Consider the following 480661-nt stretch of genomic DNA (forward strand, 5'->3'; position numbering starts at 1 on the left):
GAGGGAGTGTCTTGTACCTCAACTAGGCCAGTTTGGCAATAGAATACTCTGCCCCCCACCCCCACCCCCAGACAGAACCTTGGTAAGCTGCCTAAGCAGATCTGGAATTCACTCTGCTGTAGCTCATGTGGCCTTGAACTTGCAGTCTTCCTGGGATTTCAGGTGTGTATCAGCAGGCCAAGTGGTAAGAATGTTTCCATGGAACACCAGACCCAGCCTCCTTCAGAAGCAAGGGTTTAATTCCTAGTTTAATACATCCCTGCTAAACAAAAATGACCTGGGAAAGGATTTTAAAACTTCTCCTTTATTTAAAAAAAAAAAAAAAGCATTTTTTTTCTGAGTTTTAAGAACTTCTCTAATACACAAAAAATTTGCTGCCACTTAACACTTCTTTCTTGAAGCCTTCACTCCTGCTCCTGGCAGTCTGGCTGCAAGACCCCGAGGAGGAAACTCTTCAACCATGTGCTCAGGAGCTGGAGGTGAGCGCTCAAAGGAAGGAAGGTAGGTTACTGGTCAAAAGGAGAAGCTCATTTGCACAAAAATAAAAACTGTGGAGGATGAGACCAGCACATACATGTATGGATTGATCTACAATCCGTATAAAAAAAATAGACCCAAACTGTCATTTATCATTTGTAATATTATACAAAATAATATATATTTTAAAACAACACACACCCACCTACACCACTCTCACACACAGACATGCACACAGACAGACACACACAAGGTGCTAGCGGCCCCTCGGCGCTCCTCTTTGTGGGGTCATGTGTGTCAGTAGGCAAAGATGACATGGTAGGTGACCTGGTGGCCATTGTCCCAGGCATAGAGGAGGCGGTCCTTGGGGTTGTAGTCTATCTGGGTGGTGTAGGAATACTCATTCTCGAAAAGAAGCCTGGGGACAATCTGTGTGTTGGTGTGGGTGTCAAAGGCATAGGAGATATTGGCGTTGCGCTGGTTATAGCTGTCCACAGCATAGAGCACCCCGCAGATGACAAAGCAGTTGCCATAGAAATTCCTCCGGAGCCCAGTGCGCCATGTGGTCTCCTTCTGTGTGCTCAGGTCCACAGCATTGAGCTTGCTCAGGACAATAACCTCCTGGCTGAAGCCCTCGTCATCCAGAGCTGGGTAGATGAGCCACAGGCCATTCTCATCCACAGCAAAGTCCACATCTGAGTGGCCCTGCCACCGCCAGGGTGTGGCCTCCTCATAGGCCACGTCATGGAGCATGGCCCAGGCAGCTACATAGCGCTGTTTCAGATCATACTTGATGATGTTTCGGGTGAAGGCCCGGTTGTAGTAGAAGGCGCCATTGTACACCACGTGACCGGTGCCAATCCAGCTGTACGGAAGCTTGTAGGAGTTGCTCCAGCGACCTGTGTTGACCAGAAGGTGAGAAACATCAGGGCAAGTGGTGCCTGGGATGGAACTAGCTTTGGACTAGGGTCTGCACACCTGGGCTTGTGTCTTGGAACTACCACTTACTAGTGCTGAACTGAGGGTCACTTACTACTTTCACCCACCCAGCATCCCCGGCTGTCACACTGCAGCAGCAATCCCACCTGCCTTGCTGAGCGTTCCAAGGGTTCCCCACTCATCTACCTGACTGAGATTTGTAAACTGCTGAGGGTCAAGGTGAAGAGAGGATATTTTCTAGCCTGGCTCAGACAGAGCCAAGAGGGCACCGAGGGGGAGAGCTAGTCAAAGATGTGACTACCCTTCCAGGAAATGCCCCTTTGCAGTCCATAGAGGATGTCCTGCTTCTCATGTATCCTCACTATGCCATGATCAGAAGAGGGGCAATGAGGCTGGGAGGGTACCTCCACATCAGAGCTGAGCCACAAACCTTGTTTGAAGTTCTCCAGATTTCGGAACTCTACCAGTGTGTTGCCGTAGTAATAGTTGGTTACATAAATCCGGTCGTCCTTGGCTAAGGGGTCCTTCATCCAGGCCCCTTCATTCCGTCCATATGTGTTCTGGGTGGTGGGCCCCGTGATTGTGGAGAGGGTGTCCTTGCACCTTCCTAATGGAGAAGAGATGCATACATAGAAGGATTGAAACAGTCTAATAATACCCTAGTCCTTAAGTTCTGTTGGCCCTTTTGGATGAACTCTTGGCAGTCCTGTGGAACCAGGCATCCCAGTATCATCTGACGATGCTCCCACTATATAGTCTGCATTCTACTCCCACAAAGCTACCCACAGCCATCACTGTGGGCCACTGTGATGCTACCCTGCCTCTGTCTCTTTGATCCTATTCTATAACAGGCAAAGACACATAGTCATTTTTGAGTACCATTCCATCTCCCAGAAAGCCATCTGCCCTGTTCTGTTGAGCCCTGCTAACACAGTATCACAAACATACCTTGATTACAGGATATGCCTGTGTGAGTGTGCGTGTTTTAGTTAGTGGGGACTGAATGCATGGCTTCATGCATGCTAGGCAAGCACTCTATCACTGGGCTAGTCACCAGGCCAGTAAGTGCCTTCTCCACCATGCCCGTATCTCTCTCCTCTCTCCACCCCAACAAGAGCATAGGCACCAAAGGAGTAAGGGCTGTGGCTCTTCCTGTGTTCTCAGAATTCAGAACACAAAGTATCTGGCACACCACAGGCACCAGCAGATGGTCTGATACTCGGGCGTAGGGACTGGGAACAGAGAGAAATATGAGCAGAAAGAACTCAGACAGGCATAGCCAGGAGCACAGACCGGCATCTCACCATCCTGGGCGGGCTCCAACTACATGGTGGGCATTCATGTCCCTAGGGGGCTGTATCAAGTCCATGATCTATGTCCCCACCAAGGAAAGGCTGTCTGGAATTCTGCAGGGTTGCTGGAGGGACAGGGTACCCAGCAGCTTTATTTGTGGGACCCTCCTTTAAAGTTCCAAGTTCCAGTCTTCCTCAGTGGAGTAGGAATCCAGCAGTACTCCTCCAAGTGGCTCTTTGCAATTGCTCACTCCCCAGGAATGGCCTTCACAGGCCACTAGAACTATGTAGGACTCTAAATTGAAAACATGAAATGCTGGATATGTGACATTATGGAACATGGGCTTGAATGATACTGAACCCATGTAACTACCAGGGTATTCACTCTTCCACCCCTGTATTAGCGGGTTCCGGTGAAAGAGGAAACAGATTCATGAGGGCCCCCTAACCATGGGCATCAACAGACACCGTCCTACCTGTCATCTAGACCAGTGGTCCTAGTGAACAATAGTGATGAGAATGATTGGTTCTTGACACTTGGACAAAAATAAGATAGGCCTATAGTTTGGATTCAGGGTTCTCTACATTCCAGGTGACCCCCTGTCCAATGTATTCTAGGCTGTTGCATGAAATCTGTGTTCCAGTGATCTGAGGCAGGAGGAATGCAAGGCCCATAGCTAGCAGGGCAGGAAAGGACAGTGGTGCCTTGGCCCTAGCTTTGGGGCAGAGATCGGGTAGAACTGGGTTGAGCAGCGTTTTCCAGGCAGGCCTTACAGTTAGGTGCAGATGGCTGGCTTTAGGCAGCTCAGAGTGGGGTTTATGGGTTCAACTCTGACAGAGTCGGGAGAGATGCTGTCTCCATTTGACAAACAACAGAAACCACCCACCAGCCTCATTCGCTCTGGTCTGAGCTCATTTGTTCAAGACAATAAAACAGAAGTCTCCAGCCGAGCCTGGCAGCAGTCGGATGGAAAATATCTCATTTCCTGGCGCTGAGCGGGACCGTGACTGCCAGTGGAGAAGCCACACTCCCCCTCACTGAGGTGAGCCCTCTCGTGCCATCCCCAGGCAGCCTACTTTCTCGTACCTCTGTCCTGCCAATTCCCTGCCAGCCATGCCCTGGAGCCCCACAAATGCCACGTGAGAGAAAATGTTTCTGTCACAGTTGCCCTGGCCAGGCCCGTTTCTCACTACACTTTAAGTCACCAATTGCTCTAGAAGCCAAGATGAATTGTTTATTTTGGGGGGATAACCAAACATTTACAGGGTCCCATCTCAGCCCTGAGGTGTTCAGTGGCAGGGACTTAGTGCAGAACTGTCAATAGGCCTGGGCTTGGAGCCAATGGCCTGGCCTCCATTTTGGCCCTGCCACTAACTCCAGTGTCTGTGTTGGCCCCATAATGGCATAAAGCCTTAACTTCTTCACAGTACACAGTAAAAGCACCTGGAGATTCCACCCTGACAAGAGAAGGCAGGCTGAGTGATTTCCCTGTGGCTGTGTTAACTGTCACCTTGACAGAGTATGGAATCACTTGGGAGACAAGCCTCTGGGCATGCTGAAGGGGGGTGGTCTCGATTGTGTTGGAGTGGGATGCCCTGCCCCCAGCGGGTAGTGCAGCACCAGGCAGACATTACTCTCTGCTTCCTGATTGTGGATGTGTCATGGCCAGCTGCTTTGGGATCTTGCTGCCTTGATTTCTCCTCCCTAAAAGGTACCTTGGACTCTAAGCTGGAATAAACCCCTTACCATTAAGTTGCCTTTGTTAATTTATCACAGCAACAGAAAACATAAACCAAGACAGGCCCTAGGAGACATCCAGGCTCTAACCCTTCGGACTCATAAAAGTGACACAATGGCAAAAAAGTCTTTTCCATGGCAAAAAAGACCTTGTATAACTGAGTCAAGAATCTTGAGATTATCAGGGATTATCTAAGTGGGTTCTAGATTTCACCACAACTGTTCACATACCAGTGAGGCAGGGAAATGGGCTACAGAAGAGGAGTAGGCAGTGTGATGATGAAAGCAAAGACTGGACTGGCGTGGCCACAGGCCACGGAATGCTGGCAGCGACTGGACTCTGGAAAAACAAGGCCTGGGTTCTCCCCTGGAGTCTCTGGAAGGAACATGACTTCTGACACCAAGGATTTAGTCCTATAAAACTAATTTGAGACTTCTAGCCTACAGAGCTGCTTAGAGAATAAGTGTCTATTGTTTTTAGCCAGTAGGCTTATTGCAGTTTGGCAGAGTGGGAATGGATATAGATGAGGTCAGTTTCTGGAGCAAGGGAGGTGTCCCTGCTTCTACAGGAAGAGAGGAGTCCCAGTCTGCAGTGGTGCAGTGGTGATACCTGGGTCTCCAGGACAAATTTCCCTAGGTCACTGAGGTGCAGAAAACCCTACAGAATGGATGAGTCCATACAGGAAGGTGGGACTGACGTGTGTGGCTTCAGAACATTTGAAAACAGGATCCAGAGGAGTTAGAAGACCACAAGACCTGGACATATCACCATGTTCAGAGTCTAGGACGTTCTTGTGATGGCTAATATGGCCAGTTTGAAGGAATCCGTATAATCATGGGAAGGGACAAGACTTGGGCAAGCCTGTGAGGGATTATGGGATGAGCATCATTCCATGGGCTGGGGTCCTGAGCCAAATAAAAAGGGGGAAGCAAGCTAAACACCAGTATCTATCACCTTCTGCTTCCCGACTGTAGATACAAAGTGATCAGCTGTCCCAAGATGCGGCCATCATTGCTCCTCCCCACCTCCTCGTGATGGGCAGCACCCTCAAATGTGAGCCAAAATAAGTCCTTCTTTCCTTAAGTTTGCTTCTTGTCAGGTATTTGGTGACAGCAATGAAGCAAGTCACTAATATAGTTTCAAGGCTCCCACCCATGGGCACAGACCATCAGCCTTGGCAAGAAGGAAGACATAGCAGGTGGTTCATGGACCCTCGGGGAGGAGAGCTCTTTCTGTGCCGCTCTTGGTCTCCGGGGAGCAGGGCTATCATGGAGGACGGTGGCAGACGCTAACATTCACTGACCACTTCTTTGTGTTCTAAACCTCTTGCTCATCTATCTCATCGACAGTCCTTCAAGGCAGACAGCCCTTACTACAAAGCATATCAGGGTCTGCAGGGAAGGACCTTCCGCCTTCAGTATATGCACTTGCTTGCATGTCATATCTTAGATGATCCCAGCAGCAAACTATGTCCCCTGCCCCACTCATACTTCTGTGAGGTACTCCCTGTGGGGTGTTCCACAGGGAGTATGTACTGTGCCTACATACTTTGGGCCTCTCACGACTTACTGCCTTACACGCTTGCTTGCCTTTACCTCTCAGGGATGTTGTCGTCCTCCTATTCTAGCCAAGCCTCCCTTTGGGTCAGACACTGAGGCCATCTGTAGCGCCCCCGCCCATCTCAGGAGGTGCCACAGACCACTGTGCCACAGTTCCCACCCCATCCCCATATGTGACTTCGCAGACCTCATTCCCCTCCCAGACGCTCCATTTGCTACCAGCCCAGTCTGGTTCTCCAGCATGGCGCATCCAGTGGCCTACTTGCCGTTTGTCCCTGGGTGTCCATCTGCCTCCTCACACCTGGTTATTAACAAGGGCACTCACTCGTCCCCATTCACATCCTACTCCACTGTACTTCCTGACATGATACCCATTAACCAAGCCAGAAGCTGGGGCAAGCCTGACCTCCCCTCCCACGCTTCTTCCAGTGGTCTGAGCTGCATCCATCATCTCTCCTCTCCCTGGCCTGGCTCACGCAAGTGACACCAGTTCTCTTGCTGCTTGCCTCTGTCTCCTTGCTGCCTGCCCACTCAGGACCACAAGGGCTGCTTTCCCACGACACACATCCACTTAAGGCTTTAGTAACTTGCCGTCTCTAACTCAGATGAAGCCCCAAGTCCTCTAGCATTGCCATTCTTATTACTTCTTTCTTTCTTTCTTTCTTTCTTTCTTTCTTTCTTTCTTTCTTTCTTTCTCTTTCTTTTTTTCTTTTCTTTTCTTTTCTTTTTTTTGAGACAGGGTTTCTCTGTGTAGCCCTGGCTATCCTGGAACTCAATCTGTAGATCAGGCTGGCCTTGAACTCACATGGATCCACCTGCCTCTGCCTCCCAAGTGCTGGGATTGAAGTTGTGTGCCACCAACACCTGCAGCCATTCTTATTTCTTACCATCTCTCTCTATTCAGAAGTGTTGACTCAACTGTTTCTAGGAGGCAAGTGGACACTAAGATGAGCCTGCCAGGCTGCGTATGTGACAATCTCTGTGACAATCTGCCACAGAGATTGGGGAACGGAGCAACAGCTGACTCATTCAAACGTTAAGAACACACATACAAAAACACATCACAGAGTGAACTCAGCCCTAAGGTTGCCAGCCTGAGGTCTCCTACCCATTTCTATCTGTCTGTACCAGGTAGCCTCATGGGGAGATACCCAGAGATGGCCTGATGAACCTTTGGCTTGTATAGTAACATAGGGCCCTTGCTCAGAGGGTTTGTTCCATGTTAATGTTCTGAAGCTGCTATTTTTGAAATCCTTAAGGTGTGGTGATTTGAGTGAAAAATACCCCCCAGAGGCACATGTATTGTTAAGGGGAGTTATGGAACCTTTAGGAGGTTCAGAGTTTCTGGAAGAAGAATGCCACTCACTGGCAGCATGCTTTGAGAATTGCTTCACTTTCTGTTAGGTCTCTCTGTTTCCTGTGTATGGAAAGAAAATGTGACCAGGAAGCTCCTGCTCCTGCTGCCTACTGCCGTGTCTGCCTGGTCATTATGGATTCTAGCCCTCTGGAACCGTAAGCCAAAACACACTCTTTCGTCTTTACGTTGCTTTTGATCACAGTGTCCACATTGCTTTTGATCACAGTGTCTTATCACAGCAACAGAAAGATAACTAATATGGATGCGCAACAATTTATCCCAGACCAGTGTGTGCCGGAAGCCTCCCCTGACAAGCCTGGCTCTAGACAGAGTTACCCTGTCACCCTGGCTGCTGTCCTCCTCCCTTGGTCACCCCCATTGAGAGAGTGATCATGCCTCGCTCTGTCTGGATCCCCATGGACTGGCACTGAGGGGTGTAGCCTAAAGTGCAAGAGGACTTATCCTCCTGACTTTTGCCCACAGCCTGTGGGTAGGCAGTTGTCTGTCCTGTAGGAAGAGTCTTGGGGCCACAGAGGCTGTGGGAAGATCACGTCTGCATCCTTCTCCCTGACCCAAGGCAGGCAGGCCTGGCCCCTCATACCACTGCCAGAGTGGTTGGCCAAGCCATGGGTTTTCTCAGGCTGTGTTCTCTGTGGGGGAGACATTCTTTACAGACCATGATAGATTCGAATATGAGACACATGCATACTGGTGGTGTCATAAGCTTACTGTTCTTTGTGTCCTTCTCTCCTCCACCACTGCCCCTAACTGGCCCCTTCTAAAAATCCCATCAGGACTTGGCACTGATAACGCCTAGGAATCTGCAGAGCTGTGGCCATTTAACGCAAGCACTCTAGTTCTCCACGGCAACTAGGGCTGCTGATCAGAGGCATTGGGTTCCTGGGTCCTCAGTCTCTCTTGAGCCCAAGCTGCCACTTGACATTACCAGGATCTCTCCTCTCCCTGTCTCAGAGCTATACTATAGGGTCCAGTAAAAAGCAATCCCGTTTACTTGTGTAAGAAAATTTCCTGAGGATTTAAAGCTTCCTCGAGGACAGTGCTTGCTATCTTAGGCCATCACAAAACCCGGTCTAGAAACCTGGGATAAGATATTCCTTTTAGAGGATGGGAATGTAGCTCATAAGCATGAAGCCCTGGGGTCTATCCTGGGAATTACATAAACCCTGGGTGTAGTGATGCACTCATATAATTCCAAAACTCCAGAGTGTCAGGAGGACCAATCCGATGCACTGCCTTTAAAACCACATGGTAAGGTCAGTCTTGGTGGTGCACGCCCTTATTCCCAGAACTTGGGAGGCAGAGGCTGGAAGACCTTCATGAGTTCAAGTCCAGCCTGGGTGACATAGTGAATTTCAGGACAGCCAGGGCTATGTAGAGAAACCCTGTCTCAAAAACAAAACAAATCTAAACAAAAGGCACATGGCAGCCCATGCTTATAATCTTAGCAATTGGGAAGCTGAGAAGGGCAGAAAGATTGTGAATTGGAGGAAAAAATCGTTTGTGCTTTGTTTTGGTTTGTTTTCAGGGAAAGAAAAGAGAAAAAAAAACAAACCACATCTTAAACTGTGCAAAAAAACAAACAAACAAAACTGCCATCACCACCACCCACCACCACCTCCACCCCCAAACAAACCCAAACAAACAGCAAGCAGTGGCCTGTACCTGTTTCGGGCAAATGACTTGTATTTATTTAGCTGATGACTGGGAGATGTCAGCACATCAGTACATCGTGTTCTTGCTTAGCCAGGCACAGAAAGTCTGGCATCTGCAGAGTTACCCATGCTAACAGCAGCCAGTGAGAGACACTTGACAGCAAGGGATGGCTAGAAATGATTACCCAAAGAGCAGAAGGAATTTAAGAGCCTGAGGATGGAGAGGACTGCCACAAAACAGTGCCATCCAGATAGGACAGGGCCCGGGGCCACTGTGACCACACAGCCTCTATGGGTGCAGCCCAACATGGAGAGAGGAGGTACCCCGCCTTTTCCTGAAGAGCTGTTGACTGTTGATCCTTGCGGGAGGGGGACTATTCAAGAAGAAGGGCTTGAGAGAGGAAGGAGGGGATAACGGGGGGGGGGGGAATAAAGGAGGGTGAATATAACCACAATTCATGTATGTGAAACTATCAAAAAATAAAGGGAAAAATAATTTCTTCCCTGGATCACTCCATTGTTCTATCTTTGGCATTGGAACAAAACAATGCATCTGTCACTGTCCAAGTTTTTTTTTTCTGGATAGATAGAAGAGATAGGAACCCCAGTGCCTTTGGAACAATAACCCCTGCCAAGGTCTTCAAGACTCAGTCCAGGCAAACAGAATATTGAGCAGCAGGAGAACGTGTCCCCAGTATCCACCTCCTGTCATCAGGCAAATGGAGGTCAGAACACAGGGATTCTCAGCACACCAGCTGGACTAAGAGGGCCAAAAGTTGAGAAGTCCAGATAAGTACCTGTTGGCAGTTACACTGGTTTAAAGGTCCCTTGGTGGAAAAACCTGGGAAGGCAGGTAGGAGAGACTTGGGGGTGGGACCCAGGCTGGAGACAGTGGGGGACTCCACTTTTGCCTAGCTTGTCTATGAGAGCAGAGGCCCCCAGGCTCAAACCCAGTAGCCTTAGGACCAAAGGTATGTGGACCTCATCTGCAGGCTACCTTCATTGTGAGTTTCTCAGCTGCTGGCACAGAGCAGTGGGGACAGAGAGTGAAACAGCTAAAGGAACTTCCTCTCTCACCCAAGGCTGGGTAGAGGGTAGAGTTTGGGGCTAAGGGAGCTGGACAGGTGCTGGGTCTTAGGGCTGTGGTTTCAGGGTGGCCCTCATATCCATACATTGGGGAACAAGCCTTTGGCTCTTGCAACCTATGGAAGAAAAAGAAGAGAGGTGGAAGGGCAGAGGGGGAGAAAGGAGAGGAAGGGGTGAGGGGGGAGGAGGGAAAGGATGAGAAGAGTAAGGAGGGGAGGGATGGAAAGAAGAGGATGGGAAAGGGGAGGAGAGAAAGGAAAGGTTGAAGAGGTGGTTGGGAGAAAAAACACTTTGGCTCAAGTATGAGGATTGGGGTTCAGGTCCCCAGAACCCACTTACAGTCAGGTTAGTGTGGGGGGTGCCTGTAGTCCTAGCATTCGGGGTGGGGGCAGAGACAGTGGATTCCAGGAGCAAGCTGGCTAGCTAGGCAAGCCTGCCTCAGCAAGCTCTAGGTTCAAGAAGAGACCCCACCTCAATAAATAGAGTGGAGTGCTATCAAGGAAGATACCTGGTGTCAACTTAAGCCTGACACATATGTGTGTACACACACCCATATGCACATGAAAGCACACACACACACACACACACACACACACACACTTACTTTCTCTTTCTCCAGCACTGCGTCTGCCACCCAAGAGCTGCCTTCTTGCTGAGTTTCCTCTAGGTGAACCTGCCTGAGATTCTGCCCTGAGATCCTAACCTGGGGAATCTTACTGTCTGTGACAGTTTGAGTAAGAATGGCCCTCATAGGCTATTATGTTTGAATACTTCATCCCCAGTTGGTAGAACTGTTTGGGAAGGATTAGGAGGTGTGGCCTTGTTGGAGGAGGTGTGTCACTAGAACAGGCCTTGAGATTTCAAAACCTCTTTGGCATTTCCAATGTTCCTTCTTTCTCTGCCTCCTGTTTGAACATGGAGATGTGAGGTTTCATTTGTTCTTGCCACCATGCACGTCACCATCACGGACTCTAACCCTTTGAAACCATAAGCCCAATTAAATGCTTTCTTTTACAAGTTGCCATGGTCATGGTGTTTTGCCACAGCAAAAGAAAAGTAACTAAGACACTACCTGTCCCCTGCTCCTACCCTGTCATTTTTCTGAGACTCCCCCCCACCTCCAATTAGCATGCCTTACTATAGCAACTTCCTGCAGAAAAACCACAGAACACAGTGGAAGAAAAGACACTCAGCAAATTCTAACTTCAGTTGAGACTCAAAGAAAGGTAGGGCTTTGCCAAGGTCCCTCTGCTGCCAGTGGCAGGGACAGGAAAGAAGGTACAGTACCCAGATGTGTGTCCTTCAGTGGGTGCTCCCTGTGCCACCGGGAACTAGCACTGTATGTTGGAGAGGGACTGGGGACAAGGTAACTACAGGGATGGAGGCTGAGGGGAAGGCAGTGATGGCAATGAGACGGACCTCGCCCTCTGCCAAAACAAATGGATTTCCCAAATATTTGATAGACCTGCCACTTAACAGCTTTTAGTCACTCTTAATGAATGCTGACTTAATAAACTGTTAGTTTAGGATTTTTTTTATATATCCCAAGTTGGCTTCAAACTGGAGCTCCTCCTCTCTTGGCCTGCTGAGTCCTGGAATTTCAAATTCATACCACCACACCCAGGTAGTCAGCTACTCCTGTAACTACTTCTATTTGCCATACCAACCCCTGTTCCCCTTTCCTTATTTGTAGAGTCTTCTGTGGCCTTGGAGCTGAGACTGAAGGCCTGTTTTTGCCATGCTTCTAGAATGTACCTTGCACCATGGACCAGCCAGTCAGAAGTCCTTCTTTTTCTGTTTTCATACAACATTCTTTTTCATCCTTTAAAACTCAACTCAAATGACAACTTCCTTTAAAAATTCTCGCCAGCCTTCCCAGCAGCCAGCACAGCACCCTGCTTCTAGTTCTGTCAGAGTATTTGTCAATGATACCCTAGCATCCCTGTGCCCCAGTGCTGGGCTCATTAAATTCTACACTATGGTCTATGGTATTACTTATTCCCTGGTGTCTTAGCTAAGGTTTCTATCACTGGGATAAAATATCATGACCAAAAGCAACTCAAGGAGAAAAGGGTTTATTTGGTTCATCATTAGGGAAGTCAAGGCAGGAACTCAAGGCAGGAATGTGGGGGCAGGAGCTGATGCAGAGGCCATGAAGCAGTGCTGCTTACTGGTTTACTGATGATGGCTTGCTCAGCCTGCTTTTTTACATAACCCAGGACCACCTGCCCAGAGGTGGCATCACGCACAGTGAGTTGGGCCCTCGTACATCAATCATTAATCAAGAAAATGCCTGAGAAACTTACCTATAAGCCAATATTATGGAGGTATTTTTCTCAATTGGGATTCTGTCTTCTCAAATGACTCTAGCTTATGTCAAGTTGACATAAGCTAACCAAAATACCTGGCCCTACCTTGCTATGACTCTGCCATCCCCAGTGGGGATCCTCTGCTGGTTCATGGCCTGGTAACCTCACTGTAGTAAACTTTATTTGGGTGCTGATGGACACTTCAGTCTCCATCACAAACTCACTGGATGAATTGATGTTTGGAAAACTCATCCATGGCAGTGAGATCTTCATTTTATGCATTTGTATGTATTTGAGGGAAGAGATTGCTATTCTTGTCGTTGACACACTTAGACCCATAAACACTTCAGAAATATCTGAACAGCAGCCCTTGGATGAAGATGGGCACAATTGCAATCCAATACAAAATTGTTTTGTTTTGTTTCTTTGTAACTCTACAGTATAGTTCTCCAATGTTAATTCTATAGATGACAATGTTATGTTGCATTAAAAGGTTGGCCAGGCTGCTGCATGTGAAAACTGCTGGTCAGAAGCATACCCCACTGGCTTTTCTCCTGTTGCTTTGCCAGAGCTGAGAGTGAGACCCAGAGCTCTGTTCATGCAGGCCCAGTGCTCCACCTCAGCTCAAGGCCTAGTTTCCCAGTCCCCATGCTCTACCCAACTGACCAGAGGAGCTCCAGTCCAGGGGGAAAAAACTCACCTATGACATTCCGGATGTCATCTTCTTCTTCGGGGCTCAGGATGGGGCCAGCAGAGGTTGCTTCCTGCCCTGCAGTCCCCTCTTCCTCTGGCATGTCTGTTCCAGCTGTGTCAGGCAACACTGGGACCAAGTGTGGAGCTTCCACAAATATGTCCTCAGGAACAATTGCTGGAGCAACGGAGGCTGGAGGTGGCTGGATGGCCGTGTGGGCCACCGTGGTGGGTGGGACTTGAGTAGAAGGCATTGCCCCTGTAGGTTCTGGAAACTCTGTGGTACTTTGCGTGGTTGCCAAGAGCTGTCCAGTTGAGGCCTGAGAGTCGGGGCCAACAATGCTGGCTGTTGAGGTAGAGGCCTGGGCTGAGGACAAGGATATAGCCTGGACACTTGCATCAGTTGTTACAGCAGCACCATGGCGAGTGGTAGCTGGCCTCCGGGTAGCACTTGTCAATAGGTCTTCGTGTCTCAGGAGCTGATCTTCAATCAACAAGTCCACTCCATTGTCACCACTGAAAAGTTCATCATCTGTGGATCAAACACAAGGCTTAGTTGTGGCAATGGGGCGAGGAACAATCTGGCCAAGAATGGGTGGCAGCTGGCAGTGAATGAGGTTCCTTGCTGCAACATGGCAGTGAGCTTGGAGATGGAGTGCAACCAGGATTTTACCTTACCACTTTTATTTTCTTTTTGGAGGGTGAACCCAGGCCTTGTGCATGTTATACATACCCTCTAACTGCAGTCCATCCCAAGCCCTTCTAGCTGGGGACTCAGAAGATGGACAGGAACATGGGTAGAAGAACAGTTCTTTCCTTGGGAATCTTTGAACAAATTGCTGCTATCCTTATCGCAGCCATCATGGTGGGGGAGGGGGCGGTCATGGACTATGAGCCTGGGCAACTCACACCTGCAATGCTAGCACTTGGGAAAGTATGTTAGGAGGATTGTGAGTTCAAGGATAGCCTGGGTTACATAGCAAGTTGGAGGCCACAATATCTAAAAATAATTTTAAAGGAAGAAAGAAAGAAAAGAAAAAGAATAAAACCTTGCAGGAATGAATAGAGTGACCAGATGAGATGGGTAGGCCACAATCCTGGAGAAGGTAACAGTCAGCCAAGCAACATGGAGGTGGGCAACAGGAGGATTCCAGGCAGAAAAGACAGTAATGAGAAACCCTGGGGCCTGAACAAGCCTGCAGAGGCTGAGGAGCTTTGGGGTAACCAGTGTGGACATAGGAGAGGGATGAGCGGGAGGTAAGGTCAGAGGAAACCAGGAGTTTGGGTCATTGGCAGCTTGGTGTCTCTGTAGAGAATTCAGGTTTTATTCTGAGTGAAACGGATGAAGCGGAAAGATCCTGAGCAGAAAAAAACCTGGGAAGTAAAGATCCATTAGAGCAGACAAGTGTTCTAGGTGCAAAAGAAAGAGCCAGAAAGTTAGGTTTCAAATGTTCATCAAGAACACCAGGAGGTAAGTGAAAGTGCAAGTGGCAGGCAGGGAGAAAACACCCTGCCTGGTGGGATAGAGAGAGTGGGATATAGAGAGAGCTCCCACAGTCAGTACCGGAAGACACTGCCAAAGCGGATGAGATGACTCCGCAGCTGCGTGTTGAGAATAAGCATCAGATGACAGAACAAGCTGGAGTGGGAAGACCACTTGGAAGGCTGTTTCCTGACACCAGTGGAGGGAAAGAGCTGCCTCAGGGAGGGGGTGGTGTGGCTTCTTGGGAGCTTAGGGCCAGGAGAAAAGATGACAGGAGACACAGAGGGACACAGAAACGGGCTCATCTATTTGTGAAAAGGCAGGAAGGTTAAATGTCTATAGGGAAAGGTACTGGAGACTCTGCAAGCTCGAGGACCCTGGAGAGGAGCAGATGGCAGAGCCTACCAAGTGTCTCCAAGGAAGTCATTCTGCCCAGGTCTTGGTTTATCCAACTCCAAACAGGATGGATAAGAGGATGCAGAAGTCTCCCCAGCACATCTGTCCTTTGCCCTGGTCTTCTAAAACCCAGAGAGCCTAAGTGACCCACCCAAGGCTTCTCAGCAAACATTTAGATGACTACAATGCTGCACTATGGTGGGGTGTGGAACCCCATCTGTACAAGAGCCAAATGGCCATTTCCTCCTTGCCCTGCCTCTGGGTCTGTCCCACCGGCCCGGACTCACGCTGTTCTTCAATGTCATTTTCCTCCTCAGAGATCTTGGCTTTATAGTAGGTAATTCCCCTGATGACAGTGGGCTTGGAGGCCACCCGACCTCTCAGGTACACCCGTCTCTGCAAGGGCTGCTGTGGCTTCATCGCTGCAGGTGGGACCAGTGGCTGTGTCCTCAGGAGTTCAATGGAGTTGATCTGCTGTGACACAGTTTCCTCCTGCAGAAACCGCTCTTCATACTGTTCCTCCGAGGGGACAAAATGGAAGGCCCAGTCACTCTCTGGTCAGAGAGATGGGGCAGGATGGACAATGCTGGGACAGAGGCCACATCAAATACAGCAGCTCTTCCTAAGAGTGCTTGGTGAGTGTTTAAATATGTCAGCCAGGGGATCCCTGCTTTAGACCTTAAGAATCAGGCCTGCCTGGCAGTGGTGGAGTACAGAGGACAGTCTCGTGTATAGAGCAAGTTCCAAGACAGCCAGGGCTACTGAGAAACCCTGTCTTGAAAAATCAAACAAAGAATTGGGCCTACTTTTATCATGCCCATTTACAGATTAAGAAACTAAGGCACAGGCCTGGTGTGGTAATGCACACCTTTAATTCTAGCACCTTGGAGGCAGAGGTAGGTGGATCTCTGTGAGTCTGAAGCCAGCCTAGAAGCCTTCTCGAATGTTAAAGGTAGCATTTTTGAGTCATAGACTCAATTCCCAAGGGATGTGAGATTGAACTTCCATGACAAGGCTTCCCTCAGATGCTTTCCATGGGCACCCACTTAGGGAAGCTGCTGCTTCTATAGACTGAGAATCTGAAAGAGTAGAAGCCATCTCATGCTCTCACTCCCCCAGACAGATGTTCCTTAATATTTATTAAAGTTCTGAATCATAACAAACCCCAAGGAACCACCTACATTTATGACTGGCATTTGATTTTATTGAGTCACATGAAGCCTTAAGGTAGGCAGCCTGGAGTCTGGGTGACTCCAAGAACACTGAGAATGTCACCTTAATAGCGCTTGCTCTTCAGAGAGCTATTGCCACACACTGGCCTCCTGGGTCCCCTGTGTGACAGGATCGCTATAGCCTCCCTGTGCAGAACAATCACTCACTTGGCAAGCAAAGAACTATGGGTTCGAGATTTGTGCTGGCTGGACTCAAAGTCAGGGCTGCCTTGCAGGTGACTCCAGCTCTTGGGAACAGTCACCCCTGAGTGTGGGAACATGTGGACAGCCCTGCTCTCACAAGGACTTCAGTGGCTAAGTAAAGAGGCAGCCTCCTATGGTCACCTATGCCATCAGTTACCACTTTGATCAGAGGAGAGGAGTACAGTTCCTTAAGCCCTGAACTTTCAGGTCTTGGGGAGATCTACTTGGGAGGAAGGCCCTAATAGAAACAAGACCCAGGCCAGGGCCATGTCCTGAATGGCAGGGCTTCATCCACTCCATCTTAGTTATTGAGGTCCAGCCATCATGACGACACCCCCTCACTGTGCACAGAGGAGGCAAACCAGGCTTTTGTTCTGACCTTTAAAATCCAGCCTGGAGAAAACTTGGCACGCCCCCTTCCTACTACATTTCCTGTCTATGCCTGTTTTCCATGACGAGAGTTTTATCAGACAGTGTAACAGATACGGCAGTCCCTAAATATGTGTGTCTCTCTGGCGCGTAGTGGTGACGGGAAGCTGGAAGGATGTGTACACATCCTTGCCAGTCTCCCTTCACTGGGGTCAAAGAACCATCCAGGACAGCACAAAGCGTGCTAGCATGCCAACTGTGCCCGGGGCACCTTCCATCCTCCATGCCAGCTCCCTGGGCCTCCCGCAAGACTCTGCTCTTGTGAGGTAACTTCTAACAGAGGTATAAGGATGCCTGCTTGTTGTTCATGCCACTTTAGTGAGTGCCTGTTATGGTCAATCCACTATATATTAATCGTCACAAACATGGAGTAAGGTAATGTACCAACATTTCTTGGAGGAGGAAACAGACATTTAGTAACAAAGTTGAAAAAAAATCACTCAGTGAAGTGGTCCAGAAGGATACAAATGAAGTCACACAGTCATCAGGTAAGCCCTGCTGTTACTTCCCAGGCCTGTGTTCTTCCTTACATTAAGCCACAGTGGTTGTAACCTCAAGACTACTTGTTTGCCATCTAAAAAGTGGCCCACATCCCCATGTCCTCAGGGCTGTGGTCTGGCAACTGCCCAGCAGATGTGGAAGACGTTTCATTTCCCAGTGGAAAGAGCTGCCTGTGAGGCTGACCAGAGGCCCCTGCCACAGCCCCCACCTCAAATGCCCAGGGGTATCTAATTGCTGGCCATGGTTTCCCTCTATGTTACGGAAGCCTGTTGTCATTTCTTTGTGGCAAACCCCAGGAACTGACTTTAGTTCCAGGCTCTCAGGAAAGGGCAGGGACTGCAGTTCTTCATCCCAGCCAAGGATATGGAGCAAGACGGTGGACAGTCTTTGCCAGACAACATATAATTTCCTTGGATTCTCTGGCGACGAGTTGAACTGGGTGGCAGCTGCCCCCACCATGCTTTGATTGCCTCTCTCTGTTCATCCAGGAGTCTGCCAAATGACTTCACCTCCTGGCACCCAGTGTTCCCACTCCCACTCTGCCACTCAACCTAGCCTCCGAGCCCCTCTGCCAACCTTCCAGACCAGGGCCATGTTGGAAGACCACCATACAAATAATCACTTGTCATTCCAAGAACTGTCTGACATCATCTGCAAAAACCAAAAATAAACAGCCAAACCATCTCCCCTGCTGCAGCATGGTGCTTACCAAAGACACAGGGCTGCATACGCAGGGGGTCAATGAGCCTACCCGTGGGCCTCCTACATGTCCCTCTGCACTACCAGCCTGGCTAGGTGGGTTGTGCTAACTTCAGCACCAGGCACCGTGGGGCTCGGGGATGGTTGGGGACTTTGCTGAGCAAGGAGAAAAAGAGTTTGATGTGTTTGATTTGGTTTGCAGTTTGCCCTCAGGAAATCTGAGCTGGGTTTCTGAACATACCACAGAATGTGTCATCAAGACGACAGACAAAATTCTCCAACTTAGCTGGCTGACTGGGAAGCTGGAAGCAGAATGCAAGGAGTCCTGGCTGTGGGGATGGGGCTGAGATGAGGGGCACAGGGCCCGAGTGTGGGGAGCAGGTGCCTTCAAGTCTCTTTCTGGTCCCCAAACCTTCTGGCTTTGAGGTTATGATCTTGGATTCCCTCAGGGGCGACCCACTAGGCAGACTAAACACATGTTTAGAGGCCAACATGTAAGGGACACTCAAAAATGAGAAAAAAAATATTTTTGAAGAAATATAATGTTTCAAAACCATCAAAAGCCAGATAATTAGTACCCTTCCTCATTTTATAGTATAGAATTGCTTTTGATTTATAGATTGGGGAAGTCCACACACCATACTTTTTCAGTGCCTGTAGCCTCAAAGTCCTCATCTCCTATCTTGCCTTCAGAACACATGTGCCCCAAAGTGCCCAAACTCACCAGGTATGCCTGCTTGGCCCCACTACAATGAGTTTCTTTACCTAAGAGCCCTGACCCTGTGACCTGGGAATGTAGTTTGCTATGAAGAATGCTTATCTTGCACAAGTCCTGAGTTCAATCCCTAGCACTTCATAGAGCAGACATGGTGGTACACACCCGTAACCTAAGCATCTGGGAGGTGGAGGCAGGAGAATTAGGAATTCAAGGCCATCTTTGCTTACACAGCAAGTTTGAGGCTAGCCCAGGAGACATGACAACAAACAAACAACCAAACGAAAAGTTTTGAGCTCACATATACAACCTCCCTTCCTTTTTATTCTAATTCACAATGACCCAGGCAACAGGGTCCCACAAAACAATGTGGCCTGCTATAGTTCAGATTTTAAGTCTCCCCAAAAGGCTCATGCATTAAAGGCTTGGTCTCTAGCCCATGGTGTTGTGAGGTGGCACAGGCTTTAAGACATGGGGCCTAGTGGGAGAAGTTATGTCATCAGTGCCCTAACCCTTTCCACTTCTGTTTTGCTTCTTCAAACCCTAGGGTGACTGGCAGTGGAAGGGACAGAGTTTAAAACACTCTGCCATTACTTTCCAACTGATCCAGGGTCTATGTCCATCTGTAAGATGGAGGACTGACCCGTGTCTGGCCTGCTTTCCAGGACTTCAGTGATGCTAGAGTGTAGTGACCTAACAAGTCCCTTATAAGCAGGAGGAGGGCATCATTTATTGTCTCCAAGCTGAGACATTCCCGAGAGGAGAAACTGTGGTAGCAGTAATGATGCCAGGACAGGTGCAAACCTGGATGGTGCAAACCCAGGTAAGAGAGCATACATGTCCTGCAAGGGATGCTCACAAAAGCAGGATGGGACTTTGTGAGAATGATGCCAAGGCTCAGAAGACCCCGATTTGAGGACCAACTTCCACCCTTACTCACTGAACTTCCCTGGCTGTCAGCGTTGAGTGAAGCTGGGCCAGGCCCTGCTCGTCACACCTATGGAACTGATCAGAGAGGCCCTGGCTGTGGAAAGGCTAACCCCGGAAGAGCTCATCCCGAAGCTGATCTCACACTTCCTGGCTGAGGAGGTGCCCTGGGGATGAGGGGCTGTACCTCGGGGTGGGCGTAGGCTGCTGCTGCGTCCCTCTGCAGGGCGGAGCGGATGTCAGGCATGCTGTCTAGGATGGTATCAGAGCAGTTCTCTTTGCCTCGCTTACTCATCTCAGTTCGAATTTCTTGTACATCTTCTTTGATTTGCTCGTTTTCCTTGGTGAGGTTTTTAGAAACTTCCTGAGAAGAAAGAGTTTTGAATTAAAATGGTTTAAAGGCAGACAACCGGCAGCTGGCAACCATGAGATGTGCCAGACGTGGGGACGGCTTGGAGCATGGAGACGGCAGACGTGGAGATAGTTCAAAGCACAGAGATCCATGGGATGGCTCAGAGTGTGGCTCCCTGTGACAGGCACCCATGAGTGTTTCCAGCTCTGAGACACCCCACTGCTAGAAATACCCAGACTGCCTTAGCTTCCGTACTAATAGCACTGCCATGGCCAGGGCACTGGGCTGGCTCTTTTTTGGTTATATACAGTGTTCTTACCATGAGATGAAGAATGGTGCCAATGATTTCATTCGCTTGCACAAGTGAATCAGTCATTCGATGAATGAAGGAAGTGTATTGAGGTGATTTTAGAAGAGTTGGTCAGAAAAAGAGTGCACTAACTGCTTTCCTATGAGCACAAACCATTCATCACCACACTTTTGGGTCACTCACATAGAAAGTGGATAGGCTGACTTCAATTTTCCCTACCCGTGCATGAGAACAGCTGCCTGAAATGACCCCAAGTTGGCAGTTGCCAGGCTGTAACCCTGGTTCACACCAGAAAGGGCCAAAGCCGCATCTCGGTCAGCTGGCACCGCCGTCTTCTGAGTGTCTGAGTCAGGCTCCCAATGCCCCTGGAGTTCTTGTCTCAGGGAGGGAGCTGCTGTCACCGGAGAGAGACACTGCTGAAGGGTCTTCACATGATGGACATGGCAGTCAGAACAGTCAAGCAGGAGGAGGGTGGAGTGGAGAGGCTACCGGCAGAAGGTGGGTGCAATTGGAACCTGAATCATAGAGCTTAGCGATCCCCTCTGCCCAGTAGTTAATTTTAGTGAAAGTGACTTCATGGAGATCCAACACTGTCCAACTATGGTCCTATACTTAGGCTTCCATGGGTCTCTAAATGTTCTATGTGGGCTTTTGCAGAGGACCCAAGTTCAGTTCCAGACACCCACATCAGGAAGCTCACAAGCCCCTGTAACTAAAACTCCACAGAGACCTGACACCTGCAGCCTCTGTAGATACCTGCACTCATTAGCACATAACCACACACAGACACACACAATAAAAGGAAACCCTTTAAAATGTCTTATGTGTGGAGCTAGCAACATAGCTCAGCAAGAAAGGGGCTTGCCACCAAGGGTGATGACTTGAGTTCAACGCCTAGACATGGTGGAAGAAGAGAACCAACTACTGCGAGTTGTCCTCCAACCTTCACACACATGCTGTGACATATGCACATGTGTGGGAGTGTGTGCCCCTGTGCATGCCCCCACCATACACAAATAAATAAACAAAAGGTTCTTTACAGGTAGGGTTGGGGATGCAACGCAGTAGTAAAACCTTGTCTATCTTTCATAAGGCCTCAGGTTCCATCCTCAGCTCTGAAAATAAACAAAATAAAATAGTCTATGTAACCAGGGCTGGTAGCTCAGGCCTATAGACCCAGTTACACAGAAGGCTGAAACAAAGACTGCAAGCTCAGGCCAGCCTGGGATCCAGAGCAAACTCAAGGCAAGCCTGGGATCCAGAGTGGGCTCAAGACCATCCTTGGCAACTTACTGTCAAAATAAAAGACATAAAAAGAGCTGAGGATGTACCCCGTAGTAGAATACTTGCCAAGCATGAGTGCGGTCCTTGGTTCAATTCCCAGTACCACATGCACACAAAATCAATTAAAATTAGATGTGTTCACTTTTGGGACCTGGTTTTTAAGTTGATGAGGCTGGTAGAGGAAGCAACCAAGCAAAAGAGAAGATGTATTTGCTCTCCACATTTTACCAGACAGAAGTGCAAAAGCTTAGAGGTTTCCTGATGGGGGAATGTCCTTCTGTATACATGTTTTTCCTATTGGTTGGTGGGTAAAACACTGATTGTCTAGTAGCCAGGCAGGAAGTATTGCCGGGGCTACCAGACAAGGAGAATGGGGGGAGGGGGGAGGGCAGAGAGAGCCCTCCAAAGAGAAGCCATGTAGCTGCCGAAGGAGTAACTTGCAGGGTTACAGGGAAGCCACAGCCTCGAGGCAATACATAGATTAATAGAAATGGGTTAATAATTAAGAGAGAGCTAGCCAGTAAGAAGCCTGAGCCACTGGCCAAACATTTTATAACTATATAAGCCTCTGTGTGTTCATTTGGGGCTAAACGGCTGCGGGACCAGGTGGGACAGAAACTCCGACATCAGTTTCCAAAAGCACAGCCCTGCAGCCCAGTACTGCTTCTACTAATGTCCTAGAAGGGAGTCTGGGTGGCTCACAGCCAAGGTGATGTTCATATATCCAAGAAGATGGTGACACCCAGACACTGTGGCTCCAGGGCTCCTGTGAGGGTGGCCCAGGGGAGCCCAGGAGACTCTTGTTAAACTTTCCAGACTCCACAATGGTCAGCTCAGCACTCAAAGGTATTTATTTCATCTTGAGATCTTGAAGAGCTCATTGTGTTCTCTGCAGCTTAGCCCAAGCCAGATTCTCTAAATTGCACAGAATTAGTTGAGAGCTACAGTCCATGAGAAAGGGGTCTTGTTTGGAGAACTCCCCAAGAATGAGGGGGTGTGGCCTTTCCTGACAGGGTTTCAGGGGTGCGATGGTTAAAGTCAGAGATGATGGAAGAGGGTTCCAGCTTTTACCTCACTGCTGCTATTCCTAGCTCTGTGATCTCAGGCAAATTATTTAAACTCCCTCCACGTCCATTTCCTGTTAGTGAAATGCTGACAGTACTAGCACCTCCCCTGTGCATGGTTATGGGGACTGAATGGATTGATAGATCTGACTGCATAGGGAATATACTAGGCAGTTATTGTTCATAGCATTGTCATTGGAACGGACCCCAACACTCAGGCCTAATCTTTCATATTACAGAGAAAGGGCCGAGGCCCACAGTAAGTGTGTAATTTACTAAATGTCAATTTTTTAAAAAGATTTTATTATGTACACGACATTCTGCTTCCACGTATATCTGCACACCAGAAGAGGGCACCTGGTCTCATAACGGATGGTTGTGAGCCACCATGTGGTTGCTGGGAATTGAACTCAGGACCCCTGGAAGAGCAGTCAGTGCTCTTAACCTCTGAGCCATCTCTCCAGCCCCTAAATGTCAATTTTTAAAAACTGGTAGAGGGTTAGTAAGGTGGCTCTGAGGGGAAAGGTTTTTTTCTTCAAAAGCCTAGAGACCTAAATTCAATTCCCAGAACCCACATAGAGTTGGAAGGAGAGAACCAACTCCACAAAGCTGTCCTCTGCCTGCGTGCAATGGCATAATACACATATCACTCTCACACACACAGTAAACAATAAAATCTTAAGTTGGCAGAGCTGACTCACCAGCCAGTACCCTGGACTTTGCTACTGGACCACTGAGGGTGCCCAGCCAGTCCAGCCAGCCCTCAGCACTTAGAGATGCCAGAGCATCTTTGTAGTTCACTTTCAGATGCACGAAAGATCATGTATCTGCAGAGCAACTCGGGATGCTGGACTTGCACAGATTCTTACGACTCAAAAGTGTGAGCAAGAGGCCAGGAACTTGTCAGAAATGCCAATTCCCAGGCCTTTTCAGATCTGCTGGATCAGAACCTGCATTTCCCCCAAATCTCCAGGTGTGCTGAGTCCACACAGGAGATAGCTAGTAACCAGAAGCAGGAAAGAAGCTGTTTGTGACAGTCAAGGTCTTCCTGGGAGAGAACAGAAAGGTTCCTAGTCTCTGGCATCCCTTTGAACCAGCACAGAGCAGCGGTTGTTTCCATGGTTTCTTATTCTGAGACAGAGAAAAAAGCCCGGCAGTACCATGGCCAGCTGTGCAACTTCTCTGTTAGCTCATGGATGCTGAGGAGCAAGATAACGAGGACGGTCACCTCTCATAAGGAAGTAAGCAACAGAGAAATGAGAAAACGCCAACCAGAGAAGAGAATTGTGGGAAGCTAAATCAACGTGACCCTACCAAGGCCAGTACTGACCCCTCACCAAGGGCAGAAGCAGCACTCCAAGGGGGATGAGTTGTGTTTAGACCCACTACCCAACAAGGGCCCCAGGACTCCACCCAAAGTGCTGATATCTTGGAGTGCTCAGGATGGTGGGGCACTCGGGCTTTCGTGCCTCTGTTGTGTAAAAGGCTGCCCTCTGATTCTTGAGCACTCCAAGCATGAGCTTCATTGCAACACACTGGGAGGTCACAGCAGCCCACAGGTGCAACTCTGCCTCCTGCCCACTGGGCCCCAGGGGTTCCTGCCCATTGATTGATTTATAGTCTCCAATTCCCTTTCTGATTTCAGCAAGGCTGTTAGTTTGGATTTCCACAGAGGAGGGTTTGGGGCAGGCCAGCTCTGAAAACCCAGAGGGGCTATATAGTTTATTACCCTCATGGGAACAGCAAAGCATGTTGGCCGCCTGAATAAACACTAGGCTGGAGGTGGCATCACCCCATCAGCCTGTTGGGCTTAGCCAGCTGATATCCCCAGGGTGGCAGCAACAGCAGCTGCTCCTTTGTGGCTACCTCCACTCAGCCACCTCCCATGAAAGGTTGCTGGGCCTCCCTGAGGCTCTGGCTTTTTCATATCAAGGGCCTTTTGTGGGGGCACTTCTTGGAGGTGTGGGGAATGGCATTCAACCACTCAGGGTCTTAGGATCCTACCCTGTCAAATGGGTGAACTCCATGACCTCATTCCTCGAGCTCTTGCCCTCTGGGACAGCTGCAACCATGACATTTACGATGCTTACAACGTGGCTCATGGAGAATGCACTGAAGACAACGAGAAGGGTGTCTACCCAGCTTAAGCCAGCATACTACATGGTCCTTGCCAGGGATCCCGGCGCCATGAAGTAGAGGGTGGGGAGGAAAAGTGAAAGAGCAGGCATCCCAGAGGACTGGAACAGAAGGCTGAACACAATTAAAGATCTGGAAGTTTGGCTATGAGTCCTTAAACTAGGCAGAGCTAGGGAGTGTTCACTGAAGAAGTGCCACGTGCTAGAGAGACATGCAGTTGGGCACAGCAGGCTGTCAGCTGAGAGCAAGCCCATGTGGTCAGATGGGGAAAGGGTTCAGTGCTAACTGTAGCTGGAGGTACAGAAACCAGAGTGAAGGGAGCACATGTGCTGGGCAGATGTAGAAACAACACATAGGTGGAACTGGGGTCAGCACTGGACATTCAACAGCACACTGCTCAGCATACACTTTGGCATGATGTGGAAGCCAGTACACTCAAATGTGCACGCTGGTAGGGTGGGCATTGGAAAGGGTACCCTCTGGGTGCAGACTCTGCCCTGAACTTTCATAGCTATTGGACAAGGGTGGACATGGTAGGTAGAATCGAAAGGTACGATGCCTTACTTATGACAAAACTACTAGGGTGAGGGAGAAAGGTGGCAGAGCTCTGGAAGCTCCCTGTGGCCTTGCTTTTCTAACCAGAACCAAGAGAGTGTGCCTGGAGAAAGGCTCTGGAGGTCACAGCCTGGTTTTAAAACCATGCCACAGATGAAACCTTTCCAGGCCCCTTGAGAAAGAATGAAGGCATCTACCACACCCAGGCTTGTTACAGAGAACAGAGAAGGGGTTGTATGTGACAGAATTCCTGGGGGGCAAACAGGGCTGGACAGATAGGTGACACTGCAGTAGAATGGCCCTTGTCATAGTAGCAGACAAACCGGTGTGGAAGGAAAGAAGACTGTGGTTGGTATGGCTGAGGCAGGGAGGAGAAAAAGAGTCCTGAGATACATTAGACAGACTGCATGTAGGCCAAACCTTGATCCCAACTCATGCAGCAGGCTACCTGGAAGGCATGACGTGGCGTGCACCAGGCTCGGGTGCTGACAGCAAGCTCGAAGTGGTCTTGCAGCAGTATAGTGTACATGCGTTGGGAGGAAGGAATCAATAGTGGGAGAGATAGTGGTTCCTGTTGGTTTGTCCTGGCTGTCCCCTCCCCCTCTGAGCCCTAGGGGACACAACTCGGATCAGATGGCTAGGGACAACCACACCAGCTGACAGCTGTCCCCCAGCTCCTAGTAAGAGATCTAGAGTCGGAAGAGCAGCTGTGACCAGCCGGTGCTCCTGATGGCCGTGGCCCAGCCCCTCTGCCTACAGCTGGTGGAGCAGGTGGACCTGGGGGCGGGAGCCACTGGCTGCTGCTCTAAATCCCTCCCCAACTAAACAGCTGTTGAGCATCTTGTATGTGTCAGGTGCTACTGAGCCAGGCCTAGCAAACAAAGAGCACTACTACCCAGCTGCCCTCAAGAGATCCCTAGCCAGCTGCCCTCTGGAGGTCCCAGGCTTGGAAGGGGACTCAGATAAATTCTGGGTTCCTGGGGATGAGTTTCTATGTTAGATGAACCCTCAGACACTTACCCACCCTACCCTCCCCCCAAAGCCAAGCCGCATGCTCCCTCATATCCTGGCAGTGATGAGCTGTTCCTAAGCCAGTGGTTGAAAGGCTGATTCCTATACCTTTAGCGAAGAAGTAAAGCTCGAATTCCACAGTGGCAAATGAGATTTGAAGCATAGATAACCCCAGGAGAGGTGAAATGGCTTGAACTCCTATTAAGATGTAAATTGAATTAAGCAAAGCTGAAATGTATATTGGAAACATTATCCCCCAACCCTCTGCCTGTTCAGTGTGTACTGCAGGAGATAGGCTGAACCTTGTGCTTGAGGAAGCCACAAGGGTGAAGTGACTACAGAGCCCTTCTGAAGAGGCCACTTTGATCAGGAGAGAGAACACTTGGGGTGTTCTGATGGCCTGGGAGGTAGGATGGGAGGGAAGCTTGGAAAGCAACAGTTTCTCTAACTCACTGCCAGCATTCTGCAGGTGAAAATGACATTTCCTATCAGTTAGTGCAAATATGTATCTCCTGAGAAAAGAATGCTCCTCTGGTCTTGCCTTCTGAGCCAAAAACACAGAAAGCAACAGCTCCTCAGATTTCGGGGAGAGCCACATCAGTGCCCAGGCCAGTGTATTCTAGGGAGAGCGCTAGTTCTGAGCCTGCAAAAATCCATCAGAGACTTTTAATCTTCCTCAGAGGCACCTATCTGGAGAAAAGGCTTCAGCTGACACATGATGTCCCTCTAGTGCTCACTCGTACACAGGGACAAAGGAAAAACCACACAGCGGAGGGGACCAGCTCAGCAACAGAAATCATGCTTCGGAAGCTTACAGGCACGCATGTATTTGGTTTTGTTTCCTTGCTGTTACTTGAGATGGATTGTGTCTCAAGTCAACCAGGCTGGCCTTACACTCTTGATCTTTCTGCTTCCAGCTCCTAGGGGCTGACATTACAGGTGAATGCCACAAGCTTACATCATATTATTTGACAAGCATGGGATATACAATCACAAGCATATAAATACATATAAATGCACACAATCACAGATAGGCACATCCAAATCTTACACACTGCATTGATAGGTGTCCTGCAGCCAGGGGTGGGGGCTCCACAAAGATTTGCATATTTTATGGAAATTTTATCCCTAGAACCTCCACAGTAGAGTGGCTCCTTTCACTCATCTCCCCTCCACCATTTTCTCTAACTGTGACTAAGCCAGTTCCAGGCAGCAACACACTGTACTGGGTGTCACAGCTGGAGGCTCTAATCCTGCCGCCTTTAGAATCCATTGTCAGTCTTAGACAACCTGGAAAGCCTCTGTGTCCATGATACACCTAGACTTAAGGATGAAAACCTTTGCCTACGTTGAACCAGTGCTACCTAGGTCTGCGTGCAATTAACAGGGTTTGTTGTTGCCTATGGAAGCTATAGGTTCCCCACCTAAACTCCCACTCCTCAACTCTCCAAGCACCTATGCTCTATGTCTACCCTCCTTTCAGCTCCAACTCCCCCATCATATTCTCTGAATTATCTTCCCCTCCCCCCATTGGCAAGAGGAGGTCATCTTGAGTCTGCCATGTTGAAGGTCATTGGCTGTTTCTTCTTCCCAGACTAGTTCTAAAAGCAGGGTTCATATGTTTCAGGCCTCCCCAAGGTGAATAGGGAAGGTGTTTGGGGGCTCAGAGTTTGGGAACTCAATAAAGTAGTTTCACTACTGTATACCCCCTCCCCAGGTTAGAAAGCCTGGTATTATCAAGTGCTGATAAAGGTTCATATCTGCTTAGGGGGAGTATAAACTTGGACTCATTTGAGAAGACGGTTTGGCAATATCCCCTTAAAGTCTAAGGCAGTTCTCAACCTGTGGCTCGTAACCCCTTTGGGGGGTCACATATCAGATACCCTGCATATCAAATATTTGCATCACTATTTATAACAGTAGCAAAATTACAGTTATGAAGTAGCAAAAAATATTTTTTAGGAAGGTTGAGAATCACTGGTCTAAGATAATTAATAAGGCGCTCCATTCTTTGTCCTACACCATAGAAAATGTAAGAAGCATGTGCCAGGATACATGGGCAGGGCTGTTCCCACACAGAGGATCTCTGGATGATGAATCTGGAAATAATTTATATGCCTATTATCAACAAATGGACAGATAAATTGTACTATATCCATATGGTAGAATAGTACACAGGAATAAAGATGGGTGAATCAGAAGACATAAAACAACAGAGTTAAAATTGTGAAGTTGATTGATAGAAGCTCTATCTATCTATCTATCTATCTATCTATCCATCTATCTATATTCTCAAACACACACATGTGCTCTGTAGGATTCTATATAATTGAAGTTCAAAAACAGACTCATCCTTAGAGAACAAACCTGTACAGCAAAGCGAGGAACAGGCTGGAGAGATGGATCTGTGGTTAAGAGCACTAGTCGCTCTTGCAGAAGACAGTTTCAGTTCCGAGCACCCACATGGTGGCACACAACTATCTGTAATTCTAGTTCAAGAGGATCTGATGGCCCCTTCTGACTTCCATGGGTACCAGGGACATATGTGGTAAGCACTCAAACACATAAAAATGAAAGAAAAAAAGAAAGAAAGAAAGAAAACAAGGAAGATGATTAAGCATCCCTGGGGGTGAGCTTGGGAGGCCTGGGTGTGCCAACATCGCTGTGTCTTCTGCTGGACGGTGGTTTCTCAGGGATTTGTCTTACAATGAGTTATCAAGCTATGTGTTTCCTATGCATTTTCCTAAGCATGTATCTTTTCCATCATTTAAAATAAAAGCCTAACTAAACTCCACCCACAGGCAGAGCTGCCAGGGAGGATTTACTGAGCATGAAGAGGCTCTGAACCGGGGTCCATTTCTCTTTTCTTTCTTCCTCTTTCATCTGCAAATGAGGTTTCCATGCCTACATTCTCCTCTATGCCTGAGACAGACGTGCACATGTGTGCCCACTTGCTCTGCCAAGCAACAGGCCTACTCTGAGAGAACAGCCCCACTCTGAGAGAACAGCCCCTCCATTCTGACCTCCTTTGGTCTTGTCTGACCTCCAAAGAACTCCCCTTGGGATTCAAGAATCTGCAAAGAGTGGAAGCAGAATTTTACTTCAATTCCTCCTACAGAGCCAGGCTGGAGAGAGGGAGTGTTTTTTCCATTTACCCAACATTCTGCCTTTTCAATTACTGCATACCCCAGACAGACAGCCTGCACAGTCTTGACTCCACCTCAGTCTAAGATACAATGCTTCATTTCGTGGGTCAAAAGGCTCCTGTCAGCACAGTGACCTGTCGCCTAGGGTTGTCTGGCTTAGGACCGGCATACATATGGGACACAGCCAGAATTCTGCTAGAAACTCCCTTGGAAAAACTATGGTTTTTAAACTCTGGTTAGGAAAAGCTGATGCCTACATGGCAGACAACAAGGACTGGAAGGAACTTCTGAGATTGATTCGAAAGAGCCCTGGACCAGAACCAGAAGGCTTGAACCAGAACCCAGCCCTAACTCTTGATGTCAGGCAAGCCATGGAATTTCCTGAGGTCTCACATCCTGCCCAGCTCACAGAAACAAATCACTAAATGAAATGTATATGGAATGTTTTAAAATAAAACTGTAAAATGCTGTGTAAATACAAGAATCATTATTATAAAAGTCCAACGCTGGCTACCAAATGTGAGTTTTGAAAAGAGATGTCCTTGTCACTATGACAATTGAGATAAAGCCTCAGTGACTAAGTGCCATCCTGCTGGGGCACCGGATTCCTCCCACTTCTATCCTCAGCCGGAGGCAGGTTTGCTGCTGTGGGGGCTGAGGGTGGGCTGGTCTTGTCTTTGTACTCCATTCCACTGGCCTCCTCTGAGGATGGGTATCTGACCTTGGCCTCTAGTATCCTCTCACAGAACTATCTTCCCCTGTGCTTGCAAGAAAGAATGGAAACTATGTGGCTGTCAAGGACAAATAAAGTATAAAAGATGACTGTTAACCATTTTCTTAAAGGGATATCCCACATTTGAACAGTTCTGGGGGACCGGGAACAGAGGCACCTTCTGGCTCTGGTGTGACCCTTCAGAACCAACCCGTGTGGAGAAGGTCTTGTCTTTGTACGGATTCTGTTTAGAATGAGATGACACTGAGCATTCTGTCCCATCATTCTAGCCATCAACATCAGGCCTACTCTCCAGGAAGTCCCTTTGGTGACAGTGGGAAGAGTAGAGAGGGCTGATGCTGTTCGTGTGGCTGCCTCACTCTATCTGCAGACTCAAGCTGCAGAGACTGAATCCTTCTTGCCACACTTGGCAACCAAAGGGACTTTAGAGCCACTAATGTCCCCAGAACAATGTTCATATTCTGAAAACTCTTCACAGTGTGGAAGGGTCTAAATCTGAGGGCGGCAGGAGTGGGGACACTTTCTTAGATAGTGTTTTGAGACAAGCTTTGCTCTGTAGTTCAAGCTGGCTTTGAAGCCATGATCCTTCTGCCTCTGCTTCCTAACAGATGGGATTAAAGACATGGGCTGCCACGACTGGCTTTTGAGGACAGTTGAAAGTCTCTCTCTCTCTCTCTCTCTCTCTCTCTCTCTCTCTCTCTCTCTCTCTCCTCTCTCTCTGTCTCTCTCTGTATGTCTCTGTCTCTGTCTCTGTCTCTGTCTCTCTCTCTCCTCTCTGTGTGTGTGTGTGTGTGTGTGTGTGTGTGTGTGTGTGTGTGTGTGTGTGTCACAGCACTTGTGTGGAGGTCAGAGCCCTCTTAGGGAAGTCTGTACACTTCTTCCCCTATGTGGATCATGGATAAAGATGCAGGCAGCAAGCACTTCTACCAACTGATTCATCTCACAGTCTCATCTCTGGGGACTGAAGGGAAGGTGCTGAGCTGGCTAGTCATGGATGCAGTGATTCATCTTCCTTGCCCAGCATTCCCAGCACGACATTGTGGCAATGTTTACCCTCATCTCTCTTTGGTCATAACACAGATGCTGGGTTTTAATTTAATGATTTTTGAAGTAGTTCCATTGTGATTAGTGTACCTTTTGTCCCCTGGACAATCACACAAAGTGGGCAGGACATCATGAGTGGGGTGGGGGCATGGCTGCTTGGTGGCTGCAGACAGAGTAACTCACTCTGCTGACTCTGCTTTTTCTGCATAAACTAGAAATCCTCCCTTTCTTACATCTACTGATCACTCAGCAGGGAACCTTGGATTCTCCACAATAGGACGCCCCAAAGCCTATGTATTCCATGAGGAATAGTGACATGTTTGTGGTTATTGCATTATTAAATCCAGAGCTTAGAGCAGCAGTTCTCAACCTATGGGGTCACGAAACCCTTTCACAGGGGTCACCTATCAGATATTTGCATTACAATTCATAACAGCAGCAAAACTACAGTTAAGAAGTAGCAATGGCATGATTTTATAATTGGGGGGTCACCACAACATGAGGAATTGTATTAAAGGATGGCAGCATTAGGAAGGTTGGGAACCACTGCTCTAGAGTAACAGCCCGAAACTAATGTAATAGATTTGTGCTTGAAGCAGTAACTCTTTGGGCACAAGAGCTAGACGCCAGTCAACCGAACCTGCCCATAATCTTCTTCCAGCAGGACGGAATGAGGAGAACTAAAGGGTTATATCCTTGGGGATGGATTTAAAAAACAAACAAATAAACAAGCGATAGTAAGACTGGAATCTTCCTTACCTCTTCCAGTTTGTCCACTCGCCCCACCAGTTTAGTGGTGACTGAATGTAGCTTTAGGAGATCCAGGCCATAGAAAGCGCCTTCCAGCATGTCTATAATTGTGGAAAGCTAAGAAATAAGTACAGAGGTTTAGTCAGTTCAGGTTCAGGGCTGGGGCCAACAGAACCCCAGAAAAGCAGTTCCCTTTTAGGTCTCTGTGTTGGGGGCTCCGTAGGGAAGCTACTAGCCAGGATTTGAAAGGTGCCCTCCGAAGCACATTTGTGTAGGGAAGGACACAGATAAGCCCCAGCTGTGATATGTATTCTGCCTGTAAGAAATACTATTAGATGACCTTACACAAACGTAAACCTGAGGTCTAAGCTCCTTTCCTAGCAGGTAACCCATACATACTCAGCACAGTGGCTGCAAAAGTCAAGCCCCTGGAGGGCATGCTTCTGAAACCCTAACTTCATCCTGGACTAAAGGCCCTGGAAGTCACCCACTGTCTTCTCAGTACAAAAAACTAAACTGATCCTGGATTATAAACAACACAGTGGCCCATGTTTGAGGTGGCATCCTGCCCCAGGGCATACAGCCTTCTTGTCTTTTCCAAATACCTCCTCTGATAACATAGGTTCCAACAGTATCCAGGGCCTGCAGAGCTCAGACAAAAGTGCAGGTGAGACCTGGAAAAGAACCTTCCTTCCCACCAAGGACCTGTGTGTGGGAGAGTGCTGACTACACTTTTGTAATCTCTGCTCCTCACACATCTTCTTGCTTTGCTTCCAAGTGAAGAACTCCATACTAAAGTGCTCAACGTTTAGAAGATCTCTTCCCATCCCAGGGGATCCTACACCTGGGTAGTATGGACTTGGATGACTTTTCTGGTGTGGTTCCAGAAATCCTCCAGAGTCCAACCCTAGAACTGAATAATACTGTGGTGCTGACTTCAGAAAGTAGCTCTGGGTAGAGCCACCACCCTGAGTCACATCAGCAAGTGGGTGTTAGATACCGGACATAGAAGGAGCACACCAGATCTCCTCTCATTTGCTCATTTGCACAGGCTTCATGGGCATCATGCCAGCTACTCACTAGGTGCTCCCAGATCCCCCTCCACATTATATTCAAGGAGGCTGAGCTAACAGAAGGGAAGGAGGACCATGCAGCAGTGACTGGAACACAAGGCAGTCTGACCACCCCACAGTGCAAGGGAAAGAACAAGAAGATGGCCCCTGAAGCTCTTGGCCAACCATGGGGCTGCTCACACAGGCCTAAATTGCCCCACACTACAAAACACAAGTCCTGGAGCGGGAAAGACCTGACCAGAGCAGTTGCTCTAACAGTGGTGCCAGGACCAAAGGGCTCACTCCCCTTTGTGCCTTTTACATCCTTTGTGGACATGGTAGGCTGACAGTAAATTGTAAGAGTGATTTTCCTGGAGAACACTGAGTTCTTCTGGCCAGATGGGCCTGGCAGCTCCTCCTAGGACTGGCCTCGCTGGCTCCATAGGAGGGGTGGGCATAGGGTTGCTTCCCTGTCCCCCATCTCTTTCTGGCTTCAGAGCTGAAAAATATCCCGCTTATTAGATCAGCCTCAAATCCACACTGAGGATTCCAGTGGCCGGTCCTGGCCTTCTTTGAAGGCCTTCTATGCTCAGCTATGACTCCATAGGCTCTTGGATCCCCAACATACACTCTCACCCAAGGCACTTTCCCTTGCCAGATCCTACCTTCAAATCCCGGCTGTCAGCCTCCCGAAGCTTCTGGAGCCTGAAGTCTCCCTCACAAGGGTTGACAGCAGATGGGGGAGCAACACAAGCGCATTTACAGGAGGAGCCTGAGGTGATGGTTTCCACCGTGTAGACATCTTCCTTCCTGGAAGCCCCCGAGTTGATCCTCTGGCAGGCATCTCGGCCCAATGGTCTCACCACACACTTGCACTGGCAGTCAGAGCCCTCAGACACAGCCTTAACTTTGTCGTAGTCTCCCAGCAACTGGACACACACAGAAAGACTGAGTTGGAGGTATGCAAAAACACACTCCTGGAGGAGGCCAGCATTTCGCTTTGTCAAATGCCCTGCTCTAGCCAAAGACTTTAGCCCTGAGCCATGGAGTGAACAAGTCATAGCTCATAATTTGCTGACACAGACACTTGCCTGACACACTGGCCTTGGAAAGCTGTATATTTCTCAGGAGGGCCTTAGCTTTTTATCATTTAAAGAAAACAAAACCAAAAGCAATCCTCATTGTTCTTTCAATAGCCCTTTGCTCAAATCCAGGTTTACATTAGAAATGGAGACGGAGTTGGAGGAGGGATCGGAAGGCTGGTCTTTGACGGTGAGGACTACAGGCGTCTCATTCTTTTGTTCAGTCATCACTTACAGAGTACCTCCTCAGGTCTGTGCAAAGTATGCTGAGAGGTAGTGATGGACTAGATAGAGAATCTGTTCCCAAATAGCCCACTGTAGATAAGCCATATGGACTAGCGAGTGCTAAGTGCCCCTGCAAAGCAGGGATAAACTTGTACTGGGAGCTGAGGCTCTACCCAGGAACCAGGGAAGACTCCTTGGAGGAAGGGGTATTTTCTTTTCATTTCTTTCTTTCTTTCTTTCTTTCTTTCTTTTTTTTTTTTTTTTTTTTTTGGTTTTTCGAGACAGGGTTTCTCTGTGTAGCTTTGGAGCCTATCCTGGCACTCACTCTGTAGACCAGGCTGGCCTCAGACTCAAAGAGATCTGCCCGCCTCTGCCTCCCGAGTGCTGGGATTAAAGGCATGCATCACCAACGCCCATAGAGGAAGGGGTATTTGATGCGAACTTTCAAAGACTGATTAGATTGACAGAAAGAGATCTGGTAGAGACAGAAAACAAAACAAAACAAAACGAAAAAAACAGATCCAGAAATCTGTAAGGCTTATGTAGCCTAAGAGTTCTTTTGGATACTGACCCAAAACTTCAGCCCCAAACCAGAAGAATAAAACTAGCTGTGTTTGCTGCATCTACAACGTTATACATTTCCTTCTGGGTACATGCCCCTCCCAGGCTTTCTGCTGTCCCTACCCTGGGAGAAAAACTCACATAAGCCCCATCAACTCATCTCCAATAGGCCTTATATCCCCAAAGCCAAGGCTCCTATCCTAAGCAGGCAGAGGGGTTCCTTCGTTTGACTAATGATGGCAACAGGCAGGCATGGAGCCTGGAAATGTTCCTTGGGATGCTGTCTGTGGGAAGAAGGCATGTAATGTTTTCCTTGCAACGGTTGGGTTTCTTCTAAAGCTAATGTTTGCTTTAGGATTGTTGTCAAATACAGACTGGACCAAGTGGAGGAAGGAGGTGGATGTAGTTCAGGGTGACTTAAGCAGCTAGTCTCCCCATGCTGATAGTAAATCATTCCTGTCTTCTTTTGGAAACTGCCTAGATTCCTATGCAACCCTGCTCAGAGAACCCTGGATGGGTTCCTTCCCTTCAGGGGGCTCCGGTTTCAGGCAAGCATTTGTTTATAGTTTTCCAGAGCCCCAGCGGGAGGGATTTTTAAGTCTTTTCAATTTAAGGGTCAGTGTGAGGTTATGGGTGGGCATAGGGCATATGTTAGCATAATTATTAAAAGAAGAAACAAGCATTCGATCAATCCCAAAGAAGGGCTGACAGCGCTCTCTCTACAGAGAGAAAAGACCCAGATTGAGGGCCTAGTGGAGGTACAGGCAACACTCTCAGCATCCTTTCTCTGGCATTACTCATGCTGAGGACCACGGTGACGCCCACCGCACACCAGTGTGCCAGCTGTGGAGGTCACGAATACCACATTAGTGAGAGAAGTGTCCCTTACAGTCCCGAGAGCTAGGCTGGAGACTGCCAGAAGCCAGGCTCACCCTTTCACTTTTAGCTTCTGCTCCTCATCTCTAGGAGGGCTATCGGACTGAGTTAAATTCATAAACAGACATGCTGCAACGCTCATCCCTATCGTGGGGCACTTGGCTCCCACTAAGAAACAGCCAGAACTGTGTGGATCTATGCTTCCACCCTGCTCCCAGTGAACTAGGTCTTAACAGAAATCTCTCTGTCCTGGGGTCCCTCATATGCATCACACATGTGGCAATTCTGTCTTCACCCCGTGCTTCTGCCTGAGTGTCTCATCTGAGGCCATAAACCATCTCCCATGGCTTATGCCATCTGCCTCCTATCCAGCATGCTCTTCTGTTTACACATTCCAATTCTGACAAGCAGTCTCACAGGCAAGAGGTGCTTTTCACAACCTGTAGACCAACACACACACACACACCTTTCCTTTCCAGAATGTATGGAGTCCTCCTTTCCCTTCCTGTCTCCTCACTCGGAAAGCTGAAACACTCCACAGTTGTGAGGGGAGGACCCGTGCCCTGACTTTTAAGATGTTTTAACAAAACAAAACAAAAAGCCAGTGTGGTGGAATCTCCACACTTGAGAAGTTGAGGTAGTAGGACCAGAAATAAGTTCAAGGATAGCCTCAGCTACACAGTGAGCTGGAAGCCAGCCTGGTCTACAAGAAAGCCTGTCCAAAACCGAACGATATATTGTGATAAACGAAAAGCAAATGCCCTTCTCGCTAAAAATAAAGAGAAAAACAGCTGCTCACAAACTCTTCATCCAGGACCAGCCTCAGGTCCTTGCCATCCCCCAAGACAAGAAGGCTGGAGGGCATGAGATTCCTCATCCTACCTGAGATAAAACGTTCTCCTGGTTGTCCGCCTCGTTTTGCAGAGTGTCATCCTCCTCCGTGGGTGCCACTGTTTGCACATCAGGGGGCTCGCTTGTCCCTGTGGGAGGAATACTGGTCCCCCAGACCCGTGCCACCACCAGAGCAAAGCAGAGAACTAATTTCAGAGGACTGGCCATGAGTGGTGCGACAACAGGAACCTTAGTTCCTACAGAGACCACCTTGGGTAGGGAGGTCTCAGCAAAGACAGGCTGGAAGGCGTCTTCACTGGAGTCCGGAAGAGTGGCGGCTCGGAGAGCTGTCTAAAGCTGGGTGCGGCTGAGTGGAGCGGGACTGAGCTCCCCAGAGACCCTGAGCATCTCCTTCCTGACCCCAGCAGCCTAGAGCTGTGCAGAGATGTCTCAAGAAAGAAGTGACCGAGGGGGCGGAGGCGGGCGCCGGCTCGCGGAGGGCGTCACCGCAGGGTGGGCTCAGGTAGAAGGCTGGCCCCGGGAAGCTCGAAGCACACGAGGACGCGGTGCAGGACGGACAGTGGCCACTGCGCGGGAGGCAAGGGAGGGCTGCTGGCCCAGGGCGCCGCAGGGCTGGCGCGGAGGGAGGGCGGAGCCTCTATTGTGCCGGGCAGAAAGATGCAGCCAGTGACGGCGCGGAGGAGGAGGACCGGGAAGCGCACAGATTTGGGCTCCGCGCCTGGGGACCCCGCCTCTTCGCCGATCAACCGCTGCCTAGTGGGCGCTGGCCGGTGAGGGAAGGGTGCGGCTGGCCCTGCTGCGGACTGTAGATGCTGACCCTAGCTAGCGGGACTTCGTGCGCCTTTTCTCCAGTTTTCTTCACACCCAAGTCCCCGCGGAGCCCTGACTTGTCCCTGGACTACAACCTGGACAGAGAAGAAACTCCGGCCGGACTGGACTCCATCGGGAGTAAGAGCAGCTTTGAACTTAAGACCAATGGTAATCCACGTGCCTGCCGCAACTTTAGAACCTAACACCTTCACTCAGAGGATGCCTCTTGATCTCTGCCAGAGTGTGGCACAGTTCGATAAATGCTACAGGTCTCTGGTGCTTTGCTTGCCCTGGTGACTTCCCAGAACTAAACGACTGCCACAGGGCACATCTCTTACAGTCTCCATGATTTGGGACGAATCGCCAGGCCTCCCTCTCTCTGACCAGATAATCTTTAAAGTGTATATTTGCAACGGCGTGATAGTATGCCATTGTGGTCTTTAGTTAGTGTCCCCTGTATATACTACTATGAAGATTAACAATGTGTCACTTTTAGGAAAAGCATTGTGTCTTCCAGGACAACTGTCTCCCTGAAGATGATCAGTGGAACCAGGTGAATTCAAGGATTCTACCTCCTGGAGAAATCCAAATATCTTGTTCCTAATGCTAAACAACAGTGCTGGGATGATTTATGTACTAAATCAAGCAGACACCAGCTTAGATAGGATGGTAGTTAACAGAAGTGTAATATTACCACTTATTAATAGTTGTTATTATTATTATTATTATTATTATTATTATTATTATTATTATTATTATTTCAGTCCTAGAGATCTGACTCAAGGTTTCTTGGATCCTAGACAAGCTTTCTGACACTGAGCCACACCCTTGACCCTAATAATAACAAGTATTAGTATTTTCTTAAAAAGAAAAAAAGATTATGGAGAAAAATCTAAGCCTCTAGATTCCTACTTTTGCAGGAATGCTACATACATGCCTTTCTATGAACACTGCCAAATCTCGTCTGAAACTACATGGGGCTTAATGCTACAAATGGTGTTTTCAAGTCCAGTTAAAATAAATGCTGAGGGCTAGGTAAGTCCAAGGTGATAGTCAGCTGGGTGTTTCCTGGGTAGATTGGGGAGGTGCAAGAAGCAATGGGGACCCTAAGGCAGAGTACAACCATGTCCTGCATAGCTTAAAGAAGAAGCAGGTCATGCTACTGAGAAGGGCAGTAATGATTTCGTGGAAGATTAAGACTGAGGAGGATGACCCTCACAGTGAGGACGTTTCAACAGGTAGTAGATAGAGCAAATGCATGCTGGATGCATTTCTGGGCAGAAGGCAGCCTTAATCTTCACATTCCTTTTTCAGATGATGATAACCAGTCAGGAAAGCCTTCCCTAGCCCAGGCTGTTTCCTCTGTGATGTGCTCCCACAGAACTGGTTGTTGGGGATTTATATCCTTCCTGCCTGTCTTTCCCACTGTAACTCCGAAGGGACTGTGGCTGACTTTGCTCAGTGTTGCATCCTCAGATTTCGGCCAGTGCCTGTCTTAGTTACTTTTCTATTGTCATGACAAAACACAACGATGAAGGCAACTTTAAAAAGAAAGCATTTAACTGGGGCTCATGGTTTGGGAGGGTAGTAGAATTCATGACCATCACGGAGGGGAGCATGGTAACAGGCAGACAGGCATGGTGCTGGAGCAGTAGCTAAGAGCTTACATCCTGGTTTGCAGGTCAACAAAGAAAATAAACCTGCCAGGAATTTCTGGAAGATGAATTCAATTGCTGATGTGAGACCAACTGGAAATCGGAGCTTTCTGATGCTCCCCCCCCCCCCCTTTCCTCTTTGAATGTGGCCATGGTGCTTGAAGCTGTAACAGCTGTTCTTGAGACCATGACTGTCTTGCGTTTCTCATCTGGAGTATAGCTCCTTTCTGAGCCTCACTTTTAAAGTCTTTTAGATGTTCAGCCCTTATGGTCCCATAGAATGTGACTAGGAGGGCTCGGCGGAGGATAGAATCGGCAAGGGCTTTTCTTTCACGTAATGGTACAGAGTACACACCTTCTGAACCACCTCATTCTCTGCGTAGTTCCCTGCTCTCTGTGCTTGTCCTCCATTTTAGAATCTTTCTCAGACCACGTGGCTTTCCAGGTCCTCCATCACTCTAGTCTCCCCCACCCTCACCCCACCCCAGTTTGAAGTAAGGCTAGAGCACAGAGAAACCAATTTTCTTTTTCTTAACTCTGCTCTCGTACTGAAACATTTAATTTTGTGTTCTTTGGGTTTTGGTTTTTGAGACGGGGTCTCACTCTGTAGGCCATGCTGGCCCAGAACTCACTATGTAGACCCATTCTGGCCTCGAACTCATGGCTGTTCTTTTGCATTAACCTCTGCAGTACTGGGACTGCTCTTTCATTAACGCAGCACACAGCTGCCTCAGCTTTTTTTTTTTTTTTTTTTTTTTTTTTTTTTTTTTTTTTTTGGCAGTCACATTTCACAAGCTATTCACACTGATTTTTTTTAAATGTAGTTTTCGTTTCTCATATGTGAATTTTATGTTGGTTTCCTCTATTCTCTGCATTCCAGTGATTTTTTGTTTAACCCAAATATGGCCTTTTACATTTTTAACCACTGAAAAATATGGTGGGTTTGGCCCATTATTTTTATCCTGTTGAAAGCATGATTCTTTAAAACCTTTGTTCTACCTTTGGGTGAGTTCCAAATTCAATAACCACAATTTCTGTCTTCATTCAAATCATTAAAAAAAAAAGTTCATTCTGATAGGGTTAGTGTAATTAGCCTTATACCCACCATAAGAAAAGTCTGTCTTCAGTGTTCCCTGCCTCCCTGCCTCCCTTCCTGCCTCCCTGCTTCCTTCCCTGCCTCCCTCCCTGTTTCCCTCTCTATCTCCCTCCCTGTCTCCCTTCCTGCCTCCCTGTTTCCCTCTCTATCTCCCTCCCTGCCTCCCTTCCTGCCTCCCATTATTGATTCCCAGGCTTCTCTTTGGCTAAGCTTCCACAGTACCACTAGGCTACCAACCCTTTTCCTTATTGGGGTTTGAGCAGCCAGTCAGAGATGCTGATGCCCAGGCCACATGGCTTTAGTACATTTACAAGCATTTCCCAGGAGTCCTTATGATGTATCTTTCAGAAACCTCTGTCCTGCAGCATCTTTCTCCCTGCTAATCTTGTACCCTGATCTGAAGATGCTGAGTTGGGCTTGGTTTGGCTTTCAAACAGCAGAGTTACCTACTGTAGCCTCCCCAAATCCCTTACTAAGAGCCTGCTGATTCCGTGTCCTTCGACCCTCAGCATGTTGGTATAAAGTAAATACAGTCTTCCGTGCCTAATGGATGAAGTCACTGAGGCGCCAAGACAAGAGTCTGCATGATGGCAGCTCTGCACTGAGAGCTAAGTCTGTGCCAGGTAACAAGCGATGTTCAACCCCCAAGTTGGTGGCATCGTTTCCCCTTACGAATGTGGATATGGAGTTGGAGTGGGACATACTGTGAAAAGGTTCAGAAGGGTCTCAGAAGTCCCAAGGGTGCCACTTCCGCTCTCAGAGACCCGGGGGCCTTCCCATTTTTGCCTGCCAGCACATGGCTGGATGCTGGGGAGTGCCTTGCTACCCCAATCATCACCCTTCCCCAGTCAAGTTTGCTTTTGCCAGGAGCATCTGTTTTCCAGTTTACCCAGAAGCCCCCTGGCTTTCCTCTGAAATGTCAGTCTGCTGCCAACCAAGGCTTCATTTGCCAGGTGGGTTGGTGGCTAGGAATGACCTGCCACCTCCGTGTGTAATTTAGAAAAAGCACCTGCCCCATAGCAGGAAAAATCAAAGAGTGTAGCCAAGTCCCTTGAGCAATATCATTCTGCCATCTCCCTTCCCTGGCTGGCCAAGAGTCAGAGCCAGGCCAGGGAATAGCAATAAATGCTGGGGAGGTAGGGAGGAAACCTCATCTGAAAATGAGGCCTTTCTTCCCTGTTCTGTCTGCTTTGCTGCTTTCTCATCTTATTTCATCCTTGGTCTTCAATGTTCTCTCTTCTTCAATTCAGCTTAACTCAGTTCCTGAACACATATGAGGATCCAGGCACTCTGACTCACTGGCACAGCACGCTAGGAGACAGCCTGTACACAGCATGGCCTCCGACTTCAGCAGCTCATGTTCATAGATTATGATTATAGGGGCAGGGAACATGGCTCAGTAGGTAAAGAACTTCCTGTACATATAAGAGAACCAGTGTTGGATCCTATCACTCACCCAAAAAGCTGCCATAGTGGTGTGTGCTGATAATTCTAGCACTGGGCGACAGAAACAAAAGGGTTCTGAGGGCTCTGGTCAGCCAATCTAGCCAATTAGTGAGCTCCAGGTCCAGTGAAGGGTCCTGTCTCAGAATATAAAGTAGAGATAAAGTACATAATAGAGGAAGACAGCCAATATCAGTGCCTGGTCTCTGTATATGCACTCACCGGTAGACACAAATTATTCCTGTGGGATCCTAGGAATGGGTACAAAAGAGATTTTTTTTTTCCACTGCAGATTTTTCTTTTTTATTTTATTTTTTTCAGATTTTTTATTTGAATTAGAAACAAGATGGTTTTACATGACAATCCCAGTTCCCTTCTCTCTTTTTTGTCAAGTAAAAATACGTGTTTCTTCTCTGGATTTCTTCAGTTTTTAAAGACATTTACCCTGGAAATTTCTCTTTTTACTAAACCAAGATTTATACAGTAAAGTGTAGATTTTAAGTCAATCAAGGTAAAATCAGCATGTGCTTATCAAGCACAAATTATGTCTTCAATAAAGACATGCTGTTTCAGTTCTGGATACTGAGCTGAAATATGTTGCCTGCATTTCTATTTTCTCACATTTTCTATGCACTCCACAAAAAGGCATTATTCCTCGCTGTCCTCTGAGACTTGGTTAGCCTGTCCAGATGTATATTATCTTTGACAGACAGCCTCTCCTCCTGCCTTGGTGAATTTGCTCACAGCCTGACATCTCCCACCCTTCTGGGCAGCTCTGATTTCAGGGAGACTCTAGAGCCAGGTTCTGCTTTGTTGGTGGTCTTGGGGAACTCATCTCAGAGATACAACTCCGATACCTTCACACTGGGTCTGGGGGGTCTGGGGAGTCTGGGGGGGTCTGGGGTAAAGCTGTGAAAGCCAGTGTGCTGTTCAGGTGGCTCTGTAACCTGACTTCCTCACCAGCACCAGGACAGCAGGCATGAGGCACTGGTTTGTTGTGGATTATTAGTTTAAGATGTGCCACATTTGTTTATACTGTGGAACATTTGTTTAATGATGCAAAGATGTGCTGCATTCTTTATATTGTATTGGTTTAACTCTGTGAAGCTGTGTTACTTTGCCTGCCTAAAACACCTGATTGGTCTAATAAAGAGCTGAACAACAGCCAATAGCTAGGCAAGAGAGGGATAGGTGGGGCTGCCAGGCAGAGAGAATAAGTAGAAGGAGAAAACAAGAAAAGGGAAGAGAGAGAAAAGGAAAGGAGAGGAGGACGCCGGGGGCCAGCCACTCAGCCAGCTACAGAGTAAGAAGGAAAGAAAGATACATAGAATAGATAAAGGTAAAAAACCCAGGGGCAAAAGGTAGATGAGAGATAATTTAAATTAAGAAAAGCTGGCTAGAAACAAGCCAAGATAAGGCCAGGCATTCAAAAATAAGAATAAGTCTCCAGGTATTTATTTGGGAGTTGGGTGGTGGGTCTCCAAAGAGCAAAGAGTAAAAAACAAAACAAAAACCAAAAAACAACTATACTGGTTCCTTTGTTTGGAGCAGAGAGGAAGTCAGTTTTCTATCTGGGCGGGGGGGGGGGGGGGGGGGGAGAACTAAGTAGAGGTTGGACATGCTGGATCACACCTATATTCCTAGCAATCAGAAGGTAAAGACAGGAGCATCAGGAGTTCAAGGCCAGAGTTGGCTACCTAACAAATTTAAGGCCAGCCTGAGCTACATGACACTATGTCTTAGAAAACAAAAAAGAAAATAAGAAAAACAGGAAGAGAAAAGGAAGTGAACCAGCCAAATGGTGCCTTATTTTCTTTACCCATTGCTGTGACGAAAGAGTCCAATGAGAAGCAATTTAAGAGAGAGAGTGAACTTGGCTCACAGTTCCAGATTATTGTCTGTTGTGGCAAAGAAGTCACAGTGGCAGGATGGAGCTGCTCACATTACATCTATATTCAGGAAACAGAGATCAGAGAATGAGCGTTCAACTTACCTTCTCCTTCTGTGGTCCAGGGTCTCCAGGCCAGGGATTGGTCCTGCCTGCTATAGAGATGGGTCTCCCCACACTGATAATGTCATCAAGATTATCACAGGCATGCTTAGGGCTGTTTTCTAGAAAGCTAACAATTAACACCAACTATCACAGGCAATCAACACTTAGTTGACCTTTCTGGAACATGCTCTATGGACTGTGCTGTCTAGCTTGAACTCCTATGTTTGTCTCTAGTGGCTTGTGTTTGTATGTGGGTCTCAATTTCCATCTTAATTGGATCATACTCCGCATGTGTCCAAAGGCTGAGACACACAGGAAGGGTAGCCTGGGCTACATAGTGAAAGCCTAACTCAAAAACCAGCAACAAAACTAAGATAATACTCTCCTCTGCTTCCTCTTTGTCACGATCGCCCATGTACCTTTATGCTTTCAAAAGAAACCCCACCTCCTCAATTTCCTCCCCCTCCCTCTCTTTTTCCTTCTCCACCAATTTTCTCTCTCTTCTTTCTGTTGTTTTGAGATAAGGTCTTAATTTATGCCCTAGAATTTACTAAGTAGACTAAGCTGGCCTGGAATTCGAAGTTTCTCCTGCTTCAGTTTCTTCAGTGCTTGGATTATAGGAGTGAGCCACCCCTTACCCCAAGCCTAACCAATAATTCTGCAAAGCTACAGCAATGCCTGGCCTTTGCTGACAAGGCAGCCGGACACCAATGCCCAGGTAGCTACAGTCTAAGAGGTGATGGGTGGGAGTCCTGTCTACAACATAGTGGCAGGGCGGAGCAAAGAAGGGACTGATCGAAAGTAGCACCAGCACCCCCACCTAATGCTGGGTCCTGAGTGAGAAGTCAGCTTACTCCAGATAGAAAGAAAGCCAACTGTGTGCTCTGAGAGCCAAAGTTGCCATCCAGGGAGACACCTGAACTAAAAACCACAAGACTGAGATTGGAAAGACCTCTGAGCTTCCACATCAGCTCCAGCTGGAATCTCTCCTCCTTCCCCTAAAACACGGCTTTCTTATAAAACAACTCAATTCATCTTGCGATCCCCACCCCCATTCCTTACCTTCCTTCATCTCTTTGATTTCCCTCAGCACACCTACTTTTCTCTCTTCCTCACTCACTTCTGTCGAGGAAATAAAAACAATTGGAGTCTGGTTATCTGAGAGTGGTGAGTGAGGCTCCCGAGCAACCGTGCTGTTCAAATGCCGGTTCCTTCGCCAGAGCATCTCTGGGTTTACCACATTGTCTTCATGGACCTAGCATCCTATGCCTAGAAACACAGTGCCCCTGCATACCTGCAGGGGATCCTACAAGGTCACACACTTAGGGTCTGAGAGAGTGCCCTCTGTCTTGGCCTGCAGTTGCATCTGAGGGGTGGCCGGTACTCAGCAGAACTGTGATCCAAAAAAACTGTTGAAACTGAGAGGAACTACCATGTGAGGTGACAGCGTCTCCACAGAGTAAGACTGAAAAGAATCCTTGCACCTCAGAGGGAAATCTCTACATCTAACTCTGGATCCTGCTCCGGCATGCTGCTGGTGTACAGCTAACAGACACACCTCTGGGCACGTCTCTGAGGCATTGTCTGGATTGGAAGGAAGAAGCCTCTTAACAGTGGGAGCACCATTCATGGGCCAGGGTCCTGGTCTGAATAAAGAGAAGAAAGCAAGCTGAGCTCTCATTAGTCACTCACCAGATCCTGGCTTTGGGCCTCAAGCCCCTGCTGCCACCACTTCCCCACAGTGATGGAATGTCACCTTCAACTAGGAGCCAAAATAAGACTGCTCTCCTTAAGGGGGTAAAGGCTTTGTCCCAGCCTGTGGCACTCTTGGGGAGAGGCACAGCCTTTAAGAAATGGGCCTACTGAGAGGCCTTCAGGTCAGTGCGGTGAACCTGCAAGAGGAGAGTAGAGCCCCCAGACCCTTCCTCTTTTCCTTCCCTTCTAGCCATGATGTAACCAACTTTTCTCCACTCTGACCTTGATGCACCACCCCCACAACAGAACCAGCTCTAAAAGCATGGGTCCCCTCAACATGGACCAGAGCCTTTAAAGCCATGAATTCTAAGAAGACTGCAAATGGGTAAGACTGCAAATAATCGAGGCTCACACAGTCTCAGTGATTCCAAGTCTATCTTGTCTCTTGTTAAAATCCGCTGAAACCCCCAAATGCACATGAACCTACTACCCAGCTTTAGCACACACTTTAACCATGAGGTGGCCCCCTACTGGGCTGCAGTACAATGAAAGCTCCAGTTGGAGGAGCCTGCCTGTAGCTAGTATTTTATCGAGAGAGAGAGAGAGAGAGAGAGAGAGAGAGAGAGAGAGAGAGAGAGAGAGAGAGAAACTGCTTGCACTATCTTGAAATTGTTGACATATTCTCATTAATGAGCACTTGTCAACTGAAGTTTTGTCATTATCCTCATTTTTTAAAAGAAAAAAATGAAGCTTACAGCAATGAATGAATTTCTCCCATAGTAAGCAGTGCCATTTCATAACTTTTCCCCCCTACTTATGCTGTTTCTTTTCCATGTTCTTGCAGCCTGATTTTGTGGTTAACTAATTTATTCTGTTGGTACGTTTTGATTCCTTGCTGGTTCATTTTGGTGTTTCTATTACACATTTTTGTTCTGTAGCTGCCAGGAGGCTTACAGAAAATACCTTTTGATTCCAACAAGCGCTCTTGATAGGAGAGGAATATGATATGATCTTTAAGAAAAACAAGAGAGAGAAGAACAAGAGAGGAAATACATTAATAAAATACCACACTGGCATTCCACCCCACCCCTCATTTTGACGTCCCATTTTACATCTCTCTGTGTGGCCCATGTGTAAGTCTAGCTTTAACTCCAGTTCATGCCCGATTCTGAATTGCTTGGCTTTTAAAAGCCTGGCCTTAGCACCTCACCTACATACTTTCTCTTTTTCTACAATTCCAGACTTAAAAGTACTCTAGCCACTACATGCAAAACAGCAGGACTACACAAAAATAGCCAACTGCAGTCTGTGGGTACTGCGATTTCTCTCAGCCCAGGAGACCTGGCATCTGGTTCCAGCATTGCCCCTTCATTTGTGTATACTTGGGAAGCCACTGGCCTCTCTTGGAAGTCCCAGGCCTTGGCTTTGTATACTTGCTGAGAAATTGGCTTGACCAAATGATTTCCAAATGACTCCTTTTAAACCTAAGTTGCTTTATTTATTTATTTTGGTTTTTCAAATAAAGTTTCTCTATGTAGCCTTGACTGTCCTGGAACTTACTTTGTAGATCAGGATGGCCTCGAACTCACAGAGATTCACCAGCCTCTGCCTCCCAAGTGCTGGGATTAAAGGTGTGCACCACCAACTGCACTGCAAGATGCTGGATTCCTGGGCAAATCAAGCCAAGCAGCTTGATTTATTGGCCTTATTGTATGCTCTCAAACATGATGGCCTTAAATGCAGTTTTCCACAGAAAGCTGATGCTTTGTATCCCTATTCCTGTAACGTCATCAATCCCTACTGAAAATGTTGAATACCCAAGGTATGAAAGGTGTAGACACTCTGTGTTTTCATGGTATACTCCTCAACACCTCTGCATCCTATGTTTCCTTATATTCTAATCTGAGATTGCATAGCTACTGTGTGCCAGGTAGGTGGGGGCAGGGCACATCGGGGCTACCCCACGGCTGGCTACAATGAGAGAATTCGCTGGTTACCTTTGGTAGGCATCTCCTATCTCAGGTGATCCTGCTTGTTGAACTGTAGCTTGGGATAAGCTAAGTACTGACAGTTGCACGCATGATGGTGTTATTTCTTGAATGTTTTATGACCTCTCAGCATCTCTCTGAGCCCTGCTGGAAGACAGATGTGTTTTCCTCCACGTCATAGGCAAGAAAACAAAAACTCATGAAGTATGAGTAAATAGACCACAGTTCAGAGTCCACCTTAGAACCCAGGGCTTATCTGTTCACCCATCAACCCCCACTCACTCACACCTGTGAAGCGAGGCTTGTTCCTGGGCTCCCCAGCACATGGCCTCCATGCTTCTGGGAGTACATGAAAATATTTCAGATGCTAGATAGTCTCTTTTAGTTTTATAGCTTTCTGGTTTTGTTTTGTTTTCTTCATTTTGAAATGTGTTAGAAAAACACACTGGGGCTAGAGAGATGACTCTGTAGTTAAGAGCACATACTGCTCTTACAGAGGACCTGAGTTTGGGTCCCAGCACCCATGTCAGAGAGCCCACACCTCCAGTAAAGCCACATCTCCAACAGGGCCACACCCCTAATCCTTCCTAAACAGTCCAGCAGCTGGGAAACAACCATTCAAATATATGAGCCAATGGGGGCCATTCTCATTCGAACTACTCTAGTTTACCTAGCCCCATTCTTTCCCTTATAAGATCAATATTGGTAACTACATTAGTGCAAATTTGCAAACCTTGGCTTAAGGGATTAGCCTCCCCAAGGGCTTGAAGGGCTGGTTCTTCTTCAATTGTAGAACTTAGTGGCATACAGCTTGGATTCCTAGGGAGCCATGCAGTGTCCAGGATGCCTTTTAATCTCTAGTGTAAGTAGAATCTCTATGCCAGTTCTGCAGGAGAAAGCATGGCAGGATGGAGCCCAGCCAGCAGATGGCACTCGAATCACTTTGGAAGATCCTTTGGCAGCTCTGTGACTGCTTGGCAGTTTTCAGACTTGGGATATAGTGACACCTGGTGACTGGTGTCATTTACCAAACCCATCAAATTGCTGTCTAAGTTCATCTTCTCTAGCCCCAAGCCAGCTTCTCCCCTTCCCTCTCACTCCTCTGTGTAGAGGCAGCTGCAAGGCAGGAAACTTCAGACATATCATAAAATTTGTCTCATGTCCAGGTCTACCAATGTGGTTGAGCTTGCTGTTTCTTGCTACTGCCTTTTGGGGGCTTGTAAGCTCATCTTTCATTGTATAATTTTCTAAAGCATTGTTGCGGTTTAAATGTCCATACCAAACTCTGGCTGAAATTGAATCTCCCCTGTGAGAACTTAAGAGGTGGGGCCACCTCCTAAAGGTTTCACAACCTCCCAAAACAGAGCTACTGGCTGGGACCAAATATTCAGACATGTGAGTCTATGGGGCATCTAAACCATAGACATGTGAGTCCATGGGGCATCTAAACTATAGTACTTCCATTTTACCTTTCAAGGCTTGACGGTTGCACACATTCTACAAGCCCCCTAAGATGTAGCATTGCCTTTGGGTCTCTGTTTTCCCAGACAGAGACATTTCTGGTGGCTTCAAATCCATCTTTCCCACTATAATGGCCCTCACCCCATAGGTTAGGAAACCAATGTGCAGATTCTGCCAGAGACTATGTATGTCTAGTCTAACCACATACTGACACCTAGACAACCCCCCCCAAGGTAGTTGCCAGGACCCACTGGACCAACTGTGAGTCAGGTCTAAGATAAAACTCCCTTTGTCACATGATCTCCACAACCCTCTTAACACTGGCTGGAGAGATACAGTGACATTATGAGTTTTCTAGAATCAATGGCCCTTCAGGACAGTGTCCAGGTCTAAGTAGATGTTTTCCTCCAATGCACAGCCACCTTTGTAAAATACCATGAGTCCCTCTGGGAAAAGATGGGGAGAGTGAACTGGATACATCCTTGGGGGGGTAACAGAGGTCTTCCTTAAGGGGGTGTGCCCCCTTTATTCAAAGGAATCTGGATCTGTACATTGAACCAAGTCTGAGAATTTGTTCAAGGGCCATGCCACCACTTTTGTGGTCATTTAAACCTTTGATCGATTAACCCAAAGGATTTCTTCTAAGTCAAGTAAAAATGGAGTAGCTTTTGTACCTGTTTCACCTCTAGGAACTCCATGATTGCTGTCTTAGTTAGGATTTCTATTGCTGTGAAGAGACGCCATAACCACAGCAACTCTTCTAAAGGGAAACATTTCATTGGGGCTGGCTTACCGTTCAGAGGCTTAGTCCATTGTCATCTTAGTGGGAAGCAAGGCAGCATGCAGGCAGACATGGTAAGGAGAAGGAGCTGAAACTTCTGCATCTTGATCTGCAGGCAGCAGGAAGTGAACTGTGACACTGGGCATTGCTTGAGCGTATGAGACCTCAAAGCCCGCCTCCACAGTGACACACTTCCTCCAGCAAGACCACACTTATTCCAACAAAGCCATACCTCCTATTAGTGTCACTTCCTATACGCTTATACTGGCCAACTACATTCAAACTACCACAGCTGATTTTGTTAATTCCACTTGTCTCAACTGTATGTTCCTTCTACTGTTACCATGCACTTGGAATACACATTTCTATATATGCTTCCCTGATTTCTATTTTGTCAGCCTTTTCCTTCATTTGATTAGTTGATTCTTATATGTAGATTCCTAGAGTTTGGCATGGTGGGGCATGCCTGCGATCCCAAAACACCAGAGGCTAAGGCAAGAGGATGACAAATTTTAGGCTACCCTGGGACACATAGTGAGTTTGTTTGTATTGATTTGTTTTATTGTTGCTAGTGGGGTTTTTTGTTGTTGTTATTTTTTGAGACAATGTATCTGTGTAGTCTAGACTGGCCTCAAAATCATGAAGTTCCAACTTCATTCACCTGGGTGCTGGTATTGTGTGTGTGCCTTACCACTTTCAGCTGCTACACAGCAAATTTGAGGTCAGTGTGTGCTATATAATAAGACCTCAAAAATGGCCTCAATTTAACAGTAGACACCTCACAAGGCTGGGGGTTCAACTTTAATTGTAATTCAGCCAATCACATGAGAAGGATTTGTGCTTTGACATAAATCTCCCCCCTAGCTCATCTAGAATTCTTGTATGAATGCATTGTCTGAACCAAGAACTCAGATGCCCAGAAATGTTGTTTTATCACTTAGTTCTCTAATAAGATTTGGTAATTTGGGGTCCTTAGTTTTCTAAATGTTTGAAAGTCTATTATACAAAGTCACTAGGTTTCTTGCCTTTCTTAGTCTCTGTGTCTCTATCTCCATCTCTGTGTCTCTGTGTTTCTCTCTGTCTCTGTCTGTCTCTGTCTGTCTGTCTGTCTGTCTGTCTCTCTCTCTCTCGTGTGTGTGTGTGTGTGTGTGTGTGTGTGTGTGTGTCTGCCTGTCTGTCTGTCTGTCTGTCTGTCTGTCTGTATGCATGCAAACACATGAGCCTATGCTTGCACACACAGGCCAGAGGAACTGCTCTCTTTCTCTGTGTCTTTCTGCCTTATTCCCTTGAGATAGGGTCTTTCATTAAACCTGGAGCTAGAATGGTAGCCAGGAAACTCAGTGATCTCTTGTCTCTGTCACTCACAGAGCTGGAATTACAAGCACATTGGGCTATGTCCAGTTTTTTACATGGGTGCTGGGGATTTGAACTCATGTCCTCATGCTTGTTCAGTAAACTCTTAGTCACTGAGCCTCAGAGTGACAGAATCTTACTACATAGCCCAGGCTGCCCTTAAATTTTCCATCCTCCTGTCTCAGTTTCTCAATCCCTGAGACTATAGGTATGTAGCACTAGGCTTGACTTCCTTGCCTGTTACAAATGGTGGCTTAGGAATGTTTGCTGTAGCACTAATGTGTCTTCTAAAGTTTAGGCATAGAAACTAAATCCCAAACACAAAAATGTTGAGTAATGAGACTTTTTTTTTTGGTTTTTTGAGACAGGGTTTCTCTGTGTAGCTTTGGAGCCCATCCTGGCACTTGCTCTGGAGACCAGGCTGGCCTCAAACTCACAGAGATCCGCCTGCCTCTGCCTCCCGAGTGCTGGGATTAAAGGCATGCACCAGCAACACCCGGAGAGTAATGAGACTTTTAAAAGGCAATTAGATCCTTAGGGCTCTGTGCCCATGATTGAATAAGACCTGTTATTTTGTGAGTGGGTTTATTTGTTACAAAAACACCTCTCCACCCTGTCATGTGACGACAAAGCCAAAAGCTCCTCACCAGGTGTGGCTCCTTGAACTTGAACTTGCTGTCTTCCAAAACCATAAGGCAAATAAACTTCATTTTTAAAAGAGTATTATTATTGTTGTTGTTGTTACTTGACACAGGGTCTTGTTAGGTAGCCCAGGCTGGCTCTGAACTTGACCCCCACCTCAGTCTCCCAGTGCCGAGACTGCAGACATGGACCACCACGGCCAACTTGTTCTATTATTTCTAAATGATCCAACCTGTGACATTCTGTATAAGAATAAAAAATTGACCAAGACAGTATTCTACACAAAAATTTTGTGTTTTTCTATAAGCAACCCAGGCCATGGGGTATCAGCACTTGTCTTACAATTCAGAGTGGTGTCCTTAGCATTTTAAAGTCAAGTGAGATTAGAAAGTAAGTTCCCAAAACCACAAAACCAACTCAAGAAATGCATCCTAATAGTTCTAGTCTCCAGAACTCTCCTGGTACCAAATCTGTACTAGTTGGGATTCTCCTGAGAAGCAAAATCAATAGGCTAGATGGATGAGAGGGGTTTGTCAGGGAATAAACACATGTCATGGAGGCTGAGCTGTCCCAGGATATGCCATCTGCAATGTGAAGAACCTATAAAATCCATACCACGGCTCAGTCCAAGTCCAAAGACTTGGAGCCACAGGAGCCAACAATGACTTTCAATTTGAAGTCAAAGGTCTGAGAGCCTGGGGCTCTGATATCAGAGAGAAAGAATGTGGATGCCCCAGCTCTAGAAGCGATCAGAATTCCTCCCTTCCTCTGTTTACTCTATCCAGGCTGAGGACTGGTCTTACTTCTTCAGTTTGTTGTTCCAAATGCCAGTGTCTTCTGGAAATGTCATCACAGAATATCACAAATAATGCTGCATGCTCTTCATGGCTATGAGGGTAATCAATCCTCCTGACTAGCAAAATATAAAATGAATTTTAGCCTAGCTGTTCAATATGTAAGAAATAAACTGACAGGCACCTGCCTCCAAGCCTGGCGACCTGAGTGCCAGGGAACCACATGATAAAGGAGAGGGCCGATTCCTGCAAGTTGTCCTCTAAGCTACAGACACACACACACTCACACACACACACTCACACAAACACTCACAAATACACACTCACACATGCACACTCACATGTGCATACCTACTCTCTCTCTCTCTCTCTCTCTCTCTCTCTCTCTCTCTCACACACACACACACACACACACACACACACACACACACACACACGAATGTGACTTTAATCCCAGTACTCGGGAGGCAGAGGCCTGCGGATCTCTGTGAGATCAAGACCAGCAGGGTCTACGAGAGCTAGTTCCAGGACAGTTTCCAAAGCCACATAGAGAAACCCTGTCTCAAAAAACAAATAACAAACAAACAAACAAACAAACCAAAATGTTCTCATTGAGGATCAAGAATGGCATGAGACACTGAGAAGAACATTGGCTAAGCTGAGACACGGAGACTGGGGGAATCCTAATGTGTTAGAATAGACTTCAGCTCTTAGGAATACTTGGCTAAAGATTCCTGCTCACCCCCCATTTCCTTCACTAAAAGTCATGAGGACTAGGAAGGTAACTCAGCGGTAGAGCGTTTGCCTGAGATATGCCAGGCCTTGGGGACTTCTCCCCCACCGCCGCACTTAAAATAAATATGTAAATCTAGTGTTAGCCTTTGTTATTTTATATATAAACTATATAACATATTTTAATGAAATCTATAATATATACAAAATAGCAAATCACTTCTTATTTTCATATGTTGGTATGAGTTGTTACTTTCAATTAATCCTTACACCCCTGCTATAACCTCTCTAGATGTTATGACTAATCCTAGGTTCAGTGGATCCTTCTCCATCTATGAGTCAAGGCTTTGTTTTCAGAGAGCATTAGTCAGGGATGATGTGACTCTTTGGAGCTGGGTTTTGTGTAGGGTGATAAGTATAAATCTATTTGCATTCTCCTACTTGCAGACATTCAGTTGGCCCAGTACCATTTACTGAAGGTTTTTTCCTTTTCTCCAGTGTGCATTTTTAGCTTCTTTGTAAAACCTTGGATGCCCATAGGTGTTTGGATTTATGTCTGAGTCTTCAATGCGGTTCCGTTGATCAACACATCTGTTTTTATGCCAATACTATGCTGTTTCATGATAGTATCTCTGTAACATAACTTTAAATCTGGATCATCATCCAGCAGTTCTTTGGTTATTTAGGACTGTTTTAGTTATCCTGGGTTTTTTGTTTGTTTTGTTTCGTGTGTGTGTGTGTGTGTGTGTGTGTGTGTGTGTGCGTGTGTGTGTTTCTATGTGAAGTTGAAGTTTTTAGTTTTCAATTTCTGTGAAGAATTGTGATTTTTGATGGAGAGTATACTGAATCTGTACATCGATTTTGGTAAGATGGCCATTTTCACAATATTAATCCTACTGATCCATAACCATGGGTGATCTTTCCATCTTCTACTGTCTTCTTCAATTTCTTCCTTAGGGGTCTTAAAGTTTTATTATACGTACAAGTCTTTCACTTGCTTGGTTAGAGCCATCCCAAGTTTTTTTTTTTTTTTGAGACTATTATGAAAGATGCTCCTTCCTGATTTCTCTGTCAGTATGTTTGTAATTTGTATATAGGAAGCTACTGACTTTTGTAAGTTAATTTTGAAATGGTCAATGTCTGTCTACATGCAGACCTGAGTAGAACCTAAAGATTAAGATAGGAAGGGAACAGACACAATATGAAGACAGAGATGTTAAGCATTTTATCCCATTTTATTCATTCATCTTCAAGCTGTCATGAAGAGCCAGTGTTTTTAGCAAAGGCAGCCTTTATGTTTTGCTAAATATTGTAGCAATTGTTCCAACCATGCATCAGAGGTGTTAACAGCAAGAAGCTGGTGGGAAGCTGGCAATGGATTGATCGTCTGAGTGACCTCCAAAATTAGTGATTTATAAGTCAACTAAGAGCAAATTCAGCTGAGCATGGTGGCTCACACCTGTGACCCCAACACTGGGGAGGCAGAGGATTGGATTGACACAAGTTCCTTGCCAGCTAGGGCTATGTAATGAGAACTGTGTCAAACAAGACAAAACAAAACAAAAGATGCCTGAATGAATGCTGTGGGTTTGTTCTGACAGATCATCTGTCATCTGAGCTGATTGTGGGGCTTACCAAGGACATTTTACGGGATGCCGTTTTTTTTTTTTTTCCTTGGTAATGAGTCCCCTTGCCTGTCTGTCACTTGTATAGTCATGGTGTCTGCACGGTGGAAGAGGCATTCCTGATCTGTAAATGTTATGGCCTTATGGCCTCATCTGTGTTTTAAGACAATGCTGGTGAAATCATGCTTATAATGAGTTTTGCAGTTTTCCCTTTGTGGTGGTCCCTAGCCATCTTGTTTCCAGGTTGTTGAACACATTGATATGCTGGGGTTCACACTCCTGGAGAGGGTATGAAAGCATGACACCCCACATGCCTTGCCCTGCGTGTTGCTCCCATAAGGCATTTCTTTCCTCATGATGTCAGCAAAGCACTTCTGTGAGTTTCTCAGGTCCCTTTAGCAAGTCATAAATGGAAGGTAGGTGGCTAGGGAACCCTCAGTTAGGTAGCTGAGAGATGAACTGTGAATATCTGATGATAAAGACAGGAGCATAAAGCAAGTGCAATATCGTGGGACTAAAGGCCACGAACTATAGAGTCTGATGCAAACCCTGAGTTGTTAGGGTTAAATTACGGGCCACTGGTTGATGTCAGAATTGGTTGATGGTGAGAGAGAATAAATCCCACCAGTATCTCTAAGGGGAACTGTCTTAACATTCACCATAAAAAAGTTAAATAAAAAAAGCCTCAAGGAGATTGAGCTGATATACAGAGAATTTAGCTACCCCTTTAAAAGAGAAGTAAACTATTGCTGTACACACCTTTAATGCCAGCACTTGAGAGCCAGGGGCAAGCAAGTTTGAGGCCAGCCTGATCTACATAGTGAATTTCAGGCTAGCCAGGGCTGTAAGACCCTGTCTCTAAACAAAACAAAAGTTTACACTATTGCTAAAAGAAGTTATTGACATGCTCTCTCAGCATAGTATCCTGAATGTCCAGCACCTAACAAAAATATTGCTACACACACACACACACACACACACACACACACACACAAAAAAAAAAAAAAAAAAAAAAAAAAAAAAACCCTAGGAAAATATTGGTTCATCATCAAAAGGCCAGATATGGTGGCCAAATCCCACACTTGAAGTACAAGTTTGAGGCCAGCCTGAGCTACAGAATAAGACCTTGTCTCCAAAGCAAGCAAACAAAGCAAAATAAAACAAAACCAGCCAATAGAAATAGACCCGAGCAATTGAAAAAGAGTAGATAGTGTAATACTTAATAAAAGAAACCTTAAGAATTTCAATGTAGATGCTGAGACACGGCTGAACTGGCAAAGTCCTTGCCTATGGAGCTCAAGGCTCCAGGTTCAATGCCCCAGTACTGAGGTGGGGAGTGTGTAGGGGGAGCTGGTGTACCACAAAGGCCATTGTTTGGTCTAAGCATCTATGTGTGGCTCCAATGGTGAGGGTAAAAGTGAAGATGGAAGAGCTCATGTCACATGGAGTTGTGTATCTGACCAGCCCAAGAAGTCGGGGGTAGGGTGATAACAGCCCAATTTCCCAAACAGGGCAGTTGCAGTTGGTCTGATAAGGAAGTGTTTCTGAAGTAACGCTGGCCTAACCAGGCAGTTATTTTCAGTTATTTTTAAATCCTCACCACCACCCCCTCTCTCTCTCTCTCTCTCTGTGTGTGTGTGTGTGTGTGTGTGTGTGTGTGTGTGTGTATTTTCAGTCTTTCTGCTGAAAAACTGTCTGCTTTCTCTCTGTCTGCTTCTCTCTCCCTCTCTCTGTTCCCATTAGTATACTTATTCTACTTTAGGGAAAGTTACCTGGCTCCAGAGTTAAAATTTTTTTTTTGAAAATTCTTTAAATATATGTAATTTTGTTCTTTGACAAGTGGAAAATGTGAAGATAAGAAAAAAATCCAGAATCACTAGAGTTTAAAATACATTTAAAAATTGAAAAAGAATAAGGAGGAGGAGGAGGAGAAGGAGGAGGAGGAGGAGGAGAAGCCAGGTATGGCGCGATGCACACCTTTAATCCTAGCACTCAGTAGGCAGATCTATTTGAGTTCCAGGCCAGCCTATTCTACAGAGTGAGTTCAAGGACAGCCAAAGATACACAGAGGAACCCTGTCTCAAAAAACAAAAAACCAAACTAACAAACAAAAAAGGGGAAAAAAACAAAACAAAACAAAACCCCACTAGATAGCATACTAGGTACTATAGGAAAATGACGGATAAACTTGAAAATGCAGCAATAAAGATGATCTAAAGTGAATGTCAGAGGAAGAAAAACTCAGGGTTGGGAGAGGACAACAAAACAATCAGAAAATATCCCCCGAGCACAGTGAGCTGCAGGATAATAGATAGCACTGAGCCAACCCAGCACACCTGTAGCTGGAGCCACATGCAGAGAAAGGAAGATATCTCAACTACAGTAGCTGAAGATTCTCCATGTGAATGAAAGCCCCAAAACTAATGATCTAAGGTGCTGAATGGACTCACAATAGAAAAATCACATTCATATGTATACCAAACAAAAGAATGTGATCATTACACCAATGAAGACCAACAGGAAAGAGGAAATCTTGTAAACAACAAGCAAACAAACAAAAAGACACAATCTGTGCAGTGATACAACCTTTTGTTTTTCTTTTTTGAGATAGTCCCTTATGTATCCCAGGTTGTCCTTAAAGACCCTATGTAGCTGAAGGTCACCTCGAACTTCTGATCAGAGGCATGTATCACCATACCTGGTTTAAGGTAATGCTGGGGACCAACCCAGGCCTCTGTGAATGTTAGGCATGTACTACTCACTGAACTACATCCCCAGCCTCTCATCCAGGTTGACTCCAACTCCTTAGACTAAACAATGCAAGCCAGGCATGCTTTAAAGTATAAAATTCCTATCCCGATCTTTATATATATATAATATATTAATATATATATATATATATATATATATATATATATATTAAGATGAGTTTAAGGTTTGCATTATGATAGTACTGATGTCCTCTTAATCAGAGGCCTGGGCAGCTGCTCATGGTACCTTACACTTGTAATCCCAACATTCAGGAGGCTGAGGCAGCAGGGTCACTGTGCACTTGATACTAGCCTGAGCTACCTATCGAGAACCTGCCCCCAACAAAATTAAAATCCCAAGAATCGAACTAAGAGAAAAGTTTGCTGGTATTTAAGTCTCATCAGATTTTGCTGTTGTTTTGTTTTGTTTTTCAAAACAAGGTTTCTCTATGTGTCAGCTCTGGCTCTCCTGGAACTCACTTTGTAGATCAGGCTGGCCTCGAACTCACAGAGATCTACACGCCTCTGCTTCCCTAGATGCTGGGATTAAAGGTGTGTACCACCACCACCCAGCAGAATTTTTAATTGTAATATTTTCACTTTGAATGTATTCTAAAGGTCATGTGTAATACCTTACCTTCTGTCATGTGGAAGACTGCTGTGATTTTAGGGTGCATTCATGACTGTGAGATTCCTGGTGATACTATATGTGATAGTGCTTGATTATGTGTTTTATTTATTTGTAGTTTATCTGCTTATTTGTTTATGTGTCTATTTATTCAAGACAGAGTCTTGCTATATAACCCTGGCTGGCCTCAGCCTTATAGCCATCCACCTGCCTCAACCTGGCCTCGGATTACAGGTACTTATTGCCACCCCTGGTGTAGTACTTGATTCTTTGTGTTGGCAATGAAGTCTGGCATGTCCTAACATCAAAATAGCGTTGACCCACAGCTGTGGTGATCACGTTGAATTCTTTGAATGGTTTAAGGGCTAAGGTTTCTTCCTCAATGACAACTTGGACTGTAAACTCAATTATATTTTCTTTAGTGAGAATACACCATTTTTAATGAACTTCCTAAAAATAGTATTGACGTAAACATGCAGATTATTTAGAGTAACTGGATTCTCCCCCCATTTTCCTCTATCTGAACAACCAGGATTTACTCCTGTGGGACTATATGTACTGTAGCAAACTCAGGATCAAGTTGTCTAAGGCAGTGTTTGATTATATGTTGGCATTCCAGATGACGCCAAATATGTTTTTTTTTATTGTGTAGTTTACTTTTAAAACTGAAATGGAAGCTTGGGAATGTTAAGGAGTGTTCAAGGTCAGATTGGTACAGACTAGTAGGACTGTGACTGGAAGGGATGCATTTGGGCTCATGATGCATCGGTGCTCCAATGTTCTGGGTACCAGCTCGCCTCTCTGCTCATCTTCCATGGTTATTGGGCAAAGGTTTATATTCTACAAGTGGCAGTTGACCAGTTAACTGTGTGTTAGAAGACATAACTTAAGAGAGGTGGGTCAGCAGTTAAGAGCACTGGCTACTCTTCCAGAGGACCTGGGTTTGACTCCCAGCACCTGCATGGTGGCTTACAACTGTCTGTTAACTCTAGTTCCAGGGGATGGGATGCCCTCTTCACATGCAAGTGCCAGACAGACATACAGCCAGAAAAAAAAAATCCATATGCATAAAAACAAAAAATCATAGAAATATTATTTTGTTTTTAATCATGGCATTTTCATGAATTTGTCATTATATTTTGTGTGTATTAATTCACCTTCTTCCCCCTGCCCTCTCTGCTTTCTCCTGCCTCTCTCACTGCTCTCCCTGCTAAGGAGTCTCTGCTTCTACTTTAAGCTCCTGTCACAAGTATTCTATAATGTTCTTCCTTTTTTCTCTGTCCCTTAAATTCCCTTCCTAGCCTCTCATTGTCCCCACCCTATTTTTTTTCTTTTTCCATTTTTTTTTTTTGTGTGTGTGTGTGGTAAATCTATGTTTATAAGCATACTTGTATGTGTATGGGCACATGTGTGTGTGTATGTGTGGTGTGCAAGTGTAGTTTTATAGACATGCTTGTGTGTGTGAGGGTACATATGTATGTGTGGTGTGAAAGTGTATGTTTATAGGCATGCTTGTGGGGGGCACATGTGTGTGTGTGTGGTATGCATGGGTATGTTTATAGGCGTGTGTGTATATGTGCAGGCACGTGTATGTGTGGTGTGCAAGTGTGTTTTATAGGCATGCTTGTGTGTGTGTGTGTGCAGGCACGTGTGTGTGTGTGTGTGTGTGTGTGTGTGTGTGTGTGTGTGTGTGGTGTGCAAGTGTGTGTTTATAGGCATGCTTGTGGGGGGGGCACATGTGTTCGGGAGTACACGTGGATGCTCATACATGTAGAGACACAAGGCTGAGGCAAGGTCTTTCAATCAAACCCAGAGCTCACCTGTGTGCCTGTTCTCCCTAGGCAGCGTGCTCTGGGGATCCCTTTTTGCCTTCTGGGCCTGGAATTACAGGAAAGCCACATGCTTGCCCGGCATTTATGGCTCTAGGGATCCAAACTCTAGTCCCCATACTTTCGCTATAATTGCTGTAATCACTTATCTCCTTAGCTCCCTTTTCTATTTTTAAGACACACACATACCCCTGGAGTCCATGTACGAGAGAAAATGTGAGACAAAAAACCTAATTAATTATATATTCAGAAAAGCTAATTAATTATATATTCAAACTTTGGTTTCTCAGATTTTTGCTCAAGTTAGGAAAAAGTTGATAGTGCCATAAAAATCCTCACTAGGACACATGAGACATGATATGTTCAAGCAAGAATATCAGTGATTCCAATTTCAGTCACAGGAACTTCTGTTATATAAAATCATTGATGGTAAAAATGGCATAAATCAGTTGTACCGCTTTGCCACATGAGCGCTCGTATACTTTGAGTAGCACATTGCAGTCTTTCTTCTGTAAGTGCTGTGTTATTTGCAAGGTGTACGAGGAGTCTTGATTCTCATCTAGAATCTACTGCAGCGATAAGGAAATTTGCTCTCTAATATAAAACAGAGAAGTCTTTTCTACCAAAGCACTCTGCGGATATTCACCAGATCTGCTTAAATCATCAATCCCGTGTAAAGCAGGCCAGTAAATTCTTGAGGGTTTTTGGGTTGTTTTTTTTTTTCCTCTGATAGTGACCAAAAGCCAAAAAATTTCCAATGGACTGGTGCTGGGGATGTAGCCCAGCTGACAGAATGTTTGCCTAGAATGCATGACGCTCTTGAGTCCCTCTCCACCACCACATAAAACAGGGATCCCAGCACTCAGGACGTCAGAGGCTGGTGCATCAGAAGTATAAGGTCATCCCCCAGTACCAAATGAGTTGGAGGCCAGACAGGCACCATGAAACACTATTCTAAAAATGAGTAAGAAAATAAAAACAAGGTACATCATTTGCAAGCTATCACCTCTAGAGAGGTTACAGAAAACTGCATTCCACACTGGTGAACTTCTCAAGTTGCCTACTGGGTCTCATATTTTAAGGGAAGATCTAGACACCAGCAGCTTCAAATTCAGTTCTTTTGGGGTCCAGGGAAGGCACAAGAGGGGGGTCGGGTTTTCTTTTCTTCTCAAGCTGATTCCTCATAAGCATTCTTTCTCTAGTACCAGAAGTGTCATCTATTCTAGTTGATCAGGAATCCCAGCCCAGGGAGGTGAACCACGGTGTGCCACGGTCCCTTGCTGTGTAAATCTATAAAGAAACAGAACCTTCACCAGAAAAATGTCAGTCTGTCTTCCGGACTGCCCCCAGAGGCTTTCTTTGTCCTTCCCATCTTTCCAGGAAGCCTTGAAGGGCAATTTGGTCTACCTCTTGTCCCAGTACTTGTAACTTCAGTGCCAGCTCCAACTTGGTGGCTATCAGTAGATGAGGCAGCTTATAACCCTGCTCAGTCCTGGGCTGTCTTCCATATTGTCTGTCTGTCTGCCTGCCTGCCTACTTACCCACCCACATACCTGCTTAACATATCTATCTACCATGAGACAGGGGCTTATGCATCCCAGGCTGGTATCTTGAACTCATTATTAGTTAAGTATGATCTTCATTTCTGATTCTCCTGCTCCTAACTCCCCAGTGCTGGGACTTCAGGCCTGAGCCACCACACAATTTATGTGGTACTAGCAATAGTGCCTAGGGCTTCCTAAACTAGGCCTTCAGTTAAGCTATATCCTCAGACTCAAAGTATAGTACTTATATGACAAAAAGTGTTTGACTTCACTTCTCTCATAACAAAACTTCAGTGTCTACTTAATATAAAATAGTTTTGGCATTTGCGATTTTAACAAGAAGTTATGATCCTTCCAAACAGCTGTCCAGCCAGAGAGCCCCGTTTGAGTGGCCAGCTCCTGTAAGAGGTATCAGGTGATTAGTCCTCACCTGAGAAGTCTGAGCTGGCCTGAGGGGACTAAGTTCTCTCCTCCCTTGAAAGTAATTACCTGACTGATCACAGAGAGTCCTGTAGAGATGCCAGACGGGTTCCTGACACATCATTTTGTTTCTCTAAAAATTTTTAATAAACTTTATTATTTAAAAACAGCAAATGAAAAATACCACACACTGATAATAACCAGACCCAAAGCCTGTACATATCAGTGAACTTTTAAACCAGTGGTTCTCAACATTGTGGGGTGTGCCCGCTTGGGGTGGCAATGAGTCGAAGGACCTTTTCACAGGGGTCGCCTAAGACTATTGGAAAACATAGATATTTACATTGCAACTCATAACAGTAGCAAAAGTTCAATTTTGAGGTAGCAATGGAAATAATTCTATAATTGGGAGTTAGGAAGGTTGAGAACCACTGTTCTATACAGATCGTGTATGAGGTTTTCACTTCTCAGTTCTGCCCCTTGAGGGCGCCAGAGACCACTCAGCTTTCCAGAGAGTAGCGTTTGAGGAGACCAGGCAGCAGCGAGCTGGGCACCCGGGAGTCAATGCGCTGTCAGCACCCAGAGCCAGAGCAAGGCTCTGAAGAAGTCTTCATAGCTGGGGGATAACCTCAAGGTCCACGGACAGTGACAGAACCCAAGAAGCATGAGTTCTAGCTTCCGTTTAGTGTGGTTCTGGGTCCCATCCCAGCAGTCTGGGCTTAAGCTTCTTCCTATGCAAGAACGTGGTGGAAATACTCCCCAATTTCCTAAGCAGAGGAAAGCCAAGCTTGGTGGTACCCGCCTGGAATTCCAGCTACTCAGGGGGCGGAGGCAGGAAGGTTTGCAGGCCTAAGCCCAACTCCGCCAAACTGGTGAGACCCGATCTCAAAAAAAAAAGTACAGAAGAGGTCTAGAGATACCTCTCAGTGTTACAGTGATTATTTAGGGGGAAAGAAAAAGAAAAAGGTCCTGGGATCAAGCCCCCAGTACCAATATGTTTTTTAAACATAATAATAGCAAGGAATGCCTGCAAATGATAAAACAGCATGGCTTCTTATTTCCTGAAGCCTTTGAAAGGGAACCTGCCTGGGCACTATCTCACCATCACTAGAAATCAGTATGGCAGGATGTCTGGTGGTGAGTGGAACAGTGACAATAGAGGGAAACTAGATAGGAGATGGATTAAGGCTGGAAATCCCAGTAGTTCTCAATAGAACACAGTACAAACAGAGGCTGCCCAGGGCTTCACCTCACCCACACACAGCAACCTTGATACATGGGCATTTGTCTCAGATGAGCTTTCTCTTCACACCCGAGTCGCACACAATGCTCTGCTTCATAGTGACTCCCTGGCGTGAGAAGAGACAGCACATGTATGTAGCATTGCCCCTGAGTGAGTGCATGAGTTAACCAAGTGAAAGCAAGCAAGCACTGAAAATCTGGCCCTGGCTGCGGTGGGAAAGGACCTTAGGAGGGGAACTCCTATGTGCAAAGACAATGTACAGGCAAGCAGGGGGCCTGGGTCATTGTCCCATGCTGAGCTGTGCATAGGTAGGGGCTTGGAATCCAGGGCATTGCAAAGGTCTCAAGAGAGCATGCCTGGAAGAGACAGCGTGCTCTAGTGTGCCGTGAACAGACAGGGAGAAGAGGTAAGAGTCTGCATTTTGTTGTCATTGTGCTGGGGACAACATAAAACTTGGGCTTCTTGCCTTGCAGGGATGTCAGGTGGCACACGGGCCAGTAAAGCTAGATTGATGTGAGGGGAAGTTTCTCAGAGAGCCGTGGAGTCAATGGGGCCTCTGGGAGCCGTTCTCTAAGGCATTGCCAGCCTGGCTTATTCACCACTCTCCCAGGGGAGCTATAGGGAGGCAACTTATGTTTCCTTTGGTCTTGCCTTCACAGCTGTTCCTCTTTCCAGGAAGCTCCACCCATGAAGGCAAGGGCGAACAGGTTTACAGAGGTGATGAGACCTATGGACTGAAGAGAAGGAATGCCCTGGAGAGGCTGCTCTGGGCATGCAGGGCTGGCCTTTGACCTTGACACCTGCTGTGGAATATTACTTTAACTATGTAAACATCTGTTATGTCTGTTTATGTTGTGGAATATTACTTTAGCTACGTAAAGGAGTGTTACATTTGTTTATGTTGCGGAATACTACTTTAGCTACGTAAAGGAGTGTTGCATTTGTTTAATTATGTAAAGATTTACACTCTTTTACCTTGTCTGGCTAAGGCACCTGATTGGTCTAATAAAAAGCTGAATGGCCAATAGCTAGGCAGTAGAGGCCAGTGGGCAGAGAGAATAGTAGGAGGAGGGATCTAGGCTCAAGGAGAGAATGAGGAAAAAAGAGAGGGAGATAGATGCCCAGGGACAGCCAGGCGTACACTGAGTAGGACATACAGAGTGAAGGAAAGGTAAAAAGCCCCGAGGCAAAATATAGATAGAGAAACAGTTGTAATTTAAGTTGTAAGAGCTAGTAGGACCAGTCTAGACTATGTGAGCACTCATAATTAATAGCAAGTCTCTGTGTCATGGTTTGGGGGGCTGGCAGTCCGAGAAAGCCTGTTGCATCTACCTACATGCAGAGTCACCCCCCAAACTTGAACCCACAGTTACAGCGACCTGATCCTGGAAACCTCACAATCTGCCTCTGTCTCAGTTTCATTGTCTACACAGGGGGAACCATGATCTCCTCTACCTCAGAAGGTTCTCATGAGAGCCGGAGGAGGTGACAGATATAAAGGGGCTTTGTAAGCTGTAAGGAGTGGTTGAATAAGACACCGTGAAAGACAGAGCAGTGGGTAAGGCTCAGAGTACAAGAGTTATTATTCCCCCCACTCGATGTTTTAGAGACCCCTGAGGTTGTAGCCAAAGCACTGGGTTTGTAACTGGGTTCAAGAGCAGGTTCAAGAGAACTCTGTGTGAGGCTTGAATCCTTGCTTTGGTCTCCTTCCGGCTCGTATTGGTACTCTGGCTGTCAGAAATCACTTTTGTCATAGGCTGGAGAAGGGGTGCTGAAGGAAACCTACACATACCCTCTGTAGTTGTGTACTTTGTGCAGAAGAACCTTTTGCCTTGAACTCTGCAAGTTACATGACAACCAACCAACAGTGGTGACCTGAAAACCAGTAGGTATGAACAACTAACTTCCTTGAGTACCACACAATCCTACCTACATACTGTGGTTGAAGAGCCAGGCAATACAGACACTCAAAAGCAAGTCTAGTCATAGGGATTAGGAGGAGATATTCTGGAGGCTGTATTACTAAATTGCTAATCCTGATTTTTGGTGTGTGTGTGTGTGTGTGTGTGTGTGTGTGTGTGTGTGTGTGTGTGTGTGTATGTGTGTGTGCTGAGAAAGGGTCTTTTGAGTCCCAGGATGGTCTTGGACTTGTTATGTAGCTGAAGATGACCTTACTCATGATTCCCCTGTTTTTATCTCCCAAGACCTGGATTACAGTCGCATGTCACTATGCCAGGTTTTAGGCTTTACACATGCTAGGTAAGTTCTCTGCCAACTGAGCCACATCCACAGCCCTAAAATACACGTCTGAAGGGTTGGGTGTGTCCTTCTTGCACACATGAGGTGAGCGTTCTGCCAGGGGGTGCCGTCTCCGGGTCCTCTTATCTAAGAGCAGCACTAATGCAGCGATGACTTGCCTTTGACAACCAATATCAGGGAGGAGCCTCACAACATGGTAGAAAGTATGCCTCGGACTTAAAATTAGCACATGATGTCATTGTTTCAAAGCATCTATTTTGATAAAAAATATACTGTTAACAAAATTTATCTTAGCCTTTTTCTTCTATGGGAGATCAATTCATGTTTGTCAGGAGGGAAAAGGGAAAAAAGGAAATGTACTTTTGCTAGAGTTCTCTCAACACAGCACAAAATTGCCAAGTGTCCGACCTCCAGTTGTGTATTGGGGGCAGGGCCATTGAATGCGAGGCCATGGTTCCAGCAAGCAGATAAAGAGGTAGAAGACCTAGTCCTCCCCATCTCAGGCCCCAGACTCAGCCCACTCTCCAGCCCTGAGCTCTGCAAGCTCAGTTGTCAATGAGTTCCTGGCCCAGGTTCTGCCTCTTCACCACGACAGGGTTCCCAGAAACATGGGCTCCCCAAAGACCACAGAGAGCCACTTGAAGGGATGCCTGTGCCATGCTGTGATACAGCCAGAGGCCACAGACTGCATGGCCAGGCTCCTACACAAGCCGGCTGCTTGCTTGTCATTATCAAGTACCTGGATTGCTTTAATACCTAGCATAATTCTCCAACGTTGATACAGGTGTCAAATTTTTTATATTTTTTTGGTGTTTTGAGACAGGGTGTGGTAGTTTGAATGCAACTGGCCCCCTTAAGCTCATAGGGAGTGGCACTATTAGGAGGTGTGGCCTGGTTGGAGTAGGTGTGGCCTTGCTGGAGGAAGTGTGTCATGTGGAGTGGGCTTTGAGGTCTTATATATACTTAAGCTAGGCCTAGTGCAGTTTACTTCCTGTGGCCTGCCAATCAAGACAGAACTCTTAGCCCTTTCTCCAGCACCATGTCTGCCTGCACACTGCCATGTCCCACCATGATGATAATGGACTAAACCTCTGAACTGCAAGCCACTTAATTGAATGTTTTCCTTTATAAAAATTGTCATGGTCATGGTGTCTCTTCACAGCAACAGAAACTCTCACTAAGACAGGGCCTTACGCTGTAGGAGGAGCTGGTTTGGAACTTGCTAAAGTTGCTATGTAGAGCAGGCTGGTCGTGAACTTGCAATGATCCTCTTGTCTCTGCCTCTGAAGTGTTGGGATGTTAGGCCTGGACCACCACTCACAGCTAAGAATTCTCTTCCTTTTCTTTTTTCTTTTCTGTTATTTTTGATATGTATGATTGCTTTTGCCTGCATGTATTTCTGTGCACCACATTCCTGCCTGGTGCTCGTAGAGGCCAGAAGAGGATAACAAATACCCTGGAACTAGAGTTGCAGATGGCTGTGAGCCACCATGTGGGTGCTGGGAACTGAACTTGGGTCTCTCAGAAGAGAAACTGGTGCTTTTTGGAGCCACATATGCAGCTCCAGGAGTTCTATTCTTTTTAGGGTTAATATTCCTTATTTCATAGTATAATACAACATAATACATTTATCCTCTCATAGAAATTTGAATTGTTTTTACTTTTTGGTTATTATGAATTGAATTGAAAACACATTTTAAAACTTAAATACATATAATATAGTGGGGACAGGGCATGTGTGGAGGTCAGAGGACAACTTGTGAGAGTCTTTCTACCATGTGGGGTCCAGAAACCAAACTCAGGTTTTCAGGTTCGGTGACAAGTACCATTACCTGCTGAGCCAGTCCTACCTTAAAACTATTTGCTTAGTTTTTTTTTTTTTTTTTTTTTTTTCTGTTTTTCGAGACAGGGTTTCTCTGTGTAGCCCTGGAGGTGCTGGAACTCACTGGGTAGACCAGGTTGGCCTCAAACTCAGAGATCTGCCTCTTAAGTGCTGGGATCAAAGGTGTGAGCCACCACTACCCAGCTGCCTTAAAACATTTTTAAAAATGGAAACTTCTAAACATGAAAACATAGACAACAAAAAAGGAATAAATAACAAACAAATGGAAAAACCACCCACTCAACAACCCCTAAACTCAAGTGAACAAATGAGACCCTTCATACAACTGTAACTCATCATCTGGATCCTTCAGGGATTCCACCTGCTGTGCCCCACCCTATACCACCATAAACCAGATAACAGCCGAACAAAAGCTGTCCTGTGGACTTGGAAGTGATGGCGGTGAGTGGAGCCTGAAGTCTTGTGTCTTCATTGTAAACCAGTTTAAGCAATCTCTGGTCTCCAGAGTTGTGAACCTAAATGAAATAATGGTCTTTCTGCTCTTTGCCTCAGTGGAAGTGCTGGGAGCCTCCAAACATGGGGCACACCAGTGCATGACTTTTCCTTCCCTTTCTTGTGAGGCAGTCACTTTTTTCCTCCACAGATATTAATAACCCTGAACAGGCAGAGTATGCTCCCCAGAACCTTTTCAAAAAGGGGTTCATGCTATGGAATCCAGAACTGGTACTTTTGTCTTAAGTGTAGTGAGTACAGAGCATAGGTGCTATAATTAGTTTTTGCTGCTGGAATTGTGTGTGTGTCCATTGTGTGTCTATACCATATGTGTGTAGTGTGTCTAGTGTGTGTGTCTATAGCATGTATGTATACAGTGTGTCTACACTGTGTGTGTCTATACGTGTGGATGGAAGTTTCTGTTCCACCTGGTCCCACAGCCCTTTTGTCCCAAATAAACACACAGAGGCTTATATTAATTATAAGCTGTTTAGCCTATAGCTCAAGCTTATTACTAACAAACTCTTAAAACTTAAATTAATCCATAATTCTTATCTATACTGTGTACATGTGCCTCTACATGTACAAACAGAGAAACAACCCCATGAACAAGTTAGACTCTCTCTGTCCAGAACATCACATTGTCGTTTTTCTTTTCCTGTAAACAATTATGATCTCAAAACGAGCAACTGCTTTTTCCCTGTCTCTTTCCCTCATTGGTTAAAATAGGAGGGGAGGTCCTCTGTGGAGCTTCTTCCTTTTCTGGTCAGGGATACAGAGTCACAGGACAGAGGTCTGAGCTCAGGTGAAGCCTGGTTCACATCTTCCTAAACTTCTATGACCAGGGTCCTAGCGTTGACTTGGGAAAGGCCCAAGAGCTCACTGGCTGACTGAGCAGAACTCAGCTGTTAGACCAAAGTCAAAATGCATCTGCAGAGGCTTCTGGGATGCTCTGGCCTCAAGCACAGACTGACAGCAACAGTCTGATTGGCTCTTCTCTCTGCCCAGACGATCCTCTCCGATGTTGCTTATGGAAGGACTATAACTCTGCAGGACTTGACTCAAGTGCTGCTTCCCCCAGAGCACTTTCCCTGGATCCCCATTCTCCCTACCCTCGCCCTGTACCCTTCCTACTCTCATTACATATGGCATCACTTTGATGCTCTTTTTTTTTTCCATTTTATGTCTGTACCATGTGGATACCTGGATACCAATCCTCTCTGGTTATTTAGACAGAGCTTTGCTAGATAGCCCTGGCTGACCTTGAACTTACAACAGTCCTCCTGCCTCAGATTCCTAGGTGTTGGGATTCTAGACATGCACTACTACTCTGGGCATGATATCAGTCTTAACTCCCCATTTAGGTCAAGATGAATTACATGAGAAGAGAAATTATTTCACGTATTTCTTTCTGTTGTTCAGAACACAATCAGGAGCTAACAAATATCTCTTAGCCACGTGGCCAGATGTCTTACATAACAATGGCAGCTGGTAGGTGCTCACTAAATGCATTCAGAATGAGGCAACATCAACCTTCAGGCACCTGGAAAATACAAGGAAAAAAAATTACCCTATCCCCTTGGAATTCAGCTCCAAACCAGCTTCACGTAACCCTTCAAGCAATAAAATCTGTAAAAACTTCCATGGAAATAACAATAAAAGTGCCTTGGATAGCTTCTGCCTGGGCCACAAATGGAGTCTCAGGTGGATCTAATATGCCCCAAGTGTGATATCTATGTCTGTTTGTTTGCTGTTTCAATTGGTCTCCAGAAGAACTTGAATGTCCCAAAATAGTACATGTTTGTTGACTTCAGATTGTCTCAACTAGAAGATAGGATCAACCAGAAATTTTCTTCTCATCTGCAGAGTGAGTATTGATTTTACATTGATTGATTGATTGATTGTGGTTGTGTGCACCATGCTACTATGTGGAGGTCAGAGAACAGCTTGCAAGAGATGGTTTTCCTCTTCTCCCATGAGTGTCCCCGGGGGCAGACTCTGGTCATCAGGCTTGTTGGCAAGTGCTTCTATCTGCTGAGCCATCTTGCCAGCCTGATTTTTTATATTTTATTTTTGGAACAGGGTCTCATGTAGCCCATGGTGACCTCAGATTCACTAGATACCTGAAGATGACCTTTAGCGTCTGGTCCTCCTGCTCTCATGTGCTGGGATCACAGGGGTCGTGTGTGGCTAGGGACCAAACCAAGGGTTTTCTGCATGATATGCAAACACTCTATGAACTGAGCTACATTCCTAGCCTGAGAACAAGGGGCAACTTTGCGGAGTTGGTTCTCCCCTTCCACCATGTGTGTCTTGAGGACTGAATCCAGGTTGTCAGGCTTGGCAACCAGTGCCTTTAACTACTGAACCATCCTGCAGGCCTATCCCTCTCTGTCTCTGGAAGATCATCCTGAACAGAAAATTTGTATCCATTAAACTGTACCTTATTTAAGGGGAATAATAAGAGTATCCTCTTTGCTACTGGCTTGTTTCACTTAGCTTAAGACCTCAAAGCTCATCCACCTTGAAGTAGCTGCGGAGATGTCCCTTCTTTTTCAAGGCTGTAACTCTGTTACATGTAGACACCATTTGTTGTTGCTGCTGCTGTTTATCCATTCATCTTTCAATAGACACAGGTCTGTAAATACTTACCTGTTCAGAAAGGAGTGTGCTATGGTCGCCTTACTTGTGTGCTTCTTGGCAAGTCCTATACCCATGGCAACTTTTACTTACTGAGATATTTGATTCATTAGCTGATTCCATTCCACCATGGTAGGGACTTTTCCTGGGTGGCTGTGTGCAACAGATGCACAGCATAGAATGTGATAGGAGTTCGTTTGTCGTCTCAGGAAAAGCGATGGGAGCCACTCTGTGTGGACTGCAGTAACCCAATGTGTTCATGTGGACAACCAGATTTTTGTTTGGAGGTCCTACCCCCATCCCACCCTGACTCCTTCACTATGCCAGCCATTAGGCTTGGGATGCTTTTCCAAAAAGGTATGAACACGAGGAACATTTGTTCTGAATTAAACTTGGCTGCAGTTAAAGTGTTATCACGTACATGAAGCTCAAATTACAGAGGTTGCCTTCAGCCAGTGAATAGCATGGGGAGGTTGCTCAGAGAGGTGGAAAATTCTGAGGCCCCTCCAGCGTGATTGCAAGAAAAATGCTCAGAGTGGTGTGGAGAGGGGCCAGCTGGTGATGTCAAGGGATTTATAAAAGAGATTACAGGACCTTTTAAGGGAATGAGGCAGCTGCTAATGATGGAAACCTGCTAAGCTGAATCCGAACGCCTGCCTCGTTGGCTGAGGTGCCTGTAACTGTGGAAAAACATATCATGCCATCACCTTTGTGTGAAATTCAACAGACGGCAGCTGAGTGTGGAGGGCAGAACCTGTTTCTGAGTAACCACTTGGGGATCTCAGAACACACGGAGTCAAAAGTGTAGCCCTGGCCCTGCAAGTGGGAACACCCCTGGCTGTTCCACACATCTGCTGCAAGTGGGAACGCACCTGGCTGTACCACACATTGGTCCCTTCCTTTCTTGTTCGCTTTTAAGTTTTACTATTATTTACCTTGCTGGGGATGGAATCCAGGGATTTGCTTATGCTACTCAAGTTGTCTACCACCCAGCTGGACCATTAGTGCTTTTGTTTTTCTTTTTAGCATTCTCATGTGTGTGTTTGAGGTGGTCTGGAGGAAGCCTGTTAGTTTGTTTAGTTAGTTTTTTGTGGCACCCAGAATCAAATTCAGGGTCTTGTGTATGCTAAGCAAGTACTGTGCCACCCAACTCCTTTACTTATCCATCTCCTTAAAACTTTATTACTAGTGTGTGTGTGTGTGTGTGTGTGTGTGTGTGTGTGTGTGTACATGATAGGAGGAGGGGGCGGGTGGGGGGACGTCAAAAGACAACTTCTCGGAGTTGGTTCTCTCCTACCTTAGCATAGATTCCGGGGATCAAGCTCTGGTCATCAGGCTTGGATAGCAAGTCCTTTTACCTGCTGGGCTTTCTCACTGGCCCTACTTATCTGTTAAAACAGCAGCAACAACAAAATCAGCTTTCAACTGTCTAAAAGCTTTACACACCCAGAGAGAGGCCTTCAGATAAAATATCATGTGTTATATTAATATCGCAGTCCCAATTGTCTCCATGATCTTTTTACAACCCTTGTATCATCTTAAGAATGTGCGTTTTAAAAAGAGGAACCAAGATCCATTACAATGCCATATAGGATAGATTTAGGAAAACAGACAAGCCCCAATATTCTAAATGTAGCAGCTGGTTCTTCTTGTGTTTTAAATAGATAGCTAATGAAAATAGTCCCAGATTTAGGAACAGAGCTTTTAAAGTTTAGAGGGCTAAAGGTGGAGGAGGCCGTAATACCGATGTTTAGTAGAGGAAATAAACAAGAAATTTGTGTGTGTGCCCGAGTGCATGCGTGTGTGTGTGTGTGTGTGTGTGTGTGTGTGTGTGTGTGTGTGTGTGTGTGTGTATCAGCACACTGGGTCACAGCTCAGTTCAGACACTTCTCATAAAGTACAGTCATCAAACCAAATACTGCAGCCTTCCCCCTTGCTGTCTCCAGCAGCTACCAGCTTTATCACCAGTTGCTCCCAGGAGAAACTCCTTCCTGTGAGTTTATCTTTCCACCATCCCTTAAGGACATTTTGCAGATTAAATGTCTCCAAAGACCCTGTCTCCACGTCTGCTCGGCTGCTGTGTTATCAAACTCCTTTCCCCATTTCAAACTCAACTCAAGCCAGACCTGGTCTTTGAACTTTGCTTGATCATGGGGCCCCAATGATTTCTCTCCTCTTCATATGTAGAGATGTTTGCCTTTCACTTTTAAGCTTGGATGTGCTATCTTCTGTACTTCAAAGTCTCCTTCATCAAGGGGGCAACACGATCTCACATTCGCCGCTGGAAAAATCTTACAGCAGGGCCACTTGGTGAAAGTGATGTTACTGTTATTGATTACAAACTAGTGAATCAATAAATATTTCTGGCCTGAAATACTGAGTAGGGCCAAGAAACACGATTACAAAGTTTAATGGAAACATTAAACTTGTGAGTTAGAAAAGCATGTGATGATCATACTATGTAAGAGAGATTTGGACAAATCTACACACAAAAAAAGGGAATTCTAAACATGCTAAGAACCTATCTTCATTCTTCAACTCAAAATTCTTAAGACTTTGTCCCTTTTCTCACCGCTTCGAATTCCTTACTCCTGTTAGGCAGCTGGCCGCAGACTCTGGGACTGAAGGAGTCCTCTTTCTGGAGCCTCTTGTACTGCTGAGACCACAGATGTGCACCATGGGGCCCAGGGGCCATAACCTTTGCTACACAGCACTCATGTCACGCCTTTCTGGCCCAGGGATGTGTGTGGGAAGGCACTCCAGGAGGAAGACGCTCCAGCCAGGCATACTCCCCATGCTTCCACTCAGCTTGCCTTTCTTCTTCTTAATTGGCTGTTGGGAAAAGCTTAGTGTCTCAAAGGCATTCTCATCAGGAAGTGGATTTGACAGGATATTTCATTTATAAAAACAATATGCATATACTTTTTAAAAAAGAGACTTACTTCAAAACTACTGGTGGTGTTGCAGGTAGGATATATAGGTCTCCGACACAATATGTGATACCATTTAGGATAAATTTTCTTTTTCTTTCTTTCTGTTTTTTCCTTCCTTCCTTCCTTCCTTCCTTCCTTCCTTCCTCCCTCCCTCCCTCCCTCCCTCCCTCCCTCCCTCTTTCTTTCTTTCTTTCTTTCTTTCTTTCTTTCTTTCTTTCTTTCTTTCTTTTTCTTTTTGAAACAGTGTCTCAGCCAAGTAGCCCCAGCTGACCTTGCACTTGTACTAACCTCACTGACTCAGTCTCTCTGGTCCTGAGGTCACAGGTATGAGTACCTGGCCATTTGTTTTATGCTCTTTTGAGACGGGGCCTTGCTATGCAGCCCAGGGTGGCTTTGCATTCTCAGTAATCGTCCTGATAGGCATGTGTTCCACCACACCCAAGAGGGTAATCTTACTGGGAAAGCATCTCACATAGCAAAGACCATCATAGACCAAACTTGGATTAGAAAGGGTTAGTAAGACAGGGTCTCGCTATGTAGTCCTGGCTGGCCTGGGACTCACTATGTAGACCAGGTTAGCTTTGAACTCATAGAGATCTGCTTGCTTCTGTCTCCCAAGTGCTGAGATTAAAGGTGTGTGCCACCACACATGGCTGAGTATGCTATTTTTTCTTCCCTAAAGGGAAATGACTTAGTATCTTTTTAATATTTATTTTTATACTTATTTATATAATTTTATAATAGCATCATGTAGTATGTATATATGGTGTATTTGGAGGTCAGAAAAGGGTGTCAGATCCCCTGGAACTGGAGTCACAGGCAGTTGTGAGCCACCATGGGTCCCCTGCAAGAGCAATAAGTACTCCTAACCATTGAACCATCTCTCCAGCTCCAACAACTTAATACCTTTATCGCTATCCTTTAAGATGAGTTAATGATTTTACTAGCTCAGATTCCCACAAACACTGTCAGGTAAAAATGGCACTATGGAGGTGTGTACAGTCATACATACCTGTAATGTCACTCAGGATGCCGAGGCAGGGGAGATGCTAGAGTCCAGGGGTTCAAGGTAAACTAGCACAATATAGTAAGATCTATTTTAATAGGAAACGGTGCTATGAAAAGCAATTTGAGCTTTTTGAGGCAAAGTATTACCCAGTGGTGGAAAATAAAGTGTTTTTCAAAGTTTGATAATTTATTTATATAATGATTGGTTTTTTTGGGGGGAGGGGTTCTATCAGTGTGTGTATCAGTTACATCTCTGCTGCTATAATTGAACATCATGACTGTAAGCAACTCATGGGAAGAAAGAGTTTATTTGGGGGTATGGTTCCAGAGGGGCAAAAGCACATTATAGAGGAGGCATGACAGCAAGCTGCAGGAGCAAGTCATTGAGAGAACATATCTTCAACCACTAACATGAAGCAGAGAGAGAGAGAGAGAGAGAGAGAGAGAGAGAGAGAGAGAGAGAGAGAGAGCGCTGCAAGTGACACAAGGCTGTCGAACTCTCAAAGTCCACCCCAGTGACTACTTGTTCCAGCAAAGGCTCCACCTTCTAAAGATTCCTTTACCTCCCTGAACAGCAACACCAACAGGGGACACAGCTCTCAAACATGTGAGCTTTTGGGGGAACACTTCTCATTCAAAGTACCACATAGGGTCATAGGGTCTCATTCTCTAGTCCAGGATGGACTAGAATTCATGGCAACCCTCCAGCCTTAACATTCCAAGTGCTGGGATTACAGCCTTGGCCCCACCACACCTAGCTGCTGATTAGAATATTTTAAGCTTTCCGCTTTGCTTGGTAAATTCTAAAATTAAGTATTCTTGGGTTTTAATAAAAAAGCTAGAATTTGCAGAGGTGTCTCCTAGACGTTTTCTCTGGGCTTGATTTACCCACGGTCATCATAAGACAGAGCAGCTATGGTGACCTACAGGGGCTGTGGCAGCCACCATGGGAACAGAATAGAACCAAACAGCAGAGAAACGAGGATGTTAACATTTCCTCTTGGAGAAGGGGAGGGAGAGCCACAGACCTCCCTAGGACCCTCTTTTGATGTTATAACGACCACTGTCTACTGCTCCAGTACATGGAACCTAGAAACGCTCAAGTGTCTAAGGGGTAGGAAACTGACTGAGGTGGGTTCCAACAAACCGAGTCTGAGGAAACTTTCTTTTCATCTGTGAGTTGCTCCCTGCTCCCTATTTTTTGGTGAATAGACATTATCTTTTACATCTCTAGGGGAGTCATGAGATACAATGAAGACCCACTGGTGTGACTGATGTATGTTTTGACATAGGATCTTTTGTTCTGTGGCTGAGTTCATGTCATTTTTTTTCCCATGGCACAACATGACATTCAGCAGAGGGTGGGGGTGGGGTGGGGGTGGGGTGGGGGGTGGAGGGTGACTCCAGTTCACATTCTTTAGCCTTCATCATTCCTATTTAGCTTAGAGTAAGCTATTATCTGATTTCAAGATGGAGTCTGAGTGGTCCCACAATGGCAGCCTCACACTGGAGAGGATGAGCATTGGTAGTTGTTCAGTCTCCAAGACTTGATCCCAATCGGATGCTGAAGGTCTGGAGAGTTGCCAGTCTTCAACTGGTGTTGGAATTCTGACAAAGCTGGTTCTAATGTCAATGAAAGAAGGCTTTGGCAACAGGATAGATGAACTTGGCCTGCAAGAGTGAGGGTAAGAAGGCAAAAAGCTTCATTCTTCTGTGTCCTTTTATCGGGGCTGCTGTCAGAAGGTGCAGCCCAGTTTTAAGGCAGGTCTCTTGCTTCAAATCATCTGGTCCAGAAGATCCCTCATTGAATGGTGTGTAGAAGCTTGAGGTTTGGTTGAGTCCATATGCAGTCAAGTTGACAACCAAGATTAGCCATCATAGAGCATATGGACAGTATTTAGCAAGAAAACACACTTTTCGTTTTTGTTGGCTAATGTTCATGCAAGGACTCCCAGGACTTACTGCTCTTCCATCCATACAAAGGAGTTCCTTCTCTTGTCCTCAGTTTCCTCACTGCCAAATGGAGACATGAACTGTTCATAGCTCATGTGGTCAAGCAAGCCAGCAAGTCAGAGCAAGGCTTATTTAGTTACCTTTGTAGTGCTGGGGATTGAACCTAAACCATAACCCTACAAAATAGACATTTATGAACAAATTTGTTTTATGAATTCTGAATATGTTGTAAACTAATAAAAATAGGTTTGCTGTTGATTCTAAACTCATTTATTACTGTGTGATAATAAGATTGCTGAAGATTACTGAGTTGCTATGAAGGGGTTCTACCACTGAACTATAATCCTAGCTCTTACAATTGATGTTTGAGGAACTCATGGAGACTAATCTCCCTCTGCTTCTTGAGTACTGGGTTTAAAGTGTGCACCACTATACCCAGCCTGATTTTGATTTTTTAATTTTTCTATTTTATGTGTGTGGTGGGTACTTTGCCTATATGTATGTCTGAGAATCACTTTCATGCCTGATGCCTACCAAGGCCAGAAAAGGGTACCAGATCCCCAGAACTGGAGTCACAAGTGGTTGTGAGCCACCATGTGGGTATGAGGAAAGGAACCCAGGCCCTCTGGAGGAGCAGCAAGTGCTCTTAACTATTAAGCCATCATTACAAACCCCTATTTTTATTTATTTTTGAGTCAGAGTCTTGCAACATAGCCCAGGCTAGCCTGGACCTCTTGACCCCTGCCTCAGCTCCCTATCCCTCTGTATACTAGAATGACTGGAATATGCTACCACACAGACTCTAGAATTGATTTTTAAAACAAAGTTAGGGGGCTGGAGGGATGGTTTAAAAGTTCAAAGCAACGGCCATTCTTCCAGAGGACCCAGGTTTGGTTCCCAGAACCCACATGGCGGCTCACAAGCGACTGCAACTCCAGCTCCAAGACAGCGTGGTACACATACATATCTTCAGGAAAGACATTTATATACATAAAATAAAAGTGAATAAATCTTAAAAAAATAACTAAACAAACTTAACATAGCAAGTATTTTATGAATAAGAATTTCTATTTAAATGAAATGTAATTCAGCTTAAGTTTTATTATGCTATGATTAAGGAACAGAAACATTGACTGGGGACCTAGCTTAGGGGTACAGCACTTGCCTCGTGTGTCCAGGGCCTTGGATTCAGTTCCCTCACTGAATCCAAGAGAGGATTAAAATACATTCTTTTCTCTTGCAAATGCATAGATAATACTAAGACAAGGGAATTCCATGTGGTCACCCATATATGCAACCCAGCATTTGGTGAGGCTTGAGGCAGGAGAATCATGAGTTCCAGGCCAGTCTGGGTTACATAGTAAGTACTTACTTCAACAACTAAAACAAGATGGGCCTGGTGGCACAGGTCTGAAATTGCAGCAATTCAGGAGACTGAAGCAGGGGTATCGAATGCTCATCTTACTTGGGCTACTGAGTGAGAGCCCATCTCAAAATAAAAACAAAAACTAAAACAAAACCAAAAAACATAGAACAAGAAAAATCAAGCTTTTATTTGCTTTTTTTCATAAATGGGCTTGGAAACTCTGAGGTAGTATTCTGTAGTATTGAAAGGTGTTAAAAATAGATTGATATCACTTTAAAAATATTAAAAAGGGGAATTACTATTTATGTCCATTGTCTTCTGAAAGAAGGCTGTTTGCAAGGCTGTCTGGTGCTGACATGATAGAGGGCAGAGGCCACATCAGAACAGGTTCTCCTTTTTGGAACATTCCATCTCAGTGAAACAGAATGAATTTAGGCTAGCAACAATATACACCAAAACAAGCCATAAACCTCGAATTTCACATGTGTCGTACTTATAAATGCAGGGCCTTTTGAAACAGGTTTGAGCCAGATGGGGTTCTGGCTCCTCTCCTTTGTATGTGTGACCTTGGCAAGTTGTGGAAACCTTTGTGTACTTCAGCTTTTTCATGCAATCTGCTACCTTAGGGCCGATGTATACATCATATGAGACAGTGCGAAGAGATGCAAAAAACAGCGTGTGGTACACCAGCCTCATAAATAATTATCGGGTGTCTTCTATGTAGTTCTCTCTGTGTTGGGCCCTGACAGACCTTTGATGCCTCTTGCCTTTTGTTGTATCATGTGTGTTACAGTCATAGTTATAACATTCTGGCAAGTTCATCAGTTCAGTGAGATTCAAGTTAATCTAGAAAAAAAAAGGCCTCTTAGGATCAGGTTACATCATTAATTTGGGAGAGAATATGAGATGTAAATGGTTATTTAACATCTTGCCTTTAAGTTGTTGAGTTCCTGTGCCAGGTTTTACAAAGTGCATTTCTGATGCACATTAAAACCACTGTGACATTCAAAGAGTCAAACATGGCTGATTAGAGCTTTAGGGCTTGTATTTATAAAAAGGTTACTGGTGCATTTCCTTGGTGCAAATTATTTTTGGCTCTTACTAATATTTACGAATATAATAAAGTCTGTGTAGCATAATGGATGTGATTAATTTGTCCTAGGCTCTAGCTTGCTTTTGTATTTAGGGAGATAGCCCAGAGAGATGGTATCTCCTCACAGGAATTTGTGCAGACAGGGAACAGCAGTGTACAGCAAAGGGCAGCTGTACTTTTCACCCTAGAAGACAAGATAAGAAATATCATCAGGGTAATAATGTATTTGCTTGCATAAATTTACCACGGAGACGACACAGAGAGGTTTCTTTGGGGGGTATTTCATGGAGATGTCAAAAGTAGCCTATGCAACAAGCAACAATCGAAGAATGGTTTGGGCGGATGTGTCCACAGAAAATTAATGGCACGATTACTCTGGGCCTGGTGATGTTGGTCTGTAATCCCAGCCTCTGGGGAGGATGAGGTAGGAGGATTGCAGGTTCAAGACAAGCTTGGGTAATTTAGTGAGACTGTTCTAAAACAAAAAGTAAAGAGTGGACTCAATGGTAGATTTAATCCCTAGTACTGGGAGAATAAAACCCGAACCTAAACTAAGACAAGACCAAATAAAAGAGATGGATTTGTTATTTTCTTGTTGCTGTGATCTGACAAAGCACTACTTAAGGAAGGGGGTTTACTTTGTTTCAGTATTCTGGCATAGTCTGTCAAGGTCGAAGGCATGGAGACAGGGGTGTGAGGCAGCCGGAGTGTGAGGCAGCTGGCCACGCTGCATCCGCAGTCAGGAAGCAGAGAGAGATGGATGCTGGTGCTCGGCTCCCTTCCTCCTTTTTACTCAATTATGGACCCCAGCCCATGGAATGGTGCCACCCACCTCTAGGGTGTGTCTTCCCATCTCAGTTACCCAGCCTGCAGTCTCCCTCACAGACATGATCAGGAGAGTCTAGATCTTGTTAAGTTGACCATGTTAGTAATCACAACAGGTTTGTACAACAAAAATTCAGGGATCTTAGCTTTGACACTAGCTGGGCTGCTTACTATTGGGGAGTCTGGTGCTATGGAGAGGTGAATTACAGCTGCTATGTATCTGTATGTTCTGTGGCACACTTCTCCTGGGGAGACACAACAAACAAATTCACCCCAGATAGGAAACTCACTACAGACCAAAGTGTGGATACCACCAAAGTCCAAGTTGGTTGAACCAATAACTATTACTGGGGTTTCTTACAGGAAAACGGGTGAGGTTACTTACAGGAGCAGAAATGACTCAAAGACAGCTGCCTCACCACGTGACAGCATGGGTGACAGCTCACAAAGCTAGGAACCTGAAGCACACAGCACAGCCTGCAGGCAGAACAGGTTGGAGGTGTCCTTCCCAAACGACTCTGATCTAAACCTCTTCCAGGCAGCTGGTCTGCTCTCAGAGTCGTCTTTGTAGTTCACCCTCACTGTATCTGAGACTCTCTCTCAGCTTTTACTGCTTACTCTGGCGCTGTGGGGTGGGGAGTAGTGGATCTGGTCGGTTTCAGGGACTTCCTGAAGCCACTTTGACTTGTTGACTTCCCCGCTTAAGGAGCCTCCCTGTAGGATGGAATATTTCAATTTCAGAGGAAACTGTTACACAACCCTATCTATGACGTTTTGATACGCTGTGACTATTTGGTCTCTAAATCCTCCGGTGGCTGCTTCATTATTCATTATTCATTATTAAGAAACCTCAAAGAATTTTGGCACACCCCCCTCCCCCTTTAAATTAACTCTCAGTTACAGAAGTTTAATTAAGGGCATAAGAAAACTGAATCTCTTGTTCCCAATGCTCCCTTTTCAGCCTACTTCAGTTCTACAAGGCTTGGCGACTCTTAAATATTTAAATTCTTCCCAAAGACACCCTGCTGTGCCTCCAAACAGCAAGCCACACACCCAAAGGGACAAAAAGCACTGCAGACAGTCCTTCCTCCCAGTCCCCCATTTGAGTTTCGCCTTGGTTCTCAAGGGATCTCGGAATTAATGCAGCCCAGACCGAGGGTATCTGGAACAGATCTTGGGCCTTCTTGGGAAAACAAAACAAAACAAAACAAACACACAAACAAAACCAATAAACATCGCTCCTCTCCCGCTCTCCAAACAAAACAAAACAAAACAAACAAACAAACACAAGACGATGCTGTTTCGCTGCTCCCAGCTGAGCAGACTGAGCCTGGGTGGCCACGGTCGCCACGGTCCTCCAGTGAGGCCGGGACGAAGTTCCCAGGTGCCGGCTCGGTGCTGCGGGGACTTTCACCTGCTGGGCGCGCGCGGGGCGCGGGGCGGACCCGGCGGCGGCGGGCGGGCGGGGCTCTGGCGCGCGGGAGGAGTCGGCTCGGGCCCGCCCCGCAGGAGGAGCCGCGGGCTGGCAGCCGATCCGGCGTCTCCGTGACAGGCACCCTGCTCCGCCGCCGCCGCCGCCGCCGCCGCCGCCTTTCTTCCTCGTCCCGGGCTGTGTGCACCGAGCTCGGGACCGGGCTGCGGGTCTAGCCCCGCTACGGGCCGTGCGCCCTTCGCTTGGCGTCCCGGTCTGGGGCTGCGCGCCACCCGCTCCCGCCTCCCGGCCGCCTGGCCGCCTCCCGGTAGCCAGAGCTCGGCCACCGAGCTGCTCACACCAGCCGCATCCGCGCCGCCCTTGCCGCTCGGCCCTCCGCTCCGCTCCAGGTTCCCCCCTCCCCACCGCCTGGCACCCAGGCTGCCCACCACGCGACCCGGGTCCTCGCCGCCGCCTTGCCCGGCCCCACTGTTCCCTCCCCAGGGTCTCGCCAGCTCTTTCTTGCCGCCGCCACCGCCGCTCCTGGAGCCGCGGGTCACCATGCCCAGCAAAACCAAGTACAACCTTGTGGACGACGGGCACGACCTGCGGATCCCTTTACACAACGAGGACGCCTTCCAGCATGGCATCTCTTTTGAGGCCAAGGTGAGGGGGCCCCCGGGAGGGCAGTACCCCAAGGGGGCAGGTCTGGGTGGATGGGATGCCAGCTGTCCTGAACGCAGAGCAGGTGGGTTAGGCCTTTCTCAGCTTCTGCCCAAAACAGCTTAAAAGAGCACCTGAAAAGTTTGAGGTGTACTGACTCACCCCCCTTTCCCACCTGCAGACACCCCATCCTTGCCCGCCAAGGCTGGATTGAGTTACTTCCCGGAGAAGCCCGAGCAGCGCAGCCACGACTCCTGGTTCTTTTGAAAGCTTTTAAGGAAGCGCTGGCTTATTTACCTGCTGGGCTTCCACGAGAGGTGCTTTCGGGAGGTCTTTTAAAAGGAGAATGCCCGTTTCCTGACCAGTTAAAAACAACAATAATAGTAAAAAAAAAAAAAAAATCCGAGTAGCTGGGTCTAGTTGCTAAAGTCATTTCCCAAATGTTTGCACGACTGTTTTGCATGTGCCAGCCATTGGCGTAGTGGTCAGGTGAAACCCGTTTTCCAGTTTTGTGGTGTGCTGTTAAATCTCAGCAGTTACTGATGAAGAATTTAGTCGAGACGACTGGAATTTGCAGGGCCAAGGCCAAAGCCACCCTTGGGGGAGGGGTGAAGTGGAAACCTTGCGCGCTGGACCAGTGGTTGTGTGTTAAGAATGGCAACCTTATCATGGTGGAGCACCTCGCTGAGTGAGGAGTTCTGGCTTCTGGGACTGCAGTGGACTTTCCTACTGCTGGTCCCGGGAAGGTGCTTTTCAGTGGAAAGGGTTCTGCTTTCTATTGATGCCCCTGTCCTGCTCCCCCACCTATAACCTAAAGAAAGACGCGGGGACACTCAGCATGCACAGTGTGCTTGTCACCGAGTGAAATTTAAGTCGACGCTGATATAGATTGGGTTTGGGTGGTTTTGAGAACAGAACTTTTGACTGGGAGGCAAACTTGCTCCACTCTGTCTTCTTCGGTGACCGAAGAGGTTAGTATATTGTGCAAGAACTGCCATCAGGTGTCCGTTTCCTTCAATTTGCAGAAACACCTTTGGAGTGTCAGTTAGGTGCCCAGACGTCACTTGAATATAGAATCACATCCCTCTTCTCATGTAGATGTGTGGATTGGTGAATCATATCCCTAAAACAACTTTTCTCAGCCATATTTGCTAGAACTAGAGGTGTCAGCCCTTCACCCTGCAGTTCTCAAACCCTACCTTGGAATGCAGAGTGTGACAGGGACCAGAGGGGAGCTGTCAGCCAAGATCTTATCTCACTTCTCTATCTCAGAATAGATCCGCTTGGCCCAAGATATTCCATGTTTGGGCTCATGTGTGTCTGGGCCTGTGGATTTGGTAAGCCGTTTCTTAAACGTGTGACTTTTCATTATGGTTATGATTTAATTTCCTGGCATACACATACACTGAGAAATTGGCCTTTGTCTTGTTTGGTTCACCAGTGCTATATTTAAAAAAAATACTTTTACTATTTTTAATTATGTGTCTCTGTATGGTTCTGTACATATGAATGAAAGTCTTCCCCAGAGTCCAGAGGCATTGGTTCTCCCTGGAGCCAGAATTACAGACACTTCTGAGCTGCTTGATGTAGGTTCTGGGAACTGAACTCTGGTCCTCTGCAAGAGCAGTGTGGTGGGGCTCTCCAGCCCCATGGGTGCTGTTTTTTTTTTTTTTTTTTTTTTGTCTTTAAAAAACTAGGGTAAAAAGACTAACCAGACTTAAAGGTTTTTATTATTGTTACTATTATTTTCTCACAGTCCTCTCTATTTGGTCACAGGTAGGTGTCAAAATCTAATGTGTGAACATACAAAAATTTCAAGAAAAGTCCAATTCTTAGTATAATCTCCTGCAGTTGGAATGCTGAGGCAGGGGGATTGCCATGAGTTAGCCACTTGCCTGAGTCACATAGTCCTATCAGAGAAAACCAACCAACCGATCAGCCAACCAACCAAATAAGCAAAATAGTCCAGTTCTTCTAGCTTGATATATTTAGGGGACACGTGTACCTTCAGTGAGCATCTGGGTGACTTAATGAAGTGATTGCAACCAGACCTTAAGAAATATTGGGCTTGAGGCTTGCTTTCAACTTTCTGAATCCCACTCTGTTTTTTTTTTCCCCTAGTACTAAACATGTAGTTTCTTTTCTGAGCAAATGTCTGGGGGCTGCATAGTGTAGTTTCTATAGTAACTCTGGATTCACAGATAGTGGTGGTCAATGAGAGGAGGAGCCATGGCTGGTTTAAGTTGTGTTCCCAGTGCAGACAGCACAGGCAGCCAGGGGTTCAGCATTGAGAATGGTGAAGTAAAGGAGAAAGGACAAGGGCAGGTGGAGCTTCCCTAGGCAAAGACTGACTTTATGGGCTGGGTCCTGCCTCCTGCTCTTTGTAGTTGATGCTGGACTGTGGCATATTCAAATACCGTGCCAGCCAAGCCTGTGCAGAGGTGGAAGCAGAAGACCTTCTCTCTGTTCCCTGTGCACCCCAGTAAGTGCCGTCTGGAGCTAGCTTCCACCTCTCTATTGAGCAGCATCTGCCCCTAGAAATGGGCTATCATGGGGATTTCAGGATTAAAGCCACAGGGCACTTGGTCCTTGTTTTGGAAAAGCACAGACTGTAAAATGCAAATGCATTGTTGCCTTGTTAGGTACCTTGGAAAATGAGCCTGAGACTTCCTCTTCCAAGGGTTGGCAGTTTTTCAGAATCAACACGGGATGGAGTGATTCTCTGGATGTATGCCTCTCATTTTTCCGAGTTCCACAGAGACACAAACATGTAGGGTGAGGTGGGACAGTGTGTCCCTGGCTGAACCTCTGGGTACTTAAGAAACACACATACCTGCGGGTATCTCAGTTGGTAGAGTGCTTGCCTAGCATGCACGAAGCCCTGGGTTACATCCTCAGCACCACTGCTCCAGGTGTGGTGATGCATGCCTGTAATCCCAGCACCCGGGAAGTAGAGGGAAGAGGATATGGATCCCCAAGACCCTGTCTTTCTGCATGCACCCCCACCCCAAACAAAAACAATCGATGAAGCCCAATTTATGTGTTTTCACCTGTAAGGCCTCTTTTGCATCTTGCCACTTTTCTACCATAGGTCTATTTGTATCAGCTAGGCTCAGGAGGGGCTGTTGCCTGCTTGGGGTCTCATGGCTGAGTAGATGAAGCTAGCATTTAAGAGTTGTGCTTTGACTTCAGACTCTTAGATCCTCTTAACACATATATATTTATGTCTTCATTGCATGCTGGGGATTCTTGCTTTGCATGGGACTTTCACAAAGACTGTAGGTAGAAACAGGTACATTAGTGTTGTCTGTTTTTTAGGTGGAAAACTTGGAGATCAAAACTCACAGAGCTCTGTAAGTGTCAAAAAAATGAAAACTGTTTTGTACCAGTCAGATTTTGGTCACTGTGATGGAATCCCTGACTCATACAACTTTGGCTTAGTTGGTTCACCAGTGCTATATTTAAAAATTGTAGCTCATGGATTCAGAGGTTTCAGTCCATGGTTCTAGTTGTTAGTTGAGGTGTCAGAGGAGAACACTAGCCTTCCAGCATCATTCACACACCTGGCATGCAGCCAGCAGGAGGGCAGCACTCAGATGTGCACTTGCCTGTAGAAGCCAGTGCCCCACTCGGTGGAGTGCTCCTTGTCGCCCATCATGATGGTGGGAGCATGTGGCAGTATGACATAAAGGAAGCAGAAAGAGATGGCGGTGAGGAGACTAGGGAGGGGGTCTAGGTCCAACTTTCAAAGGCATTATCCTCATTACTTTCTTCCTCTAGCTAGGGCCTACTTCCTGAAATTTCTACCCCCTCTTAACATAACGTCACTGGCTGGGGCTGAAGATTTCAATACACAAGCTTATGGGAAGGAAACATTTCGATCCCAAACCATAATGTGTTCAATGAATACTTTTATGCCCTATATTGTTTTAACCACTGCCTCCTTTGATCTGCATCCTCCAGGGCATTTGACCCCTGGTCTTTGACCACCTTACCTACTCCTGAAATAGTTGTTCCCTCTGTATTTCTAGCAAACACAGTCTGGACTATGGTTCTGATCATCGGAACTGAAAAGCACCCTAGGTGGCTAGAGTAGACTCATGTTATAGATAAGGAAACTGAGGTCCAGAGGGGAAGTCTTGACCAAGGTACAGAACCACAAAGTAACAGAACTACCAGTAATCTCTGGATACACTTACCTTTACTGTCTAACAAACCACCTTAAGACAGGCTGGAAGCAACAGCCGTGTATTTTGCTCATGATCCATGGCCTGGGAACTCCAGCAGGGCTTGGCTGGACTGTTCTTCTGGTGCATATGGTGTACATTCTGTTGGATTCACTTTTTGTGTTTTGGTGACCAGGCTAGAAAATCCTAGAAGGCTTCATTTACATGGCTAGGTTTTTAGTAGTCCTCTGTGTGGCTGTTGAATCTAATGGTTGGCTTATATTTCTTCATAGCACAGTGGGTCTTTTATTTGATAGTTGGCTTTCTAGAGGACATGTTGTAAGAAGGAGGACATTGTTAAGGATTGGCCTTCTGAGTTTTACAGGTCACTTCTGCTATGTTCTGTTGATCATAACTGATCAACTGTAGGGGAATAGAAATAGATTCTACTTCTAGATATGTATTTGTGAGAACATATGCATGTTTGTATACATGCATATGGAGGCCAGGGGCAGCCTACCTACAGTGTTCTTCGGGGTTCATTTTTTTTTTTTTAATTATTTTTGATTGCGTGTGTGTGTGTGTGTGTGTGTGTGTGTGTGTGTGTGTGTGTGTGTGTGTGTACCATATACATGCAGTACCAATAGAGGCCAGAAGAGGGCATTGAATCCTCTGGAGTTATAGACAATCACCATGTAGGTGCTGGGAACTGAATCTGAGTTTGCTCCAAGAGGACCTCTGTCCCTAACAGTTGAGCCTCCACCTTGTATTTTTGAGACAGAGTCTCTTACTGGGACCTGGAGCTTGCCCAGTGTGCCAGGCTGACTTACTGGCACGCCTCAGCAATCCTCCTGTCTTTGCCTTTGCAGCACTGGATTTCAAGCATGTATTACCATCCCTGGGTCCCAGGGATCAAACTCAGGTCTTTATGCTTATGTGGCAAGTACTTTATCGAATGAGCTATCTCCCCAGTTTCCTAAACCCCATTTCTTAATGAGAGAGTGTCAAAGTCAAGTTGCAAAATTGCCCGTGGGGTGAGATATTACTGATGAGTAGAGTGTCGCCATTCTTATAAAAGTAGATAGGCTAAAGTGTCCTGGGATTTGACGGTTAAATCTATTTCTACCTTAGCTGTAAATTTCATGATTTTATGGCATTTGGTCATTGTGCATTTGCCCAAAATACCTTAGTCCTTTTTAGTGGTCAAAATCGTGCATCCACGTGTAATGCTAGCCAACCACCTATGTATAGGGCCCTAATTAGCTCAACTTACTGTTTATCATTGGTTACTCATAATGGTGCTTCAAAGAACTAGAACATTAAGTGCTGTTGCTGGCTATAATTACCTACACCCTCTTCGCACTTGTCTCCTGGATGCTGCCCGTAGCTTCTTGGGGACCTTTTAGCTATCCTTACCGTTGATGCCCAAGAAGCCTGCTTCATTTTTTCCTGCTCTACACTGAAATTTGACTCCTGATACATTTCTTCTTCTTCTTCTTCTTCTTCTTCTTCTTCTTCTTCTTCTTCTTCTTCTTCTTCTTCTTCTTCTTCTCTTCCTCCTCCTCCTCCTCCCCATCCCTCTCCCCTTCCCCCTTCTCCTCTTCCTTCTTTCTCCTCCTTTTCCTTCTCCTCTTCTTCATTTTTTGGAAGATCTTCCTCTTTCTGCCACCTTTTCTTTATTTCTTCTTTTTTTTGGGGGGGGGGAGGGCGTGGTACATGCTTTTGTGTGCACGTGGAGACCAGGGGTTGATGCCTTGTGTATGGTATGCGCATGGTGAGTACAGGTGCTTGTAGAAGCCAGAGAAAAAGGAAACTCCTGGAGCTGGAGTTATAGGCAGTTATGAGGTGCCTGGTGTGGGTGCTGGGAACTGAACTTGGGTCCTCTAAAAGAGCGAGAGGTGCTCTTAACTGTGGAGCCATCTCTCTAGCCTCCATTTTGTTGTTTGAGGCAGGATCTCCTGCTGAATTTGGAGATTTAGAGAGAGTGGCTGGGCAGTGAGCTCCAGGCATCTGCCAGTGTGTGTCCTCTAGGGCTAGGGTTAGATGTGAGCTGCTATTCCTGGCTTTTTAACATGGACCTTGGTGATCCAGATTTCGGTCCTCAGTGCCTGTATAGCCAGCACGTTCCTGACTGAGCCATCTTCCCAACCCCCTTCCTTTTTTCTAGTAGCTTTACTGAGATATGATTCATGCACAATATAATCCAACACCCGTTAAAAACGTATGATTCAGTGATTTTTAGTGCATTCACAAACGTGTCCTTTGCCATAGTCCAGTTTTGAGCATTTCCATCATCTCCAAGGGACCCCGTGCTCCCATCCTAAGGGGTCACTATCCCATGTTCTGTTTCTAGATTTTCCTATTCTGGACATCTCATGAATTTAGACATATAATACATATGGTCTTTTGGTTCCGACCTTGTCTTAGTTTCTTTTACTGTTGCTGTGATAAAATATTTTGACAAAAGCAACTTAAGGGAGAAAGGGCCTATCCTGGCTCACGGTTCAGGTGACGATCCCTCATGGTGGGGAAGTCACAGTGGCAGGAACTTGATGGGGACTGGTCACACTGCACCCAAAGGCGGGGAACAGAAAGCAATGAGTATGCCCTGATCCACTCACTTTTTCTTATAAGTTCAGGACCCACGCCTAGGGCCAGAGCTGCTTGTTCTGGCTCCACTTTAGCCTCCACAAGGTCTTTGCAATTGCATCCCTCTGCCCTCCGGGTCCACCACAGTGATGAATGCAATGTATATAAATTGTGTATAGCCCGGCGTTGGTGGCGCACGCCTTTAATCCCAACACTCGGGAGGCAGAGGCAGGCAGATCTCTGTGAGTTCGAGGCCAGCCGGGTCTTCAAAGAGAGTTTCAGGATAGTCTCCCAAAACCTACAGAGAAACCCTGTCTCAAAAAACAAAAACAAACAAACAAAAACCAACAAAGAAAATTGTGTATAAAATGTGAATGAGTGAATAAATGTAACTTCTTACCTGGTTCCTCACCACCCCTCAGTGGGAGATGCTGTGTTGGTGCCAGCTCTTCCTGACTGCTTCTCTTGCTTTAGTCCTGCAGTTCTCGGTCCCTAGTAACTTGAGGCATTCATCTTCCATGGTGTCTCTCTTATCTCACCTCGGGTTTACACTGAACAGCTTCCCAGTAGGCCTTTGTGTTCCCAAATGAAATGAAATGAAACCCCAATGATTGCTGTGCAGTGGAGTTAGAGTTTGAATTAGAACATGTGTTAAATTTCAGGAATAGGTAATTATCATTTACCAATTGTCCTTTATGTATGTTTTCATTAATAAATGGATATCCCCATGCACACACAATTCACTGTTTTATGTCATATAAATTTGGTTGGCAAGTGTGCCTAGCTTAGATTCAGGAGCCCATGCTGTGTTTGGCTTCAAACCCTACCTCTGTCCCTTACTTGTTATATGTACGGCCTTGTATGAATTCCTTGACATCTCTCATCTGGAAGAGAGGTTCAACGTATCACCCAGAGGGTGGGTGGGTGGGGTGACAGGAACTGTTTGTGTAAATGCCTAGCATAGTGCTCGGCACAGAGTGGGTTGCTGTTTTTGTTAAATTAAATTCTGCAACTTGTGATTTGTTTTGTTTGTTTGGTCCGTGCATGGTTTAATCCACAGACTAGACTTTTGTCTTTCCTAATGATTGTCTTTCCTAACTCTGAGGTTTGATAACGCATTCACTTCACTATACAGGCCTGCTTTAAAAAAAAAAAAATTAGCTGCAGAATTATTCTGATTCCTCAAATTGCAAATCAGACAGCGAGACTGCTGTGTGGGCTTAAAATAGCTGTCAGCTTTCTCCGAAGGGGGCGGGGGAAGGGTTAACTAGGTTCTGGTGCAAGCCCCAGTCACATTTGTTCTAGCTTTTTAATCCCTGTTATGATTAAAAATCACAGCATCTTAAGTATGGCATGTTGTCTGTCTTCACTTGTCTTTAAGTTTCTTGGGTAAATATTTCTTTAAGCGGAGCTAATCTAAGCAGAGGAATCTTGCAGCATGGGATTAATTAATACCTTGCGATGCTTACATTTCCCTTTTCAGTTGTTATGCTCAGCACCATGTTTACTTTTAAACATCAGAGCAGCTGGCTTTAAAGTTGTTGAAAAGGGCGCTTCTAGCAAGTTCTGTGCCCACAGAAAGCCAAATCCCCACATACCCTTGCATGTAACAGGTTGGTTTTCTGTGGCAGGATTTGAGTGTCCTTTGAGAACTGAGGGTGGTGGCCATGCACCACTTAGTCTTACTTTTAAAAGGAATTAATTTTGTGTGTGTGCTTGAGTACCTATGTGCACATTCTATATTAGTGCATCAGATAATAACTTTTGGGAGTTGCTTCTTGCCTTCTACCCTGTGAAGGCAAGGTTGGTCTTGTTCCTGCCACTTGGTAACATACTGGTTAGCACAGTCATTGCTAATTGTCATAGCTGATTGTCATTGTCTTCATCTCCCATCTCTTGTAGGATTGCTGGGATTATAGGTGTGTGCCACCATGTCTGGCATTTTTACTTTTGTATTTTTGTCAGTTCTGAGAATCAAATTAATGTCTGCAGGCTTGAACTTGCAATCACTTTTTACCTGCTAAGCCCCTACCCTCAGTTATTCCTGAAGGTACACCCCCATGAAGGCAGGGAGAACTTGTTTTTTTTTTTTTTTTTTTTTTTTTTTTTTTTTTGGTTTTTCGAGACAGGGTTTCTCTGTGTAGCTTTGGAGCCTATACTGGCACTCGCTGTGGAGACCAGGCTGGCCTTGAACTCAAAGAGATCCACCTGCCTTTGCCTCCTGAGTGCTGGGATTAAAGGCGTGTGCCACCAATGGCGGGCGAAGGAGAACTTGTTTAAATGAGTACCTTGAGAGATGGAGACAGAGAATCTGTTGGGTGTAAGGAAGTGGCCAAGAAGAGGACATTTTCCACCATTGCACCCCGAATTGAGAACATATTGAATTATGTTGGCATGCACGTGTGTGTGTGTGTGGGGGGGGTAAAGAAAGGAGATGAAGGGTGAACACATTACAGAGACAGTGTCCATGCTGAAATGCTTCCACTGGCAGGCAGTGCCTTGTGGGTACACAGTTGTACCTTTTTGCCTATGTAATTGTAAACTCTTGTGCTTTGGTCTCTTTATGGAAGAAATGTGACTCACGTGGAAACATTTTCTTTATTTTTTGCAAAGAGGAAGATTAATGTCTCTTATGGGCTAAGTGACAGATAACATATTAGCTCACCCTCCTGTTTCCCATAAACACACATAACCTGTCCTGGAACTACATTTTCCAACTGGCTCTTGCACATGTGTGGATTTTCTCTTCTTAACTTGGCAGTCCAGGTTAAACACATACTGGGCACCAATAGCTAGTGTTTGGTGGAAACTTCACCTTCTTCTTCAAGGTCAATGGACTGGAGCACTCTCCTTGGGCCCGGAGTTTTGCAGTTTCTACAAATGAAGGGAATTTTGCCTTTGATCAGTGGACCACCTGTTCTCAATTGCTGGCCTATATTGGAAAAATCTGAAATTACAAAGTGAAGACTAAAGCCTCCAGGCCCAGGCTTGCTGAAATAGCATGGATGATTGTGGAAAGTTCTCCAGGTTGTTCGGATCCAGTGTTTGAGCTACGGCATTAGAGCACCATTTCTCAGATGTTGTGCTAATTGGACTGTCTGGGCGAGTTAAATAAAACAAGAGGAAAAACTACTTGTGGCTGGTGCTATAGTTTAGGCTTTGGGTCCTCAGAAGGTCCCTGTGTTAAAGGAGTGGGCCTTGATCCATGGCACCTTGGAGAGGTGGTGAGACCTTGGAGGTGAGGTCTAGTAGAAGAACCATTACCAGAGGTTCCTTAACAATGATCCAGAAACCCTGGCTTTTACCCCCTTCCTCTCTCTGCTTCCTGGATGGATGAGGTGACAAGACCTCCTGGGCGACATGTTCTCAGCATGCTGTACTGTGTCAGCACAGCCCTGAGCAATAATAGTTCCGGACGGTTGACCTTGGACTGAAGCTGTGACCAGAATGAAGAGCTCTGGATGCCTGTCCTGCAAACAGCAGCAGGCAGAGGCAGGACACATCTTAAATTGTGCTTTATTCAGGGGCTGGCAGTCTGTGAAGGTGGCAGGTTAACACCCTTGGAGACACTGCCTTCACTTCCTGCCTCCAGCTGGCTGGTTCTACAGGGAGCAGGACCAAGGCAGTCAGTCAGTCCAGAGCTCCTCTCACTCTTCTGATCAGGTGGTCAACCATGTTTTGAAGACTTGTGATGTCTTTGCCTCCTGATCATCCTTGGTATCTTGTTTTCATTTTCTGCACACATGGGCTCAGGTGCTGTTGGGCTGTGGAGCTAATGGGTGCCTGTGGGTATCGACCCTGTACTTCTCAGGTGCCCCCTGATGTGGAGAGTCAGAACAAAGAAGTTATTGGCAGTGTGTATTTGCTAAACTAATAACAGCACTGCGTGCAGATTTCCTTTCTACAATGTGGGATGCAAATGTGTCTCCAGTCATCTCATCTCCTATCAAAACCTCTGAAACTGAGAGCCAAAAAAAAAAAAAAAAAGCATCTTTTTAAACAGTTGATTACCTCAGGTATTTTGTAATAGTGACAGAAAGCTGACTTACCCACTTGAGTTATTCTAGTGATTTTAATTCATAGTATGGGGCTAGCTTGGGGCACTGTGGCTTTTGTCTTTTGTTTCTTTGCTGAGACTTTGTATTTCTAGTTGTTCCAAGCATGTTCATAATGAGTGAGGCATTTGGAATAGAGCTGTCTCCTTGAGATTGGCATCTGTTCTGTCTTTTCACATTTGTGTTGAGATTGTTCTGGTTCTTGGAATGAGAAGGACAACATCATAGAAATGGTTCTTTCCACTTTTACATGGGATCTGAGGGTTGACCTCAGTCTTCAGGCTTGTATGGGAAGCATTTTGCCTGCTGAACCATCTCACTGGCATGGCACCCTAGGGCTTTCACTACAGCAGTTGTTTTTGCTTTTGTACCTTATCCCACCTTGAATGGTGCATTTCCACAGTACAGAGCTCTGATATATTAGAGACATGATGCAGAATAGGCAGAAGTGTGAATGGAGTTGGTACCATTGAAAGTGCATGGCTTCTCTTCTCAACAGGTTTCCTTGGGTACCCTTGTCAGGAGTGGGATCCCCAGCATGTTATACCTTTACATGCCTGGTACCTGTGGAGTCCAGAAGAGAACATTGGTTCCCCAGTTGTGAGCGACCATGTAGGTGCTAGGAACAGAATGTGGGACCTTTAGAAAAGCAGTCAATTTTCTTTCCTTCCCTCCTTCCCTCCCTCCCTCCCTCCCTCCCACTCTCTCTCTCTCTCTCTCTCTCTCTCTCTCTCTCTCTCTCTCTCTCCTTCCTTCCTTCCTTCCTTCCTTCCTTCCTGTTTTGAGAAAGGGTTTCTCTGTGTAGCCCTGGTTGTCTGGTTGTCCTGAAACTCACTCTGTAGACCAGGCTGGCCTCAAACTCAGAGATCTGCTTGCCTCTGCCTTCTGAGTACTGGGGTTAAAGATGTGGGTATCACCTGCCTGGGCAGCACAGTAGAGCTGACCCTATTGACAGGAGTTTGGATGAACCACTCCAAGAATGTGAGCATGGGAGATCTGGCCCCACCCCTCATCTGTCATATGGTGGGCAGGAGAGAGATGCCCCACCCCTCCTTGCTGCTAGTAGCAGGTGGGAGAGCTGGCCTTGAGGTCATAAGAGTGGGAGAGCTGGCCCTGCCCTTCACCAGCTACAGCACTTGGGAGAGTGGCCCTTACCCCTCAACTGGGTAACACAGTAGAGGAAGCCCAGACAGTGAGGAGGTGAAAGCAGGAGAACGGGCTTTGCCCCTTGCTCATTGCCACAAGGGATAAGCTAGCCAGGGCAATGCAGGAGAGCTCACTCTGGGAGTGAAAATGGGAGAGCTGTTGGGCTGATCACCCCAGAATCAGGGTTATGTTTGGCCCACCCCAAGATCCACCCCATCTGTGATCTTCGGGAGCACGTCAAGGGGCCAGTCTTGTTAGACCCAAATCTGCAGGATCTCCACTACAAAGAGCACTAACAGGATATCCAAGAAGAGTCCCAGTCAGGGTCCAGCATTGACAGTGTAGCAGAAACCAGAGGCCTCAAACCAGACCAATGACTCTTTGCAATGAACATTTGCACATAATCATGTATGGATAAAAGGGTTTACCATGTAACTCACATGTCAAACTACAGCTTCCATGACGATATTTTTTCCTTCTTTTTTTTTGTCTTAAATTTTATTTTAATGGGGGGGCTGCAAGGGCAGAGGGTGGATACGAGGGGATGGGAAATGAATGGGATCGAGGTGCATGATGTGAAAGACACAAAGAATAAGTTAAAAAAAAAAAAGTAAAAAAAAAGATGTCACCACACCCATCTGAGTTAGTATTCTAACCACTGAGCCATCTTTACAGCTACCCAGCATGCTCTTTTGCAGTGTACTAATTCTGTCTCCTGTGCCCAGCCCAGTTATCATCTAAGATGGATTGGTTTTAGTTTCAGGGGAGGATGTGATGTTTGACTCCCTCTCCTAGGTCAGTAAGGATTTTTACCGTGTGGCTCTCACTTTTCTTCTAAAGGCGAGCTAGTTTGTGATCTGAAGCCAGCTCTGTTGTTGGAAGCCTACGACGATGAATATCCCAACTTCATGCTGGTGAGGCTTAGCCCATCAAATACGTGTCTCTCCCTTTCTTCCATCTACACGTGTACCCCCTGCTTGACTTACAATTGTAGCATTTCCCTTGTGGTCTTAGATTTCCTTGTGTACTTGTGTAGCACAGGCCGGTAGACATGCTTCTTCTTTTCTGCTTCCCATAGCACTGGCATGTAGCAGCTGCAGCGCCACGTAGAGCTGGTTGAGGCTCAGTGAGGCTCTTGCTTTTTTAGAGTGAAGCCAATGCCCTTAAAGCTCTAGAGGTGCCAGGCATCTTGTGACAGGGTGCCTCATCCTGATTCTTTATTTCCCTTCTCCAGCAGTAGCTGGAAATTGCTTTTCATTAAAAATATGCCTGAAGCACACACTTGAGGCTACTGACTCACCTCTTCTAAGGGAGGAGCCTTGGTGTCTTGGCTGTGGCAGCTAGGAGGGCTGTAGTGTTCCCAAGTCTCCATTGCAGTTTACATTTCCCTTCCTTGGTAAGAACTCTTAGCAGGAAACAGGATCTGAGGCATAGCGTGGAGGCAGGGAAGCGTTCTGGACACCTGCGGAGTCCATCAGCAGCCTTGAATGAGTCCCTTCCACCTCTTTGTACCCCAGTCCCCTCACCTGTAAATAATGGAATTGAGTCAGCACCTGAATTTTAGAGTGAGACTCTGATGCGCCTCCCAACCCCATATCTCCAGGGCTCTCTGAGTCTTCCTTTGCTCTCTGCAGGTCATGCACGCTGGACCTGGTGAAATGGCATCCCGGTAACTTCAAGCCCACATATGGGTTGACAGATTAATTAGAGCCCAGCCAGGCTGCACAGTGCTCCATGGGTTCCTGGGTGTGTAAGGAGCCCTTGGTGATCAAGGTGTAGAGAAGGGAGATGTGATACATTCCTTGCAATTGCTCTTGGTCAACACGTGGCTCAGGTGGAAGTCCATGCAGGCAGAATGGATTCTCTTACGTTCTCAAATGTTTATACCTTTGGCTGCTTCATGGCCGGGTGGGTCTTAGCCTTAAGTTTTGCCCTGTTAGAGCCAATAGGGGAATTTTGAAAAGTGGCAGAACTTTATAGGGTCAAGTTCTACAGAAAGGAAAAGTGGGGGGAAAAAGTTGGAGTTAGGATCTTGAATTTTGACAAGTTCAAGCAAAAGGACGCTTCTGCATACTTTCCACCTCCAGGGGCTGCTCCAGAGGCCAAGGCCCTGGTCTTCAATGGTGGCATTTGTAGCCCATAGTTCAAAAGTCTTGCCCTTAACCTTGTTGCTCCAGAAATGGAGTTTTGTATGACAGTGTTTGCAATCTAACTGAACCTTATGACCATCTAGGGAACTTAAAAATATGGGTGCCCTTGCACTTCAGGCTTCTTCTTCTTCTTCTTCTTCTTCTTCTTCTTCTTCTTCTTCTTCTTCTTCTTCTTCTTCTTCTTCTTCTTCATTCACTCTTGGCTTCTTACTTCCTGCTTAACTTGGGGGGTGCCACCCACAGTATACATTTTAATAAGTTCCAGGGTGATTGCACATGCATCCAGATAGCTGCTGGTGGGCACACATGCAGAATAGGGATAGTGACAGGCAGACCTGGGTTAGGGTTATTCAGGTTCTCAAACCTGATTTATTAGTCCTGAGTGCCCTTTCTATGGATTTACAGTAGGATTCATAATTGAATGAGATACTGGATATACTCAGTGGATATGAAAGCAGCCCTTATCTCCTTCCAGGTATGCGGGTGATGGTTAGGGGGAATGAGATGTCTTTGGGGACTGTAGTAGGCCAGGGAGGCTTGCTGTGTACATTGTACAGGTGCTATCCTAGTTGGAACCAGAGTCTTCAAAGTTTCCAGGTCAAAGCTCTCTCCTGGAGGCTTGATTAGACACTGCCAATGATTGACTTTTAAAAATGTGATTGATTGATGGCTGGCTGGCCTGGGATTTGTGATCCTCCTGCCTTAGCCTCTGGAGTGCCACCCCTCCCTTTTCTTAGTCTGTGCCTGTTGTGTTTAGGGCTGAGTGATGCTCCCTTCCTCTTGGGTAAGTCCTGACTGACTGTTTTAGTGCTTGGGATCCAGTCTAGACCCTTTCTCTGGTCTTTATTTGCATTTGTAAATGCATAGACTAAGAACTGATTTATCTGCTGGGCAGGGGATTCTTCCTCTCTCCCTCTCTGTCACCTGTTCTCTCTCATTTCTCTCCTTCCTTTTACTTTCCCATTGACTTTGTCTATGCTTTTGTGTCAAACCCAGAACCACCCATTTCTCTAGGGAGACCCGGCTTCTTGTATAACAGTGGTGTAGAAACACCATCTTGGGCACCAGGACTGCTGATTTTTACTGGATAGCCATTGTTTGGGGAGTCAGTTTTCAGAGACAGAGCTGGAAGTTATATAGAAAAAGGGTAGAAATGCCTGCACTAAGAAAGGCAGTAGTGAGCAGACACTGATGCTTCTGGATAGAATTTGAGTCTAGAAATTAGATATTCTTCTATACTTGTCCTTTTTCCCCAGCAAGAATTCCAGTTTTTGTGCACATAAGAAGTAACAATTGAATATCCCATAAGTACTCATTTGTTTTATTCTGTAACACATAATTGGCACTCTCAGACTGATGACACTAATATCAGCATCAGTTATGATTACTGAAAACAGTTTGAACATTTTTTTTTTTTTTGCATTTGCCTTCTATAGTCTACCATTTAAAAAGTGATTTTATGCTGAGCCTTGTGGTGCAGGCCTTTAATGACCAGCAAATCTGAAGGTTGAAGTAGGAGGATTGCAAGTTCAATGCCAGCCTGGGCAATTTAGTGAGACTTGGGTTCAAGAAGAGAAAAGAAAGGACCTGGCATGCGGTCATGTGATGCAATGGTAGAGTGCTCACTGGCCCTAGGTTCAGTCTCGAGTACCATTACAAACGGAAGAAGAAAACAACCGTTGATGAAGAAGATGACCCAGTGGTTAAGAGTGGACACTGTCCTTGTGGAGGACCTGGGTTTAGATCCCAGCATCCTCATCGGGTCGCTCACAACTGTCTGTAACTCAAGCTCTGGGGGATCTGACACTCTTGATTCTGTGGACGTCCACACTAATATGCACACCACCCGCCCCCATACACATAATTAAAATGTAACAAAAATAAATACTTAAAAAGATCACTTTTGAGGTCTGCTGTAGTTTAGACGAGGAATGGCCTGGAAAACCCACTGTTCAAATGGTTAGGCTGGGAAATGGTTCAGTTGGTAAAGCACTTGCCACACGAGCATGAAGGCCTGGGTTTGAGCCATGTAAAAGCAAGATGCTGGGGAGGCAGAGACTCCTTGGAGCTTGCTGGCCTGGTGATTTGGCTAAAATAGTGAGCTCCAGGTTTAGAGAGAGAGCCTGTTTGAAAAAATAAAGTGGAAGGTGACTGAGGAAGACAACCAACAATGTGAATCTCTGCTCTCCACTTGCAGAGTGGCCTTAGTGGGAGGTTGTGAAGCCTTTAAGAAATAGGACCTCACCTGGAGTGGTGTTGCACGACCCTTGGGAGGTGAAGGCAGGAGGATCAAAAGTTCAAGGTCACCTTAGATTACATAATGAGTTTCAAGCCATCTTGGGCTACTTGATAGTAGAGAGATGTTTAGACAATTAAGAGTACACACTGTTCTAGCAGAGGCCCCAGAGTTCAGTTCCCAGCACCCACGTTGGGTGGCTCACAACTGTCTGTAACTCCAGCTCCAGAGAGCTTCCTCTTCTGATCTCCAAGGGCACTGCACATGTTTGACACACATTCATACAGACACATAAATAAATGGAATAAATCTAAAAATAAGTAAATAAATAAGTGGGGCCTAATGGGAGGTCATTGGAAAAGTGCCCTTGGAGGGGCCTACGGGACTCTGAGTTCCTCTCTGTCTTATTTTCTTATTCTGAAAGTGACATGAACTCATCTTTACTCTCTTTTGGCTTTTCCTGTGATATTCACCTTTGTTCCAGGCCCCAAAGCAGCAAGGCCAAATTACTATGAAGGAGAAACATCTGAGACTGAGCTGGGTACTGTTTATAAAGAGAAAAGGTTAGTCTCAGACTTGTGTTGTAGCAGCGGAATGTTAAGTCCTGCCATCATGAAGGCCTGGGTAGTGGCCCTTTAAAAAGCCCTCCACTCTTTTACCCCTGGAACCCGTGACTGTCACTGTGCCCAGCAGACTTTGTATCCACGATTGTGTTGAGGCTCTTGAGAAAGGGAGACTGTCCCCTGATTATCTGAGTGGGCTTAAATAAATCATAGTTGTCCTCACAAGGAAGGCAGAAGGAGTTTATACACAGAAGGAAGAAGCGTAACCATGGAGACCGAGATTGGGGTGATTCTGTTACCAGTCAAGCTGCAGGAGGAGAAGCAAGAAATGGACCCTCCCCAGAACATCTTCAGGGAGCACAGCCTGCTGATACCTTGTGGTCAGTCAGGTAAAATTGGTTTTGGATTTCTGACCTCTGGGATGGAGAAAGAATAAATTTTTAATGCTTTAAACCACCGAGTTTATGATCAATTGTGGTGGTATATCATTTGCCCAGCATTCCCCAGGACATATAAAAAAATCTCCTTTTTAACCTTCATTTAATTCTTCAGTAACTACATACTTAATACTACTAAAACTTGGGTCCATGTGTATCACTTTGCTCATGTAAAGTTCTTCTCTGGTATCCATAAGAAGGGCTCATGGGGATAATAATCTTTTTATCTTTCTGCGTATTATTAGGCTTTTGTCTGTGAAAGGTCAAAGCTACTGGATACAAAACTTCAGTTTACATTTTCTTCAATGTTTCTCCCTCTTCTGGTGTTAAAGCTTGTTGTAAGTTGACCTAATTTTTCCTGATAAATCATGCGCTTTGAAAAAAAAATGAGGTGCCTATTTTGTTTTTTAAACACATACAGCCCAGGGTGGCCTCAACTTGTTATGTAATCAAGGTTGGCTTTGAACTCCTGATTTTCTCAAGTGCAGGTATGTCCCATCACACTCGGTACTAGAGATTACCTTGCTATAGTTGTCTAGCTGGTACTCCCGGAGTTCAGTGTGTTTCCCTTTCCTATGCTGGAGATCAGATTTAGGTCCTGGCACAGATTAGGTAAGGCTGTGCTGCTGAACTCCGTATCCAGCCACAATCCACTCTTCTCAGAAGTTTCAAATCCTTTTATTTTACTTTTTTCCTTTGGGAAGCTTTCTCAAATCATGGTTTGTGGAATTTTGCCTTTTGCTTTAGTTTCATTCTTTAGGGACTTCTCTTGTCTGTATGTTGCTTCTTTGCTTATCTTAACATGTACCATTTTAGAACCTCTTCATCTCTTCCTGTATCTCTCAGTAACAATTTTCCTCTAAGTCTCAGATGTTTGTTAGGTTTGATTTTTTTTCTTAGATTTCTTCTATATTAATCTTCATCACTCTGCCCCTATCCTACCTACATTCTCCACTGCTGGGAATCAAACCCTAGGGGTTCATGCCTTAGGTCTTAGTTTTTATTTATAAACTAACTTTTCAACTTCCATTTATTTTTTGAAATCTGTCATTTCACTTGTGAATTTTCCTGATTCTAATTTATGTTTTTTTTCTTCTGAGCCTTGCATAGTTTAAAATATTTATAGGCTATTTTGAACTATGCTATATTTCATGTGCGTTTTAAAATGTCTTCTTGGCATGCTTTCATTGTCACATAGCTCTAGAGATGTAATTTTGTCCCTTAGTCTTGCTTTTCCTTATAGAAATGCTTATAGATTTATTGCTTTTCTGCTACTATTTTATGTAACTAGTTTTCATGAAGTTTAGAAAGGTGTCTTAAGTGCTGGGGAAATGACTCAGTGGTTAAGTTGTTGCTCTGGCAGAGGAACCTGGTTTGGTTCCCACCACCCACCTGCTGTCTCACAATTGCCTTTAACCCCAGGTTCATGTTTTCTGACGCCCTCTTCTGGCCTTCACGGACACTGCACAGCCACACTGCCGGCACCAGTCATACGAGTTGAAAGGAGTCTTGGCTTGGTGATTTTTCTAACTTAACAAAGTTCCTCTGTTTTCATGGAGATTCAAAATCTGGTAGGCTGGGGCTATAGCTCAATTCCTGACCATGTATGAGGCCATAGGCTCAGCACCTAGAGCTTGGGAAACAAAACAAAATAGTGACCCTGCTCCTGTTCATCTCCTCCTTTCATCTGTATCTACTTACTCCTTTACCATTGTCACCTGGTTTGCTCAGTTCTGATTCTGTTCCAGGCGTTTATCCTCAGAGTGGTGTTCTGTCCTAGGGAGGATTCTGAAGGCACCAAGGATTGGGCACTCCAGCCCTCCAGGCATCCCGTGGCTCACTTGCATTTCTCTATGCAGATAGAACACTCCAGTTCCCTCCAATGGTTCTTCTGGGGTTCCCCTCATCCAAGTTTGCATGTGCCTCATCACTTTACTTTTTTATTCTAGCTTTTTGTAGTGCTGGGAATGGGCCCAGAGCCACACTAGGCAAGTGCTCTACCCCTGCACACCAGGCATCCTGGCCTTTGCTTTGTCTCACACAGACATCAACATCCCACTGACTTCTGGTGATCTGCATGTGATTTGGGGCGTGTGGTAACACCTTGTCATGAAATTTTGTTGAATATTGTCTGAGCTTTTAGTTTTGCTTGGTTGCTCTGTTAACATCATTGTAGGGATGCAGAAGACCCCAAAAGTACAATGGCATTTCATTAAAAAAAAAAAATCACCATACTGTGGCAAATCATTGAGATTTTAAAGTCCTTTTTCCTTTCTTGAAGCAGGAAAAGATGTAAATATTTACACAAGACAGTTTGCAAATCCATTTTTATCTGCATATAGTTCCATTTTCCATTTGGTCCATGTATTGATGAGGAGCTCCTGGAAGGAAGATCACAGGTGTTCCCTTCCATGGCTCACAGAGGGCACTTTACACAGCCCAGAACCCACGGAGTTCAGCAGTCCTGCTGAGTTCTGGCTGTTTGCTCTGATTGATACAGTATGTGGGCCTTGTGGTGGGGGTTGACTTCACTGGGGCAAAGGGACATGGTTGACGGAAGATATGAGAAGAATCAGAACCCCAGAGAGATAGAATAGAATTGGTAGGGCAGGGGGAACCCAGAGCCTCATTCTAAGATCTTGGTTCTGAGTCAACTCCATTATTTATAGATGAGGGAACTTGGGTAGAGAAAGGCAAAAGGGTCTGTTCAAGACTGCTGATGCGCCAGGCAGTGGGATGGGCTCTTCAGCTAGTCTAGCTTCTTTCACCCATGGCGAGACTCTCAGACCTCAGGCTTCCTGTTGAGTAGTTGCTAAGTAGACCATTGTAGAGAGAAGAGGGCTTGTGCAGAGTAAATTGGAGGGTATTCAGTCCTTTGTTTTAAAAAGTTCAGTGTTTCAAATAGTGGGTTTACTTAAAATAGAGGCATACATAATTTGGTGTTTCTGTGGAGCAATTATGGAGTAGAATGGTGAATTTCTGAAGCAGTCTTGTAACTTGTTCTTGGGAGAAACAAGGGCAGGACTGACAGCTCTGGCTGAGGGAGTCCCAGAGGACTCTTCACTAGGTGGCAAACATGGGATTGGTGACATCTCCAAGAAAGGGATTCCTATCAATTAATGGTTTATGACAGCTGACTTAATGAGTTGACCTTATGACTGTCAACACCTGTTCTATCCCAGTGGTCTTGTTGCCTTGGTCAAGAGGATAGTAAAGAAAGATGACAAAGAAGACGATAATTCGTATTTGCTTATCAATGCCTAATTCATGTTTTGTGTTCCATATATATGTAGTGAATGAATTTGTTTGGAAAAAAAGGAAAAGATGAACAATGTCACTGACCATGCATTGTTGAGTATTAAATTGTATGCTATGAAGTCTGAGAAGAAAGTATGTGTGTGTGTGTGTGTGTGTGTGTGTGTGTGTGTGTGTGTGGTGTTTCTGCATAAGATGGTGAGGAGGATTTGGGAATTAGTCCCTCTTCTACACTCTCCAGTGCATCCTTTATTGAGCTCCATTACCATAGTAGAGACACTAAATGAGAGGGAAGACCATAAGAGAAGAGTATTTACTGATAGAGAAAATGACTCCACTGAGGGGCATGTGTTCTGTTCTCTTTTCTCTCGTTTCCCTCCCCCTGTTCTAGTATCTTTTCTTTTGCAAGTTTTCAGACACTTGGATGTTAGGTGATCACTCCGCAGGCAATCGGGCTATGGTTTTCTTTATTTAGATACACCAGCCAAGCGCAGGCCAAAGCGAGGAGGAGGGAGCCGGGACCAGGGCCAGCAGAAGGGGAAGAGAAGAGAGGGTCCACACGTCTGCAGTCCCCTTAAAAAGCCTATCCTACGTCACCTTAGACTTCCCCTCACCCCGCCCTCACGGGCGTGTTCCGGCACACCTGTCCGGGTTACCTGGGGCAGGGCTACTGTATCTCCCTACACTTGGACTGTGTTTGATCTCCAGTTCCTATGGTGGTTTTGAATGGGAATGTCCCCATAGACTTACATGTTTGAATACTTGGTCCCCACTTGGTAGAAGTGTTTGGAAAGGATAAGGAGGTGTGGTCTTGTTGGAGGGCGTGTGTCACTGGGGGCAGGCTTTGAGGTTTCCAAAGATTTGTACCAGTCTCAGTGTCTCTCTTACTCTGCCCCCCACTTGTGGATCAAGATGTGAGTTCTTAGCTGGTTGTGCTGTCATACCTTTGTTCCACCATCATGGACTCTAACCCTCTGAAATCATTAGCCCAAACTAAATACTGTTTTCTATAAGCTGCTTTGGTCATGGTGGTTTTTTTTTTCTAATTTAAATTAGAAACATGCTTCTTTTACATGTCAATCTCAGTTCCCTCTCTCTCCCCTCCTCCCTTGCCCTCCACTGACCCCCTATCCCACCCCCTTTCTGCTCCCCAGGGAGGGTGAGGTCTTCCATGGGGGAAATCTTTAAAGTCTGTCATATCATTTGGAGCAGGGCCTAGGCCCTCCCCTGTGTGTCTAGGCTGAGAGGGTATCCCTCTATGTGGAGAGGACTCCCAAAGTTCATTCGTGTACTAGGAGGGGTAAATACTGATCCACTACCAGTGGCCCCATAGATTGTCCAGGCATTTAAACTGACTTCCTCTTTCAGGGGGTCTGCAACAGTCCTATGCTGGTTTCCCAGCTATCAGTCTGGGGTCCATGAGCTCCCCCTTGTTCAGGTCAACTGTTTCTGTGGGTTTCTTCAGCCTGGTCTTGACCCCTTTGCTCATCACTCCTCCCTCTCTGCAACTGGATTCCAGAGTTCAGCTCAGTGTTTTGCTGTGGGTGTCTTCTATCAGCTACTGGATAAAGGCACTAAGATGGCATATAAGGTAGTCATCAATCTCATTATCAGAGATGGGCATTTAAGATAGCCTCTCAACCACTGCTTAGATTGTTAGTTGGGGTCAAACTTGTAGATCTCTGGACATTTCCCTAGTGCCAGAATTCTCTTTAAACCTATAATGGCTCCCTCTATTGTGGTATCTCTTTTCTTGCTCTCCTCTATTCTTCCCCTGACTAGATCTTCCTGCTCCCTCATGTCCTCCTCTCCCCTCCCCTTCTCCCCTTCTCTTTCTTCTAACTCCATCTCCCCTCCCCCATGCACCCTATTAGCTCAGGAGATCTTGTCCCTTTCCCCTTCTCTGGGGGACCATGTGTGTCTCTCTTAGGGTCCTTGTTTCCTAGCTTCTCTGGCGGTGTGGATTGTAGGCTTCTACTTCTTTGCTCTAGATCTAAAATCCATCTATGAGTGAGTATATACCATCTTTGTCTTTTTTTCGACTGGGTTACCTCACTCAGGATGGTTTCTTCTAGTTACATCCATTTGCCTACGAATTTCAAGATTCCATTGTTTTTTTCCGCTGAGTAGTACTCCATTGTGTAAATGTACCACATTTTCTCCATCCATTGTTCAGTTGAGGGGCATCTAGGTTGCTTCCAGTTTCTGGCTATTACAAATAGTGCTGCAATGAACATGGTTGAACAGATGTCCTTGTTGTAGGTCATTGTGTTTTTATCACAGCAATAGAAAAGGAACTAAGACAGCTCCTTTATTTGAAACAATGGTCATTTTTCACCTGTGGCTAGAACTAAGTTTTAACTGTTAAATATTGTAGTGTCCCTTAGCTAATAGAACCTGGACTCCAGACCTTCTGATAGAGTGCATGCTGTTGTGCAGAGATGGCCTTGGTAAAATTAACCCTTAGCTCTGAGTAGAGAATAAGTGGGGGTGGGGTGGGGGGAGGGGTGGTGGTGGTGGTGGTGGTGGTGGTGGTGGTGTTCAATTGGAAGAGAATTTCATTGATTCAACCAGTGCTTTCTGAGTACAGTGGTAAATCAGGTCCCATGCTGGGTGCTGTGATGTAACCTTGAATAAGATCAGGTTATCTTCAAGGACCATGGGATACAGATATGGAGTCAGGCAGAGATGGGATGTCCTGTGGTCCATTCTGACTTCTCCACTTAGTAGGTGGGAAAAGAATGCTTTTTCTTCTGCTTAACCAAGTTTGATATCTCCTTTGGGCTATACACAGAGTAGTGGAGGAGGTACCATGAACATTCTTGAAAAAAATTAAGAAGCAGCAAAAAGGAATCAATAAATCAGTGTTGACAGGTCATAGTATAGTTTTCTGTCCTTTGAGACTTGTGTTTCTAAAGATGGTGACTAAGAAGATGGATTCCTTCAGCAGTTGTTAAGAACTTTGGGTGTGTAAAGTGCTCATCTGTGACCTTCCTGGATTCCCTTGTGGCCTGTTATATCAGAGTTCATATCATATGAGATACTCCACTGATGGCAGATAAACAAATGGACTATGAGCGAGGGAGACTTACATTGACTTGACTCACCCTGGAAGTAACCATGCCTATCTGGTAGAGTGGTCTTCATGGCGCCATAAATGGGTTGGTTCTCTGATCCTTCTGCCCCATGCTCTCAAGTCCATCTACTCTCTAGTCTTCCATCAAGATAACAGATGGAGATTGGTAGAGAGCATGGCATGCTTGTTCTACAGATTCAGGTCTCATTTAGATGTTGGTGGCATGTGCCTAGTCTGACTTGGCAAATGCTTGCTTAATTTATTCTTCCCCTGGAGTCCACAAAACCCATAAAACAGAATTAGAGAGCCACCCTGTAATCATGCTTGATAAGGCTAACCATAAACACAGTCTCACTAATAGATGGAGGGTTTAGTACACATCTGTTGAGTGTCTGAGCTGCGTCTACAGGCATCTGGCCTTGACCTGGCTGGGAGGTGGACACACGGTATATTCTTGGATGTTTAGAGGCCATTTCCTTTCTTTTGCTTTGCACTGTTTGAAGCTCCAGCTTCATATAGTGAATATGTGTTTGTCAGTTTATACAAGATCACACAGTTGCCTTAGGTTTGAGCAGAGAGATGCATATTGGTCTGTTGTCTTGTTGATGGTCCCTTCCAAACTGAGGCTCAGATGTCAAAGGTGGGGGCCAAGTATTTCATCCATTCTAATTCTAAATCTAGTACCAGGCAGCCATGTGGCACTCTTATACCCTGTAGGTATGTTATTCAGTTGCTGCATCAGCTTATATAAGTCCATTCCATTCATGTTCCCTGTGGAATTTCTATAGGTGTCTTGTGTCATGAACATGAGTATGATGTAACTTTCTGTTTTCCATATTCCAGTGCAAGCACTTGCTAATATTCCTAGAGTTGGGGCATATAACTTCTTCAAGCAGACACTTTTTTGATGGAAAATACAAGGTGCTATGGACTGAATGCTTGCGTACTACAAATTCTGTATACTGAAGCACTGATCTCTAGTTTGATGACATGACATTAAAGTAGGACTTTTGACATGTAATCAGGTCCTACAAGTGGAGCTGTAGGATACAGTGAGCATGTGTGTGTCTACAGGTAGGAAGAGCCTTTGCCAAAGACTGAGTCTATGGGCATCTTTGTCTGGACTTTCTGGCCTTCAGAACTGTGAGGAACAAATGTCTGTCAGAACACAAAGTCCACAGTTAGAACATCTGAAGCTGTGTGTGGGGTGTCCTGATACAATCTGGCATTGGAAGAGAAAGTTGGGAGATGGGGCAAGAATGTAATAATGGATGGTTAATTTAGACCATTAAATTGTCTTTTGTCCTATCCTTATTAAGTCCTATGGAGACCATTTTAGACTGTTAAAATATCTATAAATGGGGTTTCTCATATCCTGTGTGTGGGGTCACTTTGGAAGATGGAGGATTTTAGCACCTGGAGACCTGTGTTCAGGATCCAGGCAAGTCACCTTTTCATTTTTAGTTTCTTCTCCTTCCTGCCTCCGTCCTTCCCTCCCTCTCTCCCTCCCTCCCTCTCTCCCTCCCTCCCTCCCTCCCTCCCTCCCTCCCCCTCCTTCCTTCCTTCCTTCCTTTCTTCCTTCCTTCAGTTTCTTTTGAGACACAGGGAATTGAATCCAGTACCTCATGCATGGTAGGAAGATACATACTCTATTGCTGAGCCTGAGCTTCGGCTTCTTCATTGATAGAACAGAGTAATAAAAAGTGCCTCATAAAATTTTTATGAGGGTTAAATAATCTGTTAACTAAAACACTCCCTCCTCCTTCTCTTCCTAGCCCCCTCCTCTTTTTAAAGGATAACAGGTAGTGCCTGCTGGCCTCAAACTTGCTATATAGCTAAGGACAACCTTTAACTCCTGACACTTCTGCCTCCATCTTCCAAGTACGGGAATTACAGATGTGGACTACCACACCTAGTTTAAAAGGCGCTCTTAATGGCTAATTGTTTTATGAGATTTATTGGAATAACCTTGGAGTCCAGTGTGGATGGTTTCTCTTCATTGTGGCTAATGTTGCTTTCTTTCTTTCTTTCTTTCTTTCTTTCTTTCTTTCTTTCTTTCTTTCTTTCTTTCTTTCTTATTGCCTTGTCTTCCTTTTCATCCTCTTTATTCTTTGCTAGTGAATGTCAGTTAATACCCTTAATTGCTAGTAAGTTTTAGGGTTATCTTTCACTCATTCTTTCATTCATTTCAGTTTTCTTTTGTGGGTATTTAATGAGAAAGTGATTTAAAATCTTCATTAGTCAGCAGTGTTAATCTAGGGCTTCTAAGAGGAGACCACGTATTAGAGAAGTAATTTATTTTTTTGTAGAGAGCCGACTCTTTTTGAGATAAGGTCTTATTTTGTAACCCAAGGTAGCCTCAACTTCCTGCTTTTGCCCTCTGAATGGTAGGGTTCTGAATGGTAGTGTGCGTCACTGTGTCTAGTAAGGAGATATAATTGTCAATGGAGACATTAATGAGCCTTCCCTCTTTAGCATCTTGCTTCTGCCCATGTAAATTCAAGGATGGCAGAATTCTCATTTTCCATGACAAGGCATTTTTTGTACAGATGGCTTTCACAGTTAGAAACACAATCAGGACTCTTAGCATGAACTTAACTTTTTCATATTAGGGAGTATTTTAGGCATATGTTATAGATAAAACTATGGTTATGCAGACCTTTAATCTCAGCACATGGGAAGCTGAGGCAAGTGAATTTCTACAAGTTTGAAGCCAGTATGGTGTAAATAGTGAATTATAGGTTAGACAGGGAGGGCTACATAATATCTCAACAAATAAACAAAGAAGAAATCACACACCCAGCAGAGAACACACATGATTTATTTAAGTTCCTGAGTATTCAGTGTGTTCTCATTCTCTATTTTAAGTTGTTGTTTATTCTTCTCTTATGTTTATCATTTTGAAAAACATGTATGTGAATTTGGTGTGATGGCATGTTCTTTTAATTCCAGCAATCTGAGATATGTGAATTTGATGGTAGCCTATGCTATATGGTGAGACCCTGACTCAAGAAGCTTGCTTGCCTTCTTTACTTTTTTAATACCATACAGACTCTTTCACATTTTTTTCTTACAGTGTTTTTTTGTTACTTGTGTGTGTGTGTGTGTATATAGTGTATATATATATATATGTTTGTGTGTGGGTGTGAGCATATGTGTACACAGGTGTTTGTGCCTGTGTGTGTGACTGTCTGTGTGTGTGTGTGTGTGTGTGTATATATGTGCGCGCGTGCGTGCGCGCGCTCTCGCGCATGCTCAGGCCAGAGGTCAACATTGGCCTTCTTCCTCTATTGTTCATTTTTCTCTATTTTAGGTTCTCTTACCCAACCCAGACCTCCATGATTATCCTAGTCTAGCTGTCCATGAGCTCTGGGGCTCTGCCTGTCTCTACCTTAGTCCTAGCAGTGGTGTTAGAGATACATACCACCACACCTAGTTTTTGTATCAGTGCTGGGATTGGAACTCAGGTCCTTGTGCTTGCACAGCAGGTGCTGTGTCAACTGTCTTCCCCAGTCCCCAACAGTGTGTTTTTGAGGACTAGCTTTGTAGCTTTCATTCATTTGTTTTTATGGCTAGAAGGCTTTCTGTTGTATGGGCATGCCATAATTTATGCATTTTCCTATGACAGGTTTAGGTTATTTTCAGGTTTTCAATGTATAGAATGCCACAGTAAACATTCCTATTTAAATCTCTGCATCTTTTTTTTTTTTTTTTTTTTTTTTTTGCACCATTGTAAGTTGTTAGGCAGAGAATTGGGGGCGGAATGGACACATCCTCCACTTGTGTGATTATTGTGAATCCAAATTGATGGGACGTGTGTCTCTGCCGCTTTGTGACAGACCCATGCTGTCACTTGGTTTTGTTAATCCTGCTTTTTTTTTTTTTTGCTAATATGGTTGGTATGAAATATCTAAAAACAATTTCCTGATTGTCAGTTACTGGAAGGATTTGTTTTTATGTTTATTAATCACTAGTTTTATTTTTCTTTTAACTAAATTGTTCCTACGCTGTGTCTGCCTCTGTCTCTCAATTGAGCCTTCTGTTTTTTTTTGAACTGTATCATTTCTCAATTGCAGGTTTTTTTTTTTTGTTTTGTTTTTGTTTTTTTTTTTAAGGCAGGGACTCAGTATGTAGTCCTGGCTGGTCCAGATTTTGCAATGTAGATCAGGCTGTTCTCAAACTCATAGGAGCCCACCTGCTTCTTTTGAATGCTTGGCATTAAAAGTGGGTGCCACTAGATTTCTTGCTTGTATTTTTATAAGCTTTTAGTTGGATTATTTTTTTAGGTGCCTTATAGTTTTGGTTGCTGCAATCTTTGAAGAATATAGATTTTTTTTTCTCGTTGTTGGGGCCGCTCTTTACTGCTATTTTGTGACTTCACCGTGAAGCCTCCTGGAATGCTTCTCATTTTTCATGTTTGACATGCATGCTTGCTTGCTTGGACTGTTGATCTACAGACCCTTGAAGTTAAAACTAGAAAAATTAGCATCAGCCTGGTGGCTTAGTGGGTAAAGGCACTTGCTCCCAAGTCTGACTACCCAAGTTCCATTCCTAGGATCCACACGGAAGGAGAGAAAAAACTCCCACAAATTGTCTGATCTCCACAGGTGTTCCTTGGCATAGTGTGTGTACAGATAAACACACAGTGAGAATAAAGATATGAAAAGCTAGAAACATCAGTTATTACTAACATGAATGGATCATAACCATATGAAAAGATGCTCAACTTGACTCAGAGTGATTCAGATTATACAAGATGGCATTTCTCAGAAGTAGTGGGGGGCTGGAGTACTTACCAAGCATGCTTTAAAGCCTTGAGTTCAGCCCCTAGCACTGTGTGTGTGTGTTGGGAGAGGGAGGGGCTATATCTGTAATGGAGTAGTCTCTAGGATATGTTAGGTGAAAGCACAAGATACAATTTTTCTTAGAAAGAAGAGACTTTGTGTCTTTGTTTACTTCTTGTTTGTTTTTGATAGGTGGAAGAGAGAATCATATAATATAATTAGAATAATAACGAAAGGCTGCCCTTAGGAGAAAAGAGCTAACAGCCTGGATGGAGGGAATGATGCAGTCTTTCCTTAATGCACCTTGTCTTGCTGATGTAGTCTTGGAAAAATGTAAAATTATATATAATTGTAAAACAAAAAGCGGTCTCCAAGAAAGCCAAATAAATGTAACTGTTTAGAGGTGTTTGGCATGACCCCCTGGAGCAGAAGAGCTTAGCTGCCTGGCTTCACATTCATTGCAATGGTCTGCATCCCCAAGAGGCTTGTCAGGATGCTTCTGAAGACATTTCAGGCTGTTTACAGTTGTCATTGTTTGTGGCAGTGTTGATGGTGTTATTCTGAGATTCCTACATGTATTGTGGGGTAAACAGCTACTTATGTTGGCAGGAGGAAGGAAATGCTGACACAGGACAATGGGGTGACGGAAATCCCGCAGTCCCGAGTTTGATGGCTCATGGTTGGAACTCATGAAGCATTTTATAAAATGCTCCAGTTCTGACTACTGGCAAGGCTCCAGATGGCTGACCCAGTGGCAGGAAGCCTTCCTTTGTGATTGACAAGGATCGTTTCCCAAGAAAAGCAGCCAGGGCTCTTTGGAGAAGTGGTGGCTTTCCGGTCTGGGGCAAGCCTGGATATGCCTGGAGCTTCTTGTCACACTAGCAAGCAGGGAATCCATCAAGGATTTCCAAGGTCATGTTGAAGAAGGCTTTAAAACCAACTGGAGAGGTTTCTATTGGCCAAATGGGGACATCATTAAAAATTAGCATGGCAATGAATTGAATGATAGCCCAGAGAAAAAGAAGTCTGTGTTTTTGATGCTTGAACATTATCTCATTACTTCAACTACTGGCAAATAAAGGGAAAGAATGAACACCTGTAAGTGTCCTGGGAGGAAGGGAGGGCACCTAGAGGAGAAGGGGAAGCACAGGGTCACCATGGTTCTCTAGTATCTTGTAAATCTACAGATTTAGGAAATGGTTCTGGGACACTGAGAATTCAGAGGAAAGCTAACCAGACTTTGTGTGTCTCTGGATTAAAAAAATATATATATTAGTTTATTTGTGTGTGTGTGTGTGTGTGTAGAGGTCAGAGGGCAACTTGTGGGAGTGCGTTCTCTTCTTGCATCAAATGAATCCCTGGAATCAACTCAGGTCTCAGGTCATCAGGCTTGGCAGCAAGTACCTTTAGCCACCGAGTCATTTTCCCAGTCCTATGTCTCTGGATTTATCTTGACCTCTAAAATGCCTTAATCTAACCAGATCTCCAGACTTAAGTTTAAAAATTTTTTTAATTGTTTATTTTGAGACAATCTTGTACTTGCTGTGTAACCCAGGCTGCTTAGACTCCTGAGACTTCGACTTGTATTTAGTCCAAGTGATGGGTTGCAGGTGTGTGCTACCACACTATTTAAAAGATCTACAAGGAACAGAGGACTTACTCAGTACTATGAAGGGAATGCAGTTAGCAAAATTCAGGTTATAGAAAACCCATAGAAAAATGATCTGGGTTTTCTAATAACTGCCTACAGTAATTTATGGAGAAGAAAAATTCAAGATGAACCCAAGAATTAAAAATAGATGAACCAATCAGTTGTAGTTTGGGCTTCATTTGAATATTATTATGAAATATGTAACAATGTTTTTGAGGTGGTGAGGGGAAACTTGGGTACTGATTGATGGTAAAAATCAAGGAAGTGGTAGTGAGATTTCTGTCTGTCTGTCTGTCTGTCTGTCTGTCTGTCTGTCTCTATATCTACCTACCTACCTACCTACCTACCTACCTGGTTTTTCAAGTAAGGGTTTCTCTGTGTGTAGACATGGATGTTCTGGAACTTAATCTGTAGACCAGACTGGCCTTGAAATCTGCCTGCCTCTACCTCCCGAGTGCTGGGTTTAAAGGTGTGAGCATGCTTAAGGTTATCCGTGGTGAAACACAGAATGAAAATAGAATGCTTGGCATAGATCCAGCTCAAACATCGAATGTCTGAAAAGTTCTATGTAAAAGGTATGGACCTTCATTTTTGTGTTGTCCACATACATTAGAGACAAGTTTGGGGGTGGGGGGACAGAGCATACACAGGTGGCTTGAATTTGTTCCCGTTTGGGTTTTTTATTTTTTTATATATTTGAATTACAAACATGATTGAATTACATGACGATCTCAGTTCCCTTCTCCCTCCCTCCCTCCTCTACCACCCCCCAACTAAAATCCTACCTGTCATATGTCCTTTCTTCTAATCTACACCTGACTCAACCTTTCTGCTTCCTCATGACCTCTGCATCCTTCCTTTTCTTCCCTTCTCACTCTCGTAGCTTCCTCCCCCCTCTTCCCATGTTCTCAATTTGCTCAGGGGATGGTGACCCTTTCCCCTTCTCCAGGGGACAAAGTTTGTCTCTTAGGGTCTTCCTTGTTTACTAGTTTCTCTGGCAGTGTGGATTTTGTAGGCTGGTAATCCCTTACTCTATGTTTAAAATCTACATATGAGTGAGTACATACCATGTTTGTCTTTTTGTGATTGGGTTACCTTGCTCAGAATGGTTTCTTAGAGTTCCATCCATTTTCCTGCAAATTTCAAGATTCCATTGTTTTTTTCTGCTGAGTAGTACTCCATTGTGTAAATGTACCACGTTTTCTCCATCCATTCTTTAGTTGAGGGGCATCTAGGCTGCTTCCAGTTTCTGGCTATTACAAATAGTGCTACTGCGAACATCACTAAACAGATGTCTTTGTTGTATGAATGTGCTTCTTTTGGGTATATGCCTAAGAGTGGAATTGCTGGATCTTGTGGTAGATTCATTCCCATTTTCTTGAGTCGCCATACTGATTTCCAAAGTGGCTGTACAAGTTGGCACTCCCACCAGCAGTGGAGGAGTGTTCCTCTTTCTCCACTCCTCTCCAGCATAAACTGTCATTGGTGTTTTTGATTTTAGCCATTCTGACAGGAGTAAGATGGTATCTCAGAGTTGTTTTGATTTGCATTTCCCTGATGGCTAAGGATGTTGAACACTTTCTTATGTGTCTTTCAGCCATTTTAGATTCCTCTATTGAGAATTGTCTATTTAGTTCTGTACCCCATTTTTTAATTGGATGGTTTGGTGTTTTGGAGACTAGCTTCTTGAGTTTTTATACATTTTGGAGATCAGCCCTCGGTCAGATGTGGGGTTGGTGACAGTCTGTGGGCTGTCGTTTTGTCTTGCTGACTGTGTCCTTTGCCTTATAGAAGCTTCTCAGTTTCAGGAGGTCCCATTTATTAATTGTTGATCTCACTGTCTGTGCTACTGGTGTTAAGTTCAGGAAGCGGTCTCCTGTACCGATTAATTCAAGGGTATTTCCCACTTTATCTTCTAATAGGTTCAGTGTGGCTGGTTTATGTTGAGGTCTTTGATCCATTTTGACTTAAGTTTTGTGCAGGGCGAAAGGCTTGGGTCTATCTGTAGTCTTCTACATGTTTGCATCCAGTTATGCCAGCACCATTTGTTGAAGATGTTCTCTTTGTTCCATCGTATATATTTGGATTGTTTGTCAAAAAATCAGGTGTTTTTAGGTGTGTGGGTTAATGAAGATACCAGAAAATGGAAAGATCTCCCATGCTCTTGGATAGGCAGGATCAACATAGTAAAAATGGCAATCTTGCCAAAAGCAATCTACAGATACAGTGCAATCCCCATCAAAATACCAACACAATTCTTCACTGACCTTGAAAGAACAATTCTCAACTTTATATGGAGAAACAAAAGACCCAGGATAGCCAAAACAACCCTGTACAATAGAGGAACTTCTGGAGGCATCACCATCCCTGACTTCAAGCTCTATTACAGAACTATAGTCCTGAAAACAGCCTGGTATTGGCACAAAAATAGACAGGTAGACCAATGGAATAGAGTTGAAAAACCTGATATTAACCCACACACACTGCCTTGCACCCTACTGCTCTGCATTTATCAAGGAGGCTAAATTCTGTATGTTGTCCCATGTAGGGAGGTGCCTGTATTTTTTTGTTGCGCCTCTAGCATGCTGTTTAGAGGTTTACGTTAAGTCATCTATGGACCACCATCTATCTGGGCACAAATACGTTAGACCCTCTCTCCCTTTTTTGTACAGATGATTGAACTCAGGGTCTCCCACATCCCAAGACTGAGTTGTACCTCAAACCCATTCTGTGGTTTTATTTTAAGGCGAGTTCTCTCTAAGTTGTCAAGGCTATCCTTGAATTCACTGTATGTCCATGAGTGGGCCTTGAAATTGTGGTCCTTCTAGCTTAGCCTCTTGAGTAGCTGGAATTATAGGCTTGTCCTGCCAGGTGTGGCAGCCAGAGAGCTTTAAACAGGTCCAAGGAAGTGAGCTGATCCTGTGGGACCCAAAGAATATTAAGCTACAGACGAGGGAAGTTTTCATATTGATAATACCCTTACGTTCAGTGCTCCGGAGTTAGGAAACTTTTCCCACAAATGTACCATCTCATACATTCCTCCTCCACACACCCCCGTACAGTGACAGGGTAGCTGATTAGTCAGACCCCAGACTCCAGTCATCATCTTCTGACAACAGACTCCTTGCTGTCTTGATCTGTCACACGGCCTCCTTCCTTTAGCAGAAGTTGCAATATCCTAAGTAATGCCAATGGCTGATCATGTATGTGGCACAGGCCACTGCACTGATTGCCCTGGCCAAATCCTTGTAACTGTAGTGGGAACTGACAAATGCTACTCTGTTATCAACTCAGATCATAACTGTGCCCCAGGGATATTGGAAACTTGAGTCCTTAACCATAGCACTAATATTTCAGATAATAAGGCTTAATTCTCTTTAAAATTCTGCAGCATTCGTATTAAATTTACGTTAAGTAGCTGGATGTGGCACACGTATCTGTAATTCCAGCACTCAGGAAGATTAAGATGAAGATTATATTGGGGGTGGGGTGAAGGGAAGGTGGGGGGGGAGTGGATGAGGGGAGGGAGGGAGAACTGGGATTGACATGTAAAATTAAACATAAAATAAAATTTAAAAACAAAATTGAGATTAGCCTAGGCTATATAGCAGTCTCAAAACAAAACAAAAACACCACATTGTGATTTTGGGTTAGATGAGATATTTGCCCAACTCATAACACGAATGAACATCAGAGCCAGGATTTGAACCCAGAGTATCTGATGCCAAGATTTAAGCTACAGCCATGAACTTATTACAGATATTAATTCAAAAAACATCTATTGAGCATTTTTCTCCTGCATGCCAGGCACCAGGGATACAGTTGTGAACAAGTCAGACAGTCTTTTGTCCTAAACCAAGTTCAGAAGCTGATAGGAAATGATGAATTTTTAGGCATGGATAAGTGGTTGAACAGAAATCAAACTGGGCCATACAACATGGAAGTATTCAAGGTATGTGACTAGGGCTCTCCTTCTGGCTGGCTGGGGCTCCTTTAAACTAGACAGGACTTGAATATTCTAGAAAGAGAGATCAAGTGGGAAGAGGCCCCATAGTGGGAGCTGTGTGGTGTTTGGGGGGAGAGTACAGGGGAGGAAGTGAAGCCATTGGGGTCAGGGTTGTCTGTTTAGTGCTGAGGCTGATCTGCAGGGGTCTCTGTGATCAGCCATGGCTGTGGTGAGGAGTGCCTCTCTTGGCAATGGAGGAGAGCCCATTGACCTATGATGGGACTCATATCTGAGAAGCACACTTCATCCTACAAGAATGTCTTTTAAAATATGTATATTTTTTTGTTTTAGGACTTTTGGGTCTCTAGTCTGAAAATCAACATGATGGTATGAACAATTGTGGTGATATCTTATTTATGATTTATTAAAGCTTGCCTGAAGGTACAAAAAACAAAGTCAGCCACACTAGTTAGCTATAGAAGCCAGGTGGTGATGGGACACACCTTTAATCCCACCACTTGGGATGTAGAGGTAGACAAATCTCTGTTAGTTCAAGGCCACACTGAGCTACATGAAATATATCCAGTCCAAAAGAAAAACAGCTCACACAAAGATGATCTCAGCACTTGGGATGACACACCTTTAATCCCAGGACTCATGAGAGGTATCTAAGACAGGAAGAGGGTCTCAGAGCTGGCATTCATTCTCCAGCCACACTGGAGGAGAACATGGCAGTCTGAGTGAATCTGAGGAACAGTGAAGTAAGGAGCAGTTTGAGGAAATGTTTTTGGTCAGAGCTGAGGTAGAGGTAAGAGCTAGTGGCTGGCTGCTTTGCTTCTCTGAACTTCAACTTGAAGCTTGAACCCCAATATCAGTCTCTGGGTCTTTTATTTTTTTGTGTTACAAACAGTGGAGATCGGCTTTACTTGCAAGTGTGGAAACTGTTTTAAGGTCTTATGATGTGACGTGAAAGCAATGTCAACAGAGTGACGTGATTGCCAGAAAGTTGTTGTCGTCAGAGGCTTTCCTGTTGTGTGAGGTGCAGAGAGGCTGATGCCTGCCAAGTAGGAGGATGATGTTCCTGAACGAAAATGGACACAGCTTTTGGATGCTGCTGCATTCCCTCATGGTTGTTGAGAAGTTGCCCTCTTCCTCATCAGGATGAGTCAAGCCTGACTGAACTTGGAGGAGAACTTGGGTCAGTTGACCTCTAAAGTCTTCCATCCCGCAGGAGTCATGGGTGGTAGTGACGACTCACGGAAGATCCCTATCATGACCCTTTTGGTCTGGCAATTCGTGGTGGTATCTCCTCGTGCCCTGACTCTTCTCGATATCCTGAATGTGGGCAGTGCTGTCCCACAGACTGGGATCCTAGACAGAGTAAAAAGGGCGGGGTGGGGGGGGAATAAGCTGAGCAGCAGCATTCAACTCTCCCTGCTTTATAACTAGAGACACAAAGTGACCATGATGGATGTACCCTCAAACACAAGCCAAAATAAATCCTTAAGTTTATTTTTGTCAGGTGTTTTGTCTCATCAATGGGCAAAAGTAGCTAACACAGAGGGCTACTGGTCTACCTCTGACCCATTTATAACACTAAACCATGCAGTCTGTGGTATAAGAACACTTGTACTTACAGAACTACTTAGGGCAAGTCACTTGACTTAAATAGCAAAAGTAACAGGTGAAACCTAGATTTCTTTCTCATACACAACAGCTTTAGCACGCTACTGACAAAACTACTCAATAGTCTTTAGGATGTCTATCTTTTCAATGTGTGTCTGTGTCAGGATGTGTTATATCTCAAGATCGAAGGAAAGAAAACCTTTCTGAAAGTCCATACATATCACTGATGTCAAAAGCTCAAGCAAAGACCATCTTGAGATAGGGACTCCCCCTCTGGGAGCCACTGTTCTGAACTCCCCAACATGTTTAGACGTTCATCAGCTGGAGAGGAAGAGGACTAAAGAAGAGGCCTGGACTATGCAATCAAACCCAGTGACACATTCTCAGGCACCTTCCACCAGAAGCTCCTGAGATAGTAACTCAAGCCTTCCCTTCTGAGGTGTTTGCTGGCACCCAGGCATGGCACAATGCCTCTGTTGGCCACACCAAGAACAAATTCTGAAGTAGGGCACATCTTCAGAGACTACCATTGGTTCCCAACCACCAGCGAGGCAGCTTAAGGAGGCAGCTCTAAAGAGGTGCATCCTTGGAGGCTTTTCATTAGCGGACCTCTCCCTGTGGATTTTGATTCTCCTTCACTGTTTGCCTTCTGTTGTCCCCTCCAACCAACTACAGACTGCAGTGCCTCTGGGTTGTTTTCTGATCCCCAAGTTCCACAGGTTTCTTGAGGGACTGTGATTTCTCTAGAGCTGGGATTTAATCCTGGGTCAGTCCACTGCCCTGCACCCTACTTCTTTGCATTCATCAAGTAGGCTAAATTCTGTATGTTAAACCTTCTTGGAAGCATCCCACAGATAAGCACAGAGGTGTGTCTACCAGGTGATTCTAAATCTATTCAAGGTGACAGCGAAGATGAGCTCTTATTCCACCTTCTGCCTACATGGTTTGTCTTTAATAAAACTATGGAGTGAGTTGCTACACTCTAATGAAACGATGCAGGATTCCTGAGGGAGGGGTGAAGCATCCCGAAGGTTCTACAATGTTGTCCTTGGAACCTGGTGCTTTGATAGCTGTTCTGTGCTCCATTCTTGTGTGGGTATGCCATGCCCAAAGTGTGTCAAGAAGAGGATGGTGGCACAGAGGTCACCTAAAGAAGCAAGTTGACAGGATTCTGGCAACCAGAGACAAGGATGAGAGCGCATCCCCTTTCCTTTTGAAGGCCTTGGGGGAGGTGACATTTGGGACTGGCAACAGGCCTGTGGTGGGTGATCTTGGTTCCTGTAGTGAGCACAGTTGCTTCTGAAGGAGAGGGACTGGCAGATGGCCAAGCATGACTCAGTTGGCAGGACATCCACATATCAAGTGCAGAAATGAGTCTGGGTGTTCAGTGGAGTCCGGTTGGTAATGTAAGGTATAGTGTGGGGCTTAGGCTGTCTGGGAGGGTCTCCTACCTATGCATCCTTTGCCCCCTAGAAGGCAGGGCACCCACAATAGAATACCTGTCCCTAGTTGCAAGTGATGGGGATGGTAAATGTGGCGTTGTTTACTAGTCCATAGTCCTAGTTTAAGGTGGCGTGGTGTTTACACATACACAGTTTGAACAGGAAGGACTGTGGTGGCTTTCATTATGGATGCAGGTGGTGGAAGAGGCAGTACCTTCAGCAGGACGAGATCATCTGCTTAGCTGGCATATCAGTCAGGGTCCAGCTAGAGAAACGGATCTAGGAGACTAGGCAATGTCTATGGATTGACCTATAGAAGGGAGCTGGCTTATTTGATTGTGGGAGTTGTTAGACAAGTCACAGGACAGTGTATCCTCTGGGAACCATAGGCACGCTGCTTTCCATCGGTGAAGGTCCTTCAGGGGGTTCCTCTTCTGCTCTACAGATCTCTTGACTGAATCAGTCCCATTCAGACCACCCAGGGGACTCTATATCCTTTGACTAGGGCTCCTAATAACATACATAAATATCTGTACTCACAGCAACACCTAGACTATTTACAATTTGGCTGATTGTCAGGGGACTTTAGACTCACCAGCTTGACATAAAGACATCTTTATACTCTGTATTAATCTTGGGAGTTGGATGCATTTGAGTAGTCACTCAGTCCCTCCTTCAATAGCTCTCCTGCTAAGACCTGATCTCACCTGGCCCCACCCACCCAGGACATTTGTTTGTTTGTTTTAGTTTTGTTTTGTTTTTCAACTTTAATTCATCCTATTTATTTGTAGTTTTGTTTTTAAAGTTTGTTTTAATTGCCTTGTGTATCTAAGACTTTTTCCCTAGAATGGGTGGAAGGTCTTGCCAAGGAGATATATTAGCTAATTTTCTTATTTCTGTGATCCAGCATCTGACAAGAAACACATTAGGAAAGGAAGAATTTGTTTTGGTCACAGTTTGAGGAGATATAGTTCCTCATGGCGGGGGAGGCATGGCTACAGGTCGTTCCACTGCGGTGGGAGAGTGTGGCTGCAACTCCACATCTCATATCTCAGTGGGTTAGGAAGCAGAGACAAGACATAAAAGGGGACCTGGCTATAAGCCTCAGGGCTCTCCCCAATATGGACTCACTTCTTCCAGCTTTACCCCATTGAAAGATACCACAACTCTCAAACAGCCCTCCAGCAGGGTCCAGCTACTCAAATGCACGAACCTGTGGGGACATTTCGTATCTAGACCATAACAGATGCGTTGGCATCTTCTGCACATTGTCCCCTGCTAATCTGTGTCTATGCTGTAGTGTTCTGAGCCGATTCACAGAAACCACAAGCTCATACTTATGACTTAACCCAGCTTCCAGAATGGTACAATTCATGGTCTATCTCTTTATAGAAGAAACAACAATATATTTCATTTGTTAGCATTTACTTTTTCATTCAACAGTGCCTCCTATGAGCTTGACATCGTTCTGAGTTACCTCTGGAGATGTAACAGTAAAGAAGACAGAAGCAACTCTTGTTAGTTCTGAGAATTACAAGCTAGTCTCAGTGTTAGAGGTATGGGTAGGAAGGGAGGAATGAGTCAAATTATAATAATATAAATGAAGCAAGTAATTTCAGGTAGAGTCAAGTGCATTGAAGAAATCAAAGCAGTTCCGTGGGACTCTAAATTTGCCAGGTATTTTCTGAGTGTAAATGTTTTGCTGGCTGCATGATGTGGGGAAAATGGCTTCAGCCCTCAGAACCTTAGTTGCAATATTAATAAAAAAAGGACATGAATGGATGAGAGGTTTGGATTTTGGGCTAGCCATTGTGAAAACCATTGCATGTATTTATGAAAGGGGTCCTAGGAAGATGAATTGTCTGGAAATATCATTTGAGGTAGTTAGAGCTTCCCTTGGAGTGTAGCTTTTAGACCAGCATGAAATGTCATTGAGGACTTGTCAGAAACACTGACCCATTGAGTCAAATGTGTGTTTTCTGAGATCCCCCAAGTGAGCCTGATACTGTAATTGAGAAGCACTTCTGTAAGAGGCTGCAGGCAGTGTGGAAGCCGATAGAGTAACTTAGGCCTAAAACATTGCACTTGGGTGGGAAGTGGGGGTGAGCCGTGCTGGGAGTAAGAAGAGTGTGAGTTGTTGTTTTATACTCTTTGTGGGACCTGCCACTCACTTCCCAAATGATCACAGGGAGACTTATTCTTTCTTATGAATGCCAGGTCTTAGCTTGATTTATTTCTAGCCAGCTTTTCTTAACTTAAATGATCTTATCTGCTTTTTGCCTCTGGGCTTTTGGCTTCCTCTATTTCTGGGTATCTTTGCGTTCCTTCTCATTCCGTGGCTGGCTGGCTGGCTGGCCCCAGCATCCTCCTCTCCTTTTCTTGCTCCTGACTTTCTACTCTTCTTCTCTTCCTATTTATTCTCTCTGCCTGACAGCCCCGCCCACCCCTCTCCTGCCTAGCTATTGGACATTCAGCTCTTTATTAGACTAATCAGGTGTTTTAGACATGAAAAGTAACACAGCGTCACAGAGTTAAACAGATGCAATATAAAAGAATGCAACACAATTTTGCATCATTAAACAAATGTTCCACAGCATAAACTAATGTAACACATCTTCAACTAATATTCCACAACAGTGAGTTCTAAAGGTAGGGTTTTTGGTTTGTTTGTTTGTTTGTTTGTTTTCCCAGAGTGAGGCCAATCTGGGGCTGGAGGGATGGCTCAGCTATTAAGAGCACTTGCAAAGGACCCAGGTTTGGTTCCCAGCACCCATATGGTAGCTCACAACCATCTATAACTCCAGTTCCGGATCTGACATCCTCTTTTGCCCTCTGATGGCATCAGTCATATATGTGGTGCTCTGACATACATGCAAATAAAACACTCATACACATGAAATTAAAAAAAAAAAAACTCTTAACAACTAAACAATATCAAAATCAACTTGTTACCAAGATTTTGGGTTCATCAAATCACAATGGCAAGTATGCAGTTTTTAACTTCTGAGACTTGTCCTAGTGTCTGCACAGGGTGCTTCTCTCAGAGTCATCTCCATGCACCAGACGGGAAAAGCAGAAGACTGATTGAAAGGAACAATAAATTGGAATTGGTCTTAACCAGATGCCTTTCCACCTGTTGTGGCTAGGTAACTCACCCCATGTCTGGAAACATTTCCTCTAAGGTCTGGGGTCAGGCTTTCTGGAGGCTGAGCCCGTGACCTCGGAAGCTTGGGTTCTACTCTTGCACCTGTGTTGCCTTTTGCAGAACCTGGGAATTGGCAGGCCATGGTCTGACCATCTTCCTTTGCAAATGCTACTCTGGGGACTGGTCCTCTTGTGTGTGTCTTACATTGTCTGCTTCCTGATGCCCTGTAATGGCCTATCTGCTCATCACCTCTGTCGAGTGCATCCCAAACAGGAAGCTTCCAGCACATTTCTGGGACAGCTAATCACATGTATGGGGTGGAGATTCTTGCATGCCTCGTTTCACAGAGGGTGACCTATCCTCCTTCAGGTTCTTCTCTTGTTCTTCTGAGACCTGATATACTCAAGATGTTTACTTCATCCAATACTGCTTTTCTGCTTAGCATTGCTCTGGCCCACTGTATTTGCTCCTAATCAGAAGGATTTTACATGAGCTGGTAGCTTAGTGTGCTAGAGTCATAGTGCATGACATTGGATCGATCAGTCCTGGTTAGGGATGTCTGTGGATGTGAGAGCTCCCCCTCCTGAAACAGTTTTGTGTCCCATAGCCAATGCAGAAGATGGGTGGGTTGTGTCTTAGAGGTTCTATGGGCGGGGGTGGGGGAGGAGGGCGCTTCACTTGGTTGCCTTTCTCCCCAGAATCTCTTTTAGGTATAGTCTTCTCAGAGAACTTTCAGTTCATTTCTCTTTGATGTCCCTATATAGATCTGTGCTCTTCTAGGGGGCAGGGGAGCATATATTTCATCCGTTTTGGAAAAGAGGCAGCCTTTGTTCCGTTGTCTGAATCTGAGTTAAACCCATTTCGTCTAAGTTACTTGAGCTCTCAAGATGCTTCTTGCACATAGCTGTATCTCTCAAGGCGCCAGGGAATAAGAAGGGAGCTGGAAGTGCCCCCATGGATAGCATTAAGACACTTTCTTGGGCTTAATCTAATAATCAGAAAATGCTGCCTTCAGTTTCCTGGGGACAGGAGCTCATTTCATGCACCCTGATCTGTTCTCTGTGCCTGTCTCTCCAGATAGCGTGGGCTTCCTTCCATCCGTCCTGTTGACAGCAGATTAATGCTGGCCAGTTGCGACTAGATTTGTGTGTGGATTTACGTGATGCTGCTTAATGGATTACAGCCTGTGCCTGACACTTTAGTGCTCTTCTTCCCTCCCTCTCCCCCTCCGTCCTCCCCCCTTCTCGTCAGAGAATTTACCATCATTTCTTGTTTCTTTCTCTAGACAGGAAGCATGAACTATTATTTTGTTGAGCAGAAAGCAGAGGGACATAAGAAACCAGGGGTCAAATAATATGCCCCAGGATCCCCTCGGCTCCCCCTCAGCCTGGATGGCTGGCTTCCTTCCTCTTCACATTTTAGACATACTGCTGAGCTCAGTGGTGAAGGAATGTGTCATTGTGTGCCCCAGAATAAAAAGGGCTGGTGCCCTGCCAGGCTGCAGCTAGGATGCCCTTTAGTGCTTCCTGAGAAGGGCCCGGCTGTGCTTCCAGCTCTTCCAGAAAGTCTCTGAGCAGAAAAGTGCATGTGTGTGTGTACGAGAGAGAGAGAGAGAGAGAGAGAGAGAGAGAGAGAGAGAGAGAGAGAGAGAGAGAGAGAGAGAGAGAGAGAGAGAGAGAGAGAGAGCGCATCAGGACACAGGGTTCTTCTACTATCTCCTGGGAGCCTCAAAGACCCTTTGTGGCTGCTGGCCATCTGATGCACAGGCCCACACACCTGTCCTTTGTTTCTACGTTCTTCCTATGTGTCAGTCAAGACAGTGTCCTGTAGCTTCTCCTGTGCATATTATTGCATTGTCTTCCTTCACAATGGAATGGGAAGATGCAGACAAAAGACTATAAGGTGTCTCCTCCATCCCGAATGCTTACAAAGTGTGTTGTCTCGCCAATAGCACAGTCCACTTTGACTAAAAACAAAAACACTCTGTCATGCTTTTTCTGTATGATTCACCTGTGTTTGTGAGAGCTTTTACATATCCACTGTTCTCTGAACCAATCTAATAATCATTCATGTTTTAAAATCTACTTGCATGTGGGCCCCGTAGGTGGCTGAAGCCGTGCAGAGACTGTGGTAGAGATGGAGGTTGCACATGTCCTCTGGGAGGGTTCTGAGTCCCTCTGAGTCTTGGCAGCTTTGGCCTTTGTTTTAGTCAAGGTTACTATTGCTATGATGAAACGCCATGATCAAAAGCAAAGTGGGTAGGAACAGGTTTACTTTGTAATCTGTCACTGAAGGAAGTTGGGGCAGGAACTCAAGCAGGGTAGGAACCTTGGGGCAGGAGCTGATGCAGAGGCCATGGAAGGGTGCTGCTTCCGGCTTGCTCACCATGGCTTGTTCAGCCTGCTTCTTCCTTCCTTCCTTCCTTCCTTCCTTTCTTCCTTCCTTCCTTCCTTCCTTCCTTCCTTCCTTCCTTCCTTCCTTCCTTCCTCTTTTCCTTTTTGGCTTTTGGAGACAGGGTTTCTCTGTGTAATAGCTCTGGCTATCCTGGAACTTACTCTCTAGACCAGACTGGCCTAGAAATCTGCCTCTGCCTCCCTAGTGCTTAAATGAAAGGCATGCACCACCACTGCCCAGCTGGAGGCATTTTCTTAATTGAGGTTCCTTCCTCTTAGATGTCTATAGCTTATATCAAGTTGAGATAAAACTAGCTAGCATTGCCTTTCTTCTCAGAAAATTACCCCTAAACACAGTTTCATTTCAGGGAGCCCATGGCCCCCATAGGAAAATTCACTGGGGTTTCTAGAACCCTGGGATGAGGGTCACCTATCTTGATGATACTGGAAGAGTTATAATTTCCCATCAGTTGTGGCATTTAGGGGTGTGTGTAGATACCAATTTTAAAAAAATCACGTTTTTATTTATGGTGTAGTGTGTGTGTGTGTGTGTATGTAGATCAAAGGACAACTTGAGAGAGTTGGTTCTCTCCTTCTATTGTGTGGGTTCTGGGGATCAAATTCAGGTCTTCAGGTATAGCACCAAGAGCCCTTACCTGCTGATCCATCTCACCTGGCCCAGGTATTTTCCTTTTTAAAGAAAGATCTGGAAACTAAAGTACCCTATTGCCATAACAAACAAAGAGGGACTTCTGGCAGGAATCATTCTAGTAGTTTGTGGGACAGCACAGCCGGTCTGGAGAGTCTGTGGACACATTCCAAAAAGGGCTTTACTCTCCGGGTTTACAGGCACAAGCCAACGTGAAACCTGATTAACCGGGAAGGATTTACTAGAGATAACTATGCCAGCATGGAGCCTGGGTGCCTGTGCTTCCCTGAGGACTGCACAGGGATGTCTCTGCTTCCAGCCTCTGTTTAAAATGAAATCCCTACTGGCTTCTCTACATCCTACAGAAGCCCCAAACAAAACACAGCAAAAACAACAAATGGTAAAATGTAAGCAAAGAACTTGTGTTGTCGATGCTCTTTTTGCTGCTGTTGTTGTTTGTTTTTAAATTTTGTTTAAAAGTTGCTAACACGAAGAGGTCTCAGTCTAAAAGAAGTAGTAGAGATCTACTGGGGGAGTGCTTTTTTCTCTAGGTAAAGGGTTGTAATTGTCTCTGCAATTTCCTACGCAGCTATAGAATTTGCTCTTGAATTCCAGTGTGCTTGGCTTCCAGGGTTGAGACCTCAGTCTTGTTTCTCAAGGTGCCAAAGAGCAACAACAGGGATTCTTAATGAATAAGGAGACTCACAGGGACACTTGGAATTGCCTGGAATTGTCCTTTGGGGACTTGAAGTGTGAGGCGTATTAGGGATCATTGGCTCAGCGTGACGGAAACGGATGGTGAGGAGGAGGCAGCATGGGTGGTAACTGTCTGTACACAGCCCAAGTGAAAAAATATGATCTGATGTGAGTGGTGGGATGTCTTCATGCTGTTGGTGGCAGTGAAATTTCCTTTAACCTCTTAAGAAAGCTGTTGAGTTTTTAAGTATCTGCGTATGGATTGGCTGTGTGTGTTGGCACACGCACATAGGTATGCCAAAGAAGGTGCTTCCTTCAGTCATACTTCCGGCAAATCATGCTGTCATCTGAGAACCTACCCTAAAGAAAGCCTAACTATGGCCAATTGCTTTGTACATTGTATATTTACGTTCATGTGGTTTTATCAGTGTGGAAATCCAGCTTGAATGTTCACGACTGAGGGTTTTTTCTGCAAGTGAAGTTATTTGGCTGATAGAAATCTCTGCATCTAGCTGATTGGCCAGGTAGGAAACAAGGACAACACTGGCAGTCTGCCCCAGGGGACTAGGCAGAAGATCGTTCTAGATTGTCGCCTTCGCTTTTAAACATGTCCTCTATATTCACTGTGTACAATTCTCCCCACTCCTGACTGCATTCCTCAGCAGTCTGCTGCTACCCAGAGTGTGGATGCCTGTTCCTTTCCCAGGAGTTTGTTTCTCAGGGATATGGATATTGTGCTGGCTAGTTCTATGTCATCTTGACACAGGCTAGATAGAGTTCTTTTAGAAGAAGGAACCTCAATTGAGAAAATGCTCCCACCAAATTGGTCTGTGGGCAAGGCAGTTGGGTATTTTCTTGATTGATGAGAGAGGGCCCAGCCTAACTGTGGGCAGTGCCACCACTGGGCTGGTGGTTCTGGGTGCTATAAGAAAGCAGGTTGAGCAAGCCATGAGGAACAAGCCAGTAAGTAGCAGCCCATGGCCTCTGCATCAGCTCCTGACACCAGGTCCCTGCCCTGACTGCCCTCAATGATGAATGGTGACCTGGAAGAGTAAGATGAAACTCTTTCCTCTCAGATGCTTTGGACATGGAGCTTATTCACAGCAACAGAAACCCTAACTAAGATTCTGAAGAGACCCACAGCAGGCTGGAGACATGGCAATACCTATTAGTTCTGTTTCTAATTGCTTTAACAGGGGCTAGCGAGATGGCTTAGTGGGTAAAGGTGCTTGCTGCCAAGCCCGAGGACCAGAGTTTGGTTCTGAGGACCCCACATGGTAGGAGAAGAGAACTCTCTGCAAGCTGTCCTCTGACCTCTACCCATGTGTAATGGCACATATAACCCCTCTACCAAATAAAGAAATGATTTTAAAAAATCAAATAATATCTGACAAAAGAGCCTTAAGGAAGGAAGGCAAAGTTTATTCTGGCTCACAGTATCTTGGCAGGGAAGTCACAGGTGGCTGTGAGATGCCTAATGTGAGTGCTAAGAACTGAACTTAGGCCCTTGGCAGTACCTGCTCTTAACCATTGGCCATCTCTCCAGACCTCACCCATCTAAATTATATTTCTCTAAGTTGCAATTCAGTTTTAATAGTATTTTTTTAGTATTTTAATAGTATTTTAATAGTATAATTCCAATAGTATTTGCTACATCAATTTTTCCCACTTATTAGAAATACTGACTTTATTTTACACTACATTTCCATATGAACCTTGGGTTTTTATTCTATTATGTTACATTGTCCTTGGGGACATACTCATTCAGTTGAATTGAAAATGCTATTTCTAGTCCCCCATTGTTTAACTCTGATCACAGAGTCTTCAGTCCTCATACACATTTACAAAAATGTCATCATACCATAATGAAATATTCAACATTATATTAAACATTGATAATTTTCTTCATCATAATTCAACAACTCTCAGTGAAAACTCCTCGTACAAGTGTCTGTACTCCAAACCCGTTCCTTTGTGATCTTACTTTAATATGAGTTAACTTTCCTGCCTTTTTATTATCATCTGTGTTCCTTCCCTCCTGTCCTGTGAGTGCAGATATTTAAATGTCTGCTGTTTGCAAGGTAATTTGTCAGCAAATGACAGTGCAGGGATTGTATAAGTAGGGGAGGGTTTTGCTCTGCTGTTGACTCCTGTCTCTTCGCATTGCTTGAAGAAATGCTCTGAGTCTCCAGGGAGCTGCTGCAAGCCAGAGCACAGCCTGGGACTTCTCCCCTGCGGGGTCAGTTTGGTGGTTGTTAAATCAGTCCAGGGTCGGCCTTTGATTCTTTCTCTCAGTCTCTGGAGAGTCTCACTTTCCTTTGATAACCCCTGGCTTGATTCCCCTCCCCCCCTTTTCTCTGCACACAGAGATTCACGAGGACTTAAATGAGTTATGTTTTTGTAAGCTGAATTTACCATTTTTTTTTGTGAATTCTAAAATTTAGATTTATTTCTTGTAGGTGTCTGAGTGTTTTGTGCATACATGTGTATCAGTATCACTTGTGTGCCTGATGCCTGCAGAGGTCAGGAAATGGCATTGGAGTTCCTGTAACTGGAGTTACAGGAGGTTGTTAGTTTTTAGCTGCTATGTGGGCACTGGGAAGTGAATTCCAGTTCTCTTCAAGAACAAGTGCTTTTAACCATGGAGCTGCCTCTCCAGCTCCTTTATTTATTCATTTTCATTATTTATCTATTTAAACAGGGTCTCAACATATCCCAGGCTAGCCTCAAACTTGCTGTGTAGCTAAGGATGATCCTCCTGTTTACATCTCTTCAAGTGGTAGAATTACAGGCGTGTGCCATCGCAGCTGGTTTTATACAGTTCTGGGGCTTCATCCTTGCTCGGCAAGCACTCTGCCAACTAAGCCACACCCCCAGCCATCCGAGTGCTTTTTGGGACAGTATCTTACTCCAAGCTAGCTTGGAGCAGACTATGCAGCCCAGTCCCTCTGAACGTCCTCATGCCAAACACTTTGCACTCCCGCCTTAGCTTTCTCTCCTGTGTTGTCTTCACTTCTTGTGTTCATACGCTCTCTGTGATGTCACTAAAGGCCCCGTCTGACAATTCTAGCCCTCTATGTCTGCCCTTCTTGGAATTACATGTCTACTCACTTGGCCTATGGTCACACATGCCTTATGTCTTCATCTTGCTCTTTTCTCTAAATGACTCTTCCTTCAATAAGTAAAGCTAGCCTCTATGCCATCCAGCTTGACCTTTTAACAGCCTTCCCCCTTCATAGCCTATTACCCCACAGTCGAAGCTTCATATGCTGTGCAGGTCAGTCTTGTCACATCCAAGAGCTCATAGCAGGCTTTCCCACATTTATGTCTGCCATGTTTTCCCAACCCAGGTCTCCTCTGATTGCCTCAGATTAAATGCTGCATTTCTGATGTTGTTTCTGGCCTCAGTCTCCTTACAAAGTTATGCCATCCCTTCTGAGGCCCCAGCTTGCTGATGCTAGTCTTTGAGGGGCCTCTAGTTCCTTGAGGTTGGAAATTCTCTTTTACTGAGCTTCTCTCTCTCTTGGCATACGTGCTGTTGGTTCCATAGCCACCTTGTGTGCTGAAAAAATGAATGAATCCAAATGTTCCCAGGTACAGGCTCTTCCCTCTGAAAACCAAAGCAGTATTTAGAGAGCTTGGGATTCTGTGGAACACAGATACTGAGCTGGTAGTATCTGTGCTTTGATTTATCATATTAATTCTTTCTGTCTAAATTGGATGCCACTTAAGGCCAGGATCCTTTTAACTCCCACAGTAATGAATGCGGTTAGTAAGTTGCTTGAGACTAACATGCACTTACTGGCTTAGATGTAGAGTATATGGCTTTCTGTTGAGAACTGCTATGCTAGACTTGGTATTCTGGTTTCTTCCCCCTTAGCCACCTGCACCACCAAGTCTACTTTCTTTTTGAAATAATTTATTTATTCTTATTTTATGAATATTGCCATTTTGCCCATATGTATGTCTCTGTGAGGGTGTCAGATCTTGGAGTTACAGACAGTTGTTAGCTGCCATGTGGGTACTGGGAATTGAACCAAGGTCCCCTGGAAGGACAGTTAGTGCTCTTAACCACTGAACCATCTCTCCAACCCCCAAGTCCACCTTCTTATGTCAGATTTATTACAGAATAGAAATGTCTACCATCCATTGAGTTCTGACAGTGGTTCTAATTAAAACAGGCCTGTAGGGATCCATTGTACAGATTAGGATGCAAAGGCACCAAGAAGTTAAGAGGTTGGACCAAAGTCTCAAGGCTCATAAGTGACAGCAGTGTGATTTGAATAAAACCTAGGGACTGTAGGTAGTCCTCAGAGCAAGTATAGGAGTGGGTTTTGTTTGCCTCCTGTGCATTGCATCTGGAAGAGTCTTGTGACATCTCCACAGGTGTTGAGTCTTCAGCTCCCTGCTCCATATCTCGGGAAGTAACTACATGACCATTCTGGAACTCTCTGAATGCCTTGCTCCTGCCACTTCCCAAGAACACACAAGGATATTAGAATGTCTCTGCCATGGTTTTCATTAGGGCAAGTCATTGGCCAAGGCAGGGGAGAGTCTTTCTAGAAGCTTCCTTTACACTGAGCAGAATGAGAACCCTGAGAGGCTACCACATTCCGTGGGGTCAGCCTCCCTAGGCAGGTGCTGCATTGGTTACATTAGAGTAAAAACCTTGCCCAGTGTGTGCCATGGGCATTTAGTGGGTGAACAGGCTGCTGATCTCAGAGTCACATGAGGGCTGAACAAAGATGATACCAATCCTTAGGCTTCTGTCTAGACCTAACAGATTAAGATTTTCTAAGTCAGGACAAGTAGACCAGAATTTTTGTTCCCCTCCATCTTTTTGTAGATAGGAAAAAAAAGTAAGATTTAGGGATGTGGATAAAAACATATGAGAAGCAAAAACACTTTTCTATTTTCTTACAGTTTTTACTACTGGAGGGGTTTCCTCTTCAGACTTCCAGGGTGGAGGTCAATGAATACAGTGGGACACATGAGCATTCAGGACTTGTATATATTTTATGTTTGAACATTTGAGCGGCTGCTTGTGTTCTGTCCCTGCAGTCAAGCATGGGGACCCATAGTATCTCTTTAGTCGTAGGGCCTCACAGTGCAATTGGAAGTAGACCTATAAGCACATAATCTCCTTAGATGGTAACTGACAGGGCCCAATAAGGTATGAAGTGAGCTCAGTAGGGATAGCAGGGTCTTCACTATGTTAGGTAGGGGAGGTTAGAACTGTGACTTCCCACTGAGAGCTGCTTTGGTTGTAAATAGCCTGATCCCAGTGTCCTTGAAGGGATACTTCCCTGTGCTATTGGAAAGTATTCAAAGGTGATTTGATTGATCTGTCCAATCTCTGCAGCATGTTGTGTGATAAAACTTTTCCTGGAGAGATGCAACACATACGACTACTCACCCCAGATAGGGAGCCCACGACAGACCAAAGCAGGAATACCACCAAAGTTCAATTTGGTGAACCAATGAGTTTTATTGGGGTTACATACAGGAATATGGGGGAGGTATTAGTTATAGGAGCAGAAATGACTCAAAGACAGCTGCATCACCAAAGCCCATGCCAGCATGGGTGACAGCTCACAAAGCTGGGAGCCTGGAGCCCCCTGCACAGCCTACAGGCAGCTCAGCAGGTTGGAGGGTGTCCTTTCCAGGTTGGTCTAAACCTCTTCCAGGCAGCTGGTCTGATCTCAGAGTCTTCTTTGCAGCCTTACACAGCAAGCAACAGCCCCTTCATGGGCCTCTTGGACCATTCTGTGGTTTCTAGAGTTGTCTGGTGGCATCTTTGGGATGTGACTAAGATAAACAGAAGAGGAAAACCAATTTCCTCCTTTGTACTTCCTTGGATACTTTGGGGAAGAGTTTGCGTTTCTGCACTCCGTAAGCTTCTAACCTGTGAACTAGGAGCAGAAATGTAGAGCATAGCTTCCCAGGCCACATCTCCACATTGAGTCCTGATGCCCTGTGACATCATGGGTGGCCTCCAAACCCCTTCAGTGTCCCTTGGTTCCTAGGGCTCTGGGGGCTATTATGACCCAAGACCCATTTTTAGAACTGGCACTACATTCTTGTTGGGACTCCCTACCTTCCTCAAATCCTTAGTTCCCCAATTGCTCTGGCCAGTCTCTTTGAGCTATGTGGTTTCTGTCATTTCTTTGTGATACCTTTTGATTGTCCTTGAAACTTTTGTGTCAGCGAGGTTTAGTGTGATAGTCACTGATGTAACATAATATTACCCGTTGGCTTAGATGCCTGGCCCACAGCTTAAGGTTCTTTTGAGCTCAGTCTGTAGCAACCATGGACCTATATTTCTTTCTCAGTGTGTCTTATTTTGTTATCTATTCTTGGTCAGAACCAAGTCTGGTAGATTTCATGTCCTTTTTGGGTTACTATTGTGCCTGAATCCAAAGACCCATTTATAGTTTTCTCTAGAAGTATATAAATAAGATCATGCTATAGCACTGTCTCCTTGTTCTAAACCAGTGGTTCTCAAACTTCCTAGTGCTGTGACCCTTTAATACCTCATGATGTGGTGACCCCCAACTATTTTTGGAGATAGATGTTTGCCAAAGGGGTTGAGAACTGCTGTTCTAAAGTATGGTTTTAAATTTTTATTACATTGCTTTATAGTGTCTGTGTGCACATCTGCCTGCCTGACGTGGTATACATGTGACGATCGGAGGACAGACTACAGGAGTTCAATTCCGTCCTCCTACCATGTGGGCTATGGAGATTAAATTCAGACCACCAGGCTTTATGGAAAGTGCTTTTACCCACTGAGGCATCTTGCTGGCCTAAAGTGTGCTGTTTTGTATCAGCTAGATTTTGGGGGTGAGAGGTGGGGAATCTCTCTTCTCTGGCATTAGTAAAAATTGTTGATGCTTATTATTCTTCTATCTTTTACGTGATGGGTTAATCTGTTCAATTTTAGCTTGTGGGTGACTCACACATTATAAGCATTCTGCTGTGGCATTGGGCGGTCTTTAGTAATTTATGGACTGTTTTGTAAAATGCTACCAAAGAAATATATTGGAGCTGGTATTTATTGCCTTAATCTTGTTGTCTACATTGGGAAGTTGCTAACTAAATGTTTTCTACAGCTTTTCCTTAATTGCAGTGTGGTTAATTCCTGTCAACTGCAGGAAGCCAAGGTATTTATAGATTATTATTTTTGTGGTTGGTAGAAGTAATCAGCTTTCACTGGATGCCAAGCACATGCTTGGCATGAGGGGAAGGACCATAGAACCAGGTTGAGTTCTTTCCCTGTGAACTTGGACATAAGATGAGCTGAGTGGGGAAGAAGGAAAGAGAGACTACATTTTCACAAAACCATGTTTTTTCTAACAAGGAGAGATAATGATTCAGTTCAAAAGGGCAGAGGAATTCAACTACAGAGTTTGAGACCCAGGTGACATAGTCATCAAGCCAATATTTGTGGTAAATGACACAGATCTGAGCTGTGAGTCATAGCAAATGCAGGTATGGCTGGTAACTTATCCCAAAGCCAAACTGTAGAGGTGTAAATGGGGAAGGAGAAGAGAGTTGAGGGAACAGCGGGCGTGGTCTTTGCTGTAAGGGTAAAGAATCCTGGAATGCTGGGTTCTTCTCTCTACCTAGTGGCTACATTGTTGGACTCTCTGACTTTATAGACACCCCCTCATCCTGTTCCTGGTTCTCTTGTCCTGGTTTAGATCCTCCTTATCTCTCATTGGTGTCACTCTCATTTTGCCCTCTCTGAATCATCATCCATGAATCAGCCAGATACATCCAATCCAAGTGTACTGCTCAGGACTGGAGAGATGGCTCAGTGGGTAAAGGTGACTTGCCAGCCTGGGTTGAGTTGGTAAGACCTAACTCCCACAAAGTTTATGGCACAAAACCCCAAATGCTGTCTATGATTTTGGTAAGGATATTAGACCCCCCTGCCTTGTTCTTCCCATTTGTTCTGCATCATTTCACTGGTGGGTCAAAGGCTGGTAGCATCCAAACATATCAGTGAATCATGCTGGCCTAGCTTTTGTTTCTGTGCATGCTCTGCACCTGCTTAGAATGGGCCCCTTCCTCTGTTTCTACCCAGTAACCACTACTCATCTTTCAAGTTTAAAAACCAGCTCTCTGAGCACTTCTGACTGGTGCCCAAATGAATTAGGAGCGTGCCCTTCTGAATTTGTGCTGAACTTTGTAGATATCACCTTATCACAGCTGTGACCCTTACATGCTGTCACTGTCAAATCTCATGTCTGTCTTTTGTGTACTATTAGGACTTAAAAGACTAGTGTCTTTTCCCCTTGCTTTGTGGCAATCATTGCTGGCTCCAAGAAGGACTGGGTCATGTCAAGCTGCCAGATTCTTAAGGACACAGTGTGTATTGAAAATCTGCAAAGATTTTCAACTTTAGTGTACTGCAAGGAGAAAAAAATCAGTGCTTGGAATCATGAGAGGATGTTTCTCTCTCATTCTGGAAGATTTCCAGTACTAGAGGACAAGAACAGTTGGTACAAATGTCCTGGATTTATGGATGTCATCTTGATATGGGGACACCTGCTCTGGGTACAAAACTGGCATTTTCTTTGGGTGCTGGGAAGCAGAAGCTTTCGAGTCTCCTAAGGGTAAAGCAGGGTCTGTGCAGAGAGATGGCTGCCCCAGGTTTACTTTTTGTGCAATTACTGTGGCCATCTGGGGCTCTGCCTCAGAGCATGAGAATGTCTTGGACACTTTGGACTTTTGGAGACTCAGTGACAGTATTTGATTCCAAGACCAGTGGCAAACAGGCAGACCTACTTTTGAGAACACTCCAGGTGTCAGAGTAAATGAACTTAGTGGACCATGTTTTTTTTTTTTTTAATGTGTTCAAATTTCCTAAATTTGTGTAGGAAATGTTATAAATAGAGCCCCTCATTTGGAGACAGGGTTTTCCTGTGTGCTTCTGGCTTGTCTCAAACCGAAGATCCTTCTGCCTCAGCCTCATGAGTGCTAGAATTAGAAATATGAACCAACATGGCAACATGCATTATATGAACCTGGTCTCCTGATCTTCCCATCCCCTTCCTCATGCCTCACCGTGCCTGGGTAGAAATGAAATGCAAGACATTTCCTCATAGAGCTTAAACCTCATTGATTACTACATTGCATAGAAACGCAGAAAGTCAGCTGCAGGGTTTAGAAATGAGAATGTAAAGTTGAAGCTTGAGATTCAGTGGTCTGATTCCTGGGCTTGTTCACTCATTTTCCCACTGTTTTCCAGTGTGTGTGTGTGTGTGTGTGTGTGTGTGTGTGTGTGTGTGTGTGTGTGTGTGTATGCCCTCTCAACTTGCAGTGTATAAATTTCCTCTCTATCTTTTACTATCTCCAGTTATGGAGAAGTCCCTATAGCCCTTCTGGGGTGAAGACTGCCCTTCTAACCATTCCCTGCTATGCTGAGAGATGTGGATTATCAGGCCAGCCTGAGTTGGGCGTTGTGCTTTTGCGATTGGTACATGCCCCTAACAAAGAAAATTAGAAGGCAAAGCTCGATTCATAGTTTCCCACAACCGTCTGCAGCAAGGCCAGTTCCCTACATTTCCCATCCATCCATCCATCTCTTCTTGGTCAGTGTCATGCTCCTAGCCACACTGATGAGCACATTTGGATTCTGGGCCACTCTTGCCACCCCCAGAGCTGTTTCTTTGTCCTCTGCACTTCTATAATGCTATTGATTTGCCATTCTCTTGCAGTTTATTGGGTTGGCTTTTGCCTCTGGAAGCCCTTCTACCAACTGGTCTGAGTTAACACTTATCACCATGGTTTCTGGAGTGCTGTGTGGATCGGTACAATATGTTTTTTGCTACTTTGTTCTTTGCTTTAAAGCTGAGGTGTTCTAGGAACTCCAAGAACCCTAGAAGTAAGCCATAGAGCTCTATTTTCTCCCCCCAGTCTTCACTTTTCATCCATTCATTTCTAAGCCCACGTTCCCCACCATCCCTTTGCTTGCTCTGCATTCTGTTGTCCAGCTGATGAAAAACTTCTGCCTCCTTCTGCTGTGGTCACTTAAGTCTCTCTCTTAAGTCTTCACTTGTGTACAGTTTTACATGCAGTTGGGTGTTGCTGTCTTGTCTTGTCATGTGTGTCGAAGGTTATGGTTGCTTATATATGTCTCTACTTGCATATTAATTTGTGAATCCACAGACAAAATGCCCTCCTTAACTGAAAGCAGGAAGCAGCAGTTGTGCTTGGCTTGGAGTATGCATGTAAGCACATGTGATCTGTGAGAGAGACTAAGTATGTAAGGGGGATGCTGGAATGGTCTCTGAAGCCACTATCCATTCCTTATAGTCAATGGTAAGAGTAAACCCAGGGAACAGAGTGCATTGGGCAGCTCCTTTGTTTTCCTCTTAGCTATGCAATATGTTGATTTTATAAGTAACTGCAGTTGATATAACAAGTATATACTCTGGGTTAATAGCCAGTTGCCTCAAAACTCATCAGTTGAGAGCCAGCAAGATGGCTTTATAGGTAAAGCATCTGCCACCAGTCCTGAGTCTCATTCCTGGGATCCACATGATGGAAGGAGAGAACCTGACTCCTATCAGTTGTCCTCTGACCCCTCTACACTTGTGTTGTGGCTGTGTGTACCTCCCTATAAATAAATAAATAACCATAATGAAAATAAGAAACCTTATCAATTAAAAGTTACTCTAATCCATTTATTCTCATAGTTTCTATGGGTTGGGTTTACAGGAGGAAAGTAATTTTATGGTTCTTGCTTGAGGTCTTGGGAAATTATATTTAGTCTGTCCCTCTATTGTGCCATGGGTCAGGGTGGTGATGGGATATGTGGTTTTCCTTTGGTTATATTTTGTAAATGTGGGTGTAGTGACCCAAGAGGATAAGGCTTTGTAGAGATGGGGTGGGTAAAGTTCTTGGAATTTGTATAAAAATATAAGCATTAATATTAATAGGGTTATTAATTATGGTGCTAGATCCTTCCTTTTGTTCATTTGTTACCCATACCAGATCCAGCCTTGGAGAGGGGTGAAGAAGCTGGTATGGCTGAATGCCAGTTTTCAGAGAGTATCCCTGTAGTCCTGGCTGGGTCGGGCAATGTAGTTCATTGTCTGTTGTTATAAGAAAATATCCAAGACTGGATCATTGATAAAGGAATGTGGTTTATTTAGCTTCATCTTCTGGGTGCTGAGAAGTCCAAGGGCACCTGTGAGGGCTTTCCTGAAGAGTTCCATCCAACAAGGTAGTCGGCAACACACGATGAGATGGAGCAAGCAAATCAGAAGAGTTTCGAAAACAAAGCCATTCCCACAATAACCCATTCATTAATCTGTAAATAGGTAAATCTATTCACAGAGGCCCCAGCCTCCTCACCTTGTCTCTTCCCAGAGGCCCCACCTCCACCAACATGGAACTCAGAAGGTTAAGTTTCTGACACATAAATCCCAGGGAACAAATATTCAAAGCACAGCTACTTCGGATCACCCTAAAGGGTTTCTCCTTCTTTCCTACAATCTCCTTTTATTCCCATTTCCATGTGGGACACAAGGAAGGTATGTGCTTAGCTTGTATGGCTGTTAGTAGCACCCATGACACCCCTGGTAGGTTAGAGGTGTTTCACTCCTTTGCTACCAGAAGCACTCAGGGTGGAGAGGAAAAGGGTTCCTTATCCCACTATTATATAGGACTGGGGATCAGTGGCATGTGGGGCTTTCAAGGCTAAAACCAAGACATAGCCTGGAAAACTAGATGGCTTTTTCTATCTACTTGTGCCTAACGTTGCTTCCTGTTGCAGCGTTGCGTCTGACCAGCCTTGCCCCTGCTTCTTGCCCCTGGAACTTCCCAGCTCAGGAGAGGCAAGCATGTAGCTGAGACTTCCTGTAGCCCAGAGCCCTGCTTGGAGATGTTGCAGCATTTCCTCTGACCCAGTAGCTGCCTGTGCCTGTCCTGAGTTGTGGCCTCATCTCTTCCTTGTTAGTATTGCTCTCTGAACCTTTGGTGGCTCCAGGGATGGGGTGGTTGAACACCACAAGTTCTAACCACTGAGGCACCATGTTTTTGTGTGGTGCTGGGCCAGATGCCAACCTAAGCTTTATGGTTTGCTTCCTGTTATCTCTGAGGGTGAGTTTTTCCCTACCCCTTTCACCTATCCCAGTGACAAGCCTTGTCTGTGAGTGATTGACAGGTGGTCTAGCTGGCAGCTGGTTGTTTGGTCTGTGTAAGGAGCCGTGGATGTTTGCTCCCTTCTGAGGTTTTGCTTGTGTGAGGTATGCAGAATGACTGTTGAAGGAGCTGTTGTAAGTAGCATGAGTCTTCTGCACCTCTCCATAAAAATTCTTTTTAAAATAGAAGTTTCTCCTTAAAACTATCTTCCCATAATGCAAGTGTGAAACCCTTGCTATTGATTCTTGGTGTCTTGGAGTGTGAGGCAAGCAGTGTGCATTGAGGCCATCTTTAAGCTAGGCCTGGCACAGTGGTTCCAAAAACATTTCTGTATGTTCCAAAGATATTCTTGCCTGTAACCTTTTCTGTCTGGGATGGCATCCTCCTCCTCCGCTCAGTTCTCACTGAACTCATGCAAGGTCCTCCTGTCATCACCAACTCTCTCTCTCTCTCTCTCTCTCTCTCTCTCTCTCTCTCTCTCTCTCTCTGTGTTTGTGTTTGTGTGTGTGTGTTTGTGTGTATTTGCGTTTTCTTCAACAAATATAATGTGCCCTGTGACTTTCTCACAGAGAAGCAGAGTTCCACTAAGGCACCGGCTTTTCCAGCATGTCCTTTAATTCCCGTGCTTGTTTTCTTTTTGTTTTGGAAAATAACTGAGAAAGACAGAGGAGGAAAAACATATTTTTGGCTCAGAGTTTCACTTCATAGTCACTTGGGTCTGTTGCTGGTTTCTGGGCCTGTGGTGTGTCTGTGTGTCATGATGGCACAGGATGGCTGTTCACTTCCTGGCAGCCAGGAAGCAGAGAGGGACAGGCGACAAGAGATGCACTTCAAAGGCTTGCCCCCAGTGACCCATTTCTTCCATCTTGGCAGGACCTCATAAGTCTCTGCCACCTCCCAGTCATTCCATAAAATTAATTCATCAATGAAGCCAGAGCCTTCATGGTCCAGTGACTTCCCAAAAGTCCATCATCTGCCAACTGAGTCTCCAACCCTGCAGATTTCAGGGGGCATTTCAGAGGTAAACACTGCTGGGAACAGTAGGGGGCACAACCTAACTTGTGGGCTCTAGCATCCTGAGGAATTAATTTCCAAGACCTCTAATTAGGTGAGGCTGGGATTTTGATTAATGCTACAGAAAAATTTCAGGATAAGTCAGAGAGAGCAAATTTGTTATTCATTAGGTAAAGAAAAGTACACAGTTTAATAAAAAAAGAACTTACACTATGCTTTTGAGTGTGGGCGTCAAGACATATCCTCACTCTTAAGAAAGGATAATAGTACATGACACTGTAGGGTGGGTACCAGCTTCTTAAAAGGAGAGAATTGTAGTAACATGTCATACTTGGGGCTTTTTAAAGTATGTGTGTGTGTGATTGGAGATTAGAGGCTGACCTCAGAAGACTTTCTTTTTCTTTTTCTTCTTCTTTTTTTTCCCCCCCCTGAGACAGAGTTTCTCTGTGGCTTTGGAGGATCCTGGAACTAGCTTTTGTAGACCAGGCAGGCCTCGAACTCACAGAGATCCACGTGCCTCTGCCTCCCGAGTGCTGGGATTAAAGGTGTGCGCCACCACCACCCAGCTCTCAGATGACTTTCTTAATTGTTGTTCTCTTAAATTTTGAGACAGGGCCATTCATTCTGGACACTAAACTTGCTTGCTGAATTGGTTAGTCTAGATTGCCAGTTTGCCCTGGGGAATCATCTGTCTCCACATAACAAGTGCTGGGATGACCTGTAAACTGCAATACCTACAGGGCATTTACATGGGTACTGAACCATCTCCCTAGCCCTTATCTTGGATTGTGACAGCTTTTGAAGTTACAATGTCGAAAGGATTGAAAAGATTAAGTAGAACTCTTTTGGGTACTTGCTGTCTTAGTTAGGGTTGCTTTTGCTGTGATAAAACACTATGACCCAGAGGGTTTGTTTGGCTTATGCTTACACATCATGGTCCATTACCGAAGGAAGTCAGAACAAGAACTCAAAATGGCAGGAACTTGGAGTCAGGGGCTGATGGAGAGGCAAAGGAGGGGTGCTGCTTACTGGCTTTCTCTCCATGGCTTTGGGCATATCTGTCTTCTTTGATACCTTGATTTTATTGTTGTTTTGTTTTTAAGATTTATTTATTCTGTATACAGTGTTCTGCCTACATGCCAGAAGAGGGCACCAGATCTCATAACGGATGGTTGTGAGCCATCATGTGGTTGCTGGGAATTGAACTCAGGACCTCTGGAAGAACAGCCAGTACTCTTAACCTCTGAGCCATCTCTCCAGCCCCAGTCTGCTTTCTTATAGAACTCAGGACTACCAGCCTCGGGGTGGTCCCACCCACAGTGAGTTGAGCCTTCCACATTAGCTACTAATTAAGAAAACGCCTATAGGTCTTCCCACAGCCTGATCTTATGGAGGCATTTTCTGAATGGTGGCTTCCTCCTGTCTGATGACTCTAGCTTGTATCAAGTTGACATAAAACTAGCCAGGACATTTACTTTTATCAAATGAATTTTCTGTGTTACATGAGATTACAACAACAGCAAAAAGTTTATAAAGTGCTTTGTACCAATTTCAGACAAGAAAGGTTTACAGATAAGTTTGCTGATTAAAGATGAAAAGGTGAAAAAGTCAAAGGAAGCCTTACTACACATAATCACAAAGAAGTGGAGATAAGTTTTGACTGTAAATATGGCTCATAATCTTGTTTATGATATTTACTCAGAAAAGTAGAGATTGAAAGATGAGAAAGGAATGTTGATGAGGTAAAAATTAAAGGTCATGCACGTATTAGCCTTTAAGCATGGTTGAGTTTTCCTACTCAAAATATCTTTCAAAAGAAACTAGTGGTGTGGTGATACTGTAGCCAATTAAGGGTTTTTTTAGTCAGCTACGTCAAAATTATTATTATAATTAAAAAAATTGTGACAGGGTCTAGCTGTTAGACCCTCAGAAAGCTGAGGCTTTCAGAATCTTAGTCCAGGACGGCGGCCACCCCAAACACAGAATGGAGGCGAAAGCTTGATGCAAACTGCATGAGGCTTTATTGTAGTTTTACGAGCTAACCCCATGTTAGCTCGGGTCTTTCACCCACCCGCCATGGCAGACGGCTAGAAAAAGACGGCTCCTTGGGTCTCCCAAAAGATCTTATAGGGCAGCGTAAGGGGAGTGTCTAGGGGTACGCACAGGCTCATGATTGGTGTGCCTCCAGGCTTGGAGGGCTTGCCCTGTGTTGATTGGTCAACTGGTTGTTATGGCCCATAGGCCCTCCCAGGGTGGTTGCTATGCTCTCTACGTCATTGTCGTGCGCTTGTCCGTAAAGCACACCCAGGGTCGTAAAGCATAGCGCCACCAGCTAACTTCCGATTGGCTCCTTGTCACAAGACAGGCATCTGACCTCTAAGTGACTAAGGTTCCTTGTCACGAGACAGGCATCTGACCTCTACGTGACCAAGGCAGGTTTATGGCAAGCACGTGTTTGGCTGTTATGGCTGCCAAAAGGGAAGCCGGTTCCTTCAAGCTAGTGTAGCCTGGCTGGCCTGGAACTCTCTGTGTAGACCAGACTTACCTCAAACTCACAGAGACCCACTGCCTCTGCCTCCTGCATGCTGGGTCTTAACTCTGGGCCAGATCCTTAGGGTGAAAATTCTACTTTCCCTTCCAGTGTTCCCTAAAATCTCCCCATCTTTCTATCCAGCCTCAAAACCATAGCATTACATGTTATGGTAAAGCTCGAGGGGGAACCTTGGAGGATGCCATGGTGGGTGAGGTTGACTGGGGAGGGGGACAAACTTGCCAGGCAGACAGAGCTTAAGTGAGAAGTTTTATAAGAAAGGGAGGTTGGGGTGGGGGTAGGGTGGAGAAAGGAGGTAAAGAGACAGAAGAGAAGAGGGAGACAGAAAAAGCTCCTATCTGCCCCAGGGGAACAGCATGTCTGAGAGCCGGAACGAGAGCACAAGTGGGCGTGGTCTTTCTTTTAAAGGGGTCCTTTGCACCTTCCTGCAGACTAATAACCACGGAACCCTGGGCTGACCAGGGCACTGCCTGAGTGCATTCTGCCAGGTGACAGGGGCAGGCCAGCATAATGCCTGAATCCTTACATTCCATTTTACAGATGAGAAACTGAGGTAGCAGCTGTCTCAACCTTACAGAGCAGCTGAAAGTAGCTGAGCTAGAAATGGAAGTGTATAAACTGAGACATAACTGCTCCATGGTTTGGGGAAGAGGCAGGTTTTTATCGCAGATATGAGAGAACAGCCAGAGGCATCTGGAAGAGAAGTAGACTGAACATGACGAGCAGACTGGACCTGGCCTTGGGAGAAGCAGGAGCAGAGTAGAGCAGAGGGGGTGGGGCAAGGAAAGAGGGAGAGCATGGGAGAACAAAGGGGGGGGAGGGAGACAGGGAGACAGAGAGGTGAACATAGAGGGAGAGCTTGGGCGAGCAAAGAAAAGGGGAGGAGGGAGAAGAGAGAGTGTATTGAAAATTGTAAGGTTATATGGAAATGAGTAGCTGGGGAGAGGGAAGCCCATGAGCTACAGGGGGTTAGGGTAGGGGAGGAGGTGAGAAGGGCTAGGATGCTGAGATTGACTGTGAAATAGGTACTTGTGATTCTGAGGAAGCCTGGAGGCCAGCTTGCTCATAGGTATGCTAATAGGTGTCACAGACAGCCATTTGACCCTTCTGCTTTTAGGAATTTTGGCAACTGGAGTTTCCTTTGGACCTGACTGAAGCACTCGCCCTCTCTTGCGATTCTGTCTAGTGTGGTACTGTAAAGCATGGGCTTTGAGGCAGGGTCCCTGGATCACAGTCTCATAGACTGTAGCTGGGCTACCTTGACTGAAACACACGCTCTGTAGACATCAGCATTAGGCCTTTTTGGAGTAAAGCAAGAGACCTGGGCTAGCACATACCTTCCTGGGCGTCTTCCCTTCCTGCCAGGGACATCTGTCTCCACAGTTCCCTGTGCCCCTCATCTTTGCTGGCTTCTATTTTCCCTTTGATTGGACTTCATTATCGTTTTCTTAACTGCTTTCCTTCCCATCTTTTGGAGGGAGGAATAGCCCTCTGTTCTCCTTTCTGTAGGTTACTTGGATTGCCCCATTGGAAAAGTCCTTACAAAAGTATGTGCTATTTTGTGAAGATGACTATGTTAATGGGGATGATTAAGTCCTCTGCTATGAGGACTCCTGGGTGGGTCACTGTAGGAAATTGGGTAATAGAGTCTACAGTGTGGGAGGTGTGGGCCTGCCTGGAGGCAGGTAAAAGAATGCGATAATATCTTAAAGCCTTTTGCTTAAAAACAGGAAAAGCGACTGCTACCTTTCATTTGGAGGCTGGGCCAGGCTTTGGACCAGATGCTTGTACAGTAGTGCACAGTGACACCTTAGCTTCCAAAGAAGTCTGTATGGGGGAGACATTTAATTGAAGAATTGAGAAGATGCTAACCCAGACAGGGAGCCAAGAGAAGCTGTGAAGGGCAAGCGCTGTCACGCACTCTTCACTGTTAGACTCCAGGGTGGCTCTCTGAGCAAGATGATGCTCTTCTGTTCTTACAGAAGCTACTAAGGCTCAAACCAGTCCAGATCCAATTCCAGAGCCCAGGCCTTTCCGGCCATCCCCTAGGAGGCTTTAATCTCACCCCCTGTAGTTCTCTGTGCAAGAGTCATTTAGTCAGAGCAGATGAAGATTCTGGGCTATGATTTCTGTCTCTACATACACTCTCTGCTGACACAATACTAACTACTGGAACCCTGACGACCAATGAATAGCCTCTGAGGATACTTGGTTTCTGTGAAGTACAAGTCAGCCAACTGGGTGTGGTGGTTGCTGTCTACCTCAGTAGACTGAGGTAGAAGGGAGAGTTAGAACCAAACTGAGGAGCTCCAAGTTAGCCTAGGCAATGAGTGAGACCCTGTTTCCAAAACAAAACAAAACAAAACAAAAAGAATGGGAAAATATAACAGGGACAGGCTGAATCTGGAGTACATTGACTCTTGCACACTCAGGGTTTGGGTGGCACTGGGTAGAGTCAGGACTGGTTTTCTATCTAGGGTACCTTCTTGGGCCCTGTGTTGGTTAGTTTTAACTGTCAACTTGATTTAATCTATCATCACCCGAGGAAAGAGTCTTCATGAGGGGTTGTCTAGGTCAGACTGGCCTGTGGGTATCATCTTGATTGAGAGCTAATGTGGGAAGCCTCTTGTGGGCAGTTCCTTTTCATGGGTGGGCTCTGGACGTAGTAGCTGTGTACCACTGTTAGCTTATTCTCTCCTGTTCTCCCATTGCTCTTGACTGTGGATATGATGTCACTAAAGTGCTTGAGTCCCTGCCTTGGCTTCCTCAAGTGGTGAACTGCAACTTGGAGTTCTAAACCGAATCAGTCCATTCTCTCCTGTCAGAACACGCTCCATGAATGGAATTGTGTGAGGAGACTTCTGAGTGCTTGTGAGAAAACTTGTAAGAAATAAGCCGTGAGTCCTGTGACCTCAGTTTTTTGTTTTTTTGTTTTTTTCCAGAACACGGAATTGTTCTTGGGATGTGCTTTTGTGCCCCTCCCAGGTATATTGGATAGGAGTGACTTTAGCTGTTGTTATTCATAGATCTCTATGGAAAAACATGCGTTTGCCACTTGAGACTTGCCCTTGTGATAGTAGTATACACTATTCAGGCAATTCTTAACCCTCAGAGTATAAATTGTCTGATGCTTTGAATAAAGTTGGCTATTGCATGAGACTTTATTTAGGTCCTGCTCTCCAGGGTTCATGCCGACAGCATAAGCTTCTTTTGGTCAGAATTTTTATCATAGCCACAAAGACGAAACTGGGACACACATGGCCTCTTTAGTTCCACTGTCTGCTTTCTTTCTCCACCCATTTGAATTGTTTCCCCTCAGTTTTCCTGCTTTTAAGCATTGTTGCCCTCCTATGCCTCAGCCTGCCACAAGTGATGGCGGTGGTCATGTTTGGTGGGGCAGGTGACCTTTGAGAAGAGTGAAGCCTTGTCCACAGTGTGTTCTCCATATGAGAAGGCTGCACTGCATAGAAGAGAAACTATGGGCACCATGGTGAAGAGACAGCGTTACAAGGTTGAGAGAGAAGATTGTATCCACAGAGACCTTGTTTAGATTGCATGTGAAGAATTTTGTAGGTAAGGGTTCACAATGTAGCCCAGGTTGGTCTATTTGGAACTATGTAGCTCAAGCTAGCCTGAGACTTGTAGTAAGTAGTCTTCCTTCTTTACCTTAATTCGATTATTCATTTATTTTTATTTTTGAGGCAAGGTCTTATAGCCCATGACAGCTTTGAACTTGTGACTCTCCTGCCTCCACTTCTCAAGTGGAATATGTGTGTGTGCCACAATGCCTGGCAACATATTTGTTTAAGGGCCCTTCTAACCCTGAGATTATACTTGCCTTTTTGAATTCTTACCACAGTGTGAACCACCCCCACTTCAGTCACTGCCTTTGAATATTTAAGATTTATAAGTTGGAAGACGTGTAATATGTTTTTAATTCTCTCTCGGTGTATCTTTAGAAACATACTCTTGCCCCTGAAGATTGGTGCTGGTGAGAAGTAGACCTGGTAATGAAAGCACTTTGGGGTCATCTAAGGCAGTCCCAGAAAAGGCACAGTGGCTGGAGAGTTTGTTCTGGGAATTTCAGTGTGGTGTAGAAAGAGTCTCATTTGTGAGCTTCTGTCCCATTTACTGCCTCAGGGAGTAGGCATATGAGTTGGAATCACTATACTTTTACAGTGTAAGGAAAAAAAAACAACTCATAATCTTTGGGAGAGGAAAATACATCTTCTGGAAGAGCTAAAATTCAGTGCAGTTATAGCTCAGTTTCCCATGAATTATTTATCCAGTGAACTCAAGCATGCTGATGGCAGCCAGCAACACAGAAAGTTAGCAGCCAAGATGGATGGAGGCTCATAGTCTTTACTTGAAAAGGCGCTCTTCAAGAGCTCATGCAAAGCCCAGTGTGGTTGTAGCTGTATTTACTAGTTCATAGAAAACCCAATATGGAAGATCTTTAATGTGTGTGCGGACACACAGGCATTTATATGTCATGGCCTGGCTTGCCTCAGCTTTAATCCACGACAGCCATGAGGTTCTACTTGAGTGGGGGTGTGTGGGCTTGGAAGCTTCTAGTAATCCAATGGCAATAAAGACCAAACACAGGCATCTTGTCATCTTCAGAGAGCTCTCAGTTCCATGTTGTGGAACTAGAGCCATTCCTTTATTAACCATCTTTTCTGGTGTCCCTTAACCACCATGCTAGTACCAGGAGGCAACCATTTCTCTCTTTGTCCCCTGTCTTCCTCTGGCCCTTGCCCTGCCAGCGCCAGCTTCGTTCCTCTCCTTCTGTCCTCAACCATTACTCACATATTTCTCTCCCTCCACCCAGGTGAGGGCCTATTTAGATGCTTAGGCCCATACAGATGCAAATAAGAGGCATATTACCCTCAGGCCAGGTAAACAGTAACATCCTAGTGTTAATTAACAATACAATGGTGACTGGGAGTTTCCTGGCATCATCACTGTTTATGTCAGCCAGGGCCTGAACCCAGAATATTCCATAACAGGGATATTCGATCCCCTACATTTATATGGATATGTGTGTGCGGACTCACATAGGAGGTTTATTGGGAGAGGAGAAAGAAGGGGCAGAGAAAGAGGCAGGGGGGTAGAGACCAGTTCCTGGGGACAAGAGTAGTGGAAGAGAAAGAGAAAGTGGGGGGGGGGAGGAAAGAAAGATAGGAGGTGGGCAGGGCCCTTTTAAAAGGGAATGTAGTGAATGTGTACTAGGGCAGAACAGTACAGATGCCGGAACACCAACAACTACACTCACCCTTTCCAGTGTATGCGGTTCCATGGTTTTATTGGTCTCACATAATTCCACAGCCATCACTCCTGTATAGTCTTATGTTACGATAAATCTTTCCGCCATCTGCTTGAGTTCTGCTCGCTGCAGTAGGGCCCCAAATAATACACAGAGACTTATATTAGGTACAAATGCTGCTTAGCCAATGACTAGGATTTCTCATCTGCTAGCTCAGTCTTAATTATCATGAATCTATATATTTTTTAAGACTTATCTTATTGGATGCCTTCCGCTGGCGACCTCATTCCTGGGATCACATGATGGCTCAGAGCAGAGAGCAGGAAGAAGAGCGAAGGGGAAAGGAACCACTTCCTGCTTGTCCTTGCTTAAATATGAGTCTCCCTGCTATGCCACTTCCTGCCTGGATCACCATTTCTTTATTACATTTCCCAGAATCCTCCTTGACTCCTAGTCCCGTCTGACTTGCTGCCTCTTGGCCAAACAGTACTTTATTCAACAATCAATAAGATGAACACACACAGTACATTCCCCATCAGTCTTATCTGGGGGGTCCCTGCAAATGCTATGGCCAGCAGGGAGATGAACCACGAGTGTCAAGAAAGAAAATCTGGCTCAGTACGACGTAGTTAGCTGGACTGGTTCAGACGTCTAGAGTCTGGCACCAGGCAGTTTATTTTACACATATTTAAATACAATAAAATTTTAGAAAAAAAAAAGTTACCTGGTAACAATGATCTCAATCCCTGTTCACAATAAAGCTTAAGGAGTGACTACATTGAAGCTCTTTTACAAAGTACATGTGACCTCTACCATGAAGATGGGTCCTATAGCTTAAGGGCCTAAGAACTGGTGTGGTCTCTGAACAGAGACAGCATAGAGGTTACCAGGCCATTAGGTACATGTGACATCTTCCCTACGGATGGGCTCTATCGACTGAGAAGCAGTGCTCAAGATAAAGGTCTAGGGAGGAAGAGTCTGGAATAAATATAATAGTCTGGGGGATTCAGGTGTGGCCTGGCTCTACAGATAGTACAGATCACCAGGCTATTAATCACATCTGCTCCTAGTCTTCTGGGTGGAAAACGGGCACACACTCCTTCTGTTGAAGAGGCAAGTCTGTGTGCTCAACTCCTGGTTTCTCTAGCCTTCACTGTGGGCATGAAGATGTGTCCTGCCATGCCATCCATTTTTTATTTCATAGATGTTTGGATTGTCTCTGTGGGTTGGCTGTTTTGAATAAGGGCAACAAGATCATTTGTTTACAGGGTTTTGTGTGGGTATCTGTCTTCTTTTCTCCTGAATGTTTACTATGAGTTGAATTGCTGGTTCATGTGTTAACACTAACATCTGGCATTATCCAGCCCTCACCTGCCAATCAGTTTCCCAAAGTGACTGGACTATTTTTATAGCTGTAGATGAGAATTCTAGATCCACAGCCTTGTAAATTCTGTTTTTTTCCTTTTAAAAAGTTGAAGTTTATTAAGAAGAGGTTTTAATATAGATTCAAGTACAGACATTAGGAGAGGGGGAAAGAGGGATGTTATTGAAGCACAGGAGGACAATAGTATATGTCCTAGAGACGTTTGCAGAGAAGAGAGGAAGGAAGGGAGAGGGTGGGAGAGAGAGGGGGGAGGGAGGGAGAGGGAAAGAGAGAGAGGACTGACTTAGATGAAGCATCTATCTATCTATCTATCTATCTATCTATCTATCTATCTATCTATCTATTTTGGTTTTTCAAGACAGGGTTTCTCTGTGTAGCTTTGGAGCCTATCCTAGCATTCGCTCTGGAGACCAGGCTGGCCTTGAACTCACAGAGATCCAAGTGCCTCTGCCTCCCCAGTGCTGGGATTAAAGGTGTGCGCCACCAATGCCCGGCGAAGCATTTATCTAAACTGTTCAATTATTATTATATGATGCTGTTATTCTACTGGGTCTGTGAAGTGTATCACAGTGCTGCCTTGAGACAGGTCTCACTATGTAGCTTACACTGGTCTTTTACTCACTGTGGATCACAGCTGCCTTTCAGCTTGTGGTCCTATCCGGCTTCATGAGTAGCTGGCAAGTACATGGAGCCTGGCTTCTCTCTGATCTTGATTTGTGTTTCCTAAATGACTGATTGCATGACCTCACTTATTGTTTTTGTATCTCATTGGAGAAGTGTTTGCTCACATCCTTTTTTTCTTACATTCTTATTCTTTTCTTCATTTTTTTGTAGTTCCATATATATATGTGTGTGTGTATTTGTTGCTTTGTAAAGATTGTATTTTGGATCAGTGTCCCCCTGTGATGGTTTGAAAGAAAATGACCCCCAAAGGGAGTGGCACTATTAGGAGGTGTGGCCTTGTTCAAGTATTTATGGCCTTGTTGGAGGATGTGTATCACTGTGGGGGCAGACTTTGAGGTCTCTTTTGCTCAAGTTTCACTCATTATGACACTCAGTTCACTTCCTGTTGCCTGAAAGATGTAGAACTCTTAGCTCCCTCTACAGCACATGCCTGCCTGCATGCCTCCATGTTCTGCCGTGGATCCTGAGGCTGGAGAGATGGCTCCGTTGAGAGTTGGCACAGCATCTGAGTTGAGTTCCCAGCACCTATGTTGGACTCACAGCCATTTATAACTCCAGCTCCAGGGGATCTGGCTTCAAGAATAAGTAAACATATCTCTCTCACACATACACTAAAAGTACAGGCAAATAAAAACTTAAAACTTCTGTCCCAGTCTATTGTTTTTCCTACTTTATTTTAAAACATTTGTGTGTGGGTTGGGCGTTGGTGGCACACACCTTTAATCCCAGCACTCGGGAGGCAGAGGCAGGCGGATCTCTGTGAGTTCCAGAGATAGGCTCCAAAGCTACACAGAGAAACCTTGTCTCAAAAAACCAAAACCAAAAAAAATATTGTGTGTGTGTGTGTGTATATAAAAGCATGTCACAGCACATGTGTGGAAGTCAGCATGAAAGTGTGGATTCTTTAATTTTACCATTTGCTCCCTGGTGATACAACTCAGATAATCAGATTTGGCAACAGCTATGTAAACCTGCTGAGCTATCTCACCAGCCCATACCTTCCTGATGTCTTGATGGACTCTGTTGAAGCAGTGTTTATCATTTCAGCTAAGTCTTTTTTCCTTTGTTCATTGTTGTATCTAGGCAGCCATTCACTCAGATTCCATGTTCTTCAATGAATTTTATATCAAATGCATGATAAATTTTGAGTTAGTTTTTATATATGGTTTGAAGGAGAGGTCCAACTTCATTCTCTCCCATGTCGCTATTCAGTGCACCATTGTAGAGGATCAGTCTTTCACAAATGACTTGTTTTGGCTCTCCTGTCAAAAGTCAATTGATGATCTGGGTGTGGTGGCACAAGCCTGTAATTGCAGGATCTGGAACACAGGAGTGTTCAAGTTAGGGTTACTGTGCTGTGATAAAACACTATGACCAAAACCACCTTGGGGAGGAAATAAATGTAGCTTACACTTCCCATTATTGTTCATCCTTGAAGAAAGTCAGGACAGGAACTCAAACAGGGAAGAAACCTGGAGGCAGGAGCTGATGCAGAGCCCATGGAGGGGTGATGCTTACTGGCTTGCTCTTCATGCAGCCTGCTTTCTTATAGAACCCATGAGTACCATTCCAGGGGTGGCCCCACCCACAATGGGCTGGGCCCTCCCTCATCAGTCACTAAGAAAATGCATTATGGGCATAGAGACATTTTCTCAATTGAGGCTCCATCCTCTCCAATGACTGGCTTGTATCAGGTTGACATAAAACTGTCAGCATAAGGAGGATCAAGAATTTAAAGCCAGCCTGGGCTTCATGGTGAGAAGGTAAACACATACCTAGCTGACTTGTTTCTAGACTGTTTTATTATATCAATGTGCATATATGGTTGCATGTAAATGTCACACTGTGTTGTTGATTGCCAGTAAAATTAGGTTTTGAATCCCCTTGGCGTGGTCCCTTTTCAAGATTTTTTTTTTCTTTGTTCTAGTTTCCTTGCATTTCCACATGAGTTTTGGGATTGACTTCTTAATGTTGCAGGAGAGACAAGTGAGGTTTCAATGAGACTACACTGACTCAGTAGACCCATTTGGGAAGTATCTCATCTTAGTGGTTTAAATCTAACTCACAAGAGTGGATGTCTTCCTCTTGATTTATGTCTTCAATTATACTTCCAATTAAACTTAATAATTTTCAGTGTATAAATCTTGATAGAGTTAGTCCTGAATATTTTGTCCTTTTTGATAATGTAGCTGATGGGATTATATATTTAATTTCCTTTTGAATCTACTCATTGTTTAACACTTTTGGTGCATTCTTAGAGTTTTCTGTATATGAAATTATCAGCTGTGAATGCAGATTATTTGTTTTTTATTTTCCTGTCTGGGTGTTTTAAATTTCTTTTCTTTCTTTCTTTACCTGAGTCATCTCTCCAGTCCTGTACTGAATGGAAGTAATGAGTGTGGGCATCCTTGTCTTGTTCTGTAATTACTCTGTAGCCCAGGCTGGTGTCAACCCATGATCCTTCTGCCTGTGCCTCTGAGTGCCCAGGATACAGGTGTGCATCATCTTATCTGACTCTTTTCCTTCTCTACTTTTCTTCTTATTGGAAAGATGGTCAATCTTTCACGTTCGATATGCCATAGAGTTTTCATAAATGGCCTTTTATTAAGCTTGAGGTTTTTCCTTTCTATTTCTAGTATAATCCATTTTTAAAAAAAATCACGACTGGATATTGGATTTTATCAAATTTGTTTTCTTTGTGTTTTGAGAGTAGCACATGATCTTTTGTCATTTATTCCATGAAGATGGTATCTTACATTTATTGATTTTCTTGTGTCAAAGGAACCTTTCCTTCTTGGCATAAACACTTTTTGGTAATTGCAAATAATCCCATTTATATGTTGCTGGATTAGTATAGGTGGTACTTTCTTGATGATTTGGGACAGTTATTGCTAAAGGTAGAAGGGAAGGAAGTACCAGAAAAATCCCGAAAGTCAACTTCAGAGACTCAACAAGGTATAGCAGCAGTGCAGGGCCATTTCTCACAGGGTCATTACGGCATTTTTAGCTTACACGTGGATGGGCATAATTAGTGGTTTCTCTGATCCCGAGGAAATGCATTGAATTCCTAACTTAGAGCAGTGCATGATAGACTTTAGGGAGAGTTCTAATCAAGAGAGCTTAAACTAAAGAAAGCGTTGATGTTTCTGTGGCTTTACCTGCTGGTTGTCTGGGGATATTGAGCACATGTAGGGGTTCATTTAGCATCAAGGTTGATGACTGATCAGTGAAGTAATGTTGCCTGCACATCCCCAACCTTAGGAAAGCTTTTCCTGTCATAGCTCAGAAAGGAGGTAAGGTGCTTGCCTCCAGCTGAGCCTATCCTGTGAAGGATATCACACTTAGCCATTCTCTGAGGAGGAGGAGGGCTGGTGAGTCAGGGCATTTGTCAGCTGACTGTGTGGTCTGGTCATTGGTGATGCTATCTGCTTGTATCCTTTACCCCATTTCCTGTCAATGCTCTGTCATTCTGTGAAGTCTAATGTCTCTGCTTCGCCTTCAGCTCACTTCTCTGGCACTTTGGATCACTTTGCTCAGTGCTCTCATTAGTCTTTGCTGATTCAAAGAGGGCTCTTGTAAAGCCACAAATTAATGTATCCTCACGGTCTCATTTATGCACAGAGCAAGAACATAGTAATGTGAAAACATTGTCTCCAAGCCAGACCATATATCGGCATACAGAAGGGAGTTGGACATACAATTCCACCCCTAGCCATGGAGCCATTGGCAATGGTTAGCTGCTAAGAAGAAAGCAGTCAGTTCTCTAAGAGTATAGCTCCTGGTAAGCTGACTGTGTTCCAGTGGAAGACTACATATCCAAAAATAATTTTGGGCAACATGAATTGGTCTTGAAGGGAAAACCAGAAACAACTCTCTACTCATGCAAAAACCAAACAAACAACCACACCAAAAAACCCCCAAACTCTAAAATGACACAAAGTTGGGTGGATAGGGAAGGGGAGCGTAGATTTGTAAAGAGTTATGGGGGTGAATATGATCAAAACATTTAGGGAACTCACCTCTCAACTAATTTGAAAAATCAAAATCTCCTTACTATTGTGTATTGTATAAATGATGCAACTTTGATTGTGTTAGTTAATTCTTATTTATTAATTCTCTGTCTCTGTGTCACACACACGCACAGACACACAGACACACAGACACACACACACATACACACACACAGAGGGAGAGAGAGAGAGAGAGAGAGAGAGAGAGAGAGAGAGAGAGAGAGAGAGAGAGAGTCTTGTATAAACCAAGTAAACACTGTACCACTGACTTCCATCTCCAGCAGGTATTGTCTAATTCATTCCTAGGAAAGGTCTGGCATGTAGATAGTACACACACTGTATGCGGTCCATGGATAAAACAGAAGCCTGGAAACTTGAAAACTTAGACTTCAGTTGATGGGAATGTTGGTACTTCCCAAAGCTAAATATCTTGATTCTTATTTGAATAAGAAGAGGTTATTTTTAGTGCTGTCTTGGGGTCTCCTCATTGCTTTACCTCTTTTGGTTCCAAGTTCCTCTGCAATAGTGGGATCCTCTCTATTCCCTACAGTGACATGGCTCCATAGTCATAGCTCAACATTTTCATTCTATTCCGAATGTATTTTAATGCAGCCAAATAAGGATCCTTTGTCCTTTTCCCATATACTTCAGCGCTTGGCAGTTTTTCACTGGTTTGACCTCACTAGTATTTGGATGTCTGGATATACATGTCCTTATCCAGCTTAGTCGTCTCTCATGCAGCGAATCAGGCCTTAATGGGACACTGAGCTGTGTTCTTCCTGATTGTTTTTATTCCCTGTTGGAGTATTTGATAGAGGAAGGGACCCACACTGCTTTCTGATTCTGCCACTCAAAAGCTATGTTTCTATTCTTTCTCTGAGTCTGAAAAGGAAGGGTTGGATCAAATGCTGTTTCAGGCTGCTACTTAAGTTCTGCCATTGACCTGGCTTCCTGTCACTTTCGTAGTGTTCCTGGTTCATGTCTGCATTCCTGGTCGACTGGTTGTCTCGAAGATAATTTGGTTTTTGTGCAACTTTTGTCATTGTTTTTCCTCCCTGTGCTTTGAACTTTCTTCTCTTTCCTGCTGACCAAGTAAGAATCCTGGGTGGCAGGCAGGCAGCTCTTTGGGCAGGTGGAAGGTGCTGCCTTTCCAGGGTGCTGCCCTGGCCTTTGCCCCACCCCTGCATCTGTGAGGAGATCCAGGAATGTCAATTACAGCACTGAGTCCTCCATTCAGCAGCTGAAAATCCAGAGCAGTTTCTGTCTTACAGCCTTTACCTGTTGAGTCCTCATAAAGAGTAACCAGGCCAGCATATCTAAGCTTCTAGTAATGGTGACGAAGAGACAGTCCCTTGATAGCTCTGTCCCTTTTGGAGAATTGCATAGCATTAGCCTAAAGACAGGTCACCACAGTTAATTTACACCCAGCCTCCAAATGCTATGGAATAAGGAGTCTACTGTGATCTCTGGCACACTCCTTGGTCCCACTGTGCTGTTGTGATCAATAGTGACAGTCACATCAGACAGATTTCAAATACTTGTTTTTTTGGGTGCTTAGAAGAGAGAGGAAACAAGACAAGTGTTTAGTTTTCTTTTACTAGAAATAAAGGTGTGGTTTACAGCAGCATTTAAAGCTTTTCCTGTGTGTGTGTGTGTGTGTGTGTGTGTGTGTGTGTGTGTGTGTGTGTACACACCCATGTCCAAGGGAGAGCTGGGGAGGGTTGGGTACTGGGGTTTTGTCCTGACTGTAGCTGAAAGGACTGTGCTGTATGTCCTATCTCTCCCAGGTCCCCTGTATCTCAGCACCAGAGGACCAACACTGAGGCCTCAGAAGTGGGGCTGGGACACTGAGTGCTGCACGTTTTTTCTCTTTCCTCCCCTCCCCCAGAGCAGTTACTAGAAGGTCATTCTCTGAGTGTGCTCTGGAATCTGGGCTGCTCTGGCCACTGCAGTTAATGCTGCTTTGTTCCATGCTAAATGAGGCGAGAACAGTGGCCCAGGTCACATTGGTAGTTCAGCTCAGCAGGACACTCAGCTGTGCACAGAGCAGATCTGAAGGCCGGGAAGGGCTTTCCCTTTGGCGCAGAGCCACTGGCCTGCGGGAGTGTGTCCTGGGCCTGAGTGCTTGACTCCTATGGGCTCTGCTTCTCCTTCACTGGTCCAGTGGAGCTTTTCTTATTGTTATTGGATTTTATTTTATTTTATTTTTTGTCTATGGTGTAGGGGTCCGGGCAAGAGTCTCACTGTAGCTTGGGCTGGCCTAATTCACTCTATAGCAAAGCCTGGCCTTGGAGTCACAATAATACTCCTCCTGTCTCAGCCTCCTAAGTGTTGGGATTAGCAAGTGTGTATGTCACCACGCCCAGCCCAGGGGATAGATGAGTTCCTTTTCCAGACCCTGTTCTAAGAGCTGGAGTATAGAGTAAGAGCAAGGTCCCGATAGGGACTCACACTATATTGGGGAAGTCAGTAACCATGTGAACCAGATAGAACTCTTCTTGTAGGCCATGTTAACTCTGGGGAAGTATATGAACAGGGAACAGAAAGAGTGGCTTTAGCTGAGGTCACAGCATTGAGTATTCATTCGCTATGGCTGGGTGACCCTACTGAGCTAAACACTTGTGAGTTTTCAACACTTTCCCTCATTAATAACCTTGGTGTAAATCCTATAACTCCCTGAACTTCTGCTCAGGACAAGAGTATCAGGACAAGAGATAGATCCTGAAACTCACCAAGATGGGGACTTTTTGGCTTCGGAGTTCTAGCCACATGCAGGCTGTCACATGGCTTTATGCTTCTATGTGTTGGAGAGAGAATGGGTGTGGCTAGGAGACCAGAGGCTTGAGAGGAGATGGGCAGTGTACATGATAGAACACAGACCTGGTTGGGTGCTTGGGGAAAGAATTGTGAAGAATATAGTGGGATGGGTCCTGCACTTGAAGCTGGAGGCTCGGAAGAGATTGGTACCTTCTACCTACTGTCACTGGTTGACTCCGTTAGAGCCAGGTTCTCTGTAAAGGGAGGAGGCTATTGTGGGATCTTGTGGCAGAGGCATGAGTTGAGATTCTAGAAGGAGCTGTTTCAGAGAGAAGAGAGCTGGGATTACATCAGTACCAGGAACCTTTATGTTCCTGCCCTGTAGTTGTATCCTGCTGCTGGGGTGGTCCTGTTTGTGCTGGTCAATCACTGGGGTTTTCAACAGATCCATGCTGGAAGATCCTGCTGCCCTTCTGAATGCTTTCTTGTTCTTCAAAAGAGTTGACTTGGTTGCTCTTTAATCCTAACGGTGTCTCCCCTGAGGTCAGCTATCCAACCAAATCACTGCCCTTTTTGGATGGTGAAGTCAGACCAGGACTCGTGTGTCCCCAATCTTACTTCCTCTCCAGAGTTGGAGACCTGCCAGTCTCAGCCTGGCTTTGACTTATCCAGAACAATCAAATTAGTACTATTTTAATGAATAGTTTTAAAAATCAGCTTTAGGTTCACATACTGGAAAATACATGGGCAGAAATGTGGGCTGGAGCCAGTTCCCATACACGCTCTTATTAACAACCATATTAACATACAGTTGACCAGTGTCACTAACCTGTCACTAACCGCCTTAGCTCGTGTTACACTTTACTCTATGCTGTACATTCTGTACAGTTATTTATTTTTACTTGTTGAGTGGGAGTTTGTTGTTTATGGGAGGCTTGGTCTGGTACCTGCTGGTCCAATCTTACCAGAAGTTGAATCATACACAGAGTTCATCTTTGTGCTCTGGATTTCTGCCTTGTCCCTGGAGACATGTGATATGTACTCTGTAAACATAGGGATCCCCTGGGGAGGGTGATGGTGAACATCACAAGGATCTTCGGGCAAGATCTGTCTTTCTGTTGTTTGTATTATCAGTCGCATGCTAGGAGACACAGTTTACAGGACTTAAATCTTTGGAAAATAAGGTCGAAGCAAGACAATGGAAGTACTTCACAAGTCATGTATTACCTAGCCTGAAGTTATCCTGAAATTTACAGAAAAGTATTTGAAGTTCTTTGGCGATCTTACACACAGTTAATTCCTGCTTGTGTGAAACATGAAGCCACAAATAAAACACCTGTCTGTCCCTCATATCATGATCATTGCATCTTCCTTAAATTGTTCCCTTTTCTCTTTCAATGTCTTTGAGATGGAATCTTATTCTGTAGACCAGGCTGGCCTCACACTCTTGGTAATCATCCCATCTCGGCTCTGTAGACCAGGCTGGCCTCACACTCATGGTAATCCTCCTACCTCAGCTCTGTAGACCAGGCTGGCCTCACACTCATGGTAATCCTCCTACCTCAGTTTCCTGAGTGCTGAGATGACAAGTATGAGTAACCACTCTTGACTTTTTTTTTTCTCTTTCTTTGGGAGTTTATAGAATTTTTCTTTCGTTTTAGATATTAATGAGAGTGTTGTAAGCTGTGATATTTTTAAACTCCTTTATTCGAGTCCTCCCTGTGCTCTGTGGTAGCTGTTCTGAATAGAGAGTCCTGTGTGATGTTTCACAGCAGGGATTCCTGGAAGGAGGACACAGAGATGCTGTAGATGTACATACAAAAGGCCGGGGGACAAAAAAATCCGCCAGCAGCAAGGTTTAATATACCACTGTCCTTTGGTAAGCTGGGAATTGCATGCGGTACTTAGGAGTATCTGGCTTCGGTCCAGCTCAAGCATCTAGATGACAGTCAGGTATATTATGAAGCCACAATAGGATGGAAGGCAATGGCTGATACCGAGGAGCAGAACACTGAAGTCAATGTTGGAATCCCAGGTAAAAGTCAGGGCTTGGGCCTTTCCTTTTATCTCTCCCCCCAGCAGAGATTCTCCCATGAGCATCTGGGGCAATTACACATTCATTCTCATGAGACTGCAGTCAGTCAAAGGAGTTTTGAACATCTTTATGCCTTGACCTGTAGTACAAGTAAGTCATGGGCACGGTCAGCCCGTGAATACATGTATTTACTCCCGTGTGGATGCCTCAAAAGAGAGTTGTAGGGGTTTATGGAGTCTTCAAGGTAGGAGTTAATTCTCATAAAAGGTGAGGGATGGAGAGGTAGGGATCCAGTTGAATTAGGCAGAGAGAGGTAGGGGTGTTTTGTGTATAGGGAGAAGCACTCGTAGGGAAGTGAGGTACATGTGAGGAACCCTGAGTAACTGGAGACTCTGCAGGGTTAAGGAGAAGCTGGACCGACCGCGTAGATCATAAGGGCATGTTGACACTGTTGTTTGTCATCTTCAGAGCAGATACAAGCAATCATGGAAGGCTCCGAAAGATTTTTTTAATTAATTTTATGTGTAAGAGTATCTTGCCTATATGACACTGTCCCATGCGCTTGCCCAGTGCTCACAGAAGCCGGAAGAGGGCACCAGATCACCTGGAACTAGAGTTATAGATGGTTATGCGTCATCGTGTGGGTGATGGAAATCAAGCCCAGGTCCCCGGAAAAAGTGGCTATTGCTCTTAACTGCTGAGCCGTCTCTCCATCCCCAAAGTGACAAGAACGGAGAAGTCTCGGTTACTCATAAACTGTAACAATTAGGGGAGAAGCCCTTCAAGGATGAAGCCTGAGTTCCAGGCTTGAATGATTGGGGGTTCACACCACGGTGAGGAGAGTGAGGGGAAGAGGGGAGGGATGTAATGCAGGAAATTGAAGGAAAGAAAGCAGGTTGCCATTTTGGACATGATTTTAATTTCCAGGTATTGAACAAGCCCTTTTCATTGTCCTAGGATCCTTTGGAACCCAGGAGCCTGCAGAGGATACAGATAAACGGGAGGACACTTCTGCATGATGTCCCCTCCCTCCCTCTCAGCCTTAGGGGTGTCTGGCTGGCCTTGCCTGATCCCAGCAGGAAGTGAGAGCAGCTGCCTTTGTTAGCTCAGTCTGGGAACCACCTTTCTTGTCTAGAGTGGGAGGCTCCTAGCCTATTTCAGTCTGTTATAAAAATGAAGTGAACTTGACCGCCAAAAATGAGCAATCAGTAAGGTGACCTGACCCTCTAGCAAGTGGACTGATGTAGACTGTCTCAAGACTTGCTCAGGATAGAAGCGCTAGCTTGGGGGTGGTAGTGGTTAGGTCAGGTACAGAGCTGCTCATTAGGCTGTGGCAGAAAGGACGGTGGTTTCAATGGCCACGCCCTCTGCTTTTGCCCAAGGAGCTGGCTTTCTGACCGCTCTGCTTCCCTGGCATCATGGCTCTCGTTTTGATTTACATTGTTAATGTGAGTATCTAACTTTCGTCTGGGAGATGTCCACTTGAGTCTGATTTAGTGTTACATCCTTCTAATCTCTTCAGTTGACCCTAAGGCGCAGCTTGATGCAGCTGGGCTATAGCTCCTGTAGACGCATTTTCAGGAAGGCAGATTTGTGATTTTTCTTTACAAGGAAGGCAGTGAGGGAAGAAGGGAGAGTGGGCGTGTGGTGTGAGTGTGATAAGCTAGTGGGTGTGCAGTGTGAATGGGTGTGTGTTAGAGGTATGTCAGCACACACACGCATACACATGCGTATAGCAAGTGTGTGTGTGTGTGTGTGTGTGTGTGTATGATGTGTGCATATAGCAGCTTGTGTGGGGACTGGTGGAATGAGGCAAGCCCTTGTAGTGTTAAGATGGGTATGAATAGGGACCCTCACATATGAAGAATCTTGTCCCTTTGTTAGCAGACCTCATCAGAAGCTGGGAACTACCTCTCCTCGCCTGCCCTCCACCTGCATTTCCTCAGTGTCCAGTATTATCAATCCAGCAGCAACCCTCCCCAGGAAGGAGAGGTGGGCTGGGGTAGAGCAGCTGGCGGATGGGTTCCCTTTGGGCGCTTGAGTTTGGGCTCTATGGTGAGCAGCTTCCCTTCTGGGCTGGTGGTGACTCAAGGATATATACTTCCCCTTGGCCCTCAGGCTCCTCAGCAATGGGTGGCCTTGCTCAGTCTTGAGGCCTTGGCCTTCACATGATTGTAGGAAGAATTGAGCCCCCAGAAGGTTTATGTTTCTGACTGCAATGGGTTCAGGGCAGATCAGCATGGAACTCGTCGGAGAGGGATCATGGAAACTCCCCCTGGCCTGGAGGGCCTTTGTAATTGGGCAATCATGAATGGTGTCATGCCATCTCTGGCTGCACAGGTCATTGACATACTGCTGACCTTGCAGCTCCAGCAGAGCTCACTGGGGAGAATTGCTAATCACAGAGAAGCTGTGACTGCACCTTCAATCTAGAGGTTCTGTTGCCTCAGCAAGGTGCAAGGTCCTTTGCCAATAAACCCATGTACTTTGGTGGGCTCCCCCAGCCGCCTGACTACAGCGTGCCCATGGCTTACCAGCCAACCCATCTGCTGCTGGGAACTTCATTCTTCAGTGTGTCAACACAAGCTGTTGGTCAATACTAGGGGAAATCCGCTTGTTCCCAGTGTCATTTGTGAAACTCTTTTGACTGGAACGAGTCCTTAGCTCCAAGTTTTGGGAAAAACTTTCTTTTCTTGTAACCACAGGAATTATCTCTCAAACATGGCTGTTTCTATTTCTATTAATGCAATCTTTGCTTAGGTACATGTTAGGCTATCCAAGGCTAACTCCTTGGCCAATTCTTGAACATGTAGATGAGGTGATTCAGGGAAGTGCTGTGGTCTGGAGTGAAGGACCTGTCAGGAAGGGGGCACTGTGTTTGATATGATCCACCTCTGTGCATGGGCATAGGTACTTACGCTATGTTTAAAGTCGTGATTAATCGATCAATCAACTCTTTTTCCTGTGGAACTAATTGTCTGAGTTTATGCTAATTGGGCAGCAAAAAAAAAAAGCGACTGGTATTAACCTGTTGAGAGTGGGGAATTAATTCTTGTGTTTTGCTTAATTTTGCATTATTTGATTAGTTTTTAGCAAGGAAATACACGTTAGACATTCACCTGAATGCAGTCTAGCTTGGTGGATAACTTCAAAGTATCATCAGGGGCAGGTGTGGGGGATACGTGTGCGTAATCCCGGCACTCAGGAGGCTGAGACAGGAGAACAGGTGGTTTTGAGGTCATCCTGAGTTAGATGGTGAGTCTTTCTCCAAAACTAAAGACAAATAAAAGTACAATTGGGCATGGTTGCACACGTCTTTAATCCGATCTCTCAGAGGCAGAGACAGGCAGGTCTCTGTGAGTTCGAGGCTTGGTTGGTCTACAGAGTGAGCTCCAGAACAGGCTCCAAAGCTACACAGAGAAACCATGTCTTGGGGGAAAAAAGTACAATTGGATAAAAAAAATTTACATAAAAATTATTAGTCCATTTCTCCAGTTAGGAACTTAACAAAGTGTCAGATAACTCAGAAAATTCCAATAATTAAAAAAGTAGCCAGATGTAGGGGTTCATGCTGCAATCACAGCCTTTGGGAGGCTGAAGCAGGAGAGTTCAATACCAGCCTCGGTTACATAATGAGCTCCAGGCTTTAAGAGTGAGGTCCTGTAAAAATACAAACAAAAACAATACAAAGCAAAAGAAATACTCCAAACAACAACAAACAACTCCAAAAGTATGTATTTTTCTTAGGGTATTTATTTTTGGCAAGAACTTTTATGTAAGAGGTGTGTGTGTGTGTGTGTGTGTGTGTGTGTGTGTGTGTGTGTGTATGTGTGTGTGTGTTTTAATTTATTTAATCTTACTGATGAAGACATTGCAAGGAGAAAAAGGAAAAAGCCACTTACTGTGCCATATAGACGGTGGCAAGAATCTGTAGAAGGACCTTTTTTTATTCAGATGCCTGTGTAGCTCACGCAGGGCTTTGTTCCATAATGAGCAAGATGGAAATGGACGAAATAATTTCTGGTTAAGTTGCTTATTTATTAAAAGCTAGAAACTATTTCAAAGCCAGATGATACCCCCTTGGGCCTTTAATTTCCTCATCTGTAAAATGGGGAGATAAACCGTGTGGCCTCAGAGTCTGTGTACTCCTAACCTTCTGTGATTAGGGATGTTGCCCTTAATCTCTCCTCTTAATTTTTCTTTGCTTCTTCTCCACAGTATGTGGGAAGCCTGGATGTGCCGAGACCCAACAGCAGGGTGGAGATCGTGGCTGCCATGCGCAGAATCCGGGTGAGTGGTCACACAGGTGGGGCTGTGTGTGAATCTGGAATTCATGCTTCCTTGCTGCTGGCCCTTTCAGTCAGAGCTGAGAGCCAGAATGGATGACTGCACCCTCCCATGCCCCAGAGTCCATATTCCTACATCCCTGGAGACTGTTGTGAATTGTGCAATAAGGACCAAAGGTTGAAATGGAAGTGATGGCCGAGCAGTGTCATCCTCCCTGTCCTGCAGCTCTCCAACTGACATGCTTGTGGGGTGGCTGGCTAGGCAGTAAAGGAGAATGGTGAAAGGTAGAGCAAAACTTTAGAAAGCATCTAGTAATTGATCAGCAGAACATTTTAAAAAAGGTAATTTATTGTGGTACAGAATAAAAGGTTTAATTGAAATTTTAAGGCTGGATATGAAATTTCAACAAAACTTCCTAGGTCAGCTGCTCGAGGCTTCAGGATGTGTGAGCCTTTTGGATGTCATTCCCCTTCTCCCCCCCAACACACCCCACCCCACCCCACCCCACACCACCATACTTTCCTGTGTGTCTCCTGGAAGAGTTTGCTATACGTGGAAACCCACTGCCTTCTGACTCTGGTCCACAGGGCAAGACACCAGAACAAGAGAACTGTGTGCTTTGGAGGTGGGTTTGGGATTGCTCAGGCGCATTGAGGCTGTGTTGTGGTGGAAGCTGGTGTTAGGGTGACTGGCTTGGCCATATCTGGGTGCAGCCTGGTTTGGGTCATTGTTCTTTGGAGTGATCTGTTCACGAACTACAAGGGAAACAATAATAGGTGCTGGGGCTTCGTTTTGCTTTTGTTAGTTTTCCTTTGAGCTGGCTCTTTATCCTATCATCAGAGAGCTCATTTCAATAACTTCAGTGCTGGGGAGAGTGTAAACATGCTTGCCCATGGATTTCTGCATGGCTCAGTGATGCTTCCAGTTGTTCAGCCTTTCCGTCTTTACCAAGTTGAATTGATTGAGACTGCTATTGCATAAAACAGTACTGACTTCATGGACTGGGTAATTAGAAAACTTGGAAGTACTTTGATGAGAGTAACTCCACTGAATGGTCACAGCATTAGAGGAGCATGTCATGTCACCTTCTCGATTAATCTGAAGCTCAAAGAAACATGGAGGCCCAGAAATGGACATGTGACCTGAATGCGTTCTATCACTTGCTGCTTGGTCTCTTGGAAAAGCTGTAAGTCTCACTCTGCCTTTGACTGCATGTCTGGGCCTCAGTACTTCCAGGCTTCTTTACCCACCCTCCCCTACATGGGTGGAAGCAGAGGCCCTGTGTTGTGCTTGTTGGTGTGATAGAAAGATTGGGCCTGGAGCAGCTCACACTCTGGGGTGTCCACCAAAGTCCTCTTTTATTTATGTTGGACTGATGGGTAGGGAGTGGCCATTGTTGATATTGCCATCATTGTGAAAGTGGTGTCTCCTCCAATAGTAACAGCTACTTCTGTGTCGGGTGCCTTTTTAGATATTTGGATATTGAATATATTTCATCATGTATGGCTACTTCAGATGTTCTTAGTACATTTCGTGGATGTACTAAGAACATGGAACCTTGGGCAGGTTAAGTCCTTCAGTGGATGAGGACATGGAACCTTGGGCAGGTTAAGTCCTTTAGGTCAGGCTGCTGTTCACAGGCAGCTTGAGTGTAGGTGGACTTTTCTTTCCACCTGCCAGTTCCCAAATAACCCACACAGAGACTTAATATTAATTATAAACCGATATGACATATTCACACTGTGGAAAAGAATATTCCACACTTGGGGGTTCATACTCAATTCTGCTCTGTGGCCCCTAGTTCCCTGCTGAAGGCTCTTTGGAATGCTGGTTATGAGTCTTGACCCTAGTTTCCAGAGCCTTCCAGAAAGGGAACCCATGGCAGAAGCACAACCTAGAAAGGACAGAGGCATAGGAAAACGTTACCTGGAAGCAGGGCCAGGCCAGACATGGTGTGGTGCTAGCCGGTCATGGAATCTGCAGGCATCTGGGGCTGGAATGTGGAATGTGAATCCTCTCCTCTCATTACCTGCCATCTCTGGCAGCCGCATGCCTCTTCCTACAGCCCCCTCTGTGGGAGCCGCTTCCAGTGCTTAATGAGGAGCTCATTACATTAGAAGGAGAAATTAATTGGTCAGAAAGTTGTTTGGGCTGGCTGTCCAGTGGCTTGTGTGGACTGGCTGCCATCAGCAGCAAGCACTGTGATTGTGTCTTCTCCGCCAAGCCCCACAATTCACTGCTAGGTCCAGGCTGCTATTTTCTTCTTTCTCTTTGCCTTTCAAAAGCTGTTTGGGCTGTAATTACAGCTGTCAAGAACTAGGGCATGGGATTTCTGTGTAAAGGACTAAAACTGACACTGTCCTTTCATGTTGCGTGGTGCTGGGCTAATGCCGTATAGGACACTGCAGGCTTTGGTTGCTGGGTACTCTGCTGGGCTTAGAAGCACCAGGCCTCCGGGCTGGGCCAAAGAGCAGTCGGTAGTCTTGAGAACCACTATTGTTAAGAACCTCAGAGCCGCAGGTGAGATGCCAGGGCCTTGCCAGGTCCTTTCTTTTCCTTTCCTTTGTTTCGTCTTTTTGAGATGGTCTCCCCATAGAGCACAGTCTGACCTTTAATGTGAGATCTTCTTGCCTCTGTCTCCTGAGTGCTGGGGTACAGATGTGGGTCACCACGCCTACCATTGCGAAACTCTGGAGATCTTATCTCCTGGTCCTCTCTGGAGAGCTGTGTTGTGAAGTGGCAGTGAGGACTCTTAAGTCTCCCAAAGGATGCATTCAGGGAGTGACTGGGTATGTCTGGCAGTGTCCCCATTCTTCTTAGGAGCTGAGGTCTAGTAGGTGGATGCAAACTTGCTCATCTCCAGCCCCATGCCCCAGGGTGGACTTAGTTAAATACATACATACTTCATCATTGACTGCCATGCTTCCTTTGCCCTCTATTCATTTTTCATTTGGGTTTTCACCTTCTGCATATTCTTTTTGGATTTATGGCATCTGTCAGAGACATTTTTATTCCCCCCCTTTTAATAGGCTTCTAAGAAATGGATGGTGAAAGTGCATAGCACTAAATTTTGTTTTTTAAAGGTGGATACCTCAGTAGTTAAGTATATCTAGACTGTTGCATCTAGGATCTCCAGCCTTCTTCTGGTAAAACTGAAACTATACCCATTAAATATAATCCCTTCCCCCTCCATCCCTACGTAGCAATCTTCCTACCTTCTGTTACTGCAATTTTGACTACTTTAAAGACGTCCTAAGAAAGGAACCATGCATGCAGTATTTGTCCCTTTAGGTTGGCATATCTTCATGGTCCATCCATATTATATAGGGTCAGGATTTCCTTCCTTCCTGAGGCCTCCTCGTATTCCTTTGTGTGGTTAGACCACATTTTTCTTATGTGTTCATGTACTAATGGGCATTTGCTTCTATCTCTTAGCTATTGTGAATAGTACTGTGTGAACATGGGTGTGTAAATGCCTCTTTGAGAACCTACTTTTTTGTCTATATACGCAGAAAAGGGATTTCTGAATATGATAGATGAAATATTTGAGCTGGCATCTCTTTATGGTATCTAGGCTGGTCTTGAACTTGTGGGTTTAAGTGATCCTCTTGCCCTAGACTCTTGAGCAGCTGGACCCATAAGCATGCCACTGTGCCTGGCAGTATCTCTATTTTTTGAGCAACTTCCAACACACTTTTCATAATGGTTTCATTTTGCCTTCCCACCAATGATGCAGAGCAATCCGTGTTCTATGCATTAGCAGTAAAGGGAAAAGAAACTAAGAATGTGTGTGTGCAATAGGAAGACTGGGGAGACAGGAAAGCCTTGGTGGCGGTACAGAGAAATGAGCCAGTGATGATAAGTGTTGTTACCAAATGGCTTCTGAGATGAGGCTGTCACAGCTCTGAGAGGTCTGATCCTGGAGGAAGGGACCACATCCCATCGCAACCGTCTTTTGAATCTCCAGGGTCTGACACGATGCCCAACTACCCTGTTCTCAGATGTCAACACCAGTCCCTGCCACTTCACGTCAGTCTCCTTGGGAAGGGTACTCAGTATAGTCAAGAGGGCTTTCAACAAAGAGTAATGAGAGTTGGCCTTGAGTTTTCCCCTTGACTTAATGTGTGACCTTGGCAAGGCAGCTGACTGCTGTTAATTTCCATTTCCTGGTTTATAAAAGACAGCATGCTACTTCTCATCCTGTCCCTCTGGTGCTATTGTCAGATCTGGGGTGGTGCGTGAAAAAATGCTTTTTAAACCATAAAGGGCTATTTATATTCATCGCTATGATTTTTATACCTTTCCTTTGGGTTTCAGAGCGTTTCATACATGCAGATAAATACCCTGAGACTTTGAGCTGCCTCATCTAGCTGCTTTTGATGGCTAGCCTCTTTAGTGCAAGCATTCCTTCTTTGGGGAAGCCATCTTGAGTGGCTTGTTTTGTCCTCTCAACGCGCCTGCCACAACATACCCAGTCACTGGTAGCATAAGAATGACTGTATTCCTAGGGTCCAGCACATGACCCTGACTTCCCATTGGCTTCATTGTCTATGGTGTGGGCACATTCTGGTCCACACTGCAAATGGTTTCTGAAATGATGTGCTATGAAATCAATGTTTCCTTCTTAATGTGCCTTGATTTCTCTAGTGCGGCTGCACAGGAGAGGGGTATGTGGTCAGTGGCTTGATTACAGGAATTTGCCATGTCCTCTTCCTCTCTCTGCAGCTGCCACTTTTACTAGTTAGTTCCCCAGAACTTTTCTCAAGGAAAACAAAAGGATGGAAAAACACCCTGGGTGCTTTCTTAAAGCCTTCTTAAAGGCTTGCATTGGATGTATTCTTGGTAGCTCATCAGAGGCTGGTAGCTTTGTGGAAGATTGTGACTGTAGCTATGGGTCCTGTCTGTATGATCCCTTTTGCCATGGCAGTGTGCTTCTAATGTGGCCTTGTTACACCCCTGGAAAACTCAGGCCTCCGGGGTCTCAACCCAGGACCTCGGTCACCCCAATCACCAGGCGGAGTCGAAAGCTTGCTGCAAACTGCATGAGGCTTTATTGTTGTTTAACGAGCTAACCCCATGTTAGCTCGGGTCTTTCACCCACCCACCATGGTGGATGGCTAGCAAAGACAGCTTGAAGGGGCTGCATAGAGATCTTGTAGGGCAGCATAAGGGGAATGTCTAGGGGTGCACACAGGCTCAGGATTGGTGTGCCTCCAGGCTTGGAGGACTTGCCCTGTGTTGATTGGCCAACTGGTTGTTATGGCCCATAGGCCCTCCCAGGGTGGTTGCTATGCTCTGTTCGTCATTGCTGTGCACTTGTCCATAAAGCACACCCAGAGTCATAAAGCATAGCGCCACCAGCTAACTTCTGATTGGTTCCTTGCCACAAGGCAGGCACCTAACCTCTAGTGACCAAGGCAAGGTCAGAAAAGCACATGTTACTGTCATGGCTGCCGAAAGGGGCAGGCATCTGACCTTAGTGACTAAGACAAGGTCAGGCAAGTACGTGTTCGGCTGTTATGGCTGCCGAAATGGGGAGCTGGTCCCTTCAGCCTCAGTCAGCACTGGGCTCCTTTGTCATTAAGTGCTACAAGTACCACCACTGCTGTATTAGCTTGGTCCTGTCACTTCACAGGACACAGTAACCAGCCACTCTATACAGAAATGGCTTAAAATGACTCTCCAGCTTCTCATCTTGTAGTCCTGGGGGTCAGAAGCCTCAAATGGAGAACTGCCAAGGCATTGGTAGGGCTACTTTTCTGCTGCAGGCCCTAGAGAACAGTCTGTTGCTTGCTGCTCCAGCATCCTGGGAAGTGGATGCAACCCAGGGCCCGTTGAGCACATTCAACTGAAGATCTCCATGAAGGGGACCCAACAGGCAATTATAAATTTACACCACAATGACACTTTTATTGTTGTTGTTAATCAAATTGCATGGTTTTCAAATGTGAGCTTTTCAGATGACAACATGGTGTCATGTGTCAAAAAGTTGGATATGCCCAAAAGCTGCCCATGGTTTAACAAGTGCCTCCTGTCTGTCTTCACAGCCAGCTGTCCTGCCACTGTAACCTCTGCTTCCCATCCCTGCATCACCTCACATTCTGGAGCCTCACTGATAGGGAGGGACCTTTGTGATCAGCTGCCTGCTCTGTTTTCTCCCAAGAATCTCAGATTTGCTCCCTGCCAGGTCATCAACTCATGACACCTGCCAAGTGATTCTGTCTAATAATGTAGCCCCTTTATAGGGTGGGGGGCATTATTCTGCCTATCACAATGGGTTAGAGCATTGGGCTCCTCCCAGGATTGGGAAGGCCCCACCCCCACATGGAAGTTTTCTAATACGAGATGAAGCAGAATGGAATTCAGATCCCATTTCTTCTGCTTGTGATCATGGGACTTTGGGCAGTCTCAACCCGTCTTTCTTTGTTTAATCATCAATAAGATTTACATGATGTCTTTTCAGTAGATAGATTTAACCAGAACCATGTGAATGCATGCACACTACAAAGAGATGTACCTGACACGTGGACTTGTGTGTCCTAAATGAAAGCACTAGACAGAAGCTACAACTCAGTGGCAGAAGACTTGCCTAATATGCACAAAGATAGGAGCCCTGCACCACAAATCAAAGTAACAGCAGAATGCTTTGTCGTTTGCATATCTGCAATTCCAATGCTCAAAAGGCACAGGCAGGGGAATCGCTAAGTTTGACGCTGACCTGGTCTACATGCTGAGTTGTATCCTGGGCTACGTAGTGATACTGTGTCACAACAAGCAAACAAAACAACAAAATAGCAAAGCAAACCTCCTAAAATATCACCCCCTTCCCCAAACCCCAGGACCCCAAAAGGTTCCTTTCTAATTACATTGAGAGCAATGATGATAGGGTTAGGAGACCTTGCCAGTAGGCTGCCAGGTGCACGGATGCACCTGATAAACATTAGCTTTTGTTAAAGACGTGAATTTATTTTCTTTGAGGTCAGTTATTTTCTTTAATCATTTTATAGACTAATATTTCTCAAAATAGGTTCTCTTGAAATTCAGGGTTGTATTCTTAGGAGTCTGAGAGTTCTCATAACACTTTTTTTTTTTTTTTTGGTTTTTTGAGACAGGGTTTCTCTGTGGCTTTGGAGGCTGTTCTGGAACTAGCTCTTGTAGACCAGGCTGGTCTCGAACTCACAGAGATCCGCCTGCTTCTGCCTCCCGAGTGCTGGGATTAAAGGCGTGCGCCACCAAGACCTGGCTCGTAACACTTTTTAAAAAATTGTGTTTTCATTTGATCCTAATGTCAACAAAGTGAAAGAAGCTTGTTTGAAGGGGCCTTTCATCCTTGAACAGCATTTGCTTCTAGCCTTCACTACTGAGTTTGTCTGCTTGCGTCTTCTAGTATAGGCACTGACCAGTTCTTTTGTCATTGTTTATGCTCTAAAGAACAGCGGAACTCTTCATATGTATGCCATGAATTTCCTAATGTAAATAGATCTGTGGCTTCTTTGCATGGGTAGGACCTAGGAATTAAGACTTTGTAGAGTTGAGATAGCCTGGTACACAGGCTGTATGCAGGTCTGGCAGCAGTCTACACCTGCTATGGCCATTTGGGTTGCTTGCAAAGTGTTTATTTTTGTTACTTTTAGTATCTTTTCTGAGTTGTTGGTACCTGTGTGGTCTTGGGGGTGGACATTCTGTGTTAACACTGCTGGGTCTGCTTATGCTGGACCCCAGAGATCTGGGATAAAGGTAGCCACTGTGGATTCCTGCTGAGAGCAGTGATGTGATTTCAATGCAAAGTTTTCTCTGACTTATTTGAATTCATTGATTACATAATGTAACTTGTGTTTAAGTTATAAATCTATGTAAGGCCTGTATGCATAAGTAGTTTATTTCTAGATGTATGTTTTACATAATTAAATGATATTATAATTTGCCAATACTTTTTTGGGTAATGCCTTTATTGAGATATATTTCATATACTATATAATTTATACATCACATACTATACAATTTTAGCAGTGGAATCTAGTATATATTCACATACAGCATTGTACAACTGTTATTATAGAACTTTTTCCTCCCCCAAAGAAAACTCTGAATCTCTATTGAATTTTAAAAATTTTTTACCATTGGGGGTCAAATTCAGGACCCCCACATTCTAGATGAGTGCTCTACCACAGGACCATGTAGTTTTTTTTTTTAAGAGAATACTTTATTAGTTTTTGTAATCAAATCCATGTAGATAAGACCTTACATATTTAATACAGTGCATTACCCCTGTACAAATGGAAAAAAATTAAGTTCAATATTTCTAGACCAATAAGGACCATGTAGTTTTAGCCAACTCTGTACCTTTAATCTCTCATCTCCCAATCTCCCCAATCAGCCCTGAGGATCCACCAATCCATTTCCTACCTGAATGGGTTTGCCTGGTTTGGACATTCACTATTGATAGTCTCATAGAATATTGAGTGTTTGCACAGTACACCTGTGGCTTTTCATGCATCACCCCTTTCATTTCTTTTTATTACTGGCTAATTTTTGATATACTAGACACGAGCCAGTCAAACACTGGCTGTTTGTCTTCTTGCTTTCCCTTGAAAGGAGATTTGGCTTTGTTTAAACTAAAGAAAACACTTGATACAGAGTCAGCAGGATGTCTACAGCTGTCTTCGTTTCTACCAAAGGACACAAATCCAAATCCCTAGGGACGCTGAGGCAGGCATTCTCACCAACAGAAACCCTGGGGCATAGAGAGCCGACCTTGACTTCTTTTTCCTTTACTCATCAGGAGAAGGATATTGACGTCCCCTTCTGAGCCAACATTATTTTAGGTTCTGGAGTCTAAGAAACGAAGTCCCTACCTGTAGACTGAAGCTTCTGTCTTGCCAGCCCTGTAGCGGTTCAGTCCCAAATAAACACACGGAGGCTTATGTTAATTATAAACTGTTTGGCCTATTGCTTAGGCTTATTACTGTCTAGCTTTTACAACTTAAATTAACCCATAATTCTTATCTGTGTTTAGCCACATGGCTAGGTACCTTTTCTCAGTAAGGTATTCTCATCTTGCTTCCTCTGAGTCTGTCTGGCAGCTGAATTTCTGCCTTTCCTCTTCCTAGAATTCTCCTAGTATGGTTGCCCCACCTATACTCCTGCCTGGCTACTGGCCAGTCACTGTTTTATTAAACCAATACAAGTGACACATCTTTGTAGTGTACAAGAGCATTATTCCACATCACCTACCTGGCTGAAGCTTACATTCTGGTGGCTGGGAGAGGAGAGGGGAGGGGAGGGATGGGGGAGGGAGGAGAGGAGAGGAGAGGAGAGAGGAGAAGGAGGCACTAGGAATATAGAGTCACATGTAAATTCTCTACAGAATGCTAATTAGGACAGGAGGCTGGGTAGTGCCAGGAGGTAAGACTGAGTGCCTTTTTTGTATAGATTGCTGGGGAAGGTGTCTTGGTTATGCGAGTGAGTAGAGAGGGAGTGAGCCATAGGGTTCTTTGCAGGAAGAGCCTTTCACACAGAGGGAACAGTAAGTACAAAACCCCGGGAGCAGTGGACAGGCTGTTCAGGTTGAAGGAGCAGCCTTCAGGAAAGTGTGAATGTGACCAGAAATCTGAGGTGGAATGGTAGGTTATCTGTAGGAAGTTTTTCTGCAAGTCAAATCTCAAGAGAATCTGATTTACCTAGAGCCTACTGAGCACCTGGATTATACATGAGCAACACATTTATCTTGTCCTTAAATCTGAGCCAGAATGAAAAGCCACTTAATTAAATTTTGCTCCTCAGGTGAGGGATTCAGGAATTCTTTTTCCCTGTTTGTTTGTTTGTTTTTATTTTTTCAAGACAGGGTCTCACTATGTAGCTCTGGCCATCCTGGAACTCACTTTGTAGACCTGGCTGGCCTTGAACTCACAGAGATCTGCCCACCTCTGCCTCCTGGATGCAGGGATTAAAGGTGTGAGCCACTATGCCCAGCTCAAGAATTAAAAAAAAAAAAAAAAAAAAAAAAAACGGGACAGAGATGGTTTATTAGAGCCCAGAGTTGCCAACACAAAGCATACAGTTGCTTTTAAATATGAGGCTGGCTCTATCATAGCCATCCAAATCTAAGAGTAAGCAGCGATGTCTTAAGACTTTCCACAGCAATGCCTGAGTGCATTCTGCTCAGTCCACTTTCTTGGGCCAAGCTGATTCACTGGGGGTAGGGGTGGAGTTCTTGATACACAGTCTCACTTTGGTTCTGACCTTGTAGGCTCATGATCCTCTAGCTTCAGCTGGCTGAGGGGTTGACATTATTGGTGAACACCACCAAGCCTGGCTTTTGAGTATCCTTTTGGCAAAGTTCGTCTGCTGTAGGAAGAGGGAGTGAGTGATGAATGCTAGTTTGTTGCTGCTATACTAAGCAACCTTTGAGGACTCTTTCTTTGCTCATCTTTCTGGCATTGGCAGCAGGTGACATGGGACATTCTTACTTTGGTGACATCTTTGGCTTCAAATACACATTCATATGTAAATGGATTTTAACTATTTGTAAGTATACAACTCAGTGGGTTTAAATACACCACAATACTTGATGTCCTTCACCACTGTCTATACCCCAAACCTCTCATTATTGCTATCATAAACTGTGCTCATTAATCAATAACTCCATCCCAGCCCCGGAACTCTGTCCTGTGTCTTGTCTCTTGAATCAATCTGTTCTAGAGACCTCGAACAAGTGAAATCTTATGCCACATTTGTCTCCTGTTTCTGCTTATGTCACTGAACAGGATGTTTTCAGGGTCCATCTATATCATGGCATGTGTTATCAATTCACTCCTGTGTATAGCTGAAAAGTATTTTCTCTTGTGACTTCTGTGAGCCGGGTCCTGAGAGGCCAGGCTGTCTTTGGTGACTTTTGTACCTAGCATATGACACAGGTTTTGATATGCAGTCAGGATACTCCTGGGATCATACATACCATATAGGATAAAGATGCAGTGCCCCCTAATGGTACCACAGTGAAGACTTAGCTTCCGAGAAACACACTTCTTTGACCTGAGTGGAGAGCTCATTTGTGGTTTCCATGGTCTTCACAGTGGCTCCAGCAGGTTTTTATATCTACTATGATTTTGATCTTAGCTTCCAATAACCCTGCAAGGAGTGGGTATTACTGCGTTGTTTTGTTTTACAGAGAAGGGCTGTAGGAGTGATGTTACTGCTCTGTGATCCTATCCTTGTGCAGCCTAAGCAGACCAGAGTCTAGATTGCACTGTGCTGTGTGGCTATGTCTGGCCACAGGCACAGAACACTGTGAAAGTGTTGATCACCACCACTCTGTGTGAGTGTGACTGTAACTGTCACCCACTTTATAGATGAGTAATGAGGCAGAGAATGGTTAAACAGCTTGCTGTAGCTCAGAGCCCGTGAGTGGAGATTCACTACAGAAATTGAGCAAGGTGCTGCTCTGACTGGGAACCAAGACTAGAGCCTGGTCTAGGGGTCCTACAAGAGCAGACTGACTGTCCTCATTTCCAAATGTCTGGGCAGGCAGTGTCATCTGTGTCCCTGATTGTGTCTGTCTTCCATCTGGGAGCACTGCCAGGCAGTGCATAGCACTAGATGTAAATAAGGCCATTTTACTTGATTTCTGTAAACTTCTTTTTAGAGCTTGAGATTCATATATCCTGTGTGGCACCACCTCCATCCTTTGTGTTCCAAAGCCACCTTGAATTCAGTATGTCAAAAGCTAGGTTTACCATTCCTGCAGAAGTTCTTCTCTTTGAACTCTCTCCCTTGAATTTTTACGTATGCCAGTTCATGCCAGTGAAAGTCATCTTGCTCACCCAGAACGTAAGCTTCCAACCTCAGGGTCACCTTCAACTCCTTTCACTAGTCTTCACACGAGCCACCATGCCAAATTGTCTCCTGAACAAATATGTCTCAAATATGTTGAGCTCTCTTTCCCTCTGTGAGTAGGGGGGAGCCCTGTTGAGTGTGTGCTTTGTGGAGGCGCTCTGTGTCTGTGTGCCTCATGGCTAGCTTCTTTTTCACCTATGCTTTCTGCTGCTGTCCAGCTTGTCCCTCGGAGGGTAGTCCTATTGGCGTTGTCCTGTTTAACAGCTACTCGTGATGCTTCACCATCTCCTGATTGGACTCTGGGCTCTGAGCAAGGAGCATAGGCTTCTTCTGGTAACTCAGGCCCCAGGAAAGATGGGGAATATGTGTCTTCATATAACCTCTACCTCTTCCTTTCTGCCTGGGAGGTACTCCCTCCTCTGGGTGGCTGAAGCCTGTCTCCTTAGGGTCCAGTTCAGCTTCCACTTTTCTCCACAAGTCAAGTTCTGGTGTCCTTTTTTTTTTTTTTTTTTCTTACAAGTTTCTCTTGACCCTTCTAAGTAGCTTTCCTGTCTTTTATGTCAACCACCACACTCTATAGAGACTTGTGACTTTCCCCAGCTATCTCAGACATTGAAATAGTTGCTGTGAATGGTTGGTAGGAGTTCAGTGAGAGACCTCACAGAGGGCTTTGTAAGTAATCAGGGGTGCGTTCTGACAGGTGAAGGCTGGACACAGACTGCAACGGGAGTCTGCAGCACAAGCTATTCATCCAGGGCCCTGACTAGGAGGACGTTCCCAGTCTGGTGGTGTTTCCCCTGCTTGTCTCTGTTGCCCTATCAGGTCTAGATTGAAAGCCTGAAGAGCAGAGACCTGCTGACCCAGTATGCCTTGTACAGCACCCAGCCCTTTGGTATTTAATTAGTGCCAACAATACTGAGTAGCTGCTGTGTCCCCATGCTCTCTGGGCTGCATGAGAGCTGCTTCCCTGGAGAGGCCTTTTAACCTCTCAGTGGTTGGTGGTGGGATTGACAAATGGCTTCTCCACATCCCTCTCAACTTGGTTGTCTGCTGTGGCAGTTACCTTGTTAATGTGATGTTGGTGCCCTGTTAGCAGTGTGCCCTGGCCCTCCTTACCTGATCACTCTCCTGATGAGAAGACCTGGCACCGGCTTCGTTCTCCTTCATCTTGTCCCCCCAGGGCTGATTGAATAGGTGAGCCCACACCTGCCTTTGTCCTCCTGAAAACAGTCATTGAGGGAGCTTGGCCTCTGGTCGTGCCCCTTAGCTGCCTTTCTGAGCCCCAGGCCTGGATCACAGGGAGAGCTGGCAGTGGGCCAGAGAGTCAGTGGTTTGGGTCCTGGCTTATCAAGAAACATGTCCTGAGTAGGTGACTGCAGGGTGGCTGTGGGCCAAGGAAGGTCTGGTGTGCCTCGTTTTCCTTTTCTTTACAAAGGCAGGCTGGCCCACCTCAGGACTCCTCAGGCTGCCGTCCTTCCCTGCCTGCCACCCGTGTCATATATCCCCACTGCCTCAGCCTCTCCCAGAAAGGGGGATTTTCCAGTAACTCGGATACAGACATCTGGCATGTGTCCTTGTCAATTGTCACCTTGTCCTCTTCTGTGTTGTTCTGTCACTTGTGGAATCAAGTGGGTCTTTATTCATTCTGTCCCAGGAGTAACTGTGAGGAAAGGCAGTTGACTAGTGCTGTGTATATACAAGTTGTGATTCACACACACACACACACACACACACACACACACACACACACACACACACACACACACACACCAGAATTTTAGAGATATGAGCCTGAAAGCCATTTCACAGAAAAGTCAGGAAACAATAGGAGTATGAGGTGGATTTCTTGTAAAGAAGTTATCTATCTATCTATCTATCTATCTATCTATCTATCTATCTGAGTCAGAATCTCACTTTGTAGAGTAGGCTGGCCCAGCACTCTTAGCAACCCTCTTGCCTCATTCTCTTGTGTAGTAGAATTACAGGCATGAGCTGTGCATGACTCTTGGCGTGGTTTTCTTTCAGGTGCCCTCCCTGAGCCAGTGTCTAGTTAAAACACACCAATACCACACATCTGTCTGATGGCAGGTGTTGTAATAGAGGTGCTGCTCTGTGTGTTTTTCCTGCAGTAAATTCACTGAACTTACAGAGTTGCTTTGGAAGAGATGGTTCAGCAACTTGCTCAAGATTGCTCTGTTGGTAATTGCCCAGGATCTAAGGTCTAGAACTTGGATTCCTGACCACTGTGCTGCCCCTCTAAGGCAGATAGAAATAGCTGCTACATCACCCCATTGGAAGCCTCTGCTACTTGGACAGTGCATGTGTTTTGCCAAGTGTGACTGTGACCTCTCCCTAGGCCTGGCCGTGCATAGAGTCAACACTAGTTTACATTTAGTCTATCCTGTTGAAACTAGTCCCAGCCCTCCACACTTCTCTGGGCTGCTTGTTGAGCAGGACTGCTCAGGTATGAACTTGCACAGCAACCCGTTCTTCTTGGGCTATAGCCAAGCTTTGTGACATCAGCTGGTACAGCTGTGGAGACAGCCAATAAACAGAGCCAGATTAGAAATCCATGTGCTGGACCTTTTGCTGGGGGTCAGGGGCTGGCAGGGACCTGGATGCTGAGCGCACACACATTCTCTACTCTCTCCCTTCTCTTTCCTTCCTCCATTGAAAAACCAAAATGAAGGGCTGGGGAGATGGCTTAGTGGGTAAGTGATTGCTGTGCAAGCATGAGGACCTGAGTTTGGATCTCTGTCATCCATGTGGTTGACATTCATCTGTCACTGCAGTGCTGGGGAGGGGACAGAGCAATGTACAGGTGGGTCATTAGAGCTTTCTGGCCAGCCGGTCTATGTACAAGATGCATATTCAGTGAAAAGACCCTGTCTCAAAAATAAGGTGGGGGGCTGGGGGTATCGATCACTTTGTAGAGTTCTTACATCCCAGGCATGAGGCTCCAGGTTTGAATACGGCATAAACTAGGCATTATGTCACACACCAGTAATCCTAGCACTTGGGAAGTAAAAGCAGGAGGGTCAACCGTTCAGAGTTAATCCTTGGATACATGAGTTCAAGGCCAGACTGGGTTACAGGAGGCCCCGTCTGAAACAAAATAAAGCAAAATAAAAACACTAAACCAGCACAAAACATATACGGTGGAGGATGACAGAAGCAGATGACCACTTCTGGCCTCTGTTTATATGCACACTGTGAGAATGGATCCTCAAATACCCATACACAGACATGTACACATGTTCCTTCCTTAAAACAAAGCAAAACGAACTAGGCATGGTGGTTTATGCCTGTTATTCCAGCACTCAGGAGGCAGAGGCAGGATGATCATGGCTTTAAGATGAGCCTGTGCTACACTGTAAAAGCCTGTCTCCAAAAGAAAGAAAAGAAAACCTAAGCTGAGGACCTGGTGGAGATGATATCCTGAGGAGTCTCTGAACCTCCAAAACTCCACTTGTTTCTGTGGTGAACTAAGTTGCTACATGCTGCTGAGCTGGAAGTTTTAGGGGCTGAGGCAGCAAAGGACTAAAAAGAAGTCACAGTCAGGCTTGGTTCAGGCCTTCTCTGGACTGGGTTAGCCCTGGCTAGTGTGAGGATTATAGCAAAGATTTTTCGCGTGCTTTGGGAACTTGGCTCTCATTGGACTTGGAGGTGAAAATAAAACACTGACTCCCTTGGCTGGTATTTCTAAGTGTGTTGGGATTCTCACTGCCTAGAGAAAAACCAGAGGTGGCTTCCCCACTTGGGCCCCCATGTCTGGGCTTTAGGACAGCATCAGCTTTCCCTTGCCAAGTGACCTTCCTTGGTCCGACTGTCCCCTCAGCACCTGCCCTCCTCGGTTGGATCCCAGTCTCCCTCGGTTTTCTCATTTACAGCAATCCTTTCTTCAAACTTGATTAGATGCCTCTGTTGGCTTCCACATCTGGTCTTCATTTAGCAGGGATGACACTTAATTTAAATAAGAGTTTGGCTGCTTCTAAACTAAACAACTGAATCCTGCTGAGAGGCTGATGGGGACTCAGTAGCTGGATTGTTTATTGAAAAGGATCATATTGATTGATGATTTTCACTTAAGAAATCTTTCCCAGATTCTCTGCATTTAATTGAATGGCTGGGCACCCCAATAGCCCCTTAAAGAGTCTACTTCCCATTCCCAGAGAGAGGACCCCTTCACACTGTACAAGACAAACCTCTGTGCCTGGGGCATGTATCTCCATGTCCCCAAAGAGAGCAGTCATGCAGTGGAAAGCTGGGAGCTCATCTTATCCCCAGAGCACGCCACTTTGGATCACCAACTAAAGCCTTGCATCTGTCGTGCCTTGCCTCAAAATCCTTCAGGAGTTCCCTATTTCTTGTGAGTGAACTATGGAGAACTCAGGGTCTTTGCAATAAGGAGTCCCCCTGATCTGGTGCTACTGTGCCTGTCCAAAGTCATTTTTCATTTTGGTCATATGGGTACCCAGATCTCTGGCCAGAATAAATTTCCTACTAACCTGCCAGGGTGACCTGTTTGCTTTGACCTTCTTTGACCTTTGTGGTTTTACTTTTCTCTGGAATTCTCTCTCTCTTTGTTGTTTGCTGGTCTGTTTTCTTCAAAGCCCATCATCTCACACGGAAAACCTTACTCTCAAGTCTCTGGATTTCTCAGCTACAGCTACCTGATAGATCTTTTGTCTTAGGGTTCCTATTGTTGTGAAGAGACTCCATAAACCTTGTAAAGGAAAAACATTTAATTAGGTTGGCTTAAATTTTCAGAGGCTTAGTCTATTATCATCATGGTATGACATGGTGATGACCAGACTGACACGGTGATGTGACGAAGGCGGCAACCTTGATCTGGAGGTGACAAGTCTCACTGGGTGTGGATTGAGCATATATGAAACCTTAAAACCTGCTTCCAGAGTGCCACACTTCTTTCAACAAGACCACTCCTCCTAATAGTGCCACTCCTTTGGGGTCCACGTTCATTCAAACCACCACAGGTACCCTCTCCTTACTTCTCTGCAGATATTTCAATCTGTTTTGTAGTATAATCTTAATTTTTAGATAGGGTCTTATTTAGCCTAGACCGGCCCTTTGAACTTTGTAGGCCAGGATGACCTTGGCTTTCTGATTCCCTAGCTCTGATTGCTGGGATTGCAGGTACATGTCACTGTGCCTAGTTTATGTGGCACTAAAGATTGTACCCATGCCTTCATGCATCCTAGGCAAGCTCTCTATCAATAGAGCGACATCCCCAGCCCTGATTGTCATTATTCTTATATAGAGCTATCTGACAGTGGTAATACTGTGTTCATGTGTGTCCCCTGGTGGCACAGGGCTCAGGAAGCGGTAATTAAGAATGTGTTCTGTTCTCAGGACTGTACGGTGCTTACCTTGGTGAGTCTTTACAAAAGCTCCTTCGGGAGGCACTCTGATTAGTGCTGTTTGACTGATAAAGTAACTAGAACAAAGAGTGAGTAGCTTGCTGAAAGCCAACAGGGTGTGTGCGTGCGTGCGTGCGTGCGTGTGTGTGGTAAAGCGGCAGAGCTGGGGGTTCCTCCAGAACTACGTGGTCTTTGACTTTATTCTCTCAGTCTCTGTGCTTTGTAATGTCCTTCGTCACAGGTACTTGCTCTGCGCATGCTCATAAAGAAAAGTTGTACCTGAAGACAAGTCATAAAGATGAGCAGGAATAGAAGCAAGAAAAGGGGAGAGAGAGCAGATGGGAAATGAGAGTGATCAGGTAGGAGCATCATGGAACACAAGAGGCAGGCTGCTAAGAGGGTAGAGGCAATTCTGTGGGAAAACTGGGGATTTAGCCAAGGCTTTAGAGTGAGGTAGGATATGTCTGAGGTATTGGGATGATCAACCTACTGGTGCTGGCGGGGACATAGGAAGTGTCAGGTACTTTCCCTGGCTCTGGCACACTTAGCTATGGTCACTCCAGATATTCCGAATGTGATGGTTGAATGGGGAGATGCAGAGACCAAATTCAGCAAAGAGGAGGTTGAGAGTTGTGGCTTGCTGGGGATCTCTCCATAGGGCAGCAGTGCTGGCTATTACTCATTTTACTGCTCTGAGTAAGCTCTGTGATTCTTCTCTTCTGCGTCTACAGATTTCTGGGACACTGGTCTGTCCACTATCACCATAGTTGTGTTATGTAATGGGAACCACAGAGTGTGTAGCTTTTATAGAGCCACTTGCTTCTTTTATTTAGCAATATGTAGTTGAGATTTATCTCTCTCTTGTGGTATGGTAGCTTGTCGTTTTGGTTACCATGTAATATTCCCAATGTATATAGGGGAGGAGGGGAGAGGGAGGGAACTGGGACTGACATGTAAAACAGTATTGTTTCTAATTCAAATAAAAAAATATTCCTGATGTACCACAGTTTATACAGACACACACTAGAAGGCATTTTGATTGCTTCTAGAGTTTGGTGATTATTAATGCAGTTGATAAAAACACTCATAGTAAGGTTTTTTATATAGATACAAGGCTTCAAGTCAATTGGGATGAACTCCTAGAGAAACTTTGCTCATTTGAATACCCTTTTAACACTTGCTTTCCCTTAATTCTATCAGGGCAGTACCAGCACACTGTAGAAACTGGCGATTTTGCCATTGACCTGCCTCTATATTGATCTATTGACCTATTTTTCTTCTACATCTCTAAGTGGAAAAGTGTCATCATGTCAGAGAACTTTAAACCATTATTTAAAAGTTAATTTATTGTATGTGTGTGTGTGGGCACTCGTGTCCCACATTGCATGTGTGGAGATCAGAGAGTAACTTGTAGGAGATAGTTCTTTGAGTCTACCATGTGGGTCCTTGGGATCACACTCAGGCTGTCAGTCTTGGCAGCAAGCACCTTTAGCAACAGCCATTTTGCTGGCCTAGAAACTCTCATTTTGAAATCCAGGAAGTGATGTGGAGGAGAAGGGATATTCTGTGGACTACTCTGTGACTGAACAGTTCAGTCCTGCAAGCTGTATTCTCTTTGCTTTGGTGTGGTCTTAAGGGCCAGTAACCCTGGGGAGATTGTGCCAATAGTGACTCACCTTGTGTGACTCCAGAGAGGAACTGGCCCACACATGACCCTTTCAGGTCTCTGGGGCAGGCTGTGATGGCAGGCCTTCCAGGTAGGTTGGAAAGGATTCTGCCATTTGAGCAGTTGGCATGAAGGCACTGACCACGGGGCCGAGTCACTGCAGTTCATCCTGCATCCTGGCTTGCTCACATTTCCATTTCCCGGCAGGTTGCTGCCCTGTAGTTTGAGATGTTGACATCCGGAGTTTGCCTACTCTTTTGTTTATTTATTTTTGCGTGTTCATGAAGCTTTTTATTTATATACATTTTAATTACATAAAGATGGATTTTTTCTACTTAAGATTAATAAACGAGCTTTTAAGAACAATTTTAGAAACATTACACTGGAAGCACAGAGGAAGCCCTCGTACCCTCCCACATTCAATCTCCATAGCTACTGCCATCCCATACTCAAGTGACACAGTGGTTACAGTCGATGACCCTACAGTGACACATTGTTATCACCCAAAGTCCATATGTCATGTCAGGTTCACACTTGCTGCTGTACTTGCTTTGGACAAATAGATGATGGCGAATGTTCAGGGTCAGAGGTCTGGGCAGAGGACTTTCACTGCACTAAAACCTCTCCAGTCTCTGACTGCTTTTCCGTCACTCCCCTTCCTGCCCCCTGGCAACTACTGATCTTTTCACTGCCTCCATCATCTTTGACATTTCCAGAAAGTCGTGTCTCTGGAATCATACAGAATGTAGTCTTTCAAACTGGCTTATCTGAGAGTGAGGCATACTTACGTTCCTCCACGTCTCTTCAAAGCCTTCTAACTCACTCTTGAGCTGTGATTACTACTTCATTGTCTGATGTACCACAGTTTGCTTATGCATGCACTTGCTGAAGCACATGTTGGCTGCTTCCAGGGTTTGGCAATTATGGATAAAGCTACTGCAAACATCTGCATGCCGGTTATTGTGTGGGCATACACTTTAATTTCATTTGGATTAATAGTAAGGCTTATGGTCTTAGGGGAGGAATGTGTATAGTTTTAAACTATTCATATTTTAGAGGTGATGAAACCAAGACACAAAGAAAGTAACTTGACCTGAGTCATGGTGTGTTAGTCTTTGTTGTTGTTGTTGCCAACAACATAGTTCTATACACTCAACAAATGATAAAGAAAGGAGGTTTTGGAGGTCAAAGTTGGAGGGGCCACATATGGTTCTCTGTGGCAGAGTCCTGAGGTGCTACAGGGAATCACATGGTAATAAATGGTGTGTGTGTGTGTGTGTGTGTGTGTGTGTGTGTGTGTGTGTAGATGCAGTCATGGGGACACCACCGTGGAGACCTTACCAATCCCCACGACCTCGTATAGGCTCCACCTTAGCCCCAACTCTCAATACCACAGTCAGATGGAGTTTCATCTCTTAATTCTGCACAGTGGGAATTCAGTTTCATGAAGCTTTGGGTGGGACCCAAAATCTATCTTAGCCATAGATTGGGGATCCAGCTGGTCTCCAAACATAGGTTGTGTGGTTCCCATAGTCTGTGTCTCACTTTCTATGTGGGCTGGAAACATGATAAATTCAGTAGCCATTGCTATTGTTTATTCCTTAGTACCATCGAAAGTCTAAGAAGGAGAGAAATTACTAGGTGTTTCCCCTTCAGATGTTCCTGGTCTGGTGAAAAGACCCTGGAAGCCAGTCACTATCATGTAGGGCAGAGGGGGTGAGGAGTTAGGTAGTCACACTGGGAGTTCAGTGGGAGTATGGGAGAAGAATCACATACAGCCTCCTGAGGAGATCAAGGCAGACCTCACAGAGGCTGTGCTTCTCCAGCTAAGGAGAGGTGACAAAGAGGAAAGTCCAGCCAGAGGGCACATCCTGGGCCCACAGAAGAGGCTACAGGGAGACTGGGCAAGGATGCACTTGACATTTGACTTTTTAGACAATAAGGTCACAGAGGTACCTACTTGTCTGCTGCAGTTTGAGTTTATCCTGCTGACAGTAGGGGCTACCTGAGATATTTCTGTCAGAGAAGAAACATGGTGAGACATGTAGACTCTTGGACAGCATTGAAAAAAGATGAGGAAAGAGACTGTGAGGGCTCAAACTCAAGTCCCGGAGTAGGATGGAGATGGTGAGGTGAGAGTTGAGGACCAGGCCATGAAGGTCTTCTGTGTTTGGATTTCTGAATTATCATGGATTGGAAAGCAGCAGTGGCCCCAATAACAGCCCAGTCAACTTCTGAGACAATCACCTGTAGAAGTGGCCAGTGACCTCTGGCGTATCGAGTTCTCGGTTGTGTGATGTAAAGCTCCATTTTAGTAGACTGGAGTGAGAGCTGCTCCTGCAGGCAGTGTAGACTGTAAGGAGTCTTTTCTGACCCACCAACCAGCTCCCAAGTAATGATGAGGAGACTTATTAATTATGAAAGCTTGGCCTATAGCTTAGGCTTGTTCGTGACTAGCTCTTATAACTTAAATTAACCCATGTATATTAATCTACATTCTCTCATGTGGCTTGACCTCTCTTCATCTTGCACTTCCTGTTTCCACTCTGAGTCTCCTGATGCCTCCCGTGAGCCTAAATTTGCCTCTTCTTTACCTGGAAATCTGCCCCCTATACCTCCTGCCTAGCTATTGGCTGTTCAGCTTTTTATTACACCAATCACAGAAAATACATCTTCACACAGTGTACACATATCCCACAACATTAGACCTAAGGAGTCATGCAGTGAGAGGGATGTGTGGGAGGAAATTCAGGAGCCTCCAGGACCTGAGAGTGGCCTCTGTAGACCTACAGTAAGAAGTAGGCCACTTTCCCTATATTGCTTTGTGCTGCTGTGAAAAAAAATACCAGAATCAACTAATGGGGGAAAATGTTCATTTTGACTCATAGTTGGGTGGTTCTAGGTCCATTATAGCATAGAAAGCATGGTGGGGCTTGTGGTGGTGGGAGCATATTGTGGAAGATTAGGAAGCAGAGAGCAGAAACAGAACCAAGGCCTGGGCTATAACTCTGTGCCAAGTCCCCTTCTTCGATCAGTTAGGCCCCACCGTCTTAATGCTCCATAGCCTCTCAAAATCTCCCCAGTCACTGGGAACAAGTGTTGAAAAATATGAGCCAGTAGGGGCTTCAAACCAGAATGGTCTTGTAGCTGCAGGGAGCTAAGTTCTGCCGACAGCCATGTGAGCTTAGAAGATGCCAGGATCATCAGTGGAGCACAGCCTTGAGTTTAGAAGATGCCAGGCTCATCAATGGCACAGCCTTGTGGACATTTTGATAGAAGCCTTGTGAGAGCCTTGGTAAAGGACTGAGGAAAGCAGTATCAGGAGAGAACCTGACAGGTAATAAATGTGTGTTGTTTTGTAGCCATTGGTTATTGAACAGTAGGGAACTAAAGGGGTCATTGTTCTGTAATTCCACCCCTCCCCCAGCACCAGCATCTATCCTTGTGCATTCTTCTGTCAACTGCTTTCTTGTGTTAACCAAGGCTGAGCTTTCATATCTGGCCATACAATGCAAAGTCCATCAAAATACATTTCAAAGTAAAATTGCAAGTCTTGTGGAAAGCATAGGCTTACAGGTAGTCAATAAAAGGATTGCTGGGCACCGCTCAAACCTGTTCACAGATAAATGAGAACTGGGCAGGGTAAGACCCACACATAATTGGTGAGAAAAACATTCAGCACACTGACAAGAAGCCAGCTTCAAAAGAGGAAGATTTGAATATTTTTGAATATTAAGACACACCTTTGGGAAAGTGGGAGCCCTTACATGATTTTTGTGAGGCTTATCCCCTGTGTAGGAGTGTTGTCATAGTCAGAGGTGAAATAAAGGATGTCATGCTATGTTGTGTCAGAAAAATTACAATAAATCAATAGCTAATTAACTCAGCCCAGTCTACAAATTTAGGCAAAATTCAATATAATCTCTATGTCCCATAATTTAAATAATGATTCCCATTTAAAATAACTCATTTGCATAACTCTCATGTAAAAAGATTAAGCCTCCCTGTCAGCTCTTCTAGTTATTACATTATTTATGTGAGGCGGTTTCTGTGTTTAGGGGCATCTCTGGTGCCTCCTGCTTCTGGTTATCAGTTTTCAAGGACCTCTGAGTAGGTAATCAGAGTGGACCTGAACGTTTTCCAGTATGGATGCTTCACCAAGCCTGGAATCAGAGAATGGACTGTGGGGGGTGGGGTTCAGAGTTCAGAGTGCCCAGCTTATTTTGTCCTTGGCCTCTCTGAGCAACAAAACCTCAGATGATGCACAAATTCCGTTAGATGTGCTCCCCATGCCAGGCAGGAAGGATGGTGGACGTTCCAGGATGGGCTGGATGAGATGAACCAGGTGTGTGTGTCTGTGCAGCTTCTTTTCTGGCCTTGGCCTGAGAAGGCCAGCTCTTCCAAAAGACTCTGCAAAGTTCCTGTATAGAATTGAGAACCCTCCTGCTTTGTCTTTGTGTTTGTGTTGTTTCCAGTGCTTCCGCAGCCATTGCTGTTTTGATCCACAGAGCAAGGTGGTTAGGGCACTGTCTGCATTCTTCATCTGCCAAAGGAGAAAGCTAAGGTCTAGGAATAGGAGGGCCAAGGTCACATGGCTCCTTACCATGACTGGGGGTGGAGGGGAGAGAGAGAGGAGAGAGAGAGAGAGAGAGCGCACAATATAATTGCCATTATTATGGCAGCTACCATTTATAGTGTCTACTCCCTGACAGGCACTGTGCAGGGGGCTGTCACACGCATATTTAGAGTTGGTCACAATGCTGTCAAGTCGGTGTTTTTACCTTGTTATAGGTAAAAAAGCAAAAGTAGACTCAGGTGTGTCACTGATTGTCAAGCAACATTTAAGCCCTGCTTTACCTGACTCCAACACCTTATTCTTTCTCCTGCCTCACGTGCTGTTCCAGTAGTCATTTCTGTTCCATCAATAGTGTCCAGCCCAGTTGGGAAAGTCCCCAAGGATGCCTATACAGAGCCAGCAGTCTTGATTTACTCCAGAGACTGACTGACAGAGCGCTGGATTGAATTAAGAAACCTTGTTCATTGTGCTGCAATGGGGACCAGGTTCTAGCTATTGAATAATCGTGATAGTAATTGTTCAGTGTGGTAGTACATGCCTGTAATCACGGTACTCCGGAAGCTACAGCAGGAGGATCCAGAGTCAGGCCTTCCTGGGCTACGTGGTGAAACCCCATTTTAATACAAAGCAGAAGAAACAAAAGTTAGTATCTATATTGTTTTATATGGCTGCTGGAGCACATGACCACAAACTGCAGCTCAATAAGCTTATTGCAAGGTTATGTATGTCAGAGGTCTAACAGGCTCACTGGACTAAAGTAAAGGTGTCAGCAAGGCTGTATTTCTTTCCCTGACTCCTTTTTTTTTTTTTTTTTGCCTGGTTGCCAGCAGCCCTAGCTTATGGCCCCTTCCCAAATCTTCAGATCCCGGGCTGACGATTCCTTCTACAGATATGTTTCCCCTGCTCCTTTCCTGCCTCTTTTCCATGTCTAAGACTTCTTGTTGTTTACATTGGATCATTGGATGATCCAGACAGAGTTGCTTGTCACCAGGTGCTTAACTGAGTCATAACCTATGAAGTTCCCTTCACAGTGTTAGGCGACATGTTTGCTGCCCTGGGAATCAGCATGTGGACATCATAGGGAGGGAGAGGGTGTGGCTGCAGACATTCCCATCCCTGTTTGGTGGCATCAGTTGGCAGCTAATGCTTACTCTGTGCTAATCTAATTCTACTCTACTTCCCACAACTCATTGCTACATCGGAGTACTTTATAGCCGTTGGTCAATACTCTAGTGCCTAAAAGGACTCTAGAGTCTTGATTAGGGTCCTCTGGACAGCCAGTTGGGTAAAGGGCAGGGAAGTAAGGAGGTGGCCGAGTCAGAGCTGTGTCCTTAAACTTGGGCTGTCATGTTAGCTTCACCCTGTGAAGTGAGACAGATTGCATTGGCTTGTACTTCTGATTTTCTGTGGGTGTGAGCATTCCCACCCACCTCCAGAGCTGCTAGAATCTCTAGATTATAATGCACGTTCTAAAGGAGCATTTTCACACATGTGCACACAGTATAAAAGCAAATATAATATGGAGGGCCATGGGCTCAGCGATGGAGGAGATAAAACCACATGCACACACACTCTAAGAAGAATGTACATGTGCATCTCCTCCTGGAACCAGGTTCCAATTCTGACCCCTTGGCTGACACCTCCAGCCCATATTTGAGGACACGCTGAGCTTGCAGTTCCTTCGGGCTTCCCCAGTGCCAGGTCCTAGGGAGGGAGTAAATCTGATAAGCTTAGCCTGGGAGCCAGGGCAGATCTTCTTCCTTTTTTCCCTAGTTGCTTTTCTTAACTTTGTGTTGACATAGTTTTTGTGAATGTTAAGATAACACTGGTAATTATGGCACCAAGACGGGTCTATATCCAGCAGCATTTGTTTAAGCTCTGGGGAAGCATGCAGCAAAGCCACAGTGCGGTTAGTGCTGTGTTCTAATGCCTGTTGCTGGGCAGAAATCTGAATACTGGTGCACTTGCTTCTGAGATGTTGTGACAGTCTCCCACGCACGGGTGTTTAAAGCCTATGAGATGTTCCACGGTGCATTTAATTATCTTTAAACAGCAATTTCTATTTACTTGATGCAAATCTGAATCACATTTCTTATAAAAAAGTTTATTTTATTTTTTTTAAATGATGGGAATGGGAAAGAAGAAAAGCAGGTCTCCATTGACCTAACATAGTCACTGTGCATTTTACATTTTTGTTTTTGTTTTTGTTTTTGCTGTGAACTGCATGTTTGTGGTCTCATTCCCTCAAATTCATGTGTTGAAACCTCAATCCCCAGTGAGATGGTATCAGGAGGTAATACTCAGGTCAAGGTAGTGTCACCAGAGCAGGGCTTTATGAGGGGCGTGGTAGCCTTAGAAGAATTGGAAAAGATCAGAGCTAACTCTTGGCTATATGAAGATACAGTTTGAAGGTGGCTATCTGGAGACTGGGAAACAGGCCCTCAACAGACGTTGGACCTGCCAGCATCTGGATGTTGGCTTTTCTAGCCTTCAGAATTTCAGAAGTTTGTTGTTTAAACCAGGAGTTTATGGCATTTCTGTTATAGCAAGAGACAGATATTTTCAGCTTACAATTTTTGCAGACAAAGCTGGGTGTGGTGGTACATGGCTGTAATCCCAGCACCCCAGCACTGTGAGGGCTAGGAGTTCAAAGGCAACTAAGGTACATAGTGAAGTCAGAGGCCAGCTTATACTACATAAGACTGTCTCAAATACCAAATTAAAATAAAATAGATTTTGCAAACATGGAGTATTTTTAATAAAAAATGAGATGTTTCCATGCATCTTTTATTATCTTCATTCACTTAACATTTCATAAAGTAATTTTATGTCTTTAAATAATTATTTCTAGCATAATTTTCTTTTACTTTTTGCAACATTTAAAATGGCTGCATATACTTTATAACATGTTTTAAAATATTATTATGTATGTACATTTCTACATGTGTATGTGCATGCACACATGCCTGCTGTGTGTGTGTATATGTGTGTGTGTATGTGTGCATGTGTACGTGTGTGTATATGTATGTGTATGTGTGTGTATGTGTGTGTATGTGTGTGCGTGCGTGCGTGTGTGTGTGTGTGTGTGTGTGTGTGTGTGTGTGTGTATGTGTGTGTGTACAGGTCAAAAACCAACTTTTCAGAGTTGGTTCTTTTCAAATTTATATGTGTTCTGGGGATTGAACTCAAATAATCAGACTTTTACTCCCACCCCTCTGCCTGCTGAGGCCTCTCACCAGCCCTTTTCATTTTACCAAGCTGATATAGTAAAATTTACTTAACCAAGCCCCTTTGTTTGACATTTAGCTTGTTTCTAGTTTATCCTAGACCATATTCATTCTGGTTTATCACTGACCACATTCACAATTATTCCTTTAGAATACATTTCTGAATGGACTTGAATTCAAGGGCTTGTAGAATTGTAGGTCTTTTGACACATGCGTTACCATTGCCTCGTATTGGGTTCCCTCGTGTCACTGCTTCCCATCCCACCATGCAGGGGTGTGAAGTGCCACCTGATTCTGGCTGAGAAGGGTGGTGATTTGTGGAAATAGAGAACACTGATTGGAGGAAGTAGAATCTGAGTCACAGTGGTCCTGTGGTTACGGTCACATCCAGAGCTGTGACCCTTTCAGTCATGGCCACTTACTCCCTTGCTGTTCTGTTTGAGAATTACCTTGTGTTTGAGATGCCAGGTGATGCTCTGGACTTTGCCTGATTCAGTGATACTTTGCCAACCATGTAAGATCAGAAATAAGGTGCTTTGGGGAGTCCTGAGGGCTGCATAGATATAGCAGGAAAACATCTCTTGTCCTTATCCCTGACTTGCCATCCTTCTCTCTCTGAGGAGGCCTTTTCCTCACAAAGAGAAATTGGCACTGGTCAAAGTCACAACCAATTTAATCTCCCATTGACTTCCCATCAGCTGGGTATAGAAAGGGGCTGGTCTCTTAAAAATTAGTGTCAGTTTTCACTCACATTTAGGACATCCATAGAAACAGCCTCTGGTCAAGAGGCATACTGCAGTTGTCACATAGAAGGTACTATTTTGCATAAGCAAATAACCCTTTTGTAATCATTTTGTAAATTATCTGTGGCCTGCTGGGAGACTGCTCAGTGGGCTCCTCCACAAACTCTGCCTAATGAGATAATTCTTCCTCGGAGTTCTGTGGCTATAGACAGGCTCACCTGCTGTCTCTTTATAGGCCATTTTTATAATGTTTGATTAATCCTCTGTTGCTAATGTCCCATATAAGACCCAGATCACTGGCTTTACTGATTTTTTTTTTCTTAAGAGTACAAGGCCAGCAATCATGTTTATGGGCTCTGATGCCCAAGCCATACAGTGTAAGAGCATTCTGGCAGGCTGTTCAATCTTTGGGAAAAGTGAACAGAGGAAGTTTGAACATAGGCTGCCTGTGTGGTGGTGTTATATGCCAGCTTGGAAGTACAGAAGTACTGCTGAGCAGTCCCAGTATGATAAACGTTTCCCTTTCCCTTTTCTTTTGAGTTTTTTGTTTGTTTTGTTTTTGTTTTTGTTTTGAGATGAGTTCTTACTCTGGAGCACAGGCTATCCTAGAAGTTACTATGTAGCCCAGGCTAGCCTTAGCTTCCCAAATGCTGAGATTATGAGTTTAAGCCACCACGCCTTGGCTGCAGTTTTCATTTTATTAGTTGGTTGATGTTAAAATTAGCATTTTCTGACTATATAGAGAGTTTGCATTTGCATCATAGTGTATATGAATCTAGATGCTTACATCCTGCCCTTTGGCCTTATGCTAGAAGGTTTAAGGATGGTCTTCTGTGGTCAGGCATAGAACTAAGTAGTAGGCTAAACACTTGGCATACCCGAGAGTCTGATGTTGATCCCTAGCACTGCTGAAAAACAAAAATTTAAAACAAACCTAACACCTAGAGGATGATCTTTTCATGCTGAACATTTCGGCTATTAATAACTACCCAGTAATTATCACTTGGAACCAGCATTATGTAAAACCAAAATAACATGCTTATCTAAGCTGGCTTCACTGGAAACAGGAAGGCATTTAAAGTTCTTATTTACTGATTGGTTATTTTAGAAGAAACGACATCATTTTTGTTAGCGATTTGCTAATTCTTTTCCTTTTCCTGAGACAGGATTTTGCATAGCCCAGGCTAGCCTCAGACACTATGTAGCCAAAATGTCCTTGAACTTCCAGTCCTTTTGCTTCTGCCTCCCATATACCGGGGTTAAAGGTATGTGCTGCTAGGCCTGGCTTCGGTCCTACTAAGTCGTTACAAAAATATTTATTTATTTGAATGTATGCACGCGAGTGCACACACATGTGCCACAGCAAGCAGGCAGGACAGGGGATAGCTTGTGGGAGTCGCTCTCTCCTTCTGCCACGTGGGTTCCAGGGACTGAACTTAGGTTGCTAGGTTTGGCTTGGTGGAATTTATTCGTAATTTCAGATCCGGGGAGGTGGAAACAGGTGCCCTGGAGCTCCTTTGCTAGTTAGTTTGGCCTAATAGGCAAACCCCCAAATCCCACTAAAAGACCCTGCCTCAAATAACAAAACAAAAAAACCCAAGGTGGATAGCACTTAAGGAATGACATCTCAACAGCACCACCTAAGGTTGACTTCTAATTTCCACACATGTACACACACACACACACACACACACACACACACACACACACACACACGCAATGAACATGCATATACTACTACTACTACTACTACTACTACTACTACTACTACTACTACTACTAATAATAATAATAATAATAATAATGAGCAAAGATGAAAACTGCTCTGAGGCTCTTTATATGCAACCTCTCTCTGCTTCATCAGGCTAGTTCTCCTTGTCTCCAGGGTACTAGGTCTTCCCAGACCTTCTCTGAGTACTATTTGTTGGGGAGGAAGTGTCTGTCTTGCTTGAAAGCATCTCAGCATTGTGGGGATTTGTGAAGGGAACCGCTTAGCTTGTTTCGTTTCTGTATCTTCTCTATCATGGTAGAGCTGAGATGAAAGACACCAGCTAGGAGGCAGAGTGGGAGAGTCCTATATCCTCTCAGGACTGTTAGTTTGTACTCTTTGATTTACTGAGTTGCTTGAGGAATCTGTGTTTGGCCTGGCAGAGAAGATAAGGAATTCCAGAAATTCTTGCTGGCTTTTTCCAGATAGCTGGCTACATTCCCCTGCTTTACTTGCCCCCTTAAAGAGGCCTGGGGGCAGATTGATCCCGAAATTGACCTCTCTGTGTTTGGCATTTGAGCTTGATCCTTCTGATCAAGATTTATTGACCAATTAATTTTAATAATGGTGATAATAATAATTATTGTCATTGCAATCACACCATTCATTTAGCCTTGGCATCCTATTCATTTAGAATGAGATAATGTCAGCTATCGTGTCTGTGTAGATTCTGGCTTTTGATTTTTGCTCAGCTAATAGATTTTGTGTTACTGCTTCTCATAGTCAGGGAGGAAGTGATTGTCCTCTTGAAGGAAATGTTAGGTGTATTCAAACAATGGCTGTGTCTTTGAACTGAGAATGTAGCTCAGTGATAGAGTGTGTACTTTCCATGTGCAAGGTACACGCACACACACTCACTCAAACACACTCTCACATACACACAAAGTGGTTTTAAGTGTGATATAAGGTTAGCATTGTCAAGCTCACCTGAGAGTTTGCTAGGTATATAGGAGTCCCCAGCCATCCCCTGGATCCTGGAGCTGGGACTTAACAAGATGTGTTAACAGGTCCTTCAAGGTGTTCTGATGTTTGCTACCATCTAACTCATTACCTTGGTTTTCTTTCCAGATTTTTGTTTGTTCTTGTTTTTGAGACCGGATCTCCCTATGTATTTCAGGCTAGCCCCAACCTTGTGATCCTTCTAAATACACAGGGGTTTGGGGATCTGTGTAATGCCAATATGAAAGGTGTTACTCTTTTAAAAGCTATTTAGCGCATATGTGAAGGTCAGAAGACAACTTGTGCGAGTCCATTCTTTCTCAAGGATCTTTGTCATGGATGTCAAGGACTGAACTTAGATTGTCAGACTTGGGGGTAAGACCTTTACATCCTGAGCCAGCTCACCCAGCTCTGGTAGTTGGCTACTCTTAAGATGATTCTGTTGGATGGGGAAAGGCCTCTGGGAAATTCTCCAAGGGTTTTGTGTGGCTTTCCTGTTGCTGTTAGCTGCATGAAAAGGTGACATTTTTTGAGCAGAGCATAAAAAAGACCTAGTGAAGTGGGTTGGGGAAGGGATGGAATGAGAAGCCAAAGGGTAGCTGGGGACCATAGGACAAGCATTGTGGCGAAGTATGTGTTAGAGCAAGTAGGGGAAGAAAGAACCTTGAAGGCTAGTTTCATCTCCATAGCAAGGATATACCCTGCCACTGTCTCTCTGGGCCCCAGATGCCTTTTGATGGTCTGTGCCTCTGGGAATGGCTACTCACTTAGGGGCTTTGGCTGTCCTGTGCTTCCACCAGCCAATCCTTCTTCTGGTTTGAATATATAAAAATATAGCCGACAAAGTACCAGTGTTTGCTAGCCAGGGCACCGTTATCTTTCTTTTAGGTGGTTTTGCATCTGCTGTGTTTGCTTTCTAAGCTTGAGGCTCAGCAGGAGTCCTGATGTACTTGTACTAGCAAGCCAAGTCTTTATACTGTCTACACAAGAGCCCTTGAAGTTAGCTGTTCCGGTTTCTCTACCTTCTAACCTACCACTTAGGAATATCAAGGAAGTGTCAGGTGTGAGTTATCAGCTAGTCACAGCTGATAACAACACTATGTTGAGAGTTCACCATGACCTTTTGAGACTACTCAGGGTTTTATTAGGATTGTTCTAACCATGGGAGTGTTTTAATCATAACCGAAAAGATGACCCTAGGACAACAAGGAAATTAAGGAACAACACTGAAGTGGCCAAGGACAGAGCTACAGCCAGGATCCTATGGCTTGTTCTGTCATAACAGCAGTGCTAGATCCCCTATTTTATATTTATCTCCTTATAAAGAGGCAGCTGAGACTGGCCTTGAACCCTTGGTGCTCCTGTCTCCACTTCTAGGTGCTGAAACATCTGGCTTAGATGTCCCACTTTAGGTTGCTTTTAACAGAAGGTTTCTTTTGTGCCTGGGCTTCAGGAGGATTTGAGGACTTCCAGGCTGAAGAAGAGGCCGACAGAGGTGATGGGCAATAAGATTCTGTGCTGTGGTGCATGGGCGCACACTCCCTAGCACTCAGCTGTTGGCCATGGGGCTGCTGAAATGGCTCTAAAGAGATGGGAGAGGAATGGATGAAGGCTGGAAAGGAGCTGGATAAGCAATCGAGTCAGCGTGGTGGGAGGAGAGAGTGTTGGAGAGTCTGTGCTGTGGATAATATTAATTTGTTTCCTTTTTTATCATTTCATAAATGTTTGTCTGTCTTGCTGACTAGCAGCCAATACTGCGAATTCCCACAGCTTTCATCTGTATCTGTTTGGGTTGTCTGTTCCTTTCCCAGATAACTCCCCAAGGAACCTCACCTGCTTTTAGAAGGGGAAATGGGGAGAAGGGGTGCACCCTAGAAATGAAACCCTTGCTCCACAGCCTGGGTACATCCTTCCCTCACCCTCTGAAGCCTGTTAGAGCTCCTTCTGTGGTTCTGTTCTCTGGGCCCAGACGGATATTTGTCTGCCTGCCTTTCTTCCTTCCTCCCTCCTTCCCTCCTTCCTTCCCTCCTTCCCTCCTTCCCTCCTTCCCTCCTTCCCAATTAAGACATAGCTTTTCTATCTGAGCTTCTGGCAAGGGTTTGCCTGGAGAGCCAAGGCAAAGCTGGCAGCTCACTGGAGTGTGGCATAGCTGCTGAGGCTGCCTGTCTGTCTCACAAGCTCTGCAGAGATCCAGGGCTGACACTTTAGCTAGTGTCACACAACAGGGTGCTCGCCGAGTTCCCTGCTGGCAGCCTTGAATAAGAATCCCAGGCACACTGTTCTGTTTCACGTCTCCCATCCACGGCATCCTTTCTTCCTTTGGGGTGTTTGTCTGCGTGATATGTGACCTGTGTGCATGCAGGACATCCAGTGTCCTGCTCTATCACTCTCAGCCCTGTTCCCTTGTTACCACTGAACCTGGAGCTAGGCTAGCAGCCAGCAAGTCTCAATGATCTTCCTGTCTCCATCCCATGGTACTTGGGATGCACCTGCTGCCATGCCTGGCTTTTTACTCTAGTACTGCTCATTTGAATTGGGGTTCTCAGGCATGTGCAGCAAGCTCTCCTACCTACTTGAGCCATCTTCCCAGCATCCCTGTCACAACTTATCACTCTGTAGCCTAAATCGGTATGCAACCCACTGTGTAGCTCTGGCCTTGAGCTTGCAGCCATCCTCCTGCCTCAGCCTCTCAAGTTCTGGTTTTATAAGTGTTGTCCGCCATGGCTCTGTTTCTTCTTCCCTACTGGTTTTGTGGCTGTGGAAGAGCGTCCTCACAACCTTCAGGGATTTGTGCTGTGTTCCAAAGGGGTGCTTGGGAATGGAAATGCTCCTCTTTTTTCTTAAGTGATCTCATAGATCATCAAAAGAATCACATAAAAAACTGCTCCCAGGGCTTGGCAAGGTTGCCCATGTTCCCTTTACCTCTGGTCTGGGATTGTGGGGCTGAGACGGTGTCTTGCCAACAGCCCTTGGCTGTCTTCTGGGACAAGGATGGAAAGAGAAGGGGAGGTAGGCGGGGGACTGGGACTCTTTGAGGAAGGAGAGCTGTGTTTTTATCCTTGAGGTATTTGAAACTGGGTTGGCATACTGTGTCCTGAAAAAGAGAGAGAGAGAGAAAAAGCAAGCCTTCAGCAGCTGTTGGCTGTTGAGCATGTTTCGGAGGATTGCTCAGGTGCACGGTGTCAGGCTAGTCCATTGCTCTCAGCAGCCTGTTTGGGCTGGGATTTCTGTGCTCCATGCAACTGGTGGAGGAAATGCCAGACATGGTGTTGTTTCCCCGAGTACAGAGGCTGTTCCTGAGCTCAGCAGTTCTGTGGGTTTTATTTTATTTTATTTTGGTAAGCGTTGCTTCCTGTCTAGTGCATTGGTGTAGGGTGTTTAACTAGGTATTGCCTGAGGTAATACCTAAGGTGTTTGGTGTGGTGCCTGCTGGATGCTGTAGTAGGTGCCTGTAAACCCAAGACTAGGAAGTAAGAGATAGGAGGACCCTTGAAGCAACTTGGCCGAACAGTCTACAACTAGAGAATGATAAGTTCAGTGAGAGACTCTGTCTTGAAAATAAAGTGGACAGCACTGAGAAAGACATCTTCACACAAGTGTCAGGATTACAGGCTTGTCCTAACATGCCCATGCCCAGTTCTCTTTCCCTGAGGGTGTGAGAGTGGTACAGAGTTTACTCTCCCATGAGCTCAGTGGCTTGTTGTTTCTATTACTGTCCTTCAGTTACCACCCCCCTCCATTCTCTCGGACCCTTGAAAGTTGGGTGACTCCATGTTAACCATCACATTCCACCATCTATAGCACCTGACTATGCCATTGTCAAACAAATTGACTATCAGACTAAGGGGGTAAAGGCGATGACAATGTCTTCGATGCAACAGTCTTTGGCATTGTATGAACGTGGCGCTTTGAAGACAGGTGTCAGTGCCCGAGCGTTGTGTTTGGTTCGGTTTGATTACAGTTCCTCTCTGCTGTCACATCCAGACATCAGTTCTTAGCTGAGTTCGGAGGAGGCCTCTCTTCCAAGAATTCTCTCGTACTTGGGAGAGGAGCCTGGCTCAAGGGACCACAGGACTGAAATATGGAAGGGACCCTCGTCCTCCTTGGCAACAGAGTCTTTCCTTTCTTCCCGATGGCTTTTCCCACTGTTTGAACAGTTCACACCTGTCTAAAGGTTGGAAGGAAAGTGTGGGAGAATGGAAAACTTTCATCTGGCTCTGGGGGGAAGGGGGACATGCCTGGTACTCACAAAGGAGATAGGAATGACTAGTGGTACAATGAAGGTGACCCCTGCTTACAGCTTACACCTGAAGACCCATGACGCCTTCCTTCTTTATTAGGGTTGTTGGTACTAGTTGTTTCTCAACTGAACTAGAACTTATTAATTGGTTCAGTTGTCTATGGAGGGAATTTCAGGTATGATCTTCTTGGTGGGTGTGGTGGCTCATGCACTTGGGAAGTGAGACTGATGTTACTTTAAAGCCAGTCTAGGCTACAGAGTGAGACCCTGTTTTCAAATAAATAAATAAATAAATAAATAAATAAATAAATAAATAAATAAGGGAACTATGGTATGCAACACATAGTAACTGCTTTGTTGGTGTTTGGGACTATACCTGCCCTCAGGAATGTGTGGCCTGGTTTGGGCTGAACTGCAGTGGCAGTGTGTGTGTGTGTGTGTGTGTGTGTGTGTGTGTGTGTGTGTGTGTGTGTGTGTTAGGGGGAAGGGGGCATGTCAGGGGATATTGTGAGACTGAGGGGATATCTCCTGGAAGGAGAGGAGGCCAGCACTTAAGGGGCGAGACAGCAGGAAACAGGGACAGGATAGATGCTATTCTAACCTCCTGTGACTATGTCAGCTGTAGAAGGCCAATTGTAATAGAGATGGAAAAATTTAGCATCATATTCTATTATAAAATAAACATTTAAATAATCACAAACTTTATAGACTAACAGTGGTTTGGGGAAACAGACGACCCTGACCTTTAGCAGATGGCAAAGGGAACAAATCTAGGGCACAGTATTGGGGGCCCCACCATGTTTTGACCTTTTCTTTGTAGTACCTACTCCAGCTCCTGGTTCAGGCAGTAACTTTTCATGTTCTGACTGTGATCAAAAAACTTTCCAGAGTGGTTAGGATAGAGTTTCTGGGCTGTTCTCCTTCTCTTCTATTCTATTTGAGGAAGAACCTGAAGAGCCACTAGTATGTAGGTATTTACTGACAAGTAAGTAGATATAAAAGTGTCAGGGGCAGAGTCCACATGTTTAAGTAATAATTAACTGCAGGTGGCACTGCCTTGGGTGTTTTATAAAGGCTCAAGAAACGGTCCTCCCTCAGTGAGAGTTTTTAGGGCAAGGCAAAGGCTGTGCCAGAAAAACTTGAATGATGATGTTCAGATCAAATATGATGAAACAATGGGAAGACCCCCTGGTTTTGTGTAGCCGTGTTTAACCATATCCTTTGATGTTTTCCTGTGTAGTGGGGGACATACACGTAGGAGTGACCTACCCATTGAGGAGAGTGGAACTGGGGTTCTTGACAGTGGCCACACAGGCCACGGTTACCTACCATAGATGATCCAAGTCTATGCAATGAACAAGTGAATTGAGTCTACTCTTATCTAAGAAATAAGATTAGACCCAAGTGAAGTGCTTCTCACTTGAAAAAACTATTGAGAAAGAGTCTGGGACACAGATGAGTTGTAAAGCTACTCAAGGCTCCTCTTATGCAGCTGTTTTAAGGCCCAGGAGTGAAGAAATGCTTGTTTTTGCTTACTTAGGATCAGGCCTATGTAGTCAGACTTTCTTTGGACTGCCAGTTCCTGAATAATGATACAGAGACTTCTTATTAAGTATGAAAGCTTGGCCTTAGCTCAGACTTGTTTCCACCTAGCTCTTCAAATTTAAATTAACCCATTTACATTAATTCTGCCACATGGCTCTCTACCTCTGCTCAGTACCATACATCCAAATTCCTCCACATCTGGCTGGTAAATCCTGAGTGCCTTGGATTCTTCCCAGAGTTCCTATCTCTGCCCTGAAGTCCTGCCTATCCTCTCCTGCTTAGCTATTGGCTGTTCAGCTCTTTATTTTAACCACTCGGAAGGTGCCTTAGGCAAATGAGGTAAGACAGAGACACATCTTCACACAGTGTGATCAAATATCTCGAAACAGGCACATAGGTTGGGGTTGCTGAAATCCTGTGTAGAGTTCTCTTCACACACTACCAGGCTCCGCCAGCAGTGTCTGAGTGGGCAAGCAGAGATGCTGGAACTCTGGTGTGCCCCAGAGCCAGGACTAAAGCACTTGTCTTCCTGGCTCTTGCCCTGCCCCAACTGCACTTGCCTGTCAGCGTCTGCAGGTTAGCTTGTGTTCCCAGGTGGCTACTCTTCAGGGCTGTGCCTGCACTGGCATCGTGAAGAAGGACAGTCTCCACCAGGCTGCCTTTAGTGTTCAGTTCTTCTGCTGCTCCTGCTGCTGCAGTGTGGCTAGGGGAGGTGGCTTGAGCCTGGTGGCTGGGCTCCGTGGTCACCTCCTCCAGGTTGACCTAGGAGGCATTTTGAGAAGCTATGAGAGAAGGATGAGCCAAGGGTGTGGGAGACAGGGAATGAGGGGAGCCAGGGTGAGAATGGCATTTTAATTACACTGTGAGCTGTCAGGCCTATAATCTTTCCTGATGGTCCTTCTTATTTTCCAGTCACAGGAGGCATCTGCAGATGAATCAGAGGCTGGGTGCTAAGGCTTAAACTGTCTGATCCTGGTGAAGCTGCCCTCACTGTACCCTTTGTGATCCTGTCCTGGGCAAAAGGAGTGGGTATTGTAACTAAGGGAGTTAATTCAGGCATTTCTAGGCAGCTTTCAAGAAACTCAACCCAAAGTCAAACCCCCAACAGACATCTGAAAGTGATGCAGGCTTCTGGGTTATTTTTGCTTCCCTGACTTCTGGGAAGATGGGTTCCAGGGGCCTGGGACACTGTTTCTCCTTGTAGACATGGGGAATGCACATGCCAGATTGTATTCCCCCTACTCAGGTTGAATTTTTTTTCATTGATTCGTTTATTAACCTGATGCTCACTGAGTCCCTTCCCTATGTCACCCTTGGGCCCTGAGAGGGCTGTGGCAGACTTGACTTACCCCTTCCCTGCTTTCCGGCCTCACATGGGACCTGAAGGATGCTGTCTGGCCAGTGCCACTCTGCTTAGATGCAGCCTCTGAGGCCAGAAAGGAAGTTGTCTTCCTAAAGAGGCATGATTTGGGGCAATGTTTTCTCAGGGAGAGGTAAGCAGTTGGAAGGTAGAATTCGCCTCATGCCCCACAGAGAATAGCCACACAGCTAATGACTCATCAGGTATCTCTTCCAGCATCATTCAGAGAAGCTTCTAGCTTCCTGCCTTGAGCCTCTACAACTTGGAAATTTCCTCTAGTTCACCAATAGCAGTTTCAGCTGACATTTGACCACCCAAGTTTCTTCTGTTTCTAGAATTGTGTGGATCTCAAAGCAGGACACAAGGTGCCTTTTCTCTTTCAACAGAAACCTGCAAACTGTCATTAAAGAAAGGATGGGAGAAGGGTCAGTACTGATGCTAGACCCTGCTAAGCTGAGCTGCTCTGCACCAGTTATTGCCCACACTGGTTTAATTTACTCCTTTAAACCTTTGTAAGGCTCTGTAGATGGTGTCATCCCCACTTTGCTGAGAAATAGGAACTGTTAGCTATCAGAGCTGTCTGAAGCTTCTGTCCTAGGTTTTCCACCTTGATTGGCAGCCTAACAAGTGGACAGGGAGGGAGACCACAAGCTTGAGCATCCCTGGGGTTTCTCTAAGAACTTCTCAGGGGAGTGGAGCTCCTGGAGATTCTGCAGTTGATCCTGGATGTGCCTGTTATGTGTGTATGTGGTGCGTGCGTGCGTGTGTGTGTGTGTGTGTGTGTGTGTGTGTGTGTGTGTGTGTGTGTGTGTGTGTACATGTCTGTGTGTGTGTGTGTGTGTGTACATGTCTGTGTGTGTGTGTGTGTGTGTGTGTGTACCTGTCTGTGTGTGTGTGCATGTATGCCTCTGTGTGTGTGTGTGCATGCATGCCTGTGTGTGTGTGTGTGTGTGTGTATGTGGTGAGTGTGTGTGTGTGTGTGCATGTATGCCTCTGTGTGTGTGTGTGTGCATGCATGCCTGTGTGTGCGTGTGTGTGTGTGTGTATGTGGTGAGTGTGTGTGTGTGTGTGTACCTGTCTGTGTGTGTGTGTGTGTGCATGTATGCCTCTGTGTGTGTGTGTGTGTGCATGCATGCCTCTGTGTGTGTGTGTGTGTGCATGCATGCCTGTGTGTGTGTGTGTGTGTGTGTATGTGTGTATGTGGTGAGTGTGTGTGTGTGTACATGTCTCTCTCTCTCTCTCTGTGTGTGTGTGTGTGTGTGTGTGTGTGTATGCCTCTGTGTGTGTTCATCTTTGTAAATTCTCTAGTAAACCCACCCTGATGTGATTGAGAGACAATGCTTGTCTTAAGAGCCAATCCCCAGGGATTCCTGATTCCTGGGGATATAATTGAACAAACTCAGTTTAACATTTAATATTTTGTGGTTAAAACACATTATTCTGGATTTGAGGACAACTGCAGAGGACTTGACCTAATTATTTAATTTATCACTTGAAATCAGGTACTTTTAATTCTGCATGCAAATGCAGGGTGAGTGAAATGCAAGTAAAAGCATTGGTCCTAATGTCCAGAAAGCAGTTGATACCCAAGGCAGCAGGTACTGGTGGAAACAGAGTGTATGCCCAGAAATGGACACTGCTTGTTATTGGAGTGGCTTCCAATGTGAGATCCTGGGAACTCAACTCACTTGTGCACTGGGAGAAAAAATGATGCACCTGCTGCCACCCCCATTCCAGAGCTACTTTAGCAAGCTGAAGTGTGCATGGGAGGGGGGAAGTAATTCTAGTGTCAAGTTAAGGCCATTGGTACATCCATGTCTGAAATGTACCAACGATGCTTACAGTGCTTTAACTTGAATGCTTTAGGGAGGGAGGAGTCTTTTTAATATAAAGAGAATTGCCTCTTTCATTTTGAGGGATAGGTTGTTTGATTTTTTTCTTCATAATCAAAGTATTATATGCTCATGGCAAATATTTTGATGAGTAAAAATAATAATGAAAAAGCAGAACACCTGTAATATCCTATATAGAAGCAGTCACCACTTCCATTTGATATACTGTTTTCTGTATTTTGTGTGTTTTTCTTTTCTTTACAAAGTTAAAATCAGAACATAAGCACTTTGAATCCTTTTATGCATGATCATTGGCAAAATATTTAACATTAAATTTACTAATTATGGAAAACTTACATTTTAATGGTTTCATTAAAAACTTAATTAGTACTTTATCCTAAAGCTGTGGAGTGATTTTATCTAATCATTTCTTCCAATGTGGGCCATTAAGTTTATGTTTAAGTTTGTCCTTTTATAGTAAACATTATCATGCATAAATTTTTGCATGCATTTCAGATTATTTCATTGAGTTAGGTTCCTAGAATATAATGCCCAGAAATGTCAATAACAAATATAATTTGTTGACAGGTCAAAGTATAGGAATGATTAAAAATTCTTGATATACATTGCTATGTAATTTCACAAAAATACCCACTTTTAATTTTGTGTCAATTAGATGCTTCCCTCCAGAGGCTGGAGAGATGGCTCAGATGTTAAGAGCATGGGATACTCTTCCAGAGGACCTGGGTTTGATTTCTAGCACCCAGGGGATCTGATGCTCTCTTCTGGCCCCTGCAGGTACCAGGTACACACATGGTATACATGACATACATGCAGGCAAAACACTCATATATGTAAAATAAAAATAAACAGATCTTTAAAAACACTTTTTCCCCAAATAATCAGAAGATTTCACTTTATCTGGTTTGAATACAAAGAGCATTATACACCTCTAATCCCTATACTTTGTAATCACAATATTTAGGAAGCTGGGACAAGAAGGTCATAGGTTTCATGCTAACCTGGACTACAGAGTGAAACTGTATCTCAAATATTAAATAAAACCAAATCCCAACAAAAGTTCAGGAATATATTGTCTTTATTAGCAAATGTAATGCTAGTTTAAGCGTCTCACGTAGTAGGATAAAGGGGCTCAAACAGTGTTTACAGAATTCTGCTCTGCCTTTCTGTATACAGAAAGGGCTTGTTGAGTATGAAGTGTTTGTGGTGGCCTTGTGCAGGGTAGCTGTAGCTGATCTGAGTCAGCAGGCAGTCTGGGTCATGTAGTCTGAATCTGTCAGAGGAAATGCTCATTCCTTTGCTTCTAATAGGTCGGCTTTATTGATATGAACAAAGTTTTATGACATAAAGGAGGTGCATCACTGGCCCCTATAGTGTTGTTTATTGGGCTGTTCATCTCCTGCTTGTTTGCTTATCTCTTCATTCTCTAGCTGTGAGGAGGGACTTGAGGGAGCCCTGGACCAGGAATTAGAGACATGTATTCTAGTCCTGGTTTCCTACACCGTTCCATGTCTTAACTGCATTGGCCAAAGCATAGAGAGGAACAGTTTTCTTCCTGGGGTATGTCCTGCAAAATGTCCCTCCCTCCCTCCCTCCCTCCCTCCCCTCCCTCTCCTCCCTCCCTCCCTCCCTCGCTTCTGTCTCTCCCTTCCTATCTTCTTTCTACTCTCCCTTCCTTTTTTCTTCCTTTTAAGACAGAGTCTCATGGACCCTACACTGGCCTTGGACTTTCTGAGTAATCAAAGATGAAGATAATCTTGAACTACTGATCCCTCCCTTTCTAACCGCCTGCTGGAAATTACCAGTGTATGCCACCATGAGCAGAGAAGTGTCTCCTTTGAGTAGGTTTTAAAAGGTGAAATGACAGCATGTGACAAAAACAATAGTAGAGAAAGAGTGTCAGGACTGTCTATGGCAGGTCATTGCAGGCGCAGGTGTGTGTGTGTGTGTGTGTGTGTGTGTGTGTGTGTGTGTGTGTGTGTTGTTGTTTAATTGACTGTGACATTTCCCACAAGTTCACTCACTATAAGTTTAGCTACTGTATTTGTGTGTGTGTTTTCTGAATATTTCCCCATTATTTAGAAAGGGCTGATGTCACTTCTGCCAGTCTTAGGAGATCAAGTGACAAACAGCTACGTGTATGACTTGAGGTTTTCCTTAAGTGTTGATCATCCAGTTTGTGGTAGTTTGAATGTAACTGGACTGCATAAGCTCATAGGGAGTGTCACTGTTAGGAGGTGTGGCCTTGTTGGAGGAAGTATGGAGGCAGGCTTTGAGGTCTCATATGCTCAAGCTATGCCCAGTATCTCAGACCACTTCCTGTTGTCTGCAAGATGTAGCACTCTGAGCTACCTCTCCAGTACCATGTACGCCTGCACACCACCATATCCCACCATGATGATAATGGACTGAACCTCCAAACTGTAAGCCACTCAATTAAATGTTTTCCTTTATAAGAGTTGCTGCGGTCATGGTATCTCTTCACAGCCATAGAAACTCTAAGACACAGTTCTATCTTGCTTCTAAAGGGAATTTTCCCACCAGTAAGGGAGGGCCCCAGAAGAGTGGGTCTTTTTTCTTGGTCATGAAGCACAAGAGGACTTTTAGTAGCACTAAGAGTTAGCATGTGAAGATAGTGAGGCCCAGGAAATACATGCCACAGCCCAGGCTGGGTATATACCTGTGATCCCAACACTCAGAAAACTGAGGCATGGTGTGTTTGAAGCTGGTCTGGGCTACACAGTGGGACCTGGTCTCAAAAGACAAAAACAAAAGCATGCCACAAAAACAGAATTTTCTTTGTACTCCTTGTCACCACAAGCCCTTGGAGTCTGAGTTAGAGCCATGTGTCTCCCTCCCTCTCCCTTTTAAAAATTTCCCTTTAAAAATTTTAAATTGGCCTAGAGAGATGGTTCAGTAATTAAGAGCACTGGTTGCTCTTTCAGAGATCCTGGGTTTGATTCCCAGCACCCATGTCATAGTCTGTAGCCATCTCTATCTTCAGTTTCAGAGGCTCCAACACCCTCTTCTGGCCTCTGGAACAACACATATGCAAAAGGTACACAAACATACATGCAGACAGTAAACACCTACAAAGTAAATAAATAAATAAAAGGACAGCATTTTTAATTTTTATTTGCGGCATGCATGCACACGAACGTGTGTGTGTGTGTGTGTGTGTGTGTACACCACCATGTATGTGCCACAGCACCCGTGTGGAGGTCAGAAGACAAGTTATGAGTTGCTTCTCTCCTTCCACCACTATATGGATCTTCAGGATCAAACTCAGGTTCTGAGTTTGGGTCCTATTATATTTTTTATTATTATTTTTATTGAGACAGGGTCTAGTGTAGTCCATCCTAGCCTCAGACTTGCTATGTATCTAAGGTTGACCTTAAACTCTTGGTCCTTCTGTTTCCAGTTCCCAAGTGGTAGGATTATGGTTGGCTTAGACATCTTCAGCTTCCTCCCCAGATTACCCAAGCATTCTTTTTAAAATATCTTGTCTGTACCTCCCGCCCTGCTCCACCTCTGTAATAGCCAACCATTGTTCCTAGGGCTGCAGACTTCCTCTTGCATCCTCAAAGGGCACATGGAGTGACCTGGCCTGTTTTTCCCCTTCCTTCTCCACTGTTCTCTCTTGACATTATGAGCTCACCTGCCTCAGACTTCCTGTATGACACCCACTTTCCCTCAGTCCCCACAACCCTGAAGCTTTAGGTCACCACTCAGTTTTCTGTTTGCAGATGGTGTCTTCTACTTATCTGTGCATAGCCAGTCACTGTTGCTGCTATGTCTGCATGTGGTGACCTGACCGGCCTGGAACCCAGGTCCAGCAACTGGCCGGTAGATGTCAGGGTGGTGTAGCTGCTCCGTGCACAGTTCACAGGAGGAGGAGGGATGGAGACAGTCAGTGTTCTTGTGACCCTTGGGTGTCACCCTTTGCCTTTCTGCCTTGGGCTCAGTCTGTTAGAACCTCTTGGCCTATTGTGCGTGAAGTCCTAGCAGCTGCTCTTCTGTCTGAGAGTGGCTTTCTCAAGTGGGAGGGGTGGGCATGTTGAGCACAGGCTTTCTGATTTCCTGGAAACAGTTATGAATGTGAATTGCTGATTGGTGATGCTGCAATTATCTTCCGACTGTATGTGTATGTGTACGTGTGGCCATGGATCGTGTATGGTACATGAATGGATTGTGATTTGTTTATGGTGGGGATGGGTAAGAAAAAGCAACTCACATTTATCCCAGTTTTTTTTCTTTAAAGAAGGATCCAGTTTTGGTGGGGTTTTGTTGTTGTTGTTTACAAAACCAAACATTTATTTTATTTAATTTTAAATCTATTTTTTCAGACAAGGGGTTACACTGTAGCCATTGTAGCCCAGGCTGGCCTGGAACTAACTCACTATATATAGCCTAGCTTGGCCTTGAATTTGTAGCACTTTTCCTGCTTCAGCCTCCAGTGTAAGGATCACATGCCTCACTGCCTCCCTTCAACTGGAAACTAAATAACAGAAGACATTGGAACTGCCTGGAGATGCCTGATTTACCACAGACCCACGGCTAAAAGTCACATTGCTAATATACTGGTCCTGGTGACAAAGCCTTGTAACGAATTAGGATATGAAAAGAAGATTATTGAGTCTCAGACAGGATGTTGGTTTCTGCTGGTTATTCATCCATTAGTTGAGCAAACATTTATTGATTTCTGTGCGTCAGGCATGCCTGAACCTGAATACACATCGCCTCATTTTCCCAGGTGCTAGATGAATTCGTGCTCTATTTTGGGAGTGTTTAAAAATTGGCATTGACTTGGTTATAGATGCTTGTGTGTTTTGGTTAATAGGAATGGGGCTTACTTGTGTCACCAGCTCACAGGACAGAGTATTGAAAACAAGTGTGGCCCTCTTTGCCTGGCACCACACTGCTGTCCTTTTTATTGGTCCACTATGCCTATCAAGTGAATGGGGACCAGAGAAAGCATGGTTAAGCTAAAGGGGCTTCCTTTCTTCTAAGCTCCGCTCTAGGCCTGCTGCAGTCACCCTCCCATTTGCATTTTCATGCAGAATAATATGTGGCTTTTTCAGGAAATCTTCCACCTCATCCCTGTTGCATCTTCATTAAGGGGGGCCAAGAGGTAGGTTGACAGGTGACAGACACACAGGTCAGTATTCAAATTGTAGGTGCCGTGTGCTAGGTCAGCCCTGTTACAATTGCTAGCGTGTGTGAGCAGATTTGTAAAGAAGACTTTGCTCTGTGGGCTGCCTGGGGCCTTGCCGGTCTTTCATCGCTCTTTGCTGGTGTCAGGAGTAATAAAGGTTTTTATTTGGCTGTGTTGTATCTATTGGTAGAGTCACTGCTCCTGTTCGTACAGTGAAGGCCCCTCTGGGAAGGACCTGGGAACCATCTGTTCCCACTTAGAAAGGCCAAGCAGGGCCAGAAAACCTAGAGAATATTATACCATAAATGAGAAAATTGGACAGAACGGGGGACAGGAAAATGATTTGTATGTCAGAGAGGGTGAAAGAGTGAGAGAGAGGGAAGGGAGGGGAGGGGGACAGAGATAGGAGAGAGAGAGAGAGAGAGAGAGAGAGAGAGAGAGAGAGAGAGAGAGAGAGAGAGACAGAAACATAGACAGAGACATATCTAGAGGAGGATTTGGCCATTGGCTGGATGGATAAAGAAATGTTTAGTTCAGGAGAACTGGAGAGGGACATGGCCTGGGTATCTCAAACCTGCTTCCATCAGGCAACTTTCATACCACTCAGCTACAGCCTGGGCCTCAGTCTTCCATTAAAAGCATTCGGGGGTGGTGTGGGATGAGGTGGGCAGTGTTTCCTATTTTGTAGATTTGACTTCTGGAAGTCTGTTCAATTTGCCAGATGATGGGCAGACACCTCTCATTTAGTTAAGGACTTGGCAGGCTAGCTCTTTATAGGAGGCCCTGTGCTTTCCCATCTTGTTCATGAATTTTTATTCAAGACAAATCCACACCTGTCTGCGACTGCTTTTGCATCACAAGGGTAGAGGTGGGTGGTTGTGATATCTCAAGTCTGTTCTGCAAAGCCAAGTTGCTCTCTGCTTTGCCTACCGTAGAAATTGACTAAGCCTTGTTACAATAGGAGGAGGGGGGCAGTCAGTTGTATCATGGAGATCTTCGTTGACATCCAAGTACACGTTATTTGTTATCAGTAGCAAATAAACCAGGAAAGGAAACTGGGGTGAAAACTACATATGGAGGCCATGCAGAGTTCGTGACATCACTACCAGGGTAAGGCCACTGTGGTCAGAAGATTTTGCTGTGTGCTCTTGAGCAACACACCTCCCCTATTTGAGCCTCAGTTTCTTCCATAACTCCAGCTCTGGGGGATCCAATGTCTTCTTTTGTCCTTTACCAGGCATATCCATGGCACACACACACACACATGAACTCTGACAGGCTCATTCATGTACATATAAAATTTAAAAATCCTTTTAAAAAGATTGCAGTTTTTATTTTTTTATTATGTGTATGTATGGGTATGGTTATATGCATATGAGTGCCCCTGCCCTCAGCAGAGTGTGTCGTCTCTGGAAGCTGGAATTATAGGTTGTCATGAGTCACCTGATGTTGGTGCTGATAACTGAATTCAGGTCCTTGCAAGAGCAGGATGTGCTCTTAATTGCTGCGCCATCTCTTCAGGTCCAAGCCTTAATTTCTTTAGCTGTAAAATGAAGATAAGATGATGGGTTTTATAGCACAATTGCTTGGATCTAGTGAAGTTAGCCTATGAAGGCCTCCTGTAAATGGCAGGAGAGCTGTATAAATAGAAGGAACTAACCAGCACCCATTTGTGCTGTTGCAGCTGCTGCCAATACATGCCTTATAAAACTACCCTATTATTTAGAGACTGAGAAGTATTTGGATGGTGGTTATGTACCGCTTTGGGAAAAGAGTTGCCAGTGGGATTTTTATCACATAATTAGAGAGTATGTTAAATGTGCGAATGAAAGAAAGTTGCACACACTCCACTGCCTGGCTTTAACACAGGCCAGGATTTGACAGGCCAGGGTTTGGACTTCATCCCCAAGGATGCCCTAGGATGCTGTCATTGCTCTGGTTTCTTTTGCTGTACCAGTTCTGGCCAGCAGAAACCCTGGGAAGTTCTGGGTATTGTGTTGCTATAATGGTCTTTGAGATGCTTTTACATCAACTTACTAGACACATCTGCAGTGGACAGCTGGGTACTAGATGCTGCACGTGGGGACATACAGAAGAGCAGAACAGTAGGAACTGGCAAGACTTCAAGTTCATCTGTTTAGGCTGGTTCTCTGTTGATTGGTTGGTTCATTCATTCATTCATTCATTCATTCATTCATTCATATTCTAGGAGCTCTACAGTGTTGTGGTCAAGGAATGAATGAGATACTATAGAAAAACTGTTAAGCAACAGTCTGGCATGGAGCAAATGGTAGTCTTTATTTTATGCTACTTCCTATTCATTAAGTTCCTCTCTTGTTGCAGGCATGGGGGCAGAGGTGGGAGGAAACTGTGTACTAATTCTGGCCAGCCTTGGCTTCTGCCAGTGGCTGTGTTGTGGGAGGACCACAGTATGTTCCATGGATTCTTCTAGTAAGGTCAGGGATGCTGTGAATATCACGTAGCTCAGACTGTTCACTTCCTAGACTTCCTATTCAAGTGTTAGCTATACTCCAAAATCAGGGACCCTTCTTCCTGATTAATGCTGGCTGTAAGTTGTCAGACATTTCTCAAATCCTAAAGTGCAATTTAACTTTGGATCATATCTCATCTTAGTTGGGGGCAGGGAGATTGGGCTCCACATATCCCAGGCTGGCCTTGAACTCATTTGTTATGTACCCAAGGGTGAGGATGCCCTTGTAATCTTAACGATCCCACTTCCTGAATGCTGGCATCCTGAGCAAACACTCTACCAACTGAGCCACACATCTTGTATTTTTAAAATGGCTTCCTGCAACCTTGAGAGAGGACCTGTTTATCTTTCATAAGCACACAGACGCATCCTGAGTTAACAATGAAATGGATCCTTTCTGATTGAGCTTAGCCATCATTCCTTAGACATTCTTTTTAGGCTTTCTCACCCTCATCCTACATTTTGGACCAAATAATTCTTTCATGTGAAGAATCTTGTAGGATGTTTGGTAGTATCCCTGACCCCCAACCTCTGCCTTCTGACTGCTAATAGTACTCTCTGGTTGTGACCATCAGCAAATGTCTCCCAGCATTTCCAGGTGTTCCCTTAAAAGGCATAATCACTCCTGGCTGAGAAGCATCAATTCACTATATTTTGGACACTAAATGTGCTGCCTTCTCAGCTCTGTTATAAATACCCGGGGAGGATTTCCTCCTCCATGCCCCTCAACCACAGAGTTGATGTCTAATGAATGTGTGACGACAGGATATGCTCAACCCCCATTCCTGCTTGAACTACCTTCACCTAAGGCAGGCAGTACGGACTATTTGAAGCCATCTTTATTATCTGTACTTAGAACACATTTCCTTAGAACTCTGGTTCTTAACCTGTGGGTCACAACCCCTTTGGGGTTAAATGACTCTTTCACAGGGGTCACATAACAGATATTCTGCATATCAGATACTTTCATTGAGATTCATAACAGTAGCAAAATCACAGTTCTGAAGTAGCAACAAAATAATTTTATGGTTGGGGGTCACCACAATGTCAAGAACTGTATTAAAGGGTTGCAGCATTAGGGAGGTTGAGAACCACTGACTTAGAATATTCTGGTTGTCATTTTGCTTTGCATATAGACTGAGTCCCTTGCATTCAGGATGTCAGCTCTGCAAAGAAATGAACAGTCTCACTCACATCCCTTGTTTAGATCTCCTTTGAAAAGGGTAAGTATAGAGGCCAAGCTTCTGGGAAAGTCTGTCAGGACTTGGGCTAAGCCGATTTTTCTCTCTGAGGCTGATCTCACCTATGAAAGAAGAGGGATAAATGCAGTGAAGTTCAGTGAGGTGAAAATTCATTCTAAAGACGATTTCCTTTATATTCCCGGAAGAGAACATGATGGCAGAGTTGGACTAGGGTCCCCCTAACACTGTGAGGTCAGTCTTTTGCTAGTGATCTTCCAGTCCTAGATGGACTGTCAAATAGCAAGGAGCCTGAGGTGCTTCTGTTCCCTGAGAGCAGAACCAGGTGAAAAGAAGCCAGCTTCTGGATAGATATAAAGAGAATTTTCTAGCCATCAGAATTGTTGTACTCTTCCCATCACTCGGGATGCTGTAGTAACTAACTGTTGGGACTCTTCCCATCACTCGGGATGCTGTAGTAACTAACTGTTGGGACTCTTCCCATCACTCAGGGTGCTGTAGTAACTGTTGGGCACTTCCCATCATTTGAGATGCTGTAGTGACTGTTGGGGTATTTCCCGTCACTCTGGATTCTATAGTAACTGTTGGGGCACTCCCACCACTAGGGATACTGTAGTAGAGGCTCATGAAGACTTGTGAATAACGGAACAATGAGACTAGCTGACTTTAAACCCTTTCTGGTCTTTGAGATTTTTAGATATTATATGTTAATATATACATTTGGTTTGTGTCTTAATTCTAAGGAGATGGAGGGATGGGATCTTCCTGCTGGAGGAATCATTTGTAGGGATAACTGTTAGTGTTCAGGTTCTGAGGGAAAGCAAACATGACTGTAGGCATGGCGATCATTGCCTTAATACTCTAGGGATGTGCACTATTATGGAGCCTAAGAGTCACGGGGACTCTGCTTTACCTGTAAGAGTGTTTTTTGTTTGTTTTGTTTTGTTTTTTAAAAAAGACTATTAGTGTGGGGAGTAACCTGAAGTAAAGGGGCTCAAGGGAACATTGAGTAAACTCTGGCCTGATAACTTCATTTGCACAGTGACTGTCCCTCTCCTCAACCCAGAGCTCCATCTGCCTCATTCACTGTCAGCTGACCTGCCTCACTGAGCAGCAAGCAAACTTGTTTTCCCTGCTATCTCCTGCCTGTCTCCTTGTAGCTCTAAATCAGCTGTCATTGAAATGGCTAGGACTGGGAATAAAAATTAATCTACTTTCTGGGAACATTCTTTCTTGTGGGCCCAGGATTGTCTCAGCTCTGAGCTGTTAGAAGGCCCGCCCTTTTCTGTGATGTCCTTGGTTTTCATGTACATGTTTCTGTAGGACTCCATAGATTACTTGCTCCACTCTGTAGTTGACTAGACATGTTTTTGCTACTTGTAATTACCTCTAGGGAACCGCCATCTGACAGGCCACAGCAGTGGTGTGTGGTGCCCATGTGCTCAAAATAATGCCTCTCTAATGTGGAAGAGGAGGTCAGTTTCATTCAAATCTTGGGAGAAGGTGACATGTCCAGATGGTTGTGGGACACCATATCTCATCTAGCTACCCACTTCCTTTATTTCATCTCTGTTGTCGTAGACAACCACTGAGGCACAGCATCTGAACGGACTCTCACCAGCCCACTTGGCTAGATCCCAGCCTGTCACAATGCCAGTTTTCACTGCCGTCCTCAGACCTAGAAAGTCTGAAAGAGCTTTTTCAGTTTTCCCCTGGCTGTCTCCTATTTTATCCCCATTGTGTTTTGCTGTTTCTCTGCGTCATCTTCACTAAGCACATATTCTTATATGGAAGTGTTGAACCCGAGGTAGGCCTGTCTAGCTTTGGAAATGAGGGTGAGTGGCATTGGAGACTTGAAAGAGCTAGTGGCCACTTAATTCCTGTGTCTTAGCTTGGGCTGCCATAGACTAGCGTCTTGAATAGTAGATATTTCTTTTCTCCTGGTTGGGAGGCTAGTAAGATCAAGGCATTGGGTAGAGTTGATATCTAGCAAAGATCATCTCTTCGGGGTATATATGACTGCTTTCTTGCTATGTCCTCATTTGGTCTTTCCTAGGCATATACACATGGAAAGATGTGGGTGGGGGAGAAATAGATATCTCATCTTGATGTTTAATCATTGTCTCCTAAGAACTTATGATGACATTGAGGGCGAATGCTTCAATATGCTGAACTACACAAGGGAGAGTCATAATTTAGTCCATATAATTTGTTGGGTTTTTCTCACCTTCCAAAGCACTAATCAACTTTCTGGGGCTTAAAATAAACAAACATACATACATAGTGAGTTTCTTCCTGTCAGCACCTCGGTTCTCTTTTCACTGGCATTTTTCTAACTATTTGGTGAGCTACTTTCCTTCCTCCCCAGGTGATTCTGTTGTCAAAAAATAGCTGATCATTTCCTGGTTAAAGAAAACTGATAAGGGTGTAGGTTTTCTATGTGCCTGCCATTAAGGGAGCAGCTAAATTAAGAATGTCCAGTCTTGAATCATCCTTGACCCCCTGGGTGTTTTGTTTGTTTGTTTTTAAGTCAGTTCTTATAGCTTCCCTCCCCTTAAAATGATTGCTTTTCAGGGGCTAGATAGATGGCTCAGAGGTTAAGAGCAATGGTTGCTGTTCCAGAGGTCCTGAGTTCAATTCCCATCCACCACAGGGTGACTCACAACCACTTATAATGAGATCTGGTGCCCTCTGCTGGTGTACAGGCATGTATGCAGGCAGAACACCTCATCTCTGGTTGATGGTATAACCATAAACTTGTAGGAAACTTGTGGAAGGAGATGTCTTGCATGGGCTGTCAACTCACCTTCCTGGCACTACTTTATGTTTGCAGGGTCAGTGAGAGGTGAGTCAGCTCACCTGTTGCCCTTTGCAAACTGTATCATGACAAAAAGAAGGGTTCATTTGATTCTCAGTTCCAGTTACACAGCCCATCACAGTGGGAAGTCACAGAGACATGAACTTAAAGCAGCTGGTTCCTTGGAGTCCACAGTCAGAAGAGAGAAACGAGTAGTTTGCATGCTGATGCTTAGCTGGCGCTCTCATAGCCCCTGCCTAGGAAATGGTCCTTCTCTCCTCCATCAATGCAATCAATACAGCGGCCCACAGACAGGCTCAGAGGCCCACCTCCCAGGTGGTGATAGATTGTTGTCAGGTAACACTCACTATTCCTAGCCACATTAAGGACTGGGAACTATATGACTGCTAGGTGTCTGAGCAGGTCTCTTAAAGGTTGTGCCTGTGACACTTGATGGGCAGTTAACTTTACTTTTAATTCAGGTGACAGTACACATTTTGCATCTGTCCCAGTAGGATGTGGTGGTGAGCAAAGTCAGCTTGCCCCATCTGCAAAGAACACAGTCCATTAAGACCTGCTCCATAAGAGGGAAAGCATGCCTGGTGCTGGAAACCTAGCCAAGGACTCAGTGCTAGTGACATGGTGGTTATTGGAGGAGACTTTACAACCACTAATTTACTAAACCAATCCCTAATAACAATCTATAAACATTTGTCCTTATACCCAGATAGGTGTAGTCTTCACCCTCATCAAGGGAATTTCTCTTTACAACAGAGACCACTACAGAAAACAATAACTAATGAAAATGCAGACTTGTGGAGCCTGGTGTTAGTATTCAGGGGTTCTTGGGGTTCTGACAGGATTTACCCTCAGGTGCATCCACTAAGAGCACCACCTTGCACATTCACTATATTCCCTTTTAAAAGGGCCCCGCCCACCTCCCATCCTCCTCTCTTTCTCTCCCTCTCTCTGTTCCCCACTCTCTCTCCCTCTTTCTCCCTCTTTCTCTCTCCCCCTCTTTCCTCTTTCCTCCCTCCTGCTGCTCCAGTCTCTGGAGGCCGGTCTCCCCAGTTCCCTTTACCCATTTTATGATCACTTTCCCTAATAAAAACAAAACAAAACAACAAAAAAAGAAAACCCTCTGCTTGAACCCTGTTTCATGGCACCTTTCTTAAAGTACAACACCTAGTCCCAGTGGATACACCTACAAAACACTCCAGCACCTAAGGCTCAGGAAAATTGAGGAGGGGGTCAAGGGAAGATTATAGAAGCCAGAGGATCAGGGAGTTTGCTGTGAGACTGTGTCTCCTAGGAATGTCAGAAGCTATACCCATGAAGCCTCACCAGTACGTCTGCACAAATGTGAGCTGAACCAAGATGACAATAGGCATATCGATGAAGACGGTGGGGTGGGAGAGCCCACAAGTCCTCAACCCTACACAAAGAACTAAGGTGACTGAGGAAAGCTGGGATTGGGAGAGGTGGCTTCCCCAGGGAAGAGCACACCAATTGGTTATCCAGTGCCAAATGGTCAGTTATAGGCAGTGCCTGCCTAATAACATACATACATGTAACATTATACACACTGAGTAGGTTATATTCAGGAGAGAGAGAGAGAGAGAGAGAGAGAGAGAGAGAGAGAGAGAGAGAGAGAGAACTCATGCAATTTAATGAAAAAAGAGCCATGAATTTGAAGGAGATTGGTGGGGGTATATGGGAGGGCTCAGAGGGAGAAATGTTATAATTTTATTATAATCCCCTATATTAAAAAATAGGGGGGAAAGGATATATAGCCCACTTCTGTGCATCCATATCCTCCTTACCCAAATCCTCATCGACACAAAGATTGGGACCCTCTGAGCAGCTGAGGTTTGGGATGGGTGGGGTGTAGTCTCTGAGTCCCCTTCTTCCCCCCAACCTTGTAACAGACGTGCATTCGGAGATGGTAGCAAAACAGAGGACTATGAGGTGAACACCAGATGGTAACTGTGAAAGCGTGAAGTTTTGTTAGAGAGCAGCTTAGGAGACCTAAGTGTGGGTAGGGATCTGGGAAAGGAGCAGTGGGGTGAGGGTGTGGATGGTTTATGGTGTGGCTGTGAAGGTTGTCCCCTGTCTCCTTTCTGCTCCCGCTCAGGTTTTATTCTTCCCCCCAGTCCCTCCCTGGACTTTGACTGTCGCTGTGTAACTAGTGAACACTTAATCATGCATATACATGGTGTATAGTTCATGGACAATGCCGGCCGGTTATGGGAGCCTGGAGACTGTCCTTTGAGAGCTTGCTTATGGCTACTCTGAGCTTAAGCCACACACTACAGATGCTCGATTAGTGTAACTGTTTCTGACTATCCCAAGTAATATGGCGCAATGCAGGGCATTTTCTCTAGGCAAAGTGGGTGGTTGGCATCCCTGGGCATCTTGTCAGGGTTGGCTGCTCACCCTAGTTTCCAGGAATCTATATGCAGTTAGGGAGCCTGGGCTAGCCTGAAACCCTAGCCTATTTCCTTATAAAGGAAATGAAATTGTGTTCATGACCCCTTGATGAGTTCCATATGTATTTAAATAGATTGGCAACAGTAATCCACAGCACCAGCCATAACAGCCATCTTCATTTCCTGTGTAGATCTTTTCCTTCTCTATTAATTAGCTCCTTTGTTTTGCCCTCTTGGTTCAGCGATGGATATACCGGGTGCTGCCCGCTCATGGAATTTTTGCATCATAGGAGTCTCCCATTGACCCTGTGCTGGCATGTGTGTTGACAAATTACACAGCTGGAGTTGCCAGAAGCAGGAGGCAGAGACCTTCCACCTTCACCTGGACTCTGTGCTTTAGTGAAAGAGGATGTGCCAGCCCCCGATTTGACATCTGGTTGTCCAGTCTGCCATCCGATCCAGAGAATTGGATGGATTTTAGGTTCTCCACTGGGTGAGTTATGAGCTTTCTTGACTTTGGTCAGGATGCTGGAGACGGTCCCAGCTTGGGCAGGTGCTGTGCCAACCTTCCTGGCATGTACCCCTGCCAGCGGATTTTACTATTGACCCCTAGCGCTCCCTTGGAAATACCAAGTGTGGATCTCTAGAGAAGGCGCGGCCCCTCGTGTCGTCCTCAAAGGCTGCCTTTGTCCAGAGGAATGCCCGTCTCAATGGGGCCTGATGAATAGCCAGCTCATTTCTCCTGTAAATTGAAATGAAAGAGCCTCGCCCGCTAGAAGTAACTTTACTTGTCTTCTCTCATATTCTTTATTCAAGCCTACTTAATGAATATTTATTTAAGCCCATAGATCTAGTGCTGTGCCAGGCACCATAACAGGGGAGGAAGAAGTAGAAGTTTGTAGTCCCTGCCCTCTGGGATCTAAGACTTCTTGGTGGAGATGTAGTATATGCACAGGAAACCACCAAAGGATGTATAAAATTGAATTCAATTCAATGCCAAGGGAACATGTTATCCTTCTTTTCTCTTTTGGGGGGTGCGATATGGGCTTAGTTTCCTTTTCCCATAGCTTTCAGAGCAAGTCTTTTTGTTCGGTCCTTCTAATGTACTTGTTGGTTAAGCATTCTTTCATTCACGCCAATGTAACATGTATTCTTCGCCAGACTCTGTGCTAGGTGCTGGAGAGGTGAACGTGTCTCAAGGCCCTCTCCAGGCCCACAGTTTAGTTGGAGGCAAAAGCAGAGAGGTAAGGGTACAGCAGAGCAGTCGTTGCTGTACCAGAGGCAGGAGTAAAGTACCCTGTAAACAAGAGGATGGAAGAGCTTCTTTGCTTCTAGGTTTTGATTTGACTTGATAATTTGTCTTCTGTTCAAAACAGTTACCTTATCAAATGGCAGAAAAACCTCCATTTTCTGCCAACCTGCTGGTGTTGTTCATTTTGTGAAATCCTCTTGTACATTAGTCCATTGCACATTCCTTTAGCTCTCATCTTATATCTAGTATTTACTGCCTCCTGTTGTGCTTATGAATCGCCTTACAGAGCTACCATTTTGCTTAATATTTTTAACTGAATTACCTATTTTCTTCTATAAGGAATGGCTGACAGCCCATGGGATTTCTGTCCCTATGTTTAGATTTGCATACTTTTCTTGTATGTAGCTTGCCTTGAGTTACTAATACACTATTGTTATTAATTCTTAACATTATTTTAGATTGTCACTCTCCTCTCCAACCCTGCCCCCATCTCTTGGACATATCAGTGATGAAACACCAAGAACAGAAAAACTTTAATAATAGAAAATATTATTCTGGTTTTACCCCTGTCCACCATGATATTTAGGTTTTCCTTAAGAGTTTTCCCAAGAATTCTTGAGTATCCCTGGCAGACACCTACCTCATGTGTTCTCAATACCAAGAGATATCTAGGATGCCTTCAGCTATGATGCCTGCATGAACTCTTGAGCTACAGAGTCAACAAGTCCCGAGATGTGCCTCCCTGGGGCCCTGGGGCTTGCTGTCTCTGACACTTGCCAGAGTTGGGCCTAGTACCCTGCTGTGGTCCTGATACTGCACTGTTTGAAACTGCCTTGTTGGGATATTAGTGACCCTGTTGTGCCCTCTCTTGAAACCCTTAGCATTGGGTGGATTCATTGCTTGAGTCCAGGGCCATTGTTGTCTATGGTTCTCAGGCATACTTCTCTTTGGTCTTTCCCCAAGCAAATGTGAGAGCCTGGATGCCAACCAGTGTCAGTGTTAGAATGAGAGTCTGAGTGGCAGATGATGTGTTCTGCTTGGAACTGCCCTGTGTCTGGCTCAATCTTGACCACCCAACTCTTTTTTCCTCAGAAGAATAGATTCTTTCAACAGGTCCTCCTGTCCATCATCTAGATGGTTCCTGACAAAATGGCCTTTTGGACCCTTTACTTGCTCTCAGATTAGCCTGATTCTTCTGGTGAATGCTAAGCTCAAACGATTGCAGTCATGAGATGCCGTAACCTTCTTCAAGACCATTTGGAAAACAGGAGAGGGGGAATGACAACTTGCTGTCTTAATTTTGTTTGCATTTCCATCAGCCTTCTTACACAAGTATTCATTCTATAACTATGCTATGCTGCTTTTTGGCCATCCCCTGGTGCAGTGTGTGTGTGTGTGTGTGTGTGTGTGTGTGTGTGTGTGTGTGTGTGTGTGTGTGTCCAGTTTCTGATGTATTTGCCAGTGTGTGGTATGGCAAGTAGAAGCAGGGCAGAGCCCCATGTGCACCTCTGTCTCCCATTATCACTCTTGGACCCAGTGACAGTTGTTTACTTTCCTTTGCCTCTGCTCATTCCCCAAATGCCTTTCCAGGTTGCTTGGCCATTAGTGGGTCACTCTCCTGAGCCACCAGTCTCCCATTCCTACTCTTTGTTTTAACCTCTGCTGGGTATTTCCTATAACTGTTGTATACTGGGCCTACAAGCCAAGGGAAAATCCTAAAATAGCATGACAGAAGGAAGCCCAGGATAGGGCTGGGGCTTGCCTCAGGGTGTATGCAAGCTCAACTCTGTCCAGCTAAAAGCTGTAGGGGAGTTGGTGCTGCTGGTGGGGGAAGCATTGATAAAATTGATTTCTTAATTCTCTCTCTCTCTCTCTCTCTCTCTCTCTCTCTCTCTCTCTCTCTCTTTCAGACAGGGACTTATGTTCCCTAGGCTAGTTTTGAACTCATGATCATCAGCCTCCTTCATAGCTAGGGATTATAGGTGTGTGTTGTCAAGTTTGGCTAAAGTTGTTTTTATCTGTACTCAATGATCACTGAACTCTTTCCATCTAGAATGGGTCTGATATTTAATGGCTGAATCTTGGCAACTTGCATTTTAATTGTAGTCTTTTCTCTGCCCCTCAGCCCTGTTAGATACTATAGGTGAGTTGTTTAACCTCTGGGCTTTAGCTTGTTCATTTGTCAAATGTCAATATAAACCCATACATTTTGTTTGCAGATAGCATGCAAAGTCTGTTGCCATTCTGGGAATGCCATGGAATATAAGAGAAAAATAATTATATTAAAAGTAAGTGTCAGTGTTAGAATGAGAGTATTAGTGGAGCCCAGCAGCCTTAGTTCATGGCTCAGTCACTACTGGCTCACATTGAGTGTGTTCCCTGATTGCTCTTGCCTGGAATTCCTCTCCTTTCAAATGGGCAAGGTGGAGTAACACTGCTTAGCACATCTATAAGTATTATTGCTGTTATCATCTCTAAAGGCCCTTTGTCAACAACCTTTGTCAGCTGTTTGTGGAAAAGTCCCAAGTGACTCACCCAGAAAAAGGAAGGGAGTTGGTGTCTAGCTGTGTGATGGCACAACTTGATAATGTCCGTGTTTTATCTCCTTTAGCTGAAAAAGCTGAAACTCTAAGGTATACTTAGCAAGACTCAAACTTCCCTGGCTCCAAATTGGTGTTGTTTTATTGTATTGTGCCACTTTCCATTTGGGTCCCCAAACCTGTGCTGTCAGCTTCTGGCTCAGTCACTGGTATGATCTCATGAGCACGGGTACCCTGATTACCATCTGTGCCAGTGAGGCAACATGAGCCCATGGTACTGACTCAGTGATGCTAGCATGAAGGGCAGAGCCCATACTTTCACCTCATGGTTATAACTGATCCCCTGAACACCTTTCTCTGCATCCTTGCCCCCTTTCCATCTGGTTGGTTTATATAATGAGCCTTTGGCCACGCTGCTGCCCAGTTGGCTAAATGCTGTCAGCTTCCTTCTACCCTGCAGGTAGGATGGTAGGAGTAATGATAATAGGTTGTGCTATGTTTCATGTTCCTGGGGACTTCCTATGCACTTGTTTGTTTCTTATATAGCCAGACATGAGAAGAGCGGTGTTATCCTTGTGAGAGAGTGTGTTTCTACTTCTCTCATCACCGTGTCACGGTAATTGACAAAATCAACCCAAGGGAGAAAAGGGTTATTTTGGTTCACATCTTAACAAGAGTTATCTAGTCTGTCAGGGTGGAGAAGCGTGGTGACAGAAGCACGATCCAGCTGGTCACATTGGGTTGCTACTTAGGAAATGGAACATACCTGTGAAATCGCAGTGACCCATTTCTAGCAACAAGACGGTGCCTCTGAACAGTCTTACAACCTTCCAAAACAGCATCACTCTGTTTTCAATCAGACGACCCAATGGGGGCCGGGGAGGGAGAGCATCTCTATTTAAACCACAGCCCAGGTGAAGAAACTGAACCTCCATGAGATGGACTAACTTCAAGCTGTCAAAACTGGTGAGTGGCTGAGCGGGGTTTAATTGTGGTCTGCTCCACACTGTGAAGTCCCAGTACCTCTGAGTCCATCAGAACAGTTCATCTTTGGGCGGACTTAAAAGTTGAGCTACAGAGTGCGTCCCAGGACAGCCAAATGCTACATAAAGAAACCCTGTCTCACCCTCCACCCCCACCCCCACGCACGCAAAAGTTGAGCTAGAAAAGATTATATTTGAGACAGTATTAGGACTTCACAGATTAAAAAAGCACCGCAGTAAAGGAAATGATAGATAACTTAAGATCTTGCTCTGGGGTGATACAAAGTCACTTGAACTCACTTAAGCCTCAGTTTCTCCATTACATTATAGGTCTCAAGATCATGCCACTATGATGGCAGTGATTTGACTAAACCCCTTTGGTTATGTCTTCAGGCAAATTCAGTAAGGATTTTGAATGGTGATAAGTCACTCTGCCTCCTACCATCCTACTGGGCCAGGCCCTGCAGTTATCACTCGAAGATCTTGTGGCAGTATCCTCAGGACTGATTATAGGCTTCTTGGTCTTGGAGAGATGTAACAAATTTACTGCGTGCCAGCTGTAGAGCTGGTCTAAGGTCATTCTCTCTTGCTGACTAGCCTGTTGCTCTTCCGGGAATACAGCCTTTAAGGGAGTAGAAGAGGTTGTCAGGACTATCTAGAGAGCGCTATCTCCTCCAGTCCCATCCCCTGGCATCTGGGGCTGCTGCCAGACTTGTCCTCTCCCAGAAGACAGGTGTGGCTCCGGGTGATATGTCTTCCACCTTGCTTCTCTTGCTATTTTGGAATGTCTCTTTTCCACCCGTGCCTGGCTTGATATCATCAGAGTATTTGTTGATGTCTGGGATTAGAACAGCCTTTCTGTTACAGGTTTTGAGCTGTCTCAGGACATTGTCCACCATGGCCAGGAGAAAGCCTCAGGTGCAGCGGGCAGCCGTGAGAAATCATCAGGTGACAGTGTGGGTACAAGGGTGACAGCTGGATCCTAAGTCTGTTATTTATCAGCCACCTCTCCCTGAGTAAGCTCCTTAACTTTCAGCCTTCTTGTAAAGTGGAAATGAGAATTCCTCACCTACCTCACTGGTTCCTTGTTTTTAATGACATGAAGAACATCAAAGTGCTGCACAGTGACTGGTACTCCTGGCTACTCTATAGGTGCTTGGCAAAATTTGCTTCCATGAATATAAAGGACTCAGACTTAGATCTCTGATGACGTTTTAGGCCTTGGATTGTCTCTTGGTCTTTTATCTCTTTCATCCTAGAGTTGTTTTCTGTTTAGAAAATTAAAACCACTCATCCTTTATTTGTTGCTTTACCCAGGAGCCATGGATCCAGGGTACTTGTTTTTCATTCATCCTTTAGTCTCTTTCTCTCCATTCTATCTATCTATCTATCTATCTATCTATCTACCTACCTACCTACCTACCTACCTATCTATCTATCTATGCTTAAGAGAAAGAGAGAGACACAGACAGACAGATACACACAGAGAGAGAGACAGAATGTGTGTGTGTGCGCATGCGCTCGCTATGGCCTGTATGTGGAGGGAGGTAAGCTCACACAGCTTGCAGGTAGTGGTTCTTCTTATATCATATAGGTAGCTCCAGAGGATGACCTCAGGCGGTCATCCTTGTCAGCAATCACCCTTACCCTCTTAGGCATCAGCCATCTCTCAGGCCCCCTTTTCCTTTAAAGGGGTACTACTGTGGCCATTATCAGGAAATTGATGGGGTGCATTCATTATTCATTCACACAACTGCCGGGCAGTATTAATTTGCAGAGGACTGTGTTCCCTTGTGGGAAGCAGGGAGTGCTGAGAGAGCAACCCTGCACACCCTCAGGCAGCCAGCCAGGATGCAGGCCCCCTAGGACTCATAGTGAGTTCAGCTTTAGTCTGTGATCCTCCTGACTTGGACCAATAGTTCTGTTGCTGGAGGGAAAGATTGATGGCTTGGAAAAATGTTGCTTGTAACTTCACTTTCAGGAAGCAGCTTTAATCTGCCTGTGCCCCTGGGGAAGAGTAAATATTGACGCATGAAGTAAAGAGCTTGTTTTCATCCTGTGGATGTGAGTGAAGGGTGCTGTGGGGCTCTTCCTTCAGCAGAGTGAGTCTCTTCCTTCCATTCTATAGGCTGGAATCAGAGGCAGTTGCTAGGTGCCATGCACAGATGAAGGGCCTGCTCTATGATCAGCATTGTAATATGGGAGAGAGGTGACCAGGAAGTCTAGATATCCAGAGTGGGTGTGGAGCCCATGGTTCTCTGTGGTCCATCAGATGGGCCCTTTCCAGATCTTATGGTGTTGCTCTGGCTGTGATTTTTCAGTTAGCTGTAAATGTCCACACTTGGCTTCCTTCTAGCAAGCTTACTCCTTTCCTGAGGGCCCCATCCTAAGAATGACATGCTACTTTCACATGTATATTGGTTTTCTTTAACGTATGCTTTTAGAATGTTTGGGCTACTGGGAGGATATGCTGGTTTGAATATGTGTATCAGATAATAGGTCTTATTATCCAGAATAGCTTAAACTAGTGATCAGGGCTCTATTGTGAACAAAACCCCTTTAAACACTATTCTTACATTTTAGAGGTGGTGGTTAAGTTAATTGCATGGTATTAACCTATTCAGGAATTTATAATGAAAACTTGCTGGTTTGTGATCTCTCTCTCTCTCTCTCTCTCTTTCTCTCTCTCTTTCTCTCTCTCTCTTCTCTCTCTCTCTCTGTGTGTGTGTGTGGTGTGTCTCTCTCTGTTCTCTCTCTCTCTCTCTCTCTCTCTCTCTCTCTCTCTCTCTCTCTCTCTCTCTCTGTGTGTGTGTGTGTGTGTGTCCCCTTAAAAGTCTGGCTTCATAGCTCATTGTTTTCTTGACCTGGTGACAAATTGCTAATCCTCTCCAAGCCTTGCTTTCTTAAATGTTTAAATGGAGAACACTAAATAACTTAACATCATTAGCAATTATTAAGTTTCAAACTCATGTTGATATTTTAACATAGTGTTTGGAACATGACAATTTAATGAATGGCAGCTACTGATTTTTTTAAGCATGATAGGATCATACTATATACATATTTATAACTTTGTTTTTCTTTACTTAGTTATAAATCATAGATACCCTCCTGTGTTGATACATACAGACACTCCAACCTTTTCTAGGAGTTCATAGTGTTCTGATATATAAATAAAGTTATAACATATCTAACCATTCTCGCACTAAATATTTGTATTAAAACTCCTCCTTGCCATTGTAAAACACATTACACTGAATGTTCTTGTCTGTCATCATACTCTATACTCTTATAGCCTTATCCTGAGATTTGGAATAGTGCAATTAGAGACTATGCCAATGTGTGTGTGTGGATGCATATGTGTTAGAAAGAGGACAACCTCAGGTGGTGTTCCTTAGGAGTAATAACATTATTTTGGGGGCCTCTCACTGGCATGGAGCTTGCCTATTAGGCTAGACTGCCTTGCTTGTGGCCCGTGGGGATCCATCACCTGTCTCTACCTTCCTAGCCTAGCATTACAGATACATGTCACTATGGGGATCGAATTCAGGTCCCCGTGCTTGAACAACAAGGGCATTACTCACTGAGCTGGCTCCCCAGCCTGGTTATGCCAATTTTATTAGGTATTATCAACTTACTTTTTCAAAGTTGCATGGACTTTTTGAGCTTCTCCTGTAACATTTGACTGTTGAAATGTTGCCAATGCTTCCCTTAGGTATTACATGGCAGTATATAACATCCCTGGTGGACAATATACACATCAAAGATCTTTTAATATTTTAGTTAGAATATTATGGTAGGTAGAATCTTGAAAATTGATCCAAAAGCCAGCACGGTGGTGCAGACTATACCCCTAACACCTGAGAAATAGAGGTAAGAGGATCTGGGTTAAGACTTGGTTTCACAGTGAGTTGAAAGCAAGCTTGGGATAGCTAAGAGCATGTCTCAAAAACTAAAACAAGCAACAGAAAAAAAGAAAGAAAAAAGATTCTTAAGGTGTCTCCTGTATGGTTGTATTTTCCTCCATACAAGTGTGACTTTAAACAAACAGACCAAAACCCACCTTATTTAGAATAGAGAGAAACTACTAAGAGTGATTGAGCTTTTGACTTTGAAGATCTGTCTCTATGTCATACCTCCCTTTCCCCAACATTTTTAGGGGCTCTTGTATTGAAAAGAAACCAGAGGAACTCAGTTGAGGATAGAAAAACCTTGAAAACCTCCTCACCTTTCCATGTAGCCATGGTGTAGACTTTACACTGAGCAGTGAGTGCTGGAATGGGGCTTGAGTCTGTAGTAATTAAGGAAAAGCATCCAGGAGGGCATGGGGGTTTGGTCCAGGAAGGTCTGGGGAATGGGATGTCAGGGATAAGGGACAGGGAAAACTTCAAGAAGTTGAAGGTTAAACCCTGAGCCTGGTTAAACAGTGATTTGGTGACTTGGGAGGAGAGATTCCCAATTTTATTTGTCATTGCTTGTTGATTTCTGTCATCTGTTGTTAAATTCAATAGTATTTATTACTAAATTTAACAGTATCAATTTTATAGATGAAATATAGAAAATTAGTAAAACACCAAACCAAGTGTCATGTGGTTCTACACACCTGCCATGCTGCTCCTGGTGTAGATGGTTAGAAGACGACAGCTGAGGATGCTTAGGATGACAAATCATCAATATTTCAGTACTACATGACAGTACAGAATGTGTGAGATCTGTTTTGAATTCAAAGAGCTCCCTTCACTTATGCCTGAGTGCCCCAGGAGTAATGTGTTTTCTGCCAGACTTGCTCACTAGGGGCCATGTCTAGTTCACTTTTAGGAAGTGTATGTAAATAATGACTTTAATTTGTGGTAGATGGCAGTTTTCATTCGCAGGTTTAAAGACTGTAGAGTCATTAACTTGTAATTAACTTTGCCATCCTCACACTTTGTTCAAGAGCACAAGAGTGTTTTGAGGAAAGAAAAAAAAGAAGAACTTCTTCCATTCACAAGACACAGCTGGTGACACCCAGGGTGTTTATAGGTAGGAATCTTAAAGACAAGGGAAAGATACCTTCCTCCATCCTTCCCTCCTTCCTCCCTCTCTGCCTTTCTTCCCTCCCTCCCTCCCTCCCTCCATCTATTTGTCTCCCCTTACATCTCTCCCTCCCCCTTTCTCTCCCTCTTGTCTCTCTCCTTTCCTTCTTCTCCTGTCTTATGGACCCCTTTATCTCAGTCTACCGAATAGCCCAAGCCATGTTTCTGCATAGAAGAATCGATTTTAGTAGCTTCTCGCTGCTTCTGGCAGCCACACTTTCTTCCTTACTTTGGTGATAAGCATTCATGACTTCATTACTTTGTTAAGAACAAGAAAGTTTTTGGTAGAGGGGATCAAGAGCCGTTAGTGAAAACTTAGGGTATTGTTCAGTTGCAATAGTCATTGAGCTTGATGAGAATCTATCTTAAAGCTGGAACCACAGAAGTTGGGGGGAAAACAGCATATAGAAAAATAAGCACCTTTTCAAGCTGGCAGCTGCAATGTGGAGATGGATTACCCTTTTGATAGAAACCTTGGTTTTGACCAATGAAAAGTGAAATGAAATTTCTGAACAGGGGGATAGGAAATTCTATGGACCCACTATGGTCTATGGGTTATGAGGCCTGATTTAATCTAGAGTGACTTTGGTAGAGAGCAAGAGGAACATTGCAGGGAAATTAGGAAGTTGGTTGCCTTGTTGCCAGGGTGACAGATTAGCCTTTCTGCTGCCATTTTTGCTAAGGCTGATGTTTCTGAAGTCCAGCGTGTCTCCTTTATCACAGAGTGATTCTAGTGATACAAGCAGGGCCCTGGAGAGGTTGTTTGAGTCAGGGTCTCACTTTGTAGCCCAGGCTGGCATCAAACTTGTGATCACCCTGCCTCAGCATGGTGATATTGGAATTGCAGGCATGTTCCACCATGCCCAGCTCTGAGGAGCCTTAAATGGGGAAGATGTGACACACATATGTGCACACGTGTGCGCACGCACACACACACACACACACACACACACACACACACACACACACACACACACAGAGCATCTCAATAAATACAAGGTAGTTTTCCTCTTGGAAATGATTGTCTTCCCAATGATGTACTCGAGTCTCAGCAATCTGGCCACCCCACTTTGTTCCACCTGCTCACTAGTTTAGGGCCAGTCCTGAGCCTGCCATGGTATAAATGTCTGCAAACATATCAGTCTTCTTTCTCCAGGGACCTCCCTGTGAGATAACCCCTTCATTTCTTTTTCATGAGCCTTGGTTGCCCAAAGGCCCAGAGTACTGTCATCAATACAAACCATGGGCACTCATGGGAGAGTACATCCATCTCTACCTCTCTTCCCCTCTCCTCAGGGCTCCTGCTCCCTGCCCTGGCTTCCTCTACTACAGCAGGTACACCAGCCCTCTGCACTCCCAAGGGCTGCATTTACTCTCCACAACCTCTGTTTCCTGCCTGTGAACTAGACATAACAGTGCCCACAGTGCCTCTTCCTTAAAATAGTTTGTGTAGCTGCTGCCCTGGGAGTGGTTTTTGTCCACCGCATGTAAAAGAAGGTAGTGTTCCTTTTTCCAGAGGCCATCAAAGTGCCACCAGGGGTTTCATAAGCAGCCAGCGTTATCCCTGTTCTGTTTCCTCTGTCCTAGATCTGGAGAATCCAAGTTACAGATGTGAGTTTGCAAACCTCTAAGGCTTTATTCACTTAAAAGGATGGGGGTTTAGGAGCCAGGTCTTGAAGAGGCTTGCAAAGCGCCCCCATGTCCTCCTCCTCCTTTGCCATCCTGGGGTTGTTGCTAACGGTACTTTCCAGGATAAGACAGGCCCAAGAGACCCTTCTGCTCCAGTCATCAATTGTTAATAGCTCTGAATGTAAATCATTTTGTAAAATGACTTAAACTGATTAAGTGTATTTTCTGTTTAGAAATAAGGAATGGTATAGAAGAATTTGAGGAATTAAAGCCAGATAAAAAATATTTTTGCTTATATTAGACATTCAATTAAGAGCTGTTTCCTGGTCCCTGTTCTAGTGATAGGCCCTGGGGATCTAAATACTAAGCCCAGCATTCCTTCAGGAAGTGTGACAAGTGGTCAGAAGTGTGAAGGTGTATGCAGTAAAGCAGGCAACAGGAGACTGACAGTTGCCTGATTGAGATGGCACATACCAGGAAGGCCCAGCAAAGCTATAACTAACTTTTAAACTTTTTCAAACTATAGGTTGTTCATCCCTAATCCATAGTGCTCTGAAATGCTCCCAAATCTGAAACACAATACCAAGAAAAGTTTCAGGTTTCAGAGCACTTTAGATTTAAGATGTGTGGATTTGGGGTATTTAACTGGTGACATCTACACAAACCCCAAATCCAAAACACTTGCTAATCTGAAACACTTCTGGTCCTAAATGAGCATTGGATCCATTTGTCATGTATTTACTTTCCCCTTGGGCTGGTTCAGTCACTTTCCTGGCTCTGGGCTGCATTTCTTTCTAAGCTCAGCAGCTAGTTAGGGAACAAGTGATAAATACCCCATTAGTACTCTCTGTCTTTCTAAGCTAGTGTTGCCCCGGGGAACTCTTAACTTCTCCCCTCTTTGATGACAGACTGTGTGTGCAGCTTCTCCCTCCAGTGTACCTTACATGCCCCCCACCCCCCCTTTTTTTAAATTCCCAAAGAGCAATTTGTCTGACAAGAGGGGCAGGAGAGACTATCTAGACCTTCATGTTGCCTAAAAGGCTGTTCCCTTTTTAGTTGCAGGCTCAAGAAGAAAAGCATCCTGGATGATAATAATTAATATATGTTTCAGATATTTAGGAAAAACATATATATATATATGTAAATAAATACATAACACACATTACGCTACAATGTATCACTCATAATTCAACATTCAGAATTATCACTTAACATCACGCAGTGGATGCATTTAATATCATAGAGAAAACTTTTAATCTCTCTGCTGATGTCTATTGTCTAATGTATTTATATCTTTCTTGGGAATAAGGGCAACCTGGAAATAAATGTGCCCTCAGCGTGATTAAGTAGACTTCTGGTCAAGCTAAAGATGGAGGTTGTCAAAGAATGAATAGAGAAAATGTGGTACATTTACACAATGGAGCACTACTCAGCAGAAAAAAACAATGGAATCTTGAAATTTGCAGGAAAATGAGTGGAACTCGAAGAAACCATTCTGAGCGAGGTAACCCAACCACAAAAAGACAAACATGATTTGTACTCACTCATATGTGGATTTTCGACATAGAGTAAAGGATTACCATCCTACAATCCACACTGCCAAAGAAACTAGTAAACAAGGAAGACTCTAAAAGAGACAAACTTTGCCCCCTGGAGAAGGGGAAAGGGTCACCATCCCCTGAGCAAATTGAGAACATGGGAAGAGGGGGGAGGAAGCTATGAGAGTGAGAAGGGAAGAAAAGGAAGGATGCAGAGGTCATGAGGGAGCAGAAAGGTTGAATCAGGTGTAGACTAGAAGAAAGAATGTATGATAGGTAGGGTTTTAGTTGGGGGGTGGTAGAGGAGGAAGGGAGGGAGAAGGGAACTGGGATTGTCATGTAATTCAATCTTGTTTGTAATTCAAATATATAAAAAATAAAAAACTAAAAAAAAAAGATGGAGGTTGTTTCTGGCTCCCACCTGCCTGCCTAAAGCAAACACAAGTCTTCCCTGAGGGAAATGGCATCACTCAGGACCTCACAGTGATGCTACTGGTTGTCAAACACAGTGCTTACTAGATACCAAACACTAGCGGGTGTTTGAGAGGACAAAGCAAACAACTGAGAACTGAGGAAAAGGTAACAAAAGAGACAGAACTTTGGGTGAACCCCATCAATTGCAACTCTCCCACATGGATTTTAAACATGGTTGTGATCAAGAAGTTCAAGGACAGGACTGGACTTCAGGCAAGGAAATGGAATCTCCCAAAAGAAATAGCATGGAAATTCTAACACAAAAAAAATGTCCCAGGAACGGCAACATTTTAATCCTTTTTTTTACCAAAGGTGGGAGTGAGGGTCTGGGCTGGGATTCTGGCTGATGAAACAGTGCTACTTGTTTGTTCAAGATTGCCACATGAGCTGGCCTGTGATTCAGCAAGGAAGCAGAAGCGAGCATGGGATCAGGAGCCAGGCTCAGGCTGTGTGCGCATCTTATACTGCATCTGGGATTGCTGGGTGAGATTCCAGGGAAGCCTTGGTTAGTAAGTCATCAGTGAGGTGCCTGGAGTGGAGGGCGGGGACCCTGGAGATTCCATTTAAATCTTAAATGGAGCATTTATTTGAAATGCAACACTATTTTAAAGATTACAATTTAAATGTTACATTTAGAAAATGTTTTCTACATAAATTTTTCTGTAGTTAATTAGGGAACCAAGAGTAGGAGTATATTTCCTGCTTTAGAAAGCATTACTTTCATAAATGTATAGTACTGTACTTACCTTCCCCATTACTCTTGGTTTTTTGAGACAGGATTTCTCTGTGGCTTTGGAGGCTGTCCTGGAACTAGCTCTTGTAGACCAGGCTGGTCTCCAACTCACAGAGATCCGACTGCCTCTGCCTCCCAAGTGCTGGGATTAAAGGCGTGCGCCACCAACCCCATTACTCTTTCTAGTTAGTTGCCTCTACTACCCTCTGCTGGTCCTGCCCTCCCTGCAAGTAGTGCCCTTTCTGTTTTCATGTCTTATATACGAGGGGAAACACATACATTTCTTTTGCCTCATTACTTTCTCCTGTTCCCCCCTCCACAGACTGCGTCTTTCCTCTAAAAATCAAATATTAAATTCTAGATTCTGCATTTGGGAGAAAACACTGTCTGAGTCTTGCTTCACTTCATACAATGATCTCCAGTTCCACCCATTTTCTGGGAAGTGACATCATTTCAACTCTTCTTTGTGGTCAAACAAAACTTGCGCTGTATTTGTATATAGTTGGTGGACATCAGGCCGGCTCTCTCTGTTGGCAGTGTGGATGGTGTCATGGATATTTCTGTCCAGTTGTGGATAGAGCGTCTCTGCCATGCACTCACTTAGAATTAATCCCTCTAGTACACACCCAGGCGGGCCATAACAGGGTCCTATGGTAGTTCTGGTTTTAGATTTTTGAGGAGTCTCCTTTCTGATTCCCACAATGGCCGCACTAGTTTACACTTCCATGACCACTCCCCCTGGGTCCTCACCATCATTGTTCTGACCTGGGGTATGATGGAAGATTCTGTGTAGTTGTAATTGTGTTGACTTTTTTGTTTTTGTACTTTGAGACAGGATCTTACTATGCAGACCAGAATGGCGTCGAACTCATGGAAACCCCCTGCCTCTATTCCCCAAGGACTAAGAGTAAAGGGGTACATCACCACACCATCTCCACTATGCATTTATTATCTTCTTTTGAGAACTATCTATTTGGTTCACTTGCCTACTTGCTGGTTGGGTTATTTCCTCTTTTGGATTTATCCTTTGGAGTTATATGTTCCAGATATCAACCTATCATCTGATTTCTGGTTGCCTACTATTCTCTCCCATTCTGTGCAGTGGTCCTTTGCTGTGCAGAAGCTTTTTAGTCTCATGAAATTCCATTTGTCCATTCCTACTCTTATTTCCTCTTTAGAACACCCTTGGCTTTGCCCTGTGGGCTTGAAGCATTTCCCTTATGTTTTCTTTAGCTGTTTCAAAGTTTCAGGTCTTTGATCCACTTTTTAATTGATGTTTTTACCGAGTGGGAGATGTGGCTGAAGTTTCCCTCTAATTTTCTCACCACCGTTTGTTGAAAAGGCTTTTCTCCAATGTATGTTTTTGGCACCTATGTCAACATTAGATGATGGCTGTCGTGTGGGCTGGCGCTGGGAGCTTGATTCTGCTCCATTCGTGTGCCTGTTTGTGGGGCCAGTACTATTTATTTTGTTACCTTGTCTTCTGTAGTGTAATTGAAGAGCAGAAATTGTGGTGCCTTCAGCATTGTTCTTTCTGCTTCTGATTGCTTTGATTATTTGGAGTCCTTGTGTTTCCATGTGAGTTTCAGGATTACTTTTCTGTTTCTGTAAAGAAAGGCATTGAAATTTTGATGGGAATCTATAGATGGCTTTCAGTAATATCACCATTTCATAATGCTAGATTTTCCCTCTCAGCATTGGAGGCCTTCCCGTATTCTAGAGGCTTCTTCTAGGTTTTCAGTGATTTCAGGTTATCACTCCAGAGGGCCTTCCACCTCTTTTTAAAATGCGAAGTGACCTTTTTTTCCCCTTGATTTCTTTGTAAGAAAGCTATTGTTGGTGTACATTTAAGCTATTGATTTGTTTATGCTTAATTTGGGCTCTGCTACTTTACTAAAAATATATGTCATGTCTGTGAGTTTTCTGGTAAAGTCTTCAAAAATCTTTTAACCTAGGATTATACTGTGTGAGAAGAGCAATAATTTGACTTTTTTCTATTTTCATCACTTTTCTCTTTTACTCTTTGCCTTATTGCTCTTGCTGAGACTTCAGACACTATATTGAATAAGAAAGGAGAGCATGGACAACCCTCTCTCATTCCTGACTTTGGAGAAATGCTTTCAGACTTCCCTCTGTTTAGTCAAATGTTGGGTACAGGTTTGTCATGTTGTACCTTTGTTGTGTTAAGTTGTGGCCCTCCACTCCAAGTTTCTTTAGGTCTTTTACTGTGAAGGGGTGGTGAGCTGGCTGCATGATTTCTGTCCATGAGTTTAGTTCTTATGTTCAGTATTACATACCTGAGTTGTTGTTGTTGTTTTAATATTGAACTATCCTTGCATCACGGGATGAAATCTGTGACCACAGTGAATGGTGTTTTTCATGTGTTGAATTGTTTGTATTTTATGGGGAATTTTCACACCTATGTTAATTAGGGAAACTCATCTATAGTGTGTCTTGTGTTGTTAATCAGGTTTCAGTGTCAGATTTGTTTTACTTTTGATTGTTTACCGTTCTGTATTTTATTTTCTTTTGAATATGATTTGTAGTATTGTTTGTTTGCTAGGTTGTTGTTGTGTGTTGTCATGGGTTTCTGTTTTACCTGCTTTATTTCCATTTCTGCAGGTCAAATTTCCTCCCTTCCTCATCTACCACCATCCCTCACATAGAGAGAGCAGCAATCACTCTCCCCCCCTCCCCCATCCTAAGAGTGAAAGTAAATGCCCATGGAAGGAATGACAGGAACCATCATTCTCATTTTACTCATTAACTTGACTCCATAAAGAATTTCTGAGTGTAGACTAATCTTAGGATTGGAGGTGTGCTGTGGAAAACACAGTTGCTGTGGGGACATTAAAATTAGGGAGGAGGAGGTGAGAGTCATTGAGAGAAAGAAAAGCCACATTGCAAGCACATTTCTTGCTCCCTAAGCAACTTGTTTTCCCTCATTACTAGCTGTATCTGGTGGAGTTCAGACTATAACATAGTGTTCTTTTTTTCTTAATGGGGTCTTGTTATATAGCTCAGGAAGCTCGGTACTCATTATGTAGCCCAGGCTAACCTGGATCTTGTAATACTCCTGCCTCAGCATCCTGAATGTTGGGTTACACATGCTCACATGTATGCTTTGAAGGAAATTTTACTAAAATAATTATTAACAAGTAAATGATAATGAACCCCCAAGAAGGGTTAGAGTCTAGAAGTATTCCCAAAAGGCTCATATAGGTTACTAGTCTGTGGCACTTTGGTGATATGCTAGAACTTTTAGAAGTTGAGTCAGGGTAGAATGAAGTTCACAGTGGCATGTCCTTGAAGAGTATGTTGTGACCTGGCCCCGTCTTCTTCTATATCTTTATATCTAGCCACTGCCACAAACAGATCTCCTCCACTGTGTGGTACCACTATGATTTACTGTGCCACCAGAAGCACAGAGTAACGAACTAAGAGACTGTGAACTTACACTTCTAAAGCCATGAGCCAAAGACCCCTTTTTTTCTTAATATGCTGACTATTTCAGGTCTTTTGTCACAGTGCTGGAAAGCTGTCACAGAAAATTAACCGTCTCTAATCTGTAGTGCTGAAGAAGCGTATCTGAGGAAGAATGAAAGAGGAAGATGGCCCAAAACTGAGATGCCAGGTTCCTTGAAGACCAGAAGGCACTGGGTATCATAGAACATGGCTGGGAAGCAGGAAGCTGTCCCTTAGGGTGCCAACAGACTTAGATGGAGTAGATCTCCCCTGTGCCTCCTGTGCCATAGAAGGTAGAACAGAAGCGCTAGGTCCAAGAAGAGAGGCTGTTCTCCCCTCTGTCTTTCTAGCACCCTCTGTTGACAAGACCTGAGGTGCTGCCAGCCACCAATGCAGTGATGTCTAGAGCAGCTCATCCATTGGAGATACCATGCAAGCATTTGTGTAATTCTGTCTTAACCAGTTTTAAGTGTGTAGTCCCATAGCTCATATGCAACCGTCTCTAGACTGTGCTCATAGATTTAAAGCTATCACCGTTAATTGGCATCCACCAGTCCCTAGCAAGGATCATCCATCCTTTCTCTGAATTTGAATTTTCTAAGAGCCTCAAACAAGAGAGTCATACAGTGATATCTTTTTGTTCCTTAGCATGTTGTCCCTAGTTCATCCTGTGTGGCATGTGCCCAAGTTTCCTCTTTTAAAGGCTGAGTGTCTTCCTTGTAAATGTGTAACGCATTTCATGTATATGTTTGTCAGTTGCTTCCACATTTTCCTGTTGTGAGCAGTGCTACATTGAGTATGGGTGTACAAATGTGTCTTTAAGACCTTCGTTCCAGCTCTTCTGTACATGTACTCTGGAGTGGAGTTGCTGAATCAGATAATAACCCTGGCACTAATCTTAAGAAGCTGCCATGCTCTTTTCTATAGCAGAGACACCATTCTTCCAACCCATCAGCAGTGCACAAGGCTCCCAGTTTTTCCACAAGCTCAGTGATATTTGTTAATTTTATTTAATTCTTATAGCAGCCATCCTATAGATTCAGGTAACATACTATTGTAGTTTTGATTTTCATTTCCCTGTTGATTAAGAACATTGAAAATGTGTGTGTGTGTGTGTGTGTGTGTGTGTGTGTGTGTGTGTGTGTGTGTGTGTTTTCAAGACCTGCACTCTGCTATCCTCTCTGCACAGAAGTTTTAAATTCTCATGTGTCCTATTTGTTTTTACTTTGTTGCTTTAATCCCAAGAATATATTTAACCCAACGTATTTTAAAATAAAATAATATTAATTATTTGCATTGGTAACTAAGTCCTGAGAATCTGGTGTGCATTTTTGTACTTACAGCACATCTTACTTGCTTTATACTTGCTTTTCAACCACCCAGTAATGTATATGTCTAGGGCAGCTTACAGGGGCTAGCCCCAGAATTAGAAAGCAAGGCAAGCATGGATGTGAGGTAGAGAGGAAATGGATTGGAAACCCCCACAGGATTAGCAATAATATGGCTATGCGATAGAATAGATTGCATATTTTAAAGTGATGTTCTAAAAAGTTGCAAAAATTTTGATTAAAGGCTTATGTTAGGTTGTAGACATAGGTTCGCTGATGAGGACCTGAGTTTGAGTCCTAGAATCGAGAGAGAGAGAGAGAGAGAGAGAGAGAGAGAGAGAGAGAGAGAGAGAGGAGGAAAAAAAGAAAACCTGGGTGTGGTGAAGTACCCTTGTAATTAGCACTGGGGAGGCAGAGATGGGTGGATCCCTGAGCTCGCTGATGAGCAACCCTAGCCAAGATCAGATCAATGAGAGGTACCATCTCGAAACAAAAGCAAACAAAAATAGATGGTGCCTAAGGAACGACACCTGAAGCTGTGCTCTGTCGTCTACAGGAATGCTCACACACATGTATGACACACATATGCACAAAGGCTTAAATTAAATCATAGAATAGATAGCAGAATGTCAGTATTTTAACAACATAAAACTCCAAACAGACATTTCAGTGTTGTAAAAAGATAGAGTGGGAACACATGAGCACATCAACATGGGTGTCCTTTGCTGGACTTATCTATTTTGAAATTACTCTAATGAGACCACAGTTAAATTCACATAACTCCCTGCTCCTGGCTCAGAGCTGGTATTTGTGGCTCCAGTCAGATGAGCTGCTTTGGGGGTCCAGGCCCTTGGACCTCCATTGTTTTGAGAGAAAAGCTTTGTGAGGGAAGGTTTGCTGTTCTGAGCTTCAAGTCATGAGTAGGACCCTTGAAGTAGGAGGAAGCCTCATCTCTGGCTTTGTGGGTAAAAGATGGTGGCCTATTCAGCGCCTGCTGAAAGTTGCTTGGTGATGGCTAGACTCGGAATGCTTGGCTTTGTTCACTTCCTTTCTTCCTTGGGGATCAGGGGATTAAAAGGCTGTTATTAGAACTGATTTATTTCACCTCTTTTTTATAGAGCATTTTATCCTCTCTTTCATAAAAAGTAAAGATGCCTTTGTGTTTTCCTCGGGCAAGCTGAAGATGGGAGTGCTGTGATCTTTGGTGGGGTGTGCGTTGGTGGGAAGATCTGTGCACAGCTGCAAGAGAGCTTGCTCATTTGGTGGCATTTTCTCTTGTGCTTTGATTTTGTACCTCATCTTCCTGCTTGTTTGTCCCAGAAAGGCTGAAACAACGTGAAGCCAATACTGACTCTGGGTACACTTTGTAAAAAGCCTTCTGTCGTAGACGCTGTTCTAAGTGTCTGTCATGAATTAAATCCTATGGCATCATAACCCATCATATACAGTGGCTTTTCCCTATTACGTATGTGGTGAACTAACACACAGGGGTTTGCTCATGTGTTAAAGATCACACAGCCTGTAGGAGGGTGACATGTGATTGCAATGTTCAATCTGTCTCCAGAGTCTGTGCCCTTAAGAACTCATCTGTTTGTCATGTTTAATCACCTCCATCGAGGGAGGCTTCCTGTCTGCTGTTGGAAAGTTATGACGATGCCCAACAGGTGGTTTCTACCTTCAGTGTCTGTGAAGTCTATTGGAAGCTCTGTGTGTAGATGGCCAGAACTCAAGGCAGTGTGTGACAGAGCCACACAGTACCTGGGAAGCTCACTTCACTCATACATGAGGAGGCATGGGAAGCAGACCTTGAAAAATGAGTATTTCTCAGTTGATGAAGATAGGGAAAAGCTATAAGCCGATGGAGCAACATCCAGAACCGGGAGATGCCGGGTGCAGAGTCCCCATGTGAGCTGCCCTTGGGAACAAGATGGAGTTAGAGGAGAATGAGTGGGAAGCTATGATAGGAGGCAGACATTAAGTATCTGTGTGGAGATGGTAGGAAGTGTCAGTTTGTTTTTGGCAAAGTCTCATTGTGTAGCCCAGGCTGGCCTCAAACTTGTAATCCTCTTGCCTCAGACAATCAAGTCCTCAGATTACAGGCATTTGGCTCCATATCGGGCTCAAATCTAACATTTTTTTTTTTGGATCTGAGAAAAGCCCCGAGAAAGCTGTGTTCCAAGAGGTCTTTTTAATAGAACCATTGTCCCGTGAAGTTAGCAAGGTCATTCTTGGTATCTCCTCTAAGTGGCCCAGGGCCTCCATTTTCTAGATCCCTTCCCAATGAGGCCTGTCTGTTCCTCTCTCTGAATTTTGTATGATTGTATGTCCCTGTCATTTCTAACTCTGTCTTCTCTATTGGCACTGCCATGCTCTCCAGGTTTCTGGTCTAGTCCCAAAGATCCCCTCCCATAGTGGGAAGGAAGGATGCTACCCCCACACAGGTCCAATCTAGAGACATCAGAGCGGGTTTTAGAGCTCCACACCAGGACCACCTGTCTACAGCCATAGCCCTGGCTTCTGTGCTTAACCACAGTACATGTTGGATTTGTAGTCATGTTACTTCTGGGGTCCCACAAGCTGCATTTGCCAGTAGCAAATGAGGCAGAACTCTATTCTGATTCCAGCCCATCTTTGCCTTGCTTGTGTGCAGTCCTCATGGGTCCCAGGGTGTCTTTTATAACATTGTCAACCTGTTCATTTAGATGCAGATGGCACTTTTTACTGAATCTAAGGTTTCCTTCTGGGAGCCTTTACTATGTGGAAGAAGAGATATGATATAGAGAGAAGGGCCTATTATTATTAAACTTCAGCTTTATTTATTTATTTGTTTGTTTGTGACAACTATTATGTTTAGTTCCTGGTGACCTGCTTTTGAGACTTTCCCCTTTTGAACAGTTGACTCTGTGACCCTGAATTTGAACTTAGTCACTTCCCCACAGCAGCCTCTCTTGTCAGGATTTCGTCATACCATGTGACAATTAACATAACTTGCTGGGACAGTGCTTAAGGCTTGCTTTCTCAGATTCTCCCTGGGCTCTGGGTTCAGAGACTTGCAGCGCATGCTTTCACTGTCCTTTTCTATCGTAGTCTCTATGGCTTCTGTACCATCATAGTCCCCCACTGTTGCACATACCTGTAGATGGGCCACTCGGAGTTTTGCCAAGGCTGAACTGTCAAAGGCTCTCTGGTTTTCATTTCATGCCCTTTGGAGTGTGGGCAACAGTGCAGAAACATGCCCCATAGAGAGATCAAAGCATTGATGGCAGACAGATTCGGTCATTGCTTTGCTTAATTAAAATCAGGCTTATGTGCCTGCCAGTGTGATTAGAGGCAAGGGGTAGTTATCCACATACACAAAGGTAATGGCGAGTAATTCCTGGCATTCTGTCCTTTGGTCCACAGGCGGCTGGTATACAGGGAGCCCTTGCCTGCCTCACCCACTCATGGTGTGAGCAAATTCATGTGCACACCCCTGCAGACACTTAGAAATCTATGTGTATGCTCAGATATGTTGTCATACCCCTCCTGTTTGTTGAGTGAGTCAGAGAAATATAGAACTTGAGAGCAGGAAGGGACTTTAGGGGTCTTCTACATCCCCTGAGAAACTAAGGCCACAGGTGCCCTGTGAGAGTTAGGGAGGAGCAGGACCAATTTTCATGTCATTTCTGTTCCTGTGCAGAGTCAGGTTTTGAATGCTAATCACAGGTTGATTATTTAGATGCTCAAACATCCACTCCACAGGTGTTGATTAATCAGTCACTGTCAAAGTCTTTGCTTCGGTTACTGATTTCCCCTCTACTGGATTCCTTTGTGCCTTAAAATTCAGCATTAGACCAATCCAATTCCATACTCCCTGTGTGTAACCCCCAGGTTTCTACTGCCAACCAATTGTTCTGAATACCTGCTATGTTCCAGGCACCACACGGACATTTTCCTTGGTTGTCAGTTTAGAAGCTTATAATATTGGCCCCTTATAAGTGATTGAGTCAATATTAGGTGTGTTATGGAAATCTTATCATTTAATACCAAGGGATTATCCCTCACAACTTCCTACTCATGTTTTTAACTTCTGGAGAAAAGTTTCCTATAACTCCGTCCTCTTTTTTTTTTTTTTTAAGATTTATTATTTATTTATTGTGTATACAGTGTTCTGTCTGCATGTGTCCCTGAAGGCCAGAAGAAGGCACCAGATCTCATTACAGATGGTTGTGAGCCACCATGTGGTTGCTGGGAATTGAACTCAGGACCTCTGGAAGACCAGCTAGTGTTCTTAACCACTGAGCCATCTCTCCAACCCTGCAACTCATGTTTTTAAAGTCAAAAGACACAGCTTGAAAACGTGCCCAAGGATATCCAGGGAGTTATAGTGGAAGGCTTTCCATTCCTGTGTGCCCAGTACAATGGCAAATACCTGTATGTTCCCTCATTAATCTCTGGTGGAGGGACAGGGCTAGTTACGCTTTGATTGTCTCTCATCTGTTCACTCTGTTTTCCAATCTTGCTTCTCATCTTAGATTTACCCCTTTCTTTTTAGAAATTATATATATATATATATATATATATATATATATATATTTTGTGTGTGTGTGTGTGTGTGTAGTGTTTTGGGGGGGTCATACATGCCATGGAGTACATGGGGGTCAGAGGACACCTTCCATCTTTACCTGGGTCCCAGGGATGGAACTTAGCTCACCTGGCTGTTGAGCCATTTTTCCAGTCCCCTCCCCAACACCCTTTTCAAAAAGTGGGGTCTTTTTCTTTCTCTTTGTCTCAAGCTGGCCTTGAACTTCGATCTTCATGACTCAGCTTTTCAAGTGCTGGGATTACAGGCTGCCATGTTTGCTTCTTTGCTTTCTAGGAAAAAAACAAAACAAAACAAACAAACAAACAAACAAAAAACAGAAAAAAAAAAACACCTCTCCAGCCCTTGGGAGAGGATGTTGTTCCTCTATTCTGCTTGTTGTCTCCATTGTCTAGTAGTGCAATCTATGAAAATTGAAACCCGTAACTGACAAGCCGTTGAGTTCTTCAGAGAACTCTCATGTCAATTGTGCCCAGCCATGGTGTCTCCCTGGCTTGTTCTCACCTTTTCTGGTCAGAAGAACTTCATCCCGGTGAATTGCTACTTTCTCAAGAGTCAAGGTGTTTTTATCTTGGTGGTAGCTTCTCATCAGTTCTGGACAATTCCAGCCCTCACAGAAGTTTGTCTTGGAGTCTGGTGAGGGTGGTGTTTTAAACCTCTTCACCCCCCACTCACTACTGAGGCCAGCTCATCTTTGACTTAGAGGACTCTCAAGTCTTTCCTTGTGGAGGGAACTCCTGAGTCAAGCTTTTTCAAGGGCTTCGGGCTGAACGCCAACATCCCTTAGGTTAGATTGATGTTGGTATTTTAATTGGGTAAATTCTCATTAGAGTTTAAGTCTGGAGATTGTGCTGGGAGCATGTGATGTCTTGTAACTTTGCCTTCCAATAGCATCACTCTTGTTAAACCATTTGGCTGTAAAATTGGAGTTTGGAAAAGTAGTGCAGTTGCTGGGGTTAGAGGTTAGAAGATTTAGGTTTGGTCTCCAGTCCTCTGCCAGTCACCTAGTTAACTCACTCTTAGGCTTTCAGTCAGTCACATTCTGTCACTGTTTTCCTATGTTGCATTGAGGCTGATACACTAAGGACTGTTGGGTCCCATTTTTAGCTCAGACATGGGTTTGTTGAGGGTGCTGGTAATATTAGTATTAGTTGGTTTTGCCGTTATTGTAATGAAATACCTGAGACAGGCTAACTTTATAAAGCAAGATTTGTTTAGCTCTTAGCTCTGGAGGCTCAAAGGTACTTGCATTGTTTCAGTTCTGGTGGAGTCTCTGCTGCACCTCATCATGGCGTATAGCAGTGCCAAGAGCCTGTACAGTAAGTAGCAAGCAACCACACTGCCAATCAGAAAGCCAGAGCAACTAGATGGAGACTGCTCCAGGCTTTCTGACAACCCTTTTGCAAGAACTACCAAAGGGGTCGCTCTATAGCCCTTACAAGAGCCCCAGTGACTCAATGACCTTCCATTTGGGGTCACCTTTTAAAGGTTCCCTCACATGCTACTCATGCCACCCTGGGTTCTGAGCCTCTAACATTTGTGCCTTGCAGGTTCCACCATGCTGTTCCTTCTAGATTTTAAAACTCCTGTGATTGGGGACACAGACCATCCATTTCAATACTTCATCGCCAAAAGGGAGTCTTTGCAAAGAGATTGTTGCCTGAATATTTTGAAAACGTTAAGTGCACTCAACAAATAAAGACTCTTCTGTTGCTGTTACTTGTGCTCTTTATTAGAAATAGGAGTCCTTTTTAGAGGACACAAGAGAGATGTGAGTCCTTTGCAGTCTCCTTGTCTGTCTGTGGGGGGATCAAATGAGAGGATCGTGGTACACAGGTGCGGTGTGTACCCAGGCACATAGATGGGCTTGGGGGAGAACCATGGGTATAGTGGGCTAGGCCTGAAAGAAGATCACATCTCCCTATGCAAGTGATTGTTTTCAATGAAGATGTTTTTCTTGACTGTTGTTTTTAACAAAGGTGTCACCTATAGCATACTGCAGTACTCAGTCTAATAGCTCTGTTTAGCTGCATTTTGTTCAGAGCAGCAGTTCTCAACCTTCCTAATGCTGCAACCCTTTAATAGAGTCCCTCATGCTGTGATAACGCCCAAGCATAACAGTATTTTTATTGTTTTTTTATAACTGTAATTTTTGCCACTGTTATGAATCATTATGCAAATATCTGTATTTTCTGATGGTCTTAGGTGACCCTTGTGAAAGGGTCATTCTATACCCTTCCCCCAAGGTTGAGTACCACTGGTTTAGAGTGCGGGCTGGAGAGAGCACAGAGAGAAGAAGGGGGAAGGATAGCTGAGGGAGATAGGGAAGGTTGTCTACTCTTTTGTGGAGGTACCCCATGCCAGGATGTGTGATAAGAGGAAGAACGTAGGCTAGATTTCACTCCTGACTGACTCACACTTTTCTTGAGTGCTTTTGGGCAGGCTATAAGCTATGCTAGCACATTCATCAGTCCTGGTGGGGGTGGGGAGGTGGGGATGGAGGTAGGGGTGGCCTGGGGGACTTAGGGAGGCAGAGAGGACATTCTTCTAAAGTGACCTCTATCTGACTTTGTTGTCTCCTTGTGTGAACCCATGTAACATTTAATTGCTGTATGCTGGTGCTCATAATGTTCCCTTTCAGGCTCAGTGCATACCAAGAGCCAATCGTGAGTTGGTAAACCTGTTTGTATCTGTTAGACTTGCTATTGGAATTGAATCGTTATTATGTATGAATGGCACGTGAGTAAGCAGAGGTACTTACCTTCACTGATCACTCTCCATGTACTAGACACTCTTCTAGAAGCTTCATGTGTACTCTCCTGGATTTGCTGCATTGACAAAACCCAGTTGAGTGTTGGGAACACAATTAATAAAAGTGAGTTGCTGCAAAAGAAGTTGCAAATTAGTTCATGAATTAGGAATGAAGAAAATAACCATAAACGCGGAGGGAAACTAAGAGCCATGGAGTGGCTCCGCACTCAGATTACTTATTAGCAAATGCCTTTTAGCTCTTAATTCACGTAGAAGAATGCAAGACTCAGGGGCAGAGCCAACATGCTATTTGTGCAGGGAATATTGTGAGAAGTTATTCTGTGGACCTCCACCTACAGGGAAGATGTGCAATCTAGATCAGCATTTCAATGCATAAATGTAGGTTTTCATGCTTTCTAATAATGTTTAAGGTGTGCACATATTATTTTCAATGGTTCCTTGCTTTAACATCTGTTTGGATTAATGTGCCAGCTTTTATTGGTCATGCTTGTGTTGATAAAAAAGCATTTCACTCTAAGAAAAATCACTAAAGTCAAATCTGGCGTGAGTGGCCCCTTGGTGTGGGCTGGTGCCTCTAGGATGGTCTGTGGAGGCTCATCAGGGCAAAGTGTTTATGAGGTAACCACCTGATTGACAGATCACACTATCTTAGTACAAGACTCCTTTTTTCCCCAGTTACTGGGTTGGATTAGATTTTAACATGTCAAACATTAGAATTCAATGGACTTTACCAGCCTGTGGTTTGAAGCCCTATTTTGAGTATAATGAAACAATTTACATGTAATAACTCTACCTTTTAGACACTGTTCACCAAAGGACTTTGTTTTTCCAATGGTCTGATCCTCTGAAGATGGTGAGGATGAACATGTATGTGTGTGTACATACACCAACATGGGTTATACTCAACACCAAGTCTTCACCAAGGGCTGTGTTGAGTCTTAAGGACCCAAGAAAGTTTACAATGTGTTCATTGACTCCAGGTGACCTAGGAATGTACCTGGTGTCACACACCTCTAGCTGAGAGAAAGGGTGTAGTGGAGACCATTGTGAAGGGTAAGAGCAGCAGGAGAGGATCCTAGTAGAAAATGCAGGCCAGAAGAGGGGGCAACATCTGGAATGACTTGCTTTCATATTGTATTCATCTCCTTCTGCCTGGGTTTCTTCTCAAAGTAAGTCCAGGAATTAAGAAGGCCTCCATATTGCTAGTTAACACTCTAGGACATTTATGTAGAGCCAAGACTACATCATTTAGTTACAGAAAGCACATATTCTGATGTCTTTCAGCCAGTGTTGAATCTTGCTACCATGTCCACTTGCCTGCCTCACCCCAGACACAATAACTGAGCCCATGCCTTTAACAGTACAGGTTAGTCTTCTGATGGCTTTATTGTCACTCCTTAATAAGCTACGTCTACTTCCCACTTCCCAAACACAGGACCACACTGCCTCAGTGTTGATCAGGTCTCCTTCCTGAATCAATGTGTGGTCAGTAGGTATGTACATATATGTTAAGACACAGTGACTGGTTGAGAGGCCTGGGATTCCTATTTTTCAGCCCTGTGAGCAGAGCCTAGGAGCACTTGGGAGGTAGAGAGAGGCAGGGGTATCAGGAGTACAAAGTCACCCTTGGCTATATAGTGAATCTGAGACCAGCCTAGATCACATGAGATCCTGTCTCAAAACAAAACAAAAAACAACAATAAAATCTATTTGCTGTGTATCTAGTATGTATGAAACACTGCTAGACTTCAGTGGATAATAATGAACAGATTTCCTAACCTCAAGTGGTTGAGAACTTTAAAATTGTTGAAAGCAGCCCAATGTGAAGATTTTTAAATGTGTAAGTTTTTTGATACCCATCACATTGAAGGTGAAATTTCTGACTGCTCCCCTTAAATCTGGGCTGACCCTTAGTGACTTGCTTACAGTCAACAAAATTCAAGTTTGTGGTTTCTGAGGCTAGCTCTCATGGCCAGGTTGCCACTGCTCTCTCTGAGAGCTACTAGCTGCTAAGAAATTGATTGGCCAGATCCAGACATGCTGGGGAGGCCATGTGCCAGCATGCTGGTAGCAGCTCCAGCTGGGCTTTCTGTTGACAGCCAGCATCACCCGCTAGCTTGTGAGTGAGCTATCCTGGACACCCAGCTGAGTGGAGCCTTCAAATGGTGCAGCCCTAGCCAGTGGCATACTGTGGCTGTGTGATTACCCCAAGTGTGAACTGCCCAGCCAAGCCTCTCCACTTTTCCAGCCCACAAGTGTGAGCAAAATAAAATGAAGCTTAGATTCTAGATGCCATAAGTTATATAGAAATTATAGTTTGAAAGCTGGGGTCTCAAAAGATGTGAAAAGAATGGCCATGGATAGAGCTCAGTGGTAGACCACTTGCTTAGCCTAGCATGAGGCCTTAGGGGCTATCCTCAATAACACACACACACACACACACACACACACACACACACACCACACCACACTCATACACACACACACACACCACACTCACACACATACACCCCCCACTCACACACACACACACACACACTCACACACACACCACCCCACTCACACACACCACACACACACACATCACACACACACACACAACACACACACACACCACACACACACACCCACACTCATACATACCACACACACATCAACACACACACACACACACACACACACACACACCACACTCACACACATACCACACTCACACACACACACACACACACACACACACACACACACACACCACACACACACCACACACCACATACACAAACACACACACACACACACACACACACACACACCACACTCACATTCATACAATCTCAGCCCCACAATTTGAGGGGAGCAGCAGCAACTTATGGGACTCAATAGAGAAATGACTCAAATTTTGAGAGAATTGCTTGGGTCTTCACTGGAGCTCTGAGGTCTGAGCATACTTCCCCACCTGTTTTAATTGGTCTTTGGAAAGGCGGAGACAGGAAAAAGCAGAAAGGGAAAAGTGAAAGGAGAATTCTCTAAAGGAGAGGAATTGATTTCTCGTGCTGTTCTAGGCTGGACAGTCTGACCCTCCTGGGCACCTATCCACACATGCATTGGGCAAAACAGAACTCTGATTAAACAGGAAGTTTCTGTCTCTCTCATGGATCCCACTATGCTCAGTCTGGAAAGCGGTAATGAATCTTGCTCTTGATTTTGACCTGACATCTTAGTGTGGGTTAAACTTTTTCAAAAGTCTGCAGTACTTTTGCTTCAAGAGGGTCCCACGCAGGGGACTGTGGCAAGCCAAGGGCTAGGTGGGTAAGAAGGGTAAACGGTCCTTTGTTGGGGGAGAAAAGCCACTTCCTCTGAGAAGGAAGTGGGAGTGAGGGGGCAGTGGGAATGGGCTCGCACAGAAAGAGCACTTCTGCCCAAAGACTACCGCAGCCACTTCCGGAGCCTGCTGACTTTGCCTTTGACTTCCTGGAAAATGCAGATGGAGCCTTCTTTTCCTCCTCTGCAGGAGAGAAGCAGGAAAGAGAGAAGGCGCTGCTGCATGGTGGATCCTCACTTTGTAGGGAAGAGGCAGGGAAACAGTGTTAATCTCCTTTCAGACCAGTCTGCCCTGAGGAACAAAATCCCTTCATCCTCACCAGGGCTGCCCTTCTCCCCCACTTGCTTCATCAACTCAGACAGAAGTCATGAGGCCTTTTGTAGGAATAGCCATCCCAGGGCAGCTGGGACAATCCCTTCCAAGAGGCAGACATTCCTGGTGACTATTTTTTTTAATGAGTATTTCTAATTTTCAGTTATTTTTGAAATGAAAGAACCTTATTCGTGGAGTGTCTAAGATGTTAGCTGGCTGTTCCTCCTTGCAGGGACCCACAAGAATCATTCCCCACCTCATTAAACCTATGTAAAAGCTGTTATAAGTGTTATTGAAGGACCACCTTCCTCTCAAAGGGGGTATGAGTGGCAGAAATTTGATTAGGATCCAAGGCTCCCATCGACTGATCTGTAGTGAAGCCTGCCCTTTGACTGAGGACTGTCACAGGGTCTCCCCATGGGGACAGCTTCTTTCTCTGAGAACTCTGCCTGGCTTTTTGAACACCACATCCTTGGCATGCTTTCACTTTCAAGTCGGAAACCAGCTCTGTGAGGCCTGGAAGGGTTTGAACCTGCTCAGCTGTGACAGTCACCTTTGCTCCTGAATTCATGTTTGTGTATGTAGAATAAAGGGTGGAGAAAAGCCTGATTGGTGGGATTTTAAGACTGCCAGATGGGTGCTTGGGGCCTTCTACTTTGCTGACCTTCTCAGAGCGGTTCTGTTGAGCATTTCGTAGAGCTCCTAAGCATGCAATGGAAGGACACCCTCATGACTGCTCTGAGAGCTTTGTGTAGTTTGGATTAGAGTCATAGGATAGTGTGTCTTTACTATTGGAGGAGAAGTTACAGAAAACTTGTTAGCTCCCTGTGGTCTATAGAGGAAGCACTGGGTGCTGTTGGTTGCAGGGGGACAGGGAACACTTGAAGACTATATATGCCTGTTGCTTTACTTATTTTAGCACCAAGATTGTGGTTCTGCTTCTATGGAGTGGCAGATAAAGGTGGGACGAGAGAGGAGAGATCAGTAGGATGCTTAAGTTTTCATCTGAGGCGGGCGATTACTTACACATTTGTCTTATGGACTAGACTCTAAAATACATATGATACTTAAAACTCCCTAAGAACATGATTTTCAAAGTGGACAAAGGATTGGGGAGATGGCTCAGTCAATAAAGGGCCTGTTGTACCAGCAGGAATACTTGAACTTGAACTCCAGCACCCTGGTGAAAAACTGGATGTGGTGGCTTATGTTTGTAATCCTAGTGCTGGGGAGATGAAGACAGAAGGATCCCTGGGGCTCACTGGCTAGCCAGCTTAGCCTACTTGGTGAACACCAGGTCCCAGGGATAGATGGTGTCTCAAAGAAACAAAGTGAACAGTACCTGAAGGTCAACACTCAAGGTTGACCTCTGGCCTCCATGTAGTTACACACACATGTGTGTATTTTTTCTCATATACATGAACCCCTCACAAAACGTGCACACCTGCATATACACACATGCACAAAGAAAATATTTTTTTTAAGGCAGACAAATGTTTTGAAAAGATACCTCACCAGAGAAGTGACAGAGATGACCAATCAACACTTGCCACAGTGCTCAGTGTCATGAGTCATAAGGAAAATGAAAATCAATGGGGTACTACTCGTAACTGTAAGATGGCTAATGGTTAAAATCCTGACTGTATCAGGTATAGATGAGAATATTGAGGGGGGGCTTTCATATCCTGATGGTGGAGATACACAGTAGAATGACTACTTGGACAAACACTTTAACCGTCTCTTAAATGTTAAACATTCACTTACCATAAGATCCAGCCACTACCTGAGATAAATGAAAGTGTATGTCCATGTGGAGATTCAAACATGGAGGTTCATGGCAGCTTTAACAATAAAGGTCAAGGTAGGAAGCAGCCCAGGTGCTGCCTTTGTGACGCTACCTTGACATCCCACCAATGAGTCAGATTTTGGTAGAGAAATGGGTCAGACTGGGAACATCTGTTTGAGCCAAAATACCAGCTTGATCTGGAGGTGTGTCAGAATGTCATTAAAATAAATATTTTCTTTGGCAGTAGAATTGACAGTCCTTTTCTCAGAGTCTCCCTGTTAGTCTATTTACTAGTGATGGACAATACCGGGTCAAGGTTTGTGTTTTTCCTTAAAAAAAAAAAAAGAAAGTTTTGAGAGAACACATGTAATTCCAACCACTGGCTCATTTTACTTATGATGGTATTACAATAAACATTAGGGAAGTAAATGTGCCATAGGTCATTATTGATCTCTCCCGAAGGCACCAGGCCAGATGGTCATGTGGCTAGCATTCTTTCTAAAGACACAAACAGTGTGCAGGAGAGGGTAGGTGTGACTGTCTCCCACCTGTGATATAACTAGGTGTTTTGTGCTGTCTGTAGATCAGAGTCCTTGTATAATGCACCCTTTGGTTCCTAGTGTATAGTGATACAGGAAATCAGACATGATGTGGTCTTGTCTCCAAAAACCTTTACAGTCCAGCAAGAGAATGACTGCACAGGACAGTACAGAATGATGAAGGCCATAGTGAAGATGGTGACTGGATGCCACTAGGAGAGGACAGTGGCTGAATCCTTAATAGAGAATGGATGGGATTTGGTCAGGAAATGCTTTAGCATTTTTTTTTTCTGGATGTCTTAGTATGGTTTTTGTCTAAAACTACTAGGAAAGGTATCGCTCTCCCTGCATCAGCCTTTGTGCTACAATTAAAGAGAGCTGAGATCAGTATACAGTTGTATGTTGGGTATAATGTACTATGGTCTAAGTATAATAATTCTGCAGTGAGAGTCAATGAAGATACCAGGAAACTGGAATGCTCTCTGTCTTACTTCAGGTTTCTGTTGCTGTGAGGAGACACCATGACCATGGCAACCAGGAAAATTGAGGTGGAGTTTGCAATTTCAGAGGTTTAATCAATTATCATCATGGCAGAGAGCATGGTGGCTGGGAGTATGGAGGCATGCAGGCATGCATGGTGCTGGAGAAGTCTATATCTTGATCCAAAGGCAACAGGAAGTGAACTGAGTCAATGGGAATGGCTTGAGCATATATGAGACCTCAAAGCCCCCCCCCACACACACATAGTGACACACTTCCTCCAACAAGGCCATACCTACTCCAACAGAGCCACATCTCCTAATAGTGCCACTCTCTTTGGGGGGCATTTTCTTTCAAACAACCATGCTCACATACTCACTGATAGAAATGCAAAACAGAACAGCTGCTTGGCAATCTCTTACTATGTTAAGCATATATCTCTTATATAATGCTATCTTTCCTCCTAGGTACTTATGAAGAAAAATTAAAGCATATATTTATGCCAAGGCCCGTACTTGAGTGTTCATGGCAGTTTTAGTTGACCTGGACTTTCATGCTACTTGCCTCTGTAACTAGGCAAATCACTTACTGGATCTCTTTTGAAACTCTTGTGAGAAGTCTGGTCTATGTGTCAGTTCCATCCTATCTCTCCCTTTCTGTGCTGTGTCAGGGGATGTCTGGACCAGAAGGAGCATGGTTAGTTTGTCCTTACTAGAGAGGGAGATTTTCCTTCATGAAACACAGAAATGATGTCCATCTTAAGGTTAGGCAAAATTGCGGGATTAGAGCTTAGTCTCTAAAGGTCCTCTTGTGGGAAGTCTACGTAAGCTCAATCAGAGTATGAATATCAGCTCTCTGGGAGCAAGGACATTAAATTAGCTCTTTCTGCTACTGTCCCTCAGCAGTTTCCTTTAATTGTGTGGGTGGTGTTCCTGCTGACTATCTGGTGGTTATCAGAAAGGACATGCACATGAGAGCTACAACTCCTGGTGTTTTGAATTGTCCTAGTTCCTGCCTTCCTCGCATATAGAATTAGTCAGCGTCACCAATCCCATGTTTGGAAAGGCACTGGCTCTCCCTGCCTCTGTCTTCTATCATCCCTCTAGCCTGTACCCCTGAGACAGACTCTTCTGGTCTGCAAGGACCCCAACAATGCCCAGCAGTGTTACTTGAAATAAAAACATAAATAAGGAACCAGAGGAACTAAACTGTGTGTTTTCTTTTCCTTGCCCTATCCAGGGGCACCTGAATGCTCCTTTTGTCTGGCTCCTGGAATACCCAGGGTTGAGTAACCACTCCTGGAACAAACCATGGGTAAGGCAGGTCCCTCCAGGCAGCTTTGTGAGTGCAGGTGCTGTAAGATGGATTTCAAGGTTGAGGTTGTCTTTATGAAAGATGAGAAAATTCTGAAAGAAAGTTTGCTTTGGTGTGTGTGGAGAGAGCATGTGTGTTGATTGTGTGGGTGTGAGTGCCCCTGTATGATCATACAAAAGCCAGAGCGGAGTGCTGGGTATGTTCCTCTATTGCTATCCACCTCCATGGCTTGAGACAAGGTCTTTCACTGAGCCAGAAACTTGCTATTTTGGCTAGGCTGTCTGACCATCAAGCTCTTGGAATCCACCTGTCTCTGACCCTTAAAGTTGGGATTATGAGCATGTGTAGCCATCGTCTTATGTTGGAGCTGGGGAGTCAAACTTGGGTCTTCTTGCTTACACAGCAAGGACTTTTACCATCAAGCTGTCTCCCCAGCCCTGAAAATTCCTTTGATTTCTGCTACTACCTCATAATATTATCTCTAAAGTTCTGGCAGTAGCAGAAATCAAAGGGACTTCTAAAAAGTGCTCCTCTTTTATTAGAAACAAGTTTCCAACAAGGAAAGGATTAGGCAGACAGCTGACCTCAGTTTCCTATAACCCTGAAGCTTTCATGGGTTGTGGTACAGCCATGTTTACGAGTCTCACACCCTAGTTCTTTGGCTAGAGGGACTTGTTGACAGAGCCAACAGATGGACAGAGGTCATTCTCACATGCCACTTTATTCACCGCGTCTCCACCAACACAAATAACAACAAACTGTCAACACTCATGTCTCTAATTCATTTGCTTTGGAAATTAGACATTTTGTTATTGTCGCCATTGAAGTCTTCAGGGACCTATCTCAATATGCTTCTTCATCTTGACTTAATCCAACTCTTCTTTTTTCCTTCTCCATCAAAACACAGTGCCCTCCTTTTCCCTTACTGTCAGGGGGTGATGGACAATAAATGGCAGCAATAGTTTCTATGGTAACAACATCTGACTCATCTCCTTGGAAACCTGCATAAAGGCCTTCCATCTTCAGACCAGCTCAGTGCATCTTGGAAGGGCTTTGTTTCCTTGAATGGAACAGCATGGGGGAGCAAGCTCTCCCGGGCTTTGGCCACTACAGTTTCCTTTGGCTCCTGATGTGCACAGCATTTTAGATATAGAGTCGGATTTAACCAGAGATGGGGGATGGAGGGACCCAGAGTGCTTTTCTTGAACTGGCTCATGGTTGGAATGCACTTTCCCTGGTCCAGCACCAGATTCCCTACTGACTTCGCCAATAGACATCTCCCTCTTTTGGATGTTCATGGGACTCAACCCAGCCTCCCACAGTGACCATCTATGGATCAGAATAAAAAATATTCTATCTGAACACAGATGAGCTGGGAGCTTTGGCGTGGTCATGAGAGAATCCTAAAATAGGGCACTGTGGGGCAGCTTGTCAGAGTCCCTTTGCTTATAGAGTCCTTCAAATGGAACAGTTTGTTACTTGAACGGAAGCAGAATGGCTTCCAGCAGTTACGGGGATTACTTTTCACCATCTACACCAAATAGGAACCATCAGCATTTCCACTGTGCTTTATGTTCTACAGATCATTTTCACATGCATGAGTTCATCCGCTCAACTGTTCAACACATTTTAATTTGAAGCCAGAGTCCTCCCTTGGAGTTTGGGGTTCAGTTGTGAGAGCAGAAATGGGCCTGCTCTCTGTGCTACTGGAGGGTAGGGGTAAGGAAAGTGAATGATAGTCAGATGATTGCAGGTGAGCGTGACCATTTAACCTGCATTTCCTCTCCAGAAGAGTGTTCTATGTGTAATAGGGCATTTCGCCTCATGGGGATACCTTCCTTGAAGTAAAGGATGAGTAATAGTCAACAAGGCCTTTTGTACACGAAGCAAAGACTTAGAACTGGAAGATTTCCTCACTGTTGACAACCACTGGATGTGACCCCAGGACTCTTTCAGTCAAAGCCCTGTTAACCTCATGTTGGTTCTCACAGCATGGATGTCCTAGAGACAGTCTGAAAAATAGTCATATCCTGTATCAAAGAAACAGTGGTTACCATCTTGGAGAGACCATGTCAGCTCCTATGGAGGCTGCAAAATAGTTAAAGAGAAAAAAATCAGAATTGCTAGACTTTGGATCTGGGCAACTGAGAGAGTTTGGTCTTCCCACCTGTCCAGTGAACAATGAGCATTGCCTTCTTAATGCTCTGGGGTGTGTGTGTGTGTGTGTGTGTGTGTGTGTGTGTGTGTGTGTATGTGAGACAGAGAGAGAGAGAGACAGACAGAGACAGAGACAGAGACAGAGACAGACAGACAGAGACAGACAGACAGAGACACAGACAGACAGACAGACAGACATCGGTATCATTGTCTCTAAAATTTGGTCCTTGTAAGTGTCTGTAGATTGAATCCCTATTAAATGTGCTCTCAGTAATTGGATGCTAGTTTGTTTCTATAACAGCTGGCCAGAGGACTGGAATTTCTCACAAGTAGCTTGGGATAAAATGCTAGTTGTATATGTAAGTGGGGAGATGTGAATATTACCACACCCTATTCTCATTGGAGGTTGATGGGTGTGAATTGGGCTGCAAGAAGGCAATTAGAGAGGAGCAGGGGTGAGAGAGTGTCAAGGGAAACGATAGGGCTGTTAGAGGACGATAGACAGCTTGGAGAACTTGGGCTCTAAAAGGAGGAGCTGCCAAGTGGACTGTGCTGCCAACCTGCTGGGCATGATGGGAAATATGAGACCTCATGAGCACATGGAAGTGTTTCATATTCCTTGAGGATCGGACTAGTGAGTGCATATAAGGAGTCTCTGTTACAAACAATTGTACTTTATAATATGCTGTAGTTTATTGAACATTGACAGTTTCGCTATAAGAATAGGTCACTATATGCCGGGCGGTGGTGGCACATGCCTTTAATCCCAGCGTTTAGGAGGCGGAGGCAGGCAGATCTCTGTGAGTTCAAGACCAGCCTGGTCTACAAGAGCTAGTTCCAGGACAGCCTCCAAAGCCACAGAGAAACCCTGTCTCGAAAAACCAAAAAAAAAAAAAAAAAGAAGAGGTCCCTATAAACTGCAAAGTGCATGTCATTTTACCACTATACTTTGTGGTGTATGTGGATTTTTGCAGATAAAAAGGCTGAGGCTTAGTGGCTATAACCAACTTCCCAGAGCTCACACAAATAGTAGATCACTGATCTAGGCTTTTGCTGGTCATTTTCAGTGTGAGCATTTTGTAAGACTGTCAAATGCTGTTCCTCAAAGTGCCCTTTAAAAAGCTGTTGAAGCCCAAGGAATACTGCAGACCATGCTCATCTGTTAACACATTTGCATTTCCCTTGGGGCTGTAGGATCAGGATGGTTAATTGGTGTTTGTTTAAAGTCCAAGGCCTCAGAGATGGCCTTGGGGAACATCTTATTTTGAGATGGGTTCCCAATCTGCTAGTTAGCTTTAACTGTCAATTTGACACAGCCTGGAGCCATCTGAGAGGAAAACCTTAACTGAGGAGATGCCTAGAACAAATTGGTCTGTGGGCATGTCTGTGGGGGATTGTCTGGGTTGTAGAGGGCCCTGCCCACTGTGGGCAGCACCATAGCTAGGCAGGTGGTTTTGAGCACTGTAAGAAAGCTAGCTGAACCAGCCAGCAAGCAGTACCCTCCTTATCCTCCATGGTTCCTGATGCACTTCTTTGGGTATGTGATGGGGAATGTCCTTTTGTGTATATGTTTGTCTTATTGGTTGATAAATAAAGTACTGTTGGCCAATAGGAAAGCAAGATGGGTGGGACTAGGAGTTGAGGAGGATTCTGGGAAATGTAGTAAAGAAGTCTTGTGATCCAGGCAGGAAATGACATAGCAGGCAGACTCAGAATATAAGCAGGGACAAAGAGGAAGTGTCTCTCTTCCTCTTCCTCCTGCTCTCTGCTCTGGAGCCACTGTGTGATCCCAGGAAGACAGGACACATTCTGCCAGCATCCACAATAAGATAAGTCTTATGATTATGGTTGATAATTAAGACTGAGCTAGCAGATAAGAAATCCTAGTCACTGGCCAACAGCATTGTACCTAATATAAGTCTCTGGTGTGTTATTTGGGGCCCTAACATGGTGGGCGGAATTCAGGTGGCTTGGTGGAAAGACTTATTTTACAGGTATGGAGTGAGTTCTTTGGTCAGAGATAATGCTGTGTGGACTAGCAATCAGTTCAGGTTCCTGCGTTGACTTCTCTCAGTAGTGAATGGTGACCTGGAGTTGTAAGATAAAACAAAACTTTTCTCTCCCAAGTTACTTTTTGGTTAGAGTATTTTATTATACCAATAGAAATCAAACTAGGACACAGGTTTATATAGTAAAGTGATCACCCTCTGATTTTGTTTGTTTCTTCATTTGAGACAGGGTCTTTCTATATAGTCCAGGCCAGCCTAGAACTTGTAATCCTTTGGCCTGAGCCTCCATAGTACTGAGGTCACAGGTGTGTCCCACCCACCACACCAGTTCTGGGACCTTTCTGTTTCTTCTCCCTTCCTCTCCTCTTCCCTTCCTTTTCCTCCCCCCTCCCTTCCCTTTCTTGTGGGTGTATCTATATGGAGGCCAGAAGTCAGTCTCCAGAGTTGTTCCTCAGGGGCCATCTGCCTTGGTTTTCTTAAAGGTATGATTGCTCACTGGAACCTGAGGCTTGCTGGTTCAGCGAGGCTGGTGGAACAATCAGTTCCAGGAATCCTCCTGTCTCTGCCCCCACCCCCAGTGTGGGGATTACAGATGCATACCACCATACCCGATGTTTTACACGGGTGTTTGGTGTTGAACACGGGTCCTCATGTTTTTGTGGCCAAGCACTTTACCCACTGAACTAGCTCCCCAACCCCTCTGAGAACTTTCTTTGATGACAATGGCTCATTCAAAGGAAGCCAGGGACTGCAAATGTCTCCACTCTCCTGCTCCACGTGGGTCTGACCAAACAGGCAGCTTCCCAGGCCACTTTCTTTTCTCTAGTGGCTTTTTCCTACTGTTTTATGCCAAGAGACATGTAGGGTTGAGGTGGAGGGGGGGGAACATGGTTCAGATGTGGGCTATTTGCTGATGGACAGTTTTCCCATAGAACAGGTAAGGAGTTGCTCCACGTTCAATAGCCACATTCTCTGATTTCCTCTCTCCCAAATTTCTATTGCTGTGTATAAGGTACTGGGGGCAGGAGTCCCAGCCAAGGTCAGCACTGTATTCAGTGGCCTGGAACAAGCAAGGTCAAGTGACTTCTTTGGAGAATGATTTCTGTAGCATTGTAAACTCACTGCACACATGAGATATGCTGCAGTGGGGTGGGTAGGAGAACCAAACAGCTATGCCTATGATTATTTTCTCTGTGAGCAAGCAGACTCAGATGTTATAGATGGAGTAAGATAAGAAGGGATTGAGTAAATGGGAGGAGCAGTGATAAGACAGACAAAGCATCATCTACCCAGTCTAGTCCATGAAGACACGCTGGCACATGGCAGTTCATCTAAGTGAGAATTCTGTTATTCTGCCATCTGGTATACCTACTAAGATTTACTGCAGCTGTTTTCTGTTCCTTTTGGCTTCTGAGTTGAATTTAATCTTCTAATGGATTGATCTCCCCCACCAAGGTCTTTGTAAGTCCTAGCTGCTCACAAGTCCTTGAGATTTCCACTTGTTGGCCAAAACTACACTGGTTGTAAACCTTATTTAATGTACTGTTTTCTCTATAAATAAACTGTCCTTGAGGCCCCCCCCCCAGCATGACTCACCTTTCATGGACACATCAGCTCTTCTTCCTGCCCATTCACTTGTCTTCTTCCTGTTTTAGACACACACTGTTACTCCCCTTCTTGTAAATATGCCTACAAATGTGCATATGCACACACAAATGTATGGCTTGATGGAGTAGCAGGGACTCCTGCCCCTTCAGAATGGAGGGCTGGGACCAGAGAGATGGTTTGGTTCCCAGCACCCCTGTAGCTAACAACTCTCTGTAATTCCAGTTCCAGGAGATTGATCCAATGCCTCTTCTGACCTATGTGTGACCCTGCACATACATGGTGCCCATATATACACTCAAACATGCACATAAATAAAATGAAAGTATATTTTTAATAAATGGAATGATTAATGATACCAACATCATTTTTGTGAATTCTTAGAGTCCCTTATACATTCAGTTTGAAAATTGAAATGCCAAGGACTTAGACTTTCTTCCTATATCTTCTTTTTTAAAAACATTTTCTTTTACATGTAGTGTGTGTGTGTGTGTGTGTGTGTGTGTGTGTGTGTGTGTGTGTGATGCAATACACATGTAGAAATTATGAGACAACTTATAGGAGCCAATTCCCTCCTACAATGTATATCCCAGATAACAACTCAGATCATCAGAGTTGATAGCAAGTACCTATACCCACTGAGCCATCTCACTGGCCCCTGGACCTGTCACCTTGAATGAGACATCCAGAGTTGCTTATGGATGTGTCTTTGCTTAATTAATCATTTCTTTTAAATGAACCAAAATCCTTCAGTCACTTAACACTTCTGAAAGCTTCTATCACATTTGGGGCATTCTCTACCTTATGCCCCTTCATTTTGGAGCCAGACTCTCCAGGTAGCCCAGTCTGGTCTTGAAATTGTGGTCTTCCTAGCTCTGTCTCCAGGTGCTAAAGGTCCTTTCTTCTTCCTACAAATTCCTGGATGAAATTAGCTTTTGTTCAGCCTTTTCCTAAGAATAAATCAGAGGATAAAGCTGTTACAGGTAAAAGAGCTAATGGAAGTAAAAGAAAAGTATAGAAAGATGGATGATCCTGAAGATCATTAAAAATTTAAACTAATACACAGCTAGTCACTCTTAAATTTATGATAAGTGAATCATGAGTGGGTTTTTTTTGAGAATTGATTGATTATCAATTAAGTAATTTATTAATTAATTAGAGACTGGGTCTCTCTGTGTGGCCCAGACTAGCCTGGAACTCACTGTGTAGCCCAGGCTGGCCTTGAATTTGAATCCTCCTGCCTCAGCCTCTCAAATGCAAAGAAGATTTCAGGTATTTGCCCTTCCACACCTGGCTGGAAGGGTGTCTTAGAGAGTGAGCTTGCCTAGGGCCAGGGTTTTGGCATGTTGGGAGTACAGTGGAGGACAGTGGGCTTCTCTGATGCTGTCTGTATGTCATTTTTCTGAGTGCTGCTAGCAGTAGCTCAGGAGGGGTCAGAAGACAGTACCACCTGCAGGGTGGTGGCCATCGGCAGCACAGGTATCATTTGATGCTGGGCTGGCCATCCTAGTGCTGTGGGTCACCATGAGTTCTGCCTGAGGTTGCTGGACTTAGCTTAATCTTCACCTTCCCAGGTTTTCTTCATTGCCATAGCCATTTCTCTCTTTAATCCAAGTTTCTAAGACTGTATTTCCTGTCTTTTAATCAAGCGTGTCAGATTTATTACCCCGTTTTGTTTTCTCCAATTGTCTATGAACTCTTCCATGGCTAAATTTTGAGCAAGCAACTGCCCTGTGATTTCCTCTGGAATATTGCTATTAGCATTTCTGTACTATTGTGTGGATATCTAGAGCTTTCTGTGCATATTGTCACTTCCCGGTTTTCTTCAGCCTTCAAATTCATCTTTTGTTTCTGGCAAACAGATAGTCAGCCTATGTCATCACACAGTATTTATAACAATGGAAAGTCTCTGAGCTTTGTGAGAACAGGAACCATGGCTTCATAATTTTATGTATTTTTGTTTTATAGGCAGCCTCCTTACCCCTGGGTCCCACACTACAAATGTGAATGGGACATATGGCTCCAACCACCCTTCACATTTATCGTCTTTGACTTCTATGGAATCCACCACTACTTCTCTCTGTTCTCTTCTTGTATCGTTTTCCATTTACAATGGTGACACAGTGCTATCTTGTAGTCCTGTGTATCTTAATCTCGCTAGCCCAGCTTCAAGCTACAGGAGTTTGTGTATTCTCACGGTCAAGCCCTTGACATGTACATACATCATGGTACCATTTTTATCTGACCTGTTGTGGAATTGGATGATGTTGTGAACATCATGTTCATTCCATGTTGTCATTGTTTCCCCACTACATACATATTTTTAGGGGAGATAAGAGTACCCACAAAACAGTCTAACACAGAGATAAGTAAATGGGTCTGTTGTGTGACAGAACTTTCCCTGGGGAGATGCAACACATATGACTACTCAACCCAGATAGGGTTACCATGATAGACCAAAGTACAGGTACCACCAAAGTCCAATTTGGTGAACAATGAGTTTCACTGGGGTTACATATAGGAATATGGGGGAGGGGTTAGTTATAGGAGAAGAAATGACTCAAAGATAGCTGCATCGCCAAAGCCCAGCCAAGCATGGGTGATGGCTCACAATGCTGGAAACCTGGAACACACTGCACAGCCTGCAGACAGCTCAACAGGCTGGAGGTTGTCCTTTCCAGGTGCCCCAGTTGGTCTAAACTTCCTCCAGGTAGCTCAGCTGGTTTCTGCTGCTTCCAGACAACTGGTCTGGTCTCAGAGTCTTCTTTGTAGCTTTTCTCCTCTTGGAGTCTTCTTAGTAGCTCAACTTCACGTCCTCTAACAAGTACTCTCAGCTTTTATTGCTTACTCTGTCAGGGAGGGGCCTAGTGAATCTGGTCAGTTTCAGGGACTTCCTGAAGCTATTCTGAGTTGGTTACCTTGATGCTTAAGGATTTCCCAGCAGGGTGGAATTTTTTAATCTTGGAAGAAACTGTTACACCACAGAATGAGGATTTACCATTAAATACTGGTTGTAAGTGTGTAGGCGTAATCTTGGGATTAACAGAGGGTGTCATGAAGGCTCATGGAATGTGGGATGGTATCTTTCTGTTTCCGTTAAGAACTGTGGTGGTTAGCTTTATGCATACACTTGACAGTTCTGCAAAATACAGAACCCTTCCCCTGTAAACTTTGTGGTGAAGGTTAGCCCTCACCATTGCTGATACCATCAAGGAAAGGGCATCTCTGATAGGTTGGTAGGTGTCTAGTCATGATTTTATCATCTGGACTGGCATTTTCCCCCATGGCCACACCCCAACTACACTCTTGTCTTTTCTGAGTTAAATTGCTTTTGGGTGACTGGTTTGAGCAATATTTCCATGCTGTTGAGAGACTATCCCACGTTTAGAAAGGCATTCCTAAGATGCTTCTGGAGCTGTAAATCAGACTGTTAATTATAAACACTTGAAAGGATGAGCTGGTTTCCTTCTCCAAGCTCAGCAGTCTATTTCTAACAACATGGACAGACTTTCTTATGTTTAAATAGATAATCTTAGGATGTGACTGGTGTCTGACTCCCTTTTCCATGGATTTGTCAGTCATTGTGAATATTTTAGAAAATGTTTTGTTCCAAGTTTACATAATACTTTAACTTTGACAACCTGTGTATGAAACTTTATAAACATAGTTCTGATGTTCAGTATTTGTGATTGTGATTCTGTTTTTACCTGTTATTATAGAATTTAACTGTATATAAGATTAGTTCTTAGTTTAACAGCTAAAAATTCACTAAAACATACCTCCAATTATATTCAATTTGCAGCATATATACAAAGTCAAATGGGACATTAAAACACTTAATGTTTTTAAAAAGTATTGAAGCATCCATGGGCATTGGGAAATTAAGAGTGTTATTTTAAGAAGAGTAAATTTTTAATATAAATCTGACTTACTCGAGGTACAATATATTTTTTTACAGAAATTCAGCAGTTACAATTTCTAGTTTTTTTGTAATGCTTTAAAATCTACAGTTTTTCTCCCAAGAAACTAAGATACTCTCAAAAGAGCATTTTAGCAATAGCTTACTTATTCCAGTTCAATTGTTCTGGTTTTGTCTTCTCTGAGAATCCCTTCTAGTTTCTTCTCCTTTGAAAATGTGGTGATGTTGTTTCTATGGAAACAACGATGTCATGGCTATGAATGGGGCTTAAGTGACCACCAAGAGTGCCATATATCAAGCCAGTGATAGAGCCCAGCTTTACCTATGAAGTTGCAAATGGCGGTCTTCTGTCAGAAACTTGAGATATGTACAACTAGGAGATTTGTAGAGTTGATTCTGGGCAGTTCACGTGGAATGTGTATTTGTGAAGCCGCGTGTGTGTGTGTGTGTGTGTGTGTGTGTGTGTGTGTGTGTGTGTGGGTGTGTGTGTGTGTGTGTGTGTGATTGAGAAATGCATTCTACATCCCAGTAGATCATCTGGATTCCCAGATCTGCAGGATAGGAACCTGAAACCTGTGAAGTCATGTCCCTAGCATCTATGGGAGGAATGAGAGACAAATTTATGTTTGTTTGTCATGGTATTAAGAAACACCTGGTATATGACATCAGCATCAATACAGATGAGAGCTTTGTAAAGACAGGACATCTGTAAGTATTAATGCATACAAGTAGATATCTCTAATCTTGCCTGAATTTGTATTTATGTATATATAAATGAAATTTGATGAATGACACATAAATGGAGACCATTTGAACAAAGGCAGAGCCATATTGAATGGCACCCATTGCTTCTTTCTAAGGAGTGTGGTACTGTTCATGGGAACTGTAGCCATGCTGCCCCTGCTTTTGACACTTCTCTTTTATTTAGGATGAGGGTTCCTCCTGTTCTTAGCATATAGATCTGGTAGCTCATTCTTTGGATTATAATTGGGGCCAATGAAATTTATATTTTTCTGAAAATGGGTAAAAATTGATTTTGAACCAAATCTATTGATTACCCCTTGTTGATCAGTTTGCTTTATTGCTATTCTAGTTAAAAAAATAAACAAACAAACGGAGGTGTGGTTGCAAAGCAATGACACTGAAATCAATTGTTTATACATTAGTTTTAAAATACCTTCTTAAGTGGAAATTTCCTTCAAGTTTTAATCAGTAGTTATGTCATTAGAATTTATTGCATTTCTAAAGTGACTACTTTGAAAGTTAGCATGTATTTGGTTTCCATCAAGAATAAATCCCATATAAACAGGATAAATATCATATTTGATTAGCATCAGATCATGTGGCTTTCCATGTAACGACAATTTCCAGCCAATAAAATGTAGCCCTTTAGGCATCAGTTCTAGCTTTCAAAATTAATACTCGTTTAATTGAAATATTTTGTTATCAGTCATGTTCTCCTTAAACCAAATATGCCCGGATATTTATTGCCATGTACACATGGCAACAAGGACTTTGAAGGTGGGATTAAGAAACTTGTGATGGGGTTAGTGTTGACTATCCAGGTGGGTCCAAGTGAATCAGAAAGGTCTTTACAGTGATGAAGTCAGAGAGACATACGGTACTGACATGACAGATGTAAATCTAGAAACTGTGCTGCCGGCTTTTGTGATGAAGGAAGGAGCTGGAAGCCACAAAATACAGGCATCTCCTCGGAGCTGAAAGAGTTGAGAAGATGAGTTAATTCTCCCCAAGATTCCCAAGAAGGGATATCTCCCTATATAATGACTATTTTATGCTCTGGCCTTCAGAATTGAAAGAGAATACACTTTTATTGTTTTGAGCCAGTAACTTTGTGGTGGTATTTTACAGTGGCAGTGAGACTATAATAAATTGCCCTTCTTCTGACTTTCTACAGTAGAACATACAATTCAATTTGTTAGAAATATGCCACCTGTTCAACAAAAAAACTTGTTATCAATTATGTGGCAGGTGCCCTGAATAGAAAAAGTAACATTATGTCCTCAGATATTGCTTTATGATAGAAATAGTTCCAGTTGTAAGACTGGGCTGGGGAAAGACAGCAAACTGACCATTGCAACCCAGGGTTTTGGGAGTTGAAACTGAATTCTGGAAACTAGAAGCAATTCACAGTCTTGTGGGTGGAGTCATGTTGATATGTATCTGACAGGTAGAGAGAGAGAGAGAGAGAGAGAGAGAGAGAGAGAGAGAGAGAGGAAGAGAGAGAGAGAGAGAGAGAGAGAGAGAGAGAGAGAGAGAGAGAAAGGTGGGTAGTCTCAGTGTCCATGGGTTCAAGAGAGACTTGCTTGTCTGATATAGTTCTAAATGGGAAAGGGCATATCAGTAAAACAAGAGTATGAATTACTCTCCTTTGGGGACTGTGACACCTGTGTTGGCTCCTAAGGTCTTCCTTCCTTTTTGTCCTTCAAATTGAAATGTCATTTGTGGGGAAGAGAAGCAAGAAAAAATATAAACCATAGGAGGATTAAACCTATTTCCATTTTACTCAGAAGGAGTGGCCCTGAAATCAGCTCCATTCCCAGATACTGGGGGTCCTCATAGCTCTCCTCTTTAATCATTTGATAATGGATTGTGTCACAGACCAATGTCTCTTTTAAGGGGCTTTTTTTTTCTTTTTTTAAGGAGAAGAACTTTATCATGGCAATCGTCCAATAACACTCTGATGGGAGAGTTTCTCCTAATTTATAGAATGAAAGAATGAGGAACACAGAATCATATTTAGATTAACTTACATTTTTATGGGGGGGGGAAATAGGCCATCTGATTCTCCAGGCATGGACAGTCCTTTTAATTACAAATTATGTACAATGGTTTAGAATGCTTTTGTGTTCCTACTTAACAGTTATATCTTATCCAAAATAATTTACTGGGTACCAGTTACTACAAAGCATTGGAAATGCCCCAAGACCCGAAGGTACCAGGAATCTTAAATACAACATAAAAAATTTGTATGTGATCATTTAAACCACTTATTGAGATATTTAAATAAACCCACCACCACTAAGCTTCTTGTTTGCTTTTTCTATGTGTTCACATTTCATTTCTTGCATTTTCTACCTTAAATGGACTTCTAGACAACTTTTGCTGTAGTGAATCTTAATAAAGTATTTGGCACTGCTCCACTCTTCTCCAGACCTGCAGAGTGTTTGTCAGTTGTCCTTTTTGGCTTCTCAGGATTAGATTTTAGTGTGGATTTTGATTGCCTCTTTTTTTTTTTTTTTTTTTTTTTTTTTTGTTAACTTTCCCCGTCCATCACCCCATCCTGATTTTACCTCCTTTGGCCATCCCTCCCATGAGTTTGAACTGTAATAATATTTTGGGCTGCCTTGTGATGTGTTGTGCTGCTGAAACAGAATGCCACAGACTAGGGAGTTGATAAAGAAATTCATTTCTCACAGTTCTGGAGTCAGAGACATCCAAGATCAAGGTTCTGGCATCTGATGAAGGGCTTCCTGCTGTTTCTTACCATAGCAGAGGCACAAGAGAACAAGAGAGCCCCTTTAGAATGGCATTAACCCACCCAATACTTGTGCAACCTACACAAATCCTGTTAGGCTCCACCTCCACAGCTCTACTGGGGATTAAGTTTCTGACGCATTAAGTTTTAAAAAACACATTCAAATCATAGGAGGGGTAACCAACCATGCACATCTACAAAATTTCATTTCCCTGTTGTTTCATAGAGGATCATGTCAGCCTTTTGGTATCTATACATTATTTGTATCATTTTGTTCTACTTTAAAAATCACTCTACCCAATCTCAGATAATTTGCAACTTTCCACAGACATCCACAAATTGTATTTCTGGCTTAGCTCTCTTTTCTGACTCCAAACTCTAATTATATAAGCCACTTCCTGTGCAACATCTCTTAGATTTCTCAAAGGCATCTCAAAATTGTGCCAAAATCAAACTTTTTGAGATAGTGTCTCACTGTGTAGCTCTGACTGGCCTTGAACTTGAGATCTTCCTTCATCAGTCTCTGAAGTGTCGGCTTTACGAAACAAGCACCACCAAGCTTGATCCAAAATGAAGCCCTTTGTCTTCTTGGTAAGTCTAGCCCTATTCCCCTTACACTGGCCCAATGCCTGGTGTCACTCATAGCAGTTGCTCACAACCCAAGACTTCCCTTTTTGTTCCACCATCTTGTTCCTGTCATATCTAATCCAGCATAAGTACTGTTGGTCCTTACTTCTGGACCAGTTCTTAAATTCAGCTGTTTCTGCCATTCTCCGCCCACCTAGGCATTTTGCTTCACTGGACTTCAGCAGTAGCATCTGACTTGTCTCTCTGTATCACTACCAGCCCTGGCCCCTTAATGACTGTGGTGAGAAGAGACTGCTTGTGTTGGAATCTTGGCATCTCTAAGACTGGTATAGGTAATCATGCCAGCATTTCCCTAGAAAGCCTCACCAGTTGTTAGGGAACGTTGAGTAACCTGGTGGGTGGGCTGTGTGTATTTATCATCTCTGTCTCTGAAACACCACTGAAATAACTAGTGGGACAAAAAAAAAATGGGAGGAGAATTGGTCAATTAAGAGATTTTCATGCCTGTTTGAAGAACAGAGTGCAGGGGCAAATCACACTGATGCCCTCATGGAACAGAGGCGGTTTCTTCAGGCCACGGGCTGCAGGAAAAGTGGGGGATGCTAGGAGGTCTGGTGAGGCTCAAGGTATGGGGGTACCATACCGATGATGTAGACAGCAGGGCTGAGGTACCCAAGGGAAGAGTGAGTGTTCAGCAAATCCTCACCCTCTCTTGTGTTTCTAGAATAATGACAGGGAAGGTCCCCCTGCCCCATACCTGGAGTAACTGAAAGGTCCCTGAGGCAGGACCTCCAGATCTTTATCTATGGAGGTGTCTACAAATGAAAGCCTAGTTTGTCTTCTGGTTACTTTACAGTAAAGTTTGGTATCGGTGAAATCTTCCAAGCATGAGTATCTCCATATTGTTTCCACTTTTACTGTTCTTCTTTGTAAATTTGGACCAGTAGTCAAACTCCATGAAGTAACTTATTCAAGGATGTGCAGACACACACACTGTGTGTATATATATATAATCTATATGTATATACAGATAATAACTATCTGCATATATACATAATATCTGTATATGTATATATATACATTATATATGTACATATATATATATATATGCATACACACACACACACACAGGAAAGAAAGCAGATAGCAGATGTCACAAAAGAAACCATGGAGGCACTAACAACAAAATTAGTATTAAGAAGACTCTGCATCCTGAAACAAGAAAAGGACCCTGAAAAATGAATCCAAGAATGATTTAAAAAAAAAAAAATGGATGGAAACTATAAGAGCCAAACTAAAAATGAAGTCAGTAGAATGGCTAGTTCTCTCTAAAGAAAACAATCAGCCAAAAAGTAGAATAGAAATTCCAACCAGGAGCCACTTTGGGTCCATCTGAGAAGCCCAGTGTCTGGCTAATTGAATACCAAAGCAGAACAAGGGAAAGGGTGTGTGTGTAGGGGCTGGAGTCGGGGCTGTAATGGGGGAGTACCAGGGAAATGTTTCCTGTTTTCAGATTTCTACTTCCAAATGGAAAGGACCCAGCATGCACCCCAGGTGCTTTGGGACACAAGGCATGTGCAGATGGGTTTCTTTTCCACGCTGGTGTGTTAGAGCATTTCTTGTTGGCTGTCCCCCTTTCTGGCTTAGAAGAGGCTTCAGTGTATCCAGAGAAACAGGGTGGTTAGGGGTGCCCTGTCAGTTAAGTTCATTGAATCAGAGAAGTGTGAGCCACCTTGTAGCCAGTTTCTCAAGGCCAATGCCCCTTACAGGTCCTTGAATGCACTGTTCATTATCAGATGTAAGATTCCCTACATTTAAATTGGATTTTCCTTTATTCTCTGTGGTGACTGGAGAGGCAGTTCAGAGATAAGGAGATGTGAAATGAGGGGCCTTTAGAGAAGTGATTTTCAACATTTTAAGAAATGGACAAACACAATGAGGTTTTTTTTTTTTTTTCCAGGTGCTTATTTTTAAGCTCTGGTCTAAATGTAATTAGTTGCAACTGAGTATCTTTCTAATTATATATTTTTAAAAAGCTGTGGAAAAAGTAGTCAAAATTGAGCTCCTGTTAGCCTGGAGGAAAAGTGTTTTCTTTTTGGCATAATTATCCACATCAATAAGTTGTTAAATGGCATATTATTATGGGACTTCATCATAGAAGATCTCTGATTTGGGCTCAGAGTGTTCTGATTGCTACAAAACAAGTTGCCCATTAGAGGTAATTTTCAGAGAGCTGTCACTATGACTCTTTTTCCTATTTCAATTTTCTTTTGAAAAAGTAGGAAAGAGAAACATTTACCTGTGAGCCACACAGTAGTAGCCTCGTTACCAAAAAGTCATTAGGGAAAGAGAAATAGGCTACACAGGCTGAATCTGTGGTCTGTAAATGGAAAAACATCACATTGTCCATGGAGTTTGGAGCCATTAAGTAACCACCATTGATTAAACACATAGATCCATCAGTGCTAAGATTTCATCTATGTTCTTTAGAGTAGCCAGATTTATTAAATAAACAGAAGGGAATACCAGGTTGCTTTTGGAAGACCATCACTCTTCACATTAAATGACAGCTAGCCAAAGGGCTACCCACAGACCTTCCTGCCTGGGGTCTTCCTTTCTTAAGGTATGGGTAATGCTAGCAAGCCTGGGCTTATAGTTCTTGTATGTCTTTACTGCACCACTGGCAACAGTTGGACTCTGTAATGCTTCCTTGCTCCATCCTTTGCTTCTTCACATTCTTAACACAGCAGCCCAGCCAGCCGTCTATATTGTCAGAGGAAGCCCTTGTACTTGATTGAAAATTCTACGAATCGGCAGTAAAGAGGATAAGAGGCTGACCTTACATAATGCCTAACTTCAAAGAACTTACATGTCTGCTTTTAAAGAGCTGCTATTCTGGTTGCAAGGAAGAGAAAGAATCACGTTAAGAGCAGGACATGCATACATATATAATTGTATATATTATTTATATAAAAATTACGTAAGAATACAATTTATTGTATATAATTATTGCAAAGCTAGCCCACCCCTGAGTACTAATTGTGACTGTCTTTCAGGCTGTGATAGTCAGAGGAAGTCTTACTTGAAACAGAGTTGTAGGATATTTTAGATGGACTAGGGACTAAGTAGGAATTTGAGGGTAGTAATTGCTAAGTCCAAGTATAGACATGGAAAAGCTAAATACCCTGAGGACAGACAGAATACAATAGTGCATTTGAACCATTGCATCAAATCTGTGGTTCTTATTTTTAAAGTGAAAGGCTTTATTCAATAAAATATTACTTGTGATGACTCCATATAAATGCTAGGGCTGCAGCTTTGGTAGAGGAGTAGCATTCAAGCTAGGTATCTATGCCAGGGTCTCAGCCCCAATGGGGTCCTCTTATCACACGCAGGGCACAGCATAGAAGCCACACATTGTGAGGAACAGCTTGGTGAGAAAGAGAAAACTGCTTTGAGTCTGGTGGTGGTGTTCAATGTCAGTTTTGATCCCCTTGTTTAGGCATTGGGGTGTCATGAAACATTTTCAGTCAGGTCCTAAGATGTAGTGTTTCAGGCAGATGAAGATGGGGGAGGTACCCCTCCTTCTGATACTCAGCATGATCCCTGGGATATTCCCAGGCGTGCAGTAAAGTAGGAATGGCTACTTCTTCACACTGAAAAACAGTTATGCATGGCTGGAATAACTTATGGCGAGAAACTAAGGGCCACGTTGGTGAGGAGTAGATGATATTAAATAGGATAATAGTTATGATAGTGCCTCGATATTTATAAAAGATCACTGGGTTCCACGATTAAATCGTGTGAGAGTTATGATGGTATTGTGGTCAAGGGAGGGAGAATAGGTGACCTTTGAGTGGGAGAGACCAATCCGGACCGGTTTGTGCCAGTTCCCAGGGCATGACCTCAGCTCTGCATCGGTTATCATGAGCAGCCATCTTTCTTCCCTCTCATGCTGATAACTTTTTATGATTTCCTCCACCAATTCTGTCTTAATCAGCTTGGGCTTGATAAAAGAGCATGATAAGCAGAGTTACCCAAATAGCAGGCATTTATTTCTCATAGCCTGGGGGCAAGAAGTCTTTTGGGAGGCAGTACAGTTGATTCTGGTGAGGGCGCCCTTGCAGGTGGTTACCTTCTTGCCGAGTTTACTCACTTAGCTTTCCCTCAGCTTAGTCTCCCTCCTCCTCCTCCTCCTCCTCCTCCTCCTCCTCCTCCTCTTCCTCCTCCCCCCCCTTTTCCCTTTTCCCTGACACCAAAGCTGTTGTCCTTAACTTTCAGCCCTCCTGCCTCTGCCTCCCAAGTGACAGAGCAGGACCACAAATGTGTGCCATTGCCCCCAGCTTCTCAGTCAGGCTCTTAAGAGGACACCAGTCCCATCTTTAGGAGACCCCTCTCCCCACACCTGGTCTTCCAAATTTCCCACCTCCTTGAAACTAGGACACAAACAGGAACTTGAAGGAACATAAAACTCTGTGCCCTGATGGACTGCTTTCCCCTTCTAATGTGCAGAGAACAGGGAGGCAGTTGGTTCTGCATTGTGCATTCCGGAATGCTGGCTGAAGTGTGGGACACTCTCCAGCTCATAGATTCCCTTGTCTTCTGAGCTCCTCAGAATGAAGCACAGATATATGATGTCTAGGTAGGAGAAACATATGCAGAGACAGCTAATGGGAGAAATAGTATGAGGAAGGACTGAACACACCAGATTGTCCCCTTCCTCTCTAACCTATGATTGCCTGATATGCTCATCAGCTACAACCCTGAGGACCTTCCTTTCGCTGTCTGCCAAGACACATATTTATTATTTAGTGTGCCCTTGTGTCTGAGCTGTGTCTCTGTAAGCCCTTGTTTGATGTACACTCTGTGAGGAGGCAGAGATGTTCAGAAACCACCTAGGCAGTCTGTCCAGTGCTGCTATGAACAGAACTGAGGTGGGTGAGGCACCTGCCCGGAAAAACAAGACTAAACAATAACTTGCATACATGGAGATAGGAGACTTCTTTATACAGAGCCTTGGGGCCTATAGAGACATGTCTAGATCTGATTGCAACTCCTTTAGATAATGGTATATCTCCATGATGGCTCACTGGCTTCCCTCAGGGAATGTAGCAATCATAGCTTGGTAGCAGAGTGTTTGATGGCCCTCCATATGCTATGTCCCCTCCTCAGTGATCTTGTCATTACCTGGACTGGCTGCATATGTGCTGGAGAGGATCCAGTGTCAGAAGACACCCCCGCCCCATCTTCTTCAGTCACTGTAGTGTTCTCCTGAGGGAGACTCTGCAGGCCCTGACCTTGACCTCAGAGGCAGCAAGTGCAGAGCGTCACTCTAGTTTCTGCTGTGCTAGGATTGGCAGTCTAGGACCTTCCTGAAGAGTAATCCTAAACCCTATCCTAATGTGGCCCCGCATAGTTTATTAAATTAACAGAGTAAAATTGATAATTTGGGGGGCTATAGTTTTGGAAGTTTTAATCTTTGAGTTGTGTAACCACCCCCACTGTCACACTACAGAATATCCCATCATCCTTTAAATGTCCCTGGTGCTATCACTTGGTAGTGTAAGACCCCCAGAAGCTCAGGCCTCCAGGATCTCAGCCCAGGACCTCAGTCACCCCAATCACCAGGCGGATTCGAAAGCTTGATGCAAACAGCATGAGGCTTTATTGTTGTTTAGCAAGCTAACCCCATGTTAGCTCGGGTCTTTCACCCACCCACCATGGCGGATAGCTAGGAAAGACCTCTCGAAGTGTCTGCATAGAGATCTTGTAGGGCAGCGTAAGGGGAGTGTCTAAGGGTATGCACAGGCTCAGGATTGGTGTGGCTCCAGGCTTGGAGGGCTTGCCCTGTGTTGATTGGTCAACTGGTTGTTATGGCCCAGTTTATTTTTGTGTGTCAGAGTATTTTGCTTACAAGCATTCATGTGCAGCATGTGTGTACTTGAAGCCCATGGAAGTCAGAAGAAGGCATTGGATCCCTGGGAACTAGAGTATGGGTGGCTGTAAGTCACCATGTGGGTGCTGGGAGCCAAACTCTGGTCCTCTCTACAAGAGCAGCAAGTTATCTCTCCAGCCCCATGCTTGCCTGTTCTTTCACCATGGTCTTGTCCTTTGGAGAATGCCAGATAGCCAAAACCATATAGCATGTGATCTGTTGAGAGACTGACTTCTACCAAGCAGCATAATGTCTTTGAGGTATAGTTATTCTTAATACTTATATCAATAGTTCTGTCCTTTCATTAAAATTTTTACATGTTAACTAATTCACTTGTGATTTTCTTTAAACTGTATCATTCATGAACTACATAGTTTCCAGTTCATTCCATGATACACATTTAAAAATTGAGACACAGTCTTATCATATTTCCAGGTCTGACCTCAAACTTGTGATTCCCCTGCCTCAAGTTCCTGAATGCTGGAATGGTGGGCAAAAAGAATGACTCACGGGTCGAACATGACTTTACGGACCATTTTTATAAATAAAGTTTTATTGGTACATGGCCACATATATTTACCTGTAATTGCTTGTTGTTATTTACATGTTTCTATGCCAGAGTTACATAGCCACAAGAGAAAAAAAAAGTGGCCCTCAAAGCAGAAAATAATATCTTCATTAGAAAAAAAACCCGATTCTTATAGTTGTGGCTGGTCCTGGCATGAGTTGGAATAGACGCTTTGCTGTGGTTAAACTCAGTCGTGGAGCTAAGGAGATAGTTTACTTGTGAAGTGTCTGCTGCGTCAGAATGAGGATATTAGTTTGGATCCCAACACCCACAGGAATAGCTGGGGGCAGCAGAGCCAGCAAATAGGTGGATCCTCAGAGCTCATTGGCCAGCCAGCCTAGTAGACTCAGTGAGACGCAGGTTCAATAAAAGATCTATTTTAAAGAAAATAAGATGGGAGGGATGAAGGAAGATACCTGATGTCAGCCTCTGGCCTCCACATACATGGGCGCACACATGGACACACACTTGTATACGTCTGTGCACACACCCACAGTGACAGGTGTGCTAACCTACTCTACACCCTCATAGAAAACACAGGATACTGCTGTTTTTGCTACCTAAACATTCAGGCATCTTTTACCCAGGACCATGGGTTGTCATAGGAATGTGGAAGATGTCAAATCTGATCTAAGCTTGGAGCAGCCTGGCTGAGAGGCTGAAGGGAAAGATGGGATGGAGGCTATCTATGGTGCATTGTATCAGCTGTGAGGATGGGGAGAGGCAAGGACTATGGAGTGACTGGATGACATCTTACTTCTTGGTTTCTATGGTCTGTTGTAATTTTTATCCCTAATGATCCTCAGACTTAGCTGCATATTAAGATCACCTTGGAAGTTAAATATCCACCTCAGCACCCGAGCTGTGTTGTCCAAATCCATTCAATTAGAATGTTTGGGAGTGATTCTGGATGCCAGCATTTTATGTTTCTGCTGGGACCAGGCTTGTATCAGTCCCACGCTACAGAGGCTATCTATTCCTGACTGATGTCTCTGGGGCTGAGATCAAAGCCAGCCAAATGGCCTGGGTCCATCCCTGAGTGGGAGGTGGATTGGGAGGGGTGGTGTGCTGGACTGGGAAACTTTCACCTACCCAACACCGATCAAGACCAGACACAGGCATCTTGTCATTTCAGGAGGGCTCTCAGTCCATGCTGGAAACGGGAGTCTCTGGTTTATTCAAGCATCCTCCTAAATAGCTTTCCAACAGTGGGGATGACCACAGAAGACATCTACTATCATGTATAAAGCTGACATCAAGTGATTTTTTTAACCCTAGAAGCACACCTAAACAGTCCCTAGGCACATAAACAACACCCTCAGGCAGGTCCGGGCACACCCAGGGCCTAGGTCTGTTATTATACAAGCTAGGAGACATTCTGCACTGAGGCCAAGCCATCCAGTGGTAATTTAGCCGGCATCTAAAAGACAATGGGAGATTCAGGCTCCTGGAAATGGAGCAGAGGTTTGGACTCCAATACTTTATAATCAATTATTTTTGGGCCCTGACATGTTTCTCAGGTATTTCCAGTGCTCAGCCTACCTTGAGAACTCTTGTCCCTTTGACCCCCAAGGAAGTATTGCCACCTACTGACAGCAGGTGGATTTTAGGCTTTGGAAGAAGCCTCCACTTTGAGTACTTGTGACGTGGGTTCTCTGTCTCCATCATGTATGTATCAGAGCTGCTTGAGTTTTCTCGTGTGTGTTAAAGAGTTTGATCTGTGGCTGTCTCAGAGAAATAGCTTGTGTTGTATTTTCATATCACTTGGAATATTGACTTATTCTAATGCCTGGAATCACAGAATTCGAGCAGCCAACAGCTCCAGAGCCTTGCTACTTCTACTCGAAGCTGGTTCTTACAGTGTCATTGTCTTTAAGACCTTATTAGATATTGAGGGATCCCCCTCAAAACTGCAGAGCTTATAATTTAGAAGGACTCCTAGAGAGTCATGAGGACCTTAACAGTTGTGAAAGCACAACTTTAAAGAATTGAGGAAGTGGATGCTTGGTGGTGGGGGTGGGTTTAAATTGCATTGGAAGAAACAGGTTTTTTAGAAATTCCATTGATCTGGTAGAGACTGAATGATTGACAGCTCTATTGACTTCTAACATCCCTCCCGTTCTGATTTCACTTGTTTGTTTGTTTGTTTGTTTATTATATTTATTTCGAGACAGGGTTTCTTTTTGTAGCCCTGGCTGTCCTGGAACTCACTTTGTAGACCAGGCTGGCTTTAAACTCACAAAGATCTGCCTGCCTCTGCCTCCTGACTGCTGGAATTAAAGTAGAGGTGTGCCAGGTCAGTTCTGATTTTATTATTGTCCTCCTGTAACTTCTTCAGCGTCTTCTTAGACTCTTTCCTTGATGCTATCTTCTCTCTGCCTTCTTCACGGAGGCCTCCATTCTTCCTCCTGTGGTTTCTGCACCTGCCTCATGCCTGCAACACTCTAGGTCCTAAGAGATAAACGCAACCTACTCTCTAACCTCTTTCTTACCTTCAGTTGTAGAGGAGAGTCGGTGTTTCAAGGACTTGAGAAGGGCTTTAAAAGGGTCTCAGTGAATGACTGCCTGGCCTCCGGAAATTCCCCCTGACTCTTGTTTCCTGATTCTCTGGTGCAAGTTGCATAGGCCGTCCTTTGTGGTCTCGTGTGCCATCTTGTCCAGACATGGACTTTAAAGACCATCTCCTCATCCCGCTTCTCAGTCTATATTGAGATCTTATCCAGAAGTCACAAAGTCCTATAACCCAACGTTCGATACATGTTCCTGCTCTTTCCTGGATTTCTTATTTCCAGTGTCTTTCCTTCTGAATTCTCAGTGCTGGTGCCAAGATCATGTTCAACATCTGCCTCTCTATTTTTCACTCTTAAAAAAAAACAACCCTGAAGCATGAGACTACCTCCTACTTATAGCACAAATTCCCATTTCACGTCTCCTCAGTATCTACACCTTCTTCTTTTCCATCTTTGTGCCTTGCTTTTGAGGTCCACCCGGCGTCACTAAACTTCATTTCTTTGTTTCCATCCATTTTACCTTCATTTCCTTAAATGTGCCCACTCTACCTTCCACAAGGGTTCTGAAGTCTGTATTCTTCAGGAAGTTTCTCAGATACAATCAAACCAATGCAGTCACTGTGTAAATGGGAAAATGATACCCGGAGAGTTAGGAGGGCTTGTCAAGGTTGCACAAAACAATACAAAGGCTTGTTATGAAGTTCACATTAGGGTTCAGTGTGGCTTTGTCAAAGAACTTCATGAAAGTTTTCCCATCTAAATTCATAAGGCAAGTGTGGGGTGTGTGCAGTGGACGCTTAGAAGAGCTGGAGGCCATCAAATGTGCCTTTCATAGGGAGAAGGAAGTCAAACCTTAGAGACAGAAGGATCATCCATCATTTGTCTCATAACCACTTTTTCCTTAAGGAAGAAAACCTTAAACTGTGACTCTAACTCCTGGGAAAGTTTTTTTCTTTCTGCTGTGTGAGTGTGTAGCTCTGAGTCATCCGTATGAGAAGTGCTGTGTCTTCCCCACTTCTGGATGACAAGTTTGATGTCTCGCCTTCCTCCGGTGTGAAACAGCGGATGAACTAGTTGAAGGAGAGTCCGAGGAGAATGGAAGAACTGGCTGGAGTTGAGTTAATTGTCTTACAGTTTTAGATTGTCCTCCATCTCTGCCTCTGACTTTATTTAAAGGAAGGGGCTCTAATGTAGTAGGATTTCCCTACTGCAGAGCCGTGCAACCATGGGAAAAGAAACTGAACATCCATCCTGAACACTCACACACTTTTTTTTTTCTCTTGTTAGTCCCTAAAAAAGGAGTACAGCAACTGTTTTGTAGCGTTTACACCAAATAATGGATTGTAAGTCACCCAAAGATGATTTAAAGTATACAAGAGGATTACAAAGGTCATGTGTGTATGTTACACTGTTTTATATAAGGGATTTCAGCCTTGTGGTTTTAAGATATCTGCAGTGGATCATGGGGCCCACCTTACAGAGTGAGGGATGCCTGTCCCCGTTTCTAATGGGCTGTGGGAGTTGCTAGAAGGAAAGGCAACGTGGAAGCAATGGGTTCTTTTTAGCACTGGTACTTATCTTGCTTCATAAATCAGTTCATCAGACCCTCAATCATTTGGGATGGTTGTTCGGCTCCCCATCACCTGTCAACATGCTCCCAGCCAGGGAGGGAAAAAAAAAATCAGTGGCTGTCTTCCAGGGCATGTCTTGTGTCTTCTCTTCAGGGAGCAGCTGCCACTCTGCAGCTCCCCTGAGTACACAGCCCAAAATTGCCTATGCTTCAGGCTACCACTGCCTTTCCTCTGAGGGCCTGCTTAATTTGCCTCTTCCATCATCCTGGTCTCTTGATGCTGTGAAAATGCCCAAAAAACATCTGTGTTTGGACGAACTTCTCCCCCACCTGCTCCATCTTTCAGACAGCAATGAACTTGTCTACTTCCTGCCTGGAAGCCATCTATGCTCAGAAGGTCCTTTGACCATGTTTTTCTGACCTTGTTGGTATTCTGTACTTCCCCAGGTTGTTGGCGTATGTTCCTGAGTGTTGACGAGGGTAGGAAGCAGCAAAAGAAATGAGAGCAGGCCGTGTTGTTAGGGTGGGAAGAACTAGCAGGGAGGATGTTTCTGCTTCCCACCCAGGACCCTGGAAATGTCCCTGGTCCTATATCTTCCAATGAATTTCTCTTCCTCTTCTGGCTTCCTGTTTTATGATGGAGTTGCGTATACATCAAAGAACTCATTAAACACACACCGAATGAATGGGAATGTTAATGAATAATTTCATTTCCTGAAGCAATGATATGGGGCCAGTGAAAAGTACAAATGTCAGGCAACATAAAAAGCACAGAGCTAAGAGTCAAGAGTTCCAGGTCTGGATTTTCTGCAGAGGGAACTGGAGGGAAGTCTTCCACCAGCCATGGACACCAGCTTCTTCATCTGTGTGATTAAAAACCTTGGTCAACATTTGTGAATCCAAATGTTTCAAACATGGGTTTCCTCTAAAAACGCTTTTTGATGAAGTCAAACATACAGACATACAAAGGGTATGAGACTGGCGGGGGTGGGGGTGGAGGAGGTGGGTGCATGTATGTGCAAGACCTGACAGCTGCCATCCAGCAGGATTCTCTTCCAGCATCGTAGTTATGGCTTTAGCAGCCTTCACTTTAAAAAGTGGATGATGGTGAATCACAATGGTCCTTTCTTAAGAATCTGTGTTTTAACTGTTACAATAATAGAAAATTGAAAAGTAGAGCTGGAGAGATGGCTTAGCGGTTAAGAGCACTGGCTGCTTGCTCTTCCAGAGGTCCTCTGAGTTCAATTCACAGCAACCACATGGTGGCTCACAACCATCTGTAATGAGATCTCTCGCCCTCTTCTGGCGTTTGGGCATACATGTAGGCAGAACACTGTATACAAAATAAATAAATAAATCTTTTTAAAAAATAGTGTGCATGTGATTCAGACACATTGCTTTATTCTAAGGTGACATTTTACTGTTTGGGGGCATGCTTAGGTATGTGAGTTTCTTATCACTAGGATAAAAGCCTCTGACAGGGACACCTTAAAGAAAGACTCATTTGGGCCCAGGGTATTAGAGACCTCAGTCCATGGGCATCTGGGTCCCTTACTATGGTACTGAGGCCAAGCCGACCATCATGGCAGGAAGTACACTGCTCACCTTGTAGTGGTGAGAGTAAGAGGTCTGCTTATGGACCTAGTCACACAAGCACACTGGATGTCACAGGCAAAGGGAGGACCAACTGAAGACAGCCGTGGGCAGGTCTGGAGTGTTCATCTGAGAAAGATCATCTGAAAGTCACCTGAACCTGTCATGGCTGAAATGAAGTCTCTAGGAGCCATTACAGGGCATCTGGGGGGGCCTATGATATTTCAATGAATCTTATAGCTGGAATAAAATACACAAGTCCCCTTGGGACAGCAATGGCTGTTTAGATCTCTTGCCTGATACCAGTGGGCTAGATTAGAATTCCCCTATATAGCCAACAGATTTTATATTTCTCATATTCATTTATGTTTTTCTTTACTTTTTACCCCCTCTGCTGGGGATTGAACCCAAGGGCTTGAGCATAGTGTTCTACCACATATCTATACCTCCAGCCTTTGGTTATTGTCTTGTTTTTGAGATTAAGTCTGTGCAGGCTGGACTCCAACTTGGAGCAGTCCTCCTTCCTCTGCTTCCCAAATGCCGGGACCATAGCTGTATGCCACCACACCCAGCTTCTTGATCCTTGTGTTTGTGAGAACAAGTCTTACTACAACACTCAAACCTGCTTAAACATGCTGTGTCACCCAAGATGACCTTAAACTTGTGACCCTCCTCCCTCAGCCCACCAAGTGCTAGGATTATAGTTATGTGCCACACTGTCCCCCTGGCAATCAGAAAGTTTTGTAATCAGCCCAGATCATGGGATCTGTGAAAATGGTGGGGCTGAAGTTATGGTTGGCACAGGCCCAGGGGCCTTAAGAAATGGTAAAAGTCTCTTTTACGGTCTTGGACTTGGGAACTGAGAAGGTAACAGCAAAGTTTCAGATCTGGTCACCATCTCTTCCTGTCTGAGGCAGTTACCTGGTTCTGCTGTCAACTGGCCGGACATGGAGGAACAGTGCAGCAATGCTCAATCAGTCTGCACCCAACCGTTTTCATCACTTGAAGCTCTAACATGAGTTTAACTTTATTTATATTCATCCAGTATATAACCCCATCAAATATACTTACAGGGGAAAACGTGTCCTTTAACACAGTTGGGTCTTCCTGTCTAACCACCATTCACATTCGAAACAAGAAGAAAAGCAACCTTGGCCTCTGCCAGATCCCTGGATGAGCATCTTTGAGATTAGGTCTGGCATCTTTCCTTCTGTTTGTTGTTATTGGGGGTTTTGTTTATTTGCAATATGTAGTTTAGAACTTGACTCCAGATCTCCTTGGTTTACAGAGCTGAACAGTACTGCAATTCCATATGCCATGAGAACAATAAGTATCTTTTGTTTTATTTTTTGAGACACAGTTTCTCTTCGTTGTCCTGGCTGTCCTAGAACTAGTTCTGTAGACCAGGCTGGCCTCGAACTCAGAGATCTGCCTGCCTCTGCCTCCCCAGTGCTGGGATTAAAGATGTGCACTACCACACCCAGCCAATAATTATCCTTTTGAAGGAAACCTCTCTGCTAACACCCTTTTAAGGATTTTGCAGATTATAAAATTATTATTTATACCCAGTTCTTAGAATAATGAAAAGCTGTAACTTTTCATTGGGTCATTAAAAATTCTACTACATCAAAACCACTCAATCTTTCAAATGTAGAACGGAGGCCTTGTAGTGATTGAGCCCAAAGTTCAAGCCCAGGGAATCATTTTCTTTATCTGCCTGTGGCTGGAGTATTGGAGCTGATAAAGGAAAAAAAAATCAATTCTTCTCTCCAGCTTCCCCAGGAATCCTCACAGAGTCCACAGATAAGATCTGGCATCTGCTTGGTCCCAGTGGTGGTTATGAGATTTCTTATAACTGAGCCCAACAGGCTACCAAGCTGTACAACAGTGTCGGGACTGGCTCTAGGGCCTTTGTCTCCCAAGTTCTCATTTCATATGTACAGGAGCTGGAACCAAGAGAAGCTAGACAACTAGCTCGTCTGCAAGCCCATTGCCCTCCTCATTGGGTTTGATGGAGCCATATTGTTGTGGAAAATTATTTTAAGATGTGTTACATTTCTTTATGCTGTGGAACATTTGTTTTAATGATACAAAGATGTGTTGCATTCTTTTATGTTGCGTTTGTTTAACTCTGTGAAGCTGTGTTACTGTGCCTGTCTACAACACCTGGTCTTTCTAATGAAGAACTGAACGACCAATAGAAAGACTAGGTGGGGCTGGCAGGAAGATCAAATAAATAGGAGAGGCAGAGATCAGGGAATGGGGAAAGACAGAAAGGAGAGGAGAACATCAGGGGCCAGCCATCCAGCTACACAGCAAGCAACAGAGTCAGAAAGGAAGGTGTACAGAAATAGAGAAAGATAAAAGCCCAGAGGCAAAAAGGTAGATGGGATAACAAGAAAAACTGGCTAGAAATAAGCCAAGCTAAGGCTAGGCAATTATAAGAAAGAATAAGCCTCTATGTGCATTTATTTGGGAGCTGGGCGGTGCCCCCCAAAGAGTAAAGAGAAATAAAACAGCCAACAACACCATATGAAGTTCAAGGTTATTAAACTTGGTGTATTCCCCTATGGCAGCCTTGAACTTGTGATCCTGCTTGGCCAGTCATGGCAGCTCTGAAGTTTTTCATTGGCAGAAGAGCATCATGGACATAGATAGGCATGCGGCGATGCACTGTGGAACAGGCAGTTTAAGATGACAATGTTCTGTTTGTTTCATTGGTTGGTTGCTTGCTTTTTCAGACAGTGTCATACTGTGTATCCCTTGCTGGGCTGGAACTCCCTCCATAACCTAGGCTAATTTCAAACTCACACAAATCCCCCTACCACAACCTCCAGATGTTGAAATTACAGCCCAGCTAGTTTGACTCTTAATAAATTCCTCATTGCATGGTTTGGCATCCGTGTTGTCTGTTACCTTCCAGAGAGCCTATTTTACCCTTGTATATACAATGTCCTCTTTTCTCAAGTTCTGTGAATAACCATTGTTAGCTGTATCTGCTCACTTATTTGACCTTTGTTTAACACCCTCCTGGGCTTAGTGCTGTGTTCTTGCATACAAATATATGCAAGCCATGTTTCTCGATCTCAAGGAAGGTATGACCTTTGGTGGAAATAAGTAAGCAAACAGCCCACATTGGGTGGTGCACAGAGGCTTGCTTTAGCTGTAATAACTGAGTTGATGGAACTCTGGGGGATGTGATACAGGGCACCATCCTGAGCAGATAGTTCCGGAATAAGGAGGACTTGGCTAGCAGATGGTGCGGGCAGGGCATTCTAGGCATGGTAATTAATTAACATTGTAATCGCATGGATGTGTGGAAGTGGCTGGCACGTTTACCTTGCATGCTAGAAGCAGAAGACTTCTGTGAGTGCAGTTAAGGTGGACTCACTGGCAGCAGACTTCTGTGTGCTACGTGAGGCGTTCAGTTTTGTGTCCTTGAGAGCTTGTCGGGAGGCTCTAGCAGGGCAGCGCAGCTGCGTGTATACCTTTGGCGGAAGACCAGTCCTTCTCTACTGGGGAAGGTCTTCATGCTCTTCAACAGAGAGCACAGCCACAGGAGGAGGGACATACATTGAGTCGTGAAGGGAGGAAGGGGCACCGCCTAGTCAGCCAGATTAGCCAAACCAACCTTGGTGATCCATGGGGTGACCGATGTAGAAGCTATATCACGCTCACATCTACCTTGTGTCTTTGGATTGTGGTAAAGGATGTGTAACAAAAACAAATCATTGTCTAGCCATTTTTAAATTTAAAATTGTGTAAGTGCTGATGGTCATGGCCATTGCCACCATCCAGTTCCAGATCTTTTTAATGTATTTCAGAAAGCTGAAGCAGGAAGATTTTGAACTTGAGGGGGGCTTGGAATATAACAAGACTTTCTTTAAAAAAAAAATCCAAATTAACAAAAATCCCTGAAATTGAACCCATAAAATACTAGCTCCCCATCATCCCTACATCAGTCCCTGGAATCAGTCCCACTATCATGTTTCTAAGAATTTAACAATCCTGGGTACCTCCTAAAAGTGTAATCACAAAACACTTGTGCATTTGTGACTGGCTTACTTCACTTAGCACAACTGCCTTGGTTTTAAGACTGGCTAGTATTCACTGTGTATATGGATGACATTTGGGGTTTCCATCCATTCATGAACACAGGTTGCTTCCATCTTTTGACTATCATGAATGATGGTGTTATGAACATGATGCACTTAGATTTTTTATATCACTGTGTATGTTATTAAACTCTCAGTAAGTGTAAATGGCCTTCATGAAAACCCTTTACGTTACAGCCGTCTCTACCGAGGTGCTTACAGTTTGTGATAGAGTTGTGTGTATGTTTGTGTAGGAAGGAGAAGGACCAAAAGGAGAGGAACTAAGTGAAAAAATACAATCTGTAAAAACAAACAAACAAAAAATCAGTATTGCCATCCAGGAGTTCTTCAGGGTGGCAGCACATTGCTGTCAAAGTTGACTGCTGAATGTGTGTGGAGTATAATAGCCCTGACCCTGTTCCTGGCTCTGAAGCCATTCTGTGACCTCTCTTTCTTTCCAGTGTTGGGTTGTTTTCTCAGTGGCTGTCAATCTCAGCTGGTTCAGTTGCCCTGCTGCTGAGGACCTCTTGCTCCTTGTACTACCTACCTGTCTTTCCTTAGCTAGCTACCTGGACTGAGACCAAGACACGTGGGTTTAGGAGGCAGGTCTGGGAATCAGTAGATGCTCAGGACCCAGGCTGCTGGTCTGGAAGCAGCTCTGGCTTCTAGTCAGCGTTCTTGTTCATGGCACTTCTTGAGAGCTTCCTCCTGACTCCTTTGACTTCCCCTGGCCAGCCTCCCCGTCCTGGGCCTCACCAACTGACACAGCACACTAAGTTCTAGGGCCTTTGTTCCAGTACAAGGTTCCAAGGCTGTTTATGAACCTCAGATACTTTCCCTTGAACGTTCCAAAGGGTTGCTGTGCCAGGACTTTGTAATGTTTTGTTCCCTCAAATGTTGGGTCCTCAGGGTTTAATGTGACCAGCAATGTGAATGTATCAGAACCGTGTGGCCACAGTGGGTGGAGGGTCAGGCCTGTTGGCATATACTCTGGTGCTGGCCTGAGCCACATTGGTGGCACCAGCAATTTTATTTGTTCTTCAGCCCCTGGCAACTCCTGAACAGATTGGATTCCTGTCCCAAGAAACGCAGATGCTTCCTCCCAAGCCAGCCTGCCCAGCAGCACTCTACCTCAGAGCAGCATTGTCTGGGGAAAAGGCAGGCTGGTTTCTGAGGGCCCTTCCCTCTTACCCTGGTTACTCCATTAGCCTCCTCTCCTCTCCAAATCCATTCGTTCTCCCCATAATGAGCATAAAGCATGGTTGTCTAAGTGAAGTGTAATTGCCCTGTAAAGAAATGGCCTCATGACAAATATTTAAGCATTTTGCTTTCATGGCCCGAGTTCCCAGAAGAGGTGCAGCTTCATTCTAATTCTGCAGGTGGAAAGTGGTTGGGACATCAAGAGGCAGGTGGGGTAATGCAGTGTGTGATGAAGCTCAGAGCCTCTGCAGGCAGCATGCAGGTAGTGCTGGCAGCTGTGATGAGACCTAGAGGCCCGCTTCCTGCCTCTCTCGTCCCTTTTCATTTTGAGGCTCTCCAGAGTATTTTGCCATCTGTTCAAAGAAGCACCTGTGTTGACAATGTCATTGAGTTCTGGGAGAAAATAGGGTCTCATCTTTTGGGTAGTCATTGTGCCCACAGACCTGCAAGAGCCTTCGTGTTCGAGTGTGTGCAAGGTGATAGAGGCAGAGAGTGCTTTCCAATTAGAAAGTTTAGTTCCATTGTGTGGTTTTGTTTTTGTTGTTGTTGTCATCTTGCACTCACGTGTGTGTGTGTGTGTGTGTGTGTGTGTGTGTGTGTGTGTATGTGTGTGTGTGTGTGTGTGTGTATGCCACAGAGCATGTGGGAAGATCAGGGTATACTACTTGAAGTAGTCTGTTAGGTGGGTTCTGGGAATTGAACTCATGTCACCAGGCTTGGTGGCTACCCACTGAGTCATCTCAGTGGCTCCAAATTGTTGGTTTTTTGTTTTTTGTTTTTTTTTTACTTTTTTTCTTTTGTTGTTCTGTTCTGTTTTGTCTGTTTTTGAAATCGAGTCTCATTATGTATCCTTGGCTGGCCTGGAACTCTTTGTGTAGACCAGGATGACTTAGAACTCATAGAGATTGGCCTGCCCCTGCCTCCTGAGTGCTGGGATTAGGGGCGTACACCACCATACCCAGCACATTTTATACAAACTGTAAAAATACAGGTAAGATTCAGAAACACAGCAAGGAGCTAGCTGGGAACCTCTTTCTAGGCTTAGGTGATGAATCATGATGCTTGATCCCAGAGAGTGAATCCAGCAGTGGACCAAATAAGAAAGAGCTGTAGTCAAATACAAGCTTCTTCTCAAAATAGGAGGCACCTGTGTTTGGCTTAGCAGGCAACTATCCAAAATTTGGGTTGTGGATGGGGAGATGATCGATTGGTGAAATGCTTGACCTTGAAAGCATAAGGACCAGAGTTTGAGCCTCAAATCCCATGTGAAAGAATCAGGCATGGTGGCATGTGCATGCAGTCCCGGCACTTGGGAGATGGAGTCAGGCAAATCCTGGGGTTCACTGACCAGCCAGTCTAGCATAACCAGCAAGTTCCAGGCTAACTGGGAGGCCTTGTCTCAAAAACAAGGCGGCTATCTCCTAAGGAGTGATATCTGAGGTTGACTGCTGGTCTTCACACACATACAGATGGGCACCCACACATTTACATACACACCCAAATATAATAAAATTGAGGGCAGAGGAGATGGCATAGTACCTAGCAGAAGTGGGTACTGATATTTCTGCTTTAATTTTTTTTTTTTTGCTATAAAAGGGTAAAAAGGAAATATGTAAGAAAATGTGACAGTGATGTCCTTCAAGAAACCAAAGACAGAAAAGCAGATGAGACTGACCTGTGTGGGGCATGTTTTGCCCTTTGCTGGGTTTTTCTAGACTCTTGTTGTGCCCGAAACTTCTGCCAGAGTTTATTGGCTTGCCTCCTTAGCATGTGTGCGGCTGCAGGGGCAGCCTGAACTTTCAAGACTTGTTCAGAAGAAGGTGTGTTTATTCAAGTTCATGTAAGCAGAGGTAAATGTAGGTGTGGTCAGGAAGTAGGGCTGGGGCACGTCTCCTGGTCAACATAAGATTAAAGTCAGCTGTATTGCGGATTGCCATGGCTGGTTTCTCACCCAAGGTCATTTTAGGTCATCTGGACTGCAGCTGAACAGAATGCTGCAGTCCAGGGACGACTGATTTGGAGTCATTCCCCAGGTGCCTGCTAAGCAGATCCGGTTCTATCCACCACCAGATTGAACCGGTGTGTGCTGCGGAGCTACAGGGCTCTGTGTTACGAAGCTGAGCTCCTGTCCCAAGCCAGACCTCCACCTCCACCTTTCCATCCACAGCACCCCTCCTCTTTCCTTTTGTTCTTCATTAGTTTTGGATTCTGGCTGAAGCAGGCTTTTGCTGTCTCCCTTGTGTTACCTGGATTTGCCCTTCTTCCAGGCCCCCATGATAAGTAGTTTGACAGGGTAGAGTGATTGGGGCGGGAGGTGTATGGCCATGGGACTGAGAGATATATGGTGTTGACACCTAGAGATTATTCAACTGCCATCCACAGCATGTGCTGATGATAGAAAGAATGATATATGATCTCCTCCGATAGTCAGGCTATGTAACAAGAGTTCTAATTGGTCTTAATAAAAGTCCTGAGTCAGGTATCAGGGTAAGAGCTGAAAGATCGGAGAGATGAAGGAGCAAGCCACAGCCACACCTTACCTAGCTGACTTCCCAGCTGCATAGGGAGCAAGTTCCTGTATCCTCTCTCCTATTATATTTCTCTCTCCCTCCAGGCATCTCACTTCCTGCCTCCACCTTCCTAGTGCTGGGATTAAAGGCATGTGCCACCATTGCCTGGCCTCTACGGTTAGCTAGTGGCAAGCTCCACCCTCTGATCTTCAGACATGGTTTATTTGTACAAACAAGGTATCACCACAGCTGTGTCCTTGTCTCTAAGAATTGAGTAGCCAAGAGGTTGTCAGCATTGGAAGCAAAACAACAGAATGATTACCAAAATCTTGGTGGAAGAGACTAACAGTGGGCAACAGGGAACTATTTGCTTGATTGGTTACTTATTATTTGTGTGTTTTCTTGTATGTGGAGGTCAGAGGACATCTTCATGGAGTTGGTTTTCTCCTTCCACCTTTATGTGGGTTCCAGGGATGGAACTCAGGTCATCAGGTTTGCTTGGCAAGTGCCTCTTCATGTCAAGCCCAGTCTAGCGTCAGCTTGCTGTCTAGCCCAGAATGATCCTTGGCTTCTGCTCCCCCTGCCACCACTCCTCCTGCAGGGCAGGCAAGCACTCTTCCAACTGAGCTATATCCCCGGCTTGGACTCTCTTGAGATTGTTACAGGTTGTGGCCAGGGAAGTCAGGCTCTGGATTCTGGTAAAGTTTTCAGTGTGGGACGGAATGAGGAGCTGGGTGCCTTTAGCCAGGACTGGATGGTGGCATAGATGAAGTCTTGGCTCTGTGTCTGAAGCAACTGATTATTTTAGTCTGTATCATACATGTTTGATTGAGAGCTTTCCGGGTATTAATGAGGTGATACTAAAATGGAGACCAAATGCAAGTGCTTTTGTGTGTTCTTGTTTTTTGTTTGTTTGTTTTTGTTTTTTTGTAATTTTGAGGCAAGCTGTCATTCTATGCCCCAGGTGAGCCTGGAGCTCGCTATGCAAACCACACTGCCCTTAAACTCCTGCCAACCCTCCCTCACCAGCCTCTCCAGTGCTAGAATTACAGGCATAGCTCATCAAGCCTCTTGAAAGTGGTTTTGCTAAATGGGAGGAGTACTCAGAATGAAGTTCATTGAGGAAAATGATGAATTGGAACGCCCGAAATAAACATCTGCACAGGCCTGAAAAATGGCAGTGATTGGGGAAATGTAATGAAAAGACTTGGGGTGTAGGCTGAGCGGGTGGGTGTTCTGCAGCAATGCAGACTGGTGGTTGAACAACCTGTCCAGGACTTGGAATGTGAGCTGAAAACATGGATGTGTGAGGCAACACAAGCTGTATGGGTACCATTGGTCTAGCTCCTCCCCCACCCCCACTGTCTTCCAGCCTGGCAATCTTTAGACTGATTAAACTGCGGGAAGGCTTGGAGACTGACCCACTGGTAAAGGACTTTGGAGGTGGAACTCCTGAGACTTTTTTTTAAAAAATAATTAATTTTCCAGGTGTTGGTGGCGCACTCCTTTAATCCCAGCACTCGGGAGGCAGAGGCAGGCGGATCTCTGTGAGTTCGAGGCCAGCCTGGTCTCCAGAGTGAGTGCTCTCCAAAGCTACACAGAGAAACCCTGTCTCGAAAAACCAAAAAAGTAAATAAATAAATAATAAAATAATAAAATAATTTATTTAACTTTATTTTATATGCATTGGTGTGAAGGTATCAGAACCCCCTAGAACTGGAGCTACAGATAGTCGTGAGCTGCCATGTGGGTGCTCTTAACTGCTGAGCCATCTCTCCAGCCCCTGGAGGTAGAACTCATGGAGAATAGCTTAGAATTCACTTTTTTTGTATGTAAAAAGCCTTGGTTCCAGCCCTTAATCTTCACTGGGGGTGGAGTGGTGTGTCAGCAGCACTTGGTTAGACACTTGGAGCACTTGTCTGACAGTGAGTCATTGAATGGCAGGATGAATTATTGAGAGAAGGTTTTGGTATATAGAGGAGACTTTCAAAGCAGGCTGTATTTGCATCTCATTGGAATGGCTTAGGTCTGTCTTAGGATGTTTAGGTGTCAATATGGTTCTAGGTGGTGGCCAAGGGGAACTGATGGCTACTCAGGTCCCTGTTCTAACCTGGAGGTTCTCCCAGAGCTTTCCCTGGAGTTGTCCACATGCTCATACATCCCAGGGATGCTTGTCATGGACTGCACAACTCCTCAGCCCTTGCTGCCAGGCTGGCGGCTGGCTGTGGCACTGCAGGATGGCTGGTCTAATCGGAATCCACTCCTCTGTTCTCTTCACAGTATGAGTTTAAAGCCAAGAACATCAAGAAGAAGAAAGTGAGCATCATGGTCTCTGTAGATGGTGTGAAAGTGATCCTGAAGAAGAAGAAAAAGGTAAGTGACCCTGAACCGGGAACTGGCAAGCCAGGCGTGGGATACCATTTCCTTCCAGAACATTATCCAGTGGCCTCTGCTTTGGCTAGCAGTAATATTGCTAAGCCACAGTTGGAACAGAGTGAGGCAGAGGCCTGGGGCCTAGTGGGACTATTGCTAAAGAGTGAGTCTCAGTCACTCACAGCTTGTGGGTCATTTCCAAGCATCCTCATGTTCCAAGTCTCTTCTCCATTTGAATACCTTTATCTTTTAGGGGTGTGTGTGTGTGTGTGTGTGTGTGAGAGAGAGAGAGAGAGAGAGAGAGAGAGAGAGAGAGAGAGAGAGAGGGAGAGAGAGAGGGAGAGAGAGAGTAGACAGACAGGGTCTCATTACGATGACACCTAGACTGAACTTGAATTTGTGTCCCTCCTGTTTTGGCCTCCCGAGCACTGAGATGACAGGCCTGTTCTCACACCTGGCTTATGTGAGTCTCCTAAGGGGAAATACTTCCACATTAAGCGATACACATGCAGCATCCCTCGACTGAAATCCACAGTGCTTCAGAATTTGAAATTGTTGGGGTGTCATGTCAATACTGCAAAAGTTTCTGATGTTAGGCTGTCCGAATTCAGATTTTCAGACTGGTCAAGTCTATACAAATATTCTCCAATGAGCATCCCCTCCACCAGGCCTCTGAAGTGTGAAACTCACTAGAGTTAAATGTTTTGGATGGAGATCGTCAACCTGCAGTTAGTAACAAGCTTCAGAGTGGGCACACCTGAGAGGAGACAGCCACACTTGAGAGGCTCCACACTCAGCCCCACCCAAGTGCCCTGCAGCCCCCATTTATGGGACTTGTGGCCTTCTTTCACAGCTGTTGCTACTGGGTAGTGCCTTTTCCCTGCCCCCACATGTCTACACACTGTACACAGCCGTGAGGGAGTCCTAGAGCATGGACAGTCTTGAGTAAGAGAGTTGATGAAGCAAGTGGATGCCTATTCGGTCTCTGGGATTGAAATTAGAAGTGAGGTGATGCTAACTTGAGTAAGACATATATTCCAGAGTTGGAGGAACCAGTAGAACCCACGTCCCCGGTTCAGGGAGACTGGTTTCTGTCATGTGTGTTAGATTGCTTTCCCCAGGCCTTTACATGAGGGGAGTTGGTCGCTCAGCACCCTCCACTGATGAAATCATTTGTGAACATTTTCCAGGTGACAGGAGGCTTTCACACCCACTGTTACACAGCCCTTCATCAGTCACTGTGGCCATTTCATTGGCTGGTGATTTCTTCACAGACTTACCCAACCCTTGCCCGGGGGCTGAGTTATTAGTCTTTGAAGCTACCAAACCAGGGAGCATTGTAGAGAAGCAGGACGTTTGTAGGAAAGCAAGATGGGGAAGGGTGCTCTGAAATCTGCCTTCTGGCTGTGCTGGGGCATGGGATCGTGAACACACTGCAGGTGCAGGTGCAGCTGCCTGCACAAGAGCTACACAAAGCAGCAGCAGGGTGCCGCAGTAGGAGGAAGGCTAGTTAGGGAGGAGGAGGAGGAGGTCACCAGCAGGGCGACCAGTGAGAGGAGGAGAAGGGGGGTCAGCTGGAATGACAAGGAAGCAAGACAGGGTAACGGGTGCAAATATGTCAACATGTGTTCAAAATTGTCAAAAATTTAAAAGGGAGAAAAAAACGCATAATAAACCTATTCTCTGACCTTAAAAATCATCCAGACTTAGAGTTTTGAAATTATGACCCTAGGGATGCTGAATCACATTGACCAACTTAAGGCAGAAAATGTATAAACTGGACTAATAATTTCTTTTTTATTTATTTTTTATTTTATTAGTTCAAATTAGGAACAAGCTTGCTTCACATGTCAATCCCTTCTCCCTCTCCCTCCCCTTCCCCCCCCAACATCCCACCTGCCCCTAGCCATCCCCCCTCCACTCCCCAGGCAGGGTAAGGCCCTCAAAAGGGGCTCCCCAAATGGACTAATAATTTCTTAATCCACTCTGAAACAGAATTGTCTCCTGGACCAGAGACTAGCCTGACAAGCACATATTTCCTACCAATTGGAGGCAAATTAGTACAGGGTTGCTGGGTGGACACAGAGGTGGGCCAGCTCTGCCTGTTTACATTAGGAATGCTGAGTCCACTGGTGCTCATAATGACCTCCTTGGGAGATACAATTCCTCAAGTCTACATGACAGTCCTGGCCAAAGCTTCTCTGAATGACTATCTGACTTCTGTCATCTATGGCTAACACTCCCCAAATCTCCACACCACCTCGCTGTGCCTATTACTTCTAATTAGGCCCCCGAGAACTATTATGTCCCCTTTAGATAATTTAGTATACCTCTGCTATCATCCACTATGGAGTCACTTCAGATCTTGTCCTCAAAGGATAGTCTTATTTTCCATCTCACTCAGGGCTCCCCCTTGTATCAGGTACCCTGTGTGGTGCCATCTCCATCATGTCTTGGAAGACAGGCTTGATCACACACTGACAAGGGCAGCAGAATGCTGGGGTGTTACCTGGGAGAGAAGCCACCCCCTCTTTCCCTAAGTACATGAAAGCTAAGTGAGGGCAGCGTGTCCCTGAGGGAGTCCTGGGGACTTGTGACTCACTCTGAAACTGCATGCTTGGTAATCTCTAGCATTTGCCCTCCTGGCCTGGGGAAGGAGGCAGTGTAGCAGGTCAGTCCTAACTCTGATTCTTCCCGTGCCAGCTTGGGAAAGAGGAGGCTCCTATCTTATTTTCTCCGCCCACGCCTGGTGTCCATTTCAGGGCCTGAGCTGTGATGTAGATAATGCCTTTAATCACGATGCGCATATTCTACCGCCTCTGGCAAATGAATGTGCATTAGCTGCAATCAGCCTTTTTGTCATCTACTTCCCACGTGACAGTCCTGGTAGCTGAGAGTGCTGCCACCAAGCTCAGGCATGCACACACTCTCTCTCTCATGTATAGGGTTGAGAAGTGTGTGACGTGCCACGATGTAAATGTTTAGTTTTCTACAAGAAATGGAACAGTCAGCAAGTGCCAGGAGTTAAGGCCACCATGGTTAAGGGCTGGCCCTCTTGCCAGCTATCCATAGGCAAAGCAGCAGCACAGCTTATGTTCAGCCTGGCATTCCTGCCTAATACTCAGCAATTAGCTTGTAAGATGTTGACTGGTCCTCTCTACTGTAGGGAGTATGTTTGTTCCCACTGGGTCAGTGTGACATGTTGAAAGGAGCCCTTGGCAGAGACAAGAAGACCTGGGTTCTAGTCTTGGCTCCACCCTTTCCTGGCATAGGTTCTGAGCAATTCATTTTGAGCTTTTAACTATGAAGTGAAGAGATGGCTTGGCGGGGATCGTTGTAAATTTTTCAGTTCATATCTCAACACAAGCCATGGAGCCATAGTTTTTAATGCTTATATACAGATCGGGGTCACCTGTATGCACTTAAGCCCCTGACAACCTACTTGTCTGCAGAGAAGTAGACCTCAGAAACTAATGGGTTGGTGGTACTGTTTCAGTCTTTTGGGACACTCTGAGGTCACACACCTCCCAGAACAGCCATCAGGCCTCCTCTTTGTCTTCAAACTACCCACAACTGATCAGTGATGGAGTTCTTCCCACCAGAAGAGACATGTTTTAAAGGGGCTCCTGTCGCCTAGTGAGCTTATCAGGGCAGGATTATCTTGGTGAGCTCAACATTTTCCTGGATAGCCTGCCATTTTTAGACTGTGTTCATTAACTGTGGCTGTGGGCTAGCTGGATGAACGGATGTTATTTGTGTGGTAGTGTCATTAAATCCAGAAGAAATCTGCAGTGAAGTATTAACTGTTGCTTCTCCTCTTCTGTCACTATGAAGGTTTAAGAGGCTGAGCAGGGAGTTGGGGAGATTACTGAGCTCAGTTCCCAGAACCAGTGTAAAGACACTGAGCATGGGGGTTTGAGGCATGGCTCAGTGCACAGAGAACTTGCTATGGAAGTGTAAGGACTCAAGTTCAAGATCTTCAGCACCAGGTAAAATCCAGACAGGCATGTGGGCTGTCTGTAATCCAATACTGAGGACATGGAACCAGGGATCCTGGCTAGCTAGACAAGCTGGAATCAGTGAGCAGTAGTTTCAGTGAAAGACTCTGCCTCAATAAATAGAGGATAACAGCAGGCATCAACTTTGGGCTTTTACATGTACACATATGCAAATGCATACTTATTCCCACATACACATGCCCACCACATATAAAGCTGAGCATGCTACAGTCCAGCAATGGGGAAGTGGAGACAGGTGCATCTCTGGGACTTACCAGCAGCCAGTAGAGCCTCCTTGTTGAGTTCCAGACCAGGGAGAGACCCTGTCTCAAAGACTAAGTTGGATGGCTCCTGAGGAATTACACACCTGGGACTGACTTGTGCAAGCATGTCACACACAGACACACAGACACACAGACACACACACACACACACACACACACACACACACACACACACCAATCAAAAAAAGGATCAGTGTTTAGTTCAGGTGGCTCAAATTGTCATGCATATTCCACTAGTGTGGGCAATAGCCAGATAGGTTATGGTCATCCCATTGCCTATAAAAACCATTTTTTGGGGTTGCTAACAAGCATCTAGGAATGCACTCTTCCTGAACTGGTGCCAGCAGATAATGAATCTTAAGTTGAATTAGTTTCAGAAGCTCAGTTGCTAAGATAATTAGCTTTGCTTTGATGTGTTCCAATCAGAACATCATTTTCAATGTTCAAGGAGACCCAAGTAGTTATCTTTTCTGTGTATCTAATCATGCTTATTTATTATAATCCCAGAACCACACTGTGGCAGCATTTGCTGGGGAGTAGAATCCTAAGATTAACCTTGAACTTCGCCCAAGGAATTTTTCTATTAAATAGCTCAGCTTCATGTTTTCAGATTTTTTCTGTAAACCACTTGCTTTGTTGGAATCCCCCAAGGTAACAGATTACAATGGCTTCAACATTCTAATGAACAAATACTTACCGTGGATCCACCATGTTCTTGGAGCTATAGGCTACACAAATAGAGGGATTAGTGGTGTGCCTCTGTGTGTGTGTGTGTGTGTGTGTGTGTGTGTGTGTGTTTGTATGTAGACATGTTCCTTCCCACTAAAGACTCACATACAGGTGAGACAGAGGAGAGGGAGAGTGGAGGGAGGGATGGAGGGAGGCATAGTTGTATGTATATGTCTTATAGGTATGTGCATATGCTCATGGAGGGCAGAGGTCAATGTTGGGTGTCTCCCATCATTCTCCACTTTATTTTTGAGGCATGGTTTCTCACCGATCCTAGAACTCACAGGTTCTGCTAGGCTGATCCCCTGCCTCTGCCCTCCCAGTACTAATGTTATAGGCATGTGCTTTCAGTATCTTTTGTATGGGTGCTGGGCATCTAAGTTCATGTCCTTAATGCTTATGTAGGACGGTCCTGACTGAGCCATCTCTACAGTTCTAGTATTCAGGCATCTGTACTGGCCTGCTCTTGGGGTTCCACAGCTACGCCCTCAGCTGCAGCTACTAAGAGCACCACCTGTGCACATTCACTATGTTCCCTTTTAAAAGGGCCCTGTCCACCTCCCCTCCTCTCTTGCTTCTATACCTATCTTTCTGTCTGTCTCTCTCTCCCCCTCTCTCTCTGCCTCTCCTTTTCTGTCACTCCTGTCCCCAGAGGCCAGTCTCCCCTCCCCTCTTTTCCCCAATAAAAAATCCCTCCACCCAAGCTCTGTCGAATGGTGTCTTTCTCTTGTGCACCACTTTTTAAAATTATAACACAGAGCCTTAACATAGCTATTTCATTTTTTTAAAAAAAATATTACATTTGTGTGTATATGTGTGTGTTATCTGTCTGTCCATCATCTGTCTGTTGTCTGTCTTCTGTCATCTGTCTAGGAATCCAAATTCAGTCCCTTATGTTTCCACAGCATATTGACTTTAGCCATTTCTCAGCCCAAAATTACCTGTTTCTTAAAATCATTGTGTGTGTGTGTGTGTGTGTGTGTGTGTGTGTGTGTGTGTGTGTGTGTGTGTGTGTGTGTGTGTGTGTGAGTCAGGCTGGGTGGCAAATGTCTTTACCACTGAACTATCTTGCCAGCCCCAAATCAACCATTTCTAATGGCACTGTGCTTTCATATTAGAAATTTTCAATTAGAAAATTGCACTGGGCAGTTTATCAGGCTACTGACAGTGGGACCAGGATCTATCCCTATTGCATGAATTAGCCTTTTGGAGCCCATTTCCTATGGAGAAGTACTTTGCTCAGTTTAGACACTGGAGGAGGGCCTTTGTCCTGCATTAACCACAGTGGTGATGGCACACACCTTTAATCCTAGCACTCAGAGAGGGAGAGGCAGGTGGATCTCTGTGAGCTCGAAGCCAGCCTGGTCTACAGAATGAATTCCAGGACAGCCAAAGATACACAGAGAAACTCTGTCTCGAAAAACAAAGAAAGTTTCATTAAAGATGTTTTGTGTTTTGGGGTGCTGGAGGGTGAACCCAGGGACTCGTCCATGTTAAGCATGTACTGTACCACTGAGCTATCCTCTCATCTCTGCATTAATTTGTCTCTTTCTCTACCTGTGTGTGAGCCTCTCATGGGAACAGAACATGTCTTCTATAACACATTATTTCGTCTGCTTTGGAAGGTAGAAAGAGAGAGAGCAAAGTGATAGCAGTAATTACACACTAAGATGGTAATGGGACCAGCTGCTATTAATAGCACACACCGACACTGAGCACCTACGCTTCTCTAGAGTGTTTGATGCACCCATGCTTCCCGTATCCGCACATATGGCATGGTGTGAAGACCACTCTGATGCTCCTGCCCACCCCATCCCATATTGGTTATTGTTCCAGACCTGAGGATTGAACTCGGGACCTTATACATACCAGGCAAGCCTTCTGCCACTAAGCTACATCCCCAACAAAACCTAGTCTTTAACTTCTATTACAAGGCCATCACCTTACAAGGAAATTATCTTACCGTCCAAGGGATAGCGTTACTATGGAAACAAAGAGTTCCTTCTGCTCCAACTGAGTAAGAAAAGGAGGCACTCAGAATTACGGAACCAGAGTTCAGAAGGACTTCAGAAATGTTTTATTACCACCTCCCCCCCCCCCCAAGTTGATTAGCTGTGACAACAGAGGATGAGAATGAGGTCACCAGATTGTTAGTGACAGGGCGAGATTGTGAATCCACAGCCCGGAACCTATTACATAAACCATGGGATTATATGGGACTTTATTTCCTACTAGTTTTAAAATAATCCCATTACTAATCACACATACTGTGTGGGGTTCATTAGCTCTTCAGTGCTGAAATGTACTATCCTGTAGTCGTTGATTACCCTGTGTGTGGGAGACAGCTTTATTTTCTGGTTAGTAACTGTTCACCTAAAAGCATGGAGAATATGTCAAGCAGAGTTTATATAGCCCATAGTTTATACAGCCTTGCTAGGCCTTTTGTTTTTATTCTAAAATAAGCTGCCATTGCTGTCTGGTGAGTGAATAACACCAAACTTCAGACTAGAATGTGCTCGCCTATGATCTCCAATAGGGGTAGCCAATAAATTTCAATGTCCATTCTACTTCTGGTTTCTTAGGAGAGGGCTTTGATGATGCCGTATACATTTCTAACATTCAAAAGGAGTGAGGGCCGCTGTGCTAATTATTCTTCACTCTGTTTTCACCCCTCCACTTTTCTAACCAGTCCTGCCTCTGAACCACGTCTCACAAAATACTTCCTGGTGCAAGCTTTTGGAATGACAAATAGGTCCATGACTTTCCATGAAGGATTTGGCATGAATTCAGTCCGTAAGGGAATGAAGGCTCTGCATCTCAGATGCACTTACCCCATCTTGGTCTCAGAGGAGCACACACAGGCCCTTCACCCCACCCTGCCCCCTCTGTTGGAAGCAGAGACCTCCCTGGCAGTGGAGAGGAAAAGATTCTCATTTCATCACCTTAACAAAGAGAATAGCAGAAGAGAAGGTGGACTATTTACAACAGGATGAAAGGGCCTTGGTGGGAAGTCATGTGCCCCGCCACCCCCAGAGCCTCAGTGTTCTTTAAAGCAGGAGGCTGATTTTAATATGTAAATGGAAACATTATGCAGAAATTCCCTACTTAAGGAGATCAATGGGGGTTGGAGATGAAGGGTAGCGCAGACAGTAGAGTGATTGCCTAGCATGCATGGAGCACCACACAAACCAGCTGTACTCCTGCAGGCCTATAATCTTATTATTTTGGAGTCAGAGGAAGGAGGATTAAAGTTTGAGGTTATTCTTAGCTCTGTATAAGTTTAAGGTTAGCCCTGGCTCCAAGAGATGTTGTCTCAAAAGAAAACAACAAAAACCATTGGGGAAGGGGGTGAAGATTGAAGAGATGGCTCAGCAGTTAAGAGCACTGGCTCTTGCAGAGGGCCCAGGTTCCATCCCCAGCACCTACATGGTGGCTCACAACCATCTGTAATTCCAGTTCCAGGCGATATGATGCCCTCTTCTGGCTTCCATAGTCACTAGGCATACACACATACCTGTAGGCAAAACAACTCATACATACAAAATAAATGAATTGAAAAAAAACTTTTTGATAATGAAGAAAAGGCACATTGGGTTTTCCTCCCATAACAGCTAGGAGACATCTGAGAAAAACAGAGTTAAAGATGAGTTCCCTCCCTTTGTCCTTCCTGACCTACACTGTTACTCTAACAAGATGCTAGCACTAGGCAAAAGCCCAGAAGGTAAAACAGGGTGTCACCTGGACAAGACTGATGACTGCCACACTGTGGGACTGCTTAGTTAGAGCCACTGGGACTTCCAGGCAGCCTTAGGACTGGCAGGCCGTCCCTCAGAAACTTCCTAGTGTTTCTGGGAAGACTCCTTTCCCTCCTCAGTACTAGGTTGAGAGCATCCCAGCCATGCACGATCCCTGCTTGATTGTACTGATGAGCTGCAGGATGCAGCAGCCAGGCACTAAGTCAGTGACCCTCTCTCTAGATCTTATTACACTATGCTCTTGTGCCCACACCTTCCAATATATCAAGCAGAGCCTTCCTTGGAGTCAAACTACTTTTCAAACTGCTGTGGAAGTCAGGTAATGGTGCACTCGCCTTTGATCCTACCACTAAGAAGGCAGGTAGATCACTATGAGTTTAAGGGCCAGCCAGAGCTACATAGTGAGTTCCAGGCCAGCCCTGCCTCCATTAGTAAGGCCCAGAGTCAAAGTAATTAAATAAATAAAGTAAGCATAAAAATACTCTTTAATAAGGAATTTATAAAGTAAAGTGGGGTGAGATGGTCAGGCTAATAAACTTGGGCTCAGAGCATCCATAAAAGACTCAGCAGTGCTGTGGAGGCAAACAGGGAACAAGGAATCAGAGGCAGTTGTCCTCCACCTAGGACCCCAGGATGGGGTGTGGCTGGAAGCTAAGTATTTGTGTGCTCCATCAGTTACCTGCTCCACACTCATTGCTTGCCTCCATTCCATTATATTTGCAGAGCTGGTGAGAGGTGAGTGTTATCTTGCTGGGGACTTTGCTAATCAGCCTTGCCCACCACTCCCTTCTCTTGTTAATGCTTGCACTCCCTGAGGGGCCATGTGAGACATGTCTGGGGTGGAAGGAGGCTGAAGATAGTATCCCTGCTGCTCCTCCCTTGCTGTGAAGGCCTCCCTGTCCCCAGAGGGCATCCAGAGGGTTACTGCTGGAGGGTTAGAGGCCTGTGCCCCTCTTCTACCCTTCCACTCCAATCTAGACTGGAGATGTCTTCATTTCCTGACTGTCTCAGAGACTACAGCTGAGCCAGGATGGAGAGTAGCAAAACTAAAAATGTCCTCACAGCTACCAAGAATTTGAGGCCTATTTTCAAGCATTTATGTAAGGAGGAAGGGAGGGGAGGAAGAAAGGAAGGAGGGGGAGGCTGGCTTTGGGTACAGCTTGGTGTTATGTGGGCTTGCTAAAGATGGTTGGACCAGTTTGGCTATAGTAACTGTTCAGTGATATACCTCCTAGCCAAAGCTTGAAACTACCCTTAATTTATAATCTTGTAAAGCTCAGTTATTAGTCTACTTTCCTGTTTTTATTCTTGTGACTATTAGTATTTTGCTATTTTTTCCATGAAATAAAAGTATTTCCATCTGAAAAATTGAGAAGGGGAGTGGCTTGTTTGTATTATTATCTTTAAAACACTTGCAAAATAAGAGAAGATGAGAAGTCATTTCGACGAAGAAGAATCTAACAGTTCTTCAGTTAAGCTGGGGTCTACATAGCTCAGTGTTAAGGTGCTGCCAAAGTCTCTGGGTTCCATCCCTATGCTGAAAAAAAAATCAAAACAAACAAACAAAAACCTTGATCATTTCCTGCTCTCTTCATAGACTTATTGGATTCACCAAGGCTTTACTGCAAGGTTTTTAATGAAGAGGAGAGGATTTAAATGGGATTTTTCAGAAAAGGACAATAATTTTGGGGGGGAGTATATTGTTGAGGGTTTTCCTTCCTTCTAGGGATATGCTCTGTGGAAGCAGGGATAGCTCCTAAAATTAATTTCTGACTTCAATAGACTCTGCCAGTGGTGGTTGACTCCCGTGAAATTCATACAAGATGCCTGGAGCCTGGCCTTGCCATCTTCCTGTCCAGGAATGCCAAAAAAGGGAAATAGTTGCTTGGCATTGTTTTGCCTCTCTATTCCTTCCTTTTTAAAGAAGAAGTTAGTTGCATTCTTTAGAGTTGCAAAGATGAGTCCTCCCAGGGTTAACTTTGACATTGAAGGAGCATTGCTGGGCAGGAAAGAAACCTAATCTAATACCCAATTCAGTCTCAGCATCACAGCCATTTTGAGTAGAAATATATGCAGTGGGTCACAGAAACCATCTGCCATTACTGGGGCTCAGACCCGGAATACCAGGAACTAAATGATTGTGGATTGAGGCTTCTTTATGCCTCATCTATCCCAGACTCAAAGTTGAAGAAGCTGGCAACCTAGATATGCCATGGGAGCACATGTAAGCCTGCTCTCCAGCCAAAGGAGAAGGAAGAGGTCAGCTTGGCAAGGTAGAACACTGTTGAGCATAACTACTCTCCCAGGCAAATGCTTAGCAAATAGAACTGTTCTCTAACCACCCACCACTGAGGCTGACCTGGCTAAGTAGAATCCTGACTTCCCCGACTGCTGGGTTAGAATCAGGTACCCTACCCGTCAGCCTTCCATCCTGGCCAGCTGGTAGTGAGTGTCTCCTCCCCACTCCTCACCTTATTCCCTGTGTGATGTTAGTGGAAGCCTGTGGAGAGACCTGGACTCCCACCACTGCCCAGCAGTAATGAGGCTGCCTGCATGCAACAAAGGGTGGAGGACACTTGGAAAGCAGGCGCAAGGCATTCTTGCCAACGTCAGCCAGGTAGGGAGCTGGGTCTGCAGAGGCCAGTGGGAAAGCCAACACCAGCAAGGTGGTGTCTTTTTCTTTCCCCTATTAGGGCATTGTTGTGGGATGATATTAAAGTTTAAATGAATCTCAAATCTTCAAATAGTTTAAAGGTCCCAGGTTTCAAGTGAAAGTGATTTGCCAGAGAAGAAATAAGAAAAAAAAATCTCACTTTAGAAAGAAATAAGCTTTATTATAAAAACCTTGCCAATAAAAAAAAAATCATACAATGAAATTAATCAGACCAGAAGGCTATAATTCTCAGTGGACACTACAGGTAGAATAGCTCTTCTAATGATGGGATTGTGAGAGTAAAATCTCTCTCTGAGAGGAGGACAAAAAGGTAGCAAGTGTCTCCCCCAGGATGCCAGACCTGGCAAAGTTACCTGACAAAGACTTGAAGGAGGTCATCATAAAATGATTTTAGAGCAGTCACACATATTCTTGTTTGTATTTTTGTCTTTTTAGATCACGCCTTAGTATGTACCCAGGCTGGTCTGTAACTGCCGGGGCCAATGATGCTCCTGCCTAAACTTCTTTAAGTATCACCAAGTCTGGCTCCTGTCTTTGAACAAATGAAAAAGCAGAGAGTAGAAAAAGAAATGAGTATGAGCCAAGTAGAAATCTTAGAACAACAACAAAAAAAAAATTGACAATTGAAATGAGCTTACCAGTAGGGCTCAGAAGCAAGTGGTCAGTGCTTTATGAATATTGCTGACTGAGTTGAAAGTGCAGGCAGACTAGATTGTGACTACGGATGTGGCTTAATTTAATGTTCATGTTATAAAAAAATTCACCACACCCAAATCAAATCACACTCTAAATATATTATGTTGCTATTTAAATAGTGCCTATAGTAAACATTTGTATGTTGGAAATAGGTGTCCAACTATTTGGACTTTAGATCTTGAAAATATTTCTGTTCACGTCAGCTGGGAAATGGCTCCAGTGAATGCCAGTGGAAGGCTGTAAGGCAGCTAATGAATGTGCTGAGCCCTATGGGTTTGGGGTAATGGCCTCACCAAAATACAGAAAGGAGTGAGTTTTTCTACCATGCCGATCAGACCACAGGTGAGGCAGAGTCAGGGTGCTCCAAAGAATCAGGGTTTGAGGGACAGGTGTCATATGTACCAAAAGTGTCAGCTATGGTTGCAGAAGGTTTGGGGAATGTGTCCAGTAAGGGCTGTTTTTAAACCCTGGGACTATTTAGTAAAGAAGTTCTGAAGGGGTTCTTGGAGAATTCATTTGTCTCCCTGTTCTGTGCTATTCCAAATGGGCCATTCAGGACATCGGAGGGTAGTGAATAGCCATTATGAAAAAGACTCTCTAAACAATAGTTACAATTTAGTTATAATTGAAATTTTGTCATCCCTAAAATTGTTTAAATTGATTAATATTGAGTAGTTGTAAACCAGTCTAAATCTACCTCCAGTGTTGGGTTGATATTACGTCGTCAAGGATTAAGAGCATGTATGTCAACAAGTGGAACTGCTTGTACAAGATCACCACAGCTGAGCAGCTACTGGTAGGTGATGGCTTCCCGGAATGGGAGCGTCAGCTTCACGCTCCCATGGCGGTTCTATACCTGTACACATAGAGGCTGCACCGAATGGACTCAGTGCTTATAAATAAAAGAGCACGTGATGTTGGGAGGGAAAAGTGGTAGATAAGGAAGTGAGAAGGAGCAAGCGGGTAGACTTGATCAAAACACATTACATGCATTATGAAATTTTCAAATATTTAAAGGAAAAAAAGTAAGCGTGTGTGTGTGTGTGTGTGTGTGTGTGTGTGTGTGTGTGTGTGTGTGTGTGTGTGTTTCTCTGGGTAAAGCTGCTTGCTTCCCCTGATGTAACTCTCTAGGCCTGAACATGGTCTTCTGTAATCTCTTGGAGCACTTCCAAAGCTCCATGTTTTGAGAGTGGCCAGCCATCCTGTGCCTTCTACTTAAAACTCCACCTCGCTAAAAGGCCTCATTCATTAATGTTTCCCTGCTCTCTTGAGTCTTTTTTTTTTTTTTTTCACAGATGAATGCAATGTCCCCTAGTTTCCCTTGACAACACTATGTATCTGTCACAAAGACCAGGAAGGTGGTACAGGATTCTCTCCATCTCGGCACTGGGGAAGTCAGCCCAGGGGAGGTGGCTGGTTGCTGACCTCAGGCTCTTTCCCTTCTCACACACAGACAACGCTCACCTCTTCAGGGTCTTTCTCATCCCCGTTCTTATCCTCATCTGTAACTGCTTCTGCAGTCTCCTCCATGGTCACAGTAAACTGATCACAGCCAGAATGAATATTCTTTTATGAGTAACTGCCATTGTCCTAGTCAACTTACCTGACATATTGGTTCAGTCCCCATCCCCTCCCAGAGGAGCCTGGGGCTGCATTTCACTTGAGCTGGACAGCATCCTTCTCATATTTTGAAGGTTTACCTTTGCCCCCTTCTCGATTTTATTCCTCTTTTCCACTCTTCTGGATTGATTGATATATAACCACCCCTCCACCGCCCTTACTTTCTCTAAGGAAATTTAGAGTCTGCCTGTGCTCCCACGAGGCCATCTTGGCTCCTTCCCATCCTCTGTGCCTAGAGAGACACTTTCCCAAAGTGCTTGGAGGAAACTGATCAGACCAGACACATGACATTTTCCACTTGTCCTTTTGAAGCAATCAACTCTGAGCCTCTTAGAGGGAAAAGGCCAGGAGCTAAATGCATGGATTTGCATATGCATTAGTAGCACAATGTGTGTCCTGGTTCTGTCCTGAGGACAAGCCTAACTTATTCATTTACAGCTTCTTCTATTGCAGAAAAAGGAGTGGACGTGGGATGAGAGCAAGATGCTGGTGATGCAGGACCCTATCTACAGGTAAGAGCCCAGCCCATCACTCAGGAGGATGCTGAGCCCCAGGGACCCTTGCCGTCTCCTGGAGCCATCTCATGCTGGTGGGTGCGGGCCAATTTAAATAAGGTACTAATGCTTTTCCCCTCTGAGACCTGATACTTCTGTAGATGTAAATATCTTTAAGATGAAAAGTTTTTTCTGGTGATGAATTGCCCTGAGGGAGGTTTGAAGGCTTTCTCCTTGCTATTTAATTCAAATGGTTACATTGTAATTGGAGACCTTTTCAATCCGTGCAGATTTTTGTGCCACTTGGAGTTCTGTAATTGCATAGATATTGATCATGGGAAGAGAGATAACTGAGTTATCTCATCCCCCACATTTCCCATTACCCAGTTATTGTCTCTTCCTCTTTTCTTCCTCCTCAGAATTTGAACATAGAGAAGAGGTTTGATCATGTGAAGAAGCAAAAATGTCCCAAGGGAACCTCCAGTACAATGTGTGGCCCGAATAATTAGGATCCTCCAAGATATATCTGGGTATATCTTACCGCTTGAGGTGATAGCATGAGGATGGGGGGATGGGTATTTGGAAGTAATTATGTCATGGAAGTAGATGTTTGGGATCAGTGCTCTGATGAGAGAAGTCCCAGAGAGCTATTAGCTTCCTCACCACACAAGGACAGGGCTCTTGGGTACCATCTCTGGACCAGAAAATAGATCTTCATCAGATAACGAGCCTGCCAGTCCCCTGATCTTGGACTACCCTACTTCTGAACTGTGAGAAGGAAAATGTTAATGTTACAAGCCATCCTGTCTTCTGGGGTGTCGTTGTAACAAAGTGAACTGCCACACACTCAGAAGTTGCTTTCACAATTAGATTGGTACGACTCCCATATGTTTCTCAAGGGAAGAGAAAATCAGAGGCAATAACACACACAGGCTGTCCCTGGAACCATGGTATGACCTTGACTTGTTGGCATCATTCTGCTGTCCCGGATTCTGCAGATCCATCTCACCCCTTCTTGCTGTTTTCTCCACTGGGAAAGGAGTCATCTTTCGGAGAGTTTGGATGCCTAGAGTTAGAATTTTTACCTTTGCCAGCTCTCAAATTATAGTCATGCATTTTTTTGACGAAGTGGATAAGGGTTCTTGAAATAGTTGTTTTAGTGTGTTATTGCAACTTATTTGTTTGCTTGTTAACTAATTGATTAATTCATCACCCTGCTCTTAGACTGTAAGGCTCTTTAAAGGGAGGAACTAGTCCTGGTTCACCTTTGTATATGTTGTGTCAAGCTTATGCCTGGCCCATATGAGGCACTTAGTAAATGTGCATAGGTGGTTAGATAAATGCATTAAATTACTATATGAAAATTAGCATAAGTTATGGTAATTCACAAGAGGGGACAATTAATTTATACTTGATTGATGAGAAAAGGGTTTAAAAAATATATTGCATTGGGCTTAGAGACCAAAAATAGACAAACCACTGTTACAGTGTGCATTTTGTAAAAGGAAAAAGAAATATGTGAATGTATGGTGCCTCTGTGTCTGTATGTGCATGCCACGTGAGTGTGGGTGCCTGTAGAGGCCAGAAGAGGGCACCAGATCACCTGAAGCTAGAGTAACACTGTCTGATACAGATGCTGCAAACTTGGGTCCTTCCTTGGTCCTCTGGAAGTATTTTCAACCTGAGTCATCTTTTCACCTCCCAGGGAGAGGGTTTTTTGTTTGTCTGTTTTTGTTTTTTTTTTTGCACCATATACATAAAACAGAGTGACATTTTGCAGATGGTGTTTATGATTTTTTTTTTTTGAGACAGTGTTTCTTTGTAGGAATGTCCTAAAACTCACTATATAAATCAGGCTGTCCTTGAACTCAGAGGTCCACCTGCCTTGGCCTCCCAAGTACTTAGATTAAAGGCATGCACAAATATGCCTGGCATATTCATGAATTTTTATTTTGTCTATTCTTGGTTAGAAGGACTTTCCCATTTCATATACTCCAAACAAGCTTTTTACTTTTAAACAGTTTTATTGAGGTAGAATGACATTTTTTTTAAAAATGAGAATATCTTTGAAACAAATAACTTGACAAACTTTGATACATGTGTACATTTGTGAAACCATCACCCTAGCCAAGATAGTAGACAGTGTTGTCACTCCCCAAAGTAATGTGCCCTTCTCTAGTCCTTCCTCATCCCACTCCATCACCCACTAATCCCCACACTCCACTATTGAATTTTGAGAGAACTCTGGGTAGAAGTCCTTTTCGTGTTTATAATAGGTAGATCTCTGAGTTTGAGGCCAGCCTGTTCTACAGAGTGGGTTCCAGGATAGCCAGGGCTACACAGAGAAACCCTGTCTCAAAAGTATGTTTGTTTGTTTGTTTTACTTTATTTATTTGACAGGGACTCATTATGTAGGTCAGGTTGACCTCCAACTTGCTAATCCTCCTGCTTAGACTGCCAAGCACTGGGGTTATAGGCAGGCACTACTATGTCTTACTAAAGTTTCAAATTTTGATGAAAGTCAAATTCATCATAAAATCTTTCCCTGACTCAAAGATGTTCTGTTTTTATCTGGAGGTGTGATAGTTTTAGATTTTATGATCATGTGGATGATTCAGTTTGGTTCTGTGTGAGGTAGACTAAAGTCTACCTCCTCTCCTACTCCAACTACTTTCCTCTGTCCACTGCTGTTAATATTACCATCCATGGATAGCCAGTTGTCCTTACCTCATTGGTTGAAGGTTATCCTTTCTTTCCTGAATTGGCTTTGCATCTTTGTTAAAAGTCAGTTATCTCTGTCTTTATGGTCAGTTTCTATTTTATTATATTGATTCTTGAAATTGCATAGTAATGACCCTCCAACTTTCTTCTATTTCAGAGATTCTTTTAACTTATGTAGTTTATCTTTTCCCATCTATTCACTTTTAAAAAGAAAAATATACTTCGAAGAGGGGAACATCAATACATTTTTAATTATTATTTCTTTGCTTTAGAACACATGTACACATTCTCTCTCTCAGATATACACACAGACACACAGAGAGAAAAGAGAGAGATTTTTTTAATGTTAGAATTTTATAGGCTATTCTAGATGTTTTTACTTCCACAATGTGGAATTTAATGGTTCTTAAAAATTGCATCATGTTATCATTTATTTATGTAACTATGTCAGGTCTTAGCTTATGGTGATTTTTGAGTAAGTGGAGATCATTTACTCAGGGCTACCTGGAGAGGGAGGAAGGAGTACATGGAAAACTACTGGGCACTGGGGTAAACAGTGGTATTTCATTCTGAGGCCACTTAAGACACAGAAAGCATAGTAATTTAAACAGAGTTTTCTAATAATTATTAAGCTATAAAGCTGCTTGCATAAGCAATAGGTAATTAATGGAAATCCCAATGTCAAAGACTACTTCCCTAAGAATGTTGACTAGGGATGTCCCTAGGGTTCCCAAAACAATACTAGCATTTTCTACTGTTATTGGTTAACCAGAACTGGTTGATGAGACCCTGTTACTTGGTCAGAGGGCATAGAGAAATAAAGTTGGGACATGGCTGGAGGCTTCCTCTCTGATATGTAGCACCCATAGTGCCAGAAGGTGTTATGCAGGATGCTGGAGGAGAATCAGCAGCAGTCTTAATTAGCTGTGGACCTGCTATACAACATTGACAACCAAATAAAATGAGTTCACTGATCCGATAGTGGCAAGTCTCTTTGGAGAGTGGCCTACTTAGCTTTGTCTACTTGGCACAGCCCAGAGTCATCTGAGAAGGGAATCTCAGTTGAGGGATTGCCCAAATCAGATTGGTTTGTCAACGTGTCTGTGGAGAATTGTCTTGATTGGTAGTTGATACAGGAGAACCCACCCACTGTGGGCAGCATCATCCCTGGTAAGGTGATCCTGGATTGTGTAAGAAAGCTAGCAAGTATGAGCTAGCAAGCAGCATTCTTTCATGGGTTCTGCCCTTGATGTCCCTCAGTGGTGGACTGTGACCTGGAAGTTTAAGCCCAATAGACTTTTTCCTCCCCTAAGCTTTTGGTCGTGGTATTTATCACAGCAACAAAATAAAAATAGAACAAGGAGTAACCAACCATTTTCTGATACCTATTTGACAGGAGGGAACTTAGATGGGGAGCTGTAAACATGGTTGAAGCCCATGGTTAGGGAGGTGATAGGCGTTAGTGGGGAAGCTGCTGCTGCTTCTTTGCTAAATGAATATGGTGTCCCTGTCCAGTTGGCTTCTAGTTAATGTCATAGAATCGTCAGCTTTGGTCAGAGAGGCTTCTTTATCAGTTGTGACTTCAGAGAACCACAGCTGATCAAAGCACAGATAATAAGCCACTGTTGAAGCCTAGACATGACGGGGGCATCTCTATCCTCCCGCAGAGGCTCGGGGAGCATCGTAGAAGAAGTGGTAAATAGAATGTTAGAGCCAGAGAAAGAGGAGTCGTGGGGTGGAGCTCTGGCTTCTGGACATGGCCTGACAGTTGCATCCTTGAACTTACGGCATCTCTGGTTACCCACACAGAATCTCTAAAAGACTAGCGGCCTATCAACACCCTGTCGTAGAAGAAAAGGCCTGTGGGGCCTGCCTTAGTTGCTTTGCTATTATAAAACTCCCTGATGAAAGCAACTTAAGGGTGAATGGGTTTATTTGGGGTCACAGTTTAAGGGTGCAGCCCATCATGGCAGAGAGGTGACATCAGTAGGACCTTGGGGCAGCTCATCTCAGCACATGCACGGTCAAAGCCAGGGAGTGCTGAACGCTTTGGCCAACTCAACTTCTTTTTATGCCTTACCTAGTTTCTCATCAGGGAATGGTGTCATTCACAGTAGTCAAATCTGCCCACCTCAAATAACCAACGCAAAATAATCCTCCACTGGCATGCTCAGGGGTTCATCTCTCAGATCCTCCTAGATCTAACCAAATTGACAATTGAAACCTGGGCAGGGGAGGCACGTACCTTTAATCCCAACACTCAAGAGGCAGAAGCAGGCAGATCTCTGTGAGTTTGAGGACAGCCTAGTCTATAGGGTGAGTTCCAGGACAGCCAGGGATACCCAGAGGAAGCCTGTTTCTTTTTTTTAAAAAAGTGACATTTGAAATTAACCATCACAGTGCCCAACCCGCCCTGAAGATTAGTATGTAGATAATGGTTGGTCAGAAAGAGAGACCTGTTCTTCAGTGTGTTGTGGCCACTAGTAAGGTGTACATAATCCTGTAAACAAACTCTCATTCTTGTGCCTGTAACAATCCTAAAGAACGTCTTTGGTTCACAAAAGTAATCAAATAAATAAATGACATATAAGTAGAAGAATGGGGTTAGTTAAGAAAAAGTAGATTAGGGGGAGGAGGGGAGAAACAAAAAAACAGTGAGAATATGTGTGAACATAATCAGAATACATCGTTCTGTGTATTTAAATGTCATAATTAATAAAACTCACTATTATGTATAATTAATATATGTTAATTAGTCGAAATCCTGGGAACAGAATTGAAATTGCCAAAATAATACAATTTCCACTGTTTTTGGTTACTCACCAGAACTGGTTGATAATACCCTATTACTGAAGACACTGGCTTGTTCCTCATGGCTTGCTCAGCCTGCCTTAAGCACTGAGAGCCACCAGCCCAAGAGTGGCACTGCCCACAGTAAACTAGGTCCTCCCACAGCAGACCTCAGTCAAGAAAATACACCACAGGTTCGTCAACAGGCCAATTTTGTGGGGGTATTTTCTCAAGTGCAGTTCCCTCTTCCAAAATGACTATAGCTTGTGTTGAATTGACATAAAGTTAGCCAGCATGGCATGTTTCCTCACATTCAGGAAAGACATCAAATTGCAAGTAGAGAAAGTTTATTCTTAAATTGTGAGTTTATAGTAATAAACCTCTAGAATTCAAAGGACACGGATTTTTAAGCATGCCTTGGGAAAAAATATATTGCCTGCTATGCTGCCTAGTTTTAACTGTCAACTCGTCAAACCTAGACTCACAGGAGAAGAAAGTCTTAACTGAGGATTTGTCTAGAACAGGTTGCCTTGTGGGTGTGTCAGTGGGGAATGGTTTTGATTGTTAATTCATGTGTGAAGTACCAGCCCACTGTGGGCAGCACCATTCATTCCCTAGGCATGGGGTCTTGCTGATCTGTGTAAGAGTAGAAAAAGATAGATGGATAGCAAACCTCAGTTGCTCTTGGTCAGGGTATTTTATTGAAGGGACAGAAAGGAAACTAGAACACCTGCAAAGAAACATACTTTCCAGTAGAATAGAAGCCAGAAAATGTGAATTGTTAAGAATATGCTAAGTTAAGTGCCTGTCAAGTACTGAAGCTTAGAAAGAACTCCTTAAAACATTTTAAATTGTGAAAATCAAGCAGACAAAAAAAAAATCCTAGGTAACCTTTGTGGAGGCTTTTAGGAATAAGTGAAAATAGCAACCATCCTGAAACAAGGATGTGTTTGGATTGAAGAGTTCAGACAGACGAAGGGAAGAAGTGAGGGCATCTGGTGGGTGGTGGAAGGGGCTCTTTCAGCGAGGGGTGTGGACAGAGCCTTCAGTCACTTGGCAGAGGAAGAAAGAATCGTGATTTGATGAACTGTAACTTAATGATGAGGTGAAGCAGAAATCTATTTTAAGAAGAATAGATAGAAATGTCCTCACAGAGGGAAGAGGACCGGTTCCTAGGGGACAAAGATTGGCAGTCTGTAGAGTATATACAACGTTGGAGTGTTACTATTTTTAGGCATGTAATTACACACAACTCAGACCTCAGATATCTAGGTAGGATTGTGTAATTTTAAGAGATGGTAGATGCACTAATTGTCAGTTACTCTGTTGTTTTATGAAGACAAAGAAGACATTCTCAGTAACCTTAAAACTCTCCAGAATCCACACTGTCTCTCTAGAATCCAGGGATGATTTTACTCCAGAGAATTCTGTCTCTATTAGGCAGCTCTTGGTCACAATAGCAAAACCTTCCACCCAGGTTATTTATAAAGTAAGATGAGGTTTTATTTCAGCTCCCAGCTCAGGTGTTTTTGTTGGTTTGAACCTCTAATGAAGGTTGCTTATGACTGGAGTCCATGGTCACATCTTGAGCCAGGGAGCAGAAAGAGAATATGGGTGTAGATTCCATAGTCTCCTTTTGGGGGACATCTCCAATGACCTAAGGGGCCTTCTATAAGACCCCATTTCCCTAAGATTCCATCACCCAACAGAAGCATCACACTGAGGACTGTGCCTTTACAAATAACTGTTGAGGACGCAGCCAAACTATAGCCCCTAACTCAAACCCTGGCATTCAGCCCCATTCCCCGCACTGCACTCTGTAAGGAACCCTGGCTTATGATGTCTCCTAAATGATGGTGTGGCTATCTGCAGCTTCCTGGACCGTTTCTAAACAACGAGCACCTTTTCCTCCTCTGGCTCTTACCTCCCTTTATCTCGGTTCTTAGGGGGCCTCTGCTAACCTGGAAAGACTGTTCTCAGGAGTGTGAAGGCCGCCCAGCCTACGGACCTCTCCCTGACTCTCCTATGTCATTTCTGGGCAGCTCATTTGACAGATGTAATTGTTCTATCACTCTAACCATGAGTAATGCTTGATGAAGAGTTGATGTTTTTATTTCTCCCAGCTTTGAGACCTTTCCATGACAGTGGCTCATACATATGCATGAGTAAGAATAACTCACCCAATTTTCTGCATGGAGAACATTATGAAAAGAACTGAGAAGCAGGGGGAGGAGAGCATTCATTTTGTCTGGCTTCAGTTACCTCCCACGGCTGCCCTGTGATCCCTTGTTCACTCTGGTAGAAACCCCCCTCACTAATGCCCAGCCCTTTCACCTTCTTTTACTTATCAGCTCTGCATCCTCATTGCCTGTGGGAGACCTCTCCCTCTATAAGATTTCCCTTGTCCCTTAAAGCGCCCTCATACCACTGCCAGCCGTGTCTACTCTGGACCCACCTTTAGTCGTGGTCATCTTCAGCTCCTGTTTCTTCTCTTTTTCTCAATCTAGATAAGCTCTCTGCCTCTCTCCACATATATTCAGCCGTCCCCTGCCCTGAAATAACCACCCTTTGGTCCTGGTAATCTCATGCAAGTGAAGTGTTTATCTAACTATTCTTTATCAAGAAAAAATTGAGAACCAGATATCGGGGTAAAAACTTGAATGATCATAGAAGCTGCAGAGAAGCCACAAGCGGCCTCATATCTCTTGCATTCCTCTCTACAAAAGGGTGGAGATCCTCTCTAAGTCCTGCCTTACTACTTCCTGCCTCTCTATATGTCCTCAGTCCTCCAAAACTTCTATGGTTAATTTTGGTCCACTAGTGGCTAGCTCCGCCCTCTGATTCAAAACAAACTTTATTGTCAGAATACCATCAGAATATCACACAACATGCAAGCGTATGTCCTCTGTCACTCTCCTTCCTTCCCAAAGTTATGGTCCTGTCTTCATTGGAGCCCACTGTCTAACAGTTAGTTCTTCATGGTCTGGCTTTGGTATCCTCCATAGAAACAGCTCCTTGTATGTTACTATGTATGTTCCCCATATGTCCAAATATATAGACATTTCTCCCAGGTTCTCCTGTGTCATTTCAGCTGTGCCTGAGACACACAAGCTTCTCGTGCCTTTCTTTTACTTCTGTTTATTTTGTCTTTCCCTCTTTTGTTCTCATTCCTACATAGTTATGGGCAAGTTCCGCATTTAGTCTTTATTCCTCTTCATAAGGTGTGGTGATATGTTATTTATGATTTCATAAAGCTTGCCTGAAGGTTCAGGATGCAAAGCCAGCCACAAGTTATAGAGGTCAGGCTTTGGTGGTACACACCTTTAATCCCAGGACTCGGGTGACAGGCAGATGGATCTCTCCCGAGTTCAAGGTCACCCTGGCCTATACAAGATTAAAGAGTAACAGAGCCCATGCATTTGATCCCAGCACTTGGGATCACATGCCTTTAATCCCAGCAGAGAGGTGGAAACAGGATATGGCTGGGAGGAAAAAGGAATATAAGGAGGAGGAGGCAGGGATTCACAGTTTTTGTCTCTGAGGATTTGTGGAGACAGGATTGCCCTTTCAGCTTGGTAGAGGTAAGATTAGTCATTTGGCTGCTTTGCTTCTGATACTTCAGGCAATCTTTACTAAATCATAAATAATATATCACCACAGTAGGGTAGAAAATGTCCCCAGTATTCCATTGGTGCTTGGTGAGTCTCTGTAAACACCTAGAATGGACACCAAGTTTCCAGCAAGGATTGATGACTTATAAGTCATTTGTTGCAGCCTCATGCTCTATTAGACAGGTGTCTGACCTTTCCTTTCCTCTGTCTTCCTTCCTTTGCTTTCATTGATTCCTTTCCAGTCAGTATATGCTCCTCTGTAGAAAGCAATGGGGGTGGAAATTCTAAAGGACTTAGGCCTTATCCTACAGTCTTTCACTCTGGCCTCTACACCCTATGACAGGCTTCAGACAGATACTTAGGGAAGTATGATTCAATGTCAGGTTTTTTATATTCACTTATTGTATTTGTGTACATGGTATTCATATATGTGGGTGGAACACACATCCAAGTCAGGAGACAACTTTGTGGAGTTGGCTCACTCCACTTTCATCTGGGATCAAACTCAGGTCACCAGGCTTACACAGCAAGTGCCTTTACCTTGGTTTCTGTCAACTTGACACAAACTTAGACATATCTGGGGAGAGGGAAACACAGCTGAGAAATTGTCCTCATCAGATTGGCCTCTAGACAAGTCTGTGGGGCATTTACTTGACTAATGGTTAATGTGTCAAGGCCAAGCTCCTTGGGCAGTACCACCTTGGGGCAGGTGGTTCTGGGTTGTATAAGAAAGCAAGCCAAGCAATCCACTGGGGAAACCGGTTAGCAGCATTCCGCCATGGCCTCTGTGTTATTCCTTCCTCAAGCTCTTGCTCTGCCCCCCTCCATGATGGACCCTAGTGTAGCCTGTGAGCTGAAATAAACCCTTTTTCTCTCAAGTTACTTTTGGCACAGAAATAGAAATCAAACTAAGGCACCTGCTGAACCATCTGGCCACCCCTTAAACAAAGTGGTTTTTTTTAATGACCAAATAATGTATATTTGTTATATAAAGTAAAATAATAGTTTCCTAATGGGGAAACTATCAATATTCCCGGTGTCATCAATAAGCTATGGTGTATCCATCTTACTGCCCTGTTTAGGGTTTTATATTTGCAAATATATGGATTCTCTTTTTTTTTTCAAAGCTCAGTATTATTCTACATTGTAATTTTCCCATGATGGCTTTGGTTGTGAAAGTGCCAAAGTGAGAATAGCATTGCAGGCAATTTAACCTGGCTTGAAGTGCAATGCACTATATGTGGGTGGACCTCATGTCAACAAGATGGACACAGAAAAGATTGCCTCTTAATCTGAATATAATAGGAAATATGTATGTCTGGCCAAAACAGGGGAAAGCAGCAGAAATATACCAACATTGAGCTGTTCTAGGCACAGACCAGATCAGTGATGTCTGAGTACAGAGAATTGGAACATCAATACTTTTATAGCTGTCCTTTCTGACTCTTGTGGCATCCCACTTGGTTGGAAATTCAGTCCTGATCAAAAGATAGAACTTTGTGTCATGTTCTTAGCATAAGCACTGTGGAGGCAGAGACCACACCTGTTTTGTCTACTGTCATGTCTCTGTAGCTGGGAAGATCCTTAGTATGTAATGGATATTCAGTGTCACTGCATGAAAAAGAGGGGTGTAGCCTAGATCTGTTCCTTTGCTGTGCTAAAAAATTCATCTTAGGGCTGAGGTCCTGGCTCAGAAGTAGAGTGCTTGGATAGTATGTTCAAGAGCCTATGTTATTCAGTGGGTAAGGGTACTTACCGTTCTTGTAGAGAACCTGAGTTCATTTCCCAGGACCCACATGGTGGCTCAACCATCCATAAGTCCAGTTCCAGGAAATCCAATGCCCTCTTCTGACCTCTTGCAGGCATCAGGCATGCATGTGGTGCACATACAGACAGACATACAGGCAAAATCATTATGTAGGCAAAACACACAAGAAATAAATTTTTAAAAAAATTTACAAAGATCCTACGTTGGGTCCCCAGCAGCATTGGAATAAGCGAATTAATAAATATAGTCTCTAAAATGCTCATTTCAGAAAGGCCATTAAGTTTCCTTATCCTCTTGATGACTGTCTTAGTCAGTATTCTATTGCTGTGAAGAGATGCCATGACCAAGGCAACTTATGGAAGGAAGCATTTAATTGGAGGCTTGCTTAGTTTCAGAGGATTAGTTCATGACTATCGTGGCTGGGAACATGGCTCAGGCTTGATGCTGGAGCAGTAGCTAAGAGTATATCCTGATCTGCAGGAAGCCGAGAGAGAGAGAGAGAGAGAGAGAGAGAGAGAGAGAGAGAGAGAGAGAGAGAGAGAGAGAGAGAGAGAGAGAGAGAGAGAGAGAGGAGAGAGAGAGAGAGAGAGAGAGAGAGAGAGAGAGAGAGAGAGAGAGAGACTGGGATTGGTGTGGGATTTTGAAACCTCAAAGCCCAACCCCAGTGACACACTTCCTCCAACAAGGTCACACCTCCTAATCCTTTCTAAATTTTCACCAGCTGGGGACTAAACATTCAAATATATGAACCTGTGAGGGCCATTCTCATTCAAACCTCCACAGTGACCTTGTCCTTTATTCTTTTTGGTTGCCTAAAGAGCAGCCCAAGAGTGACACAAAAGCCCATTGAAGAGTTAGTAGGCAGGCAGAAGATGACTGAAGCAGAATCAGCAGCCTCTCTGGGCCTGGCCTTATAGGGCACCTTTTATACTAATGATGAAAAATCCAATTAGGCCACCTTTAGAAAACATCACATAATTAAACATTGTCTTCCAGGGAGAGGATTACTCTATGGGGGAAGAAGCAGGTAACTGGGGAGCCAGGCTGGGCCCAGCTCTGCTATGAAATGATTTTCATTACTCAATGATTCATTTTCTCCTTCTTAAATATGCACAGGGAATTGATTTAGAGCTTTATGAGACACTGAAGAATTTCAGATGGGAAAGTGTGTGCAAAGTAAAACCTTTCCCTCCCTGCTGCCAGGCAGGCATGGGCCTAGGCATCCATTGGGTGGTCTTGACACTCCCTAGGATAGAAGTATCTTTGAAAATCTGATTAAAGCTGGGGGGAGGGTACTCTTGTACACTCCCAGCCATTCTCTCACCTCAGCCTTCCAAGGGCTAGGATTACAGGTGTGAACAACTACACCCAGATCAGAACTTTCAATTTTAGGGAAACATGTGGACCTACTGTCCTGCAGACCCATTAACTCCAAAAAATATCCTTTCGTGACATTAAGTGTTCAGTGCCATCTTCAAAATTTTACTTTTAAAGCCAAGAAGATTTGCCATGAGCTCTCGTACTTCTCAAGCTAAGTAAGAGATGGTAAGCAAAAACAAAAATCAAAGCTATCTAGCTTTCTTAACAATTTAATGTTTAAATGATGATTGGCTCCTTCACCAATCCAGGAGCCATTTATATCTTGTTAGAGGAGTTTCGCTATTCAGAACAAACCAATCTTGTGTTGATGAGTTTCAAATAGCTTTAAAGGAGTGGATTTGCATAAGGGGTAGCTTTCATGGTATTCTTAGTGTCCTTGAAAGCCTCTGGATTATGAGGAAGTTGGCATAAAGTCTGGGTCTCACACCAATATAAAAAGCAGATAATGTCTTGGTGACGTAGTGGTAAGACTAACCGCCTTCCAGAGGCAAGAAATAATAACTCATGGGAAGGGCTACTGTGTGACAACCTGAAAATGAAATGAAAACTTTTAAAAAGCAAATGAAGATTGCCCTTGACTTGGTGATACAGACCCTAGCTGACAGATTTTTAATATTAACAGACAACTTCTAGGGTGCCAATAGGCAGTGTCACTGCTCAGCCCACAGTGGTCACTTAAGACACCTTGCATTGAAAACCAGTCCAGACACTATTGCAGTGCCCTGTTTTCTGGCCTGGCTAGTAAGTTTTCTCTGGGCTCTGTCTTGTGTCTTAGCACTGTTGGGCGCGTGACTGGACTGTGACCCTGGATTTTCTTTCTGGAAGTCCCTTAAACTTGAAGAGTTCTAGAATTCAAGGATGAGGGGATGGGATGGAGGGTGGGAAGATGGAGTGAGATGGGGCATGATGAAGGATGAGGGGATGGGACTGAATGAAACAGGATAATTTCATGGGATGAAGGATCAGTAAGCAGGGATGAGGTGGACAATGAAATGGGATGAGTAGCATTGGTCTCTCTGCGAGGCCTACATCCTTTATTGAGAGACTTTGAGATGCAGGCTCCTAAAGAATCACAGATTTTCCCAGTTGCGGTAGCATTCAAGATCAAACTATGATTAATTTAAGTATTCTCTGTGTTTGGCTTAACATTTCTGTCTGATTCTTATTCATCTTTCAAGGTTTCTTCTAAATAACACACCCAGTGAGAATTCCTGATAGTATCCCTACCTTCACAGTGGAGATCTGGTATCTTTCCATTGCTGTTTTTTTGGTTTGGTTTGGTTTTTTTGAGGCAGCTTCTTGATATGTAGTCTTGATTGCCTGGTACTTGCAATGTAGCTCAGGTTGACCTCAAAGTCGGCAGCAATCCTCCTGCCTCAGCATCCCAAGTGCCCTTTAAGCTAATCTCTTTGGTAATAGTTATATATCTGTCCAATACATTTTAGTAAGGACTACATTTGAGGGCCAACAAGATAGTTCAGTGAGTAAGAACACTTGCTGTGTAAACCTAAAGACCTGAGTTCAATCCCCAGAACCCATGTAAAAATGGCAGGAGAGAACTAATAAAAGTTGCCATCTGACCTCCACACAGGCAAAGTGACATGCACATACCCACACCTCTCCTCTCTCTCTCTCTCTCTCTCTCTCTCTCTCTCTCTCTCTCTCTCTCTACATCCCTCCCCTCTTGCACCCCTCCCCACAGCCCCGATGATAAATAAAATAAAATTGTAGAGAAATGGGACTGCAACTTAACAATCGCCAGGGCTACTTGACCTCCCTCTTACACTTAATAGTGTCCAATGCATATTTGTTCAATATAATTGATTTCCTCTTGAATCTTTACAAAATTCCCCCAAAGTACGGGTGATCCCTCTTCAAACCTTGGTCTAAGACTGAATAAATAGATGAACTGACCAATCAGCCTATAAAACCATTCACTGAACACTGAACATCTCCCTGTATGCAAGTATTTGGAGAATAAAACACACACTAATGTTGGACTAAGAAAAATGTGTGTCCTCACAGAAAACAAACAGCTGACTTCAAAGAGCATTGAAGTTGGGAACAGGGAGAACTAAGAGTCCAATGATCGTGTTCCCTGTTGTTCAGAGAGCCCAGCACCTCCTACTGCTGAGGGATTCACAGCCACACCGCCTGCCTTTGAAAATGTCCGCCCTCCTTCCTGCAGCTGGTGGGGGATGCCTGGCTAAGACCTCTGGCTGCTCATTTATCACTTTGCCTGATTGTGTATTACCCTGGCCTCTGACTTCACCTCCTGTTCTATTTGTTACAATTTCCCTGATAACTCAAATCATAAAAACCTGTAAGTGGGCTGGCTCATCTTGTTCTTATTAATGGCCCTAATAAAATATTTTCTTTTGGAGGAGTTAAGTGGGCAGACCCCCAGATTTACAGCTCCCAGTAGTTATGATGTGTGTATAGGATCATTGTCTACTTTTAGCACATAATTACTCTCTGAAGATGAGAGAAGCTGTGGGTACATTTCCTCCTATACCTGGGGCTCCTGTCCACATAGCAGGACAGTGCGCTCTGGTCAGTCTGCTGTCATACCCAAATCTTGCCAGTGTGTCAATGTGTGCATGTGTAAGAATTTTGGTAGGAAATAGAGCTAAGCCTAAATCTCCCCAATTCCCTTTGTTCACTGAAGGAAAGACAAAGCCCTAGGGAATGAATTAAGCCTGTCAGACACCTCAGTTGATGAAGAAGAATTTGACAAGCTAAATGTAAAAGAGAAATTCTAAGTGCTCACAAGCCGAGTCCGGAGAGAGCCTTGCCTGGCGCCTGGCCTGCTGGTATATCCAGCCCCCATGTTTACACAAGTCCAGTCCCTCAGGAGTTCAGTGGCAGGATAAACCAATGTGTGTTCCCTCTCTCAGAAGACAGCAGCAAAATATTTCTGATTCTCCGTGCTTTCCTTCAGACCCAGGTCACATTTCTGCTAGCTGTCCCCACCCTCAGCAGAGCCAACTAAGTAATGGACAGGTGAAATGCAGGCCTGGGCAATTACGGCTTTGATCAGGGCACCGTCCTTAAACCCACACTGACCCCCTGCTTCCACCATCCCCACAACCATATCCACATCAAACAGCTGCAGCTCCCTGTCAGGGAAAAGCTTGACTGCTTCAAAAGGCTGCCCAAGAGGGAGGGAGAGGGAGTCAAGGCAAGGGTGGGGCCAGCGCCCACCCTAGTGACAGGTTGTCCTCTTGAATTTGAGGTGAATCTTCCATTTGGACCCTGTCTTCTGCTGCCTCTAAATCTTGAGCCATCATATGCTGTGTAATTCCCCTGGGTCCTGAGACTGTTGGACTGGTGTTTCTTATTGTGCCTCTGAATCTCTGTCTCGGTCTGTCTGTCTCTGTCTCTTCTCTGCTCCCCCTCCCCCTCCCCCTCCTTCTCTGCCTTTCTCCCTCTCTCTCTCTCTCATCTCTGTTTCTCTGTGTCTGTCTGTCTGTCTGTCTGTCTGTCTGTCTGTTTGTGTGTATTTCCCTCTGTGTGTGTCTCTATCTCCTCCCTCTCTGTTTGTGTCTATGTGTGTATGTCTGTCTCTCTGTGCCTCCCTCTCTTGTGTCTCTGTTTGTCTGTCTGTCTGTCTGTCTGTCTGTCTGTCTCTCTCTCTCTCTCTCTCTGTGTGTGTGTGTCTGTGTGTCTGTGTGTGTCTGTGTCTGTGTCTGTGTCTGTGTGTCTTTGTGTTCCCCCAGTATCTTTCATGTGCATTTTTGGAATTAAACTCAGGTTCAAGCACTTTACTCACTGAGCTATTGTCCAAACTCACTCCTCCTTCCCTCCTTCCCTCCTTCCCTCCCTCCCTCCTTCCTTCTTTCCTTCCTTCCTTCCTTCCTTCCTTCCTTCCTTCCTTCCTTCCTCCCTCCCCTCCTGCTTTCCTGTATCCCTTCTCCCTTCCTTTCTTCCTGTTAACACACTCTTAGAAAAGAAACGATGTCTCTCAGACCTCAGCCCGTCATGCCCTATTGTTGCTGAGCTCTTTAACTAATTGCACTTGCTGCCTATCTTTTCTTTTCTTTTTCTCTTTTTTTATATTTGAATTACAAACAAGATTGAATTACATGATGATCCCAGTTCCCTTGTCTCTCTCTTCCTCCTCTACCACCCCCCCACACACACAACTAAAATCCTACCTGTCATATGCTGCCTATCCTTTCAAAGCTCCCTATAGCTTTTGGCTCCTTCTAACTGGACCTCCCAAGTTACTACTCCACCAAGATGGATCTTGCCAAGGTCACCAGTGATGTCTCACTAAGTCCCTTTCTATTGGTACCCCATGTGATGTCTGATGTGGTCCTCCAGTCCTCCTGAACCCTTCCTGAATCTGTCACTCCTTCGATGGCCTTCTCTGGTTCCTTCTCCTCTCTACTTGCCTTTCCCTACTCAGTCATGCTTTTCTGGCTCCTCTCCTGCCCTCTACATAAATAAAGACTATTAACAGGATTCTCACAGTAATCTGTTATGGTCTGAACAGGAAAGGTTCCCTGCAGGCACACATGCTTGAACACTTGGTCCCAGCTGGTGGTTCTGTTTTGCAAGGTTATAGAGCCTTTAGGAAGTGGAGCTTAGCTAGAGGAGGTGCGTTGCTAAGCGCAGGCTTTCGAAGGTGTAGCCCAACCCTACTTCTGGTCTAACTTTCTCTGCTTCCTATGCTGTGAGGCACCCTGACATCAAGTCCCTGACAACTTTGCCTCTTAAATTTGACATGTCCGTCACCAAACACACTCTATCCCTGACTTCCCAGCCTCCTTTTCCCACTTTGTCCCTTTCTACCAAGTGTCCTATGTCAGAGTTATCTTCATTGTCACAACTCTGAGTCCATTTCCTGTCATCCGCTAAGTCACTTATGTCAGACTCTTCTTTCCTGCTCATGTCAAAAATGCCCCAAGTCTATTTCCTTATACCTGTGATTGCAGCCTCTGCCTTGGGACTTTGGCATCTTTTGCTTTGTCTTAACCTGCCCAGTCTAGCCATGCAGACTGTGTTCTGCATATTACCAGGACACCTGACTGGACAAACTCAGATTGTCATGACAGCCCCAGAACCTATAGATGGGGGCCGGGGAGGATCTGAAAGTTAAAATCCTCACCGTGCCTCACGGTTGGGAGAAGGGGATCAGTGTAGCCTTTTCACCTGGCAAGGCCCAACTCCAGACTCTCCCGTGGCCTCACACATTCCTTGTTGCAACAGCCTCTTGTTACCATGCCTTTCATCACTACTCCAATCCAGTTATCCTGCTGACTTCAGCTACCATATTACTCTGCTCAGAACCCCACCAGTGCCCGCAGCTCTGAGGTATGCCTCTGGCCTCACCACTATCGGTCCTGACAACGGTCTGGTCCCAGATCCTGCTGGTCCTTGGCATACCCTCTGCTCCCTGCCCACCAATGGACTGTATCTCACTTCTCTGTATCTTTCCACATTCAGTGTCTACTTTGAGGACTGCTCCCTTCTGCTTCTGTGATTGACAGCTTTCCATTGTTCCCATCAGACCTCCTCTCCAGCTCTTCCTGCTTGGTCCCCACCAAAGACTGCTTTTGTGGATTTGTTACAGAGTTCCTGCAGTGAAACTCATGGTTCTTTCTCTGGATTCTGAAAGTGCTCATTGCCTTGTCTCCCTGGGTGCTGTCTCCTTAGGGTGCTGAGGGTACCCAGGGACCTACTCTGTCCTCAGCCATGCCCCATCCCCTGCCCTGTCCTTTACCAATAGTGCCCTGTTAATTCTCCTCAGAGTGCTCAAGGGATGCAGGTGTTTTCAGGACCGGCACTGAGACACCAACACCCCCAGTCTCCACCACACATTCTTTTTTTAATATTTCATTTATTTATTTATTATGTATACAACATTCTGCTTTCATGTATATCTGTACACCAGAAGAGGGCACCAGATCTCACAACGGGTGGTTGTGAGCCACCATGTGGTTGCTGGGAATTGAACTCAGGACCTCTGGAAGAGCAGTCAGTGCTCTTAACCTCTGAGCCCTCTCTCCAGCCCCATCCACCACACATTCTTATTCTCTGAATAACCCCATGAACCTCTTCTCCCATTTTGCAGTTGAAAAGACCAAGTCCCAGGATCTTCGGTAGCTTTGATTAAGTGGCAGAGCTGCTGCTGTGGCATGCAGAGTGGCTCTATGCTGTCCATTCTGCTATTTCTCTGCAACATGGAGATGGCAGTGTGCGTGTGGGAAGCCAAGGGTGAAAGTTGTATACCTTTGTGTATGGCTTTTACTGGGAACATCCTTCACTGATGCCTGTCCCCGTGGGATACTTGACGGACTGCATTCACTGCCTTGTAAACAAAGGAAGCTATCCTCGAAGAAAGGAGAGGAGGCTGCAGTTTTGTAGGCAACATATACCAATCAGGGTAATGCTACTAGTTTTCTCTCTGCTTTCTGGTTCTAGCCGGAAACTCTATCTCTGAACAAAAGTCTTCAGGAAGTGAGAGGACCCTGAGAAGTATAGAAAATTCAGGGATCACCCTGGGCAAATATGAGCAAGCTTGATATATAGACTGCATTGGTTTGTTTGGTTTTTGTCTCTGCAACAAAATACTTGAGAAAAATAACCATGACCAAGCTTTCAATTCAAGGTCAACTGGCTCCATTGCTTTTAGGCCTGTGGCAAAGCAGCAATCTCATGGCAGAAGAGCACGGTGGAAATCTTCTCAGTTTGTGGCAGCCAGGAAGCAAAGGAAGGGATGACAGGGAGAGGAGGAGGAAAACAAGGAAGGGATTAGGGTCATGGTAGCCTTCCTAGGCACATGTTCCCAGTAACCTGGTTCTTCCAGCTAGGTTCAGCCTCTTAGTTTCTGTCATCTCCCCACAATGTCATCGAATTGCAAATCGATGAGTGGATTGCCCCTTCAAACTCTTCCTGATCAGGTCACCTCTGAGTCCTGTTTTGCCAGATCTCTAACACCTGAGCTTTTGGGAGATACTTCATATCCAAACTCTACCGCTGCCTTACAGAAAAGAGAATTGGCAGGTTGTATAAGTAGATTTGGGTCTTGACAGCCAACAGCAGGTGAAGTTATTTTAAAGACATTCTGAGTGTTGGAAAGAAGCGAAAGAAAGCCTTGAAGTATATGAAAAGGATTTTTGTATGGTGTTTTTTAAAGAATGCTGGCTTTTTTTTTTTTTCTTTTTCTTGTTTTGCCTGCCTGTCAAGTACAGAACAAGAAGAAATTAACTCATCACGCACTTGGCATTTAGGAAGGGCTGTGTGATGCTTTGTGGTTGACTCAAGCAAAGCAGGGAAGACTTTAGTGGGACATAAGAAATAACTTGTTAACAGCTGTGAAATTAAAACATAAATTAGCAGTTGAGATAGGCCACCAGGGCGCCTTAACTAGACTTTCGAAAGTACATTTGTCTGGCTCTCAGTAGATTTTAAAACTCAGTTGTGTTTATTTCTTTCTCTAAGAACACAGTAGATATTTTGTGACAGTAATGGTGACATTTATACCTTTGTCCCTGGAGGGGGCCTTATAAAACAGTTCCTGCGTTTGTATTTCTATGCCTGCCATTAAGGAAATGAGCCGGACTGTCAGTTTCTCCCAGCCCTGGGATCCCAGACTTCCTTCTGCAGCATACTGTGGCAGGTGACATATATCCCACTCATGGTGACAAGCAGATACTAGACAATGTGTCACAATACCTGCATATCATGTGAAAGTTGCATGAGGGACTTTTGGGCACATTGCTCAGGTTTATCTTACACACACACACACACACACACACACACACACCATGTCAAATAGCAGCCTTGAGAAAGTGAAATCTGAGCATGAGGGATGAAAAAGATGGAAGTTAAAGTAACTGCTACTAAAAGGAAAGCAGCCAACATGAAAATGAGCCCTGTAAGTCCAGAAGAAGGAAAAAGATAAGCAGGTCTAGCCAGTAATACGAGAGGAAATGATCAACCCAAAGGTTAGGTTAATATCTGAAGAGTAGACTAAAAACACATAAGTGATGCAGGAAAGAGAGTGAGAGACAACCTGGGACAGGTGTGTGAGACTGTGCTGATGCTGAGACACTGTGGGAATGGAGGACACACCAGTGTTCAGGCAGGGGTAGGGGTGAGGACTGCATTCCCTCCTGCAGATTCTGTGTGCTCAGTTGGCAAAGCAGAGAGGACATCTTCCTCCCTCAGACCCAGCACCTGTTCTAAATTCTTCCCAGGGTCCCCTGGGGATAACACATTCATCTGGGGGATGGGTCACCAAACTTGTCTAATGTGGACATTATGGCCACTCTAAACAGTGCTTTTATTATTATTACTTCAAAGATTAAGAATGAAGACTGAGAGAAGGAACAGGGTTTACTCTAAGGCCCTTGGCAGGTCCAGACCACTGGCCTCAGGTTCTGTAGTAAAGGCAGGGTTGGGATGGCTGGGTGAGACCTAGCAGGGATTGACTAGGAAGGGGGCAGAGGCTTCTCTGGATACTTGAGAATTCCCAGGATCTGCAGTTGGGAAGCTGGAGACCCAGGAAAGGTAATGTCTAGTTCCAACCTGAATCTGAAGGCCTGAGAATCAGGAAAGCTGACAGTATAACTTTCACTCCAAAATCAGGTGAGTTTGCAACTCCAAAAGTTGATGTTTCAGTCCAAGTTCAGACACCAGAAAATACCAGTGTTGTAGCAGTGTTCAGGCAGGAGGAAGTCTCTCTTGATCATCCTGAGTTCAACATGGGCCTTCACTTGAGGCCTACACACACTATGGAGGACAATGTGATTTGATCAAGTCCACTGTTTAAAATGTTATCATTCATAAACATCCCTCACAGATATACCCAGAATAGTGCTGAACCCATGACCCAAACAAACTGACACGTAAATCTAGGTATCAAGGGGGCCATGCCTCTATAGAGCTCAGAGAGAAGAGTGACATGGTAAGAAGTGGCGCCATGCCTCGAGAGATGAAAACTTGAAGATGAAGGTACAGCATAGTCGACTAAACACTCCAGAGTATAAGGAAAATCATGTAGCTTGTAGATTTTCATGGAGTGTTCATTGGGAAGTACATATGGTGTAAGAGGGCTTAAAAAACAAGTGCAAGACACAAGCCTTCAGTGAGAGCTAAGAGCCTGGATGCTGAACTCATGGGAAAGGCAGAAGATGAGGGAAAGAAGGTAAGGGAAGAAAATGTTAGTGTGTAGGGACAAACTCTCAAGTCTCCTCACCACCCAGTCATCTCTCTTCTGCTTTTCCCCACCCTGCTGTCAAGTGGAACTTATCTTCAAGTTAGAAACACTAGAATATATGTGATTTCAAAAGGACAAACATGATATGTACTCACTCATGTGGATTTTAAACATAGAGTAAGGGATTACCAGCCTACAATCCACACTGCCAGAGAAATTAGTAAACAAGAAGGACCCTAAAAGAGACAAACTTTGTCCCCTGGAGAAGGGGAAAGGGTCACGATCCCTTGAGCAAATTGAGAGCATGGGAAGAGGGTGGAGGGAGCTAGGAGAATGAGAAGGGAAGAAGAGGAGGGATGCAGCAGAGGTCATGAGGGAGCAGAAAGGTTGAGACAGGTGTAGATTAGAAGAAAGGATATGCCATAGGGTTTTAGTTGGGGGGGTAGTAGGGGAGGAGGGGAGGGAAAAGGGAACTGGGATTGTCAAGTAATTCAATTGTGTTTGTAACTCAAATGAAAAACAAAGAACTACAAACTAAAAAAAAAAGAATATATGTGATTTAGAACAACAGAAAATGGTGTGTGGTGTGTGTGTGTGTGTGTGTGTGTGTGTGTGTGCGCGCGCGCGCGCACAAGCAAGCAAGGAAATAAAGCATCTCCTTTTAGTGTGCCCAGACCTCCTTAGTCCCTCACCCTCAGATCCTCAAAAGCATGATTCTAAAATACCATCTGGTTGTCTTTGTAACATTTTGAAGTGCATATATTAGATTGTAACAAGACATCCTGCCTTTTAAAGCAGGGACACCTGGGTCCAGGAATTATAGAAGAGTGGATTTGTCATTACCTGTAGATATCACTGTAGATGACAGTTGAGCAAATGGTCTGTGAGAAGTTGAAAAAAGAAACAGTGACCGTTGCGAGCCAGTTTTAGGAGCCAGGTACCCAGATATGCCCAGGAAATCTGCCTCAGAGACAATGTGCAAGAAAGCTTTGAAGCTATGACTGCAAAGACAGCCCCAATGAGACACTGTAACTAAAGCCAGTGGTGACACACTGTAACTAGAACCAGCGGTGACACACTGTAACTAGAACCAGCGGTGACACACTGTAACTAGAGCCAACAGTGACACACTGTAACTAGAGCCAGCAGTGACACTGTAACTAGAACCAGCAGTGACACACTGTAACTAGAGCCAGCGGTGACACACTGTAACTAGAGCCAGCAGTGACACACTGTAACTAGAGCCAGCGGTGACACACTGTAACTAGAGCCAGCGGTGACACACTGTAACTAGAGCCAGCAGTGACAAGCTATAACTAGAGCCAGCGGTGACACACTATAACTAGAACCAGCGGTGACACACTGTAACTAGAACCAGCAGTGACACACTAAGGAGAACCAGCGGTGACACACTGTAACTAGAGCCAGCGGTGACACACTGTAACTAGAACCAGCGGTGACACGCTATAACTAGAGCCATCGGTGACACACTATAACTAGAACCAGCGGTGACACACTGTAACTAGACAGCAGTGACACACTAAGTAGAACCAGCGGTGACACACTAAGTAGAACCAGCGGTGACACACTGTAACTAGAGCCAGCGGTGACACACTGTAACTAGAGCCAGTGGTGACACACTGTAACTAAAGAAACACCAGAGATGCTCTGTTGAAAATTCAGCTCTCAGTCATGGAAAATATTCATCAAAAGATATTGTCTGTGTTGCTAGATTGCCTTATGGAAGTGCACTTGGCTCTGTGAACTGCATTTCAAGGGAAATTGTTACATGTCTATAAAAGGTTAAAAAGGAAAGTGACACTTCAGTTTATGAGCAAGCAGCTCATTGTGTGGTAGGCATACAATATAAATATGTTAACACTTAAGATAATGCCAGATAGAAGTCATTACTGTGCTGTTTTAGATGCAGGAACAAAATGTTATAAAGTATCTTGCTTAAGCCCAACAGCTAAGAAGTAGCAGACCTATGACTTGAGCCTGCATCTGTCTGTCTACCTATCTATCTTTCTTTCCTCTTTTGTTTTTTCAAGACAGGATTTCTCTGTTTAGCTTTGGAGCCTGTCCTGAAACTTGCTCTGTAGACCAGGCTGGCCTCGAACTCATGGAGATCTGTCTGCCTCTGCCTCCCGAGTGCTGGGATTGATGGAGTGTGCCACCACTGCCCGGCTGAGCCTGGATTTTTCTTGTCCCAAAACTCTTATTCTTTCCTAAGTACCAAGCTGCCAGAGCAAAAAGAGATCTGGGAATGGGTTAGTTAAACTACTGAAGGAAGAGGAAATGTTTCTCTTTAAGAAGGAATTAGCAAATATAAACGTGGTAGTTGGATACAAATATTGAAGACATTGCCAATTGGAGAGGTTTAGTTAAAGTGTCAGAGTAGATAACAAAGGTAGAAAATGTGGACCTAGTCTGAGAAGCTGCCATTTGTCAACCACTCACTCTAAGTCAGTCCCCTGCACCCCTTTCTTTCAGCACTGTTGAGTGAGGGTCAGCAGTATGACCACCCCCATTTCACAGGAGCCGGAGCAGGGGGGAGATGTGGATAAGCACAGAACCCTTACAGCTAGCCAACTGCAAAGCCTCTGCTGAAATCTAGGTCTGCCCTACCCTAGGGCTGCCTTCGTACCCATTTTCCTTCACTGAATTCCTGTGGGTAGATTTCCAATCAATGTAAGGGAACATTTCCAAATAATTAGGACCTTCCCAAAGGAAATAGATGCTCTCTCAGGATGTGAATTGCCTATCACTGACAAATCCTGACTGGCAGAGATGTTGGGTTCCAAGCTTGATGTATCCATGGATGTTGGGTTTTGTTGTTGTTTTGTTTTAATATGAAATTCTGTTTTTATTCCGTGACCACCACCCTCAATAGAAGCACAATTTTACCTGCAAATTATTAGTCCAGGAAGAGGGGGAGGAATATTGGTGGGTGTCTTATGGGTCTTTATCGCTTTTGTCCACCTGAATCCCAACATGATGATAGACACCAAGTGTAGTTTATGCAAAATACTGTGAAGATCTCAGGTTCAGAACCACCCTAGTCTTAAGAATAAAGATGAAGAAAGATGGAGAAGGAAAGAGAAGGTAAATCCCTGAAATACATTCCTCCTCCCTCCCCAGTTTTGACCACTGCTCCCAACCACAGTTCTTAAGCAAACCAAGCAATGGAGAATGAAGGTTCTTAGTGTGCATTTCTATATCTAGAAGTCTAGAGCTGAGCCTTTAATTTCTGAATTTAGACATTTGCTGAGGAATGAGGTCCTGTGGGAAAGCTTCCTACTTCTTGGTCCTGTTGGCAGTAAGTTTTCTGCATTCACCAAATAATTATTTTTGGCTGCATAGAGATTACCTTTTATGACAATACATGACACTTCTGAACTCAGATACAACAAGCAGAGTGTTCTCCAGAGAACTACAGTGCAAAAAGAGTGACAGCTTCTGTGCAGAGGTTGTCAGCAGATGACCTGAAAAGGAGCTCTGCCTATCAAGGTTACATTAACCTTAGCTCGCTGCTGCCCCTTCGTACTTGCTGTATCTCTGTGTCTTGCTGGCTTGCTGGTTCACATTCATCTCTGCTGTATCAGTTTTAAATCCAGTTCTCAGTCCTTAAGGGCATTACATAATAAATTAAAAACTTGATCAAAGGAGTTTTATGTGTGATACATCTGAACTAACTAGCCCTGACTTCCTGCAGGGAAAATGAGTAGCTGGGCAGACTACATTACGGGTTCTCATTAATGACGGTGGGAATGCCTGTCTCCCACATGCCAGTCTCTGCACTGGCCCTGGGAATGCCAAGATGAGTCCTTATTTCTTCAAAGAGCTTCTGTACAAATGTCATAGTGTGATGCATGCTATGACACAAGTGAGCCCCAGGGGTTTAAGCAGCTCAGAGTGCTGAGGGGAAAGAAGGTTTCTGTGATCCAAGTCTTAAAGGCTCTGCAGAGCGACCCCGGGGATCGCAAACTCAGGAGGATTGTGTAGTTAGCTCTGCAGACCTGGGTATGTCGGTCAGGGCTCTGGAATGAGATGGAAACAGGACAGATACTCCTTGGTAGGGGTGTGTGGTGGGGGGTAGCTTTATCCTGCAGACAGTAGGAAGCCTTTAGATGGTTTTAGGATAAAAATAGTGGAGTGTAACATGTTTTTAAAAAGATCACTGCTAGCGCTGTAAAGAATGGATTGGCAGTGAGGTAGGAAACAGAGACACATCACAGGGAAGACTTTGCACCAATCCAACTGAAAAATGAGGACAAAAGCAGACTATGGGGATGAGAAAAACAAATGAGAGACACCCTGGAGAGATGTCCTGAGGAACTTGATTGTGAGGAACAGGTACTGGCAACGGTGGAGGAAGGATTCTCGACTGGTCCCTAGATTTCTGCCTTGAGTGGTCACTGTGTTCATCGAGGCTGTGCAGAGGACAGTGGCAGGGAGGGGCCGGTGGTGAATTCAGGTAGCAGTCAGGTGAGTTTGAGAAGCTTGAGAGTCTTCAGAAGGGAGGATGTGTAGGGGTTTTGCTACATGAGCATGGAGTTCAATTAGGAGAAGCTCAGCTGTTGGCTTGCTTATTCCTTTGATATGAGTAGAATTTGGCATATTTAGAAGGCGAAGAAAGATCCTGTGTGCCCAGAAACATTAGATTAGCTCTCTGCGAAGCTATGTTGTGTATTTGAAGATTATTTCAAGGTAGTGGGTATAGGAGACTCACTGAAATGCCCCGAAAAGAGTTAGGTGGAGGAATTGTGATTCCCTTCCCAGGGTCCTTTGCAGCATTCTTAGTCTCAACCCACTTTTCTGTTTAGTATTTCTCCAGGATTTCTGTAAGTGGTCCCAGTTTCTAAACTACTTAGAAGCCACATTTGTAAAGAGAAGTAAAACGGCATATTACTAAACATTTCTTTGTCTTGATAACCACACAAGATTTCTATGAACAGCCGCACTTTATAGACAACACATTTAAGCTTCTAAATGGTTCCATCGCTCTGGTGCATTGAATAACAAACATACAAATCTGTAGACACTAAATTCCATGCTTTTCTTTATATACTTAACACATTTTTTTAATGGGCCTGTTGTCAGGTGTTGTAGTATACATCTCTGTACACCTATAATTCTAACACTCAGGAGGCTAAGGGAAGAAGATAGCCTTGAGTTTGAGGTCAGCCTAGGCTATGTAGGAGTTTTAGGGTTACATAACAAGACCCTGACTCAGAGAGAGAGAGAGAGAGAGAGAGAGAGAGAGAGAGAGAGAGAGAGAGAGAGAGAGAGAGAGAGAAACTTACCTATCGAAGTTACCAATGTCGTTGATGTTATTATTGAGAGAAAAAAATTGTGAAAAGCTTGTGACCCCAGTGGAATTCATTAACTGCTGTACTCCAATCACTCAAAGCTAACCCCACAGACCTCCCCTCTCCCTGTATGCTCCCATAGCACCCTGGACTAGCCCTTGGTAAGACTCAGCCACTAGGACAACTTTTATCTTTCCCCTTTTACTTCTGCCTCCACCTTTGCCCCTACCTCTGTAAAGTCCCAAGCAGTCAGAGGGAACTTTGGGTTCTAAGCATGAAGAAGTTAGTCATCAGTTCAGGAGCCCACAGTAGCCTCTGGTCTTCAACTTAGAACACAAGCTCTGAACTTCATCTGTGTTCTGACCTTGGGTCATTCTGTGATCCTGCTTGAATCACACTGGTAATTTTTCAGGTCCTCTTAGCACTTTCTAGTGCTTTGTAGGGCTCAAAATATTTCTGTTCTCTCTTCTTATAGTGTTTGCCCAGAAATCTCCACAATTGCATTTCAGATGCCATCTAGGTCTCTGAATCACTATGACATGGTTTGGCCATTGTTTGGTTCTAAAACAGCAGCCTCCATCATACTCTGCCCCTTATTCTGGTGGATTTTTCATCATAGCACAGCTTCTTGTGTCTTGTTATGTACACGGAACTCCTGTGTACTCAGGAGCACTCCGTGCCCTGCTGCTGTGATAACACCTGGCTACCCATGCTTTCTAAGACTCATGATGAATATGGTAGAGGGTGGGGGAAAATGGAGTCACTATCACCAGGAGACCTGTAATAATGCCAGTGTCTTAGATTTCCCAACATGGTCCAATTGTTAATTTCCCAAGACTCCTTCATTGGGAATAAATGTGAGCGGGTCTCTGAAAACTTGTGTGCATTTCCCTGGATTTAATATAGATTTATTGCTCAGACAAAGATGAGAACTTCCTCCCACCCCTTCCAAAAGACTAGTTACCTGAAGCAGGTTTGCCACCTCAGGATGTAGTCAATAATAATGTGGTCTCCACACCCTACCATGCCTGCTCTTCCAAAGCTGGGAGCCCCTCCCAGGAGCAGCCATATTTGTAGAGCCTATGGAAAGTGCCTCCTGCATAGCTGCTTTTTGATCCCACAGGAAAAAGACTTTCTTTGATCGGTTGATATCAGTGGACTCTGCCTTCTGCCTCTCCATGGTCAGAGGTTTGCTGTTGACACTCTGGACTGAATGCCACATTTAGTGTGTTTTTCTGTTGTTGTTTTTACCTCCCTAGGATCTTCTACGTCTCTCATGATTCCCAAGACTTGAAAATCTTCAGCTATATTGCTCGAGATGGTGCCAGCAATATCTTCAGGTGTAACGTCTTTAAATCCAAGAAGAAGGTAAGGGGGCTGTCATCAGTCCTCTGCTAGTCCTTTTCTCTCTGATGGTCCCAGCACATACCTATCTGTAGGGAGACACTGTAACCAAGCCTCCTAAGGGCTGGCTACAAGTGTGCCTGACCACACCTGTCAGGGTGTGGTCAGGGTGATGTCAGAATGACGTGGTAGAGTTTTAAAGGGACAGACAAAGCACATGGTAGCTCTCTGGCCTTGCTGCTTTGGCATGCTCTGGCTTCCTGTTGGTTGGCATTTATCTATTAAATGTTATCCTAACCTTATGGACTACGCATCAGTTATTCACCAAGATACCTGTCATCGGCTTGTCTCCTTGTTTAAGTTTTGCAAGTGGATGTTTTAATACCACAACTGGCAACATGGCATTAATCATCTGTCATTGCTCCAATAGGATGAAACCCTCTTTGATTTTAATGTCGTTTGAACTTTGTACTTAGTTACACATAGCAATAGAGAGGGGTCTGCTGTTTGATATATCTTTGGAGAGAGGACCAGATAGACAGGACTGGCAATAATGCTGACCTTATCTTGCAGGAAAGAAGCATTAACTAAGGTGACCCTTCACCCAAATCTTGCATGTCAATCAGCAGGCCAGCTGTATTAGTAAAATCATGACATGGGGAATCTAGCATAGCTTAGGGTATGATATTGGCTGTCGTGGCAAATTATTTTAATATGGTAACCTTGACTCTGAGTAAATGTAATTTTCACACTTCTATAGAGGTGCCCTCTCTGTGTGTCATTCTTCCAGGGTCCTGACACACAGAACTAGGGTTTGGAATGCCTGCCTGGAGAGTAGAAAACCTAGAATTTATCCCACCCTCCTACTGTGGTCCAGAATGAGTCAATTGCCACCCCACCAAGTCTCAGCTTCTTTGAAGATATATTGATGGTAGACAAAATTAGCATTTTCTTTTTAAAATGTTTCATTAGCATATAGTAATTATAAATTATACATAGCAATGAAATTCATTATGACATTTTCATACATGCATATATATTTCAATTATATTCATTCCAGTTATCCCCTCATGTTCCCTTCCTACTTTCTCTGATGCCTTAAAACCAGCATTTTCTAAAAACAAATGTATTTTTTTAAACATTTATCATCCAAAGTGTTCCATGTTAAAACTACCATATTTAAGTCTCTGAGAGGTCCTGAAATTAAGGAAGCCCCTTAACTTGTTTAATCTAACATTTCAAAAACTGATTTGGCTACAGAACCTCAGTTTTCCCTACAGTGTGTGTTTTTGGAAAGCACTACAGTGGTTTCTAAAGCCTTAAAGTTCTTACAGAGAGAAACCATTAAGTCTGGCTTCCCTTAACACTTCCAGTCTCCTTCCTGCACATTCCATCTAATGCCTTAAGGCATTGTTAGTAGATTCATAGGTACTTGACTTGATCACATGGGGTACTACGGATGAAACCCAACAGGTCAAAATTTACTAGTACAGGCGTTTCTTGACATGATGGAGGTTATGTCATGATTAGCCCATCTTAAGTTGAAACTATTATAAATTGAAAATGTATTTAATATATCCAATATAGCATACATTATTGCTCAGCAATGCGGTACTTGTAGACTGGTCATTTCCAGGAGCTGTGGCTGGCTGCCACTGTCCAGTGTCATGGGCATTTCCTACTGTATACCATTAATCTAGGGAAAAAATCAAGTTTTGAAGTATAATTTCTACTGTGTGTATGTATATATGTATACATATGTGTGTATGTATAGCTTTTGCACCATCATATGGTCTAAAAATTACCAAATGAAGCCTTCTCAACTTGTATCATAGGTGTCTCATTTCCCATGAAAGAGGAACACACTGCTAACTTGCCATGCTCTCTAAGGTGATTTGTGCCCTAACATACTCTGTTTTTAGGCCTTTGATTGATTGATTGATTGATTGATTGATTGATTATGAGAGGAAGGTTTAGGACCTTTTACCATGGGTCTATCATTGAGCTACATCTTCAGTTCTCAGGCCCTTTTAAAATATGCCATAGAATTGGGTACAAAGTGCTAGACCTGGAAAGAAGTCTAGCAGTAGGAAACAAGCAGTAACTTCTTTGATGAGAAGGTGAATGGGTTGCCAGACTTAACGTCTACATAACAGTTGAAAGGGCAGGGGATGTAAGTGAGGCCATATTAGATTGTATATTAGAACTTATGGGAACTTGAGTAGGAAGAAGGAGAGGAAATAAGGCCTAGTCACTGGCGATGTATGGGTTTAGGGACTAGGAGAGTGAGAGCTCTGAGAAGAGAGGAAAAGAATACAAAGTGTCCCTGATGGGTATCAATTGGAATGTCTGCAGTGGTCTCTGGCATGCCACCCCAGAGTGATCACCCCCCCACACACTTCGTGTTGAGTTCTTACCTATGCAGTGATTACAGTCTTGTACATAGACTGTGTACACCTTAGAGTACATTTACCAACTGCTCAATTGTTTATATCATTTTATATTTATAATGTGTATGTAAGAAAGGAAAAAATAAGCCCTTTTATCCTCATTTTCATAGATAGTAAGTGGGGACAGCCTAAGTGACTTGCCAGGTTCTTCTAGAAGGCCAGTAGCTAGAACCAAGAAAACATACAGAGTGAAAGGATTTTGAGCAAGAAACATAGGTGAAGGAGATCCTGGGTTCTTTTGGGGATCTAGTCTGGTGGCACAGGCAGGCTGGGTGTCCTACTGCCAAACCAGAGTGTGAGAATGACCTCCACCAAGAACCTGGGTCTTGGAGTTAGGTGCCGAACCAAGTTCCTACTGACCAATAACACTTACTCAGCGTCGGTCACCCCGCTTTTTCCCACCTCCTAGCTCTCAGAGCTACTTCTCATTTTCTGGCTCTTCTGTTTCCTCTATTCATTTTGCCCTTATCTAAGTCTGCGGCTCTTCATGGGGTTGGTTCTCAGGCCCTGTGCTGGCCTGCAGCCATGCAGCTAGGAGAATTATTTCCAGACCGCCTGGACTGTGAGCTCTGTTACTGCTGAACTCTAGACGGGAAGACCAGTTCCCAAGCCAGGAAAGAGCAAGGAATTGTTCAGCAAAGGAAACCCAATTTGGGAGTGGTGGGGAATGTGTCTGGGAGGTTTTGCACACCCTCCTGGTTGACCTCCAAATAAGTGTTTAACTTTCTTACAAAGCCCTTCTGGTTTCGGGAGATAGTAGCTTGGGAAGGAGTTTTAATTGGCAAATCACAAGCATATTTAAGAGATGAGAGGAAAGGACTATAGACCTTAAGGAAATGTGTCTTGCAAGGATGGTTATGGACCATTAAAGTCACATTAGAGACCTGTTGATGGGAAGCCAGCAGATCTGAGGCTCTCCCAAGTTCTCAGATTGATCACAGCATAGAAAAGCCCTGAATAAATGTCTTGTTGTGCCTAAGATTTAGTTATCACTGTTCCACATCACACTGTGTCTCTCTGTGTGCCAGTGACGTGTTTCCTATGACAGGCCTCTAATGCAGTGTCACCCTTACTATAGAAAATAGGTTGCCTAGACCAGACAGGGCTACATAAAGAGACATGAATGAACAGTGTGTTTCTCATCTTGGGGATTTTAACTTGCAACTGCTGGGCTCTCACTGGAAGCTAGACAGCAGATTGTTAACACACGCCTTTAATCCTAGCACTCAGGAGGCAGAGGTAGAGGCAGGCAGATATCTGAGTTTGAGGCCAGCCTAGTCTAGTTCCAAGACTACACAGGGAATCCCTGTCTCAAAAAAAATTAATTATGTACCTAAGGTTTAGCCTTGGTCCCCAAGGCCAGATTGTAGTGGCTTTTACTATAGTTACTACTTGGTTATAATGAACTCCTTAACTTTGAGTGCCCCAACTCACTGTGACATAGAAATTCTCCCCATTGTGTCTTTATATGGTTAACAATGGTTTGTCCCCAATTTATAATTGGCAAAACAAAGGGCCCAGGAGCCAGGCAGTGGTGGCACAGGCCTTTAATCACAGTACTCAGGAGGCAGAGACAGGCAGATCTCTGTGAGTTCAAGGCTAACCTGGTCTACTGAACAAATTCCAGGACAGCCTCCAAAGCTACAGAGAAAAAAAACCTGTCTCAAAAAAAGAAAAAAAGAGAGAAAGAAAAGAAAGGGTCCAGGATAGTTATAATTCCCCCTGGTCACACAGTGAATAGATAAAGCCACTGATATTAAAACTAGGTAGGCTTCCTACTTCCCAGCCCAAGGCTGTGACCACTAACCTTGTGACCTGAGAGAAACCCCAGGAACCTCTCAGTGCTGACTTGAGTCCTCCAGTCATCCAATAAGGCGAAAGGCTTGTGAGGAATGCAGATTGTTGTGTATGCTGTGGACTGGGGTTCCTGACCTTAAGGAGAAAATTCTGCATGCCAGGGTTGGAGTGAAGAGGTCCCAGCATCTTTCCACTGGCTCTAGGAAGTAGTGGAAGCCCCTGATAAAGACTTCCTAGTAAATTGGTGTTTCCTGCACTTCCCTCCTTCTGGGATATAATGATAGTATCATTTGCAAGACCGTTCCTCTCTTGAGCAGCTTCTGGCCTGTCCTCTCCACCTGTCCTGTGGTGTGGATAGCACCTTCCGGCGTGTTTCCACAGCCCCAGGAGGATGCACTGTGCCTCATACACATGACCGTGCTTATTATCGCATTTCCTCAGGCGTTGTTAGTGGTTAGCAGGAGCTGCGGGGAGTTCTACCAACTGCAAAGGCAACTCCTTGACATCATTTTTTCTTCTTGCAATTAACAGTTTGGTTGGCTTCAGTAAGGAGAAGTTTCTTGCTTCTTGTCAGCAAACTGGGGTCCACAGTTGTAAAGCTGAACTGTCCTTTAGAAGTTACAGTAGATTTGGAAGGATGGTGACAGTCATGTACTAAAGAATGACAAGTGTTGGGCTGGAAAGATGGCTCAGAGGTTAAGAGCACTGTCTGCTCTTCCAAAGACCCGGGTTTGATTCCCAGCACCCACATAGCAGCTCACAACTGTCTGCAACTCTAGTTCCAGGGGATCCAACACCTCACACAGATATACATGCAGACAAAATACCAATGCACAGAAAATAAAAATAAATTATTGCAAAAAGGGACAAGTGTCTAGTAACACTTGGGAAGGTGAGTTAACTTGTCCCTTGTCCTCCAGCTGGTTACTGACAGCACTGAGATTATGACCATTATTTCCTGTCAGTGTTGAAAATTGGACCCACTTTGAAAGTTAACTTTCTATAGTGGGTAGTGATTCATGGTCCAAGGAAGTCCGTCTATCAAATTATATAACCAAGCCATCAGTAACATAGTAGACAAATCCTGACCCAACTATCATTTATTTCAAACCCTTAGTACTTTACATATCATATATATGTTCACATATAAATATATTCATGCTTCAGCTTGTAGTCACTTGATTTTATTTTGCATGAATGGTGGGTGTTTATGTCCGTGCAGAGACCAGGGGTCATTCCTCAGGCACCATCCAGCTTGTTTTTTTTGTTTTGTTTTGTTTTGTTTTTTTGAAACAGAGTCTCTTCATTGGCCTGGAACTTGTTCATTAGGCTAGGGTGGCTAGCCAACAAGCCCAAGGAATACACCTGTGTCCATCTCCATGATGCTGGGATTAATTATAAACTTGAGCCATTATGCCTCATGTTCAAACTCTCTCTGTCTCTCTACCTCTTCTGCCCTCTCTCTCTCTCTCTCTCTCTCTCTCTCTCTCTCTCTCTCTCTCTCTCTCTCTGTGTGTGTGTGTGTGTGTGTGTGTGTGTGTGTGTGTGTGTGTGTGTGTATTTGTTTTGTATATTCTGAAAATCAAACTCCGGCCCTCATGCTTATGTGGCAAACACGTTCCCAGCTGAGACGTCTCCCTATCTCCTTTCTGAGATACCTTTAAAGGATACATTAAAGAAACATGACATTCAGTTCTATTTTTGTTGAGATTCTGAGGTTGTTGAGTTCAACATAAAAGCACTGTACTTTATTGCTGTGGCAGGTGAGAATTACAAAAGTCATTGCACAACTGACTTTATGGAAGTCAATTCCCTAGAACTCAGAAGTCCTTGGAAGACAAATCCCAGTGCTCAGAAGATGGAGAGGTGGGTAGCCACAGAGCAGAGGAGAGGGGTAGTAGGCCAATAGCAAAGCTTCTTGGCAGAATGCGCCCTCACTCTTTTTCCTTTTTCTCATCACTGGCAGCTTCATCTTCTCTCCGTCTCTTGTGCATCTTGCAGTGAAATTCAGAAGAGTGCCAGCAATTATCAAGTCACCTTTAGGATCTGACTAATCAAACCCTGTTTTACATGTACACAGCACTGAAAAGACTCCCATGTGTATATAGCCAACCAGCAGCAGGCTCATTAGACTGAGAAGATGAAATGGTATTATACCTGATTTTCCTGTGGCCAAGTATAGGAATCAACATTTGATTTATGTCTCCCTAAAGCTAATATAGCAGCCTTGTTTGCTTTTGAGCAGATAGCCTACACTCACAGAGAATGGTTAGCCTATCTGCAGTCACCATTCATTGCAGCAGTTTATCCGATATTGACACCTGCTATGTTGAAGCCCACATTAGGCATAATGAGGAGAATAGCCATTCATCCATCTTGACTTGGTTTCTGTACGAGGGTGAGAAGTGTCGTAGGCTGGGAGAGGGCTTCTATCAAGAGGAAAGAGAGATGGGTGGAACCAAATGCTTCAGGTTTTAAGGTAGCTGCCTTTCCAGGCCTGTTTTCACAAAAGTGCCTATAATTGGCACTTCCAGTGAGTGACAGTGCTCTCCATCTGCTGCTGAGAGCCACTCTAGGTTAGGTATTCCTTTCCAGTTCTGAAAACATCAAAGCAGCCATATCCAAGCCAATCTTGATAACCACGAGGCCACACATGCTTTGGGCTACTAAGAGAAATTGGCTTCTGAACAGGAAGATTTGGTCCATGTGCCACCCAGCACTTTCAGAGGATTATGTAAAACTAAGATAGATTTATACAAAAATCATGTGGTATAATGATGTTTCCCCTGCCTCCGCTCCCCAATCTAGTAAATCCCAAAGAGTGGCCAGATCTCTGAAAGCTGGAAAAGGCTGTCTTCCTGATAGTCCACTTGCTGGCTCCGATGTACGCATGAATGCCTGTAATCTTTAAAGCTTCACTTTGATTTCCAAAAGTCATGCGATCTGGGCAGCTGCTTCCATGTGATCCAGTAGACCTAAAGTCTTCATGGAAACCTCTGAGAGAGTTCATTTTAAAGCCTCTCTTTAATCAAGTTCTCCCTCTTAGGTTCAGACATGGCCTTCTATGAAGTCCCAGCATGTATGACTCCTGCATTTCAGGGCAGCAAACAGTTTTTATTCCTAGGATCACCAAGTGAGGTTAGCCTATAGAAAGGAACCCACTGGACAGCACAGGGAGTAGCTGAGAGAGGATCAGCCCCTGCTGGCTGCCTTCCAGTAATTGCTCTACATCCAAGGTCCTCTTATAAAGTCCTCTAAAAACACTTTTCAGTGGTGATGAAAAGAAAGTCTTAGCGGTCAAAGGGCATCTGAACCCAATCTAGCTGTTGATGTAGAGTGCTAGGAGCCATCTCGTTGAGTTTTGACCCCCAGAATGGTGAACAGGAAGGACTATATTTTACAGAGGGAAACGGACTCTTGACTCTGGGAATGATGGGGAAAACTGGCTCATTCCTGGAAAATATTTACTCTGAGCTCACTGGGTTAATTTATATAAGAAAGTCATGGAATTAAACTCTTGGTCTTTATATATTTCTCAGCTGGGTGGTGGTGGTGGTGCACACCTTTGATCCCAGTACTCAAGAGGTAGAGGCAGAGGCAGAGGCAGGCGGATCTCTGTGAGTTTGAGTCCAGTCTGGTCTACAGAGTGAGTTCCAGGACTACTCAGCCAGGGCTACATAGAGAAAACCTGTCTGAAAATAAAACAAAAGCTTAGTCTTACCTATTTTTATTTTTGAGAACCTAAAGCATTTAGGTTCATGTAAAGATGTCTAGGAGAGGAAACTCTGCAAAAGTTAGTGGGGAAGGGGGGGGTAAAATCTTCTGTGTAAGGGACAGTGGCAGACAGACGAAAGCCACACCTACAGTGACTTGGCGAATGAGCTTTGCTGTGAAAGGCTGAGAAGCCATAGGCAGTCTGCTCTTCTTTTCAGAAAGGAGAGAAGTAGGGAAAACTAGCAGGTGAGCATGGTATCATCACTGAGGCTGCAGCAAGGGTTCTTTTTATCTGAGGGTGGAGCTTCCTGGTCCAGCCCTGACCAGGGAGCATCCTCATGGTCACAAGTGATGTAGTTGCATTCATGAACTCACAGCACCCCTCCTCTAGAGTGGGAGGGGTTTGTGAGTCCACCCCTAACTGAGGAGCTAGGGACACTTTATGGTTTCTGGGGGTGGAACAGTTGGTTTTCCTTAAAGGTGTAGCTCCTGGTGAAGTTACCCACACTCTACTGGATGGCCCCACAAAAGTATATGGACAGCACAAATTGTAGTTGGTGGGCTATATTAACTTGCCATTTGAAGTAAGAAGATGGCTGAATCCCTCCTAGGTTGGTGGGCTCTTTGGACATTTGGTAGTGGCTGGTTGACATATTCTAAAGGATCAGAACTAGAGAGACACATGGGACAAAGTCCAGAATTGGACCACTTGCCCCTGACACCTGTTTTCAGTTGATGATCAGAACTGTGGTGACGTAGGTGTTGTTTCTAGAGTACGTGTACATTTGAGGAGTCTCCGTTTTTCCACCTTTCCTTGTCTGGCAGCGTGGGCTCCTGGCCACCTTACACATCCTCAGCCACACCGACCTTTGCTATGTCCTTGTATAGTCTGCACCCTTCACTCTCTCTTTTCCGTCTGCCTTCCCCAGAGTCAAGCTATGAGAATCGTAAGGACCGTGGGACAGGCCTTTGAGGTCTGCCACAAGCTGAGCCTGCAGCACACCCAGCAGAATGCAGATGGCCAGGAAGACGGGGAGAGCGAGAGGAACAGTGACGGCTCTGGGGACCCAGGTAGGCTCTGTGCTGCACAGTGTGAGGACGCAGTGTGAGCCAGACTATTAAGTTACTTAAAAACTAATTCTGATAATTCCATGATTACATCATTATGGTTTTTTCTTTTGTTCTGTTTTGTTTGTTTTAGCTCTTGAGACAAGTTCTTGCTTTGTAGCTCAGACTGACCTTGAACTTGGACTCCTCCTATGTCAGCTTCCTGCATCAGAGATGGTGTTGATGTTCCAATAACAATTAGTCAGAAATCATATCTACTATGATTTCTTCTACAGAAAACAAAAGTTCACTAAAACGAAAATTTAACAAAGATAATATATATATATATATATTATATATATATATATAAAACTAAATACGTACATCTACTATTAAACGTATTTAGTTTAAAAAATAGAAGAACAAGCTTGATGGTGGTGCTGTCCACCTTTAATCCCAGCATTTGGGAGGCAGAGGCAGAGGCAGGTGGATCTAGTGAGTTCAAGGCCAGCCTAGTCTCAGCCAGGAATGTTACATAGAGAAAGCCTGTCTTGAAAAGAAAACAAAAATAAAAACAAAAAAGGAAGAACATACCATAGTATTGAGTGGAAAACCTAAATTTCATAAACATGAATTCTGTGTCTTACATGGCACAGATTTCTAACAGCAAAGGGGACATGCTGGTAACCTGTGGTACTCACATACTACACTATTCAAAAAAACTTTGAGGCATAGTTAAAATGGTACTCAAAGAAAAATATAAAGGTTCAGTTATTCATGTTAGCAGATGAGACATCCTGAAATTCAAATGAATTAATCATTCAAATCAAAGATTTAGAAACCAAAGGAGGCAGAGACAGGAGAATCATGAGGCATTCAAAAAGTCTACATATTCTTTGTCTCAAAAACAAACGAAAAGGTTTTAAAAATCATAAGAATAGAGAGCTGGTGAAATGGCTCAAAGTGTAAGAGCGCTGGCTACTCTTTCACAAGTCCAATCTCCAGCAACCACATGGTGGCTCACAACCACCTAAAGTGAGATCTGGTGCCCTCTGCTGGCCTGTGGGGATACATGCAGTCATAACACTACATAAAATAAATAAAAAGTCCTTTTTAAAAGTCACAAAAATAAATCTTATGCTTAGATGCCAGGATTGTCATGTGGTTGGGCAGACTCTTGTTTTGCATTGTAACTGCTGGCCTCCACCAAACACTTGGAGGCGGTATGGGCTCTGCTGGAGCACCTGGGCCGCACCAAGTTCCTGCGTTCAGTCACCGTGTCCCCAGACAGCCAGGTATGGTGGCACTGAGTACTAGAGCATGTTGACTAGGGCAGCATTGGATAGAGAGAGCGCCAGCCTCCACATGCCCACTGATTCTCCACTGTCTCTAGGCATGGGCTTGGCTTAAACCTAAGTGTCTACTTATGGAAAAATAGCTCATAGTGTGTGCCTCAGAGACAAGTCATAATTCCATCAGCTGACATATTTTCAAAGGCCAAGTCTGATGTTTGGTACACAGAAAACACTGGTCATATGCATGTTAGCTATTATTGTGTGAGCACAATTGTGTGAACACTTTTAAAAACGAGGGCAGAAAGTTTCCAGGAAAAGTGAGTAACAGAGGACTGACTGTCTACATTTAAATAAATATTCATGTAGATGTGACCAGGTAGAGCTGTGCGGATGTAAAGTACCTGAACAGCACAAAGGAGGAGGCCAGAGCCAGAGTCAGGCACATGTGTTAATTTATTGCAGATCCCTGGAGAGAATAATGTGGAGATGCCTGTGAAACTCAAATTTTTACATGCTGTTTGACTCCTAAATTATACTCATAGTACCTCTAAGAATGTATTCTAAAGATAGACCTGTACATGTGAAATGATGAACATTCTGTATGGTTACATAAGTGAAGAATCAGTTATAAAACCAAGAGATTATAAAAAGCACAGTTTCTTTTTCTTCCTTTCTTCCTTTCTTTTGTTTTTGTTTTTGTTTTTGTTTTTTGAGACAGAGTCTCACTATGTCTTCACTATGTAACTCTGGCTGTCCTGGGACTCGCTATATAGACCAGGCTGGCTTTAAACTTACAGAGATCCTTGCCTCTGCCTCCTCTGCCTCCTCTGCCTCCTCTGCCTCTGCCTTGTGATTAAAGGTGTGTGCTACCATGCCTGGCTATAACATTCCTTTTAAATATGAGTAGTGGACTATTACACCATGATTAAGAAGAATAATCAGTTATTATGAACTGATATCAATCCATCTTAAGACATTTTGTCCATTTTGTAAAATTCAAGTTCTAGAACTGTGGATATGCTTGCTACCAATTACATTTGATTATAAGTACATCGGAATAATTATATGCATCCATGTGGGTATCCATGTATGTACATGTGTGTGCACATGCAAGTTTACTATGTGTAGAATCTTGGCAGCATGATACACAAGAAAGTGGTAGCATGGGTCATTCTGTAAAAAGGAGCCAAATGGCAGAGGTGGCAGGAAGACTTACTTCCCACCTTAATCATAGCTTTTCTACCCTGATTTAGTCATAAATTAGGAAAACATGACATTTCATCTAGTGCTCCGCTCCTGTGTCACAGGGAGCTTCTTTTGTGGCTCACTCGTTTGTGCTAACTGATGGTGCCCTCTGGCTAATGCATGCATCACAGTGATCTTGCCTGATAATAACCATTACTAGACAGAGCGGTGTGTTTTCCTGTATGCCCCCAGACACTCGTGGGTTATAGGGGGTCATGGTAATATTGTGAACTTAGGGATCGGAGTTACAGGAGTCTTTGGCAGACACTCCACAGGCCTGTGTAGCTATGAGCAGAGAGCACCATGGGGGGCAGTTCTGGTCTCTCCTGGATGCTCTGTGACACCTATGCTTGCTACTTTGCTCAGAGAATGGAAGCTGTTTGCCCACTTCTGCACTATAAGATGCTATAGACTGCTGGCTGAGGAGATGGCCCTCCTTTTGTGTATGTGACCGTGGAGGTATTTGGGTACACATGTGTGTTTGAGTGCTTTGCATATATGTTTGGAGGTGAGAGGACAATCTTGGGTATCATTTCTCCAGTGCCAGTCATTTTTTTTTTTTGAGACAAGTTCTCTCACTGGTCTAGAACTCACCAACTAGGCCATGATGCTGGCCAACAGCCCCCAGGAATCACCCTGCCTCCTTCCCAACATTGGGATTACAAATGCATACCCACCAGGTCTGGCTTTTTTCCACATGGGTTCTGGGGACCAAACTAGTCTTGAAAGCACTGTACAGACTGAGACATATCCCCAGCCTCTATTAACACTTCTTTGCCAGTGCCCTGCTACCTTCCTGGAAGAGAGTGGCAGCTGAAATCTCAAGAGCTTTCAAGCCCAGGCTCACACTGGCAGCTGGTATACACATACACAGAGAAATTCTAACCGGAAGGTAGAGGGCGCTCTTTCTGGTGAAGTCACTTACTCCTAGAGTGGAAGGGACTAGATTCAGGGTGGTGCCCAGAGGCTGCTCATTTGAAGACCATTGTCGTCATGGAAGTCCTGTCTGAGGAGGTTGCTGTAATATCCAAGTAGCTAATCGGATCTGTCCCTCAGGCACTGACCATGGAGGTCGGGATGGCCCAGGATGGCCCGTTGACGAGAACTGCCAGTAGCCTTTCTTATAGGCAACACTAAGAAATAGGTCTTATTTCCCTGCAGTAGGAATAGTGCAGTCCTTCTGCCTCCAGCCCCTGAAGCCATCTGCTGGGTGAGTTGATGTCATTTCCTGTCATGCTGAGGAGCACACTCTGGGGGATCCATGGAGTTCCCAGTAAGATCATTTCCTATTCTTTGCTTTTAATCTCATCCCCCCTCATGTGCCCCAAACTTCTTCCTTTCCAGCACTGGGTGGTTCGTGTACCTTCCAGCCATTGTTGATGCAGTGTTCTCTGCCCCAGGGGTCATGCAGATTTCCTCGTCATTCTGCACTCTCTTTTTCTCTTCTGGGAGGCCTGTTTTCTAGCTCCCACTCTCCCATTCTCTTCCCTTCCCCTTTCAGAAACTCAAATACATTGTTTTTCACTGTGTTCCTGTATTCTCATCACTCCTGGGTTATGCCGTTGACGTTAACATTCAACCCTCTGCGTACCTGGCAGAGAATACCCTCTATCTATAATGGGCTGTGAGCCGTGGGAGCATAGGGACCTCCCAGCACAATAAATACTTGTTGGATAAACTGATAGTCAATAAGTGCAGCCAAGGACAGCATCGATATTACTCACTGTCAGCTATCATCTATAAAATTCTTACTCTATGCTAAGATGAGCATGGAGATTGAGAAGAGATTCCAGCAGGAGTGACTTTTAAGCCACCTCTTTGACGAGGAATGATGACAATGTGGGCTAGGAGAATTAATAAAATTGAGGTGGTAAACACAGAGTGAGCTCAGAAGGCTAAACGGGGAAGACAGTGATGGAGATGGTGGTTACTCACTCTCTTCTGGCCATCATATAAAGGCGCCCACTCTCCAGCCATGTTGGGCACCACTACCTCTCTGTTCTGTTACCTTTAAAAGACAGGCTCTCTTTATGTAGCTGTCTGTGGTCTAGAACTTGCTATGTAGACCAGGCTGGCTTCAAACTCACAGAGACCGACCTGCTTCTAGAGGCATGCACCGACACACCTGGCCTGTTCTGTTACCTCTTTGGAGACAGTCTTCTTAATTCACATTAATATACATGAGGTATCGCCTGCTTGACATTCTCCATATACCTTAAAGAGAGCGCAGTTATGTAGTTGGCCTTCCACAGGTAGTGTCAGGCCCAGTGTGCTGGTAAGTTTTTAATCATCTTGACATAAACTGGAGTCACCTGGGAAGAGGCAGCTTCTTCAGTTGAGGAATTCCCCACATGAGATTGTCCTGTGGGGCATTTTCACGACTATTGATTGATGTGGGAAGGCCCAGCCCACTGTGGCAGTGCCACCCTTGGGCAGGTGGTCTTTGGTTGTAGAAGAAAGCAAGCTGAGCAAGCCAGTAAGTGGCACCCCCTCCATGGGTCCCATCTCTGCTCCTGCTTGATCATCTCCTGCTTTGACTTCCCTCCGTGATGGGTGTGATTGAGACGTAGAAGCCAAACAAACCTTGTCCTCCCCAGATGGCTCTTGGCCATGATGTTTGTCACAGCAATAGGAAGCAAACTAATACGCCAAGCATACTTTCTTCAAGGTTTAAGATGTCAAAGATAGATCAACTGTGTCTTTTCAAGATCAGTCAAGCTTGGGTTGGCACACTCTATCATCCTGGCATCTCTCGGGGGAGAGAGAGGGAGGCACCTGCTGGTGTCGTTGAGGATGTGGCCTTGGAGTAGTGTGAGGGGGAAAGTATACATATCATTTGCGTGTTTATATTACTGTGTGTGTGAGTGTTATGTTGTGCGACTTTTCCTGCACAGACAGGAAAAATGTTTATTCAGGCCACACAGAGTCCTGACAACAAAGAATGATTACACCCAAGTCTGACTTGGTAGACCAGTAGTTTATCGGTTTCCTCACAGGCCTGTGGGTGACTTAAAGGAAGCTGCATCACCAAGAAGGCCACCCCAGTTTCGCTAAGGAGTCTTCTCTCCCAAGCAACTAAAAATAACTAGGAATATCAACATAGAAATCTCTTTCCTCTTTTCCATCTCTATCTGTGTCTGTGTTTAATGGGTGGTTCATTTTAAATAATTGTTTCACATGACTAGAAGCCTGGTAAATCAATAATTTCCAGTTGGAGACCCGGGGAAGGGTGACTTCGAGTCTGAAGGCCATCTGCTGGTGGAATTCCCTCTTCTTCATGGGAGATTAGGCTTTGTTCTATTTGAACCTCTGTCTGATCAGACGAGTCTGCCCACAGATGGGCATCCCCTTGACACAAGGTCTACCGCTTTAAATATTCATTGCAATTTTAAAAAGTAACTCCACAGCAGCCTCTAGAATCATGTTGGCGGATGTCTGGGTGCTGTGGTGGCTGGCCTGTTAGCACAGACCGTTGGCTGTTGTGGAAGTAAGGAGGCAATGCTGAGAGGTCACTACAGCAGCAGGCTATACACACGGCAATTGGACTTTCATCCTGACCCGACCCTTGTGTATTCAGTGGTCTCCAGCAAAGCACATGTTGGATGCCACTGCGAGGATGCAGGTGAATGAACCCAGGGTGTGGTATAGAGGAAGCTCCCAGTGCTAGCAGTGTGGCTAGGGATCTGCATATGGAACATATGTGCAAGAGAATGGCTGGGTGCTCTGAATGTCTGTAGTCAACAGGTAGAAGCTGAGTGAGTGACTGATCTGGCTTTACTGTGGCCAAGAGGCTGAGTGTACCCAAGAGTCAGCAGTCGATGCCATTTGCATCCGGGGTTGGAACCCTTTCTTCTTCAGGAAGGCTGCTGACTGCCTTCTCCTGGTCACTGCCTCCCACTCACCTTCTTGGTGTGTATAAACTGCTGACAGCCTTCTTTTCTTTTTACATCTGCTCTCCCGAGAAGGGTTTTCCTATAAAGGTCCAGAGGAAAACGATGGTTTCCTGTGGGGATCTGGCTCTTGTGTTCAGGAGGTTTTCATTGAATGCAGTGTTTGTCTTTCCAGGAGAGCTCTGCCTGCCTGGGATGGGATGGCAGGCCCTTTATTGTACAGAGGAAACTTATTTACACTTGGAAATTGGAAAGGGCAAGTGCTGGAAGCCGCCCTGCCTCTTTTGATCTCAGCGCTGCTTTCTCTTCTGGGCTTCAGTGGGGTTTTAGTGTTGTTATCCACTTACGCCCCTCCCAGTGCCTCCTCTCTCCTTCCCTGCTCTGTGCCTGTCTTTCTTCTCTCCCTCATTCTTCTCCTGTTCCCTGTGCTATGGGGGAGGTATATGTTTTGTATCTTTTGGCAACAGCTGTCCTTCGCCATCCCCAAGGCTCTCAGAGCAAGGTGGGGCCACTGCTCAAATTTTCATTGCCTGTTGCCTGGGAGAGATGCTGTTTCCTTGGAGGTATGCCTTCTCCCATGTGGCAACAACTGTCCAGCATATTCATAGACTGAGAAGCCTTTAGAAGGACTTATTCAAAATAAAACCTGCTGGGGCCAGCAAAAGAGATCAGCAGGTAAAGGTGCTTGCCACCAAGACGGACAACCTGAGTTTGATCCCTGGAACCCACATTGCAGGAGAGAAACGACTTGTGTAAGTTGTCTTTTAACCTACACAGGTGTGCCAGGGCACACTCTCACCCATGCACATACACACAAATGAGTAAATAAATGCAATAAAAATAAGTAAATAAAAAGCTGAGCACGGTGACACACACGTGTAATCCTAACATTCAGGAGGCTGACACAGGAAGATTGCCTAAAAGTTTAAGGCCAGCTTAAAAAAGCCAAAAATATAAACATGCGTGTATACATTCCTAACTCCTATGTGTGTTTGGCAAGAATACCTAAAGTCCACTCTGAGCAAAAGCCTTGAGTATGAAGCTAGAGAGATGGCTCAGTGTTTAAGAGCACTGGCTGCTCTTCCAGAGGTCCTAAGTTCAATTCCCAGCAACCACATGGTGGCTTACACCCATCTGTAATGAGGTCTGGTGTCCTCTTCTGGTGTGCAGGCATACATGCAAGTAGAACACTATACATAATGAATAAATTAATCTTAAAAGAAGAAAAAAATACAAAACCCTTGAGCATGTACATTGGTAGCCAGAGTCCTGTGTCCTACATTCTAGCTCCAGGTTAGTCACCCTGCACACCTGCAACTTTGTGTTCTTTGACCTTCACCCCTGAGAACCACCTTTGTATCCTCTATTTCTGTGTGTCCAACCTGCTTTTTAGACTTTCACCCCATCTCTACTGTCTGCTTCTCAGCATCCCCTGAAGACCCTGCTTCTGCCTCCCTCTTAAGTGTTGAAGTTTCTCCTGGATATGGTCCCTGGGTTCTTTTCTGGCTTGCGCTTATGGCAAATATCTGTCTTCAGGCTGAACCTTTCTTGATCCCTCCATCCATATGCTGAGTCTGTTTAGGCCTGGGCTCTCCATCTGCTAGCTCCCCAAGGATCAGAACTGCTGACCCAGCAGGCTGCCATGGGGATCAGCCTTTCCATTAACCGCCTTTATGCTCCTCAGCAGAACCATCTCCCCAAGCTCATGGATCAGCAAGGAGGAAAGCCTAGCACACTGTTGACTTCTGAATACGTGGCTTGCTCCCTTATGTGACAAAGTGCATCTACATAGGAGGGACTTACAGCCGCTGGTTCTACAAGGCAGACACATGCCTGGCACCTGGTTGCCTGGGCCAGCTCCAACATTAGGGATCGGCACTGCTATCACCACCATCCAGCACTATTTTCCAACTGCTTCTCTGTCTCTGCAAATGATTAAGACATTGTATTTGAAAGACAATAGTGGTCAACCTAGAGGAGCCTGGTGGCCCGTGTGCTGTAATCCCAGTACTCGGAAGGCAGAGACAGGAAGATAGCCATAGGTGTGGGGCTGGCCTCGGCTAGAGAGTGAGTTTTGGTCTATCCTGGGCTACCAAGTGAAACCCCCACCCCATCTCAAAACACCAAAACAAAACATGTTGAGAAACCTTATCCCAATTATAGAGTAAGAAAATATTCTCTGTGGAATTATGAGAGTAAGTACCAGGCTGGGAAACTGAGCCCTGAGCTGCGATGAAGTTGGAGATGGCAGCCCCCTTTCCTCCAGAGTCTCTCTACCTCTTGCTGGTAGAAATGTACCAGGCTGTGGAGCTGTTGCATCTAACTTGAGGAAATGTTCGTTTGTTTCTGAACTTATGATGATATTAGAATAGACGTATCCTACCGGGTTGAAAAGGTGTATCTGTGTACTCAAACAAAAGGATGTGGGAAATGTCAGAGGAAGCCCATGACATGCCTGGCCTTGACTAAGGGAGAACTAACAAAATAAAGAGGAAATAGTGTTCCTTATGTCATGGCTCCCTGCCCTGTTGTCCCTGCAGGCCGCCAGCTCGCAGGAGCCGAGAGGGCCTCCACGGCCACTGCAGAGGAGACTGACATTGATGCTGTGGAGGTCCCACTCCCCAGGAATGATGTTCTCGACTTCAGCCGAGGTGTGACAGACCTGGATGCTGTAGGGAAGGAAGGAAGCTCCCACATAGACTCTACGGTAGGTGACTTTCATGTGTGGTCCTGGTGCCTCTGAGAGCAAGCTGTGTCACGGCTGTAGCCTTAGGCCGTCAGTTGCCTCATGGCTCACACCGTGGCAGCTTCAGAGTGGGGTGCCGTGTCACACAGTGGCAGTGCTGGAAGGTATTCCGTTGCCCTTAGAGGGGTCTGACTTCTGCAGATTCAGCACCCACATGAGGGTGCTGTGGAGTGCATTTCTGAAGTGTGTTGCCCACCTGGGGATCCCATCAATGTTCTAACCCTTTCTCCCTACACAGCAACATCTTGTGGTATTTGTGCAGGGCTCATCCGGCAGACCCATGTGATACAGGTGATCACATGGCTTAGCTAAAGAAGCCAGTCTGTTTGAGCCCATTACCTTGTCTAGTGTTGTGGGCCTTTAAAACTCCTGGATAACAACAGCTCTCCTCAGTCTGGAAACTAGCACACTGTATGGTAGAAACTGAGACCCATTGAGGCAGGCCTCATCACCCCCAGCCTAGCATTCTGCAGGTGGGATGACTAAGGCATAGAGGAGCTTCTAATATGATCCAGGAAAGAAACAAGCCCCAAGAGCCCCAAGACTAAATTCAAACATGAAGACAACTAAATTAAGAAAATCAAAAACCAAAAGGCAAGTTCCTGACCCTTGGGTTCCCAGGAAGCTCACTGGCACTTTCCATCCTCCATCTCAGATTAGGCCAGTTCATGAGGAAACACCTGAGTAGTTTGGCGGGCAGCGCCTCCTGTTTCCTCTGCTGCCCTGCTACTTCTCTACAAAGGACAATAGGCCTCCGTCCCTGAGTACCTTCTTCCTGCATTTCTGAGGATCAGCAAAGCCACCAGGAACAAAACCTATCTCCCTGGCACTGAACTCTGACTTTAGGAGCCATCTGAATGAAAGTGTCCCGTCAGGAGAAAGAGACAGCAGCTGCAGTCACCTAACTAACAGAGGTCCCTCTGGCTCATGTGTTAGGATGTCCAAATGTTCTTCCTTCATTGTGAGAAGAGATGGGAGAGGGTGGAGCATCTGAAGGACAGTGCAGGGAAGAACTGAGGCCATTTCCTTCTTGTTGTCATAGCGACAGGGTAGGTAGCTGTGTAAACAAACATAGATTCTAAAGCTAGAACCCCAATTCATCAGAAAGGTATATAATTGGAAATGAGTTTAAAAAAAAAAAAAAAAAAACGATATTTTATCAGCTGCTTGTCTCCCACCCTTTTGACAAATGATGTTCCCAAGGGATAGAGATAAAATTTTCTGGCTCTGTTTTGCCAGCATGTCCTCCCTAGAGCTATAGCTGTCATTGAAGATGCAGCATCTCCAGTACATGAGCGTCACTCAGCCCGCGCAGCCGTCATGAATATAACAATGAGAATGGGGAACTCAGACTTCTGCCTATGAGCCATGTTCTGTCTTCTCTCCTCAGGTCTCACCCCATCCTCAGGAGCCCATGCTGACAGCCTCACCTCGTATGCTGCTGCCTTCTTCTTCCTCGAAGCCACCAGGCTTGGGTACAGGGACACCTCTGTCCACTCATCACCAGATGCAGCTCCTCCAGCAGCTCCTCCAGCAGCAGCAGCAGCAGACGCAAGTGGCTGTGGCCCAGGTTCTCCTCAGCCTCCTCCCTTCTTCACAGGCTCCACTCTCATGGGCTTGATGCACCTTCCCTAGCAAGGGGCTCAGGGCAGGTTTAAAACCTAGGGAGCTCCAAAGAATTGCTCATGCTATTGGATGATTGCTTGTTGGGGTTCTAGGAGGTAAAAGGGGAGGGGGACAGATGGGGGCTAAGGTTAAAATGGAAAAACACATTGGTTCCCCCATGTATCCCTCGCTCTGAGTTAGGCTTGGCTGGCTTGGCTGAACGTTGTTGGATAGTGACTTGAACTTACCAAGGAAAAAGATGTACACAGTCCCACCCTCCCTTTCCTACCTTGTTTCCTCGTGTTTGGGTTGGGAAGGGATGCCTGGAGTTAGGACAGGTGTGACAACTCTTAAAACAGCTCCAGCTAAAAGGTGTATCTTTTTAGCTGCATCCTTCTTGCACAGACTGCTGCCCTGGCATCCCAAACACTCTTGACCATAACAGGTACTCAAGCCTCCATTTGTGACCTACTTATGCCAGACAGCATTGAACTTAGAGGAATTTAGGTAGATGATCTGAGCCATTTGAGAAGTGGCTACGTCTTAGCATCCAGATGGAGTGTACACCCTGAAGTCGGGTTGGACTGATGTTGCTTTGTGGGAGAGGACTGAGCTGATTTCCCTTGCTGCTTTCAGTGGGAATCCCTTCTGTTTGATTTCCACTGGAGGGTGCTGTCATTCATACTGACTTAAGAGTTCTGTAGTGTGAGCCTTCTCTTGATGCTGGGCAAGCTGGGGAATGGTGAAGACACATACATCTATTCTATATGAAGGCTGAAGTTTAAAGTCAGAGCAGGATCAAGCCTTATGTGGGTAGATGAAGGTAGTCAGGAGGATGGGATGGGACAGTTGGAGAATGGTCTGTGAAGGCTACTGTGTGCACTAGCCTTCTGAATCGGCTAGGCTTGAGTGGGTGCTGAGATTTTCCATGTTCCGTACAGGGAGCAGACTCCTCCAGGGAGAACTTACTGATCCTTCTGTGTGTTCTGCTTCCTCTCCCCCTGCCTCCTTGAGGAAATGAATCCCCCTGGTAGAGTGATGCTTTCCTCAGTACACCTTCAGGAAGCATCCAGCAGCCTGGCCTTAGTAAAGTCTGCTAAGGCTTGGCCTGAAAGAGCCCTCTTGTCATCCAACCTTCACTGACTGTCCCTGAGGCACTGGCCTCATGGGTCACTTTTGCTCCACATTTTCAAGACAGTGGAGTCAGTGGGACGTTGCTCCAAGATAGTAGATAGAATCTTGGAGGTGGTTTGGGAGTGGGAGATCTGACTGTGAGACCAAAGGATATGCCATGCTGCTGGGAGGGTTTGCAGGTGTTTCTAGAACGGCAGCGGAGAAAAGAGGATGTCAGTAATAGCTTCTTATATTTGGAGGGAAAAAAATCATTCTTTGTCAAACGAAAGAATCCATCTCTGTCTAATGACAGCATGGCAGTCTGAGACTCTCCTCCTCTGTGTGGGGGATGACAGGAACACAAAGCCTGAGCATTTCAGCCCCGGCCCATCGCCAAGCTCAACATTTCCCCAAGTTTCCCGTTGAATACAGATCCATTCTCTGAACAATCCTCTCTCAGCATATCAATTCCCAAGTAATTATTATTTATCCAAGAGTAGGTCTGATGCATATTCATGTTTTATTATCAGAGGGCACCTGAATTTGAAGTCTCAGCTAAGTACTAAAGAGAAAACGAGTTCAAGTGTCAAATCTGCACACAGTGTTGTGGCAGTGTAAGGAAGCACCCAGCCTGCACTCAGTCAGACCCGAAGCTTACCACAGGTCCGTCTGAGTCAGGACCAAACCTAAGAGTGGTTTTATGGCATAGCAAGTATCGGTGTTAGCAAAACATCCATGCCCCGCCCTGTTCTAATTGCCTCTCTCCTAGGAGACAGTGAGTTTTAAGGAAAAGGAACAATGCCGTGTTCTAGATTTATTTCAGGAGCTTCTCTCTAGGTTCTAGGCATTTCACCAGGTTGGTCAGTTCAAGCTTCTCATTTATTCAGAATCTATTGGATATAGCTGGCAGTGAGCTGCTGGGCTCTCAGCTCAAGCAGTAATGTGATAAAAGGCTGTCATAGAGCAGTAATGACTTTGAGTAGAGTGGTAGACTTCTGATCTTTTCATCAAACTAGACTTAAGGTCATTTGATGGCTTTCTGAGCATAGTCCTCTACCTGTCCCTGCTGTTCTCCTTAGTTGGTCTGTGACCACTTTCCTTCTATCTGTGTCTTCTCTTTACTGCCAGGGACACAGTAGGGTACAATTGTACCTCTCAGCTGGCCCTTGGCCCCCTGGTTCTGCAGGTGGGTTCAGTCTTAAACCAGCCTCTTCAAGCTCTCTTACACTATAGGATTTGATCAAAGGACTTTTTGTCATTGTCTCCACCTGTGTATACAATCAGTTATGTAAGATGTGCAAGTGGGTTGGTGACAGGTCATCCTGGCATCTTTCACATGCCAGCAACAGACCTGGTTCTTCTGCAGGACTGATTAGTTCCCCAGGGAAAGTCAACTTTCCCTTGTTCCGTTGGACTACTTCTAGTATGCTGCAAGGTCTTTCGTTGAACTACCAGTCTTCCCCAGAATTTAGTCGTTGAAACTGTCATCTTAGTGTTTTGGGTGAGAACGTAGTTTCCCTTTCTCTGAGCTCCCAAACCCTCCTGTAATACTTCTCAGTTTAAAATCTAAGGGTAAAGCCCCAAAGTTTTGCAGATAATACGTGCTGTTAAAGTCTCTTATCACATTCTTCATGTCCCCTGCCGCATCTGCTCCCACACAACAATCTGATTTGGCGGTTGCCTTTAGGACTGTGTTTAGTTCTTTTTGATGTTGTTGTGACTTTTCTAAGACCTCAAGATCTCTTCCAGCCTCACCTCAATTCTTTCAGTGCTAATCTTGAACAGGCCCTCCATGGCCTTAAAACACATAGGGGCAAAGATGACGTTAACCAACTCCTAAGTATTTCCAGGTTGTTCTGCAGTGGGAAATAGTGAATTACCCAAGTCCCTCTGTGGCTCTCCCAGCCCAGCATGAGGCTTCTCCTGGCTGCATTAGCTTCTGCTTTTACTTGGACCAGAAGTTCAAGGGTGTGGATGAAAACTACAGCCACACCTTGAATCGTACCTGGGATGTAGCTGGTGCCTGCATAGCTGCATGCTGGGCCTGCCTGGCTCCAGGATTGTGACTGACTGACAACAGTTAAGTGGGCCAGATATGTTTACAGTTTGCCAAGCCCTAGCCTAGCTCTTGGGAAAATGATAGTGAAGCTCATTGTTGCTATTTAAAGACCTCCTCTACCTGTTGCCACTTCTGCTTATTTAGGAACAAGTAATTTGTTTCTTATGCTTTGTGATATCGTGTGTTGTGGTTAGAGAAACAGTGCTGAAAATGCTCTGCACCCCCGCCCTGGCCCTCCATGTAGCATCAGTCTTTGTGGCTTCTCCTAGTCCCCAGCCCTGCACAAGTCCCTGGCATATGCATGCTGAGACAGAACTGCCTGCCTCTGCTTTCATCTGGTCTGGGGAAGGAGGGGCAAATTGCTCTGGTTATCTCCACTGCCATTTCCATGTGCCTGCCACTCCCTAACTTCAGCCTGGCCCTGCCCCCACTTCTGATGGAGGAGCTGGAGTCCAGGCAAGTAGGCCGGAGAGTGAGTGGGGCAATGGTCTGAGGTGGTTGGTGGGTTGAGGGTGAGTGGCAGAATTTGGGGAAGTGGTACAGAGCTGGAGGGGACAGGATTGGTGTTATATGTGTTGTTTGGGGATTGGGATGAAGAGCCGGATGCCAACACTAAGTGTGACTTTAGTGCCATATTGCTGTGTTTGTGCCACTGGTTTAGTCCGAACGGACTAGTCATACTCAAGGTGCCATGGCTCTGGAGAGGAGACGTTTCACAGTTACCTTTTCAGAAAGTACTGTGGTCAATTTTGTGGAAAACGCTCAATTCTCTGAAAGAAATGTGTGCTAAAGATAAATGTCCATGACGTGTGTGTGTGTGTGTGTGTGTGTGTGTGTGTGTGTGTGTGTGTGTGTGTGTGTGTGTCAGGGGTGAGGTGGTGCCTTCTATCCTTGTCCTAGTTGAGAACCAGAGCCCAAACCAAGGGTGAAGCTACCTCATTTTAACACTACCTCATTTTGACACTCCGAGTTCATATAAACTTGGTTTCGGAGTTTGAGGAACTCTAAACCACGCTGTCCTCACTTGGCCTGGTTTTAGTTCTGCAGCACTGAGGTCTGAAAGTACATGCCTGATTGCCACTTCGGTTGGCTGCAGAAGCAGGAGGCTCATTAGCGCTGGCTTGGGCAGTGACAGCCCTGCATTGTTTCTGTGCTCACGGAGCTTAAAAACAACTGAAATGATACAGCTCTGCACTTGCAGAGGTGAAATTCTTATGTAATCTGGCACAAGAGGCACTTACACCCCGGGGATATTTGCTCATGGCACTAAATGTCAATGAGTTTTACCTGAAGCATAGAATTCAAGGGGGTTGAGGGTACCCCACCTTTGGAACTTGGATACCTGCCAGAGAAGCTTCCAATACTCCCCTAACTTCTGCAAGAAGGAACCCGTTTTTGTTGTTGTTCTTCCTAATTCTCAGAAGTCACCATGGGATCTGAGAACTTTTTTAAGTGGCCCCCAGTGATTATGACTGTCTGTCTGAATGAAGAATCAACTGTTTCAGCCCCTAGCCAGCTCTCCCCATTGACAGATGGGGCAGATGAGGCCCAGGGAAAAGTAAACGGCCTGTAATTGGTTGTCTCAGGAGTAAGACTCTAGCACCCTGGCTGCTAGTCCCATGCTTGCTTCCTAATGGTCTATTCTGTGGGGATGCTGGTACCTGAGGGTGTGGCAGGTGTGTAGGGAGCCCATAATAGATGCTAATTAGTGGTGTGCAGGACTCTGTGCTCTCTCTACTTATCCACTGAAAAGCCATGTTCCATATTTCTGTCTTACATTTCTATTTGCTTCCAAAGTAAGTAGAAAATAAATGATCTGATCAGTAGATTCTATAGATGGTATTTCCCCGGTACTCTTATTTCATGTAGGTAACAGTACTGGCAGGTCAAGTTTTGAGCTTGCCCATCCTGTGGGGGTATAAGTGGGGACCTCCCACAGCCATTTCCCTGTTTCTTAGATTCAGTAGGATTGAGGGGACCCCTGGGTGAAGTTTCTCCATGCCTCTGTTTCCCAGGAAGCTACAGGTTTCATAGCCACTCTCCATCAGAACCCCCAGCTACAGTGTTCCTGTCACCTCTTTTCCTGATCTCGCCCCTCTTCAGATCCCTCCCGGGGGGAATATGAAACAGCAGAGGAGGCCGACATCCTGATCAAAACAAGAGTTCTGTCCTTAGCAGTCCTTTTGGAGAGGTTCTTTAGATTCATTAGGCCTCTTGTCCCTGGGGAAGGATGAGCCCAACCTTGGGGATCCACTAATGGAAAGTGGCAGCAAATCTCATTAGTGCCCTTGCTCAGTTCGGAGCCAGCTGCAAGGCCAGGCCTTGAGAACTGGGCAGAGAAGGAAGCAGCCACTGTACCCAAGCACAATTTTCTTAGTACTATGTCCCAGATGTGAAGACCTGGAGGTGCCTTGGTCAGCCTCAGCAAAATGGGAATTTCTAGAGAATACTGCTTTTCAGACTTGGAGAACATTTTCCTGAGAAAGAACCAGGGGAGGCTTTCCCCTCTTCCAGCTCTCTCCCACCCCACATCCCACCCACCCTGGTTCTGTGTCAACACCAGGTTTTGGGTCCAAGAAAACTGTCTTGCCTATAGGCTGACTTAGTTCCAAGTGACCAAACTCATCCATTCCCTTTCTCAAGAGCACTCTAAAATCCTCCCGATCCACTTCCTAGTACAAGAAACCATGCATGTGTGTACACTGACTTTCTATTTCCTTGAAGCTAGAGTTCTGGATGTAATTGCCCCTTTTCCCCCCACTGTTTCACCTCTACTCAAGGGTTATCCGCCAGAAATGGGCATGTAAACACCACTGAATGTGCCATGGCTGACCCCTATACTGCAAGGAGCATACCAATAGATAAAGTGCTCACTGTGAACACCAACCTCATCTTTATGTGGTTGTCAGAAGAGCACTCCTGTTAGTCACTCAACATTTAACTCCTTCCTAGAAGGAATCAGGGTTTCTATGGGCATCCGTTGAGAATAAGAAGAGAATAGAAAGATGGAGAAGTTGGTATCCAGGTATGAGAAGCCAAGTTTTATTACAACAAGCTCACTGACAGCAATGTAGTTCTATTTCCTGTGTCTTGTTGCACTGATGTTCAATAAAGTATAAGGGAAGATTAGGGGTTGGGGTCAGGGGGCATGGGGTGTGATGGTCTAGTCAATTGATATTAGCTTTTGCATTTTATTTTTTCAATTGATTTTGAGACAGGGTCTTGCTAGGTAGCCCTGGCTGGCCTGGAAGTTACTATAAAGACTAGACTGGCCTCAAAATTCTGTTTCCCAAGTATTAGGATTACAACATGTACCCCACCATACCTGGCTACGTTTGTTTTTAAAAAGATATGGGTAAAGCAGGCTGTGATGCCTGTAATCCTAGCACTCGGGAGGCAGTGACTGCAGGTTCAAGGCCAACCTGGTCTATATAGCCAGTTCCAGGTCAACTAGGGCCTATGTGTCAAGACCTTGTTTTGGAACTAAAAAAGTTCTTAAAACAGGAGTGGAAGGTGGTTTAATCTACATGGACACTGTAGGTAGTGAGGACGTATCTCCAATCTTTTGCACATGACATGGGGCCCATGGCGGTGCATGGGAGCCACATCATAGCCCTTGAGGCCTATAGAGAGGCCCAAAGGGCTGGTGTCCTATCTTCTCTTGGCCACTTTTCCAGAATTACAATTCCAGGTGCCCAATTTTCCATGCAGGGTTTCTTCATCACAAGTTGAATGTGGAGAGGGGCGTTTCTGATCCTGACCGTCCATTGGCAACTGCCACTTGTAGTAATGTCTCTCTCTTTTCTCTGCCCCTCCTTCTCTCTGTCTCCCTGCTGCCTCCTCTCTGCAGGTTCACTTGCTGAAGGATCAGCTGGCTGCTGAGGCTGCTGCACGGCTGGAGGCCCAGGCACGCGTGCACCAGCTCCTGCTGCAGAACAAAGACATGCTCCAGCACATCTCTGTGCTGGTCAAGCAAGTGCAGGAGCTGGAGCTGAAGCTGTCAGGACAGAATGCCAGTAAGCCAGGGTCCCGTGCAGCCGGAGTACCTTGCGTTTCAACAGAACACAGGCAGCATTGCTGTTAGTCTGCACATCTCATAAAGTATAGAATTACAGGGCCAGAGCACAGCTTCGCTGCCTTCTATCCACCACCCAGACTCGCCCATGAAGGTTCCTGGGAGACATTGCTACATATTTGTCCACTCTCTCCTTAAAGGGAGCTCGGTCACTTTATAGTCCACAAAAGCCCATTTCTCCCTCAGAGGGATGTCCCAATGAAGATATCACGAGCCCATATGGGATCATGTTGTGAACTCTGTGGGCTCCACAAACTCTTTAGCAGTTGATTCTCTGCACTGTATAGTCCACTGCTCTGTTGCACAGAGAAATGTATGTCTATTTAATTGATAAGATGGCTGAGTAACTGTGTCTGTAACTAGACTGGGTGGCCCCTGGTCTAAGATGCTTTGCTATCCGTATACCAGACATCCCCAAGCTGAACTGGGAAGCAAAAGGCAGTCTAGTTCCAGGGCTTCATCATAGGCTTGCCTATTGGTGGGTTCTGGGCACGCATGGAGTCTGTATTGACTGTGTGCTGACAAATACCTACTGACCAGCTATTAAACAAATAATTGTGATAGAGTTTTTTAATGTGTAAGGTCATTTATGCTCTGTAGTAGTAGATGCTGTCATGACTGTTGCACAACTGAGGAAACACACTCAGAGAGGTTTAACAAGTAGCTCAGAGTCACACAGTTAGCAAACGGTGAGTGAAGCCTAGTCTCACACTTAGGCTTCATCACAAATCTACTGTTTTTCTAACGATACCATTAGTTCCCTAAAGCTACCCCTCATGGCTGTCACACATAGTCCAGCCCATAGAGATTTCTCAGCAGTTATCAGAGGCAGGGCTGAGTGTCTAAAGGGTGTAGCTGGGAGCCACTGTGGGTAAGTCACTCTGGCTGTCCAGATTAATCTCTTACAAGGTTTGACTGTTACCCCCATATTTGGAATGTGGATGGGTTGGTACCTGCCCCCCCCCCCGCCCCCATCACAAATCCACTAACAGGGCATTCAGTAGCCTTCCCAACTCTGAAAGCCCAGCAGCCAAGAGCATCTGATGCTGCAAGGGTGAAAGGGAAGGAACCTGTCAAGGATGCTACAGAGTTGTTCAAGCAAGGACTCTTCCAGGGACTGGGATTGTCAGAACCAGGCTTTTCCAACCCCACAGGTTAATAATAATAAATGAGCTCACATCTGAAGCCTTGCCTAACATTGCCTCTCCTTGCCGGTTGTCTCCCTGCAGTGGGCTCCCAGGACAGCTTGCTGGAGATCACCTTCCGTTCAGGTGCCCTGCCTGTGCTCTGTGAACCTACCACCCCTAAGCCGGAGGACCTACACTCACCGCTGCTGGGCGCCGGCTTGGCTGACTTTGCCCACCCAGCGGGCAGCCCCTTAGGTAGGCGTGACTGCTTGGTGAAACTGGAGTGCTTTCGTTTCCTCCCACCCGAGGATACCCGGCCGATGGTGCAGGGTGAGCCGCTCCTGGGTGGCCTGGAGCTCATCAAGTTCCGAGAGTCAGGCATCGCCTCAGAGTATGAGTCCAACACGGACGAAAGCGAGGAGCGTGACTCATGGTCCCAGGAGGAGCTGCCACGCCTGCTCAATGTCCTACAGCGGCAGGAGTTGGGTGACAGTTTGGATGATGAGATCGCCGTGTAGGTGCAGGGCAAGGAGTTGGTGGAGGTGGCAGCATGATGCCAAGGGGGTCAAGTCTGCCTGTTCCCTGGCAGAGGATGCCCAGGGAAGGCGCCACTGAGATTAACACCCAGGGCCCAGAGTATAGGGCTTCAGAGGAGGGTCAGGATTTTGCTTTGGAAGGTAAATGAGGGAAGAAATTGGATCCCCAGAGACAGGAATCAGTGTCTGCATTCTGTTAATGACTGAGGGGGGTGGAAGCAGGGCTTTCCAGGACCTTGAGATGGGGTCCATCTTGAGAACCACAGTCTGGAAGGACTGCCGCTCCCACCATTATAGTCAGGTTCTAATCAGTCTATCCAGTGATGCCTCAGTGAGCCACACACTCTCCTGTCTCTGTGGTGCAGACCATAAAGGGAAGCCATTGGTACCTTCTCTGGTACTTTGATTTTGGATATCAGGATGCTACAAGTTGCCTAACCCTCCCTTGAGGTATAAGAGAATTCCTTTCCCCAGGCCCTGGCTAAGATTGTAGAGGCTGGATGCCCTGGGCTTCTAGGAAAGTGAGGCTATGCCTGAATATGGAATTGAGAGGAGTCACAAGTCATAGTGGTTGAACTAGGAATTTTCTCTAGCTGGGTGTGGGGATGTTGCTTTGAAGAGGGCGGGAATGTTAAGACTGTTCAGGGCCCTGATGTGAGAGCCCATGGGGAGGATAGCTCATTGCTGCTGCAGCTCACTTAGGTCTCATTCTTCAGTTTGGAAACCCTGCCCCAACCCATCTCCTGCCTGCACCCCAACTTATTGCCTACCCTTCAGAATCACTGCCACTTAGATCAGGGACCACAGCCCTGCCACCCCAGCCCATAATCTCTTACCATCTAGGCCTTGCCTAGGGATGTCCACTCAGTAATAAGGAACCCTCCCCCCCCCCCGCCCATAAGACCTTAACTGTTTAATAAATTCTCCAACTCCCGAAGAGATAGCTGATATATGATATATATGATATATGTTCAAAGTCATAGGATTTTGGGGGGGCAGGGAAGTGGCTTGGGGGCAGTGTTCATTTTCTTCCTGGATAAGCTGTAGGCCAAACTGTAGTATTGTCAGAGGGACAGTTGACAAGGATGGAGTTGCCCAAATGGAGTTCTTCAGCCTCAGCTTTGCTTTGAAATGTATCTAAATGTAAGCATTGCCCTTTCTTACAGCCACAGAGGGATTTCTTTTAAACTAAACAATCAAGTTAAGTGAAATTAATATAGCTTTATACTATTTCTCCCTAGTGCATCAGGGTGTCCACAGTAGTAAGATGTGTGGGGTGGTGTGTGTGTGGGGTGGTGTGTGTGTGTGTGTGTGTGTGTGTGTGTGTGTGTGTGTGTAGGACATGATTTTGGACTTGTGAGAAGTGACTAGAAAGATCTCCAGGGTGGTCGGATAAGCAATATCATTGTACCCTTTTCCCACCCTGCGTTAAGTTGAAGAGGTAGAATTCTGTTTGTTAATTTTCTAATTAACTATTGGAGGGAGGCCCAGATACACAAGGAAGGAAGAACTTGAGATGTGAGGTCCACAAAACTGAAGGAGCAGCTGCAGAAATCAAGTTTGGATGAGTCCGTTTAATATACTCAACCCCAGCCCAGGGTCCCTTGAGTCTAGGACCTTTGGATGCAAGAGTTTGCCTGTCTGAAGACAGGCGGTCTGTTTGCTCAAGGCAAACGGGGTGAACGGGAGGTAAGGATACAGTGAGAGACAAGTGGTGGGGGGTGGGCTGTAGAGGAGTGAAAACTCGTGTGGGAAAGACGGCGGCTCTTAAAGGAGAAATGGAAGTGAGATGAAGAACGGAGAGACTGGTTAAACGATGGGTGCTGACTTGGAACTCACGTAAGACTCTTGCCCTTGATTTCTGCTTTCGTTGACCCTCCCCTTTCCCTGATTGCGGCCTTCACTGGAGAATTCATTCATGTGCCAATACCTTCCCTAGTAAGACCCAAATCTGTACAAGCTCGGTCTATGGGACTGGGACACCTAAAGAACAGATCTGGCGGTCTTGTGCGGCCACCGGCCACCAAACCTCCATTTAGGCCAATGGGCAGGACAGGGAATGTTGCAGACCTGATCTCCCAGCAGCGTCCTCCACCTTCCTTGCTTCTTGCTCTGCTAACTCAACTCTGCCTTTCTCCTTCCTTCTACTCTGCCTATATGGAGGACACATGGACACCAGGGGTTCCTTATTGAAGCTTGCCCCAGGTGCCAGAAAGCTCTTGGGCGTACAAGGCTTCGCAGCTGCAGAGGCAGGACAGAATTTCTCTGCACAGGATGGACTACATATGGGAACTGAAATCTATATTCCTCTCTATTCCTGCTTACATTGATGCTGTCTGTAAAAACCTTTCTGCGCCTCGCTCCTCTCAGCCAACCTTGTTTATGAGTTGTATTCCTTTATACTCTGCTTGACTGCTTTCCCTTTCCTATTCCTCCCTCCCCTCCCCTCCCCTCCCCTCCCGTCCCTCCCCTCCACCCCCTCCCTCCCCTCCCTCTTGCTAGCCCTCTGCTTCCTATACTGGTTGTGTCATTAACTGTTGGATCAGCTCTCTGGGAAACGATCTGTTAATGTAAGTGCACTTACTCCCTGGATGTTATCACTAGTTAGTGGCTTTTGCTAAATAAACCTTTCTTATTTCTAAAAGCTGTCCTATGGTCTCTACTTGCTTCTTCTAGTTAGCCTGCTTCTTCTGTCCCCTTCCCTTGCACCCACTTCCTAAGCCAGGCAGCATCAGCTCTGGGACACGGTATAGGAAGAATTCATATTTCCTGGAGCAAAGCAGATCCTTGGTTGCAGGACATATGGACCAGCTCTGCAGGGTTGGACTGTCCACTGGTATTAACCAGAAATCATTTTACTTCCCTGGGGGACATCTGACAGTGTCTGGATACCTCATCATTTCTCATAGATAGGGTATGGATGCTTTTGGCATATAGAGGGTGGAAATCGGGGATCTTACCAAACATAGGACAACCTCAACAAAGAATTATCCAGCCCAAGGTCATTAAAACCGAGATTGCAATCCCCAGCCTACACCCAGTTTTTTAGACTCCTCTGACCCCTGGACTTTTCAGACTGCAGATACCATTAGAATACGAGGCACTCTGTCATTGTTTCTACCATAACTAAGATCAAGATTATACAATTCTGCTGACTCCTGGACTCGGTGTCTGAGATTTCTATTTGGTAGTTGCCTAAAGGGGCCCATTCCAGCTAAGTCCATACAGAGAACAAAACAGGCCCCTCCTCATATCTCCCCAGAAGTATATTACAGCAACAATGATTCACAGATCAATCCTGAAACATGGGGGTATCGGCCTCAGAGGCAGCCTTTACTTTTTTGACTTCCAAATGCTGGGATTTGGGGGCTTTTTTGAAGGCAGGAAGCTTGTTAAGTCTGGTGCTTTGTTAGGCCCAGGCCAGAGGCAAGACCAGGAAGGCCGTTAACCAGGCTTATGTGCTCTCTGTTCTCCTCTGACAGTGAAGTGAACTGGGATGTTTTCTCACCAGTACACTGGGATGGTATATGCCACATGCAGGGTTCTTGAGAGATATGAGCTCGCATTGTAAAAGTCTCTGCAGAGAGTACCTAGCACCACCCCAGGGAACAGTACAGTTTGCATTTTAGTGTGCTCCCTCCTCCCCACACCTTTGCTGGTTAGGACAGGTGTTTCTGGAACCTTTATCTATGTTCTAAAACTAGATGGAGCACTCTCCTAGGTTATGGATGGGGTTATGGTGACACTTGGTACATCAAATGCAAAATGAGGAAGGCACCTTCCTGTCCCTAGGAGAAGATAGTAAACACGGGCCAGATAGTAATGGGCACATGCTGCGGTCCCTTCTCTAGTCCCTATGGCTGCTATTTGGGGCATGTGATGCACAGGTCCTGGAGCAGGGGGCATGGGGTTGGCAGAAGATTAGGAGCCAGTTCCCCAGGCAATGGTGATACCAAGAGTGGCCTCTCCTGGGTATGCTTCTCATTGTTCTTGCAGGGTACCCCTATCAAAGGGACATGCACAACCACACATGTTAAGAGGCCACCTTCCAGAGCTCAGTGGCTTTTCCAGTTAAGAACACAAGGTGCATGCTAGAGAGGCTCACCAGTCATATGTCTCCCTTGGGGGATGGTATCCAGGGAGTGATGTCAGGGTTGCCTAGAGACCACCTGGCTTCTGAGGAACTAGGTTGTGACCTGCAAATCCCAGCTCTTGAAACTGACAAACACTGGATTCTTGCTAAGAAGGAAGGCCACAGAAAGAGCAATGAAAAACAGGGCTTAATGAAGGGTCAGGGCTGTTCTCATAGTCTGTTAAGTGATGGGGATTTGAGCACAGCATTTCTCATGCTGGGGAAACATTAAGAACCATGCATGATATTTTGACAACACAATGGCAAACAGAAGCGGCTCTGCTAAACCATAAAGTCAGGCTCCAGGAAGGGTCACTGTGTATCATGAGAAAAGCAAAGGAGGGACCTGCACACACTGACCCACTCTTGGGGGAGGCATGAACTAAGAGACAGTCGATGATACCCAGTCCCTGAGAGGAAATGCCCAGTTACCTTTCTGCGTCAGATTGGCAGAGAGGTTGCCCTGAAATGGAGTCAGGGTCAGGACTCTCCGCCTGGTACCTTGTCTGGGGATAGAATGTAGTGTTTTCACATAATCACCTGCCTGTTTTGGCATGACTCAAAACAGCCGTGAGAATACATCCTCTGGGCTGAGCATCATTCTGTCTGCTTCAGCAAGAGGTACCCACTCTGGGTCATAGTCATGGTACACGTGGTGGGGATAGTCCACACTCCTTATGCTGGGAGTCATGTTGTCCTCTCCAGAGGTACAACTCCCTCCAACAGTTAATATCTAAGATGCCTTTCCAACTACAGGAATTCTTCCTCTGCCCTTTGTTCCTAGTGTGTGCGCAAGGACCGATCCTGTAGACCAGCACCCTGGAGCAGTGGTTTTTCCTTCTGAACTATTTCAGAGTCACCTTGGAGGCTGGTTATGGCACAGCTGTTAGGACGAGTAGGTCCAAGTGTGTTCTAAGATTAATGTCTCTTTCTGACTCCCAGAGGAAGCCACCGCTGCTAGTCTAGGCAGCTTGCTTTAATGGACACTTTGAGGATATTCTCGAACTTCAAGCATGAGAGACAAAGAGGCAGGTCTAGTATCGCTAGGCAAGCACTAATTGAAGGTGATGAATATTCACTGGGTACTAAGAAGAGCAGATGATGGGGGGTGACCAGACTTGACAAAAGACTATGACTAACTTCAGTTTATTGTCACCTCTCCAGAGGCAAAAGTAGGCTTCATCCCTATTTACCTGAGGTGTCAGCAGACTACTTGAAGGCCTGACAGCTGCCCAAAGAGAACCTATCTCCTGACCGGGCCTTCTGTTCCTTGCCCCAGAGGGTTTTGAGCTTTCGGTAGTACACCTTGCAGCTGAAACCCTCCTTGAAACCCCCCTTGATGTGGCTTTTGAGGGAGTGCAGAGTGGGGTACATTCGGCAGCAGGCTGCACATTTGTAGCCATTCTGTTGGGCTGGGTGCCACTTGGAAACCATTAGGATGTCCTGGGATGTAATGGACTCCAAACCATGCTTGGATTTCTTATTGGCCTCCCTAGGGTATGTATTCTCTTGGGATGAGGAAGACGAGCAGACACTGTCAGCCACATCCTCAATAAGGCAACTGTCCCCTCTGCCCTCTTCCCAGTCCACCTCTGGGAATCCATAGGCCTCCAGGTGGCTCTCTTTGTCTGTGCATACGAAGTAGCTGTAAGGGGAAAACCAGGGTCGGTAGATGGTGCAGTTTCGCCTCAGCTGCTCCCCATTCTGGGTGTCCCCCAAGTCTGCAAAGGAAAGGGCAGGGTCTGAGTTTGGGGCTGAGGGTAGGGATGAGTGAAGTGGCTGGATGGAGGCAGTCAGGAGAAGCAGACAGACACAGTCCTCCATGACCTCAGGAGACCTGTGCTCCACCTTGATGGTGACTGGGAGACCATGGGTGATAAGGGGATGGGAAGAACAGCCCAAGACATCCATTCCTGCTGCATGCTTTTCCCGCTGCTGAAAAGAGCCATGAGATGTCTGGGCAGGAGACAGACCTGCCCTGTGTAAAAGACACCTTGACTTCTGACCCCTCTAAGGTTAGGCAAGGACAGGTAGACATCTGACATCTTATAATCTTTCTGCCACTGATGGTTTGACAACTTTTCCAGCCTTAGTACCTATTCTAATCCTTCCATAGCCACTCAGAAACTGGCTGTCCACATGAGCTTGGCAGAAGGGAGTAAGGAGGCAAGGAACCTTCATGGGCCGAGACACAGGTGAAAAAGCAGCAAGTGTTGATGGATTTGCAGATACCCTTACCTTTAGGGGTACAGCTCCTGACCCTCTTTAGCTTTTTACATGCCCCTGCTCAGAATAGAAGGCCTCACCTGGTGAGGGCACTTGGCTATGCACCCCATGCCAGAGAGCATTGCTTTGATACTGGGGTGGCAGGGCCTGAGCTGGGCTGGAAGCCTCAGTGGGTATCTCTGTCTTTATAATGTCTGGGTTACAGAAGGAACCATGGTGAGCTGAGCAAGATTGGGAGTCCTCTTCTGGGGACCCGCCAAGATATACTTTAGAGGCTCACCTTCTCAAAACTAATTCAAAACAGTGAACTCAAGCTGAACACAAACGAGCAGGCCTGTTCTAGGTGATATCCCAGGGAGTCATAGATGGGGAAGTTTCTTCAGACCTAAAAAAGGTCCTCTGGAAACCAGGTAATACGATTTGGCCAGGCCGGGGCCATGGCCTAGCAGTAAAGGTCATGTCTAGCTTCATTAAAGCTTTGGTTTCCGTATTCCCGAAGATGTCTCATGATACATTTTCCTTGGCACACCCCTCACCTGATGCTCCTGTTTATCCCATGTGACTTCACTTTGTAGGACTCTGGAACACAGTTCCAGGATGGACTCTCTGATCACAGCCCACATAGGCAAGTTGCACAGTCCCTTTGAGAAGCAACAAGGCACATTCTCCCATTGAAAAATCTCATCCCCTCAGTCAGAGGCAAGGTGTGTGGGCTCTTGGCGCATGTACGCTGCAGTAGCTACTAAATCTCAGATGACAAGTTCACTTAAGAAGAGTTTCTGGCCATCTAGGGTTGGGGATTAGTTCAGTGGGAGAACACTTGCCAAGCATGCATGAGGCTCTGGGTTTGATCTCCACCAGGTGGGTCTGGAAGAAAGTAGATCTGCCTTGACCCCACGACAATGACTAAGCTTTTAGGAGATAGCTTTTAAACTGTTCTCTGTAGAGGCAAATGGATGTTTAGGAGAGCTCCCACAGCAGTACAGCTCAGTTCCGGTGTGCTTGAGGGTCCCTAGAGGATCCTGTTCTGGATCATTGCATCTGGGATGGAGGCCTGAGAAGCTGCCTTTCTCAGCTTCCTAGTGATGCTCACATTCAAGAGCCAGGGTCACACTTCAGCTGACAAGCCCTCACGTGTCTCCCTTTGCTCCTCCCTGTGCTCATCAGGTAGCCTACATCTTGCCACTAACGTTTTGTTTTTTTTCTCCAGTTTAAGACCAAGGTAACGGGAGAGCCTGCTCTCTCTGTAGACAAATCACCATCTCAAGATTTCATGTAGAAGCTGGCTCTAGGGGAAAGAAAGGTGACAACAAATGCTTCTGCCATCTGTCCCTTGCCAGAGGTCATGAACCAGCAAGACTTACCAGGAATGCAGTCTTTTGAAAACTTATATTCTCCCCCTATGTTGTTTGGCTTTCCCAACCAATCATGATCCTATAGGATGATCTGACAGGATCATGGTTTTTCAAACAAAATTCAAAAAAGTTTAATGAACAAAATCCCACATCTTTTTAGTCCTAATGAGCAGCATTTACCTGGCAAGCTGGAGGCAAGTGAGGATATAATATCGGGAAAAGTACTCAGGGCAGAGGAAGAGATTCGAGGTCTAGAGATGCTGAGAAGTGAGACGTTCTCCATGTTCTGACCACCACAAGGTATGGAGGTCACACACCAGTTCCTGGGAGGCTGGCCAGATTGTCAGGGCAGTAAACATTCTGAATGGAACTGACATCACAAGGTCCCATGATTCTGTTAACCAGTGAGGTTACGACTTTAAAAGGTGAACGCAGTTTTCTTGTAGACAAGACTTGTGCCTTTTGAAAATGTAACTACCTTTTTGTTTTCTGTTTAATTTAAAATGTGTAATCGTTCTACAAAGGATTAGCTATATCATTGTGGAATTTTTTTTTAACAAAGTGTGATTTAGGATATTTTCCTCCCTTCTCTACCCACCTCTAACCTCTTTACCCCCACAACCTTTCATTTATATGTCCTTGTGTCCTTCCCTACTTTTCTTAGCATCGCTTTTTATTATTTCTGGGTCTTTTTTTTCTAGATTTTGTCTGCCTTTACCCACATTTACACACACACACACACACACACACACACAGACACACACACACACAAAGAGAGACACACACACACACACAGACACACACTCACACATATATATATATATATATATATATCTCACAAACTAGAATCTGCGCATGAAAAAAAGATGACCAGGTTTTTAATCTTTCAGAGTTGAGTCGCCTTGTCTAGTATTGTAATTTCCACAGACAGTTAGGCTAATAAAACAGGGGGCCTGTTTTATTTACATTTACAACCAGAAATGCTGGAACTGCTAGAGAAAACATAAGAAATACAATTCAGGATTCTCGCTATAGTCAAGAACTTTCTCAGCAGAGCTCCAGTGATTTAGGAAATAGCCCCAGGATGGAACTGTGAGGCTAAAAGGCCACTGCATAGCAAAAGAAACCATCGATGGAGTGAACAGGTATCCCATAGAATGAAAGAGAGTCTCTGCCAACTGTATTTCAGATGGGGCTAATAGCTGGATTTTTTTTTCTTGGCTGAGACTGCCCAGCCAGAAGAAAGAATATTGTAGAGCCACAGCAGTGGTGTTGTTTGTCTTGTATTTTCTTTAGGGGAGTGTCTTTTCTGTGTTGACATCCCCATGTGTTCTGACCTCTGAGACCCTGTGTCCTCTGGGAGTGCCATCTTGCTTTTCTTCTCCCTTCTCCCTTATTTTCCTGGCCTCTACCACTCAATATTTTTGTTGTATTGTTCTATAGGTTGTGTTGTTTAGAGCAGGGTTTTTAAAATACACTTTTGGGAAATAATTTCAATTTCTAAAATTTGCAAAACCTAAGGTTAGTACAAAAACATCCATATACTGTGTAGCTAGATTTTCCTGTTTTAACATTTTATCCCATTTGTGTTATCAGTACCTCCACCTGTCATCATATGTTGTGTGTTTGTGTATGTGTGTGTGTGAGAGAGAGAGAGAGAGAGACAGAGAGAGAGAGAGAGAGAGAGAGAGAGAGGTAGATTGGGGATGAAACCCAAGACTTTTTGCATGCTGGGTAAAGCACTACCAGTGAGCAACATTCCCGATCCCCAGACCTTAATGTGTTTTGTTTACTGAACTATCTGGAGGTAAGTTACCCTATATCCTTTTATATCAAAACACTTCAACTTATATTTCCTAAGATTAGGGATCAGATATGGTTTCTAATAGCTGGTGCTTTTAGGCAAGTGGCTTCCTCTGTCCTACTGTGCTCGCTGTAAGGCAGTGTGCTGATGAGACTGTGGACTCTGGGACTGCCTTGTTTCTCTGCCTTCCTTTCCTATATAGCAACCTGGTACCTTAGTAGGATGTAGAATAAGAATGGAAGGTGATTGTGAGCCTTGCAAGAGAAGATTTAAGTGCCCCTTATGAATCATCAAAACCCACCAACTTAGATATATAGATGCTTTGGGTGTAAATGGTGAAGTGTTTACACTAGTTGCAAAGAACAGTCCCCACCCTAAACTCCCAACTATGGCTATCCTGTAGAACATGTCTGAGCATTTATTCCCAGCTACTTGGGCATTTGAAGGAATGGGGGGACCTCATTTCCCTCCTGTTTCTCCCCATGGTTGGTTTAGACTGCTAGAATGTTTACAATGTAAGTTGAACTCTAACATTTTGGTGGCTGTAAGGTTGTTGGTCATGTCATTTGGGTCACCAGGGTCTCGGAGTCCGTATACATGATTTTGAATCCCCTTCTCCATCAGCTGCCAGCGTAGTGGGCAGCCTCTGCCATTTGACTTTTCCATACTGTTCCTTTAGACTGAACGTATATGAATGGATGTCTTCCTGGATGCAATATAGTAAATTACATGTGAAAGGAGCACAGGTGGGAACTATATGCACAAGGTCCCAGGGACTTAGAAGTGCTTTTTATTACCAACTAGGTAGATAGAATTCTAACAAAGGGACCCCAGAATGTCGGGAGGGAAATTGGGAAGACTGCAGTAGTGACTTGTTATTTTGAAAACATGACCCTATTTTGATTTAGCTATGGGAGAGTTTGTAAGAACTTGGTCTTTCCATGGTTTGCTAAAAAGGTGTGTGGTATAGCATTTTGTTATGTTGTTGTTGTTGCTGATGGCTCAAACAGAAGCTACCTCTCTGACAGTGATTGGTCACTACATAAATGTGTCTTTCTCTCATTTGTTCCCCACCTGCTTTTCGAGCCCTTTTCTCGGACAGGTAAGATGCCCTCTTCCCCGCTCTGCTTGAGTACCTGCATGTTATGGGGTGCTGTTGGGAAGGCTCCCCTGCTGGGATCCAGCCATCTTTCCTACCAGCATCATTGTTCTCTCAGTCACCAAGACTAGTCCTGGGACAGGAGACAGAGTGTGAGGGGCTCATTAGCAGGAAAGGGGTTCATGGTGGGGACAGCAGAGACCAGCTTTACAGAGAAGACAATGTTTCCTAGCCTGAGCTCAGAGGCCCTTGTAACCACTGCCACAGAGAGTGCTCGAGTGGTTTCCGAGACTATAGTCACAAGTCTGGAAACAGACCGAGTGATTTCTTTATACTGTCAGTCCACCATTGAGATGTGGATCTTTTTTTTTAAGAATTCACATAAAAGTCACATTCAATTAAGGTAATTTATTAAATGCTTATTGTTATGCAAGGCCTTGTGGATAATAAAAGCACTCTAAGATTCAATGGCCCCTTTCCAGGGTTTTTCCCATCTGTTATATAAACCAGGTGTATTTCCTAGGAAAATTCAGGTAATGATAAAGCATATACCAGTCTCACTTTGAATTGCTGAGGAATATAGAATCTTTCACAAACTATATTATGAAAAGTAGAGAAGTACAGAAAATCCAAATGAGGCATCATCTAGATTGTTTGTTAAAGGTGTGCTTTGGAAGTAATAGGCACTCGTGATTTACAAATCACATTGACAGGCAGTTTTAGTGTTTCCACTTTCAAATTTGACCATGCTTGCTCTGACAATGTAAAGAAACCACCAGCGAAATATGAGGTCCAGGAAATAGTGGAGAGCTTGCTGCTCCTAACACACCTCTGGAGCATTGCATACAATTCCTTTCTGAATGGTTCGGGGAGAGGAGGATAGTGGAATTAGTTTCCAAATAACCTCTGCTAGTTTGCAGAGTGCCTGAGTAAATAAAATGAAAGGATTTGGGACATGATAGTCAAATTCTGCCAAAGTGTGGTAAGAGAACGGTCAGGAGCAGCCGTGGAGTAGGCGGTGTGATAGGTGAGCATCTGAAGTCCAAGCAGCTTGGAACTTGTCCCAAATCCCTTGGCCTATCCTTCCTACCACACAGTAATTCTACCCCAAAAGACCTGAGGAGCTGCCAGCCATGAGAAAATGTGCCCATAGGTCAAGGTTACTCAGAGGTAAAGACTGTGGAAGTCTATGAGTGACTCCACTCTTCTTTCCATGGCTTTCTCCCTGCAACCCAGGGACCCTTCGAATACAAGTTAGCTACGTGATTGATCCAATTGGGATTTCTCAACTCAAATCACAGAAAGCAAAGCATTCCCTCTGGCCTGGAACTCAGCAATGCAGGACAAATGAGATGGAATCTGAAGACTTATCCTCAGGAGATCTTAGGAAAGGCTTACTGAGATAGATAGACCCTTAGCAGACATATTGACAATGAGAGCCCAGGGACCACATGCAACCTCTCTTTGTCCAAATAGACAACAAAGCTAGAACAATGGCCATGGACAACTAAGGCTCCAAGTCTGCCTCCTTTGATGACTTGGATGAATTTTTGGAGAGCATATGAATGACTAGGTGTTAAGGTGTCCTAGTTTAGGGTTACTATTGCTGTGATGAAACACTATGACCAAAAGCAAGTTGAGGAAAGGTTTATTTAGCTCATGCTTTACACGTCCATAGACAATCACTGAAGGAAGTCTGAACAGGAATTTTTGCAGGGCAGGAACCTGGAGTCAGGAATTCTTGCAGAGGCCATGAATGGGTGTTTCTTATTGACTTACTCCCTGTAGCTTGCTCAGCCTGCTTTCTTAATAGAACCCAGGACCACCAGCTCAGGCATGGTACCACCCACAATGAGTCACTACTTGAGAAAATGCTCCACAGGCTTGTTTATAGCCTGCCTTATGGAGACATTTTCCTTATTGAGACACCCTCCTCTCTGGTGATTCTAGCCTGTATCAAGTCAACATAAAATTATACAGCACTCAGTGTGAGCATCGTAACGCAGAGACTGGAGCTCCAGCCTTTTCAACAACAGACTTCAGGGCTACCATCTTATCCTTCATAATTTTTCACCAGTGAAATGGATGTGGGTAGTTCATTTTAGATACTCATTGAGTACCTGCTGTGTAACAAGCCCAAGTCTGGTATTGAGAATATAAGTACACAAAGATACAGAGAGTGTGGCCTCAGCCTTGGGAATGTTTGCCACCCAGTAAGCTAACCCTCAAGCCAACCGTTCAAGCCATATAAAGGTCCCAAGAGGACTATCTTCCATAGCTATTCTAGGAAAGAGCCCAAGACTCTGGGTTAGAAGGCCTGAGCTCTGATTCCAGATGATCAATAGCTAGTGTTGTGATGTCAGGCCTACAGTTATTACTCTGAGTCTCTCCCTAGTCTAATGAGCTCCTTTAGTAGGTCCTCATGGGGTTGAGTGGGAAAGGGTTTGCTAGGACATTTGTACTTCCCTGGAAGCAAGGTCCTGCCCTGGGTTTGATTGTCTGACTGCCTCTGTGTCCACAAGCTTACCTACTCTCCCAAGTTCCACTCCAGAAGACCTTAGGAGCTGCTGGCTCATATTCCATGGAGAGAATGCATCACACATGTGGCTTTCAGTAGGGCGCTCCCAGCACAGAACCCTTGTCCACCATTCCTGCCACAGGCCATGTTCCCAATGCCTGAGGAAGAGGCTGCAGCATGTGATCCCAGCAGTGGAAACATATCACACTTCATTGTTTCATCCTCATTTTCTCTCTGCTTCAAAGGGCCTCATGACCCCATGGACAAAGAGGTCAAGGAGACTGGATTTAAGGAATATGCTTGACTTTATGACCAACTCAGTCACTGATTAACCAGGATGGGAACAACTGAAATTTTTGGTCACATGTCCTGTCACAAAAGAAAGAGAAAGAAAGAAAGAAAGAAAGAAAGAAAGAAAGAAAGAAAGAAAGAAAGAAAGAGGAAGGAAGGAAAGAAAAGAAATACCCTGGAAAGTTTAAAAGCATCTTTACTAGACGCTTCCAAAGCTTTGTGCCGTGATAAGCTTTGAATGTGTTATAAAACAAGGAAAGATGAATAACGAAGTCCAGGGTCTACTCCCCTCCACTTACATGTCTCTCTCTCTCTTTTCTTTGTTCATAGTTGACCACAGCATGTTTGAGAATTTGAACACAGCCCTCACTCCAAAGCTCCAATCTAGCCGTTCCTTCCCGCACCTGTCCAGATCTGTGGCTCCGAGCTCCATCACGCCTGGCTCTGCAGAGCCAGGGGGACCAGGACTGAGGGTAGGCAGCAGCCAGCACCTTAAGAACCTGGGCAAAGCCATGGGAGCCAAGGTCAATGACCTCCTGCGAAGAAAGGAGTCCTCAAGCCTGGGCAGTGTGGGTGTGATGGAGATTAACAAGACTGCTGGGGCCCAGCTGGCTGGTGGGGAAGATGCTGCCTGTGGAGCCTGGCTGGAGGATGACAGGTGAGTCCTCCTCTCCTACCCACTATCCCACTTGAAAAGGTAGGAACACGGACAGACCACAGCATGCTCAGGAGAGAACAGACCCAAGGAAGGGATGAGCAAGTCAAGAAAAGCCGAGATAGACCTGTGTTCATGAGAGCCCACGTCAGCCTCCATAACCAGAGACGCTCTTCCTGCCTGGGTGTTGTGTCCTTAACTCTGTTTCACACTGTAACTCAGCCTAGCCTAGATCTCTCTCTCCAGCCCAAGCAAGCTGACCTCAAAGTCATAGCTATTGTCCTGTCTTGGCTTTCCTGGGATGACAGGTGTGAGCCACCATGCCCGGTTTAGATATAGTTTCCTTTGCAAATGACCCAAGTTCAGAGAGGTAGCTGTGCCTCTCTGTTAGTATTTGGAACTGCATTCGAACCCTGGTGTCACTGAAACTCCTCTCATGGGTTCTGATGCCAGCCATTCCTGAGAACTGCTGCTGTGGACTGAGTGCCTGGTAGAAAGGGAGAGACCTGCTACAGCTACTTCTGTCTCCATCCAACAGCTCCTTTCTGGGCCTTGACTCCAACACCTGTGCCAAGAGCTCATGTGCCCTCTAATGGGGCCCAGGACTTGGGCTCTAAGACGACCGGGATCTTTCTCCAACCTCCCAGAGGCATCACTTTGTGCCACTCTGAGCACTGAATGAGGAGGGAACAGCCCTTTGGCTGCTTGTGCTGAAGTCGCTGAGGTCTACACCCTAAACCCAGAATGAACTCTCAGCAGAAGAAGCACTCACTGGGGGTAGCGGTGGGGGGGACAAGCTGAAGGAGCAGCTGGAGTAGAGAATGGACAATGCGTATAGACTGCTGTCTCACTGTCATAAAGCCTGAACGTTTATTGTCGTGGTCTTGCAGGTCGGTCCAAGAAGCCTTCCCTCTGCTGGATCCTCCACCTCCCATAACCCGGAAGCGAACCCCTCGGGCACTGAAGACCACCCAGGACATGCTGATTTCATCACAGCCTGTCCTAAGCAGTCTAGAATATGGGACAGAATTGTCACCTGGGCAGGCCCAGGACTCTCCACCCACTGCTCAGCCTGTCTCTGCAGATAATTCACGACCAGAGTCCACCATTGAAATGCGAGACAAGGGAGAGGCTCTGGCCAATGGTGAGGAGTCCCTGTTGGTGCCTGACCTAATACACAGGAACAGCCAGGAGGAATCCAAGCTAAAGGCGACTGAGTGCAGAAAAGCCTCCTCCCCTGACCCCATTGCGAGGAATGGCCTCAAACTCAGCTTGAGCCCCATCAGCCTGGCTGAGTCCTGGGAGAGCATCAGCCCACCTCCACGGGCACGGACCTCCAGCCTTGACAATGAGGGCCTTCACCCAGACCTGCTGTCCTTTGAGTAGTGTGTCTTGCCTTCCCTGCTGAACACACTCTTCACTTTGTCCTTCACTGCACACAGGTTCTTTGTCCCAACTCTGCCATGCCCTCATCTTCCTTTGTGGAAGGCACAGCAGAGCCCACTCTATCTGAGGCGTTGCAGGACCAGATGGTCACATGTTGTCCCAGTTAAGGAGTCTGCAGAGTGGTAAAAGGATGCGGGTGGCATCTCCGATCCTACTTCTCTGTAAGATCTTCTGGCTGCTGCTGGAACTCATCCACCATCAGGCTTGTCCCAACTTCCTACTGAATTATAGGGCCACCAGCCTAGGAGGATGGATCGGGCAGGAATTCTCTTTGTCTGTCTGATCAGATGCATATGCTATCTGTTCTTTCATCCAGCCACCCCATCCTCCAGCCCTGATTCTGTCCCTTTCCTCCATAGTGGTCCAAGGACTCCCTGCCTTGAAGGAAATACAGCTAGGGAAGAGTGGTAGGTTTGGCTTGATGATGGGATCGTGCCTGGAAAGCTACACTCTGACACAACCTCCCCATAGTTCCTTCAGCTTCTAGGCCGTGTGGACCTCTAGCCACCACCTTTCCTCTGTTTCTGGGTTAGGGCCAGCAGAAGTTCTTCTGAGTCTTGGGACCTTGAGGGCTTCCTCAATGGTTGAACCTTGTCACCAGGGTTCCCAAGGTTTTCCCATCAGTTAGATGCACCCCTATGTCTCTGGACAGGCACTTAGGACAATGGTATGGGCAGTTGTGCTGGGGTTCCTTGCTGTGTGTGTAAAGACAGGGGCAGGCAGGCCCCTGCCGAAGCAGCAGAGAGTGTTCTGATGTTCAAGAGAGAGCTCGGGAACATGGAATAGTCCTACAGGAGCAGAGATCATAGAGAAGAGTAAAGTAGGGACTGAGAAGGGCATCGCTGAGAATCAGAGCAGCTTCTCAGGCCACTCCACACCAAGAATTAGGCAGTGCTGGGGGCCTGGGAACAGTATGTATGAGAGCCAGGGTGTAGCATGTGAGAGACTGGAATGTGATGAGGACTGTGGAGGCAAAGCAGTTGTCAGTAAGTGAGAGCACTTCTTTGTGTTTGTGCTGAGGTTGCCTGAATTCCCTGCAGCCCCAGGCCTGCCCAGAGATACCCCGAGCCTCTGTGCTTTATCTGCATAACAGTGATCTTCCTCTGCCTCTGCTGTCCGGATCTGTGTAAGGAACCAACAAGGCTTGTCAACCCTTGGCCAGCTCCTGCCTTCCAGGTTAACTCGCTTTGTGTTCCTTTCTCCCTCCAGGGGCCCTATCATGTTGTCTTCCTGTGACCAGGAGACTCTGTAGTGATCCTGGCCACAAGGATCTTTGTAGTCAGAAGAGGACATCCCTATTCTCGAACAAGGAGGTCAATGCCCCACAAGGAGGCTGGGGATGGTGCATCCAGCCAGAGCAGGCCGTGTAGCAGTCATCTGCTCTACTTCCTGTGGTCCTCCCTTTTCTGCTTGCTTGACTTCCCATCTGTGAGACTAGGGCACACAGGTCTCACTTGTCTGTTCAACATCACCAACGTGCTTCCCTCCTCCCACCCAGCAGACATCTGCGCTAACTCCTGCAGAACCGGAATAGGAGGCTTCAGCAGGATCCCTGGGAGGAGGTTTCCCTCTCATATCCTTGCTTAAGCAGCTGTATGGCTTCCACCATCTCTGCCCTCCAACCCTCTTCTCTTGCCCCATCTTCCATTGCCAGGAATGCAAGAGCTCATGCCATGCTTCCTGCATAGTCCTGTCTCTTCCTCTCAGATGAGAATACATGCAGCCAGGCATCTGAGGATCCTGGTAGAGTACACAGGACTGTTAGCACATATGTAGCACACGTGCCTTGCTCCAGGAACATCCCAAGGATGTGACATCTGAAGTTAGAGAAGTCCTTAGGGCTAGCATCTGAGGATCTATGAATTTTTCCCAGAGTGATTTGTAATACTACCCAAAACAGAGAGTTCAGGCTGTGGGGGTGGAAAGTCTAGGCGTGCACGAGAGCACATGTTCAGTGTAATCTGAGTGCTGCATACCAGAATCGTGGTCTGCTCCTCCAATGGGATGCTCAGTCAGTGGCTGCCCTCTGGGGCTGCTCCTTCCCAAGGGTGCCTAAGTGATATGGTTGCCTAAGACCAACAGAATGAAGCTTGGCTTGCTTAAGCACCCAGGATACTGCTAGAATCCTGGTCCTCAGGCCCAGGATTAGCCAAAAGATCCCACCATATTGTCCCAGGACCCCTGACAAGGAAACTTCTGAGTACTTTAGACTTGGGCATGATGTTGAATTGGGTGCCATGGATGCCAACACCAACTCCTAGGGTCTTGGCCATCTCCCTACTACAGAAGTGATGCTGCTACCTCAGGAGGTCCTCTGAGACTGAGCCTTGTCTTAGATGCTGCAGATATTGCCTGGTGCTAGGGGCTAAGTGCTTCCCAGGGACCAGCAGGAACAAATCCTCTTGAGAGCTTTGACTTACATCAGTTCTTCCGTCTAGTGCCCCAACAGACTCAAAGACCATCTCAGCAGTCTGGACTAGCATGGCAGCCTTCACAATGAACCAAGATCCTCTGGGGCTTAGTCCTGGGGTAGTTTGATCTGCATGGGGTGGGAGGGGGACAGGCTAATGGGGAGGAATGAAGGATCTAACTTCTATGTTTGAAGAAGCTAGGGCCTTGGAGCTTTTGTCTCCCCCACTTCTTTCCAGATTCATTGTATGGGCTGTTCAGCCCATAGCTTTACCCTGATAGATCACAAAATAAGCTTCCAGAAGCCTGGAAAGAGGGCATCTCCTCCCCTGTCCCAGCCCACACTTCTCTCTAGAAATGTACCTGTGAATATTCTGTATCTGGGAGATATGAAGACATGTTTTTAACCCATCATCTTTTACAGAACAAGTTTTATCCCTGTTTGGAAGAACAAGATTATAGTTCTATTCTGAGTATTTTTTAGAGAGCTCATATTTATATTTTTAGAGATTTTTCTTGTAGAAAGAAATTGCATAATAAAATGATAATGTGTTTTTCTGGCTTGTCTTTTTTTTTTTTTTTCCTCCTGACTGGTGGAAAATTCTGGAGTCCTGGGCTCCTGGAGGCTTCCTGGGTAGGTGCATAGCCATGACATTTTTGCTTTGCTGACCTGCAAGACTGAGGAATGAGAGAGCTGGAAGGGATGATGAAGAGGACTACTGTAAACAAACCTCCAACTTGAGACTCTTAGACTAATGAGGATGAATTAGGATGGGCCGTCTTTTATGCCACTGATTGGCTGACTGCTGTGAGGGTTTCCACCTATGACTGTTTCTGGACCATCAACGTGTTGTGTACATGTCCAGTCTTCCCTGAGGGGAAGCTGTAAGACCACACAAAAGCCCATTGAATCCTTGAAGATCTTACCCTTGGTTCCACAGCCTGCTTCCATCCCAAAGGAATAGAGCAGCATGGGCTTGTACACTCTTCCCTCATGGACCAGAGCAGCTCCCTTACAGGGAGTGGCTAGCAGAAAAATACTCAAAGCTGTTAACTTTGTGGAAATTGTTCTCCCATGGCTGCTTGGACTGGGACGGCCCTTGATGTCATTTGCTGATGTCAATGAACAAGAGTTGGTGTGGAGTCCCTTTACCTTTACTGGTATTGGATTTCAGGGTCCAGAGGAGTTATGCTATAGAACAGCATAACCTGTGGGCCATGACTCTTTGGGGTTAAATGACCATTTCACAAGGGGTCACCTAAGACTGTCAGAAAACATGGATATTTATATTATGATTCATAACAGTAGAAAATTACAGTTATGAAGTAGCAATGAAAATAATTTTATGGAGCCGGGTGTTAGTGGCACATGCCTTTAATCCCAGCACTCAGGAGGCAGAGGTAGGCAGGTCTCTGTGAGTTCGAGTCCAGCCTGGTCTCCAGAGTGAGTGCCAGGATAGGCTCCAAAGCTACACAGGGAAAACCTGTCTCGAAAAACCAAAAATATAATAATAATAATAATTTTATGGTTGGAGTCGCCACATCAAGAGGTACTGTATTAAAGGTGTCACAACACTAGGAAGGTTGGGAACCATTACTCTAGAGAGTCAGTCAAGCCTTTGACTTCCTCAAAGGGAGGAATATAGAGAGGAAACAGGAAGGGAGGGACAGGGGCTTCCATTGTGTTCACACAAGCTATTCATATTGCCAGAGGGAGAAGATGGGGGCCCTTCTGTCTAGACCTTTCATTCTCTGCCATGACTAAACCTGGGTTTGGAGTCTATAGTCCAGAATGCAGAGGCTCCCTGGTTCTGTGTCAGGAGCATCTATCTCTACATGAGGTGAAGGCTCTGACCTTTTCTGCATCGCATTGAGTTTTCCCAGAGGTGGCAAAGAAGAGAAACTGGGCTTTCTAAGCTAGCTTGCTTGTCCTGCTGTGGGGCACAGCTATGTTATTCCAAGAAAGCCTGAGTAACACAAAAACCAACCCAGCGGTATCCCATGCATGGGAAAATGCATTGAAAATGCTTACAATAGCAACATTTTTCTTTAAGTGTGTGCTCCAGTGACCATTCTTTAGGCAACCTCTCCCATTGGATGGCTTTGGGATCTGCTGCTGTCATCAATTCAGGTGTGAAATGTGCCTGTTATATGCCCTTCTTTCCCACCACTGGGCAAAGCTGTTTCTGGTTTGGGTGTTTTGGTTGTTTTTGTTTTGTTTTGTTTTGCCTATAGTCAAGTACGCAGAAATGGTTATGAAAAAAGTTTTTAGGGAAACTTGAATGTAGAAGTGGGTGTGCACATGACCCTTTTTTAATGCTGTCTTCTAAGCTGAGCCACTGGTTTAGAAACTAGAAGGACAAAGGTTGCATTTGTATTTGGAACCTGGAGGTGAATGATACAGGGTCCTCTCTGTTGACTGGATGAGGGTGCCATGCCTTCCCTGTAGATGTTATACCATCACATGTCTTAGAGCATGGCAGAACCACCCAAAGCAGGCCACTTAGGACTGGAAGAATGTCCATTTCCTCTGGGTTTACAGCAACTGTTAAGGGACATTGATGGTCTACTGGAGGCCATTGACAGCTCTACTTTGTTCCCAGGGTCTGTGAAATGCTGGTGGGGAACCCCAGCTGATATTCAAATGTAATGGAATTAGCACTTCTAAATAGCCCCAGATGCTCTCCCAAACTCAGAGAATTCCTTCTTGGTCAGTTCCCCCACCAATTTTGGAATCCCTCTGAGGTATGTGAATACTGAGAATGCTGAGGAACTTTGTAGTCTTCATTCTCTCTTCACGGTCCCTGCCATCCCACACCTGAGTTTCCCAGTCAAGCCTGGCCAGAATGATTATCTATGAGATTTTGGCCCTCGGGGATCCCTTAGGCTTCACTCAGCAGTGCTCCCCACAAGGCCCTCCCAGGTGTAGAGTACCTCATGCGGAGCACCCGCCACTGTGGCTCTCCTGGGAGTAGGGACAAGGGCAGACAACTCCTGTGGGCAGACTCATTTCTTCCCTAAGTGTAAGTGGCACATCTGCTTTTCATCTCCCAAGAAAAGTTCATTTTGGAAACTTCCAGTTGTCCAGTGAAAGCCCTGTGGAGGTCTTTGGCCATCCAGTGAGCCTTCCTCCCCGCTGCCATTTGCACCAGGGGCGCATGATGAAAGCCCAGACTTCCTACTAATGAGAAAATTCCTCCACCTTCCGTATCTAGGGACCAACCCTCTTGAGACACAAGCCTTTGTGTCCAGCTTATCTCCAGCTGCTGCCATGATAAATAGCCCGGTCCGAGAGAGCCTGGGGCAGCTCTACCCCCCAGGAAACTTGGCTATTAATACAGACAGGGAAACGGTCCTGAAGAAATATTTAAGGACCAACTCGAATACAGTAGACTGCATTCTCTCTCGTGGGAGTTGCTTGAGGTTTATGTTGGTTACATGGCGCGGGAAACGTGGCTTGTGTTTTCCTTCGCTAGAGGAAAAGAAAAAGGCTTACAAATAAAACCCACCAACAAATGTCGCTTTCCCTCCCCTCCTTTTACTGTTTCAACAGTGAGCTGTTTTCAGAGCCATCTGCTTAGCTACCTTCTTTCTTAAAACGTCCCTCTGTTTGCCACCTTCTCTGTCCTAAGCTTGTGCTTCTTATGTAATTCTACTTGGCTCAATGTGATGGTCGGGCACATTCAACTGTTCAGCCCACATTGTGGGCCAACTCACATCACAACTCCCCAGGAGGTTTGGGATTGTCCCAGCCACTGAAGGGTAGTAAAGGGACATCTGTGGCAGAGGGAAATAAATTCCATCAGCCCTGTAAAGGGCTTAGGATCCAAGCACCTTTGATGAGTTCCCTGTGCCTGCAATGGTACCCAGTCTTGCATCGCCCTTCCCAGGCACCTCCTGGTTCCAGATAAACTCTGTTCTGATCAGCCTTCCTGGAGCTGTATCTTTTAGAGATGCGGTCAATAACCATATCTATGGGAGGTAATTGTGTGCATTGCAGCTCAACTGAAAAGTGGGCTCAGGGGCCTTGGCCAGGCCTCTCCCTTATCAGTCAGCGACTGTGGGTAGTATACACTGTGACCAGGCCCGGGGCCTTGCTGTGAAGCCAGGAGTGGGCTGTCAGATGATCCTCTGTACTGAAGATCATCCTTTGCCCAGCCCCAACCTACCCACCCTTCCAAGTTCATCTGCCACTATTCCATCTCTGCCTCAGAACCCCAGAACACTAATTGCCCAGAATTGCTTCTCTGCTTTTGTTTTAGATTTGTTTTTTGTTTTTTTGTTTTGTTTTGTTTTGTTTTTTGAGAGGGGGCTTCACTACATAGCCTAGGCTAGGCTTGAACTTGCAATTCTCCTGCTTTGTCCTCCCAAGGGTTATAAGGCACTCACCACCACAGCTGCCTCATCTAACCTTACACTGGCCATTCCTCTGATCTGCTCAGGCTGTGGTAATTCATCCTTCTCATCTCCCCTGGTGCTTTTCCCTTCCTCTAGGCTTCCTGCCCTGACCCCACCCTGTTACACCTTGAATGTGAAATCATGCATAGTTCATGCCAAGCTGAGATTTACCTTCCCAAATAGTGCCAACAGCTGAGGACCAAGTATTTAAGCACAGGGATTATTTACAGTCAAACCACAACACATGCTACCTCACCGCCTCTACTCTCCCACAGGACCCCACAGTTTTGATCATGTGTCCCCCGTGTGGTTTGCAGAGCAGTGCAGACTTCTGTGTCTGCAAGTCTCTAAGCACTTGGAGGCAAGGGGCCATTCCACATTCATATATAACTCCTCGGTGCCCACACAGAACCTGGCAGGTTGCAGGGACTTGGGAAAGACGTGCTTGAAGGGAACTGAACTCAAGAAACTTGTAACTTGCTTTGTGTGGCGCAGATAGACAAGCTTACCTGGGTTTAGAATAGACCCATGCTGCAGCTTTAGGCTGTCTTTCTCAGTGCATCTGTCTGGGGCAACTTTTCTGGGCCTTGTTAGTCACTGCATAGGGGACTATGCTGATACTCAGTCTAATGCAGGAATGCTAAGCACTGCTGATGCCAGATGGATGCTTGCACCCCGGAGCTCTTATACTCCCCTTTGCCACTCTAGGCATTCATGGGAGCCTAATGGTATTCGCCAAAGCTTCTGTGTAGTCCGGCTATTATCCTTATCAGTTTGCACACATTATCTGGTTTGCTTTTCTCAGAAACACTAAACAGGCAATCTTAGTAAGCCCGTTTTTCAGACACATAGTCTTTTACTATGTTCTGCAAAAGCCACACACATGAGCCCATTAATTCTCATGTCTTGAAAGGAGGTATTTCAACAGCACCAAGAGGGCAGGGTGTGGGGGTGGGGAGGCATGGACCTTACAACTGATGAAAAGCAGAATGAGCCTCAAAGGTCTACATTTTCAGACTGGGGATGGCTCCCCTTCCCTGCCACCCACAGCTCTGTGTGCTTCATCGCACCAGCTACTAAACAAGTTCGAGAACTAGTCATGGCCCCGAAAAATCTTTTTTTAGTTTGACCTTCTCCAACTTTAAATGCAATTTCCCTGAACGCTGGGTATTCATTCAGAATGGGAATTTAGAGACCCTCTCCTCTGCCCCTCACTTTCCAGAGGAGGAAACAGCAGACTGCATTTTAAAACAGTGCCAGGAAGGAGTCTTAGGCAATCCCCACAGTAACCTTTTGCAGTAAGAGTCCTTATCCTTGTTTTCTAGGTATCTCAGATCACAGTCCATGTCCGTCAGTAACATAGCTAGTGTTAGTCTCCCCAAAACATTCATTCTTTAAAAAATAATATTTGTATTTTATGTGCATTGCTGTTCTGCCTGCACGTATATCTCTGTGAGGGTGCTGGATGCCCTGCAACAGAGGAGTTACAGGCAATTGTGAGCTGCCATGTGGTTGCTGGGAATTGAACCTGGTCCTCTGGAAGAGCAGCCAGTGCTCTCAACTACTGAGCCATCTCTCCAGCCCCAAAACATTTATTCTTAAGGGCGTTAGTAAGGATCCACTCTGAAATGCAAGTGCTTCCAGTTGCAGAAGAGTGGCAGGAATCAAGAGGCAGGGGTGCTTAGGCACTTATCTGGTTATCGACCCTGGAGTTATTTAACTAAGTGCTGAGTTCTGCTTGGCAAATACCTGCCAAAGAAATCGTTCCGGTTTTGCAGCTACCATGGTTACTCAACAGTGCTTGACACGACAAACAAAACAAAACAAAACTCCTCATGACATTCGTTTTCTTGATGGCTGGCTGACCCCTTGTGGATCGATTTAGGATTGCAGCATTTCATCCGTTCCATGACAAATATGGCATTAATAAATGCTGCCCTCTGCCTAGAGTTGCTTGCATTTATGCTAAGTTCGTTTGTTTTCACATAAGATAAGAAATTTGGGGGGGGGGAAATAAAGGTGATGACACTTCCTAACTAGACTTTTTAGATGGAGAGAGAAAGTAACAGGGAAGAAAATCTTTGAGTAAAAGTGCAGCACCTGGGATGGTCATGTTCTCTTGTAATGCCTGCATGAGGCAATCTGGAATTTGAGGCCAGCTTGAGCTACCTAGAAAGTTCCAGGGCAGCCTCAGCTACGTAACAATGGCCTGTTGACAGAGACTGAGGGTCTCCAAAAGTTTGAGATCCTGAGAATCAAATGATTTAGAATTTGAAACAAAAACAAAACAGAGAGGAAGAATATTTTTAAAACACTTTACAATTAGAAATTTAAGATCATAAAGACAAACCATTCTTTAAATTTCCAGGGTAAAATTTGCTGTGAAGGAGAATCCAGTTCACATGTTTTCTCGGTAAGATGGCCATGAACAAAGTTAAAGAGGCTGATGATAATGGCTTAGCATTTTTGCTAAACATTGTAAGCTTTTAATCTACTATTTGCTATTTAGTTCAACTATCGTAATGTCAAAAAAGTGTAAAGTCTAAAAGACATTATAAAGCATTCAAGACCAAAGAAGGTTCCACCGCTCAAAGATCAGCTTTAATGAGAGCACTGTAAATTTGCCAGGATACAAGAATCCTTTTTCAGCAAACAAAAGGATTAGTAAGAATAAAATAAATTATTAATAAAAATAAAATATTAGCAAGAATATTAAAGTCAAGAAGATACTGTGTGCTTTGAGATGGCACAAGAAAAAAGAATGGGTAATTGGCTCTGAAGTTTATTGTATAAAGGATACAAAATGAGTGGGCTACATTTTAGATACTACTAGAGAACTATGTGGAATTGGTGATAGTCATACGGAAAATGAGAATTTTCTAAGTTGTAACAATCCATACATGTACCGTATTGTAGAGAAAAGCAGAAATATAAGTCATAATGAGTTAAGTGTAACCAAAACACTCTAATAGCACTTTCGGATGAAAAGAAATAAACTTGATCTACTCAATAAATAGCAGAAAAGGAGGCGGAAAGAAAAACAGAAGGAGAGTAAATAGAAAGAATTAAGTTGCCAGTCTGAGGCTAGCCTGGGCTACATAATGAGTACCAGGCCAACCAGAGCTACAAGACTCTGACTCAAAACAAACATAAGTGAATAGAAAGATAGATAAATAAATTAAATATATAAATAAGGAAATCAGACAATAGCAAATAACAAAGACAATTTAGGTGCTCCCATAGAGAGGAAACTTGTCAATAAAGAATAACAATCTAAAACCAGTAGCAAAAGCAAAAAGAACAACAAAACAAAACTGGGGTTTTGAAAGGACTAAGAATTGATTAATATAAAAGAGAAAGATAGAAATAAAGTATAGAATAATGAGGGAGGTATGTCTGTAGTTGCAAAAGGAGCATTAGAATAATAAAAAGGATATCATGTCAATGAGAATGAAATGTCAATCATTATGGGGGAAGAATGGAAAAATCACTGCAAAAACAAAGAGACAACACTGGCAAAATAATTTAATAAACCAATAATTAGTAATTAGTAATAAAAAGACTTCTGTTAGCCTGATGGTTGTGGCACACGCCTTTAATCCCAGCACCCAGGAGGCAGAGGCAGGGGATCTGTAAGTTCAAAGCCAGACTGGTCTACAGAGCGAGTTTCAGTACAGGCTCAAAATCCACACAGAGAAACCCTGTCTTGAAAAGGTGAAAGAGAGAAAAGAAAGACTCAAATACTAAATTTTGATTTTTTTTTGTTTGCTTGTTTGTTTTTTCTGTTTTTTGTTTTGGTTTGGTTTGGTTTGGTTTGGTTTGGGTTTTTGGTTTTTGGTTTTGGTTTTTTTGAGACAGGGTTGGTGTAGCTCTGGATGTCCTGGAACTCACTCTGTAGAGGATGTTGTTCTTGAACTCATAGACATCCACCTGCCTCTGTCTCCTGAGTGCTGGGATTAAAGTCATAGCCACCACTGCCTGGCTAAGAAAACACTGAAAGTTTTAAGAAACAGCTAATCCTGAACTTCCAAAATTATTTTTAAAAATAGGAAAAGGTGGAAGACTTCAATTCACTTTGTTGTATTACGGTTTGAATCTGAAACAATCCCATGGGCTTATGTGTCTTGTTGGTTTGCCTTATTTTTTTAAGATAATTTTTTTTTTATGTTTTTAAGAGGTGGGGTCTCCCATCCAAGTATTAACCAGGCCCGACCCTGCTTAGCTTCCGAGATAAGATAATTTTTATGTGGATGTTTTGCCTACATGTCTGTCTGCATACCACATGCATGCATGGCACCCATATGGGCCAGAAGAAGGTATTGAATCCCTGGGAACTGGAGTTACATACAGTTCTAAGGTGTTGTATGAGTGCTTGGAATTGAACCCAGGTCCTCTGGAAGAGTAGTCATTGACTTTAACCACTGAGCCATCTATCTCTCCAGCCCCAGGCTTATGTGCTTGGGCACCTGGTCCCCAGTTGGTAAACTGTCCTGGGAGGCTGTAGGGCCTGGCTGGTGGAGGCTTTGAGGGTTACAGCACAGCTGCAACCATTTTCTCTGTGTGCTGATCTGCCGAGTGTGAAGAGTCACCGTGACACACTCCTGTTGCCACATCTTCCATGTTGTGACAGACTAACCTTCTGGAGTCATGAGCCAATGTATTCCTTTTCCCCTTTATGTTACTTCTGCCAGTTATTTTGTCCTCCCAGTAACAAGAAAGGTAGCAAATACAGTTCTATGGGTTTTAAAGTAAAAACCTTAGAGATAAACTAATTAAATTTAATAGTTTATTTAAAATATATCAAGTCAAGCAATGCAAGGATGGTATAGCAGCTATTTCATTCATTCTAGTGACTAAACTTTATAATGCAGTGAAGATAAAAAGAACTCGCCAACATCAATAAATGCAGAAAAATAACACAATAGACTTCAAAATTTTTCATGTAAAAATCCTAAAATGGCCTTGATTAAAACTATTTATTAAAAGCCTATAACAATATGCTTAAATTGAGCGAGTTTTAAAGCATTCCCGTCTTACATTTCTATTGCTGTAACAAAACAGCATGGCCAAGGCAACTTCTAATAGTGTTTAAATGGGCTTACGATTTTGGAAGGTTGGGTCCACGATGGCATAGCAAAAACATGGTGGTGGGAACAGCTAAGAGCTCACATCCTGATCCACAAACTAGAAGACAGCAAGCACACTGGGAATGGCACAAGTCTTTTGAAACCTTAAAGCCTAGTGACACATCTCCTCCAAAAAGGCCACACCTCCTAATCCTTCCCAAATAGTTTCACCAATGGGAAGCAAGAATTAAAACATATGAACCTATGGAAACCTTTCTCATTCAAACTGCCACAGTTCTTCCAAATACTGCACCTAACACAAGAGTGTCCATTATCATAACTAGAGCTTAATGTATAGTAGAAGCCTTAGCCAATGAAATAAACCTAAAAAAAAAAAGACAAGAGAACAAAATGTTATTAAGAACACCAAAAAAGAATTTACACAGGACAAGCCCAGAGACAAAAGGCAAATTAGTAGGTCTAATGAGAAAGTATTCTGCTACCATTATAGACTAGTAGAAAAGCAATAAAATATAAGATACAATTTATGGCAACTGAAAGAATTAATGCATTAATTAAGAATTAATTCTTGTCCAGGTGGTAGTGGTACATGCTTTTTAATTCCAGCACTTGTGAGGCAGAAGCAGGTGGATCTCTATGAGTTCAAGGACAGCCTGATCTACAGAGCAAATTTCCAGGACAGCCAAGGCTACACAGAGAAACTGTCTCGAAAAGACAAAAAGGAAGAAGGAGGAGGAGGAAGAAGAGAAAGAGAAAGAAAGAAAAAGAAAAAAGAATCAATTCTTAATTAATTATTGATGGAATATACAAAGCCTGTATGGTAAAAATTTGGAACTTGTAGATTTTTCTTTGGCTCAGTAGCTGCATCTTAATCTGCTGCTGTTTCAGTCAGCAATTGTGCCGCTGCAGTTTGCATCTCTGGCAGCACCCTGGAGGGAATTCTTTTCCCAGCTTTACTGCTGCTGCTAAAGGTAGCAGTAGCTAAATCTCTATTGTTCTTTTTATAAATAAAACTTGAGACTCAGAGGCTGGTTTGAAAACCTGCTAGCTCAGAGAGGTTGATTAGCAACTAGCAAACCTTCACTCCTAGTTGGTGTCTCCCAAAAAACACATCCTTCTCCTCCACCAAAACAAAAAAGCCACATCCTCAGAACCCCTTCCTGCAACTTTCAGTGCATCTCTTCATGTCTTCCAGATGCCCTCTGATGGCTCTATGATTACTGTCTGTCATCTAGTTACTAACTAACTCAGCCTCCTGACCTAAACTTCATTTTATTTAATTAATGCAAATGTAAAAAAGGGTTCAAAGTGTGATCAAATATCCCCAACAGGAACTCCTTTACAAACCACCAAAGATGACTGGGCAAATGCAGGAAGCATATTTATGTATAGGAAAATATCCCAAGGAAGTCCATTTCTTTCCTAATTATAAGACAATGGCAGTTTCATTCAAAATTCTACCATGCTATCTTGAGCAAGTTAACATATAAAATGTACTGGAAGATTCATGAATAGCTTAAGATAGTTTTGAAAAAATAGGAGAGGGCACTCATCCTAGAAAGTAGGCAACATGCCACTTTCAACATTCAAAGATGTAAGACATAACAAAGCCAGAATACGGAGACTATTGTGATATTATATAGTGAAAGAGCGATAAATCAGAATATGGAGACATGGATTACTAAGCAGATCCATTACTAAGATGAATTACTAACTGGTGGGGGCTCCTACTAGTGAAATGTGAAAACTGGCTTAATAGATTTGAAGAAAAATATACTTGGCTTCATATCTCTTATGACATACAAAGATTACACCTAAATTCACCATTTATTCAACAGAAACTTATTGAGCATCTACTATGTGTGGAAGGCTTTTTTTGGACACTGGATATTTGTCAGTGAAAAGGTGGAAATCCTGTCAGTATTGTTAACCCCTAAAGGTAAAGGGTAACAGTAAAAAAATCAATAGAAGAAAATGTAACATCATTTTTCATGACCTTGGAATGGGAAGGACTTTTTCCTAAGCAAGAATCAGAAAAGCACAAAGCATATGGAAAACAGCATAATAGACTTCGTGACATAAGAAATATGAGCACACTTTTTGATCCACCCATTTGGTCTAGAGAACTCCTCACAGTTCCCTAGGACACTCATGCAATACTACCGTCACCATGTTGTTTGTGGGAGCAAGAAGTTGGTACTAACTTTAATTTGAATATTTTTTGTTTGTTTTTTCTTCTATTTCTTGAAGAGATTTTCTTGTTTCCTCTTTAAAGGGTCTTGAACATCTTCATGAAGTAGATTTTTAGGTCTGTCTCTTCTTCTTCCTCTGTGTTGTGCTTTTCAGATCTTGCTGGTGTGGAGACCCTAGAGTCTGGTGGTGTCATGTTGGTCTTTCTGTTGAGTGTGTTCTTATTCTGCCTTCTTCCCATCTCTTCTTCCAGTGGGTGCAGGTGGGGTCTCTCTATCTCCTCTTGTCACCCGGTGGTGTGTGTGGGCCAAGACTTTAATGTCTGCAGATATGGATGTTCTTGACTCTCCTGGTAGTCTCCTCACTCAGGAGAGTTTGGGGCGGCAGAGGGGGAAGGGATAGTGAGGTATTTCCAGACTCAAGGAGGTCCTTCCTGTCTGGGTGGGTCCACTCTATGCAGGTGAGTTTGCTCTCTGCTGCCGCAGGCCCAGAAAGATCCTGGGTTGATGGGGACCTTGGGTAGGAGTAGGACTCAGGAGAGGTCAGGAAGGCGGAGGGGGAAGGGAGAGTGAGGTATTTCCAGACTCATGGAGGTCCTTCCTGTCTGGGTGCGTCCACTCTATGCAGGTGGGACCACTCTCTGCAGCCACAGGCCCAGAGAGATCCTGGAGTGATGGAGACCTTGGAGAGGAGTAGGGCTCAGGAGAGGTTGGGGAGCCGGAAGGGGAAGCTGGTACCAACTTTAATGCCTACTTCTAGAGAAACAGGTGAGCTAAATGCGACAGACACACACTATGGAACATGACCTGTCAGATAAAGGCACTGACCAAGATGCACACTCAAAGGTGCAGAATAGAACCATAGAGTATTTCAGGAAGCAAAGGAATAACAGAGTTGAAGGAATACTACTGTATTGTACAGAAATGCCCGAGACACCTGTCCACAGTCAGTGCTTATCCACAGTAAAATATCCACAGTGTGGATATTTTACATCCACATCCAATGCTTCTGTCGAAAGTCTAGAAGTAGCTCCTGTGTGGAGGGAAGTGAATGTTAGGATGGAAATTTGGAATTGAAAGAATAAAAATAAATGAAATGAAATAACGGATTTTTATAGAGTAATGCTGATAGTGAGTTAAGAATTAAGGAATGGATAAACTCAACTTTCCATACCTAAATACCAAAAAGAAAGAGAAAGCCTGGATTCACGCCTTTAATCCCAGCACTTAGGAGGCAGAGACAAGTGGATGGATCTCTGTGAGTTTGAAGCCAGCCAGGCCTACGGAGTTAGTTCCAGGACAGCCAGAGCTGCTACACTGAGAAAACTTGTCTTGGAAATAAAAAAAGAAAAGAAGGGAGGGAGGGAGGGGGGAGGGGAAGAAAGGAAGAAAGAAAGAAAGAAAGAAAGAAAGAAAGAAAGAAAGGAAGGAAGGAAGGAAGGAAGGAAGGAAAAGGACGGAAGGAAGTTTCCCATTGTGATCACCAGAGATTGGAGTGATCACTTCGAAAATATATCACCTTCCACCTGGACCATCATGCAGGACAGACTGTTAGGCTATGGGACAGTTCTAGAAATCCAGCCTTCTTTCTTACATTTGACTAAAACTGCTCTCCTCAAACCCCCAACCATTGGTCTGAGTTCTGTGATTTGGCATTGTACTCAGAGAGCCACACCTTCACAGAACAGCACTTCAAACACACGTGATGTGTTATTATATTATAATTGTAATTATATACTTTAAATAGAATTATATTAATAATATTAATAATGAGCAATACTCTTCCAGTGACACATGCTCAAAATTGTCATTTGTTCATCCTACGACCTATTCAACATCTTTCAAAAATATCAGGGATTCACAGCATGAGGTCAACATCAGGTGTGAAGCATGGCTTTAGTTGTCTGGAAGGTGTACCAAAAGTCACTGGAATCAAACATCAAACATCACTCAAACTCTCCACATGGGAAAAGAAAGGGAGATTGCTTTTAGGTGGTGGCATGTGGCTGTATCTTAGCACTTGGGATCTGAGGCAGGAGGATTTCCAAGAGTTCAAATTCCAATTGGGCTACAGAGTAATGTATAAAGCTCTGTCAAATCTTGGCTATCTAAAATGAGGGAATCTGTGTATAGCCCTATCCATTCATTTACATATCTATCTATATATATATTCACATATATTTATAGGCTATATATTCATATATTTATATTCATAGAATATATTTCCTAGCCAAGGATTTCTGCAGACTCTGGGGACTGAAGCATGCTTGTTGGTCCCGTGGAATGAAAGACCAGGAACTGAATCTCAGGGAGCAGGCTTGCTTCTTGTGTCTTTTACCGAAGATGCATGCAGGAGTTCTCCCCTCAGCTCTCTGAACATGGCTGAAGTTTTGCTGCCTCTCTGCTTGATAGTAGTGAAGGGATTCCTGGATCCAATTCACAGTTATGCACATTTGGGGACTCTAGTGACAAAATCAGTTATGTTATATGGAAGTCTGGAGTTCCTCTCTTCAAAATAAAAGGCACTACAGTTTGAAAATAAAAGTCACAGAACGTGTCCACTCTGCACTAACTGGGATGCTTCTTTACTATTTTTGAGAAGGGATCTTACTGTGTGTCAGGTCCCAAAGAAACCAGGGGGAATGTTTCCTTCAGTAGTTGTGGTGCCTCCCAACACTTCCGGGGCTCCTTCTCTCCCAGCTTCTCTTTCCTGTGTAAACTCAACCGTGTGGCTACGGCTCTCTCGGTTCCTGGCTCCTCCCTAGTCTCTTAGTTCTCATGTTCTCTGTTTCTCTCTATTCTCTTCCCCTTTTGCTCCTTACTCCTCCATGGTCCATTCAGTCTGCTGGCCCAGTTCAGCCTGGACCCTTCCAGATGACTCTGGCTGTTCTCTCCCTCATATCTACAATAAAACTTTCTCCTTAACCATTACCTTGGAGCAACCACGTCATCGTTTTCATTCACTGTGCAGCCCAGGCTGACCTCAAATTCTCAATCCCCCAAGTGGTTAGGGTTTCAGATGTATATTGTCACACTTGGCTTCTAACCAGGCCTTAATTAGCCTCCTTCATCTCTGCCTCCCTCTCTCCCTCCCTCCCTTTTTCTTTTCTATATGCTGGTGATTGAACCAAGGCCTTGTACATGCTAAGCAAGTGCTTTACCATTGAGATACATGTCCAGCTTTAGTTTAACCTTTTGAACTAGCAGAAAAACTCAAGAGGCCTTAAAGTCAGCTCATCCAACCCTTCAGAAAAATGCTTGCAGTCCATAACTCCTATGTGCAGGGAGGGCATGCTCTGATGGCATTTAGAACACAGGCAGGAATGGAACCACCCATGCGAGAACATCTTTAAAACAGCCACACATTGGTACACATGCGCAATGGAATTAGAACAATGAACTTCCAGCATTCTCACACAAGAAAACATGGACAGACCCGAAGATCATTTTGTTGCGTGAAGTTTATTAGATTCAGAAGGACAAACCACATTTTTCTCATATGTAAGATCCAGATTTAAATTTATATGTATAAATACATATGTATGGAGGACATGAAAATTCAGAAACCCGGACTATGAGACAGGAGCAAGAGGTCTAAAGTGGAAGGAAGGCAATGAAATATAGGCAGAAGGCGGTCTCTTTGGGGATAGGAGTGTCACGGCAAGGTGCAAAGGATGGGGCAGTACAGGGGAAGGTCAAGAAAGAAGAGCATATTGGTCACAGAGATCGCATGCACCTGTAACCCCAGCACATAGGAGGCTGAGGCATAAAGTTAGAGTTTGAGGTTAACTTGGGCTAGACTCAGATTCTGTCTCAAAAAAAAAAAAAGAAACAAAAACAAAAAAAAAGACCCCCAAAGTGTAATGATTTATAGATATAAAAAGGTCAGAATAAAACCCATTTCTCTGTATGCTAATAAAAAATAATAATAAAATAAATATTATTATCACATTTATCAAAAGGCAGAGCTGACAAAGTGATTGCTGTATATACAGACTTGGGGAAAATCAGGAAAAACCGAGGCCAGAGGAATGCCTGGCAGGAAGTCAACCTTTGAAGAGATGGGGCTAGGTCAAACGAGAGGGAAAGGGAACATTGGTGGGTCACAGCCCTCATCAGGACCAAGACCTCCACAGCTGGAGGACATGTTTGCTTCTTCAGCATCCTTAGACCTTGATTCCTCTGCTCAGACGCCAGCTCCACCTGGGACAACCAGGCTCAACAGAGGGTCCAGGTTAGTGTGTGTGAACCACTCAACCACACCAGAGAGGGCGGTTTGCCAAAAGTCACAGAACACAGGTTGGGGACTCTGAAGTTACTACAGAGTATTGTTTCCTTTCTATGAAGCTGCCCTTCCCTTTGTCCTGTTAGATGTTGTCAGCCAGGATGCAATGGCAATGCCTGGATTCCGGCTGTCCAATTCCAAGATAGGAGAGTAACAGGTGACGGTGGCTTTGGAGCTTCTTGTGAGTGTGCCAGGAGTCAGACATGTGGGAAGGGACTTCTCCAAGGCTTCAGTTGAGAAGATCCTGCTACCCAGGTCAGGAGGGTCTCAGAGGCCCTCTAGAAGTTGGCATTTTAGATAGACACTTGCAGAGGTGGTGGCCGCTGAGAGCTCTGCCATCTCAGCCCTCCCTTAGCTTGTTTTGTCCTATGTCCTTGTCTTCAAGGCAAGATATCCACATAGTCCTCGTTAGTGTTCTCTGGGGAAAAGCAAAGGACAGCCATGAGATGCCACACCCAGAAGTCCCACCAGCCATCCCAACTCGAGGAAAAGGACACCAGGCACAAAGCAGTGCTGATGCCACATCAAAGAGACATCTTCAAAGGCTGCAGTGGCACTAGGGACTTGCTTGGACAAATAGGGTTTGTTTGTTTTTTGTTTGTTTTTGCTTTTTGATAAGTGGATCCTTAGTTTCTAGTACTCAGTGTCTACCTTCACCAGTGAAAATCCCATGCCTTCGTCAGAGTAGCTCTGCATGGAGCTGGTTCTGAGGAGGCAAGAGGAAGGGAAGGCATTTCCCCTTTGGTAGCTAAGTACGTGGAGCACACTCTACCAAGTCTGACTATGCTTGGAAAATTGGTGTGGCCAGACCCATGTCCAGTTCTTGGGAAAGACCTCTCCCAAGCCCATTCTCTTCCAGGGATTTAGTAGCCTTTCATTATACCTCAGACAAAAGTATTACCATCCCAGCCACTCCCAGCAACTCATCTTGATTTGCACAAGTGTCTGGCTTTGACACCTTTATGCTTTCTTCCCCTTAATACCTTTGGGTGTGTGTGTGTGCATGCATGTATATAGGTATGTATGCAGGTGTATCTACACAAGGGTGCCTGTGTGTGGTCAGAGGTTAGCCTGACATGTTGTTCTTCAGGCTCCATCTACTCTATTTTTTGAAACAAGGTCTTCCTCTGGCTTGGAGCTCACCAGGTGTGATGGTCAGGAAGCCCCATGGATCTACCTGTGTCTGTTTCTTCAGCACTGAGATTACAAGCATGTGCCACGTTGTACAGATTTTCAAAGCCATCATTTCTAGGGATCCAACTTAGGGCCTCACACAAGCAAGGCAAGCACTTTACCAACCGGGCTATTTCTCCAGCCCTTTCAGACTTCCTAATTCTGTAAGTTTTGATGGAAAAGAGCAGTGCGGCTATATCTGTGGCTGGACTTAAACGAAATTATCAGATTGTATTGTCCACACAATCCCCTGAATGATGATGAATGGCTGGAAGTAATGTTAGGGGGGCAAGGTTTTATTTTAGTCATTAAAATCTCACGCTTTATCTTTTTAGAGAAATGAGAAGCTTACCACGGCAGCCGAAAAAAGGGACTTTGCTCAGGCAGAATAGCATGGATGCTGGCAGGCTCCCTGAGAGCTCGTGCCCTCTCATCTTTCTCCCTAGTTAGTAGATCTGCTGTCATCACCATTGCCACCCACAGACAACTGCAATCCCTCTCACACAAAATGAAACCACACATTTCATCATGAGCGATTGGGTGGGACCAGAAACGTCTCTGCATGTCTGTGTTTAATTCAAAATTTGCCGCAATGGGCAGATGATGAAGATGAGGGTAAGCTCGAAATATGATCTGAGAGTGCTGTGAACAGACTTTCCTCACACGTGCTGACCCCCACCCCCACCCCACCCCGCCGTGTCTCGGTGGCTTCATACCTTTAGGGATATATATATATATGAAATAATTTGTCCCTGATCATTTTATAAATGAATGCTTAGCAAAGATTGAACAAAATGTAATAGGATAAGCCTTGGTGGGTGATTTGACATGAGTCTTTTCAGTGAAAACCTGCCCACATGTGCATTTATTACCATGGTGGACTGCGCATGCCCACAGAATGAAACCCAAGTCAGCTTTTTGGTCAGGACCTTTCCTTGCCTTCCTGGTTGTCCTAGCACAGACAACTCTATGTCTTGGCCACTTGCAGGGGCTAGGAGATATTGTTTCTCAGTACAGTAGAAATTGCACTTAGCAAGATGAAGCTCTTTAATGTCCTAGACCAAGTCAGCAATTTCCATCAACTCTACAGAGTAGAGCTGGACGCAGGCTTCGGGGTCCCTCCTGACCCTTTGTCAGGGCTCTTACCATAAACATTCATCTCTAACTTCATCCTTCTCCCTCTTGGGCAGAAGCCGCTTCTCATCATTGGGTTTGAAAGGTGAATCACCAGACCTTGACCTGGCTTTTCATACTTGGAGACTAATTCTTCTAGGTTCGGAAAGATCTGTTTTGGAGCACCTTCCACAGTCTGCAAAGACATAAGAAAGGTCACTGCGCAGCTGTGGTTAAAATGTGACACTTCTTGCAACAGTGGTTTTGAGGGCTGCCCGAGAGACAAGCGAAAAGTAAGACGCTAGCAGCTCAGGCCTAGGGCTCTTACCAACAGCATTTCATAGAGGTTCCTCATTCTGAAGAGGAACCTTGTGCCCAAACAACTCTGTATAAAGGGGGCTTTTACTTAAAAGTTCCCCAGTCACTGTGCTGAGTGAGCCCCATCCTTGGCAATTTGTCTGGACTGGCTCTTATTGTAGCTTCACTGTAGTTAGTTCCCTGTCAGACTGTGTCATGCTGCTGGCCTTTGGTCAATTGGGGACTCCTGAGAGAAAATGCAAAATAATTGACATATAAGGTGCCTACTCGGACTCTCCACAGGGTGCAGATAGAAGAAACAAGCCCCAGTTTGTACTGAGAGTAGGATGACAACATGACTTAGTGAAATCACAGACTTGTTTTCCGGTTAGCAACTAGAAAGAAAAAAAAAATCCTCTTTTCTGATAGGTGCTTACAGAAGGAATTCAAAAACACAAAGCGTTTTCTTCCTCTGCTCCTTTGTATGTGGTTTTCTTGGTCATCGCTGTGGTGATCCTATGGCCCTAGCATCGCCAACAGGTATGGTTAGGAATGAGGTTTTCTGAAGTGCATGCTTAACCTCCATACACTTCACTGTGCATTCCTTTAATGGGGTCACTTCAGCTCCTAGTGTCACCTGCTGCAGGGCTGTGAGTGTAAAGCCTTCCCTTGGCCAAATGCTTCTCTGTATCTGAGGTATGTGTTGTATGGAGGGCTCCCCTTTTGGTTCAGAAAAATGAACAAAAGGGACAAAATAGGTTCTGAGGGAATATCCAGAATTCCCCAGTGTACAAGAAAAAGGGAAAAATGGGTTTCAAACTGGTCTTCTCTTTAGGAGGCATTTTATTTTGGGGTAATTTCAGACAGACACAGACAAATTGGAAAAATAGTAAAAGTAAAATTCCCATAAATTCTCCACTTAGGTTCTATATAATAATATTTTATTTGTTTGCCCTTTTAGTCTCTCTAAAATATATGAGCTTGTATATATGTATATACACATATGTATGGATTTGTATTTTGTTCTGTTTTTGAAACAAGGTTTCATGTAGCCCAAGCTGGCCTCAAGTTCACTACGTAGCTGAGGATGACCTTGAACTTCTAAACCTCCTGCTTCTACCTCCTAAGTGCTAGGATTACAGGCATGAGCCACCACAGCCAGTTTGCATATGTATATTCTTTTTAACAAATTTTCAGGGCTGACCGTTTGGTATTCAATAACCAGTTTGGTGTGATTCCCTTTGGAGGACCGTGTCTCCCACATTCAGCATCCTTTAGTTGCTTGTATCTATGTATGGTTGAGGCCTCGTGAGCTTCCCTCCATCCACATTAGCGTGTCTGTTGGCGTCATCCATGTTCAAGTCATGTTTAGGCAGCCATGTTAGTGAAACATTATGGATACAAGTAACAGTATGCAGCCTGAGTAGGTTATACTTTTGTATTTAGGGGGGTGTCTGTTCGTGAGGAGAATGACAATGTAAAAAGAGGCCATGAATTGAAAGAGACAAAGGGGAAGGGTATATAAGAGGGTCTAGAGGGAGAAAATGGCAGGGACCATGATACAATTATATCTCAAAAACTTATTCACAAACATTTGAGAAGTTGACGGCATGCTATTTCTTTAACCAATTCTAAGTACTTCAGGGGTCCAAAAGGCAAACATTGTACACAGCCAGACGACAATGATTAAAATGGGAAAATTAACTTTCATGAAGAACTAGTTACTAATCTTGTTTGAATTTTGAAACTAATTCAAATTTTACTGATTGCCTCGAGGATATCCTCTACAGCAAAAGAAAAAATAGATGCTTAAGTCTTTTAGGGATCGTTGTATGTTCTAATCTCTTTCAGATATTCACAGTTACGTGAGCATATTGAAGATGTTAGTCAGAACATATTTTAGGATCTTCTGTTGGTAACTAAGAATTCCATTATATTTGTTATACTTTCTTCTTAAAGCAAATAACTAAATTCAAAAGAAGCAAAGAGATTCCCCTGTTGAGTTCACAGGAAACCAGAAAAACTAAACGAGTCCCTAAAACTTCCAAATATTTAATGGCCCCTGTCCTATTTTCAGGCAGCTGTAGATATGCTTGGCTTTGGAACATTTGAGCTTCTGTCCACCCACCCTTCCCACACCTGTCCTGGGATATGGTTTAGTTTTACAACAGTTTTCAATGGAGTCCAGGTCCACATAGTTGACCTTGATGGGAGTAGGCTTGGCTGCCTCTACAGTCTGGAGGAACAGCCAGGATTACTAAAATGTGGAACTCAACTCCAGCACTGGCTCATTTCTCTCAGAGCAAGGTAAAGCTCTCTGCTTATCGAACTTGGTGTGGCATTCCTGTTTTTAAAGGCCTCCACATGGTCACATCAAAGATTCAGGCGATGACCCCAGCTTTTCACTAGTTCCTACACTGTTGTGGTAGTCCTTATGTAGTCTTACCTCTATCTTGTAATATCCATGTTTCTCCCTGAAGATTCGGTAGGTATAGACAAACTTTTTAAACCTGTGGAAAGATGACTCTGTGAATCACAGTGTTCACATATACAAACTCCATAATGGCTGCCTTTATAGTTTAGACACAATGTGTTATTCAGTCTTACATCCCAAGAAGAAACTGACTATTCCCAGACTCTCTCATCTGAATTTAAAAGAAAGAAGGGTTTTGAAACACAGACCTCTTAGAGATGATGGAGTGTCAACTCTAGCAAAGAGGATGAGGGGAAATAATTGAAGGTCCTTACAACTTGACCTTTGTCAGGAAGTACAACTACTTCGTAATCAGAATCTTACACAGCCTGTTCTACCATTTCTCATCTCTCTCTCTCTCTCTCTCTCTCTCTCTCTCTCTCTCTCTCTCTCTCTGGCTGATTCCGTAATTCCTTGACCCATGGACTTTGGAATCCATCTATTTCTCCTCTCTTTACTGTTTTCACCTTCATGCCTTCAACTCCTTCTTTGATTGCCCTGGTTAATTTTTTGTTACCTTGACAGAAACTAGGGTCATCCGAAAAGAAACCTCAACTGAGAAAATGCTTTTATCAGATTGGTCTGTATGAAACTCTGTGGGGGCCTTTTCTTGATTAATGATCAATGTAGGAAGGCAAGACCCACCGTGAGCTGTGCCACCCCTGGGCAGGTCCTATTAAGTATACAAAAGGTAGCTGAAGTTGGTTTAAAAACACAAAGGAGAAACATTATTATTCCTTTGTGATGACAAAAGAAACTCCATTTATGTAGTCATCCATCTTAGTACTTGACTAGCTTGTCTCTGATGCTAGTCTCTGGAAGGTAAGTTCCCAGGAACCCCGATTCAGTGCTCCCCCTCTCCACCTCAAAATACACATCACCAGTGACCATCTATCTACTTGTTACGGTGTGACTAACCGCTTTTTTGGGCTTCTATCACCTGCTCGTGTACATACTCAAAGTCTTCTTGTGGTTTCACCTTTAAAAATCCTTCCCTCACTCCCCTTCTCACAGCAATCTCAAGTTTGGTTCAGAGATTGTTGTCCTGCTAACAGTTTTCATAAATTGAACTAATTATAATCCGGATCGAGTCTATGGTCTTTTCCTCAGAGTCTCAAACTCCATAATGCTTTCATTTCTCTGACTTAATGCTGATATATATTTTTACAAAAATTCTTTAAATTTCCAAGGGCATATTCTTTTATTACAACAATAATTATTTTGTCTCAATATTTAAGATAGCATTACAAAGCAACTTCTTTTAGTATTTACCAGTGTAGGAGAAGGTCATTTCACTATGATTCCCTGGGGTGGGGGAGGGGTGGGCTATTTTAGTCATGCATGCAAGATTACCAAGTCCATGTGAGTCTTGATAGTCTGAAGCAACTTCCTCCTAGCCACAAATTAACACTCTCTCTCTCTCTCTCTCTCTCTCTCTCTCTCATCTTTAATAAAAACCATCATTTTTCCATATCCCATGTAAATTCACTGTTTTACACATGAATACACCAGATGTTGTGGTTTTTAAAAAAGGTAGCTGAATGAGAGCCTAAAGAGCCATCAGTAAGGCTAATCAGTAGGCAGAATTCTTCCATGGTTCCTGCCTCTGCTCCTGCCTGGGATCCTGCCCTGAATTCCCTCAACGATGGACTGAGATCTGGACATGTAAGCCAAATAAACTATTTGCTCCCAAAGTTGCTATTCATCATGGTATTTATTACTGCAGTAGAAAACAAGCTAATTTACATTTATCTTGCTTAGATTACTTACCTATCATTGTCACCATTTCCTTTAATACTCAGGTGATTGATATATATACATATGTATATATACATGTATATATATACATATATATATATAATGATTTATGTAAGTGTATAAGGAAGTATAGTCTAATTCAGTGGTTTGACTTACAAACTTCAACTTTATGATTTTTTTGGTTTATGTAGTATGAAAATAATGTGTGTCAGTAGAAATTACACTTCAGATCTTGAGATTTTAATTGATATGCTATTTACATCTTGTACCAGGCTTTTTCTTTTGGGACATCAATCAGCTCCCAAATCATAACTCAAAGACTTATTAGTTATGAATGCTCGGCCTTATCTTATGCTTGTTTCATTAGCTCTTTTAACTTAACCTGTTTCTCTTCATCTATGTTTTGCCCCAGGGCTTTTTACATTTCTTTCCTTCTGTATATCTTACTTTCATGGCTTCTCATGTATGGTTGGCTGGTGGCTTCCTGGCTTATAGCCCTGAGCATGTCTCTCTCTTTATCCCTTGTTCTTCTCTCCTTCTCTCTTCTCCTTGAGCCTAGATTTCTTTCCCTATTTATTTTCTCTGCCCACCAGTCCCACCTATCCTTTTTCTGCCTAGCTATTGGCCATTTGACTCTTTATTAAACTATTCAGATGCCTTAGACAAGCAAGGTGAAGCACAATCAACACATCCTGCCCTTATATCATTAAACAAATATAACACACCTTTACACAATTAAAGTAATATTCCACAGCATGAACAAATGTAATACATCTTTGCCTAGTTAAAATAATATTTCACAACAGTTTCCCCTTCTATCTAAAGAAAAAGGTTTTTAACTTTGACATAGTAAAGCAACATTAATAGTTATCAAGTAAGAATTACATTTACAATAACCTGTACGGAGCCACTGTAGCCCCGCCTCCTAGTAGCCCAGACAGGTGTGCCGGGACACGCCCGTGAGAGTGTGGTGAGGGGAAGTCTAAGGTGACCCTTAGCCGCCGCCCGACCGCGAGCCCCAAGTCAGTAGATGGGGCTCCCCTTCTCCCTTCTCCTCTCTCTGGCCTGGCTGCCTTGCTGCCCCTGGCACACTCTGGCTTGTGCTTGGCTGGTGTTTATCTGAATAAAGAAATCTTAGCCTTAGGGACTGTGGATTGATCTCTTCACTTGGCGCCCAACGTCCGGGCTCGAGGTCCGGCAGACGGCTCCCACAGTCCCCGGCATCACATCACCTTAGACTTCCCCTCAACACGCCCTCACGGGCATGTCCCGGCACACCTGTCCGGGCTACTAGGAGGCGGGGCTACAGTGTCTCCCTACAATAGCCAGTCCATTTTATTTGGCAAATTCAAAGAAAATTCTCCATTATTTATCCTATCTTCGTGAGTCCAAAGTTTTGTACCTAATTTACTTTCTATCATAACTAAGGGAAACCTGTAACTATAAGTATCTAGTCTTTAACTTCATCAAAGACCCCCAGAAGGATGTAATATTACCTGAGCAAACAGGAAGTGCAGTGCAAGCCACTTCCAGATCTATAGAAATGACAGACATCTGGCTGCCTGGACAGTCACCTAAGTTTCATCTGCAACATTGGAACATCCGTCCTTGGCCCACAAACCTAGGCTATCTAGCAGACTGTTCTATGAAGCAGGGATTTTGAAGGATTGTCCTGCCTATTTTTGACAAAGTTCAGTTGTCACTTTCCTGTGTGTCCTGCAGAATGTCTAGCAGACTTTTCTATGAAGCAAGAATTTTGAGGGATTGTCATGCCTTATCTTGGCAAAGTTCAACAGTCTTTTTTCTTTGTGTCCTATTTGTCCAGGATGTACAGCATACTGTCAGCAGTCAAGGCAAGAGCATTTTCCTGCCCAATTATCTAGCTTAATGAAAGCACACTCCATATGGAGGTTCTCTGATGCCCATCATCCTTTTATGAAGTCGATTGGTGCTACCAGGAGCAGATGTGTCTTACTGTCCAAAAGCCTTAGGCTATAAAACAGCTTAAATGCCATATTCTGTAGTTCTTTGGAGTTTTATATCTTCAAAGATATATCTGGAATATATCTTTGTATGATCTTGAAAACATATCTAGCAGGACTATAAGTTTGATTATTATAGATGACTAACTATTAGCCTACATTTCTTAATTACATTACATTTTAAAATAAGCCTCATAAGCACAATACTCTAAACAGGAATAGAAACATACATACAGTATAACAAATAACTTTAAATTTGTAACAATATATCAAAATCCATACCAATGTAAAATATTTAAGGCTAATAATTGTGTAGACCAGACTGACCCAGAACTCAACAAAGACGCCCCCATCTCTACTCCACAAATTCAGGGATTAAAGTCATGTATTACTATGACCATCTTCACTCAAACTCTTTTTTTGTTTGCTTGTTGTTTGTTTGTTTTTTCAAGGCAGGGTTTCTCTGTCCTGGAACTTGATTTGTAGACCAGGCTGCCCTAGACCTCAGAGATCCACCTGCCTCTGCCTCTGCCTCTGCCTCTGCCTCTTGCCCAACTCACATAACTCTTAATGGTTCCAGGCAACCACTTATTTTTCTGTGTTCCTCAGAAACAATTTTCTTCCTTGTCTTTTCTTCTTATACCCATCATCTGCCTTTTTAAAAAATGAATGTGGGTGTTTCGCTTGTGTGAATGTTTGTGCACCACATATGTGTCTGGTGCCTAAGATGGCCAGTGCTCTTAAATGTTGAGTGGAGGGAGACACTACTTTGCCAGAGTTTTATTTTTGCCAGAGTAATATATTCATGAAGTTTAAAAAGTCAAGTGTAAAATTTATAACCAAATTTTGCAGCTTCCTGTCTAGTTTTCCATCCTCAGCATTAGGCTTCTGCTTCTTTTTGTGCTTCTCTTATTTCAATCATGTACACAGACTTCTGTTAAATGCCTTCTCTTTTCTAAACATTATCTAGTATATTTTCTTTTGTAAATGAGGATTTATCTTTTGTGAACTTCTGCTTCTGCTTTCTCTTCTCAGAAATCACATAGTTTTTAGGTAAATTAATATTGTGTTAATACTATGATGACATTCTAAATACTCTTTACAGCCTGGCTAGATAATGTGCTGATTTTTATTTCCCAGTGGAACAACATTCTGCTTTCCTTAGAGTAAAAAGAGAGTCTTACTCTTGCCTGGTTGCTCCCATCTTCTCAGTAAGTCGTCATCAGTGAGAAACAATCAGGAGAGAATCCCAGCCTTCTGCCATGTGCTCACTACTATCCTTTCTTAGATACTGCCACACCCATCATTGCCACACCCATCACTACCACACCCATCACTGCCACACCTATCACTGCCATGCTTTCACCCATCAAAGCCTGCAACTCAAATACCCTGTCGTCATCACTTGTAGACAAGCTGTGTTTTTGACTCTCCAGAGCAAGTTCCTCTTATTTTCCCTTTTCAAGGACACAGCTCCAGCCATTTTTTTGCTCACTCTCCCTGGTATCACTAGTTTTTACTCAACAAACAGCCTGTGTGGTCCTTTTATAAACTGTGAGTCAGATCATGTCATTCCTCTGTACACACAGAACCTAAGCTTAGAATAGTCAGGCCAATTTTAGAGAAGCGAAAGTTTGGAGTTTGAGTGTGTGGGGGTGAGGAGAGGTCCTATTTAGATAGCTCTAAGGCTGCTTCTTACAAAGCTAGTGAGGAGCTGGTTCCAAAGAGAATGGTATTAACAGCACAGACTAGCTCAGGTATGTGTCTGTGCATGTGTGATGGCTTGATAGATATCTCCGCCACAGCACATTGGTGGGAGAAAGAGACCACAGGTAGCATCATTTCCATGTGGAAACACATACACTTGGATCTCTGCTCCATACTCTAAAGACTCCATTTGGGGCAAAATAAATAAGTAAATAAATAAGCTTTGGAGAAATAACTATAAATGAACAGCTTAATGACCTTGTTTTCAGTTATAAAGATTTCAAGCTACAAAACAGTAATGTTTGTTGGTTTGTTTAATTAAAGCTTCTATTTATCAAAATACAGTTAACAAAGTGAAAATGCCCAGAGGCTGGGAGAAGTCAATTGCAGCACTCATATATATAGCACTTATATATAGAATATATAAGACAAAGGGAATGCTGGTAAACCCATGAGAGATGCTTCCTCTTGCTACCCACCAGAGAGATGCACATTAAACAACACTCATGTCTCATCTCATACCAGACTGGCAGAGGTGGAGGAATTTACTAATGCAGAATATTGACTCTGATGAAGTCCGAGAGAATGCTTAATATACCACAGGGTGTAATGTCTTAGAGAACGATTTGATGAAATTTAGCAAAATTAGAAAATGTGTATTTTAAAAGATAGCAACATTGAAAATAAAAAGCAGACAATGTCAACATTTTATCAATTATTAAAAAGTAAAGATTTATAGAAACCCTGTCTTGAAAAACCAAAATAAAACAAAAAAGAGTAAAGATTGGTGAACCTGTATATTTAATTCATTTAAAATATTTAAAAGGGCCAGGCATGGTAGCGAACACCTTTGATTCCAGCACTCAGGAGGCAGAGGCAGGTAGAGCTTTGTGATTTCGAGACCAGTCTGGTCTACAAAGTGAGTTCCAGGACAGCTAGGACTGTTACCCAGAGAAAATCTGTCTTGAAAAAACAAAACTAAACTAAACTAAAACTTAAAAGGCAGAGATGGCTTAACAGTTAAGAGCAGTTGCTGCTCTTACAGAGGACCAACATTCTGTTCCCAGCCACACTTAGTAACACAACCAAATGTTGTTCAGGTTCAGGGGATTTGACCCTCTCTTCTGTCCTCTGTAGGCACCAGGCACACTCCTGGTGCACATATACACATGCAGGCAAAAACTCAGATGCTAAAAAATAAGTTCATCTTTCAGATAAAGTAAAATATTAAAAATTCATGAGCATAAGCCAAGTAAAAGCATAAAGTAAAAAAACTCATAATTATTCCTAATGTGATTAAATTGTTAAAATAACTACAAAATAGGAGTTAGGGAGATGGCTCCCTTAAAGCAGTTGCAATGCAAGGGCGAGGACTGGAGTTTGAATCCCCAGAAATCCATGAAATGCCAGGTGGGTGTGTCTGACTTGTGGTAATTCCAGACATCAAAGGCACAAACAAGGGGATCCCCAGAGCAAGCTGGCTAGTAAGTGAAGGATTCTAAAAGGCCCAAATATAGTGCTGGCAGGCTGCCCTTCCCATCTTCTTTCTTGTCTAAACATTATTTGGCCACTTCCTCATTCCTGAGACTGACCACAAAAGTCTAGCTGTCAACATTCCTTATTTGGCTACACTAACAGACATATCCAATCACAACTTAGCAACTTACCCTAGCACAGGTTTCTCCTTTTTTTTCTCTTGCTGGCCACTTGCTTCTGTTTCTGCCTCAGATTCAGTCTCCTTGTCTATCTCTTTTGCTTAATCAGGGAATCTCTTTGAGGGAATTGGTGTTCGGGTGTGGTCTGCAGTGGTCCCTTCATTAAGGCTAGCTCTGTCTATCAGCTCCGGGTTTGACTGAGAGAATCGACCTCAATGAATCAGGTGAAAGAGCAATTCAAGACATCAATCTCAGGCTTCTGTGTGCTTCACAAATGTGTATATATCACCCACACACACACACACACACTCACACACAAATGGAAAAACATCCTTAAAAATGATTTAAAATTCCATAAACCTGACAGGTGGTGGTGGCGGCAGGCATGCACACCTTTGACCCCAGCACTCAGGGATCTAGAGGCAGGTTGATCTCTGTGAGTTCAAGGCTGGTCTGATCTACAGAGTGAGTTCCAGGACAGTCAGAGCTACACAGAGAAACCCTGTCTGGAAAAACAAAACAAAACAAAACAAACAAAAAACCCAAACAAACAAAACTCCATAAACCTTAGATGTTCCTATTATTTATGAAGAAAGTGGCTTTATTCAAATGCAAATTTTAAGATAAAGACTAAGGAGGGCAGAAGGGATGAAGGAAGGAAAGTCAAGGAAGGCAGGCGTGCTGAGAGGAAGAGGGAGGACGGTGGGTGCATAGTGGCTTCAGTGTCTACTGAGGATTTGCCTTTGTGTAGATTTTCAGTCATTGAGGAGACTGTCACCTGCTGAAATACACTTTTACCTGTCTGTGGGCCGGTAGTGCAGGATCCCCCACAACTTTCTTGCTCACTCATCTTTAATAACCCTGTCGTATCTTCTGCAACTTTGAGATCTTTCGAGAACATATTGAATTTTACAGGGATTAGTATTTTTGTACTGAAAGCAAGTTACAGAAGCCAGGCATGTCTGCGCATGCCTTTAACCCAGCACTCGGGAGGCAGAGAAGCAAGCAGATCTCTGTGAGTTTGAGGCTAGCTTGGTCTATTTGTCAATTCCAGCACAGCTAGGGCTATGTAGAGAGAACCTGTCTTAAAAGGAGAAGGAAAAGGAGGAGAGGAAAGAAAGAAAGGAAGGAAGGAAGAAAGGAAGGAAGGAAGGAAGGAAGGAAGGAAGGAAGGAAGGAAGGAAGGAAGGAATGAAGTTACTGGTTTTGTTGAAAAGCTTCTAATGATCTTGATGGGAGCCTTCTAGGTTCCAGGAATTTCCTGACTGTCCCAATCTTTATACAAACTAAAAAACAAGACAATTAGACATGTGAAAAGAACTAAGCCCTAAACTTATATTTTTTCTCACCAACTTTTTGACATTCACTATTTGTACAGCAAGGGTATTCTCTCTCTCTCTCTCTCTCTCTCTCTCTCTCTCTCTCTCTCTCTCTCTCTCTCTCTCTCTCTCTCTCTCAGGTTTCTCTGTGTAGCCTTGTCTGTCCTGGAATTAACTCTGTAGACCAGACTGGCCTCAAACTCATAGAGATCCTCCTGCCTCTCCATCCTGAATGCTGGGACCAAAGGTGTGTGCCACCACTGACAGGCTATGAGATTTCTCACTAGCTCAGGTCAGCTGATTCTGTGGGTTTCCCCCATCATGGTCTTGACTCCTTTGTTCATATTTTTGCTCCTCCCTCACTTTGATTGTACTCCAGGAGCTTGGTCCTTGGTTAGTTGTGGATTTCTGCATCTGCTTCCATCTGTTTCTGGAAGAGGGTTCAAGCTTCTCTGAGGTTATGGCTTGTAGGATGCATACTGCCCTTCTTATCATGCTCTAAACACATCCACAAGATCCCAATCAAACCTGTTTTTCACACCTTGCTATGCTTTTCCCTCACACACCAGGTTGACTTCCTTCTCCATTCTATCAAGTGTCAGATTTCAGATGCTCAGGAGAGGTCCCCGAAGCACTAGTGGCTCTCTGCACTCTCTTTGTTCTCTTTCCTTTTCCGCCTTGTACTTCATGTACACTTTCAACAGTATTATTAGCAGGGATATATACGGGAAATATATAGGGATATATATATTGGGAAAATGCAGCCTTACTACATTGGTTTCGGCTGGAAGACATGTTTTTCCTGTGGCCTGGTGGTGACTCAGTGCAGGGGTATCCAACATTTCCCCTAATGTGAAGAGGAACTGGAACCAAATAAAGTCCAAGGTACCCAGAGTTTATCGTCTGAAAATAGTTCTCTTTCTCATTGAACAGAGAACAGCGTATATATCCATTAGCACAATCATTATTTGTTTGTTTGTGACAGTGTCATACTATGGAGCTGTGGATGACCTGTAACTTACTGCATATACTAGGCTGGCTTCAAACTCATAGAGATCTGCTTGTCTCTGTCTCCCAAGTCCCAGGATTAACGGTTTGCACCATTACACCCAGCAACTTCAACATTTATTTCTCTCTGTGCTACTGTCCTGGGGAGTTGGGATAGAGCTTATCCACCCTGTCTTTCTGGCAACCAATCCCCATCCCGGGGCTATCATGTAGTCATTTTGTTAACACATAAAAACCATTCATCACCCCCAGAGACCCAATGCATTTTAGGAATCTGTACTAGAGAATAGGATGAAGATCAATTATGTACATATTAGGTATAGAAATTATTATAACTATGTTTCATTTTTATTATAAATCAAGACATCATACTTCCCTGCTAAGTCATATTATTGAGTTTGGGATTAAAATAGTTGTGCTAAATGGTGAACCGGTTGCCTGGTACATAGTGAATGCTCAATACTTGGTGTCTACTTTTTATAACTTTAAAGCAGTATGTTTAAATAAATATAGATATTTGTGGTAAGTACTAAAAGTACGTCAATTATAAATTCTGCTTCCAGACATGATGAATAATGGGAATAATATCTGTTCTCCTCAAAAAGCCCCCAGAAACTGAAAAAAGATACATAAAATTGCAGCCTTTGAACATTGGACATTTCAGGACACTGATCCCTGAGGAGGGGGGAAAATGCAGCCTTACTACATTGGTTTCGGCTGGAAGACATGTTTTTCCTGTGGCCTGGTGGTGACTCAGTGCAGGGGTATCCAACATTTCCCCTAATGTGAAGAGGAACTGGAACCAAATAAAGTCCAAGGTACCCAGAGTTTATCGTCTGAAAATAGTTCTCTTTCTCATTGAACAGAGAACAGCGTATATATCCATCCATGGACTATGCAGAAAGACAGCTCACCTCTATCCAGTAGGAGAACAGAACAGAAGTCACTCTGGAACCAAAGCTATTCTTGGTTCTAGTAAACCCTCAAAAGGTGAGAGCATTTCCAAGTAACTTAGTGCCTCCTCATACAAGATTCAAGAATTTTCATGGGGACATTAAACTTTGACACCCAGAAAGGTAAAAAATTAGGTGCCTTGTCTGGCACCTAATCAAAATTTGCCAGGCACAAATAAAGACAGAAAATCAACAATGAGAAGAAGTAAACCAATAGTAAGAAGTGAATCAATAGAAACAGACCAGGAAGGACACAGATAACAGGAGAAGCAGACAAGAACGATAACACAGTTTTATTCCAGATGTTTAAGAATCTTGAGGAAAGATGGGAATCTAAAGTGTGGATAATGGTGAGAGAAAGAAACAGCGAGATGAGTAAAGGCACTGAGTCTGGAAGGAAGAATATGCTAGATGGTTTAGCAGCAGACTATATCACAGAAGAAAAGAAATTTTAGTACAAAGAAAATCAAAGAGGAAAAAAAAACATTTGGAAAAGCTAGCTCCATTTCTTTTGAATGGTTTCACTGCAGAATGGGCTAGCCATGGGAATGGTTGTTTGGTGCTGAAGCACAAGGTACTATGTGTAGATCTCAGGTGATTCACAGACAGTTCATTCATGAGTATTTTGTTCCAGTGTGTACAGGAAATCATGTTTGTAGTCAGCTTTTTAGTTTTATTTTAACCAAACTTTGAAATATCAGTGGAAGGAAACGGAGCCCATTGGACCCCATGATGTCAAACAGCTGTGTACTGCATTTTTCCATGCCATGTCTGGAAAGCCTCGAGAACCCAAGGTAATAAGAGACTGTTGACCTCCCATCTTTTTCCTGTCCTTGATTAGACTGTATGTCAGTGCAAGCTGTTACTCTATTAAATTGTTGATGTGCATGACACAATTCAAATGTCTAGACTTTCATGAAAGGTAAATTTTATGAAAGGCAAATTTTATGAAAGGTAAATTTTCAAAGATGTAAGCACAAAACTATCAATTGTTCCAAATTGTTTTTAATCCACCAAATAAAATACAAAATAAAAATTGGAAATAACTTGATGCTGGACTATATGTAAGTTATAGTAATTACAATCAGCAAAATGCTACTCAGTCATTTTGGAGCTGGGGAGATGGCCCGGTCAGTAAAGTGTTGCTGTGCAAGCATGAAGAAGTGAGTTCAGATCCCCAGCACCCATGTAAGAGCTGGGCATGGCATTGTGTGCCTGGATTCCTAACACTGAGGAAGAGGAGACAGGAGGATCACTGATGGCTGGCAGCTGGTCTGGCCAAATCAGTAAGCTCCAAGATCAATGGGAGATCCTGCCTCAAAAGATAAAGTGGAAAGCAGTTGATTGATCTCCAGCCTACACACACACACATACACACACACACACACACACACACACACACACACACACACACACACACACACTACGTACAGAGAAAAACAGGTTAAAAACCATCATGTATAGAGAGCCAATTGTTACATATACAATTGCAATATGTGCACAGCAAAAAGTTTGCTGATATGTGCTAAAATGTTAGCGACTTCTGAATGCAGAAGGAAATAATTTCTGCTTTTGTTTTTTCTTTCCTGCTTTTGTTTTTATATATGTAGATGGTTCTTTTTCTTCCTTCTTTTCTCTCTTCTCTCTATCCCTTTTTTTTTTTCTTGCCCTGATGACAGGCTCTCACACCATATTCCAGGCTGATTTGAAGCTCACTGTGTAGCTCAGACTGGTCTGAAACTCATGACAATCTTCCTACTCCACCCTCCAACATACTGGGAACACAGGCAAGAATCACCATGTCCAGCTTTAAATTTTATTTTGAGAATTCTATTAGTAGTAGTAATAATTATATTTTGGTACTATGGTTGAACTTAGAGCCTTGTGCATGCTAGACAAGTTCTTTACCGGTGCACTACACTTTGGTTTTTCTAAAAAGCGTTTGCATATGTCTTATGTACAATTTAGACTGTACGGGTTATTGCTTTTCTTTTTGAACCCTTTCCAAAGGCCTGCAAGTTGCAACTCTGAGGACAGAAAGTCATTGCCCCAATCTCCTCATTGCAGACAGAACCTGCAGCCTCTCCGTGCTACAGTCTGCCCCTCTTTCCACGGATGAATCCCCAGTATCTAGCCTATCTGGACTCCACAGGTTTCAATTTCCCCACTTTCACAAAGTCACACTACACAGACACTTTCCTCATTGAGGTTTTCTAGCTTGCATGCGTTTCGGGGGTCAGATGTGGTTTCCCAGCCTTGTGTACTGGAGCTTACTAGTCAACCTGCTATCAGACAGAAGCTTTCTGAGACTTCCCACCCTTCTCATCAGTTCCTCTTCCTGTTCTCCTCATCTTCTTCCTCCTTCTATTTATTTTTCTAACTGGATATTATACAGCACAGACTAGCCTCAACTTATTGTGTAGCCAGATCTGGCCTTGAACTCCAGATCTCTGCCCCCCTCCCCAAGGGCTGGAATTGAATCCAGGCATACATTATCACACCTGGCTAAATGATCCTTCCTTCCTTCCTTCCTTCCTTCCTTCCATCCTTCCTTCCTTCCTTCCTTCCTTCCTTCCACTTTTTGAGGTAGGGCCTCACTCCATAGGACAGGTTAGCAATCCAAATTGCCAGGTTTACAAGCATGTGTCACCTCTGCTGTCCTCCCTCCTTTATCTCTAACTTTTATACTGTCCTTAGTTGGCTCTGTGACAGCTCAGAAGTCCATATAGTGCAGCAAATAAAGGGGGGAGGGGTTGTCTCTGGCAAACAGGATGGCAAGATTCTGGATATGAGGGCACAGCCAAGGCTCAAGTTCCCTGCATGGACACTTTATAACATAGTTCTGAGATAACTACCCTGAACATATTTCAGTGGCCCTGGGGACATTAGTAATGTCAAGGCATAGGATACTGTATAAGCAGTTGGATGGTGCATACTTGTAATCACAGCATTTAGGAGGTAGAAACAAGTAGATGTCTGTGATTTTGAGACCAGCCTGAGCAACATAGTGAATTCAAGGCTAAACTGGACTTTGTGAGACCCTGTCTCAAAAACAAAACAAAACATACAAACACACACACAAAGAAAAAGCAAATACGGGCAAAAGGCAGAGGCAGGCAGATCTTTGTGAGTTCGAGACCAGCCTGGTCTACAAGAGCTAGTTCCAGGACAGCCTCTAAAGCCACAGAGAAACACTGTCTCAAAAAACCAAAAATAGAAAAAGAAAGAAAGAAAGAAAGAAAGAAAGAAAGAAAGAAAGAAAAAGAAAAGAAAAAGAAAATAACAAGAGCAGTTTGTTTTCTCCCCCTTATAAAATAGTTACTACAAGGATAGACTCTGCAAAGGAACACTTCTTCCAGTACTTGCCACCTTGTTCCAGTGCTTAGGACCATGCCTGGAAACTGAATGAATAAAAGAAGGTTCTGTTGATCCTCCAAATCTTAGCACCATCGTGAGGCTTGCTGCTCCTCAATGGATTGGTCATTCTTTGCTGTTGGCTCCCACAGCGTACCATGATGCTCTAATCATCACAGTGATTTCATGAACCACAGGGTCCACTGACTTCTTAATTTCCCCTTCTATGCCCTGGCCTGTGTTGAAGGCATCAGCTGAGGACCCAGCACAGTGCTTGGCCTATGAGAAACCTGAAATAATGATGATAATAAGCTTTCACTAAGTCTGTGATGAGGTAACTAGGGTCATTTACCTACACCTTATGTCTGAGCACATATGACATTTCATCTGCTCTCCCGTGACATGGGTGACGACATTGAAGGGACTAGCTTCCCTTTTGGCAGCAATAACGGCCAAACACGTGCTTCTATGACCTTGTCCTAGACACTAGAAAGTCAGATGCCTGTCTTGTGACAAAGAACCAATCAGAAGTTAGCTGGTGGCGCTATGCTTTACGACCCTGGGTGTGCTTTATGGACAAGTGCACAGCAATGACGCACAAAGCATAGATAGCAACCACCCTGGGAGGGCCTATGGGCCATAACAACCAGTTGACCAATCAACACAGGGCAAGCCCTCCAAGCCTGGAGGCACACCAATCCTGAACCTGTGCATACCCCTAGACATACCCCTATAAGATATGTATGCAGCGGCTTCGAACTGTCTTTGCTAGCCATCCGCCATGGTGGGTGGGTGAAAGACCCGAGCTAACATGGGGTTAGCTCGTTAACTACAATAAAGCCTCATGCAATTTGCATCAAGCTTTCGCCTCCATTCTGTGATTGGGGTGGCCGAGGTCCTGGGCTAAGATTCTGGAAGCCTGGGCTTTCTGAGGGTCTTACACATGACATGTCCTTCCGTGATGTGGGCAAAGAGGAGTGTGGAGCTTGATCCTCTGAAGGGACTCAGCAAACATTCATTTATCCTTTTCTCATTTGAATATATGACTGGTTGACACAGCTCAGGGAAGCTGAGAATAAGTATCAAGTTTAAAGAGAATCTCAATGTAGACCATGTACCCTGGGATCCTGGCCAAGATCTGTCCAGTCTCAAGGATGTCCCTCGCATCTTTTTTCTATTGCTACACACTTCACCGTAAGTAGTTCTTGCCATCCAGAGGTGCAATGATAGCACTAGTTTTAGCACTTTTGAGGAACCTGACAGACTCCATTTTGAAGGCAGGAGTCACTTATGTTATATTGTTAAAAATAAGTTCCTATTTACTGTAAGAGCTGAGTTGCTCTGTTTCCAGGAACCTGACCTTCCCTAACCTTTGATTCTGACTTGTTTTTGAGAATACCCTTACCCTCTGTGACCCTCCCTGAACCTTCCCTGAACTGTCCCTGAACCTTTCCTAATCATGGTGACCACATGATGTTTTGTTTTGTTTTGTTTTTGAGATTTCTTTTTGTATTTCCTCATTGGCCCATTGTCTCTCCTCTGTAAATCTATTCATGATTTTACTCCTTAAAAGGAGCCCAAGAAATGGATTCAGGGCTGATCTCTATAATCTGACTTAGGAGGCAGTTTCTAGTCAACTCTTGAGTGCACCCCAATTTTAAAAATCAAGCTTGCTTTAAATTTGGCTCCAATTGTGGTAGTGGTCTTATTCTCCACGTTGGGGTTAGCACTTTCTGCTTATCAGTTTGAAGTTCCAAATCCCAGCACTTGCTGCTCATCTCCTCAGTATGGCCCCAGTTCTGGTGAAGGCCCACTTGTCTGTATCACATAGCGGCAAATGACATCATCAGAGGGAGAGATCACGGGAAACCAGAACAGGGGTCAGGGGAAGGGCCAGTCTTATTTTTATAACTGCCCACTTAGGAAGAACTAACCCAGCGTCCCCCAAGATCCTTCCAAGGGCAATAGTTCCAATACCTATTGTCTCCCCTTGTTTCGTGTTTCGTGTCTTAACATCACTACATGGAGACCATGCCTCTGACATGTGGAACCACAGATGGACACACATAAGCAAACAAACAGAGGGGGAGAGGAAACTAGGAGAATGAGAAGGGGAGAAGATGAGGGATGCAGAGGACATGAGGGAGCAGAAAGGCGGAGTCAGGGGAAGAATAGATGATAACAAGAATGGAGATACCATCATAGAGGGAGACATTTTAGGTTTACAGAGAAATCAGGTGCTAGGGAAATGTCTGGAGATCTACTAGGATGACACCAGCTAACAATCTAAGCAACAGAGGAGAGGCTACCTTAAATGCTCTCCCCTGATAATGAGATTGATGGCTGACTTATATGCCACCTGATAGCCCTCATCCAGCAGCTGGTGGAAGTAGAAGCAGACACCCACAACTAATCACTGAATTGAACTGGAATGCAGATGCAGAGAAGGACGAGTGAAGAGCAAAGGGGTCCAGACCAGGCTGGTGAAACCCACAGAAACAGCTGACCTGAGCATCAGGGAACTCTTGCTCCCCAGACTGATAGCTGGGATACCAGCATGGGACTGAACTAGACCCCAGGAACATGCATTTCAGTGAGGAAAACTTGGAAATCTACAGGACCTCCTGTAGTAGTTGAGTACTTATCCCTAGCATAGGTGTGGACTTTAGGAGCCCATTCCACATAGAGGGATACTCCCTGAGCCAAGACACACGGGGGTGGGCCTAGGCCCTATCCCAAAGGATACAATAGACTCTGATGACCCCTATGGAACGCATCACCACCCAGGGGGAGCAGAAAGGATATGTGATAGGTAGGGTTTTAGTTGGGGGGAGGGGTAAGGAAGGACAGGAGGGAGAAGGGAACAATCCTGTTTCTAATTCAAATAAAAAAAAATCTGGGGGAGAAAAAACAAAAACAAACGAACAAACAAACAAACAAAAAACCCAAAAACCTGAGCATCACTTTCAGCTTAAGAAGCAAAGATGGACTTAATGCTATCTTTCTCACACCCATTTCTCCAGGCACCATTTAAGAAACAAAGGGCCTGTGTAACAATTAATAATGACAATCACTTTTGCCTTCTTAACTTTCTCCAAAGCTCTAAGAAGCACAAGATCTCTCCCCTTACAGTGACAACATTTCTTTGTTTGCCGGGACTTCAGTCAAGCTCCTAAACCTTCTAGGCCCACCTGTGCATTTCCTTACAAAATTCAGCTTTCTCATAGTCTCCTGCTCCGATACTATCTGAGCACCCTCAGTATCTCATCAGCATCTTCCATCTGCCACCAGCCCCCAGATGACATCTAAGCACAGTGGCCTTTACTCAGCTAAAATCCCGGGGTCCTTTTAGCTAGTGTTTCCTTCTCTCTGAAGTTTCCTCATAGTACTTTTTCTGTGTACTGCCCCCATCCTGCTCCTTGCTATGAATTCCTACTTGCTCACACTTGATTCAGAGTTAAGCCCACTGTCTGTCCCCAAACGAAGTCCCCACTACATCCATCACTACACCTGTCAAAAAGGCTTGCAATGAAGTCTTCCTCGATGTCTTCTGGAACAGGCATGAAAAAGGATTCAGTGTTTCTCTATTTCTTCATCTATAAAATGACAACAGCATCTACTTTCCTCAAAAGGCCTCCGAAAGGATAAAAAGAAACAAAGACATGCTGCTTGCAAAGTCTTTGACCAACCTGATGAGCCATGACATATTAGCACTTTAAATATTTCTCGTGAATGCAACCAAAGAGCCTTTCAGTCAGAAATATTATAAAGGGCCCCTAGCCTTCTCCACAGCAAATAAAGAGACATGGAGAGAAGATTGCATTCTTACAGTTCTTCCTTCTCCCCATCACTCTCTCATTTTCCATCCCCTCCATCCCCACTTGTGCTGTCTCGGGGTCTGCTCATGTGACAGCCACTAATGGGAGGGAAAGGCAGGCAGAAGAGCTGGGCAGACACATCCTTCTATCCTCTCCTGGCCCATGTCTGTCTCCTTAGCATTGCAAAGAAGAATGAGACACAGCTCCCTGAGAAGATGGCTGCCATTGGGGTTCAACTCATGAAGGCAAGGCTACTCACGAGACGCAGAGGCACAGGACTCCTGGCATAGACTCGCTGTCTCTTATCAGATAGTTGCCATCCACCCCTCCCTTGAGGAGCAGGGTTTCACATTCTTTCTTGGTCATCTGGCCATGGTAGTAAGGCAGATCCATGGAGAGCTAAGTTATGCTTTAACTGCCCTGGCCACCTGAGATCAGTTCCAGGCCAAGCCGTGGCTCTGGAGAGGGAAGTGGAGAGAGCAGAAGAAGGGAAGTGTCCCTTCTTCAAGTGTTGTCCAAACAAGATGAGATTGCTCTGTGGGTTCAGTCAGCTTTGCACAACTCAGGAAATGAGAAGGGAGGGGTGATGAAGTGACCAAGACTTTTCAGCCTAGGGGTGGGCGGCTCAAACATGACTCACAGAAGTCGGGGAGTGCCTTCCAGCTCAGCCAATGGTGTTTGCGGCTGCAGCAGCAACACTGCAGCCAAACTCCCTGGGTCCAGGTTATATACAGCCTGTCTCCCAGCGGTTTTCATCCCTTCTGGCTATCAGTGTGCTCTCTAAGGAACATAATACAGACCCCGCTCTACTGGATGCCCATAATCTTCTTGGGCTTTCTCTGTCTGTGTTCTGCGTTAATCGTCATCTGTTTAACGTAAGCTTCTCTAATGAAGGTTGATAAATGCGCTGATCTGTGGATACAATAAGTCATTCAGTGTTCGTTTAATACCATGTCCATTTCACAAAGTCTTAGTAGCAGGTTGTTCCCTAGGTACAAGGAACTCTCTAGCCACAGTTTTTATGATTGTTTGTTTGTTTGGTTGGTTGGTTGGGTTTTGGTGTTTTGTTTGTTTGTTTGTTTGGTTGGTTGGTTGGTTGGTTTTGGAGGATTTTTTGTTTGGTTGTTTGGTTTTGTTTTTTTTTTGAGGCTGGGTTTCTCTGTAGCTTTGGAGCCTGTCCTGGAACTCACTCTGTAGACCAGGCTGGCCTCAAACTCACAGAGATCTGCCTGCCTCTGCCTCCCAAGTGCTGGGATTAAAGGTGTGTGCCACCATTTAGAGACATAGCCATAGGTTCTTGACCTCAATAACAGCATTAAACACAAATTTCTGTTGGGGGCATCCATCAGAGAAGACTGCTTGGATACAGGTTTCAACCAATAGAAAGTCTTTATTAGCTGGCCAGTGGCTATACATGGTGTTCAGAATCCCAGTGTAGTCCTAGCCTTTCTTGGGGGTGTACTTTTAAGCACAAAACCACATCCTGGCTTAACACACCTCAGCAAGAAGAGTTAGTGGAAGCTAGGTGTCATGGCACACTCTATTAATCCCAGCACTCAGGAGGCAGGTGGATCTCCATGAGTTCAAGACCAACTGATCTACAAACTGAGTTCCAGGATAGCCAGAGCTGTTACATGAAGCAAGACTACAGAAACGAAAAAGCAAGCTTAGTACCTTAGAGACTTTCCAATATCTGTGGACTTCGATGGATTAGGTCATTTTGGGTACAGTGGTCCTCAACCTATGGATTGTAACCCCCATGGGGGTCGAATATTAGATATCCTGCATATTAGATATTTACATTATGATTCATAAAAGTAGCAAAATGACAGTTATGAAGTACCATCAAAATTATTTTATGGTTGTGGGTCACCACAGCGTGAGGAATATATTAAAGAATCACAGCATTAGGAAGGTTGAGAACCACTGTTCTATAACAGTGTCTATATGCTGAGTATTATGGCCTAAATGGTGCTTTCATCATGAGGTCAGTTGTGCTAAGGGCTGGTGGCCTACTAATGTCTGAGTAGTAACAGTGTCTATATGCTGAGTATTATGGCCTAAATGGTGCTTTCATCATGAGGTCAGTTGTGCTAAGGGCTGGTGGCCTACTAATGTCTGGGTGCGAGTTACAATTTCAATTAGTGGTGTGGACTTTAAATCCAATCAGAAATTGGGTTGGTTACTTCTATGACATTTGTGCTGCTGTTGCACCAGTGGGCGTATCTTGCCAGTTGGTCATTAATTTAGCTCATCGGGTTCACAACTGGGTAAGAATGATGATTTGTTTTCTTCTCTAGTAGCAAGCACAGCACTATGAGAGCTAGCCAAGGAGAATGAGGCTTCCAGGTGAGAGGCAGCTTAATTTCTCTGTGTTTTATGACTAAAGTATATCGTGTCTTCAACTGCAGGATCTTACCATAGAGTTCTAGAGAATAACTAAGAACAATACCCTATAATATTTGAGATCTATGGGACCCTTGGTGGTTTGAAAACAAAATGTCTCCCAAGAGAGTGGCACTATTAAGAGGTATGGATTTCTTGGAATAGGTATGGCCTTGTTGGAAAAAGTGTGTCACTGTGTGGGTGGACTTTGAGGTCTTCTATGCTCAAGATACCACCCAGTGTCTCAGACCACTTCCTGTTGCCTTCTGTTCAAAATGTGAGGACTCTCAGCACCTGCTCCAGCACTATGTCTGCCTGCACGCCACTGAGTCACACCATGATGATAATGGACTGAATCTATAAAACTATAAGCCACCCATGTAACGATAAGTCTTAACTCCATCCACTCGAGCCCCGCCACCACATGGGCACCCAGAATAACACACAGACTTTTATATTAGTTTACAGTGCTGCTGGCCAATTGATTACTTGCTCGCTCAGTCTTAATTATCAACCATAATCATAAGACTTATCTTACAGAGGATGACAGCGGTAAGCGCCCTCTCTTGCCGGTGGATCACATGGTGGCTCCAGAGTGGAGAGCAGGAGGAAGAGCAAGAGAAAGAGGATGATTTCCTTCTTCTCCCTGCTTATATCTGTGTCTGCCTGCTATGTCACTTCCTGCCTGGATCTCTACTACATTTCCCAGAATCCTCCTTGACTCCTAGTCCCACCTATCTTGCTTTTCTATTGGCCAACAGTACTTTATTTACCAACCAATAAGACAAACATATACACAGAAGGACATTCCCCATCACACCCAATTAAATGTTTACCTTTAGAAAAGTTGCCATGGTCATGGTGTTTCTTTACAGCAATAGAAACCCTAATTAAGACAGAACCTCACTGGACAACAACTCCAAAAGAGGTAACCCATTCTTGGCACTAGGATTTTTAGTTGTTAGCTTGTGTTGTCTAATAAGGGTATTGTTGCACCATCACAGGCAACTCCATTTTCACTTTTTATGTGTGTAATCTATGTACACACACACACACACACACACACACACACACACACACACACCCCTTCTACATTTTTCAAAATGTCTTTATTGTTAGTTGTCCCTCCCAGTATTCCCTCCTCTAGCCTACCCTCCTGTTCAACTCCTCACTTAACCCATCCTGTACCATTATTCTCTTTTAACCCTTTATATCACTGCATTGTATCTCCTTCCTCTTGAAATATCACCCCATGGGCCCTTACTACTTTCCTCACCTTTATAGGTATTTGTAATATAACATACATATTTGAAGCTTCAGAACTAACATTGATAAGTAGAGAAAACTTCAGTATTTTGGGGTCTGGGTTATGTCATTAAGAATGATTATTTCTGCCTTTAATTCCAGCATTTCAGAGGTGGAAGCAGGTGGATCTCTGTGAGTTCTAGGCCAGCCTGGTCTATAAATCTAGTTCAAAGTTAGTTAGAAATTTTACATAGAGAAACCCTGCCTCAAAAAACCAAAGGAAAAAGAAGAATGGATTTTCCCAAGTCTATTCATTTATCTGAGAATTTCATAATTTGTTATTTTTTAATAGCTGAATAATATTCCAATGAGCAAACATAACACATTTTCATTATCTGTTTTTCAGTTTATGGATATCTAGGATGTTTCAGTTTCCCAGAGCATCAATAAACATGGATGAGCAAGCATCTCTACAGAAAAAGTACATAGAGTCCTTTGAGTATAATATGACCTAGTGATGATGGAAGTTTCTGTCCCATTTGGTCCTGATGGGAAATGTCCTTCTGTGGATATGCTTATCTTATTGATTGTTGAATAAAGCACTGTTTGGCCAATGAGGCAGCAAGTTAGGTGAGACTTGGAGTCGAGGAGAATTCTGGGAAATGTAGTAAAAAGAAGTCTTGTGATACAGGCAGACTCATATATAAGCAGGGACAAACATGAAGTCACTCCCTTGCTCTTCCTCTTCCTCTTGCTCTCTTCTCTAGGGAGCCGCCATGTGATCCCAGGAAGAGGATGCCAGTGGAAGGCTCCTCAATAAGATAAGTCTTATAAAATATATAGATTTATGATAATTAAGACTGAGCTAGCATATAAGAAATCCTAGTCAATTGGCCAGTAGCATTGTAAACTAATATAAGACTCTGTGTGTTATTCTGGGTGCCCATGTGGCAGCAGGACTTGGGCAGATGGAGTAAAGATTTATTGTAACACGGTCCTGCAACTGCTTGCCCCAAATAAGCACACAGAGGCTTGTATTAATTATAAATGGTTGGGCCAATGGCTCAGGCTTCTTATTGGCTAGCTCTCTCTTAATTATTAACCCATTTTTATTAATCTATGTATCTCCATGTGGTCTTGGTTTACAGGAGAATGCCTAGGTCTGCTGCCTTCACTCTCTGCTTTCCTCTCCCAAGAATTCTCCTAGTCTGGAAGCCCTGCCTATACTTCCTGACTGGCTATACCCTGCCTGTCCATAGGCTGAAACAGCTTTATTCATCAACCAATAAGAGAAACATGTATTCACAGAACACAGAGGGTATCCCCCATCACCCAAGAGTGGTATTGCTTGATCATATAGTACATCTATTTTTAGCTTTTTGAGAATCTCCACACGAATTTCTGTAATGGTGTCATTGGTTTGTGCTCCAACAGCAATGAATGAATGTTTCTCTTTCCCCCTATTCATGATTTGCACACAGAGGCACAGCTCTTTTATTTAAAAGGCCGTGCTACCGAGCACTTTAATGGAGTTTATGAGCTGCAGATGGTGCTACTTGGTGGTGGGAGACTAGTTAGAAACACCTGCTACAGTGTGGACCCAGAAACTTCCCAGAGCTGGGAAGAATAGACCAGCTTCAGTCCAGGGCCCACAGGCATGAGGTTCTTGTGCTCTCAAAGACCAGAAGCAGGCAGAGCCAGCCACTAGTGCTACTCCACAGTGGTAACCTAGCAGTTTACGATGTGTCCTTTGCAAGCACACAGCTGCAGGCATGCAAAAAATCAGGTCCAGACTAAAAAAAAAAGAACAAAACAACAAAACCAAACTCTAAATAGGTACAATATGTTTAAAAATGTGCTTAGGTGCTAAAGAAAGAAAAGAAAATTGGGTATAGACAGTCATAGGAAAAAATAAAGTTAAAAAAATAAAGTAAAATCTTTAAAGAAAAAGTAATGTAATGTTAAAAAGAATAACCATGTAAGGATGGAAAACACACAAGATGTCTGGATCCTGTTTATTGCTTTGTTGACTTTGAATTTTTAAATGCTAATGGCTGCTGAGAGACAGTGGATTGTGAAAAAAAACTGCTACATTGAACCAGCCTATAAGTGTTAAGGATGTCTTAACTTTAGAATGGAAGTAAAAAAATGTGTTGTGTTGGATTGTGCCTTTGTTTCCACAGGAATCAAAAAGCTATGATTTCTTCAAAATTAATAGAGATCAGATTTGACCAGGGGAGACTTCCTGAAAATCTTGGCTATAGACCTGAAGGGAAAAAAATAAGAAAAACTCCAAGACAGGTGACATATATGCTGACCCTCTACAGGGGAACATCTCTGAGACTGAATGAGACATGATAAATCTTGTTGTCTACAGAGTCCTCAGGACTTATTATTGTATGCGGTTCTTTCATATGACATGGATGGAGATTTATATTACAGTTTGCTTATGAAGTCCAAATGAACTCATAGAGTTGACAACTGTCTTTTACCTGCTCAAAAATAGAACAGAGAGTTATCTTTAACTAATTTGTGTATACTACACAATCCATACTTGTGTTAATGCAGATATGTATGTTACCTTTACAAGTTTGTGTGTTTTCAGGAAACAAAAAGGACCAGACACCAATAAAGACAACCACCCTAAGTGATCCAGCCTCTCTGAATGCTTCTGTTGCAGTTTCCTCAAAGTTCTGCATCCAGAACAACTTCAAAGCTGCTAGCTGAGATGGTCCAGCCTCACAGAATACTCCAGCCAGGACTTCAGATAATCACTACCCTTTCCCATTGCACAGACACTAAACAAAACAATAGTACAGCTATCTCTCCCAGAACTTGACCATTATCCCAATTTTTCCAGGGTCTCCCAGAGATTCCATCACCCCCAGACAACAGGAAGCAGTCTAGAGAACATGGTGTCCACATTCCCAAGGGGTGGGATGGGTGGTTTCTGGTCATTCGCTGGATGTTTGTCATTTGTTGCAATTTGTTATTGGTCAAGGTCAGGGAGAAAACTAAACAAATTCAGGGATCTTTTTCTAAAAAGATAAAAAGGGGGCATATAAATGAAAGGATAGAAGGGTAGATTATTGAATCTACTTTTAAACTAAAAAGAAGTTATCAGTCTCAATGAATATTACATTGGTATGGATTTTTGTATATCAATAAAATTTAATATTATTTTTGTTATACTGTATATGTTTCTACTCTTGTTTAAGGTATTGTACCTATACACCTCATTTAACAATATAATGTAAATTTCTAATCCTTGAAAGTTATTATTACAAACTATTTAGGATAATTTAGAAGTAAAGATTAGTAGTTAGTCATCTAACAAATTTGTGGCCATGTTAGGTATGGTTTCAAGGTCAAACAGAAATATTTTAGATAAATGGTCTTCAAACATTTCAAAGACCTACGAAATATGGCACTTAAGATGTCTTAGTGACATAAGGCTTTTTCATAATAGTGAGATAAATTTGCTCCTGGCATCATCAATATACTTAAAAAAATGATGTTGGGAATCAAAGAACCTCAATATGAAGTTTTCTTTTATTATGACAATTAGCCACTGGGCAAGAAATTGCCCTTGCCTTGACTGCTAACAGTATGTTGTCCAAATTGGGCAAGCAGGACTCAAAAGATGGAAACTACCAAACTTTGCCAAGACACGGTGGGACAGTCCTTCACAATTCCTGTTTCACAGAAAAGTCTGTCAGATATTTTAAGCCTTTAGCCTTAAAATAGATGCCCCAACATTTTAGAGGAAACTTGGGTGACTGTCCAGGCATCCAGTTGTCTTTGTCATTTCTATAGTATTGGGAGTTATTTGCTCTGTAGTTCCTTTTATCCAGATAATATATCTTTCTTGGGTCTCTTATGGGCGTTGAAAACTAAATAGTTATAGCATTTTCTTTGTTACCAAATTCAAAAAAGAAACCCACATAGGAGATGTAAAGTGTATAATGTGAGAGACAAAAATATTTAAGTTGTTTATCTAAAAGAAAGTTAAAGGTCCAGAAAGATAATTTTAGGTTGGTAATATAGGTTATGATAAAAAGTGGTTTAGGTATAAAACTTTGGATTCACCAAGACAGGATAGATAATAGAGTGTTTTCTCTGAATATGCCAAATACAAATGGACTGGACATTGTGAACAATTCTTACCAGTTAATTGTTCTAACTGCATATAGTTTTACTGTGTTAGAATTAAAAAGCTTTCCTTTTTATTTAGACAAAAGTGGGGGAATGTTGTGGAATAATCTTTCTGTACACTGTGAAGATGTATCTTTGCCAAGGCTCCTTTTTATTGGTTTAATAAAGAGCTGAATAGCAATAGCTAGGCAAGAGAAGATAGGTGGGACTTCCAAGGAAATAGGACTCTGGGAAGAAGAGAGGCAGAGACTCCAGGAAGACCCTGAAGAGGTCAGATATATAGCACAGAGTAAAGGGAACAGAACCACATGGCAGAACATAGAAGCATATTAATTTAAAAGACCTAGAATATACTGTTTGGCCAATGTCGAGCAAGGACTAGGAGTCAAAGAGGATTCTGGGAAATGTAGTAGAGAAGTGATGATCCAGGCAGGAAGTGACATAGCAAGGAGACTCATATTTAAGTGAAGGAAAAACAGGAAGGGCTCTCTTTTCCCCTCCGCTCCTGCTCCAGCGGCACGATGTGATCCACTGGCAAGGAGGGACGCCAATAAGGTGTCCGATAAGATAAGTCTTATAAAATATATAGGTTTATGATAGTTAAGACTGAACTAACAGATGAGAATCCTAGTCATTGTCCAAGCAGCATTGAACCTAATACAAGTTTCTGTGTATTCATTTGGGTCTAACTCAGGCAGGCGGCTGGCGTTAAGCTCACACGTGGCGGTGGGGCTCAGGCAGCTTTTGGCGGAAAGATTTATTGTAACAAGAATAGAGTAGAACAAGCAACAGAAAGAATAATAAAAAGAAGAACCTTTATCCTTCATAGAAGAAGTCAGTGTGTTTTTCTTGCCAACTTGGCATCTCATTCCTAGTCTCTCTGAGTTGCAGAAGGCTGGTCCCTCTGTAGTGTCCTTTGTTATACAGAAGCGTTTTAAACCTCGCTGGGTCCCATTTATTAGTTGTTCTTAGTGGCTACTCAGAGTCCTGTTTACAAGTCCCTTCCCATGCCAATATGATCAAGCATATTTCCAATTTTCTCCTCTATCAGATTCAGGATATCAGGCCTTTTTAATTTTTTTTTTCCAGACAGGGTTTCTCTTTAGCTTTGGAGCCTGTAGACCAGGCTGGCCTTGAACTCACAGAGATCCACCTGCCTCTGCCCTCCCGAGTGCTGGGATTAAAGGCATGCACCACTACTGCCTGTCTGATATAAGGTCTTATATTGAAGTCTTTAATGCATTGGGAGTTGAGCTTTGTGCAGAGTGAGAAATAAGACATAAGGATTGAATTTTCTTCTTCTAGATATAGCTGTCTACATGTTGATCAGCAACATTTGTTGATGGTGCCATATTTTCTTCAATGTGCATTGTTGGCCTCTACCAGAAAATCAGGTGGCTTGTAGGAGTATGGACTTCTATGAGGTTCGCAATTCTATGTGATTGATCAATGTGTCTACTTTTATGCCAGTACAATGCTGTTTTGGGTATTATAGCTCTGTAGTATAGTTTGAAACATAGCTCACAAATGCCTACAACTCCAGCTCCAAGGGATACAACACCTCTCTGGCTTCCTCATGCACATGCATTCATTGGTGTGCACATGTGTTCATGTGTATGTACTACCCTCCTATGCATACACATAATTAAAATAATATAATTCTTTAAAATATTGTGATGTTCACAGAGAACTTCCTTTTTGAGGCTCCATGTGAAAAACAAATCCATCTTCTGTGTACTAGGGTCATTGGTGGACTCTAGCTTCAGGCAGTTGCAGCTAAAAGGCTCTAATGGCAAGGTTTTCTATTGTTGGCTATCAGTTAAACCATTATCAATTTTCTGACACTTCCAGCACTCCTTGTCTCATCACTTTCTTCTATCCTCAGAGCAAGTAATAGTGACTGTCTTCTTTGACCCGTTGGCCCTCACTCAAGTCCTTGCCCTGCCTGCCTCTTAACTGAATATCCATGACTGCCAAGCCGCCTTCCTCCAATTTGAAGAACATCCCTGTTTTTCATCCAGGATATATCTGAGTTGATTTGGAATAATCTTATTTTAAAACAGACTGATTAGAGACCTCAATTCTACTTGAAAAGTGTCTCTTTTTTCCTTATATTTTATCTTAGTTTTAGATTTCAAACTAGTTTTAAGATTACTACACAAAGTGTTAGGTTTATCTATGGAACTGTCAAAGAAAATTTGGTTTTGATTTTCTCCCATCCACTCTTCCATCCCTCTGGTCCCCTTTGTACCCTGCCCCGGTAGCTTCCTTTCTGCCTCCACGTCACATGTGTTTTTACCCTTCCTCTATTCCTCTTTGCTCTGTGTTGTGGTTCCCTTCCCAGTGTAAGGCATCTTCTTCTTTGGTCAAGCAACTGAACATATCCACTGGGCTCAGAGTGTAGGGGACAATTGTTTAGCTTACCATACTTGGTACCTGACAGAGGGAAGACACAACCAAAAGAGGATGCAGAAGCAAATGTCAATGTAAGCAGAAGGAGATATAAGAGGGATGTGTGGCCGTGGCACCCTGTGTGTGCCCAGTCTCATTTAAGCTCTTCTCAGAAGCTAAACATGGCTGGGCCTAGTTAGTACTCAGATATTAGAAAGCATAAAGGACCCGGGCATTGGTGGCACACGCCTTTAATATCAGCACTCGGGAGGCAGAGGTAGGAAGATCTTGGTGAGTTCAAGGCCAGCCTGGTCTACAGAGTGAGTTCCAGGATAGCCTCTATAGCTACACAGAGAAACTCTGTCTCAAAAAACCAAAGAAAGAAAAAAAGAAATAAAGAAAGGTGCCACCTGGTCTGGTCAGCATGAGGAAACCACATTTGTCTCCACTTCCTAAACTGCATGTCACATGTTATCATCTGACATGTTGTTTACAGTTGCTGTTTTGAGACAGGATCTCCTGCAGCCCCTGCTTGCTTCAAACTGACTCTATTGCCAGAGATGACTTTGAACTTCTTTTTTTTAATCTGTAATTAAGTGACATTATTTTATTAATGCTATTTTATTGAAATTACTATCAGTTATCACAGTTCATGCTCACATACAGAAGTAAAATATAGAATATGGAGATATTCTATTGGACACAAAACATAGTCTTTATTTCTAACTATACTTTCTGTCTTGACACTGTTTTGTATCCAAAAAAATTGTTCACTTAATACTAATTCTTATGAAAGAAAACATAAGTGATATCCATTCAAAAATGCAAACTCCATTCACATTTAAAATATAGATGTTCTAACCCTTTCATTAATATTTTGATTTAAAATGTTTTATTATATAATTTTAGATAATTGTATCTGTTCAGATGTGTCTCAAAACATGAACAACAAATTTTCTGACATTTGAAGCTATACCTCGTTAATCAGACTATACTATATCCAAAGCAGGTCAGCTATAACAAATTCTAATGAGGGCTTTTATTCCCATGTCTTCAAGTAAGGAAATAGAGGTTGACAGATATCAAGGCATTTCGAAGTAGAGTAATGGAAGCTGTAACTACATTATCTTTTGCAAAAGTGTATTTTTTTTCCAATTAGAGTACATAGCATTCTATATAATCTTTCTGCCTCCACTTTCCACATGCTGGGACTACTGGCATGCACCACTCCTGGCTCTGCCACTTTTGTTTTCTGGGAGCTGGGACCTCCAGAGAGTTTAGTTATTGGCTATTCTCAATTGCAGCATAAACACGAGTACTTGTTTATGTCCAGCGGCTTCTGATGGCTCCAGTATGAGGATCATGGGGCAGTATGGAAGGACAAAGAGTATTTGGGGAGACATGAAAAGGAAAAAGATTCCCTCTCTTGGGAAACTGGCTGAATTGTCTCATCAGCAGAAAAGCAACAATCCAACACAATATCAACTGCTCAAGGTCTTCTCCCATCCCAGCCATAAACCTACTATTCCTAGGAATCCCACCAGAATCTCCACTTATAGGGAAACTATAATGTACTAAACTCCCTGTGCAACCTAGTGGCTCCTGGTTTCACTTTATCACATTATAATTACATATAAGGCTTCTGGAGCCACCTCCCATCATTTCTTATCAAAAAAGGATGAGGACAAAAGGCTTCTCAGCAACATTTTTGCTCGTTTGGTTTTCAAGATAGTATTTCTCTGTGTAGCCTTGGTTGTCCTAGAACTCACTCTGTAGACAGGGGGACTTGAACTCATAGAGATCCACCTGCCTCTGCCTCCACAGTGCTGGGATTAAAGGCGTGCGCCACCACCACCTGGCTCTCAGCAAGGTTTTGAGATGCAACCTTGCAGTGGTTTTCAACCTTCTGAACACTGCAACCCTTTAATATGGTTCCTCATGTTATACTAACCCCCAATAATATTATTTTGTTGCTACTTTGTAACTGTAATTTTACTACTCTTAAGAATCAGTAATGTTTAAAAAAAACTGTAATATAAATATCTGATAAGCAACCCCAGGGGTCAAAACCCACAAGCTGAGAACCACTGCATCTGAGCCACCAAAATGCTGTACATGGCTAATGCTGGGGCAAGGAATTGTTTCTTTTCTCTTGGAGAAGCCAATACCCACACTTGGGCACATCTTACTTTCTTTGACTCTGAGAGGCCCACATTCATACTCTTGGATGTGTGTGTATCTTACTTTCTTCAGAACCCCTCTTTTTTTTTTTTTCTCCTAACCCTCATGCTTAAACCGGTCTCTAAAAATCAAACACATATAATCCATTTTCCACTCTACTTCATACTACCAGCTAGTTTGAGAAATGTCTTTCAGCATTGAAGCTAGGAGTCAAGGTTTGGCCTGAGCTGAGATCCCTAAAAGCATAGGGGGAACTCCTCAGGTTGCTGAGGATGGTGGCAATGTGAATCTCTGTCTCTGTCCTGTCACTACTGACAATGCTCTGACCTCCCACAGAGACACTCTTTTAGAAAATTCCCTCTGGGCTACAGGAAATCCAATTTCTCATATTAAATTTAAGGTGACAAGTCTGAAGGAGCTGGGGGTTCTTCTTCTACCATCTATACAGAAAATAACATTAATCCCACATCTCACCTAATTTCTTTTTTTTAATCTCTTGCCTCATTATATCCAAACAAACAAACAAACACCAAAACCAAACAAACAAACAAAAACAAATCCAAAGCACACGACTATGGAAAGAGTGCTGGACCTTCCCCAGTTCTAGCACCCGGAAGCTCCATGTTGTCCTGTTAAAGGGCCCAGATCATGTCATTGACTTCCAGAACATTTTCCATTCCTCTCCTTGTGTCTGCAACGGATATAAGGCATGTCACTGGTAGCCATGTTAGGAAGCTTCTTTCAAGGTCCTGGGAAATGGATAGCTCTTCTTTAAGCTCTGTTAAGTCAAACAGAGGACAGCTTCTGTGACTGGAAGGTCTAGAGTGCTTCTAGATGAAATTCTTATTTCCTCCTTGCATTAGTTTCCTGGGGCCTCCACCACAAAGGACCAGAAACTGGAGTTTCAAATAACACGTTTATTGTCTCTCAGCTTTGGGAAGGAGCATTGTGGATTTGATTTCATGAGACTTACGAATTTTATTTACTTCCTGAGTCCCCAGTAACTTCCCTTAAGGAATGAATGTATTAATTGGAGAAAATAGCTACACACTACTGGTCAATTGAATACTATGCAATTATAGGATTTAGGAATATCTGTTTATCTGTTTTAATGATTCTATAAGAATGTCCATGGTGTATTTAGAGCTGAGGACCAGCAATCCAGATTGTGCCTTGTGTGTGTGTGTGTGTGTGTGTGTGTGTATACTTTAGGGAAAAATTCATCCAAATACTAATAATAATAATTTCTGAATGGTAAAATTGCAAGGTGTCTATTCTCTTCTTGTGCCTTTGGATTATGTTTGTTTTTCTACAACGAACTCACATAAATGTTTTCTTCTCTAATATGTAGACACTTTGCAAAGACTCCATAACCTGAAAGTTGACGGTCACCATAAGGACCTATCTCACTCATTCCTTCACTTGCCTGATCCCCTCAGTGCAGATGGTAGAAGCCAAGGCTCTTCTCATCTCTAGCCTCTCTTTGGTTACAGAAAGTGCCCCCTCCTTTCCCTTCACACAGACCAACCAATCCTTTCTACCCCTTAATATCACATTTGACTCCACAGGTCACCAGGACAGACCCAGTTTCAGTTCCCTTGTCTTCATCAAGTCACACTAAGCAGATGACATTTCACACAGTGAGCTTTTCTAGCTCTAGTGTGTTACTGGATCAGCTATGGTTTCCTGTCTGCTCTCTGGTCAGGCTGTCTTCTTCTTTTTTTAATTTTGTGTATATGTGTGGGTTTTTTAAAGTAATTTATTTTTAGTTTATATCCGTTGGTGTTTTGCTTGCATGTATGTCTGTGTAAGGGTATCAGATCCCCCATAATAGGTGGTACAGACAATTGTGAGCTGCCATGTGGGTGCTGGGAATCAAACCCAGGTCCTCTGGAAGAGCAGCCAGTGCTCTTAACCACTGGGCTGTCTTTCCAGCCCCAGGCTGTCTTCTTCTAAGGCTGACTTTTCCTGTAGCTTCTCTCACTTCAAAATTTTTGTGCTATTCTCATTGGCTCTGCAAAAAAGTTCAGAAGACAAAATTTTACTATTCTACTGCAACAAAGGGGTTTGTCCCAGGCAAGCATGAAGGCAAGATTCTGCACAGGAGAGGCTAAAACCATGGCTCCCATTCCCTGCTTGGGTTCTTTGTAACATGGTTCCTAAGTGACCACTGGTCATATTTCAGCAGCCCTGGGGTCACTGGTAAAGTCAGAGTCTATGATAATATGTAAAGAGTCAGACTTTGCACAGGCCACTGGATTAGGAGCTACAGTTTTGTTTTGTTTTGGTTTGGTTTGGGTTTTTTTTTTTTTTGGAGCTACAGTTTTTTTGTTCACAAAATAGCAGAAATGTCACCAACTGTGAAGAACTTTACGAAAAATAAAGGAGAAACATGTGTAACCCCTATTGTGGTGTTCAGTTCACAAACAAAAACAAAAACAAAAACAAAAACAAAAACAAAACACTTGGATGTGCTGAAGGCATTATTTGAGTGCCTAACCCAACTTCTGGCTTTTAACTTTTTAGGAGATCAGTAAGTTATTTTCCAGTGAAGTTTTGCCATATTCTGTTATGCTATCGTTGTGTTGTTTTGCTGCCTAGTGTCTTATAGGATTGATACTTTAACTTCTTATTTGACTGAAGATATTTATAGAAATTCAGAATCTCAAATGTCTGAGGCTTTGGGAACTAGGCTTTAGTTTTCTGTTTTGTTCTCTTCTGTTTTTACCTTGTGAGTGAAGTAACTTGACATGGGTGTTTCTGTGCTAGAAATTGTTGAGGTTCTGTATTTTAATTTCTTTTTTAAGTGTGGCTCAATAAATAGTTAAATTTTGTTTCAAGGTCATATATGAAAACTTAAATTTATTCTAATCGGTATGATTTCTGCAGTCTTTTTTTGTAATATGTACTTCTAATTTTTTTTTATTTTTGAGACAGGTTTTTATTTTGAAACAGGGTTTCTCTGTGTATCCCTGGCTGTTCACCTGCCCCCTAAGGGAACAAGTAAGGGTCAGGCCCAGGACTTGGAACTTGATTCCATCTCCTTCCACTCCCCTCTAATATGAGGAATATTGTGGGATAATCTTTTTGTACACTGTGAAGATGTGTCTTTGCCAATGTGCCTTCTGATCCATTTACTAAAGGGCTGAGTGGCCAATAGCTAGGCATGAGACGATAGGCAGGATTTCCAGGGAGAGAGAGGAAGAGGGGATGAATCTAGGCTCGAGGAGACACCAGCTAGACATGGACCAAGTCAGACATACAGAATGGAGGAGAGGTTAAAAAAAAAAAAAGAACAAAGCCATGTGGCAAGACAAAGATTACTGGAAGCAGATTAATTTAAGTTATAAGAGTTAGTTGGGGCAAACCTAAGCTAAAGGCTATGCTTTCATAATTAATGAGAAGTCTCAGCCTGGTTGTGGTGGCAGTTCACACTTTCAATGTCAGCACTCGGGAGGCAAAGGCAGGTGGATCTCTGTGAGTTTGAGGCCAGTTTGGTCTATAGAGTGAGTTTCAGAATGGCCATCGCTACATAAAGAAACTCTGTGTTGAAAAACAAGAGACAAGCAAACAACAACAACAAAATAGAAGTCTCTGTTGTTATTTGGGGTCTGGGGATCCAAAGCTAAGTCAGAAAGAAAGTTTGCTGCAGAGGACGATTTCCTACACAAGTAAAAACTCCATGCCACAGACAATGCAGCACAATGTTGGGTATCAGTGGCATAGCACAGGGAATCTTATTTTCTAGAGAAATCCTCTGGGTTGCTTGGAAACACCAGTCTCAGATCCTTTCCTAAATTTAAAGGAAACTTCAAGAATAGAACTACTGCTACCATGTGCCGTCTTCCTCGGTAAGGCAGAGTGGGCTGTATGTGTTTGTGTGCATGGGGGTGTGGTGCACACATGTATGCATGGTGCAGATACCACAGGTCAGCCTCAGAGGTTGTCCCTAAGGTGCTACCTACTTTGTTTATTGAGAGGAAATCTCTCAGTAACCTGGGGCTCATTAATTACTGTAGGCTCGCTGGCCAGCAAGCCTGAAGGACACATCTACTCGTCTTCGGCATCCAAGGCTAAAATTACAAATGTGTACCACCATACCTGGCTTTTTTATGTGGGCTCTGGAGGGTGAATTCAGGTTCACTTGTTTCTCCTGCACTCACTTCACTGACTGAGCTATCCCCACAGCCTGCTGGATTGTTATTTTATATTCACTTCCTATGTCATCAATTCTTCTTGTTGTTGTTGTTTTTAAATAGCTCCTTGTCTGGTTTTCTATATTTCTTATCCCCAGACAAAAAAAATCATCTGTGATATCTAAAGGGATGACCCAGGCCCACTACAGGAGCCTGAGACCATAGTCCTCACTAAAGCAGGGAATCTGGCTATTTGTTTGTTTTGTTTTTTTCTGATCCTCAATCTTGGACCCTGATTGTTTTGTGTAGGATTAAAAGGACTTAAAAAAAAACAACAACAAAACATGATCTCTTACAGGAAGAGGGAAATTCTTACATATGTATTGCACCTTTTGAAAGGCACTACTTGTGCTGGCTAGTTTTATGGCAACTTAACACAGCTAGAGTCATCAGAGGAGGGAGACGCAATGAAGAAAATGTCTCCTTCAGATAGGGCTGTAAGCAAACCTGTATGCTTTCTTAACTAGGGATTGATGTGGGAGGAGCTGACCAATTGTGGGTGGGGCCACCCTTGAGCCAATAGTTCTGGCTTCTATAAGAAAGCAAGCCTAGCAACCCTTGAGGAGTAACTCAGTAAGCAGTACTCTGCTATGGCTGCTACATCAGCTCCTGCTTCCAGGTTCCTGCCTTGCTTGAATTCCTGCATTCATTGCTTTTGATTGAGCAGTGATATGTAAGCCTGAGCCAAAAACTCCCTTTCCTCCCTGTCCTTTTAGAGTTATTGCTGCGGTGAAAGACCATGACCAAAGGCCAGTTATGGAGGAAAGGGTTTATTTGGCTTATGCTTCCACATCACAGTTAATCCTCATGGGAAATCAGGACTGGAACTCAAGCAGGGCAGGAACCTGGAGGCAGGAGCTGATACAGAAACAAACCATGGAGGAGTGCTGCTTACTGACTTGCTCCTCATGGCTTGCTTAGTCTGCCATCTGATAGAACTTAGGACCACTAGCCCAGGGACGGTACTACTCACAGTGGGCTAGGCCCCTCCTCATCAATCACTAATTAAGAAAATGCTCTACAAACTTGCCTACAGCCTGGTCTTATAGAGGTTTTGTTTTGTTTTGTTTTGTTTGAGACAGGGTTTCTCTGTGTAGCTTTGTAGATTAGGCTGGCCTCGAACTCACAGAGACCTGCCTGCCTCTGCCGCCTGAGTAGTGGGTTTAAAGGTGTGCACCACCACCATCTGGCTAAGTATTTTCTTAATTGAAGTTCTCTACTCTTAGAAGACTTTATGTTGTGTCGAGTTGACTTAGAACTATCTTGCACACACTCCCCAAGTTGATTGGTCGTGGTGTCTCATCACAACAACAGAAACCCTAGATGCAAGATGAGAAGGATTTAGAGGAGGTAAGTTAAGGTAAGGAAGAGGGGGCTAGAAACCACAGCAGGCCATTCAGTTTGGTAGTTTTCTTTCCTTCCAGTCTCACCCTCATGTTTAGGAAAGCCACTCCCCAGGATACTGTTTGAGCCATCTAGACTTCTCAATCTCCCTGCTCTTGTCTCCACCTTCTGGCATGAGTGTTAATAACCGGTGAAGAGATGATCAGGAAAAGCCCAGTGTAAGTAAGTTAGAGCCATGCCCTGCCATGGCCTGAATACTGAGCTTATTTAATGTCCTCCTTTTGATGTGTTTATTCCATAGGAAGAGGCGGGTGCAGAGAGAGGGTGGGCAGTCTTTTCCTTTTCTGGCCGTGCCAGAGATGTATCATAATAAAGAAAGTAGTGACTGACACTTAATTGAAGTGCAATGAAAAAAAAAAAATGTTATTCCACTCATTACCAACGAAGAAGGGCAGTGTGTTTTTCACTCCTTCAAAATGTGGCAAAAGCAGAATGAAGAAAGCGTATGAGGAAACTTATTCTTCTCGTTTTAAACCTTTCAGCCCTCTTTCGACATGGTGGTGAGAAAAATGACTTCTCAGTCTCCCCGTTTTCTTCTCCACCTTCTGGTAGGAGCGTTCATAAACAGTTAAAAGTCTTTAGTTGTTTTAGCACTGCTCCAAGAAGCCAGAAAGCCTTAGAGAAAACCGATAGCCTCTTCTAATTGTATATGAAAGGTTAGGGAATGGTGGAGCTAGTGGATTCTTAGAGAGAAAAACATATACATTAGCAAATTCAGTTTGAAGAAAAAAAAGTATCTCTACCATATTTAGTGGTCATTCCAGTTTCTAAAATAGTAATCTAAGCTCCCCTGCAAGCCTTCAGCAGACCTCAGCAGAACTGACAGGTAACAGCATTTATTGGTAAATGATGAATTACTGTATGGTCTGTAGAAAACAGAGTATGATTTCTATTCAAAAGCATAGGTGAGAATATAGGCTCTAGAGTTGGACTGCCTGCTTTTAACCCTAAGTTTGTGACTTTTTCATGGTGCACGTGATCTTAGACAAATGACTTCCAACTCAGTACCCACTTCTCCCTCTATAAAATACTGCTGTGTTGTTATGGAGACTATAAGAAATACCATCTTCAAAAAAAAAAGAAAAAGAAATACCATCTTCCTGTCACAGACTAAATACTTCTGGAGTTTGAATTATTTGTGATGGTGACACTCCACCCTCAGATACCTAGGGAGATCAGGTTGAGGAGCTCAAACCTGTCTTCCTTGTTGGGACCTGTGATGATTTGCCATCTCTTCTATTCCATCTTGAAGGAAAATAGTGAGCTTGTGCCAGGCACCCCTGAGTGGGGCTCAGTCAGTAAGGACTAGAACCAGAGGGGTAGGTTGTGCAATAGCAAGAAACTAAGCTGGAGAATTAGGAAAACCTTTTTCTCTTATATTTCTGAGCCCTATCTTGGACTCCTTTGCAAGCTAATCTGTATGATTTATTGGGGTAGATTTGATTTTCTTTCCTTAAAGTGATAATGAAGTTGAAGTGTTACTCTCAAGTTCATCTTGATTTTAATGCCACCACTATGATTTCAACCTGTTAGACTGTTCAGAAAGACTTGAACATCCTTCAGTGTTTCTTTCTAGATCATTAAATGTTCAGGTAGTCATTAGCTATTTGTTACAAACACTGCTGTTTTCTGGCCAGGTTTTTTTCTGACAAGAAAATTTTTTAGGGTTTTTTTATTTAAATTTAATTTTTTTTTGTTTTTTGAGACAGGGTTTCTGTGTGGCTTTAGAGGCTGTCCTGGAACTAGCTCTTGTAGACCAGGCTGGTCTCGAACTCACAGAGATCCACCTGCCTCTGCCTCCCGAGTGCTGGGATTAAAGGCGTGCACCACCAACGCTTGACTTAAATTTAAATTTTAAATTTAGAACTCTTACTACTAAAACTTTTAGCAAAATTATATAGTCTGTCTGTAGTGTGTGGTGATTGTGCAGAAGGCAAAGGAGGGTCAGGTTGACATCTAGTAAGTCTTAGCTGTCCTCCTGTCTCCTAGGGTCCCTAGCACTGAGGTTTCAGGTGTGCCTCCCATGCCTGTTTTTTACTCTAGATTTGAACTCAGGTCCTCATATTGGTGCAGCAAAAGCTGTTATCCAATGATCCATAGCCCTAGCTCCATCGATATTTTAAAAAATGTTTACTTATTTATGTATTTTCTGTATATTAGTGATCTGTCTGCATGTATGCCTACATGCCAAAAGAGGGCATCGGATCCCATTACAGAATAGTTGGGAGACCATGCGGTTGCTGGGAATTGAACTCAAAACCCCCATGAACAGCCATCTCTTAAGCAGCTGAGCCATATTTCTGGCTTAAGCCTAGTGACAAAATTTTAAAGTAGGAAATGTCAAATGACTTCATTGAGTAAACGAAACCATAAAAACTGCTGATTCTGAAATAGACACTGTTAAGTGAGACAAATTACTATACATTTATTTTTATTTCAAAACTACTTACAGTTTTATATGTATGATTTGGGGGATACTGAAGATTTAATCTAGAGCACCCTCATATTCTACAAATATTCTACAACCAGAGTTATGGTATATCTCAAGTACTTTTAAGTTTCTAAAAAATATATTACAAAATGGGGTCTTGATAAATTATACAGTCTGGCCTTGAGCCTACTCTAATAGTCCAGGCATATCTTGAATTTGAGATTCTACTGCCTCAGCCCCCCAAGTAGCTAGACTACAGGCCTGTGCCACCAGGCACAGTTAGGGTTTCTTCATTTGCTTTTTCTTTGAGGTAGAATATCTTTTAATAATGCCATGTATTCACAGTTGTGGAAGGTGGTTTAGGAAATCTAACAGCAACACACAGTACAAAGGAATTAATTATCTTACGTTTATAGACTTTATAAGGAGTCTCTGAGCTTAGAGGGAGGGCATATCTGAGTTTAACACATTAGTAAAGAATGCAAATCCATAATTTAGGAAGTTCTATTTTCCCAGCACATCTTGGGTTTGCTACATGCTAAGAATTTAGCAGCTTGGTGTGTGGGGGGGATACTAGATAGACTATAAGGCATGGATGATCCCTCTACTCAGGTAGCTTCGGTACTCTTACATTCCTACATTTTGCATATATAAAAGAAAGACTCTGGAAGAGGTAGTATTGAGAGATGGGGCCCCAGGATTTACAGGTGTCAGCTTCAGTTCAGGCTACTTCCTGCTGAAATTGGAGCCTGGTGGAGATCAAGATCAAGTTCCTCTCCCTCTTCTCTCATGCCATTTGGTCACTTAGTGATTTTTGTTTATCTATTTATTTATTGAGCTGGAACAGGGACTTGAACCCTGAGTTAGTGATTTTGTTTGTTTGTTTGAGACAGGGTTTCTGTGTAACTACTCTGGCTGTCCTGGAACTTGCTTTGTAGACTAGGTGGGGGGCCTCAAACTCACAGAGATCCACCAGCCTTTGCCTCCCAAATTCTGGGATTAAAGGTGTGTGCCATCACACCTGGGCAGTTAGTGATTCTTGAGTTGTGGGCTGGTATTTGTATTCAGTCATCAAGAGGTTACCCATGTTAGTCTGAGTGGTATGCTGAATGGTGATTTGTGTGAACCAAATCGGCAGACTGAAAGGAGGCCTATGGATGAGAATCAAAATAGAACAGTGGCATATCAGGGGCAGGAGAAAAGAGGGATTGGAGGCTTGCTTAATGGGAAGAGATTTTAAGTTCTGCAAGTTGAAACAAGTTTTGTAGATGGTTGTTGGTAATGTTTGTACAATGTGAATGTACTTACGATTACTCACCTGTGCATTTAAAAATGATTAATGTGGTAAATGCTATACTATGCATATTTACCTGCATTTTACCTGTCATATTCTTAAAACAATAACAGGCTTTAATCAAATAGTACCCCCCCACACACACACACATAGCCAGATGTCTAGAGGATGGCTATGGGAAGCAGAATGGATTTCTAACAAAGCTGTCAAGAACCCAGAAGCCTTCTGTGTTTCTGCTGGGGCATGAGTAAGGTAGACTTGCTTTTGTCCCTAAACATCCACTCTTCTCTTCTTCCATTAGTAATTGAATTATGCTTTTGTTTCCCACCCTGTCTGCTGGCTAGCTGACATCATCTGGCTAGCTAAGCACCAGCTAATGGGATAAGAATAGAAATAATGAGGGCCAGGCGGCAGTGGCACATGCCTTTAATCCCAGCACTCAGGAGGTAGAGACAGGCAGATCTCTGAGTCTGATGTCAACCTGGTGGATAGATGGAGTTCTGGGGCAGGCTACAAAGCTACAGAGAAATCCAGTCTCGACAAACAAACAAAAAGAATAGGACTAATGAGTACCACTCTAGGGCTTACACTCATCAGAATCATGTTTGTGCTTCTCTGGTCTCTTTCACCATTCTCAAAACCACGAAATGGTGAAAAGCAAAATAAACACATAGGTCCCAAAGACAGAAGCCCTATGGAGAATGGCAGATCCCTTCTTTAGAGAAAGAAATGAGAAATGTTTCCATATTTAAGACCCTGCACTTTGGCTTTCTTTGTTGCAATATGTCTATATACAATTAATGTGTTAGTATCTGACTTTCATTCTTTCAGTTGCTGCATGGACACAAGATGACTAACCTGTCTTTAGCTTTATGCTTTTTTTTTTTTTTTTTTTTGAGCAGGAGAAAGGAAGTGGCAGAGAAAAAAAGCCACAATGTCCACGTGAGTCAAGCAAAACTTTCCAACAAATCCTTGGCAGTTATGCGGGAAGGTCTCATTAACCAGACCTGTAGGTGAGGTCAAAGCCAGCTTTGAGGGAGGATGTATATCTTTTTCCTTTTTAAAAAAATAATAGCAGCTAGTGTTTATGGAGAACATACGTTGTCGTAAATACCATGATAAGGACTTACTAGGTATTTGATTTCCCATTGACAATCATTAAAAATATTATTACTCTCAGCCAGGCAGTGTTAGAACTACACATTTAATGCCAGCATTTGGGGGGCAGAGGCAGGTGGATCTCTGAGCTCGAGGCTAGCCTGGTCTGTGTATCACGTACATGTCTGGTTCCCATGCAGTCCAGAAGAGGGTGTCAGATCCCCTAGAACAGCTATGGAGTTATACATGATTGTGAACCACCATGTGGGGTCTCGGAATCAAACTTGCAGATGGTGCTCTTAACCACTGAGCCATCTCTCCAGCCCCAAGGGCACATATTTCTTTTGTGCACATGACTGTCCTAAACGAAATCAGGATTATATTAGAAAGGGAGACAGTGATGTTGGATACCAGGCAGATAAGCAAGCAGGTAAGATCTCATTGGGCTTGCAATAATAGGCAATTAAAAAATAAGTGCTCTCTCGCCAGGCATCCTCATTAAAGTGACATCGTCTTTAAACCCTGTGTGGTAATCCCTGACGCACCACCGTGATGCCCAGGGAAGACAGGGCGACCTAGAAGTCCAACTACTTCCTTAAGTTCATCCAACTTTTGGATGATTACCCAAAATGCTTCGTTGTGGGAGCAGACAATGTGGGCTCGAAGCAGATCCACATGTCCCTGTGAGGAAAGGCTGTGGTGCTGATGGGCAAGAACACCACGATGCGCAGGCCATTGGGGGCACCTGGAGGACAACCTGTCTCTGCAGAAGCTGCTGCCCCACATCAGGGGGATGTGACTTTGTGTCCACCAAAGAGGACCTCACTGAGTTTAGGGACATACTGCTGGCCAATAAAGTGCTGGCTGCTGCCGGTGCTGGTGCCACACTCTGGCTTCCTAGAGGGTGTCCAAAATGTTGCCAATGTTTGTCTGCAGATTGGTTACCACACTCTATCATCAATGGGTACAAGCGGGCTCTGGCTTTGTCTGTGGAGACCAAGTACACCTTCCCCACTTGCTGAAAAGGTCAAGGCCTTCTTGGCTGATCCGTCTGCATTTGCGGCTGCTGCCCCCGTGGCTGCAGCCACCACTGCTGCTCCTGCTGCCGCCCTAGCCCCAGCCAAGGCTGATGCCAAGGAAGAGTCGGAGGCATCCGACGAGAATATGGGATTTGGTCTCTTTGACTGATCCCTCAGAGCAACCAACTCAGCCAGTTTAATTTGAGAAAAGTGGAAATAAAAGCTTACTTCTGTTAAAATAAATAAATAAGGATAGCAAGCCGGGTGTGGTGCTTACACGCCTTTATTCCTAACACTTGGGAGGCAGAGGCAGGCAGATCTCTGTGAGTTCTAGGCCAGCCTGGTCTACAGAGTGAGATATAAGACTAAGACAGCGGGAGCCACACAGTGAAACCCTGTCTCAAACATGAAAAAAAAAAAAAAAAAATAGAGATCGTTCAATGGCAAAGAGTGTGAACTGTTCTTCTCCAGGGCAGGGTTCAGCTCCCATCACGCAAAACATGCAGCTCACAACCACCTGTAACTCCAGCAAGGATACGACATCTCCTACTGACTTCTCACACACATGTGACATAAACACAAACGTAAAAATACAACTATAATAAATCTTTAAAAATAAGAAGTAAAGATAAATAATTGGCGCGTGTGTTGGTGGGTACTGGACCCGGGGCCTTCCTTGCGCATGCTAGGCAAGCACTCTACTACGGTGCCACACTCACGGGACCACATCTCACAGTCATGGTTTTTGCGAAACAAATTAGTGTTTTTTTTCCACCCTCGGGAGTGTTTTTTTTCCAGCCCCGCCCCTCCTGGTCCCGCCTCCTTCTAGGATTGGCTCTCCCTCACTTCCGGCTGCTGGGCCTAGGCGCCCGGCCGCTTCCGGTGTCATGGCGGCCTGAGGTCCCGGGAGTCGGTGCGGGCTCTGCGGGCCCCTCCCTGCGGAGCGGCGGGTGCGGGCGGGGATGTGACGGCGGGCGCCGCGGGCCTGCCTGGCGCGTCGTGTCGGCTCGCGTGTCCTCGCCCCAGCCCGCACCATGGCGGGGTCCGGCTGCGCGTGGGGTGCCGAGCCACCGCGCTTCCTGGAGGCCTTCGGGCGGCTGTGGCAGGTACAGAGCCGCCTGGGCAGCGGCTCGTCGGCCTCGGTGTATCGGGTGCGCTGCTGCGGCACCCCGGGCTCGCCCCCCGGAGCCCTCAAGCAGTTCCTGCCTCCGGGAACCACCGGGGCTGCGGCCTCGGCCGCCGAATACGGTTTCCGCAAAGAGAGGGCGGCGCTGGAGCAGTTGCAGGGTCACAGGAACATCGGTAATTGTGGCCGTCTGCCATCTCTTGCCCGGGTCCCGGTCCCGGTCCCGGCATACATGTCCTCAGCGGGCCTCTCTTCCTCCCGGCTTTCGGTCCTTTAGGTGGGAGGAGAGGATTGGGCCCCGATGCTGCAGGTCCCTTTTCCATCCGCCTTTACTTTGCAGCTCTCTAGAGGGGTATGGTGGAGGTGATTGTCACCTAGCAGTGCTCAGGAAAGTCCTGTTTGCTTTGGTTTTCAGCCGATACTCAGTAGCGTAGAGAAACGCCTTCTGCAGCGAAAGGCATTCCTTTGCTAGGTTGTCATGTCCTGAGCGGAAATTTTCGCATCTTTTCCTTCCAATAGAAAGTGGAAAATATTCAAGGGCTGTGGCATCCGTTGATATCAGTGACATCCCCTGACACACTAGCAACTCGAATGATAACATACATAGTGTGGATTTGGGAGAGGGGACTCAGTGTTACCTAGAAGTTACAGGAAGTGTGAATTTAGGAGCACTGCGTTTGCTTCAGTAAGACTTTCATGACTCAGATAATTAATTCACAATGTAAGCTTGTATTATTGGTCATACATCTTGACCATACAGAACCCATATGTAAATCGAAGAAAGACCTTTTTATAATACTTGGTTGGCAGAAGGATTTTCTGATAGTAGTGTTTTTCTTTTGTTAAGCTTGCTAAGTGGAATATCACTGTAACCTTGGCGTTTGGCAGGGAAAATTTTTTGCAAGCTTCAGTACTTGTTGACTCTCTTGCATGATTACATTAAAATTTTATCTACAATGTCTTGATTTTTTTCTTTACACTGTTTAGAGCATGGAATGCTGATTTGAATCAACCAACCTTCAATTTGTTTTTAAGGGTTACTTAATATTACATTTTTTACTTTTTTAAAATATTTTTTCTTGACACCTTAAGTGGATATTCACCCACCACTGCCATATACTATATTTTATTTAAATAACTCCGATGTCCAAAGATTTTACTCAATGGAAAAATAGTGAAAGTTTCTTGCTATTTAAAATTATTCCTCTCTAGGAGCAGGGGGTAGAGTAGCTCAAAAGACCTGAGTTCAGTTCCCAGTGTTGCTGAAGATTTTGAGGCATACTGCCTTTGTAGTCAAATGGCACTGGGGAAGTGCTTGGGCACAATTTTGTTGGAGTTTAAAAAGAAAAACCCCAGGACAGGCAATCTGTAAATTTTAGCAGCTGCTCTGAGAAGGAGAAAAGAAAATGAAAGAAGCAGCCATGTTCCTTGTTGTAAACCCTGGAAGAGGCCAGCCATGTTTGGTAGGGGTGGGGGTGATGGGACAACCACAAGGCCTAGAGGTTGCTTTGGAGAAATGGTAATTCTGAAAAGCATGATTTGTTTTGTAAGAGACTGGGCCAGGTGCAGGAATTCTGGGGGAAAAATATGTCATGAAAGGACTAATACTCCTCATCTAAGGGGTAGGCCCTTAGATGGTCATTGACCCACCAACTGTATTAACTCTTAAGGGAGGAAATGAAACCATGTCTACCTAGGGGGCAAGTCATTTTTTTTTTTTTTTACTATAACAGTAGCTCTCATACCAGTCTCATGTGCAAGTGTGTGTGCACACATAAATATAAAGCTCTCTTTGTCTAGACTATCCCAAATCTATATGGAAGAGTTAACTGCTTTGGTAGTGAGTTACTCTGAATTTGGTTTTTAAAGTGTTGTCATTTTTTTTTTTTTCTTTTTCTAGTGACTTTATATGGAGTCTTTACCATACACTTCTCTCCAAATGTGCCATCACGCTGTCTGTTGCTTGAACTCCTGGATGTCAGTGTTTCGGAATTGCTCTTATATTCCAGTCACCAGGGTTGCTCCATGTGGATGATACAGCATTGTGCCAGAGATGTTTTGGAGGCCCTTGCTTTTCTTCACCATGAGGGCTATGTCCACGCAGACCTCAAACCTCGAAACATACTGTGGAGTGCTGAGAATGAATGCTTTAAGCTTATTGACTTTGGGCTTAGCTTCAAAGAAGGCAATCAGGTAAGAAATGCCTTTTCTCCTCCATTATGGTTTAAAATGTAATGGTCCAAGCCAAAGACCATTTTTTAATAACAATGGTAGTTTAGAGACTGCAGGGTGCACCTCCAAAATACCAGAGTGCTTCTAAGAGAGAAAGTTAAAAGAATTTCAGGGCTGCCTTATGAAACGGGGACATAAATTTGGGTCAGATAGGAGTTAGTAAGGCTCACGAGAGCTCAGAAATGAATAAACATACTTAGCCTACATGGAAAGCTTGTCAGTGTGTCAGCACTTGGTGAGTGGCTAGGTTATTGCTCCTGTTTCTTTGGTGTCGGGGCATTCATGGCTGATGGCAGATGTGACAGTTCAGGCAAGTCCTCACTTGCCTTGATCTGTCAGATTTTTGCAGAAGGTCTTTATCATCAGTTCATAATAGGTAATTCTTTAAAAAAGAAGACTGTCTTACTGAGCAACAGTATAGAATGTATCCAGCTTTTCTGTGCTAACTGCCCAGTTAAGGAATTGAGGAATTACAGTAGATAAGGACTAAAGTTTATGGCATTGATTTTGTGGGTGACCTACTGTGCCTTTGAAGAGTGCATGGTAGAGAAGGATGGAAAGTGAGACCCTTCTTATGGCTGTAGTGTTTCTTGGTCTTCGTAGGATGTAAAGTATATTCAGACAGACGGTTATCGAGCTCCAGAAGCAGAACTACAGAATTGTTTGGCCCAGGCTGGCCTGCAGAGTGATACAGAGTGTACCTCAGCTGTTGACCTGTGGAGCCTCGGAATCATTTTACTGGAAATGTTCTCAGGCATGAAACTGAAACATACAGTCAGATCTCAGGAATGGAAGGTAAGCTGCATGTGGGTTTAGCTTTGCGGCCACTTTATCAGTCTGGGAATTTGCAATTGCCTCCTCTCTTTCATGCTGTCTGTAGTATCTGTAGTACCTTCAATGCCTCTGCTCATCCCTACAGCCTCAAACTGATGATGTTGCATCCTCACAGCTGTTAATCTAGGTCCTCTGGTGTAGTGAACATTTTCTGAAATGGCCAAAAAAATTCCCTTTGTTAGTTGGGAGTGGTGGCATACACCTTTAATCCCAGCACTCGGGAGGCAGAGGCAGGAGGATCTCTGTGAGTTGGAGGCCATCCGGGTCTACAGAGCGAGTTCTAGGACAGCCTAATAATCTTTTAACAGTGCTCTACAGTTAAAAAGTACAATCATGTTGAATTTTCTGAGCAGTCCTATGAGGTTAGAGTGGGTATTGTTTGCCAGTGGCACAGTTGTATAATATAGCTGTTGGAAGTTTTCCATGGCTCCATAGTACTTTGTATTTATTAGTTTTCCATAGGCTGTTACACATTCTTCACTGTCTAGTTAGCTCATGTGGCTGTGGTACTGTGTCTACTGCTTTTGGTGTTTATGAGGGAGCATGGTTTTAAGTTCCAAACCTCAGACATTGAGATGAACTTTTTGTATGTCACTATGTTAGAAAATAATCGTAATTAGTTTTTCAAACATATTGTGATGCTTTATTAGTATGATATTCCCAGTATCCTTTGGGCTTGAGGATATACTTTGAAGTTATTGTTAAATCTCATTTTAAGCAATAAGTATTTGGAATAATATTTTAATAATAAACATCTAACTGCCTGTTGGTATTGGTACACACTTTTAATCCCAGCACTCTGGAGGCAGAGGCAGGCAGAGAAACCCTGTCTTGAAAAACAAAACAAGGGCTGGAGAGATGACTCAGAGGTTAAGAGCACCGACTGCTCTTCCAGAGGTCCTGAGTTCAATTCCCAGCAACCACATGGTGGTTCACAACCATCTGTTATGAGATCTGGTGTCCTCTTCTGCTGTGCAGATATACATGGAAGCAGAATGTTGTATACATAATAAATAAATAATAAAAAAAAGAAAGCAAAAAAAAAAATACATCGGCCATCTAGGTCATGCATGTTTGCTAGCCTGGTCTTGGTGATGGCACACCTTTATACAAATAAAAATTGCATGGCCAGGTTACTCAAAAAAAAAAAAAAAAAAAAAAAAAAAACCGGGCATTGGAGGTAGAGGCAGGTAGATCTCTGTGAGTTCGAGACCAGCCTGGCCTACAAATCCACAGAGAAATCTACAATTCCAGGACAGCCTCCAAAGCCACAGAGAAACCCTGTCTCGAAAAACCAAAGAAAAAAAAAAGAAAAAAGAAAAACAAAACAAAATCTAGCATACAGTAGGTGACCATTATAAGATAGTTTCATTTGTGCTAAGTTCTAGTCACTGATTTCTGGTTTAGTGATTCTTGAAAGGAATACTGTCTAGTGGGATTGTCTTATGTTTATTTTTGGCCCCAAAAATGCTGCTATGGGCATAAAACCAGTATCATTTTTTTTCTACTAGTGATATTTCCAAATAGCTAAGTGTTCTGTAGTGTTAATCTGAATATGGATCAATCATCTAAATTAGCTTCGACTGTGTTTCACCCTTTGTCCTATATCTGCTTGACCCACAGCACATCAGAAATATATCACACTCAAATTTGTGTGAGTATGGAGGCCTGGCATATAATGGAATTTCAAATGTGTCTGTCTAGGTAAAGTGTCATAGCCTGTCTTAGCACCTTCTACAGAGGCAAAGTTGCCAAGTTGTTATGACCACAGACTCTGACATCCAACTATGTCTTACTTTCACCTCCTACTAAGTTATTTGGGTTCATTAAACTATTCACTTTCCTGTAATATAAGAAGAGTAACAACGTATTGTCTTATCAGAGTACTAAAGCTAAAAAAGAAATTTTGCATAGTTTTTCAGCATAATGTGTGGTCCATGGTAAGTAACCAGCAGATTCCAGTTATGTTGGGTGTCTGATCATTTTAGTTATTTATGCAGTTCTGCATTTTGAGTTAGTATAGTACTTGCTGCATATTGTTAGTTACATCTTTGTAACTAGGGGAAATATTTATTTTGGGTAACAGTTTTAGAGGTATTAGTCCTTGTGTCAGGGAGGGTGTGGCAGAGCAGTTTGCATTTTGGTGGCTAGGAAGCAGAAAGGGGCATTCTGGGGCTTGTTTGGCTTCCTCTCTTTTCCCAAGCCTGTGTGATGGTGCCACTTTCATGCTGTGTAGGCTTTCTTAATCTCCGGACATGTGCTAGTGTGCAAACCCAAGAGGTGTGTACCTTAACAGTGTCTTCAGTGATTCTAAATTGACAGTGAAGATTAATCATCACAGTACTCTAGGACTAAATGCTAGCTAGCACCTACAAATGGGATGTGGATAATGTGGCAAAGGCAGTGCTCTTATACTTCCTCCTTTTTCTCAGTGATGGCTTCTTTCACCTGAATACCAACAAAGACCCATCGATAGGCACTGTGACCCACCTATTACATTCATTCACAAGATTGTATCTCGGTGATTTCTTGAGTTTTACACGTTCATTTTGGAGCTGCTCATAGTGCCAGGTATTGGATTAGTGCCTCTAGAAATTCACTATACTGCAGTCTTCTCCAATAAGATTGTAAGTTCTCCAATAAGATTGTAAGTAATAGTTATCACATGTTACTCAAGGAATAGTGCCACATGGCTACTGCTCAATAAATGCAAGCTGATCTGAATAACCTAAGGAAGACTTTTCTCTCTCTCTCAGGCAAACAGTTCTGCTATTATTGATCATATATTTGCCAGTAAAGCAGTGGTGAATGCCGCAATTCCAGCCTATCACCTCAGAGACCTTATCAAAAGGTATGTTAGACATAGTTTAACTTGCTTTGCAGACCTTTACCAACTAAAGTGTTTTTTTTTTTTTTGAATTTATATTACTGTTACTGATTTGCCTATTTATGCAGATAGAACTCCCTTAGAGATAGGAATTTTACCCAGGTGAGGTGTGGTATGCCTTTAATCCCAGCACTCCAGGGCAGTGGCAGGAGGATCTCTGTGAGTTCAAGGCCAATCTGGTCTACAAAGAAAGTTCCAGGCCAGACAGAGCTACATAGTGAGACCTTGTCTCAGACAAAACAGAACAATTAAGATACCCTTTGTAGCCCGGCGTTGGTGGCGCATGCCTTTAATCCCAGCACTCGGGAGGCAGAGGCAGGCAGATCTCTGTGAGTTCGTGGCCAGCCTGGTCTCCAGAGTGTGTGCCAGGTTTTCGAGAAACCCTGTCTGGAAAAACCAAAAAAAAAGCAAAGCAAAGAAAAAAGATATCCTTTCTAGTTACATAAGTGTCATTTTTCTGCTGTTTTTATGTAATGTTAAAGGAGAGCCAGTCTAGAGGATGCACACCTGTAATCCTGATGTTTGGGAGGCTGAGGGTTGAGGCAGAGAGTTGTAGCTTGAGGCTGTCTTGAGTTACTCATGAGACATTGTCTTAAAGCAACAAACAAGAGGGGTCCTTTGATCTGACTCTTCTTCCTTGCCCTCCCTCCCCCAGATAAATCTTTCTTTCCCTGTCTGTCATCCTATCTTCCTCATTTTGATCATTTGGTTTCTTTTCCCAATATTTTGTCTCACTGGGATTTTCCATGAAGGTGTCTTGGCTGGTTATTTTAGCAAGTCTTAGTTTCTGGGTTACTCCAGCTCTTAGGATTTCCCAGAGGCTCGCTTGTATTTAGCTGGTGTAAGTGCAGCAGTCCATTGTAGTTTCATCTGTTTTAAAATTGCCTTACTGTACTTCCCAGTGAGTATCTGTTTGGCTTTCTGATTTTTTTTTCTGCCTCATTTTCTTTTGTTTATTATCTATACACTTGTTTATTCTCTGCTTTCTTATGAATACTAGTATTACTAGTATTGATAGTCTTTTTCTGGTATTGCCTGTAGATTTTTACATAAAATTGTTTAAGATTAGGGGAATTTGGCAAGATTCAGTTATCCTCCTACTATCTTCTGGTTTTTGTTTTGTTTTGTTTTGTGTGCTACCATAAACATTTGTCTAGCCCCCACCCCCATTTTGCTGTAACATATACATCACTTTCTTATGTTTCATTTATTAGTTAGAAACATTAAATCATAGCATGATGCTATGTCAGAAATGTCTCATGGTTTATTGCCCTGTTGCTCAGGTGGCCTTTCTGTTCTCCACTGGGGAATGATTCAGTAATCCATGATAATAGAGGTAGTGCTGAGGTGAACACTGAGCCTTTTTTTCTGATAGTTTCACTTTCCGAAGATCTGGCAGAGCTAGGCAGTGGTGTCGCACGCCCTTAATCTCTGTGAGTTCTAGACCAGCCTGGTCTACAAGAGCTAGTTCTAGGACAGCCTCCAAAGCCAGAGAGAAACCATGTCTCTAAAAACAAACAAAAACCAACAACAACAACAACAAAAAAGGTCTTTCAGTAACCATAATGATGTTGTTGTATTTTAGCATGCTTCATGATGACCCAAGCAGAAGGATCCCTGCTGAGATGGCATTGTGCAGCCCATTCTTTAGCATTCCTTTTGGTAAGTTAGTTGTGTCTGTCATTATTTCTCCTCCCTGGTCATTTGGCAATTGTCTGTATATATTCTCAGGCTCCTTATTTGGTCAGCTCATCAGTTTTATTGGGTTTAACCATATTGTTGTGAACTTTCTCAGCCCCTCATATTGAAGATCTGGTGATGCTTCCCACGCCAGTGCTTAGACTCCTCAATGTACTGGATGACGATTACCTTGAAAATGAGGATGAATATGAAGGTTAGTGCTTCCCATGTTATACTGTAGTGTGTCTTTCTTACATACAGACCCTGACCAATGTCTGTGTGATACACGTTTTATTCACAAGATTCTTCTAGCTTTTTCTAAACACAAAAAGACCCTTGAACTCTGATGTCTAAAATATTTTTGCTTTTTGAGTCATAAAGTCATTCAGACTATCACATTTCATTTTACGAAATTAATAGAGATTTACACATAAGATTCTGTCTCTGATCTGTCTTTTCTCTCCCTTCTCTGTGCTGTCATTTCTGCTCTCTCCCTCCCCCTCCCCCTCCCTCCCCCCTCCCTCCCTTTTGTTTTTAACAGCCTTTTCATTCAGACACATTTACTGTGTTGCATGGGAGTATTTCTTGGTTTTAATGCAAGAGGACATATGCAAATGAGGACAGAGAAAAGGGGTGCTCATCCTAGCTTGAGTGATCAGGCAGTGAGGGCTTTCACGACATTGCTAATTATCTAAAAGCTGAGTGGGTAGGAAGAAATAACATCAAATAGAAAGTGTGCCATGTTTAGAGAACAGCAGCTTGTCACGATTGTATATTAACTTATTTGTTGGAAAACAGTTAAAGTTGCAGCAGTAGCCAGTGTGCACATACCTAACAGGCTTGATTACTGTGATTAAGAATTGGATATTAGCCGGGCGTTGGTGGCACACGCCTTTAATCCCAACACTCGGGAGGCAGAGGCAAGTGGATCTCTGTGAGTTCGAGGCCAGCCTGGTCTCCAGAGTGAGTGCCAGGATAGGTTCCAAAGCTACACAGAGAAACCCTGTCTCGAAAAACCAAAAAAAAAAAAAAGAATTGGATATTGTTCATGAGCTAGTTACACTGGAATGTAGCACCCTTGAAAGAATGCATAGTAGACACCCAGTAAACATTTATGGTAGAAGGGACAGAATGACATCAGTTCAAACCAAATTGCTATGTCTTTGTTGCTGGGCACATAAACAGCAAAAACTTTGGGGAATAGGAAATCAAAATTTTGGTTACACTGCATGAAAGAGTTTGTATTAGACCTCTAAGAAAGACAACCTGATAATTCTAACAGCATTGCAAGTTTATGTTAGTTTTGACCTAGCAATTTTGTTGTTGTTGTTTTGGTTTTGTTTTGTTTTTGTTTTTCGAGCAGGGTTTCTCTGTGGCTTTGGAGGCCATCCTGGAGCTAGCTCTTGTAGACCAGGCTGGTCTCAACTCACAGAGATCCGCCTGCCTCTGCCTCCCAAGTGCTGAATTAAAGGCATGCGCCATCACCACCCAGCACAATGTCATTTCTAGAATATCAGCTGTGAGAACTAATGAAGTTAAATGAATTGTAAATAGTAATGTTTATAATAAAAAAAGTTTTGAAATAGTTAAGTAGTCATTAGTTAGGAGACATTGAGTAATTTTTTGAATATAGTAAACTGTCCAAAAGTATACAGCCATAAAAGCAAGTGAGAAGATTTCATTTGATAATATGGAAAACTGTACAGAGAGATTGATTATCAGTCACATGGCAGCGCACAATGGTCATGAACTCCAGTTGCAGAGGACCCAGTGCCCTCTTGTGGCCTCTGGGCCCTGCAGTCACATGTTGCACAGGCAAAACACATAAACATAAAATAAATAAATTTTATTTTCTTTAAATATAGAAAACCATGAAGATATATACTAAAGAAATTTTAAAGTTGAAGTTCTCGCTTAAAATACATAAAATTGTATTTGCTTGTGTATGCTCTGTCAGGTTACAGCAGTAACTTTGTAGTGCTGGTTGACTTCAAGAGAGAAACAGAATGACGGTGGGAAATTTTTTTTTAATTTCTAATTAATGTATTTAAAACATTAGATGTAGGCTACTAAGAAATTGTTAATGTGTTGAATTTATGTTCTTTTTTTTTTTTTGAATTTATATTCTTAAGCTTTTTGTTCCTAAGATAAGGAAAATAACATCATTCCTTAGCTGTGTCACTGAATTCTCAAGTAGTAATTACCTGCTGTTGTGTGGTTTTATAACCAGATGTTGTAGAAGATGTAAAAGAAGAGTGTCAGAAATATGGACCAGTGGTTTCTCTGCTTGTTCCAAAGGAAAATCCTGGCAGAGGACAAGTAAGCAAATTGTTTATAATTGCAGAATTATTTGGAAATTATTAAAATTTTATATTAGACGGGTTCTGTGGGGAGGTGTACACAAAATTTTTGATATAGATTATCATTAACTTATTCTTTTTCCTGACTAAAAGTTCTACAGTATAGTTAAATTTTGTAATCATTTAAACTTTGCTTTTAAAAAATGTCCTTTTGAGCCATTGTAAACAGTGACACCAACTGAATTTTGTGTTAATTTTGATTAGGTTCAATCAGAGAACTATTTGGTTCAACTTTGTTCAAATTAAGTACACTTGGAAACCCAGTTGGATTAGGTTTTGATTGCAAGAGATGATTAGGGATCATTTAGAGAAGGAAGCATGCCGAATGTGTGAGCTCTGTCTTAGTTTGACCAGCCTGTGATGGTTCATTCTGCCTTCCTCTGTAAAAACCATGATCACATCATTTTTATTAGAAACTCTCTAATCTAATCACATGGCAAAGAGGATAAGAAAATCCAAATGCTTTGTCTATATTATTTTTACTTCTGGAGAAACAGAATATTGTACCACATTTCCAGTTTCTATCGTACTCACTGTTAATATTCAGACCATATCACTGTTCAGGGAGCTGCCTGCCCTGTAGAGTGTGGACTGTAGCAGCAGCCCTTGGCTCTGCACATTAGCTGCTTTCCCTTCTTACCCCAGTGCCTCTCACTGGAGATGCTCATCAAGACTGGCACAGTCACTTTTGATTATGTCCTCTACCAAATCCTCCTGTTCCAGCATCCTGAGTGCTAGGATCGCAGGCACATGCCACAATGCCTGCGGATTGTAGATAATATCTTATAGCTCATGGGCCATTTGGAAATGCTTTTATTTCCATTTAATGACATATTTTAGAGTTTCAGAATAGCTGACAAGTCACTTTATCTAATTTCCTATTTCTGTGTGTGTGTGTGTGTGTGTGTGTGTGTGTGTGTGTGTGTGTGTGTGTGCGCGTGCGTGCAATGCGCGCGTGCACATGTGGAGGCCCAAAGCCGGTGTTGAGAATCATTCCCTATCTCATTTTCTCTCTCTATTAGTGAGGCAGGGTCTCTCAGTTAAACTCAGAGCTTGCCAGTATAGCTAGTCTTGTTGGGATTGCTTATTCTGGGGATTCCCTGTCTCTCTGCTTTCTTAAGCTGGAATTCAGACAAGCCAACATGCCTACCTGCTGTTTTTCATGGGTTCTTGGGATCCAAACTCAGTCCTTACCACTGTAGGGCGGCATGTTTTATCACTGGATAATCTTTACTTTGTCTTCAAAAACAGTGCATAACTTAGACATAGTTATATGGAAGGACCAAAATTAGCACCACCTCTCCATTTTCCAATATATATAAAAACTCAGAAAACTCCATCAGAGGTCCAAATTCCGTAGGTCGTATGTTATACATCATGCATAACAGAATAGTTGCATGAGATAGAATGACTAGTCATAGGTCACATAGGGCTTTGTATATTAATGAAGGAATATTCCATAAAAAATTGAATACTAGGGGTATATGGCACAGATAGGAAAGGACTTGCTATCTGAGCATGAAGACCCATTTAAACCACTGGTGTCAGTGTAGAAAGCCAAGTGTGCTGTCATGTACCTGCAATCCCAGCACTGAACTGGAAACAGGAAAAACCCTGGGGCTTTTTGGTCCTCCATTCTAGCTAGTTGGTGAGCTCTGGTTCATTGAAAAGTCCTGTCTTTAAAAATAAGGTGGGAAAGGGGCTGGAAAAGTGGCTCAGAGGTTAAGAGCACTGGCTGCTCTTCCGGAGGATCCAGATTCAGTTCCCAGCACCCACATGACGTCTCACAACTGTCTGCAACTCCAGTTCCAGGGGGATCAACACGCTCACAGAAACACAACAACAATGTACAACAGATTAAAAAAAAAAAAAAGTAAATCATTAAAAAAAAAATGGGGAAAAAAAAGTGATTGAGGAAGATACCTTCTTCAACCTCTGGCCTGCACCTGCACGTATGTCTGTACACACAGACAGACACATATACACATCCATGCACATGGATCTCTTTTAGGAATTTTTCTTTTATACTCCATAGAAATGAATTTGGCTTTGTTTTTTTTTTTCCAAATGAGAGAAGGGTTCCTGTGAAAACAGAGGTGAAAACTAGGAATGTGCCTGAATTTGTGGGTAGATTAATCTGAGGAAAATACAAAAGAATGTGTATGGAAGAGTTAGGCATGGTGGCACATGGTTGCCATCCCAGCATTTAAGAGGCAGAAGCAGAAAGTGAATTGAAGGACTTCTTGCTACATAGCACGTTTAGAGCAGCTTGGGTGACTTGGATCCTGTCTGATACAAACTGAAAGGTGAGGATCTAGTGTTGATTTTGTTAGGATCCATTGTCACATTGCCTTCAAAGGTCTCTGAACGTTAGAGCTCAGGGGGATTCTTGATATAATGAATAAGGGACACAGTGAATAGAGAGACTGTTCTTGAGTCTATTTTTTTTTTTTTTTTTTTTTTGATATGTAGGATAACTGAGAACAAGTCATTCCAAATCATTCCCTTCCCCTGCTCTCTTGCTTTAGGACAGCAAAGAGAACTTACTTGACTCTATGTCCCAATCTCTATCTTTGGGAAGAAGTCAGATGCTCTGGGAAAGGAAATCACTGGTTTTGAGCTTGTTTATTATAGTTTTGGTCTGTAGTTTGTACAACTATTTTAATAGGCATAGTTCCTACTAGCTTTGTTCAGGTATTTCTCCAAGAGTAGCTTTCTTTGTGGTAGTGTTGGAGTTTCTCTCTGGGCTCTCCATCCTCACCTGGCTGTGTCTACTCATCACTTGGCGCTCATCACTACTCATCACTCTGTGAGTTTCACTCAAATGTGTATGCTCTTTTGCCTAATTTGTCTTTGATAGCTCTTAAGAATTTGATGAATTGAGCTGAGTTCTAAGGAAGTGTTTAAACCTGCTACTACAAAGTGTGCTCAGTGGATTATCCGCATTGCCATTGCAACTTAAGAAATGTGACAAAGCAGACACAAGCAGGTAGCATGACTTGGGGTAGACGGTTTTGTGGGTAGGCACTTGTGAGCAGGCTAGATGGCCTACATTCAATTGCAGGATCCCACAAGGAGAGAATGGACTCCTGAGAGTTATCCTCTGACTTACGTACTTACACACACACACACACACACACACACACACACACAGAGAGAGAGAGAATTAATTTCTAAAAGAATTATAGACACTGAAGCTGTACTTTGGACTGATGGAAGCAAAATCTGTGTTTTAACAAAATCCCCAAGTGATACAGTCATGTCATTTAATAACAGGAAATAGTGTGAGAAATATATCTCTGTGATTTTGTTGTGCAAACTGATACCCAGCACACTTATGCTTGCTTACACAATAAAGCCAACAAAACACCTAGACTTAATGATGTAGTCTGTTGTTGCTGAGCTACAAACCTGGGATATTACTCTGCTGAATTCTGTAGGCGGCTGTGATACACAGGTAAAAACTGATACAAATTCCAGAAAGGTCCAGCAAAATACCAGGCAATATGAGTTTCAACTCGGTTATAATCTTAGGGGACCCATGTCTCATATGGTCTTTCATTGACGTTGTTATATGGCATGTGACTGGGTATACATTAAAGTTGGTAAAGCACTGATCTAAATCTAAAATCACTGTGGTGAAATGATGTTGTCTTCTCTAACCTCCTCCAGGTCTTTGTTGAGTACGCAAATGCTGGTGATTCCAAAGCTGCTCAGAAATTGCTGACTGGGAGGATGTTTGACGGAAAGTTTGTTGTGGCTACATTCTACCCGCTGAGTGCCTACAAGAGGGGATACCTGTATCAAACCTTGCTTTAATCAGTAACCTAAGGACTATTTCCCGTTTCTCCTCTTCCATTTCTTGGATTACTATATTCCACAGCTGAACGCAGGAGCACCCCTTTACCCATTTGAAAGGGTACCTTGTACATTTATTTAATCCTACTAATGTGCAGCCATTGCCCAAACAGTGACTGCATTGCAAACATTGGCACTGAGTAGGACAAGACCTCTCAGCTATACATTGAGGGGGTTAGAGCACCCATGTGGGCACCCTTCGTTTGTGCAGTAGGGCAGGTGCTGTTCTTTAGTATGTAACCTAAAAAGATGTCATTTCATGTGGTGATGAAGCAAAGATGAGTAATTTGTCATAGTGAATTTTATTAACAAGTTTGTTAAGGTTGGTGACATCACAGATTATTTGTTTGTATTGTCAGGTGTATCTCATTGTTATTCTAGCTGGCACTGGATGCTCTAATAATGTTAAGTCATTGTCAAGCAGCAGTTACCAACCATGTTCTTAACAATGAGTTGTGAATTTTTCTAAGGGAGTACTGTAGGACTTAATATTCCTCTGAAGAAACTGCAGTGAGCCTATCAACATTTTTAAAATTACTATTAGGCTTTTAAAATAGAAAGCTGATGCTTGATCTTGCACAATTTTTATGTCTAGTATGTATGCTTGAGTGGGTGTGTGGGTGTGAAAGAATAGAGAAATTTGAGTCAGTGTACTTTATAGTGTGAGTCTTGTGAGCTAATACAGTCTATAACCATTTCTTCCTACCTGTTTCACACTTGTGAAACTTGAAATATAGGTTTCTTGAAAGTTGGTCTGACTGATAGAATGTAAATGACAAAACAGTTCATTCCTGTAAAGTGCAGAACAAACTGGAGTCTAGACCAGGGTTACATTGAACTCTTCAAAGTGACTGGAACAAAAAAGGTTTTTAGTACATGTCAATTATCCCATTCTTTGGTCTACTCTAGACCCGAGAGTGACTCATCTGTTTTGTACTGAACCTCTTGTGATAATTGTAAAATTTCTCCAGATGTGATTTTTTTTTTCTGCTAAAATGGAAAATTGAAGTGGATCAGAAAAACAGTTACAGTGAAGGGAAAAGAGAAAAGTGTAAAGAAGCTAGCTAATCATGGATCCTTTGGTCCTCCCTGTGTCCTCCCTGCTGCCCGGCCACCCTCACCTCATTTCCCAGAGCTCTGCCTCTGTCTGCAGCTGGAGGGCAGGGTCCCAGTCACTGGCTGTAAGGGAGTAAAGGAAGGTTGAGGTGTTAGGAGGTGGAAGTAGAAGCTCCACAGCAACCGAATGTGCCCTTGATCAGAGGGCACAGGTGACTGTGGCTTGAGGATTGTGAGCATGGATTCTTCTTTCTGTAGTAGATGCCTGGAGAGCTGTGAACTTAGGGAACCTTTATAAAGCACTGACTGTACAGGACAACCCACAACGTGTACACCAGTTAAGAATTGTTTTCCTGTTTCCTTACCTAAATGAAAGTTTTATTTATTTATTTTTCCTTAGGGAAGAGTGTTTTGTTTCTTTCCCTCATGGCATCCTGCTTATATAGTTTTCTCATGTCCATGCCATACAAGCTCCTGAAAGCTCCATTAAAATTTGCATTTTAGTGGATGAATTATTTTACCCTGTTCAAACATACACTGTCCAACATTTGTTAGTAAAATCAAATTATTCAGAGCTCCCTCTTTTGAAGTTAAACTTGTCATAAGGGGATTGTCTGATGAATTATCTAGTGGTCTTATGTCATGGTCCCTGATGTGTTCCTTAGAAAGAAGGATTTTTCCGGGATTGATTGGGTGACTGGGTTCCAAGTCAAAATTGAAGAGCATAGAATCAGTACTGTGAAGTCCTAAGCTTTCCTAAAACATAAATATTTATACCAGGAGCTGTTTCTTTGGTCACAGGGTACAGTGAATTCTTCTGAAGGGCAAGTATGGTCAGCACATATCCCCCCCCTTCATAAAAAGATCCTTGCAAATAAACTGCAGATGGGCTTCCGAGCTTTGTCGTGCAGTGTGCTGCTAACATTTCTGCACTTACAGCAGTCTGTGATCCTCGTTATTGCAAATGTAGTCATAAATATGTGTAGCATTTGACACTGTAGACTTATTACAGAAGATCATTTTAAGGGAGCTAAGGAAGTAGATGATGAGCCCAAATAATTACATTGAATTAAATATTTTATATTGACGCCACAGAATTGAAAACAAAATATAGCCTACTATGATTTAAAGCATTGTTTGATAGCTCTTAACCCATTTGCCAAAGAGGACAGCTGTAGATTCTCCCTCTGATACTATGAGGACTTTCATTTTAATATCTTTCTTAAACTGGGACCAAATATTATAAAAGATGCAATTTTCACAATAAATATATGCATAGAAATTTTAATTCTTTGGAGTTATTAGAAACCTAGAATTCCCTTATTAAGAGGCAAGGCAAAGAGGTGAAGGTTCATGTTACTTAGCCCCTGTCTCTGGGGGCAAGTTTTATCTCAGGTAGTTTTACTTTCCCTATATTAATATTTGTGCTTCCTTCCCTCTTGCCTTCCCACTTCCTTCTTTATTCTTCCATGGTACTACTCTCCTGTGGCACATATTGTCCTAGATAAGGCATAGGAAGCAGTTGCTCCCTAGGAAATTTTGGGTTCTTTAGAAGTATTTGGAGGAGGTGGCTAGTAGCCATGATCAAAACTATAATAGTGTATTTAGAAGGGAATAGAGTTGGGCCCGTCAGTAAGGTGTCTATTATGACTGGATGCCCTCCTTCCTTTGTGGCCGTTGGCACAGTGGCTCTCTTTGGGAAATAGCCCTTTCTGTTGTCTTCTTGAGCTAAATAATGGCTGCTTTTAGAATCCAATGACTAACATGGTTTTGCTCATCTGTCTGTGTGTTCATTGAGAGAAGTGTGGCCTTCTCTTTCAGTTGTAGCTGCTAAGGGGTGTTGAGATGGTTACCCTGCCACCAACCATGCTGCCACACAGAGAGGTGCGGAAGAGTTGCAGGTGTAAGGCTTCTTTTTCTGTCTTACTACACTGGACTTTCCCTCAAGTGAGGGCATCAGTTAGGGAAGAACTTAAAGGCAAAGTTAGAATCTCATCAGAAGCTGTTTCGTGGCTCTTTGGAATTTATTGATCAAAGGCAGCTGGCTGACAGTTTGTCACCATTTTTGGTAGTTCTCACTCTGGCTTACTAGGCCTATTGTACATAGCATTTTATTTTTCAGCAGTTATTGAAAATGATCATCATTGTAACTGATGATAATTAGAACAGCATAGTGGGTGAGGGAATCTCTTAGGGAGACACTTGTAACTGTGTGGTTTACCTAGACTCTCACTCAGAGGGTACGGGCTGGCTATTATATTCAGATTAGTATACAGATAGGAGTACATCGTGACTTTCCATCTTTTAGATGTGTAGCTAGCTCAAGTAATGAGCAAGTGCCTTGTGTTTCCTGGTGAATATTAAACCTCATCTGGGCGAAAGCTCCAGGTGATGACTGCACTGTCGCCTTTTTCTCGGAATAACTTGGACTGAGTCATGTGAATCCAGAATTTCCTTGGCTTACTTAAAACATACATATGTATAAAACTGTTCCTATTTGATTTACCTCAGTATTGCATGTTGACGGAAAGGCCAGTTCTACTTGTAGGCTCTCACTTCTCTGGTTAGGTTCCTTCCTCAGATCTCATTGCTCCAGCTCTCTATCTGTTGTACATTGTGGTCACGTATCGACCTGTGCTTGGTCAGTGCTAGCTCAAAAATTCCTGTTTCTTGAGGTGCTCAGCATTTGCCTTTCTATTGAATAGGGTTTCTTTCCACTTGGTATTACTAGCTTCCTCAAAGAATACATGGATCCTGAGTCTCTGTCATGTGGAGCTCATCTGAGTATGTTTAGATTTTAGATTCTTAATCATGGAGAAGCTTGGGTATTTTAGTGCTTAGAGTGCCCCCCCCAATTGGATTTTGTTCCTTTCTTCACCTGACACCACAGGATGAATCATCTTCTTTTCCTTGCCACCTCACCAAGATGGTGTTCCCTATGTTTAAAGTTGTCTGATGACTAATGCTTAAGACCATGACAAGCAGTTAGCAGGTACTAGATATTTAAGAAGGTAAACAACTTAGACTATTTTTGCTATGACTTTATAGGAGAAATGAGTTGTCAAAGAGATACGTATAATAAGCCAGGGAACGTGTAGGGTAAAGAGATTTTTGGGGACAGGGTTTCATGGTGTCTAGACTGGCCTCCACTCAGGATCACTGTCTCAGCCTCCCAAGGGCTGCTTATTATCACAGGTGTGCACCATCATGCCCAGCTCCTTTAGGAAACTATTTTATAGGTGGTCATAAAGGTAATTTTTCAGGATATAAAACAAACTTAAAAGTTTACACAAATTCTGTTGTCCTGTTAAAAACTATTGATTTTCTATTAGCTCAGCACTTTCCCTGTTTTTGTGCTGCTTATAGGAATGGTTGCTTTAAATTTGCTGTATTTGTGCCTTTCTGAGAGTCATAATCATGACAGTTGTGTTTCTTGGCACTATTCTAAATGCTGGCGTCCTGGGATCCTCTCTAAACTGGGTAGCTGTCACAACAATGTGAAGAAAAATTGGTGGGTCTTTTGGAGGTGGTGTGTGTTTTGTGAACCGAGTTCCTAGTGCTTTAATGAAAAGGCAGCAAGATGTGCTCTTATTTGCCTTTTGTGGCCATTAATTTCTACTTCTCTGTATAATGAAAGCAAGTTACATTCTGAGAAGAAAACTGGAATTGTTTGCTCTTTTGTTTGTTTCTTACTGAGAAACTTGTGTAAAGAGTAGGCCACTACCACCTTCAGCCACTGATTATCAGTGAGCGAATCTATAGTCATTCTTTAAAATCCTCCATTGGAGGGCTGAAGAGATGGCTCGGGGGGGTTAAGAGTACTGGCTGCTCTTCTAGAGGACCTGGGTTCGGTTCCCAGCATCCACATGGTAGCTCACAGCTTCAGATCCAGGGAATCCAACACCCTCCCCTAGACAACCGTATAGGCAAAAACAGCAGTGCACATAAAATAAAGATAAATAAAATCTGTGGATGGAATCACTTCCCCCTTTCTCTGTCAGCTCCTCAGAATCTCTTCAGTACCTTGAATTACCTTTATTGTGTTCTTTTATTAGGTATGTCACCAGAGGCTGTCAGAGTTAAGAGTCCTTAATAGGAATAGGGAAAAGGCATTAGTAATCTTCCACACACAGTTCATGGTCTAAAAAATCTCTCCTCATTACCCATAGCATAAAAACATTGCCTTTCTTACACATTCCTTAGGAGATGGTTGTCAGGGTTTATGAGGCCAGATTAAATATCCATATTCAGTTTGTCCTAATTTTTTAAAGTGTTTGAGTTTCAGCCCTTGTGCATTTGGGGTTCACTACTATTCTTGCAAATTGAAGCTCAGAAAAAAACTGGGGGCCAGCCATCTCTGTCTTCCTCTTTTTGCACATGGGGTGGGTGGCATTGTTATGCACTAACTGCAGTTACAGCACCTTGTGAAAAGAAGTGTAAGTAGTGTTTATTATTATAGTAAGAAAAGCCTTTCATCTGCACTTCTGTAATCAGCAGAGTACAAAGCTGTCACATACATCTTTTCCATCTGCATTTACTTTTCATTCTTAGTTATTTTTTGAAAATCTTAAAATACTTTAACATTCCTTAAATCTCCTTTAAGTAGTTCACATCTGGGGTAGAAGGCTTTTTTTTCCCATCCTGAAAAGGGCTCTGTCTTTTCCATCTTTTTTTGTCACTCTTAGACATCCATTTATGATCTATACATTTTAATGGTTTCTGGTCTCGAGACTATGTCAGCACTGGAGTGATCGGTTGTGAATGTGAAAACCTACTGTTTTCCCTTGCAAACATGGAATTACTGTTTTGGGCATAGGAGGTCTGGTTTAAAAAAAAAACAAACAAAACAAAACCATGAAAGATCACTTAAACCAAAGCCAGTTCTAAGGAGTGTTCACTCCTGTTGGTTTACCTTCTCAGAGCGACAGGAAAATTACAGTGCGCAGTGAGTTGTTGTCTGTGACATTTCTACCGGTATTTCAGTAATGTGTTGGTCTTGGCATTTCTTGATGCTATGATTCTGTTTTGTTTTGTTTTTTTTTTCTTGTGATGTTTTACTGCTTATGAGTGGTTGGGCTTTTGTTGTTGTTTTGTTTTAATTAATTGGGACTATACATGTAGATAGATGTGCTTTAGTACCAAGATGCCCTTTTTCCAAATCCCCAAATCTCTGATTTCCACACCACTCCTTCACACGTCTGCTTTCTTGCTGATAGCAGAGGACTTTATCCCCACCTCCCTAGAAAGTGTGAGCACTGTGTTTCAGCGAGCTGCCTTGTGGGCTTTTGCTGAAAACTTCTCTGTAAACACAATTGCCTTGTTCAGTTTTGTTGTAAACTGACTCACCATGCGATGCACTGTCGATAGCTTCCTGATATGTGGTGGATAAGAGTGATAAAATAAAGCTTACAAAGAAAAGAAATGCTCTGTTATTTCTTTTTCTTTTTAGTAAGATAGCATTTCATGTAGGTCAGCCTGCCTTCAATTCACTATGCAGCTGAGGCTGGCCTGGAGTTTGTGATCCTCCTGCCTCTACCTCTCAAATCCTGGGATTACAGGTATACATCACTGCCCTAATTCTATTTCATAGGTTTCCTCCTCCTCTCCTCACCTCCTTGGCTTTTTAAGACAGGGTTTCTCTGTATAAAAGCCCTGGCTGTAATGGAACTCACTCTGTAAACCAGAGATCTGCCTGCCTCTGCCTCCTGCATGCTGGGATTAAAGGAGTACTCCAACACTGCCCAGTTTATTTCATAGGTTTTTGACAGTAATTTTTTCCAGTATGCATGAGACCCTAGGTTTAATCTATTAAAATTTTCTGGGTCTAGACAGATGGTTCAGTAGTTAGCATTTGCTATTCCCACTTGGACCCAGATGTGGTTCCTGGCACCCACACAACAGCTCATAATTGTTTATAACTCCAGTTCCACAGTGAGTGCTGCCCCCTTCTGGCCTCTGTAGGCAGCAGAAACGTGCATGCGTGTGTGTGTGTGTGTGTGTGTGTGTGTGTGTGTGTGTGTGTGTGTATAGTATAGTATAGTATAGTATAGTATAGTATATATGTACACACACATTTTCTCAGGCACACACACACAAGATGGAGTAAATAACTACTTTTCCTGGAAATCATAATGGAGGGGCCCCCATGAACTGTTCTTCGATACATGTATATACGCAGGCATGTGCATGTATGCCACTAAATAAATACACAAAAGAAAAACCTATATATTTAATTTTGGTAAGTACTGAACCAAATTGACAGTGCTAAAATGTAATTTTTAATTTTGGAAAAATGTTCATGGTATTGCAGAAATAACATGGTTCAATGAGATCCACAGTTGGGAGATCTGCATGCTATTCTGTGTTTTATCAGATTGGATTTCTTTAATCAAGTGACCTTATTTTGACAGTAGATGTTTGAGGAGTGAATGAAATGGCATGATAGCAATAATAAACAACCATTTGTGAGAGCCTATCAGTTAGGTGGCAGACACTATTTTCCAGAGTTCAGATCATATGTTCTGAGATTCAAAGTCTGAGCCAATTTCCTATAGTTATGGATACTGGTACCTTAAAAAAAGAAAAAGCAAACAAACAAAAAAAAAGCACAGTAATCTGAATGATAAATTCCAGGGAAATGTAGGAGGGACATCTTAAGGGACTACAAGAACTCAGACTAGAGATTTTGTGTGGACAGAAGTTTCTGTCCTCCTGGGTCCCGAAGCCCTTTAGTCCCAAATAAAAACAGAGGGTTATATTAATTATAAACTGTTTGGCCTATTGCTCAGGCTTCTTATTGGTTAACTCTCTCTTAATTATTAACCCATTTCTATTAATCTGTGTATCTCCAAATGGTCTTGGCTTACCAGTGATGCCCAGGCTTCTTGGCATCTCTCTGACTTTGCCTGTTACCTTTCTCTAATAGACCACACAGTAGGACCAGTTCAGAGAGCTTTCTAGAATATTGTTGCCCTGCTTTAGGGTACTGACTAGGACTGTGTGAGATCTGAGACTGCATTTCTAACATGCTCACAGGTGTAGCTGCTGCTACAACTGCTAAACTCTTGTTCTCAGTCTAGCACTGGCTGTAAAACAGAAAAGCAGAAACAGTACCAATTCATAAGCTTCCTAGGACCCCCTGACTTTTGAGACTACAATAACAACCATTCCAACAGGGCTTTTGTTTTGTTTTAAATGCAGTGTCTCCACTCCATTTAACCTTCTGAGGCATGTTCTAACTCTGAATGCAGTACTCATTCCATTCTATGGTTGAAGTGGGTTCACATGAGCTTCTTAGGGTCTGCAGTGAGTGTCTAGCCTCTCACGTTGTGCTTGCTTTTCCTTCTTGTACTTGTGTGGCATGCATGTGTGTGTGTGGGTGGATGCAGAGGAGGTATCCATGTGTGCACACATGTGCCAAGGCCTAAGGTTGATGGAAGGACTCACTCTCTTTCAGTTTTCCAAGACAGGGTTTCTCTTTGTAGCTTTGGAGTCTGTCCTGGAGTCTCTCTGGAGACCATGCTGGACTCAAACTCACAGAGATCCACCTGCCTCTGCCTCCCCAGTGCTGGGATTAAAGGTGTGCGCCACCACCAGGCCTAGGACTGTTTCCTCTCACTCTTCCACCTTAGTCTTTGAGAAGGGTCTCCCAGTCAATTTCAGAGCTTTCTAATGAATGATCTGGCTAGCCAGTTTGCTCTGGAGATCCCTTGTCTCTGCCTTTCATAGCTGGAATTAACAAGTGAGCTGCCACACCCACCTGTCATTTAATTGGGTTCTGGGGAATCCCAACTCCAGCCCTCTTGCCTACAGCATAAATGCTTTAACCACTGAGCCATCTTCTCAGCTTTCATGCTATGCTCTCAACGCCATTTCCTATGCAAACACTTCAATCCTTTAACCCCTCTTTCTACTGCTTTCAAGGCCCCTGCTGCCAATCTTACATGCTCTGCTTTCCTCTTCACACTGCTGTTTGCCTTCTTTAAAAAAAAAAAAAAAAATTAACGTGTGTGTGGGGGGTGTGGGTGTGGGTGTGGGTGTGTGTGCGCGCGCGCGCATGCGCGCGCGCCACGAGCGCATTTGTATGCATGTCCATAGAAGACACAAGAGGGCATCAAATCCCCTTGAGTTGGAGTACAGGCTGTTTTGAGCTACTTGTAGTTACAGGAACAAGAGCAAGGAGTTCACTTAATCACCAAGTCACCTCTGCAGCTCATTTGCATTTCTTAACACTAAGCCTGACCACTTCCTGCTTTAAAATAAGTTTAAAATGTGGAGCACGCCTTTAGTCCCAGCTTGAGAGGCAGAGGCAGGTGGATCTCAGAGTTTGAGGTCAGCCTGGTCTACAGACCTAGTTCCAGGAAAGCCAGACTACACAGAGAACCAGGAATTTGGGCGTGGGGTGGGGTGGAACCAAAGATTGTTTTTGCCTTCAAGTTAGTGATTTAATCCTCTGAAATTGTTAGTAAGGCTTTTCACAATCTTGCCCTGCCTACCAGTCCAGCCTCAATGCCTGTGTCTTTCCCAGCTTGTACTTCATGCTTCAGCTAATTTGGAACTACTCACATTTCTGCTAATTATGAGTTCATTCCTGTGGTTTAGCTCCTCATCGAAATGCCTTTTAGTTCCTTGTCCCTCACCTTTTGTGGATGATGGAATTCTATTTCTTTTGGGGGGCAGGGCTTTATGTACCCCAGACTGACCACAAACCCACTGAACTCCTGATCCTTATGTTTCCAGAGCAGAAGCACTAGGATTACAGGTGTGCAACTACCATGCTATTGGATCTTTTGCATTCAAATTACCTATGAGCTTTGCAGTGTTCTTAGAACACTGTAAGAAAATAGCTTGAGTGTGTGTGTGTGTGTGTGTGTGTGTGTGTGTGTGTGTGTGTGTGTGGTATACTGGGTATACTGGGCATATGTATGTACATATTTGGGTGCATAATTCATGTGTTTTATGTATGTATGTTTGCATGTATGAGCACACATGTTTGTGGGTATGCTTATGTATGAATGTGTGTTTGCATGTATATAGGCACCTGTGTAAATGCATGTGTGGACGTATCAGGTGTGATCTCCAACACCAGGAAAGGAGAAAGATCACAGGAGGCTGGGAAATTAAAGATGGGAGTAGCCACAGGCAGATGGAATACTTTACTTACTGAAACACAGGTAGATGCTGGCAGGAACCCAGAACACATCAGCACACGCAGACTGCACAGAATTAGACACAGGCCTACAGGCACACAGACAAAGCTTTGGATCTCAAGGCCATATTTAAACAAAATCACACAAAAATAGCATCCCCCCCCCCCCCCCCCCCCCCCCCCCCCCCCCCCCCCGAGTAGTTATATAACAGATTATGTCACTGATTACCACAGGCTCTCTGGCTATCCAGTGTCAGCCATCATCAGCTGACTCATTGTCCACCCAGATGTCCAGTGTTAGCCCTCTTGGGCTCATTCTGGGTAGTCAAATCAGCACGTGTCTAAACTTTAACTGTCCTTTATGACCTTCTGTTCCCTGTAGTGTGTGTACGCACGCGCGCGCGCGTTTCTACATATGTGAATGTGTTTGCATGTGTGCACTAGAGGGTTTATGTAAGTGTACATGTGATAGTGTTTTGTGTCTACATGTGCATATGTGTGTGGGCAGGTGAAAGCATGTGGTTTCTCTGAGTGTGCCTCTGTATATGTATGTGTATGTGTATGTGCAGTGATTGTGCCATGGGAGTGGCATGCTGAATGAAAATGACATTTATTTCTAAGGCTATGCTTAAAAATATATTTTAGCTGGATAAGGTGGATTATGCCTCTGATCACAGCACTCAGGTAGGAGGCTGAGGTAGGAGCATGGTGAGTTCAAGGCCAGCCTAGGCTGCTTAGTGAGATACTGTCTCAAAAACTAAACCCTTTGTACATGTATGTATTTAAAGGAATATTTGAGTATAAGAGGAAAAAGAACAAATATGATCCAGAGGATTACCGTATTTTGACAAATGTCCTATTCCAGTGATCATTTAATAATAAATTTAAAAGACTTTTACACAAAATTCCAAGACAAATAAAGCTTAGCACATGTTGGACATCATCCCAGACAGAATCTCACCCAGTATGGTTTCTGACATATGGCACAGTGTGACTCAGGCATTCTGGTCCCTATGTGAGCTAAGCTGGGGAATTACTCCCCCTACCTTGAACAGAGCCAATGGCATCATGACATTGCTCACCAGTAGCTAGATTTTCTAAGAGGAAATGGAAACACTGAGTGTGGATGCTTCACACATCTGGAGTAAAAGCCATGTAATGTCATGTCTGGTTGGTATGGGGAGAGTTTCTCTTCATTAATACATTGTTTTAGTTTTACTAGATTAATTGTATTTATTTTATTTAATCATATTTAATAATCATCAGAAGGACAATTCTGTTTTTACCATGATACCCACAGGATCATTTCTACACTCCAGGAAATAACAAGTATTTAACTTTACTTCCTCATCATTTTAGGTGTCCTCAGTGACTTATGTTTTTTAATCTTTTCCCTTGACATTTATTTTTCAGATATGCCTTTCTTCTTCTCTTTTGGGGTGACCGTTTCCCTTCAGATTCCACCAAACCACAGGCATACATTTATTTAATCCCAACTACTTGTCACATTCCATGTGCTGTACTCATAGGTCAAAGCCAGACTGGATGTTTTCACCTCAGCGTCTCATGGCTGTTTCAGTCTCTGTATGCCCTACACCCCATTTGTCATCTCTCTTCCTAGACTGTCAACAGTAGAAGAAATGCTAGCTGAAATGAACAGTTAACAAGTTATCCATAAGGATCCTTGCGTTTATGAGATGTAAGAATAGCAACGCAGCCAGGTCTCACCCCAGGCCAGGACCGGGCCTGGCAGGCTGCAAGGGCCTTCCTTGATCCTTCTCTTACTTAGGCTCTTAGATGGCTCCTCATTCGTTCTGCCTTGAGCTGTCAGTCTCTCTCCTGTGTTCCCCTTCTCCTATCTGCTTCCCCATCTACTGGTGGGATAGGACCACCCACTGTACCATCCCTTCCTCATCAACACGCAGCCACAAGTCACCCTCATCTTAGACTTTATTGATCTGTATTCACTATTATTATTGTGTGTTAAGTATCTGTGGCAGGGGTTTATAATGCCAGGGGGAGATCTTAGAAGACAAAGTCCACCTGTATGTGGGTTCTGGGAACTGAACTACTGTCATCAAATTTATACAACAAATGCCTTTACCTGTGGAGCCATCTCCTTAAATATATTTTTTAAAGACTTGTTTTTTATTTTTTAAAATTATGTCTCTGTGTATGGGTATGTACAGGTGTCCATAGAAGACAGAGGGCTAGAATCCCAGAGAGCTGGAATTAAAGGCAATTGTGAGCTGCCTGAAGTAGGTGCTGGGAACCAAAACCTGGATCCCCTGCAAGAGCAGTGCTCACTCCTAACCACTGAACCATCTCTCTGGCCCCTTAAATGCATTTTAATGTAGCCCCTGAAGTGTGTGCTTATTGTAGCTTATTGTGCACAATTAGAATCTGTTGCTTATTAATGTGGTGGTTTCCCTGACTTCAGGCTCCACTCTACCAACACAGCGAAAATTCTCTCCTGATTAGTTTCCCCTGGTTTTGAAGCACTTTGATGGCTTTTTCATAGTTAGACAGTGCTGCCCAAAGTTACAGAAGTCAGGAATGATGACATATGCCTGTAATCCAAGCTCATAGGAGGCAGACATGGGAAGATTATAAATTCTAGGCTAGCTTTAGCAGTACTGTGAGATCCTGTATTTAAAAAAAATAAAATAAAAAAGGAAGAAAGAAAAAGAAAAGCAATTACTTGGTATGTTGACTGAAAATACAGAATCTGTGGCCACTGTTCTGGAGATGTTTAATTACAAGCTTGTAGTAAAGCCTGCTAATTTGTGCTTTTTAAAAACTGTATTGTCTTTCTTTTAATGTGTGTGTGTAAGAGAAGAGTGTGAGGTCAAGGCCAGCCTGGTCTACAGAGCAAGTCCCAGTACAGCCAGGGCAGTTACACAGAGAAGCCCTGTCTCAAAAAAAAAAAAAAAAAAAAAATCCAAAACTCGATAGACCCTATATCCTACCACAGGGATGCTTCCACGGGGATGTTCATTCCGCATTAAATGGAAGCAGCCTAGATGTCCATCAATACATATATGTATGGTGAAATTGTGGCATTTAAACAAATGGAATTTTCCCAGATATAAGAAAACTGAAACTATGAAATATGCAGGAAATTGGACAGATCTGGAAAGTACTATATTAAGTGAGAGGATCCAAACTCAGAAAGACAAAAGTTATGTGTTCTCTGTCAGCTGCAGATATTTTTACATTTGCATATATGTAAATGAGGGGTGTGAAAATGTGTATAAATATGAAACTAGGAAGGAGACCACAGGAGGGGAGCAAGTGGTGTTGAGGAAGAGGGGAGAGGAACAAAAAGACACGTGACATGAAAACAAAATGAAGACTACTGGGGGCCGATGAGTACAGAGTGAGTGGAGGAGGAAAGGTCAGGGAGAAACAAGCCCAAATTAAAATGCTGGGTAGTGGTGGCACACGCTTTTAATCCCAGTACTTGTGAGGCAGAGACAGGTGGATCTCTTTGAGTTTAAGGACATTTTATTAGAAAAGAATTTATTAGAAAAAGTGCTTTAATAAAACCTAATACTTTATATGTCAATAAATAAATAAATGAAAGAATCAATAAATAAAAGACTCTCTTTTGCTTCTGGACAAGTCTTGAGCCTCCTGAGAACTGGTCCAGCCGTGGGATCTGATGGCTTCTATTACTGCTAGAGCAGTTGCAGAACACAGCTTAGGTGCAGTAGCTACAAGTTTCCTAAGTATTAGCAAATTTGTGAGCTTGCCTGCCGCAGACATGGCATGCTGACTGCTGGCTCACCAACAGTCTTAAGTGCACACACTTGCTGCAGAACCAGAAGAAAGAAGATATTTAGCTGTCACCCTGGCTGCATGAAAGCTATGCAGATAGCTAGTCAAGTGTTACTTGTGGGGATTTCTGTGAGGGTGTTCTGGGGAGAGATTGGCATCGTGTCAACAGGCTCAGTGGGGAAAGTCCGTCCTTGGTGTGGGTGGACTGTAACCAGCTAAGTGCCTGGGTAGAACAGCAAAGCAGAGGAAAGGTGGATTTGCTTATAACTTTCTCCAGCCCTTAGACATCAGAATTCAAGTTCTCTGACACCAGCAGTCTATCCCTGAACTTGCACCAGTCAATTTGTATTAGTTAGGGTTCTCTAGAGTCACAGAACTTATGGAATGAATCTCTCTCTCTCTCTCTCTCTCTCTCTCTCTCTCTTCTCTCTCTCTCTCTCTCTCTCTCTCTCTCTCGTGTGTGTGTGTGTGTGTGTGTGTGTGTGTGTATGCATGCATATATATCTCGGGAATGAATTGGAATGACTTACAGGCTGCAGTCCAGCAATGGCTAGCAGTGAATGGAAAGTCCAAGAATCTAGATTTGCTCAGTCCCAGTGAGGCTGGGTGTACATTATATACATTTCCTTGCTCAGCTTTTTTCTTTTCATTATAACCACACAATGAAGTCAGTACTAGGCTGTTTGGAGATTTCCTCCCAACAGAATTCATCCAGATCTCTTCACTCTAACCTCAGGTAGACTTTTCATACGAGGGCAAAAAGCAGCCATATGCTTCACTAAAATACCACAAGAATGATCTCTAGGCAACTACTAACATTCTTCTCTGAAACCTCTTGAGCCCTGCAGGCCCCCACAGTTCAAATCGCTCTCAGTGCCACTGTGTTCCATGCTCCTACGATGATGGCTCATTAAGTCCTGCTTAAAATGTCGAATCTCTTTTCTAGTCCCCAGTCACAAACTGGTGCATATTTCCCCAAACTAAAGCATTGTCAGGCCTGTCACAGCGACACACACCCCTGTCCCTGGCACCAATTTGTCTTAGTGACACCATGACCATGACAACTCTTAGAAACAAAAACATTTAATTGGGGCTAACTTACAGTTTCAGAGGTTTAGTCGATTGCCATCATGGCAGGGAGCATGGTGGCATGCAGGCAGACATGCTGGAGAAGGAGCTGAGAGTTCTGCATTTGGACCCACAAGCTGCAGGGTTACACTTCCTCCAGCAAGGTCACACCTCTCAATGCCCGTCAAGTAGGGCTGTTTCCTAATGACCAAACATCTAAAAATATACGAGCCTATGGGGGCCATTCCTATTTAAACCATCACTGTGAACTTCAATAATTCATTTTCAAAGTCAGGCCTAAATACTTGGGTGAGGAGTTTTGTCGAGGATTTTAGCAGTATCTTATGGCCAATAACTGCATGAATAGACCAAGGGGAACTCATTACTTGAATGAAAATATCAGTAATAGGGGATTATTCATTCACAAAGGATATTTTACAATTACTTGTCAGTGTTTGTTTAAGTCAGGAATAAAGTTGTAAAGGTTATTCAGAGAGTCTATCCTGTGTAGCCAGAATTTCAAGCGTTCAATCTGTCTTTAATTATGCATTTCACAGTTAGCTTCCTGACTTTGTATATGTGCCCCTGGAACACAGACCCTTCATGCAGATAATTTCTCTTTATTGACACGTGTCACATTCACATTCATTCCTCGTGTTTCATGCTCTAGGAACATGACTATGAACTGGCGAATCTTCAGGGACAACTTCACTGGATTTAGACTTATTTAGGAGATTGATAGGTGTGTTTGTAAGGGTATTTCCAGAGAGGACTAATTGCTAGGGAGAACCCACCTTCCAGCCCAGATATACTAGAAAGGGGGAAGGAGAAAACCAGCTGAGTCTATCAACCATCCCCTTCTCCTTCTCTCTGCCTCCTGGCCTACCATGGCGTGAGCTGTGCTGCTGCACTGTGCCCTGCCCAGCATGCCCTGTACACTTCACCCTGTTCACTCCACCCTGCCCTGCCCACCCTGTCCTGTCCACCCCGCCCTACCCTGTCTATCCTGTCCTTTCCACCCTGCCCTGCTGAAGCCACAATGGAAGAAACCCTCCCTCATTTCTGTTGCATATTGGGTTTTCTCTTTTCTTTTTTTAAAGATTTATTGATTGATTGATTGATTGATTGATTGATTATGTGGACAGTGTTCTGCCTATATCTCTGCCTCCAGGCCAGAAGAGGGCACCAGATCTCATTATGGATGGTTGTGAGCCACTATGTGGTTGTTGGAAATTGAACTCAACCTCTGGAAGAGCAGCTGGTGCTCTTAATTGATGAGCCATCTCTCTAGCCCCCATGTATTGGTTTTTCAAGACAGGGTTTCTCTGCGTAACAGCCCTGGCTGTCCTGGAACTCTCTTTTGTAAATCAAACTGGCCTCAAACTCACAGAGATCTGCCTGCCTCTGCCTCCTGAGTGCTGGGATTAAAGGCGTGCACCACTGCCCAACCTGCCAAGTATTTTGGTCATAGCAATTATAAACTGATTAACACGAAAACAAAAAATTAATTTTCTGTTGACAAGAGGAAAAAAAGACATACATTAAGAGTAATAATAACTAACCTCAAAGGTTATGAATTGAATCTGATTGGAGCAAATTTTATTTTCTAGCTGTCTGAATTCATAAGCCTTTCTTGTTCTTGAACCACTCCACCTTAAATCTTTCTGAAAGCTTTTTTTTTTTTTTTTAACTAGCTTGAAACAACACCCTCTTTATAGAAAACACAGTTTTAGTCAAATATTAACTATGGCAATTGTGACCTTCATTAGAACAATATCCAGATAAACACTGAAAAGCCTGAGTAGTAAAAGTTGGGTGTGCCTGACCACAATGGACAGGCAGCAGAACTGAAAGCCCATCCTCAAACAGCCAGATCAAGTGACTCTTGCCTAGGGTGAATGAATGAATGGACGTTTTTCCTATCCAAAGACTGTTCATAATAATAAGAATATCAATTTTTAAAGAAGATATTCTCAGATGGGCACAGTGGTTATGTCTATAACCCTAGCACTCAGGAGGCTAAGACAGGAAGAGTGCTGTGAATTCAAATTGAGGGCCAGCTTGGGCTACTTAGTAAGTTCATTGCCAACCTAAGGTAGGGTGAGAACCTATCTCAAAAATAAAAAAATAAAAAGAAAGAAGAAAATATTCTCGATGGGGTAGTTACGATCCTAGAGACTGAAGATAAGCTTTGAACAAGAAGCCAGGAAAATTTCAGTCATTTTAAGACAAGTTTTGGATAGCAGCCACAGATTTAAAAACCACTGTAATTTTGCAAACTGTATTTTATAGCTCTACAGAGAATTAGTTAGCTTTTGTTTGGGGGAAACAATTCAGTGGGCTTTGGATTATGGAAAGACAGATACATAGGCTAGTGTATAGATATGGTGAAGACCAAATTCCTTCTGGAAGTTGTGGAAGTGCAATGGTTCTATACACACACATACCGGAAGCTGTGGCAGTTCAGTGGTTCTATACACACACACTCACACTCAGGAACACAAGATTCTGTTACTTTCAAACAGAGAAGGTTAAGCGATTTCCTGATTATCCTCCTTGTGGAGATCCCAAAGCCATGGCACAGAGATTATTTCATTTATTTAGATAACTAAACTATGATGCTCTTAGGAACAACAAAACCCCACCTGGGTACAGGGATTTTTGTTGTATGTTTATATGGTTTTGAGCTCGGGCTGGTACCCATGTACATTTGAGAACTTAACTTCTAGGACCAAGTCAATATCAGATCCTCCCCATGGTGACCAAATGGGACTTAGAGTCCAGGCTGTCCTGCTAACTAATCTCTCTACCCTCTCAGCTTTTCTGCCTTCAGGCTCTGTTCTTTTCCTTCCGTGACTCCAAACTCTCAGATCTGAGAGATTCCTTAGCCATTGTGAAATTCCAGTCCCAAATGCTGGAGAAGGAAATGCTTTTCAGGGTTTGCCTAAGCATTGCAGGGAAATGACTCAGGCTTTGGCAGTGGTGGTTTCTGCCCAGTCTGTGTCAGCTCCTGGGGAGATGGATCCTCCTCTTCATGGAGTGAAAGTGACTGGGGAAGGTTGGGTACTCTATTCCCAGTTCAGCACCCTTCCCGACAATGATCAGCCAGTGATTTCTCAGTGACTTCACTCCAAAAATGAGGACAGGCCCAGACTAACAAGAATAATTACCCTGCCCAACCCCACACCCCCATGGGGACAAAGGTTAAAGAAACAAACATTAAATATCCCTATTGGTGTGGTTGCTCCTTGCAAAGTTGTCTTGGCTATTGAAGTATTTGATCTTTCCTAGGCTCATGGTCTATAAATTATATCCTAGGTCTTCCTATAAAGAAGGGGAAGTATAACCTCAAACTAAAATTCTTTTGTGTTCCAAGTTTGTTCTGATGGAAATCTATCCTACTAGCAGCAATGTAATCTCCAAACAGAACATGACTGCATGCCTGAACCTCAGCATCTGGGAGGCAGAGGCAGGAGGAGCACCACAAGTCTGAGGTCAGTCTAAGCAACACAGCAAGTTTTAGGATACCCATGGTTACATAACAGACCATGTTTACACACACACACACACACACACACACACACACACACACACACAGAGAGAGAGAGAGAGAGAGAGAGAGAGAGAGAGAGAGAGCTAGAATGGGGAGGGATGGAGAGAAAAGAGGGAACAGACAATACGCTAAATGTGTTGAATATGTCTTTCTCTTGGTGGTGGCAATGCAAAATAGACTCAAATGTTAAACATGTAAACTTTTCTCGGGAGTGGTAGCAATTTGAAATATTTCTGAAGGTGACTTTTTCCTGTGCTTTTTCAAACGTTCTTCAAAAAAAGAAAAAAAAGAAAAAGCCCCAGGTCTTCCTCATTATTGTCATCACCATCAGCATTATCTGGGTTTTTTAGATCAGATTTCACTCTATAGCCTGGGTTAGCCTGGAACTCGTGGTTAGTCTCCTGCCTCAGCCTCAGGTTCTGAGATTACAAACATTAGCCATGACACGGGGCTTCTAACAGTCTGTCTTTGAGAGCAATAGTGCATGGACAATATGTCGCACCAGAAACCCAGTAGATGCTCAGGAGCTCTGAGTCCCCTGTGCTCGCCGATGAAAAGGTAATTTCTCTAATTTCCAGCAGAAAAAAAAGAAAATAAAGCTGAAGTGACATCCTCCAGAGGGATAGGCTTCTGGGATGGACCGGAGCAACTCATGTAACTGTTCTCAAGCCAGTGCTGCTGTTGGAAGGCTTCTAGCTTTGAGCACACTTAGTCTGTACACACCAGAGCAGTGTGAACGGACTACTATAAAATCACGAGTACATTTAAGAAAAAGCAATTGTTTACAAGCTTAGCTGATCAAAGCAGAAGCAGGTACCCACAGCTAAACACTGAGCCATACTCCTGGAATCCAGTTGCAGAGAGGGAGGAGGGATGAGCAAAGGAGCCAAGACTACTGGACAAACCCTCAGAAACAGTTGACCTGACCTAGTGAGAGCACGGAGATCTCAGTGGTAAATCTGGGGAACCAGCTTTGGACCAAACCAAGTCCTCAGAATGTGGGTGCCAGCTAGGAGGCCAGGGCAATCTATGGGACCTCTAACAGTGGAGCCAGTGTTTATCCCTAGAGCACAAATGGCCCTTGGGAGCCCATTCCCTATGGAGGGATACTATTGCAGCCCAGATACAAAAAAAAGAGGGCCTAGGCCTTCCCTCTAATGACGTGACAGACTTTGATGATCCCTATGGAGGGCTTCACTATCCTTGGGGAGTGAGTGGGGGGGTTGGTTGGGGGGAGCGGTGGGGAGCATGGGAGGATGGGAGAGCAAGGGATTTGGGGGGTTGATATGTAAATAAGAGAGCTTCTAAAATTAAAAAAAGAAGCAAAAAAATATAAAAGACTAAAAGCAAACAACCAATTTAAGAACCTTTACTCTGAGGGAAAAAAGGCTGCATTGTAGGGCGACACTGTAGCCCCGCCTCCTAGTAGCCCCTACAGGTGTGCCTGGCCACGCCTGTGAGGGCGTGGTCAGGGGAGGTCGAAGATGGGGGCGCAATTCTTAAGAGGCTGCGAACACATGAAGGGCACTTCTCTCTGGCCACGCTAGCTTGCAGCCTCTGGGCACACTCTGGCTTGCCTTTGGGCTGGTGTTTATCTGAATAAAGAAATCTTAACAATACGGCCTACGGATCATCTTTGAGCAAGCAATACTGCACTTCTGTCTGAGCATGGGACCTGTGGTGTTCTTTACAGCTGTGCCTCCACTTTGTCTTCCTCTACCAGGCCCCCCCTCCCCTCCTCTCTCTCTCTCTCTTTCTCTCTCTCTCTCTCTCTCTCTCTCTCTCTCTCTCTCTCACACACACACACACACACACACACACACAAACACACACACCCTTGCAGGACTCACAGTACAGAGCACAGGCTTCCCTGCTGGAGGGCGCTGGCTTATTTGGGTGGAAAGTGAGAAACATGTCTCAGCAAAGATATAAAAGTTTGTCAGAAAGAATTGAGTGACCTTTATATTCTGGAAAACTGTGCTTTAAATAATGAAGGCAAGCTAAATCTATTCCCGGATTTAGACACGTGGGAGAGAATTCTTTGCTGCAAGCTTGCTTTCAAGAAACATGGAGGGAAGTACTTTAGGCTGAAGGAAGTGGCCCAGATGGCATTTTGAGTCCATAGGGAGAAAACCCAGAGCCCCAGAAATGGTAACTGTGTATAAATAAGACTGAGAAATGCCTCTCTGCTCTTCCCCTCTCCTCTTTTCCTCTTCTCCTCTTCTCTCTGCCTCTGTCTCTTCTCTCTGCCTCTCTCTCTATGGCGACCGGCCATGGAGATCAGCCATTAACCCTGGTCCTCTTCTCTCTTAGTCTCTCTACTCTGCTGGGCCTATAATAAACTGTTTAATATGTCTCTTAAAAAAAAAAAAAAGAAGACTGAGAAATGCGTTTTCATCGCTTCATGTCTGTTTACTTACTTTTGAGAGACAATCCCAAGTATATGTAGGCATGGATGACCTTGAACTTCCAGATCCTCCCAGGTCTACTGCCTGGTGATTGGAATTACAGTGAGCACCACCACATTCGGGTTGTGCAGTGCTAGGATTTATTCCTGAGGATTCTCTGAAGCACAGGGAGAGGAAATGGTTCAAATATATAGAATGTTCTTCCTCCAAATTCAGACTTCACATTAAACTGGTTTGCCCAAGCCTTGGCAAATCCCATATTCACTAAATGATTATTGACTATCTGTCAATAAGATGTTGAAGTGGCAGGTGTTTGTTTCAGCTGTAGATTTTAGACTTCTCTCATTTCTTTTCCTGTAAGCATCATGGCATTTATTTTTCATCTCTTACTTCTTCTTTCTCCGCCCTCTCCCTCCCTCATGCCCCCCCCCCCCCGAGCCTGTTTGTTTGTGTGTAGGTAAGAAGTCATCCTTGGATGTTCTTCCTCAGGTAACATCCATTTGGAAATTTTGAGGTATGCTCTCTCACAGTGACCTGGGGTTTGATGATTGGGCCAGGCTGGTTGGCCACTGAGCCCCAGGTTCTGCCTGTCTTTGCCACCTCAGGGCTGGATTACAATACCTGTACCACCACAACTGGTTTTTAACTACAGGTACTTGGGACCAAGCTCAGGCACTTATGCTGTAACAGCAAGTACTTTAACCAGTGAGCTACCTCCTCAGCACACACACTGGTGCTTCTTGAGAGAAGCCAGGACACCATGGAATCACTTAAAAGGCACTTTAGCCTGTTGTGCCAAATTCTGAAACCCAAAATCACCAAGAGGCTCATTTCCATGTAAAAGCAAAGAGTCTTTTATTGCTGCTGTTTAATGAGCTAACCCCATTAGCTTGGGCCCTTCATCCATCTACCTCGTGGATGGCTGGAGAAAGACCCCGAGAAACCACGAAACAGGGATCTTATAGGGCAGTATAAGGGGAGTGTCTAGGGTTATGTAACAGTCTTAGGATTGGTGCTCTTCCAGGCTTGGACTACCCGCCCTGTGTTGATTGGTCAACTGGTTGTTATGGCCCATAGGCTCTCCCAGGGTGGTTACTATGCTCTGCACATCACTGTTGTACACTTGTCCTTAAAGCACATCCAGAGCCATAAAGCACAGCCCCTCCGGCACCTGACCACGAGGGTATCTTTCCTAGTGAGTAGGACAGGAGGGGCAAGGTCAGGCGAGCACATGTTAGCCTGTCATGGCTGCTAAAATGGGGCGGGGTGGAGGGTCTGGGGAGTGGTCCCTTCAAGCCTTGTTAACAAAGTTATGAATTAGACTCAGTGTCTTATAATGTATGTAAGAAATAAAAGATATATATCATTTAAGCCAGTTCTGGAATTTAAAAAATAAAACCTTTTTTTTTTTAATCCCAAAAGTATTTTTCTGTGCTTAATAAATGGCAAGTCAATATAATTAATGATGAAAGTCTGGAACTCTTCCCATCTCAGAGCAATAAATTACATTTAGGACACAGTTTACTGATAATTTCTAGATGAATTGTACAGAGATTAAGTGATGAAATACTCAATTACTAGAAAATGCTATTTTCTTTTTTCCCCTTGATTTCAACTTGGTGAGGAGAAGCTTAAGCATATTCCCTATTGTGTCCTATTAACGCAAGGGTCACTTTCTTCATATGTGCTGTACCAGCCCCCAACTGCCATATGAGAAGTTGCATTTGCATTGTAAGACCCCCCAGAAAGCTCAGGCCTCCGGGGTCTCAGCCCAGGACCACAGTCACCCCAATCACCAGGCGGATTCGAAAGCTTGATGCAAACTGCACAGGGCTTTATTGTTGTTTAACGAGCTAACCCCATGTTAGCTCGGGTCTTTCATCCAGCCACCATGGTGGATGGCTACAAAAGACAGCTCGAACCGGCTACATAGAGATCTTGTAGGGCAGCATAAGGGGAGTTTCTAGGGGTATGCACAGGCTCAGGATTGGTGTGCCTCCAGGCTTGGAGGGCTTGCCCTGTGTTGACTGGCCAACTGGTTGTTATGGACCATAGGCCCTCCCAGGGTGGTTGCTATGCTCTGCGCATCATTGCTTTGTGCTTGTCTGTAAAGCACACCCAGAGCTGTAAAGCATAGCGCCACCAGCTAACTTCTGATTGGTTCCTTGCCAAGAGACAGGCATCTGACTTTCTAGTGACTAGGACAAGGTCATGGCAAGCACGTATTACTGTCATGGCTACGGACAGGAGCAGGCATCTGACCTTAGTGACTAAAACAAGGTCAGACAAGCTGTTATGGCTGCCAAAATGGGGAGCTGGTCCCTTCAGTATTTTTATATTTATTAATAACTTATGAGGAAATTACTGCTTTTGTCTGTTAAATTGTGGCCTCCGGTTCCTTTTTAAGGTCAATAACAAATAATTTAAAACCACTTATTTAAATAAGTGATTATCTATGAATAAAGAAAGAAATGATAGGGCATGACTGCTCCTAGGTGTGGTGAGGGAGAAAGTTTATTATAGATATGTTGGAGAGCAGAGACGGGGATGTCTGGGAGAGTCTAGAGTGGACATGACCAGGCTGAGCTGAGCCATGTGGAGAGACGGGGAGGGAAGGGAGTTGGGGGAACCATGTTCAGCAGCCAGGAGGCCAAAGGTGCAAAAGGGGCACGTAACCAAAATGTCTGGATTCTGCAGGGAAGAGCCTCAGGGTGAGGGCAGCCCAGCCTCTGGGCAGGGAGTACAGGTAAGGGGGCGGGGTATGTCAGCCATACCCTGTAACAAGTAGGGACTGGGGCATGATGGGAGAATCTGGCAGCCAGGTCCACTTTCATATGTTAAATGGGCACCTCAGCCATTGGACCCAGATTTGAAACTTAATCTACAAACAAAATGTCACAACATTTTTAGTGGTTACAGTAGAACCAAATAAAACCTGACATTAATAGGATAGTTTCTAGTAAGGAAATACAAAACAAAACATCCCCCCCCAAAACCAAAAATATTAAAAGACACACTGGAATTTATAAAAACAGACTGAGAGTGAAATTCTTCATGTTGTAATTTAGTGAGGGTTCTGGTTAAGGGGAATAAAGTTCCCCTTAACTCCCCCATCCCACCTCCACTCCACCCTTCCCTTCTATCTTCAGACAGGAACTAGCTCAGGTATCCTTCAAGCTTTCATCCTCCTGCCTTAGCCTTCCCACCTGCTAAGATTACAGGCATGTGACATCATATCTGTCTTATAGCTCCCTTTCAATTAAAGGATTTAACCTTTTTTTGTTGGATTTATCTGTCCTGTTTATAGTTTATCATTCACTTATTTTACTTGCTGGTAATACAATGCAATGCAATTTCTTTCTCTTTGAAAGCAAGAGTCTGGACAGCCTTGTGGTTGAGAAAGCATTGTCAGAAATGACTTCTGTAAGTTGCTGGGAAATGTCTGGGCTCATCGTCAAAGCAACTCCCAAGCTGTCTTTTTTAAAGCTTGTTGGCTGGAGATGACCTCCGCTGGGCCAGGGTGTGGTTTGTAAACACCAAGTCAGATTTTCAAAAAACATAATGTTCCTCTCATTCCCCAGGGGAAGACAGAGGGAGGGGTAGAATGCTTCAAATTATCTGTAAATACTCTTTTTAAAAGTACTTAGAATTTCTAGTCTGTAAGGAAACTGAAGTGTTCATACAAATTCTTATCTGTGGTAGGCCCAGATAGAGTTTTTCCCTTATTTTCTTTCTTCCCTCTTTTTCTCTTTTATGTATTTAAAGTTCTGTGTTTATAATGCTTATGTAATAAAAAGAAATATCTAAGGCCTGACATGATGATCCATGCCTGTTATCTCAGCACTTGGGAGGTAGAAGCAGGAGGATCACCCCAAATTCAAGGGCAAGGCCCCAAGTAAGTTCCATGACTAGATATGTCTCAAACCTTCCCCCCCCCCAAAAAAAAATCATTCTGAAACAAAACAAAACAAAAACCCAAAAATCTACTAGGGCCGAGGGGATGGCTTAGATGATAAAATCCTTGCCTTGCAAGCATGAGGACCTGAGTTCAATTGTTATGATGAAGTCCTTGGGGGACCTTGGCATATTCCATGTCAGAGGCTGACCAAGGCAGGGGACAAACATGCCCGGCAGACAGAGCTTATGTGAGAAGTTTTATTAGGGAGGGAGGGAGGGGGAAATAAAGAGAAAAGAGGTAAAGAGACATAGAGACAGAGAGAGAGCGAGAGGACAGGAGAGAAGAGGGAGAAAGGAAAAGTCCTGGCTGCCCCAGGGGAATAGGGGGAAAGAGCAGGGTGAGGGGTGAGGGTGTCTTTCTTTTACAGGGGTCCTTTACACCTGTGTGCAGACTCTGGGCTGACCAGGGTACTGCCTGAGTGCATTCTGCCAGGTGACAGGGGCAGGCCAGCAAAATGCCTGAATCCATACATCAATCCCCAGAACTCAGACAAAAAGCCAGGTATGGGGCTGGAAGGTTGGCTCAGTAGTTATGAGCATTTGCTGCTCTTTCAAAGAGTTGGAGTCCTATTCCCAACACCCATTTTACACCCATTGCTGAGGCTCAAATACTCTCTTCTGGACTCTCTGGGTACCAAGTACATACATGGCATACATTCATATAGATGTAGACAAAACACTCCAACACATAAAAACAAACATACATTTAAAAGGAGACAAAACACTCCAACACATAAAAACAAACAAACATTTAAGAGGAGAGGAGAAGCAGCAGCAGCCAGCATGATGCTGTGGTCTTAGGGAAAATGGAGACAGGAGGATCCCTGGGGCTCACTGGCAGACAGTATAGCCTAATTCCTGAGTTCCAGGCTCATGAGAGACCCTGACTCAAAAAGAGGCGGAAGGTGGTCCTGAGGATGACACCTAAAGTTGTTCTCTGCTCTCTGCATGAACATTCATACACAGGTAGTAGGATTGGACCACGAGCAAGGTTATCGTGAGCACTTGACGAAAAAGCATAGGCACAGATACAGTAAATAGGTGGATGTGGTTGTGGTGGGGTCTGTGAAAGTTCCCTTGTGATCATTTCTCAGTGAAAGGAAGAACAAATTTATCTGTTAAGAGTGAGGGTGTGGGAAGTAATAGGAGTTTCAGGGAAAAATGGAGTCGCCTAAGAGAATGGTGGAGTGATGGACTAGAGAATGGTGGAGTGATGGACTAGAGAATGGTGGAGTGAGTGGACTAGAGAAGTAAGTAGGGTTGTAATGCCTGTGGATTTAATTTCAAATGATATTTGTTAATTTATTTAAGTAGTCAGATTACCTTTTGCAAACTGTTAATTAGAAATGAGTCCTGACCAAATTCAAGGATAGTAAACAATCTCTTCAAACTCATACCCTATTTCCGGACACCTAGTTAAGCTCAGCAAATACTATCTCTCAAGCAAAGATTTGCAGTTTTTATTGTTAGATATTACTCTTAAGTATTGTGGAAATAGGGGCTGGAGAGATGGCTCAGTGGTCAAGAACATTAGCTGGTCTTCTAGAGGTCCCAAGTTCAATTCCCAGCAACCACTTTGTGGGTCCACAACTATCTGAAATGAGATCTGGTGCCCTCTTCTGGCCTGCAAGAATACCTGCAGACAGAACATTACATACATAATAAGTAAGTGAATCTTTTTTTTTTAAGACACCTATTTTTAAAATAGTAGTATAAAAATAATAATCCTCACAGCAACCCTAATAGGTAGGTCTTCTTATTATCCCTGATGGGGCCCAAAGGCATCAAGTAACTTGTTAATAGCATTAAACTAGTGACTGTAGACAGCACCACAATTCAAACTCATGCTGTCTGGCATTGGAGTTCATGTTCTCATCTGTTATGCTGAGTTGTCTAGAATAAATTGAGTAAGTCAATGCTGTGTGACACAGAAATTAATTAGACAACGACTCTGAGAATCCAAGTAAATCTTTCCCTCCTCTCAGTTTTCCTATATAGTGTTTATGTAGCCAGCCTGGTCTGGAACTTGAGATATTCCTGACTCTGCCTCTTTAGTTCCTGAGATTATTTTCATTCATGACACACTACCTCTAAGTCAGCATTAAAACCCTACTTTTTTTTCCCTTGCCATTTTTAAAATTAAGCTATACTTTCTAGTTTATTTCATTCAGTGACTTATGTGCTTTTCAGGTTGGAGTCGGTTGTGAAGGACTATGTATTTACTCATTCTTGTGTATCACTCCCAAAATCCCACATTCTAGATAAACTCTCTAGGTCAAAATCCTCTGATGGACTGTATAAATGTTAGGAAAGCATAGAAAACACTGAGTGAAAAATCTGACATTTAACAGGGTGTTTTCTTCATTTCACAATATTCCAAAACACACCCTGAACTACAGAAAGTTTAAGTGTGGGAGGAGTGGTGAGCTACGGTCGTATCATCTCCCAAGAGAATAAATTCCTTGCGTCCTAGGAAACTGTCATAAGAAAGTCAAAATGCTGATCAGTCCCCCAGCCAGCTGTCTGTACCCTCCTGGAAACAGTGATGTCATAAGTGCTCAGGCCTTGCCCTGACCCAGTCTGAGTGAGCCAGACTCTCCTGGAGCTTTGTGAATCTTGCTGGAAAAAAGTTCCAAACACCAGCTGAGGCCATCGTGTTCAGGACAGTGGAGGGAAGATTCCTCTGCTGTGGCAGCTCCAAATACCAGCACACTTAAAAAAAAAAAAAAATAGGAGGGTCACAACGGATTATGAGAAACAAGAGAATGTGGGCAGACTGGCGAGAGCACATCACTGGGAAAGCAGTTAAGCCAAGTGGAGAATAATTTACAATTTAGCAAAATATGCCTACCTAAAATAATGTAAAGTCACCATAATCTCATTGTCCTCAGAAGAAAAAAAACATAAAACCTAGTATTACTATATGGCATTTTCAAATTTTATTTATTTATTTATTTGTTAATTTATTTATTTGAGACAGGGTTTCTCTGTGGCTTTGGAGGCTGTCCTGGAACTAGCTCTTGGTTTTTGAACTCACAGAGAACCATCTGCCTCTGCCTCCCGAGTGCTGGGATTAAAGGCGTAGGCCACCAACGCCCGGCATGGAAACCTATCTTTTAATTTACAAATCACACACGCGGCTAAATGATAAAATTTCTAAACAACATCAATTGATAGTAAAGTCTGAATGAAAAATGAATATGCAAGAATGACTAAGAAAACGGAGGAAGTCTTTCTACAAAATATGTTAAATTTAGGTGCTTTTGACATCTCAACAAATTGGGACTCTCAGAAACTGCAAAACCCAACATAACTTTAAGCCTAAATGCAATTTCATAACACTAAAAATACAGCCTGCATGTGCACACCCGCTGCCCATGGTGTAACAGGACAGTTGCACATTGACAATTCCCTCCTGGCAAGGTAAAGCCCAAATACTCTGAGCTAAATCCTGCTCCCTGTGTTCTGCCACGTTGGAGGAGCCCAGAGACTAACCCAAGGAGTTGACACTCTGATGCAAAAGCAAAAGGTTTCTTTTTATTTCAAGCCGACCAGCTAGTATCTCACTGCATGGCGGGCAAATGAGATGCCAACCAGCCAAAAAGAGAAGCTTTTAAAGAGGCAGACCATAAGGTTGAAGGCCACAAATTTCAGTTTCCATGGTTACTTCAGGTCATACAAAGTACAGAGTAAAGCCGTAGCTATATATTTTAAGTGAGATACATTTGAGTGAGATAAGACAGGGCATGGGTTTGCAGGGTTACAAGGTCACAGGGTCTGTCAGTTATCCCCCAGCTGGGGGATCTTTAAGCCCAGCAATTAGCATAGGAATGTTAACAGGAATGGTGGACTGTTACCTCCCCTTCTCTGAGAGCAGAGGATCAGGCGCCAGCCATGGCACTCCTGATATAAGGAGTTAAATTTTCCTTGGACATTCTCTTTTCAGGGCCTAAGTTTAAAAACTTTTATTAATCTTAATTTTTGGTTCCTCACCTAGACCCATTCTCACTGTGACATTTAGCACAACCTCGGGTTATCCAACCCCTTTTGCTTGCATTTCTTCTTTCACTTGT

At 44.3% G+C, this 480661-nt stretch overlaps 5 protein-coding genes and 1 pseudogene across 7 annotated transcripts; 3 read left to right on the forward strand and 3 right to left on the reverse strand.

The window, feature by feature from the left end:
* Positions 1-285: 285 nt before the first annotated feature.
* Positions 286-37339, reverse strand: Olfml2b (olfactomedin like 2B). Of its 2 annotated transcripts, none has more exons than XM_027417061.2 (8): positions 36750-37339; positions 33789-34052; positions 32081-32188; positions 19874-20050; positions 15288-15513; positions 13132-13653; positions 1847-2023; positions 286-1376 (listed from the first exon to the last, which is right to left on the reverse strand). In XM_027417061.2, the coding sequence occupies exons 1-8, from the start codon at positions 36924-36926 to the stop codon at positions 775-777; spliced, it is 2253 nt and encodes a 750-aa protein (XP_027272862.1). In that variant the 5' UTR covers positions 36927-37339; the 3' UTR covers positions 286-774. The 2 variants fall into 2 exon arrangements, with proteins under 2 accessions (XP_027272862.1, XP_027272861.1); XM_027417060.2 differs by having other exon boundaries at positions 15288-15519.
* A 43788-nt stretch (positions 37340-81127) lies between these two features.
* Positions 81128-374833, forward strand: LOC100771018 (carboxyl-terminal PDZ ligand of neuronal nitric oxide synthase protein). Of its 2 annotated transcripts, none has more exons than XM_027417062.1 (12): positions 81128-81690; positions 161768-161839; positions 285202-285294; positions 299489-299562; positions 327555-327663; positions 336530-336671; positions 345618-345784; positions 347214-347393; positions 354451-354616; positions 355905-356057; positions 370094-370421; positions 371309-374833. In XM_027417062.1, exons 1-12 carry the CDS (start codon positions 81586-81588, stop codon positions 371802-371804), a joined length of 2085 nt encoding a protein of 694 aa, XP_027272863.1. In that variant the 5' UTR covers positions 81128-81585; the 3' UTR covers positions 371805-374833. The 2 variants fall into 2 exon arrangements, with proteins under 2 accessions (XP_027272863.1, XP_027272864.1); XM_027417063.1 differs by having other exon boundaries at positions 299504-299562.
* Positions 361680-364334, reverse strand: Spata46 (spermatogenesis associated 46). Its single transcript, XM_035445253.1, has 3 exons — positions 364232-364334; positions 362777-362890; positions 361680-362191 (listed from the first exon to the last, which is right to left on the reverse strand). The coding sequence occupies exons 1-3, from the start codon at positions 364332-364334 to the stop codon at positions 361680-361682; spliced, it is 729 nt and encodes a 242-aa protein (XP_035301144.1).
* A 14557-nt stretch (positions 374834-389390) lies between the features above and the next one.
* Positions 389391-413427, reverse strand: Sh2d1b (SH2 domain containing 1B). Its single transcript, XM_027417065.2, has 4 exons — positions 413102-413427; positions 395262-395325; positions 392552-392714; positions 389391-390650 (listed from the first exon to the last, which is right to left on the reverse strand). Exons 1-4 carry the CDS (start codon positions 413233-413235, stop codon positions 390613-390615), a joined length of 399 nt encoding a protein of 132 aa, XP_027272866.1. The 5' UTR covers positions 413236-413427; the 3' UTR covers positions 389391-390612.
* A 22918-nt stretch (positions 413428-436345) lies between these two features.
* On the forward strand, positions 436346-436810 carry LOC100768435 (annotated as a pseudogene).
* Positions 436811-437509: 699 nt separating this feature from the next.
* Positions 437510-458096, forward strand: Uhmk1 (U2AF homology motif kinase 1). Its single transcript, XM_027417066.2, has 8 exons — positions 437510-437943; positions 439668-439960; positions 440603-440794; positions 443590-443684; positions 445306-445382; positions 445516-445614; positions 447631-447719; positions 451433-458096. The coding sequence occupies exons 1-8, from the start codon at positions 437676-437678 to the stop codon at positions 451577-451579; spliced, it is 1260 nt and encodes a 419-aa protein (XP_027272867.1). The 5' UTR covers positions 437510-437675; the 3' UTR covers positions 451580-458096.
* The last annotated feature ends 22565 nt before the right edge of the window (positions 458097-480661 follow it).

The sequence above is a fragment of the Cricetulus griseus genome, chromosome 5, assembly GCF_003668045.3.
Source record: "Cricetulus griseus strain 17A/GY chromosome 5, alternate assembly CriGri-PICRH-1.0, whole genome shotgun sequence".
Taxonomy (NCBI): domain Eukaryota; kingdom Metazoa; phylum Chordata; class Mammalia; order Rodentia; family Cricetidae; genus Cricetulus; species Cricetulus griseus.

What these genes read in the sequence shown, in the direction of transcription:
- Olfml2b (XM_027417060.2), bottom strand. Translation starts at nt 36,926, where the DNA reads ATGGCCAGTCCTCTGAAATTAGTTCTCTGCTTTGCTCTGGTGGTGGCA. An exon ending in AGGAGAACGTTTTATCTCAG is followed by an intron (nt 34,053 to 36,749) that starts GTAGGATGAGGA and finishes GTGTGTGTCCAG; the next exon opens with TTGCTGGGAGACTACGACAA. An exon ending in TGACATCCGGAATGTCATAG is followed by an intron (nt 2,024 to 13,131) that starts GTGAGTTTTTTC and finishes CTTCTCCATTAG; the next exon opens with GAAGGTGCAAGGACACCCTC.
- LOC100771018 (XM_027417062.1), top strand. Translation starts at nt 81,586, where the DNA reads ATGCCCAGCAAAACCAAGTACAACCTTGTGGACGACGGGCACGACCTG. An exon ending in GCTGTCAGGACAGAATGCCA is followed by an intron (nt 354,617 to 355,904) that starts GTAAGCCAGGGT and finishes GTCTCCCTGCAG; the next exon opens with TGGGCTCCCAGGACAGCTTG. An exon ending in GCCTGGCTGGAGGATGACAG is followed by an intron (nt 370,422 to 371,308) that starts GTGAGTCCTCCT and finishes GTGGTCTTGCAG; the next exon opens with GTCGGTCCAAGAAGCCTTCC.
- Spata46 (XM_035445253.1), bottom strand. Translation starts at nt 364,334, where the DNA reads ATGGAGAACGTCTCACTTCTCAGCATCTCTAGACCTCGAATCTCTTCC. An exon ending in ACTTGCCTCCAGCTTGCCAG is followed by an intron (nt 362,891 to 364,231) that starts GTAAATGCTGCT and finishes TCTGTAACCCAG; the next exon opens with ACATTATAAAGACAGAGATA. An exon ending in TAGCCAAGTGCCCTCACCAG is followed by an intron (nt 362,192 to 362,776) that starts GTGAGGCCTTCT and finishes TTTCCTTTGCAG; the next exon opens with ACTTGGGGGACACCCAGAAT.
- Sh2d1b (XM_027417065.2), bottom strand. Translation starts at nt 413,235, where the DNA reads ATGGATCTGCCTTACTACCATGGCCAGATGACCAAGAAAGAATGTGAA. An exon ending in ATGGATATTACAAGATAGAG is followed by an intron (nt 392,715 to 395,261) that starts GTAAGACTACAT and finishes ATGTCTTTGCAG; the next exon opens with ACTGTGGAAGGTGCTCCAAA. An exon ending in GTTAGAGATGAATGTTTATG is followed by an intron (nt 390,651 to 392,551) that starts GTAAGAGCCCTG and finishes GCTTTTCCCCAG; the next exon opens with AGAACACTAACGAGGACTAT.
- Uhmk1 (XM_027417066.2), top strand. Translation starts at nt 437,676, where the DNA reads ATGGCGGGGTCCGGCTGCGCGTGGGGTGCCGAGCCACCGCGCTTCCTG. An exon ending in ATTCTTTAGCATTCCTTTTG is followed by an intron (nt 445,383 to 445,515) that starts GTAAGTTAGTTG and finishes GAACTTTCTCAG; the next exon opens with CCCCTCATATTGAAGATCTG. An exon ending in AAATGAGGATGAATATGAAG is followed by an intron (nt 445,615 to 447,630) that starts GTTAGTGCTTCC and finishes TTTTATAACCAG; the next exon opens with ATGTTGTAGAAGATGTAAAA.